Below are 543145 nucleotides of genomic sequence, written 5' to 3' on the forward strand. Positions count from 1 at the left end.
TTTTAAGAAATGGATTCTCAGACAACAGCAAACACAATCAACAAAAGAAAAGAATAAATTAGAATTCATCAAAATTAAAAACTTTTGTGCATCAATGGGCATTATCAAAAAAGTGAAAAGAAAACTTACAGAATAGGAGAAAATATTTGGAAATATATGCCTCATAAAGGTTTAATATCCAGAATATATAAAAGATTTCCTATATATCAACAATAAAAAGACAACCCAATTTAAAAATGGGCAAAGGACTTGAATAGACATTTCTCAAAGAAGATATATAAATGACCAATAAGCACAAGAAAAGATGTTCAACATAATTAGTCATTAGAGAAAAGTAAATCAAAACCACAAGGAGATATTTCAAAATAAAAACACACACAGTGAGATAGGACTTCACACCCAGTAGAATGGCCATTATTCAAAAAATGGAAAATAAACTGGTGGTGAGGATGTGGAGAAATTGGAACCCTTGCAGTATTGGTGTGAATATAAAATGGTGTAGCTGCTGTGGAAACAGTTTAACAGAATGTTAAACATAGAATTACCATGTGACCCAGGAATTCTATTCTGAGGTATATACCCCAAAGAACTGAAAATGCAGGGATCCAGATATTTGTACATAGATGTTAATAACAGCACTCTTCACCATAGCCCAAAACTGGAAAACAACTCACATGTCTGTTGACAAATAACTATATACAAAATGTGACATATATATACAATGAAATTTTATCCAGCCATCAAAAGGAATGAAGTTGTGATATATACTACAAAATAGAGTTTAAAAAATTTTAGAATAGATGAATGAAACTTGAAAACATCATGTAAAGTGAAATAGGCAGACATAAAAGGACATATTATGTGGTTCCACTTATATGAAATATCTAGATAAAGCAAATTTATAGGGACAGAAGGTAGATAAGAGTTGGGGCTGGGAGAAGGGAAAATGGGGAGTTATTGCTCAAGGGTTACAGAGTTACTGTTTTGGGTGATGAAAACCATTCAGTAATGAATGGTGTCAATGGTAGCACAACTTTGTAAATGTAATGAATGCCACAACTGTACACTTAAAATGGTTAAAATGTCAAATTTTATGTTATATCTGTTACCAGAATTTTTAAAAAAAACCTCTTATCCTTTAGCTATCATCCCCTAAGTCTCCCCATACCCCCATCCCCAGCCCTAAGCAAATCTACTTTGTCTTCATAGATTTGTCTATTCTGAATATTTCATATAAACTTAAGCATACCACATGGGTCCTTTTTATGGCTGAATAATATTACATTGTATGTATATACCACCTTTTGTTCCTTCATTCATCCATTGATGGATGTGGGTTATTTACATCTATTGGCTATTATAATGCTGCTATGAACATTCATGTACAATTTTTTGTATGAACATATTTTTTCTCTTGGGGTATATATTTAGGAGTGGAGTTGCTGGGTCAAATGGTACTCTGTTTAACTTTTTGAACAACTACACTTCTCTTTTCCAAAGTAGCTGTACCATTTTTATATCCCCACTAACAGAGTATGAGGGTTCAAATTTCTTCACATCCTCATTATCACTTATCTTTTTGATTGTAGCGATCTCACTAGGTGTGCAGTGGTATATCTTGTGATTTTAATTTGCAGTTCCCTGATGACTAGATTTAATTTACCCTTTACACATTTTATTCTATTTCTACCTTCAAAACAATAAACCCTAGCCAGTTTTTCCCAAAAAGGTCTTTTTCTACTTCCAGTCAATATCACTGTAGAAAACCAAGGCAGTTAAAAACCAAAGACTTACAATGGGAAATATATCTGCATAAACAGAATTAAGTTTCTGTTTATTCTCTTTTGTTTCTGGACATATTGTCATCAAATTTGAAAGCTGTATTTGGAGATGGTCTTACTTAAATTATAGACCTTATAATATACCTGGAATTCAACTGGGGGAATCTTTGAGAGCATCTCAGACAGACTCTCCTCAAAGCAATTAAATTATGATATGAAAGCCAGTGTACCCATGGAACAGGACAACAGAAGTAACATCATATTAAGCTGCTGTGGACATTAAAAAATGATCAGTGGTTCCAAATATGAACCCCAAACCAAATGCTACAAGAGCTCACCTTCTGAATTGCAAGGATTAATTTGCATTAGAGCTACTCTGTGTAGCCTGCTCAGGGTAAGTAGCTGCAAGGATTTATTTAATGATACACCCAAGTACTGCCGGTGATACTGGAAGTTTGTATGTGTACACATCTCCTAGACAATCAAAGGAATACTTTCAGGCACCCAACCTGTTCAATGATTTGTAGAAATGTACCATTCCTTCTTTGGGTTTGGTGTGGTAGGTTCCAACTTAAGTCTTGTTCTAAAACTTTCTGAGTATGAACAGGAAAGGCTGAAATTCATATTAACTATCATTGTGATTTTAAATTTGATGATAATGGGAAATTTGGGGGGTATTTGATAAGGCTAAGAGTCTAAATATACAAGGGGACATATGACCACATATGACAATAGAACTCTGACCCACAACCTCTCCAGCATCCAGCCCTGGAATTCGAACTGCAACTTCTACAGCACTTGGCCCAGAACGGTCAGGACCTGGTCAATAAATGCTAGTTTTCCTAATTTTTGCCCCCATTTCCAATTCAGGACCAACCAGAAAAAGCCAAATATGCTCTCCAAACCAATCACATACGATGCCCCACTTCTAGTTAGCCCACCTCCAGCTTCCCCCATGCAAAGACCTCCAATCAGAGGCAACCTGAAGCCTTCTCCATTTCTCACTCTAAAGCTTCCCTACTCCCTTGCCTGCCTTTGAGTGTCTGCCAAAAGCAAGGTATGGTTGCTGACTCCCTTACTATAGTATCTGAATAAATAGCCTCTGTTTGCTTTCATCTGAGTTGTCTTTATTTCCCCATGACTAAACTATTTTTAATTTTTACACATGAATCAGAATGACAGGGACAGTGTAATAGAGTGTTTTTCCTAGGAGCTGGATGGCAACTCAACATCTAATGATTTATGATACCATCCCCCACCCAGCCCCCTAAAAACTGCAGGTATAACAGGGAAATCAGAAACATGGGTTATAAAACTTTTTATTTCCATTCTCTTTTTGATAATCATTATCTTACCTTTTTGTATCATATATTTTATGTGTATCTTGTGTATCTTATCTATATTGGGTAACTATCCACATCCGTATCACATTTAACTGGAAAACAACTTTTTTTTTTTTTTCCTAATTTAACAGTTCATAATTTTTTGAAGAAGGAACATAATTAGTTTAATATTCATCAGGCAATTTCTTAACTTATCCAAGATAACTACCATCTGGACCTGTTGGTTTAGATTTATTCTAATTGTCAATATATTCCATTACATTGCTTTGCTTCTTGCAAAAACTGATGAGATAATTCAATTTTTAACCCTTTCCTAGTAAAAGTTTTAAAAAGTCCAATATGCCTCTAGAATGTTGTAAATTTTACAAGTAAAGCATACTTTCTTTTTTCTTTTTCTCTTCTCCTCCTCCTTTTCCTTCTCCTTTTTTTGAATTTAGCTCTAAGGGATTTTTTTTAAACTGTTTTTGTGTTGTCTGTAGCTCCAGGGCCTAGAACAAAGGCTGGCATAATACAGTAAATGCTTAATATGTGTTAGATGAATGAACCATATTAAATGAAATAAAGATTGTATTATTAAAAGTCATGAATGAACAATAGATTGGTCGAAGTAAAAAATCCCTTCATTTTTAATCCCCCAATTAGGTATCACTGATCAGCAACAACAACAAAACATCCAAGTGCCAGAATTTCCAATTTCCTTATCTAAACCAAACCAAAATGGCAAATGATTGTCTAACAACGCAGTCAGCAGCAGAACCAAAACTCTACTGACAGCTTGGGGGTACTATCCAGGTTAGTATGAGCGCGCTGGAAGTCATGACTACATATTTGGTGTCAAACAGCCACCATTTTAACCCCAGCCTTAGTTTTTCTTATCTGAAAAAAAAATGCAGATAATGGTACCATCGCCTTAGAGCTGCGCCTGGCCAAATTAAAAATTAGCCACCAACGATAAAGATAATGTTTAAATTAGGATCACTGTCTCAGGATTCTACAGGCCTTTCAGTCAATATTTACTATGTGTCTGTATGATTATAAGAGTAGACACTAGAGGGGCATTTAAGAAAGCACAGCAGTCCTTGAGATATTTACACTTTAAAGTTGTGGTTTACATAACCGACTCATGTTATAATTCAAGAGCACTTACAAAATAACTTGAAAATGAGTGTAAATTTTAATCAGCATCAGTACTTAAGGAGGGAGGCAGCAGTGTATCTTTCCCCAGCAGCAGAGAATAAGAAAAAAAGAGGCTTTTCATGTTGGCAGCCTTAATACCTCATTTTTAACCATACAGATGAATTGTTTGGCTTCGGAGTTTCTTCTCTCTGCCCTCCTAGCACCCCGTGCATGCCTAACCCAGGCTGGGCATAAAAGAAGTGGCAGCAAAGACTTTTGCCAAACACTGAACTTCTGGTTCAGTACTAAGGCACTAAACTAAGTGCTGGTGGACACAGAGACACAGGTCAGAGGAATGAGATGTCTAATGAGGAAAACATAAAAGTTTTAATAAATGCTGTGATAAGGATACAAAGGGGGTTCAGGTGCTGTGCTGAAAGTGATACAACCAGCCTGGGGGTAGGGGTAGGCGGCAGGAAGGAAGGCAGGAGGGAGAGAAGATGATCAGGTGACCTCTGAGCAGGGTCTTAAAAGACAAAATGACTAGTAAGAGTGAGTCACATGGGGAAGGGAGAGAATGTCAATCCAAGGAAGAAAACAGCATTCTCAAAGGCAAGGAGGAATGGAGAAATGGAACCTAGTGCAAACTTAAGTAGTTGGAAGGTTGAAGCACAGGGAGTATGAAGGGGGTGGTGAGGTCAAGGCTGGAAAAGTGGACAGTATCCATCATAAAGGGCTCAATTTGCCATGCTAAGAAATCTGAACTATGGAAAGATTTTAAGCTAGGGATACACACCCTCAGGTTTGTATTTTAATTAACATCACCCAGATTGTAATTTATTTGTTCTTAACCCCTGAATTTATTATAATAAATTATGCATTTAATGTAATAATGCAATGTATTAGAAATTGACTCAATTAAACGAAAAAGTGATGAAACAGATACTAATAAAAAAACATTAGACTTCCTCTTAAACGAAAAATAAAGAGATTCATGGCATAATTGTAGGTAGAATCTTCAGTAAATATTAATTTCACCGATACCAAATTTGCCAAGTACATAAATTCTTTAAAACATTTAAGGTCATCCAACTTTGTTCAGGTGACATCAAAATAAACTTCAGCCATTAAAGCCAAAAGGCATGAAAACATTCAAGAAATATAATTACACTTTTCTTCCTTTGATACAAGTACTATGTCTTAAACACATGGCTTCCTCTTTTGAATACCAACATATAAAATTGTGAATTTTTGCCACCCTAGCACATAAAAATTTAAATGTTATATTGTTGACTTTCCACATGTAGTCATATACCACTCAGTCATAAAGTAATACATATTTCACCTCTAAAGGCCAAAATCCTTCACCCCAAACATCTAAAATACATACATACACACACAAGTATAAATTCTTGTTCATCCAAGTTAAAAAGAAAGAGAATTATAGACATTTTTAAATTAATATTTGGCCCTGCCTTTCCCCACCCCCCACCCCCACCCCCACCCCCATATACAGACTCTTCCTGTCCATATTTAGTTTAGGTCTTACAATTGAATTTATTAAAATCCTGAACCTTCCAACCCCATTATTTTAGCCAGAGTGAAATAGAGCTAAATACAACTATTAGATTTCATATTTTCCTCTAAAGAGCCAAATATTCTGCCAATAACATTTAAATGAGATACAATTTCACCTCTCTTAAAAGCAAATAATTATGCTTGAAGCTCCCTATGATAGCTGAAAAAGTAAAGAAAATTTTAATTTGGAGAAAATTGGTCATTTCATGTGACAACAAATCTTTATTAATTTAACAATCCAGTTTACATTTGCTGCATCTTCTATCATGCACAAGTAACTATCCTAAGGGAAATAGAGTGGTGAGTAAAACAGTTCCTGCCCATAAGGAATCTGACAATGGTAGGAGTAAAGGATATAATACAAGAAGACCTACCAGAAGTACCGTAAAAAAGGTATAAACACTAGATTCAAAAAAGGTGAAAAATCCATCTAGTTGGAGAGATCAGAAAATGATTCACGGAAAAAAAGTAAAGCTTAGTTAGATTTTGTCAGAAATTTAACATAGCAAGGAAGGGAGGAATTGGGAGAAAGCACATGGGAAATTTAGAAAACAAGAAGTAGTCTAGTTTGGCGGGAACAAAGCAAACAGAGTGGAATGGTGGGAGGGATTGCTAGAAAGTTAGGACCACATTACGGAGATCCTAAATTCTGCTACATTTTTAATAGGAAGCAACATGATTAAAGCCACATTTTAATACAAATAGCCTGACAATAGACATTTAGGACAGACTCAAATGGGAAGAAACTAGAAACAAAGAGACCTGTTAGGAGGCAGTTACAGTAATGTAGACAAGATGTGATTAGAGCCTGAAACTCTCTGCAGAAATGAGAAAGCCAGAGGGAAATATTTGTTAGCGTGCCACTACCATTCATAGCTAGCACTCACCTACGACGTTTCTGCTGCTCCTTTCACTCCTCTGACTCCACAGCCCATGAGTGAGCCAGGAGTGCAGAGCTGTTGGGCAAGTAAACACAGATGGCCACAGCAGCAAACCAGCAGCCACCAGCAAGGTGTTCTTTTAAGTCATCCAGGAAAACAGTACACTCTTGCAAACCAGCTAAAATATTTTAATTAACAAATCTGAGTAATAACTATTACCAAAATTTATTCTGTATTCACTTTAGAAATTAAGTCAAGGAATATTTCCCCTATTTGGCAATGCAACAGCCCATCAACATCAAATACATAAAAGCTAAATTTACTTTTTTGAAGTTCCAAAATCACTATAAATGAGTCTTTGCTGCCCCCTTGTGGAATACTGTGACCTTTGACATACCCTTCACAAAGAAACAATGGACACTCCATGTTTTAAAAGATTTAAAGTATTTTCTATCAGTTACACTGTTTTTAATAGAGACAATTTAAAATAAATCCATTAATAAATAACTTTATGCATATCTAGGAACATAAGAGTATGTTCTTTAAAAATGCTCAGTAAATTGTGACATAAATTAAGCAAAGATCATGGAAAAACTTAGCTTTATACAACAATAAATAACAAAACTCTTTTCTCAACAGCACTTCAACCCCCAAATTATTGCTAAAAATTTCATAATAAGAACGTATTGAAACTTTAAATAGCAAGAATGCGTTTAAAGAGCCATATTTGTGCCCATAGAAATGCTAGCATAAAAGGATCAGATAGCCCTTAAAAGTATAATTTCTCTTTATATTATTTGCCACAAGTTTCTGGACATTTTTTCCATACTATGGAGTCATAAATACAAATTGGAAATACCTGTCCTTCCTGGAATCAAGTGGAAGTCAAAGAGAAAGAATATTCCTGCCCATTAGCTAGCAAGGCTGTCAAGGAGGCAGACCACAGAAAAGAAGGTTGAAAGGTTCTTATCTTAAATTCAGTAAAAGATAAAGCATTTACTGGTTTTCCCCAGAATTAATACTCATTCTTTTCCTTAAGTGCATAATAAGTGAAACAAATTACAAAAATAAAGGGCCAAGTTTAATTCTCCCTCTCATTTTGGAACCTCCTTGGGAACACAGAAAACCATCAATAAATGTTTGGTGAATGTTTTCTTGATCTCTTACTGAGAACCAAAAGCTGATAAGAATGTAAGTGATAACTGGAATGCAAAAATACTTATTCTTATTTTCATGTCTTGTGTTCTTGGGTTATAAAGACCTTGAGACTGGAGCACTGGCCTTTCTCTTGACCTGAGTTCTCAGATAATAGTATATTCATTCAATTCATTTAGTTTTTCAAATGGTAAAGTTATCTTAGTTACTCATGAGCTAAGGAACTACTTTAATCAAGCAGAACTGTCCTAAATTAGAACTTTTTTGTCCTAGTATACCAATAGTTGTTGTAGTAGTTGTTTTTTATGGCAAAACCATCATCCATTTAAAATATTGTAATTATATGTAAAGCATTTTATCCTATTCAAATGACAGACTGCCTCCACTAGGATCCTGGCTCCCCACTTAATGCCTGTGTTATCTTAGTCAAATTATTAAACCTCTCTGATCCTCAGTTTCCTGATATGTATTAAATGAATACAATAACTTCCTTATAGAGTCAGTGAGAGGAATAAATGAGTTAACACATGTAAAGGGCTTAGAATAGTGCCTGTACATAGTAAATACTCAATGGTTTGTGATTTTTTTTCAGCCATACATTTTTTGAGAGAAGAATCAAGGTTGACTTTACAGGCTAATATCATGAAGCATGATGCTAATGATTTCAAGGTCATGTGATCTACCCCCACAAATGCTATTTTGTTTTATTCTCTTCACATTCAGCCAAATGTATAGTAACATAAATTGGTATAACAGAGTCTCCAGAGTGATTTCACAATAAATCATCTCTTTTCAACTTCCCTTATTTATAAAGCAAATATACTGAGAATCAATAAGTGACTTGCATAAGGGCAAAACCTGTAAGTAACGCAGGACACCAGCCAAGGCTTTTTGTCTCCTAGCCCAGTATTGCTTGCCCTACTAAACCATAACTGGTTCTAAGAAAATCAGCTAAAAGAATGAGTAAACCAAAATCCACTGAATACATGTTTAAATGCAATTTAATTAATCTTCAGCTACATTTTACTTTACTCAGTGAAATCAAATGTTGAGAATAACAAATTATTAGGATAAAATTTAGTTAATATTTTATTATTTTACTAATTCTGTATTACTAGTAGCACTAAAAAAAATCTACTCATTCAATAAATATTTATTGAGCACCTTTTACTTGCCTGGCACTATGCTAGGTGCTTGGGATGCAATGGTATTTAAATCAAATATGATACCGTCCAGGCCTTCACAGAGCTTACAGCCTAATGAGGAAAGAAAATAAACAAGCAATTTAAATAGAGTGAACTAAGTGTCACGACAAAGGAAGTAAGAGTGCTCTGGAAGCACATAGCTGGATTGATCCATTCAGTTACTACAATGCACAATAATTTACAGTAATTAGGATAATGATATTTTCTGGATAGACAAGCTTTCGTTTAATGAGTTGTACATGAATACTTTTTGATTTTCTTCCAGTTAACTACCTACCTGTTGATGCCATCACAAATAGGAAATCTATCAAAAATAAACTTACCTTTTGAATTCCTATTCTGACTTTTTTATTCAGAAAGCTTTTTTATAAAGTCATTAAATATATGGCATTAAATCTTTATACTGCTTATTTTATCTACTTGATCATAATATTTAAATCCCAATTAAAACCAGAAATAGAAAATACTCGGACATGAATTATCAGTACTTACAGTAGAGAGGAACACGTTTATTGTTGACTTTTAAAACTAAATGTAGTAAAACCTATTTTTCACCACCAAAGTGAAATAAAATATTACATTCTAAATGGACTGGGTAACCACAAAATGACAAATGTGATCACACTGAGAAGGCAGTGTGACTGTAATATGTAAGACAGTAACAAACTGCTTCATAATGGACTGGAAATAGGATTCCAGATTCCGGCATTACACTACTAACAATTTCACATGTAAAGTGGTAAAACATTATTTTGCAATCAAATAAAAATTAATAAGGTATTGGGAAATATGAACAATTAAAATGGTGTAAAATAGACTATGACATTTCATTTTTAAAAATATATAATGGAACTGGATCTGGGATTTTTAAGATCAAAAAGTCAGTTTGGAATTTAGGTCAGGCAACAATCAAGAGCATAAAATAGCAGTAATTTCATGTGACTGGTGAAGATATGATTTATCTGAGCCACATAAAGAAAAGCTGAAGAAAAGTACTTGGATTAAATAAACAGTTGACTTCACAAATTAAGAGAATGAAGACTGGGAATAAATTTCTTGAAAACAAAAACAAAAAAATACTTCTCTTATGGCAGAAAAAAAGTTAAGCCTTAACTGAACAACATTAAAAAGTAAATTGATCCTGATATGGAAGATAGCATAATTAATTCATTAATTCACTAAGAAATGAATTTGTTTAGAATCAGATAAATCATAAAATGTGATGTAAAATTTAGGGATTGTATAACTTTTATTAAACAAAAACTAACACTTAGCTCTTATTTATATTTAGCCTCCAAAAATCCTATGTGGAATTAGGAAGGATATAAATAAAATTTAATATTTAGCAGTTAATCAAAACTGTATAGAAACTTAAATGACAATTTAAAATTTAAGGTAGATTTTTCAAAATATATGTATATCTAATTCATCCTTTAAAATTGTTTTATTAAAACAATGTACAAGAAGAGCTCCATTTTTAATCCATATATATAGTGTGTAAACAGACATAAACACACATCATTTACCTTAACACAAAGAAATTAAGAAACTATCTTCAAATGCCTCCTGCTTTTCATAATTTGTTAAATGATGGAATTTATCTCTTTCTTGCTGCTGTTCTATAAATGGAACATGCAGCCTCAAATAATGTTTAGAAAAATGTACATCATAAATAATTTCAGTAAATTTTTTATTAAAAAAGAAACTTTTTTCCAACCAGCCCAAATTAGTCAAAATATTAATACCCAGGCTATATTAAACAAATGAAATTCTGTGACTTTAGTTCTGGAATTTTTCAAAATACTTATTTGAAACATGTGACATATAAGGGTTTATTAACTAAGACTCCCATTGTGAATAAACACATACTTCCCGTAATTTTAAAAAATCTTCTTAGTTATCAATATAAAGAAATTTTACTTGACCAGAAGTCTATGTAAATATGTCTCTCACTAAATTAAGTGATTTAAATTACAGAGTAAATTCAATGTAACTTCTGAAAACCTTTTATTTATATTTTATTTCAGTCAACCACCCTTTTTCCAAATCTATATAAGGACAGCTATCTCAAGTTCAGAAATCTTAATATTATTTGGGAAGCTATTTTTAAAAATTGGTTGAAAAATATTTCAACACAGAATGATGAAATGCACAAATTTAAAATGTTACATGAAACATTAAAATATACATGTATATGACATTGAAAATTCTTTATTTAAAAACACTAGGTTATTAAAATGGATAAAAATGACATATAAAATGAATTTTTTTCAAAACTCATCACTTTAAAGAAAACATACAATGACAGAATAATATAATATATAACAAAATAGGAAATAAATCATCATCTGTCATTAATGGGGAGATTTTCAGGCTTTTGAAATATTCATAATTTTAAGTCAGACAAAACTTTGCATAGGGGAGTGCTTCTTTCGTATTTAAAATCTCTTTTCTCTTTAGAGGCGTTTTAAATTCCGCTTACTCTGGGCACTTCCTGGAAGAGCATCTTTTCTATTTCTTGGTTTTGCTGCTCCTCTACTACATTCTTCAGACCCATGATAAGCACACAAACATAACACACAAAAGTCAAAACCACAGGCTGCGCGGCTACACAGTCCTCTTTTCTTATATGGCTGGTACTTAGCAGGGGACTGGCACCTTGGACAAGGTTTTAGTGCTTCATCAATAAAAAGTGTTTTGGCAACCTGCAGTAAAAGCATACACACTCAATCTTCCAGTTTCATATAGAAAATCACTTTATTTCAAACTCCATAAATATTTATTTCTAATAACTTATGAGAAATACTCACCTTAACATATTCTTCCTGTTTACTGCTTAAAGGAGTAACAGAAGAGCTTGCTACAGGTGTCAAAACTTCTCCCCAAGGAGACAAAGTTGGAACTTGTTCTTTCTGAGAACCTGGAGTCCTAGCCTGTGCTTGCACAGATCTTAAAGCTGATCGATTTAAAAGATGGAGCCGAGTTGCAGCATCCTTAACATTTAATATAGCCCCCTGTGGTAAAAGGTGAGAGGGTCAATACTGTAATATCAAGAAGTTCCAGGGTAGCTTTCTGATGCACATAGATTTAAATGTTTGGAAGTGGTTTTACACTACTAGAATTTTTCTCCCAAAACCACTCCTTCTTAAGAAAAAAAAAAAAAATTCTCATTTAACTTTTAAAAGTCAAAGAAACATATTTTACAAATTGATAAATGCTATAACTGTTAGCCTTGTTTGCAGGATTGGTTATTTTTCAATTATTTTAAGCCATGGGTAGGCAAACTTTTTCTGAAAAGGACCAGACAGTTAATATTTTAGGCTTTGCTGGCCATGTAATTACCATTACTCACCTCTGCTATTGTAGTAAAAGCAGCCATAGACAATACATAAATGAAAGTACAAGGCTGTGTTCCAATAAAACTTTATTTAAAACCATGGGCAAAGGAAACAGGATTTAACCTGCAGATTAAAGTTTGCCAACCCCTGTTTTAAGCTAAAGTCTAAGAAGAGGTGACTCTTTAAAGTTTGCTATTAGATATCATGGAATTCTTTGAAGGTTTCTTACCTTAGCCGCATGTCAGAAGAACAATGAGCCTAGTTAGACCATGAAACCCAATTTCTTTAACTGGTTTTTGCAAATACTTGGGCCCAATTCATTTTTACATTTAGGTTTCAAACAGCTTTGACATCTTAAAAGAAAAAAAATTCTCTCTCATCTGAACTGGATTCCCACATAACTCAGATATTCAGCCAAGAAATAGTTTCAATGAGTAATCCTTGTAAGACTTGCTTTTTGTTAAAGATTAGAAATGGAAAAAAGTGGCAATTTTTTTTTAACAAACTGACATTCTTAATCAACCAATTATCAAAATAAAATGCACTATTGGTGAATTTCTTCATTGTGTCCAGCTATAAATGTGTTTCCTTTGCCGCAACTGGCTCCTAAATATGGGGAGAGTTAAAACACGAGAAATTATTTTAGGATAAGTTTAGGTAATGAGGTTAGCTGGATATGAAAAATTATGTGATTAACAATTTAAAAATATATGCAGAAGTATAATGGATGAATTTTGATCTTCAGAATTTAGAACAAATATAGTTGAACACAAACTTACGCAAGGACTCAATAGATCTCTTAAAATTACATTTACATAAAATGATTTGCTGCTTAGAAGACAAGCACATGAAAAGAAGCACACTGAAAGAAGAACACCCCCTGGATTTCAATACAATCGGCAAACACAGTGATTGTGCACATGAATAGAGTCTAATCCTATCCTCATGGAGATTAAACTGTGTTCTACTATTTCTGAGCAATAAAAGGCAAAGCAGTCAATAAAAGCACAGGTTCATGAGTGCCAGAAATTTTCAAAACATAAGTCTATTATCACATTACCAGAATATATTTAAATGTGAAAGTGAAGAACCTTACGGTTATTCATGTCCATGAATATAAGAAAACAGTTAATTAAGAAATTCAATGGAATAGGAGTGATATTACGATGTTAATGCCCGCTCCCATTGTTCCAAAGCAAACAGATAAAATTGAGATAATATTACATGTACCTTATCTGTGCCTTCTAATTTTCACACATAAGGAACTTTCTATGACACTACCCAAGTATGAGTAAAACCATCAAACATCTTTGTTCTGTAATTTCTCTGTTTTGATTAATGATACATTAGGACAGTTTGGTAAAAAGCAAACAATCTATCAGAATAGGAGAGCAAGGACACCAGGAAGGATGTCTCTGAAGAAAAGAAACTGGTAGAATACCTGACTATTTGGATTCAGAAGATTTTGTTCTGGTGGATAATAGGGGATGAACTAGGGATCAATATAGAGAAGCAAAAAAAGGAAGAAAAAAACTTGCATATTATTAACTCTGGAAAAAAGTTATACAAGAAAGCATAATCATAGTGTACTACATGTAACAGATGTGAAAAAGTTCTAATCTCGACACAGCCTTAATAATATCAACACCTAATTCTGATTTACCATCATGTGGTGGCATAATTATATTCATGAGAAAAGGAGAAAGGAATTCAGAGAGGGGAGTAGGTAGGTAGTGGTTGTGGTGAAAACAAATCAAGAAATAGTGATTTAAGCATGTTATTTAGAAACATGGAGCTGAAAAACAGAAGAAACGACTGAAGAGTTGAAAGTGATTGCCTTGATGGAGCAACAATTCAGAGTAGGTAGGGATGGGGAAAGAGAGCGGTGCGTTTCGTTATAAGCCTCACAGTACAATTTAATTTTTTAAACCATGTACTTATATTACTTTGGAAAAAAAAATAAAACAAAAAGGAAACCAAAATAAGAAAAAAAGTTCAAGTAAGGAAAAACATATAGTCCTTGAAGCAAGTTTAAAATAAAAAAAACAAAAAACAGTAGCTAGGATGTGAGGATACGATATTTTATCTAGAATTATCTGAAGTGTTGCCAACACAACCACATGTCCCTTCTTTATAAGATGCCAGGAGTATATGGAGGAAAAGTTTGAATATGAATAGTTTCTTGCTTAAAAAACTTATTTTTTAAGTTTGTCCCTAGCATATAGGGCAGCACTCTAAAAAGACACGTAAAGAAGGCAATTAACAACTTCACTATTACAAGCTCCCTGAGCCAGCAGCTGCTGCAGTAAGTAGCCAGGAGCTGCTAATATTTCAGTCCTAAGGCAACTCCATAAAGTGAGAAGACATAACTTTTCTTTAAAGTAGAAAAGAAATTCAAAGTTTTGGTAAACAACAGTCCCTAATATTTCACTGTAATGAGAAACCCATCAATGTATACCTAGATATTATTTGTCTGTGTCATAGCCCATCTCAATTATATTTTATCAAATTAGAAATTTATTCATAGTATATCATCAAACACTTTTTACTAAAATGATAATTAGAAAGTGGACTCTCTGAGTTTCTTTTGGTAATGATGAAAGGTCTAAAAGTTGAATCTACAATCAAATATGGGCCCATAGGGCATCAATTGCCTGTTACACAAAGCAATGTAACTAGGAAGAATTGATCAATCTCAGTAGGGTTTTTTTGGTACCTTCAAAGCTGGAACTCAAATCGTCAAGGGAGTACAAATTTACAGTGCTTCAATACTAATCTGCCATGCATATGCTCATCCCTACACCTTCATTTATGCTAATCCTGCTGAAACACTCTCCCCTGTGCTCTTCACCTGGCGAACTTCTAACTCACCATTCAGGTCTCAGCTTGGATACATTTTTCATGGAAGCCCTCTCTTGATTCTCACATATCGGACAAAGACTCCTTTTAAATGTTTCTGTAGAACTCTGGCTTCCCCTAGCACATCTATATGGTAATTACCTGTTTACTTAAATCACCCACGAGGCAAGGAGTTCCAAGAGAGCAGGGACCATGTCAGAAATGTGCACCACTGTAATCTCAGCAATGAACACAGTTACTGACACATAACATCCATTCGAAAGACTGAAAAAAAAATGCTATGAGGATATCTAATTATTAATAGAATCCAGTAGATCATTAGTATTCAAATGCTGCTAACAGCACATATACCTAAACAGCAACAAATCCAAGAAGATTTTCTTGATGATACGTAGTCTATTCCACTAATGGAGTGGGTAGAAATGGAATTTGGGGAGAGTAAAAAGTTTATATGCAAATGTTTGCTAAATGGAAAAGGTTAAAAAGATAGCAGGAAAATCAAATTAGGTTGTCCAGTAATATTGGATTACTAGATATTTATACAAAGCCCTTTTAGGAAAGTATTGTATGTTACCTCAGAATTTGTTTTCAGCTGTGTGATATAAAATTTCCTCCTCCGATTAGCTCTTTTATCTTGAACAACAATTTCACGCCAATTTCTGCTTACTCTCCAAACTCTATAATAAAAAGATCATTCCTTCTATTGTATACATTCCACAAGATTTAACATTTTTTTGGCATGGTAATTAATAAGAAAAACTTGTTTTAAAGATTTAAGACAGCACATTTAAACCTAAATTTGCATTTAAAATATGACTTGACCAGCATTATTTCATATTTTGATTTGACCATATGAAAGAAATCCTATTAAAATATTAAGTATATATGGGCATTATATTGATGGATTACTATCTTAGAAATCGTTAAGAAAAAAACATTTTCATATAAATCCAATATTTGTCCAGTGGGAGACTTATGAGAAGGATTTAATTTCAAATATGGCTCTAAATTTAAAACTTTGGGACATGGTATATAGCAAATGATTACTATTTGTAATAAAAAGAAGTTTTATCAATTTCTCCTATTGCTGTACTCAACAAATCTGTCATTTTGATTAAACATAAAAACATTCCTTCACTGGAAGTACTAAGTGCTACATAATAAATAGTATTATAGGTAGCATCACAAATTTCCTATTTTACAAATTAAAGTTTATGAGAGTGAGGCAGCTAAAGAAAAAACACAATTTATTTCCAGTGATTGTTTATCGGTAACTTCAATTATATTATTAGCAAAAAAAGACCCTTCAACCACCTTATGTGTTAATCTGGTCTTTTTTATTACTCTCATATCATGCAAAGAGGATAAGAAGGTCAAGAGGAGGGGGCAGAAAAATCACTTTTTGTGAAAGACCCAGGTAATAGATGAATTGTCAACACTACTTTTCTTTCAGCTACCAGGGCTGTTGCAGTTGCCATTCTCTCTCCAACAAATGTGCCTTGTATCAGACAGAAGGAGAGAAACAGGCACAAGTCACCCTTCATAATGCAGAAGAAATGAACTATCTTACTGGGATTTGCCCCAGCTGTTTCAACTGACCATCATCTCCCAACTTACCAAAGATGAATTTTGCTAACATTATACATAGCATACACAGTATAAACATTATAAATTTGGAGGGACAAACAGTAGAAGTAATTATCAAAATATCACTGAATATCAATTGCTCACAGAAGGGAGCACCCCAAGTGTCACCCAGTTTTTTGTTTTTAACTTGTCATGTCTAAATACTCCAGAATATAAAAATAGCATTTCTATATCTCAGCCGTCTCTTTGTTTAAACAAATAATTTATCTTATTTGAACATTTTAAAAGGCGCACAGAGATGGGTGCACCAATCTGCTTATTATCCTTCTTGGGTGACATCAAATACAGTCCTTATCAACTCTACTCCAAAAGACCTCTCAATAAGAGTTAGTGGGAAAATTCTGGATTATAAATCAGGGAGCTCAATTGTAGACCTGGGTCAAGTCCTATCCCCTTGAATGACTGTTTGCAGAACACAAAACTTCTTTAAGTCTCAGTTCCCTTTAGGGCAAAATATGTAATTGGACTAGATATCTCAGAAGACTTTCACTTATGAAATCCTACTATTCTCTACAGTCGCCTGCAATTTATGGGGGAAAGGTGACGAGGAAGTTAACTATAGAGGTAGCAGTCATAAAAACAGCAAGGGCTCTATGAATCATACTCTTGACATATTCCTATCGAAAAAAAGTTTCACTAACTCTCCTGCATCTTCTCCCCCAACCATCACCCCAACAGCAGAAGTCCTATTTCACATAGTTTCCCTTTTTCCTGGTCACGGCATTCCCAAGGATCTTGTCTTCTGAATAGTCCTGCAACTCCCCAAAATTGCCAGTATGCAATGACCCTAGTTCCCACCCTCAATTCTCCTAAGTGTCTGAATTGGTTTCTCTTTAATTATGTGGCGGTACTCAATATATTGACATTTTTGTGAACAACAAATTCTTCAGTTTCTAATTTTTTGAAGTTTTCAAAGAAATTAACTTCCATTACTGTTTTAGCAATGAAATAATCCATATTTCCTTGGACTCTGGAAAGACCAAACCATAAAATGTAAGCTAACAATTGTTTTTGGATTCTAGAACTTAAATACTTAGTGGCATCCTTTGTATGTTGTCATTTCTTAGTTATCATAATGCTTGAAAGTATTTATTACTGACCAAGTGTCATAACTTCAATACAATTTACAAGAGAATGTGAACTATTAAATAAGTCATTAAACAAAATCCGTGGGATATAGTTTGCCATCTTGAAAATGTCAAGTCCAATTTTTAGGAACTCTTTTTCCAAATGATCACAACAGTGAAACAAACTATTTAGAATTAGGTTCTATTGTTGCTTCTAAAGCAGGCTTTTAAATAGAAGGAACTGTACTAGCAAACTCTCTTGGGAAATTCAACTAAAACACCTTTGATAAAGCGTAGGATGACCAAATATAGAGATGATAAAAGAAAACGAGCAAGCAAAAGACAGGACTAAATTCGTAGAAAAACTTCCCAACTAAAAAAAATGATAAAAGAAAGTTTTATTTTATAAACAATTTTTATTTCTTACCTGCATAGGCTTTCTTCAGTCAAGGAATCTAAAACCATAGCAAGAATATGCTTTAAATTTCTATATTTTAATTCTGTTAGGATGTCCAGTTTTTCTACACCCATTTTCTTGCCAATTAGGCCTGCAAGTACACATTGCAGTACAGCTATTTTCCCCCCATCTCTTTCTTCTAGGAATTCATGTGCACTGTTTTGCTGAAATCGTTTCCTTTTGCTTTTCATCAAGAGCTCATGCACTAATTGCAAGGCTGGGGTCTTTGATAAATTCTTAATGCTTAAAATCAAACCTCCACTCTTATTATCACTGCTCGGCTGACTCTTTGAGATGTCTGAAGCAGCTGCTGGGTCTGTTTCAAAGTCAGAGTGGACAATGCGCTTTTCTTCTTCTGTCTCAGATTGTGAGCCTTGCTCAAGAAGCGTGGACAATCTTCTAGACCTTCCAAGACGCCTTGACTTTCTTATGGTGTTCCCCACCTTGAGAGTTCCCTTATGCTTCTGTAGTAGTTCTTGAAAAGAGCCCTCTTGGTCAGAGAGAGAGTCTTCTGACTTATCCAAACTAAGTGAATTAAAACCACTGTCTTCAGGTGTTGAAATATTGTCTCTCACTTCAGTTGAAGAAGAAAGAGTTTTACATGCATTAAATTTAATGTTTGCTACAAGATTACTTACTGGAGTCACAAATATATCCTCATCTGTTATACAAGTTGTTCCACTAACAGAGGAGCCCAGAAGTTCGGGATATATATTCTCATCATTAACACTTAAACTGCTATCACTAAAGTCATGTGTAATAGAGTCTTTAAAACTGTTATCCTGAATTGGAGATATACACTCAACTTCAAACAGGCTACAATCACCTTTGGAATCATCTATTGTGGAAGTCTTCTGTTGTGAAAAATTAAGTCTCAATATTTGACTGCTGGAAGTGGCTTCTTCTGTTTTTAAAGTACTAGTAACTAAAGGACTAAAATTATTTTGCCTTGGAGAACCTAAAGCACTGCTTGGGATATTTTTTTCTAAGTTGAGAACTTGGCTTACATTACTATCTAAAGAACTATTTTGTGATTCAAAATCCTCCTTTAGAAGAGGGAAAGATAAATTCAATCTTCTGCGCAGTAAGAACTTTTTTCCACTGACTTTAGGAGTTTCACAGAGTTCTGGTGATTTAGCATTTTCTTTCCTAGGGAAAACAAATCTCTTTTTTTGAGTGGGAGACTCTAAGGGATGTGGTAAGTCCAGACTTGAAGCTTCAGGGTGTTTGTGGATCAATGTTGGGCCTTTTTCTTTCTTTCCAAAAAATTCTTTTTCCATATTATCAGAGTTGCAAGATTTTAGTAACTCACTATAGCCACTATCTTGAAATGAAGAAGTGGAACAAAAATCTCTGAAGCTGGAATACTTGAAATTGACAGTAGGAGATTCCACTTCATTTCCTGTTTCAGAGCTAACTTGAACTGAATGCCTTTCTGACATCTTCAAAATCTCTGTTTCTACAAAGTGAAAACAAATTTTATTCTTCCATTGAAATGAGTAACACCACAGTTTGCACCAAAATATATATTTGTCATTAGTGTATATAATAGTAGAAAATTTTATGGCAGTAAAAAAAAAATTACCTTAAAAAGCAATTCTGCTCCACAATATACTGATGTGTATACAACTAAAAACAACTTTATGACATCATAAAAACCAATACTTTCAGGTTATAAAGTCATAGATTACTTGCCTAAACCATAGTCTAAGAACCATGCAGAATTATTTTCTTTAACTAAAATTTGTACAGAAAAAAATCTGGCAACATCACTTTTAAATGAAAAAAAAAAAATAGCTGATTCTTATTACCTTATGATTTTAATAGCATCAAAGTACATATTTTTAGTTTTAACATTCTAGCTTATTTGTCCTAGCTTACATTAGTCAGTTGGATATTTCCTTTCAAAGTTCTGAGATATAAATAAAGCTATATAAAAAAAACACATACAGCTATATACTACTTTTTAAACATGCCTTTAGGAAAGGTATTTAATAAGAATCCTGCCTCTCTAACAACCTCACGGTTATGCTGCCATATTTGTATAATAGGCCTGTCTCAGAAATCCAGAGTCCATGACCATCAAATGACAAGGTCTGAATTTCCAAACCTATACCTTTACAAAACTCTATAACCCATTGATAAATTACCAATACATTCTTCTTGAGCTAACCAAAATGAACCATTGTACCACTACAATAGGGCCATTTCAAACCGGGCACTTTATACCCATTCATTCCTCATTTTCTAAATATTTTTAATATTTCAAGACACATGTTCAGTTGCGGTTTTGAATTCATATAGATAAAGAGGAAATTAATTGTGGGAATAGTTATAAAATTTTAAAACTATTTTATAACTTTATTTATAGCAAATAAAGATTTCAAATGAGTTACTTAAAGAAATTTACGCAACAATTATATGAGAGTAAAGAAAGACACTTGGAAATACTTCACTCTTTAACCTTTTCAACAGTATCATCACAGTCCCTCTTTTCACAAACTTGAAATACATATTAACTCAAAGGAAGCTAAGATAAGAAAGTGATCATAGTTTCTGATATTTCTCCAGATATTCCAATGTACACTAATCAAACAGTAATTCTTTCAAAGTTTTCTCCAGGCCAAACGCTTCATGATTTTTCTCTATTAAAAGATCCTGGCTTGATATAGTTTAGTTGACTGTAATGGTAATTTATTCATTCCTAAATTACATCAACTAAATATATGAGCGAATGAGCTTTTTTTTTTAGAAATTACTACTCTAACCATAAAATGAAATTGTTTATGGTATAATGATCTGTAGAAGATCATTTTTACTGGACAAAGTAAGTAGTGTTTTTCAACCTTTTAAAACTATATCCCTCTTTGATAAATTTTGCACAGGTTCCCATCTGACATACATCTCTCCAGATCCTGAGAATCACTGCTGTCTTCTGCATGACTTTAGGAGCCAAGAAGATTATCAAACTTTGCTTTCTATAATTTGTATTACATTGTTTAAAACATTTTTTAGGCTTTCAAAATATTAAATTATTAAGATAGAATGTGTTTTCAAATAACCCCTCCTTCCACAGATTGCCTCTCCACCCCCTCCAAAAATCATTCTAATAAGTAACAGTTTTCACTTAAGTAATTTGGTAATTAGGTCAGAGTCTTTCAAAAAGTTTTTCAAAAATCTAACTATTCTATTTCACCACTAGGTGTCTCACCATGCTAGAATTTGGGAAACTCAAGAGGCAAATTGTTAGATACAAAGTGGGAATGCAGCTACTCCCTCCCCTGAAAACCTAGGCCATTAGGACCTAGGCTTGTGATGAACATACAAAAAACTTTCTAATGTCTTTCTATTCTTCTACACAGTTGAACCTGCCTCCAAATGCTTTCTCTGCTGTAATCATTTTCATTTTTCTACTACCCCAAGACTACTACACTCCAATTTTCTTCAAAACTTCATTCAAGATTTAATCATATTCTGGAATGCCTTGACTTATTTAATTTTACATATTGATGTTCACTGATGAATCAAACCAGCCTCTTTGATATTCCTTTTTTAAAAGGAGGGTCCTGAAAAAGGACTGAGAACACTTATCTCTACAGTGCTCTTTTGAAATAAAAAAGCATGTCAAATCAGAGAATTAAATTATAATTATTTGAATATAGTGAAACCAATTTTCCTACATTTGTTAAAGCAGAAAGTCTTACCATCAGCAAACGTTGAGTTCTTAGATGTCAAAGTTATCTAGGTGTCCGAACAAGAAAATCTCTCATCCTTGCCTTTAAAATTCATGCCACAGTCATACCGCTTAAAGAAAAAACTTTAGTTTGAACAATTAATTGAAACATGCAGGAGCACAATGAATGCTAAAAAACGATGGATACATAAATTACATGCTGATTATTTCTAATACTTGAAAAGGCCTACATGATTTGAATTTCCTTCAGCCTTCCAGACAACAGTAATTTCAATATTCTTGTTTTCTCCGGTTAGTCTAGGAAATGAGTAAACTTTCCAAATTCGGATTTCTGAAAATGCAGTGTAAACTGCAGCGCTGTCACCCCGAGGTGCTACCGTTGGGTTGGGGAAGGGGGCGTTTAACGGCCTCACCCAGGCGTCAATTAGTCTGCTCGCCCCTCCCCGGGCCTTCCCAAGGACAGGCAGGCGGGCGAGTGGAGGCTCCGCTGGGTCTCCAAGGCCTAGAGCCCAGAAAGCCTCGGAGAGGCAGAGGGTGGATGAGTCACCTGGAACGGAGGGAGCTAGGAAGTGGATGGCTTCAAAGCGCCTCTCTAGTCCCAGAACCTGGAAGACAATGTGGAGGTGCGGGGACAGGGCATGCCCAAAGGCCAGCTAGCGGACACGCACCTGGGGTCCCCCGCTCCCGCCCACCTAGAGACCAGAGGAGCCCAGCGGATCCTGCCTCCTGCAGGGGACCAGTGGTGGGTTGGAGGGGAGAGAGGAAAAGCCACAGCCCCTGCTGCATGCGCTAGGAAGAGCCACGGCCTCGTCCCCAGGGATGCCTGGCTATGGCAACCCCCACGCCACATACGCTTGGGGCCGCCGCGTCTCTCTTCTTCGGTTTGAACTGCCCGCCCAGAGTAACCGCTACGCACCGCCCCGCACCGCCCCCGCGCCGGCCCTTCCTCCCGCTCTGCAGCGCCCCGGCTGGCCGCCGCGCGAGCCGCAGGCTCCCGCCTTCTCCCTGGCAGGAGCCGGTTTCTGCCTCTTATCACTCTCGCAGCGTTTGCATCGCCCGGGCAGCCCGTCCCACCCAACTCCGCAAACAATAAAGCACGCAAGGATTTATTGGGTTCAAGGCTGTCCGAATTTGAAAGGCTTTTCCTCCTCTCCCTATTTTCCCGAAACCATAAACTTTGGGAAGCATTACTTAAAAAGGCAAGCGTGTCCTATAGTGGGATCCCATTAAAAACAAGGTAGGAGAATATTCACATGAAAATGTTTACTGAATTATCAAGTGTAAAAGGCAGGTTAGTAAATTAATGATATCTTCTAGGTTAAAACTATAGATACACCTAAGACAAGTTCTGAAAGGTATGATTAACTTGGTAACGTTATCTTTGGGTGGGATTATGCGTGGATTTTGGGGGGGGAGGGGGCTAGTCTGGTTATATTTTCTCATTTTTCCACAATAAATTTAAATTGATTTTTGTAATAAGAAAAAAGTTATGATTGCTAAAAAAATAAAGTGTGTCCATTGTTTGCAAACATCCCTTTTTAGGCATCACAAACACTCAAGTACCCTCACTACCATAAAAAAAAAAAAATTAACTCTAATTTTCAATCAGAAAATATTTATTGGCACCTGTCATATGCCAGAGACTATCCTACTGCTCTTGGCAGCTTCTTACTAATCTCCCTTTTCTGGCGTCCTTTCCTCTGCCTGCTCCCTAAATTGTACTTACCCTGGAGGTCTACCTCAGCACTTTTCTTGAAGTATCCTGTGTTTATGTAACTCCATTCCGAATTTCAACCACCTCTTTCTTGGAGATGGGGAAGGATTTCAACCTTATTTTTAATTTATTAGATAAGTTGTAGATTTACAGAAATATGCACAAAATAATACAGAGTTCCCACATACCCTAGCCCCTCACACAGGCTTCCCTATTAACACTTTGTATTAGTATGCTACCTTTTTAATAAACAAGAAAATAATATTATTATAATTCTACTATTAATAAAGTCCATAGTTTTCATTTGTGTTGTGCAGTCCTATGTGTGTTTTTTTTTCCTTTTCCTTTTTTCAGTTTTAATTTTACTTCCTCTTTTGGATAGGTAATTTATCCACATGGTTCAAAAAGTATCAAAATATCAAAGGGCAATGTATCTTTTCCACTCCTGTGCCTCAACCTCCAAACTCCCCTCCATGGAAGCAACCAGTTATTTTTTCTGATTTTTTTCCAAATACAATTACGCATATCCAAACAAATATATGCAATATATTATTTTCCTCCTTTTTTTCCCACAATGATTACATATTCTATATTCTTCCCCTTTCCTTTTTCACTTATCATAATACTTTGACCAGAATTCCATAGTGTACCAAAATAACTTCTTCATTAGTTTTTCTCTTTTTTTTAAGCAGTTTTATTCACACATCATGCAGTTCATCCAAAGTGTAAATCAATGGCTTTCAGTATAATCACAGAGTTGTGCTTTCATCATCACAATCAATTTTAGAACATTTTCATTGTTTCAAAACAGAAAACTCCATACCTCTTCTACCGCTCTATTATTGACACTTAGCATTGGTATGGTACCTTTGTTATGATTGATGGAAGAATATTAAAATATTACTGTTAATTACAGTCCATAATTTGCATTCAGTGTATTTTTCCCATACACATAACCCTATTAATAACACTTTGTAACAGTGACATACATTTGTTCCAATTTATGGAAGAACATTCTTATATTTGCACTATTAACCACCTTCATCTTTCACAACAGGGTTCATTATGGTATACAGTCCCATGTTTCATCCTCTAGCTTTCCTTCCAGTGACATACACATCCTAAGCTTTGCCCTTTCAACCACAATCACACACACAGTTCAGCACTGTTAATTGCACTCCCAATAGTGTGCTGCCATCATCTTTATCTATTTCCAAACATGTACAATAAATCTTATTAAAAATTCTGCACAAATTAAGCATAAGCTCCCCATTCTGTACCCTCATTCTATCTTCCGGTAACCTATATTCTAGATATTAATTTCATGAGTTTGCTTATTATTTTCAGTTCATATTAGCGAGATCAAACAATATCTGTCCTTTTGTGCCTGGCTTATTTCACTCAACATAATGTCTTCAAGGTCCATCCATGTTGTAGCATGCATCAGGACTCCATTTATTACAGCTCAATAATATTCCATCATAGCTTATCCATTCATCCATTGATGGACACTTGGGTTGCATTCATCTTTTGGAAATTATGAGTAAAGCTACTATGAATATCAGTATGCAAATCTCTGTTCACGTCCCTGCTTTCGGATCTTCAGAGTATATACCCAGTAGTGGGATTGCCGAATCAAATGGCAGTTCTATAATTAGCTTCCTGAGGAAGCGCCAAACTGTCTTCCACAGCAGCAGTACCATTTTACATTCCCAACAGCAGTGAATAAGTATTCTTATTTCTCCACATCCTCTCCAACACTTGTGGTTTTATGTTTGTTTGATAGTGACCATACTAGTAGATGTGAGATGATATCTCATTGTGGTTTTGATTTGTATTTCCCTAATAGCTAGTGATGTTGAGAATATTTTCATGTACATTTCAGCCATTTGTATTTCCTCTTTGGAAAAATGTCTATTCAAGTCTTTTGCCCATCTTTTAATTTGGTTGTTTGTCTTTTTTTTTTTTTTTTTTACTTTCACTTTTTTAAATTTATTTTTTACTTATTTTATTCAATTTTATTGAGATTATTCACATACCATACAATCATCCAAAGTGCACTATCAACTGCCCATGGTACCATCATACAGCTGTGTCCATTATTCCAGAAAAGAAATAAAAACAAAAAAGAAAACTCAAATTCTCCCATATCCCTAACTATACCCCCTCCATTATTGATTCATAGTATTGGTATAGTACATTTGTTACTGTTGATGAAAGAATGTTAAAATACTACTAACTATAGTAAGTAGTTTGCAATAGGTATATATTTTCCCCTATATCCCTCTATTATCAACTTCTAGTTAAAGTGTCATACATTTGTTCTAGTTCATGAAAGAGATTTCTAATATCTGTACAGTTAATCATGGATATTGTCCACCACAAGATTCACTGTTCTATACATTCCCGTATTCTAACCTCCAACTTTCCTTCTGGTGACATACATGACTCTAAGCTTCCCCTTTCCACCACATTCACACACCATTCAGCACTGTTAGTTATTCTCACAATAACATGCTACCATCACCTCTGTCCATTTCCAAACACTTAAGTTCAACCTAGTTAAACATTCTGTTCATAATAAGCAACCACTCCCCATTCTTTAGCCTCATTCTATATCCTGGTAAGTTACATTTCATGTCTATGAGTTTACATGTTATAATTAATTCATATCAGTGAGACCATACAATATTTGTTCTTTTCTGTCTGATTTATTTCACTCAATATAGTACCCTCAAGCTTTCTCCATCAGCCTGTTTTTTTTTGTTTGTTTTCTTGTGTTTTTTTGTTTGTTTGTTTTTTTAAGATGGTTTTGTTAATTGAGCTGGTTTGAAGGTATTATGTCCCCCAGAAAAAGCCATATTCTTTGATGCAATCTTGTGGGGCAGACATATTAGTGGGGATTAAGTTGGAACATTTGGATTAGGTTGTTTGCATGGAAATGTGCCCCACCCAACTGTAGGTGATAACTCTGATGAGATCATTTCCATGGAGGTGTGGCCCCACCCATTCAGGGTGGGCCTTGATCAGTGGAGCCATATAAATGAGCGGACAAACAGAAGGAATTCAATGCAGTTGTCAGTGACATTTTGAAGAGGAGCTATAGCCAAGAGGGACACTTTGAAGAAAGCACAGGAGCTACCAATGAGAGACAGTTTGAAGACGGCCGTTGAAAGCAGACTCTTGCTCCGGAGAAGCTGAGAGAGGACAAATATTCCCAGTGCAAGTAAGAGTGACATTTTTGAGGAACTGCAGCCTAGAGAGGAACGTCCTGGGAGAAAGCCATTTTGAAACCAGAACTTTGGAGCAGATGCCAGCCACGTGCCTTCCCAGCTAACAGACGTTTTCCAGACATGACTGGCCATCCTCCAGTGAAGGTACCTGATTGCTGATGTGCTACCTTGGACACTTTATGGCCTTAAGACTGTAACTGTGTAACTGAATAAATCCCCTTTTATAAAAGTCAATCCGTCTCTGGTGTTTTGCATTCTGGCAGCATTAGCAAACTAGAACATTAACCCACCATACATTCCATCCTAAGTAAACAATCGATGGTTCCCTGTATAATCACATATTTATGCATTCACCACCATCATCACTACCTATATAAGGATATCTCCATTTCTTCTACAAAGGAGGAAGAGTCAAAGAAGGTAAAGAGACAAAAGAAAAAGAAACACATGGCAGCTAAAAAGTAACAAAATGAGAGATAGAATTAAACTAGAGTAAAAGTGAGACAACATCACCAATGCAAAGAATCCCACACCCCTCCCTATGACCCCCTCTTATATGCATTTAGCTTTGGTATATTGCCTTTGTTATATTCGGGGAAGCATAATACAATGTTTTGTTAACTATAGTCTCTAGTTTGCATTGATTGTATTTTTCCCCAATACCACCCCATTTTTAACACCTTGCAAGGCTGACATTCATTTGTTCTCCCTCATGTAAAAACATATTTGTACATTTTATCACAATTGTTGAGCACTCTAGGATTCATTGAGTTATACAGTCTGAGTCTTTACCTTTCCTCTTTCCTTCTGATGTCCCACATGCTCCTAGCCTTCCTCTTTCAACCATACTCACAGCCATCTTTGTTCAGTGTACTTACATTGTTGTGCTACCATCACCCAAAATTGTGTTCCAAACCTCTCACTCCTGTCTTTTCCTATATGTCTGTAGTGATTCCTTTAGTATTTCCTGTAGAGCAGGTATTCTGTTCACAAACTCTCTCATTGTCTGTTTGTCAAGGAATATTTTAAACTCTCCCTCATATTTGAAGGACAATTTTGCCGGATATAGTATTCTTGGTTGGTGGTTTTTCTCCTTCAGTATCTTAAATATATCGCTCCACTTCCTTCTTGCCTCCATGGTTTCTACTGAGAAATATGCACATAGTCTTATCAAGCTTCCTTTGTATGTGATGGATCGCTTTTCTCTTGCTGCTTTCAGGATTCTCTCTTGGTCTTTGACATTTGATAATCTGATTATTAAGTGTCTTAGTGTAGGTCTATTCAGATCTATTCTGTTTGGAGAATGCTACACTTCTTGGAGCTGTAATTTTATGTCTTTCATAAGAGATGGTAAATTTTCATTGATTATTTCCTCTATTATTGTTTCTGTCCCTTTTCCCTTCTCTTCTCCTTCTGGGACACCTATGACATGTACATTCATGTGCTTCATGTTGTCATTTAATTCCCTGAGCCATTCCTCATATTTTTCCATTCTTTTCCCTCTCTGTTCTTTTGTGTGTAGGATTTCAGGTATCTTGTTTTCCAGTTCCTGAGTGTCTTCTTCTGCCTCTTGAGATCTGCTGTTGTATGTCTCCATTGTGTTTTTCATCTCTTGTATTATGCCTTTCATTTCCATAGATTCTACCAGTAGTTTTTTCAAACTTTTGATTTCTACCTTATCTTCACCCAGCATTTTCTTTATATCCTTCATTTCTTTTGTCATTCTCAGTTTGGGGAGTGTTATTTACAGTTCTATGCCGTGATCTCAGCTGTTCCACTCTTTCCAGACTAGTGTATGGTGTGTGTCCTGTCATGGATGTCCCCCAGTTGTTTCAGAGTATTTACTAGTTTTTCCTGGTTATTTACCAGTTGCTCTAGAGGACTAACTAAATTCCACACCTCCCTATGCTGCCATCTTGCCGCCCTGCCTCCTTGGTATGTTTTTGATGACTGATTCAGTATCTTTGAGATTGGTTTGTTGAGATCTTTCTTCTGTTTCTTCTAGAGTCAGTGTATGTTGTTCATGTATTTCTAGGAAATTATCCATTTCATCTAAGTTGCCTAATTTGTTGGCATACAGTTGTTCATAGTATCCCCTTATCTTTTTTATTTCTTCATTGTCCATGGTAATGCCCCCCCCCTCATTTCTCATTTTATTTATTTGCGTATTCTCTCTTTTTGTCTTTGCCAGTCTAGCTAAGGGTTTGTCAATTTTACTGGTCTTTCCAAGAACCAAATTTTTGTTTTACTGATTCTATTTTTTTTTCTCAATTCATTTATTTCTGCTCTAATCTTTGTTATTTCTTTCCTTCTGCTTGCTTTTGGATTAGTTTGCTGTTTTCTAGTTTCCCCAGTTGTGCATTTAGATCTTCTATTTTAACTCTTTCTTCCTTTTAATGTAGACATTTAGGGAAATAAATTTCCCTCTCAGCATTGCCTTTGCTGCATTCCATAAGTTTTGATGTGTTGTTCTTATTTTCATTCATCTCAAGATAGTTACTGATTTCTCTTGCAATTTCTTCTTTGACCCACTTATTAAGAGTGTCTTCTTTAACCTACCTATATTTGTGAATTTTCCAGTTCTTTGCCTGTTACTGATTTCCAGCTTCATTCCATTTTGATCAGAGAGGATGCTTTATATAATTTCAATCTTTTAAAGTTTATTAAGACTTTTTGGTGACCCAACATATGTTCTATCCTGGATAATGATGAGCACTTTATGTCCTGCTGTTTTGTGGGCAACATTCTATATTTGTCTGTTAGGTACAGTTCATTTATATTATTAGAGTTCTGTCAAGATGTTCTATCTATTGATGAGAATTGTGTATTGAAGTCTCCAACTATTATTGCAGAGACATCTATTTCTACCTTCAATTTTGCCAGTGTTTACCTCATGTATTTTGGAGCAACCTGGTTAAATGCATAAATATTTGTGATTGTTATTTCTTCTTGATGATTGCCCCTCTAATTAGTATATCATGTTCTTTATTTTCCCATAACATTTTTGTATTTAAAGTCTATTTTGTCCACTAGTAGTATAGCTACCCCAGCTCTTATTATGGTTACTGTTTATTGTGGAATATCTTTTTCCAGCCTTTCACTTTCAACCTATTTGTATCCTTGGGTCTAAGGTGAGTGAGTCTCTTGTAGACAGCAGATAGATGGATCATATGCATTCTGCCAATCTTGTGTCTTTTGATGGAGTTTGGTCCATTAACATTCAGTGTTATTGCTGTAAAAGCAACATTTACTTCAACTATTTTATCCTTTGGCTTTTATATGTCATATCTTATTAATGTCTTTCTACCCTTTTCTTACTGAAAATCTTCATTTCTACTTTCTCCTCAGAGTCTCTCTCTCCTGTCTTTTCTTTTCAGCCTGCAGAACTCCCTCTAGTATTTCTTGTAGGGCATAGTACATTTTGTTACTCCCTAACTCTTCAAATAAATCACTGAGGTGCTGTGCTCTATGTGTATAACCTGGTATTTTCCCTGGAACTTTGGGTGCCTGTGTGACACCTAAGACTTGGAGTTGGAGTCCTGCAGTTCTGAAAGCCAGCATTATTCCACACAGAAACTGTTAAAGAAGCCATAAAAGAGATCAGACTTCAATTAGAGATAAGAACAAAGCTGATCTGGATGGGACTAAGGTAAATAAGAAAATAGGATAAAGGATGACATTGTCTGTATTTTAAAATTTCACTGTCTGTGTGAGACCAAAGGAAGAGATGCTGGCTATCGGTTTTTTGTATATGCCCTTTATCATATTGAGGAAGTTTCTTTTGATTCCTACATTGTGTAGTGTTTTTATCAGAAAAGGATACTGAATTTTGTCAAATACTTTCTCAGCATCAGTTGAGATGATCATGTGATTTTTCCCTTTTAATTTGTTATGTGTTGTATTATATTGGTTGTTTTTTTTATGTTGAACCACTCTTGTATGTCTGGAATGAGCCCCAGTTGGTCGTGGTGTATAATTCTTTTAATATGCCTTTGGATTCAATTTGCAAGTATTTTGTTGAGAATTTTTACATCTATATTCATAGGGAGATTGGCCTGTAGTTTTCCTTTCTTGTAGTATTTTTATCAGGTGTTGGTATTAGAGTGATGTTAGCTTCATAAAATGAGTTAGGTAGTGTTCTTTTTGTTCAATTTTTTGGAAGAGTTTGAGCAGGAATGGAGTTAGTTCTTTTTGGAATGTTTGGTAAAACTCCCCTATGAAGCCATCTTGCCCTGGGCTTTTCTTTAGGAAGGTTTTTGATGACTAATTGGGTCTCTTTTCTTGTGATTGGCTTCTTCAGGTCTTCTATTTCTTCTTGAGTCAGTTTAGATTGTTCATGTGTTTCTAGGAAATTGTTCATTTCCTCTAAGTTGTCTAGTTTGCTGACATACAGTTGTTTTTATTATCCTCTTATGTAGTTTTTTTAATTTCTTCAGGATCTATAGTAATGATCCCCCTCTCATTTCTGATTTTGTTTATTTGCATCTTCTCTCTTTTTGACTTTGTCAGTCTGGCTAAGGGTTCAAAGAACCAACTCTTAGTTTTATTTATTCTATTGTTTTTTTAGTTCTCCAGTTCATTTATTTCTGCTTTAATCTTTGTTATTTCTTTTCTTCTACTTCCTTTAGGGTTAGTTTACTGTTCTTTCTGTCACTTCTTCAGTTGTTCAGTTAGGTCTTTGATTTTAGCTCTTTCTTCCTTTTCAATGTATGCATTTAGAGCTATAAATTTCCCTCTGAGCCCCAACTTCACTGCATTCCCATAGGCTTTGATATAGTATATTCTTGTTTTCATTCAACTCCAGATATTTACCAATCTTTCTTGTAACTTCTTCTTTGACCCACTGATTGTTTAAGAGCATGTTGTTTATCTTCCATATATTTGTGAAAGTTCTGTTTCTTTGATGGTTATTGATTTCCAGCTTCATTACATTATGGTCAGGGAGAGTTCTTTGAATAATTTTGATCTTTGTAAATTTATTGAGACCTGTTTTGTGCCCCAGAATATGATCTGGAGAATGTTCCATGAGCAGTAAAGAAACATGTATATCCTGGTGTTTTGGGATGCAACAATCTATATCTGTCTTTTAGGTCTAATTCATTTATCACATTGTTTAGGTTCTCTATTTCCATATTAATCCTCTGTCTGGTTGTTCTGTCTATAGAAGACACTGGTGTATTGAAGTCTCCTATTGTTGTAGATATGTCTAGTGCTACCTTCAGTTTTGCAAATGTTTGTCTCATGTACTTTGGAGCTCCTTGATTGGGTGCATAAACACTTATGATTGTTATTTCTTCTTGGTGAATTTTCTCTTTTATTAATATATAGTGTCCTTGTTTCTTATGACATCTTTGCATTTAAAGTCTATTTTTTTCTGAAATTAGTATAGCTACCCCTGCCTTCTTTTGGTTACACTTGCATGGAATATTTTTTCCAATCCTTTCACTTTCAATCCATTTGAATCCTTGGGTCTAAGATGAGTCTCTTTTAAACAGCATATAGATGGATCATAGTTTTTCATCCATTCTCCCAATCTATATCTTTTAATTGCAGAGTTTAATCCATTCACAAAGTTATTACTGTGAAAGCAGTTCTTGAACCAACCATTTTATCCTTTGGTTTTTGTCACATCTGATTTTTCCTTCTCTCTCTTTTATCCTTTAAATTACCCTCACTAATGATCTTCAATTCTGTGCCATTCTCCAGATCTCTCTCTCTCTCTCTTTCAGTGGACAGAACTCCCTTTAGTATATCTTGTAGGGCAGGTCTCTTATTAACAAATTCTCTCAGCATTTGTTTCTGAATATTTTAAACTCTCCCTCACTTTTGAAGGATAGGTTTGCTGGATAAAGTATTCTTGGTTGACAATTTTTCTCTTTCAGAATCTTAAATATATCATACCACTGCCTTCTCACCTCCATGGTGCCCATTGAGTAGTCAGTACTTAGTCTTATGTGACTTCCCTTGTATGTGGTGAATTGTTTTTCACTTGCTGCTTTTCAGCTACAGCATTTGACTGTCTGATTAGTATGTGTCTTGGAGTGAATCTATTTGGATTTATTCTTTTTGGAATTCATTGGGCTTCTTTGATTTGCATATTTATGTCTTTTCTAAGAGTTGGGAAGTTTTCCTGAATTATCTCTTCAAATACTCTTCCTAAACCTTAACTCTTCTCTTTTCTGGGATAACAGTGATTCTTATATTTGTTTGCTTCATGTTTCCATCATTTCCCTGAGATCCAATTCAAAGTAAAAATTTCCATCTTTTCACCATATGTTCTTTCATGCAGTCATATTCAATTGTTCTCATCTTGTTCAGTTATTGTTTCTTCTTCTTCAAATCTGCTGTTGTATGCATTTAGAGCTATAAATATATATTCATTCCTTTTTATTTATTATTTTATTAACAACTCTAAAGAGAACCTTCACTGAGTCAGAGGACATAATACAAATTATGGTGACCTGTGTATAAAACATGGCACCAAATTTGGCCTTTTGGAAGTGTGTTTATAAATATACATTAAAACCTGCACCAGAACAATGCAGAAGCTGAAAAGGCAGGACTGGTCTGTGGACTCAGGGCACTCTCAGTCTTACAGCCTCAGGGGTAAGCCCCACTTCAGTTGGAGCCAGGAAAGCTTGTCTTTGAAGATGGGACCCCTGTGAGCACCAAAAGGCCACAAGCATGGCACAAAAGAAAAATGGTGCTTGGAGGAAAGGCAGGGAGAGAAGGGTCATCTCCTTTCCCTTGTTTCCTGGCACTGACCACTATTCAAGGATTCTGGATCTCTGGTATACAACACACCCTTAACATTAAAGGAGCTTCTGCAATTTCCAAATGTGTTTTCCTAGTAAGCTGACAAGATCTCAAGTAGCCAAATCACAATTATTCTGATTTTAAGAATTAAGAACTAGTTTTGATGTCATTTTCTACAGGCCAAAACTTTACAATACCTACCAGAATGGCTATAGTCTCCCCAGAAAGAATGCTGATGTTGCTCTCAAGCTAGTCCAGCCACAGATCCAATGTGACTGAGCAGTTCCAGCCCAAAAATCAGACTTCACAGACAGTGACAGGAAAAGCAGCTCTGATCAATGTTGGAACTCCCCCATGTGTAGCGTGACCTCACTGAAGCCTTCAATCTCTCTGCACAAGGCAACAGAAGCTTCTGGGAGAGGGAGAGTCCATATCATATATGTGTCTTCAAGGATGAAAACAAAGTTCCTTCCTGGCCGGGCCTGTTTTTCGAGCTGAATGGGGCTCGGGACCATTTGTCTGTTGGCTTATACATTCATCAGGGGAGCAGATGTCCTTGGTCTGCCCATCCTGTGGCTGTGGAAAGTGACAATCACCCCTGACTCAGCCCCAAGGGCCTGGCTCCATTATGGGGCCACACAAATGGGGACCTGACAGAAATGGAGGGTGGAGGCAGGGGAGCATTAGGAAAAGTGATTGGAAGGAAAAAGCCATGTGGGCTTTAAACAGCCCAAGAGGGTGATGGTGCTTCTACAATTCTGGGGTTCCTAAAATAGTTACTGAAAGAGCTGGGAGTCCTTGCTGTCACTCCAGTTGATTCTACAAAGGGGAAACAGCTGCCCTACCAATTTCTATCCAAAACCAGAGTGATTTTCTCAGCTGCCTCAAGGATGTGTTTTTAAAATTTTTTCCTCCCAATCCTTGGCTTGATTGTCTTGCTGCAGAGAGATCTGACATTTTTCCTTAACTGTGGCAATAAGTGAGAGGTGAGATGAAGGACAAAAGCTTCTGAATGGCAATTTAAGCATAAAGCTGGGAGCTACTCCAGGCTGTTATGAGGGACTGTCTCTCTCCAGCAACAAATTTTAGGACCTGGGTGCCAAGAACAAGAGACAGGCGCCCCCCATGTTAATGGGGCCTGGCACCCATCACACCACACCCTACAAAGCCAAGATAACAGAAGGACACTTGGCCTCGCTACTATAGTTCTTTCAGGATAGGAGGCTGAGCAGGGCAGCTCCTTCAGAATGTCTTGCGATATTTTGTGTGGAATGAGGGGGAAATTTTCTGCCCATTTTAAAGTGAACTTATATTTAGTGGAAATTATAAATAAAAAAGGACTGTGCATCCAATTCACCTTCTTCCAATACAGACTGGTTTCAATATTCCCCAAAAAATGGAGAAAACTCAGCAGACATCTTTAAAATCAGAGTGATAAAAAAGGTGGGGGTTCACATCCCATCCTCAAGAACCTCACTCCAAATACCTTCTTGATACTCTGACTTCAACACCTCCCAAAAAGAGAGGCATATTGTGGAGGGAGCTACTGGTCCCCTTAAAGCTTGGGCAGATTGCCTGCTGGTGCCAGGATGATGCCAAAGACAGAGAAAAGTCCCAGTAGGAGGTTGAGCTTGGCAGTCTTCTGGGGCAATTTGTTGAAAGTCTGTCTTCAGAACTCTCGAGGGAAAAGGCTACGGGAATGGTGAGCAGAGGGAGTGCCAGGCTGATGCTGCAGCATGTGGCCAGGATGCTGAAGATTAGGTAGGGCAGAAAGAACAGCATGTTGTAGAGCATGGAGGAGACGGTGGGGCCGATGAGGATGGCGAGTGTGATGATGCCAGCCTCCAGTTTGGACTCCATGTCTCTGGTATTCTTGGAGTGGAGAATGGCCTCAGTGCTAAGGACCAGGGGGGATAGTGTAGAGGAGCAGGAAGGCCGCCAGGGACCCCACCTGGACAGCATAGACAAACATCATTGGGCTCAGGCCCCAGGAGATGCAAGTCTATTTGGACTTCTGTATAAGATTTGGCAGAGGGCCAAAGGTGATGAAGATGACAAGGTCTCCCAAAGCCACATACTTGAAGCCAATTCCTCCTGTGTAGAGAAAGGAGCTGGACAAGCCACCAAAAGTAGATGAAAACTAAGTGCTTCAGTTTTAGAGCAGACAGGCAATAGAGGCAAGCAGCACAGACACAGCCCAAGGTGTAGAGGAAGACTTCAAACCAGACAACATCCTGGGGCTCCAAGATTCAGTCCACCAAGGTCCTGTCATCACTCTTTTTGTAGGCAGTGCCCTTGGAGAAGTCATAGTGTTAACCAAATTGCCAGCCCTGTGCACAACCAGGACAGCCACAGCACAGCCCACCAGCAGCCTGGGATCCAAGATGCCCTGGGATCTATAAGCCAGGGCACTGCCCAGGGCCATGGGACTGACTGAGGCACTAAAGCTCCAGGGCCACAGGGCAAGCACATAGGAGGTGCACTTCTGCCTCCAGGAGTGTTGAGGTGGCCTGTCCAGCTGGTGACATTCTCCAGTGGGTCCTGGTTTCCCACCTTGGCCGTCTCTCCCTCTTGGATATTAATCTTCTCCCCTGGGGTCTGTGAGGCCACCATGGAGGCTGCATGTGGCTTGAGTCAGTCCTAAAAGTGAGCCACCCCCAGCCCAGCGGCCACCCCGAGGCAAGGAGGGATGGGGCGGGTTGACTGGGCCTGACCTTCCTTCGATTCTGCCCCAGGATGAGGGCTGGGGAGGCAAAAGGAACCAGGGGCAATAGCTAGGAGGCCGTGCACCCAGGAGGCCCAGTGGTGCCACCTGACCACCAGTCACTTGGCAAAGCCTATCTCCTGCCCCCAGCCCTGAGCTAGAGTCTAAGGCTGAGCCATGGCTGTCCCCTAGTATATTTTTGATTTGGTCTACAGTATCTTTCATTTCAATAAGATCTGCTACTTTTCTATTTACTCTTTCAGATTCTTCTTTATGATCTTCTATTGTCTACTTGATATCCTTTATGTCTTAAGCCAACCCACTGAAGTTATTTTGGAGATTTGTATGTAATTCTTTGATTAGTTGTTCCAAATTCTGTGTCTCCACTGACTTTTTAATTTGGTTATTTGGCTTTGCCATATCTTCTTACATCTTCATGTGCTTTGTTATTTTCTGCTGATTTCTTTGCATTTGATTATCTTGATCAGTTTCTTTTGAAAGTTGATTTCCCTTACTCATCTAAGATTTTATAGTTGCTTGGATTTGCACTGAAGGTCTCTTTCGGCACTTGATCTGTAAGTCATTCCCAGTCAGACCATGGCCAAGGCCTCCCCCAGGAGATGCAAGTCTATTTGGACTTCTATATAAGATTTGGCAGAACAGCAATTTGCCAGGGTGCACTTTCCCTGTCTTCCCAGCAGATGGCGCTCTTTGGCTGCCTCTTCCTCTCAAGCCAGCTTTTCCCTGACTGCAGCAGCCAGCTGGGCGGAATCCAATCCAGGTGGAAATCTAGACAATGCAGCAGTTCTTTGTGCTGGAGACTGCCAGCCCCAGTGTTGAGGGGTGGGCACTGTGCACTTCAGTGGGGAATCCACTTGAAGGCACAATGTGTCTGGTGATTCCCAGGCTTCCAAGTGAAAAACCCAGGGCTGTGGGGCTGAGGGTTTCACCTTCCCCAGCCCTCAGCCAGCTTGGAATTGCCCTGCTATTCGGCCTCTGGGGTAGCAGAGGAGCTCTTGGTGCATCCATGTGGTTCTCTCCCTTGTCCTCACCTCTCTGACTGTGCACAACGTGAATGCCACCCACCTTCATGGAGAAAGGATACAGGCAGAGGAACATCGAGTTTCTCTCTTGCCTGCTAATTATTGGATCAGCTCTGCTCTGCATCCCCTCTCCTCCCAAGGGAAGGGCCTCACATTCCTCCCCCAGACCAGGTGTCCACAGCAGCCTGCATCCAAGTTCGGGGGTAGGCACTGCACACTGCAGCAAGGTCTTTGAGTGTGGCTACAATAAGTCTGTTGATTCCTGACTTCCCATACAGAGCTCCTGGCTGTGGGGCTGAAAGATGACTCCCCAACTGGTTGCAGAGATGGAAATGCAGGAGAGCGCAGTCCTCCCTCATCCTCCCTGGGCCAGCAGGTAGTAGCCAGCCCCAGGATCAGGCTGGCTTCATTAAATTTATTTATTTAATTTATTAAATTAAATTAAATAAACTCACCCAGTCCTTTCAGCCATAATTTTTCCACTTTTTCATCTAGGCCCTCTATATAATGTAGAAGTTTCTCTCTGGCCACTCATACCATGAAACCACTGTCCTAGTCATTTTCTGCCTTTTCTCTAGTTATTCCATGGTGGCGAAGTTAGCACTGCCTCTCCTTTTCTGCCATCTTCCTGGAAGTCCTCTCCCTCATTTTTGAAAGACTGTTTTGCCAGATATAGAATTTTTAGTTGGCAATTATTTTGCTTTCAGCAATATGTCATCCCACTGCCTTCTTTCCTCCATGGTTTCTGATGAGAAATTGGCACTTATTGAAGTTCCCTTGTGATATGTTGCTTCTCTCATGTGGCTTTCAGAATTCCCTATCACTGGCATTTGGCTGCTGGTTATAATATACTGCACTGTGGGTCTATTTGGGTTTACCCTGTTTGGAGTTCACTGAGTGTCTTGGATGCATATATTCATGTATTTTGTTAAGTTTGGGAAGTTTTCAGCCATTATTTCTTTGAATATTCTCTCTGCCCCTTTCTCTCTGTCTTTTCCTTCTAGAACTCCCACAATGAGTACATTGCTATGCTTCATGGTGTCCCACAGATTCCTCAGGTTCTGTTCACTTTTCTTCATTCTTTTTCTGTTCCTCAGACTGAATGATTTCAATTATCGTATCTTCAAGCTTACTGATCTTTCTGCCAGCTCCAATTTGCTATTGCATCCCTCTTGGGAAATTTTATTTTCTTTCACTCTGGTCTTTAGCTCTGTTTGTTTTCCTTTTCTTAATTTCCATCTCTCAACTCATATTCTCTTTGTGTACATCTACCATTTTCCAATTTTCTTGTTTTCTTTGTGCATGTTTTCCTTTAGCTCTTTAAGGCATTTTTGGACACTTTTAAAAAGTCTTTGTCTAGTAAGTCCCAGGTCTGGTCCTTCTCATTGACGGCTTCCAATGCTGCAATCTTCTCCTTTGTCTGGACCTTTGCCTCCTGTTTCTTTGTATGTTTTGTAACCTTTTGTTGTAACCTGGACATTTTGATAGTTTAAGGTGTTATCTCCAGAATTTAGACTCTGAGGCATCTATTCCTTAAGTTTGTATCTAGCTAGTGTTAAGACAGAGCTTTCCTTGAATGCCAGGAACTACCCAAAAGAAGAAGAAGAAGGAAGAGGAGGAGGGGAGGAGAGGGGGAGGAGGAGGAGGGGAGGAGAGGGGGAGGAGGAGAAGAAGGAGAAGAGGAGGAAGAAGGAGAAGAATAAACAGGAGGAGGAGGAGGGGGAGGAGAGGGAGAAGGAAAAGAAAACATTTTTCCCAGTCTTTGCAGATTGATCTGTTCAAGTGCTCCCCTTCAGGGTTTATCCATAAAATGAGTTTAGAGAATAGCTCCAGGCCAAAGTGTTGGGATCTCGCTGATCCTTTCTGCCATGCACCTTGTTTTGGGGATGTGTGTGTGATCCTAGGAATTCTTGTCTACTCAAATACAAATGTCCCCGCTTACTTAGGAAACAATTTCCTCTAGTCCTGGGTACTGTACTCTATGACCTATAGGCAGCAATCCCTTGCCTCAGGCAGCAGTTCACAGAGCTCCCCATCAACACACAGGGCAAGTTAAGTCTCTCACACCACCACCAGATAGATTGGGCCAGACTTACGTGATCACAGTACATGCACTTGGGTTACTCTGCTTCCTCTGGAACTGGGACCACGGACCGACACTGGAAGCATGAGCCAGCTCTGTGCCAAGGCAGTGAGGGGTGGAGGAGGGCCAGTCAGGGTGCCTCCTACTGCTTTTAAATAGCCTTTTTCTTGATTTGGCACTAGCCCTTTTGCTGCAGTCCTTTAACTATTCTCTGGAGCTTTTTTTGATAAGAGTGTTTCTGTCAGCTCTTGCTGGTTATTTAAAGTTTCTGTGGGAGAACAGAACCCTGAAAAGTCTCACTCCATCATTCTGATGAGGGCTGGGGCAAGCCATTTGTAGTATACATATGTTGATCCATTCTAATCTCCATAGACTATGTTACGTATTAGAGTCATCTTAATACCTCAGATGGGAGAGCTAGAATTCAGGAGAGCTTGAAAGTATGAAAGTTTCATATCCTGGATCTCTCCATTATTTCTTTTTCCTACAACAATGGTTTTATCTAATACTTCTTGTAGGGAAGCTTCATTGTGACTCTTCCAATGGATTACCTCTTCTTTTTCCTTGAAAGGAGAGGTACTTTTTTTTTTTTTTTTTTTTAAACAAGACTGATAGTCAAAACATACATTTATGCTCTATTTTGGCCTGTCTGGGAAGGAAGAAGCAGGAAATTTTTGTTTCCCTGGAAAATGGCATCTAAGAAAACTGTAAGATTAAATGAAATCTCTGGCGTTTCTCTGTAGAGGTGTAACAACAGTTTGAACTCCTGGAAGTGAAAGGTGAAGCCCAAAGTTCTTAAGTTGCTGGATGTTCTCAAGGACCAAAGAAAAAAAGAAACAGTAAAAGACCTAGTGCATGTGGAGAAGAAAGAAGCCTGCCTCTCCAATTAACTTTGTAATAGTTACTAATAGCTGGTGAAGTTTTCCAAATTTTAATAACTTCATTTTCTTCTTCCTACTTTTTATACAAAAGTAAAACAGCTGTTGTAAAAGAAGAAAACGAATGTAAACGTTCTGAATCCTACTGATATTCATCTCACCGCAATTTTGATCTTCGAAAGAATGCATCCCCTCCGAGTAGATCGTTTTGTTCTTCCAGGAATACACGGGATGGGGGGATTCCGCGGCAGCTGCCTTAACCCGCCAAAGTTACCCAAATCCACTCTCGCTTTCAAGTGGTAGTAGTTGCAGTTCCTGCCCTCTCATTTGTCTTTGTTTTAAAACGAGGAAAAGAAATAAAGTGTGAGGGTGGGTTATGAGAGCCTAGGCGAGAAAAGGCCAAACGGCGAAAACGAAAGAAAACGAAGGACAGGAGGTGGCAGCCCTATTGCCTCAACCCAGGCATTAAACGTGCCACCATACGCAAGATTTGAAAAATATAATCTGGTGGTGATTCTTCTAATTTACTAATTTACTAACGACTAACGACCAGCCTAGGATTCCACTGACACTTCTATCATCTCGGTTTCTCTTTAACTCGCTGCCCTCCCGGAAATGTGTCATCTTCAGTCGACCTCATTAGTCGGAAAAACAAAACGCCTTCGACTTCCAAAACTGTTAAAATGCTTTGCTTTCCTGAAAAAACTGAAGATAGCTGGGGGTGGAGGGACAGGAACTTACCACCCCAGAGTCTAACGCCAAAATGCCCCGACTTCACCGCTTTTGTTCAATTCGGGCTCCTCAACCACGCCCAGGACGGAAGGAGCGGGACTCCACCTCTGCGTAACGTGCGGGCGCCGGAAGTTGGCGCCAACTCAGCCACGAGTTTATTTGTGTTCCGGGAGTGAGACGGTTTCTCCGTGCTGCGTAAGTAGGGAATTGGAAGGCTAGGTCAAGGGGTTGGGTATGTGGGACCAAACTTGGGAAACTTGGGGGGTGAAAAAGGTCCGGGAGCGGGCTTAGGGTTGAGAGAAGCTGTGGATAGAGTCGATGCTATCAATCCTTTGCCGGTTTTCTTTTAGTCTAGCTATTTAGGTTACTATTGGAAGTTACTTCATTTTTCTTTTCTTATCTTCGGATAGCGTGTTTGCCTGTTGAGGGATATAATTTTTTGGCCATCTTATGCAAAAGTTTGGAAAAATAGAACTTGTATTTCAGTTAAACGAGGTCGCGACCTTTGGAGTCAGACCTGTATCCCTTTGCCTCTTACTAGCTGAGTTACTCCGAGCAAATGAACTTCTCTGTCTCAGTTTCTTCATCTGTAAAATAGTAAGAGTGATACCTCCCAGGATCGTTGGGAAGATTATAATGAAATAACGTATATCAAATATTACTGTATCCAGTATGTGGTAAGCATTTAGCACGTTTTTTCCGTCCTTTAGGTCTCCCCTTAGGGTTTGAAAATAGGTGCGCATTAGCAGTTGGGACTTTTTTAGCTTTTCCCGTGAAAAATACGGCCTAGTTGAATTTGTGAGAACCCCCTTTGAAACTGATAGTCATTTTGAGTCTGTGATTTCAGGGACTAACAATGGACACCCAGAAGGACGTGCAGCCCCCGAAGCAGCAGCCAATGATCTATATCTGTGGAGGTAAGAGTAGTACTTATAGTAGGAACAAGTTCACAGAAATGTTGCTATATTAGGTTACTTTCTTGGGGTAGAGTAAGAAAATGTTGGAAGTAAAGTAGTTATCTTAGGTTAGTTGTCTTTTTCTTACTCCCTTGTTATGGTCTCTTTGAAATGTTCTTTTATTGTATGTTTGTTTTCTTTTTAACTTTTTTTTCATACAGTTGATTTAAAAAAGAAGGGAAAGTTAAAAAAAAAAAAAAAAAAGAAAAACAAGGAAAAAAAGATGTAGTGCCCCCTTGAGGAGCCTGTGGAGAATGCAGGGGTATTTGCCTACCCCACCTCGATGGCTGCTAACATTACCACAGACATAGGGGACTGGTGGTTTGATGGGTTGAGCCCTCTACCATAGGTTTTACCCTTGGTTGCTGCAAAGGAGAGGCTAGGCCTCCCTATAATTGTGCCTAACAGCCTCCTCCCGAATGCCTCTTTGTTGCTCAGATGTGGCCCTCTCTCTCTGGCTAAGCCAACTTGAAAGGTGAAATCACTGCCCTCCCCCCTATGTGGGATCAGACACCCAGGGGAGTGAATCTTCCTGGCAACGTGGAATATGACTCCCGGGGAGGAATGTAGACATGGCATCGTGGGATGGAGAACATCTTCTTGACCAAAAGGGGGATGTGAAAGGAAATGAAATAAGCTTCAGTAGCAGAGAGATTCCAAAAGGAGCCGAGAGGTCACTCTGGTGGGCACTCTTATGCACAATTTAGACAACCCTTTTTAGGTTCTAAAGAATTGGGGTAGCTGATGGTGGATACCTGAAACTATCAAACTACAACCCAGAACCCATGAATCTCGAAGACAGTTGTATAAAAATGTAGCTTATGAGGGGTGACAATGGGATTGGGAAAGCCATAAGGACCACACTCCACTTTGTCTAGTTTATGGATGGATGAGTAGAAAAATAGGGGAAGGAAACAAACAGACAAAGGTACCCAGTGTTCTTTTTTACTTCAATTGCTCTTTTTCACTCTAATTATTATTCTTGTTATTTTTGTGTGTGTGTGCTAATGAAGGTGTCAGGGATTGATTTAGGTGATGAATGTACAAGTATGTAATGGTACTGTGAACAATCGAAAGTGCGATTTGTTTTGTATGACTGCGTGGTATGTGAATATATCTCAATAAAATGAAGAAAAAAAAGAAAAAAAAAAGTAGTACTTACATAAGTAAAAGTTTTCATTTAAGTTTTCTGAAAATGGTTACATTTGTCCTTTATTTAAATGAGTTACTGATCTTTAAGGTTCTGAAGTAAAACACCATAGAAACCACACTAAAAGAACTCTTCTCCTTAAGACTTCATTTTTTGTCCAGGAAAAAGTGCATCATCCACACTATTTTCTTTCCCCCTTAATATATTTGGTAATAGCAACACACCCCTTAGATTTAGTACATTTTAGTGGTTTCGGTGAAAAATACTGTTAAGATAATTTGCTTGTTTGTAATGTTTTCCTTTTAGATAATGAGTAAACATGTTTTATTTTCCAGAATGTCACACAGAAAATGAAATAAAATCCAGGGATCCAATCAGATGCAGAGAATGTGGATACAGAATAATGTACAAGAAAAGGACTAAAAGATGTATCCTTTTAACTATGCTTTCTAAATATGAAGTAGGAGAGAAATGAAGAATAATGCTTGGATTAGTAGTCAAAGACTGCTTTTGGGTAAAGATGGCAGTAATTTTTGGATTACTTATTTCAAACAAGTATGATTAGCATTTTTATGGACCACTATGCCAGTAGATAGACTCTGAATATTCTAAATACAGTTGATTTTGGTCCTCATAAGTTTAATTTTTCAGGGCTTCTGAATTTATATAAATACTCATTCTTGATCTTGATTTTATGGACATACTAGATTATACAAGGAGAAATGCAAACATTGGGTATACTACCTAATGAAGAAAGTAGAGCCTACATCATTAGCCCAAAGACTGAGAATAAATTTTGTGGTAACTAGCAATTTTTGAAAAGTCAGTAAGTTATCTTCCTCTTTAAAATTACTTCAGTGTTTCTTGATACATCTGTCTTTTGTACCAACAAAATAGGAATAAAAAATAGAAATAGTTTTTTCACTCCATCACCGATTGTCATAGTAAATAGTGAATTCCATTCTTTTGTGCATTTCAAGTTAAATAGAAAACTAGATTATTGCAAAGAGAAAGTGACTTGGAAGTGTTAAAAGTTTCATATGATTTTTAAATATTTTTTGTCCTTAACTCAGGTTAATACAGTGGTGGTTTTTGACGCTCGATGAAATGTGAATTCAGAGAAACATATTCGCTTGTAGTTGAATTTGCCATTAATGTTTTACATTGTTGTATAGCTTTTGGTTAGCGTATTTATCTTTATGAATACAACTACATATACACAATTTCATCTTATCTCATTTTTAAAATTGTATTTAGATATCTGTTAATACTTTGTGTAGAGAAATTTGTGGGGTGTTTTTTAGTTCCATTACATGACTTATAATTTAGTTTCATTGTATATTTAATCTGACACATGGTAAGGTTAGAATTGCTTTTCCTAAACCATACTTTTAATCAAAACCTAGAATCACTGGGTCTTTTGTTAAAAGTACAGGTTTCTAGGGCACTTTGAGGGTCTGATTAAGTATGTTCTTTGGGAACTACTGTCCTCCATCACCAGTTTACAGAGTTTGCAAACTTTGCAGTGTTATTTGGTAGTGGGTATACTAATGTACTTGATGTCAGTGTGCATATATCATTTAGACTTCTGTTTTTCATGTATTACCTGATATATAGGACTTTCTGAATTTCTACATAATGCTTGATTAAGATCTTGGGAGAGGGAAGAGAAATTTTAATCGTTTTTCTCTGTAAGGCAAAATCAACTCCAAGCAAAGTGAGTGAAGCAGACCGTTAGGTGCAGTTTCCTGAGTATAGTCATTCATTGTGGTCAAAAATTCTGCTTTCAGAATATAAAAAAGAATGGGGATTGGTTTACACTGAATTATTGGATAAATGTTTAAAATATTTTGCCTCCATCTTAAGAACATGGAATTGATTCTCACATCTGTACTCCATCTATTCCAAGATTTCATCATTATGGAATGTCATGTTGGCCTCCTTAACATTTATTTTAAAGATTAGATATATTCCAACTTTTAATAGCCATGTCTGTCTCTCTTTAAAAGAGTGCTTCCTTGATCTAGGCTTTCCTTTATGATTTTTATAATTTTGTGATTCTGTTATGTTCCTTTTTGACCTTATCCTTTTCACACAAGGGAATCCTAATATATGTACACTGTCTCCTTATGACAGCCCCTTAAACAAATAAACCCCAAGTGTAATGTAGTTACACTTAACTGTTCTCATTCATCCTAGTTCTTTTGTGTATTCATCGTTTATTTGAGTATCATTATTTGTTTAATTAGGCAGATTGGTTTAATGGGAAAATATTACAACTGGAACTCAAGACCTATGTTTTCAGTCAGTCACTTAACCTCTTTGTGCCTCCTTTAATTTGACCTCTTACCTACTTGGATATTTTTATGAAAAAAATGAGAAAATAGATGTAAAATTGCTTTAAAAAGATTCTTTTGAGTAGTACTCTGTAAATACAAAAATCAGTACATTTGAGCTTGAAATTGATACATAACTTGTTCCCTATAAACTGCTTAACAACAACTGTGAACACTGAATGGAAAAAAAAAAAAAGTACTGAATGGAACTTAAAATTGTAAGGTTCAGCCTTGCCTCTAATTAGCTTAATGATTTTGGGTAATTCAGTTCATTTCTTTTTTAACTTCAGTTTCATTGTCAATGTGGAGGAATTATGATGGTTGTTAAGGTAATGTGTTTTGAGATTGAAACTAAGGAACATTCATATATAACAAATGAAATCAGAAATGACCAGCCCCAAGGGATAATAAAATATATAAAGACATGGCTGAGGAGACATAAAAGCAAGTTGCTTTTTCCTCATATACACATGTGCACATACATCTCCACCCTTCCCAGTATAAGTTGGAAGTTGCTCAAGGAGGAGTGTTGTCATTTGAGCAGAGGGATGAAGGATGAGGAGACAGTCTTTGGAAGGTAAAAAAGAGCATTTCTGAAGTAGTGAAAATAACCAATAGAAAAGCTCTGAGAAGTGAGCTTGTTCCCACTTCAGAATGACTGGAACTTGGTGAGGTGGGAGGGTGTAGGAAGAGACAAGGTGCAGAAGTAGGGAGGGGCCAGTTCACTTAGGGCCCTGTGATGGAAGCCACTGGAGAAATAAGCAGAAGAGTAACATGTTTGACACTTAAAAGGTCACTCAGGCTGTGGTGTGAGAATGGGCTGTACAGAGACAAGTGTGGCAGTGGGGAATCAGTTAGGAGCCATCTGTAATAGTTCAGACTGCTAATCATGGTGACTGGGCCGGGGTGGTAGCTGTGAAGGAGGTGAGAAGTAGCTGATTGTGAGAGAGATGTTTTGAAGTTGAACTGATAGGACTTACTGATGGATTGGTTAGTGGTCAAGAACTCAGTAAACAGTATGGGCTTTGACTTAAGGCTCTGGGTCCGGATACCCACATTGATTCTTGTTAGCTGGCTAGGTGACCTTACCAGACCTTTTTTCCCTTATTTGTAAAATAGGTGTGAAATAATAGCACCTACTTCAAAGATAATGTTGTAATATAAAATGAAATAATCCATGTGTGGTGGTTTGAAATTATATGTACCCCAGAAAAACATGTTCTTAAATTTAATCCATTTCTGTGGGTGTGAACCCATTGTAAGTAGGACCTTTTGGTGACTACTTCAGTTAATGTGTGACCCACCTCATTCAAAATGGGTCCTAATCCTCTTATTGAAGTCCTTCATAGGAGAATGAAATTCAGACAGAGAGATAGCCAGGGAAGCAAGAAGCTGAAATCATCAAAACCAAGAAGAGAAGGTGGAGACCAGCAGATACCATCATGTGCCTTGCCATGTGGCAGAGGAACCAAGGATTGCTGGCAGCTGGTCTTCGGGAAGAAAGCATCACTTTAATGATGCCTTGTTTCGGACATTTTCTCTGTCTCAAAACTGTAAACTAATAAATTCCCATTTTTTAAGACAATCCATTTCATAGTATTTGCTGGAGCAGCCTAGGAAACAAAAACACCATGTAAAACTCAGTCTAATAAATGTTAACTGTTATTTTCACTGTTACTGTGATTATTACCATTTTACACATTGATGATTGTATTAGCCTTAGATTGGTGTCCCAACCCCCAGCCTTGCTGTCTTCCGTAATCTTCAGATTGCTTTTTCTAAAATATAAATTTCATGTCACTGTCCTGAAAACCTTCAGTGCACCTGTTTTGATAAAATCAAAGCTACTGGGCACAGTATATGTGGGCCCTGGATAATCTGATTCTTTGCTTACCTCTCACTACTTCCAACCTACCTCTTAACATTATCTTTTGTCCTGAGGAGGTAATTGCAGTTCCTTAGCAGATAAAGGCTTTATTTCATTCCCACCTGTGCCCTTTCACATGTTCTTTTTCTTCCTAAAGGACCTTTTCTGTTATTCTTCACTGAACTTTTCAGCACTGTAGGAAAGTTTCCTTCAGGAAGCTTTTCCTGACTTTCCCATTTTATATATAGTCCTCTCTTAAGACTCCCATGGTATCTGGTCTAAATCATAAGTTCCGTTTGAGAAAAATTGGTGTAATCTCAAAGCTTGGTATCATGGTGGGGAGGGGGTGGGTATGAAATAGATGCTCAATAAATATTTGTTGAACCAGTTGCATTTATCCCATTGTATTATGATTATCTCTTTATGTCTTCCCTATTAGACTCTAGTCTAGACTGCTAACTCATTTTCCAGACAGCTTATTCTTTATAGCTTGGGTGCTTAACCGAGGGGCCAGCACACAGTAGGTGCTCAGTAAACATTGAAACATACTAGGCAGTGATGCAACAGAGAACAAAACAAAATCCCTGCCTTCTCTTGGAGCTGCTTTCTAATGGAGGACAGAGAAAATAAACAATTTCTAATAGTGATAAGTGCTATGAATAAAATACAACAGGGTTAAGTGATGGAGGCAAGAATGAGGTTACTTGATAGAGTAGTCAAGAAAACCTTTGAGGAGAGGCTAAGTCTACTTATACTTGTGCCTAAGAGTTTTCCCCAGAGAACCTCTTGGTTGCTCAGATGTGGCCCCTCTTTCTCTTTAAGCCCACTTGGCAGGTGAAATCACAGCCCTCCCTCCTCCGTGGAACGTGACTCCTGGGGATGAGCCTGGACCCAGCATCGTGGGATTGAGAAAATCTTTTTGACTAAAAGGGGGACGTGAAATGAAACAGTTTTAGTGGAGTCGAGAGGTCACTCTGGAGGGCGTTCTTAAGTGCTATATAGGTATCCCTTTTTAGTTTTTAGTGTATTGGAATAGCTAGAAGGAAATACCTGAAACTGTCAAACTGCAACCCCAGTAGCCTTGATTCTTGAAGAAGATTGTATAACTGTAGCTTACACGGTGTGACTGAAAACTTCGTGGCACACACTCCCTTTGTCCAATGTATGGACAGATGAAAAATGCAGACAAAAACTAAATGAAAACTGGGGTGGGATGGAGGGGATGGAATGCTTTGGGTGTTCTTTTTTACTTTTTATTCTTGTTTTTATTGTTTTTGGAGTAAGGAAAATGTTCAAAATTTGATTCTGGTGATGAATGCCCAACTGTGTGATGGTACTATGAACAGTTGATTGTACACTGTGGATGATTGTATGGTATCTGAATATATCTCAATAAAACTGAATTTATAGGAAAAAAAAGAAAGAAAATAGAAAGCCTTCTTTGAGCAAATATTTGAATTGAGACCTGTATGATTAGAAGTAAGCAGCCATGAGAGCATTCCAGGCAGAGGAATCAAGTACAAACACCTGCTTGTGAGAAGCAGAACAGCAGGTGGCGCTAGTTAGTGCGCACAGGGGAAGCCTAGCTCCCTGTAGGCTTTGTTAAGGAGTTTGGAATTATAAGGGTAACAAGTGGAAGCCTTTGAAGAGGTTAAGTAGGAAGGTGATAATTGATTTACATTTTTAAAAAAGAAGTTAAGGATAAGAGAAATAGAAAAACAAGTTAGGAATCCAGATGAGAGATTGTCTTGATTCATTCTATCATTATTTAGACTGAATTTTATCTTTCTATTACAGTGTTCTTTACTTTTTTGTGAGTAAATAGCTTGCAATCTGGAAACTTAAGCCTTTCAATTCTGGGAATTTTTCCTGAATTATTTCATTACTTCCACAATTTTCTCTCTTCCTAGAACTCCTTAGTTAAAAACAAAACAAAAAACCAACCAAATATTGGTTTTCTTTGACCTAGTTTACTCATTTTTTTTTTCCTGTTTTCCATTTTTTTTCTCCTCTAAGTGATTTCAACTTTATCTTCTAATCATTCTGTTAGGTTTTTCATTTCTGGTATAATTTTAATTTTCAAGAACTTATTTTTCTTTTAGTGTTCCCTCTTGTAAATATATACAGCATTATGTTCTTGTTTCTTGGAAGCAATGTCTTCTATTATCTCTATGAGGACAATAACAATAATTTTTATTTGCCTGAGTTCTATTTCCTTTAAGTTGCTTTTTATCCCGTTTGTTTATTCAGCATAAGTGTATACATAATTATAACCAAAATAAAACATTAAGTGTTAGTGAAAAGAGCAGGGTAGGTGGAATTACAGCTATTCCGCCAAATACTTAAAAGTTTCCTTCCCTAGGAAAGTTACAGTAGGCTGAGTGCTTTAAATTTAGGGAATAATTATGGAGGAAGTTTGCTGCCTGGAATACAGTGTGAGTGACTTTGCAAGGGTGTGATGCTGTTTCCCACGATGAAGAATTTAGTAAGGCTAAGGATTATTCTGTCCATTTTCATAAACATGAAAATGTAACATTCTCCAGCACTGGCGATGGAATAATAGTATACATATAATAAATCATATTTTGGGCACTGGAATTTTTACTATTATCAACACCTGCTTTGATCTGTAATTTAAATACAAAGGGGGAAGGAAGTACATTTATTTAGTCCCTACAAACTGCAAACCACTGTACTAGGTGCTTTACATTCATCATCTAGTTTAACTAGTCCGAAATTAAAAAGTTGAAATACATTTTCCATAAATGATCTCTACTGTTATGGTATCTGAATTGTATTATGTGTCATTCACCTTTGTATTCCAGTGCCCAATACAGCACTGTACTCACAGCAAACACTCAGAAAATATTGAACGCATGAAAAGGAATGTAACCAGAAGAATATAAAAGAATCTTTGATTTACTCTTTTGTTTAATTACGTTTCTTTAGTTAAGTAGGAGTAGATATCAATTTACCTGTTAGACTGTACAACAGTCCGGGATAATGGAACAGTAACAGCGTTTTAATTCACTCAAACGAATTAAAACGCAAATGAAAGGTAGGAAGGGTAGTTCAAGGTTAACTCTTAACTTCCCCCCCAAATGGTCCCCGGTTCTGGGGACGGTGGAGGTGCAGCTGCTGGCTGTGAGGCCTGTCACCGGGATGGCAGGTGGGAAGCAGCCAATTGCCCTGCAGAGGCCCTAATTCCCGCCCCCGGCGGTCGGCCTCCAGCCCTTGGGTCCAGGGGCGGGGCGACGTGCCCCTACTCGGCACCTGCCCGGCTGCCGGTACGGTGAGCTGCGCTCGCGTCCTCCGCACAGCGCGGGGTCTGAGAACCAGGTGAGTCCTCGTGTGTACCTTCCGGCCAGTCGCAATCGCAGTCCCTCCCTCCGGGATCCCGGCAGAGAGGCAGAGGCGGAGGAGCAAATGCACGGTCGGACTCGAGTGGGAGGGAGTTCGTCGTACGGTGGGCGTCCTTCCCGGTCGCGGGAAACAAGCTGCGGGCTTTCCGGACGCTAGCGGACAGTGGCTGAACTTGGGGCTGAGGTCTCTGAGGGCGGGGTCGCAACACCAGGGATCCCAGGGTCTGCCAACCGCTAGCAGCCCTGGTGACCAAAGCTGGGGGATGGGAAACGATTTCAGAGGAAGGGCGCTTAGCTGCCTGCTTACCGTTGGGGGTTGGCGGTAGAGATTCCGATTCCCGGCCAGGCCCTGACCCCGCCACCCTTTCTCGCCGCGCTGTACATAGAAACCGTTGCTAAGCCTGGAGGATGCCATTTCCTTTCAGCCTCCAGCTGCGGGGAGCCCTGGGCCCTGCGAATGCTGGCAAGAACGTGCCTCGCTGGGATATACCCAGGTTTTTATGTTGTTAGTGATCCATAGCGGTTTGCACTGGAGCTGTTCACTGAAAAACTGATTAGGAAATAGGAGAAGTGGGTGTAGACCAGGATAAAGGAGAGAAAATTAAATCCAGCTACATTAATAGAATCAAAGGTTTTATTTATCAGACGCAAATACTTTGCAAGCAGATGTGGAAGAGTTCTAAAGAGAGCAAAATATTGGATAAATTTATTTTTGGAATTTGAGAATTAACATTTAGTCTTGAAAACGTGTGTCATACACACGGAGAAAAATCACGTTAGTTTTTAAAAAGGATTCTCAGATATGCTAAAGCGATTAGAAGGAAATTCACTAGATTAGGTAAGAGATAGCTCTGTCATGTGAAATGTTTTAAACTATATTTTCTTTGAATCAAAAATCTTAGGGTTCCAACATACCTTCACTTACAGGTAATTCTATTTTTTTTTTTTTTTTGACATTTTGGTGAATAAACTAACAGCTTTATTAATGAAGGCAAACGTCAGATTATTGTATGAATATTATATATAAAAAAAGAAAACCAGCTAACAGCATTCTATTTCAAAAGTACTATACTTCTCTTTCTTTTAAAGAGACTTGTCATCTGTTTTATAAAACAAACAAAATGAGTACTCTTCTAAAAAATTCTGGAAAAATGAAATAGTCAATTTCAAGCCAATGAACTGAACACACCTTTCTTTAAAAGCAGACTATTGCTAAGGAGCAAATAAAGTCAAGCACTGGAAAGATGTATGACAAATTTATGGAAGTCAGAAAAAAGGGATGTAGTGAAATTACTGCTAATCTTTCCCCCTCATATTGAAAGACCATTCAAAACTGGTCTTTCCTACAAATATAAAATAGCTATAAAGAAAGGGGAATTTGAAACCATATCCATCTGAAATCCTTCATGATGCTTTTGTAATAGCTCTGATTCTCTTAACCAAAAAGGTCAAAGTTAAAGATTTAGGAAGTGGAAGGGAATGAAGACATTTTGTTTTAAATGTACAAGTAAGGCACAATATAAAGCCACATCATAATTTGTCATGAAGGATATAGGAAAGGAAAAGAATCATACATGGTACAGTAGAATGGGCTATTATATTGACTGAAGAAGTGTGGCACCCAATTCAAAACTCAGACAAGATCTTAACAAAAGCAATTGGACAGCATGTTTTCATATGGAGAAAAACTCTTTAAAGAATCCAGTGTATCTGAAACTAGAAAGAAAGTTTTTGTTTGCTTTTAAATCATAGTAGTACTAGAGTCAAAGTTTTTAATTGCTTTGGGAACAGTGGGATTATTTGAGGTGAATTCACAACGCCTTCACTTAAAGAAAGATCTGGACTTCATTATGAGCTATCTGTATACCATGTATGAACACAGAAAGCTTTAGAGAGCTCTTCTATAATGATCTTCACCCAGAAATACATGCACAATATTCAGAAACAGAACATGTACAATTGTTGGGGTTTTTATGTTACCCTTATAAGATTGGTTTGTGTGATACACTAAACATATATATTTTAATGAAAATAGAGGAAGCAAATTATTACTGGCATTGAAGTACAGCCATTTCTAGATGGTTGTAAATGCCACAGAGTCCCCTGGTTAAAATGTAAAGCTGCACAGCTTGCCTATGTCATCTTTACTCTACATTGTATTGCCAGGTTTTTATGTATGTAAAGTATCGCTGCAGCATTCTGATCAGCCCAGATTTAGCAGCAAATGGCAGGAATCATAGAATACAATTTTTTTTTTAACAAAGTGCTTTTCTAAGATATACATACATATATAAATAGATACAAAATACAGTGTCAACATTAAAAAGCTCAACTATTTAAAAGGGGTAATTCTATTTTAATCCCATTAGATATTTAAATCATCCATTAAAAATCCTCCAGCCTTCTGGGGAAAATTCTAAGGCAACCCATTCTATTCTGGGCAGCACCAATAATTAACAAGTTCTTGCTTTCCTGTAACTTCCACCCTTCAAGATGTCCTCGTGAAAGGATATTCATTATGCTGGGCCCTGCAAGTATTGTGTGAAAGCCAGAATTTAATTTCTCTGCTGGGTCTCATCCAAAAGCTGAAGAACTGTCATCTACATTGCATACCCAAGTTAAAGCCGGCAGGTATATGGAGAAGCTGACAGAGCATCCTCTTGTTTTTTTTTTTTTTTTTGCAGAGGTCTGATGTATGACCAGACTCCCAAAGAGCAATCATGCTGAAGGAAAAACTTCTAATAAATCAGACCCATTGCTGATACTTTGTTTTTAAAACCACCAGCCAATGTAGGTTACTTCAGTGGGTTTGAAAAATTTTGACAGTGACCAACAGTAAGAAATATTTTTACTTTGCATCCTTCTGATTACATAGATATATCACATGAATCAACTTAAAAGAATGTTGATTGCAACTTACTAAACTGATTTCGTGCATTTTATAAAGCACTGGTATCATGGTTAAGTATGTGAGCTCTGGCGTTAGCCTACTGAGGTTCAAATCCTCAGGTCCCTACTTAGTAGCTGTATTACGTTGAAACTTCAACTGCTTCATCTGTGAAATGGGAATAATTATATCTCTTGTGGGACTGGTTTTGAAGATTAAGCGAGATAATACATATATGGGAATAGTAATTTAGCTCCAAAAATGTTAACTGTTGTTGTCATTACTGCTCTCTACTTAAAATATTTACCTGCTATCATAGTTGAAGAATTAAATGTGGTAATATTTGTAATGTGTTGCTGTTATTATCACCATCATTAACAGCATCACTGTGGTGAAATTGTCCAGGGTCTCCTTATTCCCAATTCAATTAAATTTAGCAAACATTTATTAAGGATTTTGAGGCACTACGGTTATTCTAGTCCTGGAGCTACAAAGATGTATAAGATAAAGTCTCACAATCTAGAAAGGGAAGACAAAGAAACAAACATAACTGAAATATGTACTATGTTCTATAAGACAGGTATGTACAGGGTGCCATTAGAACACATCAGAGGGGCTGTTTGTTGATGGAAGTGGGAGGCAGGGAATGGGAAAGAGGGTGATTAAGGAAAGTTATAGAAAGGATATTTGTGTTTGTGCTGAATCACAAAGAATGATAGGAAGTTTAACAAACAGGAAAGGGGGAAGAAGGTCATTCAAAATTAACATGAAAAAATATCTTTAAAAAGCAGTTTGAGCACTGAAATCTGCTTTGACATTGAATTCCAACTTTGCTCAAGTAGGGATTGAGATGATCCATATATGGCACACATAGTAATTTAGCTCCATAAATGTTAGCTGTATATAGAAACAATTATGTTTCATAGAAATTATCAGGGAAAAAGAGTTTAGAGTGAGTACTTTTCCTTGCTGGAAGAAAACATTCTACCTCCTTTTCTATAGAAATGAAAAATCAGTATTACTTAAGTACCTAGATGCCTACTACTATAACCAAACCAAGTATTACTATTTCTATTAGATTCTTAACTGTTCTTCTATATGATTGACTATTTCAGACATGACTGCCAAAGATTGTCCATCATTGTGGGGCTTTGGAACAACCAAAACATTTAAAATTCCCATTGAACATTTGGATTTTAAGTATATTGAAAAATGTTCAGATGTTAAACACTTGGAAAAAATCCTTTATGTACTCAGGTAAGCACTTAAATTTGTTTCATGTTTCAATAATACTATGTCAATTTTAATTATACTATTGCTACGTTAGAAATATTGGAGAACATTTTCAAATATTGAGATTGTTTATTGTTTTTGTCCATGTTAAGTTTCATATTAGTGGTTTTGATCCTGTGGTTGGTTTTGAGGATCTTGGCTAGGTCTACTTCCAGCATTAAACTTAGGTCAATTAGTCTGAGAAGGCATTTTTCTAGCTTCCTTCACGTTTTTCTGGGTCAAAGTAAAGTGGCTGTGAATATAGCTGTTGGGAGCTAAGGCCATCTCACCAGTCTACATGAATAAAGTTCTTTGGCACCCTCTTACTTCATGCCATCTGCTGACACTGGTGGGTGGCTCACTGAGGATGGTGGGGAGGCCTGAAGATGGGCAATCAGAGGGCGGGCAATCAGGGTCGGTGATTATCAAACTTTAGTTTGCATCAAATATAATTTTTAAGAATGCAGATTTGAGAGCCCCATTTCCAGAGATTCTACTTCGGGAAATCAGAGGTGGTGCCCAGGAACAGGTGTATTTAACTAGACCACTGGCTGATCATTATGCAGGTGGTCAAAATAACCCATTTCAAGAAGCACTGCCCTGTGAAGTATCAACATGTGACACCTGTTTGGCATTTCTTGTGATGTTTTCATTTGGAGACCCTAGTTTTATTGTAGAAGGCAATTGGGGAGCACAAATGACTTCCTTCTGTGGCATCAGTAGGATTCCTATTGCTTGTAGTGGTTTTTTCTTTTCTTTCTTTGGATCCCCTTCCTTCACATCACTGTGTTCTTTTCTTTTTACTCTTTCATCACCTTCTAGCCTCCTGCCAGAGTTGATAGAATAACCTCATAGTTTCTGAAATGAAAAGATGAAAAATCATATCATTTCCCTTTTGCTTTCCCAGCAGTATAAGAATATCTTCATTTATATTTAATCAAGGTTTGATAAAAAGAATGAGATGTTTATGAAATAGAACTTTGAAAGCTGCAGCTATATCATTGGTTCCAAGAAATTCTATGATTAGCCTAATTAAGTCATGTCATATTGAGTCATAATTATTTTTTTAATCTTCATTTTATTGAGATACATTCACATACCACGCAGTCATACAAAACAAATCGTACATTTGATTGTTCACAGTACCATTACATAGTTGTACATTCATCATCTAAATCAATCCCTGATACCTTCATTAGCACTTGCACAAAAATAACAAGAATAATAATTAAAGTGAAAAAGAGCAATTGAAGTAAAAAAGAACACTGGGTACCTTTGTCTGTTTGTTTGTTTGTTTCCTTCCCCTATTTTTCTACTCATCCATCCATAAACTAGACAAAGTGGAGTGTGGTCCTTATGGCTTTCCCAATCCCATTGTCACCCCTCATAAGCTACATTTTTATACAATTGTCTTCGAGATTCATGGGTTCTGGGTTGTAGTTTGATAGTTTCAGGTATCCACCACCAGCTACCCCAATTCTTTAGAACCTAAAAAGGGTTGTCTAAATTGTGCGTAAGAGTGCCCACCAGAGTGTCCTCTTGGCTCCTTTTGGAATCTCTCTGCCACTGAAGCTTATTTCATTTCCTTTCACATCCCCCTTTTGGTCAAGAAGATGTTCTCCGTCCCACGATGCCAGGTCTACATTCCTCCCTGGGAGTCATATTCCACGTTGCCAGGGAAATTCACTCCCCTGGGTGTCTGATCCCACGTAGGGGGGAGGGCAGTGATTTCACCTTTCAAGTTGGCTTAGCTAGAGAGAGAGGGCCACATCTGAGCAACAAAGAGGCATTCGGGAAGAGGCTTTTATTATTTTTTAATATTTAACTTGAAAATGGGATTTATTCCTATATTTCTAAAAAATTAAGAGTAAACAAACCTGTAAGAAATGGGAAAAGATTGATTTCCGTTAAAAGCAAACAAGCAAACCAGAAAGAACAGGTATCTCAGCTTAACTTTCTAAGGAAGGAACTTGGTTCCTTGAGTGGCTGAATTTAGGTCTGTTGTCTAGGCTGTTCCTCTTCCATTTTCTTCTTATCCCCTTGGAAAAAAAAATCAACTGTGAACAGAAACTTCTCATTGGAAAGAAAATCCAAATTCTCACTCTTTACAAGGCTCCAATATTGAATTTACATTTATAAATTGGAAGTTTATATTATAAGTTTAAAATTTCCTTATGCAACAAATGGACATGTTTTTGTTAAAGAGGAGAGAAAATGTTATGTATTCAACTTTTTTAAGTGCATGATGGAACTTGTTTGGGTTCTTTTTTTAGTTCTTTTTTCTTCTTCTTCACTGCATCACTCCATAAACTAATAGACAAGATGCATTGTTTGAAAAGGGTGAGTGGGAAGCCAGCAGCAGCCCAGCCTTTGGCCTTGTGCAGGGGCAGCCCTTGAGATTTGTGCAGAAATGTTGGGTTCCACAGAACCCAGCTTGCAAATGATCTTCAAATAAGATTCTAACTGTAAATTCTGAATTTTTTTTTTAGGTCTGGTGAGGAAGGGTATTATCCTGAACTTACAGAATTTTGTGAAAAGTGTCTTAGAGGCTTAGCTCCTGAAAGTAGAGCCTTGAGGAAAGATAAGCCTGCAGCCACAGCATCCAGTTTTACAGCAGAAGAATGGGAAAAAATTGATGGTGATATAAAGGTATCTAGTAATGCCAATTTTTGATAGATATTGTTGTAACACTGTATACATCTATTTCACTTATCCAAAGTCCTTAGGCTTGATGGCTGTCAGGAAAGGGCTTTTTAGTGTTTATTACTTAGGTAGTATTGGTTGCTTTGTAAGATAATTTTTTTGTTTTAAATGGCAGTTATCATGCTTGTTTTTTCCTGATTACAAAAGTAATACTTGTTCATAGGATAACATTTGGAAAATAGATAAAACTGCTAAGCATAAAATAAGAATCATAATCCTGTCACCTCGAGATAAGCACTGTTAAACCATTTTGATATATACACCACATTTTATTTATCCACTCATCTGTTGAAGGACATTTGGGTTGTTTTCATCTCTTGGCAATTGTGAATAATGCTGCTATGAACATTGGCGTGCAGATATCTGTTCGTGTCACTGCTTTCCAATCTTCCGGGTATATACCGAGAAGTGCAATCGCTGGATCGAATGGTAACTTTATTTCTAGTTTTCTAAGGAACTGCCAGACTGACTTCCAGAGTGGCTGAACCATTATACAGTCCCACCAACAATGAATAAGAGTTCCAATTTCTCCACATCCCCTCCAGCATTTGTAGTTTCCTGTTTGTTTAATGGCAGCCATTCTAATCAGCGTGAGATGGTATCTCATTGTGGTCTTAATTTGCATCTCTCTAATAGCTGGTGAAGCTGAACATTTTTTCATGTGTTTCTTGGCCATTTGTATTTGCTCTTCAGAGAACTGTCTTTTCATATCTTTTGCCCATTTTATAATTGGGCTGTCTGTACTATTGTCATTGAGTTGTAGGATTTCTTTATATATGCAAGATATCAGTCTTTTGTCAGATACATGGTTTCCAAAAATTTTTTCCCATTGAGTTGGCTGCCTCTTTACCTTTTTGAGAAATTCCTTTGAGGTGCAGAAACTTCTAAGCTTGAGGAGTTCCCATTTATCTATTTTTTCTTTTGTTGCTTGTGCTTTGGGTGTAAAGTCTAGGAAGTGGCCGCCTAACACAAGGTCTTGAAGATGTTTTCCTACATTATCTTCTAGGAGTTTTATGGTACTTTCTTTTATATTGAGATCTTTCATCCATTTTGAGTTAATTTTTGTGTAGGGTGTGAGGTAGGGGTCCTCTTTCATTCTTTTGGATATGGATATCCAACTCTCCCAGCCCCATTTGTTGAATAGACCATTATGACTCAGTTCAGTGACTTTGGGGGCCTTATCAAAGATCAGTCGGCCATAGATCTGAGGGTCTATCTCTGAATTATCAATTCAATTCCATTGATCTATATGTCTATCTTTGTGCCAGTACCATGCTGTTTTGACAACTGTGGCTTTATAATAAGCTTCAAAGTCAAGGAGTGTAAGTCCTCCCACTTCGTTTTTCTTTTTTAGAGTGTCTTTAGCAATTCAAGGCATCTTCCCTTTCCAAATAAATTTGATAACTAGCTTTTCCAAGTCTGCAAAGTAGGTTGTTGGAATTTTGATTGGGATTGCATGGAATCTGTAGATGAGTTTGGGTAGAATTGACATCTTAATGACATTTAGCCTTCCTATCCATGAACATGGAATATTTTTCCATCTTTTAAGGTCCCCTTCTATTTCTTTTAGTAGAGTTATGTAGTTTTCTTTGTATAGGTCTTTTACATCTTTGGTTAAGTTTATTCCTAGGTACTTGATTTTTTTAGTTGCTATTGAAAATGGTATCTTTTTCTTGAGTGTCTCTTCAGTTTGTTCATTTCTAGCATACAGAAACATTACTGACTTATGCACATTAATCTTGTACCCCGCTACTTTGCTAAATTTGTTTATTAGCTCTAGTAGCTGTATCGTCGATTTCTCAGGGTTTTCCGGATATAAGATCATATCATCTGCAAACAATGACAGTTTTACTTCTTCTTTTCCAATTTGGATGCCTTTTATTTCCTTGTCTTGCCGGATTGCCCTGGCTAGCACTTCCAGCACAATGTTGAATAACAGTGGTGACAGCAGACATCCTTGTCTTGTTCCTGATCTTAGAGGGAAGGCTTTCAGTCTCTCACCATTGAGTACTCTGCTGGCTGTGGGTTTTTCATATATGCTCTTTATCATATTGAGGAAGTTTCCTTCAATTCCTACCTTTTGAAGTGTTTTTATCAAAAAGGGATGTTGGATTTTGTCAAATGCTTTTTCAGCATCTATTGAGATGATCATTTGATTTTTCCCTTTTGAATTTTTAATGTGTTGTAATACATTGATTGATTTTCGTATGTTGAACCATCCTTGCATGCCTGGAATGAACCCCACTTGGTCATGGTGTATGATTTTTTTAATGTGTCTTTGGATTCGATTTGCAAGTATTTTGTTGAGGATTTCTGCATCTATATTCATTAGGGAGATTGGCCGGTAGTTTTCCTTTTTTGTAGCATCTTTGCCTGGTTTTGGTATTAGATTGATGTTAGCTTCATAAAATGAGTTAGGTAGTATTCCATTTTCTTCAATGTTTTGAAAGAGTTTGAGTAAGATTGGTGTCAGTTCTTTCTGGAAAGTTTGGTAGAATTCCCCTGTGAAGCCATCTGGCCCTGGGCATTTATTTGTGGGAAGATTTTTGATGACTGATTGGATCTCTTTGCTTGTGATGGGTTGAGTGAGGTCTTCTATTTCTTCTCTGGTAAGTCTAGGTTGTTCATATGTTTCCAGGAAATTGTCCATTTCCTCTACATTATCCAGTTTGTTGCCATACAGTTGTTGATAGTATCCTCTTATAATTTTTTTAATTTCTTCAGGATCTGCAGTTATGTCACCTTTTTCATTCATTATTTTGTTTATATGGGTCTTCTCTCTTTTTGATTTTGTCAGTCTAGCTAGGGGCTCGTCAATCTTGTTGATCTTCTCAAAGAACCAACTTTTGGTGATATTTATCCTCTCTATTGCTTTTTTGTTCTCTATGTCATTTATTTCTGCTTTAATCCTTGTTATTTCTTTTCTTCTACTTGGTTTAGGATTGGTTTGCTGTTCATTTTCTAGCTTCTTCAGTTGATCCATTAGTTCTTTGATTTTGGCTCTTTCTTCCTTTTTAATATATGTGTTTAGTGCTATAAATTTCCCCCTTAGCACTGCTTTTGCTGCATCCCATAGGTTTTGGTATGTTGTGTTCTCATTTTCATTCGTCTCTATATATTTAGCAATTTCTCTTGCTATTTCTTCTTTAACCCACTGATTGTTTAGGAGTGTGTTGTTTAACCTCCAGGTATTTGTGAATTTTCTAAGTCTCTGATGGTTATTGACTTCTAATTGTATTCCATTGTGGTCAGAGAATGTGCTTTGAATAATTTCAATCTTTTTAAATTTACTGAGGCTTCTTTTATGTCCCAGCATATGATCTATTCTGGAGAAAGTTCCGTGAGCACTAGAAAAGTATGTGTATCCTGGTGATTTGGGATGTAATGTTCTGTATATGTCTGTTAAATGTAATTCATTTATCAGATTGTTTAGGTTTTCAATTTCCTTATTGGTCCTCTGTCTGGTTGATCTATCTATAGGAGAGAGTGATGTGTTGAAGTCTCCCACAATTATTGTGGAAACATCAATTGCTTCCTTTAGTTTTGCCAGTGTTTCTCTCATGTGTTTTGTGGCACCTTGATTGGGTGCATAGACATTTACGATTGCTATTTCTTCTTGTTGAATTGCCCCTTTTATTAGTATGTAGTGGCCTTCTTTGTCTCTCAAAGCATCCCTGCATTTAAAGTATATTTTATCTGAGATTAATATTGCTACACCTGCTTTCTTTTGGCTGTAGCTTGCATGAAATATTTTTTTCCATCCTTTCACTTTCAATTTCTTTGTGTCCCTGTGTCTAAGATGAGTCTCTTGTATGCAACATATTGATGCTTCATTTTTTTTGATCCATTCTGCGAATCTATATCTTTTAATTCGGGAGTTTAATCCATTTACATTCAACGTTATAACCGTGAAGGCATTTCTTGAATCAGCCACCTTATCCTTTGGTTTATGTTTGTCGTATATATTTTTCCCCTCTGTCTATTATTATCCTTTAATGTACCCATACCGAATCTCTTTAGTACCGAACCTTTCTCCAAGTCTCTCTGTCCTTTCTTTGTTTCTCTGTCTGTAGGGCTCCCTTTAGTATCTCCAGTAGGGCAGGTCTCTTGTTAGCAAATTCTCTCAGCATTTGTTTGTCTGTGAAAAATTTAAGCTCTCCCTCAAATTTGAAGGAGAGCTTTGCTGGATAAAGTATTCTTGGTTGGAAATTTTTCTCACTCAGAATTTTAAATATATCGTGCCACTGCCTTCTCGCCTCCATGGTGGCTGCTGAGTAGTCACTACTTAATCTTATGCTGTTTCCTTTGTATGTGGTGAATTGCTTTTCTCTTGCTGCTTTCAGAACTTGCTCCTTCTCTTCCGTGTTTGACAGTGTGATCAGAATATGTCTCGGAGTGGGTTTATTTGGATTTATTCTATTTGGAGTTCGCTGAGCATTTATGATTTGTGTATTTATGTTGTTTAGAAGATTTGGGAAGTTTTCCCCAACAATTTCTTTGAATACTCTTCCTAGACCTTTACCCTTTTCTTCCCCTTCTGGAACACCAATGAGTCTTATATTAGGACGTTTTATATTATGTATCATATCCCTGAGGTCCGTTTCGATTTTTTCAATTTTTTTCCCCATTCTTTCTTTTATGCTTTCATTTTCCATTCTGTCATCTTCCAGGTCACTGATTTGTTGTTCAACTTCCTCTAGTCTTGTACTATGAGTGTCCAGAATCTTTTTAATTTGGTCAACAGTTTCTTTAATTTCCATAAGATCATCTATTTTTTAATTTAGTCTTGCAATGTCTTCTTTATGCTTTTCTAGGGTCTTCTTGATATCCTTTGTATTCTGTACTATGGTCTCATTGTTCATCTTTAGTTCTTTGAGTAGCTGCTCTAGGTGCTGTGTCTCTTCTGGTCTCTTGATTTGGGTGCTTGGGCTTGGGTTATCCATATCATCTGGTTTTTTCATATGGTTTATAATTTTCTGTTGTTTTTGGCCTCTTGGCATTTGCTGAACTTGATAGGGTTGTTTTAGGATGTGTAGACCAATTGAAGTCCTTATCTCTAATTTATCAGATCTACAGCTTCGTGCAGTACACTTTCTCTAACTAACCAGCAGGTGGCGTCCACGAGCCACCTGTTCTCCACAAGCCAGTTCTCCCCTGCTTTGCCTTTGTGGTGAGTGGGGGAGTGAGTCTTGTGAGGTCCAATTGGTGTACCAAGCTTGCGTGTGTAGTTGGTGTTGCCCGCCCTGTATATGGGGCGTGTTTCTGGGCAGTCAGGGAGTGGGGGTGGCTCTAACAATCAAATCTCCCTGGTGATCCTGGAGTTTGAAAGCTGCTGCAATAGTCTAATCCTTCAGTTCAGTCCTGCCACAGTTTGTCTCTGCCACTGACCCAGAAGTCCTTGGTATTGGTGTATGGCTCCTGAGACTTGCAAGTGGGTCCCTCTTCCAGGCCATGCACCCCCTGGTACTCTGTTGAAGGATGACTGTGCTATGTCACAGGTGAGTACCCTCCCCCCAGGGCGGTTCTGGGCTGCTGGGCTGTGTAGGGAGGCTCCCAGTCTGCTGAAATGATGGCTGAATGGGGCTTTGTTAATTCACACTGCTCCACCTTCCCAACTCTGGGACAATCAGCTGAGGTTGCAGGGAAGGCTAATGTCCACGCCCAGTTTTGTGGAGTGTGCCTGTTATTAGAAGCACTTCCGTCACACTGGGTTGTCTGGGGCAGCTCTGGGCTATGGGGCTGGCGTTGGGCAGGAGTGTTTCCTGTCCACCAGGATGATGGCTGTGAGCGGACAACCCCCTTTTCTTGGGAAGTTGTGGTGTTTAGTAAAATTTCTCAGCCACTGGATTATTACCTTTTGTGTCAGAGCTCTCTTAGTTCTGATCTTGACTTGACCTGCCCAAATTGCAAGTCTTTGAAGCTTTCTGTATTGGGCTTCTTAGAGTAATTGTTTTAGAAAAAGAAAAAAGGATTAAAAAATAAAAAATAAAAGGGCCCTCCTCACAGATCTAATGGGTTATGGAAATGCTAAGAGACAAAGCAATTAGGGCCATTAAGGAAAGGTTCACAGGGCAGAGAGATCAGCTTTTCTTCGGGATTTGCATATGAGCCTGAGGGCCTGAGCTCTGCCCTTCCCCTTTCTATGTTCACCAGAACTCCAAAAATCCTCCGCTTTTATTTGGAGTTTTTCATGCTGTTTTTTTCTATGTGTGTCTCCTCTCTGCTGCGCTGGCTGCTCTCAGATTCTCTGGTGTCTGGTCTCAGTCTATCTATGGTTGGAGTTTGGATCAGTAGAATGAGTTTCCAATAAGGGCTGCCACTGCAGTTCTCCCTTCTCCTTCCCGGAGCTGACAGCCCCTCCTCCCACGGGACTGAGCCTGGCAGGGAGGGTCGCGGGTCCCCTGGCTGCAAAAACTTACATATTTTGCTGATCTCAGCAGTTCCACATTTTCATGAGTGTTGTATGAAGTATGCCTAAAGTCATATTGCTCTGTGGTGTCCAGTCCACGCAGTTCCTGGCTTTCTACCTACTTTCCTGGAGGAGTAACTAAAACATAGAGCTCACCAGTCCACCATCTTGCCCCGCCTCTTCTCCATTTTGATATATAAATACCCAGCAATATAGTTTTTAAATAAATGTATCTTTTTAAAGCCCAAGTGGGATATAGTATATTGCTTTGTAACCTGCTGTTTGTGACTAGGAGAATATTGTGAGATTGAATATGTGAGTGTGTGTGTGTGTGTGTATGTGTATTTTTAAATGGCTAAATAATCCATCCTATGGGAGAACATTTCTGTAAATAGTGCTATACAAACATGTTTGCCCATTCTCTTTTTTTTCCCACCACTCTGGCTATTTCCTTAGGGTAAATTATTATAATTCAAGTTATTTGATCAAAGAATTTTATTTTAAAGGTTTTTGAAACATATTTTCATGTTCTCCACAAGTGTTGTACTTTGTACTCTCTCACCAGCAGTGTATAAGAATGACCATTTTCAGGTGCCCCTCACTGGATACTGCAATTACTTTTTACATTTTTAAAATCAAGTAGATAGTTGGAAAATGATAGCACTGTATTTTTGATTGTTAGTACAGTTGAATTTTTTCATCTATCATCTGTCATCTCTTGTTAATTTCTTGTTTGTATCTTTACTAATTTCTTTTAATCATGTTTATTAAGGTATAATTTACAAGCAGTAAAAATCACCAATTTTGTATTGTTGCATTTTGATAACTTTTGGCAAATGTATATGTTACAGAACATTTCCATCATCCACAGAAGTTTCCTTGTGCCCTTTTGCAGTCAATGCCAATCACATACCTTGGCCACTGGCAACCACTAATCTGCTTTCTATCACTAAAGTTTTGCCTTTTCTAGATTTTCATATAAATGTAATCATACAATACATTGTCTTTGTGTGGTTTCTTTCACTTAAGGAACTGCTTTTGAGATTCATCCCTGCCTGTTGTTGTGTACGTCTGTTGTTCATTCCTTTTAGTTGCTAAGTAGTATTCCATTTTATGGATATCCCATTTGTTTATCCATTTACCAGTTGATGGACAAACTGCCCAAAGTAGCTGTGCTATTGCACAATCTTGCCAGCAATGTATAACAGTTCCAATTGAACCGCATCCTGGCCAACACTTAGTATTCATCAGTTTTGTTCATTTAGCCATTCTAGGTATATAGTGGTATCTCAGTGTGGTTTTAATTTTCATTTCCCCAGTGACTAATGGTGTTGAGTGTCTTCTCATGTGCTTATTTGCCATCCATTTATCTTCTTGTATGAAATGTCTGTTCAAATCCATTGCCTACTTACAAAACTTAGGTTGTTTGTATTCCTATTATTGAATGCTAAAATAGATGTACTTTATGAGATACATATTTTGCAAATATTTTCTCATACTCTGTGGCTTGGCTTTTTATTATCTTAACAGTGTCTTTGAAAGAACAAAAGGTTTTAATTTTGATGAAATCAATTTTTCTTTTTATAGTTTGTGCTTTTATGTCCTATTTAAGAAATCTGTCTAATCTATGACACCTAAGGTTTTCTCCTATGATTACTGCTAGGTCTATGATCTGTTTTATGTTATTTTTGGATATATATATATATATATTTTTAAACACACACACATACATATAGATGTAAAATCCTTATGGATATCCAATTGTTCCAGCACCATTTTTTGAAAGATTATTCTTTCTCCATTGAACTTCTTGGTACCTTGTCAAAAATCAATTGACCATGTATGTGTGGGTCTATTTCTGGATGCCCTCTATTCTGTTTCATTAATATAAATTTACTCTAGTACCTCATTGTCTTGATTATTGTAGCTTGAAATCAGATAGTGCCAAGTCCTCTGACTTCATTCTTCTTTTTTTTAAGTTTTTTCTTTTTTTTCCTATTCCAGGTCCTATGCTTGCCTAAAGTAGCTTACTAGGATTTGGATTGGGATTGTGTTGAATGTGTGGATCAATTTTGGAAAAGCTGACATCTTAACAATATTGAGATAATGATCCATGAATGTTCTATATTTCTCCACTCATTTAGGTCTTCTTTAATTTTTTTTCAGCAATGTTTTGTAGTTTTCAGTGTATGGGTCTTGCACATTTTTTGTTAAATTTCCTTCTAATTATTTCATGTAAATTATGCTATTGTTGATGTTATTGTTTCTTTATTTCAATGTTCCATTGTTCATTGCAAGTATAGATTGCTTATTGACTTTTTAAATATTGTCCTTGTATTCTGTGATCTTGTTAAATTTATAAATTGTTCTAGTAGTATTTTTAATAGATTCATTACTTTTCCATATATAGGATCATGCTCCTTATGAATAATGGGTTATTTACTCCTTCTTTTCCAATCTTGCTGCATTTTATTTCTTTTATTTGCCTTCCTGCACTGGCTAAGAACTCTAGTACAATGCTGAATTGGAAGTGGTGAGAGCAGATATCCTAAGTGCTTGAACTTAGGGAAAGCATGCAGTCTTTCACCATTAAGTATGTTAGGTTTTGTGTAGATGTCCTTTATCAGTTTGAGGAAGTCCTCTCTGTTACTTGTTTGATAAGAATTTTTATCATGAATGGGTATTGAATTTTGTGAGATGTTTCTTTTTGCATTTATTGATATGAACATATAGTTCTTTGTAGTTTGTTAATAAGGTAAATTATGATTGATTTTCAAACGTTATACTAACTTTGCATTCTGGAATAAACTCTGCTTGGACATGATGTGTTATCTTTTTTTACATATCACTAAATTTGATTTGCTAAATTTTGTGAAGAATTTTTGTGTCTGTGATCATGATGGATATTGGTCTATGGTTTTCTTTTCTTGTAATGTTGTTTAGAATGAATTGGGACACATACCTTCCTTTTCTATTTTCTAGAAAAATATTTTAGAATTGTTATTATTTCTTCCTTACTTGTTTTCTAGAATTCACTATTGATGCTATTTAGGCCTGGATTTTTCTTTGTAGGAAAGGTTTTAAACTATGAATTCAATTTCATTGATATAGAGCTGTATCTTTCTTCTTTAGTGAAATTTGGAACTTTGGATCTCTCAGCTAATTTGTCAAATTTAAGGGTGTAAAGTTGTTTATAGTATTTCCTTCTTGTCCTTTTAATGTCTTGGTGAGCTATAGTGATATCCCTTTTTCATATTGTTCATTTGTGTCCTCTCTCTTATTTTCCCGATCACTCTGGCTAGAAGTTTATCAATTTTATTGATCTTTTCAAAGAATCAGCTTTTAGTTTCATCAATTTTCTCTGTTGCTTTTCTGGTTTCTATTTGTTGCTTCCTGTCTTATTTTTATTATTGCCACCCTTCTCCTTAATTTGGGTTTAATTTGCTCATATTTTTCTGATATATTAAGATGGAAGCATATATTACTGATTAGAGAACTTTCTAATATAAGCATTCAACACTCTAAATTTCCTTCTGAGAACTGCTTTTGATGCATCCCACCAATTTGATATATTGTGTTTTCACTTACATTCAGTTGAAAATATTTTCTAATTTCCCTTGTGATTCCCTTTTTTGGGTTATTTTAAAAGGTATTATTTACTAACCATATGTTTGGGGATTTTTCAGAAATCTTTTTATTATTGATTTATAGTTTAATTCCTTTGTTGTCAGAGAAAATACTTCATATAATTTAAATTCTTTTAAATTTATTAGACTTGTTTAATGGCCCCATTTGTGGTTTTCAAGTGTGTGCTTGAAAATAATGTGATTTCAGTTGTTATTATATAAATTTGGTTGTTGTCTGAGTCTTCTATATTCTTACTGATTTTTGTCTACTTGTTTTATGAATTATTATTATTTTTTAATATTTTTCAAAGATATTTTTATTACACCAATATAAATGCCATACAGCCTGCTACACCATGTTGTATTTTTACAACTGAAAACCAAGGAGTAAACTGAGTATAACGGTGACAAACTAGAATTTTTAGGTATAATTTTTTATAAAATTGGGAAGGGTATAGATAAATATAAAGGTAAAAACACCTGAAAAACCTAAAAAAGGGAAATAGTAACATCAATAGACTATTCTGGGATTATATGATGTTACTATTGTAATTTTCCTTGCAATTTTCTGTGTGTTTTAAATGGGCAAAGGAAAAAATAATATTATACGTCATACTATGTTTAATCTTTCTCTTATTGCTGGATACTGAGGTAGTTTCCAGTTCCCAATTCCAACCCTTACTCTAAGAAAAAATTCAATTTTTATGAATGTACATCATAAGGAAATAAGGCACACCCTCATTTTCCACACATCAACCCCATTTCAAGTTTGACTTTCCTGTGGCCAGAATGGAAAGAAGTGCAGGTAGACCTTTTCTTTTACCATGAGTTCATTTACAGTTCATGGATTACCCACACTGCCAGAGAAATGATGGTTAAGGGGAGGAGGTCATGTTTGTCATGAAAATGCTTTTGTTTATCAAGGATTCAGCAAACATGTCCACTGCCTGGTGCCCATGGAGCCTCCAGAGCCTCCAGAGGTAGTGTGCAGCTTCAGGACAGGCATTTACTCAATGAAGTGAACAGAGAAGGTAAGCGCCACCTAGGGCCAGGGTATAAATCTGCATCTTGAATTCCAAGTGGTTTGTCCTTCCTTGTGCAATTAGTCTTGCTTCAGAACAACTTGTTTGTTCATCATCCTTTAAATTCCACTGATTCTGCATCAAAGGAAAAGAGGCCTGGGCTAGGGTGGTGAGAATGCCATCTTCCTCCTCTTGAAGCTGAGGCCCTGGTGAGCTTCACAGCATGTGGAGCAGAGCTGGAAAATCTTCCTTGCTGAAGGGTGGTTTGGGTGCTGGAGTCCTGCTCCTGGGGATCCAAATTCAGAAAAGGTTATACCTCTTACTGTCAATCTGTGGTTGGCAGACGCTGATTTAAAGGCTTGATGCTTCTAGATATTGCCGGTGCAGCTGGTCGGTTGACTGTGCCAAATGCTGCCACAGGTCTCTCAAGTGAGTCCTGGATATCAGAGTGTCCCTTCAGGAGGCTCCCACTCTGCAATCAGAGCTTGGCAGCACTCATCCCACCATTCAATAAAGAAAGTTATGTCTTGATGACTTAGATCCTTCCACTGCTTTTTACTGTCAAGTTTAAACTGCAAATAATTCTTTGACTCTGGTACTTCCAGGTCAATGGGTTCAATGGGCTCACTGCAATCCTGGCATTTTCCTTGGTCCTGGGGACCTAAAGGAGTCTCAGTATCTAAGAACTCCCTTTCTGGAGGCAGTACTGTTGGCAGCTGATTCACTGGTGTCAGAGGTGGGTGAGGGTTCTCCAACCCCTGCACAGTCTGGGTGGGCTGGACCACCAAGATAGTTGGTGCCTGGTTTGCATGACCCGCAAAGGGATCCCAAGGAACAAAGGATGTGTACAGTATAAGACAAGAATTTTGGTTGATAATGAAAGAATTAGAGGGAGGAATATCATGGGACCTGCTTGAGACAGTAGAAGGGTCATTTTGGTGCTGCTGAACAGTCAGCTCTTTCCTCACGTCTGGGGCATCTGCCAAGGAATTCACAGGTGCCCCTTTGCTCCGCTTCTGGTGCCGTGCTCTTCGGTTCTGAAACCACATCTGAATTCTTGATTCTGGAATGCCTGTTTCTTTAGCCAGTTCTTCCCTAGTAGCAATACCAGGGAACTGGTTCTTCTCAAAGGCTTGAACTAGGACACTGATTTGAGATCTTGTCAGGTATAACCGGTTTCTTCTGTGTCCTGCCCTTAAATATTCTTGAGTCTTTAGCAAAGGCTGATCCTGAACCTGGGTTTGCTCTCCCACAGACCTTCTAGACTTCAGTCGCTGGGCCTTTAATTGTCTCGTTCTGTGATTTTGAAACCAAACGTGAATTCTAGGCTCCGGAATACCAGTATCTTTGGCTAGCTGTTCCCTGGTAGCTATACCAGGGTAAGGGTTCCACTTAAAGCATGCTTCGAGGAGATCCTTTTGACTCCGGTTCAAAACAATCCTCCATCTCCGGGCTTCTCTTTGTAGCTTATCATTTATGGGGCTCGTGGCTGCCATCTTAATTCTGAAATTCAAGTATGGTGTTTCCATGAATTATTGAAAGAAGAGGTTAAAAACTTGCTCTATAATTTTGGATTTGTCTGTTTTCCCTTTGAATGCTGTTGGTTTTTTCTTTATGTATTTTAAAACTCTGTTATTAGATATCTACTCATTTAGGATTATTATGCTCTCCTGATAAACTGATTTCTTTATCATTATGAGATGTTCCTTTTTTTCTTTGGCAGTATTGATTGTTCTGAAAACTATGTTTTTTTTTTTTTGTTTGTTTGTTTTTTTGTTTTTTTTTTGTTTTCATTTTTTATTGAGATTGTTCAGATACCATACAATTATCCAAAGATCCAAAGTGTACAATCACTTGCCCCTGGGTACCCTCATACAGCTGTGCATCCATCACACTTAATTTTTGTTCAATTTTTAGAAACTTTTCATTACTCCAGACAAGAAATAAAGTGAAAGATGAAAAAAGAAAAAAAGAAAAGGAAACTCTAATCCTCCCCTATCCCTAACCAACCCCCCTCAATTGTTGACTCGTAGTATTGATATAGTACGTTTGTTACTGTTAATGAAAAAATGTTGAAATACTACTAACTGTAGTATATAGTTTGTAATAGGTATATAGTTCTTTCCTATATGCCCCTCTATTGTTAACTTCTAATTGTATTGTCATACATTTGTTCTGGTTCATGAAGTGATTTCTAGTATTTTTACAGTTGATCATGGACATTGCCCACCATAAAGAATCAGACAATACCACCAATGTCAAGTGTCTAACATGCCTCTCCTATCCCCCCCTCTCATCTGCATTTACCTTGGTATATCACCTTTGTTACATTAAAGGAAGCATAATACAATGATTCTATTAGTTACAGTCTCTAGTTTATGCTGATTGCATCCCTCCCCCAATGCCTCCCCATTTTTAACACCTTGCAAGGTTGACATTTGCTTGTTCTCCCTCGTAAAAGAACATATTTGTACATTTTATCACAATTGTTGAATACTCTAGATTTCACCAAGTTACACAGTCCCAGTCATTATCTTTCCTCCTTTCTTGTGGTGTCTCACGTGCTCCCCATCTTCCTCTCTCAACCGTATTCATAGTTACCTTTGTTCAGTGTACTTACATTGTTGTGCTACCGTCTCCCAAAATTGTGTTCCAAACCACACACTCCTGTCTTCTATCACCCTGTAGTGCTCCCTTTAGTATTTCCTGTAGGGCAGGTGTCTTGTTCACAAAGTCTCTCATTGTCTGTTTGTCAGAAAATATTTTGAGCTCTCCCTCATATTTGAAGGACAGCTTTGCTGGATACAGGATTCTTGGTTGGTGGTTTTTCTCTTTCAGTATCTTAAACATATCACACCACTTCCTTCTTGCCTCCATGGTTTCTACTGAGAGATCCGCACATAGTCTTATTAAGCTTCCTTTGTATGTAATGGATCGCTTTTCTCTTGCTGCTTTCAGGATTCTCTCTTTGTCTTTGACATTTGATAATCTGATTATTAAGTGTCTTGGCGTAGGCCTGTTCATATCTCTTCTGTTTGGAGTACGCTGCGCTTCTTGGATCTGTAATTTTATGTCTTTCTTAAGAGATGGGAAATTTTCATTAATTATTTCCTCTATTATTGCTTCTGCCCCCTTTCCCCTCTCTTCTCCTTCTGGGACACCAATGATACATACATTATTGTACTTTGTTTCATCTTTGAGTTCCCGGAGACGTTGCTCATATTTTTTCATTCTTTTCTCCATCTGCTCCTTTGCGTGTAGGCTTTCAGGTGTTTTGTTCTCCAGTTCCTGAGTGTTTTCTTCTGCCTCTTGAGATCTGCTGTTGTATGTTTCCATTGTGTCTTTCATCTCTTGTGTTGTGCCTTTCATTTCCATAGATTCTACTAGTAGGTTTTTTGAACTTTTGATTTCTGCCGTATACATGTCCAGTTCTTCCTTTACAGCCTCTATCTCTTTTGCAATATCTTCTCTAAACTTTTTGATTTGATTTAGCATTAGTTGTTTAAATTCCTGTATCTCAGTTGAAGTGTACGTTTGTTCCTTTGACTGGGCCATAACTTTGTTTTTCTTAGTGTAGGTTGTAATTTTCTGTTGTCTAGGCATGGTTTCCTTGTTTATCCAAATCAGGTTTTCCCTGACCAGAACAGAGGGAAGAAATATTCAGTATCTGGTTTCCCTGCAGGTGTGTCTTAGAAAACTGCTCCACCCTTTGATGCCTCAGGTCACTGTGCTTTTCTGCCCAGCAGGTGACGCCTGTCAGCCTATAATTCTTGACTGGTGTGAGGAGGTATGGCCGTGTTCCCCCAGGCTCTGGTGTCTGGTTCTGAATGGAAAGGGCCCCACCCCTTTCCTCCTAGAGAAGACAGACCCCCCCAGGTGGAGGTCATTAGCATTTCAATGGTCTCGCTCTCTGCTTGTGCTGTCTCCGCCCTTCCCCGAGTCACAGCCCTGGAAACTTAAAATGACTGGGGCTTTCTCCACTGAGCCGAAAAAGAAACAGATAGTCCCCTTCAGACCCAGTCAAGGCGACCCTCCGGCTCTCCCAGATCAGTCGTCACCCAAAGCCTCTGTCTGTTTTTTGGGGCTGCGTACCTGTAGTGAGCAGTTCACACTCGCTACTTAAAACCCCAGTTGGAGCTCAGCTGAGCTGTATTCGCTTGCTTGGAGAGAGCGTCTCTCTGGCACCACGAGGCTTTGCAGCTTGGGCTATGGGGGAGGGGGTCTCCCGACCTGGTTCCACAGGTTTTACTTACAGATTTTATGCTGTGTTCTTGGGCATTCCTCCCAATTCAGGTTGGTGTATGATGAGTGGATGGTCTCGTTTGTCCCCCCGCAGTTTTCTGGATTATTTACTAGTTGTTTCTGGTTTTTTATAGTTGTTCCAGGGGGACTGCTTAGCTTCCACTCCTCTCTATGCCGCCATCTTGCCAATCATACATCTGAAAACTATGTTTTGAAATATTAATGAAGTCTCTCCAGCTTTGTTTTGATTAGTGTTTGTATGGTATATGTTTTCCCATCCTTTTTCTTTCAGTATCTTTGTATTTGAAGTACATTTCTTTTGGACAGCATACTTGGATCAGATTTTTAAAAAAAATACTATCTCCTGACAATCTCTGCCTTTTAATTGTGGGGTTTAGACCACATATATTTAATGTGATTATTGATATGGTTAGGTTTAAATCTACCATCTTGTTTTGTTTTCTATCTGTTCCATCTGTTCTTTGTTTATTTTCTCTTTTTATGTCTTCTTTTAGAGTAATTGAATATTTTTTATGATTCTATTTTATCTGTACTATTGGCTTGTTAGTAATATCTCTTCTTTTCAGTGGTTGCACTAGGATTTACAATATATATCTATAACTTACTTAGTCTCTATTAATATAATATGTAAAATATCATTTTACATGTATTGTAAGGCTCTTACAACAGGATTCTTTCATTTTCCCTTCCTGTTCTTTGTTCTTTTGTTGTCATACATTTTATTTCTACATGTGTTATAACCCCTACAGTACATCATCACTATTATTTTTCTAGTTAATTATGCTTTTTTTACTATCACATTGAAATTGTAATAGCAAACATTAAGAGTGTATAAACATTACATATAAAACACAAATCGATATTGCCTGGGATCTTTCATTATTCTTGAAAACACACAGTATTTGAAGTTGAGAGATGGGAGTACAAATTCAGGCTCAGACATTTAGGAACATTGCTTCTTAATGAAGTCACATTATTTCTCAACAACTCAATTTCCTCATATATGGGATAGAATGGTGATCAAGTGAGATAATGCATAAAAATTTACTGGTTAGGCTACCACTATTAAAAATATTGTTGTTGTTCTTATCATACTCCTTCCAAAATCAAATGAAGTTCTGTCAGTAGAGGCTATACCAAAGACAATTACCAAATATATTCAGCATCTTTTGTGTCTTTTATTATCCTTCAGTTTGGACATTTCTTTGTTGTGTTTCTTCCTCATTTTATAAAACCATTGACTTATCTGTTTATCTGTCATGCCAGACTCAAATGAGAGTGATTGATGATCTTGTGCAGTAGGCAGTTGTTTAACTTAAACTTTGCCCAGAGAGTGTCCATGAGCGATTTGCTGACTAATTTTTTCTTGAGATTTGCTGACAGCTTTCTTCCTTTTGCTGCTGCTCCTGCTGCTACTACTCCTGCTGCTTCTGCTCCTGCTGTTCCTGCTCCTCCTGCTGCTGCTCCCCCTCCTCCTTCCCATTTCTTCTCTCCCCTCCTTTCATTTTTACCATGTTTCCTATTTGATTGTTCCGGATTTTGATTGCAAGACATAACTGGTTGTTTCTATATAGCAAGATCTGAAGATTGAATAGCACCTGAGCCTTTCTCATGTATCATTGTGTCCCAGAGAGGTTGCAGGTAGTCTGGATATTGTGCACCTTGGGCTAAAATTTGATGCATTGAGCTCATGGTCTTCTCAAAGCTTATGTCATGGATGGTACCCGCCAAAGGTGGATTTACACTGTGGTTGGAGACACTCCAGCAATTCTGTGAACTAGGTGGGCCCGCGTGACTTTTTGAAGTCTTGAATTTTAGAGATTAAAAAATCCTCACCGCTGGATTGCTTCCCTAACAAAAGTCTTGATGTATCAGGAGACTTTAACGTATTAATCACTCTCTCTACCATGGAAAACTTCCTTCTCATGGCTTCCAGGATGCTGTCCTTTTCTGGTTTCCTTCCGTATCAATGGCTGTGCCTTCGAAGTTTTCTTTCTTTCTTTCTCTCTTTTCCAACACATCCCCTGACCTTGGACCTTTTAAGTCACTAAGTTATTTATGTTTTAAATAAATTTTTTAACTGAGAAAAAACAGTAGTTTACATTTCCACACATTTTTACCGCTTCCTGAGGCTTTCATTACTTTGTGTAGATCCAAATTTCTATCTGGTTTCATTTTCCTTTTACCTGAAAAATTCCATAAACATTTTTGCAGTGCACATCTGCTAACAATGAATTATCTCTGCTTTAGCTTGTCTGAAAAAGTCTTTATTTCACCTTATGTTTTGAAAGATACTTTTGCTAAGTATAATTCCATGTTGATAGTTTTATTTTTAAAAATTTCATCACTTTTAAAGATGTATCTGCATTGTCTTGTGGCCTGCATACTTTCTGAAAAGAAGTCTTATGCAGTTTTCAACTTTGTTCCTCTATAGGTAGCTTTACTTTTTTTCCCTCAGATTTTTAGATTTTCTTGTAACCTATGATTTTCAGCAATTTTATTACAGTTTGCTTTTGTCTGGAATTGTTCATGGTTCTTCTTGAGATTCGTTGACCCTGGAGATGATTCATTGACAGTTTTTATCAAATTTGAAAGATTTTCAGCCACTCTTCCCCTTTCTGAAATTCCAGTTACACGTTAGAACACTTGATAATGTACACAGGTTGCTTATTATCTGTTCATTTTTTTCAATCTTTTTGCTTTCTGTGCTTCGTTTTGGTAGTTTCTGTTAGTATACCTTGAAGTTTATTGATCTTTTCTTTTGTGTGTCTCGTTGCGATTATTTTCATCCTGAGTATTTTTTATCTTTGATACTGTATTTTACATACAGATTGAACCCAAAGATTCAGTCTGGGTCTCTTTTTTTAAAGGTGTCTTTGTCTTTTTTTTTTTTTAACTGCAGATTTTATTGAGGTATATTCACATACCATATAATCCATCCAAAGTATACAATCAGTATCTCACAGTATCATCACCTAGCTGTGCAATCATCATCACACTCAATTTTAGAACATTTTTATTACTCCAAGAAGAAAAATAACTAATAGATATCAAAAAAGAAAATCTAAAACACCCCACACCCTTTATCCCTCCTATTATTGACCCTTAGTATTGGTGTGGTACATTTGTTACTGTTGATAAAAGAATATTGAGATACTACTAACTCTAGACCATAGTTTGCAATAGGTACTTGTTTCCTGTATACCACTCTATTATTAACTCTTTGTATAAGTGTTGTATATTTGCACTAGTTCATGAAAGAACTTATTTATATTTGTAGTATTAATCATAAACAATGTCCACCACAAGGTTCACTGTGTTGTACAATCCCATATTTTAACCTCTAGCTTTCCTTCTGGTGACGTAAATGACTCTGAACAACCCTTTTCAATCATATTCACCCACAATTCTGCACTATGACTTTTAATCCCAGTAATGAGCTACTGTCACCTCTATCCATTTCCAAACATTTAAGTTCACCCTTGTTAAAAATTCTTTGCATATTAGGCAACCACTTCCCATTCTCTAGCCTCATTCTATTACTTGGCAACCTATATTCTAAATTTTATAACTATTCCAGTTAGTTCATATTAGTAAAATCATACAGTAGTTCTCCTTTTGTGTCTGACTTATTTCATTCAGCATTATGCCTTCAAGGGTTGTCCATGTTGTCATGTGCTTCAGGATTTCATTCCTTCTTAATGCCAAGTAATATTCTATCACATGTATATATCACATTTTGTTTATCCATTCCTCAATTGATGGACACTTGGATTGTTTCCATCTTTTGGCATTTGTGAATGTCTGTTCATGTCCCTGCTTCCAAATCTGGGTATATACTGAGGAGCAGAATTTCCAGGTTGTAGGGCAATTAAATATTTAGTTTTCTGAGGAATAGCCAACCATCTTCCACAGTGGCTGTTCCATTTTACATTGCCACCAGCAGTGAATAAGTGTTCCAGTTTCTCCAAGTCGTCTCCAACACTGGCAGCTTCCTGTTTAATAGCGACCATTCTAATAGGTGTGAGATGATATCTCATTGTGGGTTTTTTTTTTTTTTTTGTGCAGAAGACATTTATTAAGTGCCTATTATATGCGAAGGATGATACTGTTGTACTAAGTTCTAAATACACAGTGGTGGACAAACAGAAATGAGCCCTGCCCCCATGGAGCAAACAGTTCGATAAGGGAGAAGTACATTGAATAAGTAGACAAAAAGCTGTAAGTACAACTTGGTGTAAGGGCTATGATGGAAACAAATTTGGAGCCCTGATTTTGTTTTAATGCTGCTATCACAAATGCCACACAATGGGTTAGCTGAAATGACAGGTTGCACACAGTTTTGAGGCTAGAAGTCCAAAATCAAGATATCAGTACAGTTTGCTTTCTCCCCAGAGGCTGTGGCCTTCAGGTGGCTGCCAGCGATCCTTCAGGTTACTTGGCTTGTGTTTTGCCTCCTGTTATATGGCAATGTCCTCTCCTTTCTGACTTCTGTGACTTCTGGGTTTTCTTTATAAGGCCCCCAGTTATCCAGATCAAGGCTCAGCTTTGTTCAGTTTGCCATAATTTAACTAAAAATAACATCTTCAAAAGATCCGATTACAGTAGGTTCACATTCACAGGAATGTGGATTAAGATTAAGAATATGTTTTTGTCAGGGTTTATAATTCAGTGTACCATAGAGAGAAAACAGTCGGGGGCCATTTATATAATGTTTTTAGAGGAAGCCTCTCTGAGAGACTGAGTTTAAATCACGGTCTCAGATCTGATGTATGGGAAGGTCCGGCTATTGATATGTGCCTGTTTGTGTGATATGTGAATATGGTATGTGTGAATGTGTATGTGTGTGTGTGTGTGTGTGTGTGTGTGTGTTTTGTGTGAGAGGAAGTAATAGTGGCCAGAATATGCAGGGGTACACTTAGGTGTTTGGTTTCATTAATAGTTTAGTAGGAAATATTAAAGGGTGTTAACAATAGAAAAGAAATTCAGATTTATGTTTAATACAAGATAATGGGCTAGAGGGAGATAAGGGAAGTAGAAAGCCAATAAGAATAAATGATGTCCTTTATTGAGATCTAGATGCCTACATGAAGAACAATTGTGGTGGAAACAATCTAGGGTTTCCTTTGGAATATGTGAAATTTCACATGTATGTGATGTAACATCCAAATTTTGTCTCAGGAACTCTTTTTTTTTTTTTTTAATTTTATTTTTTTCAATTTTTAGAACATTTTCACTACTCCAGAAAAGAAATAAAGACAAAAAAAAGGAAACTCAGATCCTCCCATACCCCTAACCATGCCCCCCTCCATTACTGATTCATAGTTTTGGTATACTACATTTGTTACTGTTGATGAAAGAGTGTTAAAATACTACTAACTGTAGTATATAGTTTGCAATAGGTATATATTTTTTCCCTATATGTCTCTCTATTGTTAACTTCTAGTTCTAGTGACATACATTTGTTCTAGTCCGTGAGAGAGATTTCTAATATTTGATAGTTAATCAAGGGCATTGTCCACCACAAGATTCACTATTTTATACATTCCCATCTTTAACCTCCAACTTTCCTTCTGTTGACGTGCATCACTCTGAACTTACCCTTTCCACCACATTCACACATCTTTCAGCACTGTTAGTTATTCTCATAACATTCTACCATCACCTCTGTCCATTTCCAAACATTTAAGTTCACCCTAGTTGAACATTCTGCTCATAATAAGCAACCGCTCCCCATTCTTTAGCCTCATTTCTATATCTTGGTAACTTAAATTTCATGTCTATGAGTTTGCATATTATAATTAGTTCATATCAGTGAGACCCTGCAATATTTGCCTCTATGTGTCTGTCTTATTTCACTAAATATAGTGCCCTCAAGGTTTCTTCATCAAACCATTTCTTTTAAGGTGGTTTTCTTCACACACTATACATTCCGTCCTAAGTAAACACTTGTTGGTTCCCCATATAGGCACATATTTATGTATCGAGCACCATCGCCACTCACTATCTAAGGACATCCCCATTTCTTCCACAAAGATGGAGGAAGACTCAAAGAAGGCAGAGAGGCAAAAGAAAAAAGAGAGAAAAACAAACAAACAAAAAAGAACTTGATAGCTAGAAAGTGACAAAAGGAAAGATAGCACTAACCTAATGTAGAATAAAGTCAGACACCATCACCAATGCCAGAAGTCCCATATCCTTCCACTATTCTCCACCCCCCCATATGCATTTAGCTATGGTATATTGCCTTTGTTACATTAAAGGAAGCATAATACAATGTTTCTGTTAATTCCAACCTCCAGTTTGCATTGATTATCTTTTCCCCCCAATCCCACACTCTTTTTAACACCTTGCAATGGTGACATTCATTTGTTCTACCTCATGTAAAAACATATTTGTAACTTTCATTACACTCCTTGAGCATCCTAGGTTTCCCTGAGTTACACTGTCCCAGTCTTTATCGTTTTGTCTTTTGTTCTGGTGTCCCACATGGTCTCAGCCTTCCTTTTTCAACCATATTCTCAGTCATCTTTGTTCAGTGTACTTAAATTGCTGTGCTACTATCTCCCAAAATTGTTTTCCAAACCTCTCACTTCTGCCTTTTCCTTTCTGTCTGCAGTGCTTCCTTAGTGTTTCCTGTAGGGCAGGTATCTTGTTCACAAACTCTGTCATTTTCTGTTTGTCAGAGAATATTTTAAGCTCTTCCTCATAGCTGAAAGATAGTTTTGCTGGATAAAGGATTCTTGGTTGGTGGTTTTTCTCTTTCTGTATGTTAAATATATCACCCCACTTCCTTCTTGACTCCATGGTTTCTATTGAGAAATCCACACATAGTCTTAGCAAGCTTCCTTTGTATGTGATAGATTGCTTTTCTCTTGCTGCTTTCAGGATTCTCTCTTTATCTTTGATGTTTGATAATGTGATTATTAAGTGTCTTGGCGTAGGACTATTCAGATCTATTCTGTTTGGGGTATGCTGCACTTCTTGGATTAGTAATTTTATGTCTTTCATAAGAGATGGGAAATTTTCATTGATTATTTCCTCTGTTATTGCTTCTGCCCCTTTTGCCTTCTCTTCTCCTTCTGGGACACCAATGACATGTAAATTCTTGCTTTTCATTTTGTCTTTAAGTTCCTGGAGATGTTGCTCGTATTTTTCCATTCTTTTCTCTATCTGTTCTTTTGTGTGTAGGCTTTCAGGTGCCTTGTTCTCCAGTTCCTGAGTGTTTTCTTCTGCCTCTTGAGATCTGCTGTTGTATGTTTCCATTGTATCTTTCACCTCTTGTGTTGTGCCTTTCATTTCCATAGTTTCTGCCAGTTGGTTTTTCAAACTTCCAATTTCTACCTTATGTACATCCTGTGTTTTCATTATACAGTTCATCTCTTCTGTCATATCTTCCCTAAACTTTTTGAATTGACTTATTATTAGTTGTTTCAATTCCTGTATCACAGTTGAAGTGTAAGTTTGTTCCTTTGACTGGGCCATAATTTCATTTTTCTTAGTGTAGGTTATAATTTTCTGCTGTTTAGCCATGGTTTCCTTGGTTACCCCAATCAGGTTTTCCCAGACCAGAACAGGCTCAGGTCCCAGAGGGAAGAAATATTCAGTATCTGGTTTCCCTGAGGGTGTGTCTTAGAAAATTGGTACACATTGCTGTGATTTTCTGCCCAGCAGGTGGTGCCTGTTAGCCTATAATTCTTGACTGGTGTGAGGGGGTATGGCCGTGTTCCCCCAGCCTCTGGGGACTGTTGCTGAATGGAAAGGGCCCCACCCCTTTCCTCTTAGAGAAGATAGACCCCCTAGAGGGAGGTCATTAGCATTTCAATGGTCTTTCTCTGCTTGTGCCATCTCTACCCTTCTCTGAGTCACAGCACTGGGAACTGAAAATGGCTGAGGCTTTCTCCACTGAGCCATAAAAGAAACAGATAGTCCCCTTCAGACCTAGTCCAAGGTGACCCTCTGGCTCTCCAAGGTCAGTCATCACCCAAAGCCTCTGTCTGTTTTTTGGGGATTCGTACCTGTAGTGAGCAGTTCACACTCGCTACTTAAAACCCCAGTTGGAGCTCAGCTGAGCTATGTTCGCTTTCTGGGAGGGAGCTTCTCTCTGGCACCATGAGGCTTTGCAGCTCGGGCTATGGGGGAGGGGTCTCCCAACTTTGATCCGCAGGTTTTACTTACAGATTTTATGCTGTGATCTTGGGCATTCCTCCCAATTCAGGTTGGTGTATGATGAGTGGACAGTCTCGTTTGTACCCCCGCAGTTATTCCGGATTATTTACTAGTTGTTTCTGTTTTTTTTTCAGTTGTTCCAGGGGGACTACTTAGCTTCCACTCCTCTGTATGCCGCCATCTTCCCAACTGCCTCTCATTGTGGTTTTGATTTGCAATTCCCTAACAGCTAATGAAGATGAGCATCTTTTCATGTGCTTTTTAGCCATTTGTATTTTCTCTTTGGAGAAATGGTAATGATCCTCATCTTATTTCTGATTTTATTTGTTTGCATCTTATCTCTTTTTGACTTTGTCAGTCTAGCTAAAGGTTTGTCAATCTTATTGATCTTCTCAAAGAACTAACTTTTGCTTTTATTGATTCTCTCTATTCATTCTTTGTTCTCCATTTCATTTATTTCCACTTTAATCTTGTTATTTCTTTTCTTCTGCTTGCTTTGGGATTAGTTTGCTGTTCTTTTAGGGCTATAAATTCCCCTCTCAGCGCTGCCTTCATTGCATTCCATAAGTTTATATATGTTGTATTCTCATTTTCATTCATCTCAAGATATTAACTGATTTCTCTTGCAATTTCTTCTTTGACTCACTGATTGTTTAAGAGTGTGTTGTTTAACCTCAATATATGTGTTAAATTTCTGGTTCTCCAGTGGTTATTGATTTCCAGCTGCATTCCGTTATGATCAGAGAAAGTGCTTTGGATAATTTCCATATTTTTAAAATTATTAAGATCTGTTTTGTGCCCCACTATATGGTCTATCCTGGGGAATGTTCCATGAGCACTTGAGAAAGATGTATATCTTGCTGTTTTGGGGTGCAGCGATCTATATGCGTCTGTTGGGTCTAATTCATTTATCATATTATTTAGGTTCTCTGTTTCTTTATTAATCCTCTGTCTAGATGTTCTACCTATTGAAGAGAGTGGTGTGTTGAACTATTATTGGATAGATGTCTATTATTCCCTTCAGTTTTGCTAGTGTTTGCCTCATGTATTTTGGAGCACCTTGATTAGGTGAATAAATATTTATGATTGTTATTTCTTCTTGGTGAATTGTCCCTTTTATTAATATATAATGTCCTTTGTTTCATAACATTTTTGCATTTAGAGTCTATTTTATCTGATATTCATATAGCTACCCTAGCTTTTTTTGGTTATTGCTTGCATGGAATGTCTTCTTCTATCTATTCACTTTCAACCTATTTGCATGTTTGGGTCTAAAATGAGTTGTAAACAGCACACAGATGGATCATATATATATGTATATATATATTTTTAATCTATTTTGCCAATCTGTGTCTTTTGATTGTGGAGTTTCATCTATTAACATTCAATGTATTACTGTAAAACCCATCCTTACTTCATCCATTTTATCTCTTGGCTTTTAATTATCAGATCTAGTATTTTTCTCTTTTTATCATTTTAGTTACCCTTACTGGTAATCATCATTTCTATACTCTCCTCCAAGCCTCTCACTCCTTTTTTTTTGTTTGTTTGTTTGTTTGTTTTTTTAGGCAGCAGAACTCCCTTTAGTATTTGTTGCAGAGCTAGTCTCTCGTTAACACATTCTCTCAGCTTTTGTTTATTTGTGAATACTTTAAACTCTGCCTCACTTTTGAAGGACAGCTTTGCTGGATAAAGAATTCTTGGCTGACAATTTTTCTATTTCAGAATCTTAAATACATTGTACCACTGCCTTCTCCCCTCCATGGTGCCTGATGAGTAGTCAGTGCTTAGTCTTATGTGTTTCCCTTGTATGTGGTGAATCACTTTTCTCTTGCTGCTTTCAGGATTCTCTCCTTCTCTCATTTGTCTGATCAGTATGTGTCTTGGATTAGGACTGTTTTGATTTATTCTTTGTGGAGTACGTTGGGCTTCTTTAGTTTGCATATTTATGTATTTTTAAAGGGTTGGGAAATTTTCCACAATTATCTCCTCAAATATTCTTTCTAGACCTTTTCTCTTCTCCTTCTGGAACACCTGTGATTCTTATTTTTGTTTACTTCTTGCTGTCAATTATTTCCCTGAGATTCAATTCAAATGTTTCTATTTTTCTTCTTTTATTCTTTAGTAATGTTTGAATTGGGTTGCTTTGACTTCTAATTTGTTGATTCTTTCTTCTGCTTCTTCAAATCTGCTGTTGTGTATCTCTATTATATATACATATTTTAATGCAGTTTTATTGAGATATACCCATACATCACATAATCCATCTCTGGTATATTTTTAATACATTTTTTATTGTGAACTTTAACATGTATACATAACTGTGATAACTCAAAGTACGATTTAACAAATTTCAAAGAATATCAGGGGTCATAGTTCCACAACTCAGCTATTTCTGTTATTATAAAATATAACATGCACAGAAAGGTGTTAACTTTTGATATACAGCTCAACAAGCAGTATTATAGGTAATTTCAAAAATTGTATGGGTTACAGTTCCATAGTTTCATTTCTTTCCTTATTATGCAGTATAGGGTATATATAAAAAGGTGAAGACTTTCAAAGCACAATTCAATGAATAGCTATAGAACAAATTTCAAAGGATATTATAGGTTACAGTTCCACCATGTCATTTACCTCCTACCAGCTATTCCAGCACCCCAGCAACTAAAAATACATGTATTTATATAAAGTTTCATTATTCATAGACCTTTGTTAAATCTTATTTTGTATGTTACTACCCCTTCCTCTCACTTAATCTCTTTCTCCATCTTCAGGGGTGTCTAGACAGTGAGCACACTAACTTGTTCATATTGAAAGGGGGTGTCGACATTATGGGGAAGGGGGCTGCATCTGATTGTTGTTCTTAAAGAAGCTGCTGCCTCTGGGTTTTAGGACTTGTGTGGCATAGGAACACTCTGGTGGATTTAAGTTTCTGAGAGATAAAACTTAGTGAGTGAATATTTTATAGAATCTCAGGTAGGGACCTATGTATTTGGGGACTTCTTTTGGTAAGGGCATGGCAAACTGTTTCCAATTAGGATGTCTAGCTGGAGCTTGCATAAGAGAAACCTCCATGGTAGCCTCTTGACTCTGTTTGGGATCTCTCAGCCACTGTGACCTCAGCTTGTTACCTTTCTCTTCCCCACCCCCCTTTTGGTCAAGTAGGCATTTTCAGTCCCTCACTAGGAGGGCCTGGCTCATCCCTGGGCATCATGTCCCACATCGCCAGGGAGATTCATTCCCCTGGGAGTCATGTCCCTTGTGGGAGGGAGGTTAATAAATTTATTTGCCGAGTTGGTCTTAGAAAGAGAAAGTCCACATCTGAGCAACAAAAGAGGTTCCCTGGAGGTGCCTAGGCATAATGATAGGAGGGCTCAGCCTCCTATTTACAACCGTAAGTTTCACAAAAGCAAGCTTCAGTTCAAGGGCTTGATTTATTAAGTAGTGGATTCCAAACTGCTCTTAATATATATTCTATCCCAAGCTAAGTGGTCATTTTCTTATATTATCTTCACTTAGTTGTACAATCCTCATCACTCTCAACTTTAAACAATTATCATAACAGGATACATCCCAGAGCTCTTATCAGCTACTAATTATTCATCCCTGGTATTAGTGTAGTGTTGGTACGATGTTTCTATTGGACACAGTCTTTAATATGTAATGGGTAGTTTTTCCACTCTGTTGTTAACCCTCTGCACCAGTGTCATACCTTATACGTATGTCATGCTAATGCTTATTTAGGTTTGCGCTTCTACTCTGTTGGTTATATGCCTTTAAAAAACCATTTATGAACATGTTCACCTTTAATGACTCACTGGTATTTATAATCCCATTAACAAAACATAGTCACGCCTGACCATTCCCATACATTTAAGTGCACCCTCATTATCATACCTGTACATATCAGATTATCATTCCCCCTTCACTAGCTTCTGTCTATCTCTATGTCCCCTATATTCTATATTATAGGCACTTATTTAATGTTTTTCATGGAGTTCAAATTAGTGGTAACATGCAATATATCTCCTTTTGTGTCTGGCTTATTTCACTCAGCATTGTCTTCAAGGTTCATGCATGTTGTCATATGTTTCACAACCTCATTCCTTCTTTTTTTTTAACTTTGTCAAGAAATTAAAAAGCAAACAATAAAAAACATTTCAAACAAAACCAAAACAAAGGAATAAGAAAAAACAAATAACCTAAAATAACTACATTTCTTCCATCATGTTCCTACCATGCCCCAAGAAAATTAACCACAACCGAACAAAGGAATAAGAAAAACAAATAACCTAAAATAACTACATTTCTTCCAGCATGTTCCTACCCTACCCGAAGAAAATAAACTATAACCCAACAAAGGAATAAGAAAAACAAATGACCTAAAATAACTACATTTCTGCGAACTTGTTCCTACCATACCCCCCCCAAAATTAACAAACCATAGTCATTCCTGAGCATTCCCATAACATTAAGTTAATCCCCCATAACTTACCTGTTTTTATTAGATTATCGTTCCCCTTTCACTATTTGTTGTCTTTTGCTAGGTCCCCTACATTCTCTGAGCATTCCCATAACATTAAGTTAATCCCCCATAACTTACCTGTTTTTATTAGATTATCGTTCCCCTTTCACTATTTGTTGTCTTTTGCTAGGTCCCCTACATTCTCTGAGCATTCCCATAACATTAAGTTAATCCCCCATAACTTACCTGTTTTTATTAGATTATCGTTCCCCTTTCACTATTTGTTGTCTTTTGCTAGGTCCCCTACATTCTACAATATAAAACATTTATTTTACATTTTTCACAGATTTCATATTAGTGGTAACATACACTATCTCTCTTTTTGTGTCTGGCTTATTTCACTCAGCATTATGTCTTCAGGGTTCATCCATGTTGTCATATGTTTCACGATCTTGTTCCTTCTTCCTGCCACATAGTATTCCGTCATGTGTATATATCACATTTTGCTTATCCACTCATCTGTTGAAGGACATTTGATTGTTTCCATCTCTTGCCAATTGTGAATAATGCCACTATGAACATCAGTGTGCAAATGTCTGTTCATGTCACTGCTTTCAGATCTTCCAGATATATACTGAGAAGTGAAATTGCTGGATCAAAGGGTGGCTCTATATCTAGTTTTCTGAGGAACCTCCAGACTGTCTTCTAGAGTGTCTTACCATTATACAGTCCTACCAACAATGAATAAGAGTTCCAATTTCTCCACATCTTCTCCAGCATTTGTAGTTTCCTGTTTGTTTAATGGCAGCCAATCTAATTGGTGTGAGATGATATCTCATTGTGGTCTTGATTTGCATCTTCCTAATAGCTAGTGACGATGAACATTTTTTCATGTGTTTTTTTGGCCATTTGTATTTATCTTTAGAGAAATATCTTTTCATATCTTTTGCCCATTTTATAATTTGGCTGTCTGTACTATTGTCGTTGAGTTGTAGGATTTCTTTATACATGCAAGATTTCAGTCTTTTGTCAGATACATGGTTTCCAAATATTTTTCCCCATTGCATTAGCTGCCTCTTCATTTTTTTTTTACAAATTCCTTTGAGGTACAGAAGCTTTTAAGTTTGAGGAGTTTCCATTTATCTATTTTTTTCTTTTGTTGCTTGTGCTTTTGGTATCAGGTCTAAGAAGTGACCTACTACAAGGTCTTGAAGATGTTTCCCTACATTATCTTCTAGGAGTTTTATGGTACTCTCTCTTATATTGAGGTCTTTAATCCATTCTGAGTTAATTTTTGTCTAGGGTGTGAGGTAGGGGTCCTCTTTCATTCATTTGAATATGGATATCCAGCTCTCTCAGCCCCATTTGTTGAATAGACTGTTATGTCCCAGTTCATGGTTTTGGGGGCCATGTAAAGATCAGCCAACCACAGATCTGGGGGTCTATTTCCGAATTCTTAATTTGATTCCGTTGATCAATGTCTATCTTTGTGCCAGTACCATGCTCTTTTGACTACTCTGGCTGTATAATGAGCTTCAAAGTCAGGAAGTCTAAGTCTCCCGTTTTGTTTTTCTTTTTTACAATGTTTTTAGCAATTTGAGGCATACTTCCTTTCCAAATAAATTTGATAACTAGCTTTTCCAAGTCTGCGAAGTAGGTTGTTGGAATTTTGATAGGAATTGCATTGAATCTGTAGATGACTTTGGTTAGAATTGACATGTTAATGACATTTAGCTGTCCTATCCACAAACATGGGATATTTTCCCATCTTTTTAGGTCCCCTTCTGTTTCTTTTAGTAAAGTTATGTAGTTGTCTATGTATAGGTCTTTTACATCCTTGGTTAAGTTTATTCCTAGATACTTGATTTGTTTTAGTTGCTACTGAGAATAGAATCTTTTTCTTGAGTATCTCTTCAGTTAGGTCACTTCTAGTGTATAGGAACATTACTGACTTGTGTGCATTAATCTTGTATTAATCTTGTATTAATGGGCGGGTGCCCAGGGCGTGGAAGGTACTTGCCACCGCGCTTGACTGTACGGCTCTCTGTCAGATCCGCAGCCACTTTTAGGGTTTTTAAACTAACCCGCCACCAGACACCGACCCCAGGTTTCCTCCCACTGCAGCTTGGCTGCCGTTTTCCCTGCAGCCTCGCTCACTTGATTCTGAACACAGACTCTCGGTTTCACCAAGTGCACAGTCACTGTGGATGTAGCAGACCTTTTCCAGCCAGTACAACCCTGGAACTGGTATTCTGGAGCACTTTCTGTCTTTTATGTAGTGTTTTTCATGGAGAAGTATTTTGCTCTGTCTCTCCTAATCCGCCATCTTGGATATCCCCTCATTCCTTCTTACTGCTGCATAGTATTCCATGTATATACCACATTTCGTCTAACCACTCATCTGTTGAAGGACATTTGGATTGTTTCCATCTCTTGGCAATTCTGAACAATGCTGCTATGAACATCAGTGTGCAAATATCTGTTTGTGTCACTGCTTTCAGATCTTCTGGGTATATATGAAGAAGTGAAATTGCTGGATTGTGGGGTAACTGAATATCTAGTTTTCTGAGGAACTGCCAAACTGTCTTCCAGAGTAGCTGTACCATTATACAGTCCACCAGCATTTGTAGTTTCCTGTTTGTTTGATGGCAGCCATTCTTATTGTTGTGAGATGATATCTCATTGTGGTCTTGATTTGCTTCTCCCTAATAACTAGTGAAGATGAACAAATTTTCATTTATTTTTTTAGCCATTTGTATTTCCTCTTTGGAGAAATGTCTTTCATAACTTTTGCCAATTTTATAATTGGGCCGTTTGTACTATTGTCATTGAGTTGTAGGATTTCTTTATATATGCAAGATATCAGTCTCTTATCAGATGCATGCTTTCCAAATGTTTTCTTCCATTGCATTGGCTGCTTCTTCACTTTTTAGACAAATTCCTTTGAGGTACAGAAGCTTTTAATTTTGAGGAGTCCCCATTTACCTATTTTTTTTCTTCTGTTGTTTGTGCATTGGTTGTAAGTTCTAAGAAGCGACCTCCTGAAACTAAGTCTTGCAGATGCTTTCCTACATTGTTTTCTAGGAGTTTTATGGTATTGTCTCTTATATGAGCTATTTGATTCACTTTGAGTTAATTTTTGCATAGGGTGTGAGGTAGGGGTCCTCTTTCATTCTTTTGGATATGGCTATCGAGTTCTCTCAGTCCCATTTGTTGAAGAGACTGTTCTGTGGCATTTCAGTGCATTTGCAGGCCTTACTGAAAATCAGTCATCTGTAGATCTGGGGGTCTATTTCCAAACTCTCAATTTGATTCTATTGATCAATATGTTTATCTTTGTGCCAGTACCATGCTGTTTTGACTACTGTGGCTTTATGGTAAGCTTCAAAGTCAGTAAGTGTAAGTCCTCCTGCTTTGTTTTTCTGTTTTAGAATGTTTTTAGCAATTTGAGGCATCTTTCCCTTCCAAATAAATTTGATAACTAGCTTTTCCAAGTCTGCAAAGTAGGTTGTTAGAATTTTGATCAAAATTGCATTGAATCTGTAGATGACTTTGGGTAGAATTGACTTCTTAATGACATTTAACCTTCCTATCCATGAACAAGGAATATTTTTCCATCTTTTTAGGTCCTCTTCTATTTCTTTTAGTAAAGTTATGTAATTTTCTGTGTAGAGGTCTTTTACATCCTTGGTTAAGTTTATTCCTAGGTACTTGATTATTTTAAAATTTTAAATATGGTTTTATTAAGGTATATTCACATACCCTACAGTGTACAATCATCATCAACAGTGTACATCATCAACAGTGTACAGTTATTCCCAGTACTACCACATAGTTGTGTATTCATCACCAGTATCAATTTTTGAACATTTTCCTTATTCCAAAAGAAATAAAAATAAAAGTGAAAAAGAACACTAAAACATTCCATTCCCCCATCCCACCCGATTTTTCATTTAGTTTTTGTCCCCATTTTCCTACTCATCTGTCCATATACTGGATAAAGGGAGTGTGAACCACCAGGTTTTCACAATCATACAATCATGCCATGTAAGCTTCGTAGTTATGCAATCATCTTCAAGAATCAAGGCTACTGGGTTGCATTTCGACAGTTTCAGGTATTTCCTTCTAGCTATCCCAATACGCTAAAAACTAAAAAGGGATGTCTATATAGTACATAAGAATGCCCTCTAGAGTGACTTCTTGACTCCATTTGAAATCTCTCATCCACTGAAACTTTATTTTGTTTCATTTTGCTTCCCCCTTTTGGTCAAGAAGATTTTCTCAATCCCCTGGTGCCGGGTCCAGGCTTATCCCTGGGAATCATGTCCCATGCTGCCAGGGAGATTTCCACCCCAGGAGTCATGTCCCACGTAGGGAGAGGGCAGTGAGTTCACCTGCCACGTGGGCTTAGAGAGAGAGGGAGGGCCACATCTGAGCAAAAAAGAGGTTGTCTGGGGGAGAATCTGAGGGACAATTATAAGTAGGCTTAGCCTCTCCTTTACTAAGTTACAAGCTTCATAAGGCAAGCCCCAATATTGAGGTCTTATGCCTACTAAATTGTTCATCCTCAAAGTTTGTTAGAATATCAGTAATAACCCAGGCCGGGGTGGGGTGCAACATTTCTGCATTTTTCCTTAGTTCCTCAGGGGGGCCCTGCAAATATATTTTTATTCTCTGCAGAAATTTCTTCGGGATGTATTGGGATTTCACGCTAACCTGTACAAACCTATCATATCTCACTTCCTATTCGAAGTTCCATGCAATCATGGTGTCTGAACAAACCGACTGTACAAGTTAAATTATTTACTGTATTGCAGAAAATATATATCCTCCACCAAATAAACATCTCTTCCCTTGGTCTCACACAGAAGTTGAAGTTTTAAAACAGTCAGTATCATCCTTTACCCCTTGGCCCAATTTGCCTTAGTCCTAACCACATCCTCTTCATTCATAACTCTAATTGAAGTCTGAACTCTTTTTCAGCTTTTTTTTTTTTTTTCACAGTTCCTGTATGAGGCAATACTGACAATCATGGCTGCTGAGCTCTAGCTCTGAGTTTCAGGTGTCACACAGATACCCAGTGTTCCAGAGACCAACCAGATTATACACAAAGAGATCAGCATCTCAGAATTTGGAGATAGCCATTACAGTTCAGGAATAGATGTGACTGCTATAAGAGCTTACAGTCAGACACCAGTACAATAAGTGTTCCACTGATAAACTGTGCTCTAAGATTCAATTCTCAGAATTTACACATTGTAGTTGTCTGTATTAGTGAGGCATTATAATGTTTATCTTTTTGCTTCTGGCAGACTTCACTCAAAATGCTGTCCTCAAGATCCATTCACCAAGTTGTGTGTCTCACAGCTTCATTCTTTCTTGAAGCTGCTCAGTATTCTATTTTATGCATACACCACAGTTCACCATTTTGTTCATCAGTCAGTGTGCCCTTAGGCCACCTCCATCCGTTGCAAATCGTAAATACTCCGCCATGAACACCAGTGTGCCAATGTCCATCAGTGTCCCTGCTCTCAGATCTTCCAAGTATATGACACATAATGAGGTTGCAGGACCTTATGGCACCCACATACTTAGCTTTTTGTGGAATCACCACACTGTCCTCCACATAGGCTACACCATTTAACTTCCCCACCGGCAGTAAATTGGTACATCCCTCTCTCCGTGTTTTCTCCAGCACTTGTATCCCCTGTTTGTATTTTTCCCTATAATTTTATAGAGATATATTCATATACCATAAAATCATCCACAGTGTATAATCAGTTGTTCACAGTATCACAGTGTAATTGCACATTCATGACCACAATCAGCACTTGAACATAATCGTTACTCCACAACATTTTTAAAAGAATAAAAAAGATTTAAAAATTAAAATACTATACAAAGCAATATAATAATAATGTCAGACAGCAACACCACAACCAAGCATCCCATACCCCTTCCTTATATCCCCCTGTCATTGATGTTTAGCTTTGGTATATTGCCTTTGTTACCTTTAATGGAAACATATTACAATGTTACTGTTAACCATAGACTCCAGTTTGCTTTGATTAATTTTTTTTTCCCCAATACCATCCCTTTGTCAGTACCTTGCAAGGTTGATGGTCATTTGTTCTCCCGCATGTAAAAACATTTTTATGTTTTTACATTTAGTCACAAACCTTGACCACTCTAGGTTTCATTAAGTTATACAGTCAGTCTTTGTTGCCTATCTTTCCTTCTGGTGTCATACATGCCTCTAGCCCTCCTCTTTCAGCTTTACTCACAGATACCTTTGTTCAGTGTACTTACAATATTGTGCTACCATCACACAGTATTATGCTATCCATTTCTGGATCTATACAAGCAATCCTGTGAACATTCTATAGTTCTTCAGCATCCAATGCCCAATCTCTACTCTCTTTCTATCTCCTGATAACCTGTTATCAGCTTTTAACTCTCAAAGTTTGCTCATTAATGTTAGTTCATATTAGTAAGACCATATAGTATTTGTTCTTTTGTTTCTGGCTAACTTTGCTCAACATAATGTCCTCAGGGTTCATCCACATTATTGTATGTACCATGACTTGATCTGTCTTACAGCTGCATAATGTTCCATTGTGTGTATATACCACAGTTTGTTTATCCACTCATCCATTGATGAACATTTGGGCTGTTTCCACCTCTTGGCATTCATGAATAATGTCACTATAAACATCAGTTTACAAATGTCCGTTTGTGTGTTAGCTTTCAGTTCCTCTGAGTATATACCTAGTAATGGAATAGCTGGATCATGTGGCAGTTCTATACTTAGCTTCCTTAGGAACCACTACACTACCTTCCAGAGTGGCTGTACCATTCTACATTCCCACCAGCAGTGAAAGTGTGCCTCTTTCTCCACATCCTCTACAGCACTTGTAGTTTTCTGTTTTTTGGATAATGGCCATTCTGGTAGGTATGAGATGATATCTCATTGAGGTTTTAATTTGTATTACCCTAATAGCCAGTAAAGTCAAGCATTTTTTCATATGTTTTTGAGCCATTTGTATTTCTTCCTCAGAAAAGTGTCTGTCCATGTCTTTTGCCCATTTTTAAATTGGGTTGTTTGTCTCTTTATTGTTGAAATATAGGATCACTTTGTATATTCTGGATATTAAAACCTTATCTGATATGTAGTTTCCAAATATTGTGTCCCATTGCATAGGCTGCCTTTGAAATTTTCTGAGAGTCCTTTAATGTACCAAGGTGTTTGATTTTGAGGAGATTCCATTTATCTGTTTCTTCTTTGATTGCTTGTGCTTTGGGTTTAAGGTCTAGGAAACCACCTCCCATCACAAGATCTTTAAGATATTTCCCTACATTTTATTCCAAAAGTCTTATGGTCTTAGCCCTAATGTTTAGGTGTTTGATCCATTTTGAGTTAATTTTTCTATAAGATGTGAGATAAGAGTCCTCTTTCATTCTTTTGGAGATGGATATCCAGTTCTCCAAACACCATTTATTGAAGAGGCTGCTCTGTCCCAGTTGTTTTAGCTTGACTGCCTTATCAAAGATCATTTGTCCATAGATGAGAGGGTCTATTTCTGAATACTCAATTCAATTCCATTGGTCGTTACATCTATCATTATGCCAGTACCATGCTGTTTTGATCACTGTAGCTTAGTAGTATGCTTCAAAGTCAGATAGTGTGTTCCTCTTTCTCAAGATATTTTTGGCTATTTGGGGCACCCTGCCTGTTCCAGTTTGCTAATGCTGCCAGAATGCAAAACACCAGAAATGGACTGGCTTTTACAAAGGGGGTTTATTTGGTTACACAGTTACAGTCTTAAGGCCATAAAGTGTCCATCTACAAATGGCACCTTCACTGGAGAAAGGCCATTGGCATCTGGGAAACCTCTGTTAGCTGAGAAGGCATGTGGCTGACATCTGCTTGCTCCCAGGTTGCGTTTCAAAATAACGTTCTCCAAAATGTCTGCATCGGCTTCTGATGGCCATCTTCAAAATGTCTGTCTCAGCTACAGCTAGCTGTGAGCTCCTCTGTCCTAGCATTTATAGAGCTCCAATCAAGGCTTATGCTGAATGGGCAGGGCCACGCCTCCATGGAAATTATCCAATCAGAGTTATCACCTACAGTTGGGTGGGTCACATCTTCATGGGCACAACCAAATCAAAGGTTCCAACTTAATCAACACTAATATGTCTGCCCCTACAAGAATGCATTATAGGATATGGCTTTTCCTGGGGAACATAATATATACAAACTGGCACACTGCCCTTCCAAATAAGTTTAGTTATTGTTTTTTCTATTTCTGCAAAGTAAGTTGTTGGGATTTTAATTGGTATTGCATTCAACCTATAAATCAGTTTAGGTAGAACTGACTTGTTAACTATAGTATTTAGTCTTCCAATCCATGAACATGATGTGTTCTTCCTTTTTTTTTTAGGTCTTAAATTTGATTTCTTTTAGCAGTTTCTTATAGTTTTCTCTGTATAGGTCTTTTGTCACTTTGGTTAAGTTTGTTCCTAAATACTTGGTTCTTTTGGTTGCTGTTGTAAATGGAATTTTTTTCTTGATTTCCTTCCCCTGTAGCTCATTACTTGTGTATAGGAAAACTACTGATTTTTGCATGTTGATCTTGTAGCCTGCCACTTTGCTGTATTCATTGATTAGCTCTAGTAGCTTTGCTGTAGTTTTTTTCTGGATTTTCTACATATAGGATCATGTCATCTGCAAACAGTGAAAGTTTTACTTCTTCCTCTCCAATTTTGATGCCTTTTGTTTCTTTTTCTTGCCTTATTGCTCTAGGTACAACTTCCAACACAATGTTGAATAACAATTGTGACAGTGGGCATCCCTGTCTTGTACCTGATCTTAGAGGGAAAGTTTTCAGTCTTTCCCCAATGAGTACAATGTTAGCTGTAAGTTTTTCATATATTGCCTTTATCATATTGAGAAAATTCCCTTCTATTCCTATCCATTGAAGTGTTTTCATGAAGAAAGGATGTTGAGTTTTGTCAAATGCCTTTTCTGCATGGATCGAGATGATCATGTGTTTCTTCCACTTTGGTTTATTGATGTGGTGTATTTCATTAATTGATTTTCTTGTGTCGAACCAGCCTTGCTTACCTGGAATAAATCCCACTTGGTCATAGTGTATAATTCTTTTAATGTGCTGCTGGATTCAATTTGTGAGTCTGTTCTTGAGGGTTTTTGCATCTATATTCATTAAAGAGATTGGTCTATAATTTTCTTTTTCTGTATTATCTTTGTCTGACTTTGGTATTAGGGTGTTGTGATGTTGGCTTCATAGAATGAATTAGGTAGTTTTCTCTCCTCTTCAATTTTTTTGAAGAGTTTTTGCAGGATTGGTACTAATTCTTTCTTGAATGCTTGGTAGAATTCATATGTGAAGCCATCTGGTCCTTGGCTTTTCTTTTTTGAGAGTTTTTTGATGACTGACTCAGTCTCTTTACTTGTGCTTGGTTGTTGAGGGTGCTGTTTCTTCTTGAGTCAGTGTTCATGCTTTTCTAGGAAGTTGTCCATTTCATCTAAGTTATCTACTTTATGAGTATATAGTTGTTCGTAGTATCCTCTCATTATCACCTTTATTTCTGCAGGATCAGTAGTTATGTCCCCTTTCCCATTTCTGATTGTATTTATTTACATTCTCCTTCTCCCTCTCCCTCTCTTGTAGTTTTCTCTGTAAAGATCATTTGTCACCTTGGTTAAGTTTATTCCTAAATACTTGATTCTTTTGGTTGCTGTTTGTGCCAGTTTGAATGTATTGTGTCCCCCAAACGCCATTATGTTTGATATAATCTTGCGTGGGCAGATGTTATCAGTTTTGATTAGATTTCTTTGAGTGTTTCTTTGGAGATGCACCGCACCCAGCTGTGGGTGACGACTCTGATTGGATATTTCCATGGAGGCATGGCCCCACCCATTTAGGGTGGGCCTTGATCAGTGAAGCCATATAAATGAGCTGACGGGCAGAGGGAACTCAGTGCAGCTGTGAGTGACATTTTGAAGAGGAGCTACAGCCAAGAAGGACACTTTGAAGAAAGCACAGGAGCTGCAGATCAGACACATTTTGAAGACGGCCGTTAGAAGCAGACTCTTGCTCCAGAGAAGCTAAGAAAGGACAAATACCCCAAGAGCAACTGAGAGTGACGTTTTTGAGGAACTGCAGCCTAGAGAGGAACGTCCTGGGAGAAAGCCATTTTGAAACCAGGACTTTGGAGCAGACGCCAGCCACGTGCCTTCCCAGCTAACAGAGGTTTTCTGGACACCACAGGCCATCCTCCAGAGAAGGTACCTGATTGCTGATGCATTACCTTGGACACTTCATGGCCTTAAGACTGTAACTGTGTAACCAAATAAACCCCGCTTTTATAGAAAGCAATCCATCTCTGGTGTTTTGCATTCCAGCAGCATTAGCAAACCAGAACACTGTTGTAAATGGAATTTTTTTCTTGATTTTCTTTTCCTGTAGTTCTCCTTCTCCCTCTCCCTCTCTTTCTCTTTTTGTTAGCCTAGCTAGGTGTCCATCGATTTTATTGATGTTCTCAAAGAAGCAACTTTGGTTTTGTTGATTCTCTCTACTGTTTTCCTGTTCTCAATTTCATTTATTTCTGTTCTAACCTTGTTATTTCTTTCCTTCTGTCTTCTTTGGGGTTAGTTTGCTGTTTTTTCTCTACTTACTCCAGGTGAACAGTTAATTCCTCAATTTTTGCTCTTTCTTCTCTTTTAATATAGGCATTTAGGGCAATAAATTTCCCTCTCAGCACTGCCTTTGCGGCATCCCATAAGTTTTAATATATTGTGTTTTCATTTTAATTTGCCTTGAGGTATTTACTAATTTCTCTTGTAATTTCTTCCTTTACCCACTGGTTGTCTAACACTGTGTTACTTAGCCTCCATATATTTGTGAATTTTCCAACCTTCTGCCTGTTATTGATTTCCAACTTCATTCCATTATGATCTGAGAAGGTGCTTTTTATAATATCAGTTTTTTTAAATTTGTTGAGACTTGCTTTTTGACCCAACATGTGGTCTTTCCTAGAGAATGATCCATGAGCACTTGAGAAGAATGTGTATCTTGCTGTTGTGGGGTATAGTGTTCTATAAATGTCTGTCAAGTCTAGTTCATTATTGTGCCATTCAGCATCTCTGTTTCCTTATTGATCCTCTGTCTGTATGTTCTGTCCATTGATGAGAGCGGTTGTATTGAAGTCTCCAGCTATTATTGTAGAGGTATCTACTCCTCCCTTCAGTGTTGTCAAGCTTTGCCTCTTGTATTTTGGGTCATCCTGCTTAGTGGATAAATATTTATGATTGTTAAGTTTTCTTGATGATTTGTCCTTTTTATTAATATATAGTGTCCTTCTTTATCTCTGTTAATTGTTTTACATTTGAAGTCTAATTTGTCTGATATTAATATAGCTACTCTTGCTTTTTTCTGGTTGTTGTTTTTGAGAAATATCTTTTTCCAACCTTTCACTTTCAGCCTATCTTTTATCCTGTGTCTAAAGTGAGTTTCTTGTGGGTCTTGTTTTTTGATCCATTCTGCCAGTCTTTGTCTTTTTATGGGGGAGTTTAATCCATTAACATTTAGTGTTATTACTTTAAGGGCAGTACTTTCTTCTACCATTTTGTCTTTTGGATTTTATATGTCATATCTTATTTTTTTCTCTCTCTCTTTTACCCTTCCTGATAGTCTTAATTTCTATACCCTTCTGCAAACCTCTCTCTGCTGTCTTTTCCTATCAGCCTGTAGCACTCCCTTTAGTATTCCTTGAAGCACAGGTCTCTTGTTCACAAACTCTCTCAGTGTTAGTCTGTCTGAAAATATAATCTCTCCCTCATTTTTGAAGGACAGTTTTGCTGGATATAGAATTCTTGGTTGGCAGTTTTTCTCTTTCAGCATCTTAAATATATCATACCACTGTCTTCTCACCTCCATGGTTTCTGTGGAGAAATCTGTACATAGTCTTATCAAGCATCCCTTGTATGTGATGGATTGCTTTTCTCTTGCTGCTTTCAGAATTCTCTCTTTGTCTTTGACATTGGACAGTCTGATCGGTAAGTGTCTTGGAGTAGGTCTATTAGGATCTTTTCTGTTTGGGGTATGCTGCACTTCTTGAATCTGTAATTTATGTCTTTCATAAGAGTTGGGAAATTTTCAGTGATTATTTCTTTTATTATTCTCCCTGCACCTTTTCCCTTCTCTTCTCCTTCTGGGATACCTATAACACATATATTCATATACTTCATGTTGTCATCAGTTACCTAAGACCTGCTCATATTTTTCCATTGTTTTCCCTATCTGTTCCATTGTGTGTAGGATTTCAGATGCCCTGTCTTCTAGTTCACTTATCCTTTCATCTGCCTCTTCAAATTTGCTGTTGTATGTCTCCATTGTGTTTTTCATCTCTGTTATTGTGCCTTTTATTTCCATAAGTTCTGCCATTTGTTTTTCATACTTTTGAGTTCCTCCTTATCTTCACCCAGTGTCTTCTTTATAGCCTTCATCTCTTTTGCCAAATCTTCCCTCAACTCATTGATTTTATTTGTGAATTGATTTAAGAGATTTGTTTGATTATTAATTAGTTGTTTCAATTCCTGTATCTCAGTTGAAGTGTTAGTTTGTTCCTTTGGCTGGTCCATATTTTTGTGTTTCCTAGTATGGCTTGTTATTTTTAGCTGTCTAGGCATCTGGTTTTCTTGTTTAGTTTATTCTGGAGACTGTTTTTTCTCTTTTACCTAGTGTTTTCTTGTTGGTTGGCTTTGTTCTCTATCCTTTGGTATTCAGTTCAACTTATTTTAGACCTCTAACATAGCTTCCGTTTATTTGATCAGAATTTTTCACCACTTGTTTTTCTGGTTCTTGACATGCCTCTATGTAACCTTTTTGTGAGTGGGTCTCCTTAGATATGATTGACCCCAATCAGATTTTCCCAGTGCAGAGAGGGCCAGGTCTCGGGAGGAGGGTATGAATTTTCCCTGAGAATGAGACCCTCCTGTGAAGCCTCTAGACTTTGTGCTTTTCCTATCCTGTCCAGAAGGTGGTGTTTGTCAGCCCGTGGCTCCCCACCAGTGTAAAGAGTTGCCACAGGTGCCTTTAATTTTCCATAAGCACTGTCCCTGCCAGGGGCATGGCTGACTCAAGCTGGTTCCTGTTTACCAGTTCCTGGGGTCTGGAGGGAGGGAGGGAGGAATGAAGGAAAGAAGGAAGAAAGGAAGGGAGGGAGGGAGGGAGGAAAGAAGGAAAGAAGGAAAGAAAGAAATCCCTTTTCAGGGCCTTTCCCCAACCCCCAAGTTTTTTCAGCCCCAGTATGGACTATTTAAACTTAAGCCCTTTGGACTATGAACTCTTCCAGATGAAAAAGTTGGAAAGCCAGAAAGGAAAAGAAGGAAAAAAACAACAACAAAAAAACCCTTTTCAGAACCAGACCCCAGCTCCCTGGGTTTGGGAGCCAGAGCCCAAATTGGTACCCATTTCTATGTGCCCCTTTTTCTTGGAGCCCAGCCCTTTTCCAGTATTCTGAACACCTCCAACTCCAAAAGTCTCTGGTTTTTTTTTTTTTTTTTTTTTTTTATTTTTTTGCTGTTGTTGTCAGCCCTACCTCCTCTTTGAGATGGATTCCTCTGGCTCCTTGCATGTCCACTTCTGGTTTATCTGTACTTGGACCTTTTACTCAGCAGCCTGAATTTGTTAATTCTGCAGTTAGGTTCAGATTGAGCCCCCTCCTTGCTCGCAGCACACTTTGTTTCTTTTTCGCTCTGGTAACCAGCTTCGAAATGGTCTGCAGTGCCTTGGGGGGAGGGGCATTAGCCCCTTGGCCAGGGAAACAATTTTTCGCTGGGATCTCAGCTGTTCGACATGTTCCACATTGGTGTATGATGCGTGACCGGTCACTGAATTCCCTGAACACTTGGCTGTTTTAGACAGTTCCATACCTCACCACTCCGCTATCTTGCCCTGCCTCCACCTTGATTTTTTTAGTTGCTATTGTTAATGGAAACTTTTTCTTGAGTGCCCCTTCCATTAAGTCATTGCTCATGTATAAGACCATTACTGACTTATGTGGATTAATCTTGTATCCCACCACTTTGCTGAATTTGTTTATAAGCTCAAGTAGCTTTGTCATCAATTTCTCAGGGTTTTCCAAATATAAGATCATATCCATAATGACAGTTTTATATCTTCCTTTCTGATTTGGATACCTTTTATTTCTTTGTCTTGCTGGATTGCTCTGGCTAAAACTTCTAGCGCAATGTTAATAATAGTAGTGACAGTGGGCATCCTTGTCTCTTTCCTGATCTTAGAGCAAAGTCTTTCAGTCTCTCACCATTGAGCATTATGCTGGCTGTGGGTTTTTCATATATGCCCTTTATCATACTGAGGAAGTTTCCTTCATTTCTACCTTTTGAAATGTTTTTATCAAAAAGGGATGCTGAATTTTGTCGAATGCTTTTTTAGCATCTATTGAGATGATCATTTGATTTTTCTGTTTTGCTTTGTTTATGTATTGTATTACCTTGATTTTCTTATGTTGAACCACCCTTGCATGCATGGGTTGAACCCTACTTGGTCCTGGTGTATGATTTTTTAAATGTGTCTTTGGATTCAATTTGCAAGCATTTTGTTGAGAAATTTTCCATCTATATTCTTAAGGAGATTGGCCTGTAGTTTTCTTTTCTTGTAGCATCTTTATCTGGTTTTGGTATTAGAGTGATGTCAGCTTCATAAAATGAGTTAGGTCGTGCTCCATTTTCTTCAATTTTTGGAAAGCGTTTGAGTAGGAATGATGTCAGTTCTTTTTGGAAAGTTTGATAGAATTCCCCTGTGAAGCCATCTGGCCCTGGGCCTTTATTTGTAGAAAGCTTTTTGATGACTGATTGGATCTCTTTACTTGTGATTGGTTTGTTGAGGACTTCTGTTTCTTCTCTGGTCAGAATAGGTTTTTCATGTGTTTCCAGGAAATTATCCAATTCCTCTAAATTGCCTAGTTTGTTGGCGTACAGTTGTTCATAGTATCCTCTTACGAGTTTTTAAATTTCTTCAGGACACACAATAATGTCCCCCCTCTCATTTATTATTGTATTTATTTAGGTCTTCTCTCTTTTTAACTTTTTCAGTCTAGCTAAAGGAGGGTCAATCTTGTTGATTTTCTCGAAGAACCAACTTTTGGTTTTATTTATTCCATCTGTTGTGTTTTTGTTCTCCATATCATTTATTTCTGCTTTAATCCTTATTTCTTTTCTTTGACTTGCTTTAGGATTAGTTTGCTGACCATTTTCTAGCTTCTTCAGTTGTTATGTTAGTTTCTTTGATTTTAGCTCTTTCTTCCTTTTTAATATATGCATTTAGAGCTATAAATTTCCCCCCTCAATACTGAGTTTGCTGCATCCAATAAGTTTTTTTTTTTAATTTTATTTTGAAATAAATTGAAACTTACAGGAACAGTTGCAAAAACAATACAAACCCCATACACAGAACTCCAGCATACCCCGACCCCCCTCCCCTGAAACCCCGATCCACCAACTTTAACATCCTGTCACACCGTTTCTTTCTTTCCCTCCCTCCCTCCCTATCATCCATCATCTATTGCACTGTCTTCTGAATATATGAGAGCAGGCTGCACACATCCTTGAACAAACAATATAATTCACATACACATTTCCTATGAACAAGAAAATTCTTTTATGCAATCCCATTAAGTGTAGCTAAGAAGTTCAAGAAATTCAACATTGATACAAAGCTTACATTCTATATTTCCTTTTTTTTTCCTTTCTGTGTCCCAAATGTGTCCCTTTGAGCCTCCTCTCCTCCATCCTGAGATCCAATCCAGGACCATCCTTGGCATTAATTGTCATTATCTATTTAGACTGTCTTTTTTTTTTTTCCCCACTTGTGGAAATGTATATACAACCTGAATCTTCCCATTCAACCCCCCCCTAGCATTCCATTATGGGATTAATCACATTTAGAATGTTGCAATGCTATCACCTTCCCACCATCCATTACTAAAAATTTCCCTTCACCCCGAACAGCAACCCTCCACTCATTTCTTAACTCTTCATTGCCCCTTCCCCTACTCCTCATAACCCATACTCTACTTTTCATCTCTATTGTCATATTCTCTGATACTTTCTTTGTACTTACTGTGAGGCTAAATTTAACCTCTTAAATCTATAACAATCTTGTTTTTCTTTGATACCAACTTAACTTCAATAGGACACATAAACTATGTTCCTATACTCCATTCCCCCACCTTTATGTAGTTCTTGTCAAAAATTACGTATTTTACATTGAGTCCAAAACCACTGATTTATCATTACCGTTTATGTATTTTAGATCCTGTAGGAAGTAAATAGTGGAGTTACAAACCAAAAATACAGTAGTATTGGTATTTATATTTGCCATGTGATCTTTACTGGAAATCTTTATTTCTTCATGTGGTTTCGGTCAATTGTTTAGTGTCCCCTCCTTTCCACCTGCTCAATTCCCTTTAGCATTTCTTATAGGACTGATCTACTGGTGATGAAGTCCCTCAGCTTTTGATTATCCAGGAATGTTTTCATCTCCCCCTCATTTTTACCCTCCAGTTGTTTGTGAATTTTCTAAGTCTCTAATGGTTATTGACTTCTATTTGTATTCCATTGTGGTCAGAGAATGTGCTTTGAATAAATTCAAGTTTTTTTTTTTTAATTTATTGAGGCTTGTTTTATGTCCCAGCATATGGTCTATTCTGGAGAAAGATCCGTGATCACTAGAGAAGAATGTGTGTCCTGGTGATTTGGGATGTAATGTACGATATATGTCTGTTAAATTTCTCTGTCTCTCTCTCTCCTCTCTTTGTTTCTCTGTTAGTAGGGCTCCCTTTAGTATACGAAGTAGGGCAGGTCTTTCGTTAGCAAAATCTCTCAGCATTTGTTTGTCTGTGAAAAATTTAAGCTCTCCCTCAAATTTGAAGGAGAGTTTTGCTGGATAAAGTATTCTTGGTTGGAAATTTTTCTCTCTCAGAATTTTAAATATGTCACGCCATTGCCTTCTCGCCTCCATGGTGGCTGCTAAGTAGTCACTATTTAGTCTTATGCTGTTTCCTTTATATGTGGTGAATTGCTTTTCTCTTGCTGCTTTCAGAACTTGCTCCTTCTCTTCAGTATTTGACAGTCTGATCAGAATATGTCTCGGAGTGTGTTTATTTGGATTTATTGTATTTGGAGTTCGCTGGGCATTTATATTTGTGTATTTATGGTGTTTAGAAGATTTGGGAAGTTTTCCCCAACAGTTTCTTTGAATACTCTTCCTAGACCTTAACCCTTCTCTTCCCCTTCTGGAACACCAATGAGTCTTATATTTGGACATTTTATATTATCTATCATCCCTGAGTTCCATTTCGATTTTTCAATTTTTTTCCCCATTCTTTCTTTTGTTCTTTCATTTTCCATTCTGTCATCTTTCAGGTCACTGATTCGTTGTTCAACTTCCTCTAGTCTTGTACTATGAGTATCTAGTCTTTTTAATTTGGTCAACAGTTTCTTTAATTTCCATAAGATCATCTAGTTTTTTATTTACTCTTGCAATTTCTTCTTTATGCTCTTCTAGGGTCTTCTTGATGCGCTTTATATCCTGTGCCATGCTTTTATTCATGTCCTTTATATCCTGTGCCATGGTCTCATCGTTCATCTTTAGTTCTTTGATTAATTGCTCCAAGTACTGTGTCTCCTCTGATCTTTTGATTTGGGTGCTTGGGCTTGGGTTATCCATATCATCCGGTTTTTTCATATGCTTTAAAATTTTCTGTTGTTTTTGGCCTCTTGGCATTTGCTTAACTTGATAGGGTTCTTTTAGGATTTGTAGATTGATTAAAACCCTTATCTCTAATTTGTCAAATCTACAGCTTCATGGAGTCCACTTTAACTGACAGCTGGTGATGTCTGTGAGCCACCTATTCCCCTCAAGCCAGTTCTCCCCCCACTTTGTCTTTGTGGTGAGTGGGGGTGTGAGTCTTGTGGGGTCCAGTTGGTGTACCAAGCTTGCGTGTGTAGGTGTTATTGCCCATCCTGTATACGGGCCGTGTGTCTGGGCGGTCGGGGGGGTGGCTCTTACAATCAAATCTCCCTGGTGTTCCTGGAGATTTAAAGCTGCTGCAATAGTCTAATCCTTCAGTTCAGTCCTGCCACAGTTTGTTTCTGCCGCTGACCCACAAATCCTTGGTATTGTCATATGGCCCCTGAGACTTGTGAGTGGGTTCCACTTCCAGGCCGTGCACCCTCTGGTCCTCTGTTGAGGGATGACTGTGCTATGTCACAGCTGAGTGCTGTCCCCCCAAGGCAGTTGTGGGCTGCTGGGCTGTGTAGGGAGGCTCCTAGTCTGCTGAAAGGGTGGCTGAATGGGGCGTGTTAATTCACACTGCTCTGCCTTCCCAACTCTGGGACAACCAGCTGAGGGTGCAGGGAAGGCTAATGTCCATGCCCGATTTTGTGGTGTGTGAGTGTGTTATTGGAAGCACTTCCCATCACACTGGGTTGTCTGGGGCAGCTCTGGGCTGTGTGGCTGGTGATGCGCAGGAGTATTCCCTGTCCACCAGGAAGATGGCTGTGAGAGGATGCCCCCCCTTTCTTGGGAAGTTGTGGTGTTTAGTGAATTTTGTCAGCCACTGGACTTAGTGTCTTGTGCCTCAGAGCTCTCTTAGTTCTGCTCTTGTCTTGACTTTCCCAAATTGCAAGTCTTTGAGGCTTTCTGTACTGGGCTTCTTAGAGTAATTGTTTTAGAAAAAGAGAAAAAGATAAAAAAAAGAAAAAAAGAAAAAGAAAGGCCCTCCTTGCAGATCTAATGGGTTATTGAAATGCTAAGAGACAAAGCAATTAGGGCCATTAAGGTACGGTCCGGGGGGGGGGGGGGCAGAGAAACCAGTTTTTCTTCTGGATTTGCATATGAGCGACTCTGCCTGAGCTCTGCCGTTCCCCATTCTATGTTCACCAGAACTCCAAAAAGCATCCACTTTTCTTTTTGGGTTTTTCTTGCTATTTTTGCTATCCCTGTCTCCTCTCCGCTGGGCTGGCTGCTCCCGTATTCTCCAGTGTCTGGTCTCAGTCTATGTATGATTGGAGTTTGAATCAGTAGATTGAGTTTCCGATAAGGGCTGCAACTGCAGTTCTCTCTCCTCGTTCCCAGTGCTGACGGCCCCTCCTCCCACAGGACTGAGCCTGGTAGGGAGGGGCACAGGTCCCCTGGCTGCGAAAACTTACAGATTTTGCTGATCTTAGCAGTTCCATGTGTTCAAGAGGATTGCATGAAGTGTGCCCAAAGTCAAATTGCTCTGCAGTGTCCAGTCCACGCAGTTCTTGGCTTTTTACCTCCTGCCCTGTAGGAGTAACTAAAACGTACACCTCCCCACTCCACCACCTTGCCCCGCCTCTCTGCTTTGTGTATTTATATTGTGTAGAAGATTTGGGAAGTTTTCTCCAGCAATTTCTTTGCATACTCTTTCTAGACCTTTACCCTTCTCTTTCCCTTCTGGGACACCAATGAGTCTTAAATTTGGACGTTTTATTTTATCTATCATATCTCAGATCCATTTTGATTTTTTTTATTTTTTTCCCCATTCTTTCTTTTGTTCTTTCATTTTCCATTCTGTGGTCCTCGAGGACGCTGAGTTGTTGTTCAACTTCCTCTAATCTTGTATTATGAGTATCCAGAGTCTTTTTAATTTGGCTAACAGTTTCTTTTATTTCCATAAGATCTTTTATTTTTTTATTTACTCTTGCATTTTCTTCTTTATGCTCTTCTAGGGTCTTCTTTATGTCCTTTATATCCTGTGCCATGCTCTTCTTCATATCCTTTATATCCTGTGCCATGCTCTCATTGTCCTATATTCATTGATTAATTGTGCCAAGTACCGTGTCTCTTCTGATCTTTTGATTTGGGTGTTTGGGTTTGGATTCTCCATATTGTCTGGTTTTATCATATGCTTTAAAATTTTCTGTTGTTTTTGGCCTCTTGGTATTTGCTTTACTTGATAGAGTTCTTTCTGGATATAAAAAAATACTGATCTCTAATTTGTCAGATCTACAGCTTGGTGGCGTACACTTTCTCTAACTAACCAGCAGATGGCATCTTCTATTCCCCTCAAGTCAGTTCTCCCCAACTTTGTCTTGGTGGTGTGTGGGGATCTGATTCTTGTGGGGTTCAATTGGTGCACTGAGTTTGGGTGTGTTGTTGATGCTGTCTGCCCTGAATGTGGGGAGTGTGTCTGGGTGGTTAGGGAGGCAGGGCAGCTTTAATAATCAGACCTCACAGGTGTTCCCGGAGGTTTAAGGCTGTTGCAAGAGTGTAAGCCTTCATTTCAGTCTTGCCTCAGATTGTCTCTGCCACTGACCCACAACTCCCCGGCATTTGTATAGGGTCCCTGGGTTTTCTGAGTGGGTCCCCCTTCTCAGCCGTGCTCTTCCAGGACGTCTGCTGAGGGAAGGCTGTGCCATGTCACAAGTGCGCGCCGGCCCGCCAGGGAAACCCTGGGCTGCCGGGCTGTGCAGGGGTGTTCCCAGCCCACTTCAAAGATGGTTGAATGGGACACATTAACTTCCCCCTTTTCGCACAGCTCTGCCCTCCCATCCCCGGGACAATCAGCCGTGGGTATAGTAAAGGCCACTGTCCATGGCTGATATTGTGGCTTGTGTGTGGTGCTGTGGGAAAGATTCCCTGTCACACTGGGTTTCTTGGCGCAGCTCTGAGCTGAGGGTTGGGCCCGGGCAGGAGCGTCCCCCACCTGCTAGGGAGATGGTTGCAAGGGGCACAGTTTCTTTCTCATTTTGGCTCCCCTCTGCACCCTTGGCCCTGAGAAAATCATCAGCGGGCTATCCTCCATGCCAGACACTGAGACGTTGGCACATTCTGCTCCTGCTGTGCTTCACTGCGTGGTTCTCACCATCTTAACCGCAGCTGCTCCCGGGTTTTTTGTTTTTTTAAAGGAAATAGTCCATCTCCAAACGCCAACCCATGGTTTCCCCACACCGCAGCACAGCCGCCGGACTTTCAGCCAGCTCATCCACTCGTTTCAGAATGCAGACTCCCGGTTTCACCAAGTATACAGTCCCTGTGGATTTAGCAGACGTTGTCCAGCTGGTGCATCGCTGGGAGCTCATCCCATAAGTTTTGATGTATTGTGTTCTCATTTTCATTTGTCCCTAGATATTTAGCAGTTTCTCTTGCAATTGCTTCTTTAACCCACCAATTGTTTAGGAGTGTGTTTAACCTCCAGATATTTGTGAATGTTCTAGATCTTTGATGGTTATTGACTTCTCATTGCATTCCATTGTGGTCAGAGAACGGGCTTTGAATAATTTCAATCTTTTAAATTTATCAAGGCTTGTTTTATGTCTCAGCATATGATCTATCCTGGAGAAAGTTCCATGAGCACTAGAGAAGAATGTATATCCTGGTAATTTGGGATGTAATGCTCTATATATGTCTGTTTAGTCTAATTCATGTATCAGATTGTTTAGGTTTTCAATTTCCTTATGGTCCTGTCTGGTTGATCTGCGTATAGGAGAGAGTGATATATTGAAGTCTTCCATGATAATTGTGGAAACATCTATTGCTTCCTTCAGTTTTGCCAATGTTTATCTCATGTAGTTTGGAGTCCTTTGATTGAGTGAATAAACATTTATGATTATTTGTTCTTGTTGAATTGTCCCTTTTATTAGTATATAGTGTCCTTCTTTGTCTCTTGTGACTTCCTTGCATTTGAAGTCTATTTTATCTGATACTGGTATTGCTGCCCCTGCTGTCTTTTGGCTGTAGCTTGCATAGAATATTTTTTCCATCCCTTCACTTTCAATTTCTTTGTATCTCTAGGTCTAAGATGAGTCTCTTGTAAGCAGCATATTGATGGTCCGTATTTTTTAACCCATTCTGCCAATCTTTATCTTGTAATTGAGAGTTTAATCACATTCAGTGTTATTACTGTGAAGGCAGATCTTGAATCAGCCATTCTTATCGTTTGGTTTTAGTTGTCAGTTCTGTTTTCCCCCCTCTCTCTTTATTTCCTTTAAGTTACCCTTACTAATACTCTTCAGTCTCTGCCCTTCTTCAGGCCTCTCTCTTCTGTCTTTTTTTCTCAGCTGGTAGAGTTTCCTTTAGTGTTTCTTGTAGGGAAGGTCTCTTGTTAACAAATTCTCTGAGCATTTGTTTGTCTGTGAAAATTTTAAGCTCTCCCTTAATTTTGAAGGAGAGCTTTGCTGGATAAAGAATTCTTGTCTGGCAATTTTTCTCCTTCAGAATTTCGAATATGTCATACCACTGCTTTCTTTCCTCCATGGTGCCTGCTGAGTAGTCAGTACTTAGTCTTATGTTGTTTTCCTTGTATGTGGTGAATCGCTTCTCCCTTGCTGCTTTCAGAACTTTCTCCTTCTCTTCAGCATTTGATAATCTGATCAGAATGTCTCAGTGTGGGTTTATTTGGATATATTCTATTTGGAGTTCATTGGGAATCTTTGATTTGCATATTTATGTTGTTTAGAAGGGTTGGGAAGTTTTCCCCAACAAGTCTTTGAATACTTTTCCCAGCCCTTTACTCTTCTCTTCCCCACCCTTTTCTCTTCTCTTCCCCTTCTGGGATACCAATGATCCTTGTATTTGTGCACTTCATGTTGTCCATCATTTCCCTGAGGTCCATTTCAAATTTTTCAGTTTTTTTCACCATTCATTCTTTTGTGCTTTCACATTCCATTGGCTTGTCTTTGAGTTCAAGAAGTCATTCCTCTCGCTCTTCAAATCTGCTGCTTTGTGTCTGAAGAATATTTTTAATTTGCTCAACAGTATCTTTTACTTCCATAAGATCCACTATTTTTTATTTACTTTTTCAAATTCTTTATGCTCCTCTAGGGTATTCTTCATGTCCTTTATATCTGGAGCTGTGACACTGATATTTGTGTGTACCTCTTTGATTAATTCCTCCAAGTTCTGTGTCTCCTCTGGCTTTTTAATTTGGATGTTTGGTTATCCATATCTTCTGGTTTCTTCATATGCTTTATAATTTTCTGTTGTTTTTGGCCTCTTGGCATTTGATTCTCTTGAGAGGGTTATTTTAGGATATGTAGGATTATTTGAACATTTGTCAATAATTTGGCAGAGCTACAGCTTGGTAGAGTGTACTTTCCCGACCTACCAGGAGATTGTACTCTTGAGCTACCTCTTACCCTCAAGCCATTTCTCTCCCAACCTCATCCACACTCTGAGTGGAGGTCCAAACCATGTGGAAATCTAATCAGTGCACCAGTTTTCCATGTGCACTGGTGACTGCCATCCCTGTGGTTGAGGAGCATGGCCTGTGCTGTTTGGCAGGGAGTCTGCTCCCGAACACAGTGGTCCTGGCCATTCCCATGGCTGCGGGTGGAGTTCTCTGGGGCTGCAGAGCTGCGTGTCTCACCTTCCAGCTCAAATGCCTCACAGTCCTTGTCTGCCATGCACCGATTAATTCCTGGGATTGGGGAGGCCTCCTGGCATTTCCGTGCAGCACCTCTGCATCTAGACTGTTCACACCATGGGCTGTGTGGGGGAAGAGTAGACACCATCACAAGCCTGCCATATCCCAGATTCCCTCAAGGAAGCTCTCAGCTGTGGGGCTGTGAAGGGTCATGTCTGCAGCCAGCTGTGAAGATGGCTGCATGGGGTGTGGGAAGCTGCCCCCTTCCACGCTCTTCTGTCTGCTCCAATTGCCAGTCCGTGGCATGGCAGTTCTTGACCATGGGTCTGCGAAAGGTTATCACCCCAGCCAAGCCCTGAGGAGGGTGCCCGGGGCATGGAAGGCTGCTCCTCTCTGCATTCATCTGCCAGCTCCAACCACCCGTTCTCTGGTGGCATTCCCATAACATTACGTTTGCCCTCCGTAACTTACCTGTTTTTATTAGATTATCGTCCCCCCTTCACTATTTGCTGTCTATCACTAGGTCCCCTACATTCTAAAAATATTTTACATTTTTCACAGAGTTCACATTAGTGGTAACATACAGTATCTCTCTTTTTGTGCCTGGCTTATTTCACTCAGCATTATATCTTCAAGTTTTATCCATGTTGTCATATGTTTCATGACCTCCTTCCTTCTTACTGTTGCATAGTATTCCATCATGTGTATGTATCACATTTTGTGTATCCACTCATCTGTTGAAGGACATTCAGGGTGGGTCTCGATTTAATCACTGGAGTCCTATAAAAGAGCTCACTAACAGAAGGACCTTAGAGCAGCTGAGAGACATGTTTTGGGGATGACCATTGAAAGCAGACTTTTGCTAATGCTTCAGAGATGCTAGTGCAGAGTTTGTTCCAGAGAAGCTAAGAGAGGACATAATGCCCCAAGAGCAACACTTTGAAGAACACACAGGAGCTGAGAGAGGAGCTAGAACACAACCTGGAATCAGCAGATGCCAGCTATGTGCCTTCCCAGCTAACAGAGGCTTTCTGGATGCCATTGGCCTTCCTTCAGTGAAAGTGTACTTGTGCTGATGCCTTAATTTGGACATTTTCATGGCCTTCAGACTGTAAATTTGTAACCAAATAAACCCCCTTTATAAAAGCCAGTCCATTTCTGATATTTTGCTTAACAGCAGCATTAGCAAACTGGAACAGTCCGCTTGAGGGACTGGGGGAAAATGTGAAAATATTAGATTTCCCCACCTGGAGAATTAATGATATTCTTACAAGCATTGGGGGTTACCTATTTAGAAGGCCGATCCCTTGATCTTGGGGCTTGCCCTTATGAAGTTTGTTACTGCACAGGAGATGCTAAGCCTACTTAAAATTGTACCTAAGAGTCACCCCCAGAGAACTTCTTTTGTTGCTCTGATGTGGCCTCTCTCTCTAAGTCAACTCTGCAGGTAAACTCACTGCCCTCCTCCCTACATGGGACATGACTCCCAGGGGTGTAAATCTCCCTGGTAATGTGGGGCATGATTTGTAGGGATGAGCTTTGCCCTAGCATCGTGGGATTGAGAAAACCTTCTTGGACCATAAGGGGTAAGAGAAATGAAACAAAATAGAGTTTCAGTGGCTGAGAGATCTCAAATAGAGTTGAGAGGTCATTCTGGAGATTATTCTTATGCATCATAGAGATATCCCTTTTTAGTTTTTAGTGCATTGGAATAGTTAGAAGAAAATACCTGAAACTGTTGAATTGTGGTAGCCTTTATTCTTGAAGATGATTGTATAGTTATAGATTGTATAACTATATAGCTCACACTGTGTGATTGTGAAAACTTTGTGACTTCCACTCCCTTTATACAGTGTATGGGCAGATGAATAGAAAAATGAGGACAAAAAGTAAATGAGTAATAGGGAGGGATGGGAGTATGGGATGTTTTGGATGTTCTTTTTTACTTTAACTTTTATTCTCATTCTTTTTATGTGTGTGGTAATGAAAATGTTCAAAAATTGATTGTGGTGATGAATGCACAACTATATAATGGTACTATGAACAATTGATTGTACGCTGAGGATGATTGTATGGTATGTGAATATATCTAAATAAAACTGAATTTAAAAAGTTTATATGGTAATGTATAAAGAGGAGCACAACCAGGAAATTCAGGAAAAGCTTTCTGTAAAGAGTGATAAATATGACCTAGCAAGTTAAATAAAAGTAGGAACAACATTTCTGAGAAAATGGTGTGATCAGATTGTCAGTCAAATAATTAAACTTCAGGAATCTATCATGATGTATGGTCCTTTCAGTAAGTGACTAATTATTTAAACTATAATTATCTTCTTTTTTTCCCTTTTTCTCAGGGTTGGGTATCCGAAATTAAAAAAGAAGAAAATAAAATACACGTCCATAAAATACACTTCCATGAAACAGACACATTTCCAGGAACAGAAGATAAGTTACCTCCAGTTCGTGGTTCAAACAGCTGCCTTCATGTTGGCAAAGTAGGCTTTATTGAGGGATGACGGTAGGGTTGGAAGGGAGAGAAGTTTTTGTTGTTTATTAAGAGAGTTATCTTGGTGTAAATGGAATGGTCAAAGTGTGATGTCCTCCAGCAGAGTTGGGGACTTGTTTTAGCTGGGACTTTTTTACCTTATTGAGTAGGGTACATCTCATCAATTAGAGATCAAAGTGAAATACTGTAGCTTTTTCCTCTGAAGACTTGCTTCTAGTGTTTACTGCTTTTCCTCATTTTTTCTTTTGTTGTTCTGTTTCTTCTTCTCTGACCAGTTTTGATGATTATATATGGTCTGATTCAGTGTGTGGGAATTTCAGGGAATAACTTTAAATATCCAGTAGAGGTAAATTGGAGGAAATATCTTATCATATAATTCAATTAATTATGGATTTAATGTATTATACAGATACTTTCAAACACTTATAGATGTCATTTCTCTATTTAGTGTATGTTATTTTCTCCTTATCCTCAACCCCTTCTGATTATTTCTCTGTGAATGTTCCCTATTTTGTCTTGCATCTATGGATTTAATAGACAAGGGACCTGTTTGAGTGCAAGGTCCATCCACCTGACCCTGATAGTAACGAGCCTAACCCCTGTCCCCTGGGCATTGCTGCCAGGAGTGTATGTATTTGCACTTTAATTGCACAGTCCATTCCATGGCTCTGCTAATAGTTTACGTTCCTGGATATTTTCATTCCCCATTGGGAATTACTCAGATAACTGAGCTTGCATAGTACTATATGGTAAGGCTTCCACCGTTATATATAATGAGTTGTTGATTACCCACTATGTACCAAGTCTGTACCCTGGAAATATAACAGTGTTTTTATAAGCAGAAAATAAAGTTGAAGCACCAGATGATATTTATTGATCCTTTAAAGACTATGTAGTTCTCTTCTATACAGTTTATAATCCCTAGTGTTGCTAATTTATTTATTAGCAGTCACAAAGCTAATAAGTGAAGATTTGTAACTATTATTATAAGTTCTGCTATATTTCCCTTTCTAAAGACTATATAGACATATTTTTTAAACTTAGCATTCCTTAGTCCTAGTACCTATCTAACCATAAAATTTTACTTGTTCTAGAGATTAGCCATTTGTGAGCATAATGGCATTGTCAGCACATCTCTCTGTGCTCTTCTGGTGCAGAGCCTGCCCCCATCCTCGGCAGTGGGCGTGTGACCCAGTTTGGGTCCCTTGATCCCACCAATCTAGTGCTTAGTCAAGGAAAGTCACATGACCCAAGCTGGCCAGTCAGAGCCCTTCCTTAGGATTTCTCTACCTGAAGCCAGGGAAAAGAGTCATTCTCTTTTTTCTCTTTGATCAGGAGGCCTGTGAGGTTGTAATTCCAGAACTGCTTCTAGCCATGTTTCCTGCTATATGGAGAAAGGGAGCAACTATAGGAAAAAATGGAATCAGCAGCCAGAGAGAAGCACAGTCTAAGGACAGGTGGAGAGGGAGTAAAGAGAGCTTACAAGTCCCTGTATCCAGCAATAAACCCGGCCTGTTCATTGGTTTGGTTACATGAGCCAGTAGTTTATTATTCTTTGCTAGAATTTTTTAGTTCAAGTTATATGACTGTCATTGTAAACAAAATATCTGTGACTAATACAGCAAAGTGGTTATTCTTATTTTTCTCCAATGTCAAGGTTTTGAAAGAAGGAATGGCAGTTTGGTACCTTTTTAAAATGATAAGAAAATCAGTAATAATCACATATTTCATACTTGTGTATTATTTAACTTCATGTACGTTAAGTAATAAAGTAATAGAAATTCTTTTTTTGTACTTGAAGGCATGGAGGTTTTCTCCAGAAATAACTAAAAATTTAAAATCCTTTCTTTTACCTGCTGTATATTATGTTAATAATGACAATGCTGTAGTGATAACTTCAGGGGCATCTGTTGTTCTTATCTATTCAATATGTATATCTTAATCTAATACTTCTCATTGTATTTACAGTAAAATTTGCTAATCTTAGATTAAATATGTCTCCAAAAATGATTTTATTCTTTCAGGAAAAAAATTCTAAAAGTAGACCGGCTAAAAAAATCCCAAGGGACTATGCCGAGTGGGATAAGTATGTTTTATATTTTTTTATATAAAATTTGTCACTGAAAAATTCTGTAGTATAACTTATTGTAATAACTTGAATGTAATCCAGAATATGTGAAGAATACCAAGTTATTTCAGAAGAGTACTAAAAGGATCTAGGCTAAGCACTGGTGATCTTGTTTTCATTAAATAAAAAACTACTGCATCCTTTTTATAAAACCAACCCAAAATACATAATGTAATCCTTATCCTCATACAAAATAAAAAAGAACAACCCATTAAAAACTGAGATTGGTGACAGTTTTAATTACCAAGTCCTGAGCAGTTTAGATCTGATTAATTTTTAAGTCCTTACTATATTGGACATTTTCTAAGAGAGAATTCACATGACTGGTAATACAAACCTATTATGCATTTTTGAATGTGTGTTCAGAGGCTCACAGATACAAATAAAAGAATATCAAGAAAAATTGTATTTTCTTGCTTGTATGGCACTTTCCCACCCAGATTTTATTGTTCTTTCATTTAAGATTTGATGTGGAAAAGGAATGTTCAAAAATTGATGAAGATTACAAAGAAAAGACTGTAATAAACAACAAGTCACATTTGTCAAAAATTGAGAAAAGAATAGACATAGCAGGTAATTGTGGGGAAAATAGGAATAATTTAGTAGACTTTAAAATTTCTGAATTATAATAAAAGCTGTTGACCTAGCAGACATCCTTCTGAAGTGCTGCAGAATTCCATTAAAAGTTTATGGATTTTCCCTAGAGTTGACCAACCCTAATAAATTAACTTCTACCTTTTTAACTACTTAACTTCATATTTAGTAAAACTTCAAAATATAAGCCTATTTTTCTTACCATAATCTGTTTGTTTTTCATTCCTTCTTTTCTCTGTTAAGGTGTTCAATTGTGTCAATTGTTTTTGAGATTCAGTTACATTGATTTTATTGAGATATATTCACACACCACACAAATCATCCAAAGTATGTAATCACTGGTTTACAGTATCATCACCTAGTTGTGCATGCATCTCCATGATCAATTTTAGAACACTTTGATTACTCCAGAACAGAAATAAGAATGAAAAATAAAAGCCAAATTCTCCCATATCCCTTATCCCCACCCACTGTTGATGTGTTGGTGTAGTATATTTCTTGTTGATGAAAGAATATTAAAATATTACTGTTCACTGTATTCCATAGTTGGCAGTAGCTATGGTTTTCACATATACTCCTCCATTATTATCACTTTTTTTAACATTTGTAGTAGTTCATGCAAGAACTTATATTTTTGTAGTGTTAATTGGTGACATACATGACTTTAAACAACCACTTTCAATCAAATTCACCTACAATACAGCACGATTATTTATAATCCAATAATGAGCTACCATCACTTCTATCCATTCCCAAACATTTAAGTTCAACCTCATTAACAATTCTGTACATATAAGGTACTGCTCCTCTTCTCTAGTGCTGTCTATCTCTAGGTATCCTATATTCTTCATTTTAAGACTATGAGTTTACAGATTCTAGTTAGTTCATATTAGTGAAATCATACAATATCTGCCCTTTCGTGTCTGGCTTATTTCACTCACTGTTGTCCTCAAGGCTCATCCATGTTGTCACATACTTCTGGACCTCATTCCTTCTTACTGCTGCATAATATTCCATCATATGTATATGCCACATTTTGTTTATCCACTCATCTGTTGATGGACTCTTGGATTGTTTCCATCTTTTGGAAATTGTGAATAATGTCACTATGAACCTTGGTGTGCAAATGTCTGTTCATGTTCCTGCTTATATACCAAGTAGTGGAATTGCTGGGTTGTAGGGCAACTCAATATTTAGTTTTCTGAGGAATCGCCAAACTGTCTTCCACATTGGCTGTACCATTTTACATTCCCACCAGCAGTGAATAAGTGTTCCGGTTTACCATATCCTCTCCAACATTTGTAGTTTCCTGTTTGTTTAGTGACAGCCATTCTTACAGGTGTGAGATGATATCTCGTTGTTTTGACTTGCATTTCCCTAATAGCTAATGAAGATGAGCATCTTCTCATGTGCTTTTTAAAAAAATAATTAAATTTTATTGAGATAGATTCACATACCATACAGTCATACAAAGCGTACAATCAGTTGTTCATAGTACCACCATTCATGTGCTTTTTAGCCATTTGTTTTTTCTCTTTGTTGTTGAGTTGTAGGATTGCTTTATATATTTTGGATATCAAAACCTTATCAGATATATGGTTACCAAATATTTTCTCTCATTGAGTTGTCTGCCTCTTCACCTTTTTGACAAAGTCCTTTGAAGTACAGAAGTGTTCAATCTTAAGGAGTTCCCATTTATCTATTTTTTCTTTTGTTTCTTGGGCTTTGGGTATAAGGTCTAAGAAGCTACTTCCTATTACTAGGTCTTGAAGATGTTTCCTTATATTTTCTTCTAGAAGTTTATGGTACTGGCTCTTATATTTAAGGTTTTGATCCACTTTGAGTTAATTTTTGTACAGGGTGTGAGGTAGGAGTCCTCTTTCATTCTTTTGGTTATGGATATCCAGTTCTCCTAGCCCCATTTGTTGAAGAGACTGTTCTGTCCCAGTTCAGTAGATTTGGGGGCTTTGTCAGAAATCAATTGACCAGAGATCTGAGGGTCTATTTCTAAACTCTCAATTTGATTCCATTGATCAGTATGTCTGTCTTTGTGCCAATACCATGATGTTTTGACCACCATAGCTTTATAATAAGTTTGAAAGTTAGGAAGTATAGGTCCTTGCACTACGTTCTTTTTTAGGATGCTTTTGGCTATTCAAGGCCCCTTTCTCTTCCAAATAAATTTGATAACGAACTTTTCCAATTCTGCAAAGTAGGTTGTTGGAATTTTGATTGGTTTTGCATTGAATTTGTAGATCAATTTGGGTAGAATTGACATCTTAACAATATTTAGCCTTCCTATCTATGAACACAGAATATCTTTCTATCTATTTAGGTTCTTTGATTTCTTTTAGCAATATTTTATAGTTTTCTGTGTTCAGGTCCTTTACATCCTTGGTTAACTTTATTCCTAGATACTTGATTTTTCTAGTTGCTGTCGTGAATGGAATTTTTTTCTTAATTTCTTCCTCAGGTCATTACTAGTGTATAGAAATATTACTAATTTTTGTGTATTAATCTTGTATCCCTCTACATTGCTAAATTTGTTTATTAGCTCAAGTAGCTTTGTTATAGATTTCTCAGGATTTTCCAAATATAGGATGTCATCAGTAAATAATGACAGTTTTGCTTCTTCCTTTCAGATTTGGATGCCTTTTATTTCTTTTTCTTTCCCAATTTGCTCCTAATTGCTCTAGCTAGAACTTCTAGCACAGTGTTGAATAACAGTGGTGACAGTGGGCATCCTTGTCTCGTTCCTGATCTTAGGGGGAAGGCGCTCAGTCTCTCACTGTTGAGAACAATGCTGGCTGTGTGGTTTTTCATACATGCCCTTTTTCATATTGAGGAAGTTTCCTTTGACTCCTGCCTTTTGAAGTGCTTTCATCAAGAAACGATGCTGAATTTTCTCGAAGGTCTTTTCTGCGATAATTGAGATGATCGTGTGATTTTTCCCTTTCAGTTTGTTAATGTATTGTATTGCATTGATTGATTTTCTTGTGTTGAACCACCCTTGCATGCCTGGACTAAACCCCACTTGGTTGTGGTGTATAATTCTTTAATGTGCCATTGGATTCGATTTGCAAGTATTTTGTCGAGGATTTTTGCATCTCCATTGGTTTGTTTTTCCTTTCTTGTAGTATCTTTATCAGGTTTTGGTATTAGAGTGATGTTTGTTTCATAGAATGAGTTAGATAGTATTTTTGTTTTTTTGGTTTATGATTTTCTACTGTTAAAATTAGCATTCTTGTATTTGAATTTTTAAAATTATTTTTTCACATACATGTTTATTTCCAGGTCTAACTGACAAGGAAAAGGATTTTCTTGCTACTCATGAAAAGGAAAAAGGAAATGACGCTTTCAACTCTGGGGATTATGAAGAGGCTGTGATGTATTACACTAGGTGTGTGTATTTTTATTGTGGTTTCAGCTTGCCATTTTAGAAAAATAGTGCTTAAATTTAATTGTTGAGATGATATTGGTAAGCTAAATAATCTATGCCAGCGTAACTCAAGAAATTGTATTTATGATTTGTTGTAAATTCACTTGTGTTACTCTCATTTTTCAGTACTTTTCAGTAAACCTCCATGCCTCTACCCACCCTACTTTTATATTTTGATGACATATTTATAACATAAAATTTGCCATTTTAACCATTTTTAAGAGTATACTTCAGTGGCATTAATTATTTTTATATTTTTTTTGCTACCATCACCACCTTCCATTACTAAACTTTGTCATCATCCAAAACAAAAACTACTTGCCCTTTAAGCAGTAACTCCCCATTGTCCCTTCCCTTCAGTTCTAGTTTGGTAATGCTGCCCGAATGCAAAACACCAGAAACGGATTGGCTTTTATAAAATAGGGTTTATTTGGTTATAGAGTTACGGTCTTAAGGCCATAAAATGTCCATCAACAAAGGGTACCTTCACTGAAGGATGGCCAGTGACATCCGGAAAACTTCTGTTAGCTGAGAAGGCACGGGGTTGGCGTCTGCTCTGGAGTTCTGGTTTCAAAATGGCTTTCTCCCAGGACATTCCTCTTTGGGCTTCAGCTTCTCCTCAAAATGTCACTCTCAGATGCTCTTGGGGCGTTTGTCTTCTCTTAGCTTCTCCATAGCAAAAGTCTGCTTTCAATGACCATCTTCAAACTGTCTCTCATCTGCAGCTTCTCTCTCAGCTCCTGTGCATTCTTCGAAGTGTCCTTCTTGGCTGTAGCAAGCTTGCTCCTTATGTCTGAACTTATATTGTGCTCTAGTAAAATAATCAAGGCCCACATTGAATGGGTGGGGCCACGCCTCCATGGAAATTATCCAATCAGAGTTATCAACTACAGTTGGGTGGATTGCATCTCCATGGAAACACTCAAAGAATTACAATCTAATCAACACTAATATGTCTGCCCACACAAATTGCATCAAAGATAATGGTGTTTTGGGGGACATAATACATTCAAACTGGCACACCTTCTCTCTAATCTTCTTTGTCTCTGTGAATTTGTTTATTCCAGGTACTTCATATGAGTAGACTCATATAATATTTGTCCTTTTTTGTTTGGTTTATTTCACTTAGCATAATATTTTCAAGGTTCATATGTGTTGTAGAATGTATCAGAACTTTATTCTTTATGGCCAAATTCTACTCCATGGTATGGATATACCACATTTTGTTTATCCATTCATCTGCTGATGGACACTTGGGTTGTTTCCACCTTTTGGCTATTGTGAATAACGCTGCTGTGAGCATTGGTATGCAAGTATCTGTTTGAGTCCCTGCTTTAGTTCTTTGGGGTACGTAACTAGAAGTGGAATTGCGGGGTCATATGGTAATTCTGTGTGTAACTTTTTGAGGAACTACCAAATTGTTTCCAGAGTGAGCTTTATCATTTTACATTCCCAACATTTATGCATGAGAGTTCCAGTTTCTCTACATCTAGCACTTGTTATTTTCCATTTTGTAAATATAGCCATTCCATTGGGTCTGAAGTTGTATCTCATTGTGATTTTGATTTGCATTTCCCTAATGACTATTGATGTTGAGGGTCTTTTCATATGCTTATTAGCATTTGTATATCTTCTTTGGAGAAATGATTATTCAAGTCCTTTGTCCGCTTTTATTTTAATTGGATTGTTTGTCTTTTAATTGTTAAGTTGCAGGAATTTTTTATATTTTCTGGATATTAAACCCTTATGCGACATATTATTTCCAGTATTTTTTCCCCTTCTGTGAATTGTCTTTACACTTTCTTGATAATGCTCTTTGCATAAATGTTTTTAGTTTTGGTGAAGTCTAATTTATCTATTTCTTTTTCCTTGTTGCTCTTGCTTTTGGTGTCATAGCTAAGAGTCCACTGCCTTATACCACCCCCACTTTTTAAAAATTCAGTTTTATTGAGATATATTCACATACCATGCAATCATCCATGGTGTGCAACTGTTCATAGTTCCATCATATAAATTATTCATTCATCACCACAATCAATTTTTTTTCACATTTATTTTTTATTAGAGAAGTTGTAGGTTTACAGAAAAATCATGCAGAAAATATAGGGTTCCCATATATACCCCCATTATTAACAACTTGCATTAGAGTAGTACATTTGTTCCAAATGACAAAAGAATATTATTATAACTTTATTACTAACTATAGTCCATGGCTTGTTTGCGTTGTACAGTCCTAAGGTGTTTTTTTTTTTTTTTTTATTCTAGTAACATATAGACAAACTAAGATTTCCCTTTTTAGCCAAAACACACTTTTAACTAATATACGGAATCACAGAAATCAAAGACAATATTTGAAAGGGGGAAATGAAAAAGATAATGCAACTATAAAGCTGACTGTGCACTGCATATTAATTAAGGAAATAAAACTATTTTAAGTGAGTTGATCAGCTACTTTTGGAGAAGAACATTTGGAGTGAGGCAAATAAGAATCAGTTAATGGCTGATTATTAATATCAGGTTTCCTGGTTTAATCACTTATTTCCTTTTCTAAGGTTAAGTTAGTGAAAGTCTCAGTAAATGGCAAGCATGGTCTCTGATAATTTTTAGCAAACCTTGATCAGATGTGAGTTGAAAGGATCTCTTTATTGGTAGTCGGGTGAGGATGAGTGACACCAGAGATGGGTGAAAGAAAAGTTTGTTAGTCCTCACATCCCAAAATAGGGAGGTCATACGGGGAAACACATCAGGTGTGCAGGCTCGACAGTACAGGTGGGAGCAAAAGGTTCCAGTGGACCTGGGACGATGTCTTTATGATTTCGTATGAGTGGAGCCTTGGTCAAGCAAGAGTGGGGATTGGGGAGTTAGTATTTTACTTTCGAGGGGGGTGCAAACTCAGGTAGGATGTGGGGAGGAGAAGCTGTTTATCTTTATAAGCAGATGTCAGGGGTGGTCGCTGAGAGACTTAATGATAAAGTTTAAGTTTCTGGAGTTTCTTTCGCTACTAAGGAAAGGGTTGCATGCTGACGTAGCATGGTGGACAAAAAGCCCCTGTGTTATTTTTTTATTATTTTTTTTAATCATCCATGGTATACAATCAACTGTCCACAGTATGATCACATAGTTATGCGCCACAATCAATTTTTGAACATTTCCTTTACTCCAAAAAGAATGAAAATAAGAAAAAAAATAAAAGTAAAAAAGAACACCCAAATTATTCCATCCCCCTCATCCCACTCTATTTTTATTTAGCTTTTGTCCCCATTTTTCTACTCATCCATCCATACCCTGGATAAAGAGAGTACGAGCCACAAGGTTTTCACAATCACACTGTCACACCATGTAAGCTACATAGTTATACAGTCGTCTTCAAGAATCAAGGCTACTGGGTTGCAGACTGACAATTTCAGGTATTTCCTTCCAGCTATTCCAATACACTAAAACTTAAAAAGAGATATCTATATATTGCATAAGAATAACCTCTAGAATGACCTCTCAAGTCCATTTGAGAACTCTCAGCCACTGAAATTTTATTTTGTTTCATTTTACATCCCCTTTTAGTCAAGATTTTCTCAATCCCATGGTGCCAGGTCCAGGCTCATCCCTGGGAGTCATGTCCTGCATTGCCAGGAAGATTTACACTCCTGGGGGTCATGTTCCACATAGAAGGGAGGGCAGTGAGTACCCTTGCCAAGTGGGCTTAGAGAGAGCGAGAGAGGCCACATCTGACAACAAAGAGGTACTTAGGGGAAGACTCTGAGGCACAATTATAAGGAGGCTTAGCCTCTCCTTTGCAGTAACAAGCTTCCTAAGGGCAAGACCCAAGATCAAGGGCTTGGCCTACTAAATTGTTAAGTCCTTAATTTTTGTGAGAATATCAGTAATAATCCAGGTGGGGAAGTCCAACATTTCTGCATTTTTCCCAAGTTCCTCTGGGGGGCCCTGCAAATTTATTTTTATTCTCTGCCAAAACTGACCGTACAAGTTAAATTATTTAGTGTGCTGCAGAAAATATAGATCCTGCACCAAACAAACATCTCTTCCCTTGGTCTCACACAGAAGTTGAGGTTTTAAAATATAGTCACTATCATCCTTTACCCTTTAGTCTGATTTGCCTTCATCCTAACCAGATGTGCTTCATTTATATGTCTATTTGAAGTCTGGACTCTTCCACCCTCACTTTTTGCAGAGGATATAACTTTCCTACTTTAGAGAGAAAATAGAAGCCATCAGAAAAGAACTTGATAGAAATTCCCTATAGCATAAAAGTTAAGAACTTGGGCTCTGGATCCCAGACCGCCTAGATCTAATTGTAGTACTTATTGTGTTCCTTCCCACCACAGGCCTGTCTTAGATTGTTAAAGACTTAAATTATTTAGGTATGGTAAAATCAGGTGTGGAAACAAGGAGAGGAGAGGGATTTGAATTAAGTTAGATTTATTGGTTGCTCACAGTTCCTAGGGAAGTATACAGCACACCACCCAGGGCCTTCCAGAGCACAATCAGACACAGGGCAATGGAAATTGTGGGCTGCAGCCTTTAGGGGAGTCTAGGGTGGAACATCAGTGGTTGGCAGTCAAGTGTGTGATTGATGGGTGGAGTAATGAAAATGTTTCATTTCATTACCATGAAACTCTGGACACTGAGGTCAGGGGGAACTTAGAATACATTATCTCACAGGAGCAGCTGGAGGGTGAGTTGTGATGGTAGGGCCAGTGTGATAGCAAAACATCAAAATGGTGTTTTGAATTTGAGAGTAATCTGGAGGCCTACCTGCTAGACGCTCTGTCTAAGCTGCCCTTCCCCTCATTATCCAGCTAATTCTAACTTATCCTTCAGAACTCAGCCAGGCTTAGTTTCTCAGGGGCGTCTTCCTGACCTTCCAAACTAGGTTAAATCTCCATCCCTCCCACCCCAGAATTTATAGGCTCTCACAGAAACCTCACCTCTCCTTTGTAGCACAATTTACATTTGTGTGACTTGATACCAAGTGGGCCATAAGCTCCATGAGGGCAGAATACAGCTGTTAGGTTTTTTTTTTTTTTCACTATTGTATCCCCAATGCTCAGCACATTACCTGATTCATAGTAGATGTTTAAAAAATATTTGTTGCATGGATTTTTTATGCAATTTTATTGATATATATTCACATACCAGATAATTATCCAAAGTGTACAATCAGTGGTTCATGGTTTTATCATATATTTGTGCATTCATCACCACAATCAATTTTGAACGTTTTCATTACTCCAAAAAAAAAAGAATAAAAATTAAAAAGAACACCTAAAACATCCCATACTCCTTATCCACCCCTATTATTTTTTCACTTTTTATCTTTATTTTCTTACTCATCTGTCCATACAATGGATAAAGGGAGTGTCAGTTGCAAGGTTTTCACAATCATACAGTCACACCATGGAAGCTATGTAGTTATACAATCATCTTTAAGAATCAAGGCTACTGGATTACAGTTCAACAGTTTCAGATATTTCCTTCTAGCTATTCTAATACACTAAAAACTGAAAAGGGATATCTCTATAATGCATAAGAATAGCCTCCGTAATACCTCTTGACTCTATTTGAAATCTGTTAGCCACTGAAACTCTAGTTTCATTTTTCTTCCACCTTTGTTCCAAGAAGGCTTTCTCAATCCCACAGTGCCAGAGCCACGCTCATCCCTGGGAGTCATATCCCATGTTGCCAGGGAGATTTATACCCCTGGGAGTCATGTCCCACGTAGAAGGGAGGGCAGTGAGTTTACCTGCACTGTCGACTTAGGGAGGCTACATCTGAGCAACAAAAGAGGTTCTCTGGGGATGACTCTTAGGCATAACTGTAAGTAGGCTTAGCTTCTCCTTTGCAGGACTAGGTTTCATAAGGGCAAGCCCCAAGATTGAGGGCTTGGCCTATTAAATTTGTAGTCCCCAATGCTTGTGAGAATATCAGGAATTCCCCAGGTGGGTAAGTTGAATATTTCCAAAGTTTTCCTCAGTTCCTCAGGGGGACTTTGCAAATACTTTATTCTCTCCCTAAATTACTTTTGGATGTATCAGGGCATCACATGAACCTGTACAAACCAACAAGATCTCACTCCCTATACAAGTTTCCATATAATTACAGTGTTCAAGTAAATTGATCATACAAGTTAAATTGGATAGTGTGCTACAGAAAATATTAATTTTGCACCAAATAAACATCTCTTCTTTTGGTCTCACACAGAAATTGACATTTTAAACCACAGTCAATATCGTCCTTTACCTTTTAGTCTGATTTGCCTTAGTCCTAACCAGATCAGCTTCATTCATATCTGTAATTGAAGTCTGATCTCTTTTTCAGCTTTTTTAACATTTGCTGTATGGGGTAATGCTGACTTTCATAGCTGCAGAACTCTAGCTCTGAGTCTTAGGTGTCACACAGATAACCAAAATTCCAGGGACCGACCAGGTTATACACAAAGAGCTCAGCATCTCAGAGTTTAGAAATAACTGTAACAACTGAGGAATAGATGTGACTGCTGTAAGAGCTTACAATCTAGAAACTTTTACAATAAGCCTTCCCCTGATAACCTATGCTCTCAAATTCTTGGCATTTGCACATTATATTTCTAACATATTAATGAGGTGTTATAATATTTTTCTTTTCGTTTCTGGCTTATTTCACCCAACATACTGTCCTCAAGGTTCATTCCTCTCGTTGCATGCCTCATAACTTTATTCAGTATTCCATCATATGTATACACCACAGTTCACCCTCATGTTCATCAATCGATGTATCCTTAGTCCACTTCCATCCATTGTAAATCATAAATACTAGAGCCATAAACACCAGTTTGCAATGTCCATTTGGTCTCTGCTTTCAGTTCTTCCAAGTATACAACCAATAACAAGGTTGCAGGACCATATGGCAACTCTATACTTAGCCTTCTGTGGAACCACCACACTGCCCTCCAGACGGGCCACACCATTCCACTTCCCTACCAACAGTGAATAGGTACATCCCTCTCTCCACATTTTCTCCAGAACTTGAATCTTTCTGTTTATTTTTTTTTATTTTGAAATAAATTCAAAGTTATAGGAACAGTTGCAAAAAAAATACAAACCCCATACACAGAACTCCAGCATACCCTGACCCCCTTCCCCTGATACCCCAATCCACCAAGTTTAACATGCTGTCACACCACTATTTCTTTCCCTGCCTCCCTCCCTATTTATCATCCGTCATCTATTGCTCTGTCTTCTGAACATATGACAGCTAGCTGCACACATCCTTGAACAAACACTATAATTCACATATACAATTCCCATGAGCAAGAACATTCTTTTATGCAATCCCATTAAACGCAGCTAAGATGTACAAGAGATTCAACATTGATACAAAGCTTACAGTCTATTTCCTTTTTTTTTTTTTTCCCTTATGTCTCAACTGTGTCCCTTTGAGCCTCCTGTCCTCCATCCTCAGATCCCATCCAGGATCATCCTTGGCATTCAATTGTCATCTATTTAGACTTTTTTTTTTTTTTCTCAATTGTGGAAACATATATACAGCCTAAATCTTCCCATTCCACCCCCTCCCTAGCATTCCGTTAGTGGGATTAGTCACATTTAGAATGTTGTAATGCTATCTGTTTCCCACCATCCATTACTAGAAATTTCCCTTCACCTCAAACAGCAACCCTACACTCATTTCTTAACTCCCCATTGCCTCTTCCCCCATTTCTCTTAACCCATACTCTACTTTTCATCTCTATGGTCATATTCTCTGATAATTTCTCTGTGTTTACTGTGGGGTTTAAAATTAACCTCTTAAATCCATAACAATCTTGTTTTTCTTTGATAACAACTTAACTTCAATAGGACACATAAACTATGTTTCTATACTCCTCCATTCCCCCACCTTTATATAGTTCTTGTCAAAAATTACATATTTTACATTGAGTTCAAAACCACTGATTTGTCATTAGAGTTTGTGTATTTTATATCATGTAGGAAGTAAATAGTGGAGTTACAGTTCAAAGATTATTGACTTCTATTTGTATTCCATTGTGGTCAGAGAATGTGCTTTGAATATATTCATTTTTTTTTTTTTTAATTTATTGAGGCTTATTTTATGTCCTGGCATATGGTCCATTCTGGAGAAAGATCCCTGATCACTAGAGAAAAATGAGTGTCCTGGTGATTTGGGATGTAAGGTTCTATATATGTCTGTTAAAATTCTCTATATTTCTTTCTCTTTTCTTCATTTCTCTGTTGGTAGGGCTCCCTTTAGTATATGAAGTAGGGCAGGTCTTTTATTGGCAAACTCTCTCAGCATTTGTTTGTCTGTGAAAAATTTAAGCTCTCCCTCAAATCTGAAGGAGAGTTTTGCTGTATAAAGTATTCTTGGTTAGAAATTTTTCTCTCTCAGAATTTTAAATATGTCATGCCACTGCATTCTCGCCTCCATGGTGGCCACTGAGTAGTCACAACTTAGTCTTATGTTGTTTCTTTTGTATATGGTAAATTACTTTTCTCTTGCTGCTTTCAGAACTTGCTCTTTCTCTTCAGTATTTGAGAGTCTGATCAGAATATGTCTTGGAGTGGGTTTATTTGGATTTATTCTATTTGGAGTTTGCTGGACATTTATGCTTTGTGTATTTACATTGTGTAGAAGGTTGGGGAAGTTTTCCCCAACAATTTCTTTGAATCCTCTTTCTAGACCTTTACCCTTCTCTTCCCCTTCTGGGACACCAATGAGTTTTAAGTTTGGACTTTTTATTTTATCTGTCGTATCCCTGAGATATGATTTTTCGATTTTTTACTCCATTCTTTCTTTTGTTCTTTCATTTTCTGTTCTGTGGACTTCTAGGACACAGAGTCATTGTTCAGCTTCCTCTAATCTTGTATTATAAGTATCCAGAGTCTTTTTAACTTGGCCAACAGTGTCTTTTATTTCCATAAGATCTTCTATTTTTTTATTTACTGATGCAATGTCTTCTTTATGCTGTTCTAGGGTCTTCTTTATGTCCCTTATATCCTGGGCCATGGTCTTCTTCATGTCCTTTATATCCTTTGCCATGTTTTCGTTCCTTGATTGTAGTTCTTTGATTAATTGTGCCAAGTACTGTGTCTCTTCTTATATTTTGATTTGGGTGTTTGGGATTGGGTCCTCCATATTGTCTGGTTTTATTATATGCATTAAGATTTTTTGTTGTTTTTGGCCTTTTGGCATTTGCTTTGCTTGATAGGATTCTTTCCAGTTGTAAAAAAAAAAAATACCAATCTAATTTTTCAGAAATACAAGTTGGTGGCATACACTTTCTCTAACTAACCAGCAGATGGCGTCTGTGAGTCACCTATACCCCTCAGGTCAGTTCTCCTCAACTTTGTCCTTGTGGTGTGTGGGGAAATGATTCTTGTGGGGTTCAGTTGGTGAACTCAGTTTGGGTGTGTTGCTGGAGCCATCCGCCCTGAATGTGGGGCGTGTGTCTGGGTGGCTAGGGAGGCAGGGCAGCTTTAATATTCAACCCCCCCAGGTGTTCCCGGAGATTCAAGGCTGCTGCAAGAGTCTAAGCCTTCATTTCAGTTCTGCCCCAGACCCTCTCTGTCACTGACCAATGAACCACCGACATTGATGTAGCGTCCCAGGGTTTTCCAAGCGGGTCCCCTTTCTCAGCTGTGATCTTCCAGGACCTCTGCTGAGGGAAGGCTATGCTACACCACAAGTGCACGCCATCCCTCACGGGAAGCCCCAGGCCGCCAGGCCCTGCATGTGTGCTCTCAGCCTGATGCAAAGATGGCTGAACGGGGTGTCTCAAACCCCCCACCCCCCGCACAGTTCCTCCTTCCCAGCTCCAGGACAACTGGCGCGGCTCTGGGCTCTGGGCACAGCCCCGGGCAGGAGTGTATCCAGCCCACTGGGGAGCTAGCTGAAAGCAGCGGGGTTTCTTTCTCTTTCCGGCTCTCCCCTCCATTCCCCTGGCCCTGGGGGAATCTGCAGCAGGCTATCCTCTACGCCAGACACCGAGAGGCCAGCTCAGCCCGCTCCTGCTGTGCTTCACTGCACGGTTCCCACTATCTCAACTGCAGCTGCTCCTGGGTTTTTCCCTTTTTTTTTTTTTAAAGAACCAGTCTGTCTCCCAACGCCAACCCCTGGCTTCCCCACACCGCAGTGCGGCCGCGGGTCTTTCAGCCAGCTTACTCACTCGTTTCAGAACGCAGACTCCCAGTTTCACCAAGTGTATGGCCCCTGTGGTTCTAGCAGACCTTGTCCAGCTGGTGCATCGCTGAAACCGGTATTCTGGGTTGCCTTCTGATTTTTATCTAGTATTTTTCACGGAGGTGTTATTTTGCCCTGTCTCACCTAGCCGCCATCTTAGGTTCTCCTCTGTTTATTTTTAAACAGGTTTATTCACACACCATACAATCCATCTGTTCCAGCTAAGGCTGCCACTATACAAAATACCAGAAATGGATTGACTTTTATAAAGGGGTTTTATTAGGTTACAAATTTACAATTCTAAGGTCATAAAAGTGTCCAAGCTAAGGCATCAACAAGAGGATGCCTTCACTAAAGAAAGGACGATGGTGTCTGGAATACCTCTGTCAGCTGGGAAGGTACTTGGTTGGCATCTGCTGGTCCTTTGCTCTCGGGTTGCATTTCAAAATGGCTTTCTCCAAAATGTCTCAGGGCTTCTGTCTCTCTTAGCTTCTCTCAGCTCTCTGCTTGGTTCTGCTGGTGTGTTTCTCTCTAAGCATCTGGGTTCCCTCTCTTAGCTTCTCTGGGGCAAACTCTGGGCTTCGTTTCTTAGCTTTGCATCTCCAAATGTCCTTCTGTTTGCATCAAGTGTCTGTGTCTGTGTCGGCTCTTAGCTTCTCCCAGGGGCAAACTCTGGATTACATATATTAGCTTCTCTCCAAAATGTCTCTCTCACTGCCTGACCTCCTTCTCTCCTTGAGTCTTTAAAGGACTCCAGGGATCTAATTAAGATCCACCCTGAATGGGTGGGGTCATACCTCTGGAAATAATCTAATCAAAAGGTCTCACCTACAGTTGGATGGGTCACATCTCCATGGAAACAACTTAACCAAATATCCCACCTTAATCAAAAGACTATTAAGTCTGCCCCCACAGGATTCCATTAAAGAACATGGCTTTTGTGGGGACATAATAGATTCAAACCAGCACACCATCCTAAATAAACAGTCCATAGTTTCTGGTGTAAATATGTAGTTATCCATTTACCACCACAATCTATATGAGGACATTTCCATTTCTTCCTCAAAGAAAGAAGTGGAAAAAAAAAGAAGAATTAAAAATAAAAAAATAAAAAGAAGAAACAACACCACCACCAAGAATCCCATACCTCTCCCTTTTATCCCCCTCTTATTGACATTTAACTTTTATATATTGCCTTCGTTACATTTCATGGAATATATTACAATGTTAGTGTTAACTAAAGACTCTAATTTGCATTGATTGTATTTTTCCATAAACCACCCATTTTCAACAACTTGACATTCATTTGTTCTCCTTCATGTAAAACATTCTTATATTTGTACATTTAATCGCCATCATTGTCTACTCAAGGTTTCTACTCAGTCTCAGTCCTTATCCTATATCTTTCCTTCTGGTGTTATACATGCCACTAGCCTTCCTCTTTCAACCTTACTTACACTCAGCTTTATTCATTACAATATTGTGCTACCATCAGGTAGTATTGTGGTATCCATTTCTAGATCTGTACAATCAATCCTGTTGAATATTCTTTACTCCTTCAGCATCAAATGCCCAATCTCTACCCTCTATCTCCTGATAACCTGTGTTCTTAACTTTAGCTTTCATGGTTTGTTCATTAATGTTAGTTTATATTAGTGATTTTCTCTCTCTCTCTTTTTACCCTTACTGATAGTCTTCATTTCTGTACTCTTCTCCAAACCTCTCTCTCCTATCTTTTTCTGTCTGCCTGTCATGCTCCCTTTAGTATTTCTTCTAGAGCAGGTCTCTTATTCACAAACTCTCTCAGGGTGTGTTTGTCTAAAAATATTTTAAACTTTCCCTTATTTTTGAAGGACAGTTTTGCCAGATATAGGATTCTTTGTTGGCAATTTTTCTCTTTCATTGTCTTAAATATATCATAACACTGCCTTCTCGCCTCCATGGTTTCTGCTGAGAAATCTGCACATAGCCTTATCGAGCTTCCCGTGTATGTGATGGATCATTTTTTTCTTGCTGCTTTCAGAATTCTCTTTTGTCCTTGGCATTTGACAATCTGATTAGTAAGTGTCTTGAAGTAGGTCTATTCAGATCTCTTCTGTTTGAGGTATGCTGCCTTTCTAGAATCTGTAATCTTATATCTTTCATAAAAGCAAAATTTTCAGTAATTATTTCCTCCATTATTATTTCTGCCCCCTTTCCTGTCCTTGGAACACCCATGAAATGTAAATTCATGTACTTCATGTTATCATTCAGTTCCCTGAGACCCTGCTCATATTTTTCCATTCTTTTCCCTGTCACTTTTCATGTAGGATTTCAGATATTCTTTCCTCTAGTTCACTAATCCTTTCTTCTCCCTCTTCAAATCTGCTGTTGCGTGTCTCCATTGTGTTTTTCATCTCTTCTATTGTGCCTTTCATTCCCATAAGTTCTTCCATTTGTTTTCTCAAACTTTTGAGTTCTTCCTTATGTTCATCCAATATTTTTCTTTATTTCGTTCATCTCTTTTGCCATATCGTCCCTTAACTTTTTGTTTTGTTTTTCGAATTGATTTAGCATGTTTGTTTGAACATCTTTAATTAGTTGTTTCAACTCCTGTATCTCATTTGAGGTATAAGTTTGTTCTTTTGACTAGGCTATATCTTCATTTTTCCTAGTGTGACTTGTAATTTTTTGGTGGTGTCTAGGCATCTAGTTTCCTTGACTAGTTTATTCTAGTGTTTCTCATTGGTTGGCTTTATTCTCTATGTGTTCTTTGGCATTCAGTTCAACTTGTTCTAGACCTCCAGCATAGCTTCTGTTTAACTGATCAGAATTTTTCAACTCTTGTTATTCTTTCCCTGCCTATGTGGAACCCCCCCCCCCTTTTGAGGAGGGTCTCTCCAGATATGACTGACCCCAATCAAATTTTCTCAGACAAGACAGGCCCAGGACTCAGGAGGAGGGTGTAATCAATATCAAGTTTCCCTGAGGATGAGATCCAGAAGATGGTCAGACTTTCCTGTGAGGCCTCTAGACTCTGCTTTTCCTATCCTGCCTTACAGATGTCACTTGTCAACTTACAGCTCACTACTGGCTTAAAGAGGTGCAGTGCCTTTAATTGTCACCAGACCCTGTCCATGCTGGTGGAGGTAGAAGTCAAGCTTAAGCTGTTTCTGTTCCCCCTCCCCCAACCCCCAGCCCTGGTATCTGAATTCTCTGAAGGAGGGCCACCACTGTAGCTGGACCCCACCCCACCTTTTCTTGGGGAAGATACACCCTTTAGGGAATTATTTCCTTCACTTGACTCCTTACTTTGTGTCTGAGACCTATTTTAACCTTGCCTAGGTCATTGCTGACAATTGAAAATGCTTGAGGCTTTTTCTAATGAGCTACTTAGAATAGTTTAAATAAAGAAAAAGAAAGAAAGATAAAAAGTCCCCTTTTCAGAGCCAGTCTATCAACCCAAAGTTTGAGTTGGTACCTGGTTCTATGTGCCCGTTTTCTTGGGGCACAGCCCTTTTCCAGTATTCTGAGGTTGGCTGACTCTAAAAGCCTCTGTTTTCATTTATTTATTTATTTATTTATTTTTCCATCAGCCCCACCTCCTCTCTGCTGGGAGAGACATCACGGTTCCTTTCCTGCTTGCTCCAGTTTTATCTGTGCTTGTAGCTTGTATTCAGTTGTCCAAATTTGTTAATTAAAACCGCAATTGAAGCTTGTTCAAGCTACCTTCCCTTGCTCCTGGTAGAGATTGCTTCTTTTCCCCACAAGGTAGTTTTCCAACTCAGCCTGCTGTGCCAGTGGGGGAGGAGCACCAGCCTCTGCCATTTGGGGGCTTTACTTACAGTTCTATGCTGCAGTTTCATGCCTTCCATTCCAGACTGGTGTACCATATGTATCCAATCACAGATGTCCCCCAAACAGTTGTTCCAGACAGTTCCTGGCTATTTACTAGCTGCTCTCGAGGACCAACTAAATTCCACACCTCCCTGTGCTGCCCTCTTGCCCTGCCCTCCTGCATGAACTTTTGAAGCTCTTACAATCTGTGAAAAGTAGACTAAGTTCGTACAGTACTGTTCTAGACAAACTGTGCTTATAGACTTACTAATGTGACCTGAGAACTAAACTCTGTAAAATCTTCCTTCCACTTTCTGAAGGAAGATATATATATATATATGTATATATAATGTTGCTTGTGGTTTCAGAGAAGTTTGTCTCAGATTGTTCAAGTGAACACACAAGGTGAAGAGGATATCTGATGGATTATTCATTCAGTGCAGCCTCCCCTGTGCAGGCAGGGTAATGTCAGACTGGTCCAACTCTAGTGTCATTCTCTCTTCTTGTTGCTCTCCAGCAGTGGAGAATCACTCTTGTGAGTGCCTTTTCTAATAGGGGAACAAACTTTTCTTATCCTCTTCTTCTGAAGAGTCATATAGTTGAAGAACTAAAGTGGCATAACACGGTGGTTAAGGGAACTCAGATGACCACTTTCCAATCTTGGACAAGATTCTTCAACTCTCCTACCTCAGTTTCCTCGATATGATGAGGATATAAGAGTATCTGCCTCCTAGAGCTGCTGTGAGGATCGACAACAGGCTGAAAGTCAGGATCTGATGGTGTCCAAAAGAACAGGCAGTGGTGTAGACTGTCTGGGTTTGAATCCTGGCTCTACCATTTACTAGCTTGTGGCCTTGGGCATGTTGCTTAAAATTTCTGTTGTGTCTACAGGATTTTCTCTTCTGTAAAAGGGGAAGAGAAATAATACCTCCTTCAGAGATTGTAATGAGGGTTAAAATGAGTTCCATATGTAATATGCTTAGTGCCTGGCCTGTGGGATGTACTCAGTGTCTGACACCCTTATTATTACTATTACATGTACTTTCCTTTTCTGGTTTCTAGCCAATATATCATTTCCTTGTATTAATCTGTAATTATTTTAATTAATTGACACTTTTTGTGACTTTTCCATCTCCATCTTCAGTTCCTTTTCTGTATGTAGTAAATCCAAAGCACTGATATCCTTATCTTTCCTATATTTGGGTACTACATTAAATACATTCATAGCATTCCAAATCAACTTTTAAAACAATAGCCAGGTAGAGTCTAAGTTCTTTTTGTTAATTCTTTTGCATTCATACCCTTAATCTAGTAAAATTTACTCTCAAAGTATTTATTCCCTCTTCCTACTGACTACATACCTGTTTCCTTTAATTAAATTCCTTAAGTTACATCACTTTGATTATTTCCTGAGTTACATCTATTTTAGATTACAAACTGATTTGCATCTGATAATACAATAACAACTTAATAAAGGATGTTATTATTAGTTCCATTTTTTTTCACACTAGGAAATTGTCCCCAAGAAGTAAAAAACAAAAATGTGTTTGATATTTGAGGTTAACTGAACTGTTTTTTTTTAGGATATTTATGGGTATATAAATTCTCACATGACCTCAAAGCGTGAATGAACTTGAAACCTCTTAACTAGATATTTAAGCATCTGTACATATTGCTTCTATGTGTATTTTATGTGTTAGTAGAATTGTATTTTATTACTTTTGATGATGCAAGGTATAATTGTTTTATTTACAGCTTTAGCTGAGTTTTTCTGTATTCCCATGTTCTCTTTAAGACTACTTAGTGCCGATAAATGTTTCTTTTATAGGAGCATATCAGTGCTTCCCACTGTTGCTGCATATAACAATCGAGCTCAAGCAGAAATCAAATTACAGAATTGGAATAGTGCTTTTCAGGATTGTGAAAAGGTCTTGGAGTTAGAGCCTGGAAACATAAAGGGTAAAAAATATTCATAGGATGCTTTTAAATTAACAGCAGGATCTGTTAAAACCCATTTTTAGACCCTCACTACATATACACTAAAAACATTTCAAATAAACTTGAATTTCTACTGGTGAGTAACCATCTTCATAAAATTACTTTTAATTTTAAGTCCTATTCAGAATTTAAGTCCCTGATTATTTGCATTGAAGTAGCTAACAATTCCAGAAGATTGAATAGAATGTGTATGTGTGTTCAAAGAAATATCTCAAGCTTGCATTCAAATTCTTTTTATCCAAAAAATTAAGTATATTTTAATATGAATATTTTCTGATATTTACTGTTCTAATAAAATAATAAGCTCACATTGGATCTCTAGAACCTTCTCCCAGCTACTCTATGGGCATTTCCACCTAGGTATCCATTGATATTTTAAATTAAAGTCCAAAGCTGAGTACTACTTTCCACCAAAACCTGCACTCTGCCCTCGATTTCTTGTCTCAGTGACTGCACTTCCTTGCCATGGTCCAAGCCTGAAGCAGGCCAGTCAGACTCCACTCTCCTCCTTTTATATTATCAAGAAGAACTGTTGAAGAAGGAATATCACAAATTGTAATAGACACATTATATTTGTTTAAACACTTACTGACTTCAAAGAAATGTAAACTTTTTTTTCCACATGTGCCTGCATGGATGTGTGAGGGTGGCACCTGATGCATTAGCCCTGACCATCATTGTCACCTATCTCCCTCCTTTCCCTTGTACATTCTTCTTGTGCCTGTATTTTGTGCCATCTGGTCTCCATCACAGAGTATGGGCAGGTGTCCAGCTTTAGGCAGCTGCCTGGTGAGGGTTTTGTGATCTGATGGACCATACCACCTCTGGACCAGGCACTATGCCAAGAGCTTTACATTTATTAACTCCATTGGTTTTTCGCAACAGTCTCCTGGTGGTGCAAATATTATTATTTCACCCATTTTACAAAGAAGGAAACTGAGGTACAAGGAGATTATGCAACCCACGAAGGTGCACAGCTAACAAATGACAGGGCCAGGACTCAAAACCAGATGACAGATGCCAGAGCCAACATTCAATCACTATGCTTTGCTTTTGCCACTAGAATGGCATTATATTTTGCTTCTTCCTTGTTTGAGTAATTTCTTAAACATCAGACTCTAACTGTTAAAAAACAAATTTGTCAGGGCCAAGTCTAGTGATGAGTATGGCCATTAAACATTAAATGTTTGCTTAAGTGAATAACTTCCTCTTCAAATCTTTATTTTTAACTAAAAAGATAATTGTTTTAAGTGCAATTTGCTATCTTTGATTAGATACTAGAATAGAAAAAGGGGAAAGAGCCGGGGCTGCCAGAGTGCCAGGGTGAGGGGTGAGGGGAGGGGATTCTGGGGGGTGCAGTTGCCTGATGCAGCCCCCTCTGTTTACCTCGGTATCATTTTATACATGTGTAACAACATGAAAATGAGTGTACTTAAGCCTTTGCATAATTACATCCTAAACTATTCTGTGCTACTTATATTCTTCTGCTTGAAAAATAAGTTGTAACTAAAATGCTATATGTTGAAAAATGTAACTTCTTTATTTTGGTAAATTTTCAGCTCTTCTGCGTCGTGCCACCACATATAAACATCAAAACAAGCTCCAGGAAGCTATCGAAGATTTGAGTAAAGTACTGGTTGTTGAACCTGATAATGAGTTGGCCAAGGTAAGTACAGTTTATCTTAAAATGATACTGTCATCATGATATCAATCTTGCTGAATAAATTGTGCTGAGGATCAGGTCATAGTTTTAAAAAGTAAATATATCCCAGGCACCCCAAAATGTTAACATCTATTTGAAGTGGAAGAAAGAAGACTCTTAAAAATTGTCCAAAACTGTAAACCTACCTCTGAAGGACACATATTTAATTCTTCCCTTTCCTGTAGTGTTGTAGACCATGGTTTTCTCTGCGCTTTTCTCAGTTTGTTATGCAGAAGTGGTACAGAAGTTTGCTAGCTTCTTCAAAAGATAATTGAATTAAATGCAATATGGTATCTTGATTAGATACTGGAATAGAAAAATGTCATTGGTAGAGAGACTGGTGAAATTCTAATAAAGTTTGTAGTTTAGTTAATAGAATTGTTTTGACAAATGAACCATGGTTATATAAGATGGTAGCATTAGGGGAAGCTGGGTGGAGGTATATGGGCACTCTCTGTATTATCTATCTACAGAATTAGGTTCCAAGGCCACAGAAGAGTGTTTCTCTGTGTAACCTGCATGGTGAACACAGCATTGTTGACAGCATGTGCTACCTGACCAAGCAGACTGGCTCAGCTCTGCCCTGAGGGGGATCTGTATTAAGGCCTAAAAAGTAGAGATGAAGAGTCAAGAGCTGTGAAGGGTCTGAGGTTTTACTCTATTTGTAAATTAACAAGCTCGGCTGGCAGATGATGTGAGACCCCTGCATCAGTGACAAGGGACTTTACTACTCATAGCATAGCAAGCAGATAAGCTTCATGATGACATCAGTTTGCCTTAACCCCAAGTTCCACAGGGACGATGCAGAGTGGCCCACATGGATGCCACACACTCATGGGGTTGTGTCACAGCCAAGGAACCCCAAACCTTAGGAACCCCTCATCTTTTATAATGGGCTATAGGCAAACTTGCCCAACCTGTGTCCCGAGAGGGACACTATCTTTATTATGCTGGAGAGCAAACATATCTGCCCTCTCTCCGAGGAGAGATACCATCTCTTTGTTTTCAAGGCTGCTCGCAGTACAAACCATTGCCTACTGGAAAGATAGTCCAGGACAAAGGGCATCAGTGCCTCTGCTGGCAAAATGTCTAGAAATGTGAAAACCTGTAGAGAATTGTCTTAGAACAATAACTAGTCACTGAGTTTCCACAGACATCTATTGGTCTGTTGGTTATGCTTCAAGTTTTTTACAGTGGACATGAATGATTATATTCAGACAGCAATAAAGTTGTCTTCATTTTGAAAAGAAAAAAATAGTTCAACATAAAAGCCTTATCTTAATTATCTTTATTCACTTTTTAACATCCTCATATTCTTGCCTGACAGTATGGTTACATTTTTTATTAAAGGAAAACATTTTCTTTAATATGGTAATCATGTTGCAGAAAATCTTGTCAGAAGTTGAAAGAGATCTGAAAAATGCTGAGCCTGCATCTAAGATTCAAACCAAAGGGAAAAGGATGGTTATTCAGGAAGTAGAAAACTCTGAAGATGAAGATGGAAAGGATGGTGGAAGAAAACATGCAGACGGCAGTGGAGATGAGAGTAAATCATCTTTTATATTCTGGTTATGCAAAAAACTATCTTTTTATTTGATGAACTGGCTCATTTTTCTGTTTGTACAGAAATTCTTAGTCTACCAAGCTTTTTCTATCTTTACCCTGTAAATCCATAAGCAAATTTGACTTACCGTTTTTTTAATGCAGCTTTCTTTGGTGCATCACCCAACCCCATTTTTCTTCTTAACCTGGTACCTCTTCCTAGTGCTCAATTTAATTCCTAAATTATAACCTTTAAATGTAAATTGCTATGTCTACGTGGCATCCACCATTTACAAGTAAACCATAAATATTTCTCTTAAATGATTACTTTGTCTTTATCTGCTTGGTTGCAAATAAATGTGTGGGTTTAAAAGGGAATATGGGTAGTCCCATTTATATGCTTAATATATGTTAGAAAATTATTATTCATGCCTCTCAAAATTGTTTTAAAAATATACAGAAAACCTTAGTATAATTTCGTGTTTTAAATAATATTAAACAAAAGAACCTATGCTAGATAAAGCTGCTGCTTCATAATGTAAAGCAATGTAGGTTACGTCAGCTTTGAGGGGAAAGATCTGCCTACTCACTTTACTGGGGCCATGGAGGGGGTCCTTTCCCCTCTCTTGAAAACCCCTGAGCAACTAGGGGAAAATGTCAAATATGAAAATCATTCACAAGTAAAAATCAACTTTTAAGTAATTTACAGAATATTTTAATTTTGAGAGAGAAATATAAAATGTTCAATTCACTCAACTTTAAAAATAAAGAACAAGAGTATAAGGTTATATTTTTAATTAACAAATCTATAATGTAAAATATTCAATCCCAATTAAAATATGATTGGTTAAGATAGGATAAAGACAAAGGGACAGAAAGGAGGAAGAGAAAGAGAAAAAGGAGACAAAGCAAGTGTGCACTAGTGGGAGAGAGAGCTGGGAAGGGAAGAGAGCGCATTTAAAGGATGAAAAAGGGAAAAATTAAAGACTTTTTCAAGGATTGAGGCTAACTATACATCCAGATTTTAAATAAATTCTGGCAACAAATATTCTTTTTTTGGGGTTTATATTCAGCTTAAGATAGCCAAATATCTTACAGTTAAAGGAAATCATTTAAAATCTTATCTGGAACAAGATGAAATATAAACTATATTAATTACTACTTTGTTATTATTTTTAACATTTGCAGTAAAATTGACTGTTTTTAACATATGTAAATTTCATTTAACCACAACCACAATGAGGATACAGAACAATTCCATCTCCCTCCAAAACTCCTTCTTGCTATCCCTTTTAGCCAAACTCTTCCCTTACCCTAGTCCATGGCAACCACTGACCTGTTCTCTGTTCTATAGTTTTGCTTTTTCTAAAGTGTCATATAAATGGAATCAGAGAGTATGTAACTTTTCGAGACTAACTTCCTTCACTCAGCATGGTGTCTTTGAAATTCATTCATATAATTGCATGTATCAGTAGTTCATTTCTTTTTATTGGTGAGTAGTATTCCATTGTATGGATGTATCATAGTTTATTTATCCATTCACCTATTGAAGGACATTGGGAGTTATAAATGGAGCTGCTGTAAACCTTCATGTGCAGGGTTTTCATTTCCCTAGGGTAAATATCCAAGAGTTGAATTGCTGGATCATATGGCAAGTGTATGTTTACCTCTATAAGAAATTTCCAAAATGTTTACCAAAAGGGCTGTACCATTTTGCATTCCAGCCAGCAGTGTGTAAACGTTCTAGTTGTTTTGCATCTTTTCAGCATTCAGTGTTGTCAGGTTTTTATTTATTTATTTATTTGTTTGTTTGTTTGTTTGTTTATTTTTATCTATTTATTTTTAATCCATTCTGATAGATGTATATTGGTTTCTCATTGTGGATTTAATTTTCATTTTACTAATGACTAATGATGTTAATATCTTTCTTGTGCTTATTTGCCATCTCTGTATCAATTTTGGTGAAAATATCTGTTCAAATCTTCTGCCCATTTTCTTTTTTTTTTTTTCTCGATCAAAAGTTTTATTGTCTGGCTGTGTGCAGGCGGGCTGAAGCCTGAGAAAATTGCAACAGACATGCTGATTTTCTTTTAATTGGGTTGTTGTTTTCTTACTGTTGAGAGTTCTTTATATATTCTCAATATAAGTCCTTTGTTAAATATGGGATTTGCAAATATTTTCTTCTAGCCTGTGGCTATTTTTATTAATCTTTTAACAGTGTCTTTCACAGAGCAAAGGGCTTTTAAGAATTTTGGTGGAGTCTAGTTTATCAATTTTTTTCTTTTATGGACCATGCTTTTGATGTTATATTTAAGCATGCTTTGCTCAACCCAAAGTTATGAAGATTTTCTCCTATGTTTTCTTTTTAAAAGTTTTATAGTTTTATGTTTTGCCTTTAGGTATGCGATCTATTCTGAGTTAAGTTGTGGGAATTACTTTTTTATTCCTTTGAATTGTCCTTACGTCTTTGTACAAAATCAATTGGCCACATTTTGACTCTATTCAAATAGAGTTGAATGTTGGACTTCCTTGCTGTTCCATTGATTTATATGTCTATCCCTTCACCAATACCACATTGTCTTGATTAATGTAGCTTTATAGTGAGTCTTAAAATCAGGTAATATGGTTCTGCTTCATTCTGCTTTTTCGAAATAGTTTTGGCTATTCCAGTTCTTTCGCCTTTCCATATAAGTGTTTAAATCAATTTGTCTCTGAAGCGAAAAAAAATGCTGGAATTTTGATTGAGCTTGCATTAAATTTATATCAATTTAGGAAGAAATGGCTTTGTAAGTATATTGGTTTTTCATGGATTGGAAAATCCATTTATTTAGGTCTACTTAGGTTTCTTTCATCAGAGTTTTGTAGTTTTTGGCATACCAATCCTACACATGCTTTGTTAGATTTACAGCTAAGTATTTCTTTTTTTTTTTTTTTTAGCTATTATAAATGGTATTTTTTATGTTTTCAGTTTTTAATTGTTCATTCCTAGAATATAGAAATATGATTGATTTTTTTTGAATGTTGACCTTGTAGTTTACAATCTTGCTAAACTCATAAGTTCTAGGATTCTTTTTGTAGATTCCTTGGATTTTTTCTATATACACAATTATGTTGCCTGCAAATAGGGATAGTTTTATTTTTTCATCTCCAATCTGTAAGCTTTTTATTTATTTTTCTTGCTTTATTGCATTGGCTGGGAAGTACAATATTGAATAGAAGTGGTGAGAGTGGATATCCATTTAGTCTGTCACTTTTAAGTTTGTTCCATGCTAGAGTTTTTCATAGGTATACTTTATCAAGTTAAAGAAGTGCCCTTCTGTTTCTAGATGGTTGATAGCTTTGATCTTGAATGGATGTTGAACTTATGGAAATGCTTTTTCTGCCTCAGTTGAATTGATCATGTGGATTTTGTTGTAGTCTGTTCATATATTGGATTACATTGATTGATTTTTGAAGGTTGAGCCAGACTTGCATGCTTCAAATAAACCCTGTTAGTTATTATATATTATTCTTTTCACATTTTGCTGGATTTGATTTGCTAGTATTTTGTTGAGGATTTTCACATATATGTCCATAGAAGATATAGGAATATAGTGGGGTTTTTTTGTTTGTTTGTTTGTTTTTTGTTTTTTTACTATCTGGTTTTGGCATCAGGGCAATGCTGGCCTCATAAAATAAGTTGACATGTGCATGTGCTTCTTCCACTTTTATTTTCTGAAAGACACTATGTATAATTGGTTATTTCTTTTTTGACAGTGTGTGGTAGAATTCACCCATGAAACCATCTTGTCCTAAAGTTTCTATTTTAAACGATTTTTAGGTACAAATTCAATTTCTTTAATATATGTAAGTGTTCAGGTTTTCTGTTTTTCCCTTGGGTAAATTTTGGTAGTTTGGTAGTTTTAAGGAATTGGTCTGTTTCATCCAACTTGTTGAATTTATCTGCATAATGCCTAGTAGATCTGTAGTGATAGCTCCTTTTCCTGATATTGGTAAGATGAGTTTTCTCTTCTTTATTCTTTGTTGGTCTGACTAGAGGTTTATTAATGTTGTCAATCTTTTCACATTGTCAGCTTTTGTTTCACTGATTTTTCTCTGCTATTTTTTTCTGATTTCAATTTCCTTGATTTCTCTTCTTTATCGTTTTCTTCCCTTTCCTCATTTTGGAATTATTTTGCTCCTCTTTTTCTAGTTTCTTAAGATGGAAGCTTAGAATGTTGATTTGAGATTTTCTTCCCCCAATATAAACATTTAATGCTTTAAGTTTCCTTCTTAGCACTACTTTAGCTGCATCCCACACATTTTGATATGCTGTATTTCCATTGTTGAAAATATTTCCTAATTTCTCTCAAAACTTCCTCTTTGACCCATAAGGTATATTTAATTTACAAATATGTTGAGATTTACCAGTTATCATTCTGCTACTGATTTCTAATTTACTTCCATTAAGATCAGAGAATATACTTTGTATTATTTCAGTTCTTTGAAATTTGTTAAGGTTTATTTTATGAGCCAGCATATGTTCTTTCTTGATGAATGCTCCATGTGCCCTTAAAAGGAATGTGTATTCTGCTGTTTTGGGGTATATCAGTTAGTTCCATTTGGTTGATGGTGCTGTTCAGTTCTTTTATTTTTGCTGATCTTCTGTCTACTCTTTTCCTTACTGAGAGAGGAGTGGTGTAGGCTATAGTTGTGGATTTGTCCATTTCTTCTTTTGGTTCTAACAGTTTTTACTCGTGTTTTGAGGCTTTGTTGATAGGTTCCTACACATTTAGGATTGTTATGTCTTGTTGATTAATTGATCCTTTATCTTTATGTAATGTCCCTCTTTATCTCTGGCAATTTTACTTGCTCTTAACTCTACTTTACCTGATATTAATACAGCCACATCTTATTTCTTTTGAAATATTTTCGTGGTATATATTTTTCCTTCCCTTAACTTTTAACTTGAGAGTTAGAATGAGTTTCTTTTATACGGCATTTGGTTGGTTATAATTGGTATACTTACGCCATTTACATTTACTTACTTCCTTTAACTTTTAACTTGAGAGTTAGAATGAGTTTCTTTTATACAGCATTTAGTTGGTTATAATTGGTATACTTATGCCATTTACATTTAATTTACATTTACTGAGATGTTTGTCTATAGTTCTACCACTGAATTATTTGTTTTTCTGTTTATTCTCTCTCTTTTTCATTCCACTGTTTTCTCTTTCCTACTCTCTTTTGGATTATTTGAATATTTAAAATTTTAAGTACTGATTGAATTTTTACCATATTTCTTTTCACATCTTTAGTGATTCTTCTAGGATTTAAACATACACACTTAACTTTTAACATTGTACCAAGAATTACTATTTTACCACTTCAAGTGGAGTGTAGAAACCTCACCAACATATCAGTCTCTTCACCATCCCCCTTTATGTTGTAGTTGTCATGTCTTACATCTACATGTATTGAAAACGCCATCAGTGTTACAATTTTTGCCTTCAACCATTTTCCATAGTTTAAAGAATTTATAAGAAAAATAAGCCATTGTATTTACTCAGATATTTATCATTCCTCTTGCTCCTCCTTCAATCCTGATGGCCCATGTTTCCTTCTGATATCATTTCCCTTCAATCTAAAGAACTTCCTTTATCCTTTCTGTTTTTTTTAAATATTCATTTTATTGAGATGTATTCACATACCACACAGTCATACAAAACCAAGTCGTAGATTCTATTGTTCACAGTACCATTACATAGTTGTACATTCATCACCAAAATCAATCCCTGACACCATCATTACCACACACACAAAAGTAACAAGAATAATAATTAAAGTGAAAAAGAGCAATTAAAGTAAAAAAGAACACTGGGTACCTTTGTCTGTTTGTTTGTTTGTTTCCTTCCCCTATTTTTCTACTCATCCATCCATAAACTAGACAAAGGGGAGTGTGGTCCTTATGGCTTTCCCAATCCCATTGTCACCCCTCATAAGCTACATTTTAATACAATAGTCTTCAAGATTCATGGGTTCTGGGTTGTAGTTTGATAGTTTCAGGTATCCACCACCAGCTACCCCAATTCTTTAGAACCTAAAAAGGGTTGTCTAAATTGTGCGTAAGAGTGCCCACCAGAGTGACCTCTCTGCTCCTTTTGGAATCTCTCTGCCATTGAAGCTTATTTCATTTCCATTCACATCCCCCTTTTGGTCAAGTAGATGTTCTCCATCCCATGATGCCGGGTCTACATTCCTCCCCGGGAGTCATATTCCATGTTGCCAGGGAAATTCACTCCCCTGGGTGTCTGATCCTACATAGGGGGGAGGGCAGTGATTTCACCTTTCAAGTTGGCTTAGGTAGAGAGAGAGGGCCACATCTGAGCAACAAAGAGGCATTCGGGAGGAGGCTCTTAGACACAATTATAGGGAGACCTAGCCTCTCCTTTGCAGCAACAGTCTTCCCAAGGGCAAATCCTGTGGTAGAGGGCTCAACCCATCAAACCACCAGTCCCCTGTGTCTGTGGTCATGTTAGCAACCCTCGCGGTGGGGCAGGCCAATACCCCTGCATTCTCCACCAGCTCCTCAAGGGGGCCCTGCATATTTTTTTCCTTGTTTTTTTTTTTTTAACTTTTTTTTTTTAAATCAACTGTATGAAAAATAAAAAAAATTTAAAAAAATTTAAAAAAACATGCAATAAAAGAACATTTCAAAGAGACCGTAACAAGGGAGTAAGAAAAAGACAACTAACCTAAGCTAACTACTTTACTTCCAACATGTTCCTACTCTACCCCAAGAAAGTAACCTAATATAGCAACATTTCTGTGAACTTGTTCCTACTATACCCATCAGAAATTAACAGACCATAGCCATTCCTGGGCATTCCCAGAACGTTAAATTTACCCACGATAGTTTATCTGTTCTTCTTGGATTATTGTTCCCCCTTCCTTAATTACTCTATCGCTAGTTCCCCTACATTCTACATTATAAACCATTTGTTTTACATTTTTCAAAGTTCACATTAGTAGTAGTATATAATATTTCTCTTTTTGTGCCTGGCTTATTTCGCTCAGCATTATGTCTTCAAGGTTCATCCATGTTGTCATATGTTTCACGACATCGTTCCTTCTTACTGCCGTGTAGTATTCCATCGTGTGTATATACCACATTTTATTCATCCACTCATCTGTTGAAGGGCATTTGGGTTGTTTCCATCTCTTGGCAATTGTGAATAATGCTGCTATGAACATTGGCGTGCAGATATCTGTTCGTGTCACTGCTTTCCGATCTTCCGGGTATATACCGAGAAGTGGAATCACTGGATCGAACGGTAAATCTATATCTAGTTTTCTAAGGAACTGCCAGACTGACTTCCAGAGTGGCTGAACCATTATACAGTCCCACCAACAATGAATAAGAGTTCCAATTTCTCCACATCCCCTCCAGCATTTGTAGTTTCCAGTTTGTTTAATGGCAGCCATTCTAATTGGTGTGAGATGGTATCTCATTGTGGTCTTAATTTGCATCTCTCTAACAGCTAGTGAAGCTGAACATTTTTTCATGTGTTTCTTGGCCATTTGTATTTCCTCTTCAGAGAACTGTCTTTTCATATCTTTTGCCCATTTTATAATTGGGCTGTCTGAACTATCGTCATTGAGTTGTTGGATTTCTTTATATATGCAAGATATCAGTCTTTTGTCAGATATATGGTTTCCAAAAATTGTTTCCCATTGAGTTGGCTGCCTCTTTACCTTTTTGAGAAATTCCTTTGAGGTACAGAAACTTCTAAGCTTGAGGAGTTCCCATTTATCTATTTTTTCTTTTGTTGCTTGTGCTTTGGGTGTAAAGTCTAGGAAGTGGCCACCTAATACAAGGTCTTGAAGATGTTTTCCTACATTATCTTCTAGGAGTTTTATGGTACTATCTTTTATATTGAGATCTTTGATCCATTTTGAGTTAATTTTTGTGTAGGGTGTGGGGTAGGGGTCCTCTTTCATTCTTTTGGATATGGATATCCAACTCTCCCATCCCCATTTGTTGAAAAGACCATTATGACCCAGTTCAGTGACCTTGGTGGCCTTATCAAAGATCAGTAAGCCATAGATCTGGGGGTCTATCTCCGAATTCTCAACTCGATTCCATTGATCTATATGTCTATCTTTGTGCCAGTACCATGCTGTTTTGACAACTGTGGCTTTATAATAAGTTTCAAAATCAGGGAGTGTAAGTCCTCCGACTTTATTTTTCTTTTTTAGAGTGTCTTTAGCAATTTGAGGCATCTTCCCTTTCCAAATAAATTTGATAACTAGCTTTTCCAAGTCTGCAAAGTAGGTTGTTGGAATTTTGATTGGGATTGCATTGAATCTGTAGATGAGTTTGGGTAGAATTGACATCTTAATGACATTTAGCCTTCCTATTCATGAACATGGAATATTTTTCCATCTTTTAAGGTCCCCTTCTATTTCTTTTAGTAGAGTTATGTAGTTTTCTTTGTATAAGTCTTTTATATTTTTGGTTAAGTTTATTCCTAGGTACTTGATTTTTTTAGTTGCTCTTGAAAATGGTATCTTTTTCTTGAGTGTCTCTTCAGTTTGTTCATTTCTAGCATATAGAAACATTACTGACTTGTGCATTAATCTTGTATCCTGCTACTTTGCTAAATTTGTTTATTGGCTCTAGTAGCTGTATCATCGATTTCTAGGGGTTTTCCAGATATAAGATCATATCATCTGCAAACAATGACAGTTGGATGCCTTTTATTTCTTTGTCTTGCCGGATTGCCCTGGCTAGCACTTCCAGCACAATGTTGAATAACAGTGGTGACAGCAGGCATCCTTGTCTTGTTCCTGATCTTAGAGGGAAGGTTTTCAGTCTGTCACCATTGAGTACTATGCTGGCTGTGGGTTTTTCATATATGCTCTTTATCTTATTGAGGAAGTGTGCTGGTTTGAATGTATTGTGACCCCCAAATGCCATTGTCTTTCTAGTTTTGTGGGGCAGACGTTTTGGTGATGGTTGGATTTGCTTGGAATGTGCCCCATCCAGCTGTGGGTAATGATACTGATGAGATGTTCCCATGGAGGCGTGGCCCCGCCCATTCAGGGTAGGCCTTGATCAGTGGAGCTATATAAATGAGCTGACTCAAAGAGAGGAAAGTGAGTGCATCTGTGAGTGATGTTTTGAAGAGGAGCAAGCTTGCTAGAGAGGAAGAGGAGCAAGCTTGCTAGAGAGGAACGTCCTGGGAGAAAGCCGTTTTGAGGCCGGAGCTTTGGAGCAGACGCCAGCTGCCTTCCTAGCTAGCAGAGGTTTTCCGGACACCGTTGGCCATTCTCTGGTGAAGGTACCCAATTGCTGAGGTGTTACCTTGAACGCTTTGTGGCCTTAAGACTGTAACTGTGTAGCGAAATAAACCCCCGTTTTATAAAAGCCTATCCATCTCTGGTGTTTTGCATTCTGCAGCATTAGCAAACTAGAACAGGAAGTTTCCTTCAATTCCTACCTTTTGAAGTGTGTTTATCAAAAAGGGATGTTGGATTTTGTCGAATGCTTTTTCAGCATCTATTGAGATGATCATTTGATTTTTCCCTTTCGATTTGTTAATGTGTTATAATACATTGATTGATTTTCTTATGTTGAACCATCCTTGCATGCCTGGAATGAACCCCACTTGGTCATGGTGTATGATTTTTTTTAATGTGTCTTTGGATTCGATTTGCAAGTATTCTGTTGAGGATTTTGCATCTATATTCATTAGGGAGATTGGCCGGTAGTTTTCCTTTCTTGTAGCATCTTTGCCTGGTTTTGGTATTGGATTGATGTTAGCATCATAAAATGAGTTAGATAGTATTCCGTTTTCTTCAATGTGTTGATAGAGTTTAAGTTAGATTGGTGTCAGTTCTTTTTGGAAAGTTTGGTAGAATTCCCCTGTGAAGCCATCTGGCCCTGGGCATTTATTTGTGGGAAGCTTTTTGATGACTGACTGGATCTCTTTGCTTGTGATTGGTTGGTTGAGGTCTTCTGTTTCTTCTCTGGTCAGTCTAGGTTGTTCATATGTTTCCAGGAAATTGTCCATTTCCTCTGCATTATCCAGTTTGTTGGCATATAGTTGTTCATAGTAGCCTCTTATAATTTTTTTAATTTATTTGGGATCTGCAGTAATGTCAACTTTTTCATTCATTATTTTGTTTATATGGGTCTTCTCTCTTTTTGATTTTGTCAGTTTAGCCAGGGTCTTGTCAATCTTGTTGATCTTCTCAAAGAACCAACTTTTGGTGTTATTTATCCTCTCTATTGTTTTTTTGTTCTCTATGTCATTTATTTCTGCTTTAATCCTTGTTATTTCTTTTCTTCTACTTGGTTTAGGATTGGTTTGCTGTTCATTTTCTAGTTTCTTTAGTTGATCCATTAGTTCTTTGATTTTGGCTCTTTCTTGCTTTTTAATATATGTGTTTAGTGCTATAATTTTTCCCCTCAGTACCGCTTTTGCTGCATCCCATAGGTTTTGGTATGTTGTGTGCTCATTTTCATTCGTCTCTATTTATTTAGCAATTTCTCTTGCTATTTCTTCTTTAACCCACTAGTTGTTTAGGAGTGTGTTGTTTAACCTCCAGGTATTTGTGAATTTTCTAAGTCTCTTAGGGTTATTGACTTCTAATTGTATTCCATTGTGCTCAGAGAATGTGCTTTGAATAACTTCAATCTTTTTAAATTTATTGAGCCTTGTTGTATGTCCCAGCATATGATCTATTCTGGAGAAAGTCCCATGAGCACTAGAGAAGAATGTGTATCCTGGTGATTTGGGATGTAATGTTCTATATATGTCTGTTAAACCCAATTCATTTATCAGATTGTTTAGGTTTTCAATTTCCTTACTGGTCTTCTGTCTGGTTGGTCTATCTATAGGAGAGAGTGATGTGTTGAAGTCTCCCATAATTATTGTGGAAACATCAATTGCTTCCTTTAGTTTTGCCAGTGTTTCTCTCATGTATTTTGTGGCACCTTGATTGGGTGCATAAACATTTATGATTGTTATTTCTTCTTGTTGAATTGCTCCTTTTATTAGTATGTAGTGGCCTTGTCTCTCAAGACATCCCGGCATTTAAAGTCTATTTTATGTGAGATTAATATTGCTACACCTGCTTTCTTTTGGCTGTAGCTTGCATGAAATATTTTTTTCCATCCTTTCACTTTCAATTTCTTTGTGTCCCTGTGTCTAAGATGAGTCTCTTATATGCAACATATTGATGGTTCATTTTTTTTTGATCCATTCTGCGAATCTATATCTTTTAATTGGGGAGTTTAATCCATTTGCATTCAACATTATAACCATGAAGGCATTTCTTGAATCAGCCATCTTATCCTTTGGTTTATGTTTGTCATATATATTTTTCCCTCTCTCTATTAATATCCTTTAATGTACCCATACCGAATCTCTTTAGTACCGAACTTTTCTCCATGTCTCTCTCTCCTTTCTTTGTTTCTCTGTCTGTAGGGCTCCCTTGAGTATCTCTAGTAGGGCAGGTCTCTTGTTAGCAAATCCTCTCAGCATTTGTTTGTCTGTGAAAAATTTAAGCTCCCCCTCAAATTTGAAGGACAGCTTTGCTGGATAAAGTATTCTTGGTTGGAAACTTTTCTCACTCAGAATTTTTAATATGTCGTGCCACTGCCTTCTCACCTCCATAGTGGCTGCTGAGTAGTCACTACTTAGTCTTATGCTGTTTTCTTTGTATGTGGTGAATTGCTTTTCTCTTGCTGCTTTCAGAACTTGCTCCTTCTTTTCTGTATTTGACAGTGTGATCAGAATATGTCTCAGAGTGGGTTTATTTGGATTTATTCTATTTGGAGTTTGCTGGGCATTTATGATTTGTGTATTTATGGTGTTTAGAAGATTTGGGAAGTTTTCCCCAACAATTTCTTTGAGTACTCTTCCTAGACCTTTACCCTTTTCTTCCCCTTCTGGATCACCAATGAGTCTTACATTTGGATGTTTTATATTATCTATCATATCCCTGAGGTCCATTTTGATTTTTTTGATTTTTTTCCCCATTTTTTCTTTTGTGCTTTCATTTTCCATTCTGTCATCGTCCAGGTCACTGATTCATTGTTCAACTTCCTCTAGTCTTGTACTATGATTATCCAGAATCTTTTTAATTTGGTCAACATTTTCTTTAATTTCCATAAGATCATCTATTTTTTTATTTAGTCTTGCAGTGTCTTCTTTATACTCTTCTGGGGTCTTCTTCATGTCCTTTATATCCCGTGCCATGGTCTCGTCGTTCATCTTTAGTTCTTTGATTAGTTGCTCTAGGTACTGTATCTCCTCTGATTTTTGATTTGGGTACTTGGGCTTGAGTTATCCATATCGTCTGTTTTTTTCATATACTTTAAAATTTTCTGTTGTTTTTGGCCTCTTGGCATTTGCTTAACTTGATAGGGTTCTTTGAGGATTTGTAGACCAATTGAAATCCTTATCTCTAATTTGTCTGATCTACACCTTCGTGGAGTACACTTTCTCTAGGTAACCAGCGGGTGGCATCCATGAGCCACCTATTCCCCTCAAGCCAGTTCTCCTCTGCTTTGCCTTTGTGGTGAGTGGGGGAGTGAGTCTTTTTTTTTTTTTTTTTTTAATCTTCATTTTATTGAGATATATTCACATACCACGCAGTCATACAAAACAAATCGTACTTTCGATTGTTTACAGTACCATTACATAGTGGTACATTCATCACCCAAATCAATCCCTGACACCTTCATTAGCACACACACAAAAATAACAAGAATAATAATTAGAGTGAAAAAGAGCAATTGAAGTAAAAAAGAACACTGGGTACCTTTGTCTGTTTGTTTCCTTCCCCTATTTTTCTACTCATCCATCCATAAACTAGACAAAGTGGAGTGTGGTCCTTATGACTTTCCCAATCCCATTGTCACCCCTCATAAGCTACATTTTTATACAACTGTCTTCGAGATTCATGGGTTCTGGGTTGTAGTTTGATAGTTTCAGGTATCCACCACCAGCTACCCCAATTCTTTAGAACCTAAAAAGGGTTGTCTAAAGTGTGCATAAGAGTGCCCACCAGAGTGACCTCTCGGCTCCTTTTGGAATCTCTCTGCCACTGAAGCTTATTTCATTTCCTTTCACATCCCCCTTTTGGTCAAGAAGATGTTCTCCGTCCCACGATGCCAGGTCTGCATTCCTCACCGGGAGTCATATTCCACGTTGCCAGGGAGATTCACTCCCCTGGGTGTCTGATCCCACGTAGTGGGGAGGGCAGTGATTTCACCTTTCAAGTTGGCTTAGCTAGAGAGACAGGGCCACATCTGAGCAACAAAGAGGCATTCGGGAGGAGGCTCTTAGGCACAATTATAGGGAGGCCTAGCCTCTCCTTTGCAGCAACCGTCTTCCCAAGGGTAAAACCTGTGGTAGAGGGCTCCACCCATCAAACCACCAGTCCCCTATGTCTGTGGTCATGTTAGCAACCATGGAGGTGGGGTAGGCGAATACCCCTGCATTCTCCACAGGCTCCTCAAGGGTGCACTACATCTTTTTTTTTTCCTTGTTTTTCTTTTTTTTTTTTTTTTTTAACTTTCCCTTCTTTTTTAAATCAACTGTATGAAAAAAAAGTTAAAAAGAAAACAAACATACAATAAAAGAACATTTCAAAGAGACCATAACAAGGGAGTAAGAAAAAGACAACTAACCTAAGATAACTGCTTAACTTCCAACATGTTCCTACTTTACCCCAAGAAAGTTACCTAATATAGCAACAATTCTGTGAACTTGCTCCTACTATATCCATCAGAAATTAACAGACCATAGTCATTCCTGGGCATCCCCAGAACGTTAAATAGCTTATCTGTTCTTCTTAGATTATTGTTCCCCCTTCCTTAATTGCTCTCTATTGCTAGTTCCCCTATATTCTACATTATAAACCATTTGTTTTACATTTTTCAAAGTTCACATTAGTGCTAGCATATAATATTTCTCTTTTTGTGCCTGGCTTATTTCGCTCAGCATTATGTCTTCAAGCTTCATCCATGTTGTCATATGTTTCATGAGATCATTCCTTCTTACTGCCGCGTAGTATTCCATCGTGTGTATATACCACATTTTATTTATCCACTCATATGTTGAAGGACATTCGGGTTGTTTCCATCTCTTGGCAATTGTGAATAATGCTGCTATGAACATTGGTGTGCAGATATCTGTTCGTGTCACTGCTTTCCGATCTTCCGGGTATATACCGAGAAGTGCAATCGCTGGATTGAATGGTAACTATATATCTAGTTTTCTAAGGAACTGCCAGACTGACTTCCAGAGTGGCTGAACCATTATACAGTCCCACCAACAATGAATAAGAGTTCCAATTTTTCCACATCCCCTCCAGCATTTATAGTTTCCTGTTTGTTTAATGGCAGCCATTCTAACCGGTGTTAGATGGTATCTCATTGTGGTCTTAATTTGCATCTCTCTAATAGCTAGTGAAGCTGAACATTTTTTCATGTGTTTCTTGGCCATTTGTATTTCCTCTTCAGAGAACTGTCTTTTCATATCTTTTGCCCATTTTATAATTGGGCCGACTGTACTATTGTCATTGAGTTGTAGGATTTCTTTATATATGCAAGATATCAGTCTTTTGTCAGATATATGGTTTCCAAAATTTTTTTCCCATTGAGTTGGCTGCCTCTTTACCTTTTTGAGAAATTCCTTTGAGGTACAGAAACTTCTAAGCTTGAGGAGTTCCCATTTATCTATTTTCTCTTTTGTTGCTTGTGCTTTGGGTGTAAAGTCTAGGAAGTGGCCGCCTAATACAAGGTCTTGAAGATGTTTTCCTACATTATCTTCTAGGAGTTTTATGGTACTTTCTTTTATATTGAGATCTTTGGTCCATTTTGAGTTAATTTTTGTGTAGGGGGTGAGGTAGGGGTCCTCTTTCATTCTTTTGGATATGGATATCCAACTCTCCCAGCCCCATTTGTTGAACAGACCATTATGGCTCAGTTCAGTGACTTTGGGGGCCTTATCAAAGATCAGTCGGCCATAGATCTGAGGGTCTATCTCTGAATTCTCAATTCGATTCCATTGATCTATATGTCTATCTTTGTGCCAGTACCATGCTGTTTTGGCAACTGTGGCTTTATAATAAGCTTCAAAGTCAGGGAGTGTAAGTCCTCCCACTTCGTTTTTCTTTTTTAGAGTGTCTTTAGCAGTTCAAGGCATCTTCCCTTTCCAAATAAATTTGATAACTAGCTTTTCCAAGTCTGCAAAGTAGGTTGTTGGAATTTTGATTGGGATTGCATTGAATCTGTAGATGAGTTTGGGTACAATTGACATCTTAATGACATTTAGTCTTCCTATCCATGAACATGGAATATTTTTCCATCTTTTAAGGTCCCCTTCTATTTCTTTTAGTAGAGTTATGTAGTTTTCTTTGTATAGGTCTTTTACATCTTTGGTTAAGTTTATTCCTAGGTACTTGATTTTTTTAGTTGCTATTGAAAATGGTATCTTTTTCTTGAGTGTCTCTTCAGTTTGTTCATTTCTAGCATATAGAAACATCACTGACTTATGTGCATTAATCTTGTATCCTGCTACTTTGCTAAATTTGTTTATTACCTCTAGTAGCTGTATCGTCGATTTCTCAGGGTTTTCTAGATATAAGATCATATCATCTGCAAACAATTACAGTTTTACTTCTTCTTTTCCAATTTGGATGCCTTTTATTTCTTTGTCTTGCCGGATTGCCCTGGCTAGCACTTCCAGCACAATGTTGAATAACAGTGGTGACAGCGGGCATCCTTGTCTTGTTCCTGATCTTAGAGGGAAGGCTTTCAGTCTCTCACCATTGAGTACTATGCTGGCTGTGGGTTTTTCATATATGCTCTTTATCATGTTGAGGAAGTTGCCTTCAATTCCTACGTTTTGAAGTGTTTTTATCAAAAACGGATGTTGGATTTTGTCAAATGCTTTTTCAGCATCTCTTCAGATGATCAATTGATTTTTCCCTTTTGACTTGTTAATGTGTTGTAATACATTGATTGATTTTCTTATGTTGAACCATCCTTGCATGCCTGGAATAAACCCCACTTGGTCATGGTGTATGATTTTTTTAATGTGTCTTTGGATTCGATTTGCAAGTATTTTGTTGAGGATTTTTGTATCTATATTCATTAGGGAGATTGGCCGGTAGTTTTCCTTTTTTGTAGCATCTTTGCCTGGTTTTGGTATTAGATTGATGTTAGCTTCATAAAATGAGTTAGGTAGTGTTCCATTTTCTTCAATGTTTTGAAAGAGTTTGAGTAAGATTGGTGTCAGTTCTTTCTGGAAAGTTTGGTAGAATTCCCCTGTGAAGCCATCTGGCCCTGGGCATTTATTTGTGGGAAGATTTTTGATGACTGATTGGATCTCTTTGCTTGTGATGGGTTGGTTGAGGTCTTCTATTTCTTCTCTGGTCAGTCTAGGTTGTTCATATGTTTCCAGGAAATTTTCCATTTCCTCTACATTATCCAGTTTGTTGCCATACAGTTGTTCATAGTATCCTCTTATAAGTTTTTTAATTTCTTCAGGATCTGCAGTTATGTCACCTTTTTCATTCATTATTTTGTTTCTATGGGTCTTCTCTCTTTTTGATTTTGTCAGTCTAGCTAGGGGCTTGTCAATCTTGTTGATCTTCTCAAAGAACCAACTTTTGGTGATATTTATCCTCTCTATTGTTTTTTTGTTCTCTATGTCATTTATTTCTGCTTTAATCCTTGTGATTTCTTTTCTTCTACTTGGTTTAGGATTGGTTTGCTGTTCATTTTCTAGCTTCTTCAGTTGATCCATTAGTTCTTTGATTTTGGCTCTTTCTTCCTTTTTAATATATGCGTTTAGTGCTATAAATTTCCCCCTTAGCACTGCTTTTGCTGCATCCCATAGGTTTTGGTATGTTGTGTTCTCATTTTCATTCGTCTCTATATATTTAGCAATTTCTCTTGCTATTTCTTCTTTAACCCACTGATTGTTTAGGAGTGTGTTGTTTAACCTCCAGGTATTTGTGAATTTTCTATGTCTCTGATGGTTATTGACTTCTAATTGTATTCCATTGTGGTCAGAGAATGTGCTTTGAATAATTTCAATCTTTTTAAATTTATTGAGGCTTGTTTTATGTCCCAGCATATGATCTATTCTGGAGAAAGTTCCATGAGCACTAGAAAAGTATGTGTATCCTGGTGATTTGGGATGTAATGTCCTGTATATGTCTGTTAAATGTAATTCATTTATCAGATTGTTTAGGTTTTCAATTTCCTTATTGGTCTTCTGTCTGGTTGATCTATCTATAGGAGAGAGTGATGTGTTGAAGTCTCCCATAATTATTGTGGAAACATCAATTGCTTCCTTTAGTTTTGCCAGTGTTTCTCTCATGTATTTTGTGGCACCTTGATTGGGTGCATAGACATTTACGATTGTTATTTCTTCTTGCTGAATTGCCCCTGTTATTAGTATGTAGTGGCCTTCTTTGTCTCTCAAAACATCCCTGCATTTGAAGTCTATTTTATCTGAGATTAATATTGCTACACCTGCTTTCTTTTGGCTGTTGCTTGCATGAAATATTTTTTTCCATCCTTTCACTTTCAGTTTCTTTGTGTCCCTGTGTCTAAGATGAGTCTCTTTTATGCAACATATTGATGGTTCATTTTTTTTGATCCATTCTGCGAATCTATATCTTTTAATTCAGGAGTTTAATCCATTTACATTCAACGTTATAACCGTGAAGGCATTTCTTGAATCAGCCATCTTATCCTTTGGTTTATGTTTGTCATATATACTTTCCCCCTCTATTAATATCCTTTATTGTACCCATACCGAATCTCTTTAGTACTGAACCTTTCTCCAAGTCTCTCTGTCCTTTCTTTGTTTCTCTGTCTGTAGGGCTCCCTTTAGTATCTCCAGTAGGGCAGGTCTCTTGTTAGCAAATTCTCTCAGCATTTGTTTGTCTGTGAAAAATTTAAGCTCTCCCTAAAATTTGAAGGAGAGCTTTGCTGGATAAAGTATTCTTGGCTGGAAATTTTTCTCACTCAGTATTTTAAATATATCGTGCCACTGCCTTCTTGCCTCCATGGTGGCTGCTGAGTAGTCACTACTTAGTCTTATGTTGTTTCCTTTGTATGTGGTGAATTGCTTTTCTCTTGCTGCTTTCAGAACTTGCTCCTTCTCTTCTGTGTTTAACAGTGTGATCAGTATATGTCTCAGAGTGGGTTTATTTGGATTTATTCTATTTGGGGTTCGCTGAGCGTTTATGATTTGTGTATTTATGTTGTTTAGAAGATTTGGGAAGTTTTCCCCAACAATTTCTTTGAATACTCTTCCTAGACCTTTACCCTTTTCTTCCCCTTCTGGGACACCAATGAGTCTTATAATTGGACGTTTCATATTATCTATCATATCCCTGAGGTCCGTTTCAATTTTTTCAGTTTTTTTCCCCATTCTTTCTTTTATGCTTTCATTTTCCATTCTGTCATCTTCGAGGTCACTGATTCGTTGTTCAACTTCCTCTAGTCTTGTACTATGAGTGTCCAGAATCTTTTTAATTTGGTCAACAGTTTCTTTAATTTCCATAAGATCATCCATTTTTTTATTTAGTCTTGCAGTGTCTTCTTTATGCTCTTCTAGGGTCTTCTTGATTTCCTTTGTCTCCCGTACTATGGTCTCATTGTTCATCTTTAGTTCTTTGAGTAGCTGCTCTCGGTGCTGTGTCTCTTGTGGTCTTTTGATTTGGGTGCTTGGGCTTGGGTTATCCATATCGTCTGGTTTTTTCATATGCTTTATAATTTTCTGTTGTTTTTGGCCTCGTGGCATTTGCTGAACTTGATAGGGTTCTTTTAGGATTTGTAGACCAATTGAAGTCCTTATCTCTAATTTATCAGATCTACAGCTTCGTGGAGTACACTTTCTCTAACTAACCAGCAGGTGGCATCCACGAGCCACCTGTTCTCCACAAGGTATTTCTCCCCTGCTTAGCCTTTTTGGTGAGTGGGGGAGTGAGTCTTGTGGGGTCCAATTGATGTACCAAGCTTGCGTGTGTAGTTGGTGTTGCCTGCCCTGTGTATGGGGCGTGTTTCTGGGCAGTCGGCGGGGGCGGGGGGGGGTGGCTCTAACAATCAAATCTCCCTGGTGATCCTAGAGTTTTAAAGCTGCTGCAATAGTCTAATCCTTCAGTTCAGTCCTGCCACAGTTTGTCTCTGCCACTGACCCACAAGTCCTTGGTATTGGCGTATGGCTCCTGAGACTTGCAAGTGGGCCCCTCTTCCAGGCCGTGCACCCCGGGTCCTCTTTTGAGGGATGACTGTGCTATGTCACAGGTGAGTGCCGTCCCCCCAGGGCAGTTCTGGGCTGCTGGGCTGTGTAGGGAGGCTCCCAGTCTGAGATTTCGCTGATCTCAGCAGTTCTACGTTTTCATGAGTGTTGTATGAAGTATGCCCAAAGTCAGATTGCTCTGTGGTGTCCAGTCCACGCAGTTCCTGGCTTTCTACCTACTTTCCTGGAGGAGTAACTTCACTAAAGAAAATGGCCGATGGCGTCTGTAACACCTCTGTCAGCTGGGAAGGCATGTGGCTGGCGTCTGCTGGTGCTTTGCTCCCACGTTGTGTTTCAAAGGGACTTTCTTCACAATGTGTCTGGGCATCTGCCTTCGTTCCTCTCTTAGCTTCTCCGGGCAAAATATGGGCTTAATCTCTTAGCTTAGCATCTCCAAACATCCTTCTGTTTGCATCTCCAAGCATCTGTAAGCATCTCAACTATCAGCAAGCATTATGGGGGAGTGAGTCTTGTGGGGTCCAATTGGTGTACCAAGCTTGCGTGTGTAGTTGGTATTGCCCGCCCTGTATATGGGGCATGTGTCTGGGAGGTCAGGGAGTGGGGGCGGCTCTAAGAATCAAATCTCCCTGGTGTTCCTGGAGTTTTAAAGCTTCTGCAATAGTCTAATCTTTCCGTTCTGTCCTGCCACAGTTTGTCTCTGCCACTGACCCACAAGTCCTTGGTATGGCTCCTGAGACTTGCGAGTGGGCCCCTCTTCCAGGCCGTGCACTCCCTGGTCCTCTGTTGAGGGATGACTGTGCTATGTCACAGGTGAGTGCCGTCCCCCCGGGGCGGTTCTGGGCTACAGGGCTGTATAGGGAGGCGCCCAGTCTGCTGAGTGGACACACCCCTTTTCTTGAGAAGTTGTGGTGTTTAGTGAATTTTCTCAGCCACTGGATTATTGCCTTTTGTCTCAGAGCTCTCTTAGTTCTGCTCTTGTCTTGACCTGCCAAAATTGCAAGTCTTTGAGGCTTTCTGTATTGGGCTTCTTAGAGTAATTGTTTTAGAAAAAGAAAAAAAATAGGGCCCTCCTTGCAGATCTAATGGGTTATTGAAATGCTAAGAGGCAAAGCAATTAGGGCCTTTAAGGAAAAGTCCAGGGGGCAGAGAGGTCAGTTTTTCTTCAGGATTTGCATATGAGCCTCAGGGCCTGAGCTCTGCCCTTCCCCTTTCTATGTTCACCAGAACTCCAAAAAGCGTCCACTTTTCTTTTGGGCTTTTCTTGCTGTTTCTTGTTATTCCTATCTCCTCTCTGCTGGGCTGGCTGCTCTCAGATTCTCTGGCGTCTGGTCTCAGTCTATCTATGATTGGAGTTTGGATCAGTAGAATGAGTTTCCGATAAGAGCTGCCACTGCAGTTCTCCCTTCTCCCTCCCAGCGCTGATGGCCCCTCCTACCACGGGACTGAGCCTGGCAGGGAGGGGCGCAGGTCCCCTGGCCGCAAAAACTTACAGATTTCACTGATCTCAGCAGTTTGACGTGCTCATGGGTGTTGTATGAAGTATGCCCAAAGTCAAATTGCTCTGTGGTGTCCAGTCCACGCAGTTCTGGCTTTCTACCTTCTTTCCTGGAGGAGTAACTAAAACATACACCTCACCAATCCTCCATCTTGCCCCCCTTTATCCTTTCGTATAAAGAAGATCTGCTGGAGATGAATTCTCTTAATTCATTTAAAATGTCTTTATTTCATCTTTACTTACGAAGTATGTTTTTGCTGGATGTTGAATTTTGGTTGACAGTTCTTTCCTTTCAGCACTTTTCAAATGATGTGGTGCTGCCATTCAAATTGTTGTTCCTCAGTGTATGATGCATCGTTTTGCCATAGCTGCCTCCAAGGTTTTTTCTTTGTCTTTATTTTTTAGCAGGTTGATTATGATTTGTCCAGATGTAGAGTCTTTGAATTTATCCTCTTTGGTGTATGCTTTCTTTCCTTTTTTTTTTTTTAATGCAACTTTCTTGAGATATAGTCACATGCCATACAGTCCATCCAAAGTATACGATCAGTGGCTTTTAGTATAAGCACAGAGTTGTACACTCATCACCACAATCAATTTTAGAACATTTCTGAAAGAAAAACCCCATACCCCTTATCCTCTATCCTTCCCCAACCCTACATAACCACTAATCTAATTCTGTCTCTATAGATTTATTTATATTTACGTTTTATACAAATGGAATCATACCATATGTAGTACTTTATATTTGGTTTCTTTCACTTAGCATAATGTTTAAAAAAATTTTTTTTAATTAGAGAAGTTGCACATTTATTTAAAGGTCATGTAAAAAATACAGCCCCCATATACCCCCCTATTGTTGACTATTGGTGTGATTATGCTGAGTTCTTGAATCTATAAGTTTATTTCTTTCACCAAATTTAGGAAATTTTCAGCCATTATTACTTCAAAAATTTTTAATGGGCCACAGGATTCCTCCTCTCCTACTGAGATTCATTTGACACAATTATTAGACATTTTAATTATTGTTTCACAAGTCCTTGAGGCTTTGTTCACTTTTTTTCAATCTTCTCTATTGTTCAGACTGAATAATTTCCATTTTTCTATCTTTAAGTTGATTGATTTTTTTCTTTATTATCTCATTCTGCTATTAAACCCCTCAAGTGGATTTTTAATTTTACGTATTATATTTTTCCATTCTAAAATTTTCATTTGTTCTTTTTTGTATCTTATATTTCTCTGCAATGCTTTCTATCTTTCTATTCATTTCAAAAATATTTGCCCTTATTTCTTGGAACCACTTTAAAGTTTTTGTCTGAGAATTCATAACCCCTGCCTTATTTGGGGTTTGGCATTTGTTGATTGTCTTTTCTCTTGTGAGATGTTGAGATTTTCTTAGTTTCTCATATGCCAACTCATTTTGGATTTCATCCTGAGCATTCTGAATATTATATTATGTGACTTTCGGTTCTTGCTTAAATCCTGTAGAGAATGTTGATTTTAGCAGGCAGTCTAGTTAGCTTTAGGCAATAATTTCTTACCTGACTTCTGTAGACTGTGGTTCCAATGTCAGTTCAGTTTTCAAAGACTTTACATTGCTATTTGGATCTGTCCCACTTGTGTGCTATCCAGTCTGAGTCTTGGGCAATCATCTTTGCCTGTAATTTAGTTCTCAAAGCTTGTAGTATGATATTTAGGGTCAGATCTATGCATATTGGTCTCCTGAGGGTAAGCCCAAGAATTTGTATACAATTTTATGCAATTGTTTTCTTGAGCTTCTTCCTTTCCACAATTCTTCCACCACTTTTGGGCTCCCAGAGGTTTCTCTGCCTCTTCCTCTGACAAGAAATCCAAGCTTTTATTTCCCCCATTCTATTGCCTACAACTGTGTCTGATCAAGAATCCAGCAGGGAGCGGACAGAGAAAGAGAAAGGCAGCAGGGACTCCCCTGACATTCTTTTCCTTGTCCTCATATCGCTGCTCCATGGGCTGAGTCCCAGGGTTTTAGTTGTATAATTGGAGAGACAGGATGGAGAGTGTTTGCTTCGTCTTGACCGGAACTGCCCTTCTCACTACCATTTTTTTTTTTTTTTAATGATTAGCACATTTGAAGAACTATGGAAGTGTTTTACATAGATTAACTTATTTAATTCTCAAGGAAGCTATAACCATCCATACTTTTATGCATTAGACAATGGAGGCTCAAAAAGGTTAAGTTATTTCCCACATTTGTATAGGTTTTAAGTCCCATGACTGGGATATGGACCCAAATCTATATGACTCCAAAGTCTATCTCTCTCTCTTTTTTTAACAATCCGAAAGTCTTTTATTTATTTATTGGTCTCCTCTGTTATGCTCTGAATTCATGAAGAATAGGTTCTAGCTGCTCAGACACCTTTTCATTGATTCTGAGAAAGTGTGATCCTCTGGGTGGGGCAGGCTTGTGCTTCAATTGAAACCAGGTCCCTTCCTCTTTGGCTTCCTTGTTTTTCTGATCATTTTCCTTTTATGTGTTTCAGGAGGCCATCTTGGCTCTTAGTTTAATATGCTCAATATATATATTGTCTCTAGGAAGAATCATGCCCTTAACTTATTGGTTTACAACAATGCCAGGGCATTCTGGGTGACATTATCGACTCTTTCAGCTTTGCTATGGTTACATTTGTGGGACATTCCTTTTTGAATGGTGCCCATTCCCTTGATGTCTAAAGTATCACCTTTCTTGTAGATTTGCATATATGTGGCCAAAAGAACAACTGCTTGCTTTCTAAAAGGCCTAGAAAACATCTAGCAGGTAGGTGCCTCTCCTCTTTGCCTTTATATTTGTCATTTTGGCCATTATGCAAGATGGTAGTTCTGACCAAAAGCCAAAGTTTGTCTCTTAGGGGTGATGATCACATACCAATTAAGAAAGTATAGATTCTATAAAACCCGGGCTGAACATCAGTAGGTTATGCTGTCAAAGAAACAAGTATAATTCAGTGTTTATGCTCTTTTGTGCTCACCGTTGTTGTAACAAGAACGCTTCTCAGAGGCTGAAATTATGTTTTGGGGCAGTTGAAGACTAGTGTTATCATTTTTGGAACTAAAAGGCCCTTCCTCACAAATAGAGATAATTAGGAAAGGGCTAATCAAGAAAAAGTCAGTAATGATGCCTCCAAGATTAGAAATCTCGGATTGTTGTAGTCTAATATAATTTAACAGATTGATGAAATGTTACTCTCTGAGTTAGATGGTTATTCCTAAGGTCAGTGTCATACAAAAGCAGTATTCCCATGCACATCTTCAAACAGCCAGAACTTTTAACAGAACCACTTCTAATCCTGTCATTCAGACCCCCAATAATTATTTTGTAGGTTAGGGAAGATATAAAATGTATAAGATTCAGAAGACAAAAAGTGTCTTTATAGAACATAAATTTTAAGACCAGCAAGTTCCCTTTTATCAGGAAAACAAATGAAGATGGGGGTGGGGGTAAATATCTGGAAACCCACAGTCATCCTTTTAAGATGAACTGAAATCAGTTTAGCTTATACTGACCTCTGCCAAGTTACCTTGTCAAAAAGAGTGTAAAAAAGAGGCCCTAGAGCCTTGAAGTTAGGGGGAAAAATGCAGGATACTTTTAGAATACTGGTAAAGCCCAGGAGGGAGGTTATCAAGTTGGAATCTTTGCATTTGATTCCTATCTCACCACATTCCAAGAAAGAATTCTTAGTCATTATGGGGTATGTTCCGGGGAGCCCTGAGGACCATAGCAAAATGCAGCAATTAATGTTTTGTAATCCCAGCTGATATGCTTTCACAGCTGCTCCTCTGCTGGCTCCCACTCAGGGTGGCCTAGCCCACTTCATCCGGACTGAGGTATAACTTAACCAACAGATTTAATTTAAATAGCTGACAATTATTGAGTACCTACTCTGTGTCAGGTACCAAGTTCAGAAAATTGATAGGCTTTCTTCTCCTGTCCTTTTAAGGACTAGTATAAAGGAATGTCTACCTGTGACCAGGATGATTAGATCTGGGGATTTGAGTTGCTGGGCCTTCTCTTGGAAGCTCCCCATCTATCTGGGTTTCCCTCCTTATTAGAAGTCATTGGAAGAAGTGGCCGTCATCATACACCTGTAGCAGTCAGAGACTTTGGTATTTATTCCATCCATCTTATTACAGTAAAAAGCAATCAGAGAAAGAAAGCATCCCACCTCCCTTGTAGTGCTGTTGCTTATTTCCACCTTAAAAATGAAATATAAGAAAATTAAACAGTCACTTACAGGCAGTAGAATAATATATAGAGAAATATTTATCTTGTTATAGAAATGGCTGCGGTCAGGGGGTGTGGGTCAGAATAAGAGGACAGATTACTGAATTAAAACCATGGACAGTCACAGAGAAGAAGGTGAATGAGTTTTATTATATAACATGAAAAACCTCCATATGTCAGCCATCATAAATAAAATTAAAAGGCAAATGACATATGAGTGAAATGGCAGGAGGTTGATAATCTTGTCATGTGAGGAGATTTTACAAAACAAAAAGATGAAGGGTCCAGTGGAAAAATGGGCAAAGCATAAGAAGAAATATAAATTATCAATAAATATTTTTATTGTGAATTACAAAAATACAAATTGAAATTGAAATAAATTTTTCACCTATCAAACTGGGTAAAATGGAAGAAAAAAGAGTTCCCTTTGTTGGCAAAGGTGAGGTGGAAAAGCATTCTTTTTTTATTAAGATGTAATTCGTATCTTTTCAAGTGTATAATTCAGTAGTTTTTAGTATAGTCACAATTTAGTATATTCATTTCACCATTGAGTAATTCCAGAATATTTTCATTACCTCAAAAAGAAACTTTGTATCCATTAGTAGTCACTCTCCATTCACTCCTCCACCCAGTCCCAGACAACAACTCATCTACTTCCTGTCTCTATGGATTTGCCTATTCTAGACATTTCATATAAGTGGAGTTATACAATGTATTAGGGTTCTGCAGAGAATATATGTTAAGAGATTTATTATAAGGAATTGGCACTCGCAGCTATAGGGGCTGGCAAGTCCAAACTGTGTAGGGCAGGCCACAGACTGTAAACTGATAAAGTTGATGTTGAACTCCTTAGTGCAAATTACCCAGAGGAAGCTGACTGAGACTGATTCTAAATTTTAGCAGAGACAATATTGAAGGTGAGGTAGAAATTATTCTTCTGACCTCTGAAACCATCAGTTCTGGCTTTTTAAACCTCCAGTGGATGAGATTACCCACATTGCTGAGGGCAGTCTCCATTGTTGAATATAAATGTGATCAACTGATTGTAGATGCAAATCCCATCCATGAAATATCTTTCACATAACAAGTAGGCCAGTGTTTGACCAAACAATTAGAAACCATAACCTAGCCGAATTGACACATGAAATTAACTGTCATATACCATACGTGGCCTTTGTGTCTGGCTTCTTTCATTTAGTCAATGTTTTCAAAGTTCATCCGTATTGTAACATGTATTAATACTTCCTTCCTTTTTATGGCTAAATATATTCTATTATATGGATATACCACATTTTGTTTATCCATTCGACAGGTGATGGACATTTGGGTTTTTCCATTTTTTGGTTATTTTTGAATAAAAAAAAGGAATCATGGACATATGTTTTCAGTTCTTTTGTGTATATACCTTGGCGTAGAATTGGTGGGTCATATGGTAACTCTATGTTTAACATTTTGAGGAACTGCAAACTGTTCCTCTTGACATTCCCACCAGCAATATATGAGGGTTCCAGTTTCTCTACATCCTCACTTACACGTATTATTGCCCGTCTTTTTGATTATAGCCATACTAGTGGGTGTGACATGGTATCTTGTTATGGTTTTAATTTGCATTTTTTAATGTCTAATGATGTAGAACATTGTTTCATGTGCTTATTAGACATTTGTATATTGTCTTTGGACAAATGTCTGTTCAAATTCATTGCCCATTTTTTAAAAACTGGGTTGTCTTTATTGTTGAGTTGAAAGAGTTCTTTTTGTATTCTGGGTAGTAGAAATCTTATGATTTCATAAATATTTTCTCTCATTCTGTAGTTGGTCTTTCTGTTTCCTGATAGTGTCTTTTGAGCACAAACATTTTTATTTTTGATGAAGTTCAGTTTATCTATTTTTCCTTTTGAAGCCATTGCCCAATCCTAGGTCATAAAGATTTATTCTTACATTTTCTTCTAAGAGTTTAATAGGTTTAGTTCTTACATTAGGTCTTTGAATTAATTTTTGTGTATGGTGTAAGGTAGGTTCCAAATTTATTCTCTTGCTCGTGGATAGCCAGTTGTCCCAGCACCATTTGTTCAAAAGATTTCTTTCCTTATTGAATTGCCTTGGCACCTTTGTTGAAAATCCATTGACTGTAAATGTGGGGGTTTATTTCTAGAATCTGGATTCTAGTCCATTCCGCTGATCTGTATGTCTATCTGTATGCCAGTACCACACAGTCTTGATTATTGTAGCTTTATAGAAAGTTTTGAAACAGGGAAATGTGAGTCCTCCAAATTTATTGTTCTTTTTCATGATTGTCTTAGATATTCAGGGACCCTTGAATTTCCATATGAATTTTAGGATCAGCTTGTCACTTTCTGCAATTAGGCCAGCTGGGACTGTGTTGACTCTGTAGATGAATTTGGGAAGTATTGCCATCTTATTAATACCAAGTTTTCCAATCCAAATAAGCATTCTTATACATCTCTGGTGGGAGTATAAATTGTCACAGCTTTTTGGAAAGGTGATTCACCAGTAATTGAGTACTTTATGCTTAAAAATGCTCATAATGTGTACCTAAGTAATTTGCTTTCTAGGAATTTACCCCAGAAAATAGAGAGATCATCTTATATTCAAGAATATTTATCCCAGCATTATTTATAATAGTGAAATAGTGGCAATATCTTACAATCGAACAATAGAAAAATGACTAAATAAATTATAGTATATCATAGGATGGTAGGCTGTGCAGTTATTAAATATAATGATATTAGAATATGCTCATAAAATTTAAGCTAAATTGCATATTGAATCTGATCTTAATTTTATTAAAATACTTGTGTATAAAAGTACATGAAAGAAATACACTTCAATGTATTAACAGTGTTAAAACAGTGGATCTTTAAATTTTCTTTATATTTTCCTATTTCCTATTTTTTTTTAATTAGAAAACACTATTTAAAAAATACTTCTAAGAGGAAACATCAACACAAAGTATTAAAATGCATCAACAATTACCTGGAACCATTGGCATACATTTTTTAGGAAAAAAATTTTCTCAAAATCTTTGAGGACTTTTCCAGTCCTGAGGAAAGAACATGGAGAGAATGAAAAACAACTAAAAGAATAAAGTATTTTGAAAATAAGTACAATTAGTTAACTGTATGCCAAAATAATAACTACTGATTACTTTCGGCCAAGCCTTTACTTATTCAATCCTCAGAACAATAAACTAAAATAGACTTACACTAAACTTTCTTCAGAAGGCCTTAATTTTCCTATATTACAGATAAAAAAACTGTACTGATGCTTTCTGAGGGTAAGGACTGCATACAGTCTTTCGTATTATTCTCTCTATTTTTGTATGCTTAAAATTTTCCATAATAAAAAGGCCAAAAGCCCAAACCAACCAACCATCTTTTTTTTTTTCTTGTTTGCTGGTTGTTTTTTTTTTTTTCCTTCAACCGTCTTAATTTCCAGGGCCAGGGGGCTGTCACTGGACACTTAATGCTGCTATTTAATGTGTATGGAATGCTTACTGTGTGCCAGGTACTTTGCTAATTGTGTCGTAGATATCACCTACATTATGATACAGGCATCACTATCAGCTTTATTTTATAGATCAGGACTCAGGCATGCAAAGGATAAATACCAGGCTCAGTTCTCCACTTATGAGTCATCTAGGATTGGAACTCAGGCAGAGAGCATAACTCCTGAGCTGTACACTCCTAAGTCAGCCAGAAATACTTGCTTGAAAGGTGTGTGTGTGTGTGTGTGTGTTAACTTTAAATTACCACCTACTTTTAAAAAATTCTCATCAGGAAGAAAGATTTATCTATTTTCTCTTACATCCATTGGGTCAGAGAGATTCTCTTTTCTCCTTGAAACACTCTTTCCTCTTGGTGTCTGAGGCAGTAAGTCATCCTGATCTTCCTGTCATTTCTAGGCACCCCCCCATCTCCCTGGAGATTCTTCTTCCTAGGATCATCCTTTAAATGTAAATATTCCCAGGGATCCTTTGGAGGCTCTGTGTGACCCATCCACTCCTATTATGTTAATGAACCTTTGTGTGCTCACAACTCCCAAATCAGTGTCTCTTGGTCAGGCTACTCCCTGCCTGGGAAGTCCCACAGACTGACAGGGTCTTTTTAACGTTCCAGCTTCTCTTACCTCCCCAGAGACTGCTGGAGTTGTTCAGGGACAGTTCAATCCTAGGGAAAGGGCTAAGGCTTTGCATTTAGTTCAAATCCCAGTTATGCTGGTTTCTAGCTCTCTGTGCTTCTTTCCTGTGTCTCAGTTGCCTCACTTGTAAAATGGGGATAGTAATATTTGGTACAAGGATTAATGATAATGGAAAATGATAACGTATGTAAAGGGCCTAACCCATATTATGTGCTAAAGGAACTGCAGCTATCTATTAGTAATAGTATAGGTCAGACATGAGGGGATGTGATACAAGGAGAAGGAAAAGATCCATTGTTTCTGCTGACACTGATTTGTGCTTCCATCGTTTCTGTGTTGGGTTGGGATTTGAGTAGCAGATGCCAGATGAATACTGAAGACTTGCTCTAATAATCCTACTGGGTCCAAACTGGGGATTTATCTCTTCAGCAAGATTTTTTTATTGTTTTAATAATTAAACTCCTTTTGGTTGATCCAAATTGAATGGCTCATAGAGTCAAGTATAGAAGTCTTTATTAGTATGTTTTTAATACTCAGTGCTTGCCTTAAGAGGATCGTTCACTGATGTTCATTTAGATATTTGTGGTTTTCTAGTTCCTCTGTCTTTGTGCTTCAAATCCTGACTTTATCATTCATGAAACTAGATGGAAGATATATCCTTTAGAAATCAGATTAATATTTGTTACAAGAGAGAGCTTAAAAGTCTATTTTAAGTGCTTTTTACCAGTGATTTGAAAAGATTAATTGTTCTGTTTTAAATATTGATGATACCCATCAAAGAAATATTTATACATCGGTTTCATATAAAAAACAGTAGATGTTGTTTCAACATACTGTAATTGAAAGGAGGAATTTCAGTGTGTGTGTGTGAGAGAGAGAGAGAGTGAGTGTGTGTTTTAAGGTCAGAATAGGTTTTTTTAACAAGTTGGTCAGTAGAAAATGGATATCAAGGTTTGAAGAAATAGAGCATGGACAGCCTTATTGTGATTGAAATGCTTGTAGGTTCTGTGCCAGTTTTCTACCACTGTGTACTTTGTTGCTGTTTAAAACTGTATCAACTCTGACAGAAAAATAAATTATTTATGATTTTAATTTTCTCATTTGTTTCTTTAAATTAGATCTCTTTGACTCACTTGTTTTGTCTGGAGACTATGCAGTGGGTTTTTTATGTAAGTTATTCCAGTATAAGCAGACTATATTTGTATTCTAGGACTTTTATCAAAATTCTCTTGCCATGCTCAAGTTAATTAGAATTTACGGTTCAGTAATCAGCATGTTACATAGGCTGTTTGTTACAGAATTCTTTCTCTGAAAATGAAGTCCATGAGGCTATTATCAAGATGACTGAATTAGATAAATGAATTGAAAAGACAGAATTGTACTGAACCCAACCTCTTGTAGATATATTATCTCATTTGAAATAAGCTCAATTGACATTAAGAAATAATTTGTCTTACCAACCCATCTTCTGTTGTCTTATTCTCCTTTTAATGGAAACTAAAATTGCAATTTTAATTAGCAGAATTTCCTCTAGGACTTCCTTCCTGGAGACTAGTACATTTGCAAGGTTTAATTGTTTTAGAACAGTCCTATTTCATAAAAGTATTTAATTGGTGGTGACAAAAGTTACATTACTTTTTCGGTACTTAGTAAGAAGAATAACTTTACTAGTAGCTTTCTACCAAATATGACATTCCCATATAGAATATATGTTCTAAAACTGAAATTTTTATTTTATTAAAATGTATTATACCATGCCATAAAATTCCAGAAGCAAAATATTACTAAGGAAAGAGCAGGGTAATTATTGATAAACATTTACAAATACTTACGTGTACTAATTGAGAATTAAATTGTTTGTAGTATTCTTTAGAGTTGTGGTAGCACTTGTTTTTGGTTTTACTTTTAACTTTTTAAAAGAATTTTCAGTCATACGTCAGAGTGGAGAGAATGGTATAACGAGCCTCCATGTAACAGTTACCCAGCTCATCCCCTTAGCAACTCATGGCCAATCTTGTTTCGTCAACACACCCACCCACAAGTTGAAGCAATCAGTATCTCATTTAATCCCTAAGTATTTCAATAAGGGTCTCTAAAAGATAAGTACTGTTTAAAAAACAGCTTAGATGATCTTCAAGGACTCTTTCTGTTCCTGAAATACCTTCTTTTCAATGTTAACATTGAATTAGAAACCATCCTCAGAATCTGGATGTATAAATCATTGCCTTTTCTTTCAGTTTTAAAAATCATATAGGGTTAAATAATTAAAACAATTGACAGAAATACATTACAACAGAAAGTATACATTCTCCATAATTTCGTCCCTTAAAGGTAACAATATTAAAGGTTTGGTACATTTCTTCCAACTTGATTTTCCCACACATAAGCCAGCATATATTATTGTTTTGTGTTTTTTTTAAACCAAAAATGTAATTATACTACTACCTGTACTGTTTTACCATTTTTGGGGGATGGGTGGGGGTGTTTGTTTTTAAAACTCAGAATTATCTTGAATCCCTTCTATTCCTTCGTAGTATTTCTAATTTTTAACTATTGCAAGAATAAAGTTTTCATGAACTGACAGGTTCTCTTTGTATGGTTGTTGGGGTATTTCTACAAATTAATTTCTAATATGCTAGGTATAAGGTACATATAGTTGAAAAAAGTGTCTTCCCAAAAGGTATACCCTTGCCAACACCAGATTATTAACCTTGTTAAATTTTTGCAATTCTGTAAGCTTTTAAAAATAGTCTCTTGGAATTTAATTTGTATTACATTTGATTTGTTTTAATGTTGCACATCACTTCACATCAATATTTTTTATGTAAAATGCCTTTTAATGTCCTTTGTCCATTTTTCTATTGCAATGTTTGTCATGTGAGAGAGAGGAAAAATATACATATAATGTATGGCTCTATAGATGCACATATTAATTCTTTGTCCCTTTTATAATGTTGCAAATATTGTCTCTTCATTATGCTTTAAACTTGCCTGTGTTGTCTTTCACTGTATTAAAGATTAAAGACTTTATATAGTAAAAGAAAAAAAAACAGTAGATGTAATAATCAATTATTAAACCTATAATTAATACCTCAAATCTCTCAGTCAAGATCAAAGGAATTTTAAAGTTTGAATAAGGCATTTAAAAGGGAAATTTACTATGTCTTTTTATAAGTTCCACTCTAAGCTTTAAATTAGGTGCCTAGTTTATGTGAATTTCTTCTTTGCTAAATCCACTTTTAAATGGGAACGTAAAACACCATTTTGGAAAAAAAAAAAAAAAAAGCACTTTCGACTGTACTTTTTATTTCTAAAAGAGCTCTTTCTCCCAGCTCTCTTATATAAGGGACAGGTACCCTGAGTGCAATTATTGGTTCCTTCAAGTTCTGGGTCACTTTATTTATTCATTCATTCACTCACAAATTGTAGAAAGAAAGAAAAGAACATAATTTTGTTCTTTCATTCCCTAGAATCCTAGAGAATGATTTCGAAATGCCGGTTTTCATGCCCCAAGTGCTTCAGCATTTAAAGAGTTAAATATGGGGCTGGTCTCAGGTCGTAGTCCTAGAACTGTGTCCACGGAAGACACAGGGGCTCGGGAGGACCCTGACTCGGACTCGGCGCTCAGTCACTCTGGACTGGCGTCCCCCGGGGAGGTGCCGGAAACTGCACGGCTCCACCCCAGGGGGCGGCGCCCTCCCCGGCTTCCCGGGCGAAACCGCCGCTGCGACCCGCGGGCCGCGCCTTGGCCGCCGAGCACCCCCGCGGCCTCCGCGGTAGTTTGTCCTGATGATGCAAACACTCACTTTCCGCATCCTCTTCCCCACAGAGGCCGCCGAGCCGGCCGGAGCCAGGTGCGCTGACGAGCCGCGGCGCCATGGGCAAATCCAGAAGAAGCTCTCGGGCAAAGGGGAGGGCGGCCAGCGCCGGGAGAGGGGTGCGCCGCGGCGGGAGCGGACGCGGGGGTCTGGTGCGGACAAGCTGGGCCGGCCGTGCGCCCCGGCCACTGCGGGCGGCGCCAACGGGTACCCGGGCGCCGGGCGGGGCGCTGCGGACCCTGCTGCGGCCGAAACGCCCCCCGAGCCCGCCGCGTCCGCGCCTTCTGCCTCGGTCGCCCCGGCCGGCCTGAAGAGCCAGGGCAACGAGCTGTTTAAAAACGGGCAGTTTTCGGAGGCGGCTTTCAAGTACTCGGCGGCGATAGCACAGCTGGAGCCTGCAGGTAAGCTGAGCTCTGCGATTTATCAAAACACCCCTCCACCCCCTGGCCGCGGTCCACGGGACTTAAAAGCCACCGCAGGAGAGGGGCCGGCCACCTCCTGAATGACAGGAGCTCTGTGAATTCCTTCCTGGTTACTAAGGGCCGTGCGTGACCTGACCGACGGGAGCAATACCGTGGAATGTGTTGCATGTGCCGGGTGAGGCACGTTTGCCTCTGTTCTTGATGGGCTGTCCCTCTCGGTGGCCAGTGCGGGGACCGACTTGGCTTCCTAGAGCTCTGCTTTGTTAGCAGTCTGTAGGACTGCAGTGCCACCGGAGACCTCAGTCTTTTAATTCTGGTGAACTGTGATTTTCTAATGATTTTAACCCTATTTAATTAAATGTGATTTTAGGAAGTGAAAGTGCGGATGATCTAAGTATCTTATATTCAAATAGAGCAGCATGTTACCTGAAAGAAGGAAACTGCAGCGGCTGCATTCAGGATTGTAACAGGTAAACTTTGCGTTTTCAGGTTTGTCAAGGGATTTCTATAATTTCAATATGATAAATGCAATATTTAATATGCTGCTAAAATTTTCTGCATAAAGGTCTAATTTTTTTAAACAGCTTTAAGGTAGGTTAACTGATTAACATTTGAAGACAGTTATAAAAGGATTCTGTAAGCTAATTTTCATTTTCACTGTTGCACCCTATTCATGCTCTTTTTATATCACTCTTAGGCTACTGGAGAAGGCTTCCTCCATTCCACTGTGGCATCAAAATAACTTTTCCTGAAGCATCACTTTGCTCAGACTGTTTTCAGACAGGCATTCCATGGCTCAGTATTGTCTTTCAGATAATCATACTCCTCTGTTATCACTTGCCTGCAAAACAAGCTTTCTGCTCCCATTGGGTACACTGGCCCAGTTCCTTACACTCACTCTACCCCAGTCTTGACATCTTTGCCCAGGTGGTCCTTACTGTCTTGAATATCTTGTGTACATCTTAACTTCTGAAATTTCTGCTCAGCTTCCACCTCCTCTCCACTTCCTTGCTTGCCCCAGCCTGAGAAAGCTCCCAGTCTTCTGCTTGTCTGTTAACACCTGCACTAGCACTCTGTCACACCTGTAGGGACTTGCGTCATCCACGGCTCTGGATTTTAAAGTTCTCAAGGACAGAGAACATGTTGTATACAGTTTTGTATCCCTCAAAGCACTATACCCACCTGCCAGACAATAAGTTACATACTGGGATAGATGAATATATTTACATTAATAAAAACATTAATAAAAAGTACTTTTTTCTTTTACCATTAAGAATAAGCCTGTTCTAGGAACCTTTTGCCAAGAAGCTACTATTAGTGCATCTAAAAAATGGGATGTCGTGTTCTGATTTGACAGACAGTCCTGGTTTATTCTTGTTATCCAGTGTAATTATCAATATCACCCTTTTCACTCTCAGAAGTCCTGGTTTGGACAATATATTATGTGGCTACCCTGTTTATGAAGTGAGCAATTTATTACTTTTTTTATTGGCAGCTTCAGGTTATTGATATGGGTACAAGCTTGTTAATATCTGTGCCTACAGCATAAAAAAAGAGGCCTGGAGACACTTGGATTTGTGCCAGTTTTACATATTCAAATTTAAAATATGACTTTTTTATATTTGGCTTGACTTTAGACCCCATCCACTGTTGTGCTGGCTCACACTAGCTCACTGTTACCATTTCAGGCTTTTGTGAGTTGGTGGATGTCAAATTGGTAGCTTGGGGGAGTGAATGCCATGAAAATTGACAAACATGATAGTCTTGGCTCTTTTTTGTTTTTTTCTTTTCCTGGAGAGCTGGTTGTTAAACATTTACCGCTATCTGTAACAACCCACAAGACCATGTGCATTTGCAGGACACGAGGCACTTGTGATATGCAGCCAGGAACCTTTTCAGCACAAGTATCTGTGTTCATCACCCTTCAGACTTGTCTGAGGTCTTTTGCAGTGAGAGAATTCCAGACTCTTAAGTTAGTTGAATTAAGGCTGCTGCAAAACAGTGAACTAACTTTATCTTTAAATGAGTACATTTAAGAAGGCAGACATTGACTGGCTAAGCTTTGCTGTGTTTCAGTGCAGACTCAGGAGGGAGATAAAGGTGGGCTCTATCCATGGTGTCCAGTGAGGCTAGAATGGGGGCTTGTCCTAGGGGAAAATGAGAGAGGGCCCGCAGTGGAGGGAGGTGAGGGTTGGTTTAGGTAAGGCATCCTTAGATAAGAGCTGGGTTCTGGGCCAAGGAATCGGGCTTTGCTGGTCAGGGCTGACCCCCATAGGGACCGACCTACTTAGGTGTTTTCTTTGATCGCCAGCATAGGAGTCATAGAATAAGGGGCAAGGAGCTGATACCTAGTAGGGGGTGATTTTTCTCCAGAGCAGTGAATCTCAAACTTGTTTAAATGCCAGAGAAGCCAAACTTTCTTTAATGGCGTGCTTTTAAGAACATGTTGAAATATGGATGTATTTAAATCTTTCTGCTAAGAATAACATTAGCAGAAAATATTTTCTCTTCATTTAAAAAAGATTGCATACATTTTAAAGGAAGTCTATAGTTTAGCTTATCGTTTGGTTCTTTTTGCTCCTTGGAGAGTTGTTTTATGTTCCACAAACCCTTTTTATCAGGCAAGTGGTGGCAGGGGTCAAACATTTAAAAAGAAAAACTCATGGGCAAAACTTAAAATAAGGGACAGGGGGAGTCTTTTACCTATGAAAATAACTTTCTATGCATTTTGGGAAAAGACTACTATTTGATTTTGAAAAAATTCTTATTGTAGTGACATATACATAACTTAAAATTTACCATTTCAACCATTTTCAAGTGTACAAATTCAGGAGCATTGAGTACTTTCACAATGTTGTGTGATTATTATCACTATTTCTAGAACTTTTCATCATCCCAAACGGAAACTCTGTACCCTTGAAGCAATACCTCAGCATCCTCCCTTCTCCCCAACTCTGGGAACCTCTGTTCTACTTTCGGTCTCTATGAATTTACCTATTCTTGATATCTCATCTAAGTGAACTCATACAGTATTTGTCCTTTTTTGTGTCTGTTATTTCACCTAGCTAGTGTTTTAAATGATTTTAAATGTCTGAACTCCTGGGGCCCACTCAAAGGTGCATCAGTGTTTCCTTGGGCATGTTTTGGGAATTACTGTTCCTGGTATTTGTGGAGGATGCTTAAGGGATGCTTAAGGGATTCCAGGCTCTGCCCCTTTCCTCACTGCAGAATCTTCATGTTTCAATTTTAGGCTTTAAGGTGAAACATGAAGAGGGGTTATGGTGCCTGAACAAAAGCTTGAAAACCATTATTCTAGAAATTACTGTTTATTTCATAATTTTTATCTGCAAAAACATCTTTACTTTTCCCATTCTCTTGGAGAGCATTTCTTAGTCATCTAAGCCTTACCAAATATCTTTTGTTGCCTTTTCATTTGAGGATATTTGGACAGACTAAGTACAAATGAATGACGCCTAGTAATTCTCTTCTTTTACTTATCTTTGCTACTCTCGGAGAGACTTGAAATTAGAAGACCCTTTATGGTCTTAATGGTATTAACCTTGAATAGATAGTGTGTTTTATAAGCTATGGTTTAAAAGTTTTCTGTTTGTTTTTATGAATGGATTTCCCCCACTACCCCCTTTTTTTTTTCCTTAATGGTGTTTCCATTCATAAGCTTGAATTCATTTTCAGATTGTAGTTCAAAGGGGAAAAACCTCACATTTTCTAGGTTGGGAGGTGCTGAAAATTCAATGCATCTTCTCACTCAGCTTGAGATTCCAAGGCTGACTCTGGTCCATCTCAATTGGATAAATGGCACTCTGGGCTTTGGAAGTCTGCTGTGAAGTGGAGGTCATTAGGTGGTTGTGAGAGGGACATGTATTTAGAATCTATAATGTAGTTAATATCCCCTAAGCATTAAACTAAGCTAGATTTAAGGCAGTGGCATTGGTGATAGATCCTGATGCCCAAGGATCTGTTTAACAATGTATAAGTATTTTTACTTGATTTTAATGTTTTTTTTAAGTAACTTGTACCAATTACAAAAGCAGTGCTTACTCGTAGAAAAATGTAAAAACACACAGTACAGCACAAAGAAGATAATTAGAATCACCCACAAGCCTAACAACTAGGCAGTGCGAAATTGGTTGTTTATTAGAGAAATGATGCTAATTAGATTTAGCAACATTTCTAGAACAGCTTCTATGGTACAGAAGAAACAAATGTCTCCCAGTTATTTTACATGCAGTGGTTTTGTATGTGTTTGTGGTAGAAAGAGTGCAGACACTGAAGGTTCTTTCAGCAGGTGTTTGTTGAGTACGTTTCGTGGCCCAGGTGTTGATCTCGGCACTGGGATTATGGAAGTCCTCAAAACAGAGACTGGACTTGCCTTCCTACAGCTTAAATTCAAAAGGACTGACACCTGGGCAGATTGTGCCCTGTGTCTCTCAGTTTCCTCACCTGCAAAATGAACATGTTGATATTTACCTTGCAGGTTTGCTGTGAGATTAGATGAGAAGGTAAGCAGGGGCTTGCACATGGGAGGCACTCCAACATGGTTTCCTCCTTGCCACGGCATGGTAGGCAGGAATAGACAATGGATTTCTAAGACTGTTGGGAAAAAAACAAGTTAAGCAAAGCAGCCGTCACTTATGCTTTCCCTGAAGCAAGTTAAATTTTTGATACATAATCTACTGGCAGCAAAAGAGTTAACAAAAAGAACAAACCTACAGTCACCAGTGTAGACAGTCTGATGCAGATATTGGTTGGTAGATTATAGAAAGTAGGCTCTTTATAGGATCTCTACATAGGGTACTTGTTTATAGCTTTAGTTCATTGTGTTAAAGCTGAGAGTACGATGGTTTTCTTTCAAAAATACAATCTTTTGATTGTATGCTCTATTTTAGAAGTATATTAAATAGTGAAGTAGCTTTAAACAGTTACTTCAAGCAAAACCAAAAGGACATAACCTTGAAATGTATCTTCAGTGATACTAGAAACACATCATAGACTAAAAAATTCAAGGTAAAAATTCATGAATACATGAACTTATATGAAATCACGGTATGCTAAGTTCTTTGTTTCCCTTCTGTTATATTTTTAAGCTTTTTGCAGCAAGAAAATTGTAATAAGTTGTATTAAATTTTAGATAGCTGATTTTCAAAATTCAATGCAAGGTTTTATGGTTCTGTGCTAAGGTGCCTTATTAAATGAATGCAAATAATAATTTTCTTTTTTAACCCATCAACAACAAGACTCTTTTGAAAGCCTATACTGTGCCTGTGCCATGCTGGGCTTTGTTAAGGGATACAGGAGGGTGAGGCCTGATACAGGAGGGTGAGGCCTGCTACCTGCTGCGGGAGAACTCGTGTCAGTGGGGAAAGAGTCAATGCCAGAGTGCTTTGGTACTGGTTAAAAAGAAGCAACCACAGATCTCATTGCTATGCTACTCCGTGTTTGCTTTTCTAGTATGTTGCCAGGTCCCCAAGGTGAAATATCAGACATGTTCGTATTTGGGAGTCCAGTACTGGGGTATTATACTCAGTTTTTAGAGTAATTGTCAAAAAATTGATTCATAATATTTTTGTCTTCTTTAGGGCTTTGGAACTTCATCCATTCTCAATCAAACCTCTCTTACGACGAGCAGTGGCCTATGAAACTTTAGAGCAGTATCGGAGAGCTTATGTGGATTATAAAACAGTGTTGCAAATAGACTGTGCAATCCAGATAGCAAATGACAGCATTAACAGGTAACTACAGCAGCTTCCTAAGGTCCAAGTGTTTTATAATGGAATTGGACTTTTTTCCTCCCCCCTTTCAAGAAAGATGTCAAATGTAGACATGTTCTCAGTTTCTTATTTTACATGAAGATTGCCTTCTTTCCATCAGGCCAAATGATTCTTTCTCTCTAACTTATATTCTGACTATCCCATAATATATTTTGAGTTGTCCTCTCACAACTTTATATTATTTGTTTCCTGGTCCATATATTGCTGTTTGGTGAATAATTTTCTTCTTCTTGTTCTTTTTTTTTTTTAGTAACAGAGGATGAAACTCATATCTGATGCTCAAAATGATGTAACAGAATTTAATTTTAGTATTTGTAAATATCTGTGGGGTTAGGAATGTGTTTTTTACTGATGTCATTAATCAGAACTAATGGTGGGACAAGATCTAGAAATGTAGTGAAAATTGCCACGTTGAATCTTCTCCTCCTACAGGATTTGCAGGTGTTCATTGGCAAGTCATTAGAGACATCTTTTGTTTTTCCTCAGGAGAATGGATGTCTTGATGAGCCTGCTAGATACTTGTGTTATGTGTCCTTATAAGTAGACCCTCATCTAGGATGAATACTAATATATAATGGTGAAATAGAAAAAAATTTAGATCTAATTTGTATAATACCTATTTTCCCTCTGAGTCAGAATGGGAAGGTAAGAACTTCTAGACTCCATATATAGCTTTCAGGTGAAAAATTTAAAAGTACTAGTTGGGTAACATTTCTAGTTGTGAATTTTCTGATCCCATTTTGCCCAAAGCATAACTTCTCAAGTATTTATGTGCTACACAGTGCCCTGTGCTGATCTAGTGTTTGGTGCCCCACTCCCCCCAAAAAAGACAGAATTAAAAAAAACTGATACGGTGCCTGTCTTCGAGCAAACTGGCATCTAGCTGGGGGTAAAAACTTATTTTAAGACAGATTATCCCCAAGTACAAAAATGTGTTGGACAATCAGGTGGGAGATCTGAAAGAGGTCAGGCTCCCTCATCTGGGTGGGCTACGGTTGCTGGAGAAAGAGCAAAAATGCAGAAAATGAGAATGGCACGATTTGGATTTATTTATTTTTTAACCCATTTGGAGAAAGCCTGGAACGATCTGTATGCCGAACTGGGAGCCATCCCCTGTAGCTTCCACTTTGTAGTCATATGGAACCTGTCTAATCCCAGCCTGACTTGGTTATTTGTGTCAGAGTGGGTTTGACTGGGCTCAGCCTTCTCACTGCATGTGATCTGCTCCCTCCTCCTAAGTGCTTGTAGTTAAACCTGTGTGCCTTTTATCATGCTCTTTTGCCTAGAAGGCCCTTGTCCTGTTTTGTTGGTTAATTTCCTCCTCAACTTACAGGAGAGAATTTGCTTCCTCTAGGAAACTTCTTTCCCTGATTTACCCTACCCCCCACTCCCATCCACACCCCTTGGGTGCTCCTATAATACTGTGCCGTCTTTATTTCTGAACTTCTGCATAGTTTTAAAATTCTCTCTCTCTTTTTTAAATGCAATTTTATTGAGATATAATCACATAACATGCAATCATTCAAAGTGTGAAATCAGTTGTTCACAGTATCGTCATATAGTTGTGCTTTCATCACCACAATCAAACTTTGAACATTTTCATTACTTCAAAAAATAAAATGAAAATTAAAATAAAAAAGAATATCCAAAACATCCCATTTCCCCTCTCCCCTCATTGTTCATTTACTTTTTTAATACAGTTTAATTGAAATATATTCACACACCCTACAGTCATCCACAGCGTACAGTTGATTGTATCATACAGTTGTGCGTTCGTCACCAGAATCAATTTTTGAACCTTTTTCTTACTCCAAAATAAAAATAAAGCGAAGAAGAACACTTTAATCTTTCCATCTCCTCCATCCCACCCTATTTTTCATCTAATCTTTGTCCCATTTTTCCATTCATCAGTCCATACACTGGATAAAGGGAGTGCAAGCTACAAGGTTTTCACAGTCACACTATGCAATCTACATAGTTATATAGTCGTCTTCAAGAATCAAGGTCACCTGACAGCTTTGGATATTTCCCCCTAGCCATTGCAACACACCAAAGACTAAAAGATGATAGCTATATAGTGCATAAGAATTCCCTCCAAAGTGACTTCTTGACTCCATTTGAAATCTCTCAGCCACTGGAACCCTACTTTGCTTCATCTCTCTTCCCCCTTTTTTCTCTCTCTCTCTTAAATTTATTTTCTGTTGCTATACTGAGAGTTCCTTGAGTTCAGCAATTGTGTTTTGTCCATCTTTGTAGCTGCAGAACTTGCACAGTAGATGTCCTCCTTAAAAATATGTTGGATGAATGAATTCTCCAACAGAGAGAGCACAGTTCATTCTTGTGCTTTGGGGCTTTGCTTTTAATTTGCCCCATCCTCTGCCTGCTAGTTCCAGATAGGAGGGGTAAGTAAGATTTTCTCATGCAGAGTTAAGGGCTTGGGTGAAACAAAATGGGAAGGTACCTAAAGTAACCGACAGAGTGGGGGGAGCCTGATAAAAAAAGGTATTTTAGGAAATCCAGTTTTAGTAGTGATAGGCTGGGAGGCTTGGAGAGAGAAATAGTGAGTCAGACTGAGAAACCACGATTACTCACATTTCTGCATTAGACTTTTTTTTAAAATTTGAGGTAAAATTCACTAATATAAAATTAACTAGTTTAAAGTGGCCTCTCGTACACTCAGTGTTGTGCAGCTATCACTACTGTCTGATTGTATAACATTCTATAACATTTTCATCACCCCATACCCATCAAGCAGTCAATCCTCATCCCTCCACTCCCTGCCCCCACCCCCAGCCCCTGGAAACAACTAATCTGCTTTCTGTCTCTATGGATTTACTTATGATCAATAGAGAACTTGTTTTCTTTTTAGAATAACAAGAATTTTAATGCATCTGGATGGACCGAGCTGGCGGGAGAAGCTGTCGCCTATCCCAGCCGTGCCCACCTCTGCGCAGTTGCGAGCGTGGCAGCCTGCAGCAGAGATGGCCCCAGACCAAGCGGGAGATTCCTGCGGCCAGCGCCAGCCAGGCATCCCAGGTGTGGGGAGCCCGCACTTCTTTCTTCTGAAGGTTATCTTGAGCTGGGGGTTTATTTTCACAATAAAGCAGAGGGATAAGAGAATGAACTCTGGCGACAGACCCTGGTTGGAATTCCAGTTCTCCCACTTTGAGCTGTGTTGTCTTAAGAAGTAGCTTCACATCCTCTGTGTCCTAGTGGGTATACAAGGGGAAAATATTACTATCTCATGGGGTCATTTTCAGGAATAAATGGACATGGGCATATAAAATACCTAGCACATGTGCTGACTGTGTAAGTGCTATAACAACCCTTTTATGTTTGAGTGTTATTTAACAATAGTAAGAAGAATTAAGTATCATATAGCTCTCTAGTAGACCATGTATGTGATGAGGCTAAAGTAATAAGATTGATTATCTTATCATGTTGAAATAAGGTACGACATGAATTTATAGCAGGTGCCTCTTTATATGTATCATAGTTGTTAACATATCTAGTATTCCCACAGTGCGTAGCTTATTACATTGTGCAGAGTAAGTGTTTAATGTGACTTACTCTTCCTTTCAAGATTCTGTGCTCAAGTTTTAAAACCAGTTGAGACTCATTTTTTCTGCCTGCTTAGGGACCCCATGAGTGTTCCTGGGCTGAGCTTCATCTGACAGATGAGGTTTCTGAGCCTGTACTGTCTGAATGGCTTGTGTGAGACCCTCCTTGTTTTCACTATGTAGAAAGATTGGGCCGGGAAAATCTGCCAGAGATTTAGGTGACAATCATAGAAGATCCCTAGTTTCTAGAGTTCATTATTAATAGGGCCTGGCACAAAGTATTTGTTCAATAAAGAGTAGCTGTTTATTACCAATAAAATGCATATACCACCCATATTATGGTAGGAAATCATAACCACAAGTATAATCAGCTCTCTTGAAATTTTTTTTTTTTTTTAAACTGATTATTCTTGAGACTGGATACCCAAGCCAAGTTTAAAAAAATGAGGGAAGAAAAGTTTGTGGAAAGGTTTCCCTAAATTAGAAAAAAAAAACAAAAAAAAAAACCCTCTGTACTATTCTGTTTTAGTATTTATATTACAGGATTCAAGGGAAGGGTCATTTTACAATCATTGTGTGAGATCTTTTGAAACATGAAACATTAGGTAGAAACATTGTGTGACTTGAACTAAAAGATGAATTAAGTGAGCAACTTTGTGCAGAGAGACAAACGATTATTGTTTATGTTTCCAAGTTTATACTATAAATTCAGTATATCTACCTGAAAATATTTTAGGTTGCAGAATTTAAAGGTATATTTTAAGTTTTAAGTTATGGATTTTTATTATCCATCAAGTTACTCTGTAGGGTAAAGTCATTACATAGATTTAAAACTTTAAATTTCAGTTCTTTTTTACATGTATTAGAAATCTTTGGTTGCAAGTAACAGAAAATCTTCAGACTTAAACTGTAAGCAAGACTTGGTTCATGTAAATGAAAGGCCCAGGCAGCCTCTAAAGACGGTCACATTATAGTCCCTTGTCTCATCAGGGCTCCAGCTTTGGCTGGAAGCTGTAGAACCGCAGTAGTCCGAGGAGTCACATCTGCACATATCAATGTTCAAATGGAAAGAGGCACCATTGTTTTTGGTGGTATTAATTTAAGGATGAGGAACTGTTTCCCAAAGCCCTCACTTTTTTATCCTTTTATTTTGTTGGCTTGAACTTGGTCATGTACCCATTCCTGAGCCAGTCCTTTTGATGAAGAAATGCTATGTGGTGCTTGGTTTTGGCCTGGGTTCCCGGTTAGTGTGGTCTCTGAGAGGGATGACAGCTGAATGAGTATCAGGCTACCCTTTGGAAGGGGGAAACGGATTCTGAGCAGGGCGTCAGCCATGTTCACTGTAAAAGAACAGAAATAGCCTGTAATTCTGGTAATGAACAGTTGGTGCTTGTCTGGTTGCAGACAACAGAAAACCTAACCATAATGGCTTAAGCTGTAAACGTGTTTATTGCCCCTTATTGAGGAGAAGTCCAGAGGTGGAGAAGCCGCAGGCTTAGCTGGATTCTGGACTCAGAGACTAGCTCCAGCTCTTTGTATTGGCCTCTCCCCTGCTCTGTTTGCTCTGTTTGCTGTTCTCAGGCCCTCCCTTTGTCCAACAGGATAGCAAAATAGCTCCTCCTTTCAGCCTCAAATGCATGGCAAGGAACATGAACCACTTTCCCAGAAGCTGCTGCAAAAATCTCATAGGCCCATCCCTGACCAATTAGATTATTGTGGCCAAGGGAATTTAACATACTGATTAATTTAAACAGGAATTACCCCAAGAAGTGGGCTAGGAGTGGGGGCCCTCATATCTGAAACACAGAGGCAGAGAGTGGGGGAGGTGTGATTTCCCAAGAAAATGTGGTGTGTTGAACAGATGTCCGCTTCAGGCTTTCAGGGGTTTGTTTATTGTTCATGAAGTAGTTACTGAGCCAAGCACTGTAGCTGTTTGTACCTCGCTTTCATAGAAGGATTCTGTCATACCACCAGCTAACTAAAGGTCTGAAGTGTCACCTGTCCTGTTAAAGCCCTGTGCGAGCCAGCATGGCTGGAGAGGTCAGCAGGCCCTGGGCGTTTGCTGCTTCAGGGCAGCAGCCGTGATTGGAGGGCCACCTCTCTTCACGTAGTTGCCCTGACCTGGTGCCCTCATTTGGCTTGTTTCGCTCTGTCTCTGGGGTGGTTCTGGCTTCCGTTTGTTACTGTCTCCAGAATCCCAGTACAGAAAAAAAGGCATGCTAATATGTATAGAAGGATAGAAGTTACTTGTATTTTATTTTGTGGTTTGAAAACAGTAGTGCCATAATTATTTAATCATTTTTACTTATATTTTTATGTCTTCAGTTTGTATGCAATGTTTTGTTCCATTTAGACTTTAGCTTTGTGTGGTGTGTTGCCAAGTTTATTTGCAATAGAAGATTTATTTACAGATGTACTTAAGAGTTTGTGAAGGTGCTTATATGAATACTTCCTTTCCTTTTTCTTTCCTTTTTTTTTTTTTAAATGTGTGTGGGGGGATCCCCATAGATGAAAAAATGTTTAGAACCCTGAAGGAAGAAGGAAATCAATATGTAAAGGACAAAAACTATGAAGATGCCCTTCATAGATACAGTGAATGCTTAAAGATTAACAACAAGGAGTGTGCCATATATACAAACAGGCAAGTTCTTTGTAACTTTATGTATTACCTTTATTAATATTTTTGATTAAAAAATATAGAAGCATTAACTGTCAAAGTTTTTCTTCATGGTTCTGGGAAACTGTATAGAAAATTGTCCTAAAGGAGTGTTTTTCAAAGAGGTGGGGCCATCAATATTCTGGAGAGATTGAAAAACTGAGGTGTGTGAGGGAAGGAGGCCCTCATGGTCCATGTGCTTCCCAGTTCCTGCCAGCTGCTCATGCTGCCCGGATGGGGGCAGCAACCGGTGGACATTGTGTGGCTGCTGGACCTCGCTATAGCCAGCTTGGCCTCAGCATTGCCCAGCGTGGCGGGAGCAGGAATCAGGTGCTTTTCAAATTAGTGTCTTAGGGAGCAATGCCATCTGCAGTACTGAGGGGAAGGGACCATCATTTTGTATAGTGTGCAGTAAGTAGGAATGGGCAGATTGTTCTAGAATGATGCCCTGGTGCTGTCTACCAATATGGGAAAAGATGCCTATATGGAGGACTCCTAAAGAGTAGGGCTCCTTTTTTTTTTTTTTTTAATTTTTGATCATGGTAACATATAAAACATAAAATATGCCACTTTAATCATTTTAATGTGTACTGTTTGGTGGCATTAAGCACATTTCTGATGTTGTGCTACCACCCAGATAAATTCTTTTTTACCTTAACCCTTCACACTTTGCTTTTGTACGTGTTTCCTCCATTGGCAACCTTTGTCACTAAATCCAGCAGATATTTTTCTGCCCTTCTGTTTAAGCTTTACAGCAGTGGGCATAATTGGCCACTCAGTTTCCTTAAAGCCCCCTCTTGCCTCAGCTGTAGATAGCTCAGTTGCCTACTTTTCTTCTCCTCAGTAGGCTTTTCTTTCCCTGTTATTCTCAGGGTTCTGAGTGTCTGGGCTCCTTTGTCACTCTGTGTACTCTGGGTCATTTCATCCTCTCTCCCAGTCTGTCTTCTGACCTCCAGGCCTGGTGTACTCACTGCCTCCCACCCTCACTACTGGCTATCACTCTTGACTGACAGCTCCCTCTCCCCAACCTCCCCATCTGCAAACTCTGCTGCTCCTACCTTCTAAATGCCTCCTCAGCATGACCCATTCCCTCCTCCCCTTACCATCACCCCCCTGCTCCGCACCACTCTCATTTATTCCTGGGTGTCTGTAACATCCTCCATGATGGCCCTGCCCAGTCTCGTTTCCTCTCATTTCATTCTCCAAGTTGCAGCTAGAGCAACCTTTCTAAAACATGGTGAACAGATCAGGAATTCAAAACTCTGCTGTGGGCCTGTGTTATGCTTGGCCTCCTTGCCGTGATTGCCAAGGCCCTTGGTGATCTGGCCTGGCCCCCTCTCAGTGTCACGCCTGCACTCGGGCCAGACGGCGCTCTTCCTGGTCCATCATCGAGAGCACTGTGCTCTCCGCCAGCACAGGCCTCTGCACATGCTTTGCCCTTGGCCTCCATGCTCCCTTCCCTCCACCTTAACTCCCTCAACCTGCTGTTTTGCACTGGATAATCCTTATTTCATACATTGGGTTTCAACTCAACTGTCACTTCTGGGAAGTGTTTCCTGGCTGTGGTATCCCTTACCTTACCCCACCAGATCAGATTAGGTTTTCAGTTATCAGCTGTGTGCTTTCAGAGCCCTCCGTCCAGATTTTGTGTTTGCTCATTTTAATCGTCTGTCTCCTCCTGTACAGACAGGGCTGTATTTTGTTTGCAGTTGTATCCCCAGTGCTGTAATTTCATGCCTTAAAAGAAAGGCATGTAACCCATAATATTCTTTGTAATTTGCTTTATAAGTACTTCGTAAATTGCACTTTGAAAGTTATCCCTTTTTATATATGTTATATTTCACAACAAAAGATACTAAGAAAAAAAGGGCCATAATTGGAGTAAAATGTTTCAATCCGAACAGCTGTGGTGTAGAAACAGACTTACTCTTTTCTGATTTTTATTAGCTGTCTAAGTGTATAGATAATGCTGTTTTTACCTGTCATGGTACTGAGTTCTATTACATTATGCCAGAGCTCTCTGTCACTTGAAGCTGTGCCAGTTTGAAGAGGCAAAGTGGGACTGTGATCAGGCGCTTCACATCGATGACGGGAATGTGAAAGCCTGCTACAGGCGCGCGCTCGCTCACAAGGGACTTAAGGTGAGGAAGTCTTCATTTCATGTGTAAATTTCAGCTCTGAACACACCAAGGGATCATGGAAGGGGGTGAGATTATTCTGGAAGTTAATCCTAGTTCTCAGACTGGAAATCTTGGACTAGGCTTCAGATTTCACCCCAAACGATACCTGGAGCTGGATAATGTCTCAGGTTCCTTCCAACTCAAAAATTGATTTATTCTTTTAATTTATAAGTTGTGTTATTAGGTATAATAGTTCCACTTTTAAGGGACAGCAAATTCTATGCTGAAAGCCGCCAACAATGCTACTAGTTTCATTGGTAGTGAAGGTGAGGTGGGGTGGAAGATGGGTCAACCAGTGGAATTTGGGAGAGACAAATCTGAGATTTAAAGCTCATGGTGATCTGGGCCTTAAGCCGGCTAATGTGAGACTATGGGATGGCATTATTCCCTGAGAAAGCCACACCATTAGAGGAAGAGAATATAATTATACTTTTCTTTATGCTGATTCTTCTGCAGAGAAATCTTGATGAATGAATGTTCACTTATATAGAAAATAACACCTCATGGGGAAACCAGAACATGGGGAAATGGCATTTCCTGAAATGATATATTTTAGAAATCACTTTTATTAAGGTATAATATAATAGAATTCACACATTGTAAGTGTGCAGTTCATTGACTTTCTTTTTTTTTTCTTTTTAATTTTTACTGGGATTATTCAGATACCATACAATTATCCAAAGATCCAAAGTATACAATCACTTGCCCCTGGGTACCCTCATACAGCTGTGCATCCATCACCACACTTAATTTTTGTTCAATTTTTAGAAACTTTTCCTTACTCCAGACAAGAAATAAAGTGAAAGATGAAAAAAGAAAAGGAAACTCGAATCCTCCCCTATCCTTAACCAACCCCTCTCAATTGTTGACTCGTAGTGTTGGTGTAGTACATTTGTTACTGTTTATGAAAAAATGTTGAAATACTACTAACTGTAGTATGTAGTTTGCAATAGGTATATATTTCTTCCCTATATGTCCCTCTATTGTTAACTTCTAATTGTATTGTCATACATTTGTTCTGGTTCATGGAAGAGATTTCTAATATTTGTACAGTTAATCATGGACATTGCCCACCATAGGATTCAGTTTTATACATTCCCATCTTTTGACCTCCAGCTTTCCTTCTGGTGACATATATGACTCTGAGCTACCCCTTTACACCTAATTCACACACCATTCGGCGCTGTTAGTTATTCTCACATCTTGCTATCGACATGTCTGTTCATTTCCAAACATTTAAGTTCATCCTAGTTGAACATTCTACTCATACTAAGCAACCACTCCCCATTCTTAAGCCTTGTCCTGTATCTTGGTACCTTGTATTTCATGTCTTTGAGTTTACATATTATAATTAGTTCCTATCACTGAGACCCTGCAATAATTGTCCTTATGTGTCTGTCTTATTTCACTCAGTATATTGCCCTCAAGATTTTGTCATTAACCCATTTTTTTTTTTTTTTAATATGGTTTTGTTCATTCGCCATACATTCTATCCTAAGTAAATAATCAGTGGTTCTCTGTATGGTCATATATTTGTGTGTTCACCACCTTCACCACCATCTATGTAAGGGCATCTGCATTTCTTCCACAAGGCAGGAGGGAGAGTCAAAGAAGGTAGAGAGGCAAAAGAAAGAGGAATAAAAAATGACAGCTAGGAAGCAGCAAAAGGAAAAATAACCTTAAATCAAGGTAGAATAAAGAATCAGACAGTACCACCAATGTCAAGTGGCTAACATGCCTCCCCTATCCCCACCTCTTATCTGCATTTACCTGGGTATGTCACCTTTGTTACATTAAAGGAAGCATAATACAATGATTCTATTAGTTACAGTCTCTAGTTTATGTTGATTGCATCCCTCCCCCAATGACTCCCCATTTTTAACACCTTGCAAGGTTGACATTTGCTTGTTCTCCCTCGTAAAAGAACATATTTGTACATTTTATCACAATTGTTGAGCACTCAAGATTTCACCAAGTTACACATTCCCAGTCTTTATCTTTCCTCCTCTCTTCTGGTGTCTCACATGTTCCCCACCTTCCTCTCTCAACCGTATTCATAGTTATCTTTGTTCAGTGTACTTACATTGCTGTGCTACCATCTCCCAAAATTGTGTTCCAAACCACACACTCCTGTCTTCTATCACCCTGTAGTGCTCCATTTAGTATTTCCTGTAGGGCAGGTGTCTTGTTCACAAAGTCTCTCATTGTCTGTTTGTCAGAAAATATTTTGAGCTCTCCTTCATATTTGAAGGACAGCTTTGCTGGATATAGGATTCTTGGTTGGCAGTTTTTCTCTTTCAGTATCTTAAATATATCACACCACTTCCTTCTTGCCTTCATGGTTTCTGCTGAGAGATCCGCACATAGTCTTATTAAGCTTCCTTTGTATGTAATGGATCGCTTTTCTCTTGCTGCTTTCAGGATTCTCTCTTTGTCTTTGACATTTGATAATCTGATTATTAAGTGTCTTGGCATAGGCCTATTCATATCTCTTCTGTTTGGAGTACGCTGCGCTTCTTGGATCTGTAATTTCATGTCTTTCATAAGAGATGGGAAATTTTCATTAATTATTTCCTCTATTATTGCTTCTGCCCCTTTTCCCTTCTCTTCTCCTTCTGGGACACCAATGATAAGTTCATTATTGTACTTTGTTTCATCCTTGAGTTCCCGAAGACGTTGCTCATATTTTTTCATTCTTTTCTCCATCTGCTCCTTTGCATGTAGGCTTTCAGGTGTTTTATTCTCCAGTTCCTGAGTGTTTTCTTCTGCCTCTTGAGATCTGCTGTTGTATGTTTCCATTGTGTCTTTCTTCTCTTGTGTTGTGCCTTTCATTTCCATAGATTCTACTAGTTGTTTTTTTGAGCTTTTGATTTCTGCCTTATGTATGCCCAGTGTTTTCTTTACAGCCTCTATCTCTTTTGCAATATCTTCTCTAAACTTTTTGAATTGATTTAGCATTAGTTGTTTAAATTCCTGTATCTCATTTGAAGTGTACGTTTGTTCCTTTGACTGGGCCATAACTTTGTTTTTCTTAGTGTAGGTTGTAATTTTCTGTTGTCTAGGCATGGTTTCCTTGGTTATCCAAATCAGGTTTTCCCAGACCAGAACAGGCTCAGGTCCCAGAGGGAAGAAATATTCAGTATCTGGTTTCCCTGAGGGTGTGTCTTAGAAAATTTCTTCACCCTGTGATGCCTCAGGTCACTGTGCTTTTCTGCCCAGCAGGTGATGCCTGTTAGCCTATAATTCTTGACTGGTGTGAGGGGGTATGGCCGTGTTCCCCCAGGCTCTGGGGTCTGGTTCTGAATGGGAAGGGCCCCACCCCTTTCCTCTTAGAGAAGATAGACCCCCTAGAGGGAGGTCATTAGCATTTCAGTGGTCTCTCTCTCTCTGCTTGTGCTGTCTCCACCCTTCCCTGAGTCACAGCCCTGGAAACTAAAAATGATGGGGGCTTTCTCCACTGAGCCGAAAAAGAAACAGTCCCCTTCAGACCTAGTCCAAGGTGACCCTCTGGCTCTCCAAGGTCAGTCGTCACCCAAAGCCTCTGTCTGTTTTTTGGGGATGCGTACCTGTAGTGAGCAGTTCACACTCGCTACTTAAAACCCCGGTTGGAGCTCAGCTGAGCTATATTCGCTTGCTGGGAGAGAGCTTCTCTCTGGCACCACGAGGCTTTGCAGCTCGGGCTATGGGGGAGGGGGTCTCACGACTTGGATCCGCAGGTTTTACTTACAGGTTTTATGCTGTGTTCTCGGGCATTCCTCCCAATTCAGGTTGGTGTATGATGAGTGGACGGTCTTGTTTGCCCCCCCGCAGTTATTCTGGATTATTTACTAGTTGTTTCTGTTTTTTTTTAGTTGTTCCAGGGGGACTACTTAGCTTCCACTCCTCTCTATGCCGCCATCTTGCCCAACCAGGTCATTGACTTTTGATAAATGTATATCCCAGTGTAACCACCACCCTTGTCAAGGTAAAGAATATTTCCATCTCTCCAGAAAGTTCCCTGTGCCCCTTTGCAACCAGTCTCCCTCCCTCCACCCCCACTATGGGCAACCACTGATCTAATTTTTATCACTATAGATTAGTTTTGCATGTTGACATTAATACAGATACATAGAATATACTCTTGGGCATCTTTCACTCAGCTTCACATCTGAGACTCATCCATATGTCCATATCGTGTATGTGTCAGGAATCTGTTCCTTTTTATTGCTGAGTTGTATGAAGGTACCAAATTTGTTTATACATTTACCAGTTGATGTCATTTAGGTTGTTTTTAATTTGGGCTGTTATGAATAAAACTGCTGTGACATAAGTGTGCACATTTTTTATGGACTCGTTCATGAGCTGGGATAGCTGGAGCACAGCTGTGGTTGGGAATTGGGATGGAGAGAGATGGTCAGATCATGAGGGGCCTGGCAGGCCAAGCTGCAGAGGCTGGACTGATCCTGAAGGTGATGGGAGCCCTTGAAGGGTGGCAGATGGTGGTGTGATGGATCAGATTTGAGGCTGTCATGGACAGTGGATCAGAGGGGAGGCCAGTAGGAAGCATGGAGATAAAGTGAGAGGCCATCAAAGGAAGTAGCAGATGCCTGAAGGAAGGTAATGGCAGAGGGAAGAGAAAAAAGGAGATTAATTCAAGATTGTCTAAAGGCAAAATTGACTTTATTTTGCGCAATAGAATGCATATGAGAAGGAAGTTAAGAGGCACCTCTTGGGTTTCTGGCTGGGGTAGCTGTAGTGGTGTAGTGATAGTGGAGGCTGTACAGCAGGAGGGATAGGTTTGAGGGTCAAGGGGATAGTTTAGTTTTTGACTTAATTGGGTTTGTGGTGCTTCTTTTAATTCCATGCCTGTCACTGACAGGGAAATATTTAAAAATATATTCTTTAAAATCTAAGTTTTATTGGGGGGGGGTATGTCATATTTTTGTGTAGTATATCAAGTCAGGACCATCTGAATGCAGTGAATGATTGTGCTTTTCAAGAGCCATAGACCCACTCAGGCTGCAGTAGAGCCATGTGCCCGTGCTCCTCACTGGGTCAGAAATGCTGTCAGACAATCCCCACACCGATGGAGTTGGGCGGCTGTGCTGTGTTTCGGTGCCTGTGTGACCTCACCCCCCACTTTTTTTTTTTTTTTTTTTTAATTAGCGACTCCTTCATTTGTGAACTTCATGTAAGGATTTCCTAGTTGGGGTATGATACCACAGGTGACTTCTTTGAAATTTACTCTGAACTCTTCTTTTTGAGCTTAAAAGGATTTGGGTGAGACATAGATCTGCAAAATGTGTCCAGACTCTGAGGGCAGGTTTATGCATAGTGGCCACCTGAGTCTTTGAACCTGGTTACCTGTTTAAAAGTCAGAAGCCATAGCTAATGAAAACTGGAATTTTATACTTCCTTGGAATGAATTCTAGAAATGGTATTATGATGCAGGAAGATAATCCCAAATTTGTGTGATCCTATCCCACTAGAGTATGAGGCTGGTAACTTGTTTTTCTGGTTTGACTTCTTGCAGCTTGATTTATATGCCCTGTAGTTTGAGTTATGTGCCAAGTGAATTTAATCTCAGGATCATCAAAGGCTACAACTGCTTATAAAATGTGTCAGAACTCACACCTTGATCTGTTTCCATAGAATGAAGGTAATGAGGAAATGGCACAGGGACTCACAGTTACTAGCAGGTGACCTGCCTGCAGCTTTCAGCTGAATACTCTGCTTTCTTCTCAAGTCTTTTTTTTCTTTTCTATCTGGCAATATATATATATATATATTGCCAGTTTCAAAAAGTATGTATAGCTGTTCTTCACAAGATAACTGAACATTTTGCGTTTATTTACAATTTAATTATTTTATTGAGTGCCAATTGTGTGCTAGGCATTGGAAGTACAGAGGTGAGTAAGACATAGTACCTGCCTTGAGGAACTAAGAGTCAATTGGGATGCTACAAGGCACAAATATCAGAGAGTAATATGACATATTGCTATTTAGGTTAAGCACATCTTTAATAGTAAATGTAATCAGAAACATATGTGATCATACTATATCTTTTTAAAAAGGCCTTATGAGGTTGTGGGCAACTTTTAAAGTCCTCCTTTTTGCCACGTCCACATATTTCTCTTTGTATAAGCTATGCTCTTCCTTCTACTCTGCATGGCTGTTTCTCTTCAGGTCTTGGCTTCTGTGACAATATCGAAAAGACACTTTCCCCCTTGTTAGTATCCATCTCAAATCCTTGTTTTTTTTAATTGCACTAATTCTGCCCATGATTATTCTATATATTCATTTGTTTACTTGTTTTTGAATTTCTTCCCCCTCCTAGAACATAAGCTTCTGTAATGGCAGAGAGCACATTTATCTTTTTTCCCATGATATTCCCAGAAGCACCTGGATGTGTTCAGTGACTATGTGTTGAGTGAGTGAACCTTGCCTGACCTCTCTGGGATCTGGCAACTGGCCCCCTCCTCTTATCCAGCCTCCACCCTTCTGTTTCCCTCCCCTCTCTTCACACTTGCCTCTTTTAACACTTCTCAAGTTGTATTACCCATTTTCTTATGTCTCCCCTGATTAGTTGGATTGTTCTGTAGACAGGGACTTTTATTGATGAAATTTAAGATCATATCCACTCACCCGTCACGTCAGACTTCCATTTCCAAGGCTGTTGCTCACAAATCTCTAATTTTTCAGACCTCTCACTTGAGCTCTACAACTGTATTATCATCCACTTTCTGATCATTGCTATCCCAAAGATAGTCTCACCATGCCTTAGTTTTCTTCATCGTTAAAATGGGAACAATAAAAGTTAATATTTATAGGGTTATTTTCAGAGTAAAATAATACTTGTAAAATGCTTAAACCATAAGGGTTGGCTGTTATTATTCCCTCAGCTTGTCCTGCTGCCCTCCTCCTTGCCTTTGAGACATGGGTCCCTGTCTTCTTTTTTTTTTTTTTTTCTGGCAGGTTCCACTTATATAGTTCTGATAGTGTGTAGAGTTGTTATTAATACTATAATATACTATAACTTGTAAATGATTTATTTTTTACAATAAATTTTGTACAATAATCTTACAAGAATCTTTGTAAGGTTATTCCTTTAAGCACAGCACTCCTGCCCTGGTGTGTTGCCAGGGGAAGGAAAGGGGTTTGAGGAAAGGGGTGTGGTTATAGTTAGCCCCAGGAATGTCACTTAAGCAGTAGTTTAGCTTATCTATGGTGAAGTTGCCAGTGCATGATGTTATTGGTATATCACGAATACTTAAGAGAGGTTACACATCATTGGAGTTCTTTGCCTCCTCACAGATTTTCAGTTTAACCAAAATATTAGTCTAGTCTGTAGTTCTAGAATATGGCTTATCACAGCGGACTATGATTTTAATCTGTCTCTGCTACAGATTCACTATCTGTATCTTGTTGATCTTAGATTCCTGTTCTCTCCTTTAACCTCTCTAGTGTATTGCCTCACTCTTTATGGGAGAATAAATGTTGACTTTATTCTATTGTGAACGGTACACAACATTAGAGGTTTTTATGGAACAAGAATATTATAATAATCACTAACATTTGTGTAGCCCTTTATAGATTTGAAACACTCACTTTATTTATTCATTTATTCCTTGGCATGGTTTTATGAAAGTTAAAGGAGAGAAGCTTATAATATCTGTATTTTAAAGATTAGAAAACTGAAGTTCAGGAAGATTAAATAGAACTTTTTAAGTTTCACTGCTAGTAAATGCTAATACAGGGATGTTCATGCTTTCATTTAGTCAGTAACAAGTGTGTTATGAGTTAGGGACTATGAAGGCCATGGTGACACAGAGTTGAACTTGAGTCTTCTAACTCCAGATTCTATACTCTTTCTTCTATAGTAAATGTTCATTGTGTTATGGGTTATAATATTTTAGCTCCAGACCTTCCCCCTAGGCTTCAATTTATAACAGTGGTAATGGGTAATCCACTGCAAACTGCATTATTCATTTTGGCACTTTCATTCCCAACTTGGGTTAATCTATGCCAATTCTCTATTTATGAAAATTATTTTCTCTTTCTACTTTCAGAATTATCAAAAAAGTTTAAATGATCTCAATAAAGTGCTCCTATTAGATCCAAGTATTGTTGAGGCAAAGATGGAACTAGAAGAAGTAACCAGATTCCTTAATGTTAAGAGTAATACAGCGTCATTCAACAAAGAAAAAGAAAGAAGGAAAATTGACATTCAAGAGGTAATTTTATTACATTATTTTTGAAAGTACTCTTTTGGGGATCTTATACTCATACTGGAGTCTAAGATCATAATCTCATGAGTTCTACACAAAATTTTTTAACTTTGCATTTTTATTCTGATTATCAGTGAAAAAGTTTTAACCAATTATAAAGACAAAACTTCTCATTTGCAGTGATAATTAGCCATTGTATTTCTAAGCTTGGGTCCATGGATGCTATTGGGAGTTTCTACATTACTGAAGTTCTTTCTTCTTTGTCCCACCCTCCATCTTGCCTGGGACTTGTATTGCTTCCACTCCAGATCACTCTGGGAGTCTGTGGCCTGAATCTGATTCAGTTGCAGTGGCCTGGAGGCCACCTTCCATGGAGATTTTCTGGATTGACTCAGACCTTTTTAGCATTCTGAAACAAGCCTGGACTTATCAGAGATCTTGAACTATCTCAGAATCAAACCTGCCTTTGATTTCAGATAACTCAATGTTTGATGCTGCAGCTTTTTGCTTCACTATTATCAAAGAATGCCAGCTCATTAGTTCATGATCATTTATGAATGCTTAATACCATCCCATTATGATCTGACATTTTCACTAAGAGTAAAAGGCTAGTACATGAAGAGAAGCTGGGAGGTGTTTTTCCTTCTGAGGGAAGGAAAACAGTTTTAAGAGAACTGAAAAATGTAAACTCACTTCTGTTAAATGTAAGGAAATAAGAAATTTAACGTTTACCATGAAAAAAGAGATAAAGTTGTTACAGGTTTTCTTTATTTAGCAGCTTTTTTAATGGAAAGTTTTGAACATAAAATTTTTGGTCCTATTTCCAATGTACAAAGATTTAAAAAAAAAAAAACTTAAAAAGAATACTTTCATGAGTTACTTATACCCTAAAATTTATCTCCTTCTAACAATAAAGATTTTTCACTTAGATCTTGACTAAAATATGTTCTTGGGCTCTAAAGTTCCCATTTTGATAAATGTCATTTATTTGTGAGGTGAATATTGTTCAGCATCACAGTGTAATTTTTTTCCTTATGAAGGTGAATGAAGGCAATAAAGAGGAGACTGAGAGAATCTCAGAGGTCCCCATGGACTGCCTTGCTTCTGAAAAGAGAAATGAAAGCAGTGGGCCACCAGAATGCTATGAAAGACTACAGATCTCCAAGCCTGATAATGCCTATGAATTTGGTCAAGTTATAAATGCTATAAGTACTAGGAAAGATAAAGAAGCTTGTGCAGACCTTTTAGCCATCACTGAACCGAAAGATTTGCCAGTGTTGTTGAGTAACAAACTTGAGGGGGATATGTTCCTCCTCCTCATTCAGTCTCTGAAAAATAACCTTATTAAAAAAGACCCCTCATTGGTATATCAGCATCTTTTATATCTGAGTAAAGCAGAAAGGTTTAAGGTAAGTGGCAAAATATTTTGAATAGATTTTTTTTAGGATTGCTTTTACTACTTTAAAATGTTAATTATGCTAATATATATTTCTCCTCCTTTCAGATGATGTTGACACTAATTAGCAAGGGCCAAAAGGAGCAAATTGAGCAGCTGTTTGATGACCTTTCACACATACCAAACAACCAGTTCACTTTAGAAGATGTACGGGCCCTCAAAAGGCAGTATGAGCTTTAAATCATAATTACTGAGATTTCTTCCATGCACATATGTGTTCCTGTGATGGTAATGAGATGGTATTGTAATAGAGTTGCATGGATAAAGCCTGGCTTAGAAGAGATCCCTTGGTCTGGACTATAAAATATTTTACTTATTTACTTATTTTTATACACAGAACATATATATTCTACAACCTGCTTTTTATTAGTTGTAAATATTTTCTTATGTAACAGAGAGCTAACATCTTTATATTTAATAATAAGTATAAAATAACTATATTTGGAACTTGTTCAAAATGAATTTTAAGTTATAGTCTATACTTTAATAACTCACTGATTAAAATTTTGAGCTAAATTGCATTTCTTTGGGCTATGAAGGAGTCCTAAGTATGACAGAAATGTATTTCTTTAAATTCATTTTTAAAAGTGAAAGTCATCAACAGTAATTATTACATCACCTTTATTTCCTGCTAAGATACGCATATATATATATATATATATCCTATTTTATACTACTCATGGATTACAATCAGATAAGATGAAATGCAACACATAAGTCTATGATTATTAAATAAATTGTTTTATTAATTGAGACCCGTTAAGAGTAACTTTTTTCTAATATGGAAGCATTGCCTTAAAATTAAGAAAAACTGCCAAAAATATCCACCACTTTTTATTAGATTTAAAAAAGCTAGTTTCTTTTATATTGTTTATGTAAGTGGTAACATAGCAACCATTATATAAACATAAACTAAGCCTGCCTTCTATTTGAATTGTCATTCTCATGCTTTTCCCAAACCTTTAAATGTTACTTGCCTTTCCTTTATTGTTTTCTGCTTTAAGCATATTTATCCTATTATGTAAAAGAGAAAGTGAAGAAATCTTCTCATATGGAAAGCTCTTCCTTATTGTTAATTGGATCACAGTAAAGGTATTTCTTGTCATAAAACATTCAGGTCTCTGTTAGTATACTGCCATTTATTCCTGTAATCTATAGTCAATTCCCTATTCAGAAGAATTTTCTTCATTTTTTTAGTAAAGATGAATATCATTACATATTCATGATTATTTTATCTAATCTCTTATAATGATAGAATATTTAAAAATCATCTTAGTTAAATGGTAACTTCCAAACTGTGCCATTTTTCATTCAAATTCTTCTTTCTTTTGTTCATAAATGGAAATCTACTGTAATGGGACTTAACTCCAGTCTTCAAACAAATGATGCTATTTGTTAATGCTATTAATTTTATGTAATAGTAACAGTGAATGATGGATTATGTTAAAATTGTCTCCTGTGTATGGAGTTTACTTACAGAAGTGGGACCATTTCCTCTACGTAGCCTACTTGCGATTTAGAGTAACTTTATAGTACAGACATGAAAAGAATCCCTCTTTTGTTGACAGTTACATCCCTGGCACCTAGCAGAGTGCCTGTCATAGAGCCCATATTTTTTTAACTTTAACTTTGTGCCAGACACTGTGCATAAAGTTTATTATACATAATCTAATTTAATCCTCATAACAACTCTGTGGCAGATGAGGAAATCACAGCCCAGAGAAGGTTGTATAAATTAACAAGGGTCACAGATATTACAAGTAGCAAATCCAGGATTCATTCAAACCTGGACAATCTGTCTTGTGAGCTCATAAATGCTGTGCTGTGTAATGGAAAATGTTTATTAAATATATTAATGGAATAATGAGTAAGGCGTCTGGCTTTTAAGAGTTACACCTTAGTGGAGATAAGAGATATAAATTACCTATTTTTGATACACTGATGAAAGTATTTATAGTATTTTTTAAAAAACCGCAAGATGAGTGCCAGTCTGAGAGACAGATAGGAAATTGTTTCAAGGAGGAATTAATACTGCAGCTTGAGTTCATCATATGGATAAGAGAGAAAAAGACAATTCAGGCAGAAGGAAAAGGTGATGCAAAGGTATCAAAGTACATGATAACCTGTAGAATGAAAATGTGCAATAACTTGTCATGCTCATGGAACTGTATGTGATCTTGATCTTAATGGAGTCTAAGGTTTGTGTGATAAGCCTGAAGGAGATGACAGAATAGCAAGTTGTATGCTACATATAAAATGGCAGAAAGTATTGGGATTTTAAATATACAAGTAGTTCCTTTGTGGGTCAGGCATTACTGCTCTTAACCAATACCTGGATTTTTCCCACCTTCTGGGCATAAACAAGACTGTACTTCTCAGCCTCTTTGTGATTGGTTGGGTCCAGGGGACCAATTCTTGAGTCCCTACTATGTCCCTGCCTTATTTTTGTTTTATTGTGGTAACATGTATTCAACACAGAATTTCCCATTTTAACCACTACCATGTATACAATTTACTGACATTAATTACATTCCCCGTATTTTACTACCAACAACACCATCCATTACAAGAACTTTGGAATCACCTCAAATAAAAACCCTGTATCCATTAAGCAATAACTCTCCATCACCACTCCAAGCCTTTCATAACCTGTTATCTACCATATGGCTCTTTGTATTTGCTTGTTTATATATTTCATGTAAGTGAAATCATAACAATATTTTTCCTTTTGTGTCTGGCTTATTTCATTCAACATGATTTCTTCAAGGTTCATATTATCACGTGTATCAGAACTTCATTCTTTTTATGGCTCAATAATATACCAGTATATGAATATACTTCATTTTATTTATGCATTCATCTTTTGGTGGACATTTGGGTCCCTTCCATCTTTAGGCTATTGTGAATCATACTGCTGTGGACATTGGTGTACAGTTTTTGTTTGAATATCTGTTTTCAGTTTGTTTGGGTATATAACTAGAAGTGGATTTGCCAGGTCATATGGTAATTTCTTATTTAACTTTTTGAGGAAACACCTAATTTTTTTCCAGTTTCCAGCAGCTGCACCATTTTACATTCCCAGCAGAAATGCAGGAGACTTCTGTTTCTCTGCATCCTCACTGATACTTGTGATTTTCCATTATTTTAATAGCCATCCTTGTAGATGGAAATATCTCATTGTGGTTTTTATTTGCATTTCCTTAATGGTTAAAGATGTTGAGCATCCTTTTATGGGCTTATTAGCTTTCTGTATATATTCTTGTAAGAAATGTCTATTCAAGTCTTTGCCCATTGTTTAATTGGGTTGTCTTTTTTTGTTGAGTTGCAGGACTTGATATATTCTGGATATTAAATCCTTAACAGATGTATGATTTGCAAATATTTTCTTCCATTCTGTAGTTAATCTTTTCACTTTCTTCATAATGTTCTTTGCACAGAAGTTTTTAATTTTGTTGAGGTTTCATTTATTATTTTTTTCTTTTGTTGTTCATGCTTTGGGTGTTATGTCTGAGAAGCCATTGCCCAATACAAGGTCCTGAAGATTTCCTTTATGCTTTCTTCTGGTTTCAAGGTTTTAGCTCTTATATTTAGGGCTTTGATCCATTCTGAGTTGATTTTTATATATGGTATGAGGTAGGGGTCCATCTTCATTATTTTCATATGGATACCCAGTTTTCCCAGGACCTTTTGTTGAAGAGACTGTATTTCCCCATTGAGTGGGCTTTGCAACCTTGTCAAAAATTAGTAGGCTGGAGATCTTGAGTTTACTTCTGAACTCTCAGTTCTATTCCACTGATCTGTTTGTCTATCCTTATGCCAGTATCACACTGTTTCATTTACTGTAACTTTGTGGTAAGTTTTGAAATCAGAAAGTTTGAGTCCTCAAACTTTGTTCTTCTTTTTCAAGATGGTTTAGGCTATTTGGGGCCCCTTTCCGTTCCATATGAATTTAATGACTGGCGTTTTCATTTCTGCAAAGGCGGCTGCTGGAATTTTGATAAGACCTGAGTTCAATCTGTAAATCGCTTTGGGTAGAATTGACATCTTAACAAAATTAAGTCTTCCAATCCATGAACATGAGGTGTCTTTCCATTTATTTAGGTCTTTAATTTCTGTCAGCAATGTTTTGTGGTTTTCTGTGTAGACATCTTTTATATCCTTGGTCAAATTTATTCCTAGATATTTTATTTTATATGCAATTGTAAACGGAATTAGTTTTTAATTTCATTTTTGAATTGTTCATTACTGGTATATATAAACAGTTTTGTGTGTTGCGACTTTGCTGAATTTATTTTCTTTAGTAGCTTTCTTCTAGATTCTTATATATAGGACCATGTCATCTGCAAATAGAGTTGACTTCTTCCTTTCCAATTTGGATACATTTTTTCTTTTTCTTGCCTAATTGCTCTGGCAAGGGCTTACAGTATATGTTGAATAACAGTGGTGAACGTGGAAATCCTTGTCTTGCTCCTGATTTTAGAGAGAAAGCTTTCAGTATTTCACCATCAAGTGTGATGTTAGCTGTGCGTTTTTCCTCAATGCCCTTTATCATGTTAATAGAAGTTACTTTCTATTCCTAGTTTTCTGAGTGTTTTTTTCAAGAAGGGGTGCTTGATTTTATCATGTTTTTTCTGCATTAATTGAAATGATTGTGTATTTTTTTCCCTTCATTCTGTTAATGTGGTGTATTACACTGATTTTCATATGTTGAACCACCCCTAATAGGGTAATGCTGGCTTCATTGAATGAGCTAGGACATGTACCCTCCTTTTCAATTTTTTTTGGAAGACTTTGAGAAGGACTGGTGTTAATTTTCCTTGGAATGTTTGATAAAATTCACCATTGGAAAGCTATCTTGTCCTGGACTTTTCTTTGTTCGGAGGGTTTTGATTACTCATTATAGTTAATTTCATATGTCAAATTGGCCAGGTAATGATGTTCAGTTGTTTGGTCTGGTCAAATACTGGCCAGCTTGTTATTGCAAATGTATTTCATAGATAGAATTTGCACCTACAATCAGTTGACTGCATCTAGAGTCAACAAAGGAAATTGCCTTCAGCAATGTGGCAGTTGGATCTAATGACCCAATCAGCTAGACATCTTAAAAGGCAGAACTGATGGTTTCAGAGGTCAGAAGAATAATTTCTGCCTCAACTTCATCATTGGCTCTTGCCAGAATTTCCAGCCAACCAGCTTATCCTGGGGGAATTTGGATTAAGTGTTTCAACATCCTCTTTATCGGCGCTTCCAGCCTGCAACTTGCCCTATGGAGTTTGGCTTGCCAGCTTCCATGGTCACATGAGCCAATTCCTTATAATAAATCTCTTTAACACATATATTTAATACTTATATATACACATATATATTGTTGGTTGTGTTTCTCGGGAGAACCCTGCCTAATACACTCATTAACTCTTTATTTGCTATTGGTCTGTTGAAATTTTCTATTTCTTTTGGAATCAATTTAGGTAATTTGTGTGTTTTTAGGACTTTGTCCATTTTGTTTAGGTTATTTGTTGGTATATAATTGTTCATAGTATTCTTATAATCCTTTTTTTTTCTGTAAGGCTGTCAAACGATCCAGTCATTTCTGATTTTAGTTATTTGTGTCCTTTTTTTACTGTGTAAGTCTAGCTAAAGGTTTGTCAATTTCATAGATCTTTTTGAAGAACCTTGATTTGTTGATTTTCTCTATTTTTTTAAATTTTCTATTTCATTTATCTCCACTCCATTCTTGATTATTTCCTTCTTTCTGCTCACCTTGGGTTTAGTTTGCTATTCTTTTTGTAGTTCCTCCAGGTGTGAGGTTAGGTCACTGATTTGAGATTTTTCTTCTTTTTTTAATGCACATATTTATAGCTATAAATTTCCCTCTTACCACTGCCTTTGCTGCATCCCATAAGGTATATTGTTTTCATTTTCACTTATCTCAATGTATTTTTAATTTTTCTATTTTTATTTTATGTGATATTAGTATAGCCACTCTACCTCTCTTGGTTACTATTTGAATGGAATGTTTTTTTTTTTTTTTTCCTATCCTTTCACTTTCAACTGATTTGTATTTGAACTTAAGGTGAGTCTCTTGTAATGTATTCTGCCAATCTGTCTTTTGACTGGGAAGTTTAATCTATTTACATTTAAAATAATTTCAGATAATGCAGGACCGTCTGCCACTTGTTTATTTGGTTTTTGAGTTTTATACTATTTTGTCTCTCATTTTTTCAATTACTGCCTGTATTTGTATTTAGTTGATCATTTGTAGTGAACCATTTAGAATCCCTTCTCATTTCCTTTGTTTGTATTTTATAGATATTTTCTTTGTGGTTATCTTGTGGCTTAAACTTAACATCCAAAATCTGTAACAATCTCATTTGATTTGATACCAGTTTAACTTTGATAGCATACACAAACTATGTTCCTATACCCCACTGTATGTTGTTCTTATCACAGACCACATTCTTAAACATTGTGTGCCCAACATTGTTTATTTGTAATTACTTTTTAAAAAGCTTTTTCTTGTGGCAGGCCATATAAAGCACAAAATTTTTCATTCCAACCACATTTAAGTATACAGTTCAGTAGCATCAATCATATTCGCAAACAGAAACTACACATCCACCAAGATATGATTCCTCTCTACCCCTAGCAACCTATAAACCACTGTCTATTCCTATAAAGTTTGCCCCTTCTAGAAATTTCACATAAGTGAGACCATACAACATTTATTCTCCTGTGTCTGGCCTACCCCACTCAACAGACTCCCGTTTCTCCCATGGCCGAACAATATTCCATTGTATGTATTATCATACTTCATCCATCCATCATCTACCCAGCTACTCATCCACTGATGGATACCTGGGCTGCCCCCATCCGCCAGCCACTGCACTGGTACACAAATATCTGTTTGAGTCCCCGCTTTCTATTCTTCTGGGTATGTATCAAGAAGTGAGATTGTGGGGTCATACGCTAATTCTATTTTCTGTTTTCTGAGAAAACAGATTTCCAGAGTGGCTGTACAATTTTTTTTTTTTTTTTTTTTTAAATCTCTCAGCCACTTGAACTTTATTTTACTTCATTTTTCTTCTCCCTTTAGGTCAAAAAGGCTTTCTCAATCCCATGATGCTGGGTCCAGACTCATCCCCAGGAGTCATGTCCTTTGTTGCCAGGGAGATTTACACCCCTGGGGGTCATGTCCCAGTGAGTTCACCTGCCAAGTTGGCTTAGAGAGAGACAGGCCATATGTGAGCAACAAAGAGGTTCTCTGGGGGTGACTTTTTTTTTTTTAATTGAGGTTGTTCATATACCATACAGCTATCCAAAGATCCAAAGTGTATAATCAGTTGTCCACGGCACCACCGTACAGCTGTGCATCCATCAGCACAATTAAGTTTTTTTTCAATTTTTAGAACATTTTCACTACTCCAGAAAAGAAATAAAGACAAGAAAAAAGGAAACTCAGATCCTCCCATACCCCTAACCACACGCCCCTCCATTATTGATTCATGGTTTTGGTATACTACATTTGTTACTGTTGATGAAAGAATGTTAAAATACTACTAACTGTAGTATATAGTTTGCAATAGCTATATATTTTTTCCCTATATGCCTCTCTATTGTTAACTTCTAGTTATAGTGACATACATTTGCTCTAGTTCGTGAGAGAGATTTCTAATATTTGTATAGTTAATTACAGACATTGTCCACCACAAAATTCACTGTTTTAAAACATTCCAATCTTTTAACCTCCAACTTTCCTTCTGGTGACTCTGAGCTTACCCTTTCCACCACCTTCATACACCTTTCAGCACTGTTTGTTAGTTATTCTCGTAACATGCTACCATCACCCCTGTCCATTTACAAACATTTATGTTCACCCTAGTTGAACATTCTGCTCATGACAAGCAACCGCTCCCCATTCTTTTAGCCTCATTCTATATCCTGGTAACTTATATTTCATGTCTATGAGTTTACATATTATAATTACTTCATATCAGTGAGACCCTGCAATATTTGCCTTTATGTGTCTGTCTGATTACACTCAATATAGTGCCCTCAAGATTTCTTCATCACCCCATTTCTTTTAAGATGGTTTTGTTCACACACTGTACATTCCATCCTAAGTAAACAATCATTGGTTCTCCGTATAGTCACGTATTTATGTGATGAGCACCATCACCACTCTCTCTATAAGGACATCTCCATTTTGTACACAAAGATGGAGGAAGAGTCGAAGGCAGAGAGGCAAAAGAAAAATAAAAGAGAAAGAGAGAAAAACAAACAAAACAAAACTTGATAGCTAGAACGCGACAGAAGGAAAGATAGCATTAACCTAAAGTAGAATAAAGAGTCAGACAACATCAATGCCAGGAGTCCCATTCCCTTCTTCTATTCCCCACCCCCCCCATACACATTTAGCTTTGGTATATTGCCTTTGTTACACTAAAGGAAGCATAATACAATGTTTGTGTTAATTCTAGCTTCTAGTTTGCATTGATTGTAGTTTCCCCCCAGTTCCACCCTATTTTTAACACCTTGCAGTGCTGACATTCGTCTCATGTAAAAACATATTTGTACCTTTTATTACAATTGTTGAGCACCCTAGGTTTCCCTGAGTTACACAGTCCCAGTCTTTATCGTTCGTCTTTTGTTCTGGTGTCCCACATGATCCCAGCCTTCCTCTTTCAACCATATTCACAGTCATCTTTGTTCAGTGTACTTACATTGCTGTGCTACTATCTCCCAAAACTGTTTTCCAAACCTCTCACTCCTGTCTTTTCCTTTCTGTCTGCAGTGCTTCCTTTAGTGTTTCCTGTAGAGCAGGTATCTTGTTCACAAACTCGGTCATTGTCTGTCAGAGAATATTTTAAACTCTCCCTCATATCTGAAGGATAGTTTTGCCGGATATAGGATTCTTGGTTGGTGGCTTTTCTCTTACAGTATCTTAAAAATATATATCCCCACTTCCTTCTTGCCTCCATGGTTTCTGTTGAGAAATCTGCGCATAGTCTTATCAAGCTTCCTTTGTATATGATGGATCGCTTTTCTCTTGCTGCTTTCAGGATTCTCTCTTTATCTTTGATGTTTGATAATCTGATTATTAAGTGTCCTGGTGTAGGCCTATTCAGATCTATTCTGTTTGGGGTACACTGCGCTTCCTGGATCTGTAATTTTATGTCTTTCATAGGAGATGGGAAATTTTCATTGATTATTTCTTCTGTTATTGCTTCTGCCCCTTTTCCCTTCTCTTCTCCTTCTGGGACACCAATGACACGTAAATTCTTGCTTTTCGTTTTGTCTTCAAGTGCCCGGAGATGATGCTTGTATTTTTCCATTCTTTTCTCTGTCTGTTCTTTTGTGTATAGGCTTTCAGGTGCCATGTTCTCCAGCTCCTGCGAGTTTTCTTCTGCCTCTTGAGATATGCTATTGTGTGTTTCCAGTGTGTCTTTCATCTCTTACGTTGTGCCTTTCATTTCCATAGAGTCTGCCCGTTGGTTTTTCAAACTTTCTCTACCTTATGTATGTCCTGTGTTTTCATTATATGGTTCATCTCTTTCACCATTATCTTCCTAAACTTTTTGAATTGACTTATTATTACTTGTGTCAATTCTTGTATCATGTCAATTCCTGTATCATAGTTGAAGTTTAAGTTTGTTCCTTTGGGCCATAACTTCATTTTTCTTAGTGTAGGTTGTAGTCTTCTGTTGTCTAGGCATGGTTTCCTTGGTTACCCCAATCAGGTTTTCCCAGACCAGAATGGGCTCAGGTCCCAGAAGGAATATTCAGTATCTTGTTTCCTTGAGAGTGTGTCTTAGAAAATTGGTACACCCTGTGATGCCTCAGGTCGCTGTGCTCTTCTGCCCAGCAGGTGGCACCTGTTAGCCTGTAATTCTTGACTGGTGTAAGGAGGTGTGGCTGTTTTTCCCCAGCCTCTGGGGTCTAGTTCTGAATGGGAGGCAGGTAGTAGAGCTGGGCCCCACCCCTTTCCTCTTAGAGAAGATAGACCCCCTGGGGAAGGTCATTAGCATTTCAGTGGTCTCTCTGCCTGTGCTGTCTCCACCCTTGTCTATTTAACTTTGGTATTTGACATTTTAATTATATGTCTTGGAGTTGGAGTTCATTGGGTTTCTTGGACACGCATATTCATTTGTCAATTTTGGGAAGTTTTTTTTTTACCATTATTTCAACTTTTCAATCTGCTCCTTTTTCCTTCTCCATTCCTTCTAGGATGCCCATAATGTATATATTTGTACACTGCATGTTGTCCCACAAGTCCCTTGGGCTCTGCTCACTTTTTTCCCCCCACACTTTTCTCTATCTGCTTTCAGACTGTGTGGATTTTATTGTCCTTTCCTTCTAGGTCATTAATTATCTTGTATCTGTTCAAACCTGCTATTAAAGACCTCTAATGTATTTTTAATCTCCATTATTGTTAGATGTTTGTTAGAACATCCCATAAGTTCTGTTAGTTACCTTTAAAAATTTTCTAATTCCTCTTTTGTTCACACATCATCTTCTTGATTTCCTTAATTCTATGTCCATGTTTTCCTTTAGTTCACTGAACTTATATGGCAGATATGACTGAATTTCTTTGATTACTTCCAATATTTGTGCTTTCTCAGTTGTTTTAATCTCAAATGAGCCACCTCTCCGTTCCTTTTATGACTTGGGATTTCTTGTTTTTGTCTGGGCATTTTGATTATTTTGATGTGCTCTGGGAGTCAGTCTCTCCCTCTTGCCTAAGTTGTCAGTATAGATTGGCTGTGTGGTACGGCTCTTCTTCATGCTTGGCTAAGTTTATACTGCATCTTTAGAATAGCCTGTGGTTAACCAGTTTCTCTTGGGTCTCTCTGCTCCTGCATCTTGCTCTACACACTTGCAGTAACATTCCTGATTTCCCTCGTACGTGCAACTGATTCCCCTCCAGGATTTACTCTCCCCTTTTCCGCATCGAAGAGATCTGGGCTGTTCTGTTTTATAGTTGTTTCCTCCCCAGTGGCCGCAGCTGCCCCAACTCTACTTCTGTACTTTGGACTGGCCTTTCCCTGCAGCTTTCAGTGGCTCTGCTACCCCTTTTCCTGCAACTTTTCTGTCCTCTGGTAACTTTGGGTTATGCCCTGATTCTGTCCTCCACGGAGCCAGATGGGGTCAGTTTACAAAGACACTCAATGTTTTCATTTAGGTACACCAGCAATTAGACCCTAAGAAGCTGGTTGCAATTGTGTAAAGCTTGCCAAAGCTACAATGTAGGTCACTCTGACATCAAGGAACCACTATGAATGTGCATAGACAAAGTTGGTCACTGTGTTTGAATGCATGTGGGCTGCTACACTGCCACCATAGGAGAATCTGTAAGTTAGAGATTACGATAGAAGGTGCCTGGGCCAGGGAGCCACCACTTTTGAGTTGCAGAAACCATGCACATCTGAGCATGGGGTAGGCGTCAGACCAGTAAATTTGTCCCACCACTCCTCTACAGATTCGGGGAGGTGCCCCCCCACCCCCGACTCAGCAGTCATTGAATCATTCTCCAGTCTCAAATCATCCTCCAGAGTTCCTAAAGCATTGAATCTGCCCTATTATTTAGCTGTCTCTAAAGGGGAGTGTTCATGGGGATGTCTCATATCACCATCTTGATGACATCAGTCTTATATAATGAACTTTTATGAAATGCATAAAAGTTCATCATGGTCAAAGAAGTAGAATGGAGCTATGATACAGAAATAAAATATTAGCATTTATTTTTATCCATATTTTTACCTATATTAGTAACTGTACTGGAGATCTTTATTTCTTCATATAGCTCTGAGCTACTATCTAGTGTCCTTTCCTTTCTACCTTAAGAACTCCCTTTAGCATTGCTTTTAGGGAAGGTTTAGTGATGTAAAGTCCCTCAACTTTTGTTTATTTAGGAATGTCTTAATTGCTCCCTCATTTTTAAAGGACAGTTTGCCAGATATAGAATTCTTGGTTGACAGTTTTTTCTTTCAGCACTTTAAATACCTTGTCATATTGTCTTCTTGCCTTCCTAGTTTCTGATAAGAAATCAGTACTTAATCTTAATGAGACTACCTTGTAAATGATGCATTCTTTCTCTCTTGTGGCTTTCAGGATTCTCTTTGTCATTGGGATTTGACATTTTTATTATAACTTGTGGATCTCTTTGACTTTATCCTATTTGGCGTTCTTAGAAGCTTTTTGGATGTGTATATTCATGTCTTTCAATTAAATTTGGGAAGTTTTTGGCCACTATTCTTCTAATATTCTTTCTGCCTCTTTCTCTCTTCTCCTTCTCAGACTCTCATAATGCATATATTGGCATGTCCTACAGTTCTCTTAGTTGCTGTTCACTTTTCTTCACTATCCACACTCGATAATTTCAGTTGTCTTGTCTTCACGTTCATCTATTTTAGTCTTCTCCTAACTACAATTTGCTGTTGAACCCCTCTAGGGAATTTTTTTTTTTTATGATCTTCCTGTTTTGTTTTTTTTAACAGTTTATTCACACATCATACATTCCCTCCTAAGAAAACAATCAATGGTTCCTGGTATAATCACCTAGTTATGCATATTCATTACCACAATCTATAAGAGGACATTTCCATTTCTTCTGCAAAGAAAGAGGAAGAGGAGAAAAAAGAAAAAGAAAAAAAATGCCCCCCCCTCCAAAAAAAAGTCAAATAAAAATAATAAAAAGGTCAGATGCTACCACCAAGAATTAGCTTTGGTATACTGCCTTTGTTACAATTAATGGAAGCATATTACAATGTTACTGTTAACTATAGACTCGAGTTTGCATTGTTTGTATTTTCCCCCCAATACCCTCCCATTTTCAAAACCTTGCAGAGCTGACATTCATTTGTTCTCCCTTATGTAAAAAGACTCTTATATTTGTACATTTAATCACAATCGTTGACCACTCTAGGTTTCACTTAAGTTACATAGTCCCAGTCTTCATCTTCTATCTTTCCTTCTGTCATCGTATGTACCCCTAACCTTCCACTTTCAACAGTAATCACAAATATCTTTGGTCAGTGTACTTACAATATTGTGCTACCATCACACAGTAGTATGCTCTCCATTTCTGGATCTATGTAATCAGTCCTCTTGAACATTCTATACTCCTTCAGCATCAAAAGCCCAATCTCTACTTCTGCTCTGTTTCTGTCTCCTGATATCTCCATTTCTCCAAACCTCTCTGTAAACACTCCCTTTAGTATTTCTTGGAGAGCTCCTGTTCACGAAGTCTCTCAATGTCTGTTTTATCTGTAAGTATTTTAAACTCTCCCTCATTTTTGAAGGACAGTTTTGCTGGATATAGGATTCTTGGTTGGCAGTTTTTCTCTTTCAGTATCTTGAATGTATCATACCACTGCCTTCTTGCCTCTATGGTTTCTGCTGAGATCTGCACTTAGTCTTATCAAGCTTCCCTTGTATGTGATGAATTGCTTTTCTCTTGCTGCTTTCAGAACTTTCTGTCTTTGGCATTTGAAAATCTGCCTAGTAAGGGTCTTGGGGTAGGTCTATTTGATTCAATTCTGTTTTGGGTACACTGCACATCTTGGACCTGTAATTTTGTCTTTCATAAGAGATGGGACATTTTCATTGATTATTTACTCTATTATTCCTTTCCCTTCTCTTCTCCTTCTGGGACACCTATAACAGGTATATTTGTGTACTTCATGTTGCCGTTCGTTTCCTGAGACTTTGCTCATATTTTCCATTCTTTTGCCTATCTGTTCCTTTGTGTGTAGGATTTCAGATGTCCTGTCCTCTAGTTCTTGAATCCTTTTTTTCTGCCTCTTCAAGTCTGCTGTTGTATGTCGCCATTGTGTTTTTCATCTGTTCTATTGTGCCTTTCATTCCCATAAGTTCTGCCATTTGTTTTTTCACACTTACAAATTCTTCCTTATGGTCACCCAGTATCATCTTTTTATCCTTCCTCTCTTTTGTCACATTTTCTTTCAACTTGTTGATTTGATTTAGAAGATTTGTTTGAACATCTTTAAGTAGTTGTTTCAATTCTTGAATCTCAGTTGAGGTGTTAAGGCCCGGGCAAAGGAACAAATTATCTTCATGTTTCCTAGTGTGGCTCGTGATTTTTTGCTGTCTAGGCACCTGATTTTTTTGATTCATTTATTCTGGAGGTTGTTTTCACTCTTTTGCCTAGGGTTTTCTTGTTGGTCTCTATCTGTTCTTTGTTTCTCTCACTGGCTAGTTGTCAGATTGGCTCTGCTCCCCAATGTTTCCCCAAAATCAGGTGCCCACTGTGACCTGCCTACAGGAATGGGAATTAGTTAGGCACTGGGTACCCCAGAAAGTTCACTGTGTGTGGTTTAATACAAATCTGCTGGCTTCCAGTGGTGCTGGCCAGCAAGACCTGGGTTTGTTTTAGAGTCCCGCTTTAACAGTTGGGTCTTCCATATTTCTCAGCCAAAACTGGGTCGGGTTTCCATAAAGGACATGTAGACCAGCCCGTATGGTCCTGAGACAGGGTCTGGAGCAGCTTGTTTCAATTCCCTTGCACCTTCCAGACTGAACAGCAGATGGCGCAGTTCAGTAACCTAATTGTCCTCAGAGACTGCTTTGCTTCCAAGCACAGGCTGCATCCACACAGGTGACCTGAAATGTGGGATTCCTATGTCCTCTTTGTCAGCCAAAATTTGGCTCAATGTGGGCTCTACCTCTGGCAAAGTACTCTCTCAGCTGACCCAGCACTCCAGCCATCCCACAATGCAAGGAAACGGCTGCCAGCTTCTGCTTCCCTCAAGGTTGGGGGAAGGGCTTTCTGACCCAGGGCTGGAAACTCAGTCTCTTTGTTCCTCACTGACCTGGGCCTTGAAATGTCTCCTCCTGTCCCCCAGGTCTTCAGATGGTGGGAATATGTCTCACTGCTGTGAGAGACTTTATAGTCTGTGTTCCTGGTGTGTGTGTGTGGGGGGGGGTCCCATCTGCTGATTCTGTGCCTTTCCCACACTGATACCAAGTGAGGTGGAGGGGAGAGGACTGGCTAGTCTGGGACAGAAGATTCCTACCTGATATTTCTTTTTCTTCAGTTCAGCATTTTGCAGGGTCCTTCCCCAGTCTCTAGCCTCCTCCAGAGTTTCAAACAATTCAGAATTGTCCTTCTTTTCACTGGATCTCTGGAGAGAAGTTTTCGGTAGCTGTTTATGTCGCCATGTTGATGACGTCCCCCTCTAGGGAATTTTAAATTTCAGTTACTGTTTTTTTCAGCCACAGTATTTGGTTCCTTTTTATAAGCTCTAACTTTATGGAAATTCTCATTTTGTTCTTATTTGCATTCATAATTTCCTTTAGCTTGAGCATTTTAAAGACAGTTGTTAAAAAAGTCTTTATTATGTCCAATGCCTTGTTTTCTTCATTGATGGTTTCTGTCACTTTATTTTGTTCCTTTGAAAGGCCATATTCTAGTTTTTTGTATGCTTCATAACTGCTGAAGTCTGGCTATGTGAATAATTTAGTGTAAGTCTGGAAACAGATTCTCCTTCATCCCTAGGGTTCCCAATTCTTCTTTTGAAGCCTATAATCCATTCAGCATGTACTCAGCTAGAGTTAGGGCAGAAGACAGCGATTACTTGAATAGTATCAGCTAACAACAACAAAAAATGAACACCATTCCCAGTTTTTGCAGATTGGTTGTGTCCTTGTGCCCTCCTTCAGCACTCAGCAAGCCTTATGGTGGGCATAAAGAATAGCCTGATATGAAACACAGGGTTTCTCAGGTCCTTTTGAGCATGGATCTTGATCTAGGGCATGTGCTATGGCTTTATCATCATTCCCTCTCCTCCCCCCATATGTGGATACTCCCAGTATGCGGCAGACATACTCCCCAGGCAGCTGTGGTTTGATTGTTCATTGTTTTAACAGCTCTGCCACCCAACTGACTGATACATACATTTGCTCCAATATGTGCATAAGGGTTATGCTGTTGTTCATTTTGGAACTCAGGACGAGGAGCTTGGACTGGCATTTGGGAGGGGGTAAAGGCTCAGTAAAGGTGCCCCAAGGTGTTCCTGTTTTTAAGTTGCCTTTTCTTGATTTTGCTGCCACTCAGTTATTGCAGCCCTTTGTTTTCCAGAGCTCTGCAGAAGTTGGTTCTGCTGGTTTTTCAGTGTTGGTAGTGGAAGGTTTCTTCCTCCACCATCCTGCTGACTCTGGACTCATTCTGTTTTTAAAATATATAGTTCATTTTTCATATTGCTTAAGTTTCATTATGACTGGTATTCCCCCTTTCTCCTTTTAACTTATCCTATCTGATAGTTTGTTCATCTACTATTGTAGTTTTTCCACAGCTGTTTGTTTGTCATTTCAGAAGAAATAAGATTTTAAAAATATTATTTTGCCAGATGAGGTCAGTAGAAGAAAAGTTAAAAAACAAGTTAGGTGTAACTGGGTAGTTAAAAATCAAGGAAAAAATAGTCAGTTCAAACTAATTAAATGGATTGATGTCTAGAGAAAGCTTTTAAAAACTGGTTTAGGGTATTTATAAATACAGTAAAAGAATCTTATTTCTAAATCATACAATCTATGAGGCTTTTTAGAAAAGAACTTTAAAAATCTTGAATAGAAAATTAAAATTTTAATTACTCTGCTCAATTTTGTATTTGTTAATCTTAAAATTCTTAAAATTCTACCAGCTTTTCACTTTGACCATACTGAATGAGGAAGCTGAAGGCAGCATACTCCACTGAGTTGTTTCTACCTACTACCTACCTAAGAGTATATATTTTTTTCCATGACTAGAGAAGTTATTTTGAATGAGGATGTGCTATTTTATCTTAATCTACTTGGGTGTGTTCTATACTTTTTTTTTTTTAACGGGGTGATTAGGTTACACTCTGTTTGGAATGAGAAGTTCTTTATAATTGGCAGTTTTTTCATAGTCCCATGTGCATAACTCTATCATAGCTCTTACCACATTGTTTTGGTATTTTCGTGTTTACTTGTCTGTAACAGAAAATGTCTGATTGAGTTCTGTTCTTCCATATTGGTTGGCGAAGTATCTGGCATAGAATGAAAAGTATGCAAAAATAAAATTTTAAAGTTAATGCATTTACTACTTAAAGTACTTTAAGGGAATAACTGGATACTGTAAATCATGCATTTGGAAGTTAGAAAAGTATCAAAGATAGTAATTCTATTCAAGGGAGAGAATCATTTATCATCAAAGCTTAACTTACACTTAAGGAACCTTTAAAGCTATGTTTCTAGACAATAAACTGAAAGACAAATTATTGAAACAGAAAAGGAAAAACAAAGTCTCTTAATAAGAAATTGTTATGTATAGTTTTAAGTGGATAAACTCTAAGCCAGTCACAATCACTCCACTTAAGTTTATTATTTGTAAATGAGAAGAAATGTTTTCTAAGCTATATTCAATATGAGATTATTGCTACTATTCCTGGTTCATGGGCAATATGAAAGCTCCCTGTGTACAGAACTTGAATCTAGTGTTCCACACTATGGACCAGTCGTTACTATCTGCCCCTGCAGTTTTCACCACGTTTCCCTGGTCCACTACCCTGACCACCCTCAGCCTCCTGACCCAAATTGAAATAAGTGAGCCCATGGAACTGCTCTTGATCAGATCTCATCCTTTACTTCCAGGAATAAAATGTTCTCTTCTGTTGTCATCAGTATCTTCCTTTCCACTGCCTTCTTCCCCTCAGCCTACAAACCTTTTCAACTTTTTTCTATCTAAAGGGAATTCCCTTTTTCAGGTTTCAAGGTTCTTTCCTTTCCTACATTATCATGTTCTCAAAATTAACTTTTTCCCCACCTTCCAATTTTCTTTTTTTTTGAAGAAGAAGAAAATTTGACTTTTGCCTCTCACCTCTACTGGAACTGCTCTAACAACTTTGAACAAGGCCAGCAGCTTTGTCTTAGTCATAGAATTGAGTTACACTGTAACCTGACAAGATTTTTTAGTCATCTCACCTAAGGCTAATCCCTTTATTTATACTGAATCCCAAATATTGTGTATTGTGAAATGCCGAGACATTGTGACTGTATTGGTCTTGCCCTTTTACAGTCTGAGATTCATGGGCAAAGGAGGTGAAACTTGGAAGGTAAACAGGCAATGCCTTAAAGGCAGCTAAAATATTGAACCCAAACAGACCATGAAATTTCTGAATTTAGAGTAGACAGTTTTAGAGAGTACCTCCTTCAAGAGTAAAGTTTGAAAATCAAAAGGAGCATCCAGTTGACCAAATGGTGGCATGACACACTCCAGGGTTCCGTTTCCTCACAGAACCTTTGAACAACTAGAAAAAACTGTCAGAGCCATCTTTCTCAGAGTTCCAAAAAACCAAAGGAAAAGCTGTGGCATAAAGAATAAAGACCTCTTGTAAACTTAATCATATGGGTAATTATAAATGGCAGTACTATTATATGACTGCACTTTTTACTTCTTATAGGTTCTAAAATGCAAATGCATAAAAACTAATGATATATCTATGGTTTTGGGCATACAATGTATAAATATATACTTCGTAATGTTACAAGTACAACCAAAAGGTGGGGGGATGGACTGTATAGGCACTGTGCATGTGTATGCTATTGAAATTAAACTGGTATCAAATAAAATGTGATTGTTACAATTTAAGGATGTTAAATTTAAGTCCCGTGGAACCACAAAGAAATATCTCAAAAATAGAAATAAGAAGGGACTTAAAATGGTAACAATGCAAAAAATCAAATAAATACAGAAGTAGAAATTAACAGAACTACTGAAGGTCAAAAAAGGCATAAAACTTAGAAAGGCAAAATGGCAGCAAAGTTATGTTAAATGTAAATGCATTAAACTCTCTAGTCAAAACAGAGACTGGCAGAATGGATAAAAAAGCATGGCCTAACTCTGCTGTTTACAAGAGACTCATCTTAAATTCAAAGACAAAGTAAGTTGAAAGTGACAGGATGGAAAAAAACTATGCCATGGAAATAGTAACCAACAGAGAGCTGAGGTAGCTACACTAATGTCACATAAAATAGGCTTTAAGTCAAAAACTTTTATACAAGGGACAAAAAAGGTCACTATATAAAGATAAAGGGGTAATTCAACAAGAACACACAACGATTATAATCATATATGCACCTAATGGCAGACCCCAAAATATATGAAGCAAATATTGACAGATTTGAAGGAGAAATAGGGAAGTCTACTGTTAACATGGAACCATCTAACATACATATAGAACATGTCACTCAATAGCAGAGCAGAATACACATTCTTCTCTAGAGCACATGAGTCATTCTCCAGGATAGACCATATGTTAGGTCATAAAACAAGACTCAATAATTCAAAAATATTGAAATCATACAATTTATCTTCTCCAACAACAATGGAATGAAACTAGAAATCAATAACAGGGAGAAATTCCAGTCAGAATCCCAGCAGGCAGTTTGGTAGACATTGACGAACTGGTTCTAAATGTTTACGGAAATACGAAGGACCTAAAAGAGCCAAATTAACTTTGAAAATGTACAAAATTGCATATCTAATTTTATGACTTACAAGGCTACAGTAATCTAGGACAGGGTAGTATTGGTGTAAAGATAGAGATAAGACATAGATCAATGGAAAAGAACTGTCCAAAAATAAACCCATACATAAATAATCAATTGATCTTTGACAAAGGTGCCAGGAAACTCAATGAGGTATAGAAAATCTTTTCAACACATGTTGCTGAATTAATTTGATAACCATATAAAAAGCAACCAAAAAACACAAAAGAACAAAAAACTTGGATCCGTGTCTTATACCATATACAAAAATTAACTCAAAAGATCATAGACTGTATTAAACCTGGCTCAATTTTTGATGCCTACTGATTGCACTTTTAAGCTTCCCCTCTCCCTCTTCTCCTGCCCTCATCTGGGCAAGCTTTATGATAAGAGATCATGGGTGCTCCTTTCTTTGATGCTGGTGGGAAAAGTCTAACCACACAAGTCCCCACCTGCACAGGGAAACCCTCAGTCATCCCACCCTACCACCTATGTGCAATAACAATCTGCTGGTCTCTTTTCAACCTATTTTTGGACCAGCTTGGGAAGTCTGTCCTGCTCTCCCCTTTAGCTTCACTCTGTGAGTAATAAATCTTCTTACCTTCTTTGTATATGTGTGGTGTTATCAGTCTCAGTATCTTGAACCAAATTTTGGGTGGGGGTTCATCCTGTCTTTAGAGGGTGGCCACACATAGACCTAAATGTATGAGTTAAAACTATAAAACTTATAGAAAAAAACAGGAGAAAATCTTAAATGATTTTGGGTTTGGCAAATATTTCTTAAATATGACAAAACCACAAACTATTAAAATAAAACCACATCAAATTAAAAACTTTTGCTATACAAAAGGTATGGTTAAGAAAAGGAAAAGGTAAACTGCACATTGGGAAAAGACACTTGTGACACCTTTATCCAACAAAGGTTATCCAACAAAGGACTTGTGTCTAGACAAACAACCCACTTGACTAAAATGGGCAAAATATTTAAATAGATGCTTCATCAAAGAAGATATATGGATAACAAATGAGCAAATGAAAAGATGCTTAGCATCATTAGTCATTAGGGAAATGCAAATTAAAATCAAAATGAGATACCCACTCACCCACTAGAATGGCTAAAATTATATAAGACTGACCATACCAAGTGCTGGTAAGGATGTGGAACAACTGGAACTCTCATACACTGCTGGTGGGAATGCAAATAGTACAACCATTTTGGAAAACAGTTTGGCAATTTTTTTCCACCCCTTAGTAGTATAGTCCAGACAAATGTATGTACCTATGTAGAAAATATTGGAAACAACCCAAATGCCCATCAACAGATGAATGGATATACAAATTATGGTAATGGAATACTAAGCAATAAAGAATGATCAATCAATAGAACATGGATGAATATCAAAATAATTTTAAGCTGAAATAAGTTGAGACTTCCTTAAAAAGTGCATACTCTATAGTCTCCATTAATACAGAATTCTGGCAAATGTTAACCAATCCTTTTGGGGGATGATGGATATGTTCATTATTTTGAATGTGGTTATGACTTCATGGGTGTATGCATATGTCAAAACATCAAATTAGACACTATAAATATGTGTGGTATATTGTTTGTCAGTTATACTTCAAGAAAGCTGTAAAAAATAAGGGTAAAGAATTTAGTTCTCATACCCTATTTCTATTGGTGCTCTGTATATTTCTCCTACAACTAGCTAAAGCTAAATAATAGATAATTTAAGTGTTATTTAATAGTTCTTTTGTTACAGGCTGGAGAATACAAATAAGGGACTCTTTTCCAAACTCAAATTAAGCAGATAGCAGCTTTCTTGCAGGTCAGTTTAGTCTTAGATCTAAAACCTATCAGATGAGTAATTCTTGGGTTCTTTTTACCCTGTGTAGTAGGAGGTAAGGAAGGTGGGTGAGAAACATGCAGGCAGTAAATACCAGGTCCCTAATAGCAAGACGGTTTCTCTGAAGATTACCATTTTTGGCAGCTGTTACTTCAGGAGTTCTGTTTACACCGTGCATAGTCTTTAGAAGGCTTTTGATAACTCCTTAGGAATCCCCAATCTTGTACAGGTCATGGGCCTGCCCCCTGGGCTAATGTGGTTTTGATAATTTCACTCTGAAGTTCAGACAGAGAAGCCAGATGTTAGAGGGACTCTAAGAAGGTAGTAGGGAGCGCAAAACAATACCACGCACAATATGCATTGGCAGAAGAACCGTCTTGCTGATAAGTAAGGCTTTTCCTTTAAGGGATTTTAAGTTCTCCCTAATCTGAACACAGTGCCTGGGACAGTGTAAGCCCTCAATCAGTGATTTTTCAAGAGGATGGAATAAGCCTCTGCCACAGTGATCTGCAAATGTGTCTTAAATTCAAAACAGCAACCATATTGTGTACTAGCTTCAAAAGAGAATGCTTACTGGTAAGTTTTCTTTCTTAAAATCCATTTCATTTACAAAAAATGAATTAAGTAAAACAAGAACTATCAACTAAGTTAACATTTCCTGAACAATGTTCATGAAAATACTGGTTCCATTTGATATGTCACAAAGAAAGGGTTCCATGGTCAAGTTTGGAGAACTCTGCATACTATATTTTTCTCTGGCTAATGGGTATCAGTGTACTAAAGAGCCAAGAAATCCACAGTGAAGAAAACTATTTAACTAGTAGTGTTTCCCAGACTTATTAATAACTTTCTGGACTAATACCCATTAATACCCTAAAGAGCACAAGGAGATACATTATTGATGGGAAACAATATGATAAAAATATATACATTTAGTGTTAACAATGAAGATCCCAATAGGCCTTTTTAAAATTAGATAAAATGATCCTCAAGTCTGGAAAGAAGAATAAATTTACAAGAATAGTCAAGAGAATATGAGTAAGAAGAATAGTGAGGGGGTAGAAAATACCTTATCAGCTATCAGAACACAGTACAAAGCAAAAGCCACTGTAATTAAATGGTATTGGAACAGGTAAATCAATCTGTGAAACTGAATAAAGAATCTCGAGACTGGAATCTAGAAATGAATTCCACTATAAGGGTGGTATTCAAATCAATGGGAAAAGGATAAATTATTCAACAAATAGTGACAAATTGCTTTCCATTTAGAAGAAAATTAAACTGGACCTCTCATATTATACTAAATGCTAAGATAAAATTAAATAAAAACCTCACAAGAAAATCTGGGAAACTGCAAGTACAATTTAGGAGCAGGGGAGACTTTAACCATGACAAGAAGGTCTGAAACTACTAAAGGCACATTTGAGTATACAGTTTTTATAAGGCAGTACATATGTATGGGTAAAGAATATATGGGAACTCTGAACTGTATTGGCAACTTTTGTGTAAATCTAAAAATATTTCCAAAATTAAAAATTTAATTTTATCTTAAGAATAAAATAAAATGCACACATACACACAAACAAAAGATAGTCAATAGCTAAATAACAGATCAGGAGAAAAATAACAAGAGTCAAAGTATTAATAACAATAATATTCAAAGACCTCTTCAAATAGACAAGGAGAAAACCCCAAAGAAAAAGGACAAAGGATGTAACAGGCAATTTAGAGGAAAGCGAATTCAAATGGTCCCCCCAAAACATGCGAAAAGATGTTCAAAATCACTAGTAGGGAAATATAAAATCAGGTTATAGTTAGAAATATTACTTTATACCTAGTAGCCTTACAAAAATTATAAGGAGTATGTGGAGAAACTGGTACTGTAGTGCATTGTTGGTGGGAATGTAAAATAGTACTGTCACTGTGAAAAGTAATATGGCAGTTCCTAAAAAAGTTAAATATCGAATCATCGTATGACCTGGCAATTCCACTTGCAATTATATGCCCAAAGAGAGTGAAAATAGGGTCTCCATACCTGTACACCGATGTTTAACAGCAGCATGATTCACAATAGCCAAAAGCTGGAAACAACCCAAATGTCTATCAACAAATGAAAGGATAAACAAAAGGTGGAACACACACAAACAAATGGAATATTATTCATCCATAAGAAACAATGAAGATATGAGACAGGCTGCAACACAGAAGAACACTGAAAACATTGGCGAAATAAGGAAGATACAAAAGGACAAAAATTGTATGGTACCACTTATAAAAGATGACTGGAAATAGCAAATTCGCAGAGAGAAAGCAAATTCGCAGAGAGAAAGCAAATCAGGCAGGGTGTGGGGGGGAGGAGGTAGGAAGAAAGGCAAAAGGGAAATGTCTGTAAAAAGAAAAAGAAAAGAAGAATGCCCAAGAGAGTTTAAAGTGTGAGATAAGGGGAAGAGAAAGTTATATAGAGCTCTTAAGAACTATTTTTGGTAGAATGCAGGGAAAGGCTGTCATGTATTGTTAGTGTAACTGTATATCATGATAGCCTTTTTTGGAAGGCAATCAGCAATCTTATTAAAATGAAAAATACGTATACTTTTCAAGCTAGCAATCTGATTTCTATGAATCTATCTCCCATAATTAAAACTACCACAAAATAAGGACTTACATATGAGGCTCTTGCATTATGTACGAGATTGTTTTTGCAAATGTTTTGTAGTGAACAAAACAAAGCAAAACAAAAACCTGACCAAGTGAATGGCCATCAATATGAGAATGTTTGAATAAATTAGAGCACATCAATACTGTGCTAGTTTGGATGTATTATGTCCCACCAAAAGCCATATTCTTTGATGCAATCTTGTGCAGACAGATGTATTAGGGTTGATTAGACTGGAATCCTTTGATTGAGTGTCTCCATGGAGATATGACTCAATCAACTGTGAGTGAAATGTTTGAGTGGATAATTTCCATGGAGGTGCTACCCCGTCCATTCAGGGTGGGTGTTAACTGGATCACAGACAGAATAACCTCAGAGCATCCGAGAGTGACATTTTGAAGAGGAGCTACAGCTGCGAGAGGACAAAATGCCCCAAGAGCAACATTTTGGAGAATGCCATTTTGAAACGCCACCTGAGAGCAACTGGACACCAGCCATGTGCCTACTGAGCTAACACAGGTTTTCTGGACACCACTGGCCATCCTTCAGTGAAGGCACCCTATTGTAGATGACTTACCTTGGACACTTTATGGCCTTAAGACTATAATTGTGTAACCAAATAAACCCCCTTTATAAAAGCCAGTCCATTTCTGGTATTTTGCATTCTGGCAGCATTAGCAAACCAGGAACAAATACCATAGAATTTTTATGCAGGTTTTAGAAGGAATGAATTAGAGCTATACCAGGTGACTTAGATTTCTACATTACTGAAAAAAATCAAGAGATTAATCAATGACAATAATATATGCATACATGCATTATGTGTGACTATGAACATGAAGAAAACTTTGGTATCATACATACTAGATTATTTGCTTTGGTTACTGGGGAAGATAATGTGGGGGGGGGGGACAAAGCAAAAAGGAAAAGATAGGAAAAAAATTTTTTAATGCACATGTCATTTAAAATTTCAACACTAATTGCCTCAAAACATCAGTTCACACATTACCTCTAAGGCAACAATGATTTTTTTATCTAACTGAAAAAGTATTACATTTTCTTTATACAAAATAAGCAAACAAAATGCCCTGGTTCTACCAACCATGAACAAATACATTCTGGTAATGGTCATATTCTACAATAGTTATAAACTACATATTTGGTATAAAACCTTGCTAAAAGTGACTGCCTTATCAGCCACTCATTTGTTTCAAACAACTTATTTCGGTGCACAGGGTTATGAAGTGATCACTTACCAACTCTTGAGGTCTAAGTCCACAAACATCCTCATTCCCTTTGCTCAGTTATACTTCTGCCCCATCAAAGCAAGATTATCCTCAATTCCCTCTTCATATATAAAATATATATTAAGTACATATTTGCAGGAAAAATAAATGGAAAGACAATGTTACTGCCCTAAAGAGGCCTATAGTTTAAGATGTCTGCTTTCCCAGTATCTTGAATTTGTAATTTAGAATTTGGAGGTGCCTGGTACACATGGTATAGTGAAATATCTAAGTTCTTCCTCTTTCATTCAGGGCAAAAGGTAGCAGAAATAGGTGTTCCACTGATATTAGCTAAAAGGCTGAAAAGATTAATAAATATAATAAAAGCAGGACTATTAGTTACCAGCTAGCCAGCAAAGTCTACACATTCTAGGATAGTAAATGCTTATACAGGAAAGAGCTTGCCATTCCTTACTGAATGTGTTCACATTATATAGATGAAAAACAATTTATTTACAAACTCTGATTCTCTGTGATATTAAGAAACAAACAATTTAGGCCAAGACAACAGCCCTAACAATAATTTCTACCAAACATTCAAGGAAGATATAATTCCAACTGTGTACACCCTGATATTAAAATTTATCCCACAAGGTTAACATTTGAAAAATCAAATTAACACAGTAAAGGAGAAAATCATGACTATATGATGGAGTCCCCCTCCCACCCCAAAAGCAGCCAATAAAATTCAACATATTTTCCAAGGTAAAAACTCCTAGCAAACTAGGAGTTACAAGGAAATTTACTAAACTTAATAAAGAGTATCTACAAATATATCTGCAGCAAATATAATTAATGGTTAAACATTGCAAGGATTCCCTTTGAGATTACTAACAAATCAACAATGTCTCCTATAATCACTGTTATCTAGTACCATACATTAAAAATTTGAGCCAGTGCAATCAAGCAAGAAAAAGAAATGGTGTGATCACAGAGAAGGAAGAAACAAAACAGTCTGAAACCCGGCTCTGCCATTTACCAGCTATGCAACCTTGGGCAAATTACTTAATATCTTCATGCCTCAGTTTCTTCATCTATAAAATTGGGTAAGAGTACCTCCTTCACAGGGCTGTTCTGAGGCGTAAGTTAACATTTAAAAAGTACTTAAAAGTGTCTGACTGAAAAAGTTTTAAATAAATAAAAATAAGTTATTCACTTATTGCGTACATAGAAATCCCATAGAATTGAGGCATAAATTATTGGAATTAAGAGAGTAAGATTCCCCAGACACAAAATCATTATACAAAAATCAAGTATATCTATATACTACTAGCCACAAGCAGAAAATGATTTTTTTTTTAAACATAACATTACAATGGTTTAAAAAAAGTACCTGTTAATAAATTTAACAAAAGATGTGAAAGACCTAATCTATAGGGATAATTAGAGTCAATGCAATCCCAATCAAAATTCGTGGAACTTGACATGGTTATTCTAAATATTTATGGAAACATACAGTGCTAGAAAAACAAGGGGGAGACTTACTAGATTTCAAACTAAAATCTCAAGGATTGATGTCTAAATTGTCCACTAACCATGGGGAAGATCTTTCTGGAATGCTTATCCACCAGATACGTGTGCAGGGTTTCTCCTTCACTACCTTTAGATCTTTGAACAGATGCATCTAGTTAACAGACCTTTCCTGTTTGCCCGATATATAACAGCACTGCCATCCAACCCACAAGTCACTCTACACCCTCCCTGTATTTTTTACAGCACCTATCATCTGGTATTATTTTATAGTTATATGTATATGTTACTATTTTTCTCTCTCTGCCCCAACTTAAAGCCAGAGACTCTGTTTATTTGGTACTCTGCTGTATCCCCAGTACCTAGAAATGCTTATGACTTTGTTGAATGACTAAATTGGTAGAAATTATAAAAATGCTGGTTGGCATATGGAGTGAACTAATTTGATCTGAATCAAACTTACAACCTGCAAACTCTCTTTCACTGTTCAATGACTACCAAAGCAATAAATATTAATACTGTTTGCCTTTTAGAAAATAGTATTAACTGCCGGCACTATTGAGAGTATTTGTCTTGGTTTGCCCATTTGCCACAACAATACCACACAATGGGTTGGCTTAAACAACAGGAATTTATTGGCTCACAGTATTGAGGTTACATGTCCAAAACTGAGGTGTCAGTGAAGTGGTGCTTTCTTCCCAAAGTCTGCAGCATTCTGGTGTTGGTTGCCAGTAATCCTTGGGGTTCCTGGACTTGTATCCCTGTCTCTCATCACCTGGTGATGTCCCTTCCTTTCTCTTCTGGGTTCTGTTCACTTCTGGCTCCTTCCTGTGGCATTCTCTGACTGAATTTCTTCTGCTTATAAAGACTCCAGTAATCTGGGTTAAGGCCCAGCCTGCTTCAGTTGGCCACAACTTAACTAAAAATAACATCTTCAAGAGATCCTATTCACGATGGGTTCACACCAACAGGAATGCAGATTAAGAACATGTCTAAATTGGGATACATAATTCAATTTACCACAGTACTGTTAGTCAAATCTTCTTTCTCCAAATTCATTCAGACTACCATTTTGAGATTTCAAACCACCCAGTACATAAACAGTGGCTTGAAGTCATACTTTATCTCATAATGATGGGAATAAATGAAATGACGACTTTGAATGAAAAGACAAAACTATGGGACAGTTTTATCTCATGTAAGAAATAACAGAGCTAATGATTTTCGATAAATATACTTTATCCATTGATGATCTAAGTTTATCTTTAGACAACATGCTACAGAAAGTCATATATTTACAAATTAACTCAATTTTCAGCAATAGTAAGTTAAGCATGATGGATTGAGTGTGAACTCAATATAAAAAGCTAACTAATTTCGGTGCTCCAAAGATAGGAATTTGTACATTTAAGAGAATCCAGTTAGATTGATAATTTATACAATGAACAGTAGAGTATACTGTTATAATTTTTGTATTCTCTCTCACTACCATGTGAAATTTCCTCTACAGGCTTTAAAGAAAGCAAAGTACAAAGGCTAAAAAGATTTTGGTGAGCGAAGCCTTGTTTGACTTGAAACCTGAGGTCTTCTCTTGTTGGAGGCTAGCCTGGAGTTGAGTTCCAGGGAAATCTGGCTTGGTCCAAAGTTATTCCAAGGTTGAAGGCCCTGTAGGAGAAGAAAGAACTTCGGAAGCCAGTCAAAAGGTTTAGACCATTTCTAAAGTGAGACTGAGGTGGCATTGACTGGGGGTACAACCAGAAGAAGGGCAGGAGTGAACTGAAGGCACTGGCCTCCTACACGACACCATTTTGGCTGTATTTCTCCTAAGATTATTTAGCTTTCCTCAGTCTTTACAGAAACATCAAGAAGGCAGTTAACATATTCATACAGATTATTTTCATTTAGTGTTAACCACAGACCAGTAAACCATTTATGCATTGTAGAGAGGCTGCCATTATAGAAAGCACTTGAATTCTACTAGCTTGAATTTAAATGGTTCTGGTTTCATAATCTAATTTTGCTTGAGTATAATCTCTTAAAATAGATCTTTTACTTTTCTGTTAAGGTGAGGATTTACAGTACTGATCTCTTTTCAAAATTTAACAATAGATCTATTTCTTTAAGTTAAATCCAACCAATTTATTTTGAAAAATAAAATTATGTTGATGAACAAAGCAGCTTCTTTCTGGAGGAAAGCAGAAATGAGACATGAAGAAAGGATAGTTTCTCTAACATCTGTTTCTAGGTTTAAGAAGTTCAGCAAATACTTCCCTTTGGGCTGAGAGACTGAAGGCAGAATCATCTTAATGGCTTGCAATATTTATGAATACTACCACAGGGCAAATAAGTATTTCTGTTCTCATAAAAGCACTTGTGCACAAACCCAAAGCAGCAATACATTAGTATTTACATTTATTTCACATATGCAATTTACACACTCATTATTGAATAGAATTGGAATGCAAACAAATATACAAATACCATAAGAAGCATTATAAAATAACTGGCACTAGTGTTATAAGCATATTAATGGACCTAGTGAGGAAAAGTGATGAAAGCAGCATGCAGCCCATGGCATTTTTCTTTTTGTCAAAAGAAATCGCTCAGTAGCACCATAATGGCAATACTCAAAAGAAACACATAAGATGGAACATTTTAATTACTATCATTGAGGTTAACCTGCTTCATTTAGGTGAATTATACAGGAAGTTAACAATATAGGCAGTATTTTGGCCAAATTCTGCTTATGTCACCTAAACATCTTCAATAAACAAAAGCAAAAGGAAATAAAGCCAACTTGTACAAACTGCACCATGCTCTGATTTTATGATTGGAGAAGATACACAAGTGTTTAAAAACTGAGGTTATGTAAAGTTATTCACTAACGCCTGAGTGTGTCTTTGGTAGGCTAATACGTTTTCAGCATTGTTATTAATCACATTCATGTTATCTATTTCTTGTATTTTTCTACATAATCCAAGGTGGCTAGAGAGGATACTGTGGAAAATAATACAACAAAATCCTCAAATGACTAGGTCCTTAAAACCCAGTCTATTCCAAAGGCACCAAGAATCATTGGGGTGCAAACTTCCCCTTAGTAAAAAGAAAGGTGACTTTTTAAAATACTTATAAACTAACAGAATTTTATTTTGCAGTGTTAAATATCTTATTTGTTGCTATCAGTATATTTAATTACCTACCATTACACTTCTTTTCTAAGACGACATCAACAACATACAAGTTATATAGAGTACCAGGTATATCTATGTCAAAGTTGTGCAAAAACTGCTACAATCTTGTTCAACGTGTTTAAGTATCCAAATGGTAGCAAATGGGCTGCATTAAGCTTTATATATCCACATTGCATATGAAGAAAGAAATGAAATTTATGCCCGGTTATGAACAGAAATGTTTTAAGATATCATATATTAAAGTAACCTTGCAAGGTTCTTTCAAATAGTATCCCTTAGTGGTTTCAATAAAATGTCACTAACCACTTACCCATAAGCCTCAAGTTTTTTCTTCATAAGAATGTTGTAGAATGCATTAGTATTTTATATCAGTTATAAATTAAGCCAAATTTCTATCTAAATAAACAGTATGTGCTTAAGCAGTGTTTTGTGGCAAACACACAAAACATGCTTTGCTCTTAAGATTTATTATCCTTATAATAATGCACTTATAAAGCCTTCATTTCATAGTTTGGTAATTAAGATCCACATGAAACACAATGCTTTGCTGAACACAGAAAATATATCTGCATTATGATTATCAAACCTGGCTTTTGTGGGTAACTTGAAACTTAAAAGTAGTCACATGTAGTTCAACCAGCTCCAAACATGGTTGTTCAGTGGTAATTCTTTTGCAGCATTTATAGGCCTAAATTTCAGTCTGAATTGCAACTTTTAATTCCACTGTCTGATGTAAATGGTTGTTATTTGTTTCTTTTAGTACATCACTAAAATATAAATCAACATTAGGTATTATTCCATGGTTACCATGTTCTTCAGCAATATTATTCAACTGTGGAACTTCTGAACATGAAGCAGTTTTGGTAAGCAAGGAAATGCTACCCTGATGTGGGGAATTTTCCAGGCGGTCATTTTCTACCTCAGGAAGAATGCTAACAGTAGCAAAGCGGGCATGATAATCACTGGAACCATGACTACAAGAAGTTTTCATGCTTTCTAGGTCAGAACAACTAAATTCAGAAAAATGACTTGAGTGCGAATCTGCTACAGATGGCATACTATCACTGAGGGATGGAGCCTCAAATTCACTTGAGTTCGTACTCTGTTGTTCTAACAACTGTGCATCCATGTCCTCTCTAGTCTCATTTATCTTCATGTTACTCTTTTTCCTCAATTTACCACTTTTTGGTTTTTTTCCTGCTGTTGCTTCTTTGGACCACTTGGTGGCACTTGATTTACCTTCAGGGAAGCCACTAGATGAAACACCAGCATGATTTCGTGTGGTGCTGCCATCGTCCACACTACTGCTTCCACTATTGTGTCTGAATTTGGATGGCTTTGATTCAATATCTACTTGTACCTCCATACTGTTGCCTTCTCTGAAACATAAGAGTAAAAAATACAAATATAATTTCTGACTTCCTTTTCATTTTTATTCAGATGACAGCAAAGGGGGGGGAAGGTGTCTGAAAAATTCAAAAAGACTAAATAAAGACTTAGAACTCAATGCAGGATAAATTAGGATAAACTGCACTAAATTAATTAGGATAAACTGCACTAAAAAAACTTGAGACAAGAAGCCTTTCTTTCTAATGCTGCACTTTTTTTTTAGACAGTAGCAGCAGCATTTATTGTTTATGTTGTTTCAGGTACTATGTTACCCTCGCTCTTTTTAATAACAGCTTTATTGAGATACAGTTTACATACTATAAAATTCACCATTTAAAGCTACACAATTCAGTGATTTTTAGTATATTCAGGATTCTGCAACCATAACCACCAATCCCAGAACATTTTCCTCAATCCCAACAGTAACCTTATATCCATCAGCAGTTACCATTCTCCCCTCACCCCAGCCTGTGGCAACTATTAATCTGCTTTCTGTCTCTATGAATTCCCCTGTTTTGGACATTTCACATAAATGTAATCGTACTACAATATGTAGTCTTTTGACTGGCTTCTTTCACTTGGCATAATGTTTTCAATGTTCATCCAAGTTGTTATAATACTTTAATTTGGGGGTGGGGAGCGAGGCTGGTTTCATCTTCTACTACTTCTTTACTAAGTAAAAAGCTCTGCCATGATTGGAAAATATTTGTATATACTCTACAATCATTGATATATAAAATATCCCAATTTCAACATTTAAAATCATTAAAAGTTTTTGCCAGCTTTGGCAATCTTTTAACACAATTTCTCACCATTTTCTTTTCCCAGAGAACTTAATAGTTGGTAACCATTATTCACTGATAATTTTGCCTAATGACAAAGATAATTCTATTTAAATTAATTTAAAAATCCTCATGATTTTATAACAATTATTTTCTTACTTGTCCAATGGGATGTAGGAATTCAGAATGGATCCTGCCATTGCTTTGGTGCTGGCATTATCACTAACTGTTCCCAAGCTGACTGTGCCAGACTCTCCACTTAGACTGTACCGTTCTTTCTGTACATCTGCTTGTACTTCCAACCTTGAAAAGGGGAGGAGTACCAGATAAAAACCAAAATAATATATAGTATCACCACCAATATATGTATATTTAAATAATTCAGTTAAGAACCCTAGTAGCAAGAAACTATTTTAGAAACAACTAGAAACATTACTTTTCAAAAAGTCTCCTCTTGTTTGATTATTCATACTCTATCACAGCACACTGAACAATACCAGCCATCCAAATAGAATGGGAAAAATTAGCTATCTGCAAAGTAAAGCAGTAACAAATAACACAAAAACACATAAAAAATTTTAACATATATGATTCATTGTTTTTAGGATGTGGCACTTTGCATGCCATGTTTCAGTGCAAAGTACAAAATGAGAATACATCAACTAGGAAATATGACGGAATCATGAATCAAAAAATTCTAGGCATCTATATTTAATATAACTCCTGTTTAAAAATGTGACTCTTAAGAGATAATATACATGACTATACCTTAAGAAAAGAATTTGTGTTTAAATGCAAACTACCAACAAATAAGATATGATTGATTCAGTCTTTTAATTCATACTCTCCCTCTCCATTAAAACACACACACCCACATAACAATGAAAGCTAATAAACAGAAGTAAAGAATAGTGAACCAAAGAGGAAACAAAGGAAGATAAAAATGTGTTAACTTCTCCCATTTATCCATATGGCTGTGGGTCAATCACTTGTTGAGAATGAAGTAACCATTAACACATAAAAGGACCCAAGCAGACCTCCTGGCCCCAGTTTATGCATTCTCAGATGCCCTGACTCCACCCATTCCCCCAGGCCTTAGCCAATGTCTCATTTCCTAACATCAAGCTAATGGGACCTCCAAAGTTAAGGTCCAGACTTAAGCCTTGCCTCCTCTTCTGCATCCACTGAAGCAGATCCAATACTGACTTATAATGTATGATTCAAAAAGTGCAATGAAAAAAACAGGTAGCTTTTATGGCAGGTGGATATTTTGACAGAAAATTTAAAATCAGTAAATACCTCTTTACTTACCATTTACCAATAAAATTTCAATTTTTAACATTACTATTTTCAACCCTGACCTAGGAAGTTTATATGTAATCATCAATTTGTGTTCTAAATTCTCCTCACCTAATAATTTGTAATTAGCAGAAGGCAAAAACAAAACACATTTCTGTTTCTTACCTGTTAAAACAGTTTACCATGGCACTTCCTGACAGACTCCCTGTTATACTAGCTCCAGCTAGTGCCATGGTGCTAGCCGTTTCACTCAGGTTGTCTCGAATGGCTCCTATTCGATCCATGTGGCTTCCACTTGCACTCAAACTGCCCGTCAGACCACCAACACTTCCCTCCCCTATGCTAGGGTTGTGTCTTGCTTCTGCTACTGAAGTTGTATCTAAATGCAAATATTTAAAGAAACAAGTATGAAATTGTTAATTTCCCCCTTCTTAAATTCCTCCATGATTTCAGATAGGGCATATTATTTATTATATAAAGTACAAAACATACACATGAACAGAAAAGATGTCTAGAGTCAGGGACACTTAACTATGGGGTAAGAGTAAAGGGAAATATCTCAGAGTAGAGCTGAATCATGCATGGACTGGCTCTCAATTTTAAATGGTCACTAATTTTTTCAAACAATACAGAAAATTTAAGAATTCTTTAACGAACCTAGTTGTTGAGTAATTTAGCTGACTTTGGAGGAAAATTAAGTGACAGTTTTCAATAAGAGTGTCATTTATTCTCTAGGCTGATAAGAATGGGCCAAAAGTTAATTTCGAGATACATTCCAAAGTTCCAATTGTCTACAAGCTATTAAAAGATCTGATAATACTATATTCCAATCTTATGTGTACTTTTCACATGCTTTGCATTGGAAGGATTAATTTATTCGCTCTAATATTTGAGTACTTTATATCCAACACTGCTCTAAGCACTGGGGACACACTGAAACAAAGGGACAAACACCCTGCCCTCAAGAACCTTACACTCTAGTTCGGAAGGAGGAAAATGGGGTGTGGAGAGCAACGATTAAAATCAAATGGTGACAAATGCTATGAAGAAAAATAAAACAGAAGGGAGTGTGCCGGTTTCAATGTATTATGTCCCCCAGAAAAAGCCATATTCTTTGATGCAATCTTGTGGGGCAGATGTATCAGTGCTAATTAGATTGGAATCCTTTGAGTGTTTCCATGGAGATGTGACCCACCCAACTGTAGGTGATAACTCTGATGAGATAATTTCCATGGAGGCATGGCCCCACCCATTCAGTGTGGGCTTCATTATTGGAGCAGTATATAAGCTCAGACAGAAGGAGTGAGCTTGCTATAGCCAAGAGGGACACTTTGAAGAATGCACAGGAGCTGAGAGAGTAGCTACAGCTGAGAGACAGTTTGAAGATGGCTGCTGAAAGCAGACTTTTGCTCCAGAGAAACCAAGAGAGGAAAATGCCCCAAGAGCAACTAAGAGTGACATTTTTGAGGAACTGCAGCCTAAAGACGAAAAATGCCCCAAGAGCAACTAAGAATGACATTTTTGAGGAACTGCAGCCTAGAGATGAACGTCCTGGGAGAAAGCCATTTTGAAACCAGAACTCTGGAGGAGATGCCAGCCACGTGCCTTCCCAGCTAACAGAGGCTTTCTGGACACCACTGGCCATCCTCCAGCGAAGGTACCCAACTGTTGATGACTTACCTTGGACACTTTATGGCCTTCAGACTGTAACTGTGTAACCAAATAAACCCCCTTTATAAAAGCCAATCCATTTCTGGTGTTGTGAATTCTGGCAGCATTAGCAAACTACAACAGGGAGTTAAAGTAATGAGGAGTGTGCTATTTGATGTAGTGTGATCAGGGAAGGCCTCTCTGATAAGGTAACACTCTCAAAGGAAGTAAAGGAGTGAGCCATGAAATTATCTAGGGAAAGAGTATTTCAGGAAGGGAAAACTGCAAAGTTTAAAAGCCTAGAAGTGGGAGAGTGCTTGGCATCCTCAAAATCATCAAGGAGGGGTGGTATAAAAAAAGGAGTGTAACAAGAAATGAACTCAGAGACATAACCAGGGCCAGATCATATGGGACCTTAAAGGCTATGATAAGAACACTGGATTTTTAACCCCAGTACACTGTGTTGAGTATGACATAGGAAAGAAATGGTCTGAGAAGTTTCAGAGTTGTCACTTTGGCTGTGCAATGGCATATATTATGAAAGAGCAGTGAAGAGGCTATTCTAATAGACCAGGAAAGAGAATAGTACCCTGGACCAGTGGAATGGCAGTGAAGAGTGTGAGAAGTAGTTAGATTATGGCTAAATAATGAAAAATGAGTAAAACAGAATTTTCTGACTGATCAAATGTAAGTTGTGAGGGGGAGAAGGGAAGTCATCATTAAGTGAAGATTTCTGGCTCAAACAACAGGGAGAATGGAGAAGCTACTTACTGAAGTGACGATGACTGAGGAAAGAATAGGTTTGAGAGGGAAGAGTTTAGCTGTAGACAAATTAAGCTTGAAATTCTTGTTAAGACATTCAAATGCAGATTGAAAAGGAGAGTTAAATATATAAAAGTTTGAAGTTCAGGGGAGACTTCTGGACTATATAAATTTCGGACAGGTCCATCTATATAATATTTAACAGATGAGATGCCTTAGGGAGTAAGAATAGATAAGGAAGAGAAATGTCTGAAATCAAGCCCTGGGAAATTCTAACATTTAGTGATCTGAAGAGGAAAATGAGCCAGAGAACACTGAAAGGGAGTGAAATAAGAGAGATGAGCAGTGGTTTTCTAGAAGACAAGTGAAGAAAGTGTTTTAAGGAGGACATGGCCTACCATGTTATACTAAGGTAAGGTCCAAGAGCTGACCACTGTATTTGGTAATATAGAAGTCACTGGTGACTTTGCTTTGGTGGAATGGTAAAGTTCCTACCCCTGGAGTGGTAGGAACAAAAATCTGTTTCAAGGGAGTTCAAAACAGAATGGGAGGTAAAAGACTGGACATTTATCTTTGCTCGTTTACCTGATTATTTTAAGATAAATTCCTATAACAAGAATTTCTGGAATATAGAATGTGCATTTTTAAAGGTTTACTAATAATACTCTCACTGGCAGACTAAAAGGGCATACTTCTTTACATTCTCATCAGTAAAGTATTTTTATTCTTAATCTCTGCCATTTATTGTAATAATCCACATTTATTTGAATAACACTGGGTTAATGATAGTTTCTATTTATTGGCTACTTGTATTTCTTCTTTTATGAAACACATGCATCTTCATATTCTTTTTGGACTGATCTGTAATGTTTTAGGCAAAATTTAAGATGAAAAGCTTAGGATTTCTAAGACATTACATTCCCTTTGGAGGTTAGGTACCCAGATATATTTCAGGCTCTTTCATCCATAAACCTCTTTCCTCGGCAGTTTGTTTCTCTGATGTACTTCTGGGTTGAATATTATTAGGCTGTAAGAGGAAGGTAATGGAAATTCTAACTTGCATGCTATCTACAGCCTCCCCCACCATCCTTAAATTAATAGCACATTTTATTCCTTTGCTTAAAGGACTTACCTACAGCTGTGTTAGGTCCACCAACATTTATATCATTTTCATCATCAAATTCAATCCTGACTCCTTTTCCATTGCCTGCTGAGACTCCACAACCTCCACTTCGACAGAGAGAAATTGGAACAACGCCATAGACATATGCTAACATAATAGGAACACCAATACCTAAAAGAGAATTAAATTAGTTATTATAAACAAGAAAATATATCACAGAAACATAAGTTTTATAAAATTTTTCAAGAGAAGGGATACAGAGTTTTTGAAAAGTGCTCAAATTCTGCAGACAAGGCTAGAACACTGGATAAAAATGGATTTACCTAGCTGTTAGGGGACACAGCAAATTCAAGGCTCCTGGTCTCTCAGGTGACACACTCAAGGCAAAAAAAATAAGTGATCAAAGTTTTTTTTAAGTGTCAGGGCTTAGAGCTGTATGGGAGAATGGTGGGGGTAATCGGACATTAACAATTCACCAACAACCCTAAAGTAGGCTGGTGAGTCTACAATAATACTTTTAACCAACAGTTACTGAATGAGAGTCTTTCTATAGGCTCAGCCTAAATTAACCTTAAATAAATAAAACTTTAAGTAATCCTCTCATCTTCCACAATATAATGCTTTGTTTTAAAAACCCTTTCACAAAAGTTTAACTCTATAAAATGTGAGGTAGCTAATACTGTTAAGTTTTTTCTTACCTACAGTTACTGCAGCTACTACTGGAGATACGATTACAGACAATGTTACACCACCTGCTATGGCCAAATTCCGTTTGTGCTTTGAAACATCCTTGCCTTCATATCGATTGTGAATCTTGAATTAAAAATAAAAATGAGGGTAAGAAATCAAAGAGAAAACATATTACATATTTTATTTAGATGAAATGGACCTACCGTTGTTAGAAATTGGGTGATTTCTCCATAATTTTATAGTTAAGCGTCCTAATTCAAGGTAAACCTATATTTCTTAAACCATATTCTCACAAATAATTTGCTTATTAATAATTTATTTCTGTAAAAAGACAATGACTTAATAAACTTTACTTTGTGCTTACTTTTAAAACAGTCTTGAGTAAAAGTAGATTTATACTTTTATTCAGGAGAAATATAAATATCTGTTGAGTAAAGGAGAAGGAATTAAGAATATTATTTTCTACATAGTTGTGAGTTGGGAGGTTTGGCCACTAGGATACTTTCAGCATTCCACAGGTTTCTTTCTAATTAAGATTCTTTAAATGAAAAAGAGCTAAAGAGGAATTCCACAATCTTTTTTAAAAATTGACCTTAAAAAGCAATCGTTATAATCAAGCATCATTAACTGGAATTACTTTTCTATCTGTGAAAATTAGATTAAGTTTAGCTTTCACACACGGTGGGGGTAGCTCAGGGGAATGGCAGAGGGTCAAGAAGCCAAGCTATAATCGGTGGGCAGTCCTCCTGTTTATCCACCCACTGTCCTTGCAAGATGAAAACAGGGGGGAGGGGGGGCGAGGGGAGGTGCTGAAGTTCCTAAATAGCTTCATTAGTTGTTAACAAACTAGCTCAGACTGGCTTTGCAGTTAAAGAAGAAAGGAAAGAGGGGTGGAGACTTGTTTCAAATGTTTCAAGTTTGCTCCAGACTTTTTTCAAACGTTTCCAATTTGGGCGGGCTGCATGTTTCAAATTTGCACAGGCTAGTTAGGCCAGTCCAATAGAATGTAACCTCTGAAGTATCCAGCCACTGGAGAAACAGGGGAGGGACTTGCAAGTTAGGCATAGGGAATAAATATCGCTGGGTCTATTGTTCTGTGCGCCAATCCCCCACATTTTGGTTGGAGGGCTGCAAGATCGTGAATAAATTCTTTTCTTCTCCACAATTGGGTGAGCATTTATTCCTTTTTAGGAATAGTGCCTGTTTCTCACATATCAGATCCCTTTTTGTGAAGAAAAATATTATCGAAGAACTTGGGATCATGATTCTCATTTATAGCTCACAGTATATGGGTGGAGAGAAAAAAAAGAGAATAAACAATGGTTGCCAGAGGACAGAAGTTGGATCTATTCAGCAGCTTTGTACAGTACAGGTGTATTTTAACTTAATACCACCATAAAATTAGCTTGCAAAGAATTATATTATCTGAACTTTGGGAAATAGTATGGTCTCTTTGTTCTCCTGGTTTACAAAGGCTAAAAAATGTACTTAAAAATGTTTTTAAAAGTACATTTTTTTCCTTTATTGCAAGACAGATTCAAAACACCGACTCAAAAGAGTACAGGTAGTCTCTAAAATAAAATACCTGATATAAACAACATTATAAGAGGTTCAATAAAACAACCTGTTGTTATGTTGTTATTTTGAAGGCTGTAAAGTACAATAAGCTGTGTAGGATATATTAAATAGTGAAAAAGTTGGTTAAGAAAGGCAAGGGAACAAGGAACATATATTTCCTTGTCAAAATTCTGTTTCCCAACATTGACTATATGTTCTCAGTAAACAAGCCTCTGTAGTTCCCTAAATACTCCAAGCAGGCAGAGATGGCAGACTTTCCTAAGATACCTTTCACTATCCCTCAGTACTATCACTAACTCCTGCTGCTCCCCACTTCTATTCTTGGGAAATTCAACACTGAACCAGAGAGGAGCCAAAGCGACAAACTGATGAGACAGACTTAACAAAAGCAGGCTGCCCACAGAATGGAATCTTCCAGAAAATTTTACATCCTCAAGAACCAATATTCAATAATAGTAATCACATCCTCCAACAATTTTTTATTCAACTTAATTTGTTCCATTTTACTATTTTTGCCACATTTTCTATTTTCATTATAAACAAAGGCTCAGCTTTTAGGTACTTCTCAACATAACAGGTTTCCCTGGGCTGTTGTGGATCCCTAAATACCACTGAGAAGATTGTTTCAATGGAAAAACAATTCATTCACTTGCAACTGGGTACATGTTTGAAAAAAAGGAGACCTGTAATTATACCCAAGATTTGAACAATGAGGTAAATAATCTCTCCTCTATAAATTATTTGTGGGTAGGTGCATTACACCAGTCTCTCTCTCTCTTCTACTTCAAGTGTCTGAAAAAACAGTTTTGTTTTCAGCAAAATCTTGTTTTAGATAGCTACATAAAAAATTATTATAATCAGATTGCTACTATATTTGGGACTTTAGAAAGTTTAAGTTTAGTTACCTAAACCTTTCTGAAATAAACATTTGGCTCATAAATATCTATGTCTATCCTTGGTCCCAAAGGTAATTTTTTAAAAAATATGTTAGTATTGTTCTGATTATAAAAATAATATATGTTGAAATTTTTAAAAATTGGCTGTTATATGGCAGAGGATCAGCTTTCTTCTAAGTGAGGTCCTAAAATTCGCAAGTACAATTAAAGGAAACTATTTAAAGGGAAGCATTTTCTGACTCAACATAAGAATTTTATAACAGTTAGAAAATTCTCCAGACAATAGAATGAGCTGCCTCATGATTTAGTGGTTTCCCCATCATTGGAAGTACCCAAATGACTAGAATGAAATTACCAGGGGTCTTATACAAAGAATTCATGCATCTGAGTTCAAATCCCAGTTCAACTTCTTTCTGTATAATTGAAGATAAATCACATGAACTTTTCTAAGCCTCAATAGTCCAATACATGAATTCAAGAGTAAAACACCTATTTGAAAGGTTGCTGTTTGGTTAAAATTAGTCAAAATACATTAAACATATACCATATAAGTGAGGTTTAGTTACCATACTATTAAGTTTAGTTACCTATTTTTTTATTTCTATCCTTTTTTTCTGTTAGGTAGCATGTTAAGATTAAATACTTTCTAAAATCACTTCTCAATTCCAAGATTATATTAATTTAGACAGCAGACTTCTTAATCATAACATAAATTGTTTCCATAGTCATTCAAAAAAGAATTATTTACTTAGCTAATGAATTATATATATATCATTGAGTATAGGCCAGTTGTAATCATTAATAATTATTGGTATTTGGACTTTGACAAACATGTTGGAATATGCAAAACAGCATATCTACTAATAGCAGTAACCCAAGTGAAAAAGAGCTTTGGATTGAAGTAGGAAACAATTCAGGAACTAGCAAATTATTCTTTGCCTGAGGGCATGTGGTATAAATTTTATTTAGCTATTAACTTTACTAAAAAGATCCTATAGACCTGACTTTACAAGGATATGCCCATAAGATAAATGTTAGGTATGTATACTTCAATATTTTATGCTTAAAGTTGGTTTATAGTGCAAATGTATTAAAGTTTTCAGATTCAGATAATTTTAAAGGTCTACTTTTTAATGCATACAAATAAGCCTGCCAAACACTGAAAACTTACTATCCTATGAAAAAATGGTAACTGATTTATACTGAATAAACTAAAAATGACATTTGTCTTAAAAAAAACAAACAAAACACATCAACCCTAAAGGGATGCACTTACAGAGTTAGAATAAGATAATGAATCAACAAGGAATTATGTATTTTACCTTCCGGCCCACATATACAGGAATGCCAATAATCATTGCAGGGATAGCAATGCCAGCTATTAAAGCAATTCCTACAGGAGCACCAACAAGTGTTCCTAGCTGCCACAAAATTTTCTTCTTTCGGCTCCAGGGTTTCTTGCCCCAAAAAGTACATCCTGATGGACTAACGTAAAAAAAATTACATTAAATAACTGCTGCAAAACATCATGACAACAAATTATTATAATATATATTAAGGCAACAACTCTAAAAGAAGACTTCCATACTTAGGAGTCAGGGTATTTTTTTCCTTTCTTTGAAATTTTACATAATCAAAAGCCAAAAAATTAAGGTAGAAACCACCATAAATTATATTAAAGGGATAACTGATAACTGGGATTCATGTTAAAAATTTACGCCTAGTCCTCCATTACCCTCAAAACCTTTAACTTGTTTTTGAAGAATAAATTAGTGAAAAAATCTAAATGTTTATTTTATACCTGTTTTAGGCATATAATTATCTGATTTTACCATAAATTCACTTTGTGGTCTAAATGAAGGAATCTTATACATGAGAAAACTAAATGGAACTGCTTATGACCTAGCATAAATTACATGGGGCATTAAATATAAGCCTTACAGCTTAATAAAAACAAAAATAAATTAAGAAATTTCCATTTTCTATTTTTGACCTGTTATTAATCCCAAATAACTAGCACAGTAACTTGGTTCCTTTTAAATTTATGTAACTAGATTAAAACAGATCTCTTTAAGTAAGTTATAAATCCCAACTTCAAAAATGCCTTAGGGTAATACTTTTCCCCAAAAAAGCCCCTTTGTCTAACAATAGAAAATTATATTTAGATATAAATAGCTTCTTCTATAAACTTACCTTAAATAATGTAAATCTGAGATTTCTTTCATACACAACCAACAAAACTCACAACCACAAACAGCACATGTCATGTGATTGCAGCTTCCATCATTCATCTTTATTATATAAGCAGCGCATCGTGGACATGGCTTTATATCATCAGCTTTTAGGAAAATAGAGAGCATGTTTAGTATGTAAAATTGGCCTAAAAGCAACAATTCCAAGATTGATACTGACTGTAGTACTACCAAAAAAATTTCCAACAATTTTTGTTAACAGATAGCTTTAACCTGCTATTGTTAGCACATAAAGCATTTTTCTTTCTTTCTGAAAAAGGAAACATATTTTACATTAAAATTTCAAACTGCAAATATTTTTCAGAGACAGTAGCAGAAAATGAGAACAAAGAATAAAGAATAACAAAAGAACAGTTAAAAAAAAAAAAAAAAAAAGTAGAACCAAGGCAGCCCAAGGCAAACCGTGAACTAAATGAAGTTTGTCTTTATCCCTACTCCATAGCTGCTTTCTCTGGGTAGCATTTGTGTTCTGGAACTTTTCTAACCATCTCTACATAATTAAAATGCAATAAATAGGGTGGGGCAAGATGGCGGCATAGAGAGGAGTGGAAGCTAAGTAGTCTCCCTGGAACAACTACAAAAAAAACAGAAACAACTAGCAAATAATCCAGAATAACTGGGGGGGGACAAACAAGACCATCCACTCATCATACACCAACCTGAATTGGGAGGAATGCCTGAGAACACAGCATAAAACCTGTAAGTAAAACCTGCGGATCCAAGTCGTGAGAACTCCTCCCCCATAGCCCGAGGTGCAAAGCCTCGTGGTGCCAGAGAGAAGCTCTCTCCCAGCAAGCGAATATAGTTCAGCTGAGCTCCAACCGGGGTTTTAAGTAGCGAGTGTGAACTGCTCACTACAGGTAGGCATCCCCAAAAAACAGACAGAGGCTTTGGGTGACAACTGACCTGGGAGAGCCGGAGGGTCACCTTGGACTGGGTCTGAAGGGGACTATCTGTTTCTTTTTTGGCTCAGTGGAGAAAGCCCCAGTCATTTTCAGTTACCAGGGCTGTGACTCGGGGAAGGGTGGAGACAGCACAAGCAGAGAGAGAGACCATTGAAATGCTAATGACCTTCACCTGGGGGGTCTGTCTTCTCTAGGAGGAAAGGGGTGGGGCCCTTTCCATTCAGAACCAGACCCCAGAGCCTGGGGGAACACGGCCATACCTCCTCACACCAGTCAAGAATTATAGGCTAACAGGCATCACCTGCTGGGCAGAAAAGCACAGTGAACTGAGGCATCAAAGGGTGGAGCAATTTTCTAAGACATACCCGCAGGGAAACCAGATACTGAATATTTCTTCCCTCTGGGACCTGAGCCTGTTCTGGTCTGGGAAAACCTGATTTGGATAACCATGGAAACCATGCCTAGACAACAGAAAATTACAACCTACACTAAGAAAAACAAACTTATGGCCCAGTCAAAGGAACAAACGTACACTTCAACTGAGATACAGGAATTTAAACAACTAATGCTAAATCAAATCAAAAAGTTTAGAGAAGATATTGCAAAAGAGATAGAGGCTGTAAAGGAAACACTGGGCATATATATGGCAGAAATCAAAAGTTCAAAAAAACAACTAGTAGAATCTATGGAAATGAAAGACACAACACAAGAGATGAAAGACACAATGGAAACATACAACAGCAGATCTCAAGAGGCAGAAGAAGACACTCAGGAACTGGAGAACAAAACACCTGAAAGCCTACATGCAAAGGAGCAGATGGAGAAAATGAAAAAATATGAGCAACGTCTCCGGGAACTCAAGGATGAAACAAGGTACAATAATGTACATATCATTGGTGTCCCAGAAGGAGAAGAGAAGGGAAACGGGGCAGAAGCAATAATAGAGGAAAGAATTAATGAAAATTTCCCATCTCTTATGAAAGACATAAAATTACAGATCCAAGAAGCGCAGCATACTCCAAAAAGAAGAGATATGAATAGGGCTACGCCAAGACACTTAATAATCAGATTATCAAATGTCAAAGACAAAGAGAGAATCCTGAAAGCAGCAAGAGAAAAGTGATCCATTACATACAAAGGAAGCTTAATAAGACTATGTGCGGATCTCTCAGCAGAAACCATGGAGGCAAGAAGGAAGTGGTGTGATATATTTAAGATACTGAAAGAGAAAAACCGCCAACCAAGAATCCTATATCCAGCAAAGCTGTCCTTCAAATATGAGGGAGAGCTCAAAATATTTTCTGACAAACAGACAATGAGAGACTTTGTGAACAAGACACCTGCCCTACAGGAAATACTAAAGGCAGCACTACAGGGTGATAGAAGACAGGAGTGCATGGTTTGGAACACAATTTTGGGAGATGGTAGCACAACAATGTAAGTACACTGAACAAAGGTAACTATGAATACGGTTGAGAGAGGAAGGTGGGAAGCATGTGAGACACCACAAGAAAGGAGGAAAGATAAAGACTGGGACTGTGTAACTTGGTGAAATCTAGAGTATTCAACAATTGTGATAAAATGTACAAATATGTTCTTGTACAAGGGAGAACAAGCAAATGTCAACCTTGCAAGGTGTTAAAAATGGGGAGGCATTGGGGGAGGGATGCAATCAGCATAAACTAGAGACTGTAACTAATAGAATCATTGTATTATGCTTCCTTTAATGTAACAAAGGTGATATACCAAGGTAAATGCAGATAAGAGGGGGGGATAGGGGAGGCATGTTAGACACTTGACATTGGTGGTATTGTCTGATTCTTTATTCTACCTTGATTTAAGGTTATTTTTCCTTTTGCTGCTTCCTAGCTGTCATTCTTTTTTCCTCTTTCTTTTGCCTGTCTACCTTCTTTGACTCTCCCTCCTGCCTTGTGGAAGAAATGCAGATGCCCTTATATAGATAGTGGTGAAGGTAGTGAACACATAAATGTATGACCATGCAGAGAACCATTGATTATTTACTTGGGATGGAATGTATGGTGAGTGAATAAAACCATATTAAAAAAAAAAAATGGGTTGATGACAAAACCTTGGGGGCAATATACTGAGTGAAATAAGCCAGACACATAAGGACAATTATTGCAGGGTCTCACTGATAGGAATTAATTATAATATGTAAACTCATAGACATGAAATATAAGGTACCAAGATACAGGACAAAGCTTAAGAATGGGGAGTGGTTGCTTAGTATGAGCAGAATGTTCAATTAGGATGAACTTAAATGTTTGGAAATGAACAGGGTTGTTGGTAGCAAGATGTGAGAATAACTAACAGCACCGAATGGTGTGTGAATGAGGTGGAAAGGGGAAGCTCAGAGTCATATAGGTCACCAGAAGGAAAGTTGGAGGTCAAAAGATGGGAATGTATAAAACTGAATCCTATGGTGGGCAATGTCCATGATCAACTGTACAAATACTAGAAATCGCTTCCATGAACCAGAACAAATGTATGACAATACAATTAGAAGTTAATAACACAGGGGCATATAGGGAAGAACTATATACCTATTGCAAACTATATACTACAGTTAGTAGTATTTCAACATTTTTTCATAAACAGTAACAAATGTACTATATTAATACTACAAGTCAACAATTGAGGGGGGTTGGTTAGGGATAGGGGAGGATTAGAGTTTCCTTTTCTTTTTTTCTTTTTTCATCTTTCACTTTATTTCTTGTCTGGAGTAATGAAAAGTTTCTAAAAATTGAACAAAAATTAAGTGTGATGGATGCACAGCTGTATGAGGGTACCCAGGGGCAAGTGATTGTACACTTTGGATCTTTGGATAATTGTATAGTATCTGAACAATCTCAATAAAAATGAAAAATAAATAAATAAATAAAAACAAAAAAATGTAATAACTATTTTGTATACTAGTCCTTTAGTGAATGAACACTAATAGGAAGTGACAATCAGATATTGATATGAAGCACTATATACAAAGTACTATGAGTTCATTTCTCTTTTTAAGTAACATCAACTATAGCCACTGGAAAAACTACAAGATGGACCTTACAAAGAATCAGTACCCAGAATAAAAGAGAAGAGGTAGTAAGTTAAGGAAGAGATATGGTTATAAATGCTAGACAGTGGAAAACAGTTTCAGAATTAACACAACCACTGTTACTTATGACCATGTAATGACTGTTTTTAATTTTCTTTGTCATTTTGATTCAAGTGCTGAAATGCTGATGAGTACATGTTCCTTGTATAGCAATCTGGCTATAATGCCCAAAAGTGCCACATCAAAATCAAGCGGTAAATAACTTTAGGAATCATTGACACAAAATATAAATTATCTCAAATTATCCAACCATTTTGAACCACTTTGGCATCTATTTAAATAGAAAACTGTAATTATTTTACTCTTACTAATACATGGTATAATACACAACCAGCTGTATTTCCTAATGACACAGTTAAAAAGTTATTTATAGCACTAACCACTGAATTCAAGTATTTGTCCACTATTATTTTTTAAGCATTAAGCTCTATTCTATTCTCCTTTCTACAAGTTTTATGGTCAAGTTTTACCTGTGCTTTATCAGTGAATTCAGGTTTCCTTAGTGCTTCTTCTATGGCCAAAACTGTTTTTTAACTTAAGAACTGGCCAATGCTCACAATTAGTGTTTTAACGATTCAAGCAATTTTGAGCAAACTGACTTTATGCAGCCAGACCAAGACAAATGATAATTACTAGAATATAAAAATTAAAAATATCCATAAGTCATGATTAAATGATCCAGAGAACACAGTCTGCATTAAAAAGTATTTAATATTAGGGCATGAATGAAAAAATGTTGGCTTTTATACATGATATAACATCTACTACATCATATTAAAGAAATGCTAATACTATCTGCATAAGTGGAATATTAATTGATAAACTTCTTCATTCCAGTGTATGCTCAAATAGTAGATATCCTAATTAAAGTTAGGAATAAAGAGATTCAGGCTTTGACTCTGATACCAAACTGAAAGATGATACCCCTATTTATTCTTAAGGTTCTAAAAACATAAAACGGCCTGTTAATATGCTAAGATTACATGTTAGAGAACTGGCACAATAAGCAACGTACTTGTGAGGACTCAGAGCCTGGGGCCCTGTCCCTCCTCCATTACTGACCTGCAGCTGCCTACATGACCAGGCAACCAGGAGCTCCACCCCCCCTGGGGGAAAGCATTAAAACTTCCCTCCCCTGATCACTATTAGTAACCAAATCTTGTGAGAAACTCCATTGTCACAAACCTTTAATAAGCAACTCCCCACCTTGGCACACCCCCTCACCCCAACCCCCCAGTCTCTCTCTCTCTCTGCAGAATGGCAGAACACTGCCTTCACTCTCCGCACCGACCGCCATAGCCATTGGGATGTCTTGTTTTGTAAATCCCTAATTAAATTCATGGGTAACTCCATGCCAGGTGTGTTCTTTGGTCTTGGGGCTAATCTAGGTTGGAACAGTATTTTTGTTGTCTCTTTATATATCTGTAACCACATATTTTTACACTCTGTATAACTTATGTCTCTACGAAAGCCTGTTTTGTCTACTTTTGTCTCTCCTTAAACTAGCAAATCAGAAAAAAAATGCACTGTATGTATTATATAAAGATATTTCTATCAAAAAAGTCTCAAAATGTAAAAATCATAAGTGAAATTGTTTTGCTGATTAAACAACCAATCCTCCATTTCCCAAGAAATAATCCCACAGCTCTGTTATATTTTTTTTAAACGTTTCTCACACTTATAAAGTGTCTTGCAAAGCTTCTGCCTTTTTTGAAAACTATACTTCTGTTTGTTTACTGTTAAAATATGGGTCAGTTGTATTAAGAAAAAACAACAGGTTACAAAACACTGTGTTCTCAAAATGCGTTTTAAATTCAAACCTTCTCACCCCCTCCAAGACCACCTACCACTCAAGTTACCTGTAAGGACTCGGGACATAACGTAACAGTGGTTATCGGTTAGGGTGGTAATGGTAGGGGACAGAGGTGGGGTGGGGACTCCATTAAATATTTTACTTTTACAAATAGGAAAAAAATATAGTAACAAATTAAAGAAAAAAAGTGGTTCATTTAAAATGTAACAAGATGTGCATAAACCCCCCAGTACTATAAGGGTCTCATAAAGACAAACAAAAAAAGCATTGTAGATAAAAATGCATATACTTTAAATCTAGATTTTCACAACTATGAGAAGATTTTTAAATAAAAACGGAACAAATTCCAAATGAGGCTTATTTTTTTAAATAATCACTTTAGGAGGCTATATTTATTCTAACAATGCTACTATTTGGCGCAAATCTTTTGGAAGTTTCTCACTGAGAATCACCTTCAAAGCTACTGTACACACAAAAAAATCATTCTCATGATCATACAGTCACATCTTAGTTTGGCTCTTCCCAAAACCAGAGATTCAATCTCGCATGATACTCTAGTTGTTAGACTTAATTTCAAAGAACTTTTGGTCCTTCCCCCAAATCAAACTGACATTAAGAGTAATTTAAGAGACTATATTAGAATCTAAAGGTTAGGAAAATAAGGACTTCCAGGATAAAACTGCTAAAATTAAACATAAAACCTCCCATGGTGACTACTTTGAAGTCAACCAATATTCATTTGATGACTAAATGGTGATGTTTATTCAAAAAATAACACAAGCCATCGTTTAGTCATTTTTTTTAAATGATGGTCCAGGCATACTCAAATATATATATACCTCTAACAGGTAACTATGGTTTTCCTGAGTTCCCCTACCTCATGTAGCCAGAGCATTTGGCTGAAATGTCTCAATCCTAAGGAAGTAGTATTAGTATCTTCATTGTACAGATGAGGCAAGTAACTTGCTCAGGATCACACAAAGAGTAAGCGGAGAAGCTGGGATTCGAATCTAGGGTGTCTGATTCAGAATCCATTCTCTTCTTCTATGTATGTCTATGTGTCCTGTGACTAATAAATATCCACCCCAATTTAGAGAAGTGGGATATAATTTTCAAGTGGACCACGCAATAGCTACTACTAACTCCTCAGGAGACAGTTTAGGTCTTTTTTGAATTGCTTTTGAACCTGTATTTACAAACTATACTATTCCAACCCAAATCTTCAAGAGAAGAAATGGAAACAAGTTAGCCAATGACCAAGCATGCAAATCCAAATATATTACAAAATACTGTTGAATTTTCCATGTTAAAGTTTAATAAAACTTTTTTTTCCTAGTAGCATATAGTAAGTGATTGCTCAATGCACTGCTGGTAGGAATATAAATTATTTCTCATTTCTGTATTTTCCAAGTTTGTATCTTTCAAATCAGCAAGAAAAATAAATATTGGTCTGAAATGGGTTGAAATTTCAATAAATAATGAAAAGTCTGTGAATGCAAAATACTAATTTTTGAAATTTTAATTCAAAGAACATTAAGATGCTGAGAAAAAAATTAATTTTTTTAGACTTATGAGATGTACACATTGTGCATGTATAGATAGATCCCCAGATAATTTAAAATTTATGGTCAAAGACACCTTAAAGTGCTTGCTGTCTAACCTGCCAAGGTATGATTTTGTATCCTTGATCATGGGTTTGGATGAGACTTCCAAGTAAAAAAAAATGTATTTCACAAAATATGTAAAAGAAAAACATTCCAAGATAATGAATATTGCTTTAAATCTGTAAATTATATTTACACAATTATTCATTTTTATTTTTGTCAATAAAATCTGTCTAATCTCAATACCACTTTCTTCCACAGAAAAGAATGCCAGAACATAAAATCACTTTCGAAAATTGAAGGGAGAGCAGGGGAAGACAGTACCTGAACACTTTATTTTTATTTTTTTATTAAAATAACTACTGTTCTGTGTCAAATATTTTATTAGTGAAAATTAGACATAAATACCTGCTGCTCCAGACTCTTGACTATAACTAATGGATGAAGAACGTATAGTTCTCAGACGTAAACTCTGGGCTCTCTCTTGTCGGGCAGCATCACATGTCTGGTTGGGGTGCCAAATCTGTTTACAGTGGTAGCAAAACTCTGTTCCACAACCTTCTCGCCCACAAGTTAATTTTGGACAGCTGGCACATCCAAATGCTATCACAGCATATCTTTAAGGAACAAGAAAAAAGATTTTTAAAATGTGACAGAAAATAAGAGATATATTCATTAACTAAAATAATTATCCAACTAAAATGGTATTCCTGAAAAACATTTTCTATTTATATATCAGCAAATAGTTATAAACCCTAACACAATCTCACTAATACAAAAATGGGGGGAAAAAATGAACATTTCACAAATGAAGTCAAATGGCTAGAAAACATGTTAAAACTTCAACTTTTAAACACTCAAATGTGGTGGAATATGATGAAATGACATGTCAACATATTCTGATACCCCTGTTTTTGAAAACTATTTGACAAGGTCTATTAGAAGATCTAAAAAGTCTTTGATACCATAATCCTTCATCTAGAAGTCCACCACTGAGGAATTCTAAACATATGGTTAAAAAAAAAAAAAACAAAAAAACTAGATTCTATGGAGTGTGAATATAGCTCAATAAAAATGCATTAAAAAAAAAATCCTAAATTATCAACAACAGAAAAATCATCTGAGAAACTAACACAGTCATTTAATAGATTATACAGTTCTAATATTTTCAAAGCAATTCTAGGATACTAGGGAATATTCATAATATGCTAAGTATAAAAAACAGCATACCAAACTATATACAGCCTAATCCCATTTTTTAGAAATTGCATTAAATTAATAATACATGCACACAGAAAAGACTAGATGGAATCTTTAACAGTGGTTTTTGTGGTATTAGGGTTTTAATTTTCTTTCTTATGCATTTATACATTTCTGATTTTTCACAATTACGTGTTTATAATCAGAAAAATTTTTCTAAAAAAGATGATCGATTTAAAAATGTAATGAATATGAATCAGGTGCATCATAAATTTTGTGATTATCTGATATTTATGCATGAATTCGCAAATTTTTGTTTCTATGATGCACAGTAAAAATGATCTTTGGTGTCAATCTCCTACCCAAAAGTACAAACTATAATTTCTCAATCAGGATGTATTTTCCCTTCAACTAACAGAAAGACTGAGGATACTACAATTCTCTGATTTTCACTGTCTAACATTGATATGTTTGAACAGGACTGAAATTAAAGGCAATTTAAATCAACATGTTTTAACTTAGCAAAGTTCCATTTTCCTGAACTTTAAGATTTCCAAGACAGTATATTAATCCCAGTCCCAGAACACAAAGACCCTATACTTTATTTTCCATCAAATTATATCTAAAACATAAGCTAAAGTAGTCTTTGGTTTTTTTAAAATAGTAATTTCAGTGAATAGGAAGAGGAAATGGCACTCTCTTTGAGACCTTTCTTCTATCCTACCTTTACTTGCAGGAAGGAAGAAGAGAAGAGGAGAGGCAGAATGAAGGAAATCTCTGTTTGTATAGGGGACAATACCAAGATCAGTAATTTTTTGAAGTCAGTCACAATTTATAAAGGCAAGAGAGGTTGAGGCTAGCTGGTTCAAATTCCACCTCCACCACTTAACTTCTGGCAAATTACATAATCTCTCTAAAACTAAGCTTCTCCATACACAAAATAAGGATTCACTGAAGTTTGGTTTAGCCGAACTATTCAGTCAAAATCTGCTTCAGCTTTGTTTTGGTCTTTGCCTTTAGAAGGCCAAATAAGTAAATGACTGCTTCAATGTTATTTTTGGTACACCACACTTTGCTTGATCATGTGATCACAGGAGTTACTATCATAGCCACATCAACATTATAAACAATGTTTGTTATTTGAATTTAATATTAATGTCTGAATATTAATTTTTAAAATATGTAGGCATTCTCGAAATAATAAAAATCTTATTGCTTTATTTGGCAAATTTTTACTGTAAATTATATTTACTGTAAAGTATAACGTAAAGTATAAATGTACATTGTGATGCATAAACTCATTGTGTTGCTATAATCATTAGTGATGATTCTGAAAGCCAAATATAGGCAAGTACATTTAAATAAATAAGGAAATAGATTTTCAATACAAAAATTAAGAATGCTATCAGCTAGCTAATTTTAGGAAGAACATAGCCCTTCTGGGCAAAGAAATACTTATAAAAATATATGAGATAGATTATTAGAAATTAGGTTAAATCATAATTCTGTTTGGTATACCAGAATTCATATCATTAAACAAAACTTTTAAGAACTGATTTAATTTTTAATGAATGATTTAGGCTATCGGTTTATCAAGAAAAAGTTCTGTATGGAAATTATTCACATCTTGAGAAGACGACTTAAGAGCAGAATGTCTATTTTGCCATTTTAGAATTTCATGGAAAAGAAAATTCCAAACTCCAGTACACTATCCATAAAAATCATGAAGAGATAAGAGAGAAAACTGAGGTATCTAAAACACAGTTTCTTCTCAAATGTCAACACAGACTTCATAAATTGCTTTAAAAACACAATTCCTTATAGTCTGGAGTCTACAGACTTATGATTGTTGAAAATGACTACCTATAGAAAACCAAGATTCTACAGGTTTTTGAAATTTACCCAAACTTTATATCCTAAATACAATATTCTTTCTATGTTACTAAAAAGCTTTATCCTAAATTATATTCTTCCATACAGAAAAAGAACAGTGATATTATTATCGAAGTGATTATCTATTTAGAATTTTAAAATTATGTGTATAACGATCCGGAGAAATCTAACAACTGACAGTGTAGACAAATTTTCATTCCTGCATTATGAAGTCAAACATTTAATATTTGACTGCTAAATTAAATAAGCCATTTTTTAAAAGCCTTTATAGATTATTTTTTCCTTTTTTTCAATTAGAGAAGTTGTTGGTTTACAGAACAATCTTGCATAAAATAAAGGACTCCCATATACTAACCACCACCACCACCTTGCGTTGGTGTGGAACACCTGTTACAACTGATCATAGCACAATTTTATATTTGTACTATTAATTAAAGTCCATGGTTTAACTTCGGGATCACTGTTTGTGTAATGCAGTTACCCGGATTTCTGCTGTTGCTCTGTTACCATATATACAATCTAACATCTCCCTTTTAATCATATTCATATATATATTTCAGTGCAGCTAATGGCATTCACAGTGTTTGCTACCATCACCACCATCCATTACCAAAACATTTTCATCATTCCAAATAGGAACCCTGTAATTTTAAGTCTTAACTTCCCATTCCCTAACTCATCCCTCTATATTCTAGATTCTGACTCAGTGAGTTTGCTTATTCTAATTGCTTCAAAACAGTAAAATCATACAATATTTGTCCTTTTGTGTCTAGCTTATTTCACTCAACATAATGTCCTCAAGGTTCATCCATGTTGTCACACAAATCAGGACTCTCTTCCTTTTTTTCTTGGCTGAATAATATTTCACTGTATACACATACCACTTTTATTTATGCATTCATCGGCTGATGGACACTTCGGTTGGTTCCATATTTTGTCAACCGTGAATAATGCTATGTATATGGGTGTACAAATATCTGTTCAAGTCCCTGCTTTCAATTTTTTATCTAGTAGTGGGACTTACTGGGTCATATGGTAGTTCCATACTTAGGTTTCTTAGGAACAGCCAAACTGTCATCTTCACAGTGGCTGCACTATTTTACATTGCCACCAGCAATGAATGAGTGTTCCTATTTCTCCACATCCTTCCAATACTTGTTATTTTCTGTTTTGTTTTGTTTTGTTTTTAAATAGCAGCCATTCTAATGGGTGTGAAACTGTGGCTTTTTTTTTTTAATGCAATTTTATTGAGATGTATTCATACATCATAGAAACAATCCGAGGTATACAATCACTGGTTCACAGTATCATCACATAATTGTGCATACATCCCCATGATCAAATTTAGAACATTTTCATTACTGCAGTAAAGAAATAAAAATAAAAAAGGAAACCCAAGCCTCCATTACCTCTTCCCCCCACCCCCCGCCCCATTACTGACTCATACTATTGGTTGTAGAATATTTGTTACTGTTGATGAAAGAGTATTAAAATATTACTGTTAACTCTTTAAAAATAAAACTTTAAATTTATTCTTGCATCCTGAAGCTTATCAAACTATGATGGTGATATCTGACTTTGGCTTTTGAGGAATACTAATTTAACATCTATTTGGCATTTGGCCAAAATGTGGGTTTGCTACATCTCAAAAATTAGGATATAATGACATGATCTTTAAAAAAGAGCTGTGCGATTTAAACAAAATAATACATATGAATGTGGGAGAGTGAGGTGAAGGAGGAAGGAAAGAGAAGGAAGAGAATGCACTTGCCACATCATATGTGCTCGCGCCACATCTTATGCACTCAAACGTTAAGTGATAAAAAACAAACTTGTTTTACGCTACTTCTCAGTATTTTTTTAATGGAAAAGCTAAGATGCCCTACTGAGAACTAAACATTTAAGTCCCACTGAATCTGCAAATTCCAAAGACAACCAGGGTTATCTTTAATGATGGTAACCAAATATTTTCATGAATGTATATTTTGATGACTTAGGGAAGTTTACTTGTCTAGCAGTTTTAAAAAACATGCTAACAATTATTGAGTGCTTACTGTTTCATGTACATATTCAATCCTAAGAAAAACCATATTAAGCGCATTCTATAATGTATCAAGGAATTAGATGTACATAGCATTCATTTCTTTTGCAAAAACAATGTTAGGACCCTTGAAGATGATTTTCATTGTGTGGGGGACAAATGTATTTTCCATTCAAAAACAGCTCATATTACAATGCAAGCAAATGGTATAACTAAAAGTCATTCCACCCCAGCCAATCAGAATCGTCCATGTGCTAGCAGGGGTGGGGCTGCGGAGGGAGAAGGAAGATGGCAGCTGGGGTGAGGTATTTTCAAAAGAAGTAATTCCAGATTGATAGATGCAATTTTAAAACAGCAGGAACTTCTGGGTTTAGATTGTTCCAAATATTCACCAGAGTTTGCAAATAGTAATGACAAAGATGATCAAGTGTTAAATTGCCAATCCTCAGCAATAGTGCTGTCTCCAGAAGATCGAAAAGCAGATACTGTGAGAGCTGCACAGGACTTTTGCCAGTTAGTAACCCAGCAACAAGAGATCTACAGATTTAGATGTAGATATGTTAAACAGATACTTAGTTCACATGGTTTCCCTGATCCTGATTTAGTATTGAAGCCTGGTCCTGTGGACAGCACATTAGTCTTTCTTCCCTGGCACTTCAGAATGACCAAGATTGTCTCTTTGCCTCCCCATCTAAACATCAGTTACAAGGACTTTTTCTCTGTCCTTCGTCAATATGCAGCCTGCGAACAGCATCTGGGAAAGCAGTGATCCCTGGTTGTATAATTTGATTTCAGGCTGTTGGAGAAAAGGACCCAAATGACTCTGATGATTACAAAGCACCTATGAAACCCTGTACACACCCAGTTCATGGTCCTCATAACTTATCAACAAACACAAAAAGGTGTCTTACTTGAAAGTGTGTCTGCACATGTGTGCTTCTGCACACACTTATGTGCATGCTTATGTGTGTATATGTATAGAGATAAACATATAAATAGGGGAAGTATTAGAAAAGGATATACACAGACCTGCAGCTTTGAGTGAATGGGAGCAATGTTTTAGGAGCTGAAATTTCAAATTTAAAGGCTTCAACCCCGACTACTTCCTTGTTTTTGTGGGAAGAATTGGGCTTTTTAGAGCTGTTCGCTGTTATTTTGGAGGGTAATAATTTTTGTTCAGTCTTTTCTAGTGACCAAACTTTAATTTTTAAGAACTATATTGACTTTATTAAATGTAAACATTATGAGTTTGAGAAATGTCCAAAGGAGTGGAGTTCTGTTTTGTCCACATGTTAAAAAAAGCTTGCTTACCTTCGATGGAGGGAATACCTATCTTCAGATGTGCGTTCATTTTCCATTGTTTTCCCTATCTGTTCTTTTGTGTGTAGGATTTCAGATGTCCTGTTCTCTAGTTCATGAAGCCTTTCTTTTGCCTCTTCAAATCTGCTGTTGTATGTCTCCATTGTGTTTTTCATCTCTTTTATTGTGCCTTTTTTCCCATAAAGTCTGCCAATTGTTTTTTCAAACTTTTAAGTTCTTCCTTATGTTTGCCCAGTGTCTTTATATCCTTCATCTCTTTTGCCATATCTTCCCTCAACTCGTTGATTTGATTTCTGAATTGATTTAGGAGATCTGTTTGATTAATAATCAGCTATTTCAATTCCTGTGTCTCAGTTGACATGGAAATTTGCTGCTGTAACTGGGCCATGTCTTCGCTTTTCCTAGTGTGATCTGTAATTTTCTGTTGTCTAGGTATCTGGTTTCCTTGATTACCTCAATCAAATTTTCCCAGACCAGACAGGCTCAGGTCTGAGGAGGAGGCTTTATTCAGCATCAGATTTCCCTTAGGGTGAGACTGAGCTGACTGTCAGACTTTACTGTGAGGCCTCTAGACTCTGCTTTTCCTATCCTGCCCAGCAGGTGGCACCTGTCAGCCTGCAGCTCCCCATCAGTGTAAAGAGGTGTGGTGTATTTAATTCTCAGTGGACCCCGTCCCAGCCAGGGACTGAGGGTGCCAGAAGCCAAGCTTAAGCTGTTTCTTCTTTTTTTTCCTTCTTCCCCCCGGCCCTGGGTCTGAGTTCTTGGAGGGAGAGCAGTCACTTGGGCTGCCTCCCCCCACTTTTCTTAGGGAAAATAAGCCCTTTAGGGAATTCTCTCCTACACCTGAGTTTTCCCTTTGATTCTCTATCTTAACTCTATATTGCCTGTGTCAGTGCTGACAAATGAAAATGCCTGAGACTTTCTGTAATGAACTACTTAGAATGAGAGAGAGAAAAAAAAAGGAAAAAAGCAAGAAGTACCCTTTTCAGAGCCAGTCCCCAGCCAGGAGTTGGTACCCAATTCTGCGTGCCCCTTTTCTTGGGACACAGCCCTTTTTCCAGTATTCTGAGCTCAGTGCATTCCAAAAGCCTGTTTTTATTTATTTATGTTTTGGTTTTATTCCCATCAGCCCCTCCTCCTCTCTGTCAGGATAAACCTCTGAATTCTTTTCCTGCTTGTTCTGGGTTTATCTGTGCATGTATTCAGTAGTCCAAACCTGTTAATTAAAACTGTAATTGGAGCTTGGTTGAGCTATATTCCCTTGCTCCCTGCAGGGACTGCTTCTTTCTCCCACAGCAAAGTTTTGCAACTTAGCCTGCCATGCCAGTGAGGGAGGGGCACCAGCTCCACAGTCTGGGGAGCTTTACTTACAGTTCTATGCTGCCATCTCAGCTGCTCTACCCATTCATGACTAATGCACGATGATGTCCGGTCATGGATATCCCCCCATCAGTTGTTCCAGACTATTTTCTAGTTGTTGCTAAATATTTACCAGTTGCTCTAGGGGACTAACTAAATTCCATACCTCCCTATGCCGCTGTCTTGCCCTGCCTCCTATCTGTCCATTTACAACTCTTCAATATAGTCAAATGTGACTTGAGTGCATTGCTGTGATGCTTATGCTCAGGATAAGATCATTTAAAAAATAATTCTTATTACACTGAAATGCATAACTTAAAAAAATTTAAATACTGAATTTGGCAGTCAAGAAAAAGGTGGGGGGAGCTGTAATCCTAAAAGTGGAAAATTGCCTAAAATGAGAAAGTTTTTATTTCCTTTTTAGTTTGGGGACAGTGTGCTAGATAGTTCCCAAAGTTGGTTGAAAAAAATGATTTCATTAACTTTTTATTTAAAAGAAAAAAAAATAAAACATTTGAGGAAACTTACTAGTGAATTCTTTTCCTCAAAAGTAAACTGTTTCACTTTGGAATTGCACATTAGGGCCATGTTAATACCCAGGAATTTTACTCAGTAAATCCTGATGGTGACTAGCATAAAAGATCCTAAATAGGATTGAAGCTATGATGGGAGTAAAATATTACCAAAGTTTACAAAGATAACTTAATTTTACATGTTCTCTTTTATAACACAGAACAATACAGTTTCTGTTATTTTTGAAATCAATAAATGATTTTTTGATAGGTGTTTAATATTTCTTCTCTCCTGATTCTTGGACAGAAATCATTCTTGTATTTGACGGAATGTTTTGAGAAAACCCTCTTATCAACAAGCATACAATAGTTATCTAAATTCTACACTTAGAAAGAATGGAGTAGTTTAAATTTGAGTCTTTGAAGTTCGCAAAATAGCAAAGACAACTGGATTTGGAAAGCATGGTCTGGAATTGCTTGTCAGATTCTGAAGAATAAATGTGTTTCAACTTTGGATTATAAAACCCATTTATAATTTTAAAGATATGCTTGTAATAAAAATGATTAAATTAAAAAAAAAAACAACAACCTAAATTAAAATACTGTGCTGGTTTGAATCTGTTATGAACCCCATACAAGACTATGTTCTTTTAATCCACTCTTGTCGGGGCAGACCTATTGTGGGTGGGATGGGTGGGACCTTTTGATTAGATTATTTCCATGGAGATGTGATGCAACCCATTCAAGGTGGGTCTTAATTTGTTTACTGGAGTCCTTAAAAAACCTCAGGGGGAGAGAGAGAGAGAGAGCTCAGAGCCGACACACAACCAGATGCTTGGAGATGCAGACAGAAAGACGTCTGAAGATGCTAAGCTAAGAGATGAAGCCGAGTTTGCTCTGGAGAAGCTAAGTTAGAACCCACAGATGCTCGAAGAGAAAGCCACTGGAATCAGAAGCTGAAAGCAATGCAACCCAGAAGAAAGGACCAACAGATGCCAGCTACATGCCTTCTCAGCTGACAGAGGTGTTCTGGACGCCATCGGCCTTTCTTCAGTGAAAGTATCCTCTTATGGATGTCTTAATCTGTAAACGTTTATGGCCTTAGAACTGTAAATTTGTAACCTAATAAATCCCCTTTATAAAAGTCAATCCATTTCTGGTATACTGCATTTCAGCAGCTTCAGCAAACCGAAACAAATACAAAATTCTTTTTTTGTAGAAAAATTTCAAGAGGTTCTCTGCTGCAATAAGTGTTATTTGAGAAGAGAACTCAAGTGTTACTTCCCTACTCCATTTTTCAGCTGGAGGTCCCCAGCTACTTGAAATGCTTAAACCTTCCAATGCTTAGGAGGAGGAATAAGAAAGAGGAGAAAATAGAGAGGGACTAAAGACAACTTTTCCAAAGTATTTTCTGATCATTGGGTTTTTAACAGGTAATTCATGCTAAGAAAGGATCCAGTAGTCAGTTTTGGTACATGCTAAGCAAAATTAAAGAGGTTTTGTTCTGGTTTTTGGTCTCAATTTAGGTTAATGTTACTACTGGATTTGCTAAAAGAACTTTTCACATACCATTGTTTAGTATATAGTATACAGTATTTCCAAATTTATTTGATCATGACATCCTACTTCTTGGAAGAGTTGAACAGTACTAATGTTTCACAAATAACACTATAAGTTACACTGAGGAAATAGGGATATGAGGGTGGCATATTTGCATAGAGCAAATTCCTTATGAAGGAATAATTAAGAGAAACCGGATATCTAACATGAAATGTAATCTCAAGAAAGATATTACAGTCCCGAAAAAAAATTGATTAAAAATGAGAATAAAGTACGAAGAAAGATTATTCAGTCCAAGACAAAAAAAAATATTTTAAAGGACAAAGCTCAAACACAATCTTTAAAGAACAAAGAATATATAATCAGATATACCAAAATTAATTGATCCAAATTAAATAACGGGAAAAGTCAAGTTTCATATCAGAATTGATAGGCTCAGGTTTCTACTTTCAAGAAGTTACTATCATTCCAGCAGAAAAGAAGTGACTTACTTGACCAATGTATTTGAAAGAAGATCTAGAAAAAATGAGGCTCATCTCCTAGGTTCCGTCTTTTAGGATCCGCTTTCCTACAGAAAGGATGCATCCTGTTCTACTTTTATGCTGTGGAGGAGGCCTACAATTGTCCAAAAATGCCTAAGACTAGTTGGTAAGTTTGTCTAATTTAGGGATAGTATGTTAGCAAGCCATTTTACCTGTGTATCTAAAATCACATTCTATAGTCAACTAATCACTAAGACAAAACTGATACCTCCTGTGTCTTATATATCTCCACCTGGTTCTCAAGGAGGGAATGAATGAAAAGAGGAATGTTGTTTTTAATGATCCCCTACAACTTCACCAAAAATCTTAGTATCAATTAACAATGGCTCTAGGGGCAGTATATATTAAATTGTTTGCTGTTAAAATATACCTGAATTAGTATTACAGTTAGGAAGAAGAATAAATTAAAAACAGCAAACTCTCATTTCAAGATATTAACTCTTAAAATACTTTTATGAATGTCTGATTCTAACACAGCCAATTTATCACGAATCATGAATTACAGTTTCCCTTGAAACATAATTTACTCACTATGGCTCCCTATATACAAAGTCTGTTTTCTAAGTCACATGTACTTGTCTCCTCTGGAGAACAAAGATCTGTGATCTGTACAAAATTTCTAAGGTCAGCCTACAAAAGTACCTCAAAAGATCGTCAAGTTACAGCTAAAACCCTTCTTGGTGGGATGGAAATGAGAACCCTAGGAAAGTTAATTAGAATTGGAAAAATACATGTTTATTTAGTCCCTAAGCCTATGGCCCCATTTTTTTAAAGATCCATTAAGAACAATCTCTTCTACTATAAGAAGTTAATTTCTCTTTCAGAAACATTTAAATGTCATAACATATCAGCTTGAAGCTACACAAACCTGATTATACAGTTGATCATATTACTTTAAAATAGTGGTAATAACTGTTCCTAAGTGACTTATGCTAGTGGCATACAGTTTTTCATATATTGTTTCATACAACAATTTTTTGTTGAGCAGGGAATTACATCCTGTAATTACGAAGAAAAAAAAACACTTTTTTTCCCTAAAGAGCTTATAGACATTAAATAGCTATTATAATAAATGTTCCTGTACAGTCAAAGCTCCCAAGCAAAGTCAGAAGCACTCACATGAAATGAGAGGGAGGTATATGCTGGTAATGGTGTGGCCTCAGCCAGATGAAACAGGTGATGAAAGAAACCGTAAAGCCGTTTTTTTTTCTATCTGCCTAGACAATGTACAAACTAGGTCTCCTAGAAAGAAGATAATCAGTTACTTTTATCCCAGGCAGTTTCTATGCTTCTCCTCCTACATGCGCCTCACCCCAATTCTTCTCAGCCATGGCCAAATTTTTCTTCTGAACCTGAGAGGACTGGCATGTTCTAAAAGTAGTCTGGCTGGCCTCAACCTGGTTAAATCACAATACTTAGGTATAGGCTCCCAGGCCTCTCTTGTTCTCTTCTTCCACATCCTTTTCTTCCTTCTCAAGGGAGAATTTTTTAAATGTTGTCCTTTAAACAAGCCTAATCTGCCCTGGCCCTCAGAAGAGTGGGACAATATTAAGTCAGAAACTCTGAGAGATCTCAAATAAAAACCAGGTCAGTCAGTACTCTTTCCTAAGAGCACTATTTTTCAACATGTACTTAAACTATATGTTTAAGTAACATAAATGTCAGACAGAGAGAAAACAGTCTTAATGATAAATACCAAGTGCAAAAAGGAAAAATTCATAATTTCACATTTAGACATTTCTGGAAAAAAATTATTTCAAAGAAAGAGGTTAAATACTTCATATATGCCTATGGTCATGGTACTGTTGCTAAACATTTCTTTGAATGACTGCCAAATAGCCAGATATTTAATATAATTACTTATGCCAGATTTAAATAATAAATGGAGTTTAAATTTTTTAAAATCTGTTCCTCTGTGGGTCAGCAGGTTTTAATAAACATTGGGAGGACAGGGATTTTTGTTTTTTTTTGTTCAGTACCTGGCACACAGACACATTAAATTTTTGTTGAGTAACTGCTTTAAAAAACAAAAACAAAATTTGCTTTGGAAATGGAGATGAGTAAAAATAAATATTTAAGAGTTATAAAGTGCTTACTGTATACTAGGAATTATGCTAGGGACATTAAAGATCTGTCTCACTTAATCCTTACAACTGATAGGATAGGGATTCAAAAATCAGGTCTGTACATGCTCATGCTGTTTTAACTTTTAATGAGGGCTCACGTATTCTACGTTTTCAAAACATACATACAAATCTTAGGTAACCTGTGATGCTTTCTACATTAAACAACCATAAAAATCTGTAACATTATCGGGTTCTTATAATATGCTCTTAACCTACAGAGCCAGCATAAACCAACTATAAATGAAAATACATAGATAATAAAAATAATTAATCTCTGCAACTTGCTTTCTCTGTCTTTTGTGGATAAGACTAGTGACATTCACCAAAAACAAAAATTAGCCTATGGTCCAACTAATCAAGGACAATTTCTTTGTTAAACCTACAAAATAAATCAAGTGGTTATTTTCATAATAACAGAATCTATTAAAGAAAGGTGTTTCTGTTATTTTATGATACCTATGATATCTTTGCCAAAATTTAGAATACTAAGCCATTTTCTTTTATAACAATGAAAACGCAATGAAAAATAAAATGTACAATAATATCCCAAAGTATGAGTTTCTGGAAATGTAAAAATTTTTACTGAGAAATATGTCATACAAATGAAAGGATTTATAAAGAAGAATAAAATGAATTTCCACATATCTACCATACAAGTTAAGAACACTAGAAGTAGGGTGATCATATAATTCACAATCTAAATGGGAACACTTGAGAGAGAGAAAGCTGTTAAAAAATTAGAAGGAAAGCTATTTAAACATTACATCAGTATAAAGAGCATGAACTGGAACTAGTCAAACCAGACTCTACAGGTACCTCACTTATCAGTGGCTTTAGAAACCCCTTGATTTCCCCTCAAAGTTCACATTCCCATCACCTCCTCTCAAGAGGTGACAATTAAACTAAATGTATTTATACATTCTAATGTTAATGGAAATTTGTTTTGGATTTTGTTTTCTTTTTGCTGCTCTGCACATTCTTAAACATGTCCTCTTGTTTGCACTTATACTTGGTACACAAGTATGTTTCTCTAGGGTATTTAACTAGAAGTGGAATTTCTAGGTTGTAGGGTAAATGCATGTTCAATTTTAATAGATAATGTGTCAATACTAAGTGAGCTAATCTTTTACCTATATCTCTTATACATTAATTTTTTCCTTTTATTTATATAACTTACCTCTATAATCTGTTTTGATTTGTTTTGATGTGTTACATGTGATGACAATCTAAATTTTTCCCCTCAAACAGCTTATTTTCACAATTCTATTTGCTGAATAATCAATCCTTTCCCAGTTGTTTGGCATGCTTCCCTTAAAATCAAATTCTTATTCAAACTAGGTCTGTCTCAGGAATACCTATCGTGTTTTATTAGGTTAATAGTCTTTAGGTATATAGGGTATATAGTACATTATAATATGACAAATTATAGTATGATCAAAGATGTAAATATAAATCTTTAGTGACCACAAAGTACATGCCCCTGGATTTATTGTTTCAATCTCTCCTTGCTACAGAGTTTGACTCTGAAGTCTCCTTTTTTTCTCTTTCCACCATTTTCAGACTTTTTTTTGTTGTTACTAAACTTTTAGAAGAACTCATGAGCACCTCTTGAACCCTGGAGTTTCATGAAGGATAGCTGGAACACTCTCCCGATGAAACATAATATACAGGTGACTCCTTCATTATTTGAACTCTCACTATTGGAGCATTTGCTATGATTCACAAAAAGCTTTTTTTTTTTTTCCAACTAAAATTTACAAACCAACTGTGAAGTCTACTCTAAAGAATGTGCATACTTGCACCAATGAAAATGTGCAGTGGTCCTTGGGATCAAAAGTACGGCAGTTCTATCTAAGCTGTTTTTCTGACAAGATATTGACTCCAGCTCACATTATTTACAAGTATTGTTCAATATCCCTAACTTCTTATCCATTATTTTCTTGAAAATTTAGCCCTTCATAGGTCCCAGAGTTTGCTTATACCATACACCTGGAAGCACAGCCAACTTATGCCCAGTTTAGATAGTATCTTTAACATATTATTTCACTATTTATGTTATAGTATAAGTTCACTGCAGTATACGAAAGCATAATTCAAAATCTGATGCTAAACAGTATCTCTGAGTCCTACACATGACTGACGAATTCATAAAATGTTAAATTCTTAGGTAATTGCTTTGTTTCCCAATGCTTTTACTACACAGAAATCCTTGATGGATAGTTAAGTGCTAGTTATACCTGGGAATACTGGTTGGGATTTAGAGAGGCTAGAAACATATTATTACTTTCCTCATTTAAAATTATGGAATATAGGCTATCTGCATCTGAAAACTCGCTACACAACAAGTGTCTAATAATGGATTTAATACAGATAATGAGTCATGAAATTCTCATTTGATAAATTATACTCACATTTCAGCCTTGCCTCTGAGATTATACCCAGGTAATCCTGGAAGTTCTGGGTTTTCCAAACTCTTACTTAACAGATAATCTCTGGTTTACTAATGCATGCTAAATGAAACCCATTGTTTGTGACTTTTCTATTCTTTAACAACATAGACTGACTCTTCCTAGCTCTGACAATTGTCCACAGTAAATGCTCTATAAACAAGAACTGCTGTTAACATAAGTCAAATATAGAAGAAAAACTGTTTTATTTTAAATGTTGAGAAAATGGTATTTGTAACTCAAAACCTTGAGCAAATTATTACATAAGCTCTATATCTTGAGACTAGCAAATGTGTATGAATTATCAACGTGAACATCACTTTGTGGCACATGCTAAGGTCTCTTTCAAAAGGGGCATTTAACTTTGTGACTACAAATATTCCCCCACCAAAAACAAAAGCCCCAATCATTTTTTCTGTTCTCCAAATACATTGGGAAAATCAATTCTTACCACAACTAGATCCTATACTCTACCATCTTATCCTTTTTTTCTGAAAATGCTCTTAAAATAAACATGCAGTACAGAGAAGACACAAAGAGGAGTAAGACAGGATTCCTGCCTTTAACACCTAATGCTTTAATGGTATGCATTCAATATTTGTCTACTGGATGAATGAATTCCCTGGCAAGTTAAGATACTTCTTTTGTACAACAGTCAGCAAATTCTTATTTTATCCCCAAAGAAAAAAATTAATTCAAGAAAAAACAATAATATCTTCTTACCCACAGTCTGGAGCTGGACACCACCTACAATCAGGATCTGCAACAAGCCACCGTCTAAGCATAAATTCTTCATATTTTTCCATCAAGACATCATCACTTAATATCAAACGAATATCATGGGGATTAAACCGCTCAGTACATTCTGGACAACTGATATTAACTCTGCTTTCAGAGATTTCTATCCTTAGATATTGTCGTAAGCAATCCACACAAGATCTATGATGACAAGTCATTATCTCAGGAAATCTGTCTTTAGAATGCCTCAAAAGGCATAAAGGGCACTCTATAAAGTCTCCAATTTGTTTGCTGATGGAAGTTAATCCATTGTCAGTGGAGGTATTTGTAGAGAAAATGGAATTCTTATCAGTACACATTTCAGAATGTATGCTTTCAATACTTGCAATTCCATCCACTCCACCATTTAGTTCCCTTGATTTGCGTTTGTTATCCTTTTTCCTCCGAAATAGAGAGCCTATTGTAATTCTTCTTTTTTTGGGTGCTTTTTTGACTGAAGGCAAGCTCACAGATGAAGCAGATGACTGAAGGTCTCGATCTGAACCCATTTGCCGATGTAAACTCATGTCTAAAATGCTCATTAGAATTGAGTCAGGGTCAGTGTTTACACACAGCCCTTCATTATATTTAGAGATAAAACCTATTTCTTGTTCTTGCATTCGATTAAGTCATGATCTAAGAAAATTCTTAGTTCCTTCAGAAAATTCTTGAAAAAGTTCAATTTACAGGAGACTGTTATCATCATAGATGTTCTGGAAAATAAAAAAAAAAACATGAAGATCATTAAATTGTATTCTTAGTCTGCATGTTTTTATAAGCATGCTAAACACACTATAAAATTTCAAACAAGCATGTTCATTAACCATTAGTTTTTTTAAATATTAAGTCCAATTTCTTAAGTAGTCTACAAGAGTATAAAACAAATGCTGAAATAGCAACTAGGACACATTCTTTAATTTTAATAAAAGACTCTAGATTTGAGCTGAACTGATTATTCAAATCTCATACAAAACTTCTGATCATTATCACTCTGACTGCAATGATTCCCCACTGCCTTTAACAGGTTTTGTTGGTTTTTTAATCAACATGCTGATCATAAAATGTACATGCAATACAAAGGGTGAAGAATAGCCTACACAATCTTGAAAAAGAAAAAAGTGGGTGGATGGGGGTTTTATACTGCCGGATACAATGATTTCTTATCAAGTTCCAGTAATTAAGACAGTATGGTATGTCACAAGGATGAATACAAAGACCAATAGTATGGAAGAGTCCAGAGAAAGATCTACATATATATATGGACAACTGATTTATGACAAAGATGACATTGCTGAGCACTAAGGAAAGAATGGCCTTTTCAAAAAAAAAAAAAAAAGAAAAGTATGTCTACTGGCTATACATCTGAGAAAAGAAAAGGAATTTGACATATAGCTCATCCCATGTATAAAATCAATTCCAAAGGATTCATGGATCTAAAAGTAAACGAGAAACTATAAAGCTTCTAAAGACAACTGAAGAGATATTGCAATGAAAAGATTTCTTAAATGGGACATACAAAAGTACGAACAATAAAACACCTGTAAATTGTACTAAACTAAAATCAAGAGTTAGCATTAAGGGTGTGGGAGAAAACATTTGCCACATATAACTAATACAGGATTAGTATCCAGAATATGTAAAGAACACTTAGAATTAATAAGAGCAATCAGATGATCTGACAGAAAAATGGGCAAAGGACTTAGACACTTCACAAAAGGATATGAAAAAAAGGCTTAACATCATTAGTCATCAGGGAAATATGCATTAAAACCACATTGAAGACCACTACAAATCCAGCAGGCTAGTTAAATTTAAAAGATAGATTTCCAAATGTTAACAAAGATGTGGAGGAATGGAAACTCTCACAATGCTAGTGAGAGCTTACAATGGAACAACTACTTTGGAAACTATTTGAAAGAATCTATCACATTTGAACATATAGATATCCTAGAGATGAGTGCACAAGATAAACAAATGCACATGTGCAACAAAAAACATACATAAAAATGCTCATGGCAGCATTAATTATAACAATCAAAACGCTAGAAACAATGCACATTTCCATCAACAGCTGAATGGATAAACTGTGGTATATTCACACTCTAGTATACTATAAAACAATGAAAATGAACAAAATACTGCTATACACAAAACAAGCAAAGACACAAACAGAAAAAGTATGAAGATTAGAAAAATAGTAAACAATGTTCAATAACAGTTATAACCAAAGAAATGAAAATTCAAACATTAGATACCATTTTTGTGCACATTAGATTGATCAAGGCTGTAGAGTGTTGGGGAGTGTGTAGGTAAAGAATCATTCTCATATACTGTTGGGAGGATTACAAATCACAACTTTTTGAGAAGCAATTTGGCATTATCTTTCAAACTTCAATATGAAAATAATCTTTGACCCAACAATCCTACATCTAAGAATTTATCCTCCAGAAAATACAGTCACAAGTATGCAAAGCTATATTGAGCAAGGACATTCACTGAAGCAAATAAAAAATCAAAACAACAACAAAAAACATACACAAAAAGCATATTTTCTCCAAATACATGTTCTGTAATTTTGTAATGTTTTGAAGTACAGAGGTTTAAATTTTTAACTTAGTCACATCTACTAAGTCCTATAAATTCTTCAAAGTCCTTTCAGAGGATGAAAAGCATTTATCAACGTATTTATCATTTCTGACACTATTCATTCCTTCTTGTGGTCCAAGTTTCATCTGGTATCATTTCCCTTCTGTCTAAAGAACTTCCTTTAGTATTTCTTTGTGTGGAGTTCTCCTAGCAATGAACTTTACATGTATAGCAGTTTTATTAAGATGTGCCTACACCTGGTTTTTCTTTTATCATGCTTGGGGTTTACCAAGGCTCTTAGAGTTGAATTTGTTTTTTCAAAACCAAATTTGTGCATGTTTTGGCAATTACTTTCTCAAATACTTTTTTCTTCCCTACTCCTCTCCTTCTGAGACTCCAAATATACATATGTTAGACAGTTTAATATTGTCCCATATGTCACTGAGGCTCGGTTCTTTTTTCTTTTTCTTAGTCTTTTCTCCCCATTCTTTAGATTGGCAACTTTCTACTGATTCATTTTCAAGTTCACCAACTCTTCCCTCTGTCATCTCCAATCTGCTAAGCCCATCCAGTGAATTTTTAATTTCAGATATTGTACTTTCCAGTTCTAAAATGTCTATTCTTTTTTATAGTTTCCATTTCTCCGTGAGAATTACCCTTCTGTTCAGTTCTTATGATCATGTTTTCCTTTAAGTTCTGGAAAATATAATAAATACCTGTCTGTTAATTCCAATATCTGGGTCATCGTGGGGTCTGTTAATTTGTTTGGTTTCTTTCTTCTTCTTTTTGGTCTTCACATTGATTCACATTTTCCTGCTTCTTCACATGTTTAGTAATTGTTTACTGTAAACTGGAGAATGTGGATAATACAATATTACAGCCAGCAAGTAAATCACTCACTAATCAACTTGACCTTGTGGAGGCTTGGTTTCATGCTTTTTTAGAATGGTTCTGTGGGAAATACAAATGTTTTCCAACCTCTTCTAATTTGGTAGGGATCAAATAACATATTGTGTCTCCCCTTCAGCGGGTACTGGCAAAAATCACCGTCCAACTTTTTCAGCCCTCTAGATGTTTTTTTCCAGTGAGATCCTTGGAATTGCCCATAAACTGCTCAGGGGTCATCTAGAAATTTGAAGGGAGTTTATTCAGATTTTAGGGCTATCCTACTATAACTCTCTCCTTTCTGGGATTTATACAGTGAGTTTCCATCCATTCTGACAGTCCCAAACTCCATTCCCTGATAACTCAAGCCAATAAGACTCTGGCTTTCTAGCTACCATATGTTGCATGAACTTTTCATCAGGGGAAAAGCTGTATAAATGTGGACCTCAGCAAGTCTAGTCACCTTCTTTCATTGGTCTATTCCTTCCAGTTCCTGCTTGCTGTTGGTCACTCTTCAGTCCTCCTTTCTCTGCCCCAAAAAGCTGTAGCAACAGGCAATAAAAGCACTGTTTGAATTTGGTTTATTTCTCTATTTTGCAGGTAATTTGGAGGCCATACTATTCTGTTTTCTAGTAATGCTGAAGGTATGGGATTTATATGTGCTTATTATTGATCTTATAGCTTTTGGGGAAAGGATATGTGGGGGAGAATTAGACTCAGGTGGCTACCATATTCTTCAGACCAAGGAGTTTATTTTAATACAATTTATTAAGAGATAACTAAAAAAATTCATTCTTCAGTAGCGTTGGATTCTGTTCAAATAAGGAGAGAATGCTTTTCACCATTCTCCACAAACAGGTAAAATTCTAAGTAGAAGAGATTACACACTTCCTTAAGATAGTTCTTAACACTAATGTGTGCATGTATGTACACACACACACACACACACACACACGAGTACATGTATGGTTGGCATATGTGGGTATAGATAAATTTCCCTTACACTCATTCAAGAAAAGTGTGTACACAACAAAGGAATTATGATCAGATCACTCTTCGGTTTGATGGCAGTTAACTTTGGACAAATCTGTAAGTCTTTGTTTCCTTATCTGTAAAACAGGACTCTGCAAATAAACCCTGCCTTCTCAAAAGGCTGGCATGAGGATCAAATGAGAAAATGTATTTGGAAATGCTTAGTAAACTATGAAGAGTTGCCTAAACATTTGGAGATATAATATTTCATGCCACCTTTTATTTTGGGAACAAAACCTTTACATTGCTATAAGGTAAAGGATAAGCCAATTCTATTATATCAAAGTTGCAACAGCAAACTCGCCTCAATCAAGATGGTAGAGTGAGACTCTCCAGGGCAACATCCTCCCACAGAAGCTTACTTGGCAGAGGCATCTTTAACAGAGCCCCAGAAAAAGGTTAAAGCATTGCAGTAGTGCAGTGAATGCTGAATCAAGAAAAATGCAACTAAAAAAAAAGTAGGCTCTCGTAGCAACCTTGCTGGTCACTCCCCATTATCTCAACAGCTTAGCTGGGAACCAGGCCCATGCTCCCAGTGCAGTCCCTGGTCCTGGTTCTGGAGGGAAGAGAGGAATCCTTGCACACATACAGGGTACATGTATGCCTGTGCCAAACTATCTTACAGCAGATTGAAAGACTGAACCAGAACACTAGACACAGGCTCACTGATCAAGAACTTGCCCTGCATGTAGAGGCAGCTCACAAAACTCTGACAGAACACTGTAGGAGAATAGTCAAATCACAGCTGCCTGGGGCCAAGGACTGCCAGCTGTAAGACATACAGTGCAGTGCCCAGGACTGTGAGGAAACACCGTTTCCTAGGGACAGGAGACATTCGTAGCCATGTAAAGGGGGGAAATTCCTTAGGACCATGAGCACCTACCCAGGACAAAATGCACATGTAGTAAGGACCAGAGAGGAAGGGACCAGAGAAGACCCTATGCCATTTCGCCTCAGGCTGTTCTAAAGTCATTCATTGTATAGTTAAGCTCTGAAGGAGAGCATTTCCAAAGACCAATCTACAAAGACTGGGAAAGTTATTTTCTTTCTTTTCTTTTTGGTTAGCTCTTGGCATTCAGGAAATCTCTATTATAACACTAGCTGGACACATGCTTATAGAACAACTTGAAATCTGTGACAAGAACTACATAAATGTGGGCGAAAGAGGGGGTATAATCTGTGACAAGAACTACATAAATGTGGGGGAAAGAGAGGAGGTATAGGAATATAGTTTGTGTATGCTACTCAAGATAAGTTGGTATCAAACCAAACGAGAATGTTATAGATGTAGGATATTTACATTTAGGCCTCATCGTAACCACAAAGAAAATATTAAATATGTAAACTCATAGTGACAGGAAATAGAGTACAGGTCACCAAGGGGAGGGGAGAATGCAGAAATAATGCATAATAGGTGTAGGGTTTCTGGTTAGGGTGATGGGAAAGTTTCTGGTAATGGATGGTGGTGAGGATTACCCAACGTTCTAAATGTGGTTAATCCCAATGAATGGTATGCCTGGGAGTGACTGAAATGGAAAAGTTTATGCTTTATACATGTTTCACAATTTAAAAAAGAAATGAAAGAGCAACGAAAGAGATAATAACAATTAAATGCAATATACGATCCTGGATAGTGTCTAATAATGAAGGAGAAAAGACTCAATGCATGATGTATGCAATCTACTCTCAAATGTTCAGAAAACAGGTAGGTAGATAGTTGACAGGTGAATGAATAGACAGAATGAGGAAAATGTTAGAAGTGGTAGAATGGGTATCTGGGGGGTAGGGGTATGCTGAAGTTCTTTCTATGGGGTTTGCATTTTTGTAACTGTCTTTTAAAATTACTTCAAAATAAAAAAATTTATTTTTAATTGCATCAGCAGGGCTTTCACAAGAAATCTGAAAAACTGCTAAGTCAAGATAGAATAAATTTTTATTATAAAAAGTATAAACTGCTTCATACCCAACCACTCTGTATCTTTTATCCTATCTACATCAGCATATCCAACAGAAATGTAATGCAAACCACATGCACTGTGTGAAATCTTCTAGAAGCCACACTAAAAAAGTAAAAAGAAACAGGTGAAATTAATTTCAAATAAGTTTTATTCAACCCAATATATCCAAATTATAATCATTATGACATGTAGTTGATACTAAGATTAATGAAATTTTACATTTTTTAATACTATGTTTTCAAATCCACTGTGTATTTTACATTTATAGCATATCTCAATTAGGACTAGATACATTTCAATGTTCAACAGCCAGGTAGCTAGTGGTTACCTATTGGATAGCACAGATCCATATATTTCTAAGTAAAATATTAAATAGGAAATAACTCCAAAAATAAGATGATCATGATAAAATTATTTTTGAAAGTGTTTTTAATTATTTGAATAAATTTTTAGAAATATAGATAAAAATATAAATGCTTACTTAATAGTCAATGCATTACTTCACCTATACACATTTAAAACATTAAATAAGAAATATTGTTCCCATTTGTTACATTCAAATCCTTCATACACAATGCCTTCTCATTGCTAGAGCTACATTTGGCAGTTTTCCAAAGGCTATCTTCATATAGACTGTCTGAGATACAGTACTGTATTCTTGAATCTGCAAATGAGGCTGCCACAGGAAAGTTTAGCCTAAGCTTAGGTATCCATTTGTGATCTCCCCATATAGAAATCTGTTCCAGTTTGCTAAAGTCACCGGAATGCAAAATACCAGAAATGGATTGGCTTTTATAAAGGGGATTTATTAAGTTACAAATTTACAGTTCTAAGGCAATAAAAGCGTCCAAACTAAGGCATCAACACGAGGATACCTTCACTGAAGAAAGGCCAATAGTGTCCACAACACCTCTATTAGCTGGGAAGGCATGTGGCTGGAATCTGCTGGTCCTTTGCTCCCAGGTTGCGTTTCAAAATGGCTTTCTCCAAAATGTCTCTGGGCTCCTCTCTCTCTTAGCTTCACTAAGCTCTCTGCTTGGTTCTCCTGGGGTGTTTCTCTCTAAGCATCTGGAAGTCCTCTCTGCTTCTCCAGGGCAAGCTCTGGGTTTCATCTCTTACCTTAGCATCTCCAAACGTCCTTCTATCTGAAATCCCAGTGTCTCCAAGCATTTGGGTCTGTGTCAGGTCTTAGCTTCTCCCGGGGGCAAACTCTGGCTTCTCTCCAAATGTCTCTCTCAGCTTCTCTGAGCCTCTTCTCTCCTTAAGCTCTCTTAAAGGAGATCAAATTAAGACCCACCCATGCAGGGTGGGATAATACTCCCACGGAAATGATCTAATCAAAAGGGCTCACCTACAGTTGGGTGGGTCACATCTCCACAGAAACAACTTCATCAAAAGACTAATAAGTCTGCCCCCACAAGATTGCATTAAAGAACATGGCTTTTCTGGGTGACATAATAGAGTCAAAGTAGTACAGCATCCATTACAATGGTTTTTAAAAAGTGACCTTTAAAAGGTTTGCTCGCCACAGGGAAGTCAGCAAGATGGCAGAGTAAGAAGTTCCAAATGCACACCCCTCCACAGAAACTGGCAGGACCAACTTTCCCAGAATTCCGGAAAAGAGTCAAGTGAAAACAGAACCAACTGAATGCTGAATTAAAGAAAACCAGCTACCTAAAAAAGGTCAAAAAGCTATACTGCACTTTTATTTGCCCTGGCCCTAACACTGCCCCCAATACAGCGATACATGGTCCTAGTGTAGATCCTTGGTATCTGGTTTTGAAGGGAGCAGAGCACACCTACTGTGCAAATTTCATGTGTTTGTATGTCTGTTCCAGTGCACAACCTGAAAGACTTACTAAAGGCATGTGTCTGGTTTGCCTAACCAGGAATTCACTTAGGGTAGAGAAGCAGCAGGAAACCAAGCAAACCTCAGCTGCCTGGGAAAGAGATTGTGGTTGAGATCTAAAATACAGCACCAAGGGCCCTGGAGGAGAAGCTGGAGAGAGTTTCTCTTTTTTGGGGAGGGGAGGGTTTAGAACACACAGGAACATTTGTGAATACTACTTAATTTTCTAAATTTACGGTGCATACCTCCAAGGTAAGACATCTGCCCAAAGAAGACCTAAGACCCTAACTACTCAGCTCAGGGTGATCTATGGGCTCAGTATTAGCTGGACTAAGCACTGAAAAAGAGCCAAAAGAGAGTCAATTTATACTAGAATCTTCAGCAAAAACAACAGGCAAAAAAAAAAAAAATGCAACAAACCACCACCAAAAACAGCAAACCCTGGGGTGGGGGTGGGGGTATCGATTTCCAGAGTTAACACATTGTTGGGGACTCAACCCCAGAAAGGCTTGTTCAAGTCCCAAACCTCAACCTGCAGGAGGTTGAAGATGTTATTAAAGCAATGGGGAAATGAGGGACAAAAAAAAAATGTGTAAGGCTTACTGTTCAAGTTTGCTAATGCTGCCAGAATGCAAAACATCAGAAATAGACTGGCTTTTATAAAGGCAGTTTATTTGGTTACACAGTGATAGTCTTAAGGCCATGAAGTGTCCAAGGTAACAAATCAATAATCGGGTACCTTCACTGAAGGATGGCCAATGGCATCCGGAAAACCTCTTAGCCGAGAAGGCATGTGGCTGGGTTCTGCTCCAAGTTCTGGTTTCAAAATGGCTTTCTCCCAGGTCGTTCCTCTCTGGGCTACAGCTTCTCTTCAAAATGTCACTCTTAGTTGCTCTTGGGGTGTTAGTCCTCTCTTAGCTTCTCCAGAGCAAAAGTCTGCTTTCAAAGGCAGCTTCTCTCTCAGCTCCTGGGTATTCTTCAAAGTGTCCCTCTTGGCTGTAGCAAGCTTGCTCTTTCTGTCTGAGCTTATACAGTACTCTAGTAAACTAATCAAGGCCCATGCTGAATGGGCGGGGCCACACATTCATGAAAATTATCCAATGAAAGATCTCGCCCACAGTTGAGTGATCACATCTCCACAGAAACAGCCAATCAAAAGTCTCCAACCCAATGAACATCAATATGTTTTCTGCCCACACAAGACTGCAAAGATAATGGCATTTTGGGGGACATAATACATCCAAACCAGCACACTTACCAAAAAAAAAAAAAGGCAAAATAGCTGAAGTCCTCCCTTATCAGTACTTTGGATGCAAATGGATTAAACTCACCAATCAAAAGGCAAAGACTGGCAGAAGGGACAAAAAAACCATGATCCAACTCTATGCTGTTTCCAAAAGACTCACCTTAGATCCAAAGACATAAATAGGCTGAAAGTCGAAGGACAGAAAAAAAAAAATATGTCAAAAAAGAGTACCCAAAACAGAAGTGCTGTGGTGATACTAATATAAGAGAAAATAGACTTTAAGTCAAAAACTGTTATAATAGACAAATGACATTATATAATAAGAGTCTATAAAAGATATATAACAATTATAAACACATACGTACTTTAGTTAAACAGCCTCAAAACACGTGACGCAAACATTGACAGAATTGAAAAAAGAAATAGTTCTAATAACAGCTTGAGGTTTCAACACACCATTTTCAATAATGGACAAAGCATCTAGACAGAAGATCAGTAAGGAAGCAGAGGACTTGAACAATAGTATAAATCAACTAGAACTAACAGACACAAATAAAACACTCCAACCAATAGCAGCAAAATACACATTCCTCTCAAGTACACATGGGTCATTTTTGAGGATAGACCTCGTTAGGTCACAAACAAGTCTCAAAAATTTAAAAAGACAAATCATATAAAGCATCTTCTCCAACCATAATGGAGCGAAGTTAGAAATCAACAACAAAAGGAAAATTCAAAAATGTTCAAAACATTGTTTAACAATGGAGTCAAAGAAGCAATCACAAGGGAAATCAAAACTTCTGAGAGGAATGAAAATGAAAACACCAGACACCAAAACTTATGGGATGCAGCAAAGGCACTACAAAGAGGGAAATTTATAGCTCTAAATGTTTACGTTAAAAAAGAAAGATCTCAAATCAATAACCTAGCTTTATATCTTGAAAACTAAAAAAAAGAAGAGCAAAATAATCCTAAATTTAACAGAAGGAAGGAAATAATAATGATTAGAGTGGTGATAAATAAAAGAGAATAGGAAACTGAGGGAATCAAATGAAACCAAAAGTTGGTTCTTTGAAAACATGGATAAAACTGACAAATCTTTAGACAGACTGACATAGAAACAAGGGAGAACACACAAGTAACTAAAATCAGAAATAAAAGTTGAGACGTTACTACTGATCTTACAAAGATTAAAAGCATCATTAAAAAAACTATGAACAAGTTGTACACCAAGAAATCAGGATATGCAAAGGAAATGGCCAAATTCCTATTATCACACAAATTACCTAAACTGACTCAAGAAGAAATAGACCTATCAGTAACAAAAAACCTCCCAACAAACAGAAGTCCAGGATCAGATTGCTTCACTGGTGAATTCTGCCAAATATTTAAAGATTTAACACCAATCCTTGAAGTCTTCAAAGAAGATGAAGGAACACTTCCTAGTTCATTCTATGAGGCCAGCATTACTCTGATGCTAAAGCCAGGTAAAAATATCACAAGAAAAGAAAATAACTGACCAATTTCCCTTATGAATACAGATGCAAAAATCCTCAACAAAATACTAGCAAATCCAATAGGATGTTAAAAGGAATATACACCATAACCAAGTGGAATTATCTCAGGAATGCAAGGATAGCTCAACATAAGAAAATCAAACAATGTACATTAATAGAATGAAGGGGAAAAAAACCTACTCAATCATCTCAATTGATGAATAGAAGGCATTTGACAAAATCCAACACCCTTTATAATTAAAATACTCAGAAAAACAGGAATAGACGTTTACTTCCTCAACATGTTAAAGGGCATTGATAAAGAACCCACACCTAACATTATAATTACTGGTGTAAGACTGAAAGCTTTCCCCTAAGATTGGGAACAAGACAAGGAGCCTACTCTCATCACTGCTATTCAACACTGCACTGGAAGTTCTAGCCAGAGCAATTAGGCTAGAATAAGAAAGAGAAAGCATCCAAATTGGAAAGGAAGAAGTAAAACTATCCCTAGTCACAGATGGCATGCTCATATATATTAAAAACCCTGAACAATCTATAAGAAAACTATTAGAACTAAAAAATGAATTCAGCAAAGCAGCAGGTTAATATGCAAAGATCAGTTGTGGTTCTATACACCAGCAATGATTAATCCAAAATGGCAATTAAGGAAATAATTCTATCTACAATAGCTCCTAAAGAAGAAAATACCTAGGAATAAATTTAACAAAAGATGTAAAGGACTTGTACACCTAAAACTACAAAACATTGCTGAAAGAAATTAAAGAAGACCTACATAAATGAAAAAACATTCCATGTTCATGGACTGGAAGACTTAAAGTCAAGATGCACTGCTACCCAAAGCAATTTACAGATTCAACACAATCCCTATCAAAATCCCTGCAGTCTTTGTAGCAGAAATGGAAAGCCTATCATGGAATTCATATGAAAAAGCAAGGGGCCCCAAATAGCCAAATCAATCTTGAAACAGAAGAACAAAGTTGGAGGTCTCACACTTTCCAATTTTAAAACCTCCTACAAAACCATAGTAATCAAAACTCTGTGGCAATGTTATAAACACAGACATATAGACTAATGGAATAGAACTGAGAGTCCAGAAATGAACTCATACATCTGTGATCAAATGGCTTCTGACAAGGATTCCAAGTATATGACATGGGAAAAGAATAGTCTCTTCAACCAATTGTGCTGGGAAAACTGGAAGTCCATATACAAAAGAATGACAGAGAACCCCTACCTCACACCACAAACAGAAATTTACTCAAAATGGATCAAGGCCCTAAATATAAGAGTTAAAACCATAAAACCCTTACAAGAAAATTAGGAAAATACCTTTCTGAGCTTGGAGTTGGCAATGATCTCTTAGGTATGACATCCAAAGCATGAGCAACAACAACAACAAAAGTAAATAGACAGGACTTCATAAAAAGTAAAACCTTTTGTACATCAAAGAATATTATCAAGAAAGTGAACAGACAACCTATGGAATGGGAGAAATTAGGTGCAAATAATATATCTTATAATGGTTTAATATACAGAGTATATTAAATAAACCGAACTGCTACAATTCACATTAAAAAGACAATCCAATTTAAAAATGGGCAAAGTACTTGAATATGCATTTCTCCAAAGAAAATATACAAATGGCCAATAAGTACATGAAAAGGTGCTCAACATCATTAACCATCAAGGAAATGCAAATCAAAATTATAAACAGATACCACTTCACATACACACTAGGATGGCTAACATTGGAAAATAATGTGTTAATATGGACACAGAGAAATAGGGACACTTATACATTGGTGGTGGGAATGTAAAATGGTGCAGCCACTGTGGAAAATAGTTGAGTGGTTCCTCAAATAGTTAAAAACAAAATTACCATGTGACCTAGCAATTCCACTCTTGGGTATATACTCAAAAGAACTGACAGCAGTGACTCAAACAGATACTGGCACACCATTGTTTGTAGGAACATTATACACAATAGCCAAAAGGTGGTAACAACTCTAGCATCCATCAACAGATGAATGGATAAACAAAATGTGTTAGAGCCAACGGAATACTACTTGGTTGCCAAAAGAAATGAGGTTCTTATACATACTACAACATGGATGAACCTTGAAAGCATTGTGTTAAGTGAAATAAGCCAGACTCAAAAAGACAAATATATGATTCCACTTATGTAAAATACCTAAAGTAAGCAAATTAATAGTCTGTAAGTAGATTAGAGGTTTCCAAGTGTCAGGGGTATAGGGGAAATGGGGTGCTGTCCCTTAATAGGTACAGAATTTCTGTTTCGGGTCATGAAAAAGTCTTGGTAATGGATAATGGTGATGGTAGCACTACACTGTGAACACAATACCACTGAATTATACTCTAAAAAATGGTTAAAATGGGAAAAGTTTTGTTTTATAGATGTTACAATTAAAAAAAAACATGCTTACATTATCTAACGTCTGTAACTATCTAGAAATAACTAAAGTTAAACTTTTTGCCTTTTCATTCCATCAAGTAACCTTTATAAGCATTCACTCATTTATTCACTTATTCTTTGAAGAAACATGTTCAGTGCCTATCATGTGCCAGATACCCTTCTATTAGTTGCCAGATATACAATAGCGATCAAAATAGACAAGCACTGTTCTTATGTTCTATTGCGCCTAAAACAAGCACTGAAAAAAACCATTTCAGACTATGTCTTCCCCAAACTAACAACATCAGAGACTTGCAAGGATCTAAATTTTAATAAAGTATCTCTCGTTTTTCTTAAGCTTAATTTTTAACTAGGAAAAAAACTTAATTTTATATTTGGGCATATATGGTAGTCCCATAATCTTAAACAAATATTTATCAAAATCCATTTTAAAGCATTCTTTCTAATATACCATTTTGCTTTTGACAGAAGTCTTTATCTCAGGGTGTCAATGCTTTTCTAACACCACAGTATTTTGGCAATTTAAGTTGTACGAAAAAGGAATCATTAATTATCTATTCAAATGACCTAGTGTAGATAATATTCATTTAGCACCATGCACAACTTTAGGAACCAATACTGATAGATCAACATTGGGAGAAATTCTCAAAATTTTATTGTTTTGGCTCTGATCTTTTGCTATTGTTAAATGAAGTTCCCTAAGGCAGTGAGAAAAGGTAATATCTCTCTCTCTGTAGCATCTCCTGTATGCAGAGTTGCAAACAACCCATAAAAGTCAAATACTGCTGAATGGAATTTAATGTAGCATTTGGCTACCAAAATTCAGAATAATTACCATAAGCCATCTTTTGATCAGACCATAACTTGAAACGATGTATTAGAAATAATTATCCGTAAACAAGTTAATTTTGACCCAGAATCAAAAGTTTTTAAAAATTTGAACACTATCATTAAGAAAAGAATAGTTTCAAGCTTTAAATTTTTTAGATTCTCATATATGGCTTTCTCATAAAAGAGAGAAATCACTAAAACTCATATAATGAAGTTTGTCATTGATAAAAAAGTTTAACTGTTTAAAGTTATGTCATTCATAATCTATATGCTTATAAGCCTTGCTTAACTACCCAACCTTAAATTTGGAAATGCCAAATTTTCCTCTAATAAATCTAGTCCCAAATATGGCTGCCAAATTCATATACCAAAGCACCAAAGCACGCTTTGGGCAAATTCTCATTTTCCAAATAATATTATAAGGACAGACGTTTTATAAGAACTCTGACTTAAAAAACTTCTTCTTTATAGCCTGTTAATCAAGTAAAAATATAATAGGCACAACAAATTTTTGGAAAAGGATAAAAAAGCTTAAAAATAACAGTTAATAAATGGACAGCCATTAGTGAAATCCATGAAATCTCTAAAATTTTATACTATATTGTGAATATACGTATATTCTACAGATAGGATACATCCTTGGCTTTCAAAAGATTCTCCAAGGAGTCTAAAATATAACAAAACATTAACTGCTACTGGTCAAAGGTCAAAATTTAACTATCCAGAAAAAGTTAAATTCAATCCTAAAAATGTTTCTTCTTTCACATTATTTACATTAATTCTGTAAAGTGTAGTTTTACATTATTACTACAGCATTCATATCTGCACCAGTTACTAACTCTGAACATACATGGGTATCTTATTTTATTGCACTTCACAGACATTGTGTTTTTTACAAATTGAAGGTCTGTGGCAACCCTGCATTGAGCAAGTCTATCAGTGCCATTTATCCAACAGTGTGTGCTCACTTTGTGTCTGCGCAACATTTTAATTAAGGTATGTGCATTGTTTTTTAGTCATGTTATTACACACTTAATAAACCACAGTATAGTGTAAACATAACTTTTATATGCACTGGGAAACCAAAAAATTCACTGATTCATTTTACTGTGATATTCACTTTATTGCGGTGGTCTGGAACCAAACCTGCAATATCTCTGAGGAATGCCTGAACTTCTATTCCATTATCATTTGACGCTGCAGCTCTTTCCATAAGACTTAAGTTTTGGGGAGGTTTAAAAAACAACTTTCATCTCTAAGCAAATGTCTCAGATTCATAATACAAGAATAAACACGAGGATAGGACATCATCAACATGGCGACGTAAACAGCTACCGAAAACTTCTCTCCAGAGATTCAACAATAAAAAGGGACAATTCTGAATTATTTGAAACTCTGGAGGAGAATATAGACTGGAGTATGACCCTTCAAATGCTGTACTGAAGAAAGAGAAGAAATATCAGGCAGGAATTTTCCATCCCAGACAAGCCGGTCCTCTCCCCCATCACCACCACCCCCACTCAGTCTCCATGAGAGAAGGACACTGAAACTGCAGACAGGACCCCTCTCACTGGGGTCAGATTTTAAAATCGCACAGCAGTGAAAACTATCCCTACTGTTTGAAGACCCGGTGGGCAGGAGAGGGACAAAGAGACTGACAAAACATGGACAGAGACACGTTTCCAGCCCTGGGTCTGAAAGCCCTCCCCTACCCCTGAGAGAAGGAGCAGCCAGGGGCCAGCTCCAAGGCAGTGCAGCCTCTGAGGACAATTAAGTTACCAAACAGGGCCATCTGCTGAACAGTCTGGAAAGTGCAAGGACCCTTTCTTAGGAACATAGGAGCTGGTCTATACACCCAGCCCTGTTTGGGCTGAGAAACAGAGAAGACCCAACTATTAGACCAGACACCTAAAACAAACCCAGGTCTTACTAGCTAGTGGAAAACAAAGCACCACCGGAAGCCAGCAAATTTGTATTACCACATACAGTGAACTTGCTGGCGTGCCCAGTGCCTACCTCCCATCCCTGTGGCAGGTCACAGAGAGTGCTGATTTGGGGATATGGGGAGGAACACTGGGGGGGGGGGGGCAGCAGAGCCAATCTGACAACTGGCCAGGGAGAAAAACAAAGAAAAGCTAGAGATCAAAGTCAACCAACAAGAAAACTTTATGCAAAAGAGAGAAAACAACCTCCAGAATAAACCATTCGAGAAAAACACATGCCAAGACAACAGAAAATCACAAGCCACATCAATAAATGGGAAGATATGGCCCAAAGGAGGAAACTAACATTTCAACAGAGATTCAGGAGTTAAAACAACTAATTAGAGATGTTCAAACAAATCTTTTAAATTTAATCAATGAGATGAGAGAGAATGTGACAAAAAAGATAAAGGATATAAATAAGACGAAGAATCTGTAAGCTTGAAAAAACAAATGGCAGAACTATGGGAGTGAAAGGCACACTAGAAAAAGATGAAAAATACAATGGTGACATACAAAAGCAGACTTGGAGAGGCAGAAGAAAGGCTCAGTGAGATGGAGGACAGGACATCTGAAATCCTGCACACAAAGGAACAGACAGAGAAAGGTATGGAAAAATATGAGCAGGGTCTCAGGGAACTGAAGGACAACATGAAGTGCACGAATATACGTGTTATAGGTGCCCCAGAAGGAGAAGAGAAGGGAAAGGGGGCAGAAGGAATAATAGAGGAAATAATCAATGAAAATTTCCCATCTCTTATGAAAGACATAAAATTACAGGTCCAAGAAGCACAGCGTACCCCAAACAGAACTGATCCAAATAGACCGACTCCAAGACACTTACTAATCAGATTTTCAAATGTCAAAGACAGAGAGAATCCTGAAAGCAGCAAGAGAAAAGCAATCCATCACATAAAAGGGAAGCTTCATAAGACTAAGTGCAGATCTCTCAGCAGAAACCATGGAGGCAAGAAGGCAGTGGTATGACATATTCAAGATATTGAAAGAGAAAAACTGCCAACCAGGAATCCTATATCTGGCAAAACTGTCCTTCAAAAATGAGGGAGAGTTTTAAATATTTACAGACACTGAGAGAGTTTGTGAACAGGAGACCTCCACCTACAGGAAATGCTGAAGGGAGTGCTAGACAGATAGGAAAAACTGAGTGGTCAATGTGTGTGATTAAATGTACAAATATAAGAATGTTTTTGCATGAGGGAGCAGCAAGAAAGAATGAAATTATGAGGTATGCAACAAAGTGAATGGACTGTGAGGACACAGGTTGAGTGAAATAAACCAGAAATGAAAAGGCAAACATTATAATGCCTCACTAACACAGACCATTAATAATGTGTAAACTCTGAGAATTGAATCTAGGAACATGGGCTATAAGGGGAAGGCTTATATAAAGGTTCCTAGATTGTAAGCTCTTATAGCAGTCACATTTATTCATGAGTTTTAACAGTTATTTCTAAATTTTGAGATTCTGAGCTGTTTGTGTGTGATGTGGTCAGTCCCTGGAGCTTCAGGTGTCTGTGTGGCACCTGGGACTCAGAGCCAGAGTTCAGCAGTTGTGAGTGTTGGCATTACCCCATGAATCAACTGCTAAAGAGGCTGAAAAGAAGATAAGACTTTGATTGGACATATAAACGAAATGCACTTGGTTGAGATTGGGGTAGATCCAACTAAAGGGTACAGGATGATACTAACTGTGTTTTAAAACTTTTACTTCAGTGTGGGACCAAAGCAAGAGATGGTAATATGGTGCAAAACCTACATTCTCTGTAGCACACTATATAATTTAACTTCTATGGTCAGTTTACTCAAATGCTATAATTACATGGAAACTTGACAAGGGACCAAGACCTTGTTGTTTGTCCAGATTAGCATGAAGCCCCAATACAACCCAGAGTAATTTGGGCAGAGAATAAAAAGATTTATAAAGCCCTGGGACTGTGGAAAAATGTGGAAATATTAAATTTCTCCAGCTGGGGAATTTCTGATATTCTCGCAAACAGTGGGGACCACCAGCTAAGTAGACCGAGACCGAGACCTCGATCTTGGGGCTTGCCCTTACAAAGCTTGATACTGGGAAGGAGAGGCTAATCCTACTCATAATGGTGCCTAGGAGTCACCCCCAGAGGGCCTCTTTTGTTGCTCAAATGTAGTCCCTCTTTCTAAGCCAACTCAGTAGATAAACTTGACGCCCTCCCCACAACATGGGACATGACTCCAGGGGTATAAATCTCCCTAGCAATGTGGAACGTGACTCCTGGGAATGAGCCTGGACCCTACATGGTATGATTGAGAAACACTTTTGGACCAAAAGGGGGAGGAGAATTGAAACAAAACAAAGTTTCAATGGCTGAAAGATTTCAAATGGAGTTGAGAGGTTATTCTGGAGATAACTTCTATGCTATATAGCTATCCCTTTTCAGTTTTTAGTTTATTAGAATAGTTAGAAGGAAATATCTGAAATTGTTGAATTGTAATCCAGTATCCTTGATTCTTTAAGGTGATCGTACAACTATATAGCTTATATGGGGTGACCATGTGACTGTGAAAACCTAAGGCTCACACTCCCTTTACCGAGTATCTGGAAAATGAGTTGAAAAAATGGGGACAAAAAGTAAATGAATAAAATGGAGGAGGGGGATATGGGTTATTTTGACTGTTCTTTTTACTTTTATTTTTATTCTTATTTTTATTTTTTGGAATAATGAAAATGTTCAAAAATTGACTGTGGTGATGAAGGCACAACTATATGGTGATACTATGAACAACTGTTTTATACTCTGGATGATTATACGGTATGTGACTATATTTCAAATGAAAAAAAGTAAATGAGGCAGGAGAAGGAGTATGGGATGCTTTCAGTGTTCTCTTTTACTTTCATTTTTATTCTTATTTTCATTTTTATTTTTTGTAGTGATGAAAATGTTCAAAAGTTGATTGTGGTATTGAATGCACAACTAAATGATAAAACTGTGAACAATTATTGTATACTTGGGATGACTGTGTAGTATCTGAATATATTTCAATACAGTTTTATTTAAAAAAATAAACACGAGGTGCATAAGTGGAATATAGTATATCCATCAAACTAAAAACAAATCATACAAAAAAAGACTAACCAATATTGTATATTCAAAGGACAGTTATTAAAAATGTGTATATATAGATATTACAGCTCTTTATGTCATCTTCACTTAAAATGTCGATTATCACTCCCCATAACAAAGTTTATCATTCCTCATAATCTAAGTCAATAGCAATATCTCTATTTAAAATGCTAACAGACACTCCAGAAAATGGCAGAGTACAGGAATCAGAATAACTATTAAATAGGCAGGAGCTATCTGAATCTCTAACAGCATCCAGGGAAGAGTGGGATTGGAAGAGGCTAGTAAATTACAATAAATACCATTAAACTGCTCTCTCATTGCTGCAGTTACCATTGTCCACCCCCCACTCTCATGTCAGGCCACAAGTCGGGTCCAGCCCCTGGTGTAGTTTGCTGGTGACAAAGAGGGAAAAAAATCAAGTATCCCAAGATCTACGGGGGAAAAGGGGCACGATCCAATCTCTGATCACTATTTCTGATTATAGCTACTACAGATAATGGGGATCCCAGCTCTGAGGGCACCCACTGTTCCAACCTGCCCTGGACAAAGATGGTGGAGGACATTTAAAGATGGTACAGTTCCTCAAAGTTCCAGAGGACAATTGAGGGGCTGCAATTGCTGGTCAGGCAACCAAGAAAGCCCAGCTTTGGGGAGCTATGATAAAGCTCCATACGCCCTTCCTGGCCCCTCCTTCATCCCACCCAAGAGCAGTTTGGAGCCAGCCTGTGCTCCCCTTGTGGGTCCCTAGCCTTGTTCTAGCAGGGAAGACTGATTTGGGAAACTCCTCTCAGGCATGCCCAGCCTCCCAGAATTGTCCTCCAGGCAAAAGCAGATTTAGTCAAGGAAAGCAGCCTAAGAAACAGTTGAGGCAGGCAGCCTGGAGCAAAGGCTTACCTGCTTTAATTCTTACAGTGGAACACCAGGGAAAGGGAGAGTTTCCTAGGAAATAGAGGGGGCATTCAAACTCCTGTAAACAGGGGAACTCTAAAGGCCACTAGCAAGCACAAACCCAGGACAAGACACAACCCAGAAAAGAAAGGAAGGGCCATGTACTTTGCATTCACCTTGGGCTGACCTTCCTGATAGGAGGGCTGAATTCTGATAGAGAGCACCAGGAACGCAAAGCTAATTTTCAAAGATGGTGAAAGGTGTTTTTTGCTTAGGTTTGCTTGGTTTTGTTAGCTCCTGACACTCAAAATCTTTGACATATCACCAGCTGGATAAAAACTCAAGAAACAGACATCTCAAGGAATATATCCCAGAGTTAACACTTTAAAATATTAAAATGTACAGTGTCCACTCTGAAGAAAGCACAGGAGCTGCAGATGAGAGACAGTTTGAAGACAGCCATTGAAAGAATAACCTAGCGCCGGAGAAGCGGAGAGAGGAAAAATATTCCAAGTGCAACTAAGAGTGACATTTTTGAGGAACTGCAGCCTAGAGAGGAACGTCCTGGGAGAAAGCCATTTTGAAACCATAACTTTGGAGAAGATGCCAGCCATGTGCCTTCCCAGATAACAGAGGTATTCCAGACACCATTGGCCATCCTCCAGTGTGTACCCTATTGCTGATGTGTTACCTTGGACACTTCATGGCCTTAAGACTGTAACTGTGTAACCAAATAAATCCCTTTTATAAAAACCAAAAAAAAAAAAAAAAAAAAATGTACAGTGTCCAAAACAAAGATTACAAGACAAACAAAGAAATAGGAAATGATGGCCCATCCAAAGGTAGAAGATAAAAGTTCAGAAAACATCAACTAAAAAGACCAGACTAAGAAGACATCAACTAAGATGATTTCAGTTGATCTTTGGAGAACCCAAGATGGCGCCTAGGTAAGAAGGGGCAAAAAAACACCTCCAAGAAAAATACTAGATAAAAGCCAGAAAGTGACCCAGAACACCAGTTCTGGCAATGCACCAGGTGGACAAGGTCTGCTAAATCCAGAGGGACCATGCATCTGGTGAAACCGGGAGTCTGCATTCTGAAACAAGTGAATGAGCTGGCTGAAAGTCCGGCAGCCACGCTGCGGTGTGGGGAAATCGTGGGTTGGCATTTGGAGATGGACTAGTTCTTTAAAAAAAAAAAAACAAAACAAAAACCTGGGACTGACTGTGGATACAACAGTGAGAACTGCGCAGTGAAGCACGGCAGGAGCAGGCTGTCCCAACGCCTTGGTGTCTGGCGTGGAGGAAAGCCCTTCCCACACGCGCTGCTGATTGTCTCAGGGTCATGGGAGCAGAGGGGAGCCAAAAGGAGAAAGAAACCGCGCCCCTTGCAACCGTCTCCCCGGCGGGCTGGAGATGCTCCTCCCCGGGGCCGGACCCATAGCCCAGAGCCACGCCAGGGGTCCTGGTGTGACAGGAAGTGTTTACCACAGCACCACGCACATGCCACAATATCGGCCATGGACAGTGGTCTTTAGGGCACCCGCAGCTGATTGTCCTGGAGCTGGGAGGGAGGAGCTGTGCAAGGAGGGGGAGATTAACATGCCCCATTCAGCCATCTTTGCAGCGGGCTGAGGGTGCCCCTGCACGGCCCGGCAGCCCAGGGCTTCCCTGGGGGGGCCAGTGCGCACTTGTGATGTGGCACAGCCTTCCCTCGTCAGGGGTCCTGGAAAAGCACAGCTGAGAAGGGGGGCCCACTCGGAAATCCCAGGGACCCTACGCCAATACCAAGGACTTGTGGGTCAGCGGCAGAGACAATCTGTGGCAAGACTGAAATGAAGGCTTAGACTCTTGCAATCTTAAATCTCTGGGAACACCTAAGAGGTTTGATTATTAAACCTGTCCTGCCTCCCTAACTGCTCAGACACACACCCCACAATCAGGGCAGATAGCACCAACACACCCAAACTTGGTGCAATAATTGAATCCCACAAGAATCAGACCCCCACACGCCACAAAGACAAAGTCAGGGAGAACTGACTTATGGGGAATAGGTGACTCATAGATGCCATCTGCTGGTTAGTTCGTTAAAGTGTACGCCACCAAGCTGTAGATCTGACAAATTAGAGATTGGTATTTCATAGACCCTGAAAGAACCCTATCAAGTAAAGCAAATGCCAAGAGGCCAAAAACAACAGAAAATCTTAAAGCGTATGATAAAACCAGATGATACGGAGAACCCAAACCCAAACACCTAAATCAAAAGATCAGAAGAGATGCAGTACTTGGCGCAATTAATCAAAGAACTAAAGTCAAACAACGAGAGCATAGCACAGGATATAAAGGACATAAAGAAAACCCTAGAAGAGCATAAAGAAGAAATTGCAAGAGTAAATAAAAAATAGAAAATCTTACAGAAATAAAAGAAACTTGGCCAAATTAAAAAGACACTGGATACTCATAATACAAGATTAGAGGAAGGTGAACAATGACTCAGTGTCCTCGAGGACCACAAAATGGAAAATGAAAGAACAAAAGAAAGAATGGCAAAAAAATCGAAAATATCAAAATGGATCTCAGGGATACGATAGATAAAATAAAACATCCAAATTTAAGACTCATTGGTGTCCCAGAAGGGGAAGAGAAGGGTAAAGGTCTAGAAAGAGTATTCAAAGAAATTGTTGGAGAAAACTTCCCAAACCGTCTACACAATATAAATACACAAAGCATAAATGCCCAGCCAACACCAAATAGAATAAATCCAAATAAACCCACTCCAAGACATATTCTGATCAGATGTCAAATACTGAAGAGAAGGAGCAAGTTCTGAAAGCAGCAAGAGAAAAGCAATTCACCACATACAAAGGAAACAGCATAAGACTAAGTAGTGACTACTTAGTGGCCACCATGGAGGTGAGAAGGCAGTGGCATGACGTATTTAAAATTCTGAGAGAGAAAAATTTCCAACCAAGAATACTTTATCCAGCAAAACTCCTTCAAATTTGAGGGAGAGCTTAAATTTTTCACAGACAAACAAATGCTGAGAGATTTTGCTAGTAAAAGACCTGCCCTACTTCAGATACTAAAGGGAGCCCTACCAACAGAGAAACAAAGAAAGGGAGAGAGATATAGAGAAAATTAACAGACATATATAGAACATTACATCCCAAATCACCAGGACACACATTCTTCTCTAGTGATCACGGATCTTTCTCCAGAATAGACCATAAGCTGGGACATAAAACAAGCCTCAATAAATTTTTTTAAAAAACTGAATTTATTCAAAGCACATTCTCTGACCACAATGGAATACAAATAGAAGTCAATAACCATCAGAGACTTAGAAAATTCACAAACAACTGGAGGGTAAAAATGAGGGGGAGATGAAAACATCCCCAGAAAATCAAAAGCTGAGGGACTTTATCACCAGTAGATCAGTCCTGTAAGAAATGCTAAAGGGAATTGTGCAGGCTGAAAGGGACACTAAACAATTGACTGAAACCACATGAAGAAATAAAGATTCCCAGTAAAGAGCACATGGTAAATATAAATACCAATACTACTGTATTTTTGATTTGTAACTCCACTGTTTACTTCCTACAGAATCTAAAATACATAAACTATAATGATAAACCAGTGGTTTTGGACTCAATGTAAAATATGTAATTTTTGACAAGAACTAGATAAAGGTGGAGGAATGGAGGAGTAAAGGAACATAGTTTATGCGTCCGACTGAAGTTAAGTTGGTATCAAAGAAAAACAAGATTGTTATAGACTTAAGAGGTTAAATTTAAGCCCCACGGTAAACACAAAGAAAGTATCAAAGAATATGATCATAGAGATGAAAAGTGGAGTATGGGTTATGAGAAGTGGGGGAAGGGGCAATGGGGAGTTAAGAAATGAGGGTAGGTTTTCTGTTTGGGGTGAAGGGAAATTTCTAGTAATGGATGGTGGGAAGGTGATAGCATTGCAACATTCTAAATGTGATTAATCCCACTAATGGAATACTAGGAAGGGGTTGGAATGGGAAGATTTAGGCTGTATATATGTTTCCACAAGTGAAAAAAAAAAAAAAAAAAAGACAGTCTAAATAGATAATGACAATGAAATGCCAAGGATGATCCTGGATGGGATCTGAGGATGGAAGAGAGGAGGCTCAAAGGGACACAGTTGGGATATAAGGAAAAATAAGGAAATACAGGATGTAAGCTTTGTATCAATGTTGAATTTCTTGTACTTCTTAGCTGTGCTTAAAGGGAATGCATAAAAGAATGTTCTTATTCATGGGAAATGTATATGTGAATTATACTGTTTGTTCAAGGATGTGTGCAGCCTGCTCTCATGTTCAGAAGACAGAGCAATAGATGATGGATGACAGATAAGGAGGGTGGGAGGGAGGGAAAGAAAGAAAAATGGTGGTGTGACAAGATGTTAAAGTTGGTGGATCGGGGTATCGGGGGAGGGGGGTCGGGGTATGCTGGAGTTCTGTGTATGGGGTTTGTATTGTTTTTGCAACTGTTCATGTAAGTTTGAATTTATTTCAAAATAAAATTGAAAAAAAAGTTGATCTTCAATATGCTCAAGGAGATGAAGGAAAATACGGAGAAAGAACTATATGCTATCAGGAAAATGGTCAATACACATAAGAACCTGAAGGAAAATACAGAGAAAGAACTAAATGAAAACAGGAGAATGAATGAAAAATATGAGAATCTCAATGAAGAAATGGAAATTTTAAAAAGGAACCAAACAGAAGTACTAGAGATGAAGACCACAATAACAGAAATGAAAAATTGCCAGGAGGGTTTCAAGAGCAGATGGGAGCTGGTAGACGAAAGAACCAGTGAAGTCAAAGAGAAGACAACTGAAATTACGCTGGGGAACAGAAAGAAAAAATAATTATAAAAAGCAAAAATAGCTAAGAGGTATCTGGGATACCATGAAACATACCAAAATACACATTATGGGAGTCCCAGAAGGAGAAGACAGAGAGAAAGAGGGCAGAAGGAATAGCCAAAGAAATAATGATGAAACATACTAAAGTTAGCAAAAGATGTGAACATGCTTATCCCAGAAGCCCAGAGAAAAGCAGCACGTAATGTACAGGGGGGGGGTCCCAATTAGGTTAAGTTCCAATTTCTCATCAGAAACCATGGAGACAAGAAGAAAGTGGGATGAAATACAAGTGCTAAAAGAAAACAACTGCCATCCAAAAATTTTACATTTGGCAAGACTTTCATCCAAAAATGAGGGAAAAATCAACACATTCCTAGATAAACAAAAGCTGATGGAGTTCATCACCATTAGACTTGTCCTACAAGCAACGCTAAAGGGAGTTCTTCATACTGAAAGGAAACATTTGACACATTGGACAAAGCAGCATAAAGAAACAAAGCAAAGGTAACCATTTGGTTAATTATAAATGCTAGTACTACTGTATTATATTTTTTGGTATCTAATTCCACTTCTTAGTTCCTACAGGCGTTAAAGTGCAAATGCAAAAAAAGCAATGATAAATCTATGGTTTTGGATATACAATGTACAAAGATATAATTTATAACAAGTACAAAAAAGGTGGGGGGATAGAGGGGTATAGCAATAGTGTATGTGTATGCTACTGAAGTCAAGCTGGTATCAAATCAAATATGACTGCTCTATTTTCAGGATGTTAAAATTTAATCCCATGGTAACTACAAGGAAAATATGTGAAAAATATATCCAGAAAGAACTAAGAAGCGACTCAATATGGTATAATATAAAGAAGTCAAATAAATTAAAAAGTAGGTATTAATGGAAGAATTGAGGGACGAACAGGTATAAGACTAACAAAGATTACATAGCAAAACAGCAGAAGAAGGTTGAAAGTGAAAGGATGGAAAAAAATATACCAGGCAAGTGTAACCAAAAGACAGCTGGGGTAGCAATATTAATATCAAATAAAATATACTTTAAGTCAAAAGCTGATACTGAAAGAGGGATCAATTCAACAAAAAGATGTAAAATTTATAAATAGATATGAACCTAATAGCAGAGTCCCAAAATATATGAAGCAAATGCTGACAGATTTGAAGGGAGAAATAGACAATCCTGTATTAATAGTAGGAGACTTTACTATATCACTTTCAATAATTGATAGAATAGTTAGACAGAAAATAAATAAAGAAATAGAAGACCTGAGCAATACTCTAAACCAACTACACCTAACATATACAGAATACTTCCCCAACAACAGAATATACATTGTTCTCCAGTGTACATGAATCATTCTCCAGGATAGAACATATCTTAAGTCACAAAACAAGTTTCAATAAATTAAAAAATACAGAAATCATGCAATATATTTTCTCTCACCACATGGAATGAAAGTGGAAAGCAGTAAGACTAAGAAATGGAAAATTCACAAATATATGGAAACTAAACAATATACTCTTAAATAACCAATGAATTAAAGAGGAAAGCACAAGGGAAATTAGGAAATAGTGAAAATGAAAATACAACATACCAAAATTTATGGGATGCAGCAAAGGCAGTACTGAGAGAGAGAAATTTAAGTTCTTGAATGCTTACATTAAAAAAGAAGAAAGATTTCAAATCAGAGACCTAACCTCCAAAACTGGAAGAACTACAAAAGAGCAAACTAAACCCAAAGTGAGCAGAAGGAAGGATATAACAAAGATTAGAATGGAGATAAAATGGAGAATAAAAAAACAACAGGGAGAATCAACAAAACCAAAAGTGGGTTCTTTCAAAAGATCGATTAAATTGACAAACCTTTAGTCAGACTGACAAAGAAAAACAATAAGACAGGACAAAAATGACTAAAATCAGAAATGAGAAGGGGACACTACTACTGACCCTGCTGAAATAAAAAGCATTATAACAGGATACTATGAACAACTGTATGGCAACAAATTAGATAACCTAGATGAAACTGATAAATTTTTAGAAATACATAAACTACCTACACTAACTCAAGAAGAAATAGAAGATCTCAACAAGCCAATAACTAGTAAGGAGACTGAATCAGTCATCAAAAACCTCTCAACAAAGAAAGATTCACAGGAGAATTTTACCAAACATTCCAAGAATAATTAACAACAATCCTGCCGAAACTATTCCAAAAACTGGAGGGGATGGAACACTGCCTAATCCATTCTATGGGGCCAACATCACCCTCATACCAAAAACAGATAAAGATACTACAAGAAAAGAAAAATACAAATCTGTATCTCTTATGAATGTAGATATTAAAAATCCTCAACAAAATACTAACTCCAACAGCACATTAAAAGAATCATACAACAGGATCAAGTGGGATTTATCCCAGGTATGCAATGGTGCTTCAACATAAGAAAATCAATTAACATAATACACCACACCAACAGAATGAAGGGGGAAAAAAAGCATGACCATTTAAACTGATGCAGAAAAGACATTTGACAAAATCCAGCAAGTCTTCTTGACAAAAACCCTTGGGAAACTAGGAATAGAAAGAAATTTCCTCAACATGATAAAGGGCATTTATGAAACACCCACAGCTAACATCATACTCAATTTTGAAAGACTGAAAGCTTTCCATCTAAGTTCCAGAATAAGACAAGGGTGCTCATTGTCACCACTGTAATTTGACACTACTGGAAGTTCTAGTCAGAGCAGTCAGACAAGAGAAAGAAATAAAAGGCATCCAAATTGGAAAGGAAGAAGAAAAATGTTCACTATTTGCAGATGACATGATCCTATATATAGGAAGTCCCCCAAAATCTACAACAAAGCTGCTAGAGCTAAAAAACAAATTCAGCAAACGGTGAGGTTCAAGATCAACATACAAACATCAGTGTCGTCTCTATACACTAGTAATGAGCAATCTGAGGAAGAAATCAAGAAAGAAATCCGTTTACAATAGCAACTAAAAGAATCAAATATCTAGGAATAAAATTATCTTAGGATGTAAAGGACTTGTACCTAGAAAATAACAAAACATTGCTAAAAGAAATCAAAGATCTAAATAAATGCAAGGACATTCCATGCTCATGGATTGGAAGACTAAATACTGTTGTCAATTCTACCCAAAGTTATATACAGATTCAATGCAATCACAACCAAAATTCCAACAACCTTCTTAGCAGAAATGGAAAAGTCAATCATCAAATTTATAAGGAAGGGAAAGGAGCCCTGAATAGCCAAAGCCATCATGAAAAAGAAGAGCTGAAGAGCTAAGTTGGAGGACTCACATTTACCAATCTTAGAATTTATTACCAAGGCACAGTTATCAAAACAGTATGGTACTGGCACAAGGACAGACATAAAGATGAACAGAATCAAACTAAGAGCTCAGGAATCACCCCTCACATTTGCAATAAACTGATTTTTGACATGGTGCAAAGACCACTCAACTGGCAAAGAGCAATCTTTTCATCAAAAGAGCTGGAAAAACTGGATGTCTATATGCAAAAAGAATGAAGGTGCATACCTACCTCACACCACATATAAAAACCAATTCAAAATGGATCAAAGACCTAACTATAAGAACTAAAACTATAAAACTCCTAGAAGAAAATGTAGGAAAGTATCTTCAATTGTGTTGTCATTGCATTAGACAGTGGTTTCTTAGACCTTATACCCAAAGCACAGACAACAAAAGAAAAAAGATAAACAGGGCCTCACCAAAATTAAAAACTTTTGCATGTCAAAGGACTTGAACAAGAAAGTAACATGACAACCTACATGATGGGAGAAAATATTTGGAATCTATATATACAGTAAGAATTTACCATCCAGAGTATATAAAGAAATTTTTCAACTCAGCAACAAAAAGACAAATAACCCAATTTTTCAAAATGAGTAAAAAGCGTGAATAAACATTTCACCAAAGAAGATATGCAAATGGTCAAAATGGACATAAAAAGATGCTCAACATCACTAGCCATCAGGGAACTGCGAATCAAAACCTCAATGAGATACCATTCCACACCCAACAGAATGGCTAATATGTTTTTAAAATGGAAAATTACCGGAGCTGGAAAGGAAGTAGACAAATGGAAATACTCATTCATTGCTGGTGGCAATATAAAATGGTACAGCTACTATGGAAAACCATTTGGCAGATCCTCAGAAAGTTAAGTACGGAATTACAATGTGAACTGGCAATTCCACTTCCAAGCATATACCCAAAAGAACTGAAAGCAGGGACTTGAACAGATATTTACACTGATGTTCACAGTGGCATTATTCACAATTGCCAAAAGATGAGAGAATAAAGCATGTACTTTGCAGTCAGAAAGCTTGTGTTCACATTCAGCTTCTGACACTCACTAGCCAAGTGATGTTGGATTAAATTACAGAAACTCAGTTTCTACAAGTGTAAAACAGAAATGATAGTAGTACTTCCAGTCCACAGGATTATTATGAGGACTAAATAAAATGACATATATAAAGAACCCACCAGAGGGTTTGGCACTTAAAAAATATTAGCTTATAACTATTATAAATATCCAAGAAGTTGATACAAATATATCTAAATCATTTACTAGATAAAATTGTGGGAATGATTATCACACTTAAAGTGAGAAATAAAATGAAACAACTGGTTGGCTCTGAAATGGCTTTTCTAATGTAATCAGAACAGTTGGCTTCTTAGAGCCACTGAATACATCATTATAGTAGATAAAATTCTCCTTGGTAAATATAAATAATGTATACGGAGACAGAAGAAAATGGCAGATGAGGAGAGACAGTGGCAAATTCTGTGAAAAACACTACACAAAAGAAACAAAGTGCTCCAGAATACTGTTTCCAGGATCCCACTGGCTGGGCAAGGACTTATACTTCCGTAGAGCTTGAGCAATTGAAGAAGTAAAAAGCCTGCATTCGGAATCGTGTAAGTCTTTGATCCGGAGACCTACTGGGAAAGGCAGCTGGACTCGTGCTGAGGTTGGAAGCAGGTCAGAGAGGGACCCAAGGAGCAGCCAGGAAGATGCCAGTGGGAGCTGCAGCTGTGTGCGGCAGGGAGTGAGTGCCTTCCACGCTCCAGGCACATGCCTTGGTAACTGGCATGGGTGAAAGCCCTTTGCACACCCGCAGCTGAAGGCCCTGAGACAGGGATAAGCCCCTGCAGCAAGAGGACAACCATGGAAGTGGGTTATTTTCCAAACAGCGCGCGCAACCATCTTTGAAGCGGGCTAGAAGCCACCCCTTCACAGCACTGCGGCCAAGAGCCTCGAGGGAACTCGAGATTCAGCTGGACTGTGACAGTGCAACTCCTACCCGACAGAAGCCCATGGGGTACAGAGATGAGAAGCAGGGAAGCCACACGGTAAGTGACAGGAGCCCTGCACTAAGACGAGGGACTTGAGGGCCCACAGCAGAGAGGGACTGAAGGGAGTCTGAGCTGAAAGGGAGGACACCTGCCACAGCCCCAGGATATCACAGCTGCAACCCCAGGAATGGCTGGGAGTGCTGGGTCTTAAAGCCCTCTTCCCTGCCAAACTGCACAGGGCACAACCTCCAACCACAGGGCTGGCTGTCCCCATTGCAAAGGGAACACTGGTGCACTGTTTGGACATCACATGGATGTCCACTCGCTGTATAAACAAAGCTGGGGAGAACTGGACTGAGGATAAGAGGTGTCTTGGAAGTGCCACCTGCTGGTAGGTCAGGGAAAGTGCACTGCATCAAGCTGTAGCTCTTTCAAATTATAGATAATTGTTAAAACATCCCTGCATATCCTGAAAGAACAGTATCAAGATAAACAAATGCAAGAGGCCAAAAACAACAGAAAATTATAAAGCATATGAAGAAATCAGAAGATATGGATAACCCAAACACCCAAATTAAAAAATCAGAGGAGATACAGAACTTGGAGAAATTAATCAAAGAAGTAATCACAAACACCAATACCATGGCTCAGGAAAAAAACGACACCAAGAAGACCCTAGAAGAACATAAAGAAGAATTTGCAATAGTAAATAAAAAAATAGACACTCATGGAAATAAAAGAAACTGTTGATCAAATTTAAAAGATTCCGGATACATACAGTACTAGATTAGACGAAGCTGAGGAAAGAATAAGTGAACTGGAAGAATGCAGGCTTGAAAGTGAAAGTACAAAAGAAAGAATGGAGAAAAAAATAAAAAACTTGAAATGGAGCTCAGGGATGTGATGGACAACATGAAGCACAAAAATATAAGAATCATTGGTGCTCCAGAAGGGGAAGAGAAAAGTAAAGGACTAGGAAGAGTATTCAAACACATTGTTGGAGAGAACTTCCCAACCCTTCTAAATGACATAAATGCGCACATCATAGATGCCCAATGAATTCCAGACAGAATAAATCCAAATAAACCCATTCTGAGACATATTCTGATCAGATTGTCAAATGCTGAAAAGCAGGAGCAAGTTCTGAAAGCAGCAAGAGAGAAGCAATTCACCACATACAAGGGAAACATAAGACTAAGTAGTGACTACTCAGTGGCCACCATGGAGGCGAAAAAGCAGTGGTATGACATATTCAAAATTCTGAAAGAGAAAAACTGCCGACCAAGAATCCTTTATCCAGCAAAGCTCTCATTCAAATTTGAGGGAGTTTAAAATCTTCACAGAAAAACAAATGCTGACAGAATTTGCTAACAAGAGACCTGCCCTACAAGAAATACTAAAGAGAACCATACCAGCTGAGAAAAAAGAAAGGAGAGAGAGGTATGGAGAAGGGCAAAGAACTAAAGAGTTTTAGTAAGGATACATTAAAGGAAATAAAGAGAGAGGGGGAGAAAAATATATCTGACAAACAAAAACCAAAGGATATGATGACGGATTCAAGAACTGCCTTCACAGGAATAACACTGAATGTGAATGGATTAAACTCCCCAATTAAAAAATACAGATTGGCAAAATGGATTTAAAAATATAAACCATCAATATGTTGCTTACAAGAGACTCATCTTAGACCCAGAGACACAAACAAATTGAAAGTGAAAGGATGGAAAAAAATATTCCATGCAAGCTACAGCCAAAAGAAAGTAGGAGTAGCAATATTAATCTCAGATAAAATAGACTTTAAATGTAAGGATATCATAAGAGACAAAGAAGGACACTATATACTAATAAAAGGGACAATACAACAAGAAGAAATAACAATCATAAATGTCTATGAACCCAATCAAGGTGCCCCAAAGTATATGAGACAAACACTGGCAAAACTGAAGGAAGCAATACATGTTTCCACAATAATCATGGGAGACTTCAATACATCTCTCTCTCCTATAGACAGATCAACCAGACGGAGAAACAATAAGGAAATTGAAAATTTAAACAATGTGATAAATGATTTTGACTTAACAGACATATATAGAGCATTACATCCCAAATCACCAGGATATACATTCTTCTCTAGTGCCCACAGAACTTTCTCCAGAACAGATCATATGCTGGGCCATAAAACAAGCCTCAATAAATTTAAAAAGACTGAAATTATTCAAAGCATATTCTCTGATTACAATGGAATACAACTAGAAGTCAACAGCCATCAAAGATTTAGAATATTGACAAATATCAGGATGTTGAATAACACACTCCTAAACAGTCAGTGGGTTACAGAAGAAACAGCAAGAGAAATTGCTAAATATATAGAGACGAATCAAAATTCCAACAACCTACTCTGCAGACTTGGAAAAGCTAGTTATCAAATTTATATGGAAGGGGAAGATGCCTCGAATTGCTAAAAACATTCTAAAAAAGAAAAATGAAGCAGGAGGACTTACACTTCCTGACTTTGAAGCTTACTATAAAGCCAAAGTAGTCAAAACAGCTAGCACAAAGATAAACATATTGATCAATGGAATAAAATTGAGAATTTGGAAATAGACCCCCAGATTTACGGTTGACTGATTTTTGGTAAGGCCCCAAATCCATAGTCTCTTCAACAAATAGTCTCTTCAACAAATGGGGCTGGGAGAACCAGATATCCATATCCAAAAGAAAGAAAGAGGACCCCCTACCCTCACACCCTATACAAAAATTAACTCAAAGTGGATTAAAGACTTCAATATAAGAGACAGCACCATAAAACTCCCTAGAAGATAACCTAGGGAATCATCTTCAAGACCTTGTAATAAGAGGTCACTTCTTAGACCTTACATCCAAAGCACAAGCAACAACAAAAAAAACACAGATAAATGGGAATTCCTCAAAATTAAAAGCTTCTGTACCTCGAAGGAATTTGTCAAAAAAGTGATGAGGCAGCCAACTCAATGGGAAAAAATATTTGGAAACCATGTATCTGACAAAACACTGATATCTGCATATACAAAGAAATCCTACAACTCAATGACAATAGTACAGACAGCCCAATTATAAAATGGGCAAAAGAGATGTACAGACATTTCACTGAACAGGAAATACAAATGGCTAAAAAACACATGAAAAAATGTTCATCTTCACTAGCTATTAGGGAGATGCAAATTAAGACCACAATGAGATATCATCTCACACCAATGAGAATGGGTGCCATGAAACAAACAGGAACCTACAAATGCTGGAGAGGATGTGGAGAATTCGGAACACTTATTCATTGTTGGTGGGACTGTATAATGGTACAGCCACTCTAGAAGACAGTCTGGTGGTTCCTTAGAAAATCAGGTATCAAGTTGCCCTTTGATCCAACAATTTCACTTCTCAGTATATACCCAGAAGATCTGAAAGCAGTGACATGAACAGATACTTGTACACTGATGTTCAAAGTAGCATTATTCACAATTGCCAAGAGATGGAAACAATCCAAATACCCTTCAACAGAGGAGTGGATAAACAAAATGTGGTCTATACACACGATGGAATACTACACAGCAGTAAAAAGGAACAAGGTTGTGAAACATGACAACATGGATGAACCTTGAAGACATAATGCTGAGTGAAATAAGCCAGACACAAAAAGAGAGATATTGTATGTTACCACTAATGTGAACTCCATGAAAAATGTAAAATAAATATTTTATATTGCAGAATGTAGGGGACATAGCGATAGACAGCAACTAGTAAAGGAGAATGATAACCTGGTAAGAACAGATAAGCTATTTAGGATAATCTCAATGTTATCGGAATGCTCAGGAATGATTACAGTTTGCAAACTTTCTTGGGTATGGTAGGATCATGTTGGAAGCAATACAGTTATTTTAGGTTATTTCTTTTTCTCATTCCTTTGTTTTGTTAGAGTTTGTTAGTTTTCTTGGGGTATGGTAGGTATATGTTGGAAGCAATACGGTTATTTTAGGTTATTTGTTTTTTCTTAATCCTCTGTTTTGTTTGAATTGGGTTTTTTTTTAATTTTCTGATAAAGTAAAAAACAGCTATTGCTTTATAAAAATTAGCTGCAATATAGTTATTTTAGGTTATTTGTTTTTTCTTATACCTTTGATTATGGTTTGTTAATTTTCTGGGGTAAGGTAGGAACACGTTGGAAGCAATGTAGTTATTTCAGATTATTTGTTTTTCTTATTCCTTTGTTTGGATATGGTTTATTAGTTTTCTTGGGGTATGGTAGGAACATGTTGGAAGCAAAGTAGTTACTTTAGGTTATTTGTTTTTCTTAATCCTTTGCTTCGTTTTGCTTGAATTTTTGTGTTTTTTTGTTGTTGTTTCTTTAATAAAGTTTAAAAAAAAGAATTATCCTAAAAAAAGTTTATACAGTTTACTCATGTTTATACAGCTAAAAACCTACCTCAAGTGGACTTTCAAATATTAAAAATAGGATAATTTCAAGTAAAGTAAATTACTTATAAATGGGGGAAATGAAGGTAATTCAACAGATCATTAGTATAGGCAAGTACTAGTTTCTAACAAGTTTTTGGAAAGTGAATGCTTACCAAGACTCAAATACACTTTCTGTATACTACCTTGAGCTCTATTCTTAAAATAGTTTCTGTGGTCTCCCAGAAACAGAAATAAAATTCAGAATAGACTATTAATATATGCCACATAGCTTCCTTAAAGAGATAGTTCTTCAGCAGCTTCACAAACACACACCTGCCACATTAATCTATTTAGAAAGGAATGGTGCTTTGTGGTTTTAATATACTCATTACAGATAATACTCATTACTTGATCTATTACAAAAAGTAAGTTGTCGCAGAGATGAAAAGCATTACTCATTCCATTTCCCAATTTAAAACAAAAAAGATTTAAAACATTTGGCTACCTAGTTCTAGGCCCTCTTTGAAAAAAGCATAGAGAACAACCAATAGAGAAATGGCATGGAAAGCATAGTACAAAATACCAAGTATGATGGAGTGCCCACAGATATACAGAGATTTTATCAGCTGTTGTTAAAATACACATTGTTACAGATCAATAGAAGGGAAAGACTAGCCTAGTATGATATCTTTAGCCAAGTCTCTACATTTTTGTATTTCGATTTCCTTAACTGAAAACTGAAGAGCCTAGAACAGATGATCTTTAAGGTCTCTGACTTCTGAAAGATTCTAATATTCAAATATACAGCTTCAGAACACTCAAGGATTAAACGTGAGCAATTAAGATTTTCTGAGGTAAACAAGATTTGTTTCTTTTCAAGATGTCTCCAAATTCTCAAGTGTTAGTATATACCTCTGTCTTAGTAAATCCAGTAAATTGAATTTCACCAATTTCATGATTAATCTGAATAATACTTGTAATTGTCCAAACAATACAGTGTTTGGACTGATTTTCTCCTAATCACTTTTCCTGGAATTTTTTTTTAAATAGAAATTATTGATAATAGCAGCATCCCATCTCCCCAATTTTGGAAGCTCACCTGCATCTCTCTCCTAAAGAACATGTTGGGCAGGAGGGAGAGGGAACCTCTGGTTAGCTAAATCATTGTGTGTTTAATTTATGATATATCCACATAAGAAAGTAGAGTACAGGCTGGAAGGGGTGTTTAGTAGAGGTCCTAGAAGCTAGTTTTAAAATTCTCTTCACATTATAGAGTAATTCTCAGAAGGCACACTATCTCTTGGGAAACAGGAGGCATATTAAGCAAAATGTCTATTTTCTTTTGGATATGCAGCATTCATATTAGCCTCTATTTAAACATGCCCCCCCCTCAAAATAAAACCAAAGCTCAAATTCTAAGAAAACATTTATTAACTTTAAAATTAAAGGAAGAAAATGAGTAGGAGAATATTTTCTAAAGAAAACAGAAGAAACTGAGTAACAATTACATAGCAAGTAAACAATCATAAAGGTTTATCATCGTTATGGTTTTCTCATTGAGAATTCAAAAGAAACAAAAAAGGTTTAACTATAATTCTAAAACATAATATGAAATTAGATGCATTAGATACTTAACTACAGAATCCTGGGAAGGGAAGCAGCGACCTAAAGACCAATTTGAAAAATTCATCACTCAAGAGATAGAGTGGGTCTTTATTTAAATAAGACAAGGAGATTCAGAGTACTCCAAACATGGAACTGCTTCACAAATACTGGTCATATACAGGGGCATCTGCTCAAATACCCACAAGTTCTTCTCAGAAGACCGCCCTTCCCACCTACCATTACCACAGCCCCAGGACAGAGGTGAACAGCTGACAGCCAGGTTTTACCGCCTGGCTGTGCCACTTTGGATGTATTATGTCCCCTAAAACTGCATGTTCTTTGATGCAACCCTGTGGGGGCAGAGGTATTAAGTGTTGATTAGGTTGGAACCTACTGATTGTTTCCATGGAAATGAGACTCAATCAACTGTGGGCAAGACCTCTGATTGAATAATTTCCACGAAGGTTTTACCCCACCCATTCAGGGTAGTTCTCAATTAAATCACTGGAGTCATATAAAAGAGCTTTCAAACAGAAGGAACTCAGAGCAGCTTAGAGACGTTTTGGAGACGGCGTTGAAAGCTGATGCTGACATTCTGGGGAATGCCATTTTGAAACGCAACCTGGCCACAAGCAGACGCCAGCCACGTGCCTTCTTAGCTAACAGAGGTTTGCCGGATGCCAATGGCCTTTCTCCAGTGAAGGTACCCTATTGTTGATGCCTTACCTTGGATACTTTATGGCCTTAAGACTGTAACTCTGTAACCAAATAAATCCCCTTTATAAAAGCCAATCCATTTCTGGTGTTTTGCAAAACGACAGCATTAGCAAACCGGAACACTGTCCCAAGTTGCACCAGAATCTTTCTCCTGATAACTTAAAAATTGAACTAAATGACATTAGTGAATTTTATTGTTTTATCTGGGGACATACAAATTCAAGAGCTGCAGGGTAGTTATGTGTTTAGAAAATCAGAGAAAACTAATCTGAAGAAAATGTGGAATGAAGCAGGTATAGAAAGTCCAAGACAAGAGAAAAGGAAGGCCAGAAAAAACCAATGGGATCTTATATGTAAGACAGAACTAGGCAGTTGAGTATATGAGGGTCACATGTCCAAGATGAGAGGGCAGACATAGAGAGATAGGGAGAGCAGACATTCAATTCTTTACATTTTGCTTCTGTTAATAAATCCCTATTTACATTCTATGTACACCATACAAACCCCTTTCCTTCACAAGCTTTTTTTCCTTCCCCAAGCTTTTTAAATCTTTTTGCACAAAGGCTACTCTTTTATGTTACAAAAATTATATAATCCAGATGCCTAGTCTCCACAACATCAAAGAAAAATTAAATGACTTTTGAGGAAAAGTGAATGAACTGTGCCACCCTGGCAAACTGTAGTAATTCAACAGCTGACAATATGTAGGGTGGGAGATAGGTTCATTATGGCTAATAATTCAATAAAACAGATTAAGAATGGAGAGAGGTGGGTGGACAGACTCAAAGCTGATTAAGATATTGTTATCAACTCTCATCTGTTAGCCTGTATAAATTGAAGTCCAGTAATTAATGTTATTTATTTTATTCTCACATACTACTTTTCCACTTCATTTAATCTCATCTTTACTTTATATATAAAACAAAAATTACAGAGAAAACAATTTTTTCTATAGATTTTATTATTGGAAAAGTTGCTCTTTATACACTCATTTCTACTATTCTCGCTCAAGAAATCCTCATGGCCTCTCATCTGGAAAACTGAAGATATTGTCTCTTTTAGTCTCTATGCTTCTGCTGTTGCCAGAATCACCTCAAAAAAAAACCCCAAGTCAAACAAAATGCCTCAAAAATCAATGATTCTTTACTGCCCATAAAAATGAATAAAAAAATAAACAAACCCAAGGCCCTTTAATATCTTACCTCGAAATCTACTTCTCTGGCCTCATCTAGACAAGATGTAAGATAAACAGTTCTCTAAGAAGGTTGTATTTTTTTAAAGAAATCTTTTAATCAAAGCATAATGATCACAAAGTACTCATAAGTGCACAGCTTGAAGAATTCAACAGTGTTACAAAATGTAACTGTGAGTTCCAGATACTCCAGTTATGTATTGTTTCCATTGGTGTGAGTTCCCTAAAGGTAAGCTCTTTCTCATTTAAAGCTATCAATTCCTGGTACTCAGTACCAGCTAACATAGTAGGTAGTTTAATAAATTTTGCTGAAAGTAGTTAAAAGACTAGTTTATACAGATATTATTTTGTTTAGTAAAGCCACATTTCTCACTGATTCTTAATCAGTTCAGCTGAAGTTTTCAGAATGATTTTAATTAGGGTTCAGTTTAATGTTTTCTTGTATAATTAAAACTATTTCTGTAACTTTTTACTTTTATATAATTTCTAACTTACAGAAAAGTTGCAAGAATAGTTTAAGAAACTGTATGTCTGTTATCCTACTTGTTTTATCATTCCCTCCCCTCCTTCCCTCCCATACCTCTATTTCTTTAATTATTTGACCCCTACACTGAACATTTCTGTGAACTTCCTAACAAAGAAATACCCTTCTATAATCATGTTACTACGATAAAAATCAGGAAATTTGAAAATGATATACTAATATTAATTAATGCACAGTCTATATTCAAATTTCAATTGTCCCACTAATGTCATGTACAACTGTCTTTCCACCTCCCCCCAGGCCCAGGATCAAACCCAGGATCAATGACTGTATTGGGTTGGGATGTCTCTCTAGTCTCCTTCAGTCTAGAACAGTTCCTCAGACTCTTTCTTGACCTGGACATTTTTGAAGAATACAGGCCCATTTACTTTGTAGAATGTTCCTCAATTTGGGTTTGGCTGATTTTTCCTCATGATTAGATTCAAATTATGCATTGTGAGCAGGAATACCACAGAAGTGATGCTGTGTCCTCCTCAAAGCATCATATTAGGTGACGCTGTTGATTTGGCCCACTGCCAGGTCTCTTCCCTGTAAAGTTACAATTTTCTACTTCATAACTAATAAAAATACATTTTGAGATTATGTAAAAAGTCTGTCCCCATCAAACTTTTACCCACTAGTTTCAGAATCCCTTGTTTTCCTAATTCAAAATGTCCAGGACATGACCAGTGGAAGCCCCTTTTGGCTGATACCTGAAGTGTGTTTTTTTTTTTTTATTTTTTATTTTTTTTAGTTTTTAATTTTATTGAGATTGTTCACATACCATACAGTTATCCAAAGATCCAAAGTGGACAATCAATTGCCCCCAGTACCCTCATACAGCTGTATGTCCATCACCACACTTAATTTTTGTTCCCTTTTTAGAAACTTTTCACTACTCCAGACAAGAAATAGAGTGAAAGAAGAAAAAAAAAGAAAGAAAGAAAAGGAAACTGGAATCCTCCCATATCCCTAACCAACCCCCCTCCAAAGTTGACTCATAGTATTGGTATAGTACATTTGTTACTGTTTATGAATGAACATTGAAATACGACTAACTGTAGTATACACTTTGCAATAGGTATATATTTTTTCCCTATATGCCTCTCTATTATTAACTTCTAGTTATAGTGTCATACATTTGTTCTGGTTCATGACAGAGATTTCTAATATTTATACCGCTAATCACGGACATTGCCCACCACAGGATTCAGTTTTACACATTCCTGTCTTTTGACCTCCAACTTTCCTTCTGGTGACATACGTGACTCTGAGCTTACCCCTTCCACCACCTTCACACACCTTTCAGCACTGTTAGTTATTCTGATATCTTGCTACCGACACCTCTGTTCATTTCCAAACATTTAAGCTCATCCTAGTTGGAAACTCTGCTCATACTAAGCAACCACTCCCCATTCTTTAGCCTCGTTCTATATCTTGGTACCTTATATTTAATGTCTATGAGTTTACATATTATAATTAGTTCCTATCAGTGAGACCCTGCAATATTTGACCTTATATGTCTGGCTTATTTCATTCAGTATATTGCTCTCAAGATTTTGTCATCAACCCATTTCTTTTTTTAAGATGGTTTTGTTCACATGCCATACATTCCAACCTAAGTAAACAATTGATGCTTCCCTGTATAGTCACATATTTATGTGTTCACCACCCTCACCACTATCTATATAAGGGCATCTACATTTCTTCCACAAGGCAGGAGGGAGAGTCAAAGAAGGTAGAGAGGCAAAAGAAAAAAGAAAGAGGAAGAAAAAAAATGGCAGCTAGGAAGCAGCAAAAGGAAAGATAACCTTAAATAAAAGTAGAATAAAGAGACAACACCACCAATATCAAGTGTCTCACACCCCTCCCCTATCCCCCCTCTTATCTGCATTTACCTTGGTATATCGCCTTTGTTACATTAAAGGGAGCATAATACAATGATTCTGTTATTTACAGTCTCTAGTTTATGTTGATTGCATCCCTCCCCCAATGCCTCATCTTTACATCTTGCAAGGTTGACATTTGCTTGTTCTCCGTCATGAAAGAACATATTTGTACATTTTGTCACAATTGTTGAATACTAGATTTCATTGAGTTACACAGTCCCACTCTTTATCTTTCCTCCTTTCTTCTGGTGTCTCACATGCTCCCAACCCTCCTCTCTCAACCATATTCATAGTTATCTTTGTTCAGTATACATACCTTGCTGTGCTACCATCTCCCAAAAAATTGTGTTCCCAACCTCTCACTCCTGTCTTCTATCACTCTGTAGTGCTCCCTTTAGTATTTCTTGTAGGGCAGGTGTCTTGTTCACAAAGTCTCTCATTGTCTGTCTGCTGGAAAATATGTTGAGCTCTCCCTCATATTTGAAGGACAGTTTTGCTGGATATAGGATTCTTGGTTGGCGGTTTTTCTCTTTCAGTATCTTAAATATATCACACTACTTCCTTCTTGCCTCCATGGTTTCTGCTGAGAGATCTGCACATAGTATTATTAAGCTTCCTTTGTATGTGATGGATCGTTTTTCTCTTGCTGCTGTCAGGATTCTCTCTGTCTTTGACATTTGATAATCTGACTATTAAGTGTCTTGGCGTAGGCCTATTCAGATCTATTCTGTTTGGAGTACGCTGCACTTCTTGGATCCATAATTTTATGTCTTTCGTAAGAGATGGGAAATTTTCATTGATTATTTCCTCTATTATCGCTTCTGCCCCGTTTCCCTTCTCTTCTCCTTCTGGGACACCAATGATATGTACATTCTTGTATTTCATTTCAGCTGTAAGTTCCCGTAGACATTGCTCATATTTTTTCATTCTTTTCTTCATCTGCTCCTTTGTGTGAAGGCTTTCAGGTATTTTGTTCTCCCGTTCCTAAGTGTTTCCTTCTGTCTCTTGAGATCTGCTGTTGTATGTTTCCACTGTCTTTCGTCTCTTGTGTTGTGCCTTTCATTTCCATAGATTCTACTGGTTGCTTTTTTGAGCTTTCGATTTCTGCCTTATGTATGCCCAATGTTTTCTTTATAGCCTTTATCTCTTTTGCCATATCTTCTCTAAACTTTTTGAATTGATTTAGCATTAGTTGTTTAAATTCCTGTATCTCAGTTGAATTGTAAGTTTGTTCCTTCAACTGGGCCATAACTTCATTTTTCCTAGTGCAGGTTGTAGTTTTCTGTTGTCTAGGCATCTGACCTCCTAGGCCACCCCAATCAGGTTTTCCCAGAGGAGAACAGGCTCAGGTCACAGAAGGAGGAAATATTCAGTGTCCGTTTTCCTTTATGGTTTTTCTTAGAGGATTGACACACCCTGTGTTTTTCTGCTCAGCAGGTGCGCCTGTCAGCCTGTCAGGGGTGTGGCCCAAGGCTCTCCTCCCCTAGGCTTTGGGGTCTGGTTCTGGTAAGGCAGGCAGTAGAGCTGGGCCCCTCCCTTTCCTCTTGGGAAGCTATGACCCCTCCAGAGGGGTTATTTGCATATAAATAGATTCTTTGTTTCTCTGACTCAGAGTGCTGAGATTTTAAAATGGCTGAGGCTTCCTCTACTGCGAAGAGCTGCGAGCTGAAAACGGCTGAGGCTTTCTCCTCTGAGCCGCCCAGGCTGAGAGAGAGAGAGAGAAAGGGACAGAAAGCTCCCATATTCACCCGTCGGCCAGAGATAGCACCCAATCCTCTGGACTCCCTGCCCTGATACAGATATGTCCCCTGACTCTCCCAAGTCAATCATCACCAAAAGCCTCTGTCTGCTTGTTGGGGATTCGCAGTCTGTATTGAGCGGTTAACATTAAAACCCCAGTTGGAGCTGGGCTGAGGTACAGTAGCTTGTTCGGAGAGTGCTGCTCTCTAGCACCACGAGGCTTCCGTGAGGGAGGGGGCTCTCGGCTCTCGGCTTGGGTCCGCAGTTTTTACTTACAGATTTTATGCTGTGATCTCAGGCATTCCTCCCAATTCAGGTTGGTGTATAATGAGTGGACAGTCACATTTGTCTCCCTGCAGTTATTACAGGTTATTTACTAGTTTTTCGGTAGTTTTATGAATTGTTCCAGGGGGACTAACTGGCTTCTACTCCTCTCTATGCTGCCATTTTAGCTCCTCTCATGACTCCTGAGGTTTTGATATGTACACATCACTCTTTGCGCACTTCCTTACTTTCTGCTGCAACAAGATGTTCTAGGCTTATCTTGCCCTTTCCCTGCCTCACGCTGGAGTCAGCCCTCTCTCTAAAGAGCCCTGACTCATCTTAGTTGAAAATGGTATTTAGAAACCAAGATTAGGATGCTAAGTGTGCTCACTGCTTTTCAGACCTCTCAGCAAACAGAACTATTAAGTTATACACACACACACACACACACACACACACACATTCACACTCTATATTTTTAATTAAAACAGAAAAGCAGAGATAAGTGAACTGTACCCAGCTTCATTTTAATCAAATTTTACCTCAAAATTTTAACTAGTACTAAGAAATAAACAGATGCCCAGATTTAAATTATTTTACAAAAAAAAAAAAAAAATCTTAGAAAAAATACTTAAAATTCAAGAAATAAGTTATTTTATATACAGGCACCGCAGTTTTTTAAATATATATATGTGCTATAGACATAGAGGGCTTCAAAAATATTCTGAGGGTTTCTGTTGCTTAAAACTCCAGTGGACTAGATTGCCAAGGTGCCTTCCAAATCTAGAATTTCTCTCATTTTATAATTCTATTTAAATAAAAATATTTTTTTAAAGTTTTATAAATAGAGCATAGTATGTTGTGATCTACTTCTGGCTCATTCTCTTGCTTACATTCTCAGAATTTGGTAAAAAGGCCAATCCTTAACTAGTAAAAGAGTTGGCTCTGACACCAACATTTTTACAATCATTACTTTCCATAATTATCATCAATTTCAGAATTGAGTACAAAAGAGACAATTCAATGAAGCAAATATTTGAGAGCCTATTATCTGCAAGGAATACCTTGGCACCGTACATGGTACAAAACAAGACAGACCCTTTTTAAAATATGAACTGTTTATTCCCTTTATTCCTGTTTATTCCTTTATCATATTCTTCATGTCCAATCAGTCACCAAATTGAATCAACTTATTGAAATCTCTTCTGTACTACCTTGAAATTAACCTACTACAATGTATTCCAAAGTATGGTTCTGAAGAATACTAGTTCTGTAAAAACAGTAAGATGTTACAAGGAAAAAAGTTGCGGTCAAGCGAACTTGAGAAACATAAGAAACAAAACTAAACAAATTAAGACTTCTAAAATGTACTATGTGTACTATCCAAGAAGGTAGTATGTGGTTCCCAACTTTAAGTGGGTAGGTTCTAGTGACACTAGTATTTAATATAACTCTTCAATTTTATAAGTGAGAACACTGAAATCTCGAACTACTCAGTCCAATACATCGCCACTAGCTACATGTGGCTATTTAAATTAATTAAAATTAAATTTAAAATTTAGTCCCTCAGTTGTTGCACCAGCCACATTTCAAATGCTCTGTATTTGTTTATATTGCTACTGGCTACCTTACCAAAGAACACAGATCTAGAACACTGCCATCACTGCAGAAAGTTCCACTGGACAGCAGAAATTATAAGAAAATAGAGAAATTATGTTACTTATTCACACAGCTTATGTGGCAGAGCCAAAGTCTCAGTGTTTTTCTTACTGTCCTACTCCCTCCACTTGGCCTTCATTAATCACCTGGTTTCTGAATTATCAGCCTCTTTGTTCAGGTCTGCTCACAAATCTCCATTGCCTCCCTACACATAAAATAAACAGCAAACTTCACATGGCACTCAAAGTCCTCCACAATCTAACCTTAGTGTCACTCTTATCACCATTCTCTACATAAAAACCTCACACTCCAGGCAACTGATCTAACTGTTAAATACCTTAACAAAGTATACATACTTTCACCTCCATGACTTCTATGCCTGTGTCTTTGCCGGGACACTCTTTTCCACTTTCTTTGTTTGTCTTAAGTCCTAGTTGTCTTTCAAAGGACAACTCCTATCTTATCTTCACAAATCATTCTCGGCCAGTAATTATAAGTAAATGCTACTAAAAATTGTTCTATCCCTTATATAGAAGTTTTCAATTTTCTGAATACTTCTTCCAAATAATTTAATGGATTCTTTGCTAGAGGCTGAAAAGAGTTAAGCAAAGTAAAGAAGATCAGATGTGTGTGCTTGGGTGGTGCTGATTACCTTTTTAAATAGGTATTAAGTATGGTGATCAGCATCTCATTGAAAAAGTGACAATTAAGCAAAGACTCCTTACTTAAGGAGGTAAGGGAGTTGGCCAAGTGGGTATCTGGAGAAAAAGCCTCCCAGGCAGAGGGAACAGCCATTGCATCAGCCCTCAGGCAGAAATATGCCTGGTATGTTCAGAATTTAATGGGGGTCAGGTAGTGCAGGGCTTAATAGGTCAATGTAAGAACTATGGCTTTTTTTTTTTAAAGTTTAATGTGGAAACTTCTGAGGTGTCTGAACAGATGGATTCAGTTTAGAATCTGGACAGAATTTAAAAGGATCATTCTGACTGTTGTGTAGAGAGTAGACTGTAGTGGGGGTAAGGGTGGTAAGAAGATTTTAAAGACTATTAATAACCTAGGAAAGAAACGATGGTGCATGGTGGTAGCACTGCACAAGATGAGACTAAGTTTTGATGCATATGTTTTGAAGGTAGAGCTGAAAGGATGTGCCAGTTTGAATGTATTATATCCCCCAGAAAAAGCCCTATTCTTTGATGCAATCTTGTGGGGCAGACATTTTAGTGCTGATTAGATTGGAATTCTTTGAGTGTTTCCATGGAGATGTGCCCCACCCAACTGTGGGTGATGACTCTGACTGGATAATTTCCATGGAGGTGTAACGCCACCCATTGAGGGTGGGTCTAAATTCAATCACTGGAGCCATATAAATGAGCTGACAAACACAAGGCACTCAGTGCAGCTGTGAGTGACATTTTGAAGAGGAGCTACAGCCAAGAGGGACACTTTGAAGAAAGCACAGGAGCTGCAGATGAGACAGTTTGAAGACAGCTGTTGAAAGCAGACTCTTGCTCCAGAGAAGCTGAGAGAGGACAAATATCCCAAGTGCAACTAAGAGTGACATTTTTGAGGAACTGCAGCCTAGAGGAATGTCCTGGGAGAAAGCCATTTTGAAACCAGAACTTGGAGCAGACGCCAGCCACGTGCCTTCTGAGCTAACAGAGGTTTTCTGGACACCATTGGCCATCCCCCAGGGAAGGTACCTGATTGCTGATGTGTTACCTTGGACACTTTATGGCCTTAAGACTGTAACCATTTAACCAAATAAACCCCCTTTCTAAAAGCCAGTACATTTCTGGTGTTTTGCATTCCGGCAGCATTAGCAAACTAGAACAAAGGATTTCCTACTGTATTGCAAAAGATGTTGGCCTGATTAACAAAAAGCCTGAAACTGCTATCAACTGAAATGGGGAAGGACATGAAAAGAACATGTTTTAGGGAGGGACTAAGACCAGGAGTTCATTTTCAGACATTTACGTTTGAGATGCCTTTTATATCTAGGTGGAGATGTATATCCAATTACCTATTTGATAAGCCTGGAGTTCAGGAAAAAAAAAATCTGACCTGGAATATAAATTTGGGAGTCGGTGATGGATAGCGTGTAAAATCAGGAGCATGGATCAAATCATCAAAGGATTAAATGTAAAAGGCTAAGGACTGAGCCCTGTGGCATTCCAACATTAAGATGGAGGGGACAAGAGGAGGATTCAGTAAAGGACAGAAAAGGTTGGAGGGGGATCTTTTAGGAATTGCACCTTAAGAAGACAAAACCTGTTAGTCTGTCTCCATTAGTATTTTACTTGCCTTCTTCCTCAAATGTAACCTATCTCTTTAAAAAGTCATAAGCAAAGGAGATGCAAATTAGAAGAGGGAGGGAAAAAATGACATGAGAAAATAACAATATATCTTACAGGATATCCCCTATTTCTCCTGTTGAGACTGGAGGGTAGCAAGACACTACTGATATTTCTAAGTGTTATAATTCTAAAGGAAGGACTAGCTAGTCTCTCATAGTCATGATGCATGATATAAAACAATGATAAGCATATATAAAACAATGATAAGCACAGATCTTTAGTTTACTGAAGACTTCTGACAGTATTTTAGTTTCCTGGGGCTGCCATAGCAAATTATCACTAATGAGGTGGCTCCAAACAAAATAAATTTATTAACTCTCAGTCTGGAAGTTAGAAGACCAAAATGCCACAGAGCGAGACTCCCTCCATGGGCTCTAGTGTAGAATCAGTTCTTTGCCTCTTCCAGCTTCTAGGGGCTACATGCCTTCCTTGGTTAGTGGTTGCATCACTCCAATCTCTACCTCAGTGGTCACACTGCCTCCTCTTCTGTGTGTCTTCTCTTCTTCTGTCTGTAATCTCCCTCTATATAAGGATACTTGTCATTGAATTTAGGGTCTACCAGGATAATCCAAGATGATCTCCTCATCTTATGATCCTTAACTTAATAACATCTGCAAAGACTCTTTTTAAAAAGAAGGTAACATTCACAAATTATGAGGATTAGGTCATGAACATGTCTTTCTGGAGGCCACCATTCAACTACTAAACACAGTTCCGTAAGTTTTTGCTAAGGACATTAATAAAGTATGCTATGTTTATTCAAAAAGCCAAAGCATATTTAATGTTCTTCAACAAGTCAAAAAAAGTTAGTTTTTTTTAAATTAAAGGTATGTCTTTAAGGAGAAATCTATTTGATTTGGTTATGTATAACCAGAAGTCTCTCAACTTCTTACCAGGTAATCACTGCCACCCTTAGTTTGGATAAAAGAATTATAGTCATGCTATGTACCACGTACCTTGAGATGACTGACTTTTCTAAGTGGTTATTCTACTTTTCCCACCTAGCCACTCGTAAGTATTTACCAGTCCCTACACGTACTTTCTTTCCAAAGCACCTTATTTCATGATTTTGATTTAAGCATTTCTATGAGAAGTCCCAGTTATTCATACAAACAAAACCTAAATGTCAGATTAGTACATGCAGTATTTAAAGATATCAGAGGTTTACTATCTGATGCTCAAGCCAATCTAGTCAACTGTCCTGATTATGTATGTTAAAAAAGCATCTTGCATTGATTTATTCATTGTAAGTGATGCCATTGTTGAAGGCAACAGGAAACTCCATATGTAGTAGTCTCATTGGAACTTATTTGTTTTTTATATTAAGCTTTGCTATAATAAGTTGCTAAGAATGACAAGTTCTCCTTTTTAACAGTCTTGTCCTAGCAGTTCAGAGTGTTTCAGAGACACAATCAATTTACATTAATCCAACAAAATAGATGACAGCACATTCTCCCTCATTTTATAGACAGGAAAAAAGATTGAGGCACAAAATCATTTTTGGAGAGTTGTAAAACTGAAAGGAGAAGTCAGGTCCCCTGACTTTCAATTCAATTCAATAATTCCAGTTAAATCATATATGCACTTCTCTATTTGGCCTCAAAAGACATGTACTCAGAAAAAGACTACCAAAGAAGACGATCAAAAGGACAAAGAAAAGTATTTCTGTGGAAAGGAACATGAAATTTCCAGACGCTATTATATGTCATACAAAATGCCCCTAGATCTATGCTGTTCACTTGGATATGGACTGAACTGTATTAACCTCTAAGTATAACATACACACTGGGTATGGTTTGAATCTATTATGTCTCTCACAAAAGCCATGTTCTTTAATGCAATCTTGTGGGGGCAGACTTATTAGTCTTTGATTAGGGTGGGACCTTATGATTAGGTTGTTTCCATGAAGATCTGATCCACTCAACTATAGGTGAGACCTTTTGATTAGATCATTTCCATGATTAGTTCACTGAAGCACTTTAAGAGTGCTCATGGAGAGCAGGAGCTCAGGCTGAGAGAGACATTTTGGAGCAAAGCTAAGATATGTAATCCAAAATTTGCCCTGGGGAGAAGCCAAGAGCTGACACAGACACTTGGAGATGCTTTGAGATACAGACAGAAGGACATTCGGAGATGCTAAGCTAAGAGATGAAGCCCAGACTTTGCCCTGGAGAAGCTAAGAGAGGACCCCCAGCCACTTAGTGAGAAACACTCTGGGAGAACAAGCAAGGATGCACAGGAGCTGAGAGACAGAAGTTAGGAGAGTCGGAAGCCCAGACACATTTTGGAGAAAGCCATTTTGAAACCAGAACTGGGAGGAAAGGACCAGCAGATGCCAGTCATGTGCCTTCCTAGATGACAGAGGTGTTCAGGACATCACAGGACTTTCTTCAGTGAAGGTATCCTCTTGTTGATGCCTTAGTTTGTAAACTTTTATGGCCTTAGAACTGTAAATTAGTAACCTAATAAATCCCTTTACAAAAGCCAATGTGTTTCTGGTATTTTGCCTAACAGCAGCTCTAGCAAACCGGAACACTGGATTTCAAAGATTTAGAATGAAAAAGAGTATAAAGGTGCTCATTAACACATGTTTAAATGATAATATTTTGGATATGCTGGGTTAAATAAAATGTATTATTAAAATTAATTTCAGCTTTTTCTTTTTACTTTTTAAAAGTGGCTACTAGAAAACTCTTCAATTACCTATGTGACTCACATTATATTTCAACTGGACAATGCTGCTGTAAAGAAACTTATGAAACAGATACCTTACATTATATTTTATCTAAGATAACAGATATTTATTCAACATCTATTATTGTCAGGGTCTATGCTAAATGCTGAGACCATGAGAGTGAAGAAAGAGAACGAAGATTCCTGACATCATAAAGTTTATACCTTTACTGCACATTTCACATATATTATCTCATTTGTTATAATACATAAAAATAATTTAATTTGGAAAAATAATACTTCACCTTTTGGCAAATGCCAATATCTTGACTTAAAAATCACAAGGCAGAAATCACCAGTCGATTCTTACTCATGGTAATCTATTTTTGTGATACAATATTTACTATTATCCTAAATGTTATTATCCTAATAATATTATACTAAATGTTACCAATAAACAAAATAATTCTTCAGGTTTTATTGGCAATTGGAGAGCAACACAAGCAAAAACTACTTTATCTAAAGGTGATAATTTTTTACTTTAATACAAGAAAGCATCACTGACATGACAGTTAATATTAAGAAACAAAGGAAGTATCTAAGCTTTAAGCACCCAAAATGATTTCATTACCTTTTTTGGTTGAAGTGTACCACCATCTGAAATACAGATGTGTTTGGCAAAGGAATATCATCTCTCAGACTTTGTGCAAGTGTGGTTATGCACACGTGTTGTTTTGATGCTATAAATCTTCTGTCAGCTAAGAAAGAACTGACATGACCAAAAAAAAATTTTTTAATGGCCAAAGAAAAATAAAATTAGCTCCTAATTGGAGGGAAAAAAATAGCATAAATATGGAAATACTGACTATTCTCCATAAGTAATCAAATTATCATTTTGCTAAATAGGAATCAAAACAAAACCTGTAAGCTAAAGTGCTCAATATACGATCATGGGTCCTTTCAGAAAATCATTAAATTACTACTTTGCAATAACATGCTGGTTTGCTAAATACAATGCAATGTGCAATCAAATATAAATTTAGAAACTCAACTTTACTTCGGCCTTTGAGCCCCAAATGGCCTAATTTTTCCCTGGCCTCAAATGATAAAAGAGCATAAGCTTAGTCTGTACAAAACCAGCCTGCATTTTACAACCAATTACCACTTGTTAGTAGCATCAGAAAAACATAACCATTCTCTAAAGATTTCCTATATAGCCTAAAAAGAGAAGAAATGTGGGCTATTCAGATGCAAATACAACAAAATTCATCTCCAGTGTACTTGGTGCCGGTTCTTGACTAGGGACTTTCAGATGTTATCACAAATATTTTGCCTTTTTCCCCCTCTTGGGAAATTCAGAAAACTCCATTTCTCAATCCTCAGTGCCCTCCAGTTTAAAAAAAAAAAAAAAAAAAAGAACAAAATGAGGTGGGTGGTGGTGGGAGGAGAAATGATTAGAAAACAAAGAAATTCTGTGATACATCTAAAGTAGGTAGGATAATAGCAGACAGAACCTGCCATAATATACAAGAGAGACTTACAAATGTTAAAAAGTAAAAAAGTTGCCACAAATTATCATTACTCTTATTTAATTCCATCTAGCAATCCCATAAGAACCAATGGTGTCTTTCAATGCTTTCAATCCCTTAAAGAGTAGTGACCCCAAGTACCATACATTCATGACTGCAAAAATATTGCTTTATGACTTAATCTATGCTCAAATTTGGGAACCACATTTATTTCCCACTAAGATGCTGAAATACCTTTAAAACCAAACACTAATCTTACTAACTTTCAGATGTTAGGTAGCAAATAATGGCGTTTCATTTAACAGAGTAAAAAGGCACCAAAAATTACACGACTCCCCACCAAAATTTTAAAAATTAATTCTGACACTGTTTGAATGACAGTAAAATGGATGGATAGTTCTTTATATAAACTCTAATGATCAAATGAAGCACCCCCAAATTAAACAGCAATATTTCAATTCGCTGTGCCCTGGAAAGTAAGAATTGGGCTGTGTTTCAATTCCTAAAATAATGTTGAATGTTTTAAAAGTTTACTGGAGTCCTGGAAGCAAAAGATTTTGGCAAAAAATACACTAATACTAGTTGCCAGATGTAATTTTTTCCTCAGAAAGGCACTTTGCTATAAAATTAAAATACTTTCCATGGACACATGAAATTTAGACTCATTACATTGTGTATGGTAATAAAAAAGAGAGCATTAAGAAGAAGAACATTAAATTACAAAATAAAAAGGTTCTCTTTCTTTTGCATAATTTGACTTGAGACTTAATTCTAAATCCTCACCATGGAATTGCAGGTAGCAAGAACATTTGAAAATAAGAGTTAACATAAGATCATCACTATTTTCTAAATAGACAAAATCTTTAAATTTTTAATTGAATTCAAACAGTTAGAGTTAAAGAGGCATTAACAGGCAAATATGGTAATGTCTTGAATTATAAACAGAATGGTAAGACATGCATTAAGATCACTGGTTAATGGCAAAACTGAAAATGAAACAGATTCATATAACCAAATGGAACAAGGAATCTATGTTAAAATAAGGGGGTTGAGGGGGAGAATCCAGAAAACAATTAAAAGAGCCATGCTCTTAAAAAAAAAAAAAAAGTAAAATGTTAAGATCACAAACATTTTAAGGCAATCGGGCAGGGAAAAGAATTGCTTTCTGCCTCCAGTGTTTACTAACGTTTGAAACCAACACTTCAGCCAACACATAGGTTTGAAAATTGCCGTGGCACTCAAACGCTGTCTTTTCCAACGTCAACCTAACACCAATCTGCAACATCTGTAGTAAATATTAACCAGAATAAAGCACCCTTTCTATATTTCTAAGCTCAAGGACCAGTGGAAAAAAATTAAAACCGTTCTTTCTCCCATAGATAGCCTCAACTACTCTCTCCCCTCTTTTATTTACTGTCTTGTCGTGAGGTTAATGAACCCTAAACTTATTTTTCTTCTTCCCATTAATGGAAATGGGAAAAAAGCAACGACAGAATGGAACCCAGATGACAGAGAATACTGGAAATTAAAAGTTGTGGCATTACTCGCTGGGTGTCGGCTGGGAACAGCCTGAATGTTTATCACGAGGGCGACAATCCCGGAAGACCCCTATTAACCCATACTTTACCCCATTTTCCGTGTTGTTGCTTTTTAAAAATTTTGTTTATAAAGGAGTGGTAGCTCTCCTGCATGAACCTTCCCGGGTGCAAACCTCTCTTTCCCTAGGGCCCCAAGCAGCGAAGGCCCCGGCTCCGAATTTGCAGTGAGTCCCGGAAATCGGTCCCGTTAGAGCCGATTTCACCCACCAAGAAATGCGGTCCACCCCCGCCGCCTCCCCGCCGCGGCCGCCCTCAGGTCTCGCCAACTTCGCGGACCCGGGAAGTGCTCGAAGGGAGCGCCGTCTCGGTCCGGCCGACCGCCCGCTCCACAGACTCCCCGGGCCAAGAGGACAGGACTCGGAGCGGATCTCACGCTCCACCTCGACCCGCTCGGACCCGTAAGGGGGCGCCCGCGCCGAGGCCAGGCGGGGGACCCGGAACCAGCTCGAGGCCTGACCCCCGGGACCGGCCCCAACCCTAGCTCCGCGACGGGGGCACGGGAGGGGACGCCTTTGCCGCGGGACTTCCGAATCCATTTCCGTTCAGGAGAGGGGTGTAAGGGCGGCGGCCGGGCCAGGACGCTTCGGGTCGGAAAGAGGAACCGCCCCTGTCCTCCCGAGCCCGGGTGCAACCTTCTCCCGTGCCCGCCCGTACCTTCAACTCCTCCGAGCGGCGGCGGGCGCAGGGCTGCGGACGACCAGGCCCATCTCCCAGCGGTTGCGGCGGTAGAAGTCTAAGTACGGGGGGTAGGGCTCCCCAGACCCGTGGAAGCGCCTCTTAGCTGGGGCGGGGTAAAGGAGAGGAGGGGTCCGGACGGCTGCTTTCCGGAACTCCTCCTCTGCAATTCTGGCTCGCCTGCTGCTCCACCGAGCCAGTGCCGCAACTGCCATTCTCCCCCTCCCTCAGGCCCGGCTGTCTCCGCCTCCTCCTCCCACTCTTTCCTCCCGCCCCCGCCCCTGCCCCTGCCCCGCCACGCCACGCCCCGCCTCGCCCCGCCCTGCGCGCCGACCGCGTGTCGTGCGTCATGACGTCACGCCCACCGGTCCTGCCCTGGGCCGCGGTGGGACACAATCGTTTCCCAGAACTCGTTTGCCCGGCGCCGTCCTTGGAGCTGTCCGTACGCCCCGCCCTTGAGCGGAGCAGTTAGTAGCCTTCCTGCCTCTCCAGCCCGCAGGACTCCGCCTTGAGCGTGCCGAGCTGTGGGGCAGGTGTCTCCCCACTGCCTTCTTTTTCGCTCAGAGAGCGCCTCGTCCTGGGACCAGTGGGGATAGCTGGAGCTGCGCCCGAGGTAAACGAAGATGCCGGTATTAGGGACCCTGACTCTTGGTTTTTCGTACGGCATTATTTATTGTTTTTTGTTCTCATAGTTCACCCGCTTGATGGGCAGCCCAAGAACAGGACCGGTGTTGCAGCGTATTCTTGCCACTCTCGCTCTCAAGGAAATGTCATTCCCCAGAGAGTGGCAGCACCCTTTCAGCAGGGCCCTGCACGGTCGCAGCTCTCTCTCCGCTCCACTTGGTTCTAATAGACTTCAGTCTTCCTCAGGGCCTGCTAGGAGCAAGAACTCCTTTTTTTTTTTTTTTTTTTTTAATTTCAAAAAGTCCATTTAAGTGTTCAGAATTCACATTTTCAGTCCTTATTGGTCTCTAATGCATTTTTTGATTACTTTAATCCAGCTTTATCTGTTCTGTCCCTCATCCTTTGAGCCAGTCGTCTCTGAATTTTTTAACCTATGTATGCCTATAAGTTCTTAACTGAATAAAGAAACTCAGTCCAGGCTTGGTCCATTTCCTTCTCATTTGTTTCTGTTCACCGTTTAGAATCACTCTCCCTTGGAATACTGAGAAACAGAATGAGAAAGATGCTGGGCAGGATGTCCATTTGCCATCTGTTGCTTAACTAAATATATCACCCTTTCATTCCTTGTTTTGGTGTATCTGTTTAATTTAAATTAGAAAGGAACCAAGGAGCCATAAGTCTTTCCCTCTGTACTTTGTATCATTGGTAACACAGTAAATGTTTACAGATTAGAAAACTAAGCAAGCTAGACAGCTTAATTTTAAGTATCCTTCACCCTGAATCTTGAGGTAATAATAAGTATGTTTATTTTCATTTATGGGAAGATTTTAAGATATGTTTAAATGCTACTTTAAGCCTACCAGTAGTACCAGAATGGTAAATTAAATGGATTTGTGGAACAGTACTTGTACATAACAAAATCCTTCTTGAGAATATATCAACATGTTAAACAGCATTTCAGGACATTTGGGGCATTTAGTTGGATAAAGAGTTTGAATAAAGATGCTCAGTCATGCTGTATAGAATGGGAATGGGCTTGTACTCTATACAATAAATTCTCATATTTTCCAGATGCCTTTTCCTGCTTCCTGAAAATTAGAGGGATTTCCACTCTTCACTAGGGCAATATAAATCTATTAAGAAATAAATGTCTATTGAATATCTCCACTCGAATTCCATAGGCACCTCAAACTCAGCTTGTCCAAAAAGGAATTTATTATCTTTTCCTCAAAGCCTGCTACTTTCATTCACCCAGACCCAATCCATAAATTTGTGATTCTTCCCAGGAACCCTCTTGTCATTTCCAATTTATAACTAGTTGCCAAATCCTGTTTATTATACCCCTAAATATCTCTCCACTCAGGCCTTTCTTCTACACTCCCCCTTCTGCCTTTAGGGCAGTGTTCTCAATCTTGGCCGCACATTAGAATCCCCTAGGGAGCTTTTAAAAATTCTGATGCCCAGGCTGTACCTACCAATTAAACCAATTAAATCAGAACCTCTGAGGGTGGCCCTCAGTTATCAGTTTTTAAAACTCCCCAGGTGATTCCAATGTGCATCCAAAGTTGAAAACCACTGCTAGGGCCTCATCATTTCTCATTGGATAATTGCAAGAGCCTAAATTAGCTCAAGGTGCCTTAATTTTTGGCAGCACTCTCCCTTATTTCCCTACCTTCATCTCACTTCATTCAACATCAATTCAGTGTGGGTTGTTCTACATACGAGGGATACGGCTCAGGTATCTTCTCCCCTGGTGTTTGCATTCTAGTCAGGGAGGACAGAGAAAAAAGAAAATTAAAGAAACTTTACCAGGATAATATAATAGAAACCAAGGTAGCTGTAACTTTAGTTTCGTGTCTGAAACTAAAGTCAACTCCTGTAACATTTGAACTGGGCTCTACAAGACCAAAAGGAGGCAGACAAGTGAAGGGGGTTTGGAGTGGGGAAGGCAGAGGGAACAACAGGTGCAAAGGCCCTAGCAGGAAAAGCTTGTCAAACTCAAGGCAGCTAGAGAGTGAAGCATGCTGTGCAAGAGGGAAGAGGGAGCCAGATTATCACCTTTTAGGTCATGGCAAGGAGAATTCTAAGTGGTTGGTAGGATGTAGGTGTTAGAAATTTTGGGGCGCAGTCATAGAGGGCATGGAGACCAATCAACTGACTTTCAGGCAGAACGTTCTATTTGAGCAGCAGGGTAGGGGTTGGAAAGAAAGGTGCCATCAGCATGGTGGGGGTCTGAAGTAAAGCTGCAGCCCACTGGCGACAAAGGAGAGCTGTATTTATGCTTTGCTTTCAGGGGTGGTCAGTTGGTCAAGAAGTTCAGGGGTTTAGCTGATGGTTTAAGTGATGATTGGACCCAGGGGTCTGTTGAGGTGGGAACTGAGAAGGAATGGCATTGAGCCAATGGAAAAGTGAGTAATGAGCAATATGACCTTTTAAGGATTGGAATGTATATAGCTGGGGAAAGGGGAGATTGGGGCAGGATGCAGTGGCTGCAACGTGTTATTATGGCCACCAGGAAGTTTTGCACAAAAGGCTTGTCTAATGTGCCGTTTGTGAAAGCATGCATTTGGAGTGTAATTTTCCAACAGTAGGATGACACACAGATTATTTTTAAGGAAAGGAGTGATACCTTGATTTACCTTTGAAAAGGATCATTCTGGCTGTTACATGGAGATCAGATTGTGTCAGAGCAAGACTGAAAGCAGGGAGACTATTTAGGAGGCTATTGCAAGAATCCAAGAAAAAATCATACTTCTTTGGATCAAGGCTTTGGAGACAGAAGTGGATGGTTTGGCTATTTGTTTTAGAGGTAGAATCAGTAGAACTTGCTGATGGATTAAAAATGGGGAGTGAGAGAGAAAAATAGGATAACAATAATAACTTTGAGGACCTCCGACATGTCAGGCACTGTTTGAAGTGCTTTAAAAGTATTAAGCCATTTCATTCTCACGAGAACCCCAAAGGTAGATGCTATTATTATTCCATTAAGAAATTAAGATCTGAAGCCTGAGAGATTAAGTAGTTTGCCCAAAGTTACACAGATGATAAATGACAGAGTTAGGATTTGAATCACCGATGTAGTCCAGCTCCAGCACTAGTGTTCTCCCACTCCCCACCCTCAACTCCCACTGGTTTTATAGACAAGCAAAAATTTCTTCAGTCATACAAAACTACATGCAGTTCCACAAATCCTCTTTCTTTCTTCCTTCCCCTCCCTCTTCTCCTCCTTTCTCTTTCCCTCTCACACATACAAAACTAACTTTCTTTGTACATGCGATCTTCTCTGCTTCCAATGGCCCCTACCTTCTCCTTCTCTGCCTAGCTCATTTTATCAACCTTCATTGGTCCTTACAGACCAAGTTAAGCTCACCTTCTCTGCCCCACAGCAATTCTATGCTTACCTCTATAATTTTCTATACAAAGAAGTGCATTATCATTATTTGTAGGTCTTTCCCACTAAACTTAGAAGTCAGGGAACTTAATGCCTAACACATAGAGGAGAGAGGAAGGAAGGAAGCCAAGAAGCCTAAGCTGTGCGTGGATGGCATGGCTTCTGTAGGTACTGGAAGACACAAATACGATAAAACATTGTCCCTGCCTACAAGGGGCTTGTAAGCTTGATAGGGAGACAGACACACAGAAAAATCACTCTAACGAAAAGGCCAAAAGTACGATACGAACAATGTATTACAGGAGCACCAAACAGATTGCCATTAATTCCACTTGAGGACATCAGAGGCATGAATGAAGCTTGGCCTTAAAGTGGTTTTACTGGGGGTGGAGGGGTGGGGGTGGGGGATGGGATGAGACATGCACCAGCAAAGGGAACTTGGGGCTTTATGCTCCACAGGCATTTAATATGACTGGGATGGAGGGAAATCTTGGGGCCTCATCCAGGAAGACTTGGGACAATTGATACAATCAATTCACTGGATTGTGCTACTTCCTGGCTTCTCACTCTATTTGGTCCTTGTGTGAATAAATTTACTGATTTCCAAGTTGATTCCATTCCCTTCCTGGCAAGGTCATAGAACTTTCTTCTCATACAGTTCCCTCCTCTTTCATTTACGAGGTTTCAGAGCTTAGGTTCTAGCTGTGGGACCTTGGGAAAGTTACTGAACTTCTGTGACCCAATGTCAAGACCAGCGTGGAAGGTGTAAAGGTTGTTCCCTGCATGGGGCTGCCATGAGCACAAGGCACAATGCGCAGGGTGCCCCCTGTTCAGTGTGCTCAGTTGTAAGGCAGGGGTAATAATAGTATCCACCCCTCTGGGTTGTTCTGAGGATTAAATTAATGAATGTGTGTGAGGCACTTAGGACTTGGCACATAGTAAATCAATAAATGGTAGTTGTTTTTACTAGGTAATGGGAAGATGGGGGTTATTCCAACTAGGAATTTTTAATGTGGGTCATCCATGTCTTTGTTGGGTGGTTTTCTTAATTGTTAGGGCCATATAAGGAGCCCGAGGAGGAGAGGCCTTTGTCTCTTCAGGTTGAGGGCCTAATTTCCCTATGGAAAAATGCTCCAGTGGGCTGAAGGCAGATGATCATTCCCCCCACCCCTGGGGGGTGGGGGTGGGGGTGGGGAGACTAACACTGCGTAATTCACCAAGCTGCCCAAGGTACTCTTTCTTCCTGGATGGTTAGACTTCCTGAAGGGTCCGTTAAGCAGCCTTTAGGATAGTGTTTCTCAAAACATAAACTAGAACCAGCTTTACCAGAATGACTTGGCGTGCTCCTGAATATACACTGTAGACTTCTGGGTTTCATCTCAGGCAAACAGAATCAATCTGGAATCTAGTTTACAAGCTCACCAGGTAATTCACATCACACTAAGATTTAAAAACCACAGCTTAAGGCCTTCAGCCATTATGACAATATCCCAACTTCAGTTTTCCCACTAAACCTCTCATGGTACCCTTTGCAGGATGCTGGGGTGGGAGGATCTCTGCTTTCATGGTACTCACTGCATTACCTACAATCTGTTTTATTCCTCCTCCCACTCATTTTTGGAAATGAACCTCCCCTAACCCTTTCTTGATGGACACCGGATCCTCAGGCCACTGCTTTCCTGTCTTTCTTAATTAATTACCTTCCCTGTTTGACTCACCACCAAAGCCACTCCCTTGTACTGGTGACTTGGGCCAGAAACCCACAGAGTCCCCTGTAACCAGAAGCAGTTGGTCCCCCTTCCTGTTGGACGGGCTGAGTTTGTCTCACTAGGTCCACGGTGGCGGGTTGCACTGAGCAGAATGTCAGTGGGTGATGAGCAATGACTTAGGGTGGTCATATAACCCAGTTTGCTGGAGACCATCCTGACTTAGGCCTGTTATATGGGCTTAATTATTAATAAGACTCCCTTTCACTCCCCGAGTCCTGGTTTAAAAAAACAAATTATATAGTCATCTGGTAATGAGCTTCTTATCAAGGCCAGCTTTGCAAGGTTTTAGCTCCTAGATTGTGCCTAGACCACCCCTTTCTTGCCCTCCCCGAACCCCCATTCCCTGCCATGGCTCCTGTCTCCCCTCAGATTTCCTTTAAAGGACTCATTTTGGAACAATACTGGGTCTACATTAAGGGATTTAGAAGAAAGCTCCATGAAACCTATGGCTATATTTACCCTCTCTGACAATATCTGGAAAACACTTCTTTGGTTTTAGCACCTGGTGTAATTGCATTTCCCTTGTTTATTACCCCATTTGTTTTTTGTCTTCTGGATACCTAATTGTGGAGCTGACAGTATTTCCCTTGACTGTGAGGAAGCTGACAGCCCTCCCTGTATGTGGCCTCCTTCTGCCAGTCTATAAGATTAACAGGATGCACCTGAGGTAATTAACGCACTCCTAGCTTATTTTCTCTGTTTCCATTTCTTCACTAACTTCAAATTTAGTTTTTCAGGTGGTATATTATATGTATCTGTAAGCCATCTTTTATCCTTTTTGGAACAAGGCAGTATAAAACAAAAATGTATATGAACGCATGCCCCCAAACAAACCGGTACTAATTGCTAATTGCTAGCTATATAACTGAAAGAGATTATATTTAAATGTATGCTAATAATAATTTCCTCACAGATAAAACATAATCTTAACAACAAATGAATAGCACTGTAAGTAATGCTGGCTTTATCATTCCTCAACTACATTATTATCTGGAATGTAAGAAGATTCCAAACAAAAGCAAACAAACAAGAGATTATACTCATTTTCAAGCAGAAACATTTTCAGATATGACCCAGCACCATGACACCAAATAATGTAATGAAGAACACTCACTACTGGAACGACAGAGCCCAATTAGATAGCATTCAAGGGTGTTCACCATTCCAATGAAATCCTGTGCTTCTGGAGAGGAAGGAACAGGAAGGAGTTAAGGAATCCATTTGGGAATGTGCAGTCCAGAGGATGATGACCACAGGGAGGGATCCTTCCAGAAGCATGTGGCCTGTAACAGTCTCCAGGCGACTGTAAGAGTCTGGGGACCAGCACCCTGTGGTTTGCAGCTAACTTAAAACTGCATTAAAGAAATTCACCTTATTCAAGTGACTGAGGAATATGTTTTATAACTAGTTTATTTTGGAGAACACACTGAATTTATATGACTCAAAGCTGGATATTCTATGGGTGTTTACTCAGTTATTTTATGGATAAGTTGGGTATCTGCTTATACCTACTTCAAAAAACTTTTAAACTAAAATCATTGAGACCATGCTCTATATAGTGATTGCTACTCTTTCCCAGTGTGAATATACATATTCTTTCATTTTTCTTAGAATGGAAGTATTTTTTAAAATTCAAAAACTTTCAGAGAATAAGATGACAAACCACATATCCCCTAAAAGAATAAATGTTAAGGTTTCCTCATATTTGTATCATTTTTTAAAGCAAAAGAAATGAGACATTATAAATACAGTTGAAGACTAGTACTTTGTATTCTGCCTCCTTCCCTTCCTCCCCAAAGGTAACTATTAACATGAAAGTTTTACCTTCCTTGTTGATATTTTTATATTTTTATAAATAAGTGCATATTCACAAACAACATACTCTGTTGTCTTCTGTTTTTACTAAACAAACCTTTTAAAGAAATTATATTGTTCCAAATGCATCATTGTAAGGCTTTTTTTTTATTTTTTACTCAACATTGTTTTCAGGATACATCCATATTGATACATAGAAATCTAGTTCATTGATTTTAACGGCTATATAATATTCTCTTTTATGAGTATAGTACAATTTACTCATACATTCCCATGTTGAAGCATAAACAATATGCAAGTGACTATTCTTAATACACATCTCTTTGGGCACATGTGGAAAAGTTTCTCTAGGGTAAATACCTAGAAGCAGAATTACTGAAGAAAACCTTTTAAAACTTCAAAAATACTCTAATTCCTCTTGTGTCCCTCCCCTTCTGTTCAATTATACTTGTGGATGTTAATATTCACTGGTTGAAAGATATACCTGTACGCATTTGGATTTCCAGAACCCTTCCAGTAAAAGATCCAATATTATTAATACAGGGAGGTAAATGCCAATGTATCAGGATACTTTCTGGCCTGTTTCCTCACCTTTATAATGACAATAATAAAAGTATCTCTTTCACAGGGTTTCTATGAGGCTTAAAAGAAACGATAAATGTAAAGCATTTACCACACTGCCTGACAAATAGTAATAGCTAAGTAAATATTAGCTGCTATCAACAGTGTTATTTTAAGATGGGTGGGTATTGGATTCAGTGACTTTTATTTGAAGATAGTGTATCATAGAAAGATAGAATTTTAGGGAAGAAAGAAAATTTGATTCCTCCCAGTAATAACATTTTTGGAAGTTTAATCTTCATATTTCCCTTTTGCTTTTGCATTGTGTTAGCCTTTAATATTTTTGGCAGAATCTCAGCCCTGAAACAGTAAGAATATACAAGGGCTTTAAGCAGAGAGAAAACAGCAGGGAAAAGCAACTAAATATAAACTAATCTGTGCTGGAGCTGGATAGTCTGTTCTTGTAGGGTGGCAATCTTTCACCCTTCTTCTCTGCCATCTATTCTGTTCAATGGAATTGTCACCTTATCTCCATGTATGCTAGCTGGGAAACTGCATCAGCAATTACCAGAGGCAATTCTGTTTCTAGTATGGCTCCAATTAAAAAAAAAAAATCCCATCTACCTTTGCCAGGGGAATCCCATCAGAAATGTGTTAGGGGAAGACATATTTAAACAGCTATTTCCTAGCAAATGTGGTCAGAACCCAAATTGGCTCATTGAAAGTCTGTATGAAACCAAAAGATAGACAAGATAATAATAGAGGAAAAAAAGCCCAAAAGGACATTTTGAAATGTCCTTTGGAGATATGAAAAATTGGAATATAGACTGTTATCTTTATAGCGATGTTAAATTTCTTGAATTTGATAACTGTCCTTAAGATGGTAACATAAGTAAATATCCTTGTTCTTAGGAAGTGTACATGAAAGTATTAAGCATTCAAAGAACAAAACATATACGACCTATTCTCAGAGGTTTAGAAAATAGATAGATGATTGATAGGAAGATAGATGGATAGATAGATAGATAGATATAGACCATCAGATGATAAAGAGAGGGAGAGATGGATGGATAGAGAGATAGACTGATAAGGCAATAAGGCAAAATGTTAAAAGTTGGTGGATGTGGGTGTGTGAGTAGGGGTATGTTGGAGTTCTCTGTTTGGGTTTTGTATTATTTTGCAACTGTCCTGGAAGTTTGAAATTAATTTCAAAATAAAAATTTGAAAAAAAAAAGATAAGAGATGACATGTAATACCATGAAAACATCCACTGATAAATTTAGGACTAAATGGAAGAATTTAGGACCTCTATGTTAACTTGTTGAAATTCATACTTGGGAGTTTTCAAAAACACATCACAAGGTTGGAGCTAAAATGACTGTGCCAAGCCAACATTCCTATCAACGATTAAAGAAAATAAGATTTTAAAATAGTTGGATATCTAAGCAAGGGAGAAAAATAACTGAAGTTTCAGGGCCAAACATCTGTACTCAATTTTGAATTGTTTCTGGGGGTTTCACATCTTGTGATTAAAGCAAACTTTGTACAATATATCCCAAGGACATGAGGGAAAATCTTAACAATTACTATAGTTCTATGATTTTGATACGGCTCTGTTCAAATAACAATTCTCACACAGTAAAGCTGCTACTAAAATCTATTTCTTACCAGGAAGAGGAAGGTGTCCAATCTAGATTATGTACAATGTTACATGGACTCTTTTAAATTATCTTCTCCTTGTTTCAATGTTGGATAAAAGAGGAATAATTTAGTAGCAACCATTTTGGGATTTAGAAGCAATACTTGAAACAATCTATTTTTAGAAGTATAAACCTGCAACACAATCAAATTCAAGGACTGGGATGACTGAAGTAGATGATCAATCACAAAGAGATATTTCTTTTGTTTCCACCTTAACATTTAACTGAATTACAGGCCTAAGAGGAAAAGGAGTATGGAATTTTTGTTTTTCTTTAAAATGAACAATGGATTTCCTTAAAATATTATATTTTGAAAGCTTAGAAAATCTGGAGGAGAGTAGAAGTTCCTTTTATTCTCATTCACCTCCAAGCCCCACTCCCATCTCACCTCCATCTAGCAATGAGTCATTGTTTTAATTGGCTTCTAATGTATCTTTGCATTGATTTTTCACAAGTGAAGAAACCTAAATATATGGGTATATTTGCAAAATAAACAGAACTGCGTGAAAAAAAATTAAAACAAATGAAATAAACAAACCTTTATAACAAGACATTTCAACAAGAGGTGATAGGAAAATTAATTCAAAGGCTTCATTTTTTAAATAAATTCTAGAAGGGGAAACATTTTTGGTAATGAAGACAGAGAACTAAAAAGGCTAAAGGGTCTCAGCAGAAAGTTTGACTGTTGGGTCTTCCAAAGAGGCAAACACATAGTAATTCTAGAAAATTAATCTGGACTTGCCTACATGGTGCCTCCTAATCTGTCCCTCTGTTTGACCTGGCCAGTCTCTTGGCCTCTGACCCTGGTCAAACTGTCCTCTCTAGACCCTATCCTTTCAGAAACTGACCTCTGGAAAGAGTCTCTCGTCTTTATCTCCAACCATGTGATTTGGTTCTGGTTCTCTGCCCTGAGCAGCTCAAAACCCCCAGCCAGCCCCCTAGGTCCTTGGCCAGTCTATAGACTGGCCCTATAATTACTGGAACTTGGCACCATCCCACAACACAGAAGGTAGAACACAACTCAACTAACAGATTTTCTAATCATTGTTATCAATCCCAATATTGCAGAAAATATCTGGGGGTGTTTAGGGTTAGGATATATATTTATGTCTGAGTTTGTGTTATATACACACACACACACACATCCACATTTGTGTATGTTTATACATACAGCAAAATCTGAATAAGTCATAATAATAGATATAACACATCATTCATATCTTTAATTTAATTCCTTCTCTCCTTCCTTTTTTATTCATTTAATTAACAAACTAGACCACAACAGAACAAATCAGGCACAGTGTATGAATTAACAGAATTTAGAGTAAAAATTTGAATTAGATTCTGTTCTGGTTTGCTAGAGCTGCCATTATGCAAAGTACCAGAAATGGATTGGCTTTTATAAAGGGGGTTTATTAGGTTACAAATTTACAGTTCTAAGGTCATAAAAGTGTCCATACCAACGCATCAACAAGAGGATATCTTCACTAAAGAACGGCCGATAGTGCCCAGAACCTCTGTCATCTGGGAAGGCCCATGGGTACATCTGTTGGTCCTTTGTTCCCTGGTTGTGTTTCAAAATGGCTTTCTCCAAAATGTCCCTGGGCTTTTGTCTTCCCTCCTGTCTCTCGGCTCCTGTGCGTCCTTGCTTCTTTCTCCCAGGGAGTTTCTCTCTAAGCATCTGGGGATCCTCTCTTAGCTTCTCCAGGGCAAACTCTGGGCTTCATCTCTTAGCTTAGCATCTCTAAATGTCCTTCTGTCTGCATCAGCATCTGTGTCGGCTCTTAAGCTCTCTTAAGTACACCAAGTGAACTAATCAAGACCCACCCTGAATGGACAGGGTCACAACTCCATGGAAATAATTTAATCAAAGGTCTCACCCATAGTTGGGTGAGTCACATCTCCATGGAAACACTCAATCAAAGGATTCCACCCAACAAGACTGGATTAAAAGATCATGTCTCCTCTGGGGTCCATAACAGTTTCAAACCAGCATAGACACTTAGCCTGGTACAAAGGAATATGCTACACTGGTGTTTAAAGGGGCTCTTTGCCTAAAGCCCTGAGAAGTACTTGCAATCTGGTGACCTTGACAATTTATTGGCTGCTTTCAGTCTATCTCTACCCTGGCCCCATTTAGTCTGGCCTCTGTCACCCTCACATTGATACTAGACTTTCTTTACCCATTTCCCTTCCATTCTGCTGGCCATGCCAATACCCGTCTGTCAGCTTTTTCTGTTCTTGCATCTGGACTTCAGAAAAATGCTGATTCAAATTCACTTTAAATACATGCCATTTAACCTGATTAGCAACCTCATTATTCAACTCTTGATTCTAGAGCATAATTCCTACTATAGCTATTCCTAGCATTTTACACTTTTATGTTCCTAACGTCCACAGTTTTCCATTCATTTTATTCAATGAGTTATACTCAAAATACTAATTGACTATCACAATATTCATGTGCTGTGCTCGTACTAAGCACTGTTGTAGGCAACTAAACAACCCAGTGCCTGCCCTCATAGATCTTGCAGTCTAGTGAGGGAAATAGAAGTGGCCCTCCTTCCTGCCTTACCAAGGCCTTTGGGGAAGCATTCACAACCTTATCTTCCCTCTCTCAATCTTATCTCACTCTTCAAGTTTCTCTGCCTTTCCTCCTGTCTCAGAGGAAGAGCCAATCTTTATTTTCTTCCCATGAGGCATTTCCCTCTTCCTTCTTCCAAGACCTTACTCCTTATGGTTCTCAATATATTTTTAAATTCTGAAATGAGTAATGTTTATCGTAAACCCTTAAAACAGTCAGTGTTAAACACAAAGCTGTATTTTGACTGTTTCTGTGATAAAATAAATGCTGAGAATATTTTTAAATATCTTCAAATTCAGAATTGGCAGAGTTTCTTTGAGTTAGTATCTTATATATTTTCCCTTTGAAATTTGTGTTCTGTCCCAAAATAATCAGCATAAGAACAGTGGATTGACATTCCTGGAGCAGGTCTAAGCATTCTGATGAAAAATTCCTCATCAGAGATGTCAGGCATTATTTCTTTTTAAATGATTTTATTTGGATTGCCTTCCAGGTACTTTCTATTTTGCTATGAAAAGTCCCACATATCTAGATTTGATTTTTTAGTTTTTAATCTTAGCCTGAATAACAAATACAAAGAAAAAGTATTTTCATTTTTGGTAAGGAAAATTGTGCTCATATATAGGAATTTTTGTGAAGTTTCTTATTATATTGAGCAACTACTACTTCTACACCATTTACTTGAATAATTCCTGTGAAGCTGTCTCCTATAGGTGATGTCATCCTTCACTTTATTGTGGTCATAACCTGGCAAATCCTGAGCGGATGGTCCCTCAATTCCAGTGTATTATTTTTCGGAAAGATGGCGTTAGAAATTTCCCCTTAGGAAAACATCTGGTTCCTCTTTTTGAAATAACACAGAAAGGACATCACACAAACAAGTTTGAAAAGGTAATGAGAGCATCACTGATGGTTTTTCTTCCTTGTTGCTCTTTAAGCCAGCATTTTTTATTCAGGGACTCAGAATATCTAAGCAAGAAGCACAAATACATCATCTCTTTCTTGCTGTTGACACACATGGAAAATGACCTATTGTAGAAATGTGAGAAGACTGAAAAATGGATCCTGTGCACACATGTAGGCCCTACAAATGTTTGAGTTATGGGTCCTGTACCATAATGAAAGCCTGAGACCTCAGTCCTTTTTAAAGAATGGCTGCCTTCATTTGTGAATGTATGCATTACAGGAGTTGGAATGAAAGGGCAGTTGGTATCTCATCCTGGCAAAATGTACTTCCCTTTCTTTGGGTCAGAGAAGAGGCTCCACTTTTGACCCCACCTTCTCCCACACTCTCAGTATCCCTGTTGTGCATTTTCTTTAATGATTGTAAGAGGCATTTTCCCAGAGCCTCAAGAAACTTAGGACCTTTGGGAGTGGAGGCAGGCTCAAGCAATTTGGGGGTTAAGAGAGCAGTAGAAGGAGCTAGCCCCTGTCGAGATGTCAGCTGTCGAAAGTAAAAGGGTCCTGGAACAGGTTGTAGGAGAGGGTTTCTAGCATCTTAAGATATCAAGGGGGTGTTCAAATTTTTAGATCACAGCAGGTGCATAGCCCCATGAAAACAGTCTCCTATGAACCAGGCGAGGTGATCGTAAAGGAATTGAGGTACCCAGTGACACAGCTAGAGTACAGGGGGTTCTTTTCCCATTAAGGAATCTGGGATGTGGGTTGAAGGCTCATCAGACACTTTGGTTACATGGTGCTGGTTAGTTAGGACTCTGACAGTTCTGCTGTAAAGTTCAGGCCAGCTATGACTAATTCTAAATTCCTCTAGGGCTATCCTGGTTGTTACCCTCTGAATGGCCATGGGAAAGAGGTTGAACAGCTTACAGGCACCAAAGCGTACATTCATTCAGAACAACTGGCACAAAGCTAAAGTGGGGGCAAAGGTTGATAGCGACTGACCTGAATCATTAGAAGCCATAGGTCAAAGCTCATCATCTGATACACATGCACACACATCAACTACTGCTAGAAAGGCTGCCCACTTGTTAGTGGAGCAACACGTGACCAAGGCATTACCAAGGAAAAGAAACCAGATTATTTAGGAATCAGGCATGAGAGTTCATAGACACATAAACCAAAAGACCAGTTGAATTAATAGACTACTAGACGGTTCCTTTTGCAGCACGGTCTACAGGCTTTATCCCACCTAATTATAAAGGTCACATTTTGGCAGGGCAAGTAACAGGATGGAGTCTGAAAGAAACGAGATTTAAAAAGAAAAAACTAGGAAGTTCTATTCTTTTGGCTCAAAAAAAATACCACTTGCATAATTACAAAAGGTATGACTTGGCAGCCATTCATGAGAAGAGAGACGTGGGGATTTTTCTTGGTTACAAATTCAAAATGAGTGAAGTATGATACAGCATTACTAAAAAGCCAATGAAATCTTAAATTGTATTAACAAAGTATAGCATCCAGAGAAAGGGAGGCGATGGGCCCACTGAACTCAGCAGTGGTCAGGCCCCATTTTAAACACCATGTTTTAAGAGAGAACATACAAACCAGCAAGGATCCAGAGAAAGACTAACTGGGCTGAGGAAAAATCTGGAAACCATGTCACTTGATGTGTGGTCAAAAGAACAGGCTGAAAGAGAGAAGACTGAGACAGGAATGTAAGGGTTTTCCAAAGCTGAAAGGATTGTCTGATGAAAAAAGTAGCCTTATGTTTGTTAATCCAGGAGGCAAACTGAGAATTAGACTTTGGCTCAATGAAAAGCACACATTTTTAAGAATCAGAGCTATATGATAGTAGAATTAAATACTTTCCAAAATCATGAACCACCATTACTGAATATGTTCAAGTAGAGTTAGAATGGCCATGTGAGGGATCCTAATTTGTCTGTGTGTGTGATGGGGGTAGGGCAGGGGGTGTGTAGGAGAGGTGGGGAAATTGTATTAAATGGCCCTGCAAGATTCTTCCCAGCCCTTAGAGTCCATAATTATTCTCTATAACCAATGCTTCTATCTGAACACCATCCCTTCCCATTTCGTCCAGAGCTTGCTCCCACAATCTCTCCCACCTTCTCTAGTATCTTATTTCTCCAAAAGTTTTTGTCCAATTTTTATTCTTAAAGAAATGAACAGTTTTCATTTGATCTTTTTGCTTATGGTGGACTGTAATTATGTATATCTTTTCAGCATCCTTGTTTTGGGGAACAGCACCCTCATTTCTTTGGGAACCAACCCTCCCTCATTCTTGGGTCATACGATGCAAGTGGTGTTAATTCCACCTTTAGGGATGATCATGTGACCTTGGCCCAGCCTGCTAGTGCTTGGCACAGTGATTGGTTCAGGGATGGGCATGAGGTCCAAGTTGTCCAATAAGAATTAGTCCTAGGATTTTTATTAGAGCTATTAGAAACTGCTGGGGCAGCTTATTTGGTAATAATAAGGCTGGAGTTGCCAGAGGCCAAGATGTGGAAAGAGTCTGCAAGAGAATGAGGACAACACAGAAAAGTGGGTGGGGGCATGGAGAGAGTGAGAAAGAATATCCTGATTATATTGTTGTATCTCTGGACTTTCCAGTTACACAAGCCAATACAATGCCTCATTGCTTTAGGTCTCTGTCACTTGAAGCTAAACTAGTCTAAGCAATACGTTTGTCCTTTCAGTTTCTTTCTAGCTTCTCTCCTCCTTACTGCTTGACTCCTTTACATGGCTTCTTAGGCCAACCAAAATTTCGCCCCTGCTCACCTCTCCAGCTATGCTCTCTCTCTACAACCCTCTTGACACTTTCATTATAGACACACAGCACTAGTGCCAAAGGGGCAGTCTGAGTCACAGCTCTGAGCCCATCCTTCCAAAGTCTGACTCCCTTGCAACATTTTTGCAAGAAATTTTTTCTCTCCTAAACGCTTTTGTCTCTAAGTCTACCTTTCACATTGCTCTGTCTAATTCTCTCTGTATCTTGTCCATTTTTCTATTCCTTAGGTTAGAATTCTGGTAGTCAGCCCTTTAAGACACGTTTATTCAGTACCTCTCATATAGGCTATCTAATGGAGATTCGGTGGCGAAGATGATACTCACAGCCACTACCACCCTTGGGCTTACAGTCTGGGGAGAATGCTGACTGATGCAGGTTTATTCCAAAATCACAATTTGTAGAGAATACAAATTGAGAAAAGCTGTCATCATACCCTTACGGTACGTTTTCCCACTGTGAGTCCTTACAAGGTAAGACATATTATTTTGAATAGATTAAACAGATAAATGGTACAACATTCAAAAGAAACAAAAGGGTACAGTTCTTGTCTTTTTTACCTCTGTCCCTCAGTCCCCAGCCTTCTATTCCCAATCCCCCAAGAGGCAACTATTACTATCAATTTCTTATGTATTGATCCAAAACAAGTTGGTGTGCATACAAACGAATGTACCTAATCCTCTCTCCCCTTTTTCACAGTGCTAAACTTTGCACCTTGCTTTTTCACTCAACAATACACCTTGGAGAAATACTGTATCAGTACCTAAAAACCATCCTGTTCTTTTTAATGACTTCATAATATTCAACTGTTTAGATACACCATAAATTAATTACTTAATCTCTTAATGGTATACATTAGGTTGTTTCCAATATTGTGCTCCCATGAACAAATTTGCAGTGAATATCAGGGTTATCTATTATTTCACACACACTGGTAATTATCTGTAGGATAAATTCCTGGAAATCAAATCGTTAGATCAAAGAACATGCCTTTTTCCACACTAATAGCTATTGTCCAATTATCCTCCAAAGTTACATAAATTAACAGTTTTATCAACAATGTGTGAGTGCCTGTTTTCCAGTATCCTCCTTGACAACATGTATTGTTGAACTTTTGGGTCTTTGCTAATCTGTGGGGTAAAAAATGCTATATCATTTTAGTTTTCACTTCTAACTTTTATTGTGTATGAGGCTGAGCATCTTTTCATATGTTTAAAATCCATTTGTATTTCCTTTTCCAGAACTATTTGTTCATGTCTTTTGTCCACTTTTCTACTAGGTTGTTGGCCTTTTCTTGGTTGTTATAAACTTTTTATATATTATGGAAATTAGCCTCTTTTCTACCCTATGCATTGAAATTATTTTTCTAGGTTGCTATTTTTTCATGTTCAATTTGTTATAAACTTTTTATATATTATGGAAATTAGCCTCTTTTCTACCCTATGCATTGAAATTATTTTTCTAGGTTGCTATTTTTTCATGTTCAATATACTGCTAAGTCTTAAAACTTGCTCTTTCTTAACTATTTCTATGATGTAAAATGAAAACGAATAGACAATTTGTAAATGAGGCAGTACACAGAGCTAATAAGTGTGTAAAGAGTTCAACCTCACAAATAATCAAATAAATACAAATTAGATTTCATTTTTCACTCTAACCAATTAGCAAAGATAAGTAGAGTGAAACCGGCATTGTTATACTCTGTTGGCAGGAGTGCAGATTGGGTCAGTACTTTTGGAAAGCAATTTCTCAATAAGCAGCAAGAGCTTTAAGCATTTTTATTTTTATTCAGTCATGGCATATCTAGAAATGTATCTTATGGATATAACCATCAAGACAAACAAAGATTAATTCACAGAGATGTTCTTCTACACAGCACTGCTTTTAGCAGTGGAAAAATTGGAAGCAATTTGAAATTGGAAGCAAGTTGTCCTACAAGTAAATTACAGTACATCTATACCAAGGAATGTCATACAGCTACAAAAATAATGTTTAAAGCTATTAATGACATGGGAAATGCACATACTATTATATTAAATGAAAGGCAGGATACAAAACTGCTTTTACAGTGAGATCACGATACACTAAATATGTTAAAAACTGAAGAGAAATATACCAAAATGTTAACAATGGTTATTTGTTTGGAGAGATTATATGTGATTTTTTCTGCTTTTTTACTTTTCTGTGATTTTCTTGAATTTTATAATGTCCATGTATTGTATGGTCTGAAAAAAATTAAAAATCACAATAAAACACAAAAAAGTAATGCAAACCCATTTCTAGGATTCAGCCTTTTCCTTCTTATTTCTACTGTGACCATGCAAGCTTTCTCTTTTTTTGTCATATTGGGATTATTATAGCAATCTGTTACCTCGTCTTCCTGCCTCTGGTCTCCTCTAATATTCTATTATAAAACTAAAAAATATTGTCTATCTTTACTCAAGACCCCACAATGGTTTTCTATCCCCTACTGCATGATGTTTAAGTTACTCCGTCTAGTATAACATCCCTCTAGAATTTGGCCCCAGTCTACTTAATGTATCCAAGTTTATTTCCTACTGCTCCCCAGCAGACATTCTCCACTCACTATTGTCCCTGTGCCCACACCATACCCTCTCCTACCCCCTTTGACTTTGTGCACTCTGTTCACTGTGCTGTAATGCCCTCCCTCAAGCTCCCTTCGTGCCCAAATCTTACCCATCCTTGGGAGGTTCCATCTCTTCCTTGTCAACCCTTGCCTCGTCTTTGGCTGAACTCCCAGAGCAAGTCCTTTTAATAGTGACCACAACGTAATGCTCCATGGCTCTGTCACCATTTCTTGTGTGCTAATTTTGACTCCCCAACTGTTTTGAAAGCTCAGTGAAGTCAAGCAACATTAATCATATTAGTTAAATATTGTTTTTCTCCTCCAACTCAGTTTCCACATGGTGCTGGGCAGAGAGCATGTCTTGGTAAACTTCTGACGAGGATGCTGCTATCTGACAAGATTCTTGGACAACTGCCTTCTTCTCCCCTATGCTCTGCTATTGTCTATAGCCTCTCTTCTGAGGAGGCCCTGTGCAATGGCAAAAGCAAAGTAGAGGAAGCCCGAGAACCGTGAGGTTCTCAATCCTAGCTGCACAGTACGAGCATTTGGGGTGCTTTAAAATACACTGCTGCTTGCCTCTTCCTCCCCCACCCCACTTCCATGTTTTAGAATTTAGTTGGTCTAGGCAGGGACCCGTGTTGGTGTGCTTTCTAAAACTCCCTAGGTGACCCTTACAGTTTCATTAGCTGAGATCCACTCGTTTCAGGCCCCAGCTCTTTTGTTGTGCACCCATTCCAACACTTTCCTGTCTCGTTTCCAGGCAGGAAGTCATCCTAGAACCCAGAGATTCCACAAATGACTGTCTTTAGATAAGTCCTTTGGCATCAAGTGTAGCCTTTGTTGTTTTTCAAAGATGTTTACTTTTAAATTGACAACTGTCTGCTTTGGAACCTGCTCTGAAGATTGCCCTGCATGGGTTGCTTTTCAGTCTAGGCAGGATAGACAGGCCAGCACCAGGGTTAAAATAAGTTTAAATCCCACCAAACAAAACACTGTTGTTAATACAGTAAAGAAATCTGATTAAAGGAGTTTGTTTTATATGGAAAGGCAATACACAATTTGTATGACCAAGTTAGTACTCAATGTCAAAGAGAAGAAAATACATATGTAGAAATAGGAAAATCTCAAGTATTATCGACCATTATAAAATTCTGCTAAAGTATTAGTACAAGTTCCCTTATTTATATAATAACAACAGCAGCAGCAATAATAATAATAAACAAATTTTAGCATTTACTATATGCCAGGGCCCATTCTAAATGTATTCTGTGGATTGTCTTATTTAATCTGAGCAGTATAGGAGATAAGGCTGTTATCATTCTCATTTTATAGATGAGGAATTGAGGCACTGATTACTAAAGGATTTGCTGGCTGGTAAGTGGCAGTGTCAAGATTAGAAAACTTTCAGAGCTTCTGTTCTTAACAGCGTTCTAGGACTAGTTCTTATTTTGAAGAAGAATGAGATTTTTAATTTTTGTATCCAAGGTTTCCCAAATATCTGCATCCACATTAAATAGCTCCATGATTTTTACTTTTATAATTTTTGATAGAAATCATTCCAAATTATACTATGTACCTCACTGCTCTCTTAAAGAGAAGACACAACAAAAGTTAACCTTTTCTTAAAGATTCAATGTTAGCATCACAGACATTAATTATTGGAGAAAGGTGGGGCTGGATGAAGCCTAATTCTCTCAGGCTTTTGAAAGTTTGTGGAGTCCTATTTCTACATTTCTTACCCATTGCACTGGACAATTATGGTGGTTACCTTCCCTTCACCCCCCTCCAAAGGTAAGTCTCTGCTGAGATGTCAGCCCCACAGCTGTGCCCTGTTCTAATGGCCTTGCAGCTCTTCAGCCACAGATAAGACAAAAGAGTGGATACCTGACCTGAAGCAGCCTTACTATTGGCCGGCCAGCAGCCCACAATATGAAAAGTGAGAAAAGTTTAGCCCAAAATGGGCAACATGGTCCAGCTTTTCCCTTTGGGTCATTTGAACTCGGAATTACTGGTTAGCAGTAGGAGCTAAAAGGATATATAGATCCATCAACATATGAATGGATAGACAAAATATGGTACATATGCACAACAGAGTATTTTTCAGCCATAAGAAAGAATGAAGTTCTGAGACATGCTGCAACATGGAAGAACCTTGAAACCATTATGTTCAGTGAAATAAGCAATACAAATATTGCATGATGGACAAATACTGTATGATGTCCCTTATAAGAAATGTCTAGAAATAGCAAATTTGCAGAAACAGTAAGTAGATTAGAGGTTACCAGGGGAGGGAGGCGGGGAGTGGGGTGGGGAGTGTGTGCTTGGTAGATAGGGAGTGTTTGTAAATAAAATTAATAATTTTTTAAAAATACATATAGAGAGAAGCCATGGGGTAGAATAAGCAGAAGTTATACGGAAGCAGATATTTTGATAAGTAAAAGCTATGACGCAGAAAAGAGATAGAGAGCAGGGATCACAAAATCAAATACCTTCAGCAGGCAGGCATACAATGTTAATGGGCAAAGAGAGCCATGTTAAGGTAATGGGGCATGGGAAAGATTCTGGAGACTGGCCAGTTCCTGCCTGGGTGGAAGGCTTTGGAATTCTAAACAACGTTACAGCACCATGCCTGCCAAACAAAACGAGCCTACAGGCCGAAACAGGCCATGGCTGCCAGTTTACAAATTCCAAAGAGAGAACGAGGAAACCAATTAGGAGCAAGTAGAGAAACCAAAAGGCACAAGGGCAGAGGAAGGGGACAGCAGAGTCATACAAGTAACCTATCACTGAGGCGACGATCCACGAATCCAGAGGCTGAAGTCCTAGGGTAACCTTGGATTCTTGATGATGTACTGTTCCAGCCTTCTTGAGGTCTGGCTCCACTGCAGCTCCTGTTCTTCCAGAGGTTTGGTGATTTGACCTTTCTTGTGTTCCCATGAGACCCTGTGGAGCTGAGATTCTTGTTTTCTTTTTTCCTTATACTAACTCCTTCCCTTAATACTAGCTGTTAACTCGAGCAGTTCCTCGGAACCAAAAGAGCCTAACAAATACACTCTAAATGGCTCCAGATTGTTCTTTTTTTTCCCCCTTTGGAATTATTGTGCTCCTGTTTATAGTTTTTCTGTCTCCTCCTTGCTGCTAGGCTGTCAACTGTCACTTTTTATTGCTGCAGTGTGCTTGCTTCTACTAACCATTTTCTCTTTGTTAATAGGCTACTTGAAAACTTGGAAACTAGATCCAGTAGCTTGATGGAATTAAAAAAAAAACAACTAAATAGGCAATGAGGGAAGGGTGAATTTTGTAGTATGTAAATTAATATCTCAATAAGACTGTTAGTAAAAAAAAAGTAAATAGGCAATGAAAGACTTAGTGTCACTTGAGCTTTAGTATATAGTATTTTAGAAATAAAATTTGACATTTCAGAAGACTTTTTGTTTCCTTTTTTATTTCTGGCCCTAGTTCAATCAGTAAATGTCTTACTGAGAGATCCTCTGGTTCTGGGGAATCAAAATACACTGGAGTGAGCACAATTAAAGGGAAGAGGATTTATTTTAAGATATACAGAAACCAACTGAAGAAAGTATTTATGCTCAGACAGCTTCTCTTAGTCTCTGTCTCCCTCTCTTCCTCTACTGGCTTGTTCTCCTGGTCTTTCTTCTCCTTATTTCACATCTACTTCATTCTTCTCTCTCTAGAACAGTTATTCTGCATCTCTGCAAGGTTTTTGTTTTATTTTTCCCCATAACACTGGCTTGCACATGGCTTTGGGTTGCCATGCTGCAGATTCCAGCAACAACTTTTCATGACCTTGCATCTTCAATGCCAACACTGTCCAATTCAGTCTCCATGTCTCTGAGAATACGACTGACTCAGTTTTAGCCATGTGTCTGTCCCTGGTCACACTAGCTGCCCAGAGAGCAGAGCAGGGCTCCTGCTATCCAAGGAAGGCCCATACAGTCCGCAGGCATGCAGGTCTCTGAGAAGACTCTGGCAGGCAGGGAATGATCGACGTTTCGACCAGAGTGAAATTTCTAAATTTCTGAGTCCTGATAGGTCACATGTCATTATAAATCATTTACTGTCCCTCTTCTTTGTCATTCTCCATTCAGCACTTAGAGCCCTGTGAACAATAAAAAATTGTTTATTGGTGATATTATTTATCACTACCTGGAGTTAGATTATCTCCTCTAGTCAATAATCACTATCTTGGTTTCATTCATGTAAAAATAGAAAAAATACAAAAGGCAATTCTTCCCTTCAGTTCTTTCCTGACATTTGTCAGGACCCTATCACCCTATTCCTCAATTGTCTTTGTAAACCTTTAGTTCTTGTGAAACCGAAACATATTGCAGATTTAATTTTTACAACATAGCTAAGGATTGTTTTTGATGTTCCAGTGAAAAACAACTTTAAACTCCATATTGCATCTGTACTTGGATGCTTTCCTGACCAAAAAACAGTCATGAATGTAGGGGGTGATTTGAAAGTTTGAGGCTGGCTATCATTTTGTAGCTGCAATCAGTCTTGGAGAGGTTATGTAACTTGCCCAAGTTCACGGTACTATGTATGTCAAGTCATCTTACTCTAAATCTTGTGGGTTTTGTATGGCACTTTTCTCTGCCTTTATTTTATCCCTGACATTTTTGTTGGGGTGGGGTGAGAGCATCTGTTATTGTTAGATCTGTTTCACAATCCACAAATCCTCAGAATAAACTCTAATATAATCCCAATTTGTTTTCTGACACCAAGGCTTGTACAGTTGATGAGAATCGTGTTGTTTAAATCACTTTTATTTGGATGGACTTTTACTTGCAATCAAATGCATCCTAATTGAAATACAGGATATGTAATTTGATCCCACAGGAAGAAAGCATAGAAAAATCACTGGGTTTGAGGTTTGCTCTTCAACTTTCCCAGACCTCTGGTTCCCTCAGCTCTTCCCTGTGATCCTGTCCTATTAGTCCCTCCTGGACTGGTTTCCTTTTCTGTCCAGCCAGACCTCCAACTTCTCATTAATCTCTCAGTGAATTCATGCCCATGTCCTCTACCGGTTCTCTCCTTGTGTTGGCATTCATCACTCCCATGCTGACAGGTGGGAAAATTGCCCAACTGTGCAATTGAGGCAACTACAAATCCAAGGTTTCCAGCCTTACCTGGGTTCTTAATATCATTTAACCCCCTTTAATTTGTCACTGGTTACTCTCTTCCCCATTATCCACACTATTTATTCCAAATCCAAGTATTTTCTCCAACCTGTTTCACAGCCTTGTCTTCCTCCCTTTTATCAGATGATTTTCTCTCTTTCCTCCAAAGAAAATAGATGCCGAAAGTTGTGAGAACATTTTAACTTCCCACTCCCCCCACTTACAAATTCTGTTTCTAATTTCTTTCCTTTTTGTCTTAGTGGGAGAAGAAATTAATTTCTGTCATCATGAACTCCTGTTCCAATCTTCTTCTGCCCGTTGGAACCTTGCTATATTGAATATTTTCAACCGTGTGTGCATGTTCTCTCTTTCAAACTATAAATATGTTCAAATCTCCTATCCTCTCCATATACAAAACCTAATTCCAAAGGATCATATATCTTTTATACGAAATATAAAACTATCAAACTTTTAGAAAACAACATGGGAGAATATTCATGCCCTTGGGTTAGGTAAAGATTTCTTAGACAGGATACAAAAGTATGGGCCATAACAGAAAACACTGAGAAATTTAATTTCATCAAAAATTAAAACTTCTGCTCTTTGAAAGACAGGTAAGAAAAAGAAAAGACAAATTACTGTCTTGGAGAAAATGTTTGCAAAACACATATATGATAAATTATTCAAATCTGGGATGTATGAAGAACCTTTACAACTCAATAATAAGAAAACAAATAGCATAATATTTTAAATGTGCAAAAGTTTTGAATATACACTTCATCAAAGAAGAGTTACAAATGACAAGTTAGCACATGGAAAGAAGCTCAACATCATTAGCAGAACACAAATGCAACGGGAAATATAAATTAAAATCACAATGAGATATCACTGTATGCCTATTAGAATGGCTAAAAATGTAAAAACTGACAATATCAATTGTTGGAGGAGATGCAAACCAACAGGAACTTTCATACTCTGCTAGAATGTAAAATTGTACAGCCACCTGGGAAAAGTTTGGCAGTTTCTTATGAAGTTAAACTTATACCCAGAAATTCCACTCCTAGGGATTTGCTCAAGAGAAATAAAAACATATGTCCACACAAAGACCTGTATGCAAATGATTATAGTATCTTTATTTATAATTGCCAAAAAATAGAAGCAACCCAAATGTCCATCAACTAGGAGATGGATAACCAAATTGTGATATATCCATACAATGGAATATTCTTCACCAATAAAAAGGAATGAATTACTAGTACAGGCAACAACATGGATGAATCTCAAAAGCACTCTACTAAATGAAAGAAGCCTGACAAAAAAAGGCTCCTGTTTGATTATATGACATTCTGGAAAAGTCAAAAGTGGGACAGAAATCTGATCCTGTGGTTTCCAGGGACTGGGGATAGGGGAAAGGAACACAAAGGGAAATTTTGGGGTGATAGAAATATTAGAGAATTTGTGTTTGTTGCTACACAACTGTATATGTTTGTCAAAACTCATAGAACTGTACATCTAATATAATAAACCTGTAAAAACGTATCTCCTATCCTAAAAAATACAAAAACAAATCCTCAACCATGCATCCTAACTATTCATTTATTTACTTACTTGAATGCTAGGTCTCTGAGGGAAAGGTTTTTTTTTTTCAGTCTAATTTGCATTCAGCCAACATTTATTCATGGTCTACTGTGTACCAAGCATGCATTAGTTGCTGTGGAACCAAGGTGAACAAGATAGTTCTATCTCTGCCCTCACTAAATAGTCTGAGGGTTAGTTGTAGCCTCATACCATTCTTTTTCTTTTCTAGCAAACTTTCTGGAAGTGTCATCTAAATTTAATGCCTATATTTCATCTTCTGTTTGGCTCTTATGTGCTACAGTCCAAGTTTTCCCCTCCATTTTAATAAAATTCCTCTTGGTACATTACCAAAGACTTCCAAATTCAATGCAGGTTTTTCAATCCTTATATTATTTGACCTCTTAATGATATTTAAACTATTCATTCCATTCTCCTTAAAACTCTTTCTTTCCTTGATTTTGGAGTCACCACTATTCCCTGATGTTTGAATTTTCACAGACTTCTACTCTGGCTACTTTTTTTTTTTTTTTTTGGTTACCTAGTAATTTTCAGTGTTCCTTGGGGTCCCAATCCTTAGCCATTTTCTCTTCTAAAACTACATTCTTCCTATGAGGCATCCATCCTTTTTCATGGATTCAACTACTATGTATCTATCTAGCTATAAATTTTTGCTCATCTGTAACAGGGACCCAAACAACTCTGGCTTAAACAAGATAGGAGTCTAGGCATAGGCAGTTCAGGACCAGTATAGGAGCTTATTGGTGTCAAAAGGAAACCAAGTTTCTTCCTTTCTGTTCTGGCATCCTCTGTTTAAGTCTTCCACGGACAAGGTCCAATATGATCTAAGTTGGCTTCCAGACCTCCAGCTATCATGTTTGCATCATAGGCACAGGAAAGAGGAGGGGGGAAGAAGGGTACCTTCCCCTAATCCTACTTTTTTTCAATTGAATTCAGTTTTATTGAGATATAGTCACATACACTACAATCATCCAGTGTAAATCAATTGTTCACAGTACCATCATATAGTTGTGCAATCATCACCAAAATCAATTTTTGAACATTTTCCTAACTCCAAAAAAACAAATAAAAATATAATAAAATACATTTTTTATTAACAATAAAATATAAAAAATAAAGATTAAAAATAAAAGTAAAAAAAAAACACCTAAAACATTCCATCCCCCCACCCAGCCCTATTTTTCATTTAATTTTTGTCCCCATTTTTCTACTTATCTGTCCATACACTGGATAGAGGGAGTGTGAGCCACAAGGTTTTCACAGTCACATTGACATAAGCAACTGCATATCCCAGTCTAGTTGTGGCTTTGTGGCTAAATTCTACTAGAAGTGTCCTGTGGAACTTCTGAGAAGCCTCCTTAAAAGTAGGGGTAGGGACTTGGCAGGTGAACTCACTGCCCTCCCTGCTACGTGGGACATGACTCCCAGGGGTATAAATCTCCCTGGCAACTCAGGATATGACTCCAGGGGATGAGCCTGGACCTGGCTCACACCATGTAAGCTACATAGCTATACAACTGTCTTCAAGAGTCAAGGCTACTGGGTGGCAGCTTGACAGTTTCAAGTATTTCCTTCTAGCTGTTTCAATACACTAAAAACTAAAAAGGGATATCTACATAGAGCATTAGAGTGCCCTCCAGAGTGACCTCTTGACTCCATTTGAAATCTCTCAGCCACTGAAACTTTATTTTGTTTCATTTCTCTTCCTCCTTTTGATCAAGAAGGCTCTCTCAAACCCATGATGCCAGGTCCAGGCTCATCCCCTGGAGTCATATCCTGCGTTGCCAGGGAGATTTACACCCCTGGGAATCAGGTCCCACCTAGCGGGGAGGGCAGTGAGTTCACCTGCCAAGTCCCTACCCCTACTTTCAAGGAGACTTCTCAGAAGTCCCACAGGACACTTCTAGTAGAACTTAGCCACAAAGCCACAACTAGACTAGGATATGCAGTTGTTTATCTCAGGCAGTAATGTGTCCAGTTTAAAAAAAAAAAACAAAAAAACAGGTTCTGGTGGATTTGGAAAAATCACAGTTTTGCAACTATCATTGTAAAGGTTGATCTGGACAAGAATCATCAGAGAATGATGGGAAGAATGTTTAATGGAGAGAAGAACTTTTATATGGTCCTTGTTTCCTCACAGATTGCTTATGGGTTGCAAAAGGGAAAATGGAAACAATTCAGTGGAGAAACCAGCCAAGACCCTGACTGGCTGATCAAAGTTAACATAACCAATGAAGGGCAGACAGACATCATGTGGCCTCCAGATGTGATACCCTGAGAAGGACATGACATTGCATATGTGGTATTCCAGCTGGGAATGCATGACCTGAATCTGATCACGAGAGAACCCAGACAAGCCAAAATTAAGAAACAGTCTATAAAATAACTGATTTGTACTCTCCAAAAATGTCATTTTCATGAAAGATAATGAAAAACTGATGAACTTTTCCAGATTAAAGGAGACTGAACAGACATAACAGCCAAATGCAATATGTGATCCTGGGCTGGAGGAAAAGAAAATGCTATGAAGGACATTATTGAAACATATGACTAAACTGGTAGAGATGTTTCAGAGAGAGAATGCACAGGACCTAATGATTAATTCATCTATTTTCTTCTCTCTACTCCCAGACCACTTTCTTAGTTCAGGGTCTTAGCATTTCTCCCCTCAGCCTATTTCAAGGACCTTCCAAGTGATATCTTAAAGTCCATGCCATTTCCCTTCCAATCTATCTTCTGTGTTATCACCAAAGGGATTTTTTAAAGCACACATCTGATCATACCATCCTTCTTCTTATAGAGCATTTGTGGCTTGCTATTGCCCACAAGAAAAAGCCCAAATTTCCTAATCTGGCATACCAGATCCTTCTCCATGCAGATCCAGAGTTCCCAGTTGACCATTTCCCTCCTGTACCATCTTCTCAAAAGGTCCCAGTTATGGATTAGTTCCTCCACCCTTAGTAGTCACAACCCAAGGTGACAACAAGGACAAGGATGGAATGAAATAAGTCAGCAAGATAGGAGTTACTTTAAAGCTATTACTTAGTTTGAAACATAGGCTGGATTATCATGTGAAACTACTCCATTGAATTTTTTAAAGGAATTAATTTTTTTTAGGGAAATAAATAAGTAGCTTCTATTTGTGCCAACTCAAAGAAAAGGACAAATGAAGATGGGCTTGTTGGCTGGCTTCCATCTTAAAATTTCCTGTGAGGCTATTAGATGCAGCCAGCTAAGGATCTCATTCTTAGTCAGAATTATTCTATCAACAGCCCTTTTTCTCTGTCACAGCTGGTGCTGAGAGCCGTATGTCATAAAATTCTCTCCACCCCCAAAGTTTAGAACCCTTGTTGAATGGAAAATAAATTGCTGTTGTTGAACCAAGTGACCCATGGGTTCCCGAGAGAATTTTCCTTTATATTTTATAGTTATGTGGTGAGGAGTCTTACTTTTCCTCACACATGTGGTTCTTCTCCCATTTCCCATCTGCCTAGCCCCAAAATTTTGCCAAAAACATTGTTCCATCATTCTGCTCAATAAACAGAGTTCTTACCTCACTTGCTCTCAAGAATAAGAACCTCACAGGAATTGCCTTTGGTGATCAATTGATACAATTCATTTTCTCTGGACTTATCAAATAAGAATTACCAGCAAAGAAATAGTTGTTAAGATGCAAGACAGATCCAGCTGTTATATATTAACATCTATTCCCTAGATTCACAGCTATTCCCAAACTCACATTTTTAATGCATCAGCTTTTATGGTTTTCAAGCATTCCCTTAAAAGTCAAGGTTGAGTTAATATAATGAACAGTGAAAGAGAACTGAGTATAATTTGGGGGTGTAATTGTGAATCCAGAGTGAAGATTATTCATTCTGCACCAGGTATTCTGTCAAGTCAAGTGAAATTCTAATTTGTGACCAGACACCATACTCATTTTCATAGCAGAGATGTTCTATTTAGCCCCGCCTTGTTCTGTATTTCAGAGGGCTACATGCAGGTAATTTTATACCTAATCTGTGTATTTAGTATGTCACTATTTTTACCTTGCTCTGAGAATTTACAAAAGTCACTTACTTAATATTCTAAAACTAAATGAAGTAATATGTTATTTGTGACAGCAGCAATTTCTAAGCCACAGATCCATTTAATATAAGTGATTATACTTGGACTCTAAAATCATCCATGATTTATAATTAGATTCCAGGAAATTGATGAAGAAAATCTGAGTTACCCTTTTGCTGTCCCAGAGGGTAATACTGGTTCATCAATGTCTATGCAAGTTTCCAGAGAATATGCCAAAATTCTTCTGTTAGACACTCCCAAATACAAAAAATTACTGAGCGCTCTTTTAATGGGGTGAATAATATCTGCCATACCCACCTCACAGGCTTGTGAAAATCTTAAATAACTTATAGGAAGAAAGTATATGAAGTGCTATTCTAATGTTAGGTATTATTATTATTAAACACAATAGCTTCTTAAGTTGACAGATATGACCACAGAACTATAAATCTTGGGAAATCATCCAATAATATTTTCTGATAATAAATAGACATACATTTTGTTCACAAACCAGGAAGAGTAAATTCCAAAGCTCTGGCCTCATTATTATTCACAGCTAGCATGAAACCAATCTGCTTTGAGGTGAGCTTTCTAGGGCCTGGAGTTTAACTACCTGAACCCTCTACACCCTCTACGTTGGGAAGAATATTTTGGTAAGTCCTTATTTGACCCATTCTCAAGAATAAGAGTCAACGACTGCAGTAGTCTGAGCATTGGGGGAAGGAGTGTGGGAGGTGTCCTATGTCCAGCATAGCTGTGCTAGTTGTTTATGGCTGGCATCCATTCTGTTTGATCAGAAACTGTTAGGCAATCCTAGGAGTAGGTGCCATTATTATTATTCCTATTTTATAAATGATAACATTGAGAGTTAATTAACATACCCAAGGTCACACAGCTAATAAATGCCAGAGCCAGTATTTGAACTCAGTCTGTCTACCTGACTGTGCTTTTAACCATGACAGTTTTGACAAAAGTGGAGTGCGAGGGCCTTCGGAAGAGTTATACCCAGGATGTGTGGGGAAATTGGATGAGTAAAAGTGTGTATAAAGGGGAGATGACAGTATCCCAGAGGCAACACTGTCTGCTCTGCCCCTGAAAAAGGCCTGGATGGATTTTCTGTAACCAAATATTAGCATTCAAGGAGCATTAGAGCTGGATGGGGTCTTGAGAACATAGACTGATGCTTTCACCTTACAAATGAAGAAAATGAAGTACTAGAGGTTGGAGTTGCTCATTTATTTTTTGAATCATTCAATTTGTCAAGTACTGTGCTAGGAGACAGGGAAACAAACATAAATAGTTCATATTGCCTGACTTCAAGGAAGTTGTATTTTAGTCAGAAAAATGCATAGGAAAAAAGAAAATCATCAAACAGCTAAAATACTCTAAAAGAGAGATGAGCAAAACTTATGAGAAGCCAGAGACATTCCCTGGGGGGAATCCTTGAAGACTGCCCAGAGGAGGTGGCATTTGAGCTGATTCTTGAAAAATGGGTAGGATTTTGTGAGCTGGAGAATGGGAAGATCATTCCAGGAAGTCCAGCTAATTGGTGGTTGAATGCAAACTAACTCCCCCCAGCTCCTGACTCAGTCTAGCACTCAACCCTCCATACTGCCAGAGAGGTAGATACTGTATTATCTCTTCATTTTATAGATGAAGAAACTGGGGCACAGAAAGGTTAAGTGTCTTGCCCAAGGTCAAGTAGCTGGTCTGGCTTCAGCGTCCATGACCTCAAGTGCAACGCTGTACTGCTAATTTTCCAAGACATGCCCCCAATGCTTCCAATAGTAGAGGTGAAAGAACTGTGCTGGGTTCCTTTCAGGAGTGATAAGAGGGGCCTGCTCCCAACTTGGGGCTACACTTGGTCCTTTGAAAAACATGGCACCGTCTTGGCTCAGATTCTCTCAGTCTTTAATGAAAACTCCTTGATTTTCTTAAGTAAATGCTTTCTAAAGAGTAGTCATGTCTCCATAAGCAAAAACAACAGTTTGCCTGCATTTTTAGGTCAGTTTCCTACATAAAAAAGTTGAAAGTAAGCATAAGTAAAGTCTATAATAGGTTAGCTGCCTATTGCATCTAAATTATTTTACATTCATTCATTCATTCATGTTTTGCCCCACTGAATATCGATTAAGCACCTACTCTGGGCTCTGTGGATACAGCAGTAAGTCAAACAGTCCAAATCCCTGCTCTCATAAAGGTCATGGGTCATATTCTTAAACAAAGCATGTTAACTCTTTGGAGTCATGCCTCAACCATCTCCAGGTGAGAAGAGGGTCTATGTTCTACATTTGAATAGTTAAATGGCCATGGTCAGCTCCATGGGCATGTGACCTGTGCAGTCCCACCTGACCTTGGGCTTTAAAGAGCTCCATTAGTTTTAATGCTCTCCTGTCACCTGTCAATTTGGAAATTCTTAGTAATTTATGGCTATGGGCACATTTTCATTTTGCACTGGGTACCACAAATTGTGTCGCTAGTCCTGAACAGCTCTTTAGATTTCTGTGCTATAAGACAGAAAACTGCTTGCAGTCTTGAAATGGCTGTTTTTCCAACCACATTTCAGAAATCTCTGGCCCAGTTTCCATCAGAAATCATATTCCAGGTACCAAGATAATGGGGCAAGGTTACTTCCTCCCTACCCATCTCACTCCAAGGATCACTGTGTTTTTTGGTCAGATTGTGAGGTAGGCAACCAGACTCCAGATTCTTCCATACTCTTTGTACCCTACTCAGTGTCCAAACCCATTTGCTTTCTCCCCTTTCTCAAAACTTGCTCTGTAGAAAGCGTTAGATCAGCTAATTTGTATCAACAAGAAGTAACTGAAAAGGTTTAATGTGTTGCCTCATCTTGTGCTATTTCAATTTCAGCTAAGTACAAAACTCATTAGATTATGCCTGAGGATGAAAAGTTGATAGAATTCCAAACCAAAGTCAGTAGGAACTAGAGGCTCTGCAGCCAGGGGAGAAGGAGATGGGGGGAGTTGATGAAAGGGGAAGAGAAATCTTCCTACTGCTCCTGACTTGTTCTAGAAAGACAACTCCTGCCTGGAGTCAAATGGAATTGCTTTGCCCTTTTGAATGTGGATGCTGTAGACCAGATAGAAAAGGTAAACTGAAAACTGGGACACCTACCTCAAAGCCCAAAGAAATAAGTAAATGTTTCAAATGGTAACTGGGACATAAACATCTTTGTGAATCAGCGTCGAAGGAGAACCACCTTGTCGATGGCCTGGTTAATGTCCCCTGTGATTGTCTGTGCTGACTCAGACTGTTCTGATGAGAAGACACGTCTATCCACAGGCCTCTTTTCCCCTAATTTTTATCTTCCTTTCCTATGAGCCCTCTTTTTGCCAGGCTGATCATTATGTCTCATTGTTATTGATCTTTGGGCAGCTATTCCTATAATTTTTAATAAGAAAACCAGCACAAGGGTGTTGACTATGATGGACCAACAGTCTAAGTATATGCATCACAAAGACACAGGCATCTTCTGTCATTCAGCAAAGTCTGCTTGCTGGAGATAGCTCCTGGGAGCAAATGAATTGGATTATGGTGACAATTTTTTTTTGCCACGATCTTGTGTGAGTTGAGGCAAGGTAAAACTATCACGAGAGCCTCCTAAAAGAGGGGGTTAATCTCAAGAGGCTGAATTTATTCCTTGAGCTTGGGGAGATCCTCTAGGGGAACAGAGGAAGCAGCTGGAAGGACAGGAGGGAACAGGAGATGGTAGAGTCCGGGAGCAGATTTTGAGGGCCAAATGTCCCCCTTCCAGAGAAGTAAGGCAGGATGCATAGGATCAAAGAGCATGCCTATAAGAAGGAGCTTCACCCCGGTTCAGGCAGGTTTATAAGGTGTGGCCTGGACTCCCCGTGAAAAATGGTGTGCCATCCTAAGGGATAAGTGTCAGGTGTGAGAGGCATAGACATGAGAGTATATCATCTGTTGGACACATTATTTAAAAGAGAGGCTGAAAGCCATATGATTCACCCTTTAGAGTTATTAAACAGATGAGAATGTTAAAATATATATGTTATCACAAGAGAGACTCAAAAATGACCATGTCAAAACATCATATACTCTTTGGAGGCATATTAGATCCTTTTAAGAGATAAGCAGAAAGCTGACCTGAATAAACTACAGGCATGTTTGTCCTCACTAGGGCAGAAGGCAGGGATTTTGAGGGCAATATGACAACTGGGAGGCATTCCAGCAATGCACCAGAGAAAATGATCAGGTTGTGCAAGGCAGAAGAAACAGAAATGTTTCACTGGATTGGTGTGCTCACTGGGCAATGACACAGGGATGGAGTGGGATAGGGTAGGGGGCGAGGCATTAATTTTCAGGAGAGGTACGAGGTACACTTAGGAGTGGAGCAGATTCCATCTCCAAGGCTTGGATGTCTAGAGCCTCACGTTGAGGCAGGGGCCAATTTCGATTGGGCAAAAGTTCACAAAGTTGCTAAAACTGTGCCATTAATATTTTTTGGGAAACCATATTATTCCCAGTCTGTTGATCTGAGAAACATCTATTATATAATCTTTCACTACTGAGATTACTATTATATAATCTTTTTACTATCCAACAAGAATTAAAGCTCAAACCTTCCTCCTAAGATAATGTACAAAAAATGCTTAGCAAATTTGGCACTTAGAAAAATTCACTGTAAAGTTAAAAAGCTATTGTGTAATGAAACCATAAATCAAAAGTCCTCTTCATCCAAAACTTGCAGCCCCTTCTTCCGTCAATAAAGAAAGTCCACTAAGGATGCAAGATAGGTGCAGAACTATTATCATAGCTCTCCATGAAGTAACTAGGACTTGGACGAGATGTTGTGAAAGAAAAGCTGCCAGAATCGAGTGACTAACTACATATGGTGAATAAGGGAGAGAGAAAGCAGCAAAAGCCAGTTTGGGGAGAAATAATAAGTTTTATTTTAGACATGACATGGTCAAGCTGAAAGTGGATCATACACAAGAGACGGTCAAACAGGCCTGGAGAGAGAGGGACTGAAGCTACGAATAGAGGTCATCTGCTTAGAAAGTGATCACTGAAATCACTTAAGGGTGGGAGAGTCCACCAGGGGAAAGTGGGAAGCAAGAAAGGAAGATGGAAGTCAGGAAACTGGAGGATGCCACATTCCGGGCATTTAGGGGGTGGGAGGAGAAAGAAATGTAGACAAAGGGTATTGAGAAGCTGAGTCAGAGAAGTGGGATTAAAAGCACACTGTTTGTGTCACAGAAGTGGAGAAGGAAAAGTGACTGGTAACATGGAGTGGCCAGTATCCTGGCAAGAAAAAAAGTCCTTGGACTTGGCAAATTGAGTTCATAGATGACCTTTAAGAGTACAGCTTCATTAGATTTCTGAGAACAGAAGCCAGATTTCAGCGGGTTGAGGCATAACTGATTGCAGAGAAAGTCAGTGATGATTTTCTTTTGCAAGGTTTGATTTAAAATTCTAGTGCCAAATGGCCAAGGTTAAAGGTCTGATTCATCGATGTGGAATTAAGTTTAAGAAGGCAATGTGGGACTTTCTGACAAGCAATAAGTGAACCAGAGAAGGGCAGAAGAGATTTGTCAATATTTTCTGTTGGTCTTTGTAGTTTTCAAAGCGCTTTCTTATATATTCCCTTATTTTATCCTCATGAGAAACCTCCGAAGCAGACAGGGCAGGAATCAGCATTTACATCTTACAGATGAGCACATTAAGCCTGCAAGCAGCTGTGGCTTGCCCAGGATATCACAGCTAATTTATGGAAGCACTGGGCTCAAGTCCTGTCTCCTTGTCTTCTGTATTCTAAGATTTCATTTCAACTCACAGTTAATGATCGGTCTTTTAGGCAATGCACTAGGGTTCTGGGCCTGAGGATTCTGGTTTTGGCCAAAGTTCAGTGGGATTTGTGGTTACTTGTTTGTTTGGGAGAGAAAGTATATTCATTTTCTTTTACCATGGAGTGCAGCTAGAACAGCTGCTCTTGGCAGCATCTGTCCCTCAACAGGTTAACAAGAACTTACTGAGTACCAATCATATGCCAAAGAGGCCAGAGGAATTTAGGGTACAAAGAGCAGATGATTCACTATCTATGAACAGGACAGAGTGAGACAGAAAGTTATCTTATAAATATACACAATCATAATCAGAATTGAACAATTGCTTAGAGGAGATAGTCATTTAAAGGTTGTTTTGGCAGCCTCTGCCACATGGTGTTTGTTTTAAATGAATGGGTGTTAGTTGAATAGAATTATTGAATGAATGAATAAAAAACAGGTAACAAAAATTTTCTGGGATTAAGTGGGTTGAATGGAGAATTAAAGAAGAAAATGCATAGAATATGTGTGCATCTGTATGGTGGGGCGGTGATGGGGAGGTGGCTTTCAGTAGAAAGAGGAGGACTTCTCCAGGGATCCAGGCAGCTTGGGCCAAGACTCAGAGCTGATGGAGTGTAGAACAGATGTAGGAAGGCATCAGAGAGGCAGTTGGTAGAAATGAAGCCTGGGGGTTAGGATAAGTGAGACCTGGAAGAGAGCAATGAAAGATCAGCAACTAGCCAGTTGCCACATTTCCTTCTCCACATTCATGAGAGCAGCTCTCAGCCACACATCTCATTCAGGACTAAAATTGTGACTACTGTTTGCAGTTCAAAATTGAATTCAAACACACTACCAAGTAAATTAGCCTGCCTCTTCTGATGCATATTTTATGCCACTTTGCAGTCCCAGAATCCTAAGAAAACCTTATTATAGGGTGAGAGAGATGAGAATATGTCCTTGTATGTAGGAACATTTTAAAGCAAATATCACAGTCATTTTTCTGGAAAAAATGGTACTTTGTGAAGCTAATAAGGCACAAAACATTAGGTTTTGAATGTTAGTCAAGCAGGACCCCCGCTGTTTAATTTTAAAACAAATGAACAAAGAAACGTCACCTTTATTATAAAACAGAAACGTTACCACGTTATCCTTTAGTGTTCTGTTTAACAGATATTGATTGCCTTTTGTTTTGTGAAGATAAAATATTTGTCAATGGAATCTTCCATAACTTCTTATGTATACTTCGATTTTTCCACTAGCTTAACTTAATGGAAATAGTAACAAAAGAAAAAAAGTACATTTTTTTACATGACATGGGAATGCCAATAATAATTACCCATCAAAATGGATGTTGAAGCTATTTATTTATATTTCACCTTGATGTCAAATCACTTTGTTTATTAGTACAGGAAAATCAAGAAAAAGTTTGTGGAAAATGCAATATCTGGTCTTCTTTGATTGCGTTTTTTTTTTTTTTTTTTTTTGACAAAAATTTTAAGGACATAAAATAAACAAATGTCTGTTGGACTTAGGTAGGAAGGAATTTTAATCTTTGACTACTTGCTCTATTTTACAATCTCTCACATTTTGGCAAACCAGGCTTTGACCATAGGCTGCTTCTTGATTGCACTGCTTAGTTCTCCTGAAAGATACAGCTATTTAGAGTGAAATACTAAGTTCCTTTTGAGCAGAGTTGTTTACTTAAAATGTTTGGTAGTATTTGAATAGTATTTCCAGATAATGTTGTTCTAGTAGTGGACTCCACATATTTAAGAAAGCAGGACGGCGCAATGTAGTGGTTAAGAGAATCAACAGTGAACAGATAAGAGCGCGAGTAGTGATTGGATAAGAGATATGGGTTCTGGAGTACGATGACCTAGGTTCAAATCCCAGTTCTGCCATTTACTATCATGTGATCTTGGGCAAGGCATAGTTTATCTGTAAAATGAAGATAAATATTTACCTTATAGAATTATTGTAACGATCAAATGACTTAATACATATAAAATACTTAGACAAACTCTGATCCTTAATAAGCACTCAATAAATGTAAACTATAATAGAAGTGCTTGATTTCACTTAATTATTTTTGGGCAGAGCCACTATATGTGATTCTTTGAACTCTTTTTTTTTTTTTAATAACGCTTTTATTGAGATATAATTCACATTCATAAAATTCATCATTTTTAAGTGTACAATTCAGTGGTTTTTCAGTATATCCCACAGAGTCATGCAACCACCACCACTTTCTGATTTTAGAAAATTTTCATCACCTCAAAAAGAAAGCCGAAACCTCCCCATTCTCCCCCTCCTCCCAACCCCTGGCAACCACTAATCTACTTTCTGTCTCCATGGACTTGGCTATTATGGACATTGAATGTACATGGACTCATACAATGTGTGGTCTTTAGTGACTGACTTTTTGTACTTACCATAATGTTTTCAAGGTTCATCCCTGTTGTAGCATGGATCGGTATTTCATTGTTTTTTTTATGGCTGAATTATATTTCATTGTATGGATATACCACATTATGTTCACCCATTCAGCAAGTTGATGAACTTTTGGGTTGTTTCTACTTTTGGGCTATTATGAGTAATGCTGCTGTGAACATTCCTGTACAAGGTTTTGTGTAGACATATATTTTCATTTCTCTTGAATATATACTGTTTAAGTCAGGGTTCTCTAGGAAAACAAAATCGACAGGAGATATCTGTAAATATTATGAGATTTTTACACGCAACTGTGGGGATGGGCAAATTCAAATTAGGTAAGGCAGATTGGAAGCTGGGAATTCTGATGAAATTTGTAAACCTTTGTGTAACTTCTGATGAAGGTTGTCGATGAATCCCTCCAAGAGAAGCTGGCTGGCTGAAGTAGAGATGCAAATTCTCTCTTCTGACTGCTGAAGTCATCACTTCTCCTTTGAAAGCCTTCAGCTGATTGGATGAGACTTCTCTCATTGTTAAAGGCAATCTCCTCAGTTAGCCGTAATCAGCCGTAGGTACAATCAATTTACTGATGATTTAAGTCTACAAAATGTCCTCATGGTAACAATCAGGCCAGTGCTTGCTTGACCAAACGACCAGATACCATAACCTGGCCAAGTTGACACATGAACTTAACCATCTCATATACCTAGGAGTGGAATTGCTGGGTTATATAGTAGCTCTCTGTGTAACTTTTTGAGGGATGATCAAACTGTTTTCAAAGTGGTTACACCATTTTACATTCCCACCAGCAGTGAATGGGGTTTCCAATTTCTCCACATCCTCATCACCACTAATCTTTGTTATTTTAGCTAACTTAGTGGGTGTGAAGTGGTGTCTCTTTGTGGTTTTGATTTGCATTTCTTTAATGACTAATGATACTAAGCATTTTTTCATGTGCTTATTCCATTTGGATATCTCTGAACTTTAATTAACTGAATTTCCATTATAATTTGTTATACATTCTACTATAATTTTGTCTGTTATAATTCTACCTCATTGAAAATGCTATATACTATTCTAAGAAATGGATGCATAAATTTAACAATTCTTCTATTGATGATTATCTCTTTTTCCTTGCCAATTATTATAAATAACACTGCCACAAGTATTAAAGACATAGTGTATGTGTGTGTGTATATATATACACACACACATACACTATGTCTTTGTGTAAGTTTTTTCGTTGGATAGATTACTAGAGGTGTAATTGCAGTTAAGAGATCTACTTAAAAAAGATATTCATAGGTAGTACCAAGTTGCCTCCAGAAAAATTGTACCAATTTATACTTCCACTAACAGTATATGAGTGTCCCTTTCCCCCTACCCTTTTATAGGGTTTTTTAATGTGATGAAGGTTGAATTAAAGATGGTACTGTCAGACCCGACATGTAGTCAAATGTTTCCATTAGTGTGAGCTAAAATATTTTCTGCAGGAAACCCTATCACCATGTACATATTAGAAAGCTTTAAGCATAGGCTTTCCATCCAGGGAAGGAAGAGTAAACTCAGCAGTATTGTGAAGAAGACTTCTACATAAGCTGAGGAAAGGATAATTTTAAAATTCTGTTTAAGTGTTTTTGTACTCTGGTTTGTATATTATGGATATTTTACATTTCAAAATTTAAATGTGTCCTATGGGATGCTCTGGTTATGTTTTATATGGATTGGTACTGTTGCTGGGAGGAGATAATGGAAATTAAACAATGTGAACATTTTCCTGAGTTATTAAAAAATAAACAATTTGAAAAATGTTAACCTGATTTTTCTCATTAAGCTTCTGGCCCCTTAGGTGTTTTCTCCACCTAAATTGCGTCTCCTGAACATTTAAACATTTAGTTTACCTTATATATTTTGAGTATTACTATCACTGCTAATCAGTATTTCAAGTGCCAGTTGTCCTTTTGATGGTTCATCAGAAAATGGTGATGTTATCTTTAAATTCTTAATTGATGTGGTAGGCAGAATAATGGTCCCCCAAATACGTTAACACACTAACCCCTAGAAATTGTGAACATGTTGCCTTACATGGCACTGGGGAATCAAGGTTGCAGATGGAATTAAGGTTTCTAATCAGCTGACCTCAAAGTAGGCAAGTTATGCTGGTTACCCAGATTGGCCCAGTATAATCACAAGCAGCTTTAAAGTGGAGGAGACAGACAGAAGGAGTTAGAGTTGGAGTCAGAAAGAGATGTGATAATGCAAGTGAAGTCAGAGTAATGTGATGTGAGCTGAACTTGACTCATCCTTGCAGGCTTTCAGTATAAAGGAAGGAATTTGTGAACTAAGCCATGTGGGCGGCCTCTAGAAGCCGAAAAGGGCAAGGAAACAATTCTTCCCTAGAGCCTCCAGAAGGAAATGCAGCTCTGCTGGACACCTCGACTTTAGCTCAGTGAGACTCATTTTGGACTTTTGACCTCCATAACTGTACAATAATAAATTTGCACTAAGCCACTAAATTTATAGTTATTTGTTACAGCAACAAATAAAAAACTAATACAATTTGTAACTGTTCAAATTATAGTACTGAGAATCAATTTTTCCCATTCGTCTTTCCTAGGTTGCAGATCCTTTTCTACCTATTTGAAAGTGAAAAAACGATTTGGTCTTCCATATTTTAAAGGTTTATGAATCTGCATTTTGCTCCAGGAACATAGCTGGCAATCCTTTTGGTATTTATTTCTTCACCTGTCCCAATTCAGTCAATTAAAAGCCTTTTTCCAGTATCTAATGCTAGTTTTAACATGGGCAAATCTGTATAAACTGCAGAAGAACAATGAACATTAAATTCTTTTTACTTTATTTGCCAAGCGTAACTTAGTCCATGAAGATTATCCCTTCCAGGGATGTATCTTGGTTTCCTTGTTAACACAGAGGCAAAGGACATCATGTTGTGTGTTTGTCCTTTTTCTGGGCAAATCTCCTTCCCTTACTCTCATCACATGGCACTAATGGGTGCTAGCTTGTGGCTCAACTGAAAGAATAAAGCTAAAGAGAGGCACAAGCAAGAGTGAATGAGTAAGAGAGAAAAACCTCACAGAGTTCAAGTTCTTGGCACCAATTTTACTTGAGACCCAGCTGAATCCCAGACCTTCCCAAAATTTATTTATATGAGCAAATAAGTTATTATTATTATTTTGCCTAACCTAGTTTGAGTTGGTGGGCTTTTACCTACAACAAAAATAATCATGATTAATTCACTAGGTGAAGGAGTGATAGGAATCTACAAAACACAGGTTTGGGGTTTCCCTCTCTGCTAAAAATGCCATTGAATAATTGATAGGTGACTATAATGTACTCCTTGGAAATTTTATAAAATCCCATCATAAGTCAATCTCATTCTGGTGTCCTGTGTTCAACGATTCTCAAATACTGTTTTACAGAACCCTGTTTACTCTAAATGCTCTATTTAAAAATAATGTTACAAGGTTAAAAAAATGGAAAATGGCAAAGGCTATCTCTTGAAGAGTCATAATATAGATGAGCATATTAAAGGTCTGAGAAATCCTGTATTAAATAAAACTGTTTAATCAAACAGCTAGTTTACCATAAAAGAATGGCTTTTAAACATATGAAAAAAATTCAACCTCACTTATAACAAAGTAAACACAAAGTTAAACACCATTTTAACCAATTATATTGGCAAATATCAAAAAGTAAGTTACTACACTGTTTTGGGTAGGATATGTGGAAACAGAAACTTGCATACATTGTTGAAAGCAGTGTAAAATGCTATAACTTTTTTGAAGGACAACTGATAATATTTATCAAAGATAAAAATGCACACATACTTTGATATCCTCCCCATTGTTACTTAGAGAATGTTATCTTATAGATATGCTTCTGCATTTGCAAAAGGACATTCATTGCAACTTTTTTTTCTAGTACAAGACTTAAAATAACCTAAATAACCAGCAATATTGCACTGGTGAAATAAACTTTTGATTCATCCCTGTTGTGGAATAGCATGTGGCCATTAAGAAAAATTCAGTAGCTCTAATTTGGAATTTTTCAACAGTGGTACCACTGATAATTTAGGCTAGATAATTCTTTGTTGGTGGAGGCTGTCACTGCAGGATGTTTAGCAGTATCCCTAGACTCTACCCACTAGTTGCCAGTAGCACCCCCTCCACCAGTTGTAACAACCAAAAATGTCTCCAGATATTGCTCCCAGTTGAGAACCATTGATCTAAAGGAAATATTTCCCTGAGATATATTAAGTGAACAAAGGAAGGTGTGGAAGTATGTAGAGCATTCTACCATTTGTGTGAGATATTTACATATATCTATGTCTTGATTAAAATGCTTATATATGTGTGTGACAGCCTTGGAAGAATACAGAAGGAAATGGTAACAATTATTGATTCTAATAAGAGGAATTGGGTGTCAGAAGGTGAAGTGAGAAGAAATCTTGCTTTTCATTCTATGCCCTTCTCTACTGTTTGGATTTTTATCACATATATACATTACTTTAAGACAAACAAACAAAAAAAGCCAGAAACTAGTTTAACTTTTTTTTACCCAATGCTCCGAAATTATGTAACCCTATAATTTTATCCCCCTGAATAACATCCTGCAGATGTACTTTGGGAAAAACTTTCTTGGTTCATTTTCATTATATCATTTTTGAGGATCCAATAGCCTCCTTGTTTGAGTCTAGGAATGTACTAGTTTTAAATGACTGATCTGAGGGTACAGGCAGCCCATCTTACAAACTCTGCATCGTCAACTTTGCGCAGGATGTTTTGGAGGTTTGAATTAAGCAGAACCACTGTGACTTCAGATACGCCAAAACAGGCGAAAAGTTTATTAATCTTGCCTCCCTTCCAAAAATTTCTGCTGCTGCACAAAAATGTTCTTTCCATACAGCATTCCCTGCTAGCTGGCCTAAGTTTACTTTTTCCTTCCTCTGTTTCCTATAAACCAGCTTCCAGTTGTTCATGCTGATATTCCAGTGTTTGCTTCTATCATTGTTAAACTTATTGCTATTTAACATTGGTGATAGTACTTTCTTATTATAATGATTACTATTTATTGAGAGAATGGTATGTCTGGTACTGTAAAAGGCACTTTGCAGACATTATCTCTAATACAACAAACTTGCAAGAAAGATCTTATTCCCATTTTACTAATGAGGAAACTGATTTTCCACACCACCGAACTGTATACTTGAAAGCGGTTAAAACAGGAAAGATCATGTTGTAGATATGTTACAATAAAAATTATTTTTAAAAATTAACTTGCCCAAAATTACTCAGCTTGAAGGCATGGATCTGGGATTCAACCCATGTTTTTGACCCTCCAAAAAACCTGTACTCTTTTTGCTAAATTCTGATACCTTACCCTATCCTGCTGTCTCAGTTCTGTTTCTTCAACAGTTATTTTTCTTCTGCTTTAAATGTATCCCAAACAAGATTTTTCCAATTCTTTAGGATTGTGCTAATGAAGCTGTCAGGGGTTGATAAAAAATGCTACTAATGTGTCCTATAACAAAGCTAAGCTGTCAAGGTTCAAGTCTCATCGCTTTTAATCTCTTACACAGTATTTTGAAACAAATTTGCAAGAAAACCTGGTATGGTCTGAGCCTATCATTTTAATTTCAGCTGAAAAGATACAACTGCCCAAACTGATTAAATTTAAAAATGCAATTTAGATTTGAGAAAGCTGCATGTCTAAAGGAAAAAAATGTAAATTTTCTCATATGTGAATTCTAAATATTCCAGCTGTCCAAGAAATATCTGGGTGTCTGCAGTTATTTGCAAACTGAAATTGCCTTTGCTCCTCAGGAATTACGGAGAGGGAGGATTTATTCATCTCTGCATTAACTAATCTCAACCAAATATTTACTGTCTACCCCCAAATTCGTGTAACTTTTCAAAGGACCGAGATACAAATGCCTTTTGTTTAGCAATGCAGGACATCACCTGAGCTTAATGTCCTCATCCAGTAACATTTAACAAGATACACAGTCCACTGGACAACTGTTTGCCTTAGGCATTTGATGAGAATTTTTCAGCAGTTTGGCAGAATTTCTTGCTTTTAAGATCCCTGAAGCAACTAGTTAAATTCAGTAATGGCTAATTAGATTTTCATTGTTTCTTTTTACCTTTATGGAATCAAACTCTTCCATCAGCATTTTTTTTAAGCCATTCTAGTCCTCTTTCTAGATTGCCTAAATTAGTGTTTCCCAAATTGTCTTTGGGGAAAACCAGTCCCAAGAGGTGACCTGCAGTAAGAATTAAATGATCAAATAAGTTTGGAAAATGCTGTATTCTACAGCCTGTTTTTGTATAGTTGCAATGTGCATAAGCATAATAAAGGCTCTGAAAAGTCCTGTAGTAAAGAAACATATTTAACTTGTTTTAATCCAGTTTTTCTGCAATTTGTTTAACCAAAGATACCAAGGCACCACTTTTCTTTTTCCTTTTTTTTTAAAAAAAAATACTTTTTTAGAGCAGGTGTATGCTTATAGAAAAATTCTGCAGAAAGCACAGAGTTCCCATAATATTTCCCCCACACCTGCACATACAGTTTCCCCTAATGTTAACATTTTGCATTGCTGTGGTTTATTTGTTACAATTGATGAACCAATATTATTATAATTATACTATTAATTAAAGTGCATAGTTTACATTAGAGTTCACTCTGTGTTGTACAGTTCTACGGTGGTTTTTAAAAAATTTATTGTGGGAACACATATACAACACAAAAATTCCCATTTTAACCACTTTCAAATACACAATTCAGTGGTATTAATTACAGTCATGATGTTGTGCTACCATCAACATCTATTACCAAAAACCTTTCCATCATCCCAAACAGAACTCTCTAACCATTAAGCAGTAACTCCCCACCCATTAAGCAGTAACTCCCCATTCCCCATACCCCCAGCCCCTGGCAACTTGTAATCTACTTTTTGGTCTCAATGAATTTGCATATTCTAATTATTTCATACATGAGATGTAATATTTGTCCTTTTGTGTCTGACTTATTTCATTCAACGTGATGTCTTCAAGGTTTATTCACGTGATAGAAAGTATCAGAACCTCATTCCTTTTTACGGCTGAATAATATTCCATTGTATAGATATATCCTATTTTGTTTATGCATTCATCTGGTGATAGACACTTGTGTTGCTTCCACCTTTTGGCTATTTTTAATAATGCTGCTATGAGCATTGGTGTGCAAATAGATGTTTGACCCTGCTTTCAATTCTCTGGGTATATACCTAGGTGTGGGATTGCTAGGTGTGATGGTTAGGTTCATATGTCAACTTGGCCGGGTGATGGTGTCCAGGTGTTTGGTCAAACAAGCGCTGGCCTAACCGTTACTGCAAGGACATTTGTGGCTGGTTTATTAAATCACCAGTCAATTGGCTGCAGCTGTGACTGATTACATCAACAAAGGGCATGTCTTCCACAATGAGAGAAGGTAATCAGCTGGATTTAATCTAATAAATTGAAGACTTGTAAGCAAGACAGATAGAGGACCTTCACTTCTTCTTTGGCTAGCCAGTGAAGTGTTTCCTGAGGAGTTCACTGGAGTTGCCAGTTCACTGACTGAGGACTTCATCAAACACGTTCATTGGAGTTGCCAGTTTGCTGCCTGCCCTATGTAATTTAGACTTGTGCATCCCCATGGTTTTGTGAGACGCTTTTATAAAATCTTTTATTTAGATATCTCTTATTGATTCTGTTTCCCTAGAGAATCCTAATTAATACAACTTGGTACTGGGAGTGGTTCTTGAGAAACAGAATCTTAAAATGGGCTTTCACATTTGGTTTTCTACTCTGATTAGATTCAAAGGCTCTGTGACTCCATTTCCAATATTCAAGATGGCACTGACAGCCCATGGCATGAGTTGGCAATGGAGATATGCAAAACATAACCGTTTGATTCTCCTAATCATACTCTTGTATGAAGTAAGGCACTGGATTTTTTTTTTTTTTAACTTTAGCAGAGTTTTGCAGAGTTAAGAGGTATAATGATGTTGGATGGTTGCTCTTAGGTATGCTGGATAAAGTTATAAGAGAAAGAGATGAGCTAAAGGCTTCAAATTTGAAACTTAAGCACTGTATGACAGATGTAAAGGTTTCTATGTGTGCCCTGAAAGAAAATGTTATTTCCTGTGGCCACAGACATGAAATTTCTGAAAACCAGACGCAGAGTCTCATTGTATGAATAGCAGATTTACAACATAAATTAAATCTCAAGAGGCGGGGCAAGATGGCAGACTGGTGAGCTGTATATTTTAGTTACTCCTCCAGGAAAGTAGGTAGAAAGCCAGGAACTGCGTGGACTGGACACCACAGAGCAATCTGTCTTTGGGCATACTTCATACAACACTCATGAAAATGTCGAACTGCTGAGATCAGCGAAATCTGTAAGTTTTTGCGGCCAGGGGACCCGCGCCCCTCCCTGCCAGGCTCAGTCCCGTGGGAGGAGGGGCTGTCAGCTCCGGGAAGGAGAAGGGAGAACTGCAGTGGCAGCCCTTATCGGAAACTCATTCTACTGATCAAAACTCCAACCATAGATAGACTGAGACCAGACACCAGAGAATCTGAGAGCAGCCAGCCCAGCAGAGAGGAGACAGGCATAGAAAAAAAAAAACAACACGAAAAACTCCAAAATAAAAGCAGAGGATTTTTGGAGTTCTGGTGAACACAGAAAGGGGAAGGGCGGAGCTCAGGCCTTGAGGCACATATGCAAATCCCGAAGAAAAGCTGATCTCTCTGCCCTGTGGACCTTTCCTTAATGGCCCTGGTTGCTTTGTCTATTAGCATTTCAATAACCCATTAGATCTCTGAGGAGGGCCCTTTTTTTTTTTTTTTTTTAATCCTTTTTTCTTTTTCTAAAACAATTACTCTAAGAAGCCCAATACAGAAAGCTTCAAAGACTTTCAATTTGGGCACGTCAAGTCAAGAGCAGAACTAAGAGAGCTCTGAGACAAAAGGCAATAATCCAGTGGCTGAGAAAATTCACTAAACACCACAATTTCCCAAGAAAAGGGGGGTGTCCGCTCACAGCCACCATCCTGGTGGACAGGAAACACTCCTGCCCATCGCCAGCCCCATAGCCCAGAGCTGCCCCAGACAACCCAGTGTGACGGAAGTGCTTCAAATAACAGGCACACACCACAAAACTGGGCGTGGACATTAGCCTTCCCTGCAACCTCAGCTGATTGTCCCAGAGTTGGGAAGGTGGAGCAGTGTGAATTAACAAAGCCCCATTCAGCCATCATTTGAGCAGACTGGGAGCCTCCCTACACAGCCCAGCAGCCCAGAACTGCCCTGGGGGGATGGCGCTCACCTGTGACATAGCACAGTCATCCCTCAACAGAGGACCCGGGGTGCACAGCCTGGAAGAGGGGCCCACTTTCAAGTCTCAGGAGCCATACGCCAATACCAAGGACTTGTGGGTCAGTGGCAGACACAAACTGTGGCAGGACTGAACTGAAGGATTAGACTATTGCAGCAGCTTTAAAACTCTAGGATCACCAGGGAGATTTGATTGTTAGGGCCACCCCCTCTCCCCGACTGCCCAGAAACACACCCCACATACAGGGCAGGCAACACCAACTACACACGCAAGCTTGGTACACCAGTTGGGCCCCACAAGACTCACTCCCCCACTCACCAAAAAGGCTAAGCAGGGGAGAACTGGCTTGTGGAGAACAGGTGGCTCGTGGACGCCACCTGCTGGTTAGTTAGAGAAAGTGTACTCCACGAAGCTGTAGATCTGATAAATTAGAGATAAGGACTTCAATAGGTCTACAAACCCTAAAAGAACCCTATCAAGTTCAGCAAATGCCACGAGGCCGAAAACAACAGAAAATTATAAAGCATATGAAAAAAACAGACGATATGGATAACCCAAGCCCAAGCACCCAAATCAAGAGACCAGAAGAGACACAGCACCTAGAGCAGCTACTCAAAGAACTAAAGATGAACAATGAGACCATAGTACGGGATATAAAGGAAATCAAGAAGACTCTAGAAGAGCATAAAGAAGACATTGCAAGACTAAATAAAAAAATGGATGATCTTATGGAAATTAAACAAACTGTTGACCAAATTAAAAAGATTCTGGACACTCATAGTACAAGACTAGAGGAAGTTGAACAACGAATCAGTGACCTGGAAGATGACAGAATGGAAAATGAAAGCATAAAAGAAAGAATGGGGAAAAAAATTGAAAAAATCGAAATGGACCTCAGGGATATGATAGATAATATGAAACGTCCAAATATAAGACTCATTGGTGTCCCAGAAGGAGAAGAAAAGGGTAAAGGTCTAGGAAGAGTATTCAAAGAAATTGTTGGGGAAAACTTCCCAAATCTTCTAAACAACATAAATACACAAATCATAAATGCTCAGCGAACTCCAAATAGAATAAATCCAAATAAACCCACTCCGAGACATATACTAATCACACTGTCAAACACAGAAGAAAAGGAGCAAGTTCTGAAAGCAGCAAGAGAAAAGCAATTCACCACATACAAAGAAAACAGCATAAGACTAAGTAGTGACTACTCAGCAGCTACCATGGAGGCGAGAAGGCAGTGGCACGATATATTTAAAATTCTGAGTGAGAAAAATTTCCAGCCAAGAATACTTTATCCAGCAAAGCTCTCCTTCAAATTTGAGGGAGAGCTTAAATTTTTCACAGACAAAGAAATGCTGAGAGAATTTGCTAACAAGAGACCTGCCCTACTGGAGATACTAAAGGGAACCCTACAGACAGAGAAACAAAGACAGGACAGAGAGACTTGGAGAAAGGTTCAGTACTAAAGAGATTCGGTATGGGTACAATAAAGGATATTAATAGAGAGAGGGAAAAATATGGCAAACATAAACCAAAGGATAAGATGGCCGATTCAAGAAATGCCTTCACGGTTATAACGTTGAATGTAAATGGATTAAACTCCCCAATTAAAAGATATAGATTCACAGAATGGATCAAAAAAAAATGAACCATCAATATGTTGCATACAAGAGACTCATCTTAGACACAGGGACACAAAGAAACTGAAAGTGAAAGGATGGAAAAAAATATTTCATGCAAGCTACAGCCAAAAGAAAGCAGGTGTAGCAATATTAATCTCAGATAAAATAGACTTCAAATGCAGGGATGTTTTGAGAGACAAAGAAGGCCACTACATACTAATAAAAGGGGCAATTCAACAAGAAGAAATAACAATCGTAAATGTCTATGCACCCAATCAAGGTGCCACAAAATACATGAGACAAACACTGGCAAAACTAAAGGAAGCAATTGATGTTTCCACAATAATTGTGGGAGACTTCAACACATCACTTTCTCCTATAGATAGATCAACCAGACAGAAGACCAATAAGGAAATTGAAAACCTAAACAATCTGATAAATGAATTAGATTTAACAGACATATACAGGACATTACATCCCAAATCACCAGGATACACATACTTTTCTAGTGCTCACGGAACTTTCTCCAGAATAGATCATATGCTGGGACATAAAACAAGCCTCAATAAATTTAAAAAGATTGAAATTATTCAAAGCACATTCTCTGACCACAATAGAATACAATTAGAAGTCAATAACCATCAGAGACTTAGAAAATTCACAAATACCTGGAGGTTAAACAACACACTCCTAAACAATCAGTGGGTTAAAGAAGAAATAGCAAGAGAAATTGCTAAATATATAGAGACGAATGAAAATGAGAACACAACATACCAAAACCTATGGGATGCAGCAAAAGCAGTGCTAAGGGGGAAATTTATAGCACTAAACGCATATATTAAAAAGGAAGAAAGAGCCAAAATCAAAGAACTAATGGATCAACTGAAGAAGCTAGAAAATGAAGAGCAAACCAATCCTAAACCAAGTAGAAGAAAAAAATAACAAGGATTAAAGCAGAAATAAATGACATAGAGAACAAAAAAACAATAGAGAGGATAAATATCACCAAAAGTTGGTTCTTTGAGAAGATCAACAAGATTGACAAGCCCCTAGCTAGACTGACAAAGTCAAAAAGACAGAAGACACATAGAAACAAAATAATGAATGAAAAAGGTGACATAACTGCAGATCCTGAAGAAATTAAAAAAATTATAAGAGGATATTATGAACAACTGTATGGCAACAAACTGGACAATGTAGAAGAAATGGAAAATTTCCTGGAAACATATGAACAACCTAGACTGACCAGAGAAGAAATAGAAGACCTCAACCAACCCATCACAAGCAAAGAGATCCAATCAGTCATCAAAAATCTTCCCACAAATAAATGCCCAGGGCCAGATGGCTTCACAGGGGAATTCTACCAAACTTTCCAGAAAGAACTGACACCAATCTTACTCAAACTCTTTCAAAACATTGAAGAAAATGGAACACTACCTAACTCATTTTATGAAGCTAACATCAATCTAATACCAAAACCAGGCAAAGATGCTACAAAAAAGGAAAACTACCAGCCAATCTCCCTAATGAATATAGATGCAAAAATCCTCAACAAAATACTTGCAAATCGAATCCAAAGACACATTAAAAAAATCATACACCATGACCAAGTGGGGTTCATTCCAGGCATGCAAGGATGGTTCAACATAAGAAAAACAATCAATGTATTACAACACATTAAAAACTCGAAAGGGAAAAATCAATTGATCATCTCAATAGATGCTGAAAAAGCATTTGACAAAATCCAACATCCCTTTTTGATAAAAACACTTCAAAAGGTAGGAATTGAAGGAAATTTCCTCAACATGATAAAGAACATATACGAAAAACCCACAGCCAGCATAGTACTCAATGGTGAGAGACTGAAAGCCTTCCCTCTAAGATCAGGAACAAGACAAGGATGCCCACTGTCACCACTGTTATTCAACATTGTGGTGGAAGTGCTAGCCAGGGCAATCCGGCAAGACAAAGAAACAAAAGGCATCCAAATTGGAAAAGAAGAAGTAAAACTGTCATTGTTTGCAGATGATATGATCTTATATCTAGAAAACCCTGAGAAATCGACGATACAGCTACTAGAGCTAATAAACAAATTTAGCAAAGTAGCGGGATACAAGATTAATGCACATAAGTCAGTCATGTTTCTATATGCTAGAAATGAACAAACTGAAGAGACACTCAAGAAAAAGATACCATTTTCAATAGCAACTAAAAAAATCAAGTACCTAGGAATAAACTTAACCAAAGATGTAAAAGACCTATACAAAGAAAACTACATAACTCTACTAAAAGAAATAGAAGGGGACCTTAAAAGATGGAAAAATATTCCATGTTCATGGATAGGAAGGCTAAATGTCATTAAGATGTCAATTCTACCCAAACTCATCTACAGATTCAATGCAATCCCAATCAAAATTCCAACAACCTACTTTGCAGACTTGGAAAAGCTAGTTATCAAATTTATTTGGAAAGGGAAGATGCCTCGAATTGCTAAAGACACTCTAAAAAAGAAAAACGAAGTGGGAGGACTTACACTCCCTGACTTTGAAGCTTATTATAAAGCCACAGTTGCCAAAACAGCATGGTACTGGCACAAAGATAGACATATAGATCAATGGAATCGAATTGAGAATTCAGAGATAGACCCTCAGATCTATGGCCGACTGATCTTTGATAAGGCCCCCAAAGTCACTGAACTGAGCCATAATGGTCTTTTCCACAAATGGGGCTGGGAGAGTTGGATATCCATATCCAAAAGAATGAAACAGGACCCCTACCTCACCCCCTACACAAAAATTAAGTCAAAATGGACCAAAGATCTCAATATAAAAGAAAGTACCATAAAACTCCTAGAAGATAATGTAGGAAAACATCTTCAAGACCTTGTATTAGGCGGCCACTTCCTACACTTTACACCCAAAGCACAAGCAACAAAAGAGAAAATAGATAAATGGGAACTCCTCAAGCTTAGAAGTTTCTGCACCTCAAAGGAATTTCTCAAAAAGGTAAAGAGGCAGCCAACTCAATGGGAAAAAATTTTTAGAAACCATGTATCTGACAAAAGACTGATATCTTGCATATACAAAGAAATCCTACAACTCAATGACAATAGTACAGACAGCCCAATTATAAAATGGGCAAAAGATATGAAAAGACAGTTCTCTGAAGAGGAAATACAAATGGCCAAGAAACACATGAAAAAATGTTCAGCTTCACTAGCTATTAGAGAGATGCAAATTAAAACCACAATGAGATACCATCTAACACCGGTTAGAATGGCTGCCATTAAACAAACAGGAAACTACAAATGCTGGAGGGGATGTGGAGAAATTGGAACTCTTATTCATTGTTGGTGGGACTGTATAATGGTTCAGCCACTCTGGAAGTCAGTCTGGCAGTTCCTTAGAAAACTAGATATAGAGCTACCATTCGATCCAGCGATTGCACTTCTCGGTATATACCCGGAAGATCGGAAAGCAGTGACACAAACAGATATCTGCACGCCAATGTTCATAGCAGCATTATTCACAATTGCCAAGAGATGGAAACAACCCAAATGTCCTTCAACAGATGAGTGGATAAATAAAATGTGGTATATACACACGATGGAATACTACGCGGCAGTAAGAAGGAACGATCTCGTGAAACATATGACAACATGGATGAACCTTGAAGACATAATGCTGAGCGAAATAAGCCAGGCATGAAAAGAGAAATATTATATGCTACCACTAATGTGAACTTTGAAAAATGTAAAACAAATGGTTTATAATGTAGAATGTAGGGGAACTAGCAGTAGAGAGCAATTAAGGAAGGGGGAACAATAATCCAAGAAGAACAGATAAGCTATTTAACGTTCTGGGGATGCCCAGAAATGACTATGGTCTGTCAATTTCTGATGGATATAGTAGGAACAAGTTCACAGAAATGTTGCTATATTAGGTAACTTTCTTGGGGTAAAGTAGGAACATGTTGGAAGTTAAGCAGTTATCTTAGGTTAGTTGTCTTTTTCTTACTCCCTTGTTATGGTCTCTTTCAAATGTTCTTTTATTGTATGTTTGTTTTCTGTTTAACTTTTTTTTCATACAGTTGATTTAAAAAAGAAGGGAAAGTTAAAAAAAAAAAAAAAAGAAAGAAAGAAAAACAAGGAAAAAAAAAAAGGTGTAGTGCCCCCTTGAGGAGCCTGTGGAGAATGCAGGGGTATTGGCCTACCCCACCTCCATGGTTGCTAACATGACCACAGACATAGGGGACTGGTGGTTTGATGGGTTGAGCCCTCTACCATAAGTTTTACCCTTGGGAAGACGGTTGCTGCAAAGGAGAGGCTAGGCCTCCCTATGTTTGTGCCTGAGAGTCTCCTCCTGAATGCCTCTTTGTTGCTCAGATGTGGCCCTCTCTCTCTGGCTAAGCCAACTTGAAAGGTGAAATCACTGCCCTCCCCACTACGTGGGATCGGACACCCAGGGGAGTGAATCTCCCTGGCAACGTGGAATATGACTCCCGGGGAGGAATGTAGACCCGGCATCGTGGGACGGAGAACATCTTCTTGACCAAAAGGGGGATGTGAAAGGAAATGAAATAAGCTTCATTGGCAGAGAGATCCCAAAACGAGCCGAGAGGTCACTCTGGAGGGCACTCTTACGCACACTTTAGACAACCCTTTTTAGGTTCTAAAGAATTGGGGTAGCTGGTGGTGGATACCTGAAACTATCAAACTACAACCCAGAACCCATGAATCTCGAAGACTATTGCATAAAAATGTAGCTTATGAGGGGTGACAATGGGATTGGGAAAGCCATAAGGACCACACTCCACTTTGTCTAGTTTATGGATGGATGAGTAGAAAAATAGGGGAAGGAAACAAACAGACAAAGGTACCCAGTGTTCTTTTTTACTTCAATTGCTCTTTTTCACTCTAACTATTATTCTTGTTATTTTTGTGTGTGTGCTAATGAAGGTGTCAGGGATTGATTTAGGTGATGAATGTACAACTATGTAATGGTACTGTAAACAATCGAAAGTACGATTTGTTTTGTATGACTGCGTGGTATGTGAATATATCTCAATAAAATGATGATAAAAAAAAAAAATCTCAACCTCGCAGGATGTCTGCTGTTAAAGTAAAGGCATTGATTGGAAAAGAATGGGATCCTGAAACTTGGGATGGGGACATATAGATTGATAATAATGGCCGTGAGGACACCAGAACTATGGATACTGCTGAGTCTTTGTTAGATATACTTGTAATGGTCTGTCCTGAGCAAACAGGCCCCCCACCTCCAGTCTGCCATGAGGAGACAGCTACCCAACCTCCAGTCTGCCCTGAGGAGCCTGCCATCCAACCTTCACCTAAAGAGATTAACCCTTCAGTGCCTGCTAAACCTGTAATCACCTCCCCTGAGGAAGCAGCCCTCACTCTTCTGTATGGAGAGATTAACCTTGTTTCATGAGATGAAACTGCCACGAAGGTCCTGAGGTAAATGGCTTGAGGGGTACTTCTAATTCTTTTCATGACCCACCCCCATCACCAGTTTTTGCTTCAAGACCTATAAATAGACTAAAATCCTAACAGGACCCAAAGGGTGAGGTACAAAGTGTGACCCATGAGGAAATACGCTATACTCCAAAAGAACTGTATGAGTTTTCCAATCCAACCAGACAGAAATCAGGGGAATATGCATGGGAATGGATACTAAGGGTGTAGGATAATGGTGGAAGGAATATAAAGTTGGGTCAGGCTGAATTTATTGATATGGGCCCACTAAGCAGAGATTCTGAATTCAGTGTTGTAGCTTGAGGGGTTAGAAAGGTCATTAACAGTTTGTTTGGATGGTTGGCTGAAACGTGGATCAAAAGGTGGCCGACATTACCTAGGGTTGAAATGCCAGAACTGCTCTGGTATAATGTCGAGGAGGGGATTCAAAGACTTAGAGAGATTGGAACGCTAGAGTGGATTTATCTGGAAGACCTGCTCACACACCCCTGGAATGTCCAGAGGACACACCTTTTACCAGGACCACGAGGAATAAATTTGTGAGACTAGCTCCATCATCCCTGAAGAGCTCTGTAGTCGTCCTTCTCTGTAGGTCAGATATTACTATGGGAACTGCTGTCAGTGAGCTGGAATCCTTAAACACATTGGGGATAATTGGGTTCCGAGTCAGCAGAAGCCACATGGCAGCAGTTAATCGCCAATGACGGGGTGGGCCTGGCTACCATAATGGAAAACAGGCTCAAAACAGCAGTCAAAATAATCTGACTTGCAGAGACTTATGGCACTGGCTAGTAGATCATGGAGTACCTAGCAGTAAAATTGATGGGCAGTCTATTAAATTCTTGTTTGAGCTGTATAAGCAGAAGAATTCTAGGTCAAGTGAACAAAAGTCTACCTTGAATTACAAAAACAAAAAATCTTGGGCCCTTAATCAATTCCCAGACTTGAGACAGTTAACAGATCCAGAGCCCCCTGAATGAGGGGAAGGCCAGGTACCCTTGGGGAAGGACCCTGTTACACTGCCCCAGGGGGACCTACGGCCTTTTACCAGGATAACTGTGCATTGGTGGAAAGGGAATGATCAGATATTTCAGGGATTATTAGACACTGGTTCAGCAGTCACATTAATTACTGGAGACCCAAAACATCACTCTGGTCCACCAGTCAGAGTTGGGGCTTATGGAGGTCAGGTGATCGGTGGAGTTTCAGCTCAGGTCCATCTCACAGTGGGCCCAGTGGGTCCCTGGACCCATCCTGTGGCTATTTCCCCAATTCTGGAATGCATAATTGGAATAAACATACTCAGCAATTGGCAGAATCCTCATATTGGTTCCCTGACTTGTGGAATGAGCGCTATTATGGTGGGAAAGGCCAAGTGGAAGCCACTAGAACTGCCCCTGCCTAGCAAAATAGTAAACCAGAAGCAATACCAGATTCCTGGTGGGATTGCAGAGATTAATGCACTCTGCATCTGAAGGATGCAGGGGTAGTGATTCCCACCACATCCCCATTCAACTCTCCTGTGCAGAAAACAGATGGGTCTTGGAGAATGACAGTGAATTATCGTAAGCTTAATCAGGTGGTAACTCCAATTGCAGCTGCTGTTTCAGATGTGGTATCATTGCTTGAGCAAATCAACACATCGCCTGGTACCTGGTATGCAGCTATTGGTCTAGCAAATGCTTTTTTCTCAATAGCTGTTAGTAAGGACTGCCAGAAACAGTTTGCATTCAGCTGGCAAGGCCAGCAGTATACATTCACTGTGTTACCTCAGGGGTATATCAACTCTCCAGCCCTATGTCATAACATTGTCCACAGGGATCTTGATCATTTCTCCCTCCCACAAGACATCATACTGGCCCATTATATTGATGATACCATGTTGATTGGACCTAATGAGCAAGAAGTAGCAACTACGCTAGATTTGTTGGTAAGGCATTTATGTGTCAGAGGATGGGAGAAAAATTCAACAAAAAATGCAGGGGACTTCTACCTCAGTAAAATTTCTAGTGTCCAGTGGTGTGGTGCATATCAAGATATCCCTTCTAAGGTGAAGGATAAGCTGTTGCATCTGGCCCCTCCTATGACCAAAAACGAGGCACAATGCAGAGTTGGCCACTTTGGGATTTTGGAGACAACATATTCCTTATTTGGGTGTGCTACTCTGGCCCATTTACTGAGTGACCAGAAAAGTTTCCAGTTTTGAGTGGGGACTGGAACAAGATGAGGCTCTGTAACAGGTCCAGGCTGCTGTGCAAGCTGCTTTGCTACTTGGACCATATGATCCAGCTGATCCAATGGTGCTGGAAGTGACAGTGGCAAATAGAGATGCTGTTTGAAGCCTTTGGCAGGCTCCTATTGGAGAATCACAGCACAGGCCCTTAGGATTTTGGAGTAAAGCCTTACCATCCTCTGCAGATAACTGCTATCCATTTGAGAAACTGCTTTTGGCCTGCTATTGGGCCTTAGTAGAGACAGAATGCTTAACCATGTGCCACCAAGTTACCATGAGACCTGAGTCACCTATCATGAGCTGGGTGTTGTCTGACCCACCAAGCCATAAAATTGGGCATGCACAGCAGCACTCCATCATAAAATGGAAATGTTATATATGAGATAGAGCTCGAACGGGTCCTGAAGGCACAAGTAAGTTACATGAGGAAGTTGCCCAAATGCCTATGGCCCCCACTCCTGCCACATTACCTTCTCTTTCCCAGCCCACAGCTATGGCATCTTGGGGAGTTCCTTACAATCAGTTGACTGTGGAAGAGAAAACTTGGGCCTGGTTTACAGATGGTTCTGCATGATATGCAGGCACCACCCGAAAGTGGACAGCTGCAGCACTGCAGCCCCTTTCTGGGATGTCCCTGAAGGACAGTGATGAGGGGAAATCTCGAAGTGGGCAGAACTTCAAGCAGTACAGCTGGTTGTTCGCTTTGCTTGGAAGGAGAACTGGCCAGAGTTGGGTTTGTGTACTGATTCATGGGCTGTTGCTAATGGTTTGGGTGGATGGGTAGGGACTTGGAAGGCATATGATAGGAAAATTGGTGACAAAGAAGTCTGGGGAAGAGGTATGTGGATAGATCTTTCTGAGTGGGCAAAAAACGAAGCTATTTGTGTCCCATGTGAATGCTCACCAGAAGGTGACTTCAGCAGAAGAAGATTTTAATAATCAAGTGGATAAAATGACCTGTTTGGTGGATACCAATCAGTCTCTTTCCCTAGCCACTCCTGTCATTGCCCAATGGGTTCATGAACAAAGTGGTCATGGTGGTAGGGATGGAGGTTATGCATGGGCTCAGCAACATGGACTTCCACTCACCAAGGCTGACCTGGCCACAGCCACTGCTGAGTGTCTGATCTGCCAGTAGCAGAGACCCACACTCAGTCCCCGATATGGCACCATTCCTCGGGGTGATCAGCCTGCTACCTGGTGGCAGGTTGATTACATTGGACAACTTCCATCATGGAAGGGGCAGCGATTTCTTCTCACTGGAATAGACACATACTCTAGATATGGGTTTGCCTTCCTTGCAAGAAATGCTTCTGCCAAAACTACCATCCGTGGACTTACAGAATGCCTTATCTACCATCATGGTATTCCACACAGCATTCCTTCTGACCAAGGAACCCACTTCACAGCAAATGAAGTGAGGGAATGGGCACATGCTCATGGAATTTTCTGGTCTTACCATGTTCCCCATCATTCAAAGGCAGCTGGGTTCATAGAACAGTGGAATGGCCTGTTGAAGACTCAACTACAGCGCCAACAAGGTGGCAATACCTTGCAGGGCTGGGGCAGTGTTCTCCAGGAGGCTATGTTTGCTCTGAATCAGCATCCACTGTATGGGGCTGTTTATCCCATAGCCAGGATTCAAGGGGTGGAAACAGGAGTGGCACCACTGACTATCACTCCTAGTGATCCACTAGGAAAATTTTTGCTTCCTGTCCCTGCAAGCTTAAGCTCTGCTGGTCTACAAGTCTTAGTTCCAAAAGGAGGAGTGCTTCCACTAATAAACACAACAATAATTCCACTGAACTGGAAATTAAGACTGCCACCTGGCCACTTTGGGCTTCTTATGCCTCTGAATCAACAGGCAAGGAAGGGGATTACTGTACTGGCTGGGGCAATTGATCCTGACTATCAAGGGGAAATAGCACTGCAACTACATAATGGAAGTAAAGAAGAGTTTTCCTGGAATACAGGAGATCCCCTAGGGGCATCTCTTAGTACTACCACACCCTGTGATTAAAGTCAATGGAAAACTGCAACAAATCAATCCAGGCAGGACTACCAATGGCCAAGAAACTTCAGGAATGAAGGTTTGGGTCACCCCACCAGGCAGAGAACCATGACCAGCTGAAGTGCTTGCTGAGGGTAAAGGGAACATGGAATGGGTAGTGGAAGAAGGTAGTGATAAATATGAACTATGACCACGTGACCAGTTACAGAAACGAGGGCTATGATGGCATGCATATTTCCTCCTTGTTTTGTTATGAGTATGTTTGTATTTGTCTATAAAGCAAATATCTTTGCTTTCTTCTCTATCTTATCCCCTTATCATATGACATGAGCTGCATTGTTCATTCTGCAGTATTTAAGTTGAAGGAAACCAATTTTAAGAGTTAATGTCACCCAAGGACTTGCAACCTATTCTGGAGAGATTTGGTGTGTTCCGGTTGAATACAGGACAGCAAGTATTGTTAGGCAAAATATATGTCTGTTATTGTGCTCTACTTAGAGATAAAGTATGGTTTAAGGTGATGTGTATAACTGCCAAGTTGACAAGGGGTGGACTGTGATGGTTAGGTTCATGTGTCAACTTGGCCAGATGATTGTACCCAGGTGTCTGGTCAAGCACAGGCCTAACCATTACTGCAGTGACATTTGTGGCTGGTTAATAAACCAGAAAGCTGGTTTATTAAAACATCAGTCAATTGGCTGCAGCTGTGACTGATTGCATCAACAAAGGGCATGTCTCCCACAATGAGAAAATTCAATCAGCTGGATTTAATCCAATCAGTTGACGACTTTGAAGTGAGACAGATAGAAGATAGAGGACCTTCACTTCTTTGGCTAGCCGGTAAAGTACTGAGTTCATTGGAGTTGCTAGTTTGCTGCCTGAGGAGTTCATCAAACACGTTCATCGGAGTTTCTAGTTTGCTGCCTGCCCTGTGGAATTTGGACTCATGCATCCCCACAGTTGTGTGAGACACTTTTATAAAATCTTTTATTTAGATAGCTCATGTTGATTTTGTTTCCCTAGAGAACCCTAACTAATACACTGGGTCACATGGTAATTCTATACTTAACTTTGAGGAACTGCCAAACTGTTTTCTACAGTGGCTGTGCCATTTCCCTCTTTTCTTTTTAATTAACACCTATTAAATCCCATAGTGGGTTTCACTTTGGAAAACACTGACTTAGGCCTTTGCAGAGTGAAGGGACAGTTTACTCCCTTAGCTATCCTTGTAGTGAGACCATTGGCTGGTTTGGGGAGGCAGACTCTGAAGCCCCAGGCTTCAAGTGAGACTCCTGACACCACGCTTGAAAAGGGTAGGCACTCACTAAGTGCCCAGAGAATGAATAATTCTCCCCACTTTTTTTAAAACACACTTTTATTTTTTAAAGGAGTTTTAGTTTTCCAGAAAAATTCCAAACTCATACAGAGAGTTCCCATATACTCCCTCACTTAGTTTCCCCTATCATTAGCATCTCTCATTAGTATGGTGCATTTGTCACAATTAATGAACAAATATTAATCCATTATAATTGAACAAAGCCCATACTTTATTCAGAGTTCCATAGTTTTTCCCTAATTCCCTTTTTTTTGCTCCAGGATCCCACATAACATTTAATTTTCAAGTCTCCTTAGACTCCTCTTGGTGGTGATGGTTTCTCACACTTCCCTTGTTTTTCATGACCTTGACAGATTTGAGGAGGGCTGATCAGGATGATTCCTTTTAACTTTTCTTCTTTACACTTTCTGACATCTAATTTGTAGCAAAGAACCGTTGGTATGCATCACAGTTTGTGTATAAAGTTGTGAGCAAAATCCCTCAAGTGGGAAACGTGGAACACTTGAAGGGCCAGAGCCAGGAGTACAAACAAATGCTAAATAAACTGGGATGTAGGCAGTGTTGCAAATGCTTTACTATTCTTTCTGCTTTTCTGCTCTTTCTTATCTCTGTCACTAGCAAGTGCCTTGGAAGTGAGGAAATGAGATTTTTCAGCTCTTCACATCCCCCTGTGAATCCTGTTTAGATTAAATTTCTTCTTTGTATCAAGCGCATCCTAGAAAAAAAATGGGACTTGACTTTGGCAAATACATGCACTTTTGTGGTCTTCATCTCTTGTCTTTGTCTAAAAACAGAGAAATGCTTTGCTAGGCTCCTTCTGGTATGTTAACAGTCCCTATGACTGTGCCTAGAAATCCTACTGTGAGGTCCCTGGGCACCAAGGATAAAGCCAGACCTTCTCAGCTATCAACTTCACTGGAGCTTTCCTTTCTATCAATAAAATAAGATATATGAAAATCAAGTGAATGTGCAGGCTTTTTCTTTCTTTTATTATTATTATTTTTTCATAATATCCTTGTGTTTTTCCCCCAGGGCTTTCTTTGTTGGTTATTGTAGTCTTTTCAACATTAAGGTTTTCACGCCAAAATTGCTGCTTTTTTCTTTTTAAGGGTTTTGGTGTCCTTTGAAACACTTCTAATTCCTTAGCTTCGTTTGCCAGGGCAGTCAAATTTTGCTGGGAGTTTTAACTTCATCTCTGTCTGGTCAGTTTTGAAGTAAAGTAAACTCCCAAGTTTGGCAACAATGGCTTGATTAATCATCTACTCTAACAGATGTTATTACCTCTTGTTGCCATCTTGTCAAAATTGTTATGCTTTCTTGAAGAAGAGATGGTTGTTTCAATTGCAGAGAAAGCAGAAATATTTACAAACCTGTTAATCTTTCTCTTTCCTAGATTTTTTATAGATTTTTCTTGTTTGGAACCAATTTATTTATGACTTTGCTTATCCTTTTTACAGCCTCCCTCTTTCTCTTCTTTCCTTCTTTCTTTCCTCCTCCTCCTCCTGGTCTAGCTCCACCTTCTCCTTTTACCCTCCTACATGAAAGTGTGAAGAATGACCTGCATACATAAACTTCCCAGGGAGTATTTGCAGTTTGTAAATCCAAAAGAATTTCTGACCTAAGACTATATTTGGGGGTGGGGTGAGAAAGGGGGAAGAGAAAGAGGTTTGGTTGGGTATTTCTGAGTAAGGAATCTCTGCTGATACCTGCTTATACCTAGGGTTGGGAAATTTTATGTAAAGGGCTAGATAGTAAATATTTTTAGGATTTGTGGGCCATTTGGTCTTTGTCGCAATCACTCAACTCCGCTTCTGTAACAGGAAAGTGGCCATAGACAATACACAAATGAATGTGCATGGCTGGGCGCCAATAAAACTTTATTTATGGACCTTTGAATTTCATATAATTTTCACATGTCACAAGATAGTATTTAAAAAAAAAAATTTCTCAACCATTAAAATATGTAAAAAACATTCTCGGACCAAGCAAGAACCAGCATCCAGGAAAAGAGCACTTTGCTCCTCCCTCAGAATGAATGCAGGCAAGAAATCTTATGTATGCCCAAGAAAAGCAGAATTTCATCCAGCACTTTTCCCAGATTCTCAAGGTGCTGACCGAGGATGAAACGGGGAACCTAGAGACAGGAGGTGCTATTGCCTGGCTCAAGGAGATCCTGGAGTGCAGTGTCACTGGAGGCAAGTACAACCAGGGTTTGATGGTGCTGCAATGTTCAGGAGCTGTAGGAGCCAAAGAAGCAGGATGCTGATAATCTCCAGTGGAACCTGACTGTGGGCTGGTGTGTGGAACTGCTCCAAGCTTTTTTCCTGGTCAGATGCTGTTCCAGTTTGCTAATGCTGCCATTAAGCAAAATACCAGAAATGGATTGGCTTTTATAAACGCGGTTTATTTGGTAACAAAGTTACATACTTAAAGTCATAAAGTGTCCAAGGTAAGGCATCAACAATCGGGTACCTTCACTGAAGGATGGCCACTGGCATCTGGAAAACCTCTGTTAGCTTGGAAGGCATGTGGCTGGCGTCTGGTTGCTCCCAGGTGGCGTTTCAAAATGGCGTTCTCCAAAATGTTGCTCTTGGGGCGTTTTGTCCTCTGTTAGCTGCAGCTGCTCTTCAAAATGTCACTCTCAGTTGCTCTGAGGTCCTTCTGTATGTGAGCTCTTTTTATAGGACTCCAGGGAACTAATCAAGACCCACCCTGAATGGGTGGTGCCACACTTCCACGGAAACATTCAATCAAGAGGTCACATCCTAATCAAAGGTGTCGCTCACAGTTGGATGGGTCACATCTCCATGGAAACACTCAATCAGAAGGTTCCAACCTAATCAACCTTAATATGTCTGCCCCCACAAGACTGCATTAAAGAATATGGCTTTTTCTGGGGGACATAATATATACAAACCAGCACAGATGACATCATGGATTCATCCCTCACCTGAAGGGAACAGCTCTGTTGGTATCATAAGCCACACATAGGTTTGGATGCCATGGAGACTCCATGCTGCTGGAAGGGTGTATCTACTGTCTGCTGAAGCTCTAAGGCCAAGAGCAGCCCTATTATCTAAACCTGATTGAGCTGTTCCTGCAGATTTCCTATCAGACTAAGATTGGGCACACACTGGACCTCATCACAGCCCCCCAGGGCAGTGTGGATCTTGGCAGATTCACTGAAAAGAGGTACAAATCCACTACCAGGTACAAAACAGCTTTCTACTCCTACTTTCCTGTAGCTGCTGCCAGGTATATGGTGGACATTGACGGGGAGATGGAGCATGCCAATGTCAAGAAGATCCTGCCGGAGATGGGAGAGTTCCTTCAGAGTCAGGACAATTACTTTGACCTTTTGGGGGACCCTAATGTGACTGGCAAGGTTGGCACTGACATTCAAGACAACAAGTGCAGCTGCTGGTGATTCAATGTCTGCAACAGGCCTCTCTGGAACAGTGCTAGATCCTGCAGCAAAATTACCCACAGAAGGAGGCTGGGAAGGTGGCCTGGGTGAAGGTACTGTCCAAGGAGCTGGAGCTGCCAGCTGCCTTTGTGCAGTACAAGGAAGACAGCTACAGTCTCCTTCTGGGTCTCATTGACCAGCACTCTGAACCCCTACCCCCGGTTATCTTTTGGGGGCTGGTGCACAAGATCTACAGATGGAAAAAGTGACCCAGAGACTATGAAAGCAGGGAGGAAAAGCTCTTAATAAATAATAAATTAGCCTAACCTTCAAGAAAAACAGAACAAAACAATACAAAAAACAACACAAACATTTCTTGGTTCATAGGCTATACAAAAATAGAAGGAGGGACCCAGCACTTCTAGATACATAACCCAAATAATTGAAAGCAGGGATTGAACAATTATTTGTACACCAATGTTTCTAGCAGCATTATTCAAAACAACCAAAATGACAGAAGCAACCCAAGTGTCCATCAACAGATGGATAAACAAGATATGCTATATAGATACTATGGAATACCATTCAGCCATAAAAAGAAATGAAGTTCTGGCACATGCTACAACATGGATGAACCTTGAGGATATCATGTTGAATGAAATAAGCTAGACACAAAGGGACAAATATTGTATGACTTCATGTCTATGAAATACCTTGAATATACAAATAGAGAGACAGAAAGTAGGTTACAGGGTACCAGGGGTTGGGGGGAAGGTGGTGGGAATGGGGAGTTATTACTTAATGGACAGAGTTTCTGTTTGGGGTTATGAAAAATTTTTGCTATGGATGATGGTGATAGTAGTACGATATTGTGAATATAATTAATATCACTGAATTGTGCACATGAACGCAGTTAAAATGGGACATTTTATGTTAAAACAATTAATTTAAACAAACAAACAGGGGGAGGACCAAATTTGGTCCTAGTTTGTTGTCCCCTGGCTTATAACAAGAGTCCAAGATCTCCTTACACTAACCAACAACCAAATAAACAAACAGCAAACCCTCCATGCAGCAGGGTTAAAGAAGTTCAGGAAGGGCATCCATGGAGGTCTGAGTCTCCCAAGTAGAAAACGGGGTGGCAATGGGGAGGATGTTCCAGGCAGAGGGAACCTCAGGTGTAAAGGGACAGAGCTGTGTCTGATGCTCTGTGCCTGCTAAAGCTAGAGGAGGGGATCGGCAGGGACTGCTAATGCCGTAATAGCACCTCACAGGCAACCTCACAGTAAGAACAGCTACCCTTTTAAAGCACTCTGCCAGCCACTCTACTTGACATTTCTGATTTTCTCTTTACTCTGCTATGAAGTAGGTGTGACTGAGCTTCCAGGAGAGACGCAGCTGGGACACCAACCTGTTACACACCTTGCCAGAGTCAAATAGCCGGGATGTGATAGAGCCAGGATTTGGACCCTGACCTGCGTGACCTCACAGACGACCTCCCTGCCTGCCCCACCCCCCACCCCCACCCCATGCTGCCTCCCGTAGGAATGATGACAGGGACTGAAGGCAACTTCCCGTCTCTATAACCTCATCCTGTAGGAACCACCCAGAAGCAAGCCTTGGCACCCTACGTAAGGATCACTTTTCAAAGACTGACCTTCAAATGCCAGTACTTGTAAGGATCAGCAAACCCCCTGAGCCACTGACTTCCTCCATCTGCCACTTTGAGGGAAGAGGCAAAGAGGTACAATGGGCAAGAGCACATGAGCGTGACTCCCGGCTCCATTGTTCACCATCTGTGTGGCCTTGGATGATTCACTGAAGTCCCTGAGCCCCAGTTTCCTCATCTGCAAAAATGAGGAATAAGAATTATTCCCCAGCAGGGTGTGAGGATTAAATGAGATGATGCGTGTAAGCCACTAACATGGGCTTATCACAAAGGAGATACTCATGGACTCTGGGATCCTTCAGCATCGTGTATTTGCTCACCTGTTCTATAAGCATTTGTTGAGTGGCGACTGTGTGCCAGGCACCCTGGAGGCACTGGAATAAACAGCTGAATCAGGCAGAGAGCCTACCTCCAAGGAGCCTGCAGTCTAGTAGAGTAACGGGCATAGAAGCAAATAAGCTTGAGAAAGTGCCAAGCAATATTTGGCATGGGCATTATTTCCACGTGAATGGGGGAGGGGGCACCGAAACGGCTTCAGAGAGGCGGTAACAGAGCTCACGTCTAGGAATCTCGGGCTGACCCTGTGCAGTTTCTGTGGCTGATCACTCACCAACCTAAATCCTGCCTCATGAAAAAGATTCAAAACAAAACAAAACATTTTTCCTAAAAGCATTTAAAACTATCTATGCAAATTTTGGAAGGCAAAACAGGAAGCCAAACTGTAGGCAAGGGAAAACACTCCTTCCTTCTCAAGTCTCTTGTGCTTGTGGCAGGCAACGGTGGACGCTTCCTGCCAGGATGTTGACCAGAGAGAGGAATGGCCTGACCAAGAGTCGTTTGTTCTTCATGAATTTCTTTAAAAAGAAGCTGATTTCATTTTTCACATTCTCAGTGGCCTTGGAAAACCCCTTCAACAAAAATAGGAATACCCAAAAGAGATTCGGGGAGAAATGATTCCTTCTGAGTCTAAACTGACCATATGTGACATTGGCATACTGCCTTAGGGTTTGCACAAGGGCTTTATATACAGTACATTCCAGCATGAGGGTGCTGGGGGCAGGCTGCCCGGGTTCGAGTTCTAGCTCCACCATTTCCTGGTTGTGTGACCTTTGTGGTTACTGGGAGAGATAAAGGAGATAATGTTTGTAAAGTGATTACCATGGGAGCTGGCTCGATACATGTTAACACTTTATTATTAATTTTTATTTCCCTTAGAATTAGGGAATTATAGCCTAATCAGTCACAGCTGCCTCCCTCTCAGCCTCTTCTTGCCCCACTTCCCCATCTGGTTTTGCATTCCTGGTCTCCCTGCCCTTCTCTTGGCTCCACATGCCACATTCTTCCCTACTGCACATCTTTTCACCACTGTTCCCTTATGACTACCAGCTCCTGCCTCCCTGTTTCATCTAACTTCTACTCATCCTTTGCATTTCAGCTAAAATTTTGCCTTCCCTGACCTCCCAATCTAGGTTAGGTGCATGGCCTGGTGAATGAGCCCAATGAACCCAGGCACTTTTTCATCATGACATCATCACACTTGTAATTACTTGTTCATATAAAATTTCTCACTAGAATGTAAGCTACAAGAGAGCAGAGACCATATCTGTCTTACTTACTGCAGTCTACCAGCATCTAGCCTAGTACCTGCTGTATAAAGCACTCCACAGAAACCTTGATTGCGAAGGAGGCAGGCAGATATTGCTATCTCTATTTCACAGATGAAGAAACCAAGAACACAGAGAGTTTAAGTCATGGACTCATGATTGCCAGGAATCTTGGGAGCCAGGACCTGAATCTTGGCCTTCTGACTTGAAATACAGTGGTGCTTTCTGGAAAAAACCTCAAAGTCTTGGTTTAGAGTGCCTGGACCCTTACTCATTCAATCTACAAAAACACATAAATGTCAAAGACCTGCAACAACCCCAAAGAAGTAATGGGGAAGTGGGCCTTTCCGCAGGTTAAAACTCCCACTTCTCAGTCCCAGACAGGGTCTCCCCTCAGCCCTTCCATTCTTACCGATAGCACAAGGCCCGAGGATTTCTCTTGTTTACCTGTCCCTCCCAGGGCCCCAGCATCACCTCACTGTGAGTCCCTCTCCTGGCCTACACCGACACTCAGAGTAGTACAGAAGCTGTGCATCTCACCTCTCAATCTACCCCCTGCTGTTTCTGAAACAAGCATACAATATGCTTTTCATTTTTAAGGACTTTTACTGTTTGGCAGAAATAGAATCTCATATCAAAAAACTAAAAACAAGACAAAAAAAATGAAAACCAACAAACACTGGGGAGGTAACAAGATTTCAAGAAATCTACAAAAACTCTAGCGGTAATTGACTCTCACTTTTACCTTTTCCTATAGTTCTTATTTGGGGTAACTTTTCTGAATCCCTACCCCATCCCCACACTTATGTGAGTTTGGGGAAGGCCAGATGGAAGGGGTGTGGCATGGAGACACCCAAAGCTTAAGTTCGCAGAAGACTACTTTATACTGTAATTCAAATCAGAAAGAAAAGAGATACTCTTTTAGTATAATTAAGTCCAAAAGTTAGTTTAACAGAGAGGATATATGAACCTAGTAGGAGCTAATGGCAGAAAATTAACCAGGAAGATAAATTGCCCTCCGTGAGGGTGACCAGTGAAGGAAGAAACACAGCTAGAAGAGATGGCCCAGCTAGAAAAATAGTAACTGATTCCCTGGCTGACTTTCCTTTCTCCAGAGGGGAGCTATGGGCTCCTGCTCTGGGACAAAATTAAGAATTAAAGCCCAGAATAAAAAAGCAGAGCAAAAAACAGCAAAAAACGAAACCTTTCACCGATTTGTGTTTTCAGAGCCTTCAGCTTAGATTTTGTTGGGCCAGCTGGTATTACCCTATTCCAGCACTCTTTATTCCTGATGGAGCTTCCCCTACATCTAAGATTCTCATGCAATATACCTTGATAATCCTGTTAGGGTGAAAGAATAGGAGCCAACCAGTTAATGGTCAAGTTCTACAGACCCAAGGTTCATTTCATCTCAAAGCAACACATTACTTTCTCACCCAAATCTCTCTCACTGTATACAGAAAATGTTGAATTAGGCCATTTCTGACACAAAACTATTGGAGTGAGGAATGGAGAATGAAGAGGTATGTTTTTCTCCTGATAGCTATTCATCTGGATATCTTTTGCCTGCTGAATAGAAGGGCCATGTAATTTAACCCCCATCCCTGAAAAATATGGTGATTTCCAGGAAATGTTCTAACCTTGTGGATGAATGACATGGGGAGTGTCAGATATATAAAAAGAAAAGGGAAGTTACAACCCTCTCTCTCTAGAGTGGGGAGCATGCCTTATTTTTCTTTATATCCCCACATCCTAGCATAGGGCCTGGCATGGATAGTCCATCAATAAATGCCTGTTGAGCTCAACAGAACTTTGGGAATGAGGAAAGCTGACAGCACTGTGATTTGATGCAGGTGCTGTCTAAACAGAAGGGGAAGAGGAATAGCTCAGGGGAAGTCCACTAGAGGTGTGTACTCACAAATGGGGGAAATGAGTCTTGGGAAATTTATGTGAGCAGAAAATGAGAGGAGGATCATCACTTCAAATATCCAAGGACAGGTGGAGTGTAGGCAGGTGACATGTCCCATGCAATCAACAACATGTAAATATGTGGCATGACCCAGACCCAGATAGAAGAGCTTATTACCCTGAGGACAGAATAGTTGGTGTATTAGTTAGGGTTCTCTAGGGAAACAGAATCAATTAGAGATATCTATGAACATAAGATTTATAAAAGTGACTCATGCAACTGTGGGTATGCACGAGTACAAATTCTGTAGGGCAGTCAGCAAACTGGCAACTCCGATGAAGATGTTCGATGAACTCCTCAGGAAATGAACTGGCAACTTCACCGAACTTCTCAGGAAATGAATGGGGATCTTTGACGAATGTGTTCAATGAACTCAGGAAACGAACTGGCAACTTTGACGAACTCCTCAGGAAATGCTTCGCTGGGCAGCTGAAGAAGTGAAGGTCCTCTATCTGTCTGATAGATTGGATTAAATCCAGCCAACTGCATTCTCTCATTGTGGAAGACACGCCCTTCATTGAGTCATCAGTCACAGCTGCAGCCAATTGGCAGATGATTTAATAAACCAGCCTTTTGGTTTATTAACAGCCACAAATGTCCTCGCAGCAATGGTTAGGCCAGTGCTTGCTTGACCAGACAGCCGGGTACTATCACCTGGCCAAGTTGACACATGAACCCAACCATCACAGCTGGGCAAAATGATTCTTGATTGGTTTAGTTTGCCAGGGCTGCCATAACAAAGTACCTGGATGACTTAGCGACAGAAATTTATTGTCTCAGAGTTCTAGAGGCTAGAAGTCCACAATCAAGGTGTCAGCAAGGTCGTGCTTCCTCTGAAGTCTGTAGGGTTCTGATGGTGGCTTGAGGGTAGTCCATGATGTTCCTTGTTTTGTGGTATAACTCAATCTCTGCCTCCATCACATGGCCAGCTCTCTGTCTCCTACTCATTGTGTCCAAATTTCCATGCCTTATAAGGACACCTGTCATATTGGATTAGGACCTACCCTAATCTAGTTTGATCTCATTCAAACTCATAGCATCTTCAAAGATCCTATTTCTAAATAGGATCACATTCACAGGACTGGGGTTAGGACTTGAACATATTTTTTGGGGGACTCAATATTCAATCCATAACAGTTAGGTTGAGAGGAAGAATGGAATTAAGAAGAAAATATGGGATCAGTTATAAAAGTTGAACTGTCAAAAGGTCTATCAAACTAGTTTAAATAATGAGACCATGTGCTGCTGGGGATGCTCACCCACTGAGTATGATTCAGTCAGAGAAGATTGCATCAAAGGGGGATACTAAGAGAACAGATGAAGTGTTTAGGAAGCACTGTGGTCTCTGGAAGAAAATCCTTCCCCTTGGTAGTGCCCATGGGAAGTCTAATGGCCACAGACCTTTCTGGTGTGGGTGCTATCCTGGGCATCATTCCCAACCCCATGTACCCTAGGGATATTTTGCAAGCCTGAAATCAGAAAAATGAACAAATCCTAATCTACCTTAATTCTAATTTGGAAGGTGTAGGATGTAAACATATAAAAACTAAACAAGAATAGACCTTGATTGTCTATGGAAATATTCTTTATCTTGGAGTATTAACCTCATAACGCACATTTGGTCATATGAATTTTTAATTTAAATATAATTCTGTCTATGGTTGATTATGCCACATTTTCATTATATGGAGACTAAGGAAAGGCTGGATTATTTCTTCTTTTTGGTTGCTGGACATCTGGGAGCTCTTGTAAGAAGTGGGAATGATCCCTGAGGAATGATGTTTGGGTAAACGAACAGGAGAACAGAAGAAAGCTGAAAGCATCAGAATGAGTGGCAGGCCCTGGAAGTGGGAAATTAAAAATGAGTTTTGGGACAGGGTGGGGCAAGATGGCAGCATAGAGAGGAGTGGAAGCTAAGTAGTCCCCCTGGAACAACTACAAAAAACCAGAAACTACTAGTAAATGATCCAGAATAACTGCAGGGGGACAAACGAGACCATCCACTCATCATACACCAACCTGAATTGGGAGGAATGCCTGAGAACACAGCATAAAATCTGTAAGTAAAACCTGCGGATCCAAGTCGTGAGACCCCTCCCCCATAGCCCGAGCTGCAAAGCCTCGTGGTGCCAGAGAGAAGCTCTCTCCCAGCAAGTGAATATAGCTTAGCTGAGCTCCAACTGGGGTTTTAAGTAGTGAGTGTGAACTGCTCACTACAGGTACGCATACCCAAAAAACAGACAGAGGCTTTGGGTGATGACTGACCTTGAAGAGCCGGAGGGTCGCCTTGGACTGGGTCTGAAGGGGACTATCTGTTTCTTTTTCAGCTCAGTGGAGAAAGCCCCAGTCATTTTCAGTTACCAGGGCTGTGACTCGGGGAAGGGTGGAGACAGCACAAGCAGAGAGCGAAGACCATTGAAATGCTAATGACCTCCACCTGTGGGGTCTGTCTTCTCTAGGAGGAAAGGGGTGGGGCCCTTTCCATTCAGAACCAGATCCCAGAGCCTGGGGGAACATGGCCATACCTCCTCACACCAGTCAAGAATTATAGGCTAACAGGCATCACCTGCTGGGCAGAAAAGCACAGTGACCTGAGGCATCACAGGGTGGAGAAATTTTCTAAGACACACCCTCAGGGAAACCAGATGCTGAATATTTCTTCCCTCTGGGACCTGAGCCTGTTCTGGTCTGGGAACACCTGATTTGGATAACCAAGGAAACCATGCCTAGACAACAGAAAATTACAACCTACACTAAGAAAAACAAAGTTATGGCCCAGTCAAAGGAACAAACGTACACTTCAACTGAGATACAGGAATTTAAACAACTAATGCTAAATCAATTCAAAAAGTTTAGAGAAGATATTGCAAAAGAGATAGAGGCTGTAAGGAAACACTGGGCATATATACGGCAGAAATCAAAAGTTCAAAAAAACAACTAGTAGAATCTATGGAAATGAAAGGCACAACACAAGAGATGAAAGACACAGTGGAAACATACAACAGCAGATCTCAAGAGGCAGAAGAAAACACTCAGGAACTGGAGAACAAAACACCTGAAAGCCTACACGCAAAGGAGCAGATGGAGAAAAGAATGAAAAAATATGAGCAACGTCTCCGGGAACTCAAGGATGAAACAAAGTACAATAATGTACGTATCATTGGTGTCCCAGAAGGAGAAGAGAAGGGAAAGGGGGCAGAAGCAATAATAGAGGAAATAATTAATGAAAATTTCCCATCTCTTAAGAAAGACATAAAATTACAGATCCAAGAAGCGCAGCGTACTCCAAACAGAAGAGATATGAATAGGCCTAAGCCAAGACACTTAATAATCAGATTATCAAATGTCAAAGACAAAGAGAGAATCCTGAAAGCAGCAAGAGAAAAGCAATCCATTACATACAAAGGAAGCTTAATAAGACTATGTGCAGATCTCTCAGCAGAAACCATGGAGGCAAGAAGGAAGTGGTGTGATATATTTAAGATACTGAAAGAGAAAAATCACCAACCAAGAATCCTATATCCAGCAAAGCTGTCCTTCAAATATGAGGAAGAGCTCAAAATATTTTCTGACAAACAGACAATGAGAGACTTTGTGAACAAGACACCTGCCCTACAGGAAATACTAAAGGAAGCACTACAGGGTGATAGAAGACAGGAGTGCGTGGTTTGGAACACAATTTTGGGAGATGGTAGCACAACAATGTAAGTACACTGAACAAAGGTAACTATGAATACAGTTGAGAGAGGAAGGTGAGAGCATGTGAGACACCACAAGAAAGGAGGAAAGATAAAGACTGGGACTGTGTAACTTGGTGAAATCTAGAGTATTCAACAATTGTGATAAAATGTACAAATATGTTCTTTTACGAGGGAGAACAAGCAAATGTCAACCTTGCAAGGTGTTAAAAATGGGAAGTCATTGGGGGAGGGATGCAATCAGCATAAACTAGAGACTGTAACTAATAGAATCATTGTATTATGCTTCCTTTAATGTAACAAAGGTAATATACCAAGGTAAATGCAGATAAGAGGAGGGGATAGGGGAGGCATGTTAGACATTTGACATTGGTAGTATTCTCTGATTCTTTATTCTACTTTGATTTAAGGTTATTTTTCCTTTTGCTGCTTCCTAGCTGTCATTTTTTTTCCTCTTTCTTTTGCCTCTCTACCTTCTTTGACTCTCCCTCCTGCCTTGTGGAAGAAATGCAGATGCCCTTATATAGATAGTGGTGAAGGTGGTGAACACATAAATGTATGACCATGCAGAGAACCATCGATTATTTACTTGGGATGGAATGTATGGTGAGTGAACAAAACCATATTAAAAAAAAAAAATGGGTTGATGACAAAACCTCGAGGGCAATATACTGAGTGAAATAAGCCAGACACATAAGGACAATTATTGCAGGGTCTCACTGATAGGAATTAATTATAATATGTAAACTCATAGACATGAAATATAAGGTACCAAGATATAGGACAAGGCTGAAGAATGGGGAGTGGTTGCTTAGTATGAGCAGAATGTTCAATTAGGATGAACTTAAATGTTTGGAAATGAACAGGGGTGTTGGTAGCAAGATTTGAGAATAACTAACAGCGTCGAATGGTGTGTGAATGAGGTGGAAAGGGGAAGCTCAAAGTCACATATGTCACCAGAAGGAAAGTTGGAGGTCAAAAGATGGGAATGTATAAAACTGAATCCTATGGTGGGCAATGTCCATGATCAACTGTACAAATACTAGAAATCGCTTCCATGAACCAGAACAAATGTTTGACAATATAATTAGAAGTTAATAATAGAGGGGCATATAGGGAAGAACTATATACCTATTACAAACTATATACTACAGTTAGTAGTATTTCAACATTTTTTCATAAACAGTAACAAATGTACTATACCAATACTACGAGTCAACAATTGAGGGGGGTTGGTTAGGGATAGGGGAGGATTAGAGTTTCCTTTTCTTTTTTTTCTTTTTTCATCTTTCACTTTATTTCTTGTCTGGAGTAATGAAAAGTTTCTAAAAATTGAACAGAAATTAAGTGTGATGGATGCACAGCTGTATGAGGGTACCCAGGGGCAAGTGATTGTACACTTTGGATCTTTGGATAATTGTATGGTATCTGAACAATCTCAATAAAAATGAAAAAAAAAAAAAAAACGAGTTTTGGGAAAAGAAAAATGTGAACAAGATCAAGGAAGAGGAATCTTGACTTCATTTATTCATTAGTTCAACAAGTATTGTAAATAATTCAGTGAGTATGATACTGAATTAAGCACTATCAGAGGTGCGATGGGAAGCTGGAGGAGAAGAAAGTAGAAAATAAGTTTAAAACATAGCTCCTGATATCAAGGGGTTTTAATTTCATAAGAAGTGACAATTTAAAATGCAAGACAGTATCTGATTTTTTCATCACTGCAAAGGGCATTGTTTCAAGAAGAACTAGAAGATACAAGAGAGGTTGAAGAGTAAAAACTAAAACAAACCAGTTGGCAATGAACCATATTGGTTCCTTTCCATGCCAAGAAGCCTTGGGCATTCAATTCCACAAATAATTCTCAAGCATCTACCCTAAATAAGAATTATGCTAAGGTCAGTAGAGATTATACAGATGAATAAACATAGTTTCTGTCTTCACAAAACTTGCTATCTAGGATGGGGATAAAATAAGATTAATAATTAACTTGTGCCATGGAATATAAGTGTCAGGTGAGATCAGTGCTATGGATGTAACATGGAGAGACAGATCCCATCCAGTTGAGGGAAAGGAAAGTCTTCATGGGAAAAGTGATATCAGAGATGAGTAGAGAAAGATATGGAGAACACTGACAAGCAGAGAAGTAGGCATTTCAGGAGAAGAGGGAGCCATTAAAGCCAAGCAGAGAGTGGCAGAAAAGAGGGCTGAGGGGTAGGGTGGCTGCCATGTGTGGAGGCCTTCATTGCCAAGCTGAGGCAGTGTAACCTGGTTTGAGGGAAAGGGGAAGGCAGTGAAGATTCTCAAAACACGGATTGCAGGGGGTGGGAGGTGAGATGACCCAGCCAGGACTTTAAGAGATTATTTGTCAGCTACCCGTGGGACAAATTGTGGAGACAAAAAGAGTGCATGAAAGACAGAACTTAAAAACATATTTTTAATAGGGTGGATGAGAGGTAATAGAACAGAATTTTATTTATTTTGTCTTACTGAGGATTAGTTTTGGCTGCAAGTAATAAAAACCACCCTGCAAAACAGAGGCTTAAACAAAATCTGAGATTATTTCTGGTTCATGTGGAAGTCCAGTTAGGCAGTCCAGGTTGGGGTGGCAGCTCCCCAAAGTCCTCAAGGCCCCAGGCTGCTTCACCTCACCACTCTGCCATCGTCATGGGTGAAGGTGGCAGCCTCTGGGTCCTAAGCTGCAGACAGAGGTTGAAGAGCGGGCAAAGGGCTGATACTGGGTGTCTTTTAAGGAAAGTTCCCAGAAGCTTCCACAAGATACTATTGCTCATTAGTCAGAATTTAGCAAGAGGGCCTCATCCAGCAAAGGAAAGTAGGAAACAAGCTGTGTTGTCTGGACGTCTCTATTTCCAGCTAAAAAAACACAAGGATTCTATTACTGAGGGAGACAGGAAGAATGGATACAGGGGATTTGCTTGCATTTTCTACCATAATGTCATCATCATCATAATTTTTTTAAAAGCAAGAATAAGAAATTGTAACTTCTAATAGCTGGAAATTAATTTTTGGATCTTAATGGAAATAATTTTTAAATGAAGTTTCCATCCTAGAATCTTGCCTTAGAGCTGCTTACCCCTGAGAAAGAATAATCCCCCTCACCTTCAGATCTGACTCTAGCAGCCAAAGCTATCTGAGTTTAGTGTTGATCTGTCCAGGTCTTCTTGACCCTGCCTTAGCAACCCTCTCTCAGAGTTGTTTTTAAAAGGAAAATTAATTCCACCATCATCGTTAAATTGTTAAATTTAGAGAACTGTAAGCCAACAATGTAAGCATTATGAAAACTCTGTCCTCACTCACCAGAAATACAGCTTTGCAGTAATTTGCACACTCTGTTCCTCTGGCTTGAAACTCAAGCAGCCATTGACCCAGGTTCAAGTCGCAGCCTAGCCCATCTTAGTGCAACTCCCCCCTCCTCAGTCTGCCCTGTCCACTGCTGCCTGAATGATCTTTTTAAGGAACTACTTACACAGGTAACAGGCTCAAAGATTTGCCACAGTTCTCCAGCGCTCAACTACGTTTAAACAACTCGGCCTGGGCAGAGCCTCCAAAATCTCACCCACTCTACAATCCAACTAGATTTTCCCCTGACATAATCCTACTGAGTTCTGGTGTTTTGCACTCTATGTCCTTCACTTCTTATTCTTATCCCTAGGTGATTAGTGCTCAGTTCATTTAAGTAATATAATGTACTCTGTAAATCAAGCAGAAGTGGTTTTCCAACTGGAATGCTGAAAACTCCAGGGAAGGTACACTCCTGTGATTAAATGTATTAGAATATATTTATAGTGACATACACATATTGACTATTAACATGAGGAAATAAACCAAACACTACACCAACTAGAGATAATAATTTAAAGATTTTAGGTATAAAAAGAGCATTATTTCATTCTTAATTTCACTGGGATAAATCTATCTTGGCCCTCTCTTACAGTGATCAATTTTCACCTGTTTTAAGTCATGAAGGTTTCAGAATTGTATTACCAACACTACTTTTCCACTGCTATGTTATGCTATGCTATTCATTCATTCATTCAGCAAAAACATATCCAGTGCTGGATAAACAGAGGTAAAAAGTTACTGCTCTCATGGAACTTACATTCTAGACAGTGGTTCTGAATTAAGGGTGATTTTGTTTCCCAGAGGACATTTGGCAATGTCTAGAGAAATTTTTGCTTGTCACAACTTGGGAGGATGTTACTAGCAGCTAGTGGGTAAAGTCCAGATGCTGTTAAACATCCCACGGTTCACAGACAGCCTCCACAACAAAGAATTCGCCAGCCCAAAATGTCAGTATTGTCCAGGTTGAGAAACCCTGTTCTAGAGACTTAGATATAACTATATTCTCTGTTATTCCTCAGGACAGTCTGTTTCTTCTCCATCCTTTCTTTCTAAAGCATATTTGCTGAAGGAGTTCTCTTAAGCAAATTATTTTTCATTTTAGCTTATGCCTTGTAAACATAATGACTCAACATATGGATAAACATAATGATTCAATTCTAAAAACAAAGCAAAATAAAAGATCTCCTTCTCTGACATAACTCTGTGTGTGTGTATCTATATATATGTAAATATATATTCGATAGACTTTTTATATGAAAAAGAACACAGGCCTTACTACAGTAAAATCTTTCTGCAAAAAAAAAATGGGTAAATAAAACATAAATGGATGGTTTCACACTCACCACAACACAATTCCTTCTTCAAATCCAACATAACTGCAACTGAACTCAGCACTTTCTTTAACAAATACACGTCTTCTCGTAGAGTTAATTTCTCGGTGAAGGGCACCACATCCACCCAGTGCCCAACCTGGGACCCTGGGAGTTAGCCTCTTTCTATCCTCACATCCTCCACCACGCCCTGTATTGACAACGTGTTCACTGCCATCAATGTCACTTTAGGTCATCACTTCTCACCTAAATAATTGCAACTGCCTCCTAAATTTCCTCTTATCTCAGATTCATGCTTTCTTGAATCCACTCTCTATTTTGTAGCCAAAATGATCTTTCTAAACCACAGATATGACCATATCCCTCCCCTACTTGAAATTCTTCTAAGAGACTCCATTTCCCTCAGGACAAAGCCAGTTTTGGATCCTTATCTTTCCAGGCTCATTTCTTGCCTTTTCCTTTTCCATACCCTGTAATCCAGTCATACCAACCACCTGCAGTTTTGCAGAGCTCTGTGCTTTCACTCCCTCATCTCAGAACTTTGCATATGCTCCTTGCTTCCATCTTTGCCTGGTTCGTAGTTAACATGATAGTGGTTACAATGGATGGTCATGAGTCAGGGCACCAGCTATCTATTCCAGCTGTTCTTAAAGGGCATCTGGTTCTCCACAGGCCTCTCCTGCCCTTCCCCGGGAGTGTCAGTTATGTTTAGTTTCTCTTCTACTCTCTGTCACAGCACCAAGGGCCAGGGCCTTTCCAAGATGGTAGCAGCAACTTCCCACAAGACCCTCTATCTTGTCCTCTTTGTGCTCCCAGAGTTGCTCTGTCAACCTGGGACCCTGGTGCCCACATTGAATCCTAGTCAGACTCATTTCCTGGGGCTGGGACCCGGACCCTGCCCCTGCTCTGGACTTAGTCCAGGAATGCCCCAGTCTGCCTGTCTTTCCCACTGCCTCTCCTCCATATGCTTCAACCCCTACTTCCTTGTGGGAAGGGGCTTCCAAGGATAGGCCCTTCCTTTGGGGTGGGGGGAGGGGGGGTGTAGGGCACAACTCAGTCTTCAATTTCCCAAATCCTCTTAGCTTCCTCCTTGTTCTTGTTCTGCCTCAGCATCTTTAATTCTCCCAAACCAGGCTCAGCTGGACCTACCTCCCTTTGTGGACCAAATGCAACATGGGGGCTCAGGCTGAATGGCTGTTTGGGTAGAATCACATCTTACTTGGTTATTAGCTTCTGAAGTCAGTTCACAAGGTAAAATTACCCTTGAAAATTCCCTAAATCGTTAGAAGCATTAGGAGAGCAAGATCTTTTATCATGATCAAGCCCATATAGTTGACTTTGTGTGAGTTAAATGTGTATATAATATAGCAACCCCACTGTACTTTTTTTGATTTCCAAATTATGGTATTATGATACTTAAATATATATATTTTTGGCAGCAGGTACCATGGGGCAGTTTCTAGTTTCATACCACACCTTGAAAGAGACTAAGGAGTGTTGTTGGCCTTGCTTTTTATTAAATGCCTACCATTCTCCCTCTGTCCCCTTTCCCACTCCTATCAATGAGTTTTTAATAGTGCAAGATTTGTGAGCAAAATGAACTACTTTATAGCTTTAATTAATATTCAATTTATCAACATTTTAAAATCTAATTTGAAGTCTTCAAGTATAACCAATAAGTCTATTTTATTCGTAAATATAGTGATTTTATCTTAAAAAAGGAGAATATTTGTTTTCTTTTATTTGATTAGTGTTCAATTCACTTGTAAATTTAAAAGATTATATTTCCTTAAATAATTGACCTTTAAAATATTTTCAGTTACCTAAAATATTTTCAATTACCCTTACAAATCCAATCTATTTGTTTTTCTGAAACACTTCAAATGCTTTATGGGGCATAGTTACAAACCTAGCAACTAAAATCTTTCTACAACTCAAATAACTCCTGTAAATCTAATAAAACTCACTTATACATGTAGTAAATTAGGTTCTCTTAAACATTCAAATACCATTCATAAACATATTCAATTATTCTGTAACTTCAAGTTAAAAATCACAAACTGAGTATCAATTTATGATTTAAAAATAATATCACAAGGCTGATGTGCTAGATTCTTTTAAATATTTCAGAGTTCTTAAACAACAAACACAAACCCAACAGTCACAATGGTTAGAACACTTACTCCTAAAATCTAATACCAGGTAATAATGCCATGAGTTTGACTGGCTTCACTATCTGCATAATTTTTTTTTAAAATATCTTCTCCATAGAAGCAAAGGCACTCTATCCAGCCAAGGAGAGCAGGGAGGCATTTCAAGCAGGCTGGAGTTATTTGGAACTGCAATACAGATTATCAGTTAGATATGTGAGACTGGGAATTCTTCCAGGATGATTCTGTCTGAGCAATGGGTTAAGAAGCTGAGCTCCTTTTTATAGATAGGTAGGTTGGTTCTGATTATTGTGTCACCAGGGGAGGGGTGAGCCATGCTTTCCAGAGTGTCTTTCAAATTTCACTCTTATTCTATTGTCACAGCCATTTTCACTTTTTAACACATGATTTGAGTAGCTAGAATTCTGCAATCCCACTTTAGGTGTAGCCTATCTTTTTGCCAAGTAATTAGAGCTAACTGGACTTTCTTTTCATCTTCAGGTTGTAAAACTCTCCTTAACTTTTGCTTTATTGTCTGTTTGGTTGTGGCAGAGACTGTCTAGGTCTTCATCAAACCTATTTCCTCTTCTTTCTGGACACAGCTAGTCTCCACTTCCCAGCTTCTCCAGCAGTTAAGTGTGGCCATAGACTGAGTTTTGACCAATGAAATCGAGTGGCCTGGCCCAGGAACCCTCCCTAGGCTTAATCTTTCCTCTTGGTGCAGTCTTGGAAGCTACGTACTGGAAGACAGTGGAGCCATAAGTTGGAAGAAGCCTGGGTTGGAGGAGAGTTATAGATTGATTGAGGACACCCATTTTGGATTTGGCATGAGTGAAAAATAAGCTGCAATCTTGTTAAAACAACTATACATTTTTAGGATTGTTTATTATTGTAATTCAAACACCCATTAACGCCTATTTAGGATCATTAGAATGAAAATCCCTAATTATGGCAGGGTTGGTGATAGCCATAAATAAAATTTTGAAAGTTCATCTGATGTTAGTTAACAATGCGTATCCTGAGACAGTGCTAGGAAAAAAACAAGAGGCAGAGTGCATTGTTGGACAGAGTTACTCTTGGCTATAATGTGAAAATCTATAGTAATTAACTTGTCCTTTTCTGAGACTTGTGCATCTTTTTAGATAACTTTTTTAAAAGCCTATAGAACAATACCCAGTAATCTGATGATAATTAAATCAGCTATAATATCCATGAGATAAAGAAAAACCTCTTGCTCAAGTACAAACATTCTCGGTTCTATGATCAGACAGAGGTTTTTCCCAAGGGTCCTAATAAACAGGAAACTATATGACGCAATGGACAATATCCTTAACAGCATTTTACAGCTGACAAAACAATATGTCAACTATCTAGACTCTCCTAAACAGACCACAGGCACATGTTCAAGGGATTAATTTTAAATTATTGAAAGGTTAGATTTCTTTAAATGTGGTTTAAAAATTTTAAGGTCTATTACAATAATGAAGATCAATAATAAGGCTCCCCCCAAAATAAGGCCCCTAAATTTTTCTACTCTGGTTTTTTCACACTCTGTTTTTGGCATTTGAGGTTGTTAAAGCTTATAGGTTTCTAAAAATATTGTCTTCATGCACAAACACGCCTGTAATCCGACTGCTTTGTACCTACAGACATAGTCACAGTTTCCCTCTCATTCTCCCACACAAACTACCTGGTTTTGCCATGTGTGGGTTGCAACTACCCCAGGAAGTATCTTTTTTTTTTCTAAATGACACACATTTTATTTTGAAAATGAAAGTACTCATGAATTTATTTCCTTCAAAATAGGTTTTGTAAACCTCTTTCCCCAAAATTTTGAACTTAAACCTCTACTAAGCTACCATGAAAAGAACCTGTGGAGACAGTAAAACAGTCTTTAGACAGCACTAAAATAAACATGAGAGAGAAAAAGAGAGAAAATGGTAGATATTTAGGAAGAAGCATTGGTGTGAATTTTAGTAAAGCAGATAATTAATAAATCCTTATGTAATAAAGTTCTTTTCATATATTGCTTGTATCAATTAGCAGTGCCTTCAGTTAACAAAAATCTAACATCAATGAATAGGGGTTTATATTTCTCAGACAACATGAAGGTTGCGTGTAGACAGGTAACGGCATTGATTCATTAGTTCAATGATATGATGTCAGGGCTAGTATCTTTGCCATTCTCTTGGCCTATTCCTTACCTAGCAAGATGACCATCTCAAAAAGGCTGCTGTAGCTCCAGGCATCACATCACTTTCAAGGCAGGAAGAAGGAGAGAAGGGAGTCATAATGGTAATATTTTCTCCTTTTATCAGAAAAGCAAAAGCTTTCTACATCCAGCTCTGTCACATGGCCTTTCTAGCTGCAAGGGAGGCTGAGAAAGTGAGCATTTAATGACTGGAGATAGGCAAGAGAAATAGGAAGGGCATGAGTGGCGTGTCAACTAAACTCCAGTGTGTGCACAAGAGTGGGCAGTTCACAGTACTTATGTCTTGTTGAGCTCATCAGAATGAATTCTTGAAGCCAAATAATGCTATGTAACATGCTTTTCCTTGGTCCATTGTGATACAAGAATCACAAATACAACTTGATATTAAAGAGGACAATAATGCTGAACCACCATTATTTGTGTCCTGCCATCAAGTAGTAATTACTGTTCAGCTCATTTCCTCCCTATCTCAAACATCGAAATACCCACAACTAAACTCTACTTAAACTCTTCAAGAAAACACACCAGATTACCCATGAACTTGGATGAGGAAAAATCTTTTGGTTTCTGATCATTTCATTTATTCCAAGGAAGAACCCGGAAAGTCAGCTAGCAAAGTAATTTCAAGAAAGAGACACATATAAAAAAAGAAAATCACACAAATCAAAGAATTCAGAATGCCCACTGTAACCTGTTAAAAGAGATTTGACCTTTAAAAAATAAAGTCATCTTCCCTTTTATACTGTGAGAGATAATAGGTACATCTAGAATGGATGCAATAGGATCCACTGCTTTGCCATTTACAGAACCTTCATGTTTAGGGAATATTTTATAATAAAAGGAAAGCACAGCATCTTCCTGCTGCAAAAGAGCAATGGCAACCCATCGTCCACCTCTGCCAAGCTCTGAAACAAGACAGTGAATTCTACGTAGCTGCAGCTTAAACAAGTCTGTTTTAACTCTGATTCTAGGCTGCGTGTGCAGCAGGGTATGCTACAAAGCGAACTGTGCTTGAGAAGAGTGGGCTTGGTAAATCACAGGCTATATTCAGTTACAGTTAACAGAATGTCTAGCAGAATTTTGCCTTGTAAAATCTTACTGTATTTAAGCAAAGGATTTAATTACAGGACAGCCACTCACCCAATTGCTTCTCTGAGTTACTTTACTACTGAAGACCTGGTGAGATGGTCATCATATTCTGGATGTGTTTGAAAGCATGTCCCGCTGTTATGGGGACTCTCAAGCTAAAGAGAGGAAGGAGCGTGTATGGAGAGGGAGAAAATCAGGTTTGCATGGTGAGTTGCATACATGAAATTGCCTCCAAGATGAGGGCTGCATGCTGCCCACTCAGAATTGCCAAAGTTCTTCCTCCAAGAAATACTCTTCAACAGGAAAGACTCTTATCTCTCAGTCTGGAATCCACTTTAAAAAGCCCATGTATATAGCCCTAAAAAGGAATGAAATATTGTTATGTGCTACAATATGGATTAATCTTAAAAATTTCTTGCTAAGTGAAAAAAGCCAGACAAAGGCCACATATTGTATGATTCTATTTATGTGAAATGTCCAGAATAGGCAAATCCAAAGAGACAGAGAATAGATTAGTGGTTGCCAAGGGATGGGAGGAGGGGGAAATGGGGACTAACTATATTGTTACATATGGGTTTCTTTTGGGGGTGATAGAAAAATTCTAGAATCAAATAGTGGCAATGGTTGCAGATATACCAAAACCACTGAAGTGTGCACTTTAAAATGGTGAATTTTATGTTATCGCAACTTAAAAAAATGCTTTAGAAAAAGCGCAGGTATAGAGGGGTGATAAATGAAGAAATGAGGAATACACTGATGCACAAACAAGGTAGCCTAGCGCATACAGTGAGGTTGAATTGTGTGGCAGGAAAAGCATTGGATTGGTACTTGAACCACCTAATTTGAGCAAGTTACTCTCTCTAGCCTGTTTTCTTTTCTGTAAAATAAGATACAGGTGTGGGTTAGAAAAAGCCTGTGTTGCCTTCCACTTTTTGTATTCTACAATTCTGATATTTCCTTTTAGCTTCCTCACCCCGACACCCTGCCAGCTAGAATTGTATCTGGAGCCCTTGCCTGGTGTACTGAAATCCACCAAAACAAAGGTGGGCAGAGGCTTCTCTAGGAAAATTTCTGCATTGGAATTTGCACTCCTTTCAATGTTCCCTGGTGTGGAAATTTGGTCTGTACCCAGATAAGACTCGAGACACTTGCTTCCTGAGGTCACACAGCCTTTAATGACTGTCGGATAAGTGCTATGTTATTTAACATAGAGACAGATGGAAATGTGTCCGAGTTTGTAAGGGAGAAAGTTGGATGACACTTTTGTTCATCATCTTGAACTTACTTAAGTAAACTATCCATACTGATAATTTACAGTTTTAATTTTATCTCATCAGAAGTTCTAAAGAATTTTTCATTATAAATGCAAAAATGAAGAATGTCTTTAAAAAGAGCAAGGAAAAACCCAAGTTGGTTTTCTTTCCTAGATTATTTCTGTATGTGTTTGTTTTATTTTGCATTTTCATCCCAGCACTCAAGCAGAAGTTGCATTAGTGATCCTCACAGGAGTGCTAAGTCGTAAATACCAGGGAGGTAAGAGTTCTAGGCTGAGCGTCTGGAGAGCTAGGCTTTAGATCTGCATCTGACATGGACTATAGTTTACTAAAAGATTCATCTAACTGTTCCATGATTCATTTGCTTCTATGTTAAAAAAATTCACCTTTCAGAGGCCTTTCTGAATAGATGGGTATATACCTGAAACATAACGAGCACCGCAGGAAAGTACACTAAATATCCATTTTGCTATTATTCTCATTGTTCACATTATTTGAAGACCTTTCAGTCCTCTTCAAAAATACACAAGGACTTTCCATTTCTTACAGAATAAAGCCCAAACTCCTTGCAATGACATTCAAGACCACCAAGACTGAGGGTCCACTAGCCCATATGGTGTCTCTTTTGCAAATTAGAAAAAGTGCCCCCTTCCTCTGGATGGTTGCACCTGTTTTTAGGCTGATGAGCTGATGGGGGGCTGGTTTCATCCCCCACCAGCCCACCAGGATTCCTTTGTTCCAGGTACAACCTGCCCAACCAAATGTGGTTAAGACCAGGTTCCAAACCTTCTTTTTGTTCTTGTCTCCTGCTTTCTACCCACACTTCCTGCTAGGATGTTCTTACCCTTGGGGCTATCCTCATACCTGGAAAATCCTCCTCATTTTGCTATCAAATTCCTTCACATCCTTGAAGGACACATCATCCTCCTCTCTGATGCCTGAGTGTCCCTGCAGTCTACTGCATCCCTGATCATCCCTCTTAAAAAATTTTTTTTTAAATATTTTATATGGTAACATATAAATAACATAGAATTTGTTGTTTTAACTGTTGTTAAATGTACAATTCAGTGGCATCAATTACACTCACAGTGTTGTGCTGCCATCACCACCATCCATTACCAAAAATTTTCATTACCCCAAAGAGACACTTTGTACCCATTAAGTAATAACTCCCTAATTTCCTCTTCCTTGGCCCTTGATAAACTCTAATCTACTTTTTGTCTCTATCAATTTCTCTGTTCTAGATACTTCATGTAAATGGAATCATACAATATGTGATCTTTTGTGTCTGGCTTCTTTCACTCAGCAGAATAATTTCAGTGTTCATCCATGTTGTCACATGTTTCAGAACTTCATTCCTTTTATGGTGGAATAATATTCCATTGTATGGATACCATATTTTGTTTTTCCATTTATCTACTGACAGACACTTTGGTTATTTCCACTTTTGACTATTATCTTACGGATCCTTTCTCCCACTCACCCCCAACCCCCAACATTTTATTATGAATATTTTCATAATAAAATAAACTGAAAACTGAAAAATTGAATGAACGGTGAAAACCTGTAAACCCTTCACCTGAATTCTGCAATTAACATTTTATTATGTTTGTTTTACCAAATAGTGAACATCAATTGATTCTATTTTTTGGATACATTTAAGATTTATCCTTCTATTTTTAAATTGTCATATTCTGGCTTATATTATAGGCTGATATTTGCAAATATTTATTTCTTTCACACAAAATTATCAAGTCAGTGGCTTAAGGGTTTACATTTAATTGCTATTCTAATCCTTGCAAGGCCTGAAAAAGAGCCAGCCCATAGTAGATGCTCTGTGGTTAAATAGAAATAAAGGGATAAGTGACCATCTCAAGGCAAACCTGGAGAACCACATAAAACACTGAAGAAGATCCAAGAGTTTCCTTCTCTTCCACTCCTTCAAGGCAGGTACCCACAGCCTCTTTTGCTGCTATTACAGACACATCTTCCCAATTCCATAAGGGTGGCTCTGACCTGCCAGGTGTGACTATAAAACAAAAGGACAGACTTTTCTCTACATTGCTTCCAAACTGGATCTAACAGTGATTGCACAAGAGAACCCCCAAAATGTTGGTACTGGCAGTTTTGATGGAATAATTGTAACAGTCATGTATTTGCACGCTGGTGGTGTAGGAGAAAAATGACTTTAAATGATTTTAATTTTCAAAATCAAATGAAGTCTGATTCATCCTCTATCCACCAGGGTTGGCAGGTGTGGTGAACTGATCTAAGCTAAGTTGGATGTTCACAATTACTGGTTCTTTTTTGTAGCTATAATAGTCTCCAACGGTTAAAGGTAGGTGACAGCCACAACTAGGCCCTCTCCCTGTAATAAGCGTGAGTTTCAGACTGGATTCTGGCATACACAAATATTTATTACTAAGCAGTTGCAAAAACAGTGATGCCACATAGGAGGCTGGGTAAAGTCCCAGGTTTCCAATTTTTAAGACCTTTGACAGTATCTTGCTAGCAAGTTTCACTGGAGGTAGATGTGATGGTGTTTTGTGGCAGGAGTAGCTAAACTTTTGGTTGGCATTTCTAATGAGCATGACAGGATTAGTTCAAATTCCTAAGCTGGGTGTCATTTTGAAGAGTGTAGGAACAAATCTGATTCCCAGACCTTGCTCATGCTAGGGCAGGTGTGCCTGCACAGTTTTTCTAGCTGGTCCACATATAGTGTTCACCACTCAGTTCTCCAATGAACAAGGCTTTCCAACATCCATTTTCCCAATTAACAAAGCTGCTAGTAGAGAGAAAAAGCCAATGGAAATGTGGGCTTGTAATTTGAGTCTTTCCAATGCTAATAAATTACTTCAGAATGAGTGTATTCTAGTTTAGATACTTCAATTAGCTAACTGCCCCTAGGGTTTAGAATAAAACTATCAGTGTCCATGTTAAACAATTTTTAATGCAATTTTATTGAGATATATTCACATACCAGATAGTCATCCAAAATGTACAATCAGTGGTTCACGGTATCATCATCTAGTTGTGCATCCATCACACTATCAATTTTTGAACATTTTCATTATTCCCCCCCCAAAAAAAATAAAAATAAGAGTAAAAAAGAACACCCAAAATCTCCTATATCTCTTCCCCCTTATTATTTATTTTTTGTCTTAAATTTTTTACTCATTTGTTATGCTGGTTTGAATCTATTATGTACCCTAGAAAAACCATGCATGTCCTTTTAATCCAATCTTGTGGGTACAGACCCATTGTGGGTGGGATATTTTGATTAGGTTGTTTCCATGGAGACATGACCCCACCCATTCAAGGTGGGTCTTGATTAGTTTACTGGAGTCCTTAAAAGAGCCATTACAGACCCAGATGCTGGGAGATGCAGATAGAAAGACGTTTGGAGAAAAGCTAAGAGATGAAATCCAGAGTTTTCCCCAGAGAAGCTAAGAGAGGACCTCCAGATGCTTAGAGAGAAATGCCATGGGAGAAAGAAGCAAGGAGGCACAGGAGCTAAGAGGGAGAGGCTAAGACAGAAGGCCCAGAGACATTTTTGAAAAAGTAACAGAAATGAGATGCGAACCCTGGGAGAGGCTCAGCAGACCATGGCCCTGTGTCCTCCCAGGTGGCAGGGGAACCCCAGACACCATCGGCCTTTCTTCAGAGAAGGTAGCTTCCTATTGATGCCTTAATTGGAACATATTCATGGCCCTAGAACTGTAAATTTGTGAATAAACCCCCATTGTAAAAGCCAATCCATTTCTGGTATATTTGCATTCCGGCAGCTTTAGCAAACCGAAACATCTGTCCATCTGCTGGATAAAGGGAGTGTCAGTTGCACGGTTTTCACAATTACACAGAAACACTGAAAAGCTATATTGTTATACAATCATCTTCAAGAATCAAGTCTACTGGATTACAGCATGTTGAACAATTTTAAAGCAACTTACAGACAATTAATAGCAGGTTGCCTGGGAAATCCAATCACAGTCATTTGGTGGCAGTAAGAAGTTAGGCATTGTGGAGCGAGGGCCCCTCCCTTCTCTGTTGAGATATTACTAGAACACTGAAGGTCACAGCACCCAGGAAACCCAAGGAAAGGTCTCTAGTCTGGAGTCCATCCCCATCATCAATGTGATAGTCTTGGCTGAGCCTGCATTGCTCATTCGAAAGCCTGGGCTTATGGTATCCATTCCCTCTGTGACGAACTTGGCCACATAGACCTTTATGGAAGCTCCTAGTCCCCAGGCATCCCATAGACACCCCTGGAAAACATCCTACCACCTTCACACTTCCCCTCCAAAGAGTTCAGTTCTTTGGAGTCTAGTGCTTCTAGGGGCCAGACCATCCCCTTCTTTCTCTCACAGTTTCCATCCCTTTTCCTTGGAACCATATAAATCTATGCATATGTGAACCTGGACCAGGGGTAGCAGACCTGAAGCCAGTGGTCAGGCACAAGATTGGCATACAAGTTTAAATTAAAAAAAAAAAAAAAAAAAAATGGCAACATATAAAACAATTGGGAGATTTCACAACCAAAATGTAATTCCAGATTTCTGGCCTTTTTCCCCAAAATTGAACCATTGGGCATATACTGACATGACAGTGACTGGTTACAGTGCAACAGTGGCTGCCCGCCCCCCTCCCGCCCTTTAGACAGGGCATGAGTCTACAGTTCACGAGTCTTCACCAATCCCTACTGCTCCTCAACACTGAGGCTGAGCATTTGTTGGTATTTATTGTCATACTTCCACTTTCTTGTAGCCATATCTGCATTAAAACTTTTTTTATGTCTCATCTACTTCACTAATTTAAATTATCTGCTTGTCCCTGGAAGGTGTGTTTGAGGTCCTTGGCTTAGGCTTTTGAAAGTAAAAGCTATCCCTTGGAGCAAGGGAAGCCACACCTCCAGGACACAAACCTCCTGTCAACTTCTAGGACAGGAAGTTCTCAGCTGGAGGTGATTTGCCCTCCCAATGGCATTTGGCTGGGTCTGAAGGCAGTTTTGATTGTCATGATTGGGGGGGTTGCAACTGGCATCTGGTGGGTAGAGGAAAGGGATGCTGCTAAATATCCACAGGGTACGTCCACCACAAAATATTACCTGGCCCAAAATGCCAGTAGCGCTGAGGTTGAAAAACCGTGTTGTAGGGGATGGGTTGGGAGTTAGGGAGGAGAGAGAGCAAAAAATACCTCTCATCCAGAGTTGAGAAACAAGACCTAGTTATCTTCTCAATCAGGTATTCCTATCATAATTGTTCAGGGACTTCTTTGTAGGACAACTTTCATTTAAACATATAAATGGACAGATTAAGAAAATAAATTCATTATTACTTAATAGTAGTATCACTGTAGTCTTGAAAAAGAACAGCTTTACACAGACTGCTCACTGCCTTCACTGAGCCATCAGTCTTGGCTCCCAAGGACTTCTGATCATTCCAAGAAATCAAATCCACTTTCAAAAACAATGATTTACCATCACTGCAGATATTCAAAGAAACGTGATGCATGTTGAAATCAAATCTTGGACTTGAATTAGATTTTAAATATGAATGGCTAACAAAATTACAATAACTTTAATTCACTGAGATTGGTTAGATCAGGAGACCATTTACATTATTATAAAGCAAGAATTATTTACAATTACTTCTAGTTCTTATTTTTAATCACAGAGCTGCTTGTTTCCTAGACAAGTATGAAAACCCAGATGTATTTTCATATATAAGTTTGATCCTTATAAATTTAATTTGTATGCATTGATTAATTTTTAAGTATCTGTGTTCCATTAATAATCATTAGATTAAAAAGGAAATGCAAACAACTGAAAGAGATAGTTCAAGCAAATTTAGCATTGTCAGAATACATGTATAATCTCTCAAGATGACCAACCTGAAAGGAACAAATTTTTTAACATGTATGTTCTTATTTACTTGTTGATTTATAATAGCTTCTGAAATTTCTTTAAAAATTTAATTGAAAGAATAACTTTGTCCAAAATAGATTTAATGATGCCTCTAATTTTCACAAAACTTATAGTTTTTACAGTGCTTCCATACAGATTGCTTCACTTAATTATTTGGCAACTCCTGAGGTAGGTATTCATTTTCTCCATTTGGTGTGTGTATATATGTGTGTGTGTGTATATACATATATATATATATATACACACACACACATACATACAAGAATCAGACTCAGAGAGGCCCAAAGCCATGCTGACTGCAAATCGCAGAGTAAGACTAAGACCCCAATCTTCTTACTTCCCATCTAATATCCTGGCCTTGACATTAGTGGTCCCCAAATTTTATAGACCAGTAGAGCTTTTTAAAGTGTGTGTGTGTGTGTTGGGGGGGGGGCAGTTGGGTAGGGGGGTGGCTATAACCTTCTTAGTTTGCTAACTTAAAAGTACTTTTTGATACTCCCCAAATTGATTTACAAATTGAACTCACTCCTTATCAAAATCCTAGCTAGCTTCTTTGCATAAATTGACAAGCCGCCTAAAATTCATATGGAAAGTCAAGTGTCCCCGAATAGTGGAAATAACCTTGAAAAAGGGTTCACACTTCTCAATTCCAATATTTACTACAAAGCTACATTATTAAAGACTGTGTGGTACTTGCATAAGGTTAGATAAATAGATCAATGGATTAGAAGTGAGAATCCAGAAATATACCCTCACAATGATGGTCAATTGATTTTCAACAAGGGTGCTGTATTAGTTAGGGTTCTCTAGGGAAATAGAATCAATGAGAGGTGTCTCTGACTATCAGATTTGTAAAAGTGACTCACACAACTGTGGGTATGCACGAGTCCAAAGTCAGCAAACTGTCGACTCCAAGGAAGATGTCCGATGAACTCCTCAGGAAACAAACCGGCAACTTTGACGAACTCCTCAGGAAATGCTTCGCTGGTCAGCCGGAGAAGTGACGGTCCTCTAACTGTCTCGCTTATAAGTCTTCAACTGATTAATTGGATTAAATCCAGCCACTTGCATTCTCTCATTGTGGAAGACACACCCTTTGGTGAGTCATCAGTCACAGCTGCAGTCAATTGACTGGTGATTTAATAAATCAGCCTGTTGGTTTACTAACCAGCCTCAAACGTCTTCACAGCAATTGTTAGGCCAGTGTTTGCTTGACCAGACAGCTGGGTACTATCACCTGGCCAAGTTGACACATGAACCTAACTATCACAAGTGCCAAGATAATTCAATGCAGAAAGAATAATCTTTTCAACAAACAGTACTAGGATAACTGGATGGCCACATGCAAAAGAATGAAATTGGACCCATACCTCACACCATATCAAACATGAACTCACAATGGACCAAAGACCTAAATGTAAGAGCTAAAACTATAAAATTCTTAGAAGAAAACATAAGGGGTAAATCTTTGTGACCTTGGATTAGGTAAAGTTTCTTAGATATGACTCCAAAAGCACAAGCAACCAAGGAAAAAACAGATAAGTTGGACTTCAAAATTAAAAACTTGAGTGCTTCAAAGGACACTATCAAAAAGGTGAAAAGACAACTCATAAATAAAAGAAAATATCTGGAAATTATATATCTGATAAGGAACTTGTATCTAGAATATTTAAAGAACTCTTACGTGTATCTCAATAGTAAAAAGAAAAATAACACAACTTAACAATGGGCAAAGGATCTTATATTAGTCAGTGTTCCCTAGGGAAACAGAATCAACTGGAGAGTAACCATATGACCCAGTAATCCCCAGTGTAGGTATATAGTCAACAGAAATGAAAACATATATCCACACAACTTGTACATGAATGTTCATAGCAGCATTATTTGTAATAGCCAAAAGTGGGTACAATCCAAATGTCCATCAACTGATGAATGGAAAAATAAAATGTGGTATATCCGTATACTGGAATATTATTTGGCAAAAAAAAGGAAATAAAGTGCTGATACATTCCACAACATGAATGAATCTTGAAAACATCATACCAAGTGAAGAAGCCAGTCACAAAGATCATAGGTTGTATTATTCCATTTATATGAAATACCCAGAATAGACAAATCTATAAAGATAGAAAGTAGACTTGTAGTTGCTTAGGGCCGTGGAGGTGAGTCTGTGTGACAGTTTGGAGGGAAATGCAGGGTGACTGCTAAAGGGTGTTTTAGTTTCTTAGGCTGCTCAAACAAATACCATGAAATGGGTTGGGCTTAAACAATGGAAATTTATTCACTCATAGTTTAGAGGCTGGGTATGCCGGTTTGTATATTCATGTCCCCCAGAAAAAGCCATATTCTTTAATGCAATCCTGTGGGGGCAGATATATTAGTGTGGATTGGGTTGGAACCTATTGGTCCAGTGTCCATGGAGATGTGACCCACCCAACTGTAGGTGATAACTCTGATTGGATAATTTCCATGGAGGCGTGGCCCCGCCCATTCAGTGTGGGCCTTGTTTAGCTTACTGGGGCATTATATAAGCTCAGACAGAAGGAGCTCATAGCAAGCTGGAGTTGAGAGACATTTTGAAAATGGCCATTGGAAGCTGATGCAGACATTTTGAAGAACACCATTTTGAAACACAACCTGGAAGCAAGCAGATGCCAGCCACGTGCCTTCCCAGCTAATGGAGGTTTTCCAGATGCCAATGGCCTTTCTCCAGTGATGCAAGCTGGCACTTGCATCACTTTATGCAACATGTAAAGTGTTGATGGACACTTTATGGCCTTAAGACTGTAACTTTGTAACCAAATAAACCCCCTTTATAAAAGCCAGTCCATTTCTGGTGTTTTGCATTCCGGCAGCATTAGCAAAGTAGAATACTGGGAAAATGTCCAAATCAATGCCTCATTTCTCTCTGAAGACTGTGGCATTCTCAGGCTGGCTGCTGGTGATCCTTGGCTCCTCTGTCACATGGCAAGGCAGATGGCAGCATCTCCTGGTCTCTTCCTTCTCTTCCAGGTTCTGTTTCAGCTTCTTGCTTCCTGTAGCTTTCTTTCTCTTTGCATGAATTTCATTCTCTTATAAAGGACTCCAGTAACAGGGTTAAGGCCCATCCTGATTGAGGTGGGAACACTTTAACTGAAGAAACCTCATAAAAAGGTCCTAAGTTCCTTCTTATATTGGGTTCACACCCACAGGTATGCAATTAACTTTAAGAATATGTTGTTCTGGGGTACATGCAGTTCCAAACCACCGCAAAGGGTATGGGATTTCTTTTGGGAGTGAAATTTATCGTGGTGATGGTTGCATACCTTTGTGAATATACTAAAAAAAAACATTGAATTGTATACTTTAAAAGGGTGAATTGTATAGTATGAGAATCGTATCTAAATAAAGCTGTTATTATATAAACATATTTCAACTTCCAATTTTGTCAATAAGAACATTTTTTTAAATAAAAACACTTTTCTAACATGAATAATTAACCAATCAATTGTAAGCATCCAAACAGGCACACAGTGGATTTGCTTCAAACAAGGCACCCTCTAAAGAAATAGTTTAGGAGCATTTCTACAACAGTGTAAGTGTGTCCCTTCTGCTGGTCCATTATTTTCATCTTGAACATCAGTTTGGGTATGTTAGAATAATGCTTTAGTTAACAACTCTGGTTGGGTCACAGGGGCCTATGAGGTCAAGTTTGCAGTCTTTATCTCTAGATGCACCAATGAGCTATGCAGCTTCCCTGGCTGTACCTGGTCGAGTAGCCCTACAGAGACTGGGTCCTTGCAAGCCTCTGTCATAGCTCTGTGTCATAGTGTCCTGTCTGCCAGGTCTTCTGGGGATTACCTATCCAGACTCCACACTAACTGCCCCCTTCCCTGCTGAGCAGGAGGACACTAGAGAAACTTCTGAGGGACTTGGCCAGCACTTGACAGGTGAAATGGACACATGCCAGCCAGGAAAACACTTCTTATGAATTAAACTTGAAATCATAGTGCTATTTCAACACTGTTGCTTGTTGATTCTTTTTCTCTATTTAGTGTTTTTCTGTTGCCTTTCTTCTCTTACCCTCTTGCGTGACCAGCGCGCTGAGTGGGGCAGCCTGAAGGAAAGCCTGCTTCCTGCCTCGGGGGCTTTGGGTGAGGAAAGGCCTGTGTCTGAGGTTCTGAGTGCTTTGGGGCTGCCTGGTAATTGAGATAGCAGACGCTCCTCCAGCTCAGGAAGAAGGCTGCCCCCATCCTTGTCACTTTGTTGAGCGGCAGCTATATGCCTGCTGGCCCTTCCTGACTGGTGAGGAAGGGAAGGAAGGAAGGAAGGAAGGAGCAACTGTTCTCTATCGTCCAACTGCACTAAAACCCTGATGCTCAGGGCTTACTCCCAAGGTCCAGAGTGACTCAATTTTAGGTGTCTAATTTATCTAATGTCATTTATGAATTTTAAATGTTAGACAAATGATGACAGAGAGGAATAATTTTCCAATCAATTAAGTTGATTAGAAATGTCATAGTCTAGACTATAATGCAGGTGTTTATAAACTAGCAGCTAAAGTGAGTTGGGGGCACCAACCATCCATTTAGGTCACTTGTCTGTGCGTACCTGAGCAATTTTCTGAGCCTCAATGTCGTTAGCTATAAAATGGAAATAATATTACCTACCTTCTAGATTTGTTATAAAGACTAAATAAAACATTACATGAAAGCACCTAACCTAGGCTCTGTCACATATTAGGTACTCGATAAAGAGTAACTCACACATAGAGCTAACTATGGACCTAGCACTTCACACATATGAACTCATTTAATCCTCTCAAGAACTCAAAGAGGCGGGTAGTGTTATGATCCTCATTTTACAGATGAGGAAACTAAGACACAAAGGGGTCAAAAAAGTTTGCCGGAAGTTACACAGCCTTAAGTGACAGTCAAGATTTAAGCCCATGTCATTTGGCCCCCGACTTTGCACTCCTAACCATTCACACTAGTGCTTCTCCAACACGTGTTTTCTTTGTAGCCTTCACTCCACCCACATGACATCAGAATGCAAATTTTCAGGCCTTTCAGGACACAGAAAGCAGATGCTTACTCAGGGATCAAGGCCTGTCTCTCACATTATCTGTAAATCCAACATGGCACGTGAAATATGGGTCTCTTGGGGAAAACAGAGTCACTGAGGACTAGCAGTCATTCTGGTCATCGTGTATCTGCGTAGGTCGGACGGCCAAGGTCAAGGCATATGTGCCTCTGTAAATTCCCTTTTTCCTGTTCTGGGGCTTCAGACTCTGCCCCGTTACCTTCCCCTCCCCCTCCTTCCTCCCTGTTTCAGGCAACCATCTTACAGAGGTCTATCTCTTAGTCACAAAAGATAGAGAATGGAGCATGTGAATGGAGCCTTTCAAACTCAACACTGCTAGAGGCATCTTTATGCACAAAAAATACATTATGAAAGTGAAAAACTGGCCTCCCTTCCCCTATCCCCACCTCTGCTTACAAAGAAGGTTTTCAGAAAAATCTACTCTGCACACATCCTCTTCTGGTTCCTTGTTTTTTTTTTTTTTGTTTTTGTTTCTGTGCTTACCCTGCTATCTTAATTTTTGTTTAGGGGATTTGTGTCTACAATTTATGAAACATTGAGCAAAATTCTGGCATTCATTCCAAGGTTACTTAATAACTATTAGAATCAAGTGGAGTTAAAACAGGGAAGGATTACAAAGAGGAAAAGGCAATAAACCCAAGAACTCAAAATACAGCACATGTGGGCATCACTGACTTTGTTTCTGAAATTATTATTGTGAAAAAATTCCGACCTCATGAAACATCATTATACAAAACTATCCTAATAAAGAAATCTTCTCTGAGAGAGCTGGAACAAGGCATGCCAAAATTTGGTGAGGTTGAATTTTTATCAGGCAACTGTAAACTTTTATTGCAAAAATAACCCCATAGCCTGAAATGTGCTGGTATAAAAAAACAAATACAATCCTCATAATAACTGGTTTAAGTAAGTATTTTGAATGTTGAGTAGAAAATAAAACAACTTTAATGGAAAATTCTGATTAATGCCAGTTTTGTATCTACTGAAGTTCCTATACTAGATGCCTAAATTATGAATACTTAAACTTAACCTATGAGTCTTTGGCTTTGAAAACATTTTTTTTTTTTTCCTATTTAAAATCATAACAGGTCACTTTAAAAACAGTAACTCTCAGTTGCTGCTTTTGGAAGTCTCTTAACTCACCAAAGTCTTGGATTTCTAGGTTGTGTCTGTGACTGCCTAGCTCACAGTTGACTCTAAGTTTTATTGAAGGATGCTTTATTTCTTCACAAATATAATGAACTGGATTTCCTAAGTACCAAAATCCATCTTCTCTGAAATTCTCTAATGGATATTGTTGGGAATGGCTCCATATCTTTAAAAAGCTTTAAAAATTATTTCCTCTGCAAGACCCACATAATTCTTAACAATCATGCCCCACATTGATTCCAAATTTTTGGTCAATAAGTATGAGGTGATCAGTAGGTTATGCTGAGCAACACAGGGCTCTATGAAAATAAAGAAAGAAGATAAGGTAAGCATCAGGATTAAAATTTTTTAAAATTCTTGCTGTGTCATTGATCTCGTACCAAAAACAAATTGCCATAAATTCTTCTAGGAATGGGAAATTAAAAGAATGCATCTTCACTTTTAAATCATGTTAGTGGATTTTTCAAAGGACTTCTTTCCGGTAAATTATTAAGTAGACTTCACTCACAAAGGAATTCTCCATTCAAATGTAAATTTGAGCGAGGCTGAATCTTTCTTAGCACTTGAGTTCACAAACCTATTTCTTCATTTCTAATGTTGGGAATCAAGATAAACCTTTTTGCTCTTTTATCCTTAGAACTAGAATTCAAAAAGTATCCCCTCTCCGTATAATAACCCCTGATGACATGGCAGGGTGGGTTGTGGTGGTGTTTGAGGGAGGGGGAGTGATTGGGAAGTGGAACCAAGACAAAATAAGCTCTAAGTGGTCCAACGGGCATGTCCTGAACTGCACTCTTCTTTATGGGACGCACCATTGGGAGTCAATGAGATTTACTTAGATCCCAGAGGAAACTCCGTATTTTTCCTGCATTATGCAAAGGTAAAAAATCGGAGCAAGGCCCTGGAGATTGCCTATGAATAAAATATACTTACTTTAGTACATAAAGTCAATGCTGTGTACTTTAGCTGCCTTTTAAGAGACTCCCTTTTTCTTGGTGCTACTCTAGATCACTGAAACTACTGCATAAAAGTTGTGGAAACAAAAGTCTTGGACGATAAGAGTGTTTCAACCCCACTTCAGACATTGCTAGTCCTGTGAGCTAGGGCTAGTTTCTTCATCAGCAACCTCTGTGTCTTCCTCTGTAGGGTTGGGATGATGATATTATATCTACACACCGCACAGGATGGTTGTGTCAATTCCACGAGCTGCTGCATGAGGGCATCTCACATAGTGTCCAGTACTTAGCAGAAGCACAATCAATATCAACCCTCCTTCCCACACTTTTCCATCTGAACAAATAAGGTAAGAGTGTGTTTGGAGTCCAGGTGGAAAGATGCTGATTAATTAAAGGGTTCATCTGGCATTAACAGCGCCCATGCTAGCACTTTCTGTCCACTTAGTGGTGGTAGTTCTTGCCTGTCTTAGTTTCCTAGCTGCTAAAACAAATACTGTAGAGTGGGGGTTGGCTTAACAGCAGGAATTTATTGGCTCATGGTTTTGAGGCTAAGAGAAGTCCAAAATCTAGGCATCAGCAAGGGAATGCTTTCTCTCTGAAGAGCATGGCATTCTGGGGGTGGCGGCCGGTGACCTTTGATCCCTGGCCTTTCTGTCACATGACAGCGTACACGGCTGCATCTTCTCCTTTCTCTTCAGGGTTCTACTGACTTCTGGTTTCTTTCTCTGTGACTTTCTCTCTGTAGCCTTCTCTATAAGGCCTCCACTAATAGGCTTAAGACCCACCCTGATTCAGTTGGCCACATTTAACTAAAAATAACATCTTTGAAAGGTCCTAATTAAAATGGGTTCCCAACCACAGGAATAGATTAAGATTTAGAACCTGTTTTTCCGGGGTGCATAACTCCAAGCCACCATACTGTCCTTGAAACGTTTACAACAGAGGTATATATGTTACTAGAATAAACATTTAAAAAGAAATAGGACTGTTCAACACTGTGAACCCTATTGTAAACAATGGACTATAGTTAATAATAAAATATAAAAATGTTCCTTTGTGAATTATAACAAATGCACCACACTTATACAAGGTATTAATAATAGGGTGGTAAATGGGAACTCTGTATTTTATGCATGATTTTTCAGTAAATGTACAACCTCTCTAATAATAGAAAATGAACTCTATGAGGAAGGTGAGGTCAGTCCCCTGTGATTCAGGGAGCTTTAGGAACATTTTCATGATCATATCACCAGTAAATGACAGAACTGGGCTCACAGTCTGAGCTGGCCAACTCCAGAAGTCAGGACTGTGAAGACCCCAACAGATGGAGGAATCCAGAAGCGCTGTGTGAAAGCTTTCCCCAGGTGCTTCCCCTGTTATACTCTCTTAGTTGAAGTCTAAGCTTTTATCTATCAAAATACTCTGCATATTGTTATTTTTATTATTTGTTCACATTTTGTCTCAAAAGCATCCTATTCATTTTTTGGACAACCAGAGCCTAGGCACAATGGCAGAGTTATTCGGTTAGGATAGCTTTATATATATAATTTTTATCCCCTTTAGTTAAAGAGAATTATTCTGGAGAATAAAATTATGCAATCCCATTCCTGTCCCCACTGATGTGCTGAGAAAGCACCATTTAAGGTCCTACTGAGGCCACCAGAAAAGAAATCTCCCAGGTCTACCAGTACAACCGTAGTCCTGGGTGTCCCTTCCTCCTGCCCCACCAATGGAGGTCAAGTGCAGCAACTTTTGGCATCAACTCATGGAAGAAGAGAAATATACCAAAATGGCAGCAATGATGAACCCTTTGATAATATGTGTGCTTTATAATCATTCAGAAGCAAGCGTTTATAAAAATAAAAATTTTTAAGATAGTTACTGATTTGATTTGGTCTCAATAGTGCTACCTTAATTAGTAAGGGCCATTTGAACACTTGAAAATTTTGCAACTGTTTCCTACACTGTCTCCACAATTAAATTGAAGTAGAAAGTTGATAGAGTTTTCTGAGTAACTGGAAAATGGAGCTAAGAATCTTTTAGGAAATTCTGTAAACAGTCTAGGTTTGGGAGCCTGAACTGTCCAGAGAGCAAACTGTGTTGGTTAAGACATTACAGTCACATAGCACTTAAAACACATACCCACTACAAACTTTCTTTTTCCTTTTTATAAAAGCAATGTCTTCTCATTGTAGAAATGTTGGAAAATACAGAAGAATAAGGAAGAAAATAAAAGTCACACAGGTTTTCACCATCCTGAGAGAGTCATTGTTATCAACTGGGAATTTCCTTCCAGTCTGCATATATATTATACCAAAGTATGGATCATACAGCAGACATTGCCCTGTAGCCAGACTACACAATATTTGAAGGATGCTTTTCTAGATGACTAAAGCTCGTCTCTAGTAGACATAATACAGATGTGCTATAGCACTGGCTGCTAAGTCCTTGAGAGTTTAGCCAAAGGGAAGGAAAGGCTTAAGTATCTAATCAGGGGCCTTAATTCCAGTCTAAACAAGAGCTGTCCTGGGTGACTTCACAGCTATGGTGTAACTCAAGCTCCCTAAAAATGATTTCAGGCTACTGCCAGAGAAGACAAAAGCTGACTCGACAAAACAGAGAACTCCAGGGAATATATAATGGACAAACATCTTCGCTAATACTGATCTATCGGAAAATCAGATTCTGTTCTGCCAGAAGCTCAAATGAAGGCTACAAATGCTCTTCTGAGACACACATTTAGTTTTTCAGCACTGAGGACTGTGTTGAGAAAAATTTAATGCTATGTGGTTTGGAACTTGTTTCTATAAAATGCACACTGTTGACAATGGTTTCTTCCCAGAGTCTAGAGGAGTAAATTTGTACAAAGAAGCTGGATTAGATTTTTAAGTGCAAGAATTGGAAGCCAAAAACTCAAATCAGGCCTCTTTTACTGACTTATTCAGTGTTCACCTCATCATTCTCAACTTCCTTTCCAGAAAAACAGTTAAGAGTTGACAAAATAATCTATTGGGGGTTGGCTTGGTTTTGGGAGGGTTAAATTTTGGGGTTCAGCCTCTTATTGCATGAGTTCCTGAAGGCTATTTCCAGATGGTATGTGGTTTTGTACTAGCACAAGATCTTGACAGATGAAGTTCAAGGCTGAGCATTATGGAGGTGGTTTGGCCCAGGCATAAGTCATAAGACTATTCATGTTCAGCTCAGCAATGCTCAGCTCTCTGGAGCCTTTCTCTGGGAAATGTATACTTAGCCTTATCTCAGGGAGAATTTGTATAAACAAAAAGGCTTTTGCAGCACCGGCCCCAAAGCAGTTCCTATAAGCAAGGGAGAGGAATTCTCTGCAGTCCCGACGTCTCCTTCAGACCCTTGTCAGTGGAGACCATCAATTCTCCTTTCCCAGTGACTGCTCAAAGCAGTGTCCACAAAATGAGCAAAGAAAAGCATCTGTTCTGAGCCAGCATTTCAGTCTGTTACAGATGATGGAAAATGTGCTTGAGGTTCAAAGTTGGGGAAATGTGTTTTTGTTCACTCAGCTCCCATTATAACCACATCTGTTATCAGCAGGGAGGGCTGTGTTAATATTAAAAGGCATGACTTTCTAACCTGGAGTTCTCCTCCATGATGTTTTGGCTGACAGCATTAAAGAGAGAAGGCTGAAAAAGCCTACTCTCTGTGCCTGGTGCTATTGCCCCTCAGATTCTTCTAGAAGGCCTGACTTTGGGCCTAAGCTAATTTACGTTCCTTCCATTTGAGGAACCTAATCTAAAAGTGAATCAGAATAAAGAGCTGCTCTGTGTTTTGTTCCTGTCTTCTCAGATATACTACCAAGTTTGACTAGTTCAAAGGAAACTACTTTCTCTACCGTCTGACTCCACAGAGGGGCTTAAATTTTCTTTGACGTTTCTCAAGTGTATTCTAGGGCTAAATAGTATGCAATACTAGGGTCATTCAGTGTTTGAGCTGGAAATGACCTTAGGGATCATCCAGATGAGCAGCTCTCAAGACTCTGCTCTTAGAAGGAGGTGACTTTGAGGTCACCAGGGGAGGGGAACATGAGAAGAAACCAAGAATGCACCCCTACACACACACAACAGGCCACCTCCACTTAGCTCTGTCTTATATATTGAGCTTCTAAGTAATCCTTCATTTGAACAAAGGGTGATGTGGCTAAATAACATCTGAAACCCTGAATAAATCCTAATTTTACTGTTTTAAGAAATAAAATCCCAAGGAGTTTAACTGACCTACGTAAGGCACTTGGTTATTATATTACAAAGCCAAGACTAGAACCCAAGTGTTTTTATTATCTTTGGTTGTTTGATTCATTCATTCATTCACAAATCTCTCCTGCTCCGGCCATTGCATTAATTGCTACGTTCATAAAGACTTATTTACAATTTTAATGTCACCACAATTTGAAAAAATTACTTTCTCCCATCTTTCACTGACTTAAAGGCCTTTCCTCATTAAATATCATATTTCTTTGGATTGCACTGAGGAATTTGTGGTTAAGTCCTATTACCATTTAAAATATGTGGAATATATTAAAATTTACAAATTCCTTTCATTTTAAAAGCATCTTTGTAGTCTATGTCAGTGGGGCACACATCCAACTATATAATACCACTTGGTAATAAGCTTCCTTCAGTTACAGTAGCATTTTCAAATGAACCATTTTTTCAGACCTGTTTTGGCTTTTCTGGGTTCATACGCTGTAACTGTCCTATTTCATGAATAGTGATGATATGTTGTTTATAGTTTGGTCATTACCCTAACCACATTACTTTATGACTAATTATAATGTGTCTATTTCTTCTAGCACAATATGAGCTGCCTGGGGGTAGTGACAGTGGACAGTGTCTTTCTTACCTCTGTATCCCCAGAATAACTCATAACAGGTTCCCAATAAATGTTTAGGGGCGGGGGACAGGAGGAGGGTGAATCATGTTTAGGCCTTTCTCTAGATTTTTTTCTAACAAGGAAAACGTATGAAAGATTGTAGTAGGCTGTTGAAACTAACCATTTTAAAGTATAATACAGCATTGCTGTTCTTGAACAAACGAGTCTTGTAATTGGCTTTTTAGATTGAGATCAACCTCCTGAATGAAATCTGTTTAGCTCAAAGGGGAAATGGAAGAAACCTCAAGAGTGTTCTCTACTATCTTCCCTCTTTCTTCCAAGTATTTTGACCACAAAAGTAAAATTTAGCAGTCTATTCATTTCTTAAAACATTTACCTACCTCTAAGGAAACTATGATATATACATTAAGAAACCTTTTTATGATGGACATTCTCAAACATGCATTGAAGGAGAGAGAGAATAGTGAACCCCTTCTACCTATCACCCAACTTCAACAATTATCAACATTTTGCCACTCTCATATTTTCTATCTCCCACTTCACTTTTTAAAAGTATGTTAATATGAAATGGCTATTAAACACTACAAATATGTGAATTATGACCAAATATGGCAATGGTTATGTGAAATAACACTTACTTACAGCTCCTCAAATAACAAGTAGACATTGATAATAACTATATCAAAAGATACATAAACAAAGATTGGAAGAAAACTTGGAACTATGTAAATTATTCAGGGTTTAACATTTATTCGGTTCATGTTTGGTCTTTGTGTTCAAAGTCTTATTTTTAAATCTCTGTGGTAAAATATTGCAAAATTTCCCCACTCAAAATATGAAAAAATTTTTAGTTGTCTATGGCTCCAAGATTTCTATTTGCAACTAATATCCATTCTTTCTTTCTTCTGTACTACTAATAGAACCCCTAATTTTTGGCTGGGCAAAAGGCCATAAAGACAACATTTCCCTGCCTCCTTTGCTGATAGATGTGGACACGTGATTAAGCAAAAATTAAGGAAATGCTCTTAAAGGGAAGAAGCATAGTCTTTGCCCCTTCCTGTCGGCTGTAACGTAGATATAATGACTGGAACTCTAGCAGCCATCTTGGACTATGAGGTAGAATACACTAAGAATGGAAGAGAATTAAGGAGCCCGAGTCCCTCATGATTTTGTGAAGACATCCCATCAGCTCTGGACTACCTCCCTCCAGACCTCTTTTAAGTGAAAGAGAAATAAGCTTTTTTTTTTTTTTATTTCTTAGGATTTTAGTCTTTAAACTTTTTGTTTAAAGGAAAACACTAATTAGGATACTTATTAACAGTTCATATCCTTATTTAGTTCTACTCATTGAATCTTTATTGAAGCAATTCCTAGTTGTCCATTTTTTATTTAATAAAGAAGAAATCCTTTAAACTGTACTGTTAAAAATATTTAACGAATTGGAGGCAGTCCTTGAAAAGTGAATAAAATTTAGGTGAAGCATTCTCAACATTCTAAGCATTCTCAACATTGCAAATAAAGAAACAGAAAAGTCATGTGACAGGTCATGTCTCCCTGGGTCAGTTGACATCCTGAAAACCTTTTCCTGAAGTTGCACCCCTGAGGTTCAACCACATGCAAACTGTGTCATGTGTTGCCTCAAACTAGGCACATTGGGAGGCAGCTGGGAAACAGGGGCAGGAGCTAGAGAGAGAGAAGCTGCACATCTCTGGGCAGTAGCTGACATTTGTAAGGAGGGAGGGCTGCCTTCCATGTCTCCTTAATCTTACTCTACATTCCCTCTCTCCAGGCCTTTGTAAGCTGCTGTAAAAAAACAAAGAGAGCTGCCCAGTCCACACTCTGTCTTCCCAGCATCCATTTCTCCTTCCGGCAACAGCTCTTTGCTCCACCTGTTCCCTTCTGTCAATCCACGGTGGTCTGGGTGGGGTGGTGCTCTCCAGCTCCAAACAACCGGCCCCAGTGAAAGGCAATCAGTGCATCTCAGTTCCCTGGCCACAAAGATCAGGGGTGGGCAGGGGACCTAAGCTGATACAATTGGAGTGAAATCTTAAGGGTTTTTTGGGAGTCTTTGGAAAAAGAAGCTCTTTCAGAATTTTAATAATATGAGGCTAAGAAACTGCAGCTATCTTGCCACAGTGGAACAGAACCTTATCTGAAAACGTAGAGGAGTCTGACCTGGACAGAGAAAGAAGAAATCATGTTCTTGGTGACTGGTTAGGCCCCAGCAGGCTGTGCCTGCAGCCAGTCCAGCCTCCAGGACTTCTCAGTTATCTAAGTCAGTTTGTTCCAGTTTGTTGTTGCTGTGCTGCTGCTTGTAACTAGGTTTGCCATACATAAAATACAGGATAGTCAGTTAAATTTGAATTTCAGATAAACAGATAATTTTTTAGTGTAAGTATGTTCCAAATATTGTATGGGATACACTTAAACTAAAAAATTGTTTGTCTGAAATTGAAATTTAACTAGGTGTCATCCATTTTTATTTGCTAAATCTGGCAACTCTTCTTTTATTCCAGTGAACCTTCTCTAATAACACGTATTAGTGATGGGTGACAAAACACAGTGTTCATGAAAAGATCTGAAACTTCTGTTGTTTTGACGATTGGGAGATATGAGACCTTGGCTGGGCCTGGATGTTTCAGAACAACAAAGCCTGAGAGTGTTGCCACCAGTATTGTTTCCAAAACAGGGTGTGGGTACATTGTCACTAGTGCTGACAGGGGGTGGGTAGGTGGCAAGAACACAGAGGTCTGCGCTGAGCCAAGGATTAGCAACCATCAGGAAAGCCCAGACATAGACATACACAGGAATAAAAAGATCGAGGTGCAATATGGTTGAGAAACATCAAAAGCACATTTCATTTACTTTGTATTCGACGGGCAAGGAAAAGAGAAAGAGAGGATGAGTGTTGGAGTAACGTGGGTGATCGAGCCTGCCACGAGGAGGGTGGCCCTGAAAAGAATTTAGAGTTTAAGTCAAGGGTAATTTCTCTCCCAGGGATGTTAGTCAAAATGTTTAACAACCCATCTGGCCAGATTGCCATCTACCCGCTGAATGTCAGCTCTGGCTTTTGTTTGAGCGATATCCCCAGGAATCACTGACTTTAGCACTTACCTTCTACATGCAAGGCCACACCACTTTAGGAAGTGAGAAAGGAGGCAAGCAAGTAGAAACCAGGCATCTGCAGAAACCAGGCATCTACAGATACCAGAGGTCATGGAGGGCAGAGGCCCATGAGCAAAAGGAGGGCCAGTTATCAACGTGCAAGTAAAGCCCTTTTGGAAGGCTGGCCCAGCAGGTACTCAGGCAGGGTGAGCTGATTCCACTCTCGCCCAACCCTGGCTTGCCTTCTCAGAGAAGTTTCTGGGTGTCCAGGGAGCCTCCCCTTTGTCTGACTGCCCTTGCCCTTCCAAGCGTCCCCAGCCCCAGCCCTGATTCCTGATTATCTTTGGGTCTTGATTGGCATCGGGTGATTTTTCTTTCCCTCCAGAGCCTGACTTGTCAAGGACCAAAAGTCTCTATCAGGTTTGATAAACTTTTAGAGTTGTGGATTTCCCAAACAAAAATGATCTCCAAACCCTCAATGTCATGCTGCATGAAAAAAAAATCAATCACACTCTTCAAAAAAAAACTGAAAACATGAAAAAAAAAAACACAGAAACCATGTTATTTGTGCCCAAAACAACCATCATAATAGACTTGCCTGCTCACCACGAGGGTTGTAAGCAATGAACTGCGATGTTGATGTGGGACATGGCAAGCTTGGCATTGAGGCTCACAGAGCGGAGGTGTTGGGCTCACCAAATACAAGTGTGGGTGCTGAGGGACTGCCCACCATGCTGTGTTCCTGTGAGGCGTCAGGTATGCGCAGACTAGAAAAGACTGGGGAACCTGGTTTGAACTGTAAAATAATAAGGCAGATCTGAGTATCCCCTGACCTCACTAGCCTGCTGGTACCAAAGGGCCGGGGGGTGGGGAGAATGCGAGAGGTATAGAGGGTTCTGTCCACTTTGAGTCAACCTTCCAAGGATATACTTCTGGTGATACGTTAGTGATTGCTTACATCAGACCTTGCAGAAGTACCAATACTTAGCAAGGGCTGTGTCAGAAGAGCCCAATAGGGTTGCTATGAGACGCTGTTGTTTCTGCTGCTGGAGCTTTAACAGGCAAAAGACATCATTCCTGGAGCACCTTCTTCACTTGGCTAACTCTTCTCCTCCTTCAGACCCAGCTTAGGCAGCCTTCCCTGAACTTTTAACCCACTGGCATTGGGAGGTATGCATGGGAAGAGGATGTGGGAGGGGAAGGTGAGGGCATTTAGGGTCGGTGCACAGGGCTTCTTGGGTCAGCAAGGGACAGCAGATCAGGTCTTCCCCACAAATATCCACCACCACTGCCAGACCTCGGCTCCCCCACCTCCTAAACATAAACAGTTGCTAGTTAGGAATTCTTTAGGACTAACAAACTGCATTGTATTTAGGGTGGAAATACTTCCTGAGAGGGTGAAGTCTACAGACCATTCTTCATACCGTCATTTCATTTGCCTTCATCTCCCCTTGGTGAATACAGAGAAGGGAGAAAAGAAGTGTAGAATTAGAGAAAGAAGAGGAGGAGGAGCAAGGGAGAGAAAGAGGGTGGAGGGCCAGGGAGGAGCTCTGCCCCACCATGGATTATGATGACTCTCTCTTTCAAGGGGCCCTCTTTCGCACCTACCTCTTACTCCTCTCTGTTTAGAATGAGATCTGTAAAAGTCCCTACTCACAGGGCCTCTGCCCAGGTGGCAAAATATATGAAAATAATGTTCTTTGCTCTCTGGTTTGAGGTTTGATCCAAGCTTTTGTCATCAGCTCTGTTTATTGTTTCCAGTCTACAACTGTTTGCTTCCCCAGTACAATTTCTCAAGCTTTCTCTCCACAGCCTTTATTGCCAAGGCAACACGATTCCTTCTGGAGCTTTCCGGCCACAGCCCACAAGAGATTGGGATCCGGATTGTGTTCCTCCCTGGCTCCATTGCTCCACTCTCCTTGGGTCCTTCACTTAGTGACTCCTGGGTTGAGGATCTTGAAGGGCACACACGCAAGATAATCCCCAAGATGATCCAGTAGGCTGGAAACTCTGAAAGGAGTGGGGATGTAGTTCTGAGGCAGAATTCCTTTCGATCTCTGGAACCCTCAGTCCTTGCTCTTAAGACCTCCAACTGGTTGGATGAGGCCCAGCCACATTATGGAGGGTCAACTCCTTTACATAAGGTCAACTGATCGTGGATGCTCATCTCCTGAAGGACATGCCTCCACAGGAAGAACTAGGCTAGTGTTTGTTCCTAAACAACTGGACATCATAGCCTAGCCAGGCTGACACACAAAATTAACCATCACACCCCGTAAGGGTGGTCAGTGCTCTCAACCACAGGATTTATAGTGAATGAAATTTTCCTCATTGCGATACCTTTAAACCAACCCTCATTTTTTGTTTGTTTGCTTGTTTGTTTATTTTTTGGATTAGAGAAATTCCTCCTCAGGACAACTATTTTATGTTGTTGTTTGTTTGTTTGTTTTTTAACCTTAGCTTCTAATCAGTTAATGTACTCCTTTTGGACTGCCCCAGAGCTCTGCACCACATATTAAATCATATCAATTCAATCCATAGTTTTTCCATACAACTTCCCATGTCTTTTTAGTACCAGCCCCAAATTAGTTTGTGCATCCTTGCCCCAGTTCCTGGCTCTCATGGCATTCTCCCCTGTTCAGTGATTATGAACATTAGCACGTCACAAAAGCACATTTACAGTTTAAGAAGAGCCCATAGGCTCTGTGATTGTGAAAATCTTGTGACTCACACATCCAGTGTATAGACAGATGAATAGAAAAATGGGAAAAAATATTAAATGAATAATAGGGAGGAATAAGGAGGAGATGGGATGTTTTGGGTGTCCTTTACTTGTATTTTTATTCTTTATTTTTGGAGTAATGAAAATGTTCAAAAGTTGATTTTGGTGATGAATGCACAACTGTATGATGGTACTATGAACAATTAATTGTACACTATGGATGACTGTAGAGTGTGTGAATATATCTCAATAAAACTGAATTTAAAACAAAACAAAAAAGAATAAACTAGCTATTTTAAAAAAATTGCATGAATAAGTATCCTTAATAATAATAATAAAAAATGTCCACAGGAAAACAGGGGGCAACACAACCCACAATAAATTGTGTAGTAGAATTTTTCTAACAATGGACATCAATGTATGCCTCAACCTCCAACTACAGTTATAGGATTTGGTAAATCTTTTATATTCCCTTGGTAACCAATGTACATACAAAGTTTATAAACATATATTAAGAGAGACTGTGAGCAGAAAACGTGCTGCACCAAGAGTAAAAAGAGCCAGGTCTAGCGCCCCAACTCTGTGTCTGCTCAGCCAGTTGGTCTGGGAAGCTCCTTTATAACCATCTGATACAGCTTTTTAGATTCAAGCAGTGCTTCTTAAAGTACGTGCCTCACATCATCTGCACCAAAATCAACAGTTATACTTGCATAAAGTGCATGTTCTTGGGCCCCTCTCAGACCTGTTGAATTAGAATCTCTGGGTTTGGGAAGCAGGAACTGCATTTGTAGCAACATCTCCAGGTGATTCTTAAGTACACTGAAATCTGAGGTTCACAGAGCTCCATGAACCTCCCGTGCACATGCTTTTGTTCCCTGCTTATTCATTCAAATTAGAATTTGATTGCTTTGGACTGAAAGAATCATTGTGAGCAAAAACCAGGCAGATATGTTCTTCAGAATACTCATTCATCCAACAAACATTTTCCAGCACTTTCTACATGTCAGACACTATTTTTAGGCTACATCAATCAAAAGAGAAAAAACCCTGCCCTCGTGGAGCTTACATGCAAGTGTGTGTGAGCAGATACACAACAAACATAAAAAGCAGGTGGATTATATAGCATGTTAGAAGGTAATAATTGTTGTGGGAAGAAATAGCACAAGGTAGGAGGATCAGAATGGAGGGTTGTTAAAAACTTCTCCTACATTATATGCACCCACAAAAATCAACTTATCCATTTCTTACAAAGGCCTGACATGGATCTCAGAGAATGCAGAAGATGCTGTCGGTAACCACCCGGCTCCCCTTTAGGAAGACTGGTACCTCCAACCCCAGCTGCTCCTCCTCCCCTCACTCCTCCCCACCCCAAGTACCTCTCCTGAGTCAGTGACTCAATGGCCCCTTGCCTCAAGGTGGGGTCAACTTCATGGTGTAATTTGTGATCTCAAGCTTTCTCTGGTGTTAGGCTGGAGAAACCTTCAGCTAAGGCCACATTCTTCTTCCCTCCCTCCGTTGTCCTGCAGGCACTCCTCTGATAAATCACTTGCACGCGAATCCCCATGCCAAGTTCTGCTTCTAGGGAAACTGGCTAAGATGGGGCCCCAAGCAATCAGATATGAGAATTACTTCCGTGGGTTCTACAGACCTGGAAGACTGAGGTTTGTTAGAGCTCACTCTCCCCCAAATCTTCACTGTTCCATTTTCATCCTCAATTTATATTTAATATTCAGTGTCTTTTGGGTGCCCAACATTACCCTGCAGAGGAAAGCATGTGAGGCACCTGAGATGCATCGAACCCTCTGCCTCGTTCCTCAGCCACAGGCATTTCCTGGATGCCTACTATGTGCCAGCAATTGTGCTAGGCTTGGGGCTATGGCATTTGCACAAGGTCCTGGCTTTGTACTCGAGGACGTGCTTAATTTTCTGTCAAACTCTGTTAATAGCTAATATTTGAAAATGACCAAGCTTTGTTGGCAATCAGCTGACTTAAAGAAGTTCACGTAACTTCCTCATCAGCAATGTTTTTTTTTCTTTAAAAAGCCAGCTTTGACACATCTCTGTTCAAATAAATGAACTTTCTCATCTTGACTGACTCCTTGAAACAAATAGAGAAGGAAGGGCAGGGGTAGAAGAGACGGGTACAGGAAGCATGTTCTAAGGTAACAAGATATGAACATGTGCTTTCCAACTTTTTTATTTACAAAACGAAAAGCTCTACTTTTCCTCAATAGACCCTATTTTCACATTAACCACTTAAAAGATAGATTTGTTTGAATGATGCTGATGGATGCTGAAGCAGACATGCTTCCCATTCTGACAACACAGATGTTCGATATTTTTTGCAAGATAAAAAAAATGTTTGGTAGGTTTTCCTTTAAGATACATTTTGTCACATGACTTTTCTTTACTGCTAGCATGGGGTTGGCGGACATCTATGGAAGTTTGCTGAGGGCCTCGGTGGTGAAAGCAGACACGCCTGCGAACCCCAGAGAGCTGAGGTTAAGGCTACACCCGGAAGGAGGGTAGGGGCGAAGGTCTTCAACTAGCAGAGCTCCTCCAAAGAGAGGGCTGAGCCCCCCTCGCTGAGATGAAGGCAGAAGTTCCCTGAATGCTTTATGAAGACAGCTTCCAACAGACAAAAGAGAATAAAGACTTCTGCATAAATAAAAAACTGAAGTCATTGCACCCTGGTGTTTTACCTCCCTGGAGGGAGGAGGGGCCCAGAAGAACGTAGAAGGAAAAGAGTGACAGTGACTCACTGATGAAGTGTCATGCTTTCAGAAAGTTTCCCACAGGCAGAAAGAGCAGCGGTGGTACTCACAGGGTACTTTCTCCCGGCCTTTATTTAGAAACCCACAAAAGAAAGTGCCCAGGCTTTCAGAGGTCATCTGTTCCACCTCCTTCCCCACATCTCTCTCCCCACTACCTAGAGAGCAGAGGTGCAGGAGGATCACCAGGGGAATCTTGTTGAAATGCAGATTTTGATTATGTAGATCTGGGGTAGGGCCCCCAAAATATGCATTTCTAATAAGCTTCCTGTGATTCTAATGCTACTGTGGCCCCTGACCCACACTTTGATAGCACCGACATAGCTGGTTCAGAACCATCCCAGGCTGATGGGGAGAAAAGTTGACAGAGGTGGCCATCATATTGATAAAGGGGTTATCTAGTCTTATCCCTGGAACAAGGTCCGGTGATTGAGTGTGGCTCTCAATGCCTCGCATTGCCCTTCTTCCCCACCACAGATTAAGGCAATGACTAAGGCTCTCGCCAGCATTCCTTCCTGCCTCTTGAGCCCAGGGTTCCACGGCCCCTCCTCTCCCCCGCCCCCATCATGTTCACAGGACACAAAAGCATAAAATGGTATCTCACATTCACCAGGCAATTTTCTGCTCCCTCACTCCACCTCCAGCTGCTTTATGAACAGCGGTTCAGCAAGGCAGCCTTTGCTCAGCTGCATCAAGGCATATAATTCTAGACGGAGCCTCCTCCTGCTCTTTGGTGGAGTGTGCTTTTCATTAAACAGCCACTCCAGATAAAAGAGCCATTTGCTTCTAAATTGCATAAATTGCTATTTCTTTATTGCTCTCATAACAGGGGCTGCCCTGAAATTGGCGTGAAGGGCTCCCAGTTTGCAGTTTTTCCTCTTTCTCAAGCTTTGCTCATTTTTCACAGCTCTTGAACTCTTCCTCTCAATTCCAGCCTGCCTGAGTGGGCGACAGAGCGAGCAGAGGATGGGCGGGGGTGGCGGGGCTAATTAGCCCAGGCTAAGAGCAGCCTTGGTAAGAAGCCACAGCAGGGGAAGCCTTGCTGGGGGAGCTGGCACCCCAGCTTGAGTGAGAATGTTGACCCCAGAGTCCAACAGAACCTGGGTAAGATGCAGTTGGGGTAGCAACGAATACCTGGCTTGAGTCCCTGGAGGATGTTTACCATTTTATTTAGAAAGGAAGCTGGAAGAATAATGATTCCTAAATAGGAAATGACAGGTTGACACAGACATGAAAGCTGTCAAGCCAGAACAAAGCAGGCCTGTCAGCTTTGTCTCTAGGATTCCGTGTTCTTTGATTAATGCCACTGAGGATGGAGCAGTATGCAGACTGTTCAGAAACATTCTAGCATTAAGTGATTCCAAGAGCACCCTCCTGGATGGATAGGGAAGTGGGCAAATTTCTTCAGGGAAGGGTAATGACACTATCTCCCTCTTGGAGACCACTGCAACTCACCAAGAGGGTCCTTGAGGCTCTGCACCCTCTAATTGATTTCTTCGATGCAGGGCAGGGCTAATAGGCTCTCGATATGCTGGGATGAACACAACTTTCCCACCTGGGCCCTCTAGGCAATCTTGGAGGCATTCTCAGGGGTTTGTACTAGGGTCTGGGAGAGGGGGGGAAGACCCCCTAAAGACATGGGAGAGTTAATATCTTTAAAGACCTTAGATCAGTGCCCAGCACACAGTAAGCCCTATATAAATAGTAGCTACTGGTATGAAGCAGTCTGATTCACTCCAGAGGTGCTCTGAAACCCACCTGGAATTGAACAACCTCAGATGGTCAGAAGGAACCACCTTTCCTGTGGTTCCTTAAATCAGTCTCCACCAGCCATCACGACCACTGTGATATATATTGCAAGGACTTCTCTACTGATGAGAGAACATTTCCCACTGTTTTATGTCTTTTTAAAAATAATAAATTAGAATGAATCTAAAGTTGCTCTCTGATTTGCAGAGAAAGTTAGTTACAGCTAACTCTCTGAGAATTCTCCACAACTCTCAGCGTATGCCAGCTCTGGAGTGATACAGTGCAGAGGTTCTCAGCGCAAACACTGCAGCCACACTGCCTGGCTGTTCCTCCTGGCTCCACTAGCTGTGGGACTTGGAGGCACTTACTTTACCCCCTGCACTTGAATTTCCTCATCTGTGGAGTGGGGAATGATAAAAGTGCCTATCTTGGAGGGTTGGCGTGAGGATTAAATGTGTTCCTGTGTGTGAAGCCCTTAGCACAGTGCCTGACATAATTTGGGCTACTCTGCTGTCATCTCTTTGGAGATGCTGGGTGCCATTTGTCACATGTCTACCAGTGGAAAAATCAGGAACCACTACATTAGATTGTCAGTCCTTCTATCAGTAAGTTGGTCAGTATTTATCCAGGGCTTTCTTGTTTGAAAACTCTGTGATTCAATAATAGAAAACTGATGCCATATATCTAGGGTTTCAAAGCTCATACTTCGGAGATTAAGTGAAAGCCAAAGGCTTATCAGCTCATTTTACAAAGATTCAATATAGATGTTTTTCAAATTCCAGCTCCTCTAGTGCATTCTAAATGTAACTCAATTAAAATGTTGGTTTAATGGGATGTTCAAGGATATCCCCAGCATTTGTCTTGCTTTTTCAATATGAGCCAAACAGCCCCAGTAAATTAAAGAAAGTTCTTTTATACAAAAAATTTTAGTGAATTATGGAGGAAATGACACAATTAGAAAATTACCATTTTGCAGTCCCTAATGAAAAAAAAACTGAAATAAATAGTGGTTATTAATGGAGGATAAAACCATATAGTAAGAAATTGAGGAACTTTACAAGGGAGAGATCAGGATATTACCACCTGATCAGTCTTAGCATCACTGCAAATGCAGGCAGATGTTATGTACCCCAAGATGTGGTGCACAATGAACAAATGGTATCACTATGATGCACGCTTGCAAAAATAAATAAATAAATAAATAAATAAATAAATAAATAAGGAAAAAAAGAATTTAACCTGAATCTCATGATGATGTTAATTCTAACTTTTAGTTGATAAAAATATAGGGGGTAAGGGGACATGACAAATGACATCATGAGAAAAGAATCACTGAAAGCTAGAATATGGGATATTCAAAAGAAACTAAGTTGGCTTCTTCAACAAGTCAATTATTTGAAAAGAAGAAAAATGCAGAGGGGATTTTTCCAGATTAAAGGAGATTTAAAGGCAACTTAAGACACATAACCACCAAACACAATGCATGGACTGTTTGAATCCTGATTTGAGCAAACAACTGTGAAAAGAGAGATATTAAATAATTGAGAAAATTAAAGCGTGGCTTTGGTGTTACATGATATTAGGGAATTGATAATTTTAGTAGGTGGAATAGGACATATAGTTATGTAAGAAAATATCCCTTTGTTGGAGATTCATGTTGAAGTTCGTAGGGATAAAACATGTCATGATTTCTGGAATTCTGTTTAAAATACTTAAGCAACGAATTCAACAATCACCACCAAAAAGGGGGGGGGGGGTAAGGGATAATTTTAAAAAATATGACAAAATGTGCTGGTTGTTAAAATTGATGATTGGTACATGGGGGTTTGTTGTATTTTTTACTTTGCGGTATGTTTGGAAACTTTCATAATACAAATTAAAAAATAAAAACAAAAATAAACATTGTCAAAGCAAAAACTAAAATAAAATTGTAAATCCAATCCTCTTGTATCCCTTCTCCTCCTTCCCTGCTTGCTTTTGTATGTGAGTGTGTATGTGTGTTTACCTTTACAGTATACAGTCAAAATATTATTTCCCAAAGTTACTTAGGTTCATTCTTTTCTTACCTGCTGCCTTCAGTGTCATTATATTATTTATTTATAATAAAGTTCAGTCCATTTTGTGTTCTATCCAAATCCTGATTGATTTTGAGTTATGCAAAAATTATCATGTTTCTAGGAGTCAGAGATATGCAAAAAGGTAACCTCAAAGAATCATCCCCCCCATCCCTACTATCATGTTCTTTCCACAATTTTCCCACCCCCTTCCTACAGGTAACCAGTTTCCTTAGTTTCTGCTTATTTTTCTTCTTTCTTTTGCACAAATGAGACACATTTGTATTTTCTTATATCTCCTCACATCAGAGGTAGCATAGATATTATACTCAAGAGTATAGATAGTATTTTGCACTTTTTTTTTCACTTAACAATGTAGCCTTGAAATCTTACCAAATCAGTTCATAGAGGACTTCATTCTTTTTTTACAGCTTCATAGTATGACATTGTGTAAATGTACTGTAGCTTATACAACCTTTATTCTATGAACGGGCTTTTAGGGCGTTTCCAATATTTTGCAATTACAAACAATATTGCATTGAACCTCCTTGGGTATGTGTATTTTTGTATGATTAGAGTTGTATCTTTAGAGTAGATTCCTAGAAATGGGATTGCTGGGTCAAAGGAAAGTGAATACATTATCTTAATGGGAGCTTATTTTTCTTTATAGCATTAATAACCACCGAATACATTATATATTTACTTGTTTCCTTATTGTCAATCTTCTTCCACTAAAATGTACATGAGAGCCAGGAATTTTGTCTATTTTGCCAGCTCCTGAATCCCCTATAACAGGTGTATACACACACTGTGTGTGGATAGATGTTCCTTTAGTGGAAAGAAGAGTGTCACTGAAGGTGTGAAGCAGCAATTCCTGGCCTGGGCACTCCTGTCCCCTAGCTGTGGGGGACTGGAAAGCCTAATCTAAATTATATGTTTACCTGAGGTGAAGCTACCAAAGCCAACTAAAAATACCATGGCTGGAATTATTACAAGTTTGTGAGAGAATATCAGTTAGTTTCAGCTTCTCAGAAGCTCAGACTAGCTTTTCAATAATATAAGAATTTCTAAAATCTATGAAAGGAAAAGGTAATAACAAAGCAATACTTGCTGAAAGTTTGGGGACCTTTCAATCATTCACTGAACAGTATTTATTGAGCATCTGCTTTGTGCCAAGTTTTTTTCTTTTCCCCTGCATCAAACAAAAGGGATACTTGCCTGACATACTTAAGAGCTTACATTCTATTGGGAGTACAGAAAATAAATAAACATCAGGTATGTCTGATGGAGAAAAGTTCCAGAAAGAAACACATGGCTGGGTAAGGTGAGAGAGAGTGACTAGAATTGTATTATTTTTGATAGTCATCACGGAGGTCATCTGAGAAGGTGATATTTGGGCAGAGACCTGAAAGAAACCAGGGAGGGTGACACATGGACTTCTAGAGTGTTCGAGAGAGAGAGAGAGAGAGAGAGAGAGAGAGCAAGAGAGAGCAAGAGAGAGCACGCGCATGCACAAACAGGTGCCAAGTCCTGAGGTGGGAATGTGCTTGGGAGATTCCGGGAGCAGCGAGGAGGGCTACGTGGCCAGAGTGGAGAGAGGGGAGAGTGGCAGGCGAGCAGGTCAGAGGGGCAGCAGGGAGGCCATTTTGTTCTGGAATATCCTGAATGAACGTCGCAAGGAGTGGCAGACATCCCTCCCCCATCTCAAATGAGACTTTTTCTCACAAGTGTTCACCTTCCAGGAAGTCCTGTAGGGCAAGGGACCAAGGGCTTTTTGATAGCTTTCTCCTCTGAGCCCTGGCTATCAATGTGAATCGCCATTGTAGTTCTCCAGCTTCCTTGGCACTAGCCGGCTTTTCTGCAGTGAAATGGGAACCCTTTGTCTGCCTTCAGCAAGCCCCAGGCAGAGTCTCTCCTCAGTCCTGGCGAGGGGCCAAGACTGTTGTCAGCGAGTGGGATGTGAGCCTCGTAATAAGGTAAAGATGCAAGTGTGAGAAGAAAAGGAAAGATCCAACTTGACAGGACAAAGGGAGGAGAGAGAACTCCAGGACAAAAACGTGTGTGAACGAGCGGGTTGAGGAAGACAGAACTGTATCCCTGCCCTCCACCGATGTTTGCTCGGGCCTCTTGAAAATGATGGCTTTTATTTCTGCCTCAGAGTTTCCCGTTAATTTTCCTGATATTAAAAGAAGAGAAAAGACGGCTGGAGCCGACCAGGGAGTCTAATAAACACAGCGGGGGCCCTGTGTTCCTTCCCCGGGACGCTCGCGCCTGTGGAACCTGTCAGATTTGAAACTGGCGTTACGGGGCCAGGAACATCAGAGCACACGCCTCCCGCGCAGCCCAACATCTGATTAAACACAGAGGGGATGGTGTTGTTTTCTTTCAGCCTGTCCTTCGCTGACACAAACCATTCTTTGATATAAAATTCAAACTATCAGAATTAGCAGTTCCTTGGTGGAAGGAACCATGTTTTATTTCTTTCTGTCTCACATGTAATTTAACTATCCCCAAGTTTCCCAGCCTTCTGTGAACTCATTTTCCTTTAACTTCCAAATTTAATAGCTTGGATCCTTGCTCTGCATGACTACAGGAAACCGGTTCCCTCCTGGATATTGCTGGAGATGTTTAACAAGTGCTGGCATGCCCTGGGTGATTGTCACTTGCTACCCCACAAATGGCACTGTTTCTCTGTCTCTCTTTGCTCTGCTTCTACCCAAATGTAGACACAGCCCTCTCCTTTTAGTCCCTGCTCACATCCCAAACCAAGCTGGTGTGTAGAGGCAGGGGTGAGAGTCAAAATATTTAACAACTGCTATGGTCCAGGAAATAACTGATCCCGACGATCCCTGCCTAACTCTTCACTTTCTGGATCATGCGGAAACACGAAATTCATGTTTAACCAGTATCTCAGTGTGAGACCTTGTTTGAAGAAGGGTCTTTGCAGATGCAATTGAGTTCAAGATCTCCTGATGAGATCATCTTGGATTTAGAATGGGCCCTCAATTCAATGACTGGATTTTCTAACCTAGACATGGAAAGCCCTTACCAAGTATCTGGTAGATAATAGAGGCTGATAAATGATATTCTTCTCCATCACTCCTTAGTCACATCCCCTAATGGGTTCTCAATAACTTTATTAGAGAATGGATTCATTCATCTGTTCAGCAAATGTGTTAAAAGCCAACTATGTGCCAGACACTGTGCTAATTTGAGGAAACAGGAGTAAACAAAATAGACAAAGATCCCTACTTTGGTAGAGCTTATATTTTAGCGGAAGGGACAACAATCACAAAATAAATAAGTAAAAAATAATGTATGTGAAATAGTAATAAATGTAAGGAGATTGGAAAACAAAACAAAACAAAACAGGAAAGGGGTATGTGTAGTGCTGAGGCCAGTGGGATTTTTTTATAGAGAGCCAGGGAGGACCTTGCTGAGAACTGACATTTGGGGAAAGAACTGAAGGAGCTATGCTGGTATTTGGGAGTGGGATGGGGAATAGGGAGCTCCAGTACCACTTGGCAGGCAAAACGAATGAATACTAGTTTGTAATAATGGTTGAATTGAAATAATGGACAAGTACTTTAGGGGGACTTTAGTTTTCTCCTTCATTAACTGAGTTTCTCCCCCCCTCCCCCAGTGCTTTCAGAAGTACCACACTTTTCATTCCACCTCACTAATCTGCAGGAAGATAAATATCTCCTGCCCAGGAGCATCAGACTATTAAACTTTTGGTTTGTGTCAGGAAATAAAAACAAATGTGACATTTATTCTCCCGGTCCCTTGCATTTCCCCCAGTAAATCGATGATGAACAGTGAACCATGGGATGCTTTTATGTTCCTGAACCAGGTGCATCTGTTCCAAATAAGTTCGCAGTGAAATAAGCCAATAATGAATGTTTGGCAATAAATGATGGCCACTATTATTTGAATTATTTTGAAGATCAAATGAGATCATAGTTGTGGAAATACTTTGTCCTTTGTAAAAAATCATCACCACCACCGCCCCCCCCCTACCTGGGGGCTATGTGTCTTACATAAAGCTTACTCTCATTTTCCACCCTGGGATGGCTGACTCCTTTTCTACCTCCAGGATTCACATGGTGGAGAAACACTTCTGGGTTCTGGGAGAGGAACACTGTTTTCTTTGTGAAAAGTGTAGCTGCCTTCCTGTACTCATGTCACTCTTAATGCCCAGAATTAAACTTCAGAGCTCTCAATACAATTAACAATGAAGGCATTGGCCAAGGATATTTAATCATCCACAACACTGAGATTATAAAGACTCCTGACCTATTCAAGGAGCTCCCGTTCCGTAGGGTGTCTAACTAGATGACATCTGCTATTGCTACGGCTGAAGGAAATGAAAAGTGAATGCAAGGTGAGACCAACTTTTGTGGGTACAGACCACATGGTCCATGGTGGGTAACTGGGGGCATGGATCAAGAGTGACAAGTATACACTTGTTTGTGCCCAAAAAGATAGTTTCACCAAAATTAGAACCTGGTAAGAAGACTTTTATAGAAACCGAGCCCTCTCACCAAGCCTGATCCTACCAGGAACTAAACTATGGGGCTTGCCCAGCCAACCTATGAGATATGTTTATTCATTCAACATCCACTTGATGAAGACTATGTACTAGATGCACTAAATGCCAGGGATACATTTACCAAGTCAGCAAGATCCCTTGTGGTGGGGGAAATATCCCCTTCTCTCAAAAGAGTAGAGCTCTGAGGATTCATCTCTGCGATGGGCATCAGGAAGGATTTTCCAGGAAGAGACTGGCACATACAAAGGTGGGAAAGAGCATGATGTGTTCAAGGAACTGCTGCCCAAAGACAGTGTCAGATATTATCAGAAGGACCTCAGGATATACCCCCATGAAATTTCTTTTTTCTCTCACAACTCATAAACACACACACACAAATCTTAACCCCCTGCAAAACGTCAGCCTCAACTTCACACCGTGGGACTCCTTAAGTTACCTGTGCTCAACCGGGCAGCCCTGGCAGCCCCATTTCCTGCTCCTGCCTGCAGGAGACTAGACCCGTGAGCTTCCATTTGCTCTGTAAAAATGTTAAATGTCACCCTTTGATGTTTGCTTTGACTCTTCCTGGCCTCGGTATGTGGGGAAACCTACCTGTCTCACCCCCTGTTCCGTGTGAAAACAGGCCCTGCTTATTGTGATTGCTCATTTATACCCTCACATCCTGTCAGTGGTAGGGTTTCTTATTGTCTTACTGACAAAAATAGCAACAAACATTTACCCAGGCCTTACTGTGACTCAGACACCCTTATAAGCAGGTTTGGATACAAGAGCTCGTTTAGTCCTCACAACAAGCATTGGAGGTAGATGCAATCATTCATGCTATCGTACAAACAAGGAAACCTAGGCATGGAGAGGCGAGTAACTTCCCCGGGTCCCCCAGCTACTAAGAGGCAGAGTCTGTGCTCTCAACCACTGGCGAGTTTACTCCTGGCTCTCCTTTTCTTCTTTCCCATTTTTCCACTCAACTCAGTTCACCCAATGTTCATTTCTCTGTGCCAAGCACTGTCAGACCCTTAGGGTTCAGACATGAAGAAGACCAAAGCCTTGTGCTTCAGAGACCACAACCTGGTTGAGGAGACAGGTGGGCTCACTAAGTGCGAGAGAATGGGCTGTGAGGGGTAGGGGAGGCCTGGCCGAGGTGCTGCGGGGACGTGGGAGGGTGAGCAGGCCGTGATGCTCAATCAAGCAGATGTGATGCGGCTCTGTGCACTGTCAGCCTCTCTTCCACTATAAGGTATTTTGTTGGCTTCCTTCCATCTCTTTCTTCAGTTTTTGAAAATTAAATTTTCTTTCTCCTTTGTCCCAGAGCAGCTGTGGGTTTGAACTTAGCTATGCATTAAAATCGACTGTTGTGGCCACATCTGGCCACATGGTTGACCCACTTCCCAGGCCGCATTGTACTCTCAGAGATGACATGACAGAGCCCGGCAAAGGGGTTGGGAGGGGTGCGGAAGGGATGCCGGCTACCCCCAGGCCTGGCCCAGAGAACCTCCCTGTGCTCTCGTTCCATCTCCCTCCGCCCCTCCCCAGCTGGGTGCCAGGATCCAGTGGGGGACCCTGGGGCAATTCCAGGGTCCACCCAGGTTTGAGAATCACTAACCTGAAACATTTGCTTTAACCACTGCTTCGTTATCCTTGCTACAGCAGGGTCACCTGGCTTGGTGTTTCTTGGGCAGTGTGTAAAATGCAGAATGTTATTTTCACCCTTTAACTTCTCTCTTACAAAACACTCCCTCAGCCATTATTCGCTATCAGGTTTACAAGTGAGCCAGGGCCAGATAAGAGCTACAGGTGTCTGAGAGCTCTAGCATGCACTGGGGCCATCAGAAAAAAGGCTTTTCCTCTCCCTTGGGACTGGAGTCATGTCATACTCTGTAGGGGCAGAGACACTGAGAGTGACCATAACAGTTCCTTTGGGTGTATGAAGTCCACTTTCAATAATAGCTATTATCTTTATAGAATTCAATAAACAAATACAGACATACACGAATACAATAATATTCCAGCATCTAACATGTGCCAAATATTATGCCAAGCGCTCTACATGCAGCATCTTTTTAGCCCTTACAACAGCCCTAAGAGGCACATGTTACTAAGATTATCCTATTATACAGATGAAACTGAGGCACAGAGAAGGGGAATTATTTGTTCAGGGTCGCATGATAAGGAGAAAAAGAGCCAGGATTGCCAGGCCATCTGACACCCAAACCCACTGGGCTAACCCCTAACGTACCTTCCTTCACAGAGCTGCCTCCCGTCCCCCTACTTCTCTCCTGGCAGCCCCTTGCCGTCCAGCTGTGCTGCATATCCCACGCCCCTAGCCCACTGCCCACTACACTTTTTGTAACTGAAATCTGGCCAATTTGAACAGAGGCCCTGGACCTTTCGATTCTCCCTAGTCTTCTCCACACGGTTTGAAGTTCCCTGTCACCATGGTAACCAGATTCATGGATGAAACTGGATACCCGGGAGGTGAGGAAACCACCTCACAGGAACTAGCAAAGTGCTGTGAAGATTCGCTGGAAAGTGATTCCCTCAGGCAACCCTACGGTTTGCCCAGATTCTCGCCCACCTCATCTCCCTCATTTAGGATCATTTTAACTGTTAAACACCCTCAAGGACCTAAAAACTCCAAGATTTAAGACTCCCACTAAAATAGTGGTAGGGAACTCCAAATTAGGGAAAAAACTGCAAAACTGAAACTAGTAACGGTTGAATTAAATGCCTACAAAAATAACATGCTAACTTCATAAATAGCAAAATTTGGAATTCATACAAAGTCCATTATTCTTGAAAACAACAAGGCTTGCTTTTCCTAATTTGAAAAGATTTTCTAGTTCGCATGATGATTGTTGAGAAAACATAGCCACTCCTAAATTGAATGCATTTCCTACAGTTATAAGTAGTTACAAGAATCATTTCAAATTTCTTACAAGCAAAATACTATATTACAGCCAAAATGATATTTGTTCAAACTGACCAAATATTTAATGCATGAGATGTGGATGCCTTTTAGTGTGTTTGCTATGATGTGGGGGTGGGGCCTCCAAAAGGAAGAATCCTTAAGTTACTAGACTCACACCACCTTCAGGTTACCTTCACCTTCTGTGGAGGCAAGAAACAGAGCTGTGATGCAAGAGCTCTGCCAGAAGGGTGAGTGGAGACCCCCCTCAGCCCTGAGATAGGAGGCCCAGGAGGGGAAATTGCATTTTTGAATGAAATGTTAGCGTTTACTCAGCCAGCCCATCTCAGGAAAGAGGGCCTGTTTAAATGTGTCCAATAGATTCCAGCTGCCCTCAATGGAAACAGGCCAAGAAAAACCTGCTTCCCATTGTCCTATTTTCCCTTTGCTGTAGGAGTTGGAGCACGTTTATTTTTAAGTGGCGATGGGGGTGGGGAGTGGCCTGCACTGCTCTGGTGTTTTCTCTTTCCGCCTTGCTTTTCTACCTTATCATTCCAGGCCTGCCCAAGAGCTTGCTTTGACTGGGATGCCTGGCAATTCACATCTGTTTTCTTATCAAAATCCTGGACTGGAGGAAGAACCAAGCAGCTCTCTCCCCGCTATCAGGGTTGGCACAGGGAGAGCTCTGTGGTTTCATGATAAAACGCCAGTGCAGGGATTAGGGACCTGCCTTTGTTCTTTGCCTGCACCCCTTGCTAATGCCGGATGGTCCCGAGGAGGGCTGGGTTCTAGGGTGTAAGCCCTTGATGTGACACTCAAGTCTCAGGACCTGAAAGGAGGGTAATTCCAGCTACTTTTTCCTACCAGAGAAACTGTGGGCTAGAATGGGATAATGAAGATGAAGTTGCCTTAAAAGTTTAAAGGTTTGCTACTCAAAGTAAGACCCTCAAACCAGGGACACCAGCCATCAGTGGGGAGCTTGCTGGAATTGCAGATCCCCAGGACCTACCGAGACTATGGACTCCAAATCTGCATTTTAACAAGATCCCAGGTGATTCGTATGCCCTCATTTAAAAATCTCTGCAACTCATACCCTGTAAGGGATTCCTGAGTAACGATTTGTTGAATATCCATATTCATTGTTAGCTCTGTGGGATCAGGTTCCCCATCAAACCCCACTTCTTATGTCCAGTGCCTAGAACACCATAGACTCTCAATAATATTTGTTGAATTAATTAGTTTTTATATCCTCTGTGACTGGCCCCAGCAGATGGTGAGAATAGACAGGATACTAAACTTTTGCCCCAGTGAGACCTCCAATCCTCCTGGCATGTGGTATAGTCCCCGGGGCATCTGGTACAAGGCCAGGTGTGGTGGTTCCCAGGCCTCCAGGCAGCAGGAGCAACTGGAGGGCTTGTTAACACACAGATTACTGGGCCCCACGTCCGGAGTTTCTGGCTCAGTAGGTCCAGGAAGGGGCCTGAGAATTTGCATTTCTAGCAAGTTCCCAGTGATGCTGATGTTGCTTGTCCAGGGACCCATCCTGAGAATAAGGCCTAGAACATATATGATGCATGAATAGCTGTCTTTGAGTTTTAAATGCAGAATATGAGGCATAACATGGTGATAAAAATATTCAATGGGCAGGAAAGCACTTTCAGATCAAGGGATGAGGCTGCTATTTCAGGCCCTGGCATCCTTTTCAGGGCTAGGGCAACCTGTGATGGGGCAAGGACAGGGGTACACACAGGGGGCAGGAGATGGGATGGTGCTGGCAGTCACAGGGCTGTGATTTAGGGATCAAAGTTGTGATACCTGGCTGTACACCAGGGTTACCTGTGGAACTCTCATCAGCAGACTCCTGAATAGCCAGGAGTGAGACTCGGGTATTATTAGTCAGGCAGGGACCCCTGCTTGCAAGTGACGAACCCTCTAGGGTTATTTACTGCCAAACAACAGCAGTAACAACCATTTCCTATATGCCAGGCCTTGAGCTAGGCACTTGTCTTAGTTTGCCATACAATCGGTTGGCTTAAACAATGAGAATTTATTGACTTACGGTTATGAGTCTTCTAGAAGTCCAAAATCAAGACATCAGCAAGGCTTGCCTTCTCTCGAAATTTTGTAGTGTTCTGGTGCTGGCTGCCACCAATCCTTGGGGTTCCTTTACTTGTATTTCTGCCTCCCATCACATCACAATGTCCTCTTCTTTCTCACTTCTGTAACCTCCAGATTCTTTTTCTAAGACCTGCAGTAATCCAGATTACTGGTTTGCCACATTTCAGCTAAAACATCTTCAAAAGATCCTATTTACAATGGGTTCATACCCACAGAGATGTGGATTAAGAACATGTGTGTGGGATACATAATTCAACCTATAGATATACATATTTTTTATAATACATTTTATTTAAATATATTATGTCATAAAATTCTCACAATAACCCATGAAGTAAGTGAATTAGTTTTTACTGCTGCTATAACAAGTTACCACAGAGGCTTAAGATAATATAGAAGTATTTTCTCACAGTTCTGTAGGTTAGAGGTCTGACATGGGTCGCGTTAGGCTAACATCAGGGTGTTCGCAGGGTTGCATTCTTTCTGGGGGCTCTAGGGGACAATCCTTTTCCTTGCCCTTTCAAGCTCCTGGAGGACACCCACGTTCCTTGGCTCATGTCTCCCTCTGTCCAGCTTCAAAGCTAGCAGCATTGCATCTCCAGTAGTCGCATCTCTTGTTGACTGTCTTTGACTCTCTTCCTCCGCCTCCCTTTCCCACTTTTAAGAACGCTTGTGATTACATTGGACCCACCTGTATAATCCTGCATTCTCCCCCTATTTTCAGGTCTACTTTAATTCCCTCTGTGAACTTAATTCCCCTTTGCCATGTAATTAAAATATTCACAGGTTCTGGGGATTAGGAAATGATTATGGGAAAGAGCATTATATTCTGGCCACTACAGGAAATATGACTATATCCCCCCATTTGGAAGATGAGAAAATTTAGGCTTAAAGAGATTAAGGAATTTTCCTGAAGTCACACAACTACAAGTATCTGTCTTAGCCTGGGTTCCCCCAAAAGCAGAGCCTAGAACAAAAGTTCAAAGGCAAGTCCTTTACAGAGGAGTAGGACCTAGTGAGGGAGAGATGTGGGGAGCAAAACAGGGAAGCAGGGAGAGTTACAGAGGAGCGTTAACCAGCTGGCCAATGCCTGAGAAAGGGGAGACCTTCCAGGAGGTGCGTTGTTTCTGGGTTCCAGGTTGCATGTGCTGAGCACCAAACAGGTCCCCACTCTCCCCTCACTGTGGTCTGACAAGCCCCAGGTGAGGTGCTGTCCGGCTGCACCTGTGTGAAGCTAGTTGGCCCCCACTTGGGACTGGTCACAGCCTCATTGAAGAGACTGGAAGAAGAGACAGGTGAGGCCAAGAGACTCTGAAGGGAGGCATAAGGCGGGAAGTCAAACCCAGGCATCTCTCTCCAACCCTGGACTGTCGGCCCCAGGGCATATGCCTTAACCTGGCCACCACGGCAACCTGCACCCACCACACCTACAGCTTTGTGAAGAGGGCCACCCAACCACTTTGGAGGCAATGTGGTGACAATTATCAAAAGTCATCGAAAACATAAGTCTCTTTATTTTCTAGGCATTTATCTTGTAGAACTAATTAAAAGGTGCACAAAAACTACAGGCCTGTTCATTTCAGTGTCATTTATAATGGGGGAATATTGGGAACAATTTTAGTGTTTGTTCATACAATGGATCCCCCATCATACAATGGAAACACTCTGTTGTAGGATATATGTTGACATGGAGACATTACAGCACATTGTTTTGTGCAAACATTCCCCCTTTTTCTCTCTTATTGCCAATATGAATTTGCTACATTTTTACAATGAGCATGTATTGCTTTTGTAATAAAAAATGCTTTTATTAAAAATACAATCCATTACTCTCTCTGCTGCACAGCTGACACTGATGGATTTCTCTGTTGACTCTTCTGAGATAACTCCCATGTTCATGTCTCCAGTTATGATTCCTCTCTGAGCTCAGACTCAGCCATTTTAAACTGCCTACTTGGGATTTCCACTTGACCATCTAGAAAAGATTACTTTACACATCCCCAGCTGAATGTTTGATATGTCTGCCCCAAGCTTGCTTCTCCCATTTCCAGCCACAGAGCACTGAGTCATTCTTGACACTTCCCTCTTTCATCCCCACCCCATCATTCTAGCACTGAGTCCTGTTGATTTTATCTCCAAATTCCTTATGGAGAACTGCCAGATCTGAGTCTCTGGCCCCTTTCTCCGTTGGTTGCCTCTCTCAGCCTTGCTCACATCACCCTTGTTCAGGGTCTCTGTCTAGCTCTTTTCCTCCTCTGAACCTGCCCACTGCTGCTCCTTCTGCCTGGAAAGTCCCTGCCCCCTCTGACCCTTTGCCTGTGAACTTCTACCCAACTTCTGTGCCTCATCTTCACAGTCACTTGCTCAGAGAGCTCCTCCCTGGCCCTTCAGTGGAAAGCAGCCCCTCTGTTACTCACTATCAGTGCAACTGTTCTTTCTCTATCTCCATCTGTGGTTCTACATGACAGTGGTGGCACTTCCACATGGCCTCAGCTCAGAATTCCAGTTGGGTTTGTTCAATTCCACCTTACAGTCCCCATCTCCACAGAGATGTCCAAGCCCCCTCTCCTCAGTTTAAGGTCCACACAAATACCTAGGACCCTTGACTAGGTGGGGAGCTGTGTGTGTGTGCTGGTGTGTGTTGTGAATAGGGGTGCGGTCTACATTCAAGGACAGTCCATCCACTGCCGTCCCTGGTCCTCACCACAGATGGACAGAATGGTCCTCCTCCCTCCCAGGTTTGCCCTTCCCTACTCCTTGGCCTCTCCTGTCTTGTTCCCATGCTGTTTTCTACTCTCTCCTTTCTCTAGGCCTAGGCTTATCTGGTCTTTAGGAGAAGTAAAACAGTCTCTGCAAACTGTATACATCTGAGAATCTGCCTATGTCACTGAGAGTGGTGTTTCATTTGATCTTTGTTTCTACTTTAGTGTGTGTTGACTTGATATACCAATGAGAAGGCAGATGGAGATGGAATTATACAGAAAACAACCAGATTAATACTTGCCATAGAATCCTTCCTTGTATCCATTTATTTGTTGGTTGGTTTAGCATCTGACCTGTACTGGGGTGAATAGTGTCCCCCCAACATTCCTGTCTACCTGGAACCTCAGAATGTGACCTTGTTCGGAAATAGGATTGCTGCAGATGTAGTTCGTTAAATTAACATGAGGTCATATTGGATTAGGGAGGGCCCTAAATCCAATGACTGGTGTCCTTAAAAGAAGAGGGAAATATGTGCACAGAGACAAAGAGATGCAAGGGAGAAGGCCATGTGAAGATGGAGGCAGAGATTGGAGTGAAGCATCTACAATCCAAGGAACACAGGAATTGGCAGCAACCACCAGAAGCTCAAAGAGGCAAGGAAGGATTCTTCCTTCAGGTGCTGCCACACCTTGATTTTGGACTTGTGGGCTCCAGAACTGTGAGAGAATAAATTTTTGTTGTTTCAAGCAACTCAGTTTGTGGTTCTTTGTTACAGCAGTCCAAGGAGACAAATGCACAACCCAATAAGACTTCAAGGACTGTGGGGGCAGGAACCACGTCTGTTGTGCTCACTGTTGGATCCCCATTGTCTAGCATGGCATCTGGCACATAAATGGTTCTCAAGTTTTTGTTGACTGAAGGAAACTAAGTCTGATCAGGCATGACTGCAGCTACAGGGAAGAAGCAGGACTGAGTTGATTTGCTTGGTCCCATGGAGAGAAGCAGCAGCAAGAGAGCGAGAAATTGAACTTGGCTCTTCCTTTCTCAGATGCTGAAATGACTATTTTTGGTGAATGCAAATCACAGCTGTGGCCTGTGTCTTCAGTCCAAGGCCACAAAGGCATGAGCTGAGCATGGGTTACAGTCACAAGAGTTTATTTTTAAAGTAACCACGCCTGACCTCCAGGCTCAGACTTTCCTGGTGGGGACCACCCTGGTGTGGACAGCCCTCCTCAGCAGAGAAAAGCCACACGTTCCAAAATGGAAGCAGCCCTCGTTGTCCCTCCACCACCATAGCTAAGGGATACCTTCCCCTCCCTCTGTCGCCTACACACTGACCGCTTTCTGGCGAATTTGACACCCACAAATCACAAGCTGTTGCTTTTGGCTCAGAGCTCCAAAATTTCTCCAATTAAATTATAAGTGTGAGCATGTCATGCAGCCCACAGGTGCGGCAGCTGGGGCCGAGTGCTCCCACACTAAGGCAGTGAGCTCCTTCCCCAACCCCTGGTCCTCCCCAAGAATGGACAGGAAGACGTTCTTTTGAACTGAGGATTTATCTTTCCCCTTAATTGAGCCATAAGTAAGCAGCAATCAGCTGTCCTTTGGTACAATATAGGTTGCCAAGGACTAGGATTCTTCTTTTCTTCTGAGGTCTCCCCGGGTCCTGGTACTCAAAGTCTTGATCAGGACTTGAAAAAATGAGGAAAAATAGTACTAACTTGGTGGGATGCAAGGTAACTTTTTTTTTTTCACTTTCACAAATTGTACTTTTTAAATTTAGTCTTTACACCAATAAAGAATGACTCCAATACTCTCAAAAAGAGAGAGAATGAGAGAGAGAGAGAAAGAAAGAAGGAAGGAGAGACAGAAAAAAAGAAAGAAAAGAAAGAAAAAGAAAGGAAGGAAGGAAGAAAGAAAAAGAGAACCTGTTAACCATTTGCAGCTGGGCTTCCTTGGACATCTGCACACTCACCCCACATACTTCATGAGAACTATTGAACCTAACCCAAGCTGATTCCAAAAACATCAAGGAGACTTTCTTTCAACTCCCTCCTTCTCTTTCTAGTCTCTTCCCTTAAACAAAATTTCTTCATCTGAACTTCTCTATATAGAGTAGTTTGGCCTCCTCTTAGGTTCACTCTTTGTCCTCTTTACCCATCACCCCACACCACCCAGTAGCTGAGCTTGCTGAGTAAATAGGATTTCCTTCCTTCCTAGAAAGCCTCCCATATTGGGTTCCCTATCACGAGCTGAAAACAACCTCTAGTGGCTATAAACAACCACACCTTGTGTTGGTGTGTATGATGCTAGAGAGTTCTGGGCTGGCCCCATTTCATTCTCCCTACTTTCCCTTAAGTAGAGAGGGAGGGGAAGACAGGCAGGACTGCAGTTCCAAATCCATAAAATGATCAAGGATTTATGAGAATCTAAATTTATGAGCTCACCCCTGTGGAAAGGCACAAGGCACAGTCGTCGCCCTTAGGAACTGATAGCGTGATTGGGAGAGACGTATATGAGACCGTTCTAGAGCAAGCTGAGAGGGCCGTGGTGCTACATGCCCTAATTGCTCAGGAGGGGGCAGATGAACATGGTCTGTAGTCCCGGAAAACTTCAGAGATGGGCCTGTAAGGACGGGCTGGGTGTAACCAGGTGGAGAGGAAGGGAAAGGGACCCCATTCAGGGGAATCGGTGTGAACAGACTTGGGGATTGCTGGTGAAGCATGGTGGGAGACAGAAAGGAGGGCCCCCGAGTGACCGATTTCTCCAAGCACACACATGAAGCTGTCCCGCTACTTTGAAGTTAAATCTGAACTACATCCCTCCTGGAACTTCTCTTGTTCCCAGCTCTAGGGAGGCCTGTGGCCTGGCAGACAGACAGGCAGTCAGTCCGTCACTCACTGATGACTGAGGTCCCATAAGACTGTCATTTAGGTTGGTTGATTGGGGTGGGCATGCATTTTCCCATGGAAACAGTGCTGTAATGGCGATTAGCATGGGTGTAGCACGGCAAAATATGTGTGTTGGTGAGGGGACAAGGGAATACAGTTTCCTTTAGCATGGTGGTTGTAGGTAGACCTTAAGCAAGTATTTTAAATTCACAGGAATCATGTTTCCATGATATTCTGTGGGAAGTTGGTAGAGAAACTATCTCAGGACGTTACCCTGAAAATAAGGCTCCTGGACTATCCTAGAAGTACTGATGTTGACCTTGGGTCTTGTCCCCCACTGAAAGCAGAGCCAGAAGCATGAAGCACCCCCGTGGAGGAGAGACCTGGGGCTTCACCGGATGGGGCCTCGGGGTGACCTAATATGTTCAGGATACAGGAACTCAGTTGACAGTCAGGCAGGCATCAAGGCAGGGTGGCTGATTTGAGGGATGGTGCACAGCAGTGAGGATCCAAGTAGGAGGAAATATGCAAAGGCAGGCAGGTGGCAGGGGTACGATTCAAGGAGTTCAGCTCATCCCTGGACTTCAGGGTGGGTTTGGAAGCAGCATCTAACCCTCCAAGGAAGGGTCTGGAAGAGCTTGGTATGGTGTTGGGCTCCACAAGTTTGGCAGAGATCTAGGAACAGGCTTTGAGCCATGTAAGCAACTTGAGACAGAAGCCTGGTCCTGTAAACTAAACCAGATTGGTCGGGACCCAGAATGGTATGGTTTGGATGGTTCCTATGTACCCAGTAAGCATTCATCTTTTTTTTTCACTCATTCATTCACACTAGGGAGCCATGTCCTAGTGCTGAGGACATGATGGTGTCCCTACCTTCATGGAGCTTTTAGTTTATAGGGTGGGGGTGGGGGAGGAAGACATGTAGCATGGTTAAATTCATGATAACATAATTATAGTTGTGGATAGTGTGCCAAAGAGTTACAGCATTTAACAGCATAAGAGGGAAACTCATCGGGTCTTGGGGTGGGGGGGTGAGGCTCAAGAAAGCTTCTCTGGGAAGTGACATTTAAGCTGAGACCTAAAGGAGGAGAAGCTAGCAGAAGGGAAGAAGAGGGTGAGGAGAAGAAGAGTATTCTAGACAGAGGGATGCACGAGGGCCAAGTCCCAGAGGCAGCAAGGAGGGCAGCATGTTTTGAGAAGTTGAAAGAAGGCAAGCATGGGCTGGAGAGAGGAGCAAGGGGGCCAGGATGTGAGACGCAGGAGCAGATCCTGGGGCATGTGTCTGGGGAAGCACACGGTAGGCTGGGATTGCCTATGTCTCTGAGTGGAGCTGAGTCTTCAGGGAATAAGATGATAATAATATTAATAGTAACCACCTCTTATAAGGCACTTCATAGGTGCTACGTATTTATCTGACTCAGGTTATTTAATCCTCACCGCCCCCTTAAGAGATTAGTACAGTTATTTCCCCATTTTACAGATGAGAAAAACAAGGGATAGAGAAATCACATCACAGATCTGAGGCCAACAATGAAAGAACTCAATCATGACCCAAGATCTGTCTAATTCCAAAGCCATTGTCCTGAAAACTTTATCCTGCTGCCCTTTGGCAACAGCAACTCTGGCTGAGAGGGGCTGGGGAGCTGTCTCCAAGGCTTAGCTCCTCTGAGCCCCGAGAAGGGTGGGGAGGAGGAAGTGGGGTGCGAGATGGCGTGCTGGCTGCTCCCGCAGTGGTAGTGGGCGGCCGTTGCTGGGGAGAATTCCGATGGTGACCTCCCTGGTGGGGATGCACCCGGCTTGTTCACACGTATGAATCATTCGTAAGTTGGGGATTAGTCAGAGACTGACTGTATTGTTACGGAAGTAGTGGGCTGGGTGTCTACTCAACCCGAAGCTGCGAGGGCTGGAGTTTTTCACTTTGCTGCCATTGTTAGCCAGGGGTGGCAAGTCAGCTTTTTGGGGTGACTTTTAAGTGGAATGATATCTTCCTCTTCTTTCATGCTTGTAGGTGGCGTTGAGGATTGTGGAAGAAAGCTACAGTTTAGGGACTTATGAAGTCCTTGACTAGATGTGCCCAAGGTCATGGTGTTGCACTCTCAAAAAACCGCCTAGCACTCCACTTTGCAGGCAGCTCACACGGTCACTAAGCAGCAGCAGATGTGAAATTAATTGGGGAAGGATTTATCACCAAGATAACTCAGGGGCTTCCAGGGAGGTCTTCATGCCTGTGATTGAGAGAGAACTCCCAAGCTCCTTGAGGGTGATGGAGTTGGAAAACAAACAAACCTACAACTGGCTTTAGTGAGCTAGACAAAAGAACAACCATTGTAAGACGGGGAATGGTGATGGCAGCTCAGCACTGTGAATGTAATTAACACCAGTGAATTATATATTTGAATGTGGTTGAAGGGGGAAATTTTAGGTTGTATATATGTTACTAAAATTTAAAATAAAAATAATTTTTGTAGAATTTAGAAAAAGCAAAGTAACTCCCTCTTGGGGCTAACCACTCCCATCTTAGCTATGAAGGCATTTGGCCCTGGTGATCTGTTCCCTGTTCAATTTTCAGAGCATCTGCCTATGTATGTTGATGCTTCCTACTTCACTTTGACCGTAGGATTAACAGTCCAGGTGTAATTAATGTTCAAACACCAAGAGGTGAGACAGTCACGAAATGTTTGACCTGGAAGGAACATCCATTTATTCGTGAAAGCAAACCTTCATGGTTAGTACCAGGCATTTCTTTAGGCCCAGTAATATGTCATCTCCAGCAGTCCTTGGACTAGTCCAACCCTCACAGATAAGATAAAGAAGTAGACTTGCCCAAGAACCAGAGTTGTTAGCAACCATTTCCATGGCTGGCAACAGTTGGGATCTCTTTCCTTCTTATAGGGCTTAGCAGTTCAGCAAGGACTGTGAACAGATTTTGTGAAGAACTTCCAATCATGCAGGAAGCTCTGTGCTAGCTTACGTAGCTGGAGTCTCGGCTTGAGGGGGCAGTGTGGTCAATGAAAAGGAGCCCAGGCTTTCCTAGTTCAAATCCACTGCCTAGGAGTGACCTTGGGCAAGGTCCTTTATCTCTCTGTGAGTCTTTATTTCCCTGTCTGGAATATAGAAACAATTAGACCGTCCTCACTGGATTGTTGTAAGGATGAAATGAGATCACAAGCAACAAGATTGAGGACAAATTTTAGTTATCTTATATAAAATTCTTTGTGCATTGCAAATTTTCCAAAACATATAGGCATTATAAGTGTCATCAGATTTTTTTTTAATTAAAAGAAGAAAGGAGACTAGTATGTCTAAAGCTCTTACTCCTGTGCCTAGAACACAGCAGGCCAAGGTGATCCAACATGATTAATAAGAAATAGGGCTCCTCCTAGGATTCAGACATGTCCAAGCAAGTCTGGAGAACTGCAAGGACTACCCCATTATGAAAATATTTGCACGAAGGTCTCAGGCTCCTCCTAGGAAAGAATTTGTGCTTTGGATAGAGAATTGAAATTCCCAAGTTTGATCAAAGGCAGTAGGTCACAGCTGGAGGGCACAGGTGATTCCGAGCCCAATATTGTGTCTGTCTTAGATTTCCCAACCCCCTCCCCTCTGCCCAGGGACCCCTGTCCTAGCCCCCATGGACTCCTGCCTGAACTCCAGGGAGAGAGAGTAACAAAACCAAATAGCATTTTCCTAAAATCTCTGCTAGACTTTTGAGAGCATTAAGCAGTCCTGCTTGTAACCTTTTAACCTAGTGTACACTAAGGGGACAAAGGAGACAGCCCCCCAGCCCACCGGAGGTGTCTGCAGGAACCGGGAGAACTGGGCATCAGCAACTGAGATGACATCTTGATGGTGTCTTTGTGCAGGGGTCTGCAAAGCAGATTTTATTTTAGGGACAGAGGAGAGGAGGAAAACAGTAGCTATGTAGTCCCTGAGGGAAGTACCTAAACATACCCAGACCATCTCTCTAGAGATGTCAGCTCCAACTGGGATAGTTTGTTGGAGATCTCAGAGTGTCACTGCATAGTCTGGGGGGTGGGCCAAGAGGGGATAGGGTCCCTCAAGGCCTGCCCTGCTGGTTGGTGCATGAGCGCCGTCTGGCTTTCCTCTCTTCGGTTCTCCTTATGGTCTTAACACTTGCCATGTCCACAAGCCACCTTTAAAAAAAATGCTGACAAGGCAATGCTTTGGGGGAATGTGCTTGGGGAGAGAACAAGTCACCCCTTCCTTTAACCCAGCTACACTTTGATAGGTGACCTTATTTTTACCTCTAGACTACTGTGGCCTGGGGAACTGGGTTACACACAGAAACCATTTTGGCCAAATCCTCTGAACTGATGGATGATACCTGCTTGTTGGGAAACAGACCAGAGAATCAAACAAAAGAATAAATCCCCATAGGCCATACTTTTATCTCTGCTCAACTGTAAATACTGTGTAAACGGCACTTGCATTGTCACGGAAGGGTTGCTAAAGTTAGTCTTCATTTACAATTAACGTCGAAGAGCACTTTGTAAACTGTTCGCTTGAATGTTCCACAGTTTTTGTTGGTCCCTTAGACGTGTGCTGGCAAATGAGTTTGGTCTCTGATGATGGTGGCTGCCTAATGCAATTGGTGAGGGTTGTGAAGCCAAGCACAGGCTCAGGAAAATCAATTTGTACCGTTTGTCATGGGCACAGGAGGAGCAACAGGTATTAGTTATCTATTGCTGTGTAACAAACTATCCCAAAACTTAGTGGCTTAAAACAACAACATTTACTATCTCTCAAGTTTCAATGGGTCAGGATAATGGGAATGGTTTGCTTGGGCAGTGCTGGTCCCGGGTCTCCCATGAGGCCACACTTAGGACCTCAGCCAAAGTTTCAGTCACCTGAAGGCTTGTCCAGGGCTCAAGTATCCACTTCTGAGGATACTCGTTAATATGACTGTTAAGTTGATAGGAGGTCAGTCCTTCTCCACCTGGGCATCTCCATATGGGTGCTTACAGTGTCCTTATGGCATGGTAGCTGGCTTCCTCCAAAGCAAGAAATCCAAGAGCAATCCAGGAAGGAGCTATCATTTTTATAATCTAGTCTCAGAAATCACATAGCATAATTTCTGCCATATTCTATTTCTTGGAAGTGAGTTACTACATCTGGCCCACACTTAAGGGGAAGGGAATTAGATTCTACCTTTTGAAGTGAGGCATGTCCAAGAATTTGTGGGCATAGCTTAAAACTACCACATGACAGTATGTTTACTGATCTACTTCAGTACACCCAATGGACCTTAAAACAATTTGAGCAACAGAAAAAAACATCATCAAAAAAGCACAGAGTCAAAGGTAGGGCATACATGTCTACATTTTGTGTTGTGTGTGTGTGTTGTGTGTGCATGTGTGTGATAGAAAATGAAGAAAGAGAGCTTGATTTCTAGATCTTGGAGAATTATTCAAAAGTGGGCTAAGGAAACTCCCACAAAAAAACAACTCACTATCTCAAGGAGTGTGATATCTAAAATCTATCCCTTATGTCAGAGAGAAGAGGGGAATTTGGGGTCTGGTTTTGCCACCTTCTCTTTCCCTTAGAAGGCTCTGCCATAGGGTTAGGATTATAAATCCTGGGAAAGGTTCTAAGTTAAATGCAGGTTATTTGAGCACAGCATCCGAGTCAGGTCAAGTCAATACAAACAGTTCTCTTGCTTAACGGGTATGACTAAACAAGCCAATGTCACTAGCAAACAGAATCTCAATGTGGAGGTACACGTACAATTGTGGACACCTGCGTCCAGTGCTCCTCACTTGGGCTCAACAGTAAAACAACTACTCAAGCACAAAATGGTGACCCTGTTTTCTGAACATTTGGCCCTGACAGTCACAAGGTCTGTGGTCTTCTAACTTTAAAGCATTTCCTCTTACTTTAAGTAGAAGATTCCTTTTAGCAAGAGAGCACTGTGTACTCTCCAAGGTTGGAAACGGCAGGTTTTCAGAGCTGAGCGAAAATATTGTGTTGACAGCCTCTTTCCCCGCTTAAAGCAGCAGGGTTGTTTACTTGGGCTGGAGCACAGCTTTGCAGAGGCAGAGAATCACGGTCCCATCATCAGGGTTGCCTAGCAACTGGTCTACGTACGCCATGCCGTGGTTTCAAAATGGGCCGGACCACAAGTACCCATTTTGGGGGATTTCCAGATGACAGCTTTGTTCTCACTCTGTCATATTGCTCCTGAAATCTGAGTCACACAGCAACATGCAAGATTGATTGTTCAGTGTCCCCCAAAATTGTCTTCTTGGAAAAGTTAAAAAGAATATCTCTTGATTGTGTATCTTTAGATTACCACAGAGAGTTGGTAAATCTAGTGTAAACTCTAGATTACTGAAAATACCCGATTTTAGTTTAATTTGCCTTAAAGCTAGTTTAATATGTAGTGAAATAGTTGAATGTGTACAGTGTTTATTCTGTCAACAAAAGGAATACATTTTAGAAATATACTTGGTTGTTAGAAATGTTATTACCAGGGAAAGACTTTATTACTAGGCATAAAGATAAATTCTACCACAACAGATTGGAGAGGTTGGGCAAAATACCAAAAAAAAAAAAAAAAGACAAATAAATGTATTCATTTATTAAGCAGATATTTATGGAATGCCTACTGTACTAGGTCCTGTAGCTTTAAAAGTTAATAAAGGATTTGCCACCTGCCCTCCTAAAGCTTATAGTCTGGTGGGGAGGAAATAATAAGCTAACCCTAAACATTCCAAGGGAAAATACAATGAGCATTTGAGAACCCTCGTGTGTAAAGGGAGAAAATAAGGTAAAGGAGAAAGCGCCTGGGGATGAGAATGTGCTTGAAGAGGGGGTGCTCCTGGAGGGCAATGATGGGATGTGCAGTACACTCCCCCGGCTACTGGAAAATTGAGTTCAAATTCACCCACCCCACCCCCTACCAGTAGAAGCTGGGCATAGAATGCTATTTTTGTTGTGTACAATTGTGAACCTGTATATCTTTGTGGAAAAATTGCTGTTGACTTAGACCATACTTGGCATTATATATGATTTTTTAAAGGAGTATTGAGTTTATTACAAAGGGACCGTTTTTCCTCAGAGAACTTTGTTGATTACTGTTTGTTACAATTGAAGACTCGATGTAGCCACTACTGACTTTGGTCACTTACTTCTTCTATCAAGTGTTTTTATTAGCTACTGTGCATTATGTATTCAGGAATTCAGCTTTAAGTGGATTTATGTTCAGATCAGGTTGAACACTCCTGTTAGAAATTATGTGTGTTCCATCTATTTCGGTCCATAGACACTCCTTGAGGTTAAATTCAAGTTTATCAGGTTAATATTAACGTATCCCATTTGGATCTTTAAACAGAATATATATAACGTAGATTATTAATCTAAAGTATTGCCTCTGTTGCCTCTTTAAGGGCATAAACCAAATCTTTCCACCTTGCTTTTTGGACTTTGACCAAGCCATGTACGGGAAATGTTGAAAGCATACTTTTTTGGAGTGATAATGACATTCGTTACTGTTAAGTGCAGAACTATGTCTAACTCTAATTAATTCAAACATCAGCCACATTTGCCAGTTTCTTGCCATTTTGGGGAAGTCAGTAGGTCATGTTTATCTGGAATATTTGGAATATTCAGTTCAAGAATCATTTCGGATCATAGTTGCTCATTTTATTTCCTGTTAAGATTAGTTGCCTAATATCTAGGCAACTCTGCAGGGGCAGAGAGGAAAGAATAGCTCGAATGGATATTATGTTAAAAGAGACACAATTGAATCATTGATAAACTTTTTTGAGTAAATTACAATAACTAAGAATCTTGAGACAGGTAAGGAAAATGAAGATTGTAGACCAGAAAATATTAAGATACATCCATTCTATTAGTGGAATCACATAATTCAAAATTTAAAGTAGGGAAAAATAAGTAGGACGTTTCTTACCCACTGAATTTAGCTCTTGTTCTTGTCTTCATGTGAGGTTCAAATTTCTTAGTACAAAGTGTGTTCTTGAGATCTGGGGTTTTCTCCAAAATGAGTAATCATCATTTGTTTTCTAATGCAATGCCAAGAACATCAATAAATAAAGCTAAATTATTCATTGCTTTTTCTTTAGCTTTATCTTAAAAACATTTTTCGACTCTGAAGCTGGTTATCACCCAGAAATGGTTTTATATTATATTCTTCCTTTAAAATTTGAGTCACCAGAGGCATTATTTCTCTCTCAAAAACATTTCACCTTTATTGGTGAGTGTCTATGAGCTAAGTTTTAGTAATTATCATCATTAATACCACTGAGAGAGAGAAAAAAAATATAGTTCCAAATTACATGTTAAACAGTGTAAGATAAGGAACCTTTCTGTCATTTTCTTGCATGGAAAAGAAGTCAATTGCATGTTATGTTCTCTGGTCCTGAGTTGCTGTCTGTGGGATTTGGCTGGCTTGAATCAGGCTGTAGATGGAATTCAGACACAAAGATCATGTGGCACTTGTAACCAAGATGCCCCAGAGCAAAATATCAACAGCTCAGTGATTTAGTGTTTATGTCAATACTGGTTAGAGCAGTGGGTCTGGGGTAAGTGAGGCAGAGGTGAATAAGAGAATGAGTTTCATACTTAAACATCAGTCCATTAGAATGGTTAGCAGAACTAAAGATGCTTTTCATTCATTTAGTGTTATTAGGAGAATAAAATCACTAAACACTATAGGATTTATTTTCCTTAAACCAGATGGAATCTTGATTTCACTTGAATTGGGGATGATAATGGCAGATTGCATTCGGTGGACAACTCCTCTGAACCCCAGGGGACTCTTTTTCCTGCTCTTTTTCAGGAATTTGGTTCTTTTTCCTTCCTTCTTCCAAGCGCATCCTTGCAGGCTGCTCATCTGTCCTTTGCACTCCTTTCCTTCGTTCTGGCAGGCCCTGGTAGGCCGGGCATGGGCAGGGGGGAGAAATGGAATCTGGGCCACTCGAATCATTTTGTCCTCCTTTCATTCAGCCCAGGCTCACCCTGGAAGCAAAGGACTCCCCCATCCCCACTACCATCAGAAGTCCTGAATGGTCCCTCACTCATATCTATTGTCATTGAAGGAAAAAAAGAGAACTAAATCCCTAAAACAACAATCCCAGAATATTCAGGAGGCTGGCTATCCATGAGTCAGACCAAGGTACATATTTGTAAATTGCAGGCATAAGGGTTGGCATTTAGTCTGAATCACTAGGACATTTCGGTAGGGCCATGAGAGCGAGTGCCTCCTTAAATTTTGCACCCTAGGTGCCTTACTGCTTGTGCTAGTCTAGGCCCTGCCACTACTCCCCACTATTGTTAGAATCTATTAGGAGCCAGCTGCAAAGGAGGAACTTGGTTTGTAGGGTCCCAGCCCCAGCATCGCAGAGCACAGAAGGGAGCTTATTGTTGGAAAACAATAGATTAATAAGGGGCACAGTTACATGCACTGTCATTTAATTTCAATCTCATGACAACCCCAAAAGATAGAGTAGGTACTATTATCTCCTTTAAGCGATTTAGCACCTGCTGAGGTCTTGGGAGTAAAACTGGTCCTGGGCTGTAAGTCTTCTGAGCGTCATGATGTTCCACCTCACCTAGAACTGGGCCCCCTCAGTACGTCCACAGCCTGATTGCCTCTCTCCGTCAGGAGCCTTGTGGAGAGCCGCCACGCTGGCATCAGACCCAGCCTGCACAGATGGACTTAGTCAACCTCTGGCTACAACAGTTTCATTTGAGGAGAACTTTTGTTTTTGCTGGATATATGAGGGCTGCCCAGAATGTTCTGTGCACTGTGTTTTCCAGAGAATGGATTAGCAGGAAGCCCTTTATCCCTGCCAACAAGAGTCACCTGAATCTCTCACGAAGGGTGACTGCTTTGACTTGTGATACGTGCTATATTGTGCATCCAGAAAAGAAGGTACAAAGAGCTCAGATCGGAGGTGCGAGTTACCAGCTTGAAGCTTCCCAACTGGAAAGAATGAAGTCTGGAAAGTGTGCCCAGGGCCTGGTGACTTTGCTTTGTAGAAGTGGTTTGGTCTAAAGGAAGCTGCAACTTAAAACCATAAAATTGACCTTGGGCCCATTAGGTGATTATACATTGATTTTGCACTTTGTGCCCGAACCTCTTACATCTTGGCCGGCCTGTTTCCAGCTTGCACAATAAGGAACAATTCTCAGTACCTGGAGGTTGGCCAGGGCAACAGTGTTGGGGAAAGAAAATCAAGACGTTTTGTGCTGAGCCTTCCAATCCGTGTGCCAGGGTTCTTGAGCAACTGTTAGAGAAGCCAAGTTTAAAAGGCTGGTGATCCACGGGGCTTGGAATTCCCCTAGGGGTTCCCATGGAGACTCCCTGGAGAGAGCTGCTCCCCTCAACCCCAGGCTTGGCAGGAGTAGGAAGAGCTTGTGTAAAGGGAAAGAGGGTTTAGGGATGGTCATGTTGGAACTAGGGTGGGTGACCCAGTGTCTGCCTTGTTGGGAAATGAGAAAAGCTGGTACTGGGGTACTCTCTCCTTCAGGCATTACGTAAGTGCTCTCAGGAAAGCCTTGGGGAACCTGAGAGGGTGAGGGGCCTGCTCTGATTTCCCAGTCCCATTCTCGGTGGCTTTGGTCAGCTCCAGCCACTCTCCAGGACTGCTGGGGTCCAGGCTAGAGGACACAGAGAAGCCAGAAAGGGGAGGGCAAGTGGCCCTGCAGGCCCTGGCATCGTCTTGCCTTTAGCACCTGTCTGCTGCCTGGCTACATTCCCAGCCACAGACCCCGCCGATCCCTGCAGGCTGCCCAGCTCTGAGGGGTGGCCTGCACGTGCCACCCTGATCCACCCAGCCCTGGAGTGAGAATGAAGCCTGGGCAGGCATTCACTGGAGGAACTCAAGCCTCGTGTCCGTTGCGCTGTTGTGAGAATCCAAATTCTTGGACTAGATGCAGGAATATTGTTGTCAGTTTACTTGCCCGGAAACTCTTTGCCTGTTCATTTGTTCGTTCATTCATTCATTCACTCAGTCATTCATTCAATCGTTTATTCATTTATTCTAGTAGAGCTATTGAGACCTACATGTCAGGTTGGATGGTAGGCCCTGGCCCACATGGGTGAGCAGCCCAGAGTCGCTGCTGAGCCCACAGTGGGGAGAATAAGCAAGTTCAAGTGATTACAGTCCAGCATGCTAAGGGCTGTGATGGGACTCTCATCTGCATGTTGTAGGAAACACTGGGAAGGTGGGACTGCTAACTCCTAGAAGATCAGGGAAGGCTTCCTGAAAGGAGGAACAGCTAAGCTGAGACTTCAGGCCTGGTGGAAACCCCAAACCCCTGCTTTGGTCTGTCTGTGCAGACTACGTTTTGGCCAATATTATTCTGTCTGGCTTAGCTTTCCAGGTGTTCAGCTGAGCCTCTTCCCTGTGGTTGCTCATCCTGACCCCCATCCCTAGCCACCTCTGCACCAAGTCTCTTTTTTTTCCTAAATCTTTACTGAATGTTTATGCTGTGCCAGGCAGTGAACTAGGAGCTTTACAAAGATTACCACCTAGCAATGCTATGAGATAATGGGGCAGACTCTGGAGCCAGACTGCCTGGGTTCCTATCCCAGCTCTGCCTCTGCAAGCCATGTGTTCTTGGGCAAATCAGTAAGCCTCTCTGTGCCTCCATTTCTGTAACTATACAGTGAGCCTAATGATAGTACACACTTCATAGCATTGATGTCAGGAGTAAATGGGTTAATATGTGTAAAGTGTTCAGAACAATATCCACATATATTAAGAGCTACATTAAGTGTTTGCTACTGTTATTGTGGTCTTCATTTTATAGATGAGGAAATTGAAGTTCAGAGAAGTTAAGCAGTTTGTGCAAAGTCACATAGCTGGTAACTGTCAGAGCTAGGATGCAAACTCACATTTGCTGACTTCATGTCCAGAGTGCCCTTTTCCATGATGCCACAGCCACATCTCTTCTACAGCTGCCTCTGACACCAAATCTGGTTCCAGAGATCCATCTGCCACTATGTCCAAGGTCGTGACCTCCTGTTATGCTAGATTCTGCTCTACATGAGGGAAAAATCTAGCTTCTCAATTAGTTGAGCCGGGTGCAGCCCCCTGCAGCCCATCACTGGGCACTGGCAAGGGCAAGAGTGTGGAGTCCCAAAGCCCCTCTGCACCTGGGCCCACCCTCTCAAACTGGCTGTGCTTGTGCAGAAAGGAGGATGGGTCACCTGGAGAGGGCTGTGTGGAGGAGAAGAGGCATCGAGAAGACAATCGAGGAAGGTGGGCTGCTAAAATTAGAGAGAGGTTTAGGGAGGCATCACAGTGGAGGAAGGAGGTGGAGCCAGAGGTGAGCAGATAGTTGGGGATGCAGCTGGTAGGTAAAGAAGGGTTTCAAGTAAAGGTAAAACCATTGCTTTTTTGGAGGCTTTTTAATGTTACTGTTTATAATATTGACTAAGCCACTGAGCTCCATTTTCAAGTGGAAATTCCTACGTTCCTCATTTGGATGGTGTGAGTCCACCTTACGGTCCCTCTGGCTGGGTGGTAGGAAAAGTGGAAGCACAAGAGTAGCAACGACCAGAGGGACAGACAGGGTGAGAAACCAGGAACCCACGTTCTGTACTTTCCCTGAGACCTTGGGAGAGATGCCTATCTTTTCAGAATCTGTTTCCTCATCTGGAAACTAAGGGAAATTTTGCCGTTTATCTCCAAGGGATATTTTCTTTTATGGGAAAACTTCATAAATGAAACATTGTATGGACTATCATACCATTAGCTCTCTGAGATTTACCCCATGGGCAGCAGTCATGTACTTCCGCAAAATGTCCTTGGGCGTCATGCTGGGGAGACAGCTGGACGACACATCATGCTATTTTCTGTGTGCTTAGATCACGTGAGCATTTACCACTCTGCCATACGTGCAAAGCTCAGGAGGCCAGAGCCTCCGTGAAACCCTAGATGTCCTCGAGAACTACCTCAAGAAGGCAACCCAGAGGCCACCATATCCAAGGAAGTGTATACTCACAGATTTTGCTATTTTATCAAAGGCAATTTATTTATGTCCCGTTATCAGGCACCTCAAAGGGTCAGCAAATTCTACATTGACTAAATTTTCTAAAGTGGCTCAAGATTAGTAATTCCAGCTGATCTCAATCTGTTATGCTGTTGAAAAATCACTTATATCTGGGCCCAACCCAGAGGAATTGAAATGTTTTATGTGTCCCAAGTGAATCTAAGTGTAGACAGAGTAGAGGACCACTGAGCTACTCCATTTATTGAAAGTTAATTATTCAAAGAGATTCTGGTTGTAGGGAGAGTGCAAAGGACAATGGAGAATAAGCTAGGATGGAAGCAAAGAAGATAATCCTGCCGAGGGGTTATAGCCCATTTTCCAAGTACAAAGTGTCAGGTGTACAGAAAGAGTGCTGGTGTTTCAGAAAATCTGCAATTCAAAAGTTTTCAAATCCACTATTATTTCCATTTAGACGCAGTTTCCTCAAGAGAAGCCAGATTACTCCCCATATATTCAATACTTTACTAATCCAGTCCTGAGAAACAAATATCAACAAAACATTATTTATTTATTTGAATTTTGTTTGAGACATTTTGGCCCACTACCCTTTAGGGAGACCACTGAACCTGCACTAAGAAATGAGAAACAGCTGACTAAATAAACAGTCACATATGGAAAAGAAGCAGGACTGCTTTTCCAAAAACTAATAATATTAATGAACTTCCAAGGGACACACAATTCATAATTAATGACAATTTGGAGGAAAAAAAGACATAAAAACTTGGAGTTTGAAATAAGACTCTGAGAACAGCCTGGTGGTTGTTTTGCTCAGAATCTGTCCATCCATTTCTGGCCCCTTTCCCTTCTGGCAGCCTCATTTATTCAAATTCTTTCTGTAAATGCCTTTAGTCTGTGGATTTAGATGCTGGGATTCAATACTTCTTTCCTGAGCCCCCCGAGTGGCCATTCAACAGGAGCTTATTAATAACCTCAGTGAGTCATGCGACCAGACATAGCTGATCTAGCTGAACCCACAGGAAGGATGACCCTGCTCTCAGAAACACGCTCTTTGGCAAGGCTGTGCTGGGGCCAGAGCAGTGACTTTGGACCATGTACTAGGGCAGACCTTGCTCTAAGTGTCTAGGCCAAGACTCAGCAGGCCAAAGATGCCTGGGGAATGGGTGTGGCCCCCAAGACCCACTCCTTAAGACAAGCACCCAGCCTAAATCCCTGGAGCACCCCACTTCCAACACAGCCCGCACAATGCCGCAGTTCGGGTGCCATCCACCAGCATTTGCCGGGCTATCATCCCGCTCTCCACTCTTGCTCTCAAGGGTGCTCGTGATAAAGATGGCTGGATGGTCCCCCAAGAGTCACAGTCTCTTTCCATAGTGTAGCGTTGCTACTAGGAAGCAGCTGACCCGTCAGGGTATTCTTTCATTTCCCAGCCATCCCCACTGCACCCCCTACCAACCATGAGCTTAAGTGATGTGTGTCACTTGCTGATGAAGTGGTTAAGGATCCAGTGTGTCTTCCCTTGCTCTTCCCACCTCATAATATGAAGGTGCAAGGGCTGAGATCCGTAAGTCACTGCGTGGAGAAACCCAAGAGAGCTGGCTGGCCAGGAATGTCTGATTAGATTTTATGTGAACAAGAAACAGACTTTTGTGTTAAGCTGTTGACATATTGGGGTTGTTTGTTGCAGCATTTAGCCTATGTTGACCAAGAAAGTACCCATGAAGCATTTCCTAAGCAGTGTGTTCAATGATAAGTGGGATTTTCCCCAGATCCTATCTTTCTCTGTGCAGAGAGCACAAGTCTTGCCCACGTGCCCTTTGGCCTTGTTTGAGTCTCTAGGTCTCACTCTCTCTTTACCATCCCAAATAGGGCCTCCCTTCGTGAGGAGGCAGCAGAGTGTGAGTAGATGTTAACAGCACGATCTCTGAGTCATACTGCCTAGGTTCCAATCCCACCTCCACCACTTACTTACCTGTGCGGCCTTGAGCAAATGGTTTAGCCTCTCTGAGTTTTAAATTCTCCCTCTGCAACAGATGGACATGGCCTTGCAGAGTTATTTGAGGAATAAATGGGATATTCTGTGTGAAGAACCTGGCACATAATCAACACTTAATAAATATTAGTGTTACCCTGTATCGAGCCTGCTTTAGCACAACAGACATAATGAAACCACTCAGCATCATCACTACTCTTCTCTCACCTCCTTCTTCCTTTTCACACCAATACCTCCCACAGATTTTCTGTCATAGGTAATGGTATTTCCTCTACCTCTGCCCCACAGATGCCATCCCACCGTCTATTCTTTATCTAAGGTGCTAGAGCCCATTTAGAAATGTGTAAGTATTTTTCAGAAGAAGAAAGTAGGTGGACCCAAAGGAAGTGGACCCAAATGTGTATTAAAAGGAAAGTTTATCTATTTTGGCAGCTGGTTGGTCTTGTTTAAGAACTACTGTCCTACTGTATGAGTCCTGCTTCCCACCAACCCCCCAAGAGGGTTCTGTGTTGTCAGACCAGCTCTTAGGAATTCCTGTAATGGAGAATCAGAGGAAAAGTGAAGGGAGTAGAGGGAGAAGTCCAGACTAGTATTGGAGAGGGTTTCCCCTAAGATTCTGGAAGAAAGAGAAGCTAGAGGAACAGTGGGGTGAGAGGGAAGCAGATGGAAGAGAAAAGGATTGTGATTGGTATTGTCTGGACATTTATGTCCTTTATGATGGTTATGAAGTACAAAAATAGGACTCAACTTATTTTGAATTGCTTTTTGGAGGCTCATGGTCTCACTCTGAGACTGGACTCAGGGTGCATAGGTCAGCATTTTTTTAATAGGTCAGCATTAATCTTATGAGATTCAAAAGCTTATTTGAGAAATTAAGTGATAGCTTGCAGCATTGGTTCAGCTGAATGACCTGATCAAGGGTCCATCTGGGGCAAAAGGTGTGGAGGTGTGGTGAGAAAGGCTGGCAGATTCCCAAGGTGGGCAGCAGCCCAGCGCTTTCTCCACAGCTCTCTAAATATTGAATGAGCAAAGGCCCATGAAGACAGCATGAAGTCACAGGTCCCTGAACCCAAAGAGTCTCAGAACGTTCCCTGCTTCTGTAATGAGTAAACCATTGCTGTCATCTGAACATCTTCACTATTGGCATCAGAGCCTTGACTATTGGTCCCACTTCAGGTTCTCATTAGAATTTAGATTCATTCACAGCCTACAAGCTTCTAAGCCCTGACTGCACCTTTTTTCATAGCCTGTTTGCAAGTGATTCCTCGATGATAATCCCTCCTCTGCCAAGATCCTCACAGGGTTGCAGAATGTTGGCTCCAGAAGGTCCTTAAAGATCACACAGTTCAACCACCTCATTTTAGAAGAGAAAACTTGGAATCCCTTGGCTTCTTTGCTAAGATGGGATGGTAACAGAAGCTGAGCTTGGCCGGAGGAACAGAGGAGAGAACATTTTGCTGGGTGTTAGGAATGAAAGAGAGGCATGCTCACCATGGCTGCTGGACGCAGAAAACTTTACAGCCATGGAGTGGGAAGACCTGGAAAGTGAAGTTCCTGAAGAACCTCAGATGGGCCCCCTTCCTCCAGCCTGATAACAGTCATTGCCTGTGAGTGTAGGGCACCCCAGCCATTTATCCATGTGAAAATGCCACAGGGCAGCCACTCTGCTACTGTAGCATTACCTCCATGTGGCTTTTTGGAAAATGTTGTGTTGTTACTCAACAGTCCTTAGCATGGAGGCTCAAAGCTGACCAACATTTCACATGGGGAGACTCAGTCCTTTGGCTGATGCAAATATCCTTCAACAAGGGGTGCTATCAAAGGATAGTGGAGAACTGTAAACTGGATTCTAGTACCAGTTCTCCTGCCAGTTCCCAAGTGACTGAGTACAGTATTCTTGATTTCACTGAACCTCAGCCTGTGGGTCACAGGACACGATCTCTGAGGGACCTCCAAGAGCTGCTGGGATTCTAAGGATACTTTACACTTGAATGTGATCCTTTTCCAAAGAGCAGCTTAGAAGACAATGGATGCCAAGAGGAATTGGTAGACTGTGTGTCCTAAAGGGAGTTTCACAAACTGGTGAGGGGCCACCCAACACAGAAAGAAGTCCATGCTCATAGCCCAGAGTCCACTGAAACTTGGTCCCTTTTGAGGGGGCAGCCCTGTAACCAGAGACATGACACCCAGAGTCTAAAGCCTCCATCCTTTGAGAGCAGGCTGGAGAGATGATTCTGGGTGTACTCTCTCTTGTAGGAGGCTAAGGGGTAAGCTAGCTGAAAAGAAGAGATGCCCATTGATATGATAATTCCTCTATTACTAAACAACTGCTCCTTGAAGGTTTTATACCATTAACACTGCTTGCTGGTTTCCTCCAATAAAAGATAGGACAGCTTCACTTTTGGGGGGAGGAGTTTTGTTTTTGTTTTTAACTTCTAAGGGTCTGCTACTGTGGGTAGCTATTTAAATCTGAGTTGTACCATTTCAGGCAGACAGTCATCTTAGTTTGCATGAGGCAGAGCAGAATTGTGTTAGGCAGGAGAATTTTGTTGTAGATGATATAATGTTTAACATTGATGGGTGTATGTTGGCCTTCTATATTAGTGTATGTTAGCTGAGGGGTTAAATAAAATAGATAATTGCCATGTGTCCTGACTGCCCAGCAACTTTTTAACTCACCTTTGGTATATTTGGAAAATTTCCAGCCTTACGAGTCATACTTTCACAAGGAAGAACCCAGAAAATTCCATTCCCACACTCCTCTGCAATCAGAGCACAGCCATGCGATCAGGGTTTCACTAGCTGAGTTACCAGTGGGAGACTTTGACTTGATTGAGGACCTTAAGGGTCTCATTTTGCTGGTAAGGATTCCCACAGAGGTTTCTTTCGGAAGAAATGGGACAACAATGTGGAGTGCTAGTGCCGGTAGCCTTTTCCTTTAGGGTGGGGCAGCTTCAAATGCAGCAGCTTCTTCATCAAGTCGGTTATGCAGAATAGATTCAGACCTTGTTCTACGATACTGATTCTCCAAGATCCCAATAATTCTGTGAGCTGGACAGTTGCCTTTTACTGAACTCCTTTCCTCCCTGATTAGCGAGAATCAGCCTCTGTGGCTTACAGTTGAGGGCCCAGAAAGATTCAGTAACCAACTACTAAGCACTCCCTCTCCCAGACACTCTAAGCCGTGAGGTCTCTGGCCACAGTGGCAGCAGGAATCTAGACAAGAACTTCGGAGTTTCTGTCCTCAACCTTGTCCATCCACAAATGTCTTTCTTGCCTAGAAAGTCCTGGCCTCCCATACTTTCCTCTTGAATTTATCCTCTCATGTTGCCAAGCAACAGCCACTCTGCAGAAAATGGATTGGTGGAGACGTGTCTGTAAACACTGAGGCCACTTGAGTGGCCCTCAGCCTGGTTTCTAAGAGCCATCCCTACAGGAGAGAAGAGGGCCTCTTCCTCCCAGCTGCCCTGGGAGCCTCTGAGAGGGGTGGGGTGGGGTGGGGTGTGTCCATTCAGCTTCCAAAGACCTGGCCATGGGCCGTGGTTTCATTCACAGAGTCTTCGAGGTCTTCGTGCTTAGTTGATTCACCACAAGCCCATCATAGACTCCAAAGAAATGCCCAGCTAGGTAATTTGTGCTTGTCTCCATGAGAAGCATTTATAGACTGCAAACTCCACGAGAACAGGGATGCGTTCACTGATGTTATAATCCCAGCACCTAGAACTGTTCCTGGCACACAGTGGAGTCCTCAATAAATCATTGTTGAATAAATTAATGAATAAATGAATTTATTTAAACAGCTTTTCCACCAGAAAATAGTCTAAAAAATGAACAGAATGACTTTGGAGCTTTAGTATGCCTTGAGAGTTTTACACAGACACAAAAATGTATTTCTACCCTTTTGTTCAAGGACTCTTTAGCCATGGCAGGGGAGGCCGCATAAAAGGCATTAGCAGAGAAGGATGCGCTACCTCTTTGTGATATTTTGGTACCATTCACTCTTTAGAATTTGTTGACACTGGAAATATCCTTAGTTTAGGCAGCCCCCCCCCAACATCTCTACTAATCGGCAAAGCACCTCTGAAAGAAAGAAAGAAAGAAAGAAAGAAAGAAAGGAAGGAAGGAAGGAAGGAAGGAAGGAAGGAAGGAAAGAAAAAGAAGGAAGGAAAGAAGGGAGTAACTGTGCATTATTGACATCTTTAGCTTTAGGCCTTCTCGAGACTGGTCTGTAATGCCTATATAAATTAAACATAAGCCTTCTCATTATATCACCCTCTTGCACATGACCTTCAGATCTTAGTGATGAGTCTCTTACATCAAATATATTTTTACTCTGTGGCAGACACCATGCTAAAGCCTTTATATACACAACCTCGTTTATCCTTACAAGGGCCTTGAAGGAATATAATAATCTCTATTTTACAGATGAAAAAATGGGAGGCATAGTAAAGTTAAATTACTTGCTAATGTCTCTCCCCAGGCCACCTGTCACCAGGGCCTACAGCACTAGTCACTGAGTGTGCTGCCTCTGGTAGACCAGAGGGCTGTGGAGGCCTCCTCCTTTTCTACACATGGGAGAAATGCTCAAAGATTACTGTCACCCCCAAATACCCAGCACCCACTCTGAGTCTAACACCTATTACAGGCCCTGTGAGAGGCACTATGAGAATTTATACAACCCAGGAGTCTTATCTCTAGTCTTACTTCCCAGCATGCCCAACTACAACAAATGCAACTTTTAAAAACCAAGTATCTCTAAAAATTTCTCTGATTGTCCATTCAAGAAAATACAAAGGCTCTATTTACTATTTTACATTTTAGATCAAATGTTCTATGTTTTAATCTTCACTTCAGGCACATGGGATCTGCTTTTGGAATTTCTTTGATGGAGGGCTGCTCTGGATTGCCAAGTGACCTCTGAGGTAAAGTTTTGACAGCAAAATTATTTGCTTTAATTTGCCAGCAGGAAAACCTGTCACTAGTTATTCCAGTTTCTTCAGACTCATCCTTAGTTTGCTTAAGAAAATTCCACCTGAATTAAGATTTAAACATTGGTGGGAAGTGCAGTAGGTGGGGGGTGAGGTTGATTCCTCCATTTCCCAATCCCTTTACCTCTTGTCCATCAAAGTAAGAATGAAAATTATAGACTATTTAAAAGGTCACAGATGCACTCTCAGAGAGCCCTTTTACAATAAGTTAGTCATGCTCAAGGAGAAACTTTCTGTTCTGAGACCCAAGTGGGAGCCTGGCTTTGTTATAGCTTTATTTCCTTCTTGTTTCACAGGAACGACATTTATGGACATTTCCCTTCTTGGAACAATGCACTGAGAATATCCCCCAGAAATGAATGAAACGTTGGCCTGAGCTGATTCTATACTGAAGCTTTGGCCTGTCCACATGCATGTCTTATTGTGTTCTATGCCACAACCCACAGAAAAATCTAAAAATACAAACCTGAGGTCATATCCAATACTGGAGTAAAAAAATTAACAACATTTCCACTTCTTTGCCAGAACAGGAAGTTATCTCCAAACAGAGGATATTAATGCTGAAGTTTGGTAGGAAGGCCAAAAACAAGTAACCCAGCACAGTTCAGCCAGTTTTCTCGAGGGTGGAGTGTTCACTTCCCACACTCAGAAAGGGGTTGAGTATCTCACTAAATACCCTGCAGTGGAAATGAGCCACGTGTTTCTGGGGAGGGAGCCTCCTCACTGTCCGAGGCTCACCTAGGAAACCAGATCTTAACAAAGCCCCTGATTGCTTTGCCATGTCCACGACTTAGCATTTTTCCTGGAGTTGGAAAACAGCTGAGAACCTCATGCAAATCCTTCTTGCTCCTATGATTCCCTTCTTTTGGTTTCTTGTCCACAACCTAGGACCGGCTCCAGCCCTTTTTTTTCCCACAAGGGTAAGGCCTGCGCTTTGGTTTCAGTTTGATTTATCCCAGCACCTAACCCAGTTATGGAGCTCAGTTAAGAATTTTACAAACACTTTCTGACGCTAACAATACGTGTTTCACAATCTAGACATCTGGACATAATGTTAAACAAACACTAATCATCACTAAAACCAGTTAGGTCTGTTTGTGGTTACTTCAGCCCCAAGTAGTTCCTTCTTAAAATGTTCTGGCCTGAAACCTGTGGGAAGTAGCCTCTGACCTCCTCAGGCTGCTGGTCCCCTGACTTAAAGCTCTCCCTGAGTCATTTTCTTTTTTTCCTCAGACCCAGGGAATGAAGTTGAATGGCCCAGCCCCTCCCTTGTCAGGGGCTCAGCATTCTTCCTCCAATACAAATCCTACTGTTGAAATATTTTTGCTTTGGCGAGATTTCTGAAAACAAAAATAATGCAGGACCAAGGAATGATTCTCCTTATCTTAGAGATCCAGGGGGTATTTGGGAGAGGGCTTTCAGATTTCTATTCCTCTATGACCTTATCTCCCATGTGCTCTTGAAAAATCTTTTCACTCACCATACATTCCTCCATTTACCCCGAATATATGATAGAGATGAGATAGTAGTTGATTCACTAGCATTCTCTAACTAAAGCTTCTGTATGCTGCTCTTAAATTACCCATAGTCCTATCATAGTCCATCATAAACTAGTATTTATTGATAACGTGGTATAAATACAACGAATTGTTAAGCCTTTTACATGCACAATCTCAGTTCTCATAACAACCCTATGAGGTAGTTACCACTGTTATCCCATTTTACAGATGTGGAAACTAAGGAGTGAGGTGAACTAGCTTGCTCAAGGGCATATAGTTTATAAACGGCAAAGCCATCACTAAACCAGGTATATATGACTCTAAAATCCCTGTTCTTAATCACAACCCTAAACCGACTGTCAAGTCTGGGTTTATAATAAAAGGAAGTTCAAGTTTTGTAACTGACAGTAGTCATGTGACACTCCAGAATCAAGTGCGCATTTCTTATTCATTCAAAGAACCCTCTCTTCTGGTCATCTTTCTCCCTTGCCCAAAAGGCTGGCAAGCACAGGGCTCCCAATGGAGGGGGCAAGGAGGTCATGGGGCAAAGGAACAGACTAAAGTTACAGAGCAGGAGGAAAGCAAGTCCAGGGAGGAGGAGAGCTTCTTGGGAGGTGTGGAGGAGCATCCTCTGAACTGTATAGAAAGGTCATGGTCTTGGCATAAAGGGTCCTTTGGCCGAGGGATCATCCACTGTCTAGAATGAAGCTGTCTGTGATTCCAAGAGGACCATAGCTTTGACTATGAGTCCCAGAATGTCCAGCCACCAACACCTAAGGGGATAGGGATGGTAGAAGCGGCCTAGTAGATGTCACAGAGGGGCACGGGATTTGCCATCTCAGGTACATGCTTTTGGAAGGTTGACCAGACTCCCCAGCCCTGTTTCCACCCTTAACAATCCAGCAGAAACTCACAGAAGTCCCTCCTGTCCACCCTATCTCAGCAACACAACAAAGCAATGCACACAGTAAACAGCCTGAGCTTGCTGCCAGCAAGAATGAAGGGCTGCATGCTTGCTGCAGCAAGTCTCAGGTTACAAGGAATTCTTCCCTTTTGGGAGTCCATTCTGCAGGGACGTTTTTAGTGGCTTATAAATTTTAGCATAAATAATTAAAACTAGGTTAGCCCTGTCAGAAACAAACAACCACATGCAGCTTGTGATAGAACAGAGCTTTGCGGAGTGTGTGTTTGTGTTTCTTGCCAATGCATAAACCTTGGTGACTTATAAGTCCACATTCCAGGGGTCATTTTCCCACATCTGGTTGGGATAAATTTTTTAACTTTTGTGTGGTTATCTTTTATGCTTTGGTAAAGTTTTAAAAGGCAATTAAAGAAATTTTATACATAACTATCAATAGGCTATAAGATGTAACAATATATGATGACATCTGGAGAGGCAACAGCTTTTCCCTATAAAAATATTTTTCAAGCTATTGGTTTTTTTTTTTTAAGCCATTTTATTGAGATATATTCACATACCACACAATGCATCCAAAGAGTACAATCCATGACTTTTAGTGTAATCACAGAGTTGTGCATTCATCACCACAATAAATTTTAGAACATTTTCATTACTCCAAAAAGAAAAATCCCATACCCCTTAGCAGTCACTTCTGAATCCCTCTATCCTTCCGCAGCCTACATAAGCACTAATCTGATTCTGTCTCTATAGATTTATATTTACATTTTCTATAAATGGGATCATACAATATGTAGTACTTTGTGTCTGGTTTCTTTCATTTAGCCTAATGTTTTTATTTTTTTATTTTTTAAATCTTCATTTTATTGAGATATATTCACATACCACGCAGTCATACAAAACAAATCGCACTTTCGATTGTTCACAGTACCATTACATAGTTGTACATTCATCACCTAAATCAATCCCTGACACCTTCATTAGCACACACACAAAAATAACAAGAATAATAATTAAAGTGAAAAAGAGCAATTAAAGTAAAAAAGAACACTGGGTACCTTTGTCTGTTTGTTTGTTTGTTTGTTTCCTTCCCCTATCATTCTACTCATCCATCCATAAACTAGACAAAGGGGAGTGTGGTCCTTATGGCTTTCCCAATCCCACTGTCACCCCTCATAAGCTACATTTTTATACAATTGTCTTCGAGATTCATGGGTTCTGGGTTGTAGTTTGATGGTTTCAGGTATCTACCACCAGCTACCCCAATGTTTTTAAAAAATTACTGTCTTTTTTTAATAGAGAAGTTGTAGATTTACAGAAATGTCATATAAAAATACAACGTTCTCATATACCTCCCATTGCTGATACTTTGCATCAGCGTGGCACATTTATTACAACTGATGAAAGAATATTAAAATGTTACTGTTAACTATGGTTCATAGTTTACATTAGGTATATTTTCCCCATATACCACCCTATTGTTAACACCTTGTAATAGTGTCATACATTTGTTATAATTCATGAAAGTACATTCTTATATTTGTACTAATAACCACAATCCATTATCTACAACAGGGTTCACTGTGTTATACAGTCCCATGTCTTATCATCTAACTTTCATATCATCAACTTCCCCTTTCAACCACATTCACAAATATAAATCAGCATTGTTAATTGTACCCACGATGATGTGCTACCATTACTGCTATCCATTTCCAATGAACCTAAATAAAAATTCTGCACAAATTAAGCATCAACTCCCCTCTCTCTACCCCCAAACAATCCCCTGGTATCCTATATTCTAGATTCTACCTCTAAGAGATTGCTTATTATAATTAGTTTATATCAGTAAGATTACAAGATCTGTCCTTTCGTGTCTGATTTATTCCACTCAGCATAATGTCCTCAAGTTTCATCTGTGTTGTTGCATGCATCAGGACTTCATTTCTTCTTACAGCTGAATAGTATTCCATCATATGTATTTATCACATTTTCTTTACCCATTCATCAGTTGATGGGCACTTGGGTTGCTTCCATCTTTTGGCAATTGTGAATAATGATGCTATGAACACCCATGTGCAAATGTCTGTTTGAATCCCTGCTTTCAGTTCTTCTGGGTATACACTTAGTAGCAGGATTGCTGGGTCATATGGCTGTTCTATACTTAGATTCCTGAAGAACTGCCAAATTATCTTCCACAGTAGTTGCAGCATTTTATATTCCCACCAGCAATGCATAAATGTTCCTATTTCTCTGCATCCTTTCCAACACTTGCAGTTTTCTTTCTTTTTTTTTTTTTTTTTTAATAGTGGTCATCTTGTAGGTGTGAAATGGTATCTCATTGTGGTTTTGGTTTGCATTTCCCTAATAGCTACTGATGTTGAACATCTTTTCAAGTGCTTTTTGGCCATTTGTATTTCCTCTTTGGAAAAATATCTGCTCAAGTCTTTTGCCCATTTTTAAATTGGGTTGCTTTTCATTGTTGAGTTGTATGATTTCTTTATATATTCTGGAATTAAACCCCTATCAGATTTCCAAATATTTTTTCTGATTGAGTAGGCTGCCTTTTCATTTTCTTGACAAAGTCCTTGATGCACAAAAGTTTTTAATTTTGAGGAGGTCCCATTTATCTATTTATTTCTTTCATTGTTTGTGCTTTGGGTATAAAGTCTAAGAAACCATTGCCTACGATGATATTTTGAAGATGCTTCTCTACATTTTCTTCTAGGAGTTTTATGGTCCTGGGTCTTATATTTAGGTCTTTGAACCATTTTGAATTAATTTTTCTTTCAGGTGTGGGATGGGGCTCCTCTTTCATTCTTTTGCATATGAATGTCCAGTTCTCCCAACACCATTATTGAAGAGACTGTTCTGTCCCAGGTGAGCTTTTTTTTTTCATATTTTATTTCCTTTATTTAGATTTATATGCATCTGATGTCTGATATCTGGTGCCAGTTGGAACTTTTGTTCAGATGCAAGTGACAAAAAATGCAAAGCAAAACTTAGCAGCCTTATGAAAAATCAATTGGCCATAGATGTGAGGGCCTATTTCTGAATTCTCAATTTGATTCCATTGGTTAATATATCTATCCTTATGCCAGTACCCTGTTGTTTTGACCATTGTAGCTTTGTAATATGCTTTAAAGTCAAGAAGTGTGAGTCCTCCAACTTCATTTTTCTTTTTCAAGATGTTTTTGGTTATTTGGAGCCCCTTACCCTTCCAAATAAATTTGAAAATTGGCTTTTCCATTTCCACAAAGTAGGCTGTTGGAATTTTGATTGAGATTGCATTGAATCTGTAAATTAATTTGGGTAGAATTGACAGCTTAATGATATTCAGTCTTCCAATCCATGAGCACAGAATGTCCTTTCATTTATTTAGGTCTTTTTTGTTTCTTTAAGCAATGTTTTGTAGTTTTCTGTGTACAAGTCCTTTACATCCTTGGTTAAATTTATTCCTAGATATTTGATTAGTTCAGTTGCTACTGTAAATCAAATTTTTTTCTTGATTTCCTCCTCAGATCACTCATCACTAGTGTAGAGAAACACAACTGGTCTTTGCGTGTTCATCTTGTATCCTGCCACTTTGCTGAATTCATTTATTAGCTCTAGTATCTTTGTTGTAGATTTTTCAGGACTTTCTATACATAGGATCATATCATCTGCAAATAGTGAAAGTTTTACTTCTTCCTTTCCAATTTGGATGCCCTTTATTTCTTTTTCTTGCCTAACTGCTCTTGTTAGAATTTCTAGGACAATGATAAATAACAGTGATGACAGCGGGCACCTTGTCTGTTTCAGATCTTAGAAGGAAAGCTTTCAGTCTTTCACCATTGAGTATCATGTTAGCTATAGGCTTCTCATATGCACCATTAATCATTTTGAGGAGGCTTCTTTCTATTCCTATCTTTCTAAATGCTTTTTTCAAGAAAGGGTGCTGGATTTTGTCAAACGCATTTTCTGCATCAATTGTGATGATCATGTGGTTCTTCCTCTTCAATTTGTTAATGTAGTGTATTATATTGTTGATTTTCTTGTGTTGAACAACCCTTGCATGCCTGGGATAAGACCCACTTGATCATGGTGTATAATTCTTTTGATGTGTTGTTGGATTTGATTTGCAAGTATTTTGTTGAGGATTTTTATCTATATCCATTAGAGAAATTGATCTGTAATTTTCTATTCTTACAGTTTATTTACCTGGCTTTTCTTAGGGTGATGTTGGTTTCTTAGAATGAGTTAGGTAGTATTCCCTCTGCTTCAATTTTTTGGAAGCATTTGAACAAGATTGGTATGAATTCTTCTCGGGATGACTTTTGAATTCACCTATGAAGTCATCTGGTCTGGACTTTTCTTTTTTGGGAGATTTTCAATGACTGATTCAATCTCTTTACTTGTAATTGGTCTGTTGAGGTCTTCTGTTTCTTCTAGACTCAGAGTAGGTTGTTTGCATATTTCTAGGAAGTTGTCCGTTTCATTTACATTGTCTAATTTGTTGGCATACAGTTGTTTATAGTATCCTCATGATAATTTTTATTTCTGTTGGGTCAGTAATGTCTCCTCTCTCATTTCTGATTTTATTTGCATCTTCTCTCTTTCTTTGTCGGTCTAACTGTTTGTCAATTGTATTGATCTTCTCAAAGAACTAACTTTTGGTTTTGTTAATTCTCTCTATCTTTTTTTGTTCTCAATTACATTTATTTCTGATCTAATCTTTGTCATTTCTTTCCTTCTGCATGCTTTGGGATTAGTTTGCTGTTCTTTTTCTAGTTCCTCCAGGTGTGCAGTTAGGTCTTTGATTTTAGCTCTTTCTTTTTTAATGTAGGCATTCAGGGCTATAAATTTCCCTTCTAGCATTTCCTTTACTGTGTCCCAGACATTTTAATATGTTGTATTCATGTTTTCATTTATCTTGAAGTATTTCCTGATTTCTTTTGCAATTTCTTCTTTGACCCACTGATTGTTAAACATACATTGTTTAACCTCCATATATTTTTGAATTTTCCAGTTCTGAGCCTGTTATTGATTTCTACCTTTATTCCATTATAGTCAAAGAAAGTACTTTGTATAATCTCAATCTTTTTAAATTTATTGAGACTTGTTTTGTGACCCAGCATGTGTTTATCCTGGAGAATGATCCATGAGCACTTGAGAAGAATGTATATCCTGCTGTTTTGGAGTACAATGTTCTGTGTATATCTGTTAGGTCTAGTTCATTTATCATATTATTTAAGTTCTCTGTTTCCTTTTGGATAATCTGTCTAGATGTTACGTCTATTGATGAGAGTGGTGTATTGAAGTCTCCAACTGTTATTGTAGAGACGTCTATTTCTCTCTTCAGTTTTGCCAGTGTTTGCCTCATATATTTTGGGGCATCCTGTTTAGGAGTATGTGATGGTTTGAAGCTCTATATACACCAGCAAAGATCATGTTCTTTTAATCCATTCCCATGAGTGAAGACCTATTGTAGTTGGGAGCTTTTGATTAGGTTATTTTAATTGAGATGTGACCCACCTCATTCAATGTAGGTCTTAGTCCTTTATAAGAGGATAAAAGACAGGAAAAAGCCCCAGAAAAGTTGAGAGAAACATACAGAGAAGCTGAGAGAGGAAGACACTGAAGCTGGAAGCTGAAAGCAATGCAACCCAGGAGAGAAGGACCAGCAGAGATCACCATGTGCTTTGCTATCTGACAGAGGAGACCATGCTCACCAGTAACCAGTCTTCAGAGAAGGTATCATCCTGTTGATGCCTTAATTTGGACATTTTCATTGTCTCAGAATTGTATACTTGTAAGTTAATAAATCCCCATTGCAAAAGCCAACCCATTTCTGGTATACTGCATTTCATCAACTTAGCAAACCAAAACAGTGCATAAATATTTATGAATGTTATTTCTTCCTGGTGAATTGCTCCTTTTATTAGTATATAGTGTCCTTCTTTGTCTTGTAACAGTTGTCCATTTAAAGTGTATTTTGTCTGGTATTAGTATAGCTACCCCAGCTCTTTTTCTGGTTACTGTTTATGTGGAATATTTTTCCAACCTTTTACTTTCAATCTCTTTGTGTCTTTGTGTCTAAGGTGAGTCTCTTTAGACAGTGTATGGATGAATCATATTTTTTATCCAATCTGCCAATCTATGTATTTTGATTGCAGAGTTTAGTCAATTAACATTCAATGTTATTAAGGTAAAGGGAGTATATACTTCAACCATTTTATCCTTTGGCTTTTATATCATATCTTATTTTTCTCTTTTTACCCTTTTAGTTACCCTTATTGATAATCTTCATTTCTACACTCTCTTTCAAGCCCCTCTCTCCTGTCTTTTCCTTTCAGCCTTCAGAATGCTCTTTAGTATTGATTATAGGGCAGGTCTTATTGACAAACTCTCTCAGTTTCTGTTTATCTGTGAATATTTCAAACTCTCCCTAATTTTAAAGGACAGTTTTGTGGTTGGCATAAATTTAAACCATTCCGAGCTTCATTCCCTGCATTCCAGCAGCTACCTGGACCTCGAGGTCAACTGGCCCTTCCAATGTGCCCAAGGGCAGCCGTGGGTTGTAAATCCATGAGTACAGGTTAATGTTTGCTTTGGTTTGTATCTTCCCTGAGAGGTGGATGGAATTTACCTAATGATTGTGTTTCCCTGGAAAGTTAATCAATGTCTAAGTAAACCAGTCTGAAAGCTGCCAAGAAGGTACAGTGAAGTTGGACTCTGCTTGTCCCCAAGGGCCATGTCCCTGGGGTCAGAAAGACTGGGGAAGTTTCAGTGACCAGTGGTGTGACTACATAAACCCTGGGGCTCTGTTGCTGTTGGCTGTTGCATGCCTTATGCAAAGTCTCTTGTTCAAACATAAGGGACACACTTCTAGAACACAATGTGCCCAGGTCCACCTAGCACGCCATGCTATAGCCCTACTTTCTCCAGCCCTTTGTAGCCTTGAACAAGGACCCTCCGTGCCCCTTCAACAGGCTTTTTCATCCTAGAGTTGTCAGCTGGCTGAAGGGGTTCCCTTCTTGCAAATATATTCTGAGCCTGCACTTTGTTCCAGGCCTTGGGGATATGGAGAGGAAGAACGTGTATATGATCCCAGCCTTTGAGATGCTAATAGATGAGAGAAGGGAGACAAAAAGGCAATTACAATCCAGTATGCTACTTGCTGCAGAAGGAACTCTGACCAGGAGGCTCTGGGAACTAAAAGGAACAGCCCAGAATATAGCCTCAGGGATCAGGGAGGTCTCCCAGAGGAAGAAAATAAAGTCCAAACAAAAACCAAGAGGGCAGATGGGGACTTGCCAGGCTGGTGGGTGTGGTAGACTGAATAGCATCACCCAAAGATATCCACATCCTAATCCTTGGAACCTGTTAATGTCACCTCATAGGGCAAAAGAGACTGCAAATGTAATTAAGTTTCCTAAAATGGGGGAGATTATCCTGGGTTATCTCGGTGGGTTCTAAATATAATCACAAGTGTCCTTATAAGAGGGAGACAAGAGGGAGATTTGACCACAGAGAGGAAAAGGTGATGGGCTGATGGAAGCAGAAATTGGAGAGATGCACTTTGAAGTTGGTGGAAGGGGCCATGAGCCGTAGAATACAGGGAGCCTCTAGAAACTGAAAAAGACAAACAGAAACTCCCCTCAGGGCCCAGAAGGAACTAGACCTGCTGAAACATTGACTTTAGCAAAGTGAAACTCATTTTGGACTTCTGACCTCCAGAACTGTAAGAGAATATTTTGTTTTTGTTTTTGTTTTTAGCCACTAAGTTTGTGGCAATTTCTTACAGCATCAGGAGGGAATTCATATAGTGGGGTGGGGTCTGGGGGAAGGGAGTGGCCCAGGAGGAAGAAACAGCTTTGTCAGAGGCAGGTCGTGGTTCATCTTATGAGTCTATAGCTGGAGCACAGAATTGGGGGTCCGGGAGTGGACAGAGAGAAAGTGCTGCCGTGAGAGTTAACAATGAAGAGGTATGTATGGTTGAGATCCTGACCCTACAAGTCAAGTTATGCAATTGGGATTTCTTCTGAGGGCACTGGGGAGTCCTTAAAAGCATTTTGATCAGGAAAGACACATAATCAAACGGTGATTATGGCTAATCCCTTGGGCTAGCCTATGAAGCTGGGATTGAGAATTGGGGAGCCACGACTAGAGGCAGGAAGGCCTTTGAGGGGAAGGTATAGCCTTCTTGACTTGTGCAAGAGTAATTGAGTGTACTGTTGATGATAACTGCCTACAAATGAACCTGTGTTGGGCTTGAAGTTTTGAGAATAAAATTCAGCTGAGCAGGTGGGTTTCCCCAACTATATATTTTGTAATCATAAAGGGGATCCTAAATAGTTTGGAAGAGCAGCTGGGCCTGGGCCTGGGCCTGGTGGGCTGGGACTTGGGGCCTAGGAAGTATGTTTCTATTCCGTTAGTGATTGCATTCAGATATAAATCTACTACTAATGATGCTTTCTGTCTCGGGACTCCTTACTCAGGTGCAAGGGCTGAACCTCATTACAGAGGTTCTTATACTCTTTTAGATGCCCCTGGAGCTAAAAGTGTTACAAACCTAAGTGCAATAGAGAGTAGTGGGACTGAGGCCCACTGGAGAGTCAGCTTTTAGATCAACTTTTATAACTCTGGTGAAATTAGCCTTTTTCAAAATCATCCTTCACTCACTGCCTTGTCAGGAGGCAGGAACCCACTTCTGTGACTTTTTTTTTTATTGAGTTTGTTTACCTACCATACAATTATCCAAAGATACAAAGTGTACAATCAATTGCCTATCGTACCATGATACAGCTGTGCATCTATCACCACAATTAATTTTTTTTCAGTTTTTAGAACATTTTCATTACTCCAGAAAAGTAAAGACAAAAAAAAAAAAAAAAAACTCAAATCCTCCCATACCCCTAACCACCCCCCCTTCACTACTGATTCATAGTATTGGTATAGTACATTTGTTGCTGTTGACAAAAGAATGTTAAAATACTACTAACTGTAGTATATAGTTTGCAATAGGTATATATTTTTCCTATATGCCCTCTATTATTAACTTCTAGTTATAGTGTCATACATTTGTTCTAGTTTATGAGAGAGATTTCTAATATTTGTACAGTTAATCGCAGACATTGTCCACCACAAGATTCACTGTTTCATACATTCCCATCTTTTAACCTCCAACTTTCCTTCTGGTGACATACGTGACTCTGAGCTTCCTTTCAACCACATTTGCACACCATTCAGCACTGTTAGTTATTCTCACAATGTGTTACCATCACCTCTGTCCATTTCCAAATGTTTAAATTCACCCTAGTTGAACATTCTGCTCAAAATAAGCAACTGCTCCCCACTTTTAGCCTTGTTCTGTATCTGGTAACTTATATTTCATGTCTCTGAGTTTACATATTATAATTAGTTCATATCAGTAAGACCCTGCAATATTTGTCCTTATGTTCCTTTCTTACTTCAACTCAATATAGTGCCCTCAAGGTTTCTTCATCAACCCATTTTTTTAAGATGGTTTTGTTCACACACCATACATTCCATCCTAAGTAAACAATCAGTGATTCCCTATATAGTCACATATTTATGTATTCACCACCATCACCACTATCTATATAAGGACATCTCCATTTCTTCCACAAAGAGGAGGAAGAGTTAAAGAAGGTAGAGAGACAAAAGAAAAAGAAAAAAGAAAGAAAAATAAAAACATGACAGCTAGGAAGCACCAAAAGGAAAGATAGCATTAAACTAAAGTAGAATAAAGCGTCAGACAACATTATCAATGCCAAGAAGTCCCATACCCCTCCCTTATGTCTCCTTCTTATATGCATTTAGTTTGGTATATTGCCTTTGTTACATCAAAGGAAGCATAATACAATGTTTCTGTTAATTATAGTCTCTAGTTTTCATTGATGGTATTCCTCTTTCAACCATACTCACAGTCATCTTTGTTCAGTGTACTTACATTGCTGTGCTACTATCTCCCAAAATTGTTTTCCAAATCTCTCACTCCTGTCTTTTCCAGTCTGTCTGTAGTGCTCCCTTTAGTATTTCCTGTAGAACAGGTACCTTGTTCACAAACTCTGTCACTGTCTGTTTGTCAGAGGATATTTTGAGCTGTCCCTCATATTTGAAGGACAGTTTTGCCAGATATAGGATTCTTGGTTGGCAGTTTTTCTCTTTCAGTATCTTAAATATATCACCCCACTTCCTTCTTACCTCCATAGTTTCTACTGAGAAATCCGCATATAGTCTCACCAAGCTTCCTTTGTATGTGATGGATCGCTTTTCTCTTGCTGCTTTCAGGATTCTCTCTTTATTTCTGATGTCTGATAATCTGATTATTAAGTGTCTTGGTGTAGGTCTATTCAGGTCTATTCTGTTCGGGGTGCACGGCACATCTTGGATCTGTAATTTTATGTCTTTCTTAAGAGATGGGAAATTTTCATTGAGTATTTCCTCTATTATTGCTTCTACCCCTTTTCCTGTCTCTTCTCCTTCTGGGACACCCATGATACATACATTCCTGTATTTCATGTTGTCATTCAGTTCCCAGAGACGTTGCTCATATTTTCCCATTCTTTTCCCTATCTGTTCTTTTTGTGCAGGCTTTCAGGTGTTGTGTTTTCCAGTTCCTGAGTGTTTTCTTCTGCCTCTTGAGATCTGCTGTTGTATGTCTCTATTGTCTTTCATCTCTTGTGTTGTGCCTTTCATTTCCATAGATTCTGCCAGTTGTTTTTTTGAACTTTTGATTTCTACCTTCTGTATGCCCACTGTTTTCATTATATGTTTCATCTCTTTTGCCATATCTTCCCTAAGCTTTTTGAATTGATATAGCATTAGTTGATTCAATTCCTGTATCTCAGTTGAAGTGTAAGTTTGTTCCCTTCACTAGGCCATAACTTCATTTTTCTTAGTGTGGGTTGTAGTTTCCTGTTGTCTAGGCATCTGGTTTCCTTGGTTACCCCAATTAGGTTTTCCCAGACCAGAAAGGGCTCAGGTCTCAGCAGGAGGCAATATTCAGTATCAGGTTTCCCTGAGGGTGTGTCTTAGAGGATTGGCACACCCTGTGAGGCTTCAAGCCACTGTGCTTTTCTGCCCAGCAGGTAGTGCCTGTCAGCCTGTCACTCCTGACTGGTGTAAGGAGGTGTGGCCCATGGCTGTCTTCCCCCAGGCTCTGGGGTCTGGTTCTGAATGGAAGGTGGGTAGTAGAGCTTGGTACCACCTTCTTCCTCCTAGGGAAGATATACCCCCTAGGGAGAGGTCATTTTCATTTCAATAGTCTCTCTGAATCTGCTATCTCCACCCTTGTCTGGGTCAGGGCACTGGGAACTGAAAATGGCTAAGGCTTTCTCCACTGAGCCAAAAAAGGGACAGAAAGCCCCCATTCGGGGCCAGTCTGCTGCCCCCCTCAGTTTCACCCATCGGCCAGAGACAGCACCTGGTCCTCTGGGCTCCCCCTCCCTCCCAGAGAGGTCCTCTGGCTTTCCAAGGTCAGTCATCACCAAAAGCCTCTGTCTGCTTTTTGGGGATTCATAGCTTGTATTGAGCAGTCCATGTTTGTTAATTAAAACCTCAGTTGGAGATCAGCTGAGCTATATTTGCTAGCTTGGAGAGTGCTGCTCTCTAGCACTGTCAGGCTTTGCAGTTTGGGCTGTGGGGGAAGGGGCTCCCAGCTCAGATCTGCAGTTTTTACTTACAGATTTTATGCTGTGATCTTGGGCATTTCTCCCAATCCAGGCTGGTGTATGATGTGTGGACAGTCACAATTTTCCCCCAGCAGTTATTCCAGATTATTTACTAGTTGTTCCTGGTTGTTTATTAGTTGTTCCAGGGGGACTAACTAACTTCTACTCCTCTCTGTGCCACCGTCTTCTTCCATCCTCTTCTGTGACATTTTTAAAAATTGATTTTGGGGGAGGGAAAATCTAAGTGTGGCAGGTACTAGGATTTTCCTGATGCATAGGCCTGAGCAATCTGACAATACCAGCTCTCACTCTCTGCTGCCTCTGGCCCCACCAGCCAAAGTTGAAGTAAAGTTAATTAAACTTGGGAGAAGTCATTGGTTCAGAATATGAATTCAAGGTTGGGTATGTGGCCAAGTAGAAAAGCATATGAGAGAATCAGATTTTTCCCATAGGCGGTGGTAATGTTGTAACCCTTCAAACATAAAAGACAGGGAATGCTTCATAATGGGGTGTCCTTATTTAACCGGTGCCTGGGGGTCCTCCCAGCCCAGCATATGGAACTCATGGTAAATGTTTTTAGTCAAGCTCACTTCATTGAGGAAGCAAGAGGGATGGGTGGTGAGGGAAAGGGAAGATGACTGAGTAAATTTGTGAATAAGAGGCCTGGGAACAACAATTTCTGGCTTCTATTGATAGTTTTGGCATCTTCATTCTGCCTATCTGTACACTGGTGGTAATAACACTGCTCCAAACCCCGTGTACTAACAAATTTACTAAGATGAGCAGTAAACTGATGTTTATAAAACCCAACAAAACTGGCTTATATTCATTTTCCATGAACCAGGAATTCCTCTAAATCTTCAAGTGTTAATTTATTTAAACCTCACAGCAAACCTAGAGGAAGTACTTTGGAATTGTCCCTATTTTTACAAGTGTACCCCTTACTGAGGCACAGTAAGGACAATAATTTTGCATAGTCATACCAGGTCAGAACACAGATTTGAAACCAGGGAAGTTTAGATGCAGAGTACAGTATCTTAACTACTACTTCATTATACTGCTTTGCTAGGAAGAGAAAATCCAACTGATTGCCAATAACTGACTTTAAAAGCAATAAAAGTTGTACAGAAGGAGTTCTGTCTTCCAGAAATTGTGTAATAGCTCATTTTGAACTATCTATCCATCATGCAGATGCCAATTATAAACTCTGGACAAAATACAAAAAACAATTCTGTGAAGCCACTGAACATGACCAAAACCAGACAGAAACCAGAGGGTAGTTGACACATGGAAGAAGAAAATGGCCTTGGGTGAGTTTCCTACTTTTTTTTTTTTTTTTTTTAATGGCTTTTTACTTAACAACAGATCCCAGTCGTGTGTGCAGGAAAACTAGAATTTGAAAACAAACTGGCAATATTACTGGCTAGAGGAATCAGAAAACAGAGTTTGGGGCTACTACCCTGGAAAGAATAGAGCCAAAGAGAGGTTGCCCTAAATTCTGCATATAAACTGCACAAATCTCTGGCTGATTTCTGAACTACATATGTATGGGGCAAACTTCAAGCAGCTAAGCTAAAGCTAAAAGAACCAAACATAATTCAGCTACTGCCCACTGGAGGGGCGACAGAGTTGAAAGTTCAAGTTCAGCTAAGTTAGCTGCCTGCTAAAACAACAATAGTAAAAATCAACACTTTACTGTGTAACATATATGAATCTATAGTCTCTACAAGGTATTGTTCCCAATGATCCAATTCAAAATTATAAGGTGTATGAAGAAATAGAAGAATGTGACTCATAGTCAAGAGAAAAGGCAATTAATGGAGACAAACCCCAAGAATACCCAGATGTTGGAATTAGCAGACAAGGATTTTAAAGCAGCTATTATATTCATGCTCAAGGATATAAAGGAAAATAAGTTCATAATGAATGAAGTGATAGGACATTTCAGCAGATAAATAGAAATTATTAAAAAATAAACAGACTCCTCCAGGAAAGTAGGTAAAAAGCCAGGAACTGCGTGGACTGGACACCACAGAGCAATCTGTCTTTGGGCATACTTCATACAACACTCATGAAAACGTGGAACTGCTGAGATCAGCGAAATCTGTAAGTTTTTGCGGCCAGGGGACCCGCGCCCCTCCCTGCCAGGCTCAGTCCCGGGGGAGGAGGGGCTGTCAGCTCCGGGAAGGAGAAGGGAGAACTGCAGTGGCTGCTCTTATCGGAAACTCATTCTACTGATTCAAACTCCAACCATAGATAGACTGAGACCAGACACCAGAGACTATGAGAGCAGCCAGCCCAGCAGAGAGGAGACAGGCATAGAAAAAAAACAACTCGAAAAACTCCAAAATAAAAGCAGAGGATTTTTGGAGTTCTGGTGAACACAGAAAGGGGAAGGGCGGAGCTCAGGCCTTGAGGCGCATATGCAAATCCCGAAGCAAAGCTGATCTCTCTGCCCTGTGGACCTTTCCTTAATGGCCCGGGTTGCTTTGTCTATTAGCATTTCAATAACCCATTAGATCTCTGAGGAGGGCAGTTTTTTTTTTTTTTTTTTTTTTTAAATCCTTTTTTCTTTTTCTAAAACAATTACTCTAAGAAGCCCAATACAGAAAGCGTCAAAGAATTGCTATTTGGGCACGTCAAGTCAAGAGCAGAACTAAGAGAGCTCTGAGACAAAAGGCAATAATCCAGTGGCTGAGAAAATTCACTAAACAACACAACTTCCCAAGAAAAGGGGGGTATCCGCTCACAGCCACCATCCTGGTGGACAGGAAACACTCCTGCCCATCGCCAGCCCTATAGCCCAGAGCTGCCCCAGACAACCCAGTGTGACGGAAGTGCTTCAAATAACAGGCACACACCACAAAACTGGGCGTGGACATTAGCCTTCCCTGCAACCTCAGCTGAATGTCCCAGAGCTGGGAAGGTGGAGCAGTGTGAATTAACAAAGCCCCATTCAGCCATCATTTGAGCAGACTGGGAGCCTCCCTACACAGCCCAGCAGCCCAGAACTGCCCTGGGGGGACGGCACTCACCTGTGACATAGCACAGTCATCCCTCAACAGACGACCCGGGGTGCACAGCCTGGAAGAGGGGCCCACTTGCAAGTCTCAGGAGCCATACGCCAATACCAAAGACTTGTGGGTCAGTGGCAGAGACAAACTGTGGCAGGACTGAACTGAAGGATTAGACTATTGCAGCAGCTTTAAAACTCTAGGATCATCAGGGAGATTTGATTGTTAGGGCCACCCCCCCTCCCCGACTGCCCAGAAACACGCCCCACATACAGGGCAGGCAACACCAACTACACACGCAAGCTTGGTACACCAATTGGGCCCCACAAGACTCACTCCCCCACTCACCAAAAAGGCTAAGCAGGGGAGAACTGGCTTGTGGAGAACAGGTGGCTCGTGGACGCCACCTGCTGGTTAGTTAGAGAAAGTGTACTCCACGAAGCTGTAGATCTGATAAATTAGAGATAAGGACTTCAATAGGTCTACAAACCCTAAAAGAACCCTATCAAGTTCAGCAAATGCCACGAGGCCAAAAACAACAGAAAATTATAAAGCATATGAAAAAACCAGACGATATGGATAACCCAAGCCCAAGCACCCAAATCAAAAGACCAGAAGAGTCACAGCACCTAGAGCAGCTACTCAAAGAACTAAAGATGAACAATGAGACCATAGTACGGGATATGAAGGAAATCAAGAAGACCCTAGAAGAGCATAAAGAAGACATTGCAAGACTAAATAAAAAAATGGATGATCTTATGGAAATTAAAGAAACTGTTGACCAAATTAAAAAGATTCTGGACACTCATAGTACAAGACTAGAGGAAGTTGAACAACGAATCAGTGACCTGGAAGATGACAGAATGGAAAATGAAAGCATAAAAGAAAGAATGGGGAAAAAAATTGAAAAACTCGAAATGGACCTCAGGGATATGATAGATAATATGAAACGTCCAAATATAAGACTCATTGGTGTCCCAGAAGGGGAAGAAAAGGGGAAAGGTCTAGGAAGAGTATTCAAAGAAATTGTTGGGGAAAACTTCCCAAATCTTCTAAACAACATAAATACACAAATCATAAATGCTCAGCGAACTCCAAATAGAATAAATCCAAAAAAACCCACTCCAAGACATATACTGATCACACTGTCAAACACAGAAGAGAAGGAGCAAGTTCTGAAAGCAGCAAGAGAAAAGCAATTCACCACATACAAAGGAAATAGCATAAGACTAAGTAGTGACTACTCAGCAGCCACCATGGAGGCAAGAAGGCAGTGGCACGATATATTTAAAATTCTGAGTGAGAGGAATTTCCAGCCAAGAATACTTTATCCAGCAAAGCTCTCCTTCAAATTTGAGGGAGAGCTTAAATTTTTCACAGACAAACAAATGCTGAGAGAATTTGCTAACAAGAGACCTGCCCTACTGGAGATACTAAAGGGAGCCCTACAGACAGAGAAACAAAGACAGGACAGAGAGACTTGGAGAAAGGTTCAGTACTAAAGAGATTTGGTATGAGTACAATAAAGGATATTAATAGAGAGAGGGAAAAATATGGCAAACATAATCCAAAGGATAAGATGGCCGATTCAAGAAATGCCTTCACGGTTATAACGTTGAATGTAAATGGATTAAACTCCCCAATTAAAAGATATAGATTCGCAGAATGGATCAAAAAAAATGAACCATCAATATGTTGCATACAAGAGACTCATCTTAGACACAGGGACACAAAGAAACTGAAAGTGAAAGGATGGAAAAAAATATTTCATGCAAGCTACAGCCAAAAGAAAGCAGGTGTAGCAATATTAATCTCAGATAAAATAGACTTCAAATGCAGGGATGTTTTGAGAGACAAAGAAGGCCACTACATACTAATAAAAGGGGCAATTCAGCAAGAAGAAATAACAATCGTAAATGTCTATGCACCCAATCAAGGTGCCACAAAATACATGAGAGAAACACTGGCAAAACTAAAGGAAGCAATTGATGTTTCCACAATAATTGTGGGAGACTTCAACACATCACTCTCTCCTATAGATAGATCAACCAGACAGAAGACCAATAAGGAAATTGAAAACCTAAACAATCTGATAAATGAATTAGAGTTAACAGACATCTACAGGACATTACATCCCAAATCACCAGGATACACATACTTTTCTAGTGCTCACGGAACTTTCTCCAGAATAGATCATATGCTGGGACATAAAACAAGCCTCAATAAAATTAAAAAGATTGAAATTACTCAAAGCACATTCTCTGACCACAATGGAATACAATTAGAAGTCAATAACCATCAGAGACTTAGAAAATTCACAAATACCTGGAGGTTAAACAACACACTCCTAAACAATCAGTGGGTTAAAGAAGAAATAGAAAGAGAAATTGCTAAATATATAGAGACGAATGAAAATGAGAACACAACATACCAAAACCTATGGGATGCAGCAAAAGCAGTGCTAAGGGGGAAATTTATAGCACTAAACGCATATATTAAAAAGGAAGAAAGAGCCAAAATCAAAGAACTAATGGATCAACTGAAGAAGCTAGAAAATGAACAGCAAACCAATCCTAAACCAAGTACAAGAAAAGAAATAACAAGGATTAAAGCAGAAATAAATGACATAGAGAACAAAAAAACAATAGAGAGGATAAATATCACCAAAAGTTGGTTCTTTGAGAAGATCAACAAGATTGACAAGCCCCTAGCTAGACTGACAAAATCAAAAAGAGAGAAGACCCATATAAACAAAATAATGAATGAAAAAGGTGACATAACTGCAGATCCTGAAGAAATTAAAAAAATTATAAGAGGATATTATGAACAACTGTATGGCAACAAACTGGATAATGTAGAAGAAATGGACAATTTCCTGGAAACATATGAACAACCTAGACTGACCAGAGAAGAAATAGAAGACCTCAACCAACCCATCACAAGCAAAGAGATCCAATCAGTCATCAAAAATCTTCCCACAAATAAATGCCCAGGGCCAGATGGCTTCACAGGGGAATTCTACCAAACTTTCCAGAAAGAACTGACACCAATCTTACTCAAACTCTTTCAAAACATTGAAAAAAAATGGAACACTACCTAACTCATTTTATGAAGCTAACATCAATCTAATACCAAAACCAGGCAAAGATGCTACAAAAAAGGAAAACTACCGGCCAATCTCCCTAATGAATATAGATGCAAAAATCCTCAACAAAATACTTGCAAATCGAATCCAAAGACACATTAAAAAAATCATACACCATGACCAAGTGGGGTTCATTCCAGGCATGCAAGGATGGTTCAACATAAGAAAAACAATCAATGTATTACAACACATTAAAAACTCGAAAGGGAAAAATCAATTGATCATCTCAATAGATGCTGAAAAAGCATTTGACAAAATCCAACATCCCTTTTTGATAAAAACACTTCAAAAGGTAGGAATTGAAGGAAACTTCCTCAACATGATAAAGAGCATATATGAAAAACCCACAGCCAGCATAGTACTCAATGGTGAGAGACTGAAAGCCTTCCCTCTAAGATCAGGAACAAGACAAGGATGCCCGCTGTCACCACTGTTATTCAACATTGTGCTGGAAGTGCTAGCCAGGGCAATCCGGCAAGACAAAGAAATAAAAGGCATCCAAATTGGAAAAGAAGAAGTAAAACTGTCATTGTTTGCAGATGATATGATCTTATATCTAGAAAACCCTGAGAAATCGACGATACACCTACTAGAGCTAATAAACAAATTTAGCAAAGTAGCGGGATACAAGATTAATGCACATAAGTCAGTAATGTTTCTATATGCTAGAAATGAAAAAAACTGAAGAGACACTCAAGAAAAAGATACCATTTTCAATAGCAACTAAAAAAATCAAGTACCTAGGAATAAACTTAACCAAAGATGTAAAAGAACTATACAAAGAAAACTACATAACTCTACTAAAAGAAATAGAAGGGGACCTTAAAAGATGGAAAAATATTCCATATTCATGGATAGGAAGGCTAAATGTCATTAAGATGTCAATTCTACCCAAACTCATCTACAGATTCAATGCAATCCCAATCAAAATTCCAACAACCTACTTTGCAGACTTGGAAAAGCTAGTTATCAAATTTATTTGGAAAGGGAAGATGCCTCGAATTGCTAAAGACACTCTAAAAAAGAAAAACGAAGTGGGAGGACTTACACTCCCTGACTTTGAAGCTTATTATAAAGCCACAGTTGCCAAAACAGCATGGTGCTGGCACAAAGATAGACATATAGATCAATGGAATCGAATTGAGAATTCAGAGATAGACCCTCAGATCTATGGCCGACTGATCTTTGATAAGGCCCCCCAAAGTCACCGAACTGAGCCATAATGGTCTTTTCAACAAATGGGGCTGGGAGAGTTGGATATCCATATCCAAAAGAATGAAAGAGGACCCCTACCTCACCCCCTACACAAAAATTAACTCAAAATGGACCAAAGATCTCAATATAAAAGAAAGTACCATTAAACTCCTAGAAGATAATGTAGGAAAACATCTTCAAGACCTTGTATTAGGAGGCCACTTCCTAGACTTTACACCCAAAGCACAAGCAACAAAAGAGAAAATAGATAAATGGGAACTCCTCAAGCTTAGAAGTTTCTGCACCTCAAAGGAATTTCTCAAAAAGGTAAAGAGGCAGCCAACTCAATGGGAAAAAATTTTTGGAAACCATGTATCTGACAAAAGACTGATATCTTGCATATACAAAGAAATCCTACAACTCAATGACAATAGTACAGACAGCCCAATTATAAAATGGGCAAAAGATATGAAAAGACAGTTCTCTGAAGAGGAAATACAAATGGCCAAGAAACCCATGAAAAAATGTTCAGCTTCACTAGCTATTAGAGAGATGCAAATTAAGACCACAATGAGATACCATCTAACACCGGTTAGAATGGCTGCCATTAAACAAACAGGAAACTACAAATGCTGGAGGGGATGTGGAGAAACTGGGACTCTTATTCATTGTTGGTGGGACTGTATAATGGTTCAGCCACTCTGGAAGTCAGTCTGGCGGTTCCTTAGAAAACTAGATATAGAGCTACCATTCGATCCAGCGATTGCACTTCTCGGTATATACCCAGAAGATCGGAAAGCAGTGACACGAACAGATATCTGCACGCCAATGTTCATAGCAGCATTATTCACAATTGCCAAGAGATGGAAACAACCCAAATGTCCTTCAACAGATGAGTGGATAAATAAAATGTGGTATATACACACGATGGAATACTACGCGGCAGTAAGAAGGAACGATCTGGTGAAACATATGACAACATGGATGAACCTTGAAGACATAATGCTGAGCGAAATAAGCCAGGCACAAAAAGAGAAATATTATATGCTACCACTAATGTGAACTTTGAAAAATGTAAAACAAATGGTTTATAATGTAGAATGTAGGGGAACTAGCAGTAGAGAGCAATTAAGGAAGGGGGAACAATAATCCAAGAAGAACAGATAAGCTATTTAACGTTCTGGGGATGCCCAGAAATGACTATGGTCTGTTAATTTCTGATGGATGTAGTAGGAACAAGTTCACTGAAATGTTGCTATATTATGTAACTTTCTTGGGGTAAAGTAGGAACATGTTGGAAGTTAAGCAGTTATCTTAGGTTAGTTGTCTTTTTCTTACTCCCTTGTTATGGTCTCTTTGAAATGTTCTTTTATTGTATGTTTGTTTTCTTTTTAACTTTTTTTTTCGTACAGTTGATTTAAAAAAGAAGGGAAAGTTAAAAAAAAAAAAAAGAAAGAAAGAAAGAAAAAAGACAAACAAGGAAAAAAAAAAAAAAGATGTAGTGCCCCCTTGAGGAGCCTGTGGAGAATGCAGGGGTATTCGCCTACCCCACCTCCATGGTTGCTAACATGACCACAGACATAGAGGACTGGTGGTTTGATGGGTTGAGCCCTCTACCGTAGGTTTTACCCTTGGGAAGACGGTTGCTGCAAAGGAGAGGCTAGGCCTCCCTGTATTTGTGTCTAAGAGTCTCCTCCTGAATGCCTCTTTGTTGCTCAGATGTGGCCCTCTCTCTCTGGCTAAGCCAACTTGAAAGGTGAAATCACTGCCCTCCCCCCTACGTGGGATCAGACACCCAGGGAAGTGAATCTCCTTGGCAACGTGGAATATGACTCCATATGACTCCACGGGAGGAATGTAGACCCGGCATCGTGGGATGGAGAACATCTTCTTGACCAAAAGGGGGATGTGAAAGGTAATGAAATAAGCTTCAGTGGCAGAGAGATTCGAAAACGAGCCGAGAGATCACTCTGGTGGGCACTCTTACGCACACTTTAGACAACCTTTTTTAGGTTCTAAAGAATTGGGGTAGCTGGTGGTGGATACCTGAAACTATTAAACTACAACCCAGAACCCATGAATCTCGAAGACAGTTGTATAAAAATGTAGCTTATGAGGGGTGACAATGGGATTGGGAAAGCCATAAGGACCAAACTCCACTTTGTCTAGTTTATGGATGGATGTGTAGAAAAGTAGGGGAAGGAAACAAACAGACAAAGGTACCCAGTGTTCTTTTTTACTTCAATTGCTCTTTTTCACTCTAATTATTATTCTTGTTATTTTTGTGTGGGTGCTAATGAAGGTGTCAGGGATTGATTTAGGTGATGAATGTACAACTATGTAATGGTACTGTAAACAATCGAAAGTACAATTTGTTTTGTATGACTGCGTGGTATGTGAATATATCTCAATAAAATGAAGATTTAAAAAAAAAATAAAATAAAATAAAATAAACAACTTGAAATTCTAGAGCTAAAAATGTAACATCAGAAATAAAAATACAGCAGTTGAGCTCAACAGAAGATTTGAGATAATAGATGAAAGAGTTAATGAATTTAAAGATGGATCAATAGGAATTATTCAATCTGAAGAACAGAGAGAAATGAGATTTTAAAGATGAACAAATTATCAGAGACCTGTGGGACAATATTAAGAGGTCTGTTATATATATTATTAGAGATCTAGAAGGAAAGGAGAGAATGGGAGACAAAAAGACATTTGAAGAGATAATGCCCAAAATTTTCCCCAAATATGGTGAAAGACATAATATTATAGATGCAAATATATAAGCAAACCCAAGCAGGATAGATACCAAGGAAACTGTACCTAGGCACATTATATGGTCAATCCTCATTATTTACATATTCTGTATTTGTGAATTCGTCTACTCCCTAAAATTTTATTCCCTAAAATACTCATATCACTTTCACAGTTACTTGTAGACATGTGCATGCACAGAGCAGTGAAAAATTCCCTGTTGAAGTTAAACAAAACCAGCTTAGTATTCACGAACTCAGTGTTCATGGAGACTTTATAGAACATGACTACTGTGAATAATAAGAATCAGGTGTATCTTCGTTGAAAACCAAAGATAAAGAAAAAATCATTTGGAGAAAAATGACGCAATACATGTAGGGGACCAACAATATGAACAACAGCTGATTCATTCATGAATGGCAGAAACAGTGATGGTCAGAAGTTAGTGGTGGAAGTGCTGAAAAAAGTGCTGGAAGAAAACAAAAACAAAAACGAAAACCTGTCAACCCAGAATTCCATATCCAGAAAAAAATGTACTTCAAGAAATGAAGGTGAAAAAAAAGACATTTGCAGATAAACAAAAACTAAAAGAATTCATTATCAGCAGGACTGAATTACAAGAATTGCTAAATTCATGCTGAAGAGAAATGACAACAGATAGGAACTTAGATTTATATCAGGAAGAAATGAAGAGCACCAGAAATAGTAAATATGTGGGTACATGTAAGAAGCTATTTTCCTCTTAAACATTTAGGGTATATATGAATATTTAGAACAAGAATTATAAATTATAACATGGTATCATAAGGTCTGTAACATATGTAGATGCAATACATATGACAACTATGGCATAAGGATGAAGGCAGTGAATGGAACTGTATTGTTGCAAAGCTCTTACAATTTTATGAAGTGGTGCAATACTGACGCTCAGTAGACTGAAAAATTAAAGAGCATCTATTAAAAATGCTAATAGGGATAGCTAAAAATCCAGTAAATAAATTAAAATGTAATTTTCAAAGAAAAAATTCCAGTAACTCCAAAAAAGACAGGAAGGAAGAACAGAGGAACAAAAAAACAGCAGGGACAAACTAAAAATGAATAACAAGAAAGTGGTTAAAATGAGAAATGTTGTGTTACATATGAGTTACCACGATAAATTTTTTTATAAAAATGAAAAAAAAAGAAACAAAGAACAAAATGATAACTATAAATCCAACCACATCAATAGTTACATTCAATGTAGATTGACTAAAACATTCCATTTAAAATCAAGGATAGTCAGACTGGATTATGCTGTCTACAAGAATCATGCCATATAAATATAAAGTCAGACATAAGTTGTAAGTAAAAGGGTAGGAAAAGATTTATTACACAAATTATTTCATAAAATAAAGGAGGAGAGAATATGTCCCAACTCATTTTATCAGCTTATCATAATCCTGATATCCAAACCAGAAAAAGCTATTACAATGAAAGTAAATTACACATCAATCTTTTTCATGAACATGATGCATAATACGTTTATAATCAAGTTGATTCCAAAAATGCAAAGTTGGTTTAAGATTCAAAAGCAATCCATATAATTCACATTAACAGAATAAAAAAAGGACAAATATGATCATATCAATAGATTTAGAAAAAGCAGTTGACAAAATTCAAAATCTGTTCATAATTTTAAAAAAAAACTCAATAAATTAGAAATAAATAAGGACTTCCTCAATCTGATAAAGAACATGTACAAAAAAAACCTTACAGTTAATATCATACTTAATGGTAAAACCTATAGCTAACATCAAAGCAAAGAAACGTATAGCTAACTTCACAAGAAATACTGACTGCCCTCTCACCACTTCTATTTAATCTTGTGCTGGAGATCCAATACAGTGCAATAAAAGAAAAAAAAAAAAGGCAAAAAGATTGGAAAGGATAAAGTATAACACTCTCTTTTTGTAGATAACTGTTTTACAGAAAATTCCAAGGAATCTACATAATGACTAATAAAACTACTAGTTAAATTTAGCAAGGTTGCAGGATACAAGGCCAATATACAAAAAACCAATTGTATTTCCATGAACACAAAAGAAAAAAATCAAAGAATAAAAGCAAAAAAATTTTTTTCACTTAAAATATCACCAAACAATAAAATATTTAAGGATAAACTTAATAAAATAAAAAGCACTTTACACCGAAAACTACAAAATATTGCTGAGAATAGTTTTTTTTTCCTTAAAAAATACAAAACGCTTCATGAATTTGTGTGTCATGCTTGTGCAGGGACCATGCTAATCTTCTCTATATCGTTCCAATTTTAGTACATGTGCTGTCGAAGCAAGCACTGAGAATAGTTTTAAATGACCTAGGAAAATGGAGAGATGTACTGTAAGTGTATTAAAAACTTCTGCAACTTCTACAACACAGCTTCTGACACCAACTGTGTTGATATCAGAAACTTCAATCAGCAACTGCAAAGAATGTAGTAACTCAACCAGTTCTGACCCTTACTACCTGGAGTTAGGCCAGACCACACAGGTTAAGGGCAATCCTCTACAAGACTGTCCTTCAGGCACTAGTTGCAAGTCCTGGGGCCCAGGCCACCTGTGCTTCTGACCAACTGGCTACAAATCTGGGGATTCCTACCACCCCGTTGGGTTCGATAATTCTCTAGGATGACTCAAAGAACTCGTGGAAAGTGATATACTTACAATTATGGTTTTATTGTAATAAAAGTATACAAATAAATCAAGAGAAGAGTAATCCAGGACAAGATATGGGAGGGTCTCAAGTGAAAGCTTCTGTGTCCTCTCCATATGGAGTCAGAAAGAGTCACCCTCCTGGCACAGCAGTAATGTATTTTCTCCATCATGGAAGATCACTGGAGCGTTGAGTGTCCTGAGTTCATATGGGGTCTTATTATGTAGGTATGACTGACAGCATCACTGTCCACATGGTTGAGCTCAATGTGTAGTCCCTCTCCTCTTCTAGAGGTCAGGGAGGTGGGCTGATATGATGTGGCTCAAAATCCCAGCCCTCTAATCACATGGGTTGGTCTTTCTGGTTAGGCCAGCCCCCGACCCTAAAACTGCAGGTGTGGTTGGCCTTCCCCTGTCATTTTGTTTTTTACTTTTTTTTAAATTCAATTTTATTGAGATTGTTCACATACCATACAGTCATCCAAAGTGTACAATCAGTTGCCCATGGTACCATCACACAGCTGTGCATCCATTATTCCAGAAAAGAAATAAAAACAAAAAAGAAAACTTAAATCCTCCCGTATTCCTAACCACCTCCCTCCATTATTGACTCATGGTATTAGTATAGTACATTTGTTACTGTTGATGAAAGAAAGTTAAAATACTACTAACTGTAGTATATAGTTTGCAATAGGTATATTTTTTTCCCCTATACACTCCTCTATTATTAGTTTCTAGTTATAGTGTCATACATTTGTTCTAGTTCATGAAAGAGATTTCTAATATTTGTACAGTTAATCACAGACAGTGTCCACTACAAGATTCACTGTTTTATAAATTCCCATATTTTAGCCTCCAACTTTCCTTCTGGTGACATATGTAACTCTAAGGTTCCTCTTTCCACCACATTCACACACCATTCAGCATTGTTAGTTATTCTCACAATAACATGCTACCGTCACCTCTATCCATTTCTAAACACTTAACGTTCAACCTAGTTGAACATTCTGCTCATAATATGCAACCACTCCCCATTCTTTAGCCTCATTCTATATCCTGGTAACTTATATTTCATGTCTATGAGTTTACACATTATAATTAGTTCATACCAGTGAGACCATACAATATTTGTCCTTTTGTGTTTGACTTATTTCACTCAATATAGTGCCTTCAAGGTTTCTTCATCACTTCATTTTTTTTTAAGACAATTTTGTTCATACATTCCATCCTTAGTAAACAATCGATGGTTCCCTGTATAATCATGTATTTATGCATTCACCACCATCACCACAATCTATATAACAACATCTCCATTTCTTCCACAAAGGAGGAGGAAGAGTCAAAGAAGGTAGAGAGACAAAAGAAAAAGAAAAAGAAAAAGAAAGAAATAAAAATGACAACTAAAAAAGCAACAAAAGGAAAGACAGAATTAAACGCAAGTACAATAAAGGAGTCAGACAACATCACCAATGCCAAAAGTCCCTTATCCCTCCCTTATATCCCCCTCCTATACACATTTAGCTTTGGTATATTGCCTTTGTTACATTAAAGGAAGCATAATATAATGTTTCTGTTAACTACAGTCTCTAGATTGCATTGATTTTATTTTTTCTCTAATACCACCCCATTTTTAACACCTTGCAAGGTTGACATTCATTTGTTCTCCCTCATGTAAAAACATATCTGTAAATTTTATTAAAATTGTTGATCACTCTAGGTTTCACTGAGTTATACAGTCACAGTCTTTATCTTTCCTCTTTCCTTCTGGTGTCCCACATGCTCCTAACCTTCCTCTTTCAACCATACTCACAGTCATCTTTGTTCAGTGTACTTACATTGCTGTGACAACATCATCCAAAATTTTGTCCCAAACTTTTCACTCCTGTCTTTTCCTATCTGTCTGTAGTGCTCCCTTTAGTATTTGCTGTAGAGCAGGTATCTTATTCACAAACTCTCTCATTGTCTGTTTGTCTGAGAATATTTTAAACTCCCCCTCATATTTGAAGGTCAGTTTTGCTGGATATAGGATTCTTGGTTGGCGGTTTTTCTCTTTCAGTATCTTAAATATATCACCCCACTTCCTTCTTACCTCCATGGTTTCTACTGAGAAATCCGCACATAGTCTTATCAAGCTCCCTTCATATGTGATGGATTGCTATTCTCTTGCTGCTTTCAGGATTCTCTCTTTGTCTTTGATGTTTGATAATCTGATTATTGGCATAAGTCTATTCAGATCTATTCTGTTTGGGGTACACCGCGCTTTTTGGATCTGTAATTTTATGTCTTTCATAAGCGATGGGAAATTTTCATTAATTATTTCCTTTATTATTGCTTTTGCCCCCTTTGTCTTCTCTTCTCCTTCTGGGACACCCATAACACATACATTCATGCGCTTAATGTTGTCATTCAATTCCCTGAGGTGTTGTTCATATTTTTCCATTCTTTTTCCTATCTGTTCTTTTGTGTGGATTTCAGGTGTCTTGTTCTCCAGTTCCTGAGTGTTTTATTTTGCCTCATGAGATCTGCTGTTGTATGTCTCCATTGTGTTTTTCATCTCTTGAGTTGTGCCTTTCATTTCCATAGATTTTGCCAGTTGTTTTTCCAAACTTTTGGTTTCTACCTTATGTTTGCCCAGTGTTTTCTTTATATCCTTCATCTCTTTTGCCATATCTTCCGTGAACCCATTGATTTGGTTTTTGATTTAATTTAACATATTTGTTTTAAAATCTTTAATTGACTGTTTCATTAAACTGAAACAATATCTCAACTGTATCTTGATTGAGGTGTAAGTTTGTTCCTTTGACTGAGCCATATCTCCACCCTTCCCAGTGTAGTTTGTAGTCCTCTGTTGTCTAGGCATCTGGCTTCCCCGGTTATCTCAGATTTTCCCAGACCAGAACGGGTTCAGATCTCAGAATAGGGTTACATTCAGTTTCAAGTCTCCCTGAGGTGTGTCTTAGAGTTTGACAGACTTTCTTGTGAGGTGTCTAGCTGCTGTGCTTTTCCTAACCTGCCTAGCAAGTGGCACCTGTCAGCCTGTCTCTCCAGACTGATATAAAGAGGTGTGGCCCCTTTAATTCTTAGATGGTTTCTGTTTTGGCTGCAGGCCCTGGGGTCTGAGTTCTGAGGGAGGGCAGGCCTTTGAGCCTGGCCCTACCTCCTTCCTCTTAGGGAAGATATACCTCCTAGGGAGCTATTTTCTGCATTTCAATAGTTTTTTTGTCTCTCTGGCTCTGTCATCTCCACCCCTGTCTGGGTCAGAACACTGGCTGTGAACTGAAAATGGCTGAGGCTCTCTCCATTGAGCCACTCAGGTTGAGAGAGAGAAAAAGGGGAAGAAAGCCCCCCTTCAGAGCCCATCCACAGGCCCCCAGTTTTGCCCGTTGGTCAGATAGAGCACCTGGGCTTCTGAACTCCCCCTCCCAGGGCACAGGTATTTTCTGGTTTTCTAAGGTCAGTCTTTAAAAGTCTCCGTATTTTTTTTAATTAATTTTTTTCCTTTCCGTCAGCCCCACCCCCTCTCCAGTGGGAGCAACCTCAGCGTACTTTGCTGCTTGTCTGTGTTTGTTGTTTGTATTCAGCAGTCCATATTTGTTAATTAAAACCTCAGTCGGAGCTGAGCTGAGCTACATTCGCTCACTCTGAGAATGCTGCCTTCTCCCACAGGGAGGCCCTGCCGCTCAGCCTGCGGTGGGGGGAGGGGGCTCCCAACATGGTTCCACAGTTTTTACTTACAGATTTTGTGCTGCTATCTCAGCCATTCCACCCAATCCAGGTTGGTGTATGATGTGTGGACAGTCATGGTTGTCCCCCAGCAGTTGTTCCAGATTATTTACTAGTTGTTTCTGGTTGTTTATTAGTTGCTCCAGGGGACTAACTAAATGCCACACCTCTCTATGCCACCATCTTAGCTCCTCCCCTCCCCTGTCATTTTTTTGTCATTTGAACTATCAGGCATGGTCCTGGGCCCACCATGAAAACAAAAGACACTCCTATCACAGGAAATTCCAAAGATTCAGATGCTTCCCCAGGAACTGAGGACAAAGACCAAGCAAGTTTTTCATTATACTGTATTTACCATGTTCATGCATGGAAAGACTTGATTTTTTTTAAGATACCAATTCTCCTCAAATTGATATATAGATTCAATGTCATCCCAGTCATAATCCCAGCAGGAGTTTTTTTTAATTGAAAAGCTGATTCTAAAATTAGTATGGAAATGCAGTGGATCTAGAATATCCAAGGTAATCTTGAAAACAAGTAATCAAGACTGTGATATTGGCCTAAAAGTTGATAAAAGATCAGTAGAACAGAACAGAGAGGCAAGAAATAGGCCAACCTGTATATAGTCATCTGATTTTCAACAAAGACACCAAAGCAACACAATGGGGGAAAGAAAAGTCTTTTCGACATGCTAGAACAACTGAATATCCATGTAGAAAAATAAAATGAAAAATAAAATTAAACTTATTCTATCCATACTCTACCTAAAGTTAATTTGTGATTAATAACAGACCTAAATATGAAAACCAATTATAAAAGCTTCTGAATGAAAACATAGCAATATATCTTAACAACTTGGGAGCAAAGTTGCTTGGCTGGGTGTGGCAGATTATATTCATATAGATGGCCACCAAATATATCTCATCCTACATGTACTTCTTAAAATGTCAGGTTGACACTTTTCCCTTTGAATAGTGGGGTATATCCCCTCCCCTTGAAGCTGGGTGGACCTTTGCAACTGTCTCAACCTAAAGAATATGGCAGAAGTGGTACTATATGACTTCCCAGGCTAGGTCATAGACATGTCATGCACTTGCATCTTCTTCTCTTGGAAAGCTCACTCTAAGAACCAGTGACCATGCTGTGAGGGAGCCAAGAAGCTGCCTGAGGGCCACAGGTAAGTAGGTATTCTAACTGCCAGACCCAGCAGAGGTTCTAGCCAAGTGCCAGACAAGTGAGTGAATGATCATTCAGATGGTCCCAGCCCCCAGCCTTTAAGCTTCTCCACCTGATGCTGCAGGGAACAGAGATGAGCTGTCCTGGCTGAGCCGGACCCAAAACTGCAGATTTGTGAACAAAATGAATGATTGCTGTTATTTTAAATTACTAATGTTGGGGTAGCTTGTTACTCAACAATAGATAACTGGAACAATAAGGTACTAATTAATAACCATATAAGAAAAGAGTAATAAATTAGACTTCATCAAAATTAAAAACATCTGCTCTTCAAAAGCCACTACGGAGAAAATGAATAGGCAAGACACAGAATGGAAGAGAATATTTGCAAAACATATGTCTGACAAAAGATTTTTATTTAGAATATATTAATAACTCTCCACCCTCAAAAACAACAACACAGATAACTCCATTAAACAGGGACACAATATGTGAACAGGAACCTCTCAAAAGAAGATATACTACTAGCCATAAAGCGTATGAAAAATTGTTCAACATCATTAATCATCAAGAAGATGTAAATTAAAATCACAATGAGATCCCATTACACACCCACCAGAATGGCTAAAATTAAGAAGATTGAAAACTCGAAATGTTGTAAGGATGTCAAGCAATGGGAACTTTCATATGCTATTAGTCAGATCGTAAAATGGTTCAATCAGTTTGAAAAAAGGTCTGGAAGTTTCTTATAAAACTAAACATATGCCTACCCTATGACTCAGCAATTCTACTCCTAAGTATTTAGCTGATGAAAGCATATATCCACAAAGCTTTGTACGAGAAGGTTCATAGCAGCTTTATTTATAAGAGCTAAAAACTAGAAATAACCCAAATGTCCGTCAACAAGATATTGGGAGAACCAACTATGCTTTATTCATGCAAATGGGATATAATCAACAAGATAAAGGAATGAACTACTAATTCATGCAACAAAAAGGATGAGTCTTAGACATTATGCTGAGAATGACAAACACCCTACACAAAAAGAATATGAAATATATGATCTCATTTATATGAAGTTCCAGAACAGGCAAAACTAATATAAGGTGAAAAAAAATCAGATCAGTGGTTACCTCTTGGGGTGAGGGTGCAGATTGAGTGGGAAGAGGTAGGAGGGAACTTTCTGAAGTAAATATTCTGTATCTTGATAGTGACTTGGATTACACAGGTGTATGCATTTGTCAATACACGTTAACTAGTATACTTATGATTCACGGATTTTGGTTTTTGTAAATTTTACCTGAAAAAAAAAAAACATCCACCAATAGTGAACATGAGTTTCAATGCCATGTGTCCAGTGCAGTGGCGTGGTTGTAGGAACTCTCATTTCCTGTGCTTGGCAGTGATGACAGTGCCACCCTCACCTGCTTTTTCCAATGGGGTTTATCCAGCGGTGGTTTCTGCTCTCTAGGCTCTTATGGTTCCTGCCTATCTTCTGAACCTGATTCCTTGGCCCCCTAGCTGTGCTTTTATTAGGTTTCTTTTCTTCTCAAATCAGCCAGAGTCTGTTTCTATTGCTTAAAACCAAGTACCCTGACCAAAACAAGTAGATTTAAATTTCATTCAAAATACAGAAAAATTAAACACTTGGGATTCAAGGCATGACCTGAAATCTACCCTGCACAAATTTCCCTAGCCATTTAGGTGGGTATCCTTGCTTTTGTGGCCCTCCGTGTTGTTCTCTCTTCCCTGAGAACTTGTCTCGGCTTTCCACCTAGACCATAAACTTCTTGAGGTCTTGTATCCCAGCAGAGAGGCTGGCCTGTAGTGGACGCTTAGTAAATACTTGCTGATTGATTGAGGCGCTAGTAAAGGAGATTTGCTTTCCACTGGCGTGAATAATCCACATGTGCCAGTGGTCCCCTCCATTTCCACGTGTGTTATGTATATTTCCTAGCTAGATCAAAATTCCATGTATTTCTGGCTAGGCCTGTTGTCTGAGGGCTCATGTAATCCTTCTCTGATTTCCTTTTGGTCTTTGATTTATGAGTAAAATCCTTTTATCATAAAGTGTTTATGTTTTCTCCCAGCCATGTTCAGATCTTTCTCACCACAGCTGGTAGGCTCCCTCCCTGCATATCTCAGAGCTCTGTGTTCTCCCTTTTGGCTGAGAATCCAGATCCTAGTTAGACCCAGACCCAGAAGGAAGTTGGAAGATCAAGAAGTTCTGAGAAGCAAGGTCAGCCCATTTCCAGCAAATCTCCTAGTGAGACACACCCACTCACTTTGAGTAAATGAGAAATACCAGCCCCACTCACTGGCTCTCACTCTGCCCCCACAGAAGCTGGGAAGACCTAAGGGGTCAGAAGAGTTAGAAGTTACACAGAATCCCACCAAGCAGACCAACTGGGCATTGCCAAACATGTTGTTCATTCCCCTGGGACTTGGCCTTGACCTTTGATATGGGACAGCCTCTCCCCATGACACTCACGGAGGTCTGGGCCCCTCTTAGAGTTTACTAGCTACCCAGAAAGGCTGCACACAAAATATTGTCAATAAGGCTCTTATCGTAGAGAATAAAACCTAAACTACACACAGAAGTTCTGTCTGGCTAAGCCATTGTTAAGGAACTTAAGGTCAACGTCATTCACTCACCAATAATTGACTCTTTCTTAGAAATCTCATTTGTCCTGATGCCTGCCTTTCCTGAGTCATACCAAGGATGTCTCTGTCCTGCTGAGAATCTATAAATTGTGAGCAAGAACAACACAGCTTCTTCTTCCTCTCACAACAGCCTGAGGAGCAGTGAAGCCGGGTGTTAACTGAAGCATCTGTCTCCTCTCCCTAGTATTTTGCAGATGTGGCCTGGACTGTGACCTCATCAATTGAGCAACCATCGGGGATAGATTGAGTGCTTACTGTGTGCCAGTGGGTGGCCCCAAAGAAATAGAAGAGACACAGCCCTTGCCCTTGAGGGTATTAGTTCAGTTCAATGAATATTCACAGAATGCCCATGTAGGCAAAATAAAACAGGACAAAGCCCCCAAATCATGGGTGATTCTTGGCCTGGAACCATGAGGTCAGTCCAAGGAGAGTCTTGACCACTGTGGTAGGAGGCCCCAGACCTCCAGGGTATTCGGCTTAGCCCTCAGGGTGGAAGGGCCAAGGCGACAGCTCAGCCATTGAGACAGTGCTTGATAAATGTGCAGATTCCCAGGCCCCACTTTCAGAGATTCTTGCTCAATAGGTATGAACCTGCATTTTAACCAGTCCTGGTGGCTCTGATGCAGGTGGTCTAAGGACCACACCTGGAGAGGTACTGCCTTAAACCTTCACCTCCACAGGCATCGAGTGTATGGCAGGCAGAACAATGTATCCCCCAAAGCCCAGGTCCTAATCCATGGAACCCGTGAATATGTTACCTTACGTGGCAAAGGGGATTTTGCAGATGGGATTGAGATGGGAATATTATCCCAGGTTATCTGGGTGGGCCCAATGTAATCACAAGGGTCCTTATAAGAGGGAGGCAGGTGGGTCAGAGACAGAGGAGATGTGACAATGGAAGCAGAAGTTGGCGTAATGTGGCCATAAGCCAAGGAATGTGCGAAGCCTCTAGAAGCTGTAAAAGGCAGAAGGAACATGGCTCTGCCAACACCTTGGTTTTAGTCCAATAAGACCCATGTGGGACTTCTGACTTCCAGAGTCCCAAATGGTTGTTTTAAGTCATTAAATTTGTAATAATTTCTTACAACAGCAACAGGAAACTAACACATGGTATAAAATGTTCACCTAAACTCCCAAGCTGTAACAGAGCTGCAAAGCAAAGGAAGTGATATATCTTTTTTGGCCACAGCCACTAATGAGTGAATTCACCTGGTATTTCTACTCACCAGCACTGCAAGAACAAAGTGTCTCTCTTAAAAGCAACTATTAACCAATTGGAAGGGACTGTTTGTCTCCAGCACTATGAAGTAATATTGTAGGGTTTCTGTTCCCTTTGATAAATCTGAGATTTAGCCCTGGTAGAGGATGCTGCTTAAGGTCTACTCAGCTGGACCTGTTAACAGTTAACTCACCCCAAAAGCCCCAATCAAGGTAGAGCTCAAGAAGTTCACTGTGGGCTCATCAGAGGAGATTCAACAGAAGAGCCGAGCGTTGAATAAGGACAAGATAAGCCCAGGTGCAAAGGGACAGAACAGGAATTCCAGGCTGGGACAAAGCAAGAAGGAAGGTTTAGAGGTGGGAATGACCCAATTACCTGTGCAAGTGTGAGTGTCAGGCAGCAGACGGGAGCTCCCTGGCTGGTGAAGAGAGGAGAACAGTAAGCCGGGGTCTTGAGCTCGAAGGACCAATCGCACTGCAAGTCTGCTGGCAGAGGAGGGGCCAGGGAAGAGAAGGGTGGTGCCTAGAGGTCCAGACCCTCCAGTCTTCACATGTAGGAAACAGTCCAGCCACGGCGATGGCTGTACTCGGGAAGGTCCAATCTGGGGGAGGCGATGGCAGCAGGAGGTTCTCCCAGGGAATTTGAAGCAGCAATCCAGGCAGTGGGACTGTCAAGGTGGAGAGAAGAGGACTGAATCTGAAAATGGGGATTTGCTAAAGACACACACCAAAGCGTACCAGCAAGCTCTTAAGCCCTGAGACAAGTGATGGGTATCAGTGATGGGGTATCAGGAACAGCTGAGGTCAGTCGGTGGTTAACAGAAAGATAAGATCTGATTGGGATGAACTCAAAGCAGGGGTGCAGGGATAGGATAGTGGATAGGATAATCCAGCATCAGAGCTGGTAGGAGTTTGAAGAGGAGCCAGGGGCAAAGCTGGGATGCTTGCAACCTAGCTTTTGTGTGGGCAGTTTTCTGGGGTGTAGTCTCCATTGAAAACTCAAAATTCTGTCACTCTGGGCATAACTCTGCTGAATCTAGTCTCTGTGGGGCCAACCAGGTGTCAGTTTCTGGGCCTGGTTTTAGGGTCAAACTGAATTTCCAGTGGGGAAGACCAAAGCTGAAGCCCATTCACCAGACAAGGGAAGTAAAGGGGGCTCTTAGGAGTCTATGATGGTGATCTAGCTCTGGATCCCTTAAACCTGGAATACCAGGCTCATGCTGGAAGTTAGGATGGATAAGGCAGGTTATGAAGGGCTTTTTCAGCTCAATTGAGAAGTCTGGGCTACACCCCTAAAGGAAGGGAAGTTCCAATGGAAATAACCACTCAAACCAGAATGCTGCCTCTCTTCTGACTGAGCATTAATGCTGCCCAGGAGCTCCTGTTGCCACTTGCCTCCTAAAAGATAGGGTGCTCTGGGATAGTAATACCAGCCAGGATTAAGCAAGAGTTTACAAGGGCACTGTGATTAGAATGGGCAGCACCAGTCTCCCCCGCCTCAGGTGCAGGCTGTGGCAGTTGGGTCCCATAGCCCCAGGCCCAACCCTTCCCGGCTTCCTCCCCTCTTCTAGCAATCTACATTGCTAAGGTTCCAGCACGCCCAGAAGTCAAGAATCAGAAACCAAGCAAGGTTTTGGGAGAGCAGATACTTTCTGTCAGCCTCAACTGGAGTGGGGACGGAGGTACCGAACCCTTGTGTCAATGGCTATAATCCCAAGTCTGATTCTGTTTCCCATTAACAACATCATTAATGCAAACGTGTTGGAATGGGATCCAAATAACCTATCCAAAGAGTAATATCACAGGGCTGATATTGAGCTTGAAGCTCTGAAAGAAATGTTATTTGTGCTCAGGGAAGAAGTTTGCTAATGTTTGTTTTTTATTTCCCCTGGAGCTGGTACACATCAGTGAGGCCTGGAGATAATGAATAACAGCACAGACGATAAATTTTAAAACAAATAAAAACCCAGAGAAAGCTAATGCAGACCAGTGCTAGGATATGGCATGTGTTACTAAGACAGCAACGATTACTCCTTGGAGAGTAGATGCTATTATCTGCTTCTTAAAGGAGTAGGTGGCTATAACTTGATTTTATTAGTTCCAGAGTTATAAAATCCTCAATTCTTCACATTGCAAGGGTGGCAAATGGGGCAAGGAGGAAAATAAGGGAGGGTGGAATTGGGAAGAAGAAGAATGTGGCCGATGGCAGAGACTGTTGGCTTTCCACTAAAGTCCACTCTCTCCTTCTTGATATGTGAGAGCCAGGCAGTATTCCACAGCTTCTCGCTCGCAGTCAAGGGTGGCCATGTCACTGAATTTCAGCCAACAGGGTGTAAGAGACTTTCGAGACAGCAGCGTACCTCCTCCATGTTCTCCTTCCCCTTCTGCTGGCCTCGTGCAGGGATGATGGAAGGAGCCTGGGTCACTGAATCATCACATAGAGTAGGGCCACCCGCTGACCTAGACCATCCACCCTGGAATGTTATGTGATCTAGAAAGATGCTTCTATTGTATTGAGTCAATACATGCTGAGTCTATGTGTGATAATGGTTTAGCCAAGTTAACTAAAGCAAGACCAATTCAGTATGCTTGCCACAGGGATTCTGGAATAGGAGGGACCAAAGAAATTTTGCTTTTCATAAAAGCTCATTCCTCGGGCTTCTGGGAGAAATGGTGAAGAGAACACCTGGACTGAAGGTCAAGACCCAGGACACAAGAATTAGGAGCCCTGAAGGATGCAGGGATAGATGGGCTATCCCTTTCATGAGGTGGGCGGAGTCTTGGTGGGCAGGGCTTTTCTGGGCCACACCTGGGGCACAGGAGGAGGGACTTAGAGTGTGATGCAACATTCAAAGTGCTCCCTGGAAACTGGGTTAGTTTCTTCAGTGGAGGGAACCAGAAGTCAATCAAACAAAGCAACCAACCCAACAGGCCTCCTTTGGGGAGCTTGGTATGAACGGTAAGCCTTTAGTAAGGGCCATCAGCTGAGAGAGGAGTGCAGCACTGGTGGCCCAAGGCACCAAGGGCTCCTCTGTTAAGTTGGTGGAAGCAGCTGGGGCACTGCCGAGGGTGTCCCCGGGGCCCCACGGGGGAGTGTGAATGGTAAGAGCCCCAGCGGAACGGGAGCAGCAGGCCTCAGTGAGCCCCGAGGGTCTGTGTGTGTGTAAAGGACGCTCTTCAAGACACTGTAAAGGATGGCAGCAACAGGCTCATCCATGACCTCGTGAGAAGGACACGAGACTCGGGGGCTTGGACTCCCAGGACTCACCCCTCAGATAGAACTCATGCCCTTGATTGTCTCCAAGACTCTGTGACCCGAAGAATAAATAAAGTGTTAAACCAGTATGTTAATAACATTCCAGTGATGCTCATATATACACATCTGCAAAGATTATGAATCAGTAGAAAGACATTTTTAAACTGTAGTGAAGAAATGAGGTAGTTTTCTCCCAACTGTTTACTCAATAAATATTTATTTAGGCTTTACAATTATAAAGAAGGCCTGACTCTTGCCCTGTTAAAATAATAAAAAATATGTATGTGGTTTTCAGTCTAGAGGTATATATGCAGAAAAGAGGAAGGAGAAATTCAATAAGAAAAATGGCATTCAGGGAAGAGAAAGAAGTAAAATATATTAAAATTCGAGATTCTAATAATGTGTGTATAATGAGTTTGATTATATTCCAGGATTATTCCAAAATTTTACTTTCAAATTTTATTGACATTCTAAACTACTTAACTTGATATAAATGAGATCTTTGGATACACTCAGCAGGGACTGGAAGAGATGGCTTTTTACACCCCACGCAATTACTTCCCTGCCCTGGAGAAGTTGTGAACCAGGCAGTTTGCAAAGAATCCAACTGGGCATAGATGCTGGGTGCACACAGCTGGGAGTGAGCAGGACAGGGAGGCTGAGTAGAAAGGGATAGGAGGGGAAGCTGGATTATTAGACCTTTGTATGTATGAGGTGTTTTGTTTTCTTAGGGCTGCTATAGCAAAGTGCCACAAACTGGATGGCTTAAAACAACAGAAATGTATTCTCTCACAGTTTTGGAGGCCAGAAGTCCAAAATCAAGGTGCTGGTAGGGTTGATTGCTTCTGGAGTCTCCACAGAAAACCCGTTCCATGCCTCTCTCCTACCTTCTGGTGGTTGCAGGCAATCCTTGGTGTTCTTTGTCATATAGACACATCACTCCAGTCTCTGCCTCTGTCGTCACGTGGAGTGCTCTGCGTCCGTGTATTTACATAGCCATCTTCTCTCTGTGTCTGTGTCCCATGTCCAAATTTCCCTCCTTTTATAAGGACACCAGACATTACAATGCATTAGGGCCTACCTTAATCCAGTAGGATGTCATTTTAACTTGATTGCATCTGAAAAGACCTAGTTCCAAATAATGCCACATTCACAGGTAGTAGGGGTTAGGAGGTCAACATATCTTTTTGGGGGACACAATTCAATTCACAACATGAGGCCTCTTGTTTCTTACTGGAAGAACTGCAAATTTCCAGAACAACTCAAGCACCCACATTAAAACAAAACTTCCAAAGTAAAATGTAATTTTAAAATATCTGCTAGACTTCTAGTCAACCAAAATTGTGGCGTAAAACACTCCAGGATACTGTTCCCCAACAGAATCTTTGAACAACTAGCAAAGCCAGCAGTTCCACCTTCCTCAAAACTCCTGAAAACAGTTAAAAGGGTTCAGTAACTGGGCAAATGACAAATCAGGAAAAAGCAGCTTGAAAAAATGGTAGGTGAAGCTCATGGTGCCCTTGTTAGCCCCTCCTCCACTCTTTCCCTGGCGCATTGTGGAGCCAGCCTGAGCTCCCACTGTGCGTCCCTGACCCTGTTCCAAAGGGAGCAGAGTAATCTCTGTGTGCATCCTGGGGTATGTCATCACCAATCTATCAGAATGACCTAGGATACTTGTCTTAGGCTTGCCCTCCCAGAATTTGTCCCGACAGCAGAGAAACAGCTTGTGGACAGCTAAAGCAGTGAAAGAAATAATTGTCAAAATGGCCTGGGGCAAAGGACTACCTGCATTGTCATGCAATAGACCACCCAGGAGGGGGCAAAAGTCTATTTCAAAGGGAGTAGAGGGAGCATTCCAATTCCTGTAAATTGGGAATTCCTAAGGCTGTGAGGGAGTGCCAGCCCTGAACAAGAAGCAGGCTCCACATACACTCATAAGACAGGGAGGACCCTGCATTTCGCATTCGCCTCAGGCTGATCTTTTTATTGGGAAGACTGAAGGAGACCAACAGCCAATACAGAGCCAATTTGCAAAAACTGTGAAAGGTACTTTTTGCTTTGGTTTGTTGTTTTTGTTAGTTCCTGGTTCTGAAGGTCATCTCTGACATATCACTAGCTGGATACAAATTTAAGGAACAGATAGCTCAGGGACTAAATCCCAGAGACTTAAAATATTAAAATGGACAGTGTGCAACAAAAGCTTACAAGACAAAGAAACAGGAAATGATGGCCCATCCAAAGGAAGAAGATAAAAATACAGAAAACATCAGTGAAGAAGACTAGACTGTGGACAAAGACTTAAAAAAAAATGATCCTCAATATGCTTGAGGAGATAAAGGAAAACACAGAGAAAGAGTTAAAGAATATGAGGAAAACAATGAATGAACAATATGAGACTCTCAATAAAGAGACAGAAATTTTAAAAAGGAACCATAATTACTGAAATGAAACATTCCCTAGAGGGATTCAATAGCAGATTAGAGCTAGCAGAAGAATCAATTATTTTGAAGACAAGACAATTGATTCAGAATGAGGAGCAGGATGAAAAAAAGAATAAGAAAAAGCAAACAGAGCCTGAGAGACCTACGGAACACCATCAAGGGTACCAATATATGCATTATGGGAGTCCCAGAAGGAGAAGAGAGGAAAGAACAGAAGAAACATTCAAAGAAATAATGACAGAAAAATTCCCAAAATTAACAAAAGACATGCATATGCACATTCAAGAAGCCCAATGAATTCCAAACAGGATAAACTCAAAGAAAACCATGCCCAGACAAGGACAGAGTTCTGAAAGCTGCAAGAGAACAAGAAGTTATGTCGAAGGGAATCCCAATAAGATTAAGTGCTAATTTCTCATCAGAAATTATGGAGGCAAGAAGGCAGTGGGATGAAATATTTAAAGTGCTGAAAGAAGACAATTGCCAACCAAGAATTTTATATCTGATGAGGCTTTCTTTCAAAAAATGAGAGTGAGATTAAGACATTTCCAGATAAACAAAGGCTGAGGGCTTTCGTCACCACTAGACCTACCCTACAAGCAATACTAAAGAGAGTTCTTCAGGCGGAAAGGAAAGGACACCAGATAATGGATCAAAGTGGCATAAGGAAATAAAGACCTTTGGTAAGGGCAACTGGATGGATAATTATAAATGCCAGTACTATTGTATTTTTTTATATATATTAGCAATTTTATTGAGATATAATCACATAACAATCATTCAGACTGTACAGTGTTTCACACTATTGTCATATAGTTGTGTTTTCATCACCACAATCAAACCTTGAACATTTTCATTACTCCAAAAAATAAAATAAAAATTAAAATAAAAAAAGAACATCCAAAACATCCCATTCCCCTCCTCCTCCCATTGTTCATTTTTTTTAATAATTCAATTTTATTGAGATATATTCACATACCATGCAGTCATACAAAGCGTACAATCAATTGTTCACAGTACCACCATATAGTTGTGCGTCCATCACCAAAATTAATTTTTCAACATTTTCATTACCACACACACAAAAGAAAGAAGAATAAAAATTAAAGTGAAAAGGAACAATTAAAGTAAAAAAGAACACTGGGTGCTTTTTTTTTTTTTTTTTGCCCCCGTGTTTCTACTCATCCATCCATACACTGGACAAAGGGGAGTATGATTCACATGGTTTTCCCAATCACATTGTCACACCTCATAATCTACATATTTATACAATCATCTTCAAGATTCAAGAGTTCTAGGTTGTAGTTTGATAGTTTCAGGTATTTACTGCTAGCTATTCCAATTCATTAGAACCTAAAAAGGGTTATCTATATTGTGCATAAGAGTGCCCACCAGAGTGACCTCTCAGCTCTTTTTAGAATCTCTCAGCCACTGAAACTTATTTCATTTCATTTCACATCCCCCTTTTGGTCAAGAAGATGTTCTCTATCCCACGATGCTGGGTCCAGATTCCTCCCTGGGAGTCATATTCCATGTTGCCAGGGGTATTTACACACTTGGGTGTCAGATCCCACGTAGGGGGGAGGGCAGTGATTTCATCTGCCAAGTTGGCTTAGCTAGAGAGAGAGGGCCACATCTGAGCAACAAAGAGGCATTCAGGAGCAGACACTTAGGCACAATTATTATTGTATTTTTGATATTTAACTCCACTTTTTACTTCTTACAGGTTCTAAAATACAAACATATAAAAAGTAATGATAAATCTATGGTTTTGGATATACAATGATAAAGATAGAATCTGTAACAAGTACAACAAAAAGGTGGTGGGGGACAAAGGGGTATAGAGGCAGATATGTGTAAGGTATTAAAGTTAAGTTGGTATCAAATCGAACATTATTATAAGAGATTTTGGATATTAAATTTTAGCCCCATGGTAACCACAAAGAAAACATATGAAAAATATATACAGAAAGAGTTAAGAAGGGACTCAAGTTGGTATAATACAAAAAGTCAAATAAATATGAAAGTTGGCATTAACAGAATTGAGGGTCAAAAAAGGTATAAGACTTACAAAGACAAAATAGTAAAATGCAGAAAAAGTCCTGCATTATCAGTAGTTACTCTAAATTAAATGTAAATGGAATAAATCCTCCAAACAAAAGGCAGAATGGATTAAAAAAAAAAAAAGGCATAACCCAATTATAGACTGTTTTACAAGTGACTCAGCTTAAATTCAAAGACACAAATAGGTTGAAAGTGAAATGATGGAATAACATGTGCCATGCAAATAGTAATCAAAAGAGAGCTGGGGGAGAACCTAAGATGGCGGCTATGTGAGACAGGGCAAAAAAACACCTCCATGAAAAATACTAGATAAAAACCAGAAAGTGACCCAGAACACCACTGCCAGCAATGCACCAGCTGGACAAGGTCTGCTAAATCCACAGGGAACGTGCATTTGGTGAAACCAGGAGCCTGCATTCTGAAACGAGTGAGTGAATTGGCTGTGCTGCGGTGTGGGGAATGGTGGGCTGGAGTTTGGAGACAGACTAGTTCTTTAAAAAAACAAGCCCGGGAGCGGCTGCAGATACAACGGGGAGAGCTGCACAGTGAAGTACAGCGGGAGCAGGCTGGGCAAACGCCTCAGTGTCTGGTGTGGAGGATACCCCTTCCCACACTCGCTGCTGATTGTCTCGAGACCAGAGGAGCAGAGGGGAGCCAAAAGGAGAAAAAAAGCCTCATTCCCAGCAGATGGGGGACACTCCTGCCCGGGGCCAGATCCACAGCCCAGAGTGGCGCCAAGAAACCCAGTGTGACGGGGAATCTTTCCCACAGCACTACACACAAGCCACAATATCAGCTGTGGACAGTGGCCTTTAATACACCCACGGCTGATTGTCCCGGCGCTGTGAGGGCGGAGCTGTGCAAAAAGGGGGAAGTTAATGCGTCCCATTCAACCATCTTTGAAGCGGGCTGGGAGTGCCCCTGCACAGCCCAGCGACCCAGGGCTTCCCTGGTGGGCCAGCGCGCACTAGTTACGTGGTGTGGCCCTCCCTCGGCAGAGGTCCTGGAAGAACACAGCTGGGAAGGGGGAAGCACTCGGAAATCCCAGGGACCCTTCGCAAATACCAAGGACTTGTGGGTCAGTGGCAGAGACAATCGGTGGAAAGACTGAAATGAAGGCCTAGGCTCTGGCAACAGCCTTAAATCTCCAGGAACACCTGGCCTGGGAGATTTGATTATTAAAGCTGCCCTGCCTGCCTAACCACCCAGACACACGCCCCACATTCAGGGTGGACAGCACCAGCAACACACCCAGACTTGGTGCACCAATTGGATTCTACAAGAGTCAGACCCCCACACACCACAAAGACAAAGTGGGGGAGAACTGACTTGAGGGGAATAGGTGACTCACAGACGCCAGTTGCTGGTTAGTTAGAGAAAGTGTACGCCACCAAGCTGCAGTTCTGTCAAATTAGGGATCAAGTAAAGCAAATGCCAAGAGGCCAAAAACAACAGAAAATCTTAAAGCATATGATAAAACCAGACAATATGGAGAACCCAAACCAAAACACCCAAATCAGAAGATCAGAAGACACACAGTACTTGGCACAATTAATCACAGAATTACAGACAGGCAACAAGAGCATGGCTCAGGATATAAAGGACATGAAGAAGGGCATGGCACAGGATATAAAGGACATAAAGAAGACCCTAGAAGAGCATAAAGAAGAAATTGCATGAGTAAATAAAAAAATAGAAGATCTTATGGAAATAAAAGAAACTGTTGCCCAAATTAAAAAGACACTGGATACTCATAATACAAGATTAGAGGAAGTTGAACAACGACTCAGCCTCCTCGAGGACCAGAGAACAGAAAATGAAAGAACAAAAGAAAGAATGGGGAAAAAAATTGAAAAAATCGAAATGGATCTCAGGGATACGATAGATAAAATAAAACATCCAAATTTAAGACTCATTGGTGTCCCAGAAGGGGAAGAGAAGGGTAAAGGTCTAGGAAGAGTATTCAAAGAAATTGTTGGGGAAAACTTCCCCAACCTTATACACAATATAAATACACAAAGCATAAATGCCCAGCAAACTCCAAATAGAATAAATCCAAATAAACCCACTCCAAGACATATTCTGATCAGACCGTCAAATACTGAAGGGAAGGAGCAAGTTCTGAAAGCAGCAAGAGAAAAGCAATTCACCACATACAAAGGAAACAACATAAGACTAAGTTGTGACTACTCAGCAGCCACCATGGAGGCAAGCAGGCAGTGGCATGACATGTTTAAAACTCTGAGAGAGAAACATTTCCAACCAAGAATACTTTATCCAGCAAAAGTCTCCTTCAACTTTGAGGGAGAGCTTAAATTTTTCACAGACAAACAAATGCTGAAAGATTTTGCTAACAAAAGACCTGCCCTACTTCAGATACTAAAGGGAGCCCTACCGACAGAGAAAAAAGCTGAGGGACTTTACCACCAGTAGATCAGTCCTATAAGAAATGCTAAAGGGAGTTGAGCAGGCTGAAAGGAAGGGACACTAAAAATTGACTGAAACTACATGAAGAAATAAAGGGTACCACTAAAGATCACATGGTAGATATAAATACCAATACTACTGTATTTTTGATTTGTAACTCCACTATTTACTTCCTACAGGATCTAAAATACATAAACTGTAATGATAAATCAGTGGTTTTGGACTCGTGTAAAATACGTAATTTTTGACAAGAACTACATAAAAGTGGGGGAATGAGGGAGTATAGGAACATAGTTTATGTGTCATATTGAAGTTAAGCTGGTATCAAAGAAAAACAAGATTGTTATAGATTTAAGATGTTAAATATAAGCCCCAAGGTAAACACAAAGAAAGTATCAGAGAATATGACCATAGAGATGAAAAGTAGAGTAGGGGTTCCGAGAAGGGGGAGAAGGGGTAATGGGGAGTTCAGAAATGAGTGTAGGGTTTCTGTTTGGGGTGAAGGGAAACTTTTAGAAAAGGATGGTGGGAAGGTGATAGCATTACAACATTCTAAATGTGATTAATCCCACTAATGGAAGGCTAGGGAGGGGGTGGAATGGGAACATTTAGGCTGTATATATGTTTCCACAATTGAAAAAAAAAAAAAAAAAAGACAGTCTAAATAGATGACAATTAAATGCCAAGGATGATTCTGGATGGTATCTGAAGATGGAGGAGAGGAGGCTCAAAGGGACACAGATGGGACTTAAAGGGGGAAAAAAAAAAAAAAGGAAATATAGAATGTAAGCTTTGTAACAAGGTTGAATTTCTTGAACTTCTTAGCTGCGTTTAATGGGATTGCATAAAAGAATGTTCTTGTTCATGGGAAATGTATATGTGACTTATATTGTTTTTTCAAGGATGTGTGCAGCTTGCTCTCATATGTTCAAAAGACAGGGCAATAGATGATGGATGATAAGGAGGGAGGGAGGGAAAGAAAGAAATGGTGGTGTGATAGGATGTTAAAGGTGGTGGACCAGGGTATCGGGGGAGGGGGGTCGGGGTATGCTGGAGTTCTGTGTATGGGGTTTGTACTGTTTTTGCAACTGTTCCTGTAAGTTTGAATTTATCTCAAAATAAAATTTCTTAAAAAAAAAAAAAAGAGAGCTGGGGCAGCCAAACTAAATATCAGATAAAATAGATTTTAAGTAAAAAACTGTTATAAAGGATAAAGATGGTCACTATGTACTGTTAAAGGGGTCAATTCAACGAAAAGACATAATTATAAATACATATGTACTTACTGGAATAGCGCTGTACAATATATAAAGCATTATTTGCTAATGTTATCTAGCTCTTCTGTCCTCTAATTTCAGCCTCTTAAGTCTAAATCTAATAATTCGAGTGGCTAATCCAGAGCTGACAGTGGAGTTGCAGAATCATCCCAATTATTTTGTGTGTGCTAATGTGAGAATTAATGTGAGTCTCCACTGACTGGACAGAGGTCAGTGGGGACTGGGGGAATGTGTGGGAGTGGGGTAGGAGGTGAGTGGGGTAGGGAGCCAGACTCAGACAGAATTCTAACGTGCCATGAAAGGGCAGCCTTGCATTCTGGAATGTGGCCAATTCAGCCATCCGAGTTCTGGCCTTGGGTTCCTCATCCCCCCTTGGTCTTGCGTCCCCAGCAGAAGGCAGAGTGAGAGAAAGCAGGGCTAAGATGGGAAGGGGGATGGTGCAGTGGGGAAGCTCACTGGCCCTGAGACAACAGATCTGGGCTGGAATCCCAGGTCTCCATTTACTCATCTGTGAAATGGGGCTGGTTATCTTACTTTATGGGGCTTTTAGAAGGATTAAATGAAATGTCAGTTATAAGGCATACTGCCTGGCCCATTGAAAAAGTTTATTAAATACTGTTAGTGTTATTATAAACCCCTTCCTCATGGCGTCTTGGCAAGGAATAAATCAAAGGAGAGGCTATGTATAAATACTTGCTAGAGACAGGAGCAATGTTTACAGACAAGAAATGGCAGCTTTATGAAAACAATATTTTGATGTATTGTAGTCATGACACAGCAGAGGACAGATACAGACGCTAGAAAAACCCACGGATGAACTCCTTTTGGTTCTATTCATGAAGGTTGCAGTTTGGAAAAGAGAAAAAAAGTCCACTGAAAAAGTAGTTAGCAGAAAATCCCATATGGGCTTGCACTCGCATTCTGTTATATGGCTTTGATGGGGCTGCCGTCACTTAGGTTACTTTTCTAGGGCTGCTGTTCTCAGGTGCAGTTGTCTCCCTCCCTGTCTGGCCTCTGTTGCTCTCCCCAGCAAGTGCATCTTTTGTAAGAGTACAGTAGAGGACTTCATAAATGTGCAGCCAGCCGCTTTTAAATCTCCACGGGGCTCCCAGCAAGCTGTCAGGGCCCAGGCAGGCGATCACAAGTCTTGCTGGTGACCCGCTGGCTTGGCCATTAGCTGATGTAGACCCCGGCAGGCTCTCCCTGGGGGCAGAGATGACCAAATATCTCCGGACAGCTGGAGCCCAGGCCCTTGGTTATTTCTGCTTTTGCATTTGGTGGGGCACAGGAAGCAGAATGGGGGGTGCCTGAGCTCGAACTCCTCCTGAGCTCAAACTGCCACACCCTGAATGCCCAGGGAGTTCTTTTTCAAAGCCAGTCCAAGGAGTAATAAGACAAAGGAAAGTGCTGGTGGGTCTAATGGTAGGTGCACGATCAACATGTCTGGAATTGTTCCTTTCAGACAAGGCAAGCGGCCCCAATATGTGATATGTTAGCTACACATCAGCCTGGCTTATACTGTAAATATACACCCAGTGACTCGGCCATTAGGTATTTGGCTCTTATGTTGGTGTGGTAAAGATTTGCAGAGTGGTCATGGGGAAAACAGCTCACACACACAGGTGACGTGGGAGCATATGATTCCCACTGGGCAGATAAGGCCAAGGCCCCATCCCCAGCACATTTGTGACTTTTGGGTGAGGAAAGGGAGGCAAGAAGGGAAACTGAGTCTCAAACCAGCTCTGACTGGTCTAAGCCCATGATGTCGGTCATCATTATTCTGTACTGCCCCCAGTTTAGAAATTTCAAAAACAGAGAGGATTGTGAATGTAACTAACACCACTGAATTGTACACTTGAAAGTGGTTAAAATGGGAAATGCTATGTTGTATATATGTTACTGCAATAAAAACTTTAAAATAAAGAAAAAAAGAAAAAAGGAAAAAAAAATTAAAACCAGACAGGACATGACTTGGCTCGTGTGTGGCTTTCATAAGGATTTATATATAGATATAGTACCTTAGCACCTGCTATGAAGAAAGAACAACCATTCATTTATTCAGCTAATTTATTATGCTTTATTATGGGCCAGGCCAGTGCTGGGCATTCATTGGTGAAGGAGATGAGCAGTGATCAGTGGCCCCTACCGCAAGGATCTTACAGTATTGGGTGGAAGGTGAAGGGGAGGAGGTGGGGGAAAGGCTGACTCAACTGGAGTTTCCAGTGAGCCAGACATTGTACTGGGTGTTTAGTGATTATATCATTTAATCCTCCTGATAAACCTGCATATATATATATGTGTGTGTGTGTGTGTGTGTGTATATATATATCCTTATGTCCATTTTACAGATAGGAACAGTGAGACCTGGAAAAGTTAGGTAATTTGCCCGGGATCACAGAGCCAGTACACAGTGGGGCTGGGATTTGAGCCAAATATCTGACTCCAACGTTTGCACTTTTACTTGTTACCTTATGTTTCCTTCCTTTCGCATATATTATTCATTCCCAAATCTACAGAGCAGCTTTTATCTGCACCATTTAATTGATAGGGATACCAAGGCTCAGCGAGGCAAGCAGCTTGCCCAAGGTCTCCGTGCTGGAGTGGCCATCTGAACCCAGGTATTCTGAGCCGAGTCCAGGGTGGGATCCTTACCATGCAGCACCTCCCCGTGATTCAAGCCTCAGGAGGGGAACGGGGTGCGGGGTGGGGAGGGATGGGGGGAGGGGCCCTTCCACGTCTACTGGCCGGGCCCCTTCCCAGCATTAGTGTAACATACACTGTGTGGCTGGAAACTGCTTTGCTAATGTGTTTAGCGCTGGGATCCAAATGTTTCCTGAAGAAGATGACTTTGCAGGTACTTGCCCTGTTCACCTGTACTTCATGTTCCCTGCGATTTTCATCATTTCTATATGAGAAGAAAGTGGCTGCTGATTCACACACAGCAGGAGGAAATGGCATAGGTTCTGAAACTTCCTGTTTGTCTGGTATCTGCAAAGATAGTGGTGCTATGCAAATACCCTCACTCCTGAAAAAATGCAGTCATGTAAACTCTCTCTCTGTCTCTCTCTCTCCTTGGCCCTGTGCGATGGTCTGTGTACCCTGTAAATTGAAAAATAATTTTGCTAACATGTGGTCAGGGCATTGGGGTAACATTCTGTAGGAATTTATGATCATTAAAATGACAGCTTTTGCACTTTGTTCAAAGAGCTCAGCCGTTGGTCCCTTCCAGGCTAGTTCCTGCTCTGGTCCTGGCCCAGGGCTGGCTTGGGTTCGGCCTGACTGGACTCTGGGAGTCAGGGACGCCTCGTGGAGGAGGCAGATGTGTGAGGGGTCTCATTCAGGCCTTTGGCCCCACTGCAAGCCCAAGAATGTGAGTTCCTCATGGCTCAGTTTTCCTCACTAGGCTCCTGCCCACTTCCAAGCTGAAAATGAGTCTAGATAAGCACCAAGCTGGTTATGTTCTGTTGGCTCATTGTGACCTTTTTGTAGGCCTTTATTTTTTTCAAAGCCAAGTTCAGGTTGGAGCCCAAGACCTCTATGCATCTAGAGAGCAGTGATCCCTGGCACAGGCCCAGGACCCAGCCCACACTGTCAGCTTCTGGCCACCTCTACAATGGAAAGCTTTAAAAAAAGCTGAATGTAAGCTTCAGTTTTAACAGGTGAAAGTGAAAATGACATGTGACTTCCAGAAAATTCTTAGATTAAAGAAAAATTGTTTTCTGTAATGAGTTAAATAGCTCTCAAAACGGGTGAATGCATTTCTCATTTTCAGAAGTTGCCTGAATTAGGGGAAATGGATATCAATTACCGAAAGAGATAATTTGGTTAGCCATAATTTAAAAAAAGATAATATTGAATTCTCTTGTTTCTTCCTGCCCCCACCCAGTACCCTTCACCTGGGCAGTGGGAGGGCAGCCTCTACTCCACTCATTCAGCAAGCAAGGAGGCTGGGGTTCCAGCAGGGCAGGCATCACCGGTCACAGAGCTGGACTCTCCTCTTCCATGCTAGTCCTCTTCCCACTACAAAATGGAGTAGCTTGTGCTCCTCCAGTGGGAGGAGCGTGGAATTTAGTGGGGGGTTGGGATAAACTGGGTGGAAATCTTGGCTCTGCTATTTCCCAGCTGTGAGATCTTCAGCAAGTTACTTAACCTTGCTGAGCCTCAGTCTCCTCATCTGTAGAATGGGGCTGTCACGGGGTGAAAGGAAACATAATGTGTATGTGGCTGGTCAAGGACAGGATCAATAACTGGGAGGCGTCATGCTAACAACATGCGATTGACATGCTCATTGCACTTTCTTATGTAGCCTGAGAGGCCAACAGACCTAGCAGACCATTGCAGCTCACGTGGGACCTGAAGGCTCCTTTCCCTTGAAGAATTCAAGGAGCCATAATGAGTGTTCCTAGAACCTGTCTGGGGGCAGAGGGTTGCCTCGAAGACTGCTCTTGCTCTAGGGATGCCTATGGAGTAAAGGGTGGGATGGATATGTGTTGATGGATAATGAAAACCTCTGTAGAAAAGGTTCTCTCCATCCCTTTTAGGCAACTGAGAATGGCCCAGCTTCAATGCTTACTTGTGATCTTACCTGCTGCCTCTCTACCATCTTGAGCTCCGGGGAAATGAGGTCTCCAGTTCTTCAGATTTGAGTCAAGCCTGCAGGAAAATGGAAGCAAATGCATTATCCACATGTGGCAAAGACATTTATGATGTACCTACTGAATGCCTGGCCCCATACCTGGTGTTGTGGAGACTCGTCGTATTAGAATAATGGCTGATGCTTGTGGAGTCCCTCCTGTGCTGGGCACTGTGCTGGTGTTCCTCCCAGGATCCTCTCAGGCAGGTAACAACATCCTCATGTATGATGGAGCCTGAAGTTCTTTGCTCAAGACCACATTCAGGGGCAGACAGCCCCTGAATGCCCCTCTGTCCACTGCTAAGCCTGTGCTCCTAACCACCAGTGGATAGGAACGTCACATGTACTCTCCAGCCTCTGAAAATTTAGAGACCAGGAGGTGAAACACACGGCCCCAAATGCAGGATACAGACACAAGAAGAGAAGATGCCAGAGAGGGCCTCATGGAGGAGGTGGGATAGGGATAGGAATGGACCTGGGGAAGGGGAAAGCAGGGGCAGGAAAGAAAGTGGCGAAAGTGAGAATGTGCCAAGTTTCAAGGAGCTTAGACTCGGTTTTGTGGCACGTGGGGCTCGACAGAGGGTCTCTTTTGGTCCCTTGAGGTTGGGGACAGAGTTCTTGGTGAAGGTCACTGGGCCAGGCCCTTGGAGTGCCTGTCACCTGCTGGGTTTCAGGGCTCTTGGGAGGGCCTGATGCTCTGGCAAGTTCTCCCTGCTCCTTCTGACTCTTCCCAGCCGCCTCGGTGGACTGCTGGGTGTTGGGGACTCTGGTAACCTAGTTGGAGTGGATGGTTATCTGCACTCCAGGATGGTGTGCTTAGACAGCTTGCAAGCTGATTGGTCAGGTGTCTCTTCTGATTAGCGGGTGCACATGCTGCACTGGTTGCTGGTTACTGGCACCCCACCCCTGGGGTCACTGGCATAGGCAGCAGGTCGTTTTAGTTGGTCGAGCTGGGGTAGGTTGGGTGGGAGCAGGCAGTGCTGCAGATGAGAGAAGGAAAGGGACAGCAGGGCACTGCTCCCCTTCCGTCCCCACGGGCTAGGGGTGAGGGCCAGAAGAGGCTTTGACACAGTGGAGCCCAGAGGTGGGGATGGGCATATTCCTCTTCTCTATGTGGAACTCAGCATTGTTTGGGCTCTCCAGGCACCGGCTGTCTTGGGAGTGTCTCAAGACTCAACCTCATGCCCCCATGGCTGTCCCTGATGGGCACTGCCCCAGTGGCAGCAGCGAGACTCTAGCCAGAGGGCAGCCTCAAGGGCTGCAGATATCACCAAGTAGGGGTAGAGCAGGAGAGGGAAAGCTCATTCCAAGGAGAACTCTGACTTGCCCACACCTGTTCTTCCTCTAGTCTTCCCTACCTCAAGTGGCTCAGGCCGGAATTCTAGGAGTCGGCCTCACTCCTTTCCCACACTGCTTCCACTCCTGTCGAATCCACCTCCAAATCGTCTCTCAAACCCGCCCTCTTTCCTCCATCGCCATGTCCAGCTGTTTTATCCAAGCCATTGTTTTCTCCGCCTGTGCCCTGCAACAGCCTCCTAACTTGTCCCTCTCCCTGCACTTCACACTCAGCTCCTTCCAAGCCATTTTTCCCACAATGCTATAAATGCTGGGGTAAGCATTGTAATCATATGTTCTATTACAAACCTTAAATCAGATCAATTATTCACTTACTTCACCAGCATACCATTCCACGGAACCACGGGGGGAAAGACAAGCTTTGTGCCATGGCCTTGGAGGCCTTCCCTGACTGCCCTATTCATTTACTTAGTCTTTCATTCATTTACTCATCCATTCATTCAACACAGATTGATCAAAGACCTATCATGTTCCAGGCCTTGTTTTAGACACTGGGGCATACAACAGTGACAAAACAGACAAAAATCTCTGATCTCATGGAGGTAAATTTTAGTGGAGGGGAGGAGAGGAAGTCAGTAAGCCAATATGTGAGCTGTTAGATGGTAGATGGTTAAACTATGAAAAAAAATAGAGCAAGGAAGGAGAATAGGGAGTGCAGGGGATGGGAGTGGGTGTCAGGGAAGGCGTCATTGAGAAGGTGACATTTAAACAAAAAACTGAAGGAAGTGAGGGAGTGAGTCACGGTGAGATCCGGGGTAAACTGTGCCTGGCAGAAAGAACAGCAGTTGTGCCCTGAGGTGGGAAACATACCCAGATACTTGGTGTGTTTTTAAGGAACAGCCTATCTCTTGTTATTCACTATGAGCTTTTTTCATCATAGAACATCTGCAACCTATAATTACATATTTATTAATTTTTCCCCATTAGGCTGTCAGCTCCCTAGGGTGAGTGACTGTGTCTCTCTCATTGACAACTGTACCGTCTGTGTCTGGCACAAGGCCTGGCATCTGCATGGCTCAATCGATATGTGTTAAATGAGTCAACACACCTGGCCACTGGTGTACCACTGTGTGGGCACATGAGGATCCCTTTGGTGGCTTCTGGAAAACGACTGGGGACACTGGAAGGGAGTGAAGTTCTACTTGAGCTGGTGGTTATGTGTGTGTGGTGGGAGGGGAGTTGAGTCATTGCGAATTGGGCATAAATATGACCCTACTGTAGACAGCCTAGTGATCTTTGGGGTAACCAACTATTGTGCTGGTGTCTAGAATAAAAGGAAAGGCATGGCTTCCTGCTTACTAACACTGACTACCTTGTTTTGAGTAGTGCTCTTTCTACTTGTTACCTTCCTTAAGGATGGGGAAAAACCTTCTACTAGAGCAAACCAGCTCTTCTCAGAGATGTCTTTCTTGTTCCAACAGCTCTCCCACCTGTGGCCCAGGAGGCAGTTCTGACTTGTGTATTGTCACTCCTGCTCTCCCAGCCAGTGACACAGAAAACTTGAGTAGCAAATTCTACTCAAGAATTCTTGCAGATACTGGAGACAATTTTTTTTTTTTTTAACTGTGAAGGCACTGGCCACCTGTGGTTGCAAGAATGTTAAATACTGACATGGAAAAGAACATAAAGTCACCACCCTTGAGGGCAGGAATTTCCTCATTCTAGGACCCTGGCCTCCATATCTGACATAGAAACTATCAGTTGCCTACCCTATACCCAATTTCCCCTTCTGAGGCTTACCAGAAGTACATGATTTGGGAAAAGGGCAGCAACACACCTGGCTAAAAGACTATATTCCCTAATTCTCTGTAATTAGGGATGGCCAAGGAGATGTAAATGCAAATTGTTGGATGAGGCTTTCTCAAAGCTCCTTAAAGGGAGCTGGCCATGTACTCTCCACCTTATCCTCTCTCCTTTTTCTCTTTCCTGCCCTGGAACACTAATGTAATGCCTAGAGCACTCGCAGCCATACTGGACCATGAGGCAACCTTGAAATAAGAAGCCAGAAATTAAGGCATTGACTCTCAAACTTTAAAGTTGAGAAAGAATAAAGCAGCCCCTGACATCCAGGAACTGATCTGACACTTTCAGCTAGGTCATTGTCTTGCTAAAAGCTGGGCTGGCTATTTTCCTGTTGGATATAAACAATCTCACAGAACATCAACATCAGGCAAGGCCACTCTACTACTATGATGAAGTGAGTCAAAGCAAACCACTTCATAATTGTGTCTAAGCACAGACAAAATCAACCACAAAATACCAAACAGCCCCCTCTCCTAGCTAATATGGAATGACTGTTGCTTCTTTACCAGTTACAACTTTAGCCTTATTATATATAAGATTCATTAAGATACCCAGACAGAGAATTACTCCTGCTTTCTGTCAGTACCCAATTCCAGGCAAACCCCTGCTTCCTGGGATCCTCCCCAAATTCACCTGACAAAGCCCAACCCAAATTCCATTCAAACATTTTACTGAGACATCCCACAGTTCCTCATGGTCTCCCTCACTGCAAAGAATAATAAGCCCAACTTGTCAAGCATAGGTATGTTCCTGGTGATCTGTGGTTGTAGAGAATTGACATGTGGATGCAAATAAACCACTTGAGGATTTGTTAAAATGCAGATTGTGGTCCATAGGTCTGGAATGCGGCCCCTTCTGCATTTCTAACAAGCTCTCAGCAAAGGCGATGCTGCTGGTCCCCAGCCCACACATCTGAGTAGCAGAGCAGTCAAGGATGGCACATTGGAATGTGGAAGTGCTTCGGTTTGACTAGGGGCCACCATATGAACCCTGGCCTGATTTTCAGAGAAAATAAGTCCATGTTTCATTTAAGTGTGGCTGTTTAAGTTCTCTGTTACTAGCAACCCAAACCAATGCTAAAGGAAACACTGGCCTTGTCATTACACAAATATGTGGTTCCAGCTGCAGGAGCTATTGATGGGGCCTGTGGTGGGCAGGTACATGCAGGCCTAAACCAGATTTGGGGAATTAATGACCAAATGTGGTGCCTTTGCAGTGAAATTGTGAGCAATTAGATAAACTAAGTCATTTCTCCTAGTGGACTGGTTTAAAATCCTCAAACAGTCCTTTGCCAGCTGTCTCCTTTTTGGATTTGAGGATCAGAGATCTCAAGGATCCCAAACTGCCCTTTCAGATAAGGTTGTCTGGGACTGGTCCCATGTCACCTGCTCTAACTCCATTTCTTATCATTCCTCAGCTAACAGCACCATGAAGCTTCACACCTCCCTGCCTTTGTCTTCCCTATTCCTTTTGCCAAAGACGCCCTTCCCATCTTTCTTCACTTGTCTCACTTTTACTCAGCTCTGTGCTCCTGCTTCCAGCACACCAACTCTGACCTCTCCATGCCAGCTCAGTGCCCCTTCTCTGTGCTTCCAGGGAATGCTGTGCCTTCCTGTCCCTACCCTGCCTTAGCTCTTCCCCAGATTGTGTGGTATTTGCCTATTTTTGTTCATCTTCCCACTTGTCATCAGCTCCTAGAGTGCAGGAGCCACATTTTATTCATCACTGGATCTCCCACCACAGTCCCCAACACTCAATAAATGTGAAACCCAGCCTGCCACTTCAACATCTAACCATTTGAATGAAGGTTATGAAAGAATAGTGAAAGAAACCCTTCACTAGTGTTTTCTTCATTTAGGTTAAGGGAGCTGGGGGTACTCTGGGGCTTTAGTTGTAAATCTCTGGGTTCTATGCCCCTTAGAAATCTGATCTGCAGGAAGAATACAGATTTCTGAAAAACCATAGGTACATGAAATTCATGTTTAGTAAATGACCTTAATTTAAAAGTTAGGACTTGTCTACATGTGGATTTCTGAAACTTGAATATGCTTATGAATCACCTACATAGCAAAAGTATTTTGGCTCCCAGGTGTTTCCTACGCACTGTGTCCTGAAGCCTCGGTATCACCTGGGAGCTGGTTAGAAATGAAAACCCTTGGAGCCCACCCCAGACCTATGGGATCAGAATTGCTGAGGGTGGGACCCAGGCATTAGTATGAAAACTCCAGGTGAAAAAAGCCAAGTTTCCCAGAAAGAGTAAAAGAATGGTTAATTACAGTGACAGCTACCACCTAACCAAGTGTGTTTGTTAACTTGCCAGACATTGTTCTTGGTGATTGTCTTAGATCTCCAATCTCACAGTCCCACATCCACCAAGGGAAGCCATTGAAAATGGACACTTTGAAAAATGATGAAGTGAGAAATGCTAATGACAGTACCAGAATCGTGATCATGATGATGGTGGTGGTGGTGGTGAAGGTGATGATGATGGTGATGATGATGGCAGTGATGATGGTGATGAAGGTGAAGATGAAGATGGTGATGATGGTGGTGATGAACATGATGATGATGATGATGGTGATGATGGCAGTGGTGATGGTGGTGATGATGATGATGGTGTTGATAATGTGATGATGATGATGGTGAGGCTGGTGAGGCTGGTCATGTTGACAGCAGTATACATTTTGCATGCACAAGGGTTATAACTATGTAAGAAAATGCTGATAGTAGCTGGAATGTGAGTAATTTCACCCCTCTTCTCTATTTTAAATATAAATTTTTGCATTATTTGTATAATAGAAAAATACATGCATTCAAATTTAAAAAATATGTTCCCATTTTACACTTTAGAAGATAAAAGGGGCTGTGGGCTGGAGTGGTTCAGTAGTTTCATGGCTCCTCATGAAACAAGAGCTTTAGGCTCAAACAGTGGGGAGGGGAGCAGTCCCGTGAGGTGACAATACCATCGGGGTATACTGTTAGAACAATTTCAGTAACAAGAGACAAAAACCAAATGTAAACCGGCCTATGCTAAAATAAATAAGGAAAGACGAGAGGGAGGGAGGAGTAAGAAGAAAGGGAAGAAAAAGGAATTTGCTTAGTGTCTGTAACTGAAAAGACAAGCTGGGTCCAGGGGCAACAATCTGCTTTCATGACTCTGAAAATATATCTTAGCTTTCCTGTCCTCAGTTATCAGCTTCACTCTCAAGCAGGCTCTGCCCTAGACCCAAGCCCAGCAGTTCTGGCCGCAGTCTGGGCTCTGCCTGGCCAGCTTGTCAGAGACGCACTGCTCGGTTGGACCAGGCCTGGGCCATGTGCCCCACCCCCTTCTAGATGTACACAGACAAAGAGGGGGAGAAAAGCTGTTTCCCCAAAGGGCAATCCAAGTGTTGCTGTCAGAAGAAGGGGCTGCTGGGCAGAAAATTACAATATCTCTTCTCAATCAATCAAGTTCTTGGTGTTTGGAAGACTGGTCCCAAGGTCTGCCCCCTCATTTTTCAGATTTTGGCTGAGAGTTTGGATATGACTTAGGTGAGTGTAGGCTTCCAAAGAGAAAAGCTGCCATTGGCAGGATTGGGGGTGGGGGGAATTCTCACTCAGGGTTAACACTGTGTGCACTGTTCTCCGGAGGAAGTGGGAATTTCCACAGGGTAAGCTCCTTCTCCTGTACAATGAATTACTATCTTGATGGGAAACCTGTGGGCAGCTGGTTGAGAAGAGCGAGGTATTCTGTGAATGAGAGGGAATTTACCACCTTCCTTTCAGTGGTGTCACGGGCAGGGTGTGGACTGATTCATATACCAGTACATACATCTATGCAGACACTATATTGCTAGCGTCTGCAAAATACATGCCCGGAGATCACTTCTGCCACCCAGGATGTCACCTTTGTCACAACCACTGTCTCCACCACCCCCAAGCACTGCAGAGGCCAGACTTGTGGCTGGGAGTTCCCCAGCTGAGGCCGGCTGAGAGGTCTGCACGGTAGGGATTGGGGAGTTTTGGGGAGGGAGTAGGGGTGGTGAGCGAGCTTGCAGGGGCCAAAATCCCTTCCAGGACCTGTCCCAGGCCTCTCTCTTCTGGATGTCTCTACCTCCACTGAGTTTCTAACCTGGGTCCAAGGTCGTTAATATCTCATCCCTCTGCCCTGGGGTGCTCAGGCTCGTCTCTTCCCTGAGTCTCCAGCGAGGGCTCAGAGCCTCAGCTGCTGTCCTGAGTTCCATCCTCCAAACGAGGTGACAGAAGAAACACAGGGCCCACTGTTCTGGATTCTGAGTTGGAGCCAAGGAACTCCATCTGCTGCTTCCTTTCCTTGAACTCTTTCCCCAAGGGCCATCAGCCCCCACAGTAACCTCCAGAGGGCTACAGCTGCCCCAGCTCCCCATGACAGATATCTGGCTCTTTCCTTCTCAAATGAAAACAGGCTCCTCCCCAGCCCTGGTATTTCCCCATCCTGCGATGAGCTCTACCCCTCCTGCTCCTGTGGGCTGAGTTGCTGAGGAGGTGTGAAGGCTGAGGGCTGGGGAGAGAGGTATCCCCTTCTACCAAGGACCAGGGGGTTCTATCTATCGACACCCTGGTGCCTGGTTCCATGGAGTTCTTAGCCAGGGTGGGGCCATCTATGAAACTCTGCCCTTGTCTCAACAGGTCCTTTGTCCCCCAACAAGGCCAAGCAAACTGAATCATGGGCAAAAGTGAATTTTTAAAAGACATGAGAAAAGGCCTGGTGGAATATCTTAACAGTGAAAAAAATGTTCACACTTGCGAAAGAAGCGAAAGAAATTTTCACAATATTTTGCCCTCATCAGGATCATTTCTATCAACAAACAAATATGCTGTTATTTCTCCCATCTTTAAAAGAGAAAAAAATAAAACAGAAACAAACCACCTTTCTCTATAAATAAATGATCAAATAAATTAATAAATTAAGGAGGACGGGGACATCTTCCTACAGAATTCCAAATAATACAAGTAGATGCTCCCACTCCAGGAGTGAAGTTTAACTCCCTCCCTTGAGGATGGGCTGGGCTTAGTGACTGACTTCCAAAGAGTAGAGTAGGGAAGGGGAAAACAGTCTCTTTATAGGGAAGAAAACTGACAGACGTCATCTTAACCAAGTGATGGAGGTTAATACCATCAGTGATAAGTCAGCAGCTCCCTGATAGGATGTAATGAGCGCTTCACTCTGAGAATTCTTCCCTCAAGCCTATAAGCCCAGTCTAATTACAAGAAAACATCAGATATAGCCAAGTGAGGGACATTCTCCAAAATACCTTACCAGTACTCTTCAAAACTGTCAAAATCAAGGAAAGACTGAGAAATGGTCACAGATCAGAGAAGACTAAGGAGACATGATGCCTAATGCACTGTGGTATCCTGGATTGGGTCCTGGGACAGATAAGGACATTAGTGAAAAAGTTGGTGAAGTCTAATTAGTCTGTAGTTTGGCTAATGGTATTGCATCACTGTTAATTTCTTAATTTTGACAAATATCCCATGGCTTTGTAAGATGGTAATGTTAGGGGAAGAGTGAAGGGTACTATCACTAGAAAATTTAAAATTACATATATGGCTTGCATTACATTTCTATTGGACAGTGCTGGTCTATAAGGAAAAACTACTCACAACTAGACATCAAGTCCCATTCATATGACAACCCAGGTCTCCTAAATCCAAACTGATGGCTGCTTTATTTCAACTAGTCTTGGGATATGTTTGAATTCTATTAAGATAAAAGCCCTTTCAGGACTGGACTGATTCAATTAATGAGGATTTTTATTAAAGCCTTAGTTTGACTTTATTCTTAGATCATCTTGTGATGCTCTGCCTCAGGGGCTGAAAGCCCTCATAAAGGACCTATGGGGACCCCTCTACTCGTTCCTCAGACATTTACTGAATTCCCACCAAATGCCAGGAACTTGGTTAGGAGCACAGGATTTGGAGGTAGGCATGGGCCAGCTCCCACTCCCCAAAGATGCCCCCAAGTACTGTGCCTAATGGGTCAGGCAGGCTCCCACAGGCTGCCCAGGAGCCCAGGGGCAGGTGCTTGGTGGTGCCTGTGGGAAGCATCCGGGCAGGTATCGTGGTGCTGAGCTCAGGCCTGTATGGTGGGCACTAGCAGACTGGGTTTCCGGCGGGAGGACCTGCAAGGCCGCAGAGGCTGGGCTGAGCCGGCCTGCTTGCGGAGAGACCACATACCCATAGGCCAAGGGGGAGGAGCGTTGTGTCCTCAGGGCGAAGTGCAAGGGGTCCGCTGACTCCACGGATGGATTTGGGGATGGTTTCAGGAAAGACCAGCTCTGAGGGTGAGTCTGAGGAGCATTGTGGAGTGGGGACTTCCTGGAGGACTGGTCAAGAGGAGAAGGGCGCCCTGACAATGTTGAGGGTCAGAGGGGAACAGAGGAGAAGAAGACAGTCAGAGCCTAACCACTGACGAAAGGAGTGGTTGGGTTAGGGTGACTTCCTCCTATTGTAAAAAATTCTGTAATCTTGCTATTTTGGTTTGGTATTATTTCAAGGGGGAAGATATGGAGGAGATGTAACATCTTTTGAGAATTTATCCCCTGGATCTAAGCTCTCTGTTCCTGGTCTTTCCCAGTAGAAGTTATACCAGCCTCAGGGCTGAGAATTATACTCTTAAATTTCTTGTGAAAAAACATAATAGAAATGAACCCTCTTGTATTCTCCCTCTTGCTCACTGTGCTGACCATAGGAAAAAAAGAAAAGCATAAGAAAAATAAAAAGGATTTATAAGCTATTTGGAGGCTAGAAAATAAACAGGAAATAAAAAAGAGTAAAACAAAATGTTGTTTTTAATTTGCTTAAACAGCAACTTTGAAATGCAGATCAACCATTTATGAGAGGGAAGTGTGGCAAAATTGTCCCAGGACCGGCAGCAACCAATTTAGGATGAGAACCAGGGAAAATAAGTCCCTGGCCAAGTCACCACTGGGTTATGGAGAAGTGTCCTCAGGAAGAGGGGGGCTGATGAGGTTCTCACCAGAACCATTTGGGCGTCCCTCTGCCCTGGGGAGCAGAGCTGCTCCAGGGTGGGGGTGGGGCCAGGGAAGGAGGGAGCTCAGGCCTCTTCTTACATCACAAAGCCATTAGCTGCCTGTGAATTTGCTTGTGTCAGCTGCAAACAAGTATTTATGGCTTCTTGGGATTTTCCGAATGGAGTAAATTTTTTTCCCCAGACCACTTTCTTCACAACTGAAATCTGATCCCCACAGTACAGGTAGAAAAACAAAAAACAGCATGACATCACCAGCCAGGGAGTTGTCATTTCAGACTCACTTGCAGCCTTTCATTCAAGAGCAGATGGGTGTGATTTGCTGTGCGGAGGTCACATCCTAGCTGAGAAGAGGAGGGGTTGGTTCCTTGAGCCCCACCCTGAGGGGCTGGGAGGCGAAGGGGGCAGCAGGTGTGTGCTGCATGCAGGGCAGGACCGGACAGGGTGGGGGTGTGGGGGCAGTGCCGACATGCGCAAGTGGATCACTGCAGAGCTTCAGAGATGACGCTCCATGACACAAGTCGCAACAGTGACAGCCCCACCAGGGCTGGACCGAAGACAGACTGACGTCTGTGTCCTTGTTTTTGGGCCTCGGAAGCTCAGATGATGGCACCAAGTTGCAGAGAGCACTGATTCAGAGGTTAGATGGCCTGGATTCAGTGTCTATCTTGCTGCCTTGCAAAGCTTCCAAGCCTCGGTTTCCTTCTCTGTAGACGTGGGAGGTAAACTCCCAGTTCTGCTACCATAGAGATGTGCAGAGAGACCAAGTAAGATAATAAATGCATGGAACTAGAAAGTACAGGCCTGCTTATCCTGTTTTCACCCCCAAGTCTCTCTAACGCTCACAGGGAAGCAATGTGTGGCTGCTCAGATTTCCTTTGCTTCCGGTAAGAAGGTTCGGGGAGATTAGCAGGGAATGTTTTCAACTTCCTCTTGAGCTAATAATTAAAATATTTAATGAAAAGTCAAAGAAGAGCTGAAGCCATCCTGAACCCCATTGGCCAGTGCCTGAGGGCCTGACCAATTACCTGAGAAGTTACTTACCCTGTCTTTTTGCAAAGAAATAACTTTCAATGTAGCACTGGGCTGTCACAGTTCTAGATGGTGGTGGGCCTATAGGGGAAGTAATCATATAGTTTATACTAATTATTGAGAATTAGTGTGCACCAGGCCCTGCCCTGGGCATTTTATAGACACTATCTCATCTGATCCCCTAGTTAGTGTTACCACTCCCATTTAACAGATGAGAAGTCTGAGGCTGGGTGGGGTGAAGTGAGGCAGGTAACCTGCCCAAGGCCACTCTACTAGTAACTGCAGGCTTGGAATCCAAACCTGTTTGACTCCAAAACCCATGCGTTTAACTAACACACCCCTCTGTCTGTCAGTCACAAAACCGAGGATATACTTATCTTCTTGTCGATCTGGTAAAGAGGGAGGGAGACAGAGTTGTGTGTGTGTGGGTATGTGTGCGTGCACACGCGTGAGCTTCCTTTGGGGTGCTGGGGGTGGGCTGGCTCATCTCATCCATTCGTGTCCATTGTTGCAACTCAGAAGCACCGAGTTGACCCTCTGTTACAACTTTTGTTATTTAGACTAAATGATTGAGAAAATCATATATATATATATATGTGTATATTTTAAAAAGTGGACATATGAAATAGGGTGACCATATTTATTCCACAGCTGGGAACGTTATTTGAGCAGTTGCAAATCAGGGGAAACAAAGTTAGGCTGCTGAGTAACAAGGACTCCATTAAAGGCAATAAAGAATTTCAAACAGCAGGAGAAAGGGGGCTCAGTCACTTAACTCTGGAATTGGAATAATTTCTTTCTAATAAGAATGAGCCTTTGATTTAATGGGGGAGGGTCAGGTGTTTATTCTGTCTGAAGGGCTTCTTAATTTTGGGGAGTGGGGAGCGCAAGGTCTCTTCTAATTACAGCATTTTGTCAATGAGGGGAAGGGGAATAAGGTAACTGCTTGCCTTCCAAGTCTCTTTCCCCCAACTGCAGCCCAAGGCTAGGGCAGGGCAGGCGTTGGAAAGGTGCAGGGTTTGTCAAAGGGGAAATCAGAGTGCTCCTTTGCACTGGGGAATGGACTGCCAATGTTCCAGTTTGCTAATGCTGCCATTATGCAAAATACCAGAAATGGAGTGGCTTTTATAAAGGGGGTTTATTTGGCTACAAATTTGTAGTTCTATGGCCATAAAAGTGTCCAAACTAAGACATCAACAAGCGTATACCTTCACTGAAAAAAGGCCAATGGTGTACGGAACACCTCTGTCAGCTGGGAAGGCAGGTGGCTGGTGTCTGCTGGTCCTGGGTTGTGTTTCAGTTCCTCTCTCAGCAGTTGTGCATCCTTAGCTTAGCATCTCCAAAGTCCTTCTGTCCGCAAGTCCAAACATCTCTGAGCATCTCTGTCAGCTCCCAATGTCTCTCCAAAAGTCTCTCTCGGCTGCTCTTGAGGTGTTTTGTCCTCTCTTAGCTTCTCCGGAGCAAGCTTGGGGCCAGCATCTCAAAGCTGCAGCAAGTGTCTGCGTCTCCTCTTTTTAAAGGTCTCCAGTAAACTAATCAAGACCCACCCTGAATGCATGGGGCCACACCTCAATGGAAATTATCTAATCAAAATATCACCTGCAGTTGGGTTAGTCATCTCCATGGAAACAACCTAATCCAATATCCCACAGATTGGATTAAAACATGGCTTTCTCTGGGGTACATAATATATCCAAACTGGCAAAGCCACTTTCTATAATGGGAATTCCAGACTGGTGGCCTGACAATGGCTGAAGATTTGTTGATTTGAGAATGTAGTGCATTCCCATTTGATGTTACAACACATACTTTTTGAAGATCTTAAGTAAAGTATTTCAGTAAAGGTTTGTAAGCTCAGCCATCAAAATGTTTTTGAAATTAGGATTTTGATTAGGAAAGATGATGTCACCACACTTCTGGAGATCTTGCAGAGCCAATGTAATCACAGAAAATCGTACAAAATGTTCCATGCTTCATTTTTTCATAAACAGAAAAAATCCTCCACCAGAAAGAAAAATATAAGCTTCCATAGTGCTCATTCACTTTATCATCTTCAAAGGGAGTTCTAGGAGAGAAATTCCTTTTGAAAGAATTTAGCAAACACAGTTACTAATATCTGAGTATCTTCTCATGGAACTCAATGGAAACCATCCTCTTGAGTCTTATGGGGCATGCATTTGGCATTTTAAAACTTCATAATTGGTTAAAAGGTACATTACCCTGCTCAATATAAACCTGGGATTGGCCAGTTCAGGAGTTATAAGCCTGCCACCTGGAGAGGTCCCTGAGTTCTGTTCATGACAGAGAGGCTGTATCAAGGAGGGATTTATGAGAATTAATGAGATGATGCCTGAAAGGTTCTATAGGCTCTTAGAAAGGCTGTTACTATGAATAATCATGGACAGAGGTTGTAATTAATAGAGCAGATATTAAAGCTTCCTCAGCAATTCAGAAATTGCATGATTGTGTATAGCTTAGTCAAGCATAAAAAGCTAGAGTTCAGCCAGTAAGCCACATAATTTATTTTGCCAAGAGAAGAGAAAGTAAAGTAACATATCAAGTCCCTAGAAAGTACCAGGTACTTTCAGATGTGATGTCTCACTTAATAGGGGAGCATCATGGCCTATTGGCTAAGCGTAAAATCACTGGAGTTAGACTCTGGTTTGAAAACTGACTACTCCATGACCTTGGGAATCATACTTCACTTTTTAAGCCTCATTTTCTTTATCTGTAAAATGGGGATAATAACAGTATCAACCCTTAAAGGGCTGTCCAGATGATTTAAAGAAATACCACATTTTGATGCACTAAGCATGGTGCCTTGCACACATGCATACACATACTCAGCACTCAAGCCAGCTATTTTTATTAATAAGCCTGCAAGTTGGATATTACTTCTGTTTTACAGATGATGACCGAGGTTCAGAAAGCTTAAATTATTTGACCAAGGTCAGTTCTTCCTAAGTACAGTTGGGATCTGCCATCTCCAAAGCTACATGTTTTCCAGTATAACCACAGTCTCCACCATCTGATCCAAAACTGGAACTTCCCTAAAATGAAAAATAAATGTGGACTGCTCAATAAGGGGAAATATAGAACTTATTCCTGATTAAATATTCCTCCCTCCCTCCACCCAAATCAGAAATTTGCTTCTAAAATAAAGGAGAATTACCTAAGCCTAAGCTTATAAAGTAAGCAAAACACTTGCAAAACACTTTTTAGGCTAAGGTGACATTTGGGGATTCCTGCATTTTATTTTCTCCTAAACATGAATTATAGTCTGAAAGAACAGTCTGTGCTGATGGAATTGTACTAAGTAGGACTATCCAAAGTAAGTTACATATTTTTTTGCCAACTTTCTGTGCCAGTGACCTAGAAATTATTTCAAAACCTATTTAGGGACTGAAATTTCAGTGAAACCCAGTCCAGCCATCTCTGACCCAGAGTCTTCAAATTTAGAAATTAATCTCCAAAGAAAGGGAATATTAACCTTTATTGTGGCAGAAATAACCTTTCCAAAGCCCAATTAAAGAAAAAATAACTAACTGCAATGCCACACTTCAAAATACTTGCAATTCGTATTATCAAGGTATAAGAGAATTAAGTTAGCAGTTTTTCTTCAACCTCAAAAAAGGAATGTGGCATATGGACACATACAAATACCTAAGCATTCTGTAGCACTAACACTGCATACTATATTATAACATTTAAAAAGTACATGAAGAGCCACTTTAAAAAAAATGGGAGAAAGCCAGGAACTGCGTGCACTGGACACTGCAGGGCAACTTCACTTTGGGCATACTTCATACAACACTCATGAACACGTCAAACTGATGAGATCAGCAAAATCTGTAAGTTTTTGCAGCCAGGGGACCCGTGCCCCTCCCTGCCAGGCTCAGTCCCGTGGGAGGAGGGGCCGTCAGCGCTGGGAAGGAGAAGGGAGAACTGCAGTGGCAGCTCTTATCAGAAACTCATTCTACTGATCCAAACTCCAACCATAGACAGACTGAGACCAGACACCAGAGAATCTGTGAGCAGCCAGCCCAGCAGAGAGGAGATACGCATAGCAAAAAACAGCAAGAAAAACTCAAAAATAAAAGCGGAGGCTTTTTGGAGTTCTGGTGAACATAGAAAGGGGAAGGGCAAAACTCAGGCCCTGAGGCTCATATGCAAATCCCAAAGAAAAATTGATCTCTCTGCCTCCTGGATCTTTCCTTAATAGCCCTAATTGCTTTGTCTCTTAGCATTTCAATAACCCATTAGATCTGCAAGGAGGGCTTTTTTTTTTTTTTTTTTTCCATCTTTTTTTTTCTGTTTCTAAAACAATTACTCTAAGAAGCCCAATACAGAAAGCCTCAAAGACTTGCAATTTTGGCAGGTCAAGACAAGAGCAGAACTAAGAGAGCTCTGAGACAAAAGGCAATAATCCAGTGGCTGAGAAAACTCACTAAACACCACAACTTCCCAAGAAAAGGGGGGTGTCTGCTCACAGCCATCATCCTGGTGGACAGGAAACACTCCTGCCCGTCACCTGCCCCATAGCCCAGAGCTGCCCCAGACAACCCAGTGTGACGGAAATGCTTCAAATAACAGGCACACACCACAAAACTGGGCGTAGACATTAGCCTTCCCTGCAACCTCAGCTGGTTGTTCCAGAGTTGGGAAGGTAGAGCAGTGTGAATTAACAAAGCCCCATTCAGCCATCATTTCAGCAGACTGGGAGCCTCCCTACACAGCCCAGCAGCCCAGAACTGCCCTGGGGGGACAGCACTCACCTGTGATATAGCACAGTCATCCCTCAACAGAGGACCAGGGGGTGCATGGCCTGGAAGAGGGACCCACTCGCAATTCTCAGGGGCCATATGCCAATAGCAAGGAATTGTGGGTCAGTGGCAGAGACAAACTGTGGCAAGACTGAACTGAAGGATTAGACTATTGCAGCAGCTTTAAAACTCCAGGAACACCAGGGAGATTTGCTTGTTAGAGCCACCCCCCCTCCCTGACTGCCAGGACACACGCCCCATATACAGGGCAGGCAACACCAACTACACACAAAAGCTTGGTACACCAATTGGACCCCACAAGACTCAGTCCCCCACTCACCACAAAGGCAAAGCAGGGGAGAACTGCCTTGTGGAGAACAGGTGGCTCGTGGACGCAACCTGCTGGTTAGTTAGAGAAAGTGTATCTGTAGATCTGATAAATTCGAATCTGTAGATCTGATAAATTCGAGATAAGGACTTCAATTGGTCTACAAATCCTAAAAGAAACCTAACAAGTTAAGCAAATGCCAAGAGGCCAAAAACAACAGAAAATTATAAAGCATATGAAAAAAACAGATGATATAGATAACCCAAGCCCAAACACCCAAATCAGAAGATCAGAAGAGACACAGTCCCTAGAGCAACTAATCAAAGAACTAAAGATGAACAATGAGACCATAGTAAGGGATACAAAGGATATCAAGAACACCCTAGAAGAACATAAAGAAGACATTGCAAGACTAAACAAAAAAATACATGATCTTGTGGAAATTAAAGAAACTGCTGACCAAATTAAAAAGATTCTGGATATTCATAGTACAAGACTAGAGGAAGTTGAACAACAAATCAGTGACCTGGAAGATGACAGAATGGAAAATGAAAGCGCAAAAGAAAGAATGGGGAAAAAAATCGAAAAAATCGAAATGGACCTCAGGGATATGATAGATAATATAAAATGTCCAAATATAAGACTAATTGGTGTTCCAGAAGGGGAAGAAAAGGGTAAAGGTCTAGGAAGAGTATTCAAAGAAATTGTTGGGGAAAACTTCCCAAATCTTCTAAACACCATAAATACACAAATCATAAATGCCCAGCGAACTCCAAATAGAATAAATCCAAATAAACCCCCTCCAAGACATATTCTGATCACACTGTCAAATACAGAAGAGAAGGAGCAAGTTCTGAAAGCAGCAAGAGAAAAGCAATTCACCACATACAAAGGAAACAGCATAAGACTAAGTAGTGACTACTCAGCAGCCACCATGGAGGTAAGAAGGAAGTGACAAGATATATTTAAAATTCTGAGTGAGAAAAATTTCCAACCAAGAATTGTTTATACAGCAAAGCTCTCCTTCAAATTTGAGAGAGAGCTTAAATTTTTCACAAACAAATGCTGAGAGAACTTGCTAACAGGAGACCTGCCCTACTGGAGATACTAAAGGGAGCCCTACAGACACAGAAACAAAGAAAGGAGAAAGAGACTTGGAGAAAGGTTCAGTACTAAAGAGATTCGGTATGGGTACATTAAAGGATATTAATAGAGAGAGGGGAAAAATATATATGACAAACATAAACCAAAGGATAAGATGGCTGATTCAAGAAATGCCTTCATGGTTATAATGTTGAATGTAAATGGATTAAACTCCCCAATTAAAAGATAATAGATTCACAGAATGGATTATAAAAAATTAACCATCAATAGTTGCATACAAGACAGTCATCTTAGACACAGGGACACAAAGAAATTGAAAGTGAAAGGACGGAAAAAAATATTTCATGCAAGCTACAGCCAAAAGAAAGCAGGTGTAGCAATATTAATCTCAGATAAAATAGACTTTAAATGCAGGGATGTTTTGAGAGACAAAGAAGGCCACTACATACTAATAAAAGGGGCAATTCAACAAGAAGAAATAACAATCATAAATGTTTATGCACCAATCAAGGTGCCACAAAATACATGAGACAAACACTGGCAAAACTAAAGGAAGCAATTGATGTTTCCACAATAATTGTGGGAGACTTTAACACATCACTCTCTCCTATAGATAGATCAACCAGACAGAAGACCAATAAGGAAATTGAAAACCTAAACAATCTGATAAATGAATTAGATTTAACAGACGCATATAGAACATTACATCCCAAATCACCAGGATACACATACTTCTCTAGTGCTCATGGAACTTTCTCCAGAACAGATCATATGCTGGGACATAAAACAAGGCTCAATAAATTTAAAAAGATTGAAATTATTCAAAGCACATTCTCTGACCACAATGGAATATAATTAGAAGTCAATACCCATCAGAGACTTAGAAAATTCACAAATACCTAGAGGTTAAACAACACACTCGTAAACAATCAGTGGGTTAAAGAAGAAATAGCAAGAGAAATTGCTAAATATATAGACACAAATGAAAATGAGAACACAACATACCAAAACGTATGGGATGCAGCACAAGCAGTACTGAGGGGGAAATTTATAGCACTAAACGCATATATTAAAAAGGAAGAAAGAGCCAAAATCAAAGAACTAATGGATCAACTGAAGAAACTAGAAAATGAACAGCAAACCAGTTCTAAACCAAGTAGAAGAAAAGAAATAACAAGGATTAAAGCAGAAATAAATGACACAGAGAACAAAAAAACAATAGAGAGGATAAATATCACCAAAAGTTTGTTCTTTGAGAAGATCAACAAGATTGACAAGCCCCTAGCTAGACTGACAAAATCAAAAAGAGAGAAGACCCATATAAACAAAATAATGAATGAAAAAGGTGACATAACTGCAGATCCCGAAGAAATTAAAAAAATTATAAGAGGATACTATGAACAACTGTATGGCAACAAACTGGATAAAGGAGAGGAAATGGACAATTTCCTGGAAACATATGAACAACCTAGACTGACAAGAGAAGAAATAGAAGACCTCAACTAACCCATCACAAGCAAAGAGATCCAATCAGTCATCAAAAATCTTCCCACAAATAAATGCCAGGGGCCAGATGGCTTCACAGGGGAATTCTACCAAACTTTCCAAAAAGAACTGACACCAATCTTACTTAAACTCTTTCAGAACATTGAAGAAAATGGAACACTACCTAACTCATTTTCTGAAGCTAACATCAATCTAATACCAAAACCAGGCAAAGATGCTACAAAAAAGGAAAACTACCGGCCAATCTCCCTAATGAATATAGATGCAAAAATCCTCAACAAAATACTTGCCAGTCGAATCCAAAGACACATTAAAAAAATCATACACCATGACCAAGTGGGGTTCATTCCAGGCATGCAAGGATGTATCAACATAAGAAAATCAATCAATGTATTACAACACATTAACAAATAGAAAGGGAAAAATCAAATGATCATCTCAATAGATGCTGAAAAAGCATTCGACAAAATCCAACATCCATTTTTGATGAAAACACTTCAAAAGGTAGGAATTGAAGGAAACTTCCTCAATATGATAAAGAGCATATATGAAAAACCCACAGCCAGCATAGTACTCAATGGTGAGAGACTGACAGCCTTCCCTCTAAGGTCAGGAACAAGACAAGGATGCCCGCTGTCACCACTGTTATTCAACATTGTGCTGGAAGTGCTAGCCAGGGCAATCCGGCAAGACAAAGAAATAAAAGTCATCCAAATTGGAAAAGAAGAAGTAAAACTGTCATTGTTTGCAGATGATATGATCTTATATCTAGAAAACCCTGAGGAATCGACGATACAGCTAGTAGAGCTAATAAACAAATTTAGCAAAGTAGCGGGATACAAGATTAATGCACATAAGTCAGTAATGTTTCTATATGCTAGAAATGAACAAACTGGAGTCACTCAAGTAAAAGATACCATTTTCAATAGCAACTAAAAAAATCAAGTACCTAGGAATAAACTTAACCAAAGATGTAAAAGACCTATACAAAGAAAACTACATAACTCTACTAAAAGAAATAGAAGGGGACCTTAAAAGATGGAAAAATATTCCATGTTCATGCATAGGAAGACTAAATGTCATTAAGATGTCAATTCTACCCAAACTCATCTACAGATTCAATGCAATCCCAATCAAAATTCCAACAACCTACTTTGCAGACTTGGAAAAGCTAGTTATCAAATTTATTTGGAAAGGGAAGATGCCTCGAATTGCTAAAGACACTCTAAAAAAGAAAAACGAAGTGGGAGGACTTACACTCCCTGACTTTGAAGCTTATTATAAAGCCACAGTTGTCAAAACAGCATGGTACTGGCACAAAGATAGACATATAGATCAATGGAATCGAATTGAGAATTTGGAGATAGACCCTCAGATCTATGGCCGACTGATCTTTGATAAGGCCCCCAAAGTCACTGAACTGAGTCATAATGGTCTTTTCAACAAATGGGGCTGGGAGAGTTGGATATCCATATCCAAAAGAATGAAAGAGGACCCCTACCTCACACCCTACACAAAAATTAACTCAAAATGGACCAAAGATCTCAATATAAAAGAAAGTACCATAAAACTCCTAGAAGATAATGTAGGAAAACATCTTCAAGACCTTGTATTAGGCGGCCACTTCCTAGACTTTACACCCAAAGCATAAGCAACAAAAGAGAAAATAGATAAATGGGAACTCCTCAAGCTTAGAAGTTTCTGCACCTCAAAGGAATTTCTCAAAAAGGTAAAGAGGCAGCCAACTCAATGGGAAAAAATTTTTGGAAACCATGTATCTGACAAAAGACTGATATCTTGCATATATAAAGAAATCCTACAACTCAATGACAATAGTACAGACGGCCCAATTATAAAATGGGCAAAAGATATGAAAAGACAGTTCTCTGAAGAGGAAATACAAATGGCCAAGAAACACATGAAAAAATGTTCAGCTTCACTAGCTATTAGAGAGATGCAAATTAAGACCACAATGAGATACCATCTAACTCTGATTAGAGTGGCTGCCATTAAACAAACAGGAAACTACAAATGCTGGAGGGGATGTGGAGAAATTGGAACTCTTATTCACTGTTGGTCGGACTGTATAATGGTTCAGTCCCACCAACAGTGACTGGAAGTCAGTCTGACAGTTCCTTAGAAAACTAGATATAGAGTTACTGTTCGATCCAGTGATTGCACTTCTCGTTATATACCTGGAAAATGGGAAAGCTGTGACACGAACAGATATCTGCAAGCCAATGTTCATAGCAGCATTAATCACAATTGCCAAGAGATGGAAACAACCTAAATGTCCTTCAACAGATGAGTCGATAAATAAAATGTGGTATATACACACGATGGAATACTACGCAGCTGTAAGAAGGAACGATCTTGTGAAACATGACAACATGGATGAACCTTGAAGACATAATGCTGAGCGAAATAAGCCAGGCACAAAAAGAGAAATATTATATGCTACCACTAATCTGAACTTTGAAAAATGTAAAACAAATGGTTTATAATGTAGAATGTAGGGGAACTAGCGATAGAGAGCAATTAAGGAAGGGGGAACAATAATCCAAGAAGAACAGATAAACTATCGTGGGTAAATTTAACATTCTGGGAATGCCCAGGAATGACTATGGTCTGTTAATTTCTGATGGGTATAGTAGGAACAAGTTCACAGAAATGTTGATATATTAGGTAACTTTCTTGGGGTAGAGTAGGAACATGTTGGAAGTAAAGTAGTTATCTTAGGTTAGTTGTCTTTTTCTCACTCCCTTGTTATGGTCTCTTTGAAATGTTCTTTTATTGTAGGTTTTTTTTTAAATTTTTTTTTTTAATTTTTTTATTTTTTATACAGGTCATTAAAAAAAAAAGTTAAAAAAACAAACAAACAAGGTCCACATTCATCCCCAGGAGTCATCCTCTGCGTTGCCAGGGAGATTTACACCCCTGGGAGTTGGGTCCCACATAGGGGGGAGGGCAGCGAGTTCACCTGTCGAGATGGCTCAGTTAGAGAGAGAGAGGGCCACATCTGAGCAACAAAGAGGTACTCAGGGGCAGACTCTTAGGCACCATTACATACAACTTTAGACTCTCCTTTGTGGTAATGAGCTTCATAAGGGCAAGTCGCATGCTTGAGGGCTCAGCACATCAAACCGCCAGTCCCAATGTTTGTGACAACATCAACACCAGTCCAGGTGAGGGTGTTCAACACATCCGCACCTTCCCCCAGATCCTCGGGGCTGGGGAGGGGGAGGCTGTAAATATATTTTTTATTATCTGCCCAAATTACTCTAGGATGTGTCACTATTTAACTCCAGCCTATACTAACCTACCGTATCTCACTTCCTATTCAAAGTTCCATACAATTGTGGTGTTTGAACAAATCGACAGTAGAGTTGTACCGTTTAGAAAATTTAGATCCTGTACCAAATAGATATCTATTCCCTTGGTCTCATATGAAAGTTGAAGTTTTAAAAAACAATCAGTTTCAACCTTTATCCTTTGGCCTGGCTTGCCCTGGTCTTAACCAGACCTGCTTCATTCATATCACTAATTGAAGTCTGGGCTCTTTTTCAGCTTTTTTTTTTTTTTTTTTTTGACAGTGGCTGTATGCACTAACACTGACATTCATATCTGCTGAGCTCTAGCTCTGAGTTTCAGGTGTCTCAGAGATATGCATAGTTCCAGAGACCAATCAGGTTATACGCTAGGGGATCAGCATCTCTAAGTTTAGAGATAGGCCTTACAATTCAGGGATAGAGTTAACTGCTGTAAGAGCTTACAATCTAGGGACTATTACAATTATTGTGTCCATGTTAGGCTCTGTTCTAAGATGCAATTCTGAGTTTACACATTGTAGTTAGTCCATATTGGTGAGGCATCATCCCTCTCACCATGTTTTCTCCAACACTTTTACTCCCATATATATATTTTCCTACAATTTTATAGAGTTATATTCACATACCATACATTTATCCACAGTGTACAATCAGTTGTTCATGGTATCATCATAAAGTTGACCTGGCATCGTGGGACTGAGAGTATCTTCTTGACCAAAAGGGGGATGCAAAATGAGACGAAATAGTTTCAGTGGCTGAGAGATTCCAAATGGAGTCGAGAGGTCACTCTGGTGGACATTCTTATGCACTATATAGATAACACCTCTTAGGCTTTAATGTATTGGAATAGCTAGAAGTAAATACCTGAAACTACCAAACTCCAACCCAGCAGTCTGGACTCCTGAAGACAATTATATAATAATGTAGATTACAAGGGGTGACAGTGTGATTGTGAAGACCTTGTGGATCACACCCCCTTTATCTAGTGTATGGATGAGTGGAGGAATGGGGATAAAAACTAAAGGACAAATGGGGTGGGATGGGGGGATGATTTGGGTGTTCTTTTTTCACTTTTATTTTTTATTCTTGTTCTGGTTCTTTCTGATGTAAGGAAAATGTTCAGAGATAGATTGTGGTGATGAACGCATACCTATGTTATCATACTGTGGACAGTAGATTGTATATCATGGATGATTGTATGGTGTGTGAATGTATTTCAATAAAACTGAATTTAATAAAAAAAAAAAAACAAAAAAAAAAACAAGGAAAAAAAATATGTAGAGCCCCCTTGAGGAGCCTGTGGAGAATGCAGGGGTATTGGCCTACCCCACCTCGATGGTTGCTAACATGACCACAGACATAGGGGACTGGTGGTTTGATGGGTTGAGCCCTCTACCACAGGATTTACCCTTGGGAAGACTGTTGCTGCAAAGGAGAGGCTAGGCCTCCCTATAATTGTGCCTAAGAGCCTCCTCCCGAATGCCTCTTTGTTGCTCAGATGTGGCCCTCTTTCTCTAGCTAAGCCAACTTGAAAGGTGAAATCACTGCCCTCCCCCCTATGTGGGATCAGACACCCAGGGGAGTGAATCTCCCTGGCAATGTGGAATATGACTCCCAGGGAGGAATGTAGACCCGGCATTGTGGGATGGAGAACATCTTCTTGACCAAAAGGGGGATGTGAAAGGAAATGAAATAAGCTTCAGTGGCAGAGAGATTCCAAAAGGAGCCGAGAGGTCACTCTGGTGGGCACTCTTACGCAACACTTTAGACAACCCTTTTTAGGTTCTAATGAATTGGGTAGCTGGTGGTGGATACCTGAAACTATCAAACTACAACCCAGAACCCATGAATTTCAAAGACAATTGTATAAAAATGTAGCTTATGAGGGGTGAGAATGGGATTGGGAAAGCCGTAAGGACCACACTCCCCTTTGTCTAGTTTATGGATGGATGAGTAGAAAAATAGGGGAACAAAACAAACAAACAAACAAACAAACAAAGGCACCCAGTGTTCTTTTTTACTTTAATTGCCCTTTTTCACTTTAATTATTATTCTTGTTATTTTTGTGTGTGTGCTAATGAAGGTGTCAGGGCTTGGGTTAGGTGATGAATGTACAACTATGTAATGGTACTGTGAACAATCAAATGTACGATTTCTTTTGTATGACTGCATGGTATGTGACTACATCTCAATAAAATGAAGAAAAAAAAAGAAAAAAAAATAAAGATAAAGGAAAAAATACCCCTTATGCAAACTAGGGACTATAGTTAGTAATATTTTAATATTCTCTCATCAATTTTAACAAAGGTACCGCACCAATGCTAAATGTAAGTAATAGTGAGGTATAAGGGGTATGGAGTTTTTCTTTTTGGAACAATAAAAATGTTCTAAAATTGAAAAAAAAAATGGGGGGGAAAAACAACTGAAATTTGCTGAAATATATCGATTCATAAAATAGTATATACTCATGTTAATTTGTAATAATTCCATCAAATAAACAATTTATCCATTTTTTTTTTTGACTTTCAGTAGACTTATATTGCAAGTTTCAAGTTGGAATTTCCTTGGCCAGAGCTTATTATTGGACTGAAAAAATAACCTAGATTAAAAACAGCAACAACAACAAAAACACAGTAAGTTTTTATGGAAAAAAAAGGAGGGAGAAGAATCTATTTAACACCCCTAGTAAGTGATCCCTAAGCAGATACAATGAGTCTGGGTTATTCTCCTATTTTCACACATTTCTTACTGCTTTTTAAAAAATGCTTCCCAACGATGCTGGAAAGGACATAGGAAAACATATTAAAGAGCTCAATTAACATTCATAAAATATCTCTGGCACCAGAGAACCAGGCAGTGAATGGCCTTTTTAATCACCATCAAGCAGGACATTTTATAATCCCAGGGCTTAAGTTTACCAATGTTCCTGCAACCACCAATTGCCTAAATTGAATTAAAAGTATGTGGCAAACAATGAGCTTGAAGCAACAGCTGGTCTAATAAGACAAAGTACTGTGACTAACCATTGAAAAATGTGGTAACACTATGCCTGCTATTGAAACTCTGGAGGTCTTCTGCTTAGCTCCTTCAAAGCATTTTGTTGGAAGAGAACCCATTGCACAGTACTTTGTTCATGCAGAAGCATGGTTTAATGTGCTTTATGGAAAAAGTGCATTCCTTGGGGTTTTCTTTTCTTTTTTTTTTTTAGAATTGAAAAGATTTCTCACTCAGTGTTTTTCACCAGAAGATGATAGGTTTATGGTGACTCTCTGGTTGATAAACAAATAGAAACTGGGGTTACAGACACCTAGCCTGTATTTCCATGGCTTATGACAGTATCAGCTTGGTGAAAAGGTCAGTGTTTTGGGTAACTATTAAGGTACACAGAACACACCAGCAAGTCTATCTTTATGTATCTAACCCCAGTTACTCATATTTTAACATAATATTTAAAATAACATTTTTTGAGGGTTGATGGAGATGTGAGGGGCAGTATGGTAGAGGTAAGAGCTATGGACTATGTCTAGATTCAGATAATGGTTCTGCCCCTTTCCTAATTTTGGGACCACTGTCATTTGGTCCCTCTTGGTCTTTTTTCCCCCACTTAGATGATTTCTAATATACCCTCCATTTCTAAAATTGTATAATTATAGTAATTTATTAATACTTATTTTTCAGGCTTCACTCAAATGATTCATTAGAATGCTAGAATACAACAACCTGGGAAATTCGATTTCTATAGTTTAGAATAACACCTGCTTATTCAGCTGAATTTTAAACCTTTTTGGAACTAAGAGGCACATAGATAAGGTAAATTGACAATTGCAGGTGTGCCAGAAACCATAACTGCATTTTGAAGAAGGCAACAAAATATTGTTTCCCATTGCAAAGGCTATTTTCTGTGTAACACATTTTCTGTGTTGTTTCCAGAAATCGATAAGTAGTTTTGTGGTAGTCCTATCAATTCATTTATAAGAATAAATGTCTAATGAACTATCCCATTATGATCTGAAGACAATTTAAGAGGGCTTAAATGATATGGGATAGCATAAATAAAAAGTGGTATTTAGAAAAGGAACTAAAACTAAAGGTGAGGACATAAAATAAATCAGGAATGTGGTTCCAGTAAAGCACCACGATAATCGGTTATTACAATTGCTTCTGGTGGAACTTAAATTTGGTATTCAGGTTTTCAGCATCCAGTGTGAAAGAGGAATTCTACCTGATCAATTACATAATTCATTGAGAACAAAAGGTAAAAGCAATGTAACTGCTCAACAGAAATGCAATTGTTCCTGGTTGTAAGAAGCAGGTTCTTCCTCAGGGGTACCGTGAAGAACTGTGCCAAAAGTGTTCTCAGTAACTTTCCTTAGAATAGGTGCAATGATTGGGTCCATAGTGCTAGTCCTTTGGCCATTTTTCACTTCAACTAAGCAGAAGGAGGCATCATAGCATGATGGTTAGGAGAAAAGACCCCAGATTCAGACTACCTGAGTTCGACTCCCAGCCTGGCAACATACTAGCTGGGTGACTTTGGGCAAGTGGTTCAAACCTCAGGGGCTGTTTTTTTCCCTAATTGTAAAGTGAGGATAAAAACAGGATATGTGAATTAATAAGCTCTGTATAATAAACAATTATGATTGAAAAACTCAGTAAAAGCTACTGAGGTGGGCCATGACACACTACAGTTCAAGTATCTAACTCTATACTGACCTGACTCAATCCCAAGCTAGATTCAGTACAGTGCCATCCAAAAGAACTTTTGCAAAAATGGAAATGTCTTCTATCTGTGCTGTTCAATATAACAGCGGTTAGTGTGAATGAAGAACTGGATTTTTATTTAATTTAAATTAATTAAATAATCACAGGTGGCTAGTAGCTACCACACTGGACGGTGCAGGTAATGGAAATTTCTGTCACTGCAGAAAGTTTGCTTGGACAGTGCTGATCTAAAACATCCTCCAAGTAATTCTAACTATCATGATCAGCTAGATTTTTGATGAATTTTGTGACAAGGATCTCCAGATTGTATTCCTTGACAACTAACCGGAGTGCGGCCAAATCTCTGTTGGCCAGGGGACTATAGACCCTTGGGCTATGGTTGTGATGGGAAAAGTACAAGGATGAATGACTGAACAGAAAGCCAGCCTATCTGTTCTCTGAGGAAAACCAAGGGGGTATCCATGACAAGGCCAAGATCCTCCTTAGAAAATTGTTTTGAATCCACTCCAGAGCACAAAAGAATGGGCTTGATCCCAAAGCTTTGCTTCATCTAGCACAACTGCAATTGTATTGGCTTGAACAATTTTAAAGGGTGGCTTAACCAGATGCTGGCCTAATTTTTTCCCTATTTTTCTGTGAGCTTTGAGAAATGCTACTTGTGGAGTACTCTCTAAGATAAACTATCTGGAAAAGGTACATGAAAATGATTAAATAATATAAACTATAGTATGGGTCCCAGATAAAAGGCAACATTTGCTGCAATCAATAAAATGTCCTAAGTGGAATATAAAAGCAAAATAAGAGTGATTTACAAAAAAAAAATATGTATTTCAATATATAATTACTCATGTACAGCTACACTAGCAGATACAGTGAAGTCACACAGAGAATTATACTGGTGCCTCAATTACTGTCAGTAGCACTGCTGTCAAAAACAAGGATTTTCAAAACAGGTACAACTTTTAATCAGGTTTTGAATAAAACAAAGTAAAATCCTCCTTCAATTTATCTAGTGGTTGAATTCTTGGAAAATTTAGGATACACTAAAACTGTACCCAAAATACTTCGTTTTAAAATGTAAAATGGAGTTGGTTTTAGGCTTAAATAATTGAAAAATCTTTTTTATCCACATACACGTCCAACAGAACATTCAAGAATCATGTGGCATGCAGAACAATTCTCTATTGTGCTGGACTGCCTCACGCACTGTAGGACATAAAACATGCAAGGCCCCTGCCCAATTATTGTGACAACCACATTTCCGAAAAAGTTCCCATGGGGGTTGGTACCATCCATAATGAGAATCACTGCCCAAGCCAATCATATTAATTCTATTAGCCTCCCCCATGCCAAAGTTCATCAACCCAGGTCCACCTAAGCCAACCAGGGCATGGCACTCCTCTGGCACAAGACTGGTTTGGGAATAGGGTACATGATGTAATAGCCAAGGAAACACAGAGGAAGTTTACTAGGACCTTTGCAAGAAAGTTTCCTTGGAAGCAGTCACAGGAAAGATGGTTTCTTTCTTCTCTACACGGTTACACATAGATGTGATATCTGAAAATGTTGGACACATCTCAGAGCCAGCTGGAGGATGAAACCAACAAACAGAAGAGGGCAGAGCCAAAAGCAGGACAGGGAAACTGAGCTAGAGACCTTGCATTAAGCCACCCTTGGGGTCCACCCTAACTATGGACTCCCAATTACACAACCAATAAATTTCCTTTTGATTTAAGCCCCCTTTGAATTTGGATTTTGCTATCTTGTAGCTGAAAGCATTCTGATACGTACATGAACAATTTCACAAAGTCAAAGACTGAGGCCTGGTTAAACCAAACCAAACCAAA

At 39.0% G+C, this 543145-nt stretch overlaps 4 protein-coding genes, 1 long non-coding RNA gene, 1 other non-coding gene and 2 pseudogenes across 18 annotated transcripts; 4 read left to right on the top strand and 4 right to left on the bottom strand.

Moving 5' to 3' along the window:
* Positions 1–11383: 11383 nt before the first annotated feature.
* FBXO43 (F-box protein 43) lies at positions 11384–41312 on the bottom strand. Of its 2 annotated transcripts, none has more exons than XM_037803048.1 (5): positions 39668–41312; positions 18398–19886; positions 15831–15933; positions 11870–12073; positions 11384–11764 (listed from the first exon to the last, which is right to left on the bottom strand). In XM_037803048.1, the coding sequence occupies exons 2-5, from the start codon at positions 19867–19869 to the stop codon at positions 11516–11518; spliced, it is 2028 nt and encodes a 675-aa protein (XP_037658976.1). In that variant the 5' UTR covers positions 19870–19886; positions 39668–41312; the 3' UTR covers positions 11384–11515. The 2 variants fall into 2 exon arrangements, with proteins under 2 accessions (XP_037658976.1, XP_037658977.1); XM_037803049.1 differs by having other exon boundaries at positions 41274–41298.
* Positions 33247–36849, bottom strand: LOC119509170 (annotated as a pseudogene).
* A 58-nt stretch (positions 41313–41370) lies between the features above and the next one.
* On the top strand, positions 41371–45961 carry POLR2K (RNA polymerase II, I and III subunit K). The gene is made up of 4 exons (XM_037803051.1): positions 41371–41459; positions 42112–42181; positions 43706–43798; positions 44454–45961. Exons 2-4 carry the CDS (start codon positions 42121–42123, stop codon positions 44474–44476), a joined length of 177 nt encoding a protein of 58 aa, XP_037658979.1. The 5' UTR covers positions 41371–41459; positions 42112–42120; the 3' UTR covers positions 44477–45961.
* A 4877-nt stretch (positions 45962–50838) lies between these two features.
* Positions 50839–197172, top strand: SPAG1 (sperm associated antigen 1). 3 transcript variants are annotated; one of them, XM_037802946.1, is made up of 20 exons: positions 50888–50912; positions 53620–53770; positions 54938–55079; positions 57584–57743; positions 111545–111685; positions 113721–113782; positions 114288–114397; positions 117713–117818; positions 133693–133823; positions 135422–135528; positions 136951–137110; positions 170124–170513; positions 170905–171004; positions 176132–176284; positions 179193–179359; positions 182392–182524; positions 184554–184680; positions 192768–192932; positions 193967–194335; positions 194431–197171. In XM_037802946.1, exons 3-20 carry the CDS (start codon positions 54940–54942, stop codon positions 194560–194562), a joined length of 2853 nt encoding a protein of 950 aa, XP_037658874.1. In that variant the 5' UTR covers positions 50888–50912; positions 53620–53770; positions 54938–54939; the 3' UTR covers positions 194563–197171. The 3 variants fall into 3 exon arrangements, with proteins under 3 accessions (XP_037658875.1, XP_037658874.1, XP_037658873.1); XM_037802945.1 differs by lacking the exons at positions 50888–50912; positions 53620–53770 and adding exons at positions 50984–51006; positions 53429–53566 and having other exon boundaries at positions 194431–197172; XM_037802947.1 differs by lacking the exon at positions 53620–53770 and having other exon boundaries at positions 50839–50912.
* RNF19A (ring finger protein 19A, RBR E3 ubiquitin protein ligase) lies at positions 174680–332295 on the bottom strand. 10 transcript variants are annotated; one of them, XM_037802949.1, is made up of 13 exons: positions 313410–313651; positions 310260–310451; positions 266461–266557; positions 263297–263430; positions 259941–260707; positions 244626–244834; positions 236713–236857; positions 235842–236004; positions 232054–232168; positions 231365–231526; positions 227986–228199; positions 226681–226824; positions 219335–225729 (listed from the first exon to the last, which is right to left on the bottom strand). In XM_037802949.1, the coding sequence occupies exons 5-13, from the start codon at positions 260612–260614 to the stop codon at positions 225039–225041; spliced, it is 2517 nt and encodes an 838-aa protein (XP_037658877.1). In that variant the 5' UTR covers positions 260615–260707; positions 263297–263430; positions 266461–266557; positions 310260–310451; positions 313410–313651; the 3' UTR covers positions 219335–225038. The 10 variants fall into 10 exon arrangements, with proteins under 10 accessions (XP_037658883.1, XP_037658884.1, XP_037658877.1 ...); XM_037802951.1 differs by lacking the exon at positions 310260–310451; XM_037802950.1 differs by lacking the exon at positions 266461–266557.
* On the top strand, positions 313775–314533 carry LOC119509101. The gene is made up of 2 exons (XR_005211624.1): positions 313775–314043; positions 314123–314533. It is a non-coding gene; the product is annotated as an uncharacterized LOC119509101 (long non-coding RNA).
* LOC119508851 lies at positions 320442–376961 on the top strand (annotated as a pseudogene).
* Positions 376962–489003: 112042 nt separating this feature from the next.
* Positions 489004–489110, bottom strand: LOC119509685. Its single transcript, XR_005211751.1, has one exon. It is a non-coding gene; the product is annotated as a U6 spliceosomal RNA (small nuclear RNA).
* Positions 489111–543145: the final 54035 nt, after the last annotated feature.

Source organism: Choloepus didactylus, chromosome 14, assembly GCF_015220235.1.
Source record: "Choloepus didactylus isolate mChoDid1 chromosome 14, mChoDid1.pri, whole genome shotgun sequence".
NCBI lineage: Eukaryota > Metazoa > Chordata > Mammalia > Pilosa > Megalonychidae > Choloepus > Choloepus didactylus.

Excerpts from the sequence above, each read along its gene's own strand:
- FBXO43 (XM_037803048.1), bottom strand. The coding sequence starts at position 19,869 with ATGTCAGAAAGGCATTCAGTTCAAGTTAGCTCTGAAACAGGAAATGAA. Across the intron at positions 15,934-18,397 it reads ACTGAAGAAAGCCTATGCAG|AGTTTGGAGAGTAAGCAGAA; the intron begins GTAAGAAATAAA and ends TTTTTATTATAG. Across the intron at positions 12,074-15,830 it reads AGCTGAAAACAAATTCTGAG|GGGGCTATATTAAATGTTAA; the intron begins GTAACATACAAT and ends CTTTTACCACAG.
- POLR2K (XM_037803051.1), top strand. The coding sequence starts at position 42,121 with ATGGACACCCAGAAGGACGTGCAGCCCCCGAAGCAGCAGCCAATGATC. Across the intron at positions 42,182-43,705 it reads AATGATCTATATCTGTGGAG|AATGTCACACAGAAAATGAA; the intron begins GTAAGAGTAGTA and ends TTTATTTTCCAG. Across the intron at positions 43,799-44,453 it reads CAAGAAAAGGACTAAAAGAT|TGGTGGTTTTTGACGCTCGA; the intron begins GTATCCTTTTAA and ends AGGTTAATACAG.
- SPAG1 (XM_037802945.1), top strand. Across the intron at positions 170,514-170,904 it reads AGCACAGCTGGAGCCTGCAG|GAAGTGAAAGTGCGGATGAT; the intron begins GTAAGCTGAGCT and ends ATGTGATTTTAG. Across the intron at positions 171,005-176,131 it reads TGCATTCAGGATTGTAACAG|GGCTTTGGAACTTCATCCAT; the intron begins GTAAACTTTGCG and ends TGTCTTCTTTAG.
- RNF19A (XM_037802954.1), bottom strand. The coding sequence starts at position 260,614 with ATGCAAGAACAAGAAATAGGTTTTATCTCTAAATATAATGAAGGGCTG. Across the intron at positions 244,835-259,940 it reads TGTCCAGCTCCAGACTGTGG|ATATGCTGTGATAGCATTTG; the intron begins GTAAGAAGATAT and ends TGTTCCTTAAAG. Across the intron at positions 228,200-231,364 it reads TGGACCTAACACAGCTGTAG|ATACAACTTCAGTAGCAGAA; the intron begins GTAAGTCCTTTA and ends ATTTGCATTTAG.